The sequence below is a fragment of the Leucoraja erinacea genome, chromosome 31, assembly GCF_028641065.1.
Source record: "Leucoraja erinacea ecotype New England chromosome 31, Leri_hhj_1, whole genome shotgun sequence".
Lineage (NCBI taxonomy): Eukaryota > Metazoa > Chordata > Chondrichthyes > Rajiformes > Rajidae > Leucoraja > Leucoraja erinaceus.
Genome location: NC_073407.1, coordinates 5282879 through 5848256, shown reverse-complemented (window position 1 = coordinate 5848256; position 565378 = coordinate 5282879). Strand labels below are relative to the sequence as shown.

The following is a 565378-nucleotide window of genomic DNA, read 5'->3' as shown; positions in this document are numbered from 1 at the left end:
ACTGGCTGGCAGAGAGGAAGCAAAGAGTAGGAGTAAATGGGTCCTTTTCACAATGGCAGGCAGTGACTGGTGGGGTACCGCAAGGCTTAGTGCTGGGACCCCAGCTATTTACAATATATATTAATGATCTGGACGAGGGAATTGAATGCAACATCTCCAAGTTTGCGGATGACACAAAGCTGGGGGGCAGTGTTAGCTGTGAGGAGGATGCTAGGAGGCTGCAAGATGACTTGGATAGGTTGGGTGAGTGGGCAAATGCATGGCAGATGCAGTAGAATGTGGATAAATGTGAGGTTATCCACTTTGGTGGCAAGAACAGGAAAGTAGACTATTATCTGAATGGTGGCCGATTAAGAAAAGGGGAGATGCAACGAGACCTGGGTGTCATGGTACACCAGTCATTGAAAGTAGGCATGCAGGTGCAGCAGGCAGTGAAGAAGGCGAGTGGTATGTTAGCAATCATAGCAAAAGGATTTGAATATAGGAGCAGGGAGGTTCTACTGCAGTTGTACATGGTCTTGGTGAGACCACACCTGGAGTATTGCGTACAGTTTTGGTCTCCTAATCTGAGGAAAGACATTCTTGCCATAGAGGGAGTACAGAGAAAGTTCACCAGACTGATTCCTGGGATGTCAGGACTTTCATATGAAAAAAGACTGGATAGACTCGGCTTGTACTCGCTAGAATTTAGAAGATTGAGGGGGGATCTTATAGAAACTTACAAAATTCTTAAGGGGTTGGACAGGCTAGATGCAGGAAGATTGTTCCCGATGTTGTGGAAGTCCAGAACAAGGGGTCACGGTTTAAGGATAAGGGGGAAGTCTTTTAGGTCCGAGATGAGAAAAACATATTTCTGGAATCTCTGGAATTCTCTGCCACAGAAGGTAGTTGAGGCCAGTTCATTTGGCTATATTTAAGAGGGAGTTAGATGTGGCCCTTGTGGCTAAAGGGATCAGGGGGTATGGAGAGAAGGCATGAACAGGATACTGAGTTGGATGATCAGCCATGATCATATTGAATGGCGGTGCAGGCTCGAAGGGCTGAATGGACCACTCCTGCATCTATTTTCTATGTTTCTATAACTGAGCTACTCTTCAGACTGGTCCCATAGGATCTCTTGCTGAAGCTGCTTCATTTAACCTTGCTGAGTTTCTTCCTCAGTACCCCCCATCCGAGATTTCTGCACTTAGAGTCGAAGAGCCTTACATTGTGGAAACAGGCCCTTCAGTCCAACTTGCCCACACCGACCAACATGCCCCATCTACACTAGTCCCACCTGCTGTATTTGGCCCATATCCCTCTAAACCTATCCTATCCATGTACCTGTCCAAATGTCTTTTAAATGTTGTTATTGTACTTGCCTCAACTACCTCCTCTGGCAGCTCGTTCCATGCGCCCAGCGCCCTCTGAGTGGAAAAGTTGCCCCTCAGGTTCATATTAAATCTTTCCCCTCACCTTAAACTTATATTCTCTAGTTCCTGATTCCCCACCTCTGGGTAAAAGATTCTGAAGACTGGTCTCGACCCGAAACGTCACCCATTCCTTCTCTCCAGAGATGCTGCCTGTCCCGCTGAGTTACTCCAGCTTTTTGTGTCTGTCTTCTGGGTAAAAGACTCTGGATTCACCTTATCTATTCCCCTCGTGATTTAACACACCTCTATACCACCCCTCGGCCTCCTGCACTCTAAGGAATAAAGTCCTTGCCTGCCCAAACTCAAGACCTCGTCCTGGCAACATGCTCATGAATCTTCTCTGCTCTCTTTCCAGCTTGACATCATCCTTCCAGTGACAGGGTGAACAAAACCGAACACAATACTTCAAATACGGCCCGCGGTAGAGTTGCTGCCTAGCAGCGCCAGAGACTCAGGGTCGATCCTGACTACGGGCGCTGTCTGTATGGAGTTTGTACGTTCTCCCCGCGACCTGCGTGGGTTTTCTCCGGGATCTCCAGTTTCCTTCCACACACGCGATGTATATGTGTGTGTGTGTATGTGTGTGTTCCACTGACAGTTGCCGTTCCAGTTGCCGGTTTACAGGCGACTTCCGGCAACTTGGCAGTCGCCTGAAAAATCGCCTAACTGGCCAATTACAGTGCGCTCTGTTGTGCGACCCAGGTTCTATCCCGACTACGGCCACTGTCTGTACGGAGTTTTGTATGTTCTCCCCGTGACCTGTGTGGGTTTTCCTCAAGATCTTCGGTCTCCTCCCACGCTCCAAAGACCTGCAGGTATGCAGGTAAATTGGTTTGGTGAAAATGTAAAAATTATCCCTCGTGTGTGCAGAATAGTATTAATGGAAAAGTGGGCTGAAGGGCCTGTTAACGCGCTGTATCTCTGAGCTAAACTACACTAAACTAAACTGTAAACTCTTCCAAAGATAGACACAAAATGCTGGAGTAACTCAGCGGGTCAGGCAGCATCTCTGGAGAAAAGGAGTAGGTGACGTTTCAGGTCAAGACCATTTTGTGTCACCTATTCCTTTTTCTCCAGTGATGCTGCCTTACCCGCTGAGTTAAACCAGCATCTGCAATTCCTTCCTACACATATAATCTCTTCCATTCGGACTGAACCAATTGTCCCGCAAGGTGCCGTGGAAACTTTAACCGGGTTTCGGCGAAAAAAAATTTAAACTAGGAACTACTCGGAAATCAGGCAAGGTGCAGGCTCTTGAGTAAGTCACTTGCTGCCCATCCACAGATGCTGACTAACCTGTCAGGTGTTTCCAGCGCAGCCCAGACCATCGCACAAACCAATCTCTCTTCTCCATCTGCACCTCACATTGCCTCGGCAAGGCCAGCAGCATAATCAAGGACCAGTCTCACCCCGGACACTCCCCTCTCCCATCGGGCAAGAGGTACAGAAGTGTGAAAACGCACACCTCCAGACAGACGGAGGGGCAGTTTCTTCCCAGCTGATATCAGGCAACTGAAACTTCCTATCAAGAACTGGAGAGCAGTCCTGAGATACTGTGGACCACATTGGAGAACCTGGGATCAACTTGAATCAGACTTTACTGGGCTTTATCTTGCTGTAAACATCATTCCCTTTACCTGGTATTTGTACACTGTAATGTAATGGCTCAGTTGTAATCACGTGTTAGTCTTTCTGCTGACTGGTTAGCACGCAACAAACAACAGCGTTTCACTGTACCTCATTACGCGATGGCAATATACTAAACTAAACTAAATACCACTTGGGCAGTTTGCACCCCAGCGGTATGAACATTGACTTCTCTAATTTCAGGTAGTCCTTACTTTCTCCTTGTTTAAGAAGGAACTGCAGATGCTGGAAAATCGAAGGTGCACAAAAATGCTGGAGAAACTGAGCGGGTGCAGCAGCATCTATGGAGCGAAGAAAATAGGCAACGTTTCGTCCCGAAACGTTGCCTATTTCCTTCGCTCCATAGATGCTGCTGCACCCGCTCAGTTTCTCCAGCATTTTTGTGTACCTTACTTTCTCCTTCCCTTCTCACCCCTCCCTCAGCCCAGTGGCTCCACGTCATCCTTTCTTCTTCCTGCCCCCCTTCCCCCACCCTCACTCCCCCCCCCCCCCCCAAACCCTCACATCAGTTTGAAGAAGGGTTTCAGCCCGAAACGTTGCCTATTTCCTTCGCTCCATAGATGCTGCTGCACCCGCTGAGTTTCTCCAGCACTTTTGTCTACCTTCGATTTTCCAGCATCTGCAGTTCCTTCTTAAATAACTAAACTACACTAACATCTACTGGTCTTGTTCCACACACCCTTCGCCTGTTCTTCCTCCTTGAGCTTGGACATGGTCCGTGTAAGTTGAGTCCAAGCCTGGAATTGTAGCAGTTCCGATTGTTGATCTTCCAACCCTGTTGGCAGGATTCAAGTGGCAAGGAGACACTAACGAGGATGTTGCCAGGACTCGAGGCCCCGAGCTACAGGGAGAGGTTAGGCAGGCTAGGGCGTTATTCCGTGGGGCGCAGGAGTATGAGGGGCGATCCTATAGAGCTGTGTAAGATCAATGAGGGGAGTAGATGGGGTGGTCTGATGGATGGTCCCAACCCAAAACGTCACTTATCCATGTTCTCCAGAGATGGTGCCTGACCGGCTGAGTTACTCCAGCACTTTGTGACTCTAAGTGATGTTGAGTTTAATGTCATATGCACAAGTGTGTGGAGGCACAGGTATAATGACAATCTTGTTTCCACCCACATCACGGGAGGCACGGCCCGAATGCAGCGCCCGAAACCCGGGTTCGATCCCGACCACGCGTCTGTACAGAGTTTGTACGTTCTCTCTGTGACCTGCATGGGTTTTCTCCGAGATCTTCAGTTTCCTCCCACACTCCAACGATGTACAGGTTTGTAGGTTAGTTGGCTTGGTAAATGTAAAAAATGTCCCTGGTGGGTGTAGGATAGTGTTAATGTGCGGGGATCGCTGGTCGGCACGGACCCGGTGGGCCGAAGGGCCTGTTTCCACGCCGTATCTCTAAACTAAACGATTACAGGCATGTAAACCCAAGCAACACAACAAAATTATATTCAAAGGTTACACAAAAAAGCTGGAGAAACTCAGCAGGTGCAGCAGCATCTATGGAGCGAAGGAAATAGGCAACGTTTCGGGCCGAACCCCGAAGGGTTTCGGCCCGAAACGTTGCCTATTTCCTTCGCTCCATAGATGCTGCTGCACCCGCTGAGTTTCTCCAGCTTTTTTGTGTAACCTTCGATTCTCCAGCATCTGCAGTTCCCTCTTAAACAAAATTATATTCAACTTGCACAAATTCTACAAGATAGTGAAAAGTAAAAGACTGCAAAAAAAACCCGAGAGACACAGCGTGGAAACGGGCCCTTCAGCTCAACGCACCCACGCCGACCAGCGATCACCCGTACACTAGTTCAATCCTACAGATTAGGGACAATTTACCGAACCTGTACGTCTTTGGAGTGTGGGAGGAAAACAGAGCACCCCAGGAAAACGTACGCAGGTCACGGGGAGAACGTGCATACTCTGTACAGACAGCACCCATAGTCAGGATTAAACCTGGGTCCCTGGCGCTGTGAGGCAGTAGCTCTACCGCTGCGTCACTGTGGTGCCCTAAGTGCAAAACACAATTGGAAAACAAGTCTATTGTGGTACAAGAGGTGGATTGTATGGTCCCCTGCTATGGTACGATTCAGGTTGGGCAGGTTAGTTCATGAAGCTGGTGGTTGTAGCTGTTCCTGAAGCTGGTAGTGTGGGACTTCAGGCTTCTGTACCCCAATGGTAGTAGCGGGAAGAGGAATGGCCTGGATGCTGCCGATCCTTGATGATGGATGCCGCCCTCTTGAGGTAACGCCTCAATCTTTGCTCTGGATACCAGTGAGTGGTGCAACCTGTCTACAACACAAGTTTTTTAAACACAAGTTCAGTTTAGTTTAGTTTAGTTTCGAGATACAGCGCGGAAACAGGCCTGTCTGCCACTGAGTCCGTGCCAACCAGCGATCCCCGCACACCAACACTATCCTACACACACTAAGGACAATTTACAATTTTACCAAACCAATTAACCTACAAACCTTCACGCCTTTGGAATGTGGGAGGAAACTGGGGCACGCGGTCACGGGGAGAACGTGCAAACTCCGTACAGACAGCACATGTAGTCAGGATCGAACCCGGGTCCCTGGCGCTGCAGGGCAGCAACTCTACCACTACGCCACCGTGCAGCCTCTGTAAGGCAAACTTCTGTACATTTGTCCCTATTGTGTCGGATACAACTAGTGTACGGGTGATGACTGGCCGGCACGGCCTCAGTGGGCCGAAGGGCCTGTTTCCACATTGTATGTTAAACTATGTTTCTCTGAACTGAACTAAACCTGCGCACGTTGGGCCAGTAGGAGCCACGGCCAAAGATTCCCACCACAAGACCACAATCTTTGAACAAATTTCAACATTTCTCTCATCGGATCTAGAAACCACAAGTTACCTGGTCAGTGGGGGGCCTCGAGAGAAGTCCCCACTCAGTTCTGTGTGTAATATGCCTTGTTTTATCATCAGACCACAACATAAGAAAACGGCGATGCAGACTCACTCAGTCCACAATTAGTTATATGTGATCAATGAAATCAGGCAAATTGTCTCAGTCTTTGAAGTGAAGACAGCTAATCCTCTGATCCACGCCCGTGAATAAAACCTAGTATAGACCTTATTAGCGAGGTATGAACAGCAGTGTTTTAGCATAAATGAATCTCCTTAAACTTATAAAGTTCCAAACTGGAAAATTGTTCCCACAAGTTTTAGTTCATGTGTGTTAATGCATGTTTGAAATAAGACAGGTTTTCTTTATTAAAGTTAATAGGTAATGATCTCATCTGCTTCTAATATTTATAAGGGTATGGAAGGCCATTAATTCTGATAGTTTTGAGCAGAACCATCTGTTGTGTGTCTTTAGTTGATGTGCTTTGCTTTAAAGGTAGCTTTTTTTTCCCAGTGAACACAAGACTTATTAATAATAAAAAAAAATCACTTGCTAAGAGACGCTCATTCATTCACATTTCCGCGCAGAGTTCCATTTGAGATTTTCCAAATACTTGATAGAAATGTTCGGCAAGGAAGGCATTTATTTTACCCTGAGCCAGACTCAGTGATGAGTAAAACATGTTTTAGTCCGAGTTAAGTAGGAGGCATATTTATTGAATAAGAAAGTGGAGCGGGATTTTGAAACACTGCCTGGCTTATTTTTTAGTTTATTTTAAATGTCCAGTCGCAACTATTTTAGATTTAATGTCCCCACATGTTCAGGGCACTCAGCAGACCACATGAAACTGCAGATGCTGGAATGTGGAACGGAGCAATGGCGCGCTGGAAACACACGGCAGGGCAGGCAGCATCTGCGGAAGCAACATTTTAAGGCGACTTTTTGAATTGAAACCCTGCATCAGCATTGAGAGGGGAGGGGGAAGAATGGCGGGAGGGAGGGAGGGAGGGGTGACAGCTGATTCCATTGAGGAGTGGTGAAGTGCAGTAGCAACAGTTCTGGAGAGGCTAGAGTGGAGATTACAGCAGGGAATACAAGGCTAGGTACGTTTTTAGTTTAGTTTAGTTTAGAGATACAGCACGGAAACAGACCCTTCCGCCCACAGAGTCCATGTCGACCAGCGATCGCCCCGTACACTAACACTATCCTACACACTAGCTTAGTTTAGTTTGGAGATACAGCGTGGAAACAGGCCCTTCGGCCCACCTTGTCCATGCTGACCAGCGATCCCCATACATTATCCCACACACACTGGGGCAATTTACAATTTTTACCGAGGCCGATTAACCTACAAACCTATATGTCTTTGTAGTGTGGGAGGAAACCGGAGCACCCGGAGAAAACCCACGCAGGTCACGGGGAGAACGTGCAAACTCCGGATAGACAGCACCCGTAGTCAGGATCGAACCCGGGTCTCTGGAGCTGTAAGGCAGCAACTCTACCGCTGCACCACCGTGCCGCACACGTCTTTCTTGGAGCAGAGGAGACTGACGGGGTAAAGAATAGAAGTGCACACATTCACAAGGAGAATTGATCGGGTGGTTCGTAGGGACATTTTTCTCCATAGAAGAGGTGTCCGTAGCTAGAGGGCTTAGAGGGTTAGGATAAGAGAGAGTCTGTGCAAGAAAATGCTGGAGTAACTCAGCGGGTCAGGTAGCAGCATCTCTGAGGAACATGGATGGGCGATATTTTGGGTCGGGAATCTTCTTCAGAAAGTTCCTTGTGTTTACACCAAGAGGTGTTTGGGAACCCCGACACACTGTAAGAGAAGGCGGTGGATGCAAATATTCTCACTGTGTTGCTGCTGCAAGCAAGGTTTTCATCATGTCTGTCCCTCATCACTTGTGCATCTAAGTAAGTAAGTAGGTTTATAGGCCAAGTATTCACATACAAGGAATTTGCCTTGGTGCTCCGCCCACAAGTATCAACATGACATACAGTGACAGTTACGAATTACTCAGAAAACACTAAACATTAATAATAATAAAACATTAATGATAAAACACCATTGATCAAGCATGTGAACCAACAAAATACCAGATCAAAGGGAGGCCACAGATTTTTGGCTGTTGAGGAGAGCAATTACTCGTGGATAAAAACTGTTTTTATGTCCGGCTGTGGCAGCTTTGACAGTCCGGAGTCGCCTTCCAGAGGGAAGTGATTCAAAGAGTTTGTGGCCAGGGTGAGAGGGGTCAGAGATGATCTTGCCCGCTCGCTTCCTGGCCCTTGCAGTGTACAGTTCATCAATGGAGGGAAGGTTGCAGCCAACAACCTTCTCAGCTGATCGGACAATTCGCTGCAGCCTGTCAATAATTTATATGTCAATAAACTTGACTTGACTTGAAGAATCGGGCCAAATATGGAGGCACATAGTGGGTAAATGGGATCGGTATGGACGGGTACTTGGATGGTTAGCATGGACTTGATGGGCCGAAGGGCCTGTTTGCGTGCTGCACGATTCTGAGCTCTTGAAATGAGTAAAACGATTCGAATGACCAGCAAGTGAACCATGCAAGTATGTGTATCCAGATTTACATTAACCTTTTTTTGGTAACTTTATTTTTTCGACATGAGTTCAAAAATATTAATATGTGCCTCTTTCTAATGCCCGCATTTTAATTGAGAAATTTTAATTTTATTGTATGTTTATCGGTCTTGAATGAAGAGGGATTCAAGTATTTCATAAAAGCAAGAAGTCCGTGAATGCCGGATGTCAGAAATGGGAATAAACAACAAAAGGTACAGTTAGCGGCAGCACGGTGGCGCAGCGGTAGAGTTGCTGCCTTACAGCGCCAGACACACCGGTTCCATCCTGACTACAGGTGCTGTCTGTGCGGAGTTTGCACGTTCCCCCTCGGTCTGCGCGGGTTTTCTCCGGGTTCACCGGTTTCCTCCCGCACTCCAAAGACGTGCAGATTGTGGGTTGATCAGCTTTTGTAAAATTGTAAATTGTCCCTAGTGTGTAGAGGATAGTGCTAGTGTACAGGGTAATCGCTGGGCGGTGTGGACTCAGTGCGCTGAAGAGCCAGTTTCCACGCTGTTTCTCCAAAATCTAAAGTCTAAAGTAAATGTTATTGTCCATTTACTGGTCATGAATTAAGAGGAATTCAGTTCTTTCACAAAAGTCAGAAACTGTGAGTGCTGTATATCGGAAATATGAAAGCACAGCTGAGAGTACCTAGCTGGTCAGGCACCGTCTGAGAAAAAACATCTTCGACGTTTAGTTTAGAGATACAGTGTGGAAACAGACCCACCGAGCCCACACCAACCAGCGCTACCCTACACACGAGAGACAATTTCCAATCTTTACCGCTACGCCACCATGCCTTCACCAGAATGAACCAGAGATTTCATGGTTTGGATGTTAAAGGGACACTTGTTAGGTACAGAGTTATTGCTGGAATGATTAGGCTTATGCTTTGCTGTGTGCTTCTGGCAGTGACGTTAGGGCTGGAGTTAGATCAGCTGAAACAGTGTTGCTGGGATTCATAATGAAAGACTAGTTTTCCAACTGCCCCTCTAATCAGCGAGATGAAGCCAAGCTATTTCACCCTAGCCAGTAGTTAAGATCTGCCTGGAAGGATGGAGTTGTAGAACATAGATGAGTACAGCACCGGAACAGGCCCTTCGGCCCACAATGTCCATGTGGAACATGTTGCCAAGATCTGCCCTGCCTGCACATGATCCGTATCCCTCCATTCCCTCCACACCCATGTGCCAATGTTAAAGCCTCTTAAACACCACCATCATATCTGCCCCCTGGCAGTGCTTTCCAGGCACCCACCACTCTCTAGGTAAAAAAAAACTTGCCTTGCATATCTCCTTTAAACGTTGCCTGCCTATGCCCTCTACTCTTTGATGTTTCCGCCCTGGGGAAAAGGCTCTGATTGTTTACCCTCTCTGTGCCTCCCACCATTTTACAAACTACCGCCAGGTCTCCCCTCAGCTCAGATTTACTGCTGACCCGATTCGGGTTCAGTTGGTAGAATGGTCTTTTATTTCGTTTTTTTTAGAGATACAGCATGGAAACCGGCCCTTCGGCCCACCGAGTCCATGCTGACCATCGATCACCCACTCACGGTGGTTCTATGCTATCGCACGTTCTCATCCACTCCCTGCACACGAGGGGCGATTTACGGAGGACGATTAACCTACAAAGCCACACGTGGCCATTGAGACAGGCTGCACGGGAATGGCCCTTTGGCCCAAGTTGCCCAAGATGCCCCATCCGCGCAAGACTCAGTTGCCTGCATTTGGCCTATGTCCCTCCAAACTTTTCCTATCCATGTACCTCTCCAATTGGGATGCCTTTGGGAAGTGGGAGGAAACCTGCGCACCAAGAGGAAATCCCACGTGGTCACAGGGAGATCGTACAAACTCCGCAGAGACAGCACCCGGGGTCGGAATCAAGCCAGGGTTTCTGGAGACGCGAGGCAGCAGCTCCACCTGCTGCGCCACTGTGCCGGCCCTCCAGTGCTGCAACCACTCTATACTGCCATAACAATGCATATTGGCACATGATGCATCTACACTGGCACGGGTCCAATCTATTCCAACTGGTAACTCTAATAGTCAACGATGTCACAAAGTTCGGCACCTTAATACAAATGTGTATCAAAGGATTCCTTTTTAATGCCTTGTGCCAACATGGGTTTAAAACCAAACATATTCATGAGCAAATGTGTAGGGAGGAACGGCAGATGCTGCTTTAAACCGAAGATAGACACAAAATGCCGGAGTAACTCAGCGGGACAGGCAGCATCTCTGGAGAGCAGGAACAGGTGACGTTACGGGTCGAGACCCTTCTTCAGACTGAAAGTCAGGGGAAAAGGAAACGAGAATTATAGACGTGATTTTAGTTTAGTTTAGAGATTCAGTGTGGAAACAGGCCCTTCGGCCCACCGAGTCCGCACCACCCAGCGATCCTAACACATTAACACTTTTCTACACATACCAGGGACAATTTACACGTATTCCAAGCCAATTAACCTACAACACTGTACATCTTTGGAATGTGGGAGGAAACCGAAGATCTCAGAGAAAAACATTGCAGTCACGGGGAGAACGTGCAAACTCCAAACGGACAGCACCCGTAGTTGGGATCGAACCCGGGTCTCTGGCGCTGCAAGCGCTGTAGGGCAGCAACTCTACCGTTGCACCACCTGGTGATTATAGAGAGATCAAAAACAAATGAATGAAAGATATGCAAAAACTAATGAGCAAAGCTGTTTCTAAGAATGCCTTAATGCATGGCACCTAACTAATCCTGCCCATAAGTACTCACAAGAGTTGATCCAGCTGAGCAAATGGAAAAGATTAAACAAGTGAAACTTTTTTGAATTTCCAATAACTTCTGTCAACTATTTTCGATAAAAGTTTAATGGAGGGATTTCAGCCGCCCTGTGAAACTTCATCGTCCAAGCACTATCTGTTCCACGCAGCCACATGTTAAAGCTGTTCCGAGCAGTTAGGGAACTGGATGTCCTTTGTAGCTTGTGAAAGCCAGGCATGTTTTCTTGCATGTAACATGTGTGAGGAGAATATATATCAGATATCTGGTAAATATTTATTGAAGGTTGAATTGTGAGCTGCACAAATGGTCCCAGTAATTCCTGGCCAGTATGGGAAGGAACTGCATGCAGATGCCGGTTTAAGCTGAAGATAGACACAAAAAGCTGGGGTAAGCCAGTGGGACAGACAGCATCTCTGGAGAAAAGGAATAGGTGAGGTTTTGGGTCGAGACCTGTTTTAAGACTCACAGATAATCTATCTCTGCCTGTTAACCACATTGCATTGTGCATCGCTCAGGAGACGAGTTGCACATTTTGTAGATTGAAATTAACTTACAAACAAAGGAAATACATCACGAAACTGTTTTAATAGCTATTTTGTGAACGATTGGAAAATTGAGATGCAGTTGTGGTAGTATTTAGGGCATCACAGTGGCGCAGCGGTAGAGTTGCTGCCTTACAGCTCCAGAGACCCAGGTTCGATCCCGACTACGGGTGCTGTCTGTACAGAGTTTGTGCGTTCTTCCCTGACCTGCGTGGGTTTTCACCGGGATCTCCGGTTTCCTCCCATACTCCAAAGACAAACAGGCTTGTAAGTTAATTGGCTTTGGTAAATTGTAAATAGTGGTAGTGTGCGGGGATCGCTGGTCGGCACGGACTCGGTGGGCCGAAGGGCCTGTTTCCGTGCTATCTCACGAAACTAAAACTGTGCCTCAGCTCTAGTCTTTTGTCTAGTTTGCTCTCATTTTGAACTCTAAAAAGGAATGTACCCATGGCTGGATAAGAATGTGAGGTTGTGAACTCCAGCTATTATTTGTTGGCCGTGCAGTGTGAGACCAGACAAATGTGTTAACTTATCCTTCTCTTGTCTGTGACATTTGACTGCAAACCACAGACTGCTGGAGGAGCTCAGCGGGCCAGGCGGCATCTGTGGACGGAATGGACAGGCGATGTTTCGGGTCAGGACCCTTCTTCAGTCCCCGTCTCAAAACATCGCCCGTCCAGTCCCACCAAAGATGCTTCCTGACCCCCTTGAGTTCCTCCAGCACTTTGTGCTTTGCTCGAGACTCCTACATCTGCAGTTCCTTGTGTCTCATCTGTGAGGTTTACGAGAATGATCCCAGGAATGAGTGGGTTAACATATGATGAGTATTTCGCAGCACTGGGCCTGTACTCGCTGGAGTTTAGAAGGATGAGGGGTCACCTCATTGAAACTTACCGAATAGTGAAAGGCCTGGATAGAGTGGATGTGGAGAGAATGTTTCCACTAGTGGGAGAGTCTAGGACCAGAGGCCTTTGACTGAGAATAAAATAAAGTACCTTTAGAAAGGAGAAGAGGAGGAATTCCTTTAGTCAGAGGGTGGTGAATCTATGGGATTAATTGCCACAGATGACTGTGGAGGTTGACAGGTTCTTGATTAGGGGTTTGGGGAGAAGGCAGGAGAATGGGGTTAGGAGGGAAAGATAGATCAGCCATGATTGAATGGCAGAAGAGACTTGATGGGCCGAATGGCCTCATTCTGCTCTTACATCTGAAGAGCTTATGAACATCTGATTGTGTGTGAGTCTATCTGTCCAAAGGTTAATGTTCACAGTTCTCTGCTGGATTTTACAAATAAATGCTTAATAAAATCTTATAAAAGTTCACTGTTCGGTGAACTGTTGGATCTTTGTCAGCGCCAGAAACGTGGCAACTATTTGTGTACTGGGATGTTTTTACTGGGTTGTATGCAAAAAGAAAGCACTTCACTGTATCTAGGTACTTGAGGCAATAAAGCATCATTGAATTATTGAATTGAATTAAATTAAATTAAATACTCCGAGTTGCACCCCTCTTTACAAGATAGGAGTTTAATTTAGTTTGGTTCATAAGTTCATAAGTGATAGGAGCAGAATTAAGGGGCTGTCCCACTTGGGTGACCTAATTGGCGAGTTTAGAAGAGTTTAGAAGAGTTCGAAATGTCATGTTGAAGACCTCCTTCGACTATGTTGAAGACCAGCTACAACTAACTTTGGGAAAATTGGACACCGAATAGCGGAGAGTGAAGATGACCTCCTTCAATCTCCTTCGACCTCCCTTCGACTATGATGAAGACTATCTACGACTACCTTCGACTACCCTTGATTACCTACGAATAACATGGTAACCTACTACGACTAAACCTACGAGTAAAAAAAGTATCGATTTTTTCCATGGCGACCTTTTTTTACTCGCGGGCATTTTTCAACATGTTGAAAAATACGCCACGACCTAGCTGAGGGCAAGAGGAGATCAGATTAACTTGTCATCATGTCATCAAACACCGAACGTGTTTCTAGCTTCAGGTTCCTGGGAGTCAACATCTCCGATCACCACTCTTGGACCCACAATACCTCTACTCTTCAAGCTCATGGTCTCTTCTTCCTGAGGAGACGAAGAAGGTCCTCTGTCTCCTGATCCTGGTGAACTTCTACCTGGCACCATGTTACCAACTGTCACAGTCTGGTATGGCAACTGTTACCGGAAGGCATTGCAGAGGGTGGTGATAATTGCCCAACGCATCACCGGTTCCTCGCTCCCCTCCATTGAGTCTGTCCAAAGCAAGCGCTGTCTGCGGAGGGCGCTCAGCATCGCCAAGGACTGCTCTCACCCCAACCATGGACTGTTTACCCTCCTACCATCCGGGAGGTGCTACAGGTCTCTCCGTTGCCGAACCAGCAGGTCGAGGAACAGCTTCTTTCCGGCGGCTATCACTCTACTCAACAACGTACCTCGGTGACTGCCAATCACCACCCCCCCCCCCCCCCCCCCGGACACTTATTATTATTTATCAAATCGTTTGCTATGTCGCTCTTCCAGGGAGATGCCATTTAGTTGTCTCTGTACTGTACACTGACAATGACAATTAAAATTGAATCTGAATCTGAATCTGATGTTCAGCATGGACATTGTGGGCCGAATGGCCTGTTCCTGTGCTGCACTGTTCTACGTTCTATGCAGTTATAAAGTAAAGCATGTTGGTAATCTCAAAGACGGAAAGTTCTAGAAAGTTCTAGAAGGGGGCATCTTCTTCCCAACATCGGGACCTGTCAGGCACTGGTCAGGCATTGGTCGAGGATCATTGCGTTGTCATCGCTGGCTCGGAAACCAATCACGTTGAAGACATCGTCATGGTCAACAAGCCACGTTGTAAGAACCGGACATATTTTAAACACTATGGGGAGTGTGAAATAAAGAATGCAACACATGCAGGAGACAGGAATATCCTTCCTAAAAATAATAAAATAAAATTACTAATTTTGAAGGCCATCAGATTTTGAAGTGTTTATCTAAGTGGCTACAAACCACAAGGTTAGATTACACCACTCCTGTAGTACTTATGCGTGGCTTAATTGATCTCTTGTATGTTATGATCTAGCAGGCACGTTTGGCGCAGCAGTAGAGTTGCTGCCTCACAGCGCCAAAGACCCGGGTTCGATCCTGACTGCGGGCGCTGTCTGTACGGAGTTTGCACGTTCTCCCTGATCTCCGGTTTCCTCCCACACTCCAAGGACGTCCAGGTTTGTAGGTTAATTGGCTTGGTGTAAATGTAAATTGTCCCCAGCAGAGGCGGACTGGCCAGGGTGTCAGCTTGCCCGATGGCAAGTGGGCCCCTGATGAAGTGATAGCAAGCGATGTCAAGTGGGCCCCTGTTAAATGATAGCATTATAGTTGTGGTTGGGCCCCCTTTGTCTCCTGGCAACCAATATTTTTAGACCCAGTCCGCCACTGGTCCCCAGTGTGTATAAGGTAGCGTTAGTGTGCGGGAATCACTGGTCAGCGTGGACTCGGTGGGCCGAAGAACCTATTTACGCATTGTACTGTTTCTCTAAATTAAACCAATCTAAAAAACTGGAAAGCATTATACTATCCAGCCGATGCTGAAGAATGTTTTTCGCTGTATCTAGCTACATATGACAATAATGAACCAAGGCCAAATCGAATAAAACCTGTTGCATAGGGAGAGAGAGAGTTTTCTAATTAATAATAATTGTTCAATCCCCCATTAAAAACTCACGGAGACCTTGTACAAACAAAATCTAGCAGAACTGAGAGTTTATTTCAGACGTTTACTTTAGTGATACAGCGCGGAAACAGGCTCGTTGGCCAACAAGTCCAAGCCAAACAGCGATCGCCCAGCGCACTAACACTATCCTGCACACCAGGGAGAATTTACAGCCTTTACCAAAGCCAATGAACCTACAAACTTGTACGTCGTGGGAATGTGGGAGGAAACCGGAGAAAACCCCGTGTGGCCACAGGGAGGGAACGTGCAAACGCAACGATATTGTCACGTGTAGCTGGGTACAGTGACATGCGTGGTTTTGTATACAAGGTGGAGAAATTATCCAGCAGACCCCACCTAGGCAGTCCACAAGGAGTCGTCACGTTTCTGCTGCTGAAAAAGTGACACCGACCGTCCTACCTACTGCCTGTTGCTGCACGATGGTCCCAACTGCCAGGTCCCCTCTTCATTCTCGCTGGGTAACTGTAGTCAGGATAGAACGCCGATCTCTATAAGGCAGCAACTCCACCAGTGTGCCACTGTGCCGCCCCTAAAGGATCACAGTAGCCATCGATACCTGCTGATCTCCGCCGATCCCCCTGTCCTCCTCATTAAATTTTATCTCTGTTTGCTTCATTGTCAACTTCTCCTAGCCAACAAGGATCTATTCTACTTGTTCCATGAGCCTCATCCCCTTTGATGTCTCATTTTCACACCTTACACTTCCTCATTTCCGTGCCTCCATCTCCCCTGACTCTCAGTCTGAAGGAAGGTCCCAACCCGCAACGTCACCCATTCCTTCTCTCCAGAGACGCTGAGTTACTCTGGCATTTTTGTGTCTATCTTACAGTGTAAAGCGGCATCTGCAGTTCCTTCCCACCCAGATCATCATCATCCCCTGGTATTTCTGTCGGTGCCACTGTTGCCACTAATACCACCATTGGCACTGCAAACCCTAGGCCAGTTGATAGAGTGGGTTAGACTGTGCAGAGTTGAATTGAGTCCACAGGCCTTCTCGTCCGTGCTTGCAGATGTGTGGCTGATGCTCTGTTGGATAGGTTCCCAGAAGAGGTTACTGTACGTCTTGCCGAGGAGGTTCGCTTTACGATCTAGCTTGTTGCTAACATGGACCAACGGTGCCAAGACAAACAACTCAGCTCGGCACTGAAGGCATTCTTAGCTGAATGCGCTGGCGCTGAAATGCAATAGCTCACTTCTCCAAGCGCTGCCACATATGCATAACAGAGTGAAACTGCAACCCATCAAAATTATACGGTAGGATTAGCAGGAAAAATCAACTCAAATAAAATAAAAATCAACTCAAATGCAGTCCCAAACTTAAAAGGGAGGACGCTAAAATAGCGTTGTCCCTCTTGACCCATGACGTGACCCGTTTCCAGGCCAGCCTCCCGATAGGTAATTATCATTCTTCTTTCCAATAATCACGAGAAGAGTCCTTGCCCACTCCTATCCCTGTACTATCCCAATCTCTTTCAACATTACAGCACTGGGCAGCATGGTGGCGCAGCGGCAGAGTTGCTGCCTCACGGCGCCAGAGACCCGGGTTCGATCCTGACTAGGGGTGCTGTCAGTACAGAGTTTGTACGTTCTCCCCGTGACCTGCGTGGATTTCTCCGGCTGCTCCGGTTTCCTCCCACACTCCAAAGTCACACAGATTTGGAGGCTAGCTGGCTTTGTTAAAGATTGGAAACTGTTCCTGGCATGTAGCACAGTGGACAATAGACAATAGACAATAGGTGCAGGAGTAGGCTATTCGGCCCTTCGAGCCAGCACCGCCATTCAATGTGATTATGGCTGATCATGCCCAATCAGTACCCCGTTCCTGCCTTCTCCCCATATCCCCTGACTCCGCTAATTTTAAGAGCCCTATCCAGCTCTCTCTTGAAAGCATCCAGGGAACCTGCCTCCACCGCCCTCTGAGGCAGAGAATTCCACACTCACCACTCTCTGTGAGAAAAAGTGTTTCCTTGTCTCCGTTCTAATACTGTTAACGTATGAGGTGATCAACCCCCCCCCCCCCCCCCCCCCCCCCCCCCCCACCTCCCCCACACTCCACACACCTCCAGATTCAGGGATCAGTTTCTTCCCAGCTGTTATCAGGCAACTGAACCATCCTGCCACAACCACAGAGCAGTGTTGAACTACTATCAATATAATTGGGGACCCTGGCACTATCTCCATAGTAATGCATGTTGTTTCAGCTCCTGCCAAGCTCGAAGCTACGTCAAGAGTCAAGAGTGTGTTAATGTCATATGTCCCAGATAGATCAATGAAATTCTTCCTAACAGCAACACAACAGGATATGTATACATGGTGAGGGTCATACAGTCATGTGATAGGAGCAGAATCAGGCCATTCAGCCCATCGAGTCTACTCTGCCATTCAATCTTGGTGATCTATCTCTCCCTCCTAACCCCATTCTCCTGCCTTCAGCCCATAACCTCTGACACCCGTACTAATCAAGAATCTGTCTATTTCTGCCTTCAAAATATCAACTGACTTTGGCCTCCACAGCCTTCAGTGGCAAAGAATTCCGTTCAGATTCACCACTCTCTGACTAAATAAATTCCTCCTCACCTCCTTCCTATAAAGAACGTCCTTTAATTCTGAGGCTGCGACCTCTATTCCTAGACTCTCCCACGAGTGGAAACTGTGGGAACCCTGGTCGGAGCCAAGTGTGGCAGGGCGATAGTATGCCCTCAGGGATGGGGGGGGGGGGGGGGTATAAGCATGGGGGTACATACCTGTACCCTCTGGCCCCTGGTGCCAGCATGCCAGTGTCAGGCATCCGTCCCCTCTCCCCCCTGCAGGAGATGGGGTGGGTAGGTTGCTCTGCACACCCTGTGACCCTGGTGTGCAGGGAGCAGTTTGAGAGCGTGTAGGCTGACTACAAGCAGCTCTGCCCCTTCACCACATTCCTCTGGACTCCACCGTCACCTCTCCGCTGCCAGATGTCTGATATTAATTTGTGGGAAAAAGCAGCCGTGGTTAGTGGCCCCCAACCATAAACCCTGTTCCCTTCCCACTGATCTCATCCGCCGCTCCAGCTTCTCCCTCTGACTCAATCCAGCTGTTTAAGCAGGGCTTTCCTGTCAGATCCAGAGGTCAGCTTCCAGCTCTGTGTTCAGCCTGTGGCCGCTGCTTCATTCTTCCCCCCCCCCCCCCTTCAACCTGCGCCCCACATGACTCACGCCCTTTCCCCAAGCCACCATCCCCAAGCCTCCTCCAGCGTCCCGCATCAGCGCCAAGGCACCGCACAACAGCGCAGCGCGTAGTGCCAACGCCTCATGGTGCTGGAGATCCCGCTTCCATCCTGACCTCGGGCGCTTTCTGTTGCGTGGAGTTTGCACATTCCTCCCCGTGACCGCGTGGGTTTCCTCCGGGTGTTCCGGTTTCCTCCCACGTCCCAAAGACACGTGGGTTTGTAGATTATGCCTCTCTGTAAACTGTCCCTCAGTGTGTAGGGAGCGGAAGAGAATGGGGGATAACTTAGAATTAGTATGAACGGGTGATCGATAGTCGGCGTGGACTCGGTGGGCCGAAGGGCCTGTTTCCACGTTGTATGTCCAAACTCTAAACTCTAATCCATCTCACATTAACTTATAATCGGACTACTAGAATCAACAAAAAAGACTAGGCTTGTATTCACTGGAGTTTAGAAGGATGAGGGGGATCTTATAGAAATATATAAAATTATAAAAGGACTGGACAATCTAGATGCAGGAAATTTTTTCCCAATGTTGGGTGAGTCCAGAACCAGGAGCCACCATCAGGAGTCTTAGAATAAAGGGGAGGTCATTTAAGACTGAGGTGAGAAAAAACATTTTCACCCAGAGAGTTGTGAATTTATGGAATTCCCTGCCACAGAGGGCAGTGGAGGCCAAATCACTGGATGGATTTAAGAGAGAGTCTAGGGGCTAGTGGAGTCAAGGGATATGGGGAAAAGGCAGGCACGGGTTATTGATAGGGGACGATCAGCCCATGATCACAATGAATGGCGATGCTGGCTCGAAGGGCCGAATGGCCTCCTCCTGCACCTATTTTCTATGTTTCTATGTTTCTATGTTACTCTTTGCTTATCTTCCCAGTACATTGACTACAAATTCTTCATCTTCAATGGTGATCCTACATCCCACCTCTCCACCTTCTAACGTGCTGCCCTGTGTTATCTAGAACCCTACACTCCACCATTGATAGATGGAGCCTTTAGCCACTCTGCCATCAACAACCTTAGTTAAGTTTAGGTTTGAGAAAATCACGAAACCAGGCCCCTCAGCCCACCGAGTCCGTGCCGACCAGCGATCACTCATACACTAGTTCTATCCTACACACTAGGGACAACTTACAAATTTACAGAAGACAACTAACCTGCAAACCTGCACAGCTTAGGAATGTGGGAGGAAACCGGAGCACCCGGAGAAAACCCACACAGTCACAGGGAGAACGTACAAACTCCGTACGGACAGCACAAGCCAACATTTTCATTGTACCTTAACCTCACTGTACTTGTTTGATGACAATACACTGGTCTTGATTTGAGATACGTGTGACGGAGAGGGTGCACTGACAGTCTGAAAGAGGAAAGTTAGAGAGTACAGCACCACTGAACAAAATTAGAGAACACAGTATTATTAAACAACATTATTGACCAATACTAGAGGGCACAGTTTTATGTAACAAAAATATTTAGGGGGAATATTCCAGCCTGGACTGAGATTTGACACTTACACAGAGAACAGGTAAAGGTCTGAAGTAGAGTCCTGACTCGAAAAACATCGCCTGTCCATGTCATCCATTGATGCTGCCTGACCCGCTGCGTTACTCCAGCACGTTGTGCTTTGCAGTCAAGGTTCATCATGCTGTTTCCTCGGGCGGTGTGTGAGGAGAGATTAAGCAAACTGAACCTGCACCCTGAAATTAAAATGGAATTGCTCGGCAGGCCAGGCAGCATCTGTGGAGAGAGAAATCATTATTCAGTCAGGTGACCTTTCATCAGAAATAGTCCCTCATATCTGCACTTCCTCAACCACTCAAAGCTCAGAGCAAGGGGTCGATCATGGCTGGTTTGGGGAGTTTGAGGACAGTAGGGCATTAATCACTAACCCTATTCTCTTATTTTATTCTCTGCATTCCCACCAACCTTCCCCAGATTCTATCGCTCACCACCTACCCATTCGGGGTAATTTACAGCAACCAATTGACCTAGCAATCAACATGTCTTTGGGATGAGGGACCAAGCCGTATATGGGAACAAACTCCACACGGACAGCGGTGCAGGCCGGCCGTGAACCCAGGTCTCGGGCACTGTGAGGTGGAGGCTCTACCAGCTGCGCCACTGTGCCGCGAAAGTTGTGGGCGTGGTGGTGGTGGTGATTAAATAGTTAAACCCATCCACCAAACGTCGCCATCTGTGTTTCTATGCCAACGTGTTTATCAGGATACACAATTCGATTAGCTACATGGGTGGGAAAGGTTTCGAGGAATATGGGCCCTAACGTACGGCAGCAGCAAACTGCAGAGGGTTCAAAGGCCCCGACCACCACGGGTGAACAAAGGAGGGAAGATGACTGAACTTTATTGCCTTCCATCACAGTGAGGAATGTGGATTCCACTGTGGCGGATGTCTATGTTAAATTGTGTTAAATCGTTTTTTTTGCTTTTCACTTAGTGTGGCTGCATGGTAACTCAAATTCCACGGTACCTTAGTTGGTTAAGTGACAATAAACACAAACTTGAACTTGAAATGTAGGCAACTGGTTCAGTGTGGTCAAGTTGGGCCAAAGGGCCCGTTTCCGTTCTGTAAAACTTCATAATGCTATCACTCTTGACAAACAGACCATTGCCGGAGAAAGGGTTTAATTGGAGAGGTCAAATTTGTAGATTATCGTAACATATTGCCACTGATATTTTAAGTTGATCCTGTTTCATAGAACATAGAACAAAATGTTAGCGTTAAAATTATAGAGAAAAAGTGCAATGTCTCCAATGAGGTAGGTTGGAAGATCAGGAAGACAGCCCAGGGTTTCTGGGAGGAATGTTCAGTAGTCTGACAACAGTTGGGAGGAAGCTGTTCCTAAATCGAGCTTATGCTTTTATCTAATAAACTTAATATTGGTAAAAATTAATGTTGCTTCTACATTTTCATGCTTCATCTTACCTCTAATTGTTAAAATAGAAAAAGTAGAGGGACAGTTCATGGATAAAAATGGTTTCAATACCTCAATTGCTCTTTTCTTCCTTAACCTTATAACATGAAAATTAAATGTATATTAAACTAATATTTATAATTTGCCGAAAACTGAAATGCCCAATGCAGGGAGGATATGTTATGATTGTTTGACTTGTATGTTGGATTTGACAGTCTGTTGTATTTGTCCATCCTGGGGCCTTCAGCGGAGGTAAGTGTTTGTAAAGCCTGCAAATATTCTCATATTCTGCAGTGAAACACCTGGAATAGAACAGAAGAACATACAATGTAGAAAGGTACAGCACAGGAGCAGGGACTTTTGCCCACAATGTCTGTGTCAAACATGGTGCCAAGTTAAACTAATCCCTTATGCCTGCACATGAACCATATCCCTCCATTCCCTGCATAATCTAAGGGGAGGCACAGTGGTGCAGCAGTGGAGTCGCTGCTCACAGCGGCAGAGACCCGGGTCCGATCCTAACTACGAGTGCAGTCGGTGCGGAGTTTGGACGCTCTCCCTGTGACTGTGTGGGTTTTCTCCTGGTGCTCCGGTTTTCCTGGTCAGCGTGGACTCAGTGGGCAGAAGGGCCTGTTTCTGCTCTTTGTATCTCTGCGCTGTAAACTCTGAGATGCTAGAAATACCCAGCAGGTCAGTCGGCTCCCGTGGAGAAAGAAATGGTGCTAGCATATAAACATTTCATATCATCCCCATTTTCTGCCTGTCGATCTCAAAACACGTGGACTTATTTTGTGGTCCTGTCCAAAAACAATGAAGGCACCATGAATGTCCCTTTAGTTTAGTTACGTTTGGTTTAGAGACACAGCATTGGAAACAGGCCCTTCGGCCCACCGAATCCCTGCCGACCAGCGATCCCCGCACACTAGCACTACCCTGCACGCTAGGGGAAATGTACAAATTTACGGAAGCCATTTTGACCTATGAACCTACTCTACCGCTGTGCCACCTCCTGTCCCCAGTCTTGTCATTTTACTGAACTTACTTAAAATACACAATTTGATTCTGATTCCCATATTCCCATTCCCAGTTTTTCTGGTCCCACACATATCCGGCACCCGATTCAACACCTTCACCACCAACACACAGTGTGTGCCGTCCACAAAATGCATTGCCTTGACTCACCAAGGAAGTCAGATTACAGCTCTGTCGGACTTTGCAGCATTGCGAGCTGTTCTGGTCACCCCCTTTACAGGGAGAATGTGGAGATTTTGGAGAGGGTGCAGGGGATGTTTACCAGAATGATGCCTGGATTAGGGGGGGGTATTAGCTATAGGGAGAGGTCGGACAGACTTGAATCATTCCTCTCTGGAGCGCCGGAGGTTGCGGGGAGACCAGATAGATATATATGTAGCGGCATCTAGTGGTGGGATGGGGAAGTCAGAACCCTCGTCATTGGTCGGCGCGGTCACATGACCGCAGGGTTCGTTCACGGGCTTTTAGCCAGTTGTTCAGCGCTCCTTCCAGAACAGGAGCTGTGTTTTGTTAGCGAAGTCAGGCACGCGGTTTGCACGAGTTTGTGTGCTGTTTTTCTGTTAATAGAATGACTTTACTCAACCTGCTGGTCCCGCTTCATATCCATAATTACGAGAGGGCATATAGATAGGGTACCTACCACCCACTGTGCGAAAAAGCTGCCCCTATGTTCTCTTTAAATCATCAGGGCGGCACGGTGGCACAGCGGTAGAGTTGCTGCTTTACGCCACCAGTGACCCGGGTTCGATCCTGACTACGGGTGCTGTCTGTACGGAGTTTGTACGTTTTCCCCGTGACCACGTGGGTTCTCTCCGGGTGCTCTGGTTTCCTTCCACGCTCCAAAGACAACAAGCTTACAGGTGAATGGGCTTCGGTAAAATTTGTAAGTTGTCCCTCGTGTGTTTGTGTAGGATAGTGCTGGTGTACGAGGTGATCGCTGGTCGGCGTGGACCGGATGTGCCAACGGGTCTATTTCCGCGCTGTATCTCTAAACTAAACTAATTTGTGTTTTATTTAGTTTTATTTAGTTCAGTAGACTGTCTCCCCCCCCCCCCCCCCCCCCCCCCCCCCAATCTTTGCCCGGACTTTTTCACTCGATAACTTAAATGCATGTTTGTTACATATGTGCTGTGCAATAATTGGTCACTTAAATTTCATTATTACTATAATGCTCACAACACTTTCAATGCCTTGTAACTGTATCCTTTCAACGTTGGCAGATCAATTTCCCTCTGAGATAAATAAAGTTTTTCGTAACGTATGGTATCATAGAACGAACAGGGTGGTAGGTCCACTTTAAATCCTGTTTCCGAGACCTGTTAGAATAGAATAGAATAGCGTTTATTGTCATTTGAACCTAAGTTCAAATGAAATTACGTTTCTGCAGTCATACGAACAAGAACAAAAACCAAGACACACAATTAACACAATTTACATAAACATCCATCACAGTGAATCTCCAAACACCGTCACTGTGATGGCAGGCAAAGTCTTGTCTCTCCCCTGTTCTTTATTCTTCTCCCGATGTTAAAGCCCCCGGCGGGCGATGGTAAGTCCCGTGGCCTCTAACGCAGCGCCGGGCGATGTAAGGCCCTGCTCCGGGTTTTGAGTTTGGGTTGGGATTGGGGGTTGGTGTGAAGAGGTATATCACTTGGCTTGGTGCAACACTTTGTCCCTGGATCGAAGGTTAGTGGGTCCATAATCTAGATGGACACAAAAAGCCGGAGTAACAGTGGATCAGTCAGCATCTCTGGAGAAAAGGAACAGGTGATGTTTTGGGTTGAGAACCTTCCTCAGACTGAGAGTCAGGAGAAAGGGAAACAAGAGATATAGATGGTGATTTAGAGAGATTTAGTACAAATGAATGAAGGATATGCAAACAAGGAACGGGCCACGGTTAGTTGAGGGCTAGTTGAAAACGAGTTACAGACAATGAGACTCGACGAGACGACTTTGAAACTAATACAATGACTTGGGTGAGGGAGCGACGGACAGAGAGGGGATGCAAGGGTTACTTTAAGTTAAATAAATCAATATTCATACCGCTGGGTTGTAAGCTGGCCATGCACAAAATCTATACAGTCAAGGTTGGCACTTTCAGGAAATCAGAGTGTCACACAGCACAAAAACAGGCCCTTCAGCCCATCACATCCATGATGGCTATCAAGCATCCATCTTAGTTCAGTTCAGTTTAGTTCAGTTTAGAGATACAGTGTGGAAACAGGCCCTTCGGCCCATCGAGTCCACACCGACCAACAATCACCTGTTCACGCTATTTCTATCCTACACACTAGGAACAATTTACAGAGCCAATTAACTTACAAACCTGAAAGTCTTTGGACTGTGGAAGGAAACCTGGGTGCCTGGAGTAAATCCACACGGTCACAGGGAGAACGTGCAAACTCCGTACAGACAGCACCCATAATCAGGATGTCCAAATAAATTGCCCGTAGTATGTAGAGAGTGGATGAGAAAGTGGGGGATAACATAGAACCAAAGGGTTTCCTCCCACACTCCAGATGTGTTAGGTGACGTTTGTGTCTTAATAGGCTTCTGTAAATAGTACTTTGGCCCTGGTGTGTAGGTTAGCGCTAGTGTACCTGGTGGGCTGTGGGCTGTAGGGCCAGTTTCCACGCTGTATCATTAAGTCTAAAGTCTAACTAGTGTAAAAGGGTAATCGATGGTTGGCATGGACTCGATGGGCTAAATGGTCCATTATTACCATGTTGTATCTTTCAATCAGTCAATCAACACCCAACCATCCCTACCCAGCTCGAGGTGAACTGTGAGCCGTGTTTGGTTGCAGTCCAACTGAATGTACATGCTCGGAGATTTCAGAAGGTGATATTGTTGTGTCTTGAGTTACGTCTAGGTCCAGTTAACCTCAATGTCTTTGTGGGAGGAATCCAGAGCACCCAGAGGAGACCCATTTGGTCACAGGTAGAACATACAATTCCAGACTAGCAAAGCCAGATTCCATCCTCTGAAGTATACCAGTGAACCAACTTGAATGTTGTAACATCCATGGCTGTAGTGTACGTCAGTGCACACACTGGGTGCTGTGTGGGAGAGCCAACATCAGTCGTAAAGCATACAACATAACTCAACCTGGAGACAGACACAAAAAGCTGGAGTAACTCAGTGGGTCAGGCAGCAGCTCTGGAGAAAAGAAAAAGGTGATGTTTTGGGTCGAGACCCTTCTTCAGGCTAAGAGTCGGGAGATGGAAACGGGAGGTTTAGAACAAATGAATGGAAGATATGTAAAAAGTTACGATAATCAAGGAAAGGTGGAGCCCACAATGGTCCATTGTTGGCTGTGGACTAGGTGATAACGAATTAGACCCCGATACTCAACAGGATGACAGCGAAACTAGCACGACGACTAGGGTGGGGGAGGGATGGAGAGAGAAGGGAGATGCTTGAAGTTAGAGCTGGAAAATCGAAGGTGGACAAAAATGCTGGAGAAACTCAGCGGGTGAGGCAGCATCTATGGAGCGAAGGAAATAGGCAACGTTTCGGGCCGAAACCCTGTTTCGGCCCGAAACGTTGCCTATTTCCTTCGCTCCATAGATGCTGCCTCACCTGCTGAGTTTCTCCAGCATTTTTGTCCACCTTGTATTCTAATAGTTAGGTTTAACGGTATGTTGCAGAATACCTCAGCCTTTCTAGTCAAGTCACATTTATTTATATAGCACATTTAAAAAACAACTCTCGTTGGCCAAAGTGCTTTACATTTGTTATAAGAATAGTATAAACAAACAAACAAACTACATATCTCCATAGCCCTCGCTCAGTGAATTCAGGAAAGGCTTGGGATCTATAGATAAGTTTTTTTTAGTCTTAAGGAGTGCGATGGAGGGGGCAAATCTGATGGGAAGGGGGATGCTGTTCCACAGTCTAGGAGCTGCAACCGCAAAGGCGCGGTCGCCCCTAAGCTTATGCCTAGACCGCGGGATATTCAGTAGCCCCAAGGTGTCTACAGGTGATAGACGCAAAAAGCTGGAGTAACTCAACGGGTCAGGCAGCATCTCTGGAGTAAAGGAATAGGTGAGGTTTCCGGTTGAGACCCGGGTCAGTTTGAAGAAGGGTCTCGGCCCGAAACATCACCCCTCACTTTTCTCCAGAGATGCTGCCCGACCCGCTGAGTTTCTCCAGCGTCTTGTGTCGACTTTAAAAATATATATTCGGACTGTGCTAAGGAAAGGAAAGGGGCTGTGGGCGAATGGAGAAAAGGAATAGGTGACGTTACAGGTTGAGACCCTTCTTCACAAAACTTTGTGTCTTTGGCTTAAAACATCATCTGCAGTTCCTTCCTGCTCATTTACTTTACAGGTGACTTGCTCAGGAAAAAAAAGTAATCGATGTTCAATAAAAGTTACTGCTGGAGGTGCGGTTTCATGCCTTGGGTTTGCCCAGATTTTAAGAATTGAATGCTGCAGTTTCAAAGCTTTCATTAGTCATGCTCTCCCAGTAATGGCTTGCGAACTGCAGGCATGAGAAACTTCTGGCTGGCAATTTAATCAGGTAATTAGGTGCTGCTTGATGTCTGGCCTAGCTGCTTGCTAAAATATGCACACATCCAAAGAGCTCGAAGGAGCCTGAGAACGATGGGCATTTGTGTGGGTGTTTGGCATGTGGTTAAAGCAGGCAGCCTCCCTCTTGTTAGACTGGGCAAGTGCATGGGATTCATCGCAAGACAGGTGCACTGACCTGATAGCCCTTCTCAGGTGCCATTTACTCTTTATGGGACATTTATTACAGGGACGTTTTGCCTTTCTTGAAGCACCTGCAAGCAATAAAAATTTACATGTGTGAGGGCTTTTTAGGGAAATTAATGGCCCCTCTCAAGGGACGCATATTTCCAAAGATGTTTATTAAAGCCGAAGTCCTCCCAGGGTTAAAAAGAAAATGAACGTATTGAACACAGACCTGGTGACAGAAGCGCTCTCTGTCCCCTTCACCGGCCGAAACAAACTGTGCTTCAATTAACCCAATGCTCTCCAAGTTCACATGGCTTTCGGAGACCGGGAAGGCAGTAATTTGGGACCTCATTAAGACTTCCTTGCAATGTTTGTAGAGTCTAATGGGATTAATGTATATAAATGTTTAGCGCGACCACTATTTCCACTTTAATGTAAAGTTTTTGTTTACTTAAAACACACCTTCCTGTTCAGAGCTGGCAGCGAGAGTGCCCAGAAAGGGTTAAGGAGCCAGCCGCATTAACTGGAACCATTAATACAAACCCCAGCAATAAGCCCAGGTGGACTGTGTTAATAACTTTGTTTAAATTATTCCTTTGAGAGGCAGAAAACATCTATTAATGCATTCATTAGAGTTTATGGCAAGGTTCTGGTTTTCTCCCATTGACAATAAGCAGGCATTGTCAAACTGAACTAATTCACCCCATCTGTCTCCACCATACTAAATAGCAAGTGTTCAGAGCCCTCACATCTTTTTGCCTTTTCTTTTAATTACGGTACGACTGTCTTCTTCTGCGGGACCACTTTGATGTGTAGGCTTTCCCTTCTTGTTAGTTGTCACCATTAACAAACCAGTCTTCCTTTGTTGCCTCTCATTAACTTTTAAAAAAAATATCGGGCAATGTTGTCCCGATCAAATCCTAACATCGTTAATAATAATCCTGCAAATACTTGTTACGCACACACGATACTTTAGGAGGTGTTTTTTGTTGTTGTTGTTGTCGTCGAATTTCTAATTTCCTTGTTGCAATCGGCTTAGAGTGGAATATCTCAACCTGTGCAAGAAAGCAGAGGTTGACCCAATCTTCATTGAACATAAGTAACAGATTTTGCTCGGAGATTTTGAAACAAACCATTCGGAGTTAGCTTAAGGAATTCTATAAACTGCAAGTTTCGGTTTTAGTGTCAAACTTCAAGGACACTCAAATAGCGAAGGTGAATTGAAAACCTGCCTCACAAAAAGAATGGAATGTATTTATAATCTGGCTTTTTGTGTGTGTATATATATATATATATATTTTTTTTTTTAATGTACAACTGTTAAAGGCTAGCTACTTTCTCTTAGAACTACCTTCCCTGAGTTGATTTATCACATCAGAAAAAGAAAGAAAGAAAAACTGTTAAAAGACTAAGGTCAACATAATAAATCGTGTGTTTTATCATTGCCGGATATGCTTTGGCATAAGGCATGATAACACACATCTTACAGTTCATTATTAGCTCCTATAGTGGCTATAAACCTTGAAGAAAAGAAAGAGGGGCTACTCATTGGCACACATAAATCTTTGTAACTAGTAAATGTATGTCACTAACATGAACTTACTCTTCTCGATATTTCTCCAGTTAATTCCCGAGTGTTTAACATTTTTTTTTGAAACGGACCCCTCTCTGTACAGTACTTATTTATCTTTCCATACAGTAGCAACCCAACACGTTGCATGGCGATGCTATGTCATGGGATTGAACCCTGGATGAGACGAGGCTTTCATTAACCACTTCAGACCATTAGGTCCAGCAAATGGATGGAGATTTCAGCCACTCAGATTCCACTTGCCACTTATGTACAGAAGTTATAACAGCCACTCAAGTTATGTACAGCCACTCAGATTCCACTGGCCACTTATGTACAGGAGTTATAAATGACACTTGTTTGAAACAGGGCAACCATTGCATTGAACTATAACTCCAGTGTGGTGTTTTAATGACTTGATTGCCTGATGCTTAATATTTTTAAATTTGTTTTATATGAGTCTCATCCTTCGTTGACATCTGTAAGGAGCAAGTATGAATCCATCCGCCCACATCATAATCAGCGCACTGTTAAATGAGGTTTCCGATGGTTGATTGATTGAAAGATGCTGCAGGGAAACAGGCCCTTCGGCCCACCGAGTCCATGCCGGCCATCGATCGATCACCTGTTCTCACTGGTTCTGTGTTGTCCCACTTCCGCACCCACTCCCAACACTCTAGGGGCAATTTTACAAAGGCCAATTAGCCTAGAAGCCTGCATGGTCTTTGGGATGTGGGAGGAAACTGGAGCACCCAGAGGAAACCCATGCAGTCACAGGGACAGCGTGGAAACTCCACACAGACAGCATCCGAGGTCAGGATTGAAGCCGGGATAAGGTAGAACTAGAATGGACGGGTGATCGATGGTCAGTGTGGACAAGGTGGGCTGTGGCCGGAGAGATGCTGTATCTTTAAATTAAACTGAAAAACATATCAACTTTAAAACTGAGATGCCTAGGAACATTCTCTACACTAGTCCCACTGCTGAACATTTTCTCGCAGACAGTAGTGAATTTTTGGAATTCTCCAGCCCAGAGGATTGTTAATGCAGGTTCGGTCAGGGTATTTAAAGTGGAAGTAGATACATTTGTATAAGACTTAAGATAGGACTATGGCTAGGCTGCATTTGGATTTGTGTGCAGTTCTGGTCGTCCCACTACAGGATGGATGTGGAGGCTTTGGAGAGGGTGCCGAAGAGTTTCCGCCTGGATTATGGGGTATTAGCTACAAGGAGAGGTTGGACAAACATGGACTGTTCTCTCAGGATCATCAGAGGCTGAGGGAAGACCTCATCGAAGTATATCAAATTATGAGAGGCATCATCATTCAGAACCGTTTTACCAGGGTGGAAATGTCAAAGTCGAGAAGGCTTAGCTTTAGCGGGCAGGGCGAGAGGGGAAAATGTTACAGGAAATGAGCGGGACTGATTTTTAACTCAGAGAATATTGGGTGTGTGGAACGCGCTGCCAGGGGTGGCAGTGGAGGCAGATACGATAGCCGTGTTTAAGAAGGAACGGCCGATGCAGGAAAATCGAAGGTAGACAAAAATGCTGGAGAAACTCAGCGGGTGAGGCTGCATCTATGGAGCGAACGGAATAGGCGACGTTTCAGGTCGAGACCCTTCGTCAGACTGATGTGGGGGTGGAGGGGGCGGGAAGAAGAAAGGAAGAGGCGGAGACAGTGGGCTGTGGGAGAGCTGGGAAGGGGAGGGGAAAGAGGGAGAAAACAGGGACTACCTGAAATTGGAGAAGTCAATGTTCATACTGCTGGGGTGTAAACTGCCCAAGCAAAAATATGAGGTGCTGCTCCTCCAATTTATGATGGGCCTCACACATGGAGGAGGCCCAGGACAGAAAGGTCGGATATGGAATGGGAGGGGGAGTTGAAGTGCTGAGCCACCGGGAGATCAGGTTGGTTATTGCGAACTGTGCGGAGGTGTTGGGCGAAGCGATCGCCAAGCCTGCGCTTGGTCTCACCGATGTAGAGCAGCTGACACCTGGAGCAGCGGATGTAATAGATGAGGTTGGAGGAGGTGCAGGTGAACCTCTGCCGCACCTGGAAAGACTGCTTGGGTCCTTGGATGGAGTCGAGGGGGGAGGTAAAGCGACAAGTGTAGCATTTCCTGCGGTTGCAAGGGAAAGTGCCAGGAGAGGGGGTGGTTCGGGTGGGAAGGGACGAATTGACCAGGGAGTTACGGAGGGAGCGGTCTCTGTGGAAAGCCGAAAGGGGAGGAGATGGGAAGATGTGGCCAGTGGTGGGATCCCGTTGGAGGTGGCAAAAATGTTGGAGGATGTTTTGTTGTATGTGTCGGCTGGTAGGGTGGAATAGCCGTATTTAAGAAGCTTTTAGATGAGCACATATGCAGGGAATGGAGGAATATGGATCTTGTGCAAACACAAGAGATTAGTTTATCTACAACCATGTTCTGCACGGACATTGTGGGCCGAAGGGCCTTTTTCCTGTGTTGTACTCTTCTATGTTTTACGTTCTAAGATCAGAGAATTGATGCCCACAGGGACCTGGTACAGAGACCTGGGGAAGATCAGCTACGACCATAGAGTCTAGGTGAGTCACAGCAAGGAAACAGGCCTTTCAGCCCATCAAGTCTGCACTGTCTACCAACCACGTACACGTATACTAATACTGCATCGGTGAGGCCACATTTAGAGTATTATTTTCAGTTTGGGAAGAATGTCGTTGAGGTAGAAAGAGTGCACAGAGGATTTACGATAATGTTGCCAGGAATCGAGGGCCTGAGCCATAGGGAGAGGTTGAGGAGGCGAGGACTTTATTCATCGCAGTGCAGGAGGCTGAGGGGTGATTTTATAGAGGTGGATAAAATCTTTTACCAGGAATCGGGGAATCAAGAATCAGAGGACACAGGAAATATTTAATAAGAACCTGAGGGACAACTTTTTCACACAAAGGGTTGTGTGTATATGGAATATGAGCTGACAGAGGAGTTAGTTATGCCAGGTACAATAGCAGCATTTAAAAGACATTTGGACAGGTACATTGATAGGATGAATTTATCGGGATATGAGCTAACCGTGGGTAGATGGGGCACCTTGGTCGGTAGGGGCAAGCTGGGCCTGTTTCCGTGCTGACACGGACAAACGTTAGACTTTGGACTTTAGAGTTACAGTGTGGAAGTCAAGTCAAGTCAAGTCAAGTCAAGTTTATTTGTCACATACACATACGAGATGTGCAGTGAAATGAAAGTGGCAATGCTCGCGGACTTTTGTGCAAAAGACAAACAACAAAACAACCAAACAAATTATAAACACAATCATAACACACATATTCTTTTACATAATAAATAATAGAAGGAAAAACGTTCTGTAGAGTTAGTCCCTGGTTAGAAAGGCGTTTACAGTCCGAATTGCCTCTGGGAAGAAACTCCTTCTCAACCTCTCCGTTCTCACTGCATGGCAACGGAGGCGTTTGCCTGACCGTAGCGGGTGGAACAGTCCGTTGCAGGGGTGGAAGAGGTCTCTCATGATTTTGTTTGCTCTGGAGTTGCACCTCCTGTTGTATAGTTCCTGCAGGGGGGTGAGTGAAGTTCCCATAGTGCATTCGGCCGAACGCACTACTCTCTGCAGAGCCTTCTTGTCCTTGGCAGAGCAATTCCCGAACCAGATGGAAACAGGCCTTTTTGCCCACCGAGTCTGTGCCGACCAGCGATCACCCATAATCCAGCACTATCCTACACAACAGGGACAATCTGCAATTTTACCGAAGCCAATTAACCTACAAACCTGTATATCTTTGGAGTGTGGGAGGAAAGTGGAGGACCCGGGGAAAACCCACACAGTCCCAAGGAGAAGGTACAAACTCCGTACATACAGCACCCATAGTCAGGATCAAACCATGATCTCCGGCGCTGTATGGCAGCAACCCTACTGCTGTGCCACTGTGCCGCCCAAAATTAAGTCAATTATTTATAGAAAAGCAAAATATCTAATTTTAAAGAGAATCGTTAATAGCAGCAGTTTGAAATAACTCTATAATCATTGGCTTTTCACAAGCATTTACTCCGTATTAGTTTAATCCTTCTTTAATATATTGCAGGGGTCATTGATGTCTACTTTTTGGTGCGTTTCCCCAGACTAATTTCTCCGTGTGTGCTGACTGAATCTGAACAAGGGTGCTGTTATTATCGACAATGGGAACTTGAACCAAAAAATAACATGGATTTGGTTTTCAAATACAGACGTTAGTGGCATTGTTGGAATTTTTCATACAAATGTTCCCATAAGCGTAAATATAGAACTGGTGCTTTTAATTGACCTGGATGACATTTTACATTCCAGCGTTTCTGACATGTACAGCACTATCTTAAATCGTATCTTTCCTTCAACAGAGGAGACTTTAACATAACCGCAGTTCCTGGGAGCGGTTAGTGGCTGTGTTATTTTTGCAAGGATGTTCAGTAGTCAAACTACTGCCTGTTAGATAGTTAAGGAAGAGCTAAACAACTGATAGGTTGGAGATAAACCACAGGGCGGAGGTATACGGCATGGAACTGTGGCTTGGTTCCACAGGAGTATGTGGAGTGAAATATTTAAACTGAGGATAACCAGGAACAGTACAGCAAATGGGCAGGCCCTTCAGCCCACAATGTCCATGCCAAACATGATGGGGTTAACCTAATGACCGCAGCCTGCACTTGATCCATATCCTTCCATTCCATGCATATCCATGTGCCTATCCACCTAAATGCCACTATCCCCTCTAACCCCACCGCCACGCCCTGGCACCCACCACTAGGGTTGCCAATTGTCCCGTATTAGCCGGGACTTCCCGTATATTGGGCTAAATTGGTTTGTCACATACGGGACCACCCTTGTCCCGTACGGGACCGCCCTTGTCCCGTATTTGACTGCTACTACTCGTTTCGAGGGGACTGTCGGGTCGGAGCGCAGCGTCCGGCCCCCGCCTCACCCGTCCCGACGTAGTGCAGCCCGTGGAGTGCAGCAGCAGCAGCGCCTCGCCCGTGGCCCCGTCGGTCGGCAGCCCGGCCAGCTGTCCGACCTTCGGATCTTCGCTTACCGCCGACACCACCACCACCCCTCCTTCTCACGGCCGATCATCGGTTCACGAGTTGGATGGGGCACCGGGCTTTGAGCATGACGTCGCCCAGGCCAAAACTCCTCAGCTGGCCCGCCGGCTGGGCTTTGTGTGCAGTCCAGCACCCGGGCCAACCCATCATTCACCCAGCCACGGCCGAGTCGGTCAACGAGTTGCCGTCGTGAACTTGTCCCTTATTTTGACCTTTCATCCCTTATTTGGGAGTGAGAAAGTTGGCAACCCTGCCCACCACCCTCTGTGTAAACAACTTGACCTGCACATCTCCTTTAAATTTTGACCCTCTCACCTCAAAACAGTGCCCTCCTAGTGTTTGGCGTCTCCACCCTGGGGAAAGGATTCTCTCCGTCCCTGCTAAAGCTTACCTGGGTCAAGTTCACCTGCAGAACTTAAACCACTGAGTGGTTTTTAAATGGGTTTTTTTCACGGATTAATCCGAGAGTTTTTAAATGGTTTCCGTAAGGAAAGGGTATTTTTAAATGGATTAATCGTGTATGCATTATGGATTTTTCTGAACTTTCTAAAGCTTTGAATGTTTGCCACAAGTGTTAACATGTATCTGATCATCGTGTCAAGATTCAACACTCACGAGTGTTTTATTGTTATATGAACCGACAATGAAATTCCTACTTGCAGCTGCATTACTGGCCTGTGAACACAATAACTCATAGATAATATACAATAAACAAAAAAAATCAATGAATTCATAACCACGGCGGCACGATGGTGCAGCAGTAGAGTTCGGTACAATTTTAGTGGGAAATAATTTTTCTTGGAGAGCATGCAGCTAGTGGGCCTTAGATTACACCTACTGAAACCTAGTTGCCTCTCTCAGTGGCATCAGCCTCATAGAATGGCCCCGGTGGCAGAGAATTGTCAAATTCAATGCTACCTTCAAACCGAGGAAGGGTCCCGACCCGAAATGTCACCCATCCATGTTCTCCAGAGGTGCTGCCTCACCTGCTGTGTTACTCCAACACATTCTGTTACCCAGCATGTGCAGTTCCTTATTTCTACATTGGAAATATATCGGATTTCACCTACCTATAGTCAAACTAACCCATCGGGACATTTAATGGGGAAAAGAGCCAAGTCAGCAGGAGCTGAGAGAATGTGACAGCCCTGGCTTTAATTCAGTCAGTCATAGAGTCATACAGCATGGAAACAGGCCCTTCAGCCCATCTCATCCATGCCGACCAATATGCGCCTTCTAAGCTCGTCCCATTAACCCAGGTTTGGCCCAAATCACTCTAAACCTTTCCTATCCATGTACCTTTCCAAGTGTGTGTTGAATGCTGATATAGTACTTGCCTCACCTACCTCCTCTGGCAGCTTATTTCATATACTCACTACCCTCTGGGTGGAAATATTTGCTCCTTAGGTTCCTATTGAGAGCTGCCCCTCTCACCTTTACCCTCGTGATCTTGATTCCCTTTGGGATAAAAGACCAAGTTAAATGCATTCATTCTATCTATTCCCCTCGTGGTTTTATACACCTCTATAGGATCACCCCTCAGCACTCCTACACTCAAAGGAATAAAGTACTGGCCTACCCAACCGCATCCTATAGCTCAGGCCCATCGAGCCCTGGCAACATCCTCGGCCATATTCTCTGCACTGGTTCCAGCTTGATGACATCCTTCTTATAGCAGGGCGACCAAAACTGAACACAGCATTCCAAATGTGGTCTCATCATCTGTAACTTCTCTACTCAATATCCTGACTGTTGAAGCTCCATGTACTAAAAGCTTGCTTTACCGCCCTATGTACCAACCTGTGACACCACTTTCAGCGATCTATGTTCCTGCACTCCTTGATTCCTCTGCCTTACTACACTGCCCAGGATCCATATGGTTACTGTGACCTTTGTTGCCTTTACCTTAATGCTTACCTGTCATTAGAGATTATTATGCTTACTATTACCTGCGAGTATGTTTACTTCAATTTAAATAAATCAAAACCAAAGATATTCTGTTGTCGGGATAATGCAGAGACTTCATAATTACTAGCTGAAGATTCTGAAATTCCCATCACAACCGCACTGTGGAAAACCCTTCATCAACAGGTTAGCAACAGTGAGAGGTTGGAACGGTAGAACATTGAACATTGTCCAGTTCACCGCAGGAACAGGCCCTTCGGCCCACTATGTCCCCTTCCTGCATGCTATCCATATCCCTCCACGCCCATTTCAATGATGCAATGATATGATATTGTCACATGTACCCAGGTAGAGGGAAATGCTTTGTTTTAGCTTCTAACCCAGTATAATCTTACAGCAGAGCTCACCCGGGCAGCACACAAAGAGGCCGCCACGTTTCTGGTGCCGACAAGGTTACAAAGAGTTTATCGAACAGTCGTGTGTTCTCGCAGCGGTGAAGGTGGCCTGTTGCCTGCCGGGTCCCCCCTCGACCTTGGTGGTTCCCCCCGTGTCCTCCTTCACTTGGCGGGGCGTTACCGGTCCCTCCTTCGCACTTGGCAGCACACCCCCCCCCCCCCCCCCCCCCCCCCCCCCCCCCCCCCCTACACTCTTGGTGGCCCTGCTCAATGATCCTATAGCGAGCAAGATAAATCACTCGACAAAAAAGACGTAGTACGGTCAAGGGCAGATTCATGGGTAATTTCAGGCCCCATTTCCGTAACCGGCTTCCGTCTCTGCACCAAAGATCCCGTAGCGGAGCAAAGATAACTAGAGCGGAGACGGAAGCCGGTTACAGAAACATCCTCGTAAAAATAAAAGTTATTTGGGAAAAATCTTTTCCTCATTTCCAGAATTTTAATTTATTAACACAAACTGTTCCCCCGCAACGTTGATTACACTGCGGGTCAGGTCGGGCCGGGTTACGGAAATGGATGAAAAAAAGGCCCACGTTCTGCTCCGTTGCGTACTGCATGTCAGCCCATTGCATTTGGCAGGAGTGGTCTATCTTGCTCTGCTATAGGATCTTTGGCCCTGCTCGCTATATGTGCCATGGCTCCCTCCTCACTCTCGGCAACCTGCACGCTGGGACGTCCAGCTCCGTGGCACATGTCGGGAGCCTTCTACTGTTGTTGGATATGAAAATGCATTTTTGGGCTGTTAGTTTAGTTTAGTTTGTGGGTGGGCAGTGCCCGCACACGGGGCCGGGTGGAGCAGGGCCACGGCTTTGGGCAGAGGAAACACGGGGATGAAAACCCGGCAACGTCCCCGTCAGCTGCAGCAGAGTTGGGGATAGTCTGTTTCCCCCACCAACCCAGAGTCACAGACCTCACTGCACCGGCACTGACTCCCTGACCCCCCCACTAGCACCCCGATCGCCCCCCCGTCGACCACCCCCTCCACCCCCTCCCTCCCCCCCCCCCCCCCCCCCCCCCGCCACAGAGACAGATGGCCCGGGGTCCGCGAGTGTGGATCCAGTCAGCGTGGAGTCCGGATGCTGGGACAGGAGACGGGCCGGCGACACTGGCAGCCATGAGGGCCTGTCCCACTTGCATGACCTAATTCACGACCTCTGCTGAGTTTGCCCTTGGCTCATCCTCACAGCATGGTCGTCATGAGGTTGTAGGTAGGTCCTGATGCTAGTCGTAGGTACTCGTGGCATCAAGTAGGTCGGGGCATTTTTCTAGCCTGATGAAAAATGTCCACGAGTAAAAAAGGTCATGCATAAAGGCCGGTCCCACTAGCATGCGACTGCATGCGGCAAGCGCGACCTAACGTGGTCGCTTGAGTCGTACGGCCTCGCGGGGCCAGTCCCACTTCAATCGCCGGAGCCGTATGGAGTTGTGCGGAGCTGGTCCTGACATCGCGCGGGGCTCCGAAAAACTGACACTGTTCAAAAATTCCACGCGGCAACGGCCTGCCGGCCCGCAGCCGCATTGAGGCTGTACGCAGCGCCTCGACGGGCATGCGCAGCGTCTCAACGCCGTACACAGCGTCTTGACGTCGTACACAGTGTCTTGACGGCGTACGCCTTCGCTCGAACTTCACGTCAACTCGTACGGGATCATTCGACCTCCGCGCGGCCCCCGCTTCCGGTTTGGTCGCGCTCGCCACATGCAGGCGCATGCTCGTGGGACAGGCCCTTTAGGACGTGAAAGTGGGACCGGCCCTATAGTAAGTGCTTACCTGACGTTTGCCGCTTGTACTCCGGAAGGCGCGCAACCTCCCTGTACTGCACAACACTACCAACTACCTCAGCAACTATGATCTACAATGGGCTGTGTTCTGGCTCCACTACAGACTTCAGTTTTGCATTATTTTATGTTCATTTTTTTTGCCAAAAATAAGTTATCAATTATTTACAATATTATTTAGTGTACGAATAAAATATCAAAATAAAACCCACCACCATAATACAAGACAAACAAATATACTGAATAAACTACCATACAACTATATTACAATCCTTATTGAGGATGCATTCAACCCCCCCGCGGTGCCCAGCGATCCCTCTCAAGTTTTGTATTATAGAGGTCTGGTTACCCAGAATTGCTTTAGACTTTATACTTTAGATCAGTGGTTCTTAACCTGGGGGTCATTTGGGGCTTTATTGGGGGTCATGAAGGGGACACTAATAACATATAAATTTGTTGAGCCCATGTTTAGGAACCTACCAAAGGTACATAGCACACACACTATTTTGTTCACGTATGCGCATACTGGTGCCAAAAAGGTTAAGAACCGCTGCTTTAGATGTACAGCGTGGAAACAGGCCCTTCATCCCACTGAGTCCGCAACGGCCAGCAATCGCCCCGAACACTATCCTACACACACTAAGGGCAATTTTACAACTTACCAAAGACAATTAACCTACAAACCTACACATCATTGGAGTTGGAGGAAACCCGAGCACCCGGAGATAACCCACGCGGTCACGGGGAGGACGTACAAACTCCGTACGGACAGCATCCGTAGTCTGGATCGAACCCGGATCCCTGGAGCTGTACGGCTGCAACTACTGCTGCACCTCTGTGATGCCCTTTGCTGATTATTAACATACTGTAGTATTAATGATTGTGTATTTATTTGTATGTTGTGCGTTGATGGGCCTGTTAAAGATGTAGCAAGTGAGAATTTCATTGTTCTGTTGCAAATAGAAACATAGAAACATAGAAATTAGGTGCAGGAGTAGGCCATTCGGCCCTTCGAGCCTGCACCGCCATTCAATATGATCATGGCTGATCATCCAACTCAGTATCCCGTACCTGCCTTCTCTCCATACCCCCTGATCCCCTTAGCCACAAGGGCCACATCTAACTCCCTCTTAAATATAGCCAATGAACTGGCCTCAACTACCCTCTGTGGCAGAGAGTTCCAGAGATTCACCACTCTCTGTGTGAAAAGAGTTCTTCTCATCTCGGTTTTAAAGGATTTCCCCCTTATCCTTAAGCTGTGACCATTGTCCTGGACTTCCCTAACATCGGGAACAATCTTCCTGCATCTAGCCTGTCCAACCCCTTAAGAATTTTGTAAGTTTCTATAAGATCCCCTCTCAATCTCCTAAATTCTAGAGAGTATAAACCAAGTCTATCCAGTCTTTCTTTATAAGACAGTCCTGACATCCCAGGAATCAGTCTGGTGAACCGTCTCTGCACTCCCTCTATGGCAATAATGTCCTTCCTCAGATTTGGAGACCAAAACTGTACGCAATACTCCAGGTGTGGTCTCACCCAGACCCTGTACAACTGCAGTTACAATTGACATTTAAACACTGATGGATTTTGATATCCATGTATCAATTTAAATGCCTCTTGAACACCACTACCACAAATATTTCCACCACCACCCCTGGAAGCACGTCCCAGGCACCCACCACTCTCTGTGTTATAAATAAACTTGGCCTGCACATCTCCTTTAAACTTTGCCCCTTTCACTTTGAAGCTAAATCTTCTAGTCTTTGACATTTCCTCCCTGGGAAAATGTTTCTGTCTGTCTGCTCGATCCATGCCTCTCATAAGTTTAAATACTTCAATCAGGTCTCCCCTCAGCCTCCAAAGCTCCAGAAAAAAATCCAATACAAGTTTGTCCAAACTCTGCTTACCGTTAATCCCATCTAATGCAGGCAGCATCCTGGTAAGCCTCTCATGGCTTGAGAAAGCATCTCACAGCCATGTCTCAAGAGCTATTTTGGAGTTGGGGAGAGCAGTAAGTCACCACGACTCATTCCCTCCCCCATGTTGAAGAAAATAAATGGTTTTCCTTCTTAGGTAAATGGGGCGGCGCAGAGAGGCAGCGGTAGAGTTGCCGCCTCACAGAGCCGGAGACCCGGGTTCGATCATGACTACGGGTGCTGTCTGTACGGAGTTTGCACGTTCTCAACGTGACCCGCATGGGTTTTCTCCCAGATCTTCGGTTTCCTTCCACACTCCAAAGACGTGCAGGTTTGTAGGTTAATTGGCCAGGTATAATGTAAATTGTCCCCTAGTGTGTGTAGGGTAGTGTTAAGGGCTGTCCCACATGGGGGGGTTTTCAGCAACCGCCGGTGTCATTGAAAGATTTTGAACATTTCAAAATCCTTCGGCGACAAAATAAATGTTGCGACACTTGAGGAGACACAGCGCACGGGTCAATACATCGGCACGTCGCCGCTTCACCGCCGCATCACACCGCGACTTGTTCGGTGACCTGATACGGCAGTCGCCGAAAAAATCGGCAAGTAGGACAGGCCCTTTAGTGTGCAGGGATCGCTGGTCGGTGTGGACTCGGTGGGCCGAACGGCCTGTTTCCACACTGTATCTCTAAACTAAACTAAACTAAACTAAACTAACAGCCCAAAATGCATTTTCATATCCAACAAAGGTCCCACTCTTTGGAACAGTTAGTGGGAAGGGAACCAACTTGGCAGGAATTGAAATAATGTGTGCAGTTTGCGGCTTATTTCACTCCCTCCCTGGATGTCTCATCTTTTTATTTGTTTCTCGGTTTTATGCTCGTGGGCAGCTCTCGTTGTTTAAAACTGACTGAGGCAGATTGGCAAAGATAGTGAGGGTGAGATCAGCCACTCTGCGCCATGGCTAGTGTTAGCGTCAATGTGGAATAGCAGATGCCTTTGTATCACGGTCTGTTTGGTTCACCGTGTTCCTGTGAAAGAAGAACTCAATCTTATGATGTCTTTCATGTCACCAGTCCCACTGTTTGTTCTCTCGGCATTGAACTTGGTATTGTCATTGCCAAACGGTCTGCCAAATGTCCAGTGTGTGACATGTTTGTGCTTCACAACCATTTTACCAAGCAACATGTGGCTGTGTTATTGTGGGAAAAGAAAGAAGGGCTCTCTGGTCAATACTGGAAAATTAAATAAAAAAAGTTCTGGGAAGACAATGGTTTTGGCAACATCTTTGTGAAAAGAAACAGAGTCGTTTTATCTCCTTCCAAAGATCCTGTCTGACTTGCTGTGTGTTTCCAGCACTTATTTCAGATTTTCGGTATCTTCAGGGTTTTATTTTTAGCTTACAGGTCTAGTCAGGTTTGGTGGATCTATAACTTTCATTTTGGACTTTAGACTTAAGACACATTACGAAAACAGGCCCTTTGGCCCACCAAGTCTACGCCGACCACTGATCACCCCGTAAACTAGCACTGTCTACATACTAGGGGCAATTTACAATTTTACTGAAGACAATTAACCTACAAACAAACTATTAAAAAACAAAAAGAAGGTAAATAAAAGGCAAAACGGGGAGGAAAAGATGAAATATAAAAGTAAGCTAGCCAATAATATAAAAGAGGATAGCAAGCGTTTTACTGACGCCAATTAACCTACAAACCTGCACGGCTTTGGAGTGCGTGAGGAAACCGGAGCCCCGGGAGAAAGCCCACGCGATCACAGGGTGAACATGCAAACTCCGTACAGACAGCACCTGTCGTGAGGATCGAACCCGGGTCTCTGACGCTGTAAGGCAGCAACTCTATCGCTGCGCCATCGTGCCGCCCCTAAATCTGATTGTGGATCTACTACATAGAAACATAGACATAGAAAATAGGTGCAGGTGGAGGCCATTCGGCCCTTCGAGCCAGCACCGCCATTCATTGTGATCATGGCTGATCGTCCCCCAATCAATAACCCGTGCCTGCCTTCTCCCCATATCCCTTGACTCCACTAGCCCCTGGAGCTCTATCTAACTCTCTCTTAAATCCACCCAGTGATTTGGCCTCCACTGCCCTCTGTGGTAGGGAATTCCACAAATTCACAACACTCTGGGTGAAAACATTTTTTCTCACCGTGCCTCTCTCCCCACAGACACAGCCTTAACTGCTGGGAATTCCTGCCATTTGTTTATGATTGTGGTGGATTTCAGTGATGTTTGTCAGAAGACGAGGTTAGAGCAAAGGCACGGTTGTGCTTACAGTTTCTCTGTGCAGGGTGGAACTTTGCACTTGCAATGATGTGTTACTCCAGCAGAGGGCACACCACACGGTTCATGACAGTGATTTATATTCATAATTTTAATGCTGTGATGAATGGCAAGGATTTTTGGAAACATCTAACCTAATGACCAATGGCTTTTATTTTCCACTGCTATATCTCTTAATATTCAAACAGCAATGAAACTTAGGAAGATCAGAGTGTTCTCAGGGAAACACAATTGCATAACTACAGAATAAACATGTTCACCAGGGTTTATTCAGGGAACTGCTGTTGTTTAAAGAGATCGTCCTGGAATGGTACAGCTTATCACTTGGTCCCTATAGGCCACATGGGGATATATTCCATGAAATTTAATAGAAGCAGTTTTAAGGATATACAATTGTGAAAATGTCCATTTGTATTTAAATGTGTGGGGATCTTTTTCTAATTAAAATTGTCGGTTCATAAAGCTCTTCTAATCAAATTGTGACAGCAATCTGGATTTGATTTAAAGTACTTTAGAGCGAGGAACAGATAGATTATCTGTACGGGACTTGCATGTTCTCCCCGTGACCTGCGTGGGTTTTCTCCAGGTGCTCCGGTTTCCTCCCACACCCCCAAGATGTACAGGTTTGTAGGCTAATTGGCTTGGTAAAATTGTAAGTGTGAGTGTATGGGGGTCGCTGGTCAGCGCGGACTCAGTGGGACCAAGGGCCTGTTTCTGTGCTGTATCTCCAAACTAAACTAAACTAAAAGCACAGGCCGTGAACAGGCCCTTCGTCCCGTGACATTGAACATGATGCCAAAGGAAACTAATCACTTCTGTCCGTGTGTGATTCACATCCCTCCATTATCTGCACATTCAAGAAGGCTCACCAGCGTCTCTTCTTCCTGAGGAGACTGAAGAAGGTCCATCTGTCTCCTCAGATTCTGGTGAACTTCTACCGCTGCACCATCGAGAGCATCCTTACCAACTGCATCACAGTATGGTATGGCAACTGCTCTGTCTCCGACCGGAAAGCACTGCAGAGGGTGGTGAAAATTGCCCAACGCATCACCGGTTCCTCGCTCCCCTCCATTGAGTCTGTTCAAAGCAAGCGTTGTCTGCGGAGAGCGCTCAGCATCGCCAAGGACTGCTCTCACCCCAACCACGGACTGTTTACCCTCCTACCATCCGGGAGGCGCTACAGGTCTCTCCGTTGCCGGACCAGCAGGTCCAGGAACAGCTTCTTCCCTGCGGCTGTTACACTACTCAACACTGTACCCCCCCCCCCCCCCCCGGACACTCCTCCCACCAGGAAAAAAATACTATCACTGTATGCACATAAATGGATTTATTTATTGCTCATATCTATGTCGCTCTTCCAGGGAGATGCTAACTGCATTTCGTTGGCTCTGTACTGTACACTGACAATGACAATAAAGTTGAATCTGAATCTGATTCCTGCACGCATCCAAAAGCCCCTTAAAGACCGCTGTAGCATCCAGTACCATTACCACCTCTGTGTACCACAAGCCTGCTACACTGTGTAACAAACTTGCCCTGCAAATCTCCTTCAAATGTCCCCCCTCTCGTCTGAAAGCAGGACCCTCTCGTGTTTGATATTTCCACACTGTGAAAAAGCTTCTGACTGTGTACCCTAGTTATGTCTTTTATAATTTTATAAACTTCTGTCAGTTCTCTCCTCATCTTCCGACGCTCCAGAGAAAACAATATAAGTCTATCCAATCTCTCCTTGCAGCTAACACCCTGTAATCAGTAGCCTTGCAACATACGTTCAGGAACCTGAGCTAATGCTGACACACTAAATGGAAGACACAAAGTGCTGGAGTAACTCAGCGGGTCAGGCAACATCTCTGGAGAACATGGACAGGCCACGTTTTGGGTTGAGACCCTTGTTTACAATAGTCTGAAGAAGGATCCCGACCTGGAACGTCACTTGTCCATGTTTTTCAGAGAAGCTTCCTGACCTGCTGAGTTACTCCAGCACTTTGTGTTTTTACTTCTAACCCAGCATCTGCAGTTGCTTGTGTCTACATGAAAGGGAAGATTGTCAATGGTGGTGTGCTCGGAAAATAGTGATGCAGTTGATGAAACCTGTGCACCTGTGTGGCAGAGATGTGGGCACTGGCTCAAACCATGGTTTATCAGGAGTGCTGCTGGGCAGAATGATGAGAGATGATCTTCTTATTCTTTAGCAGAACCTAGCGATCAGGCATGACTTCTTCACCTGATCCACCCTGTTACGACAAATGCAATCAGCCTGGCGTGCACAAACAGAAGATCAAACAGAACAAGTTGTCTTACAACTTTAGGCAGTGCCCGCCATACGCAAGAAGAAGAAGGAGCGGCCTGACTTGCCTTCAATGAGTAAGATGAGACCACCTTCTTTGGAAGGACTACAGTGCTTCAAGGTTGGCACGGAGACGCAGCCGGTAACTCCAGCATTTTGTATCCTTTTTTGTTAACAGCCTTTTGTTATTTTCTTTGCATCGGTTACTGGACTTTTCCAAGTTTGCTTTATTAACCCGACGGGTTCATTATAGGGTGGCACAGCAGTAGAGTTGTTGCCTTACAGCACATACAGCACCAGCGACCCACGTTCGATCCCGACTACGGGTGCTGTTTGTGCAAAGTTTGTACGTTATCCCCGTGGGTTTTCTCCGAGATCTCCAGTTTCCTCCCCATGCCCCAAAGACGCACAGGTCTGCAGGTTAATTGGCTTGGTCTAAATGTAGATTGTCCCTAGTGTGTTTGTACAGGGTTAATGTGCAGGGTTCCCTGGTTGGCATGGACTCGATGGGCCGAAGGGCCAGTATCTCTATCTCCGCACTGTATCTCTAAAACCAAAACTAAACTTAAAACCTTTTTCTTGGCAAATTTGTAAGCCATTCCGTGTAGGTTATATTCTGAATTATTGCCTATGTTGCCCAGTGTACATGACACAAATTATTATTCTCTGTCAGACTAGTTAGCATCACACAATGGCACTGCAGTAGTTAAGTAACAAACGCTAGTTAAGTAACACTGATACCTTTGACATCAGTCACCTAGTCCTGCCTTTGAACGCCACCACAGCTGAAATGGAATTTAAATCTGGTAAATGATGTGGAATATATTCATGCCACAGCTTGGTCTGGCCGCGTTTGGAGTATTGCGTGCAGTTCTGTCCTCCACATTACAGGAAGGATGTGGAGGCTTTGGAGAGGGTACAGAGAAGGTTTACTTGGATTAGTGAAAGGAGAGTTTGGATAAAATCAGATCGTTTTCTCGGGGAACGTCGGAGAATGAGGATGAGATGATAGGAGTTTATAAAATTACGGGAGGAATAGGCAGGGTGATCAGTCAGAAAATTTTCCCCAGGGTGGAAATATTAAAGACGAGAGGGCATAAGTTTAAGGTTCGAAGGGGAAAGTTTAGAAAGATACGCAAGACACATTTTTAACAGTCAGTGGTGGGTGCCTGGAACGAGCTGCCAGGGGTGGTGGTGAAGGCAGATACGATAGTGATGTTTAAGAGGCTTTTAGCTGGGATGGCATGGATATGCAGGGAATTGGGGGACATGGATCACATGCGGGCAGAGGAATTGCTTTACTTTGGCATGGCTGTGTGCGGTCCTGTGCTTTGTTCCATTCCTAATGATGGGGCGTGAGTGGTGAGCAGGTTTTACTTTCAACCTCTGCTAATGAGGGAAACATAGAGACATAGAAAATAGGTGCTGGAGTAGGCCATTCGGCCCTTCGAGCCAGCCCCGTCACTCAATATGATCATGGCTGATCGTCCAAAATCAGTGCCCCGTTCCTGCTTTCCCCCCCCCCACATCCCTCGATTCCATTAGCGTTAAGAGCTCCTCTCACTTGGAAAAGGGCAGACGGGGCAGCAATGCGCTCGTCTGGCTTTCTCCCCAAGTTTCAACATTCGCAACAGAGCAGCTTTGAACAACCGACGAACAAATACATATTTGAGAGGCAGCATTATTCAGGCAAATCTGAAACAAAATTAAACTTCAAACAGAGTTTCCCATCAGTTGGGAATGAATGTCAGGAATTTCCTGGTGTGGTTTTGTAAGGGAAGGAACAGCACATAGTATTCTTTGTGAAGTAATAGATGACTTCATGGGACATGTAAAGCATATTGCAACACTTTAGACGTTCTGACAAGGTGCAGCCGGCAGTGAGACGAATGCCAGACCCACTTAGCCCAGCCCACTGTCCCGGCTCATTGCTAATGTTCCCGTCCCCTGCACTGCTCTCCATCCACCTGCACTAAGCTCATCCAGATGTGGAGGGGCCACAGCAAACCGAGCCTTTGTATGTGCCAGCCACTCCGTATGGTACGCAGTGCTGGAGCAACTCAGCGGGTCAGCCAGCATCTCCGGAGATCGTGGATGGGTGACCCGCTGAGTTCGGGTCGAGACCCTTCTTCAGACTTGACACCAAGTGCTGGAGTAACTCAGTGGGTCAGGCAGCATCTCTGGAGAACATGGATAGGTGACGTTTCAAACATTCTGAAGAAGGTCGGTCGGACTGAAGAAGGGTCCCAAACCAGAACGTTCTCCAGAGATGCTGCCTGACCGGCTGAGGTACTCCAGCACTTGGTGTCCTTTTCGTGTAAACCTGCATCTGCAGTTCCTTTCTGCATCACATACGGCAGGGTGAGCTTCAGAGCTGAGGGCCTCAGGAGTCAGGGTGATAAAAGTCTATGGAACTGTTTTAAAATGTCCTTCATTCAAAACTCATTCAAAAATGTATTTAAACATTGTGAAACCCAACATGCTGGAGCAACTCAGCAGGTAAGCCGGCATCTGTAGAAGGAATGGACGGGCAACCTTTCAGTCCATGACACTTCTTCAGAGTGAAGAACTGGCCCGAAATGTTGCTCGTCAATTCCCTCCACAGATGCTGCCCAACCCACCGAGTAACTCCAGCAGTTTGTGCTTTGCTCAAGATCCCAGCATCTGCTGTTCCTTCTGTGCACAATCCATATCCCTCCATTCCCTGCATATCCGTGTGTCTATCCGAAACTCTCTTAAACGCCACTATCGTATCTGTCTCCGCCACCATCCCCGGCAGCGCGTTCCAGGCACTCGCCACCCTCTGTGTAAAATAACTTGCCCCGCACATCTGCCCCCCCTCCACCGCTCCCCATCCCCCACTCCCCTTCCCCTTCCCCTCTCCCTCTCCCCTTCCCCTCCACCTCCCATTTCCCCCACCCCCCCTGTCCCCCTCCCCACCTCCCTCCCCCCCCCCTCCTCCTCACCCCCCCCCTACCCCCCATGTGTGTGGGGGGTGGTTAATGTGTGTGTGATGCCGCAGCCCCCTCTGCAACCGCGCGTTGAGGGGATAGGACCCAACGGGTCCCCTTGGTCTAGTCTCTGTCCCATCTCACCTTAAAGCTATGCCCTCTAGTATTTGATTTTCCCATCCTGGGAAAAAGGCTCTGACTGTCTATCCTATCTATGCCTGTCATAATTTTATATATTTTTTATTTGGACTCACCACATCCTCCGACGTTCCAAAGATAACAATCTCTCCAACCTCCCCCTGTAGCTAATGCCCCGTAATCCCGGCATCATTCCAGTAAACCTCCTCGGCACCTTTTCCAAAGGCTCCACATCCTTCCTGTAATGGGAGGACCAGCACGCAATACTCCAAATGTGGCCTGACCAAAGTTGTGCAAAGCTGCATCATGGCTTCCTGACTCTGATATTCAACGCCCCGAGAAACTTCAGCCTGTCATAACAAGTTGAAATGTACCAGCTGAAAATCACCAGTGTCTCTTTCACACTCCATTTATACTGACTGGGTTCAATGAAAAATATTACAAAACCACTGAATAAAACATGAAACTAGTGCAATTAATGCGTGTTGGCTGTTAATACGAGTAAATTACAACATTTCAGAAAATTTGCCAGCCAAATGTGACACCCTTTTTGTCGGTTTCACCTCTAGCCTTTCTCACTTACTCCACCCATCTGCCAAGCAAAACCCTGGCATCTGTATCCACCCATCACTTGCCAGGCTTTTTCTGTGGAATTCTCTGCCTCAGAGGTCGGTGGAAACTGGTTTTCTGGATGCTTTCAAGGTAGGGCTCTTAAAAATAGCGTAGTCAGGGGATATGGGGAGAAGGCAGGAACGGGGTACTGATTGGGGATGATCACATTGAATGGCGGTGCCGGCTCGAGTGGCCGAATGGCCTACTCCTGCACCTATTGCCTATTGTCTATTGTCTGTTGTCACACCCCCACCTCTTGTTTCCAGCTTCACCGCACCACTGAAGTCCAGAGAGTGGTTACAAGTGCTGGCGTAACTCAGCTGGACAGCCAGCATCTCTGGCGTACAGGGAACCTGCCTGACTGGCCGGCCGGCATAACCGGCAGGTGAGCTGGAGACGTCGGACGTGAGGGGCAAGGGGCCGGTAGGTGGGTGAACCAGGGGTGATGTCTCCAGCGCCTTCAAGGTCGGCCCCCGGGACACAAGGATGGCCAGGCGAGGAGAGGAGAGGAGAGGAGAGGAGAGAGGCGTCGGTGGGTGGGAACGGCTCCAGTACATCGAGCTCGCTGGCCGACAGGACTTTGGATTCTGAATAACGGCGCCAAAAATGGCGGCGCTCGCATGCGTAAACGTCCAAACAGAATTTCACCGTGCAGTTACACGTGTGAGAAATAAACCTCCATTCATTGAAATTGAAACCAGTGACGTTTCAGGTCGGGGCCCTTGTTCAGACTGATTTTGGTGGGGGTTGGGGGATAAAGGTGGGAGGAGAAGGAATAAAACCTGGCGAGTGATGGGTGGATACTGGGGGGGGGGGGGGGGGGTGGTTCCGACAGACAGATGTGGACAAAGGCTAGATATGAAAGGATAGAAGAGGCGTGCATTGTAAAATGCAGAGACTGCTGGGTCAGCAGAGGTTTTGACGGCAGACGTCTGGCATGTGATGGGTGACAGAGTGACAGAACAGGTAGAGCCGTTACCCACAGCGCCAGAGATCCGGTTTGGATCCTGACCTTGGTAAATTGCTCCTAATGTACAGGAAGTGGATGCGAAAGTGGGATAAACTCTTTTGTTTTTTGTACAAACATCCAAAAATTCTGGTATGAAATATTTGATATTTTTTCAAAATTAATCAAAATAAAACTGGTACCAAAACCAGAATGGATTATCTTCGGAATATCGGAAGGTAACCCTGAACTAAACGTGTTTCAGAAGAATTTATTTAATTACGGACTAATAATGGGAAAAAAGCTTATACTTAAATTCTGGAAAAATGCGCCCACACCAACAATAAAAATGTGGATATCAAATATGTTTGAAACATTACATCTGGAAGAGATGAGATTCCTCTTAGCAGGTAAAGCAGACCAATTCCAAAAGACGTGGTCTATGTTTCTGGACCTATCTGGATATGAGGTGCAATAGTAATTTAAATAAACAAATAAATAAATAAGTGGTATCAGGACCTGGTAATGGGAGGTAAAACAACAAAAACCGACTTGGTTGGTAGTCCACCTTTCTGCGGAGTTTAATGTTATAATAGAGCGATTGTTCCTATTTTCTTTTTCTTTCTTTTCTAGGATCTACTTTCTCACTTTACTTCCTTCTCTAACTTCTTTTCTAAGGGGCTTTCTTTTCCCAACACTCTTGCACTTCACGACTCTCGCGCACTTTCTTTACTTTCCTTAGTTCTACCTTTTTCTTAAAGCTCAAAAAAAATGAAGCGGTACAAAAAATGTATTAAGATACATGTGTTGTGTAGTATTGTAATTTACCGTACTTCTAATAAAAAATTTAAAAAAATTTTTAAAAAAAAGAAAGTGGGATAACGTAGAACTAGTGTGAACAGGAGATCGATGGCCGGCATGCACTCAGTGGGCCAAAGGGCCCGTTTCCATGATGTATCTCTAAACAAAACTAAACTAAACTAACCTACATTAAACTGAATTAAACCAAGCGAGCTCCAACATCACTCAGGAAGCTCCACAGGCATTTGGCACATTGGCCTTCATCAGTCAGAGAGCATCGAGTGTAGAAGTTGGGAGGTCATGTTACAGTTGTATAAGGCGTTGTTGAGGCCACATTCAGTGCATTGTGCTCAGTTCAGTTTTGGGCACCATGTTAGCGAAAGGATTTTGTCAAGCTGGGAAGTGTGCGGAGAAGATTTACGTATCTGTTGCCAGGTCTCGAGGGTCCGAGCTATAGGGAGAGGCTGTGCAGTCTATTCCATGAAGCATAGGAGGATGAGGGGTGATCTTATAGAGATGTACAAAATCATGGGTGGAATAGAAACAGAAAATAGGTGCAGGAGTAGGCCATTCGGCCCTTCAAGTCTGCACCGCCATTCAATATGATCATCCAACTCAGTATCCTGTACCTGTGGGGGAGGACCGCAGTCTAGGGTCCTTCTGCTGCTGCACGGTATGGTGGAGACGCCCCTCAAAATAAGGGAAGGGATTCCACGCCAGTGGCCACATGAGTGGCAAGGGTGGGGGACAAATTTGAAATTTGAACAATGTACATAGACTGTATTGAACAATTTATAAACCCTCCAAAAATGGCGGATGAATTTTTTGCACGGTTCATGTATTGTGTATATTTATTAGCTGAATAAAGTCTATATTGAAATTAAAAAAAAAAAAAAAGATACAATAGTGACATTTGAGAGACTTTTGCACGGACACATGGCTATGCAGGGATAGAGGGATACGGATTTTTAGTGCAGGTAGATAAGGGTTAGTGTTGGCATTATGTTCGGTACAGACATTGTGGGCCGAAGGCCTGTTCCTGTGCTGTACTGTTCCTATGTTCTTTGTTAATCTCCTACTCCTTAATGCCATCTGTAGTCATACAAAGTGGCCCTTCTGCCCACTGGGTCTATGCTGTCCATCAAGCACACATTTACACCATTCCATGTCACTGTCATCCACCCTCCCACCATCGCACGCTACTATTTGACATTTCCATCCTGGGTCAAAAGGCTCTGGCCGTCTATCCCATTGGATCTATGGCTGCTCCCAACGGAGCAATCACTGGAGTCCCTTTCCTCTTTTATTTATTTTCCCTGTAACTTATTCTCCCTGTGAGGGAGGTTAAAGGTCCTTAAGGACCACTGCAAGGATGGGATTCCCTCATTATTATATATCTCCTCTCAAACTCCAGCAGCCCAAGAGAGAACAATCTAACCTCTCCCTGGATGTAGAAGAGCCCTGTCGCACAAATCTGGGGAACGGCATGGGTGTTATGTCTGGCATCCTGGGCAATATTCACCCCAACCTCAGTTTTCCTACCAGCCCTCATCTATTGAGTATCAGATTGCTCAGTGCGGGATGCTGGCAAAATTGAATGAGTTGCCACACTACATACATCGCAACAGTGCCCGTCTCGTTGGCTCTATTATACATTCTGAAGGAGAAGAGACACGCACTTTGGAAAAAGTGCAAATTATTACTTTCCTTCTCCTCGTCTTCAGGAACTCAATTCACCGAATTCACCTGGTACCCACAAGCAAGTGAAGGAATATTCCCTCCAAGTCCAGCTTGTTAACAGGCAACTGAACCATCCTCTCACCAAAGGTACACAAAAATGCTGGAGAAACTCAGCGGGTGCAGCAGCATCTATGGATCCATAGATGCTTCTGCACCTGCTGTGTTTCTCCAGCGTTTTTGTCTACCTTCGATTTGCCAGCATCTGCAGTTCCTTCTTAAACACATCAGAAATAGGAGTCTATTCCACCGTTCAATACCGTTGATGGGGTCTTGGCCTTCTTGCTTCACGCAGTCCTGTGGTTTAACACCGCATACTTTAGCTCTGAATTACTTCAATGTCCCAGTATCCATAGCTTTCCTGGGTGGAATATTCCTTAAACACATCCTCTCACCAACCAGAGAGCAGTCCTGTCCTCCCATCTACCTCATTGGAGACCCTTACACCATCTTTAATTGGACTTTACTGGACTTAATCTTGCACTAAGTGTTATTTCCTTTAGTCTGCATCTGTACACAGTGGACGGCCTGATTGTGATCATGTATAATCTTTCCGCTGACTCGATAGCACGCTGCAAAAAGCCTTTCACTGTACCTCGGTACACATGACAATAGTAAAGTAAACTAAACTAAACTATGATAACATTATAGAGGCACAGATGGGGTAGACAGTGAGAACTTTTTCTCCGGGATGAAAATATAAAATTCTTGTACGGTCTGGAATTTAGAAGGATAAGAGGGGATCTTATTGAAACATGTAAGATTATTTAGGGTTTCGACATGCTAGACGAAAGAAACATGTTCCCAATGTTGGGGGAATCCAGAACCAGTTTAAAAATAAGGGGTAAGCCATTTAGAACGGAGATGAGGAAAAATGTTTTCACACAGAGGGTTGTGAATCTGTGGAATTCTCTGCCTCAGAAGGCAGTGGAGGCCAATTCTTTGGATGCTTTCAAGAGAGAGTTGGATAGAACTCTTAAAGACAGCGGAGTCAGGAGATATGGGGAAAAGGCAGGAACGGGGTACTGAGTGTGGACCATCAGCCTTGATCACAGTGAATGGCGGTGCTGGCTCGAAGGGACGAATGGCCTACTCCTGCACCTATTGTCTATTGTCTAAAGAGGGCATAGCTTTAAGTTACGAGGGGCAAAATTTAAAGGGGATGTGCGGGGCAAGTTTTTTTACACAGTGGATGGTGTGCATGGTTGGTGCTATCGAATTAACCTGATGGCAATTATCTGACCAGAAAGATAACAATTCTCTGCAGGGGAAAGGCCAGGGTGTGCTTGGATACAGACGGAATGTGTAGACAGGAACTGCAGATGCTGGTTTAAACCGAAGATAGACACAAAAAAAGCTGGAGTAACTCAGCGTCTCTGGAGAAAAGGAATAGGTGACTCGTCTATACCCCTTGCTTCCCTTTCCACTGACTCTCAGTCTGAAGGACGGTCTCGACCTGAAACGTCACCTAGTCCTTTTCTCCAGAGATGCTGCCTGACCTGCTGAGTTACTCCAGCTTTTTGTGTCTATCTTCAGTGTGTGGGTACAAGCATTTGTATAAGTGCAGCCATCCTAATCTGAGGAAAGACATTCTTGCCAAAGAGGGAGTACAGAGAAGGTTCACCAGACTGATTCCTGGGATGTCAGGACTTTCATATGAAGAAAGACTGGATAGATTCGGCTTGTACTTGCTAGAATTTAGAAGATCTTATAGAAACTTACAAAATTCTTAAGGGGTTGGACAGGCTAGATGCAGGAAGATTGTTCCCGATGTTGGGGAAGTCCTGAACAAGGGGTCACAGTTTAAGGATAAGGGGGAAATCTTTTAGGACCGAGGTGAGAAAAACATTTTTCACACAGAGAGTGGGGAATCTGTGGAATTCTCTGCCATAGAAGGTAGTTGAGGCCAGTTCATTGGCTATATTTAAGAGGGAGTTAGATGTGGCCCTTGTGTCTAAAGGGATCAGGGGGTATGGAGAGAAGGCAGGTACAGGATACTGAGTTGGATGATCAGCCATGATCATATTGAATGGCGGTGCAGGCTCGAAGGGGCGAATGGCCTACTCATGAACCTATTTTCTATGTTTCTATGTTTCTATGTAGGAAGAGGTCAACTTGTGCTGGGATGTGAGGTTTAGCACGCGTTTGGGTCCATGGACTCGAGGGGTCAGCGTGTGGCTGAATTTTTGTCTGCACTGGAAGGGGTTATGTACTGGCTGGAAATATGTACAGTGTGCATAAGGGCAAGATCAATGTGTGCTGCAATCATGTGTGTGTAGGAGAAACGTCACTATGTGCATGGATCTAAGTAGGTTGTAGAGCGTGACTTGCTCATCTGTGTCCCAACCAAACTCATCTCCAAACTCCTGGACCCAGGAGTCAGCACACCACTCTGCCACACGGTGGCGCAGCGGTAGAGTTGCTGCCTTTCAGCGCTAGAGAACTGGGTTCGATCCTGACTACGGGTCCTGACTGGATGGAGTTTGTACGTTATCCCATTAACCGCGTGGGTTTTCCCTGGGTGCTCCGGTTTCCTCCATCACTCCAAAGACGTACAGGTTTGTAGGTTAACTGACTTCAGTAAAAATTATAAATTGTCCCTAGGGTGTAGGATAATGCTAGTGTACCGGGTGATTGCTGGTCGGGCGCAGACTCGGTGGGCCAAAGAGCCTGTTTGCACATTGTATCTCTAAACTAAACTTAAACTAAACTAAACTAAACTAAACTAAACTAAACTAAACTAAACTAAACTAAACTAAACTAAACTAAACTAAACTGGATCTTTGATAACTTAGATCTTTAGATAACTTTATCTTGGGTCTCACTTCATTCATAAGATCACTTGTTAGCCAGCTTGTTGTACAATAAGCCAATACCAATCCCATTAAAGGCGAGCATCAGCTGGCATGTGGATGTGCAGGAGGAATGTCAGTGTGTCTGGATACACGCATGTCAATTACATTTCAGTTGGAGGCGTTATTTTAGACTTTGGAGATACAGCGAGGAAACAGGCCCTTCAGCCCACAGAGTCTGTGCCGACCCGTGATCCCCGTACACTAGCTCTATCCTACACACTAGGGACAATTTATACTCGCAGTCGCTGCCTGAAAAAGGCTGGCAGCATCATTAAGGACCCACATCATCCTGGCCACACATTCATCACCCCGCTACCTTCAGGTAGAAGGTACAGGAGCCTGAAGACTGCAATGACCAGGTTCAGGAATAGCTACTTCCCCACAGCCATCAGGTTATTAAACTTGGCTCGGACAAAACTCTGAACATTAATAACCCATTATCTGTTATTTGCACTTTATCAGTTTATTTATACATGTGTGTATATATTTATATAATGGTATATGAACACACTGATCTGTTCTGTAGTCATGCCTACTATGTTTTGTTGTGCTGAAGCAAAGCACGAATTTCATTGTCCTATCAGGGACACATGACAATAAACTCTCTTGAATCTTGAATCTTGAATCTTAATCTTTACCGAAGCCAACTGTGTGTCTTTGGAGTGTGGGAGGAAACCGGAGCACCTGGTGGAACCCCACGTGATCGCAGGGAGAACATACAAACTCCATCTATAAACAGCATCCAAAGTCAGGATGGAACGCGGGTCTGTGGCATTGTAAGGCAGCAACTCTAGTGCCGCCCGAATCTGCTTGCATTGTAATCTCAGAGTTTCAGTGAAGGTCAAGTATTTTTAGACGAGGTCTGGTGGATTTACACCACATGCAGTGTTGAACTGCAAACTGTGCGAGGTCACCCCTCTGGGGACTCCCACTGCTCCGGGAAGGCTCCTGCTCCTGGATTACTCACTCTGCTGGCACTGACACTGCTTGTACCTTCTCTAAACAGCTAGCGTTGTACAAAGCTGCCCTGCAGAAAAAGTGACCAGCACTGAAGCACAGAACGGAAGCTCTACCTGAGCAGACACAAGAACTGAAGCTGGAACCGAAGCTTCAGTAACGAGTTGATCTACAGGAGGCACTGCCTCAAAAAGGCAGCCGGCATCATCATCAGAGACCCACACCACCCCTTGCCACACTCTCATTTCACTGCTGCCATCGGGGACAAGATATAGAAACGTGAAAACTGTAACGTCCAAGTTCAGGAGCAGCTTCTTCCCTACAAACATCAGGCTATTAAACAGCACAACCTCTGAATTATATAGACTTGGGGACATTATTTTTGACTTTGCACTTTTATTGTTTATTTATTTGTCTGGTTTTATATATAGACATTGAACTTTTTTTTGTTTATTTATTACATGTTTTACACAGTACTGTGTCTACATATCTATCGTGCTGCCTCATTGTTCTGTTTCGGCCCGTATGACAATAAAACAACTCTTGATTCTTGTCTCTTGACCAGTACTGAAGCATTTAACTGAAGCTACACCCAAGCTGACACAAGAACTGAAGCATAGAACTAGTTGATCAGCACTGAAGCATATAAGCATGTGGCTGAGAGAGATATGGACCAAACGCGGGCAAATGGGACTAGATCAGATGGGGCACCTTGGTTGGCATGGACGAGTTAGGCCGAAGGGCCTGTGCCCGTGCTATGACTCTGTTGGGCAACAGCGTTGTGAATTGGTTCACTATTTAACACTTAGATATCTAAGAGCAGAAAGTGCAGTTGCTGGAATAAGAATCATTTGTTATGACATCTGATCATTTCTACATGTACAATTAAAATGTTGCAGTGAAAATTTTAAATGCAATAACATTTCTATATGTACAGTTCCCCAGAGTAGGGGCATCGGGAATCGGAGGACATATGTTTAAGGTGAGGTGGGGGAAAGATTTAATAGGAACCTGAAGGGTAACTATTTTACACAAAGGATGGTGGCTGTATGGAACGAGCTGCCGGAGGAGGTAGTGGAGGCAGGTACTATCTCAATGTTTAAGAAACATTTAGGTACATGGATAGGATAGGTTTAGAGGGACATGGGTCAAACGCAGGCAGGTGGGACTAGTGTAGATGGGACATGTTAGCCATTGAGGGCAAGTTGGGCCGAAGGGTCTGTTCCCACGCTGTACGACTGACTCTAAGACTCTCTCTATGACTCTAAAATTCCAAGCTATGAAATGCAGCTGCCCAATATTTTTAAATAAGGTGAACCATTAATAATTTAAAACAACAGACAGTTCTCAATACGAAATAAGGTTCAATAAATACAGTAACCGTTAAAGATCGGTAGGATAATTGAAATGATTTCATTCGAAACAATGTTATCAGTATTCAGTTGTCTGATGTTTCACAAACCAATGCAGTCTTCAAAGAATCTTCCCAAAACGTTCTCATATTCCCTGCTGTTCACCAGAGCTGGGTAAATATTGTCACTATTTAAATCCTTCAAGTCTTGCACAAATTATTACCTTATCTCCCTGCAAATCTCAACAAATATGAACCTTATTAAATTAGTTGGACAAGCATCCGCAAGCATCTCAATTTGCTGCCTTTGCCCCAAGATTTATAGGCTTCCAGTTCCTCATTGTCTGAATTTGAACAATCTTACCCAGGAGTTGGTCTGTGAATCATTAAATGTTCAAAATGTTTCGATGGTCCCGTCTTAAAAATCCATTATACCAGTTCTATAAAAAGCTCTGCTTGTCGAACAGCATCCTTTGTGCGTCTCTGAGTCTCTCTCTCTTTCTCTCAGGTGTTCCTTTCAAAAGCATGTCTGCTACCCACCAGTCATCAGTAATCACAGAAATGAGCAGATAAGAAATCTGCCGGGGTTTTTAATTCTTGATTATTTTTTTGTGGTAGTATTAGTATTAAAATTCACTAAGAATTCACCAAGACACATTTCAACGTAGGAGTGGCTGAAAGATTGCCAATTCAGCTGGGATGCATACCAAACAAAGAATAGCTTACCTACTAAATGCTGGAATCCTTCACCGTTGGACTTATGGCTTTGTGAGATGATAAGTTTGGCAAAACGTTCCACTGCCCTGATATTATTCTGGAGCAAATTGTCAGTCCAGGGTGAGAATAGCGTTTGTATTCGCAGCGGTGTGCCTGGCTTATTAAAGTAAAACTTTACAGCCTAATGCTTTCTTATATCTGTATCTCCTGGGACTTCAGAATGGACGGGCACATAAAGCAAAACACATGTCAAGTGTTTGAACAGTTCTCAGGTATTCCTTCATACGACAACAAAAAAACCCCGAAATGCCAGAAACGGCAATAAAAGGGAAAACCAGACCCTGGGGAATATGATCACAAAATAAAAGAATATACAAACGCAGGAAGAATGTAACCCTTTCAGTGCTGGCTGTTTTTAGGATTTCAACTGGTGGAGCCGCTGCATCCCAGCGCTGGAGACCCGGGTTCGATACTGACTTCAGGGGTGCCTGGGGTTATGAGGAGAGGCGGGAGGATGGGCTTGAGATGGGAAGATGGGTTGGCCATGATTGAATGGTGGAGTAGACTTGATGGGCCGAATGGCTCCTTGAACTTATGAACTTGTGAACCTCGGATGCTGTCTGTGTGGAGTTTGAACGCATTCTCCGTGACCGCGTAGGTTTTCGGTTCAGCCAGTTTAGTTTATTGTCGTGTGTCCCGAGGCGCGGTGAAAAGCTTTTTGTCGCGTGCTAACCAGTCAGCAGAAAGGCTGGACATGTCTCCACGTTTTCTCGACGTTCCTCCGGTTTCCTTCCGCATCCCAAAGACGTGCGGGATTTGAAGGTTAATTGGCCCTCTGTAAATTGCACATAGTGTGTAGGGAGTGGTGCAAAAATGGGATAGCACACAGCTAATGTGAATGGGTGATCGATGGTCAGCATGGACTCGTAGGGCCAAAGGGCCTGATGTCCATGCTGTACTTTTCAACCAAGAGTGTGAAATAATATTAAGAATCAGTTTTGCTTCATATTTCATCATGCATGGATGATTTGCCACAGGCCACTGTGCAGGCCAGGTATTTGGGTATATTTAAAACAAGGATTGACAGGTTCTTGATTAGTGCGGGTGTCAAAGGTTATGGGGAGAAGGCAGGAGAATGAGGTTGGGAGGGAAAGGTAGATCAGATATGATTGAATGGCGGAGTAGACTTGATGGGCCGAATGGCCTAATTCTGTTCCTACGACTTGTAGAAAAGATGAGATTTCTAATTGCTGTTGTAGATTTCAGTTGATTTGGATGACGTTAATGTTCAGGAGAGGCTGACTGTGTAAGTGGAGTCTTTTTCAAACGTTGCCCGTCTCACTCTAAAGCTATGCCCTCTATTATTTGATGTTTCCATCCAAGGACAAAGGTTGTGACTCTCTACCCTATCTATCCCTCTCATCGTTTTATGCAGTTAGCACCACATCAGTCTCAAAGTAGGGTGGGTTTTGGCAGTGGGATGGGGGGAGTGGAGAATGATGGCAAGTGTGAAAGGAGCAGTGTAATTCAAGTCAGGCTAAAGGGCCTGTCCCACTTTCACGACCTAATTCACGACCTCTACCGAGTTTGCAGTTGACTCATACTCGCAGCATGGTCGTCACGAGGTTGGGGCGTTTTTTCTAACCTGATGAAAAATGTCCACGAGTAAAAAAGGTTGTGAAAGTGGGACAGGCCCTTAAGCCACGAGAGTTCCTTAAGGTAAAATCTCTGAGCTGATCCTCATATTGCTACCAAATGTGATTCCATATTCATCTTGGATAGGATTTAAGTCTGGTTTGTCGGAGATCAAGTTTACAAAGTGCCCTGGTGGTCCACTTAACAGGTTGAGAATGTGAAAGGCAGCACGATGGCACAGCAGTAGAGTTGCTCTCCCCCATTTTAAGACCTCTTTCATGGTTTAGTTAAAACCCACCTCCTTGACCAAGCTTCCAATCATAGAACATAGACAGTACAGCACAGAAACAGGTTCTTCATCCCATAATGTCCATGTAGAAAGTGATGCAATGATAACCTCATCTCCAGTGCCTCCATATGGTCCATATCTCTCCATTCTTGGCCTATCCACGTACCTTATATTTGAGGTCACATTTTGTCTGATCCTGCCCCTATACCTGCGATATTTGTTGCAATTTAAATGTCTTCTCCGTAGATTGTCACCTTGTCGTGGTGGAGAAGCTTGTGTGTGGTCCTGAGATCCTGAGAGTGATGCCGTCTGGAGCTATGCTCCTGGTAGGGCCACCCATGGCGGTAAGTTCGAGGGGGAGGTCTCTGACAAAGAGCAATCCAACCAAGACCTCAACGGTGGAACAGGCGGAGGACGATGGCTGACCTTAGTGGAGCGTCACAACGGCTGGGAAGGCGGATGAAGGCTGCAGCAGAAAAGGGTCTCCGGTCGTCTTGGACTCCATGCCACTGGATCCTGACCCAGATCTGTCAAGGACCGTGGGGTGGCTGTCTGTGCACCAGTCTCCCCACGTTAAACAAAGTCATGCACTGGCGTCCTCCATGAGAGGACAGTCATACTTGTTTTGAGTGATCGCCGATTAAATTATATATATATATGTATATAGTTCCTGCCTGGCAACAGGAGAGGATGGCAGTTTTGTGATGAACTGTACATTGTACAATTAACCACCGCAAATATTAAACTACTAACACACTTTAGACTTTAGAGATACAGCACGGAAACAGGCCCTTCGGCCCACCGAGTCCCTGCCGACCAACGACCACCCCATTCGCTAGCACTATCCTGAACACATTAGAGACAATGTACAGATTTACCGAAGCCAATTAACCTACAAACCTGTAAGGCTTTGGAGTGTGGGAGGGACCCGGAGCACCCGGGGAAAACCCACGCAGTCAAAGGGCGAGCATGCAAACTCCACACACCCACAGCACCCGTTGTCAAGATCGAAACAGGGTCTCTGGCGCTGTAAGGCAGCAACTCTACCGCTGCACCAACCATGCCACCCAATGTACCAGAAGGGAAAATGTTCAAACTAGACGTCTTCATTGATAATAATAAGAATCCAACACTCCGAATGCATTGCAATACACATTAACCCTTTTGAGTGTAAACTATCTGCTAGGAATGCAGGGGTGTGGAGTAAGTGAAGGCAAAGGGGATTAGTTCAACTTGGCATCATGTTTGATGTGAACATTGTGGACCAAAGGGCCCATTCCTGTTCTCTTTTATATGTTCTTGGAAGGTGCACATTTTTTCACCTCCAGCTGGCATCCAGCTCCAACCTGGCATCTCAAGTGGTTTAATTTAGAGTTGCAGCATCGATGGAGCCAACTCCCTCTGTGCCCACTGTGGCTGTGGGTGGCACCCCCTGGTGGACGGGCAAGGAGTGGGATGTGGCCTCCAAGGAAGGCGATGGCTGGAGGCCTACAGCATAAAAGCTTAATTGAACCATTGAACTGAATCCATGCCGGCCATCGATCACCCGCTCACACTAGTTCTATGTTATCCCACTTTCCCATCCACTGCCCACCCACCAAGGGCCAGTTTACACAAGGGCCAATTAACCTCCAATCCCACGTACCATTGAGATGTGGGACGAAACTGGAGCACCCGGAGGAAACGCATGCAGTCACAGCGAGAACCTGCAAACTCCACATAGACAGCGGCTGAGGTCAGGATCGAACCCGGGTCTCTGGCGCTGTGAGGCAGCAGCTCCACCAGCTGCGCCACCGTGCCGGCCTGTATCTGTTGAAAAGTTTGATATCGGTCACTGTTCGACCAAAGTGTCGAAGACAATTCTCTCCCACACCAGATCATGCAGGAATCCATTGATGGGTAGGAAGGAACTGCAGATGTTGGTTTATACGAAAATAGACACAAAGTGCTGGAGTAACTCGACGGGTCAGGCAGCATCCGTGGAGAAAAATGATGGGTGACGCATCGGGTCGGTTCCCTTCTTCCTGTGAAGGCTGGGTCTATGAAAGGGAAGTGTGTTGTGAATGCTCAGTATTCTGTCACTGCTAATGTTTACCGATGTGTCCTGAACTCTTTCGTTTCACCTCCCAAGGAAGCGGAGGTTTGCCTGACATCAACCAATTCTGCACGCAAATGAAAAGCTGCCGGCATTCGAAACACATGTAGGATTAAATATAACTTTTGTTTCAATGCGCAGCCTGTCAAACTGTTGCTTAGAACAGCATTTCTCTTATGCCCCTGTCTTTCGCTCTATAGTTGAGCAGGAGGTTTAATAGGAACCTCACAATGCCTCTTCTTGCTATTAGCAGCAGGTATGGTTAACTTTCAGAGAGTTCCTCCCGTCTGTGAAGAAATTGGAAATCCCGATGTTTAGTGCAGCTTTTAAGAAAAAAACGATCAACGTTGCCTTAATAAGCACCAAACATCTGTATTGAAAATCCACCCAGACCTCTCTGTGACTCTGTGTCCCTGCAGAATCCTGTAGCTGGCCAATATGTAATCCAGAAGCCGGGGCAATATAAAATCCAGATAGGTTCTGTTCCATCCACAGTGGGACACGCCATCCATCAGGGTTAAAAGGAAACACAAGTCTGGCTCTAGGCTGGAGCCCAGAACATGATTATGAGTGAGTGGTTTGTGGTCCAGTCCTGAAAGTCATTTGATTCCTCGACCAATTAGGCAGGTGGCAGCCCAGGGGCAAGGCCTGCTGGTAATAGCTGTGGTTCGCCCAAAGCAAAATACTGCAGATGCTGAAAACCTGAAAGAAAACAGCAACTGCTGCGTATTGTTTTACACTCCAACAACTCTGCTCCTGTATTCATCCTGTTGTCGTTTGTTAAAACGGGAGCTGTCTTCCAGCCACTGGTTTTCTTTACTTTAGACTTTGAAGATACAGCGCAGAAACAAGCCCTTCGGCCCAACGCCGACCGGCTATCCCCTTACGCTCATACTATCCTGCACACATTAGGGATAGTTTGTACAGGATTGTGTTCACCACGTTTGTTCATTCCTGAGCGTTCGAGTTGCCATACCAGACCATGATATAACCAGTCAATATGCCCTCTACTGTACCCCTTAGTAGAAGTTCAGGAGAGTCCTCTCTGACATAATAAACTCAGCAATCTTCGCAGGAAGTAGAGGCGTTGATGGGGTTCTTTATAATTTTCTCCATGTATTTTATTTATATTTGCATCAGTGGAAATGGACAGTTGCTTCGGGTCGGGACATTCATTGTGACCAACCGTCCAGTCTAGATGAAAGGTCTCGACCCAAAACGTCCACTATCCACCAGCTCCACAGATGCAGTCGAAGAATCTCGAGGCTCCAGACTGCATTTAAAAAGGTGTCAAGTTGAAATACTAAAACACCTGTTCGCAGCCCTGCTTGGCAGGTGTAAGGTGCTCCTAGCAACAAATGATCTGTGGTGCGGGGATAAACGTCATGGAGACCAGGTAGGAAATCTGAGCCAAAGACAAACTCAGGTCAAAGGTGATTTTACGAAATGGGAGAACAGGCTGGAAGGGCAGAATGGCTTCACCCTGCTAACACAGAATATACATCGTAGGTCAAAAGGCCTGTTTTCATGCAGAATAACCGTATGTTATCACCATCCTGGCCACTCCTTCATAAGTTTCTGTAAACTTGCTACATCTTGGCAAGCTGGTCCATCCTTCTGGAGTTTAGAAGGGTGAGAGGGAATCTTATAGAAACATATAAAATTCTTACGGGATTGGTCAGGCTAGATGTGGGAAAAAATGTTCTCGATGTTGGGGGAGTCCAGAACCAGGGGTCACAGTCTAAGAATAAGTGGTAGGCCATTTAGGACTGAGATGAGGAAAAACATTTTCAATCAGAGAGTTGTGAATCTGTAGAATTCTCTGCCACAGAAGGCCAAGTCACTGGATGCTTTCAAGAGAGAGCTAGATTTAACTCTTAGGGCTAATGGAATTGAGGGAAAAAGCAGGAACGGGGTACTGATTTTGGATGATCCGCCCTGATCATATTGAATGGCGGTGCTGGCTCGAAGGGCCGAATGGCCTACTACTGCACCTATTTTCTATGTTTCTATATTTCCTCGTGTTCCCGCCCATTCACAGCTTTATACGCGGGAGGCTAAGATGACATGAGGTGATATTTCTACAAAAGAATTGAAGGTAAACTGCAACCCAATGGAAAATGTCAACTAATAATTACTGGTGAAGGCAAAGCCAAAACACTACACATGTTGGAAATCTGAAATCAAAAGCAAAGGTGCAGGAAGGAGCTGGTTTACATCGGAGATGGACGCGTAATGCTGGATTATCTCAGTGGGTCAGGCGACATCTCTGGAGAGAAGGAATAGGTGACGTTTCGTGCCAAGATTGGGTTTGGTCTGAAGAAGGGTCTGGGCCCGAAACGTCACATTGAGTTCTTCCAACTCCTCTCCTTTATTTTGTCTACAGATTTCAGCATCTCTTGTGCCTCGTGGTATTTTGGCACTATTTAGCTCTGGGTTTTCTTAACAATTTAATCTGAATTTGACACTTCCTGTGTGAAATTAAAAAGAATGGCCAACCAACTGAAAGTTATTTTTACTGATTAAATGATACCCGAATGTTTTACCTTTCCTGACTTGATCTATTGTTTTTTTTAATTTGGTGTAGAGCTCAAGCAAGGAAACAGCCACCCTTCTGCCCACCGAGTCCGTGCCGACCATCGCTCACCCCTACACTCATTCTATTTTATCCCAGCTTTGCATCCTACTCACTAAGGGGAATTTTACAGAAGCCAATTAACCTACAAACTGGCGTGTCTTTGCAGTTTGGAAGGAAACCAGAGCACCCGGAGGAAACCCACGAGGTCACAGGGTGAACGTGCAAATTATGTACAGGCAGCACCCATAGTCAGAATCGGACCCGGGTCTGTGGTGCTGTAAGGCAGCAACTCTACCGCTGCACCACTGTGCCGCACATGTATAGTATAAGCCATCCCGGCTTCTCCAGCCTCTGCTTGTGGTGTCATGAATGTTTTAATAGTTTCATTGATGTCATTTACACTCTGTAGCATGCAATGACCAAGATATTTGATTGCAATCTACATCCATTTTATTAGGAACATTTTGTCCAAACCAGTAATAACTTGATTATTTGCACATGTAAAACGTACATGCTTATACAACCTTTGACACGCTTGCCTTCATCGGGAAGACTATTAAATACAAAAGATGACACATCATGATGTAGCAGCACTTGGAGCTGTGCTGTGTGCAGTTCTGGTTGCCCAGCTATAGGAAGGATGTCATTGAGTTGGAAGAGATTCTCCAGGGATTGATTTGGGCTTACGGGATCGCGTTACAGGGTGAGGTTGGTAGTGTTTGGCTGGGAGTTTCTTCGTAGGAGGCAGTGTGGTGACCTTATTGAGGTGTACAAGATCATGAGAGCCATGGATAAAGCGGATGCTCACATTATCCCAGGGTCGGTGATTCTAAAACTTGAGGGGTCTCGGATGGGTCTTGACCCGAAATGTCGCCTATTCCTTCTCACCATAGATGCTGCCTCACCCGCTGAGTTTCTCCAGCATTTGTGTCTACCTGCGATTTTCCACCATCTGCACCGAATATACTTTAACATAATTCATGTTCAACTTATGCGGGTGTATTACGATGCCATGTGATGCACTTCTTCCATCGCCTGCTGACCTGATCGGTTCCTGTCACATTGGGAATGGGCACAATCTGAGGTGAGTCAGACGCTCAGTGTGGATGAAAGCAGGGACTGCAGATGGTGGTTTACACCCAAGAAAGACACAAAATGCTGAAGCAACTCAGCAGGTCAGGCAGCATCCCTGGAGAAAAGGAATAGGTGACGTTTCTGGTCAAGACCCTTCATCAGATGGCTCTCGACGTTAAGGGTCTCGACCCGAAACATCACCCATTCCTTCTCTCCAGAGATGCTGCCTGACCTGCTGAGTTGCTGCTGAGTGACTCCAGCATTTTGTGTCCATCTTCGCTTTAAACCAGCATCTGCAGCTCCTTCCTGTGCATGATTATCCTCATGGTGAGTCTGGGACTTTGTACACTGGTCCCTGCGTGAGGCCAAGTGTATAATTGATGAGGATGGCGTTATTTTAAAGTTGATGAATGTGGTTTTGTAAACTGCAGTTTTGATCATGTTACCCTTTTGTATGTTTGTTTTTGTTTTCTGAATAAAAGTATTTGTATTATAAAAAAATTATAATTTAAAAAATATATATTTTTTTAAATGGTGGACAATTCTGCATGACATCTTTTAACACGACGTACGGACAGTCCTTGACAGAGACAGACCCGGAGCCAAGGGCATGGACACCACCGCGGTTGGGAGTCTCTCCCTGTTGCAGCGTCTTTCACCTTCTCAGCCGCTGTGGTCTCCACCCGCTGGCCAGCCACCTTCCTCCACCTGCTCCAGACCGTTGAAGGCAGCAAAGAATGGCTTCATAGCGAGAGGATTTGAGGATAGCAGCAAGGAGGTCTTACTGCAGTTGTGCAGAGCCCTACTGAGACCACACCTGGAGTATTTTCACCCAAAGAGTCGTGAATCTGTGGAATCCTCTGGCACGGAAGGCAGTGGAGGCCATTTCACTGGACGTTTCCGAAAGAGAGTTAGATATAGCTCTGAGGGCTAACAGAATCAAGGGATCTGGAGAGAAAGCAGGAACGGGGTACTGATTCAGGATGATCAGCCATGATCATATTGAATGGTGGTGCTGGTGTGTTGGGCCAAATGCCCTACTCCTGCACCTATTGTCTATGTTTGTATGTTTCTAAGTTGAGGTGTTCATTTTGGGCTGTGCTTGGTCAGGTACCTCCCCCTCTGCCTGCCTGTCTTGAACCCCATGGATTTAAATGCCTTTTAAATGTCTTTCAAAGGCTGTAATGATATCTGCTTTTATTACTTCTTATGGCAGGTTGTCCAATATCACCAACACTTCTGTGTGGAAAAAAGTACCCCTTGGATCTCCTTTAAATTTCTCCCTGTGTTCCTCCTGGTGACCACGTGGGTTGTGTCCGGGTGCTCCGGTTTCCTCCCACACTCCAAAGATGTACAGGTTTCTAGATTCTTTGGCTTCGGTTAAAAAATGGTCAATTGTCCCTAGTGTGCAGGATAGTGCCAGTGTATGGGGTGGTCGCTGGTCTGCATGGACTAAGTGGGCTGAAGGGCCTGTTTCCGTGCTGTATCTCTAAAGTCTAAAGTCTCTGGCAGTCCAATGCAGAGAGATCCAACTTGCTTGCTTCTTCAGTTCAGCCAGGAATATAAAATCTTCTGCAATGGCCATTTTGATATAATTTGCCTATTCTCTTTAGTTTTAGTTTAGTTTAGAGATACTGCGCGGAAACAGGCCCTCCGTCCTGCCGAGTCCGCACCGACTAGCGATCCACGCACAGTTGGATTTCAACAACTAAGTTACAGAGATAGGTTGAATAAGTTAGGTCTTTATTCTCTGGAGCGCAGAAGGTTAAGGGGGGACTTGATAGAGGTCTTTAAAATGATGAGAGGGATAGACAGAGTTGATGTGGATAAGCTTTTCCCTTTGAGAATAAGGAAGTTTCAAACAAGAGGACATGACTTCAGAATGAAGGGACAGAAGTTTAGGGGTAACATGAGGGGGAACTTCTTTACTCAGAGAGTGGTAGCGGTGTGGAATGAGCTTCCAGTGGAAGTGGTGGAGGCAGGTTCGTTGGTATCATTTAAAAATAAATTGGATAGGCATATGGATGAGAAGGGAATGGAGGGTTATGGTATGAGTGCAGGCAGGTGGAACTAAGGGAAAAAAAAATTGTTTGGCACGGACTTGTAGAGCCGAGATGGCCTGTTTCCGTGCTGTAATTGTTATATGGTTGGTATATGGTTATTAACACTATCCTACACGCACTAGGAACAATTTTTGACATTTATGCCAAGCCAATAAACCTACTAACCTGTATGTCTTTAGAGTATGGGAGGGAACCGAAGATCTTGGAGAAAACCCACGCAGGTCACGAGGAGAACGTACAAAATATGTATAGACAAGCACCCGTAGTCAGGATTGAACCTGCGTCTCTAACGCTGTAAGGCAGCAGCTCTACTGTTATGCCACCATGCCGCCCTTCCTCTGAACAATTCGTGATAGAAAGCAGCTGATTACTGTGGACATGAATTATGCATCCCATTCCACAAAAGATATTCAGCCAAGGATAACATTCCATGAGTTATCCCCCAGTGTCTCGGCCAATATATATCCTTTGACCGTTTATTTGCTTGTCATTGGTAATAATCTTGATCTTTGAGGGTGTTTAGTAGAAACTTGCACAAGCATTTGAGTTGCAGAATCAAAAACTGTCAGCCCGCTGAGACCACAAGGGTAAATTTAGAAGAAAGATATATAATATTAGACATCGATTTGAAGTGTGGTCACAAAAGGCCCTTTCAGACTGCATTGTTGTGTGCCATTAGCTTAATAAAAACCATGCCTGCATTGGAGCCCATTCTTATTAGTAGCAATAATCTGGTAGGGATTATGACATTCCTTTAGAAGAAATAGCAGAATTCAAGGTCTGATCAGGTAATAGACACAATGTAGTATTATAGAGAGATATGTTAGCCGTGTTCATGCTGTTTTTATATTTTAGGAAATAACAATAAATGATTCCTATTTCCCCTCTTTCATTAAACATCTTTCTGTTTTGTTCATGCACCTCGCATTTTTTGCATAAAATGCATTGTGTTCGTAGATTGTAAGGCCTCGATAAAAGTAAGATCCGTTAATCTGACCTCCAGATATATGCAGTACCAACACTGGCAGGTTTGCATCAAGCATACTTGCAAGAAGAAAATTGCAGGAGATTCTTTGAATGAGAGCCTTTGCTCTTACAAATCACAAAGCAAATTGCTTACCGCTGGAAGAGCATGAGAAAGCACTTGATCAGGTGAGTTTCTGACTCACCTATCCTTCTACTTAGCCTGAGGTCTTCGTCTTACCGAGTCTGATTAGAAGTCGTTCAGCCAGAGCTGAACACACGTCTCGGCATCTGCACACAATGGTGTCTGCCTTGCGCTTGTTGTGCTTCTAGTGCGTGGCGGTGGAAAGGTTGGCCGCGACGTGAACGCTCTTTCCTTGACCCCACCATGAGGTCACTGAGAGACACTGTTGGGTCAAGGGCTACGGCTCCATCCAAGGCCACAAGAAATTGCAGAGAAGTGTGGACGCAGCCCAGCAACGCAAACCAAGCTCCCTTCCATCGACTCAACCTACACTTCCCGCTGCCTCGGCAAGACCACCAGCATAATCAAGGACCAGTCTCACCCCCGGTCACTCCCGCTTATCCTCTTTCCCATCATACAAGAGGTTGAGAAGTGTGAAAACACACACCTCCAGATTCTGGGACAGTTTCTTCCCAGCTGTTATCAGGCAACTGAACCATTGTCGCACCAACTAGAGATCAGTTGTGACCTACCATCCACCTCATTGGAGACCCTCAAACTATCTTTAATCGGGCTTTACTGGACTTTTTCTTGCACTAAATGGTATTTTCTTTATCATGTATCTGCACACTGTGGACAGCTTGATTGTAAACATGTGTCTGCAGGAAGGAACTGCAGATGCTTGTTTAAACCGAAGATAGACACAAAAAGCTGGAGTAACTCAGCGGGTCAAACAGCATCTCTGGAGAAAAGGAATAGGTGATTTTTCAGGTCGAGACCCTTCTTCTGACAGTAATCAAGAATAGACTTTCTGCTGACTGGATAACACACAACAAGAAAGCTTTTCACTGTACCTCGGTACATGTGACAAGAAACTACTAATCTAATAAAAAGCTTCTTGGGACCATTTTTAATTGGACTTCACTGGACCTTATCTTGCACTAAATGTGATACTCTTCATCATACACCTGTACATTGAGGGCAGCTTTGATTGGAATCATGTGTCGACTGTTCACTGACTGAATAGTTTGCAACAAAAAAAAAGTTTTTCAATGTATATGTGACAATAAACTAACTAATCTAAACAAAACTAAACTAAACTAAATTAAACTAAATTAAACTTCAGTCACCAGATCTCTTCTACATTCAACATTATCTTATCAATAGAACTAATGTATGTGATGTGGGTCTTAGGGAGGGGACCTTCCAGATGAGGTAGCAGTTTTCATGCACCCCACCTAACCTCATCTACTGCATTCAGTGCTTCCGATTGTGGCCTCGTTTACATCAGTGGGACCAAGCATAGACTAGGCGACCATTACCCCGAACACTTGAGCTCGACCCGCCAAGATATGGTTGCTCCTGGGCCTCCGTCCGCGAGTCAAGGCGCCAGGCGGTGGAGGGCTCTACCCGAGCCGGCTGCCTGCCCCTTTTCCGGGGATATGTCCGTGCCCGGGTGCGGTTAGATAGGGAATACGCCCTGTCTTTGGGCACCCTGGGGGAGTTCCGGGACTGCTGGGCTCCGCAGGGTGTTGAATGTATCCTTAATAAGGATTGTAACATAGTTATATAGTAGCTTATCATGGATATATGTTTGTATTGTATTATGGTGGTGGGTTCTGGCTTGTTTTATTGTAGTGGAAATGTTATTTTTTAATAGTTGAATACATTTTTTGATTTAAAAAAAAGATCTGCAGGATCCCCCATCACTAATTATTTTAATTTCCCCTATGCTTTAATTCACCTATGCTTGCCTACATAGGTCAGGGAATTAAGTATAAGAGTCAGAAAGTTGTGATGCAGCTTTATAGGACTTTGATCCAGCTGCATTTGGGGTATTGCGTGCAGTTCTGGTTGTCCGATTACAAACAAGGATGCGGAGGCTTTGGAGAGGGTGCAGAGGAGTTTCACCAGAATTATGCCTGGATTAGTGGGCATTAGCTACAGGGGGAGGTTGGGCAGATTTAGATTGTTCGCTCTGAAATGCCAGAGATTGCAGGGAGATAAAATTATACGAGGCGTAGATAGGGTAGACAGTCAGAACCTGTTTCCCAAGGTGGAAAAATCAATTACTAGAGGGCATAGCTTTAAGGTGAGAGCTGCAATGTTTTAAGGAGCTGTGCGAGGCAGGTTTTTTATACAGAGGGTGGTGAATGCTTTGAACACAATGCCAGAGTAAGTGCTGGAGGCAGATACGATAGTGGCAGGGATAGTGGGAAGAAATGGAAGGGACATGGATTATGTGGAGGCAGATTAGAGATGGCCTTGGCATCATTGTTCGGCACCGATATTGTGGGCTGAAGGGCCTGTTCTTGTGCTGTACGGTTCTATGCTCTATGTTAAATAAAGAACTTCTTAGGGCTATCTATAATCAAACTTTTCTGGACTTTACCTTGCCTAAAACGTTATTCCCATTTTCCTGTATCTGTACACTGCGATAGCCACAAAAAGCTGGAGTAACCCAGCGGGTCAGGCAGCATTTCTGGAGAAAAGGAATAGGTGACGTTTCATGTCAAGACCTTACGGGCAGCTTGATAGTAATCATGTATAATCTTTCCGCTGACTGGACCGCACGCAACGAAAATGCTTTTCACTGTACCTCACTACACGTGATATTAAACTCAACTAAACTAAACCAAACTAAACTAAAACACTTCAAAATATATATATGAAGGAATTAAAGCATGTGTGCTTAAAATTATATTTCTAGAGTTTAGTTTAGTTTAGTTTAGTTTAGTTTAGTTTAGTTTAGTTTAGTTTAGTTTAGTTTAGTTTATTGCCACCTGTACTGAAGAACAGTGAAAAGCTTTTGTTGTGTGCAAACCATTCTTGGTTCTGATTCTGATTGATTACTGCGCAAACACCTCATCAGTGGTTATCTCGCACAGGTCGGAGTGAGTGGAGTAGCGATTAAATTTTGAAGTGGGCCTTATTGACCAAGTTGAGGAGATCTAGTTCCTCAATTCCCTTTTTAAATGACTTAACATCGGGAGCAGCACGTGTGTTGGGTGGTAACATAGAAACATAGAAAATAGTTGCAGGAGTAGGCCATTCGGCCCTTCGAAGCTGCACCGCCATTCAATATGATCATGGCTGATCATCCAACTCAGTATCCCGTACCTGCCTTCTCTCCATACCCCCTGATCCCTTTAGCCACAAGGGCCACATCTAACTCTCTTAAATATATCCAATGAACTGGCCTCTACTACCTTCTGTGGCAGAGAATTCACCACTATCTGTGTAAAAAATGTTTTTCTCATCTTGGTCCTAAAAGACTTCCCCCTTGTCCTTAAACTGCAACCCCTTGTTCTGGACTTCCCCAACATTGGGAATAATCTTCCTGCATCTAGCCTGTCCAACCCCTTAAGAATTTTGTAAGTTTCTATAAGATCCCCCCTCAATCTTCTAAATTCTAGCGAGTACAAGCCGAGTCTATCCAGTCTTTCTTCATATGAAAGTCCTGACATCCCAGGAATCAGTCTGGTGAACCTTCTCTGTATTCCCTCTATGGTAAGAATGTATTTCCTCAGATTAGGAGACCAAAACTGTATGCAATACTCCAGGTGTGGTCTCACCAATACCCTGTACATATTCCATTCCCTTATCGTCCTTGGGTAAAGGGAATATTGGTAGCAAAGTTTATTGAAATTTAGCGAGTTGATGATGTAGGGACCGTTATTTTGTCTTGTTTCATGGCAGTTGCTGCTCTGGGATGACGGAAGATTTGATGGCGTGATTTTGTGAATCTCCTTGTAAATTTCAATAAGTCTTAGCCTGATTGTGCGGAGCTCTAGGGTATCCCATCCGAGAGAAGTCAGCATATTATTCACGCTTGATTTGCGCTTGTAGTCATGACATACAAACGGGCTGCTCAACGTTGTACTTTCTCCAGGGTGATCATGTTATTGTTGTGGAAAGGACCCCACAGTACTCCAATTTGGTCCTGACCAAGGACTGGTAGGCATTTTCTTTGATGGATGTACGACATGCGTGTAAATTTCTCTTGAGTAGGCCGAGAGTTCTATTTGCTTTGTTAGACACTTGACTAATATGCGTCGCCCAACTTAAACATTTGCTTACTCCGACTCCTAGATATGGGTGATGGTCGACAGCAAGCAATGTGTGGCTATCCATGTTGTATTCCGATAAAGGTGGTTTGATCTTGTGTGAGACGTGCATGGTATGACATTTGGTTGTATTCAATGACATCTGCCAGGTTTTTCCCCACTCACAGAGAGCATCCAGATCCTTCTGCAAGGACAAGCTGTCTTCTGGTGTTTAAATCTCGCTATAAATTATGGCTTCATCTGCGTAGCGTCGAACTCTGGATGAAACTGCATTTGGAATGTCATTGATATCTAGTAGGAAGAGCAATGGACCCATGACAGTCCCCTGTGGTACACCTGATGTCACAGAAGTTTCAATAGAGGTCTCTCACTCCAAGAGAACTCGCTGGTGTCTCCTTGCCAAAAAGATCTCAATCCATTTTACGAGGTTGCCGTCTATTCCTACATGGTTGAGTTTGTACAGGGGCCACGTGAGGAACCTTATCAAAAGCCTTACTGAAGTCTAATATAATCGGGTCAGCCTGACCCTTATTATCGAGTGACCTGGCTAGATCATCGATAAGTCCAGCCAGTTAGGTTTCACATGATCGACTCTGTCTAAAGCCATGTTGGTGGATTGTTAGTACCTTGTGGAAGTCAATATGGTCCATAATGTGTCGGTGGATTATATGTTGGAGAATCTTGCATGGTGTGGTGGTCTGTGAAACTGGGCGATAATTTGCAGGATTTATCCTATCTCCTTTTTTAGACATGGGGACAATGTTAGCATTCAGCCGATCTGGGAGATCTCCACTATCCACGGACTTCTGAAAAATCTGTTGGAGGACTGGAGCTAAGCTTGCTGCACAGTTCTTTAAAACTCTGGCTGGCATCTGGTCAGGCCCTGATGCCTTTTTTTGGTTTATCAGTGGCAAGTACATGATTACAATCGAGCCGTTTACAGTCATTGTTCTGCCATTATCTAACGGCTAGTTTAAAGCAAGACTACTCTGTAAACACTGCAACATTATGTCAATCTGGGGCATTCCACGGCAAAGGTGGAAACAGCTGAGGAGAGGATGTGAATAAGATCTTTGATGTGAATCACTCACTGGTAACAAAATGTGTAGAACCTCCAAAGATGCCTCCTCCGTCAGAGAGCTGTGTCGCCAATCACCAGTTGTAAAGGTATCATTATAACTGGAAAATCCAGGCCTTTGGAAAGCAGTTCACATCAATATGCTTTAACAACCTTATCTAATCACCTTTGAGCTGACTGGCTTTGGTTGAGACAGTCTCATGGGTCTGATGTCACTGTGGGCCCAGACAGGGTGAGGACCAGAGGTTTCTTTCCCTGGAGGACATTAGTTACTGTGAAAATCTGCATTTTCCACATCATTTTTCTGATAGACGATTAAAGCCGATTAGGCACAATTTCATGGCCACTGTGAACTGGATAAGTGCCTGATATAGGAAACCTGCAGACAACGGGCAAGAGAGAATTGGAACCTGGATAGAGTGGATGTGGTCTAATTTTAACATTATAAAAGCTAGGCCTTGGTTTACAGCTCATGCCTAAAGGATGGGAGCTCCTAGTCTTAAATGTAAGCAGATAGGCCATGACATGGCCAGGTAGGTGGCCATCCATTTTAGGATGGAAAGGGAAGGTTTGGTGAGGATATGGGCCAGCCACAAACAGTTCGGCAACTGTTAGGGGGCCTTACAGTGCCGGAGACCCGGGTTTGATCCCGACTACGCATGCTTGTACGTACAGAATTTGTACCTTCTCCCCGTGATCTGCGTGGGTTTTCTCCGAGATCTTCAGTTTCCTTCCACACTCCAAAGACGTACAGGTTTGTAGGTTCATTGGTTTTGGTGTAAGTGTAAATTGTCCCTCGTGTTTGTGGGATGGTGTTAAGGTGCGGGGATCGGTGGTCAGTGCGGACTCGGTGGGCCGAAGGGCCATGCTGTATCTATGAACTAACCTATGGACGAGTTGGGCGGAAGAGACACTTTCCATTCTTTATGGCTCCATAACTCAATAATTCAGGAAATACAGGAAAGAATGAAGTTCGGAATGGGCTTCACAGGGATTATGCAGGGATAATGTTTCCCCAGTCTGGAGAAGGCCAAACTGATGCCACAGTTTCCAGCTAAGGCCAGTGGGACGTTTTGCAGAGCGATGAAGAGAAATGTGTTCATCCATAAGGTGGCCTCCCCGTGATGTTCATGACCAGGGGAGGCTGTGGAGGTCAAGGCGATGAATATACAGTGTAACCTCTCGAATTCTTTAAACGGTTACATGCTGGGAACTGACCTCAACCTTGAACTGTCTCTGGTGGCACTAAGGACTTTGGAGGGGTTTTTTACGGAGAGATTTCGAGAGCCTGCTAAGAGAGAGGACGAGATAAGAAGCAGGAGAAAATAATAATAATAATAATAATTTTATTTATAGAGCGCTTTAAAAACAATCATAGTTGCAACAAAGTGCTGTACATCACTAATCATTGACAAAAAAAGTTAATACACACCAATAATAATAATCAAACAGCCGAGAGTCAGGAAAAGACATGTAAAATTCAGACTGGGCTGCTGGGAAAACAGAAGCCAAGCCTCAGGCATGGTCCTAAGACTGAGTGGCCGGGACGAGTCCGAGACACCAGTGCCTCTTGCTGCCCATGGACAATGAGGAATTGTGCCCACACACAAAGGCAAAGACTGGCCAACAGCTGTCATCCAAAGACCACCAATGTTGTCTCTTCTGAGTCACCAGGAAGAGACCAGTCAGCCATTCCTCTCAAGGCCAGGGTGAACTGCAGGGGGAAGCCTGGGATACCAACGCCTCCTGCTTCAAGGACCAGCACTGAGCTGCCGGGACAAGCCCGAGGCTGCCTGAGCCTCCGCACCTCCACCCTGATGGAGAGGGACAGCGCCCCCATGTGGTCCTGCACTTTCTTACCGCTGTAAATAGAATAACCCACGTGAGTTCACCCCACTGCGAGTGTCGGTGTGGTCACTGCCGAACCTGGCATCATCCCCAACACCACACTGGCCACAGGTGAGGCCACAGGATGTTTTTTACATATAATGCAGGGGCCACTCCTTCTCTAAATTCAAATAACCCTTGCTTTCCCTCTCCCTCCATCCCTCCCCCATCCTAGTTCTCTGACTACTTTGACTGCCCTCCTGATTAAATCTTACTGATTGTATGTCTCGTTGTCTCCTTCTCCTCAGCTAAGAATGATCCATTCTACATTTTCCTTGGACATTGTCCCCTTTGATATCTTGTTTTCACACCTTACCCCTCCATATCTCTGTCTCCCTCTCCCCTGTCGTTCAGTCTGAAGAAGGGTCTCGACCCGAAACGTCACCCATTCTTTCTCTCCGGAGATTCAAGTCAAGTCAAGTCAATTTTATTTCTATAGTACATTTAAAAACAACTCTCTATGACCAAAGTGCTTTACATCAGTGCAGGGACCTACGTGCTACATACAATACTCCCTCAGAGGACGTCAAATAAGGCTTGAGAGTAGAAATAAGATGCTGCCTGTCTCGCTGAGTTACTCCAGCATTTTGTGTCTATCTTCTGTTGCTTAGATCTGGTGCTTAAGACGTGATTCTAAAATAGGACGTAACGGTCTTGGATAGAGTGAAGTGCTCCTATAATAAGGAGAGATTACTTTAGCCCCCTTTAGTTTGAATAAACTTTTTTCTCCAGCTTTTTTGTCGACCTTCGATTTTTCCAGCATCTGCAGTTCTTTCTTCAACATTAGTTTGGATGATGGGATTCCCTGAAATACAAATAGCTAAGGGTTTGTGACATAGATATGAAGTATGATATAATTAGATTTATATTGCTTTTCATTTTTCACACGGTGGGTGTCATTGGCAAGGTCAGAAATTATTTTTCATCCCCTATTGCCCTTCAGAAGTCGTACAATTAGAGTGATACAGTGTGGAAATATTCCCTTCAGCCCAACTTGCCCACAACAACCAACATGCCCCATCTACACTAGTCCTACCTGCCAATGTTTGTGAGGTTATCCATTTTGGTGGCAAAAACGGGAAAGCAGACTATTACTAAATGGTGGCCGATTGGGAAAGGGGGAGATGCAGCGAGACCTGGGTGTCATGGTACACCAGTCATTGAAGGTAGGCATGCAGGTGCAGCAGGCAGTAAAGAAAGCGAATGGTATGTTAGCTTTCATTGCAAATGGATTTGAGTATAGGAGCAGGGAGGTTCTACTGCAGTTGTACAGGGTCTTGGTGAGACCACACCTGGAGTATTGCGTACAGTTTTGGTCTCCAAATCTGAGGAAGGACATTATTGCCACAGAGGGAGTGCAGAGACGGTTCACCAGACTGATTCCTGGGATGTCAGGACTGTCTTATGAGTTTGGATAGACTTGGTTTTTAGTCTCTAGAATTTTTTGAGAGGGGATCTTACGAAACTTTCCAAAATTCTTAAGGGGTTGGACAGGCTAGATCAGGAAGATTGTTTGGATGTTGGGGATTCCCTGGACACAAATCACAGCTTAAGGATGACATAGAAATCCTTTAAAACCGAGATGATAATTAACTTTTTTTTCACACAGAGCTGGTTCTCTGGAACTCTCTGCCACAGAGGGGGTTGAGGCCAGTTCATTGGCTAAGGTAAGAGGGAGTTAGATGTGGCCCTTGTGGCTGAGGGGATCAGGGGGTATGGAGAGAAGGCAGGTACGGGATACTGAGTTGGATGATCAGCCATGATCATATTGAATGGCGGTGCAGGCTCGAAGGGCCGAATGGCCTACTCCTGCACCTAATTTCTATGTTTCTATGTTTCTATCCCTATAACCCTATCCTATCCATGTACCTGTCTAAATGTTTCTTAAACGTTGTGATAGTACCTGCCTCAACTACCTCCTCTACCTCCTCTCAGGTTCCTATTAAATCTTCCCCCCCTCACAAACCTATGACTTCTGGTTCTCGATTTCACCTACTCTGGGCAAGAGATTAAAGGTCCTGCCCCACTTACGCGACCTTTACAGGCAACTGCCGGCACCCTTGACAGGTCGCCGAAATTTTTAACGTTGAAAATTCAGCGGCGACCAGAAAGACACTACAACTCTTTGGAGACCTCTCACGACCATAGGAGACCCCTCACGACCATACAGTCTGTAAAGGTCGCGTTGGTGGGACGGGTCCAATTGTGTTTACCCGATCCATTCCTCTCATGAATTTGGACACCTCTATAAAATCACCCCTCATCCTCCTGCATTCCAAAGCATAGAGTCCTGGTCTACTCAACCGCTTCCTATAGCTCAGGCCATTGAGTCCTGACAACATCCCCGTAAATCTTCTCTGCACCCTTTCCAGCTTGACAACATCTTTCCTATAACTTTCCTATTTGAACACAGCATTCTAAATGTGGCCTCACCGACATCTTGTATAACTGCACCATGACCTCCCGACCCCTATCCTCGTGTGTTTCATTGTCATATGTTCCGACAACAATGAAATTCTTACTTGTAGCAGCATAAAGGGGCTGTCCCACTTGGGCAACATAATTGGCGAGTTTAGAAGAGTTTAGGAGAGTTTGAAAAAACGTCATGTTGAAGACATACTTCGACCTCCTTCGACTATGTTGAAGACTAGCTTCGAATAGCTACGACTAGCTACGACCAACTTCGGGAAAATTGGACACCGAATTGTGGAGAGTGAAGACGACCTCCTTCGACCTCCCTTCGACCTCCCTTCGACTATGATGAACACTATCTACGACTACCTTCGACTACCTTCGATTACCTTCGACTACCCTCGATTACCTACGATTAACATGCCGACCTACTACGACTAAACCTACGAGTAAAAAAAAGTATCGATTTTTTTCCATGGCAACCTTTTTTTACTCGCGGGCATTTTTCAGCATGTTGAAAAATACACCGTGACTTAGCTGAGGCCTCGAGTCCACATGGACTACTCTCGAGCATGAAGGAGAGTTACAAAGACCTCCTAGAACCTCGTGTCGACCATGCTGCGAGTATGAGTCGAGGGCAAACTCGCCAGAACTCGCTGATTAGGTCGCCCAAGTAGAACAGCCCCTTAATGGGTCTGTAAACTCAATGCGTATAGATTAACAAAAGTTCAATAAATTCATAACCCCAATATTAGTGCCAACAAAAATCTCCGAGGTCAGACATAGCATGGACTTGTTGATTCTGAACTGCCAACTCCAGATAAACCTACGTGAAATTATCAGAGGTACAGATCAAATTCTGGCGGGCGTAGCTTTATGATAAAAGGGGCAACGTTGAAAAGAGATGCGCGAGGCAAGTTGTTTTACACAGAGGGTTGTGAGTGCCTGGAACGAGCTGTCTGGGATGGTGATGGAGGCAGGTGCGATAGTGGTGTTTAAGAGACTATTGGGCAGACTGGAAGCAACAGGATATGGATTATATGCAGGTTGGTAGGAATTGGTCGTGGCAACATATTCGGCACAGACATTGTGGGCCGAAGGGCCTGTTCCTGTCCCCTGCTGTTCCATGTTCTATGTAACTCCCTCTGGAGATTTGGACTTGGCCACCCTCTTTGGTATGGGTGTCAGGGGTTATGGGGAGAAGGCAGGAGGATGGGGTTGAGAGGGATAGATCAGCCATGATTGAACGGTGTAGTAGATGTGATGGGCTGGGTGGCCTAATTCTGCTCCTATAGCCTATGAGCATATGAACTTACAGCAGGGCAGTTTTATCGCGGACAAAATATTGCGTGGAGTTTCAGAGGCAAAGCAGAGTTCATAGAATGGTTGAATCTCTGCTGAGTCTGGGAAAGTGTGTTAAGCTTGCAGCACTCTGCAGGCTTATTGGCAACCTGGAGCCTTGTTCACCAGAGAGGACCGTGTCTCATAGTTTCAGCAGATGCATGGAATTCTATTCCTCACGGAGGCTAAAAGCCAGCAATTGGGAATATCGCTGTTCTCCCAATGATTGAACCTTTGAAAATAAGCTACAAAGACGTCTAAGACCTGGTCCCTAATTCACTTTCATGAATGGGCTTTACAGATCCCTGGGGCTCGAGAGCACTTAATCTCCGCTCAAACTGCTGTCAGATGTCCGCCTGGCAAAGGGTCTAACCAAAACCATGCAGATGCTGCAAATCTGAGCCCAGAGCAGAACATTATTAGCTGCGTAGGAAGGAACTGCAGCCTCTGGTTTTGAACCCAAGATAGACACAAAAAGCTGGAGCAACTCAGTGGAGAGAGGGGATGGGTGACGTTTCGGGTTGAGACCCTTGAAGTCGGGTCTCGACCTGAAACGTCACCTGGTCCATCTCTCCAGAGATGCTGCCTGTCCAGCTGAGTTACTCCAGCTTTTTATGTGTCTATCTTCGGTTAGAGATTAACTGCTCTCAATCTTAAATTCTTAGCTGCGACTGTTCAACGTGGTGAAAGAATGGAAAACCTAAATGATATGAATGCTACAAAGCTGAAACAACAATGTTTTGCTCCTCAGTAAGTTCATAAGTTCGTAAGTTCTAGGAGCAGACAATAGACAATAGACAATGGGTGCAGGAGGAGGCCATTCGGCCCTTTGAGCCAGCACCGCCACTCAATGTGATCATGGCTGATCATCCCCAATCAGTATCCCGTTCCTGCCTTCTGCCCCATATCCCCTGACTCCGCTATTTTTAAGAGCCCTATCTAGCTCTTTCTTGAAAGCATCCAGAGAACCTGCCTCCACCGCCCTCTGAGGCAGAGAATTCCACAGACTCACCACTCTCTGTGAGAAAAAGTGTTTCCTTGTCTCCGTTCTAAATGGCTTACTTCTTATTCTTAAACTGTGGCCCCTAGTTCTGGACTCCCCCAACATCGGGAACATGTTTCCTGCCTCTAGCGTGTCCAAACCCTTAACAATCTTATATGTTTCAATGAGATCCCCTCTCATCCTTCTAAACTCCAGAGTGTACAAGCCCAGCTGTTCCATTCTCGCAGAATTAGGCCATTTGGCCCATCGAGTCCACTCCACCATTCAATCATGGAAGATCTACTTCTCCCTCTCAACCCCATATCCCTGCCTCCTCCCCATAACCCCTGGCACCCTCAGTTGCACAACTGGTAGAGCTGCTCCCTCACAGATCCCGGTTTAATCCTGACCGGGGGTGTGGTCCGTACGGTAGAATTGGCATCCACCCATCCCACCCTCCCACCCTCCCTCCATCCACCTCATTGGAGGATGCAGTGGTCACTGAGACCCTGTTTCTGAAGAGCCACAAATCTGGGCAACAAGGAGTCCTTGGACAACTCAACCAATCCTTTCACTTTCTTTTCCGTGGTGGCACAGTGGCGCAGCGGGTAGAGCTGCTGCCTCACAGCGACAGAGACCCGGGTTTGATCCAGACCTCGAGTGCTGTCTTATATGGAGTTTGCATGTTCTCCCCATGACCGCGTGGGTTTCCTCCGGGTGCTCCTGTTTCCTCCAACATCCCAAAGACGTGCGGGCTTGTAGGTTCATTGGCCCTCTGTAAATTGCCCCTAGTGTGTAGGGAGTGGGATAATGTGGAGCGTGTGTGAACGGGCGATTGGTGGCCGGCATGGATGCGGTGGGCCAAAGGGACTGTTTCCGTGCTGTATCTTTCAGTCATTCAGGCAAAATGCTGGAAATGCTTAGTAGGTCCGGTGGCATTAGTAGGAGAGGAACCAAAATGAACATTACAGAACTTTCATCTGAACTGCAGGAGTTTTTTGTTTGTTTAGGGGTTTGGATAGAGAAAGCTCAACCAAAGAGCTTTAATGGGCATCTTAGTGGCAGAACTAGAGAGGCCCAGAGAGGAATATTTAGAAAGTGAATAACATAGATTAGGATTAGGTCTTATTGTGGCAACAGCCATGTAAACATCTCCAAGAGGCTGGTGTTGAAGGGACTCCAATGCTGGGGTAAATGAGAAAGACAGGGAGGGGTGAGGACATGTACAGATTTGGACTCAAGGATGAAACATAGAAACATGGGAAATATGTGCAGGAGTAGGCCATTTGGCCCTTCGAGCCAGCACCATTCCACATCACCATGGCTGATCATCCAAAATCAGTATCCCGTTTCTGCTTTTCCCCATGTCCCTTGAATTCTTTAGCCCTAAGAGTTAAATCTAACTCTCTTTTGAAAACATCCAGTGAATTGGCCTCCATTGCCTTCTGTGGCAGAGAATTCCACAGATTTACAACTCTCTGGGTGAAAATGTTTTTCCTCATCTCAGTCCGAAATGGCCTACCCCTTATTCTTAAACTATGGGTTAAAATGTTTTTCCTCATCTCAGGCCTAAATGGCCCACCCCTTATTCTTAAACTGTGAACCTGGTTTTGGACTCCCCCACCATCGGGAACATTTTATCCTACATCTAGCCTGTCCAATCCCTTAAGAATTTTATGTGTTTCTACAAGATCCCCTCTCATCCTTCTAAATTCCAGCGAATATAAACTGAGTTGATCCATTATTTCATCATGTGTCAGAGAATCAAGGAGGAGGAATCAAGAGAATGCAGATGCTGGAATCTTGAGCAAACTAACTGAGCTTCCCTGGCAGTTTGTCTTTTTCATGAGAATCTGTATCTCAAAGTATTATTGTGATAGGGGCTAAGGTTCGTTGGTCAACACATGGTCAACATTAATCAGGATTCATCACAGATCATAGATCAGACAGCCAACAAGATCAGAGATACCATCAATTATTCTTCCAAAAATGTCCTTCCAATTTTATAGATTTATGTTCAAGTTTATTATTGTCAAGTGTACTGTGAAAAGATTTGCTTTGTATGCTCTCCAGTTGGCTCAGATAATACCATATATAAATACAGTCAAGTACAATAGACAGGGTAAAGGGAAAGATACAGAGTGCAGAATATAGTTCTCAGCATTGTAGTGCATCAGTTCCAGAGACAAAGTCCAATGTCCGCAGTGGGGTGGAGGTGAATCAGACAGTACCCTAACTTATGGATGGACCATTCAGAAACCTGATAACAGAGGGGAAGAAGCTGTTCCTGAGTCTGGGGATGCAGGCTTTCAAGCTTCTGATAGACTCGGCTTGTACACGCTAGACTTTAGAAGATTGAGGGGGGGATCTTATAGAAACTTACAAAATTCTTAAGGGGTTAGACAGGCTAGATGCAGGAAGATTATTCCCGATGTTGGGGAAGTCCAGAACAAGGGGTCACAGTTTAAGGATAAGAGGGAAATCATTTAGGACTGAGATGAGAAAAACATAGAGTGGTGAATCTGTGGAATTCCCTGCCACAGAAGGTACTTGAGGCCAGTTCAATGGCTGGATTTAAGAGGGAGTTAGATGTGGCCCTTGTGCCTAAAGGGATCAGGGGGTATGGAGAGAAGGCAGGTATGGGATATTGAGTTGGATGATCAGCCATGATCATATTGAATGGCGGTGCAGGCTCGAAGGGCCGAATGGCCTACTCCTGCACCTATTTTCTGTTTCTATGTTTCAGTACCTTCTGCCTGGCGGGAGCGGGGAGAGGTAGGAATCACCGGGATGGGACTAGTTGAGTATATGTTGGAGATATAGCGCGGCAACAGGCCCTTCGGCCCACCGGCTCCGCACCGACCAGCGATCCTCGCACATTAACACTATCCTGCACCCACTAGGGTCAATTTCTTACATTTTATACCAAGCCAATTAACTTACAAACCCTGCACATCTTTGGAATGTGGGTGGAAACCGAAGATCTCGGCGAAAACCCACGCAGGTCACAGGGAGAACATACAAAGTCCGTACAGACACCATCTGCAGTCGGGATCTGGCGCTGCATTTGCTGTAAGGCAGCAACTCTACCGCTGCTCCACCGTTACCACCCATAATCTTTCTTCTATTTTTCCCCCCTATCTGCTCAATGATATCAGCAAACCACCTTGTTGTACTTAATACCTGCTCCTGTATTGATTGGAAATGTCCATTTAGTTGTAAAATATTACCATTAAAATGTTACAGCAAGATGTTCATATAGGCTTTAATTTGACATTTTAATGTTTAGTTTAGTTTATTGTCACATGTACTGAGGTACAGTAAGAAGCTTTTGTCGTGTGCCAGTCAGCGGAGAGACAACACATGATTACAATCGAGCCACTCATATTGTACAGATACAGGATAAAGAGAATAATGTGAAGAATGCTTAATGCAAGATAAAGCCAGTAAAGTCTGATCAAAGATCGTCCGAGGGTCTCCAATGAGGTAGATAGTTCAGCACTGCTCTCTAGTTGTTGGTAGGATACAATACAATACAATGCAATACCATTTATTGTCATTTGAGCCTCAGTGAGGCTCAAACGAAATTCCGTTTCCACAGACATACAAACAAAGACAATTTCCTACAGACATACACACAATTTAATTCACACAAACATCCATCACAGTGAACCCACTGTGATGGAAGGCAAAGTCTTTTCTCTCCCCTGTTCTCCATTTCTCTCCCGATGTCCAAGCCCCATGCGGGCGATGATAAGTCCCACGGCCATTTTAGGCCGCGCCGGGCGATTTACGGCCCCGCTCCCGGTCTAAAAGTCACAAAGTTGGAGCCCCCGGCGGGCGCTGGAATGTCCCGCGGCAGTGAAGCCGCGCAGGGCGATGTACGTCCCCGCTCCGGGTCGTTCCAACCCCGCGACACGGGCTGGAGAAGTCGTGTTGCTTCAGGATGATTCAGTTGCCAGGGAACAGCTGGGAAGTAACTGTCTCTGAATCTGGAGTTGTGTGTTTTCACACCCCTTGCCTGATGGGAGAGGGGAGAAGAGGCGCGACTCATCCTTGATGATGCTGCTGGCGTTGCCGAGGCAGCGTGAGGTATAAATGGGATTAATGGAAGAGAGGTTGGTTTGTGTGATGGTCTGGGCTGGGTCCACAACTCTCTGCAATTTCTCGTGGTCTTGGATGGAGCAGTTCCCAAGCCATGCTGTGATGCACTGCGATAAATTGCTTTAAGTGGTGCATCTGTAGAAGTTGGTGAGAGTCGTTGGGGAGAGACCAGGTGGTGTGCTACAGTCTATTTGTAATGGAGAGCAGTTTTAAAAGACAGTTGGACATTTAAAGATAGTTGGACAGTTTGTGTGTGGGGGGGGAGGGGGGTGGGGGTGAGCCACTTGGGACTAGCTAGGTGGGGTATCTTGGTCAGCATGGACAAGTTGGGCCGAAGAGCCTGCGGTGATGCCGTATGACTGTCTGATTTGGCTTTGCTCCTTTGGATTCAGATTAGAGCCGGACTCCCACTAACTGCCTTCATTTTTTGGCACAGGGACACCAAGAATTATTAAACATTGACTCAAACGCGGTCGTAACTTCCCACTTTAAACGGGACAACACGTCACTTGGAAACCAGGAGGAAAGCAATCTCTGACCATCAAAGAACTGGGAAAGTAGTTCACTACACAGAAATATTTATGCACAATGGTAATGGTATTAGCTGTAAATTCCAAATGATTTAATGGGCAGTGATTTATTCCACAGATCAATAGATCTTATTCAACCTAATATAATGTGAACCAGGGCTCTAATTAATTCCTACCCGGCTCGACACTGCCCCCTGGGGGGGTTTCGCCGGTCTAGCAGCTATCTTCATTTGAACAACTATTATGTTGCTCTTCAACAGGTCGTCTATTTCAGTCATACCCTGAAGTACTTTCCCCCAAGTAGACTCAAGACTAATGATACTGATCTGATATACCCTCCTGTTCGTGAAAATCCCAAGGACGCAAATAACGTTTCCAATATTTTTTTAATCCAATAACAAAAACATTAAGGGAGAGAATAGTGAAACCATGAAAATATTAGGTTAAGTTCAAATTTATCAGTACTCTTAAATATGTAATAATATGCAATAGGTACAAATATTAAAATATCTAATATTTTTGGTAAAAGGACAGAAAGTGCTGGAGTAACTAAGCATCTCTGGAGAAGATGGATTGGTGGCATTTCGGCTCGGGACAGTTCTTCAGACTTAGTTACTCCAGTACATGTGTAAACCAGCATCTGCAGTTCCTTATTTCTGCATAATATTTGGTAGGTCTCTAATTGATCTTACTCTGAATTTTTTTTAAAAACAAGCATAATTCAGTCGGGTGTTAATTTAAATGCTGTTCCGTTTATTTTTCAATCTAGGAAATCTATTTTTCCCTTTTATGTCTTGCAGGTGGAACAACGGGGCCATCCCAGGGCGAGAGGGAAGATTCCTTGCATGTGCTTTGCTCTCGGTATTTTCAAACTGCGACGGCAGCACCGCTGCAATCCAGGAGATGGCAGCAAGGACGCGGAATAGCCGAGGGTTTGAACCTAGAATTGCAATCACTCACTTCCCCTCTTTCAGGCTTAATTCTTAAGATCAAAAAGGCATGTAATTTTGCAATTATTAAATTTACGAATTAATTGTCAATTGTCAAATTTACGGATAAATCACGAACTGTTTTGGTTTCTCGAAAGACTTCGGTTTTGTTTTGCCACTAATCTCGCAGCTATTAATTTATTGAATTGCTTTCTTTATTATATATTATGGGTACTGGGCTTACAGGTCTGCCATGCTGCTGCAAGTAAGAATTTCACATGACAATTAAACATTCTTGACTCTCTTAAATCATCACAAAAGAGTCCACAAAGTTGAGGAATCGGGAACTGGAGGGCACAGGTTTAAGGTGAGAGGGGAAAGATTTAATTGGAACCTGACGGGGCAACTTTTTCACTCAGAGGGTGGTGGGTGAATGGAACGAGCTGCCAACGGAGGTAGTTGAGGCAAGTATTATAAAAGCATTTAAATGACGGTTAAACACAGCCACATTGTTGGGAAAGGTTTAACTCAATATGGGCCAAATGCGGGCAAATGAGACCATTCAAATGGGACATCTTGGTTGGCATAGACGAGTTGGGCCGAAGGGCCTGTTTCCTTGCCGTATGACTCTAAATGAAACGGGATTTTTTTTCCAATTGCTTTGAACGGCACTGTCCTGAAATGGTCAAACGATATCGACAGCAAACATTGATGTTGTCTTCTCATCTAATGAGAAATTCGCATTTTCGTGTAGGAACCAACTACAGATGCTGGTCTACACCGAAGATAGACACAGAATGAGTAACTCAACGGGACAGGCAGGATCTCTGGAGAGAAGGAATGGGTGACGTTTTGGGTCGAGACCCTTCTTCAGTCTGAATTTCGAAATTGTCGTGTTATTTTAGAGTAGTCGTTAATGTGTCGATTATTGACAGATTGGTCGTGTTTTATATATTTATATTTTAGATTCAAAGCAATTGGTATAGATACATTTTAAGAAGTTTATATTGTTTAATTTGAGTTTAGAGATACAGCATGGAAACAGGCCCTTCGACCCACCGAGTCCATGCCGACCATCGATCACCGGCTCACACTAGTACCATGTTATCCCACTTTCTCATCCACTCTCGGGGCAATTTACAGAGGGACCTACAAAGCCGCACGTTTTGGGCATGTGGGTGCAAACCGGAGCACCCGAAGGAAACCCACGCGGTCACAGGGAGAACGTGCAAACTCCACACAGACAGCACCCGAGGACGGGATCGAACCCGGGTGTCTGGTGATGTGAAGCAGCCGCTCCTGCAGCTGCGTTGAGCATATCTGAACAGTCCTGACATGGTGTCTCAAATGCTGTGCAAATCCAAATGATTTGGAAAACGGGTAAATAGTGACGGAGACGGCGGTGTTACCAACTCTAGCTCGACAGTGTCTCAACCCCCGCGGCCACTGGGGGACGCAAGGAACTGCAGATGCTGGTTTACAAAAAAAAAGGCACAAAGTGCTGGGTCAAAGACACAAACTCCGCGGGTCAGGTAGCATCCGCGGAGAACGTGGATAGGCGACGTTTCGGGTTAGGACCCTTCCTCCGACTGGTGGCAACGGGTAGAACGTGCAAACTCCACACGGACAGCATCCGAAATCAGGATCGAACCCGGGTCTCTGAGGAAGAAATCGTTGCAGATTGTCCGCGACTTGAATTCTGTGCCTTGGCGACTCCCCCTTCGGAATAGAATGCCACGAATTCCTTTCCACACCTAGAGGTGGACAAGGTTGCGATTAAATTGTAATTGTGGATTACGCCACACAAATCAGCCCAAAGCAATGTTCATAAATGGCCGCTCAAATTGTGGTTCACGGAACCTTTACAACATGCGAAGCAAGAGCGCTTAAACACGGAGCCTATCGCCCTGGCAGTGCGCGTCGACTGAAAAAGCACCAACGCGTAATTTTATTCGTATCGAAACATTTGCTCGGTATTGGGTGAAGTTACTGAACTGAATACCCGGGGGTTACCCTATAGATGTTATTTTTGTTTATGCTATACATATATATATATCGAAAATTGACACAAAGTGCTGGAGTAACAGCCGGACAGGCAGCATCTCTGGAGAGAAGAAATGGGTGACGTTTCGAGTCGAGACCCTTCTTCAGAATATAGATATATTTAAATTATATATACATATATATAAAAAGCACACATATAATCACATGTATATAAATCGTATAAATATATATATTTGTATATATGTATAGGATGTTTTATATATATATATACACACATATATACATCGTATATGTAAAATCACACACATATACATGTATAAATATAAATATATATTATATATATATATAGACTGATATATATATATATATATAGACTGATATATATATAGACTGATATATATATATATATATATATATATATAGACTGATATATATATATATATAGAGAGAGAGAGAGATATGTCAGCTTTCAATTATCTGATTAGCGACGAATGTTTTTTTAATGGATTCCCAGCTTCAAGTGCACTGTTTATTCTGATTAAAAGGGTTTAAAATGTTTTTTCGAGTTCATCTTCCTAGCCCGCGCCCCTCCCCCCAAATTTGAGTTTGTTTGAAGGGTTATTTTCAAACACTTAATCTAATAGTGGTTGAGATAATTCAATAATGAAAAACACATTCGCGTCCGACACTCCAGGAATAGAATGGTCGGTGCTGCTGGAAACGGGTTCTCTGGACGCGCTGAAGAGAGCGTGGCGATACCAAGTGTCCGCAGCGTTAATAATCAACTCTCTCCGTTACTTTTTTTGGCATATATCTCATTCATTTGTTCCACGTCTCTCGACATCACCGTCTCTATCTCTCCTTTTCCTTTCCCATGACTCGGTCTGGAGAAGGGTCTCGACCCGAAACGCCACCTATTCCCTTTTCTCCGGAGAAGCTGTCTGACCCGCTGAGTTATTCCAGCATTTTGTGTCTATCTTCTAGAAGTGAGAAATGGCCCCCGAATTAATGCTACATCAATACAACATCAACGACTAATATTGAACTTAGTCAGGGAAACCTTAAAATATTTTACAGCCATCTATCGCCAATCGTTTAAAACTTCACGAGAACGCGAAAATAACATGAACAGTGACTTTAACTCCAGCATTTTCCGTCTCTTAAATTATATAGGAATGTGAATATTTTTCTTCTGTTATTCTGCAAATTAAATATTTGAATATTATTCTCGACGAATGTTGCTTTTAATGAAGGGGGGGGGGGGGGGGGGCTTTAAATTAATTCATTCTGTAAAGCTACTGTGATTCGTTGTAATCCGATGCTGAGAATTAGTGACCCCGTTCTAATCGATTGGGTTACAGGTGGCAGGTTAGTTAAATGCGTCCATCGAGAAACAATACGAGGGTTCGATTATTTCTCGGTGATGGCACGCGTTGGTTTAAATCTCTTCAAGGCGTGAATCTAACCCAGACGAGGGAAAAGATGCGGGTTTTTTTTTCCAACATTGAGTAGTACAAGGAACCAATTATCTTTCAAATTGGATTGGAAACACTCTTAAAAGGTCGGCGCTTCCTTTGAACCCGGGTTAGAACGCCACATAATGACATTATTAACGGCAAGGTAACCGCTTGGATTTCGACAATTAATCACGTCGGCTGGCCTATGCTTTCGTTTAATCGTCTATTAGTGAGTCTCTGATGATACTTGCGTGGTAGGCGGTTTACGCATCTCATTCCAATTCTCCCGCTCGGAAACTTTTTGGGAGTTTTATTTTGTAAAGGAAGATGATTTTCTTTTAGATACAAACATAAACGTTTTGGGGGGCACCTTTCAAAGTTTCATCCGAGATGATTTCGTTGAAATGTCTCAAAATGGAACGAATCTTTAAGTAACCACACGCTTTATTTATTCGATACAACCAGGGAAATTGCAGGCGCATTTAATTGCCTTGATCCCGACCCCACCCCCAAACGAGGGCTTTGATGTTGCCCGCAAGAGCTGGACTCGACCCTGTCAATTTGAATGTTCACCCTTTCACCTGTATGCCCGCTATCTCACTCCGCCTGGCCGCTTTCGCTTTGCCTAGAGAACGCCGGTATGAGCATAGAACAAACAGTCCCCGGCCCGAAAACCGTCACCCTTTCCCTTTTTCTCCAGAGATGCTGCATGGCCCGCTGAGTTACTCCAGCGCTGTGTGTCTGCCTGAAAGCATGAATCAAAGCCAGCCTTAGGGTGATCTGTTAACTACTGTCATCTTGACAACAGCAAAAAAAACTTGGGAGTGGAATGGCAAAATCAAAGCAATGGGTCTAAACACAGCTGACATGGTCTCCTTTGCCTCCAGTAAGATTCATCCAGAAGTTTGTATTTTCTGTTTAAGATACCAGCATCTGCGGTCTCTCGGGTCTATTGTCACTGTAACAACTTGAAGGGAAAGGACTAAGATTTGCCTGATTTGCCTCATTGGGGGGTTACCGGTTTCAGAGTTTGCGAAAGGGTCTGAAGAAGGGTCTCGACACGAAACGTCACCTGTTCCTTCTGTCGAGAGATGCTGCCCGACCCGCTGAGTTACTCCAGCATTTTGTGTCTGTCTTGTGTCAAATGCAAAGGGTTTCTTATCTGCCCGGCGTGGCTTCCTGGTCTACATTGTGCAACTCCTGAATTATTTTTCGCCTTGTCTTCACTCTCTATGTGTTCCCCTTAACTAAATATCCACGGTTATAGTTTATCCCCAGAGTCAACTGGTCTCGGACGCTCCCCACGCAATCTCTGCGTCTTAACAAACGACTCCTGTCTTCCTTTCTAGTTATTTCGTTCGGTATTCGACTTGAAACGTTAACCCCAGTTTCTCTTCCCACAGGTGCGGCCTGGCCTGCTGAATAATCCTAACCATTTAGTGTTGGGGTCGCGGAACTGAGACACGGGCCCGCGTCGAAGCGGCGCGCAAGGAACAAACAAGTGTGGGGAATTTCACAAGATCCCAGTGAAAGCGAATCATCGCAACTGGCCACAAAACTCAAATGGACAAAAGGTAGAGTCCATAACGGAATCATGTTACCAATTTCTAAAGAAAAAGACACAAGGCGCTGGAGTAACTCAGCAGGTCGGGGAGGGGACGTTTCAGGCCGGGCCCCTTCTTCACACTGTCCATGTTCTCCAGAGACGCTACCTGATCCGCTGAGTTGCTCCAACACTTTTTTTTGTGAACCAGCATCTACAGTTCCTTGTTCTACACTAGGCGCTAGATGGTATTGATCGCTAGTTATCCTTAACATTTATAACGTGGTCGCGAGTCTTTAACCGTGTTGCTTTCTCGCCCTTCGCTGCGTAAAACTGCAATGGTCGCGCTTATTATGGTATTATGGTCAGCAATTATCTTAACTTTCGAAGTTTCAATTCGTTCTTGCATTAGCGCGATATCGAATCCAAATAGAACTAATTCCGTAAATGAGGACCACTGATTAGGAAAATAACCAAGCGTTCAAACTAGATCAATTAATTTCACCGAGGTTATGAGGAATTCAACATCAGCGAGGCCGGTCAGTGTTTGGGTAGGAATATTACCAGATGTCCCGACTCCCTAAGAATCACTTTGCACAATCGTCTGGATTTCCCTAGGGTTGGGGCAAGATTGCGCCAGGTGGAATATCGGCGCAAAGGGTTAAAATCTTCCCGTGACTGGGGGGGGTTGGGGGGGGGGGGGGGGGGGGGGGGGTGGTTGTATTTATACAAATGGTATATGGACACACTGATCTGTTCTGCATTCATGCATTCTATATTCTGTTGTGCTGAAGCAAAGCAAGAATTTCATTGTCCTATCTGGGACACATGACAATAAACTCTCTTGAATCTTGAAGTCTTCCCATGACTGGGGGTAAAAATAACAGGATAACATGTCGGAAAAAAAAACTGTTCTCATGTCTATGGGCGAGAAAGATTCCTAACTACCGCCCCTTCACCTCGCCGCCTAACCTAACCCATCGAGCTTTAAGCCCACAAACACACTCGCTGCCCAGTCCCCCCGCATTTTACAGGTGTGGGTGTGTTTTGTGGAATTGTAATCAAAGAATGAAATGTAAACGGCGCCACGACACTGTTCAGGGATTAAGATAGTTTACAATAGTTGAGGTTATTGTCACCTGTACCGCGGTACAGCGCGAAGCATTTTTTGTTGTTGCCTGCTATCCAGTCAGCGAAAATACTACGCTATTCTGGAGAAGGGTCTCGACCCGAATCGCCACCTATTCCTATTCTCCATGGATGGCTGTCTGTCCCGCTGAGTTACTCCTGCATTTTGTGCCTCCACGCGAGGCCGTCCACGTTGTGTAGACACAAGATAAAGAGAGTAACGTTTAGTGTTCGATTTGACAATTTCAATCCAGGGTCTACTGTATTTTCTAAACATTCTACAGTCTAAGTTCGCGGGAGATTTCAGAAATCCTCCAAGTACTGTAAATAACAGCATGATATTGCCACGGGATGGGACAATCGAAGCAGTGTTGCCAATTTTTCGTTTAGCAATCCAGTCTACTCATTTTGCCGCCTCTCTCTCCATAACTCCGACCTTTCAAGTCTATTTCCACCTCAATAGAAGCAAACATTTCACCGCCTCGAAAATTCATGAAAATGTCCGTGTTCAAGCCTCCCCTTAACCCACGTTCCTCGATTCTACCCTCTCCCGTGAATGAAATAAATTCCACACTCCAACCTGTCCAGACTATCAGTCGGACACCTGTCGCCTCAACTTTCAGTTGGCGATTGTACACTGATCAGCCACATCGAAAATTCTCCCATTCCTGTTCCCCGCGGCCTCTCTGGACTCCTCGCCGTTTGCTAACGCGATAATAAAGGATGGAAAATCCACATACTTTTCTAGAATTATTCCACTCGGAACTACCTCAACGTTTCTTACCCGTTAAACGCGGCCAGCGTTAATCTAAAGTAAACAATTAATTGCAAAGACGGTGCGGGTTTTGATTTTTTTTAACGAAAACGGGTCAAATACTATCAGGATAAACTGGCAGTTTGACGCTACGTAGAAATAGTTGGAACGATTTTTCCGCAGGAACTATCCCATATCCATTGGCGCAAGGATAGCTTAGCAATAACACGCAAGGGACTATTGAACGAGCCGTTTGCATTAAGTATTAAGGCTAATGGGGAGACGGCAAAACATGGTCTTTCCAAACATCTGGGATATGGTGTCTTGGGGGCAAAGTGTTAAATTCTGCCGCCCACCTGTACAAATGCTCTCTCTCTCTCTCTCTCTCTCTCTCTCCCTCTCTCTCTCTCTCTCTTCTCTTTCTCTTTCTCTTTCTCTTTCTCTCTCTCTTTCTCTCTCTCCATCCATTGTAGCTCGACGCGAATTATCGCTCAAATTCGAGGCCAAATCTCAGCCCATCCGCTTTTTTTTTACAGAAGTGGCGCCAAATAACTGTCTCCACGCTGGCAGATGGTGAAGATCCCTCGCCTCGCCTCGCCTCGCCTCCCCTCCCCTCAAGGCCGGCCTGGAGACTGAGCCCAAGCTCACATCCGCGTTGAATGTTTTCCACGTTCGTTGGCGCTGGCGCGGAGATACGGCGGAGAGGGGAAGGGTCTTTTGGAGGGCGCGCATTGGAGAGTGAGTGATAATCATCCTTCTACCATTCCAACTCTACTAAGGGCCTTGTTTAACAGCCCCCCACCACATCCCCCCGGGGTCTGTTCTATAATGATGCTGTTATTGACTTGGCGAAGAAGGGTGGTGGCCTCTTTAGATCTCGCTCGCATTAGTAGGCTTGGGTCAGACCCATGATCTCTCAAAGGTCAGCGGTCTATCCCACCCCCCTCCTCCTCAATCCTCGTTGATCTTACCGCGGTCTGCGCCAATTAACCTGTTTAATAGGAGCCCAGCTTGTTACACAGGGCAAAATTTAATTGTCAAAAATAAAAATGCTAACCATCAAAGGCAGGAGATCCGCAAGAGATTTGTAATCTTCTTAAAAACTTCGCCTACCTGGTCAAGTAGAGCGCGGGAGAAACTCATGGGACCCTCCTTAATATATAGAAACGAAGTTTTCTCAAGAAAATCCCAGCCCCATTTGTTCGCCTTGTTTACAACCTAAAACGAACTCAAGTCTCGCTTACAGATTCAACAACAAATATCCGATACCACCTGAGTGAATCTTTATGGTATTTCGTTTTCTAAGGGCGAGCTTTCTTTTTTTTCGAACGAGTTGAAGTACCAACGAGGAGACTAATAGTGCGAGCAGTGAGTCCCGTTTTAATTCGCGTTTCCCCACATCAACGAGATGCGTTTTGGACGGTTAAGTCTAGGGCTCTTAAAGTCAAGGGGCAGTTTAACTATCCTTCCTCAATCCCCCCGGTACAAGTGATTCGTTCAATATTCGCTTGATGCTCTCAATTGAAATTAACATGTTATATTTTTTGTTGGCGAATGCAGTTGATGCGCGGTTTGAACAAAAAAGAAAGTGCCCGATTAGGGGGGATATTACAGATTATAAACAGCCCTCTCTATCTGAGCCCTGACAACATTCGGCGGCGAGTGTTTGAAGTTCTTCGGAGATTAATCCAGCATGTTTAGCTTTGCAGAATTAAACCATTCGGCCAGCCTTTTTCCACACAAAAAAAACACAATCTTCGCTTGGGGTATCAAGGAGCAAGTTCCTTCAAATTGCAATCTACCCAATTAAAATAATTTGTCTGTTTTGATATCTCCAAACTAGAAAATGTGAAACAAAATTGCTTCCGATTTATGAAACAGCAGGTCGATAAAGAACCCGGGGTTTCGTTCAAAGACGCCCATAACTTTTGGCAAGTGGAGGTTCCATATATACAAGAGGCTTAGATCATCCAATAATTAAACGAAAATAAATTTGGATATAAAACAGCCTTAGTTCGTTTCAACTATAAAAGGTATTAAAAACGAACGATAATTGATAAAGTGATTGCCCAGTAGATTAATGAATTGTCGTCTGTTAATAACCTATAGCCTGTTTAGATATTTAACACTCAATTAGGTATCATTTCATAATTTAGTCTGCGATTTAAACAAATTCAATTTGCAGTTCGAGCGCTCAGTTGCTGGAAAGATTTCGACTGTTGATTTGTGGTGTTTAGCGGAATTTTAGCGCAGTGGTTTTTTTATTTCAGAGACTTGTGTGTGGGTGTTGGTCTGACAAGCGGTGTGATGTCGGGGTGGGGAGGGGGATGGTATACGAGGGATGCACTTGAACGAGAGAAGCCCTCCAGTTAAAGGCGGGTAGTGTGTATCGACTGGAGAATGCATTTGGAAATGCGGGTTCGTTGCCGGAGCGACCAGTTCCAAACGTTGAACGGTGTATTTATTTCACTGTTCCCCAGTGCATCCTTCTCTAGGAAGCGGCGTGCAGCTAAACTAATAACATTTAGAGCTGATTGGGAATATTACAGGGACATAAATGTTTTATCATCCTCGCTGTCTGGGGAGATAATACTGGGCTCTGTCCGTATCTAACATGTCAGCATAATATGGATTATGTGTTAATTATATCTCGCCTTCCACGAGTGGCCTGTGCGCCATTTATTGATTCTCTCTCCCCTGCCCTCCCCTCTAATGTTTCAATGGAAAGTGTCCGTGAGAGGAATGAGATTCGTAAACAGTTGGGGAAAGGCAGGAGGCAGGCGGTGGATTGTTATAAAACTCTACCTGTGGATTTAAGAGAGTCAAGGATGGGTTTTTTTTCTGTGGAGGAAGGAACTACAGATAGTGGATTAAACCGACGGTAGACACAAAATGCTGGAGTGACTCAGCGGGGCAGGCAGCATCTCTGGAGAGAAGGAATAGGTACACAAAATTGCCGGAGAAACTCAGCGGGTGCAGCAGCATCTATGGAGCGAAGAAAATAGGCGACGTTTCGGGCCGAAACCCTTCTTCCATTGGAAGGAATAGGTGCCGTTTCGGGTCAAGACCCTTCTTCAGAATGTTTTATTGCCTTTTGTACAGATAGGGAACAATGGAATTCTTAGTTGCAGCAGCATAACATGCTGTAAACACGGCACTCACTGGACAACATGATAAACAAACAAAATGTTCAATAAATTTAAAAATCCATATGTTGTAAAAACAAAAAATAAAACACGTTCCTAGTGCAACCGATACAGTTCATAGTTTGGAGTTTAGCTTTTTTTTTTGTAGTGTTTAATAGTCTGATGATTGTATGGAAGAATTTACACGTTATAGTTTCCAGGCTCCTGTGCCTTCATCGCAAGGCATGAGTGAAATCTTTAGAATTCTCTGCCTCAGAGGGCGGTGGAGGCAGGTTCTCTGGATGCTTTCACGAGAGAGCTAGATAGGGCTCTTAAAAATAGCGGAGTCGGGGGATATGGGGTGAAGGCAGGAACGGGGTACTGATTGTGGATGATCAGCCATGATCACATTGAGTGGCGGTGCTGGCTGGAAGGTCCAAATGACCTCCTCCTGCACCTATTGTCTATTGTCTATTGAAATGGGAGCGTGGCCGGGGCGGTGTGGCTGTTGTGGTGTGGATGATAGCGATATGACTCCTCGTCCTAGAGTGAACTCCAACTAAGACTGGCTTCGTTGTTCGGGGGCTGGGTCCATTTTTCCGTGACCCCCGCCACTATCACCATGACGTGAGGTTCTCAAGCGAAGTGCTCAGTGTCCCCAACGGCGCTGGCACTGCTGTGCGCGGCGACAAATGAGAATTGGACTTGACTCTCTCAACAAGGCAAGACGCACACATAGATTTGTATTTCACGTTAGCCGGCAAACAGTCGAATCACGATCTTCCAACGCACTTGGAACGGATATCAAAGGGACTATTATTCCTAGTTAGAAAAAAAAAACTCTCGCAAAGAGCTATTTATTCTTGGAAAGTATTTTAATCGATTTATTTTGGCTGGTGGAGTACAGGAGTGGAGGCAGCTGTGTCTGTACATTGGCTTGCTGGTGAAAATGAACATGTCGGATCTTCGTGACCTGAAATGGTTATTTTTCTTTTATTTTATTCCGGAATATTTCAGCATCTGGAGTTTTTATTTTAATTTTCAACTTGTTGATTTGGAAGGGAGGCGAGGGGATGGGGGAAAAAAACGGTGGCAGTTTTTACCACGACTTGCCTTCATCAGTTACAATCCCCAGCACATTGGAGAGAAGATGCAGTCTTTTGGTTTAGAGATACGGAACGGAAACAGGCCCTTCGGCCCACAAAGTCCGCGCCGACCAGCGATCCCCGCACACTAACACTACCCTACACACACTAGGGACAGTTGTTTTCACATATACCAAGCCAATTAACCTACAAAGTATGTCTTTGGAGTGTGGGAGGAAACCGAAGATCACAGAGAAAATACACTCAGGTCACGGTGAGAACGTACAAACTCCGTACAGACAAGCACCCGTAGTCAGGATTGAACCCGGGTCTCCAGCGCTGGAAGGCGGCAACTCTACACTGCGCCGCCGGCCAATAGAGCTCGGGTGAGGTTTTGAATCTGCGGCGATCAGGGGTTGTGGCTTTAGACTTGGAGCCACGGAGTTTGATTTTCCTTTCTAGTGTTTGGCCAATTCCATCCCATCTCTGGAGTCCACTTTCACCCAACGATTGGCCGGAGTGAAGCCTCTCTCAGACCAAGACTTCCTGATCACTAGTAGAAACAAGGAACTGCAGATGCTGGTTTATACAAAAGGACCCAAAGTGCTGGAGTAACAGCGGGTCTGGCAGCATCTCTGGAGAACGCGGATAGGTGAGGTTTTGGGGTCCGAAACACCACCCACCCATGTTCTCCATAGATGCTGCCTGACCCGCAGAGTGACTCTAGCATGTTGTGTCCTGCCAAGGCTCAAACGAGTCCAACCATCGCTTCTTGGCACTTGGGCATTGGCGCGAAGAAGGACATCTTTCTCTCGGAGTATCTGAGAGAATGTTGAGTATGTTCAATAGAAACCACGGCAGGTTTCAAGGAAGAAAGGTCAGGGGAGGATTATTCGGGGTTTGAAGACGAATCCAAGAATGGCTACAGTGCAGGAGGAGGCCGTTCGGCCCACCTTGTCAGTGCCACCTCACCTCTCTAATCTCACCCACGTTCGTTCTCCGCAGTCTATAGACTTGTTTGGACTTTAGACTTTGGAGATACCGCGCGGAAACGGGTCTTTCGATCCACCGAGCCCGCGCCGACCAGCGGTTAACTCGTACACTAGCACTATCCTACACACTGGGGACAATTTACAAATTTACTGAAGCCAATCATCCTACAAACCTGTACGTCGTTGGTACAGGCCTCGCGGCCACATGACGAATGTACAAACTCCGTACAGGCAGCACCCGTAGTCGGGATCAAAGCGGGTCTCTGGCGCGGTGAGAGATTCCACCGCTGCGCCACCTTGCCGCCCAGTCTTGTATTCCCGACCTCTCTCACATACACCCGCACCGTCCTAAACTATGCTGGGAATTCGATGCAATTTACTCCCACTCGCCCCGAATTCGTTGGGAGTCTGCTGTTTTATTACAGGGTGAAAGATCACTTCTCACCGGCTTTACAGCTGCAAAACCTGAACACTTCTAACCTGATGGAGTAAATACACGGCCTGTAACAAGACTGGAGACAGGCGTAACACCAAGGGACAGCGGCGACCCCGATAGAAGCGGGACTGGTCCAGTTTGACTTCAGGAAGAGCAGGGTGGCTGAAACAAACAAACAAACTAAAAAAACACGAAAAGATAGCCTGGTGATCATGGTAACGTGATCGTAAAACCAAACCGTGGGATGGGGTAGCAGATACTTTCTAAGGTGTGGAAACTTGCCTCGGTTCTCCGACCTTCCAATATATGGAAGAAAACATTGGAAGACGGTGGAGTTTGAGGCAGTGGTTGGGATGCGAGTGCATTCACTGGAGATTAGCCCTTTGCAGAAGGACCCGCAAGTAGACCACAAACTTGGTCTCTTTTGAAAAGCTTCGATCCTTAAGTATGTTGAGTATGGCTGAAATCAAGATCCGTTCCATTATCTGTACAAGGTAATGGTTTGCAGTTGGTGCTCAACTGGATTCAGAAGCATTGGGCCTTGGGCAAGGACCCGGGCTTGTGGTGGGGCAGGGAGCTCGGGTTGAGATGGGCTTAAGGAGCCCTGGTTGAGATGGTTTTTACGTACATATTGAGATGGTGTTAAGGAGAGCAGACTGAAATGGGGTTTACGGACCTCATATTGAGATGGTTTTAAATTTAGATTGAGGTCGCTCTAAGAACTTAAATTGAGATGCTTTTGAAGATCTGAACAAGGGTTTACAAACGTTGCCACTCCAGCATTTTTGTCTACCTTCGATTTTCGATTTTCCAGCATATGCAGTTCCTTCTTAAGCCATGGTTTTGAAGGTATTCAATTAATATGGTTTTAACGAATTCAGATTGAGATGTTTGTTAAGGCCCTCATATTGAGATGTTTTAAAGGACCTCATATTAAGATGGTTTTAAGGAGATCAGATTGAGATAGTTTTAAGAAGATTACGTTATGAGGGTTTAAGGAGCTATTTGGGGTGGTTTTAAGGAGCTCTGCTTGTGGTGGTTGGGAGGGGCTCGGATAGAGACGGTTCCAGGAGCTGATCTTGGGGTGGTTCTCGCATGGCCCGGTGTGAAGCTTTTTATCTCACCCGCTTGCTTTACTTGCAATACTCGCAGTGTCGCATCAGTTACACCTGGCCGTTGTTCCTGCCACTCGACCCCCCTTCCTTCCACCCATAGACACCCGACGGTCTATATGCCGCAACCCTGTATACACCGTCTGCACATGGTTGCGGCATTCAGACCGTGGTACTCAAGCACACATTGGCTCGCTGACTCAATCTCCCATCAATCCACCTCCAGGAAGCCAATAAATTGGCATTACCTCTCATCTGGAGTTAGATGTGGCCCTTGTGGCTAAAGGAATCAGGGGTAGTATGGAGAGAAGGCAGGTACAGGATACTGAGTTGGATGATCAGCCATGATCATATTGAATGGCGGTGCAGGCTCGAATGGCCGAATGGCCTACTCCTGCACCTATTTTCGATGTTTCTATGTTTCTATCTCTGACACGACATTGACCGTCAAGGTACACCACACCGCCCAAAGGCTGCGCTCCAAGGTTAAAGACCTGCGGCCATCGCGCTGTCCTGATGATGTGCTTCGCTCAAACACCTCATCCGATGGAGCCGCCACTTCTAATGCATTTATTTGTATTTTATATCCCTTCCTGGAGCTAAACGCACTCCGTGCTAAAGGCATTGAAATTACATTTTAATGCATCAGCGAGTCACTCCCCGGGGATTACTTGACATTCTCTTTACACAACGTGTAATTTCTTTATGGTTTAAGGCAACCCAGAAGGAATAGCTGGTTTGCTTCGGTTGCCGGGAAGAACTAAGAAAACTCACTCAGGGCAGCACAGTGGTCGAGCTGCCGCCTCACAGCGCCAGAGACCCGGGTTCCATCCTGACCACGGCTGCTCTCTGTATAAAGTTTGCACGTTTTCGCCGTGACCGCGTGGGTTTCCTCCGGGCGCTCCGGTCCCCCCCCCCCCCCCCCCACATCCCAAAGACTTGTGGGTTTGTGGGTTAATTGGCTTCTGGAAATTGTCCTAGTGTGTAGGGCAGAACTAGTGTAGGGGTGATCGTTGGTCGGCTTGGTATGCCGAAGGGCCCGTTTCTCTAAAATTTAAAACCAAAGCTGCCAACGAAAGATGCAATGCCAAGTGCAACTCCCACATTTGTGGTGGCGCGACTGGAGTTATTGCAATTACCTTTTTCAACGTGATTAATTATATGTCTTAGTTTAGAGTTTAGAAGAGTGATGGGGAACTTCATTGAAACATACCGGATATCGAAAGGCTAGGATAGAATTGACGTGGAGAGAATGTTTCCACTGGTCGGAGAAACTAGGACCAGAGGTCTTGGCCAAGGAATTGAAGGACGTATCTTTAAGAAGGAGATAAGGAAGAATTTCTTTAATCAGAGATGATGAATCTGTGGTATTCGCTGCTACTGAAGGCTGTAGAGGCCAAGTTAATGGATATTTTCAAGGCAGAGGTTGACAGGTTATTGATTAGTACGGGTGTCGGGGGTTATGGGGAGAAGGCAGGAGAATGGGGTTGGGAGGGAGAGATAGATCAGCCATTATTAAATGGCGGAGTGGACTTGATGGGCCGAATGGCCTAATTCTGCTCATATAACTGATGAACCTTGCGTTCCCGTACAGGTATTACAACGGTGCGAACTAGGACGGCAAGGGTGGAGATGCGGAGAGCGTGTTTCTGATACCGGGAAACGTAACCCAGGCCGAGACTGGAGACCAAGCCAGCGCCATTGATTATCGCCGCCGGTTCCAGAGGAACGCAACGCGAGGTACTTGGTAGCTTCTTCGTCGCCTTTGATTTATGAGTTATTGGGAACAGGGGACTTTAACAGGGCGACGAGGAGAGTTGAAGAGAAAGCGACCTCACAGCCTCCCGTCCCCGATCAGTGACTGACTTCGGGGACGCGAGGCTGTGATTTTGGAAACAAAGGCGCGAGTGTATCCAAACAAACCAAAAGTTTCCACAATAGAAACATAGAAACATAGAAAAATAGGTGCAGGAGTAGGCCATTCGGCCCTTCGAGCCTGCACCGCCATTCAATGTGATCATGATCAATGAAGGCCATTCGAGGAAACGTGTGGCATTGTTGTCATGTTATACAACGGGGGAGGTGAAGCCAAAACTAAAACGAGCACGGGATAGAAATCCACGACAGCGCGGGTTGTCGGAGGGATTCATCACATCTCGCTGCTCCTCCGTGCATCCTCCACGCCCGCAACCCATTCATAAACCGGCAACACCCCCCCCCCCCCCCCCCCCCCCCCCGCCCACTCTAAACAAGGTGACCGCCTTCACCTCGTCCCCCCAGTCTGAAGAAGGGTCTCAACCCGCAACATCACCCACCCCTTCTCTACGGAGATGCGACCTGACCCGCTGAGTAATTTTGTTTCTACATTCGCTGTAAACCAGCACCTGCAGTTCCTTCCTACACGTTACAATACACGACCCCCTCCCTCTCCCTCTCTAAATCAGGTAACCACCTTGTACTCTTCTTTCCTGCCCATTCATTCACTCTTCCTCTCACCAATTCTACAGTACATGACCCCCCCCCCCCCCCCCCCCCACCGAAGAAGCAGGTGACTCCACCCTCCATCCTCCCCCCCTCGCATCCGTTCTCCAACGGGTCACCCCCACCTTCCCCACGCCCTAGCTCTGTAGCAAGGGACCCCCTTCCCTCCATTCGCGGGCCCGCCCCCATCCCATTCGTCCCACGACAGGTGTCCCCCTTCCACCTCCACTCAAAGTGCTGGAGGAACTCAGGCGTCATTTGTGGAGAGAAATAGGCAGGCGATGTGTCGGTTCTGGACCCTTCTTCAGTTTGTCCGTTTCCCTCAACAGATGTTGCCTGGCCCGCTGAGGTCATCCAGCACTTCCAGATTCCAACATCTGCAGTTCCTTGTAACGCCCTTCAACCCACCGACTCTGTAATGTAACTTCCCCCCAATTCTCCCACTCTACCACACGCGGCCCCTCTTCCCCCACCCAAACCCACCCACCCCGCCCTCTGTAGAAGCCAATCTCCTATGTCCGTTCTGAAGCCCGTGGTTTTCATAGAGTCATTCAGCACGGAAACAGTCCCTTCGGCGCAACTGGCCGATGTCGACCAAGATGCCCCATCTACACTAGTCCCACCCCTGCCCGCATTTGGCCCATGTCCCTCTAAACCTTTCCTATCCGTGTACCTTTAAACCATTCCTGCAAATGTATGAATTGTGGGTGCAGCCCAGACCGCCACGCAAACCAAACTCCCTTCCATTGACTCCATGATAGTCATGGCGCTGCCTCGGCAAGGCCAGCAGCATTATCAAGGACGAGTCTCACCTCACCCCTGTCACTCCCTCTTCTCCCCTCTCCAATCTGGCGAGAGGTACAGAAGTGTGAAAACGCACACCTCCAGATTCGGGGACAGTTTCTTCCCAGCTGTTATCAAGCAACTGAACCATCCTACCAACAACTGGGGAGCAGCCCTGAACTAAACCCTTAGACTATCTTTAATCGGACTTTGCCGTGCATTCCCTTTATCCTGTACCTGAACACCGTACACAGGTCGATGCTTTCAGCGGACTGAATAGCTCGCAACTAAAACGCTTTTCACTGTACCTCGGTGTAAGTGACAATACGCTATTAAACTAAGCTAAACTAAACACATCTGCAGCATAACCGCACTTCCCGATTGAGATGGTTTCTCGCCACAAGATTTGGGTGTGGCAATGGGCTCTCCGAATATGGGCCTTGATCGGGTTCATTCTCAAACGGCACGGTGCAGGATAAATCCCATATGTTGTCGCAACAAGAGGCAGCGATTGACGGCGCATGCCCCTTTCAATCGTCCACAGACTACCTGTTTCTGTTTAGTGTTTCTACATACATATTAACGTCAATAAACGCCGGCTGAGGGTTTCAGTAAGCGAGGAGGTTGGGGAAAGGCTGGACGTGTTCTGATGTTAAAAATAGTCCTGTAAATAGCAAATAGCTGCCTTCCAGTGTTTGGAGAATGATTTTCCATCGGCGCTGTTTTGGTTGCTAACAACAATGACCCCCCACCCCCCTTGTCAAACGTTTCGATGACATTGCAATTACTGGGTAATATTTTCAGTATTGTGCCACTGAATGTCACCCAACCCACGCATACACCAACAAATAAAAACCTTTTTATCTAAAATGATGATAAACAAACTAAGCACGATAGTCTGTTGTCAAAATAATGCTGCGTTCTCAACAATTTGCATTCTCTTTATCAAAGGAGAACGTTAAAACAAAACACACTGTCCTGTGAATTAGACACTGTATTTGATGCTAGACTTTCTAATAGCTCAAACGATGGCGAAGACGTCCTACAGCTATTACTGTTGAGATGCCAACTCCCTCGAATGCAGATTATACATTTTCTGATCCTGCAATGTGTCATTTAAAAAAAATTATGCAGGAAAATATTCGTATTTTACGTAAAAGGACATAAAGTGCTGGAGTAACTGCAGTGCTGGCTAAAAGGGCCGAATGTCCTACTCCTGCACCTATTGTCTATTTTCTGTTGTCTAACTCAGCGGGTCAGGCGGCATCTCTTGGAAACGGGTCACCTCGACCCGAAACGTCACCTGTCCTCGTTCTCCAAAGGTGCTGCCTGACCCGCCGAGTTACTCCAGCACTTTGTGTCTTTTTTAATGCATTAAACAGCATCTGCAGTTCTTCGTTTCTACATTCGTATTTTACGAATGGGCGGGATATAGCATGGTATAATGGCGCCTGAAGATCTCCTCCAGAAATGAAAGGAACCGAAGAATTGTGCCTATTAAATGCTCACCCGCCTTTAGCTCTTGCCACTTGAGGAAGGCGATTTTAAGACATAAAAGCTGAGAATGCAGAAAAGAGCCAGTAGGTTAGACAGTGGGAGAATGGGGGACTTTCAGCCTTGTGCGTTATATTGTGCACAGGAGTTTTTTTAGCTTCTCATGCAAAGTGTTTTGTCTGATTTTTTGAGGTGTGTATTTTTAGTTGTAGATTAAACAGTTGGCAAGCAACGGGAGTAAACGTGTGGGAATCGAAGAATAGCCGTCTTCAAACCGCTGCACGCAGCGGAAAGTATGAAAGAAATGCAAAAAAAACTCCGATAAATATCGAACATTTTTGGGTTTGAAGTTCCAAAATTTGATTTGGTGGTGGAGTTCAAATACGACATTCAAATGCGACATCCCGTTTGATGATAATCCCCCCTTCTCTCTCCCCCCCCCCCTCCCCCCCCCCCCACACACACACTCTCTCACGCCATTATATGCGCCCTGTCCAAATTATTTGTCGTTTTTAACCATTGGTGAATAGTCTGTGAAGGAGAGGATTGGCGCTGTAAGGAAGGAATGGGCATTGTCTTTGTGTATGAGCGTTGCCAGTGCCTTAACACCTTGTGTTTTTTTCCATTGTTGTTGGTCCAGGTCAATGTATTGTCGCTACTGGCCGGCGGAGGGCGCCCCGGTCCCAATTTGCTTGTTGGTGTAATTCAAGTCCCAGTTTTCTCTGCTTGAAGAGTTGATGCATTTCAGGAATTAAGGTACTGTGTAGTAAGCCACTTCCAATCTGTGTCTGCCCTTTGCTCAAGTGCAATGTTTTCCTTAACATTTGGGTCGGTTGGTAATTTGGTATGGCCACAAAATTAAATATGGTACGAATTATAGATCGAATGCAAACGTCTCAAAATTAACAGTTGGGCGACTAGGAGCATTGTGTCTTAATACAGCCATTCGTTGAATATTTCTTTAGGGTTTTGTTTAATGCTGAGAAATGTTAATCCCGCTGCAATGGATACTTAATACGTCTAGTAAATTTCAAAATGATGCAAACACGATACAAAAACACTAGGACCCAGGAAAGCAACACATATATTTTTTTTTAGCATAAACAAATAAAGCGTTTAGCCACTTAGCGTGAAATAATGTAACAATCAAACGCACAATTCAGGACATTTACAAGAGCAAATTAGAGGCCAGGCTACGGTTTTATAAGCCTGTGATTCAATTTGTTTCAAGATAATTACTGTAAATTTAAAAGAAAATCAAAAATATGTAGTCCCACCACAAAGGAATAAATTCCCGCAGTGACATTGTCCTTCTCTAAGGCTACAATTAAGATGATTTATTAATATATTAAATGACATTTACAATTATAGACGATGTGGGGTTTTTTTTAATTGCTGTGTGAAAAAAAAGATGAGATAAAATAAATAAGGGGAAATTGCCTGAATTCTAGAGATATGGTGAACGGAGAGTTTTTGTGTGTTAAAAACTAAGACTAATAGAACGAACGGCGAAATGAACTGAGCGAACGGGAGCCTCGGATGAATGGTGCACACTTTTTGACCCTGAATTGCAAATATTTCTGGAGCAAAGATGTTACATTTACCCGAGTGACCACGTACACGGTTTTCCGGCAGATATATCGAGACAAATATATCTTGGTACAAGAAGCAAAGAAACCCGGTAGTTCGTTTCAGAATTAAGAGCAATCGTTGCATGATGGATGGCGCGTACAGTTGACAGGGTGGGAAGGATTATTTTGAGAAGCAAATTAAGAAAAACTAGGCTGGGATATAATTTGTCATTTAAAATTATCTTAAAGCTGTAATAATTGCCCTTCCATTAGTTGCCTAACAAACCCCGGACAATGCAAAATAATAAAATTTTATTAAAATTAATGTGCGATTTTTATGATATTTAAAAGGCAGACAATTTCCCCAGGATACCAATTAGAATTTAATAATTGCGAGTCCACACCCCTTTTAACGGCCTCGACTTATTTTGAGAACATGGACTGCATTTAAGTCAGATTATGTGAAATTTAATTCAAAGAGAATTTGTGATGCAGCGTTGAAATATAATGGTGGGCACATTCTAGACTTCGCAGTAGCACGAATGTATTTATCAATTTAGATTTAGATTTTTGTTTTTTGATGTGGCTTCGATTTTAGACAACTATTGGAAAATAATGAAGGTTAAACGACATCAAGTCTACTGTCTACAGCGCTGCCCCCGCTGTTGCCGTACAGAACGACCTCAGCCCGAGTCTATGGTCATCGTAACATTTGCGACGCGCTCGGCTCCCGCTCACACCGGCGTTAAACGAAGATTTGAGAACAGTTACTGCACAAATACATGTACAATGTGGATAGGGATCATCGTATCGCTAAAGGGACCCTTGTTACCTAAATACTTGACTTACATCCATCAGAAGATGTCTCTTTAACCCACCCAACATGCATATAAGCGGACCGTATATTAAAGATAGCACACAATACTATCATCTCCTTTAGTAAAACTACCCAAGAACTCAAAACCCAAACTCGTTCCCCTCAGTATCAGTGTTATTTGTTTTAAATGGAAAATCATAAGGATTCGGACATGGATCTTAGAGTCGCGCTCTATTTTGCACCGGCAACTTGTTTATAATCGGGTACACACGGGCATTTTATGAAATTCTGATATTTATTCAAAGATATATTTCAAGGGAGATGGCACGGCCTCAAAAAATGCTAACGGGGAACAACAAAAGATGGTACCTCAAATATAATCCCAGCTCCTAAATTTGAATAGTTAGTCGTACTTACTATTAATATTCCGCCCTGTCATTTTCTGTCACTTTGTGGGGTCGAATTTACTAAAAAAGGTGGCAGCGGGGTGTAGAGTTCTGAAATAACTTGACTTGTAGGGGTGGGAATGGGGTAATGGGGGGCGGAGGGGGATACATATTCTGGAGCATGGTGGCAGCGCTGTGATATTGTTGGATGCTGCCAGTCAGAAAATGCCAACTGGCGCTCGGTCGAACATTATCCCAAACCCCAACTCGCTGCATAGGCTGGACGGTGGCTAACGTTTGATTCTGGTGCGGAGAACAGGATTATTCCCGTTCTCCCCTGGTCTTTAAGGCGCGTTGTCCGTGTGAACGTATCGCCGGCACTTGGTTAAGGTTGGGCCTTATGTTTTTTTGTCCGTGGAAGCCGTCAAAATGGGATACCTTACGAGTTGAAATGTACATTAGCAATGTTATTTTGATGCCAATTAACACCCCAGACTAGTAAAAAAAAACGGGCCAAATGCGCCTAGTAATTTTATACCAGTGGGCTGTTTGCTAGTGTTGCGATGTTAAATATATTAAGCCTCGGCAAATAATGGGCTTTTTGAGATTTTCTTTTCTCCCGTGGCATAGACTTGAATGGAACATTTAAACATTTTTAAGTTTTGAGAATGCAGAATAAATACACTGGTCGAATCGGAGAAAGTCACGCCACGGGTTGCAATAATTTGGCCAAAATACCAAACATTCCGATTTCACAATATCTGAAAACTCTCACCTTTCACGTCTGTAGTGGTCTCCTGATAGCAATTGGCCACGTTTAACGATTTCCTCTCCTGTCATTTTAACATAAACAAAAACACAGAATTTCCGAAAAGATTAAGTCGTCAATAACGACAGTTCCCATATCCAAACCGAGATTTTTTTGTTGTTGCTATCTTGACTTAATAGCTGATTAGAACATTTTGGAGAAAAAAATAATAATTGCGTTTTTGTTGTTGTCATTTTTAACGCTTTAACAAAAAATTATGATTCAAGAGCATGAGGATGTTTTGTTTAATATAACAATAATCAAAGCAATGGAAATACCTGTGAATTGTTACCCACCTAGTCTGGGTATTGGAGGAGCGCCCTATTTAACGGCTGGTAATGTCACACTGGAGGCGGCCCATCACACCGGCGCGCTGATACAGCGGGCGGGCGGGCAACGCGTTGAAATGTCACGGAGAGGCGCAACACTGGCGTAATTGCGTGTGTATCCCAGCGCCGGGCTTTCCTCCGCCCCGTTTTCCTTCCTTCCCCTCCTCTCCTCCCCTCCTCCCTCCCCCACCCCCCCCCCCCCCCCCCCCCTCCCTCTCTCCCCACCCCTCTCCGGCTCAATACCAACCCGCCGGAGAGAACGCTCCATGGCACATTCACATCAGAGTACCCTGGGAAAACTTCCAGCCTGTTTCTTGGGATTTCCTCCTGTTTAATTTCCTCTCTCTTTAAAAAAAAAAATCAAAATCCGAGCAGCTTGGATTGCAACTCTGTGAGTTCCAGCCTCTGTCTCTCCTGCCTCCCTTCAGGTGTTCATATGTGTGGACGTTTATTTAAGAGGAATCCCCTATTTTTTTTAAAAAATAGAGAGAAAAAACCGGTGCAAATGTTGACTGCATCGCAGCGATCAATTATTCAGGAATACTAAGTTAAAAGGCTCTCTCTCTCTCTCCCTCTCTCTCTCTCTCTCTCTCTCTCTCTCTCCCCCTCTCCCTTCAAACCCCTTCCCCCTCTTCTCCTTCACCGCTCCTCCCCTCTCTCCCCGCTCCCCCTCCTGTGCATGCGAACGTTCGTGGGGAATAGTATTGGTTGTAGCAAGAGGCAGCATTAAAAGTTGGGACTGTGCGAGTGGCGGTGAAGGAAGCAGGGCCGCCGTCTGTGTGTGTGTGTGTGTGCGTGTGTCTGCTGTGTGTCTGTGTGTGTGTGTGTGTGTGTGTGTGTGTGTGTGTGTGTGTATGTGTGCGCGCGGTGCCACAGTGATCTTAAGGATGGCTCTAACAACAGGTCACACATCGCAGGTTAGGTGCCTGAACAGGAAAACGTCCGACTGCTCGAAGATGTTGGACGGGACAAAAATGGAGGAAGTCCCGTTACGTCCTGGTCCCACCACACTGGGAATGCTGCTCGGTAAAAGAAATACTTTCTATCAACTTTTATTTTGTATTTTTTAAATAATCTCTGCTGTCACCTCGTACACAGCCGGCTTTCAAAAGCAGCCGATTGCAACAGGCAAGACTGACGCCGTGACACGGGGGGGAGGAGAGATTGTAGATATTGCATTATTTTGGGAAGTTTTAAGATTGGAACGAGCTTTGTGATAACAGATTTGATAAATGTAAACACCTTTGAAAATGTTACACATTTGTTTTATGTAGCACTCCGAATCGCTTCACTTTAACGCGGTAACGTTAGGGGCAACTGTCAATGATTTTTGCACTTTAGAACAAAATAGCAAAGAGGGATTTATATATATATATATATATATATATATATGTAAATGTATATATTGGGCTGATTGAGAGACGCGGATCATTGCTTTCTTTAGATATAGCCGCTTCGATTTAGAAAGATTAATCGCAACTCAGAGCGGATTTTTAAAATATAATCTTTTTTTTATCCTTCAGGTTCTGAATGCAAGCATAAAGAAATGTGTGACGGCTGTCAGCGACCGATAGAAGACCGCTTTCTGATGCGAGTTAACGATGCTTCTTGGCATGAACATTGCCTGCAGTGTGCAGTTTGTCAACAACCTCTCACCAGGAGCTGTTATTTTCGGGACCGAAAACTTTACTGCAAGCCCGACTACGAACAGTAAGTTTGTCCGCATCTCATCTCCAGAATGCAACGAGACAGCAATATTTATTATTGCTCTCTGGGTCTTGTCTCAACTTCATATTTTTTTTATTTGCAAATACAGTGATCTGTTATCCCCCCCACCACCCCCCCCCCCCCCCCTCCACACCAAAAAATATAGTTTCCATAGTAACCCCTTGCTATCCGTTCACTGTCATTTTATCGAGCTATTTAAAAAAAACCATCTGAGGAAGATCACAAATAATCGTTGCAGAAAAAAAATAATAATTCAGGCCTCGACATCTTATTAATTGTTTTATTGTTGTATGTCTGAATAATCGAAAACATTCAAAGTTCTTTGGCACAGACTTTGCCCTTTGTGACTGTTATTTAGTAAACGAATTCGCCAGACATGCGACCTACAACTAGCCGTGTGTGTGTTGTTTTATCGAGATTGTGTCTGGAAACGGGATTGGATTTGTTGGAAAATATTTACGTTTCAAATGGATGCGAGCATGTTTTTTATTTCTCGAGTTATTTCAGGCCGAATCTATCGCTGAATTGTTGTACTCGATGATCTAAAAAATAGTATAATCGTGCATTAGCAATCATCGTCAACCATCTCTCTTCTTGCCGAGGGTCTGTGGGGGTTTCAATGTCCAGTAATTCTTTGTCTTTGATAACCTTACTGCCCAAATTTGTTTCATTATTAGCCACCTAACCGAGAATTAGTCGCGGGCAGTCGTATTTACAAAACGCAGCATGGTCCATATTGTTGTAACACACGCGTTGTATTTATGAAGACCAACAAAATATCCGGGTAGAAATTAAACGGAGGATGTTGCATTATAATTACATTTACTCATCGAAAGAAGGGACGGAGATTTTGAACGTGATTTTAGATCACCAACTCCGAATGACGCCTCGGCATGCTTATAATAATTAGTCACAGGATAGCAAATATATATATTTTTTTTAATTAATTCTACTGTTTTTGGTTTAGAAAAAAAAGTACCCGAAGTTGTTAGGTTTTTATACTGGTAAAGAATACGGGGTTGTACCCTCACAGGCGATCGCAGGTGTCCGGAGAGCTCTTTATACATCATTTTTATTTCCAATGCCTGCTGTTTAAGGGGAAGTCAAACGATCACCTGATATAGCCTACCCATTTCTCCATGAAAAGGGGTGGCAGATGAGGCACGGGCGACAACAGCAGGACAAACCACACTAAATAAAAATCACACATACACACATCTTTCTGGGCTGAGAAAGCAGCAATATTGAACCCGGCCGGCGCTAACAGCGGGCACGCAGTTACACTGGCCAGCGTCGAGTTAGAACAGGGCTTGGAAATATAACTTCTATAATTTGAAAATTGTAAGATAACAGAGGTCAAGAGGTATTCGGAATGTCTTTGACTGTTGCAAAATGTCTCTCCGTCTCTAAACTCGGGTGTCCCGAGGCCTTAGTGAATTCGCTTTCGGTTATTTCCGCCGGCAGTTTGCGCTTTATTTCTTAATCTGTTTACCTGCACTCGCATATCGTTAATATGCAAATACCTATACAAAGTATTAAGCTGATTAGAATAATATCCATCCACCCAAATTCTGTTTCGTGACTTTGAACAAAAATTCTCTCGTATTTACTATTTCAACTCTACACATCAACCTCACAGTGAGTGAGTGATACAAACCTCCCATAAACTGGGCCCTTGACTGTATCGTTGGATCAACTTCTCATTAATTAAGTTCAGATGAGCAATGCAAGTCGATCTCGTTCGACACCAGATTTGCTCGTGGCACAGCAACAGACCTTCACATTATTACCATTCCCATCTTATTTAACCACACATTTTCTCTCCATACACGAAAAATACGAAAACATTCGCGACATTAAAGCGCGATGTTACACCGACAGATCCAGCGAATAAGTACAGTTGCAGGGAGGTAATTGGAAAGGGAGGTAACGTCGTTAGTCAAGAGTGAAGCTGTAGATGTAGCATTAAGGGAAACGGGCCTTGGTATAAGGTCTGAAATTCACACTTGTAAAGCGTAACGCATGAGTGAAAACTCAACGCGATTTCCATATATATTTTCAACCCTGTTTCAAAAACACATTTTGCAAAACAAACTTGCACATTACCGTTTGTTGGTTTTCTTGTTATAATCTTTTAAGGCAAATCCGCGTGTGATTTTCGAGTTCTTTATTTTTTTTTGGGGGGGGGGGGGATTCACTCAATCATTTCCAAACCGAACAATTCTGATTTTTTGATTAGTATTCAGCGTTTAATTATAAAGCTATAAAGTGTTTCTTGTGAAGGAGGAGTCGAGGGAGAGTGGATGGGGTTAGGACAGGTTGGGGAAGAGGGTTAAGGTGTATAGCGAAGGGGCTGTAAGTGGGGGGTTGGTATTGGAAAGCGAGGGCAAGGTGTCGAGGGGTTCGAGGTTGCGGGTAGGGAGAGGGGATGTGGGGGTGGGGGTGGATGTGGGTGTCAAGGGGGAAGGTGTCAACTAATTGAACCAATTTAATTTTCTCCCGGTGAAGTTTGGCGGCGCAACTCTTCCGACCTTCCATTAGGAGTTACCCATGTAATTGCCTCCGCGCTGTCATTGCTGGGTTGTGGCAGCGATGCGCTGCTTTTGAGGCAAATTGGAGATTCCGATATTAATCCTGCAAGCAAAAAAATAATAATCTTAAATGCATTTAATTTCAGGCAGCCGATGCACATCGCCATGGGACAGAAATGCCGTCAGATTCATTTGAAATTTCATTTGATTTTTGTTCGTTTTAACTGTTCAGAACTTTCAAGGTCGACAAAAAAACGGAACTGCGGCCGGTGGGTTTGTAACACGGTCGGGCAGGACATTAATATCAGCCGCTCTGTCTGTGTTTAAATGGACCTCTACCTGACTATTAATAACATGTAAGGGGATTTCCATTTTCGACCCGTTTGATGGTGCAATCGTTGTCTGGGTTTGAGAGTTTGAACCGCTTAACTTGCAAACCCTGAACCAAAAAAACTTGGGAGATATCATTTGAATTAACATTCCTGAGGGCCAGACTGTGATTCTGCCCTCAAACAGTGTACACTCAAACAGAGCGCGCTGGGAACTCTCGGCGAGTTTTTAGGTGGCTGGTGGATTTTTTTTTAATTGGCAGGTATTACACGGAGCGAACGGGAGAACTTGTCCTCTCGCCAGGGTTAGTTAACTTTAGCGAGCGTGGAGGCGTGTTATTGAGAGGGTTAACACGGTGGAATTAAAAACTAAGAGTTGAAATGTTAAGATAGCATTTGTGTGTGTGGGTGTGAGAGAGAGAGAGAGAGAGAGAGAGAGAGAGAGAGAGAGCGACAGAGTTTGATCCACGGATTTAAAAAAAAATCCCAATTTCACAAATATCGACTAAATCTGGACAGAGCCTTAAAAATCCACAAAGTCTGAAGAAGGATCCCGACCCGAAACGTTGTCTGTCCGTTTCCTTCCACAGATGCTGCCTGACCTGCTGAGTTCCTCCGGCACTTTGTGTTCTCCCCACTCCCCCCGCGCTAAACACCCATAACAATTATCCTTAAACATGCGAGGGCTCGAGGTAAACCAAAGATGCTTAATGCAAACGAATACTCTTTATACAAAAAAAGAAAAGTGTGTATGGAATAGCTAAATAGGCAATGATCGCGGAACAGAAGCGTCGTGTCCTAACAGTTGCCCGCACGGTGAATGCTCGATAGGTAACCTGATTAAAGGGACGATTTGAACATGCAGTTTAAATTCCCGCTCCCCAAATTTAATTCCAGGTGAGATTGCCTTTGCACAATTGGATATCATTATGTATTTCTCGGTCGGCCTAGTTAGTTTCGTGACTCGATTATACGTAAATATCCAACACATAAAACCCAGCAACACTAGAACGAGTAAAGGGCGGCGAATGTGTTTCTAAAGGGTAGATGTTTTCATGTTCATATTGGGCCCAGTGTTAAGAAGCCCCGCGTCACAAGGAGAGATTATTCCGCTGGGTAAACAGTAAACATTTCAAATTGGTTAAAACAGAAATGTTGTGATATAGTCGGGGGTGGGGGGGTGGTTAGGTTGTAATTTAATCAAAAGAATAGCCAGCAAGGCAAGGTTGAGTTGTATATACTATATGTTGTATATACAAATGATTTTGAAATGATAAAGGGAGGTTGCAGGTAGCAACTGTTGATTGGCATAATATGATCAAGCAGTTACTTGTTAGTGGTTAATTCCAATTTAATTGTATTGTACTGTGCTGAGAGATGCAGTTCAATCCACACAGTAAAAGCACTGTATGCACTTTGTATTTCTCTGGTCAGACAGCTGTTGTTTAATGTCTAACATTTTAGAATATCTCAGCATGGTAATTATTTGCAAACACTTGTTTGCACAAATATGTCTGGTGCTGTCTAGGCTGATTGTGGTGGAGAGGTCAGTCTGAATTCTGATCTTATAACTTTCTTATAAAAGTCTCTTATACATTTACTTAGTGACTAGTTCTGTGTCCTGGCATTACCACGTCCCCAGTTGTTTCATGTCGGCTCATCTGACTCCAGTCTAATTTTCACTTTATTTCAATTGAGATTTTGTCTCACCAAAATTGTTTTTTTTTTTTAATTCCCTGGAAATAATCAGCGTGGAGTATTTCTTGACAAAACACACACACACACACAAAATAAAAGCTCAACCCTACAGAGCTGTCCTTTGCATTATACCACTTCATGGCTGTCACTAAAATTTAGACCCTTTTTCTATCTAGGGGGTTTAACATGGCACCTTCAATCACTGGGGCATAATAGTACTCTGTTAGAAGCTTGGTCACAAACAAAAGACAACAACCATTGCTTTGCATCAACTTTTGTCAGGCATTGACTGGGCTTCCCAATGGGGCCTTAAGTGGTTAGTGGTAACAATGTGAATTTCATAGCTGTAGCATGAAAATCCATTGCCCTGGATACTGCCAGTAAATGCTAGCAACGGGGAAATCTTGTGGAGGTTCCAGTGCTCACTGATAGATTCTCTTCACACTGCACGCCCAACGCTGTACTTAGTCACCACTAGGCCAACGAAGCGCTTGGTCGTCGGTGTAAAAGCTGGGAAAACGCCACCAATAACAAGCAGCTCCTCTCACTGATCTCAGAAGTCTAGCTATATATGTATGTCTTTTACCGATCTTAAAATAATGCGAACGCACGGCTCGGTTACGCGTTGACCTGACATGTTCGGCGGTGAAGCCGGGATCTGTGAACAGTTTTGTAACAACACAGTGTACACTTATTAACCTCTGCTGAATCGTGGTACCTGGCGTGACATGACATGGTATCCCACTGCGAACACCACCACAAACTGACAATGACACACATTTAATGAGACGGGATGCAGCCACATAAATCAACACTTCTGTGGAAGAGCACTGGTTTTTGAAATGCTTTTACAAGTAGGTATGTTCAGCATGGTAACCCACAGTTTATTTTTTTTTCTATGCCTCTTTATTAGACTCTCTTAAAACATGTGAGAAATGTGAATTACAGTATTTTTTGCATTTCTAAGGAAAGCCGATGCTCTCTCTGCTAAAGCAGCAGACTAAACTCTGCCAACTGAGCGACAAAACCTCGATTTTTTATTTGCTATCTTGCTCTTTGCATTTGGAAATACAAATTCACTTCACAATTAATACAGTGCGCGCAGGAATCTCAAATTAACCAATTCAACTCAGATGGTGCCCGTTTTTTTTAATGAAAGATGTGTATTTGAATTATAAGTGATCGCAACTTGATATTATTTACCTTAGATATTTTTCTGTAAACTATATCTTTAGTGAGATTTGTAGAAAGCAAATAGAGACTGTAGTTTTTTGGCTGAAGAATAGCACCACAGCACTACGGAAAATGAATAAGTGACGTCTGACTGTGAAGAAGGGTCTCGACCCAAAACGTCACCCATTCCTTCTCTCCAGAGATGCTGCCTGCCCCGCTGAAGTTACCCCAGCATTTTGTGTGTCTATCTTCGGTATAAACCAGCATCTGCAGTTCCTTGCCACACCAGATCACTACAGATACATGCGCTGTATTGCACAGTTGTCTGAATACCTGGCTAAGTAGTGATCAAGGGGAAGGAGGTTCTGGGATTACAAAGAGGCACTTGAGCTCATTTATTCGGATGCACGCAGATTCCCAGTATAAATAGCGGAAGAAGTGTATCGTTCCCCATCTCAATTCACCACTCGTCCTGTGAAGCACCGGCCTTCTCATCTGCCACGCCAGAAACCACAGAACTATTGTGGAAGTCAGCCGTCCTTCACCCGCAGGGAATGCAAGAGCAGAGTAGAATAATTTGTACACAATATCAAAGACTTGAGGGCATAAGTTTAAGTTGAGAGATACAAAGTTTAAAGGACACGTGTTGTACAAGTTTTTTTACACAGAAGGTGGTAGGTGCCTGGAACATGCTGTCAGGGATGGTGGTGGAGGCAGATAAGATAGCGGTGTTTAAGAGATGTATGGTTATGCAAAGGATGGAATAATATGTTCAAGTTTCAAGATTCAAGAGTTTATTGTCACGTGTCTCTGATAGGACAATGAAATTCTTGCTTTGCTTCAGCACAACAGAACATAGTAGGCATTGACTACATAACAGATCAGTGTGTTCATATACCATTATATAAATGTATACACACATGAATAAATAAACTGATAAAGTGCAAATGTTCCATGTGCAGGCATGTAAGAGTTGGTCTTGGCATCATAATCAGCACATACACTGTGGGCTGAAGGGCCTGTTCCTGTGCTGTACTTTCACGTTTAAGAAACATTTGGACAGGTACATTGATAGGATAGGTATAGAAGGATATGGATCAAACACAGGCAGATGGGACTAGTGTAAATGGGCCATGTTGGTCGGGGTGGGCAAGTTGGGCTGAAGGGCCTGATTCCACGCTGTATCATTCTATGTTCCATGTTTAGCTTATTTGTTCAGGTAAGTTTAGTTTAAAGATACAGCACAGAAACAGGCCCTTCGGCCCACCGAGTCCATGCTGAGCAGTGATCCTCCACAATAACCTATCCTACACACACAAGGGACAATTTACAATTTTACCAAAGCCAATTAATCTACAAACCTGTACGTCTACACAGTACGTCTTGTAATATCCCAACATGTTGATCACAGTGATCAGCCATGATCACAGTGAATGGCACTGCTGGCTTGAAGGGCCGAATGGCCTACTCCTGCACCCATTGTTTAGTGTCTATTGATCGGTGCAGGAGAGGTTGGTTTCCTCTCCAACCTGTTAATTTAAAAGTGCCATCCTTGCACTGTTGTGTTTTAAACTTTCTATGCTCCAATTCCTTTATGACTTCACAAGTCAGCGCAGTCAGGTACTGATGTGGGTCTTGAGTGGAGCTGCGTGACTCACCCTAGTGGTGACATCACTCACTCCTTCTTACACAACCTCTCCTGACTAATGCCTGCATTAGAAAGCACTCAAGGAGTTAGCTGGAGACACTCGGCAGTGAAGACCCAATTGTCACCGTCATTAGTTTCGACAAATGGGTTTAATCTTCAGTAAAAGTTCGAAGGAATGGGTGACGTTTCTTCAGAAGAAGGGGCTTGACCCGAGACGTCACCCATTCCTTCTATCCAGAGATGCTGCCTGCCCCGCTCAGTGACTCCAGCAATTTGTGTCTATCTTCACGAACAGTCAGAAACTTTGTCCTGAGGTGGAATTGTCAAAGACTAGAGGGCATAGCATTAAGATGAGAGGGGCAAAGTTTAAAGGAGATGTGGAGAGTACATTTATTACATAGGTGAGGGTGGGCACCTGGAATGTGTTAGATTGGGAGATGCGAAGATCTTGATAAAAGGCATGGAATAAAGAAACCAGAGGTTAGTGAGTGTCAAATATGGGAAATATGTAGATCCATAGAAACAAGCTGAATATTCTGAACCTGAACAACCTCAACATGCTACCAGGGGTGGTAGTGGAGACAGATATGATAGTGGTCAGTGGCGGACTGGCCAGGGTGTCAGCTTGCCCGATGGCAAGTGGGCCCCTGATGAAGTGGTCCCCCTATATCAAGTGGGCCCCTGATGAAGTGGGCCCCTGATGAAGTGGGCCCCCTTTGTCTCCTGGCAACCAATATGTTTAGACCCAGTCCGCCACTGATAGTGGTGTTAAAGAGGCTTTTAGATAGGCTCATGGATATGCAGGGAATGGACGGATATGGATCATGTACAGGCAGATGAGATCAGTTTAACTTGGCATCATGTTCGGCACAAACATTGTGGGCTGAAGGGCCTCTTCCTGTGCTGTACTGACCTATGTTCTATGTTCTATTTCTGAGCTAAGTTTCTATACTTAATGTCAGTAGCTGTTATGTCGTAGCGGCATTTACCAAATTTGCTGAAACAATATTTTCGAATAAAATGACACACACGTACTTCACATGCTTCCATTTCTAATTCTTCAACCAAAGTATTCAAGCATTTTTTGGAAATTTAGCATCTAGCATTAAGTTTTGAAGTTGGAGAGAGACACACATTGAATCATCCAACAAACCTCCTTGTTTCAGGTTGTCGACCTGATTCAATCTCTCAAAAGCAGTCTTTTCCCATTTCCCCCTAAACCCCCTTCCACCCATATTCCTTCCTCTGCATTCACATTTCACACTTGTTTCCTTTAATTGCTGGCCTTTGCCCAACCATCAGGCAATACAAAACTCCCCTCGCCTGTATCCACCCATCACACTTAGTATAAAAAAAAATTAGACACAAAGTATTGGAGTAACTCAGCTGGTCAGGCAGCATCTCTGGAGCAAAAGGATAGGTGACATTTTGGGTCAGGACTGTGTCCATCTTCGGTATGAACCAGCATCTGCAGTTCCTTCTAACACATTTTGTCATCACCTCTTTATGTTCTCCAGCGACGTGACCTGACCCGCTGAGTTACTCCAGCACTTTGTGCCTTTTCCAGAAAGCAGCCCCTGGTTGGGAGAATGATGATTTATTTCCCAAGGGGAAGCAATCCCAAGTTCACAAGTTATAGGAGCAGAATTAGGCCATTCGGCCCATCGAGTCTACTCCGCCATTCATTCATGGCTGATCTCTGCCTCCTAATCCCATTTTCCTGCCTTCTTCCCATAACCCATGACACCCGTTCTAATCAAGAATGTGTCTCTCTCAGCCGTAAAAAAAATATCCACAGACTTGGCCTCCGCAGCCTTCTTTGGCAATGAAGAGAATCCAGAGATAAGGCAACCATGGACTCTGCCACACCCCACGTGCCTGCCACCCTGCCATGACTTATAGCAGCATCTACTCCAAACGTTTCTAAACACTTGGAGATTTTCTCAACCAGATTTCGATTGACCTCTGTTTGCTTCACCCCCCCCCCCCCCCCCCCCCCCCCCTCCCCCCCCCCCCAGTCTTTCTCCTCCTCACACAGCAGCTGTTGTGAAGCTGGTTCAGGAGGGTGAAGAATTTCTGGGGAGAGTTGTTACGTGAGGGAATTGTGCTAAGGTTGGCAGGAGCGGAACACAGCCCCGCAATTCTCGATGTTTACATTGCTGACGCAGGAAAACAAAACGATTTCTCAATTTACTGAACAAATAGAAGCCTCCCATTTTCTGGGGAAGTTCCTTCTCCCATCAGCAAAAGGAGGAACCTTCGCCAAGGCAATAGACTCGTTCTTGCTGCTTTGTCCATTGGAGTACGAACAGCTAGGCAACTGGTTGAAGGGGACTGAATATGCTTTGCATGCCAGTGAGCCTCAGGGGCTGTTGCCGTTACAGTTTAATACAACGCAAGTCTAGGCCCTTCGGCCCATCATGTCCATACCGGCAATTACCCATCTGCATTGATCCTAATTACAAACACTAGGCCTGGGCAATGCAAGTGCCCGTCGTACTAAAGAGAGTCATAGAATTATACAGCGTAGAAACAGGCCCTTCGGCCCAACTTGCCCATGCCGACCAACATGCCCCATCTACACTAGTTCCACCCATCCCTCTAAACATGTCCTATCCATGTACCTGTCCAAATGAATATTAAATGTTATGATAGTACCTGCCTCAACTATCTCCCCCAGCAGTTTGGTCCATATACCTACCACCCTTTGTGTAAAAAAGTTGCTCCTCAGATTCCTATTAAATCTTCCCCCCCCCCCCCCCCCCCCCCCCCCCCCCCCCCCACCTTAAACCTATGTCCTATTGTTATCGATCGCCTATTCATGGCAAAAGACTCTGTGCATTTACCCTATTTATCCCTACATGACCTGTACATCTCTATAAGATCGCCTCTCATCCTCCTACACTCTAAGGAATAAAGTCCTAGCTGCTCAACCAGTCCCGATCACTCAGGCCCTTGAGTCCTGGCAACATTCTCATCATTCTCCTCTGCACCCTATCCAGCTACTTCCACCCTTTCTAACTACTTCGGAAGTTTTGAGACTCCTTACTTTCACCACTCACTCAGTCAGTACATTCGAGCTTCCATTAAATCGCCCTTATCTTCTGTGCGGTCGTTCCATAAGCTAGGGCACTGTGCAATTCACGTCTACCCCATTGTGGACATTTGGACTGTGTCTCTGGAACTGGTGCGCTACAATGCTGAGAACTATATTCTGCATTCCGTATATTTCCACTTGCTCTACCTATTGTACTTGAGTTTGGCTTATTTACATTTTATATATAAAAACTTTAGACTTTAGCGATACAGCGCGGAAACAGGCACGTTGGCCCACCGAGTACGCGCTGACCAACGGTCACCCCGTGCACTCACCAATCCTACACATTGGGGGCAATTTTACAATTTTCCCGAAGCCAATTAACCTACAAACATGTATGTCTTTGGAGTGTTGGAGGAAACCGGAGCACCCGGAGAAAACCCACGCAGTCACAGGGAGAACGTACAAACTCTGTACAGCCAGCACCCGAGGTCAGGATCGAACCCAGGTCTCTGGTGCTGTAAGGCAGCAATTCTATCGCTGCGCCACCGTGCTGTTAGTATTGTCTGATCCGATTGTACACTTGCAAAATAAAACTATTTACTGTACCTCGGTACACTTGACGATGGCCTAAACATAAATCGATGTTCTAGTTTCTGACATCATTGCTATGGGGAAACGTTTGCTGTTATCTAGCCTGTGTGTGTCCCTCATCATTTTATATACCACTACAAGGTTTCACCTCTGCCTCCTTTGCCTGAAGGAAAACAAAGCCAGCCTATCATGTATATCTTCCCACCTTCCTGGCAACATCCTTGTGAATGTGTTCTGCACTGTCTCACGTGCCGTCATGCCCTTCCCCATGTGTGGCGACCAGTTCTGTACGCACTGCTCCATCTGCGCCCTCCAGGAGCGCACAGTGGTGCAGCTGGTGGAGCTGCTGCCTCACGGCGCCAGGCACCTGGGTCTCACCCTGACCTCGGCTGCTGTCTGTGTGGAATTTGCACATTCTCCCTGTGACGGCTTGGGAGCTCTGCTTTCAAAAGACGTGCGTGTTTGCCGATCAATTGCCCTCTGCAAATTGTCCCCTAATGTGTAGGGAAGTGGGGGATAATGTGGGGTAACATGGATGTAGTGTGGGAACGGGTCAGTGTGGGCTCAATGTTGAATCTCTAAACTAAACTGCTGGTTTATAAAGCTTTATCATAACCCCTGTGTTCTTACATGCAATGCTGCGACTAATGTAGGCAAGTAACCCGTATGCCTTCTTCCACCTTACCTACCTGTGTTGCCATCTTCAGCGATGATTAGACTTGTACACTGAGATCCCATTGTTCCTTTACATTCCCTAGGGCCAGCACAGTTTGCACAATTAAACAAGACAATGCACAGTTGCAGCAGCGGATCATTTGATGCATTATTTTGTCTCCTGCTGTTCTCCTGCACTTTAAGGCACACACTGTCATATACGCAGGAACAGTTTCTTTTATCAGACCATTGAACGGACATCCCATGAATGAATGTTATGGTCCCCATATTCAAATCCAACCCCATTGTGGCACTGGTGCCTTTTTTAATCTGGACTTTCTCAGCAGCTGTAACATTATATCCTGCCCTCGAGTCCTCCTCTCTTTGATCTACCATCAGGCTTTAGAGATACAGTGTGGAAACAGACACTTCTGGTTGCCGAGTCCGCGCCGACCAACGAACACCTCGTACATCAGCACTACTCCAGCGACAATATTGCAACTCACCAAAGTCAATTAGCCTACAAACCTGTATGTCTTTGGAGTGTGGGGGGAAACCGGAGCGCCCGGAGAAAACCCACAAGGTCACAGGGAGAATGTACAAACTCCGTACATACAGCACCTGTCGTCAGGATCAAACCAGGGTCTCCGATGCTGTGAGGCAGCAATTCGACCATTGCACCACTGTGCCGCCCCACCTGTTGTACTTGTGCACGGCATAGTTACGCACACAGGGTTTAACTGGATGACACAGAAAGAAAGACCTTCACTGTATCTCGGTGGATGTGACAATAATAAGCTAATGCCAATATCTTCATGTCTTCAGTTTAGGTTCAGGTTCATTATTGTCACGTGTACTGAGAAACAGCGAAAAGCTTTCCTTTGCATGCTTTCCAATCAAATCAGATAATACTATTCATAAATACAACTAAGTCAAACTGGTGCAATAGTTAGAGCAAAGGTGAAGATACCTTTGGCAGAATATAGTTCTCTGTATTGTAGTGCATCAGTGCCATAGACTGAAGACCCACTCAGAAGAAAGGTCCCACCCTGGCACATCAACTAAGTGTCTGAAGATGGGACCCGATGCAACACATCACCTATCCATGTTTTCCAGAGATGCTGCCCGACCCGCTGAGTTACTCTGAAGAAGCGTCACGACCCAAGACACTACATATCTATGTGTAGGAAGGAACTCCAGGTGCTGGTTTAAACTGAAAATGGACACAGAGAGCTGGAGTGACTCAGTCACATACACAGATCTCCACAGATGCTGCCTGACCCTCTGAGTTACTCCAGCACTCTTATTTTGCAAACCAACATCTGCAGTTCCTTGTTTCTACAGATCCAGAAACAATGTCCAGTGTCCGCAGTGGGGTTGTGGGGAAATCGGACGTACCCTAGCTTATGCAAGAACTTTTCAGAAACCTTTCAACAGGGGGGGGGGGAGAAGCTGTTCCTGAGTCTGGTGGCGTGCACTTTCACGTTTCTGTATCATCTGCCCGAAGGAAGCAGGGAGAAGAAGGAATGACCAGGGGTGGGACAAATCTTTGGTTATGCTGGGTGCTTTTCCGAGGCAGCGTGAAGTGTAGATGGAGTCAATGGTGGGGAGTCTGGTCTGTGTCCCTAATGTGCCCCACAGCTACATCACAACTTTCGGCAATTTCTTGTGTTACCGGGCTTCCAATTCCCGTCGCCAGGTAATACAGAGTGTTTGACACAGTAACAGAATTGTCTTTTACAGGATAGTTCCGTCTCCCCATCTGGGATACCTGTCTTGTCCCACCTTCCGATCCAGATAAGGATTGTTGAATCTGACTATCTGACCCAACTGGTTAAATATTGCTTGCATTTATTTGTAATGTGTTTTAAATTCCAACCTTATTTGATGCTGGAATTCTGTACTTTATCAATATATAATTCTGTAACTGGGGAGAAATCTGTCATTTCTGTACTTTATCAATATATAATTCTGTAACTGGGGAGAAATCTGTCCTTCGTCACTGATACTAAATGTGAGGGAGATGGCACGGTGGTGCAGTGGTGAAGTTGCTGTCTTATATCACCAGAGACCGGTTCGATCCCAACTATGGGTGCTGTCTGTACTAATTTCCTCACCATTCCAAAGACTTACAAGATTGTAGGTTAATTGGCTTCGGTAAAATTGTAAATTGTTCCTAGTGTCGTGTGTAGTAGAGTGTTAGTATATGGGATGATCATTGGTCGGCATGGACCCGGTGGGCCGAAGGTCCTGTTTCCCCTGTCTAAAGGGACTATCATCTCTCAGTTATATTTGTTTCATTGCATTTGGTTCCACGGAAGACAACATATCCTAACATAATATACAATTGGCATGTAATACTCTATCACACATTGGCACTATATCTCTATATCTCCTCACCCCGCCACCCCATAGTTACTGACTTACACTGGGCTCATCTTACACAGGTCATCTGTTGCCCGTCCTGAATTATACCGGACCTTTCTTACCTCCAGTTTGCCCCAGCCCGTCCCCACCTCCATACTTCAGTCTGAAGAAAGGTTCCGACCTGAATCATCACCTATTCCTTTTCTCCAGAGATGCTGCCTGACTGACCTGCCGAGTTACTCCATCTATATTCTGTCTCTATCTTCTGAGCTTCTCTAACTCTGGCTTCATGCTTATATCCAACATTAATGCATCTACTCTGATCAACCATACTTTAACCGACCAAGCCTTGAACTCTGGAATTATCTATCTAAACCTCTCCAGTTTTCTCTCTCCGTTTAAAACATTGACCAGGCTTTTTAAACCATAAGGCTTTATTGAACCTTATTTGGCTTGTGGTTAATTACACTCTTCAAACAGCAATCCCGCAATGTTCAGTGTTGAGTCGTACAGCGTGGAAACAGGCCATTCGGCCAAACTTGCCCACGCCGACTAACATTACCCATCCACAGTAGTCCCACCTCCCGCATTTAGCCTATATCCCTTCAAACATATCATATCCATGTCTCTGTCTAAATTATTCTTAAACATTGCAATGGTACCCGCCTCAACTACCTCCGGCAGCTCATTCCATACACCCACCACCCTTTGTGTAAAAAAGTGTACCAGACAGGACGATTGGTCTATATGACACCAGGCCACAATGCATATATCATGAGCCATGATGGGAACTGCTTAAATTCCAGATAACATGGCTACTTCTACTGCTGGGAATAGCTTCTGGAAGACCATCAGAAAGGTGGCACTGTTTTCTGAAACAGATATCATGTTCATAAGTGATAGAAGCAGACTTAGGCCATTTGGCCCATCAAGTCTACCCCGCCATTCAATCATGGCCAATCTATCATCCCCTCTCAACTCTATTCTCCTGCCTTTTCCCCATATTAATAAAGAATATATCTATCTCTGTCTTAAAAGTATCCATTGGTTTGGCCTCCACAGCTGTCTGTTGCAATTAGATCCATAGATTCACCACCGTCTGAATAAAGAAATTCCTCCTCATCTCTTTCCTAGGGAACGTCCTTTTATTCTGAGGCTATGACCCATGGTCCTCGACTCTCCCACTAATGGAAACATCCTCTCCACATCCACTTGATCCAGGCCTTTCACTATTCAGTAAGTTTCAATGAGGTCTCCCTTCATCCGTCTAAACTCCAGCGAGTACAGGCCCAGTGCCGTCAAACGCTCATCTTCAATAATACGTGGGATTCTCAGGAACCATTTTAATGGATGAATATTTTAGAAGTGGTATCATGGGGTTAACAGTAATCTTAAAAAAAAAAATTGTACCTGGCATTTTCACATTAAATAGGTATTATTGAGGGACAAAGAACAGTTGAAACACCACACATTATTTACACCACACACAAGTCGTACATCAAAGCAAATTGGAACCTCCCATTAGTCTGTTTTGGTAACAAAAGACGGATCTTTTCTGGGATTTTCTAGTAATGAAGCCTAGTGTTGGGTTCAAGTGTTATTTCATATTCACATTGTCCTTCTCAGGATGTTATTGAACCACTGGAGGAGGGCTGTTGGCCACATTGGCAGTGAGGTGTAAAGGGAATGTTGGAACAGTGGTCTGTGCAGTACACACACGCATACATGCATTGATGATACCAAAGTAGAAATGGTCAAAAACTTCCTCGGAGTAAATATCACCAGCAACTTTTCCTGGACCAGCCATTACAAAGCAATGACCAAGAAAACACAACAGCGCCTCTAGCTCCTTAGAAGGCGTAGGAAGATCGGCATGTCCCCTACAACTCCCACCAACTTCTGCAGATGCGCTAGCGAAAGCATTTTAGCGGAATGCATCGCATCATGGTTTGGGAACAGCTCCATTCAAGACCACAATAAATTGCAGAGAGTTGTGGACACAGCCCAGACCATCACACAAACCAACCTCCCTTCCATTGACTCCATTTACACTTCACGCTGCCTCTGCAAGGCCACCAGCATAATCAAGGGCTGGTCTCACCCCGCTCACTCCCTCTCCTCCCCTCTCCCATCAGGCAAGATGTACAGAAGTGTGAAAAAGCACACCTCCAGATTCAGGGACAGGTTCTTCCCAGCTGTTACCATCTAATCATCAACTGGAGAGAGGTTGAGCGTGCTATAAAGGCAGTTACAGGTGATACGTGGCAAGGCCCTGCTTCAGTGCAAAGTGCCAGAATGTGCATCTTGCCAGAACATCCACTGCCATTTGGAACTGAGATGAGGAATAACTTTTTCACACAGAGGTTTGTGAATTTGTGGAATTCTCTGCCTCAGAAGGCAGTGGAGGCCGATTCACTGGATGCATTCAAAAGAGAGTTAGATAGAGCTCTTAGGGCTAGCGGAATCAAGGGATATGGGGAGAAGGCAGGAATGGGGTACTGATTGTGTATGATCAGCCATGTTCGGCACGGACTTGTAGGGCCGAGATGGCCTGTTTCCGTGCTGTAATTGTTATATGGTTATATGGTTATATGATCATATTGAATGGTGGTGCTGGCTCGAAGGGCTGAATGGCCTAATCCTGCACCTATTGTCTATATTACTATGTATCTATGCCACAATCTATCTACTGACCTTGGCAAATTACCTCGCCTGATGGTAGTAAATATAACTTGACTGCAATTTTGTCTGCCTTGGCAACAATTGGTCCACAGTATTGTGAGGTGTTGCATTTTGGGACATCTAACAAGGGCAGGACCTACACAGTGAATGGTAGGCCTCTGGGGAGTGTTTTTGAACAGAGGGATCTAGGAGTGCAGGTGCACGGTTCCTTGAAAGTCGAGTCGCAGGTCGATAAGGTGGTCAAAAAGGCTTTTGGCACATTGGCCTTCATCAGTCAGAGTATTGAAGTTGGGAGGTCATGTTGCGTTGGTGAGACCGCATTTGGAGTATTGTGTGGGAAGGAACTTCAGATGCTAGTTTTAAACCGAAGATAGACTTAAAAAGCTGGAGTAACTCAGCGGGACAGGCAGCATCTCTAGAGAAAAGGAATGGGTGACGTTTCGGGTCGGGTGTGAAGAAGGGTCTCGACCTTAAACGTCACCCACTCCTTCTTTCCAGAGATGCTGCCTGTCCCGCTGAGTTACTCCAGATTTTTGTGTCTATTTTAGAGTATTGTGTTCAGTTCTGGGCACCATGTTATAGGAAAGATAATGACAAGTTTGAAAGGGTTCAGAGAAGATTTACGAGGGTGTTGCCAGGAGAAGAGGGTATGAGTGCTAGGGAGAGGTTGAGTAGGCTGGGTCTCTATTCCTTGGAGCGCTGGGGAATGAGGGGTGATCTTATAGAGGTGTATAACATAATGAGAGAATAGATCGGGTACAGTAAATGCACAGAATCTCTTGCCCAGAGTAGGGGAATTGAGGACTAGAGGACAAAAGTTCAAGGTGAAGCGGAAAAGATTTAATAAGAATCTGAGGGGTAATTTTTTCACACAAAGGGTGGTGGGCGTATGGAACAAGCAGCCAGAGGAGGTAGTTGAGGCAGGGACTATCCCAACCTTTAAGAAACAGTTATGCAGGTACATCGATAGGACACGTTTGGAGGGATATGGACCAAGCGCAGGCGGGTGGGACTAGTGTAGCTGGGACATGTTGGCCGGTGTGTGCAAGTTGTGCCAAAGGGCCTGTTTCCACACTGTATCACACTATGACTCCATGACACTAGTATTATTGAATAGTTCACAGTTTTGTGACTTTAGGAAGGACCATAGAAATAGAACATGTTTTAGAGAGAACTGTAGATGCTGGAAAAATCGAAGGTAGACAAAAATGCTGGAGAAACACAGCGGGCAAGGCAGCATCGCCCGCTGAGTTTCTCCAGCATTTTTTTCTACCATAGAAATAGAGCATTGTTACTTCGGGAGTAATCAAAATAAATATTTTCCCTGATTTTCTTGGTCTCTTTTGGACTTATGAAACCAAGCCCCTAATACTTATTCAAGTGAACCTGAAATATCCACCAAGGGTTAGAATTGCAGAATTAAGGGGCTGTCCCACTTGGGTGACCTAATCCGCAAGTTCTGGCGAGTTTGCCCTCGACTCATACTCGCAGCATGGTCGACACAAGGTCGTAGGAGGTCTTTGTAACTCTCCTTCATGCTCGAGAGTGCTCCCCGTGTACTCGAGGCCTCAGCTAGGTCGCTGCGTATTTTTCCACATGCTGACAAATGCCCGCGAGTAAAAAAAGGTCGCCATGGAAAAAAATAGATACATTTCTTACTCGTAGGTTTAGTCGTAGTAGGTCATAGTAGGTTGGCATGTTGTTCGTAGGTAATCAAGGGTAGTCGAAGGAGGTCGTCTTCATTCTCCACTATTCGGTGTCCAATTTTCCCGAAGTTAGTACAGGTGCACAACCTTTTATCCGGTGTTCCGGAAACCAAAAAACTCCGAAAACCGGCCATTTTTTCCAGGATGTCGTCTGCACACCAAAGCTCGCGTTTGGCGCCAAACTTGACCCGTAACGACCCACGGTCAACCCAGGTCTGTACTACTGTAGCGGCTGCCTCCTCCCTGGAGACCGGGAGACGCTTAAACATCTGTAAATCATTGCTTAAATGTTAGTCAGTTAGTTTGGAGGGCTTTTATGTGAAGGGGGAGAGAAGGGGTAAACTTTAATTCTTAGTCCCCTACCTGGTCGGAGAAGCGGGGAGCGGTCAATGCCTTACCGGGTCGCCGTGCAGTAAGCTCCGCAGCGCTGTGGCCGGTGGGGCTGCGGGCGGCGCCGGTTGTAGCTCCGACCCCGGCAACTCTACCCCTGGCTGCGAGGCGCTCCAAATCCAGCGCGGCCCGTGGCCGGACGCCACAGCTCCGAGAATGTTGGGAGTCGGCGGCGTCGCAGCGCTGGGACACCAGCGGGGAGCGGGCAATGCCTTACCGGGTCGCCGTGCGGCAAGCTCCGGAGCGCTGTGGCCGCCGACTCCCCAACATTCGCGGAGTGTCGCTGGATTTGGAGCCGCGCAGCCAGGGGTAGAGTTGCCGGGGTCGTAGCTCCAACCGGCGCCGCCCTCGGCCGGACGGAGCCCCCAGCTCCGCGAGGTTGGGAGTCGCCGACCAGGTAGGGGACTAAGAATTAAAGTTTCCCCCTTCACCCCTACTCCACCACCACCACATAAGATCCCTCCAAACTAACTGACTAACATTTATGCAATGATTCTCCCGGTCTCCGGGGAGGAGGCAGCTGCTCCAGACTTTTCAAGCCGCCCGCGCTACCTACCTAATCTACGCTAAAAATCTTCCATTCGGAAATCCGAAAATGTCCGAAATCCGACAAGTGTCTGGTCCCAAGGCTTTCGGATAAAAGGTTGTGCACCTGTAGCAAGTCGTAGCTAGTCTTCAACATAGTTGAAGGAGGTCTTCAACATGACATTTTTTCGAACTCTCTTAAACTCTTCTAAACTCGCCAATTAGGTTGCCTAAGTGGGACAGCCCCTTTAAGAACATAGAACATAGAACAGTACATCTGAAGAATAGGCCCTTCAGCCATACAATGTTGACCAGATTGCTAAATTGTACTAATCTCCGGCACAGTGGCGCAGCAGTAGAACTGCTGCCTTAAAAGGCCAGAGACTAAATGTGTGTGAGAGAGATGGAATAGTGGCTCAGTGGTAGAGCTGATGACTCACAGCGACAGAGACCTAGGTTCGATCCTGACTACGGGTGCTGTCTGTACGGAGTTTGTATGTTCTCCCCGTGACCATGTGGATCAACCGGGATCTCAGTGGATTCCGTGGATTCAGAGGGTCTGTTTCCACGCTGTTTCTCTCAACTAAACTAAACTGAACCCTCAGCTTGCCCATATCCCTCCGTTCCCTGCATATCCATGTGCCTATACAAAAGCCTCTTAGACGCCACTGTCACAGCTGTCCCTGGTGGTAGGTAACAAGCACATACCATCAGCTGATCCACACATCGCCATTAAACGCTGCCGTTCTCACCTTAAGGCGATACCCGCTAGTCTTTGCCATTTTCAACCTGGGAGAAAAGGGACTGACTGTCTACCCTCTCTATGCCTCTCATAATTTTATACACTTCTATCAGATCTCCCCTCAACCCCCGATGCCCTGAATTTAGTTTATTTTGGTTTCAAGATACAGTGCGTAAACAGGCCCTTCGGCCCATCGAAACCTCGCCGACCAGCGATCCCCGCACATTAGCACTATCCTACACACACTAGGGATTTCTACAATTTACACTTATACCAAATATACAAACCCATGCCAATTAACCTACAACCCTGTACGTCTTTGGAATTGTGGGAGGAAAAACGGGAGCACCCTGAGAACACACACGCGGGTCACGGGGAGAAAGTACAGGCAGCACCCATGGCCAGGATCGAACCCCCGTCTCTGGGGCTGCAAGTGCTGTAAGGCAGCAACTCTACCGCTGCGCCAGCGTGTCGCCCACCGAATTCTGCAACAACTTCTCACCAATGCAGAAATCATTGAATGGAACAACAGATGAAGTGGTTAATCATCTGATTGCTGGCTCGGAGACACCATTCTGCACAAATTGGCTGTTGCATTTGGCAGAAGAAACACAGCAACCATTTCTCAACAGCAACTAATTAACTGTGACGTGTTATGGGATGTGGAAGCATATAAATGTTCAAGGTGTTTCTTTACTTCATTAAAAGCATGATGCAGGACTTTATAGCTTGTTCAACCAACAGCGGCAAGTAACAATAAGGTGAATTAGAAGGAAATCTCTATTACAACTCCAACAACCGCACTCTTGTTTGGACCGGTGGCACGGTGGCGCAGTGGTAGAGCTGCTGCCTTACAGCGCCAGACACCCGGGTTTGCTCCTGACCATGGATGCTGTCCGTATGGAGTTTGCACGTTCTCCCCGTGACCAAGTAGGTTTTCTCCAAGGTGCTCCGGTTTCCTCCCACACTCCAAAGACATACAGGTTTGTAGGGCTAATTGGCTTATGTAAAATTGTAAATTGTCCCTAGCGTGTGTAGGATTGTCACTGGTGTACGGGTTGATCGCTGGTTGGCGCGGACTCAGTGCACTAGAGCTTATCTCCAGCCTGTATCTCTAAAGGCTAAAAGGTTAAGACTGAATTATCCAGTCGAAAAATATTTAGATAACTTTAGCTCCTCAGAATTAAGGATTGGAGAAATTTACTTGATTAACATATTTATAATTTATGCTGCCTGACCCGTTGAGGTACTCCAGCACATCGTGCTGCTTTTTTTTTGTAAACCAGCACCTGCAGTTCCTTGTTGCTATTCTTTATGCTTTGCATGTCTGGTTGGGTAAAATGTCACCAATCTAGAAGTGTTTGACCCTGTGACATATTGTAAAACCCAAGACACAATTTGGTTTTATTATGTGTAAAATCTAAGGCATAATTATACTTACCCTATAGTTCACTAACATGATTTCTAAATTAATCTCTCTGAATGCCAGAATATTTTAGCGAAAATTGGCACCAGTCACCCATAAATCTCTTTGCCGTTCAGTGCATGCTATGACACCCCTGATCCAAGTTCTGTGGATACATGATAGCACTTCAGTCGACTTTTTCTAATGCATGTCTTCATGCTTGACTTAGTGGATAGGTGCTAAATTATTTTAACAATTCTGCCTTGCAGGCAATTAGAGGGAATTGATGGCACTGTGCAAATATAACACTGGCTTTTTGTGTTGTCAATGTCACCAGGGATCTGGGATCCAATCAAACCAAATTCATTTGTTCTATATTGTTTAAGAAGGAACTGGAGATGTTGTAAAATTGAAGGTAGACAAAAATGCTGGAGAAACTCAGTAGGTGAGGCAGCATCTATGGAGCAAAGGAAATAGGCAACGTTTCGGGCCGAAACCCTTCTTCAGACTTCATTTGTTCTATATCTGTGTACATCACCATCTATATCTCTCGTTTCCCTTTCCCCTGACTCCCAGTCTGACCAAGGGTCTCAACCGGAAACGTCGCCTATTCCTTTGCTACAGAGATGCTGTCTGACTCGCTGAGTTACTCCAGCTTTTTGTGTCTATATTCGGTTTAAACCAGCATCTGAAGTTCCACCTGCAAATTACAAGTTGTTTGTTTGCTGTTACCGAAAATGAGGTTGTTGTCCTCAAGAAGGTACACTTTAAAAAAAAAGATTCTCTTGGAATTCTTTAACTATATTTGCAGCCCTGAAATCTGCAACAATAAAGACTTTGTTACATCTTTTGGAGTTTTAGCTCTGGGTGTGTATTGGTCTATTTTTGAATCTGAGGTGCTGGGGAATGTAGAATTTGCAGTGTTCGGGTTACATTTGATATTGTAACCTCTTGCCATGAAGTATGTTTGCTGCAATACTCACGTTTGCCACAGATTTTAAAAAAAGGACAAATTCCTCGCATTCTCATTGAGCCGGAAGATTAAGGCCAGCAGATACAAGGGATCATTTGCATGTTCCTTCCCACTCTGACTGGGAAATATATCGAAGGTGGACACAAATTGCTGGGGCAAATCATCGGGATAGGCAGCATCTCTGGAGAGAAGGAATAGGTGACGTTTTGAGATCGAGACCCTTCTTCAGACTGAGAGTCAGGGGAGAGGGAAACTGGAGATTTGGAAGGGGACAAAGAGAATGTACGGTGTGGAAATGATAGATCTAGTAGAAATATATCGCTATTTTCACCATGAGTCAAAAGTAAAATAATGTCCCCATCTGTATAGTTCGGACAAACACCATCTCTGGAGAGAAGGAATGGATGATATTCCTCCAGTCTGAAGAAGGGTCTCAACCCGAAATGTAATCTATCCCTTCTCTCCAGAGTTGCTGCTTGTCCCGCTGAGTTATTCCTGCATTCTGTGTCTATCTTTGGTGTAAACCAGCATCTTTAGTTCCTTCCTACATCTACAGCTTGGAGCCTTTTGGAAGGTGCAGCGTTTAATAGCCTGATGGTATGAGACTGAATAAAATAAATAAATCAAAAGATATACTTTAACCTCTCCTTGTAGCGGAACAGACTAGACCTATGCTGGAGTTCAGAAGATCTATTCTTCTTAAAGATGAATCAAGGACAAATCGAACCCCAGCCACTCACTGTTCTCCCCTCTCCCACCGGGCAAGAGGTACAGAAGTGTGAAAACACACACGTTCAGATTCAAGGACAGTTTCTTCCCAGCTGTTATCAGGCAACTGAATCATCCTATCAACAACTATAGAACAGTCCTGAGCTACCATCCAGCTCATTGGAGACCCTTGGACTATCTTTGATTGAATATTACTGGACTTTATCTTGCACTAAATTTTATTCACGTTATTCCCTTCATCAAGTATCAATTATTGGGATGGCTCGATTGTAATCATGTATTGTCTTTCTGCTGGCTGGTTGGTTTTTAGTCTTAGCTTTTGGGTTTTAGACATGCAGCACGGAAACAGGCCCTTAATCCCACCGAGTCCACGCCGACCAGCGATCCCTGTACATTAACACTGTCCTACGGACACTAGGGACAATTTTACAATTTTACCAAGCAAATTAACCTACAAACCTGTACATCTTTGGAGTGTGGGAGGGAACCGGAGCACCCAGAGACAGCCCATGGGCAGAACGTACAAACTCCGTACAGGCAGCGCTTGTAGTCAGGATCGAACCAGGGTCTCTGGCACATTAAGGCCACAACTCTACCGCTGCGACACCGTGCCACTAACACCCACCAAAAACGTTTTCACTATACTTCGGTGCACATGACAATAAACTCAACTAAACTAAAAAAAACAAAACGAGAACTCAGTGTAATGGCTTCAGAAGAGCGGGGTCACACTGAATTTCTTGACAATCGTGTAGCTCGGGAATGTTCCACCCAGGAAAGCTATGGGTACTGGGATATTGAAGTCATTCAGAGCTAAAGTATGCGGTGTTAAACCACAGGACTGCGTGAAGCAGGCTGACTGGTGGAGGAAGGCCAAGATCCCATCAACGATATTGAACGGCGGAATAGACTCCTATTTCTGATGTGTTTAAGAAGGAACTGCAGATGCTGGAAAATCGAAGGTACACAAAAAATGCTGGAGAAACTCAGCGGGTGCAGCAGCATCTATGGAGCGAAGGAGATAGGCAACGTTTCGGGTCGAAACGTTGCCTATCTCCTTCGCTCCATAGATGCTGCTGCACCCGCTGAGTTTCTCCAGCATTTTTGTGTACCTCCTATTTCTGATGTCTTGTGAGGGCAAAGCAAATGACGACTAAAGCAGTAAATATGCCAAATGACTCCATTCAAAATGTTACTGTGGGCAATCATTGTATTAAATAGTGCTTTAGCTGGTGCTTACTATGTGTTAATCTCTTACCGAGTGCTTCCATCAACCCTATTTTTGAGAGGTTGGAATTAATATAGGCTGATAGTCTTTTTCACATTGCCTCTTAATATTAGGATGAGGCCTTCAGAGATTTGAATCGTGTGTCTGGTATTAAGGAGAGGCACGGTGGCGCAGGGGTAGAGTCGCTGCCTCACGGCACCAGAGACCCGTGTTCGATCCTGACTACCGGGGGCTGACTATACGGAGTTCGCACGTTCTTCCTGTGACCACGTGGGATTTCCCCCGGGTGCTCCGGTTTCCTCCCACATTCCAAAGACTTACCCGGTTTGTTGGCTAATTGGGTTCGGTGAACATTGTAAATTGTCCCTGGTGCGTTGGGTAGTGCTAGCGTACGGGGATCGCTGGTTGGCACGGATTTGGTGGGCCGAAGGGCCTGTTTCCGTGCTGTATCTCTAAACTAAACCAAACAATCCGACACCTTAATATTTCCAAACCTAAGTAATCACATGAATGCTGCATGTTAAAGAAAGCTCTGGATGTCTGTGAATAGGGAGAGGCTTCAGATAGATGCTCTGGATCTTCCTCAGTGGGCCTCTTTGTGGTTTTGTGGGAAGTTTATTTATGGTTCATTTTTCCAAACATTGAATAAAGAAAACCACTCGCTAATCCACTCCATCCCCCCGGTTCCATTCACCTTTGGGCTCAGCAGCTATACAATATCTCACCATGCCCATTATACAGACCCTAACACTCTGACAAGTATTATATTTAAGAATAAGGGGTTGGCCATTTAGGACTGAGAGGGGGAAAGTCTTTTTCACCTGGAGACTTGTGAATCTGTGGAATTCTCTGCCACAGAAGGCAGTGGAGGCCCATTCACTGGATGTGTTCAAGAGAGAGCTCTTAGGGCTAACGGAATCAAGGGATCTGGGGGAGAAAGCAGGAACGGGGTACTGATTCTGGATTATCAGGCATGATCATATTGAATGTCGGTGCTGGTTCAAGGGGCTGAATGGCCTACTCCTGCACCTATTCTCTTTGTTTCTATATTTCTATGTTCCTATTTTAAACCATTTAAGAGGCGTGTAATATGATTTTTTTTTAAACTTGTTGCAATTTTTATGGTTTGCAACTCCAGAATTTAATTAGTTGCAGCAGCACGATAATTAACATCCATTGTGATGAGGGACATTTCTACACAGTTTTGTAGGAGTTCTTGTCATTATTGGAAAACATTTCTCTTTTCAATCTTATAATTAAATCTCTGCCCTAATCCACGTTGGTATAATTGGCGATCCAAGGATATTGTGCGGAATGAAGTTCATCCATTATTTAGCAATCAGCAGTTCAGCAGTGTGAGCACGCCGGGATTTGATTGTATGTCAGAATTAATATATTCTTACATTACGAGTTTAGTGCGGATATCAAAAGGATGAGATTCAAACCCATGCCTGTGGGAGCTAGACACTCTATGATAGGCACATATGAAGAGGAATACGAAACATAGAAACATAGAAAATAGGTGCAGGAGGAGGCCATTCAGCCCTTTGAGACAGCACCGCCATTCATTGTGATCGTCCCCTATCAATAACCCGTGCCTGCCTTCTCCCCATATCCCTTGACTCCACTAGCCCCTAGAGCTCTATCGAACTCTCTCTTAAATCCATCCAGTGACTTGGCCTCCACTGCCCTCTGTGGCAGGGAATTCCATAAATTCACAACTCTCTGGGTGAAAAAGATTTTTCTCACGTCAGTTTTAAATGACCTCCCCTTTATTCTAAGACTGTGGCCCCTGGTTCTGGACTCGCCCAACATTGGGAACATTTTTCCTGCATCTAGCTTGTCCAGTCCTTTTACATCCTCTTAATTTTATATGTTTTTATGAGATCCCCCCTGACTGGGTGTCTGCGTCCGATCCAGTAAGTGAATGGCCAGGTACTCATTCCAGAATTATCTCCTCATAAATTTCAGTTTAGTTCATTGTTACGTGTACCGAGGCACAGTGAAAAGCCCTTGTTGCGTGCTACCCAGTGCTACCGGAAAGACATCACCGTCATCGGTGGTCACTCGAAACGAGTGTGACTGTCCTCTCCTCCCCATAGGGAAAGATCGATTAGTAGGACTGGATGTTACAATCCCTAAGGTGTTTCACTCCAATTGACACTTGGTATTCTTGAGGGTGATTTTGCTACCAATCAAACACATCTTCAGTTGTGCACCTCAATGTCACTGGGTGTTTCGGCCTTTTATCACAAGACGCCCTCAGTCGAGGCAGGCCCACCGCAGCGAGATCAGACCTGGGTGTGTGTCTTATGGTTAGCCTCTAGATGGTCACGTGGCAGCCCAGACAGCATCTTTCCTCTTCAGCCACGGCCAGTGACTGCTCCATTCGGCTTTTTTCCTTCCATCTTCCTCTCTACCGCTGACTGTGGCCGGTTGTGTCCGTTGGTGGGACAGTACTTGGTTGAGCTTGGCCTGGGGTGCTGATACCCTGTGGACTGTGGTGGTCAACCTGCCACTGGGCTTCATTCGACTGATTTGGCCTACCTGTTAGAAGATAATGGTTAATGCGAGGCCCCCCACACACAAGCTCTCTCACCGGAAAGACATCACCGTCAATCGTGGTCCACTGTCCCTCTCCTCCCCATAGGAAGATCGATTAGTAGGACTGGATTTGGTGTTTTCACTCCAATTGACACTTGGCTATTCCTTGAGGGTGGATTTTGCTACCACATCGACACACTCTTCAGTTGTGCACCTCAACGTCACTGGGTTTTTCGGCCTTTTATCACAAGACGCCCTCAGTCCGAGGGCAGGCCCCCCCGAGAATCTTCTTCCTGCCGTGGTGGATCTTGATACATGAGTACAATTGCGCCATTTACAGTGATAAGGGAATAAGAAATGTTGCTGTAAGAGTAGCGATTTAAGAGCGTGCAGCGATTGTAGATGTGATTGTAGCACGCAAAGAGTCACCTGGGTTGGGTGTCATCTTGGAAGCAGTTTGTAGTAAATGTTTGCAATGCAAGGTTGTCAAGACATTTTTTTAGCCGAAACAGGTAAATGGAGTCTGCCAGGGTCCAATATGGTTGAGAGGTCCAGACCCTTCTTCAGACCAGGTGAACGATGGTCGGCATGGCATCGGTTAGCTGAATGGAGGCCTGAGGCCTGAGGCCCCCATTCAGTTAACCGATGCCATGCCGGCCATCGTCCACCTTGTCTGAAGAAGAATCTGCCCCCGAATCATCACCCATTCCCTCTCTCCAGAGATGCTACCTGTCCCGCCGAGTTACTCCAGCTTTTTGTGTCCACATTCACCCATTCACACACTGGTTCTATGTTATTGCATTTTCTCATCCACTGCCTACACACTAGGGGGAAATTTACAGAGGGCCAATTAACCTATAAACCTGCACATCTTTGGGATGTTGGAGGAAATAGGAGAACCCGGAGAGAACCCACTGAGTCAATAGACAATAGACAAAAGGTGCAGGAGTAGGCCATAGGTCATGGCTGATCATCCACAAACAGTCCCCCGTTCCTGCCTTCTCCTCATATCCCTTGACTCCGCTATCTTTAACAGCACTATCTAACTCTCTCTTGAAAGCCTCCAGAGAATTGGCCTCCACTGCCTTCTGAGGCAGAGAATTCCACACTCACAACTCTCTGTGTGAAAAAGTGTTTCCTCATCCTCGTTCTAAGTGGCTTAACCCTTATTCTTAAACTGTGGCCCCTGGTTCTGGACTCTCCCAACATTGGGAACATGTTTCCTGCCTCTAGCGTGTCCAAACCCTTAATAATCTTATATGTTTCTATAAGGTTCCCTCTCATCCTTCTAAATTCTAGAGTATACAAGTCCAGCTGCTCCATTCTATCACCAAATGACAGTCCTCCAATCCCGGGATTTAATCTCGTGAATCTACGCTGCACTCCCTCAATAGCAAGAATGTCCTTTCTCAAATTTGGAGACCAAAACTGCACACAATACTCCAGGTGTGGTCTCACTAGGGTCCTGTACAACTGCAGGTGTGGTCTCACTAGGGCCCTGTACCTCTTTGCTCCTATCGATTCGCTTTATTCACTGCCTGCTGTACTTGCATGCTTATTTTTTGTGACCGATGAAGGGTGAACGTGCTAACTCCACGTGGACAGCACCCAAGGTCAGGATTGAATCTAGGTCTCTGGCACTGTGAGGCAGCAACTCTACCAGCTGCACCGCTGCGCCACTGTGCAACTCTTGATGCCAGATGCAACATTCTTCATGACTGAACACGAGGTGCAAAACAGATAAATGAACATTTTACAAAAACCTGCAGACGTTGAAAATCTGAAACAAAAACCAGAAATGCTGGAAACACTCAGCAGGTGAGGCAGCATCTGTGGAAAGGGAAACAGAGTTAATGTTTCAATTTGGAGACCCTGTGCCAGAACTGGGAAGAGCGAAATATCTCTGTTTCTCTTTCCGCAGATACTGTCTGACCCGCTGAATATACTCAGCACTTTCTGTTTAAATCACATAGCTTGGTTAGAGCTGCAGTGTGTGCTCATATTGCAGATGACTGCATAGGTGCTTTGCTGTTTATGTGCTTGTGTGTGCATGACTGGAATTGCCATTTATGTAACTGCAACCGTGTAGTGACTGTAGATTCAGTCACATGCATGTCTACAATTATGCAGTGCTGTCATCTGGATTCAATACTCCACGTTGTATCTCCCATACCCCTGAATGGCCACCCTGTGTTGTTGTTAAGCAAGGTTGTGAAGGAGTCTTTATCGTTCACCTGTATCGACCAGCGATCACCCTGTCCACCAGCACTTTCCTAGGGTCAATTTGCAGAAGCCAATTAACCAACAAACATGCATGTCTTTGGAATGTGGAAGACGACCGGAGCACCCGGGGAAAACCCACGCGGTCACAGAGGGAATGTACAAACTCCGTGTAGACAACGTCTGACGTCAGGATCGAACCCCGATCTCTGGCGCTGTGAGGCAGCAACTCTACTGCTGGCTCTTTAGTTTAGTTTAGATTAGAGACACTGTTTTTTAAATGGAATGGAATATTGGTTTAGTTTAGAGGGAGGCATGGTGACGCAGCAGTTGAATAGTCGTCTCACAGCACCAGAGAGATGGGTTTAATCTTGACTAAGGGTGTTGTGTGTCCGTGCTCCATGTGCCCGTGTGGGGAGAAGGCAGGCACGGGTTATTGATTGGGGATGATCAGCCATGATCACAATGAATGGCGGTGGTGGCTCGAAGGGCCGAATGGGCTATGTTTCTATGGTTTCCTCCTCCTCCTACACCTATTGTCTATATTTCTGTAAAATGTCCCTAGTGTTGAAGATAGTGCTAGCGTATGGGGTGATCGCTGGTCGGCGTGGGCCCAAAGGCCTGTTTCCACGCTGCATCTCGAAACTAAACTAAATGATACACCCCACCATCCAAGAGTAAAGCCAAGGGGGGCAGCTTTGCCAAAATCACGGCAGATGTTATCAGAATCGTAACAGGACACCACATCAAAGCCCATTCAGTCTGAAGAAGGGTCTCGACCCGAAACGTCGCCCATTCCTTCGCTCCAGAGATGCTGCCTGTCCCGCTGAGTTACTCCAGCATCTTGCGTCTACCACACTTAACTTGTTTACACCGCTTGCAAGTTTCCATGCTGGCTTTTTAACTTAGCACCTCACATTTATTTCTAGCAGCAATTGAGAAAGCAAAGCTTCTGTGGGTAAATAGTCTTTACCGATGGGCTTGCAAATAGGTATACAGTGCGCAAAAACAAATTGATGGAAGGCTAGTCTGGTGTGATGGGTGTGCTGTGCAGAAATAGTTCAGCTGAAGGCTGACAAAGAGAGTTAGTGTCTCCCTGTAATCCGATATTCACGGTGATAATATCTCGCAAGGAACAAAATTTTGTTCTGATTTTACAGCAGCTTGTGTAAGGTGCGTGTTAAATCATGCTTAATTACATTGATTTACTATCTGCGATCAAGACCAGAACTGAGCCCTGGCTTTCTCACGAGGGTTTATTCTCATTGGTAGGTTGCAGCTAGAAGGAGGAATGCGACAAAACTTGAATCTTACATAAATGGAAAGCCTGAAGGGTAAATCTCTTGCCCAATCGTATACGCCACCTCACATGCCTGCTGATGCTTTACACGAATTGCAGGAGAGGGCCACAGGAGAGACATGGGAAGCGGGTATACCTGGGTGTGGGCCACCGCACAGTGGGCCTAGTCATAACTCAGCTCAAGACGAGTCTAGGGGTGGGTTGGCCGAGGGGTGAGACTGGGGCAACTCCCTGGAGATTGTGGCATTTGGAGCAGAGGCCTCCACTGGAGGTTGGGCCACATGCCGGGATAGGAAGCGGCAGTTGTTACTGGGAATCGGCCGGGTAGTGTAGCGAGCTTGGGACCATCCATCCACCTTTGAGATGAGCTTTGCCCAACGTCAGATCCGCTGTCATCTGTTGCAGTCTTGATCAAAGTTCCTATAGATCTTTGGTCTTGATTTGCATCTCAAAGCATCTCAAACCAAAAGGTAAACTAAATGCGCAGTGGTGCAGTGGGTAGAGCATTGTTCTGGCAGTGTTTCCAAAGTCTGGGCCCCCCCCCCCCCCCCCCCCCCCTCATGCTCAGTCTACTGGAGCTGCTCCTGATCCAGGAAAGTCCCAGGCTCCTGCTGGGTTCGTCCGTCGCCCTTGACCTGATGGGCCCACAAACCGACGCTCCTCTCCTCTCCTCTCCTCTCCCTCACTGACTCTCCTCTCCTCTCCTCGCCTCTCCTCTCCTCTCCTCTCCTCTCTCCTCTCCTCTCCTCTCCTCTCCTCTCCTCTCTCCTCTCCTCCCCTCTCCCTCTCCTCTCCTCTCCTCTCGCCTCGCCTCTCCTCGCCTCGCCTCGCCTCGCCTCCTCTCCTCTCCCTCTCCTCTCCTCTCCTCTCCTCTCCTCTCCTCTCCTCTCCTCTCCTCTCCTCTCCTCTCCTCTCCTCTCCTCTCTCGTCTCGTCTCTCTCCTCTCCTCTCCTCTCCTCTCCTCTCCTCCTCTCCTCTCCTCTCCTCTCCATCTTTGTGTCCCGGGTACACCTCCTTGCAGCCGCCCTTGAAGGCGCTGGAGGACATTAGCCCGGTTCACCCTCCTGCCGGCCATTGCTCCTTGCTCCATCTCCACAGATGCTGCTCGAAACACTGAGTTCCGTACATTTTAAATCCTACTTCTGATAACTGAATATAGAAATCTCTGCTGGCACTCCAGAACGAGACTGAGGGTGTGGCAAAATTCTCAGACGTTTCGGCTTTCAAATGAGACATTAAACATTTACCTGTTTTCTATGATGAATCTCGAACACTCCATGGTTTTATTTTGAGATCGAGCAAAAGACTTATCCCTGATTTCCTGCCCAACAATTGTCCCCGAATGTCATCACCACATATTCACCTGATAATTGTCACATTGCCATTTGTGGAAGTTTCCCGAGTGAAAATTGTGAGTTTTTTTAATAACAGCCGTTGCAGATAAATTTAAACCATCTTTTACTTTACTTTGAAGTATTTAATTATTTAAGAGGCTTTTAGATAGACATATGGATATATTTATGGGTATACGGACTGAGATGAGGAACAACTTTTTCACCCGGAGAGTTGTGAATCTGTATAATTCTCTGCCACAGAAGGCAGTGGAGGCCAATTCACTGGATGTTTTCAGGAGAAAGTTGGATATAGCTCTTAGGGCGAACAGAATCAAGGGATATGGGGAGAAAGCAGAAACGGGGTACTGATTTTGGATGATCAGCCATGACCATATTGAATGGCGGTTCTGGCTCGAAGGGCCGAATGGCCTACTCCTGCCCCTATTTTCCATATTTCTATGTTTACAGCAGGGAATGGAGGGATTATGGTTCATCGGCAGGCAGGAGATTAGTTTAGTTTATCGTCAAGCTCAGATCATTCTGCATCAGCACAGACGTTGTGGGCCGAAGGGCCTTTACATGTGCTGTACTCTTCGATGTCCTATATCCTAATTCTTAGAATTTCAATGAGCTTTTATTAATTCTTTTATTCGTTTAGTTTAGTTTAGAGGTACAGTGTGGAAATAGGCCCTTCAGCCCTACGAGTTTGTGCTGCCCAGCGATTCCCCGTACACTAACACTATCCTACTCATTTGGGACAATTCACAATTTTACTGAAGCCCATTAACCTACAAACCTGTACACTTTTGGAGTGTGGGAGGAAACCAGAGCGGCCGGAGAAAACCCAAGCAGGTCATGGGGAAAACTCTGTACAGACAGCACCCGTGGTCAGGATTGAACCCGGCTCTCTGGTGCTGTAAAGCAACAACCCCACTGCTGCGCCACCGTGCCACACACCCGATTGTAGAGAGTCTAGCCTCCAGCATTTGGCATCCAATGCCAATAGCATCACTGGGTCCACCACCATCAATGTTCTCTGAGTTACCATTGGATCAGCCACATAAACACTGTGGTCATTAGAGCAGGTCAGGGGGTGGGTACCATCAGTGTGTGACTCCCCTCCTAATATCAGGAGGCCTAGCCACCATCAGTAAAGCATAAACCAGGAGCTTATCAACAATGCCGGATTTAGATGAAGAGAGGCCCTAGGCTATTCCACTTGTGAGGCCCCTCCCAATCCCCCACCCCCACGACTAGAGGAAGATGGAAGAGTGTTTCAAATAATTTGAGTAAAGCCGAGGATGATGACGGGTGTTTAAAATTCCGCAATTTGCAATTATTTCTCTAAACCGTACAAAACGAGTATGCTTTTTCCTATCGTTAACAAAGATGCTACAAATAAGCTTAGTTTTATTACTAACCTGACAGTGACAGCCACAGCACTACACAGTAGGTTTCCAGCAACGATTATCAGCTCTACCCGTAGCATTGCGCCTCGCCAACTTCCAGGTTCAAATATCTTTGCACTTTCCTACTTACCCCTGAGTTTTGACTTTTGAAGCCTCGGGAGAGTCCAAAGATGTTCCCTGCACCCGCCATCGCTGCTTACTGGAGCACGTGGGAAAGTTTGCCGGACTCCAGTGCCACCAGATTGACACTAATGTGCAGCCGAGCGTGGTCAATGAGATAAGGGGCTGGAAAGCTGCGCTTTTTAAAAATGTATTTATTGCCAGTGCTAGTGTCAAGTTATCGGCTTAAAACAGTATTATTCTGAAATGGAGGGCAAGGAAAATTACTGAAGGGTTGTTTAGAGACTACAGTGCATTGTGACAGCATATGTAAGAAAGGCCTATGAAAGTGTCAAAAATATTATATACCTTGGCAGAAGGATCAGAATCACACTTTATTCGCCAAGTATGTTTAGCAACATACGAGGAATTTCATTTGCTACGTCAGTCATACAATTAAAAGCAACAGATCATCCAAAAACACATTTTAACAAGAACATCCACCACCGTGACTCCTACACATTCCTTACTGTGATGGAAGGCGAAATAAAGTTCAAGTCCTTCCTTTTGTTCTTCCTCGGTCGGGGGCCTCGAGCCCTCCGTTGATGGGATGATCTTGACTCCCGTAGCCGGCGGCATTCGGGCCCTCCGCATTGAGGCGTTCAGCTCCTGCATCGGGGGGATGTCAACTCCCCCGCACCAGGCAATCGAACCTCGTGTCGGGGCTGGTCGAGCTTTCCGCGGCATTGGAGCTCCCGACTGGCCTCTCCCGAGACTGCGAGCCCTTGATGGTAAGTCCATGGTGGGAGCGATCCCAAGCAAGGGATCTGCTCTGATGTTAAGTCCGCGCCCCGCGGTGGGGCTCACGACAGTCCGAGGAGGCCTCCAGCTTCAGCGATGGTAGGCCCCAGAGCCCAGAGAATGTGATCCGAAAATTGATCACATCTCCGGGAAGGTAGAAACATGAAAAAAAGTTTCCCCCTCCCCTCTCCCCCCACATAAAACATACCGAAGAACATTAAAACAAACTTTGAATGCACTAAAAAATAACAAAAAGAAAGAAAACAGACTGCCGGCAGGGCTGCCCTGGAGGCCCCCTAGATTATGAGGCGCTAGGCTTCGGCCTACAAAGTCTATGGGTAAATCCGGCAGTGTTTATCAACCTCCCCCCCCTCACCTGTATCCACCTATCACTCGCCACGCTTTTTCGTGCCATCATCTCTCTTCCAACTTTCTCCGCCCTACTACAGTCAGCCTGAAGAAATGTCCCGTCGCCTATCCATGTTCTCCAGTGATGCTGCCTGTCCTGCTGAGTTACTCTAGCACTTTGTGTCCCTTGTTAAACCAGCATCGGGAATTCCTTGAGTCCACATTCTGATCCCACATTCTGGTTGAGTGAATATTCTAATTGAGCGTTCCGAGTTGGAATACGAGTCCAGCCTGTCTAAGTGTGTTATTAATAGGTTTGCGCAGTAGCAATTTATTTTCCCGCTCTGCTACAAATGTCCTGCGGAATTATTTCTGTCATTGCAAGACCCCCACAAAAGCAAAGGCCTGTTTCGGGTTTCTATATTAATGACATTGATCATGAGAACGTACAAGCCATGGAAACCAGCACAAGGGTGTGTAATCTGTCCCTCCAGCCTGCTCTACCTCCAAGTAAGATCTTGTCTGATCTCATCTTGGCCTCTTGTACCACTTTCCAGTGTATCTGTTGGCTCCCTCGATCTTTAAATGTCCATTGTGAATATATTCAGTAGCTCCGCTTCACGGCTAGAGAATTCCAAAAACTCACATCGCTCTGAAGGAAAAAATCCCTGGTTTCCTTGATCTGAAATAAGAGATCCCTTGGTTTGAAACTGTGATCCTTCATTCCAGAAACCCCGCAAGGAAAACCATTGCTCAGCATCCACCCAGTCAAACCCTTTTAATAAGATCAGCTCTGTGGGAGATTGCAACCTTCACGTGGTCCGCCCTGTTTCGGCGAATGCAATCAACCTGGTGTGCACAATCAAATAAGATCAGATAGTACAAGCTGTCCTACAGCTTTGGGCTGTGCATGCCATAGGCAAGAAGAAGAAGAAGAAGAAGAAGAGATTAGCTCGCTTACTTCTAAAGGGCGGCATGTTGGCGCAGCGGTAGAGTAGCTGACTCACGACGTTAGAGACCCGGGTTCGATCCTGATCACGGGCGCTCTCTGTATGGAGTTTGTACCTTCTCCCTGTGACCGTGTGGGTTTACTCCGGGTGCTCCGGTTTCCTCCAAAGCCGTGCAGGTTGGTAAGTTAATTGGCTTGGTATAATTGTAAATTGTCCCTAGTGTGTGTGGGATAGTGTTAGTGTTGGGGGATCGTTGGTTGGCGAAGATACGATGGGCCGAAGGGCTTGTTTCCGCATTGTATCTCTAAACTAAACTAAACTAAACTAAATAAATTAAACATACTCATAGAGAGATGGTACAGGGAAACGGGCCCTTCAGTCTAATGCGACCATTAACCACCCAATTATACTAGTCCAATTTGTTATTCTTCCCATATTGTCATCAGGTTCTACCATTCACGACACACCAGAGGCAATTTGCAGGGGCCTGTAACCATCGGGGTACTGATTGGGGATGATCAGCCATGATCACATTGAATGGCGGTGCTGGCTCGAAGGGCCGAATGGCCTACTCCTGCACCTATTGTCTATTGTCTATTGTCCCCACCTTAGTTTAGTTTAGTTTAGTTTATTGTCACAAGCACCAAGATACACTCAGAAGCAGTTTTGTGTGCTAACTAGTCAGCGGAAAGACAACACATGATTACAATCGAGCCGTCCACAGTGTACAGATACGGGATGAAGGGAATAACGTTTAGTACAAAATAAAGTCCAGTAAAGTCCGATTAAAGATGGTCCAAGTGTCTCCAATGAGGTAGATAGTAGCTCCGGACTGCTCTCTAGCTGTCGATAGTTCAGTTGCCTGATAACAGCCGGGTGGTGGGAGGAAACTGGAGCACCTAGAGAAAAGCTATACAGTCACAGTGAGAACATGCAAACTCCACGCAGATTGAACCTGAGGTGGGGGCTGGAACCCAGGTCTCTGGAGCTGTGAGCACCACTCTGCTGCCCAGTCAATTTGATCCCAGGGAGGACACAGTGGCACAGCAGGTAGAGCTGCACCAGAGACCCGGGTTTGATCCCAACCTCGGTTGCTGTCTGTGCGGAGTTTGCACGTTCTCCCTGTGACCGCGTGGGTTTCCTCGGAGTGCTCCAGTTCCCTCACGCCACCCGGTACTTCCGGGTTTGTGGGTTAATTGATCTCTGTAAATTGCCCCCTAGTGTGCAGGGAGTGGATGTGTAAACTAGTGTGAACGGGTGATCGATCGATGGCTGGTGTGGACTGGATGGGCCGAAGGGCTTGAATCTGCGCTGTATCTTTCAGTCTATCAAAAAAAAGACCAGCCTGCTCAACCTCTCTTCTCCGTCAAAACATCTTATCCAAGGAATAGCCCAGTGATCTTGTTCTGCACTGCCTCCAAGTTCCAAACAGCAGGCAGCAGTCTGGTACAAAGCCTCAGCACCTCACTTTTCCCTTTCTTGAACCAAAGAAGGGTTTCGGCCCGAAACTTTTATTTCCTCGCATGCCCCAAGCAAAATTCTCCAGCTTTTTTGACCTACATTCTCCAGCATCTCCCAATGCACCTTAACAGTGATCCAGTTCTGCACTCGCTTCCAAGTAGCAGCATGCAGCATTCCGGTACTTCACTCTCATTAAAGTTGAACCAAAATGACGTGCTACTTTTCCTTTCATGCCCAAGCAAAATGGATTATCACACATCATCCCAGATTGTCCCATCAGCCAACGTCCTTCCCTTTGTAAACTCCGTCACAACTTGCTAGGTTTGCATCTCTGTCACTTGGTCCATTCATCTGAGCCATCAGCAGATGAACACTGACCCCCTCGAGAAACAGGAACCAGGCCCTTCGGCCCACCGAGTCCAAGCCAACCAGCGATCCCCGTACACTGGTACTATCCTACACACTGGAGACAATTTACAATTTTACAGAAGCCATATAACCTACACACCTGCTTTGAAGTCTTTGTGTGGGAGGAAACCGGAGCACCCGGGGGAAACCCACCTGGTCACAGGGAGAACGTACAAACCCTGGCACCCACCGACAGCACCCGCAGTCAGGATCGAATCAGGGTCTCTGGCGCTGTAAAGCAGCAACTCTACCGCTGCGCCACCGTGCCGCCCCTATGGATTAGGTCGGGCCATGAAGTAACTCGCAGATGCTCTGTTGGCTATTTGGTGGAGCAGACTGACATGCAGTCTCGGACTTGTGCTGTGCGTCGCCTCATGTGCTGCAGGAACTGAGCATCCTGCACTCACCCCTCTCCTGACCTCATGATGGAAGGGAGGTCACCGAAGAAGCATGATTTACTATGAGAAAGATGGGATGTAAATGTGAGATGTTGTCTAGCAACAGGCCCTTTTGTGTTCCGTACAGTTCCTTTCATCCGAACAGAGATGGGGGTGGGGGGGGAACCAGAGAAAAAAAATTGAAAGCAAATATTAGGCACATTAAGGCACTGAAGGTCTGTATATAATATACCCAACTTCCTGCTTTTATTGCAGCATGGTTTCCTCCACTTATCCCCCCCCCCTTTCCCTCAGTTGATGAGGATATTAAATCCAGGATACTTCAAGAGTTGCTGCCTCTTTATGTCCCGCTATAAACTAGCGGGTTCCAAAACTCCATAACAAATAACCCCCAACCTCCCTCCCCTCTCCTATTAGCGCCGCTCCCCACTCCTACGGCGCCCAATATTCTTGCTCAGGTTAACGTTGGCGTGCGGAAGAAATTTGAAACCAAACAGCTGTTTTTGTTGACTTTTCATTAGGTATAAAAAAGATCGGCAGAAATAATATTGATGTTGAATTAACTTTTACTTGTGGTTGGTTGGTTGGTTGGTTGGTTGGTTGGGGGGGGGAGAGAGTATAGGGGGCGTGGGGGGGGTGGTGGGTGGGGGGGGGGGGGCGTGGGGTGGGTGTTTGGGGAAGCTCCTGCCATTTTGCGGTGCCTCGCGCAGCATCTCACGTTTAATAGCTGCCTGTTGGTATTAATAAAACACAGAATCCCAATGACAGAATGATCAAACTCAAGCCAAAAGCCTTTTATGCAAGGAGGATATCCATCAGTTAATGATCGTAATGCCCTCTCTGTGAACTACATGCGAGGCAAGCAGCCAAAAATATGCTTCCAGTGATCTGGGGTCTGTGATGTTCCCATTATTTACCTGTTTGCAAGATTTTATGGAGTAAAGCAGGACTCCGCAGTACAATTACCCCATGTCGGAATAATCAGTTGCATGTTTTGGTCCGCTCATGCTAACATTCATTAATACAAGGGGCATCGATTTGTAGAGTGCAGCACATTGTAAGTGCCCTCATTGGATGTTCATTGTCCCCCCCCCCCCTGCACACAATTCACAGGTTATTCAGATGTCTGGAGCCTATTTTGAAAGCAGTGCGTTTATTTTCTGCTTTGCTGATTCCAGGCGGCTATGAGAGTTTAAAGGGCCTGTCCCACTTTCACGACTTAATTCAAAACCTCTGCCGAGTTTAAGGGACCTAAAAAAAAAATCAAGATGGAGGTAATCTACGAACTCCCACGATCTTCCACGAATGTGTTCGTGAACTCCTACGAGTATGTCTACGAATTCCCACGACTATTTCGATGCCCTCCTTACGAGTAAAAGGTTGCAATATCTTTCATCCTGATCATTTTTTTACTCGTGGACATTTTCTATCGGGCTGGAAAAAGCGTCCCGACTTACCTGATGCCACGAGTACCTACGGCGAGCGTAACGAGCCACTACGATATATCTACGAACTCCGCCGGACTCGTTACGAACATTCTGCGAGTTTGAATCGGGAGAGAATTCGTGAATTACCTCGTGAAGGTGGGACAGGCCCTTAACCCTTCATTTCGCACGTCAGACTCGTTCATATAGTCGAGCCCGCGCAAACACGCACCAGGGTTGAGGACCATGGTAGCCGCTGCCCCAGTCCATCCAGTCTGAAGAAGGGTCCCGATATGTCACCCACCCATGTTCTCCCGTGATGCTGTCAGACCCCGCTGAGTTACTCCAGCACTTTGTGTCCACCTTTCGTCCAGTCAGTGGTTGGAAGTACAGTTGTCATGTTACATCAGCTGATCGTGAGGGGAATAGACTGGGTGACTGCATGGAGTCTTTTATCCAGAGTACGGGAATCGGGAACCAGAGGACATGGGTTTAAGTTGCGAGGGTCAGGATTTAATAGGAATCTGAGGGGCAATATTTTCCACACATGATGGTAGATGGAGTGAGGCGTGTATGCCAGAGGAGGTAGTTGAGGCAGGACTTATAACATCATTTAAAATACATTTGGACAGGTTCATGCAAAGGGAAGGTTTAGAGGAATATGGGCAAAGCACAGGCAGGTGGGACTAGCGTAGATGGGGCATCTTGGGCAGCATTACCAGGTTGGGCCGAAGGGCCTCTTTCTGTGCTGTATGACTCTATTGTCACGGATGCTTGCCCATTGACTCTCTTAGGTTTGTAGATTGGATGAAGAAACCCTTAGCTCACCCAACTTCAAATAACTAACCACATGTACTGTCTTTGTCATTCATGCTAACCGAGTAAATGTAAGGGGAAGATAATTTTCTTGTTACTTTAACTGTGCTTACTGTGTCAAAGTTAGTGCTAACTTGTAGAAGCAAGCGATCTGCAGATGCTGGTTTACAAAAGTAGACACAAAGTGCTGGAGTAACTCAGCGGGTCAGGCAGCATCTTCTCCGGAGATCATGTATAGGCAATTTATCCAGTTGGGACCCTTCTTCAGACTGATGGAATTGTCTGTGGAATTCGCTGCCTCAGAGGGCGATGGAGGCAGGTTCCCTGGATACTTTCAAGAGAGAGCGAGATAGAGCTCTTAAAAATAGCGGAGTCCAGCGATATGGGGAGAAGGGAGGAACGGGGTACTGATTGGGGATGATATGTGTACTATTGTGTATTGTCTATTGTCTATTGATTGTAAGGGGGTGGGGGTGAAGCTGGAAGAGAGGAGAGGCAAGATAAGGCCCGGCAAGTGATAGGTGGATACGTGAGGAGAATTTTTTGACAGGGAGATGTTTGGACAACGGCCAGAGATGAAAAGCCAGAAGATGTGAGGAAAAAGGTGTGAGGCAAACTTGCATTTGCAATAGCACCATTCATAACCTAGCCATCATTGCACATACCATTATACTTTTCTTTTCCCTACAGAACTTTGGTTACGTTAGTTCACGATTGGAATCTTTTGTCATTGTGCTTCTTCATAAACGGTGGTGCAGTTGTAGAGTTGCTGCCTCACAGTGCCAGAGACCCGGGTTTGATTCTAACTATGGGTGCTGCCTGTACAGAGTTTGCACGTTCCCCCTCATGATCTCATGGGTTTTCTCCGGGCGCTCCGGTTTCCTCCCACACTTCAAAGACGTACAGGTTTGTAGGTTAATTGGCTTTGGTAAAAATTAGAAAGGATTGTCAAATGTCCCCAGTGTGTAGGATCGTGCTATACGGGGATCGTATGTCCGTGCGGACTCGGTGGGTCGAAGGGCCTGTTTCTAGCACTGTATATCTAAACTAAACTTTATCCTAAATTAAACTAGATATTTATTTCAAACATCTGCGTTACGGCAGAGCAGAAAGGATCGAGAGGGAGCATCAAACATTCTGCTGGAGGAACTGAAGCAGTTCCAGTTACATGGGTGGGGCAGAAGGAATTGTCGACATTTCTGGTCGAGACATGTCATCAGGACATCATCTACACCTTACCCCTCATAGATGCTGCTCAACAGATGCTAATTGGGAGGATGATTGAACGAGAGGACCTGCAAGCATTTGAACAGTACTTGAAAGTTACTTGATAACGTGTAGTAGACACAAGGAACTTCAGGTGCTGGTTTACAAAAAATGACACAAAGTACTGGAGTAATGTAACGGCTCAGGCAACATCTCTGGAGAACATGGATAGGTGACGTTTTGGGTCGGGATCCTTCTTCAGACTGATTGTGGTATGGGAGAGAAAGGTGGGGGCAGGACAAAGCCTGGAAAGTGATAGGTGGATACAGGTGAGGGGGGGGGGGGTAAAAAACAAGGAACTGCAGATGCTGGTTTACCAAAAAAAAAGCGCAGAGTGCTGGAGTAAATCATCGGGTCAAGCAGAATATCTGGAGAACATGGATAGGTGACGATTTGGGATGGGACGTTACCTTTCCATGTTCTCCAGAAATGCTGTCTGGAGTTACTCCAGCATTTTGTGTCTTTTTTTTAAACAGGTGAGCGGGTGGTTGGACAAAGGCCAGAGATGTAAGGACAGATGGTCATGAGATGTGGAGATAAGCGGAGGAGTGAAATGTGAAGCCAGATGAAGAGATATATGGGGAAGGGGGTAGGAGGAAGGAGAAAAGGAGAAATGAGTGCACATCCAGATGTGCCACAGGGAAGAGATGGGGGAGTGGGAAATGGAGGGGGGAAGTTAGTTAGTTGGTTAGTTTGGAAGTTGGTTAGTTTGGTTGTTAGTTTGGAAGTTAGTTATCTAAAATTGAAGAGGTGTGACTTGCAGGACCATAGATGGAGGGCTGGACAAGGCGATGAGGCTGAGGAACTCTTTTCCAACCAGCACAGACACAATAGTCCAAAGGGTCTCTTCTTCAGTGTCATTTAATATTGGGGGAACCGAGGGATGTGGGATTAAGGAGGTAAAAAGATCAGTCGTGATCTCAGTGAGAGGCAGAGCAGGCAGGGGGATCTGAAAGGCCTACTCTTTAGGCTTTAGAGATACAGCGCGGAAACAGGCCCTTCGGCCCACCGACCCCACGGCGACCAGCAATCGCCCCACACACCAGCTCTATCCCACACACCAAGGACAATCTAAAGACTTTACCAAAGCCAATTGACCTCCAAACCTGTACGTCCTTGGAATGTGGGAGGTAGCCGGAGAAAACCCACACTGTCACAGGGTTAACACACAAGCACCCGTGGTCAGGATCGAACCGTGGTCAGACCACCATGCTCAGCGCAACATTCGTCATCCGATGTACCTCTCCAGCAACGATGCTGCCGTGCCACTGTGCCGCCCCATACTCGCTAGGTAGAATTTCTATGATTCTATAATTAAAGTCAGACAAAGCTAGCAGGTTATATTTCTTCAATGCACTGATTGATTTGGGCTGCTGGGCTGCTTTGTCTAATACCAGCTGCGAATAAATAGATTCATTAAAGTTGGCTTTGCAATTTGCCTGGTTGGGATTTTCACCACAAACAGCAGTTTTCTGTCCCAGAGCCACAACCCCTAGCCACTGGACCCTGGTATTTTTACAACCAAATTACCAAGTAAGTCAACTGTTTCTAACAGAGAACAGGACATAATGTTTTAGTAACTGCACAGTTCATTGTTACGTCTAGTTGGAGATGAAAGTGGTCGTCAAATCTATTTGCAACTGTGCCACATTTTATTTTCTGTTATAGACATACTCCCATATAGAGTTCACTTTAATGACACACAATGTGACTCTGGCAACATGGAATAGAGTGTGAAATCAGGGATGGTGATTAATCGACACTGAACAGGTCCACAGAACTGATGCCAATTCAATTCATAAGCTCAGTAAATTATAGGAGCAAAATTAGGCCATTTGGCCCATCTGGTATTCCCCGCCATTCAAACGTGGCTGAGCCATCTTTCCCTCTCGACCCCCATTCTCCTCCAAACCCCTGACACCGATATTAGTCAAGAACTAATCAAAACCGAGCACTAATTCACTCCTGCCACTGATCACTGATCATTCCTGCCATCGCGAAGAAGGTACAGGAGCCTGAAAACTGTAACGTCCAAGTTCAGGAGCAGCTTCTTCGCTACAACCATCAGGCTATTAAACACTACAAGCAAATAGGCTCCGAACTATATAGACTTGGGGCCATTATTTTTGACTTTGCACCATTGTCTATTTATTTGTTTTGTTTTCCAAACATACTGAGCTTTTTCATACATACTGTCGAATATTATGATGTTTACAGACTAATATGTTGACATATCCTTTCTGCTGCTGCAAGTATGAATTTCATTGTTCCGCTTTGGTACATATGACGATAAAACACTCTTGACATAGATTCATAGAGTCTTGGCCCTTTGCCCGTTGCCCACACCGACCAACATGCCCCATCTACACCAGTCCCACCTGCCACCATTTGGCTCATATCCCTCTAAATCTGTCCTATCCATGTACCTGTCTAAATGTTTCTTCAAAGTTGCGATAGTCCCTGCCTGAACTACTTCCTCTGGCAGCTCGTTCCATACATCCACCACCTTTTGTGCAAATAAGTTACCCCTCAGGTTCCTATTAAATCTTTCCCCCCCTCACCTTAAACCTAGGTCCACAGGTTCTCCATTCCCCTATAAAGTGACGGTAAGGTCTCCTGGCAAGAAGCATGAGTCCCTACTCAGGGCAAGAGACCCTGTGCGTCTACCCGATCCATTCCTCTTATGTTTTTGTCCACCTCTATAAGATCACCCCTCGTGGGTACATCAGTCAATGGCTGATACTATATGGGAACAAGCTGAGATAGGTTTTCACACATGTATTCTAGCGTTGTGGGCGGTGCTGCCTGCTCTGTGGCCCTCGTCATGGTGGGAGTAACATGTGGTTAAATCTTTGACTGAGTTGCTCTTACATGGAGGGGTTAATGAAGGGGGGGACTGTGGGTCCTGGGGATGGGAGCGATATTGCTGCAGAGAGCAGTGGTGATTGATCAGTGCAGCCATAATGCGGTGCTGAAGTCAGCTTTGCCGTACTGCAGGGTAATCACTGACAGTGCTGTCATGGTACGCTTTGAAGATGGTATCACGCTGGGAGTATTTCCTCACGCTGACCCTTCGGACTGCAGACTAATGGAGTCTGCCCAGTGTCAGCCCCGACAACCTGGAGACCCACCGACCCCCCTCCCTCTTCGCCAGCACAGTAGGATGCCGAGCATTGAAGTAAGGCCATTCAGGCCATCTAGTCCATGCTGGAGATATTCCTTCATCTCAGTCTCCCGCTGAGTTTGAGTTTGCGTTTAGCTTCAGTTTAGTTTATTGTCACGTGTACCGAGTTACAGTGAAAAGCTTTTGATGCGGGCTAACCAGTCAGCGGAGGGACTCTGAGGAAGGGTGTGCTGGCTCTGGAGAGGGTCCAGAGGTGGTCTATAAGAATGAACCCAGGAATGAGTAACGTTTATCGGCACTAGGCCTGTACTCGCTGGAGTTTAGAAGAATGAGGGGCCACCTCATTCAAACCTACAGAATAGTGAAAGCCTTCGATCGAGTGGATGCGGAGAAGATGTTTCCACTAGTAGGAGAGTTTAGGACTAGAGGTCATAGCCATTGAATTAAAGGACATTCTTTTAAGAAGGAGATGAGGAGAAATTTATTTAGTCAGAGGGTGGTGAATCTGTGGAATTCTGTGCCACAGGCGGCTGCGGAAGCCAAATCAATAGATTTTTTTAAATGCAGAGATAGATAGAATTTTGATTAGTACGTGTGTTAGTGGTTATGGGGAGAAGGCAGGAGAATGGGGTTAGGAGGGTGAGATAGATCAGCCATGATTGAATGGTGGTGGACTTTTTGGGCCGAATGGCCTAATTCTATTCCTATCACTTATGACCTTATACATTATTACAATCAAGCCATCCACAGTGTACAGATATAGGGTAAAGGGAATACCGTTTTGTGCAAGATAAAGTCCAGTAAAGTCAAATTAAAGATGGTCCAAGTGTCTCCAATGAGGTATATAGTAGTTCAGGACTGCTCTCTAGCTGTTGATACGATAGTTCAGTTGCCTGATAACAGCTGGGATGTCTTTGGGCTATATGGCAGAATCCGGAGCACTCATATAAAACCTATACAGTCACAGGGAGAACGTGCAAACTCCACGCAGATAGTACCCGAGGTCGGGGATGGAACCCAGGTCTCTGGAGCTGTGAGGCAGCAGCTCTATCGGCAGCACCACTCAGTGCCCAGTGAATTTAAACCCAGGGTTGGTGCATTGGCACAGCTGGTAGAGCAGTAGGATGCCGAGCGCTGAAGCAGGCCATTCGGGCCATCCAGTCCATGCTGGAGATATTGCTTCATCTGAGATACCCTGCGCACGTTCTCCCTGTGACCGCATGGGTTTACTCCGGGTGCTCCGGTTTTATCTCACATCCCAAAGACGTGCATGTTTCAGGTTAAGTGGCCCTCTGTAATTTGCCCCTAGTATGTTGGGTGTGGATAGGAAAGTGGGATAACATAGAACTAGTGAGAACGAATGATCGATGGTCGGTGTGGACTCTGTGGGCCACAGGGTCTGTTTTCATGCAGCATCTTGATCTTTATCTATCTGTCTCTACAGAATTAGCGGTAGAGCTGCTGCCTTACAGCGCCAGAGACCCGAGTTCAATCCTGACTACGGGGGCTGTCTGTACGGAGTTTTACGTTCTCCCTGTGACCACGTGGTTTTCCACAGGTCCTCCGATTTTCTCCCTACACTCCAAAGACATTCAGGTCCATAGGTTATTGAACATTGGTAAAGAAAATTGTAATCTGTTCCTAGCGTGTAGGATAGTGCTAGTGTAACGGGGATTGCTGGTTGGCATGGATTCAGTGGGCCAAAGGGCTTGTTTCCACACTGTATCTCTTAACTGAACATGGATAATGACGTTTTGGGTCAGGATCCTTCTGCAGACTGATCTTTGAATTGATACTGCAGTTAAATTACACGTTTAGCGTTTATTTTATGTGAGTGCATTATTTTTGAAGGTTTGTTTTGTTTGATTTAAATCTTTTTATGCTATTTTTAAATGTCTCTGATCTGAGATTATATAAAAACAGCTTTTTTCCACGAGGAGTAGCTCAACAACCAACAATCTGTAGCCTCTGTCTGAAGAAGGGTTTCGGCCCGAAACGTCGCCTATTTCCTCCGCTCTATAGATGCTGCTGCACCCGCTGAGTTTCTCCAGCAATCTTGTGTACCTTCGATCTTCCAGCATCTGCAGTTCCCTCTTGAAGAACAATATGTAGCCTTCTTTTGCTCTGGTATTTAATTTAATTCACATGTTTAATCAATAATGTTTTATTATTAATGTTTAATGTTTTATGTGTCATTCCTAACGGTCACCGTATATCATGTTGCCACTTGTGGGCGGAGCGTCAAGACAAATTCCTTGTATGTGAATACGTGGCAAATAAACTTATTAATTCATTAATTTATTCATTCACTGAGTTTGAGTTCGGGTTTAGTATCAGTTTGGTTTATTGCCACGTGTACCGAGGTACAGTGAAAAGCTTTTGTTGCGCGCTAACCAGTCAGCGGAAAAGTAATATATGATTACAATCGAGCCATCCACAGTGTACAGCTACAGGATAAACTGGCTTTGCTCAACTAAGTCTATAGTGGTGATCCTCCTTCCCCTCCACACACTTGTCTGGCCTCTCTTTAAGTGCACCAATGCTATGTCATTCAACCATTCCCTGAGGGAGTCGGTTCCACATTCAATCTATTTAGTTTAGTTAAGAGATCCAGCATGGAAACAGGCTCTTCGGCCCGCTGAGTCAACAGTGATCAACCGCCGATCACCCGCTCACACTAGTTCTGTGTTATCCCACTTTCTCATCCACTCCCTACACATTGCGGGACAATTTACAGAGGGCCAGTTAACCTACAAACCCGCACGTCTTTGGTATGTGGGAGGAAACCGGAGCACCCACACCCGGAGGAAACCCACTGCAGTCACAGTGAGAGCGTGCAAACTCCACGCGGACAGCACCCGAGGTCAGGATCAAACCCGGGTCTCCGGGCGGTGTGAGGCTGCAGCTCGCATCTTTGTTCCATATACAAAAAAGTTGCCTCTCAGGTTCCTATCAAATACTTATCGTCGATAAATAGGAATCAAACATGGGTGTCCTTGTTGTCTAGGAGTTCCATAGTTTAGGGCCAGAGAGATGGCATCTGCTGTGGACTTGTGATGGTAAGCAAACCACAGTTGATCAAAGCTGTCTGGAAGCCTCTCCCTGTAGCTCAGACCACCAAGTCCTGACAACATCCTGGTAAATCACCCACCATTGTTTTTTATGCCACCGTGTTTCCTAGCCCCAGCCAAACTGATTACAAATCTATGCCACAATTTGACAGGCCAAGATCCTTTCTACCTATCTATCCCTCAACAGTTTCAATGATGTCCAAATCAATCACTCTCCCAATTCTGCATCCTTGCACATTCCCATTTCAATGACCTTCTACACCTTCAGCCGCCAACTCAAATTCTGCAGTCCTCTCCGTGATCGTCTGGGCGGCACGGTGGAGCAGCGGTAGAGTTGTTGCCTTACGGTGCTTTCAGCGCCAGAGACCCGGGTTCGATCCCGACTACGGGTGCTGTCTGTACGGAGTTTGTACATTCTCCCCGTGACCACGTGGGTTCTCTTCGAGATCTTTGGTTTCCTCCTGCTCTCCAAAGACGTACAGGTATGTAGGTTAATTGGCTTGGTATAAATGTAAACTGTCCCTAGTGTGTGTAGGATGGTGTTAATGTGTGGGATCGCTGGTCGGTGCTGTTTCCACACTGTATAAGGCGTGGAAACAGGCCCTTCGGCCCACCGAGTCCGCGCCGACCAGCGATCCCTGTACACTAGCACTATCCTGCAGGTACTAGTGACAATTTATCATTTTTACCGAAGCCAATTAACCTACAAACCTGTAGGCCTTTGGAATGTGGGGGGGAAACCAGAGCACCCAGAGAATGAATGAATGAATACGTTATTGGCTAAGTATTCACATACAAGGATCCCTTTAGTCTCCTGCATACTAGTGACAATTTATCATTTTTACTGAAGCCAATTAACCTACAAACCTGTAGCCGTTTGCAATGTGGGGGGGAAACCAGAGCACCCAGAGAATGAATGAATGAATACGTTTATTGGCTAAGTATTTACATACAAGGAATTTGTCTTGGTGCTCCGCCCGCAAGTGGCAACATGACATGTAGTGATAGTTAGGAATGGCACATAAAACATTAAACATTAATAATAATAATAATAATAATAATAATAATAATAATAATAATAATAATAATAATAGAAAACCCCACGTGGTCAGGGAGAGAAGGTACAAACTCTGTACAGACAGCACTCATAATCAGGATTGAACCGGGACCTCTGGCGCTGAAACATTTTTAGCTTCTCCATCAAAGTTGCTGGGTAAACCGTCCAAGCAGTGATGCATCATTGGGCAACATTATAAGAGTGGACAACCTGCACAAACATAACAGCACACATCTCTCGGTTCTGTGTTTGAATTGCAGAGATCCATTATTGGCACAGAATCTTGAATTGGAAACCGACGGTGAACCGTTTTCCAGCCTTGAATTGCTTCTCCATGCACTCCACCGATAGAATATTGGTCGAGTGCCCACTACAATCCCATGGGCCAGCCTTCTAATGCAAACTTGAGTAACAGAGAAAGCATTGAATGAATGCAAGTTGTGGTTTCTTCCATGGCATTTAACATTTATGCACGTCAAATTAAGTTCATCAAGAAGATGGCTAATGCACCTCGACATTGATTTCTGAGCAGTTACTGAATCATTGGCTGCAAAGACCATTGCTGGTTCCTGGACATGTACATTTATTAAAGAGCATCGCAAAAATGAAATCGCATTTTATCGATGGATAATCTGACCTTCAAACTTTTAGACGTTGAACATTTATGTATCAACCACATTCAAATTTCAGTTCTTAGTTGATTGTAAAATGTTCAAGAAGAAACAGTGGCACAGCGGGTAGAGCTGCTGCCTCCCAGCGTCAGAGACCTGGGTTCGACCCCGACCTCGGGTGCTTTCTGTGTGTGTGTGTGTGTGGAGTTTGCACGTTCTCCCTGTGACCGCATGGGTTTCCTCCGGATGTCCCAATTTAATCTCCCATCCCAAAGGCGTGCATGTTTCAGGTTAAGTGGCCCTCTGTACATTGCCCCTAGTATGTTGGGTGTGGATAGGAAAGTGGGATAACATAGAACTAGTGAGAACGGATGATCGATGGTCGGTGTGGACTCTGTGGGCCACAGGGTCTGTTTTCATGCAGCATCTTGATCTTTGTCTATCTGTCTCTACAGAATTAGCGGTAGAGCTGCTGCCTTACAGCGCCAGAGTTCGGGTTCAATCCTGACTACGGGGGCTGTCTGTACGGAGGTTGTATGTTCTCCCTGTGACCGCGTGGGTTTTCCCCAGGTCCTCCGATTTTCTCCCTACACTCCAAAGACATACAGGTCCGTAGGTTATTGGACATTGGTAAAGAAAATTGTAATCTGTTCCTAGCGTGTAGGATAGTGCTAGTGTAACGGGCATTGCTGGTTGGCACGGATTCAGTTGGCTGAAGGGTTTGTTTCCACACTGAACTGAACATGGATAGATGATGTTTTGGGTCAGGATCCTTCTGCAGACTGATCTTTGAATTGATACTGCAGTTAATTTACACGTTTAACGTTGATTTTATGTGTGCATTATTTTTTAAGTTTTCTTTTGTTTTTTTTAGTCTTTTTATGCTATTTTTAAATGTCTCTAATTGTTGAAGACACGTTGGAAGATGCACGTTAAAGGCCCAATATGACACAAATGCTGTGGAAGTCCTGTGGGGATTGCCAAGGGAACGGGGTCTTAGTTACCACCAGCTGAGGCCTGGTTACCTCCTGGGGAGCAGACACAGCAGCGAGACTGGCAGGATGGTGGCATAGAAGGTGGGTGTGATTGCAGGGCCTGGCCTGGGCTGGGCTGGGCTGGGCTGGGCTGGGCTGGGCTGGCCTGGGCTGGGCTGGGCTGGGCTGGGCTGGTCTGGCCTGGGCTGGGCTGGGCTGGGCTGGGCTGGGCTGGGCTGGGCTGGGCTGGGCTGGGCTGGGCTGGGCTGCCTGGGCTGGGCCTGGCCTGGGCTGGGCTGGGCTGGGCTGGGCTGGGCTGGGCTGGGCTGGGCTGGGGCTGGGCTGGGGCTGGGCTGGGCTGGGCTGGGCTGGGCTGGGCTGGGCTGGGCTGGCCTGGCCTGGCCTGGCTTGGGCTGGGCTGGGCTGGGCTGGGCTGGGCTGGTCTGGGCTGGGCTGGTTACTTCATTACTTCTTAGCATCTTTTTCATACATGAGACATCTTAATTTTGGAGATACGTCATGGAAACATCATGGCCCTTCGACCCACCGCTCCCACGCTGACCATCGATCACCAGTCCACACTAGTTCCATGTTATCCCGCTTTCTCATCCACTCCCGACACACTCGGGGCAATTTACAGAGGGCCAATTAACCTACAAACCCGCACGTCTTTGGGATGTGGGAGGAAACCGGAGCACCCGGAGGAAACCCACTCGGTCACAGGGAGAAGGTGCAAACTCCACACGGACAGAAACCAAGATCAGGGTTAAACCCGGGTCTCTGGTGCCATCTGGCAGCGACTTTACCAGCTGCAACACTGTGCCGCCCAGTTGATTAAACTGAAGGCCAATTGTAATGTGTCAGTTGACCAACGTTGTCCATTAACGATGGCAGCAAGGAGGAAACAAACCTTGAATCCTTTCATTTTCAACACTTTAGGAGCTGGGGAGTCATAAAGATTCACTTGGGACTAGAATAAGTTCTTCATTTCGTCCTTATATTGATAACTGAAACTTATGGCAAACCAAAACAAAATCTGTTTCAAATCAGAAAGAATATGGAATAAGAGAGAGAGAAAGAAGATAGAGAAGGAGAGCGAGAGAGGAAAGAGGAGAGAGGAGAGAGGAGAGAGAAAGGAGGGGAGAGAGAGGAGGAGGAGAGAGGAGAAGGGAGGAGGGAGAGGAAAGAGAGGAGAGAGAAAGAGAGGGAGAAAAAGGCACATGCACACACAGAAACTGCAGATGCTGGAACCGTGAGTAAAATACAAAGTGCTGGAGGAACTCAGTGGCTCGGGCAGCATCTGTGGAGGGAATGGACAGGTGACTATTTGAGTCGGGACCCTTCTGCTAATCCGTGTTTGGAAAAAAGTTATCCCCAAAATGCTAAGGGAAGTTGATTGGTAAATATTTGCCATTTTGTCCGTCTGCCTGTGTGTGCTGTATGTCATTTGATGTCAAAAACAACACAGTGTTCTTTGCACAAAGACCTTTAGGGGTTTCTTTGTGTGTGTGTGTGTGTGTGTGTGTGTGATCAATGTTTATTTATTAATAATATACATTAGAGGGCTGAATCCTGACCCCTGAAGTCACTCAGAGAATCCATCTTTTTTGGGGGGGACAATCGCACATGTGTGGGGGGGGAAAGGGTTGTTTGCTTAAACGGCAGCCATTTACAAGAGCGACCATGCCAGTATTATACTGTGTTATTGTTTAACTCTTTATAAGGCCCCATTGTCTCATGAGTGGCTCCTTTTGTGCACTTTGCCAGGAACAGATCGGGCATTGACAGAGTTTCTTAAAAGGTTCCTGGGTCTATGAGCTATTGCAACAGTTTAGCTCGAACCATTGAGATTAACTCACGCTCCGTGGAGTGGGTCCTTTTTGCCTGAAGTTGATTAATTAGAGTTATGTAATCTTATACCTGTGGAATAAATGGGTTTCCATTTCATTTTTTTTCCCCTCTGCGTTGGTTTCGGGACTGCCGCGTTGAGCTTCAAGGCATTTTTTGCAATTAAAAAAAAAAATCAAACGTTTCAATAATTTCCTCGGCCAAATGTCAACTTAGACTAGAGAGCTGCATCGATCCTTAATCGGCTCCTCGCTTAAAGTATATCAGATATGCCACTCTCTCTGCTTGAGAAAGGCCTGCAATGTTGATTGCTGTCTGTTCGATGCCAATTAAACTATCTCAGTATTTTAATTGTTCAAGAAGGAACTGCAGATGCTGGAAGATCGAAGGCACACAAAAAAAAGCTGGAGAAACTCAGCGGGTGCAGCAGCATCTATGGAGCGAAGGCAACGTTTCGGGCAGAAACCCTTCTTCAGGCTCTATAGCTCCATAGATGCTGCTGCACCCGCTGAGTTTCTCCAGCTTTTTTTTTGTGTACCTTCGATTTTCCAGCATCTGCAGTTCCTTCTTAAATATAAATCCTTACATCATGTCTACCTCCACCTTTTGCTTTCAATTATCAACGTAAGTGCAAATGATTTTTTCAAGGCAACGGACTCGAGGCAAAGTTTCAGGAGGTTGTCGGTGTGACATTCATCCGCAGAACTGCCAAAGAATCTCCTTATTTTCTAATCTGTCCTTTTCTATTCTGCCTCAACCGGGGATAGTTTCAGGAACTGAAGCTATCCCGTACAGAAAACAGAACAGGTGTCTCTCTTTAACATTGAAAGCAAAACAGCATATGGACGGGGCAGATGAATAATAGGATGAGGACTATTAAAGTTAACTTTTCCATATAAAAGGGAATTTGCTCTTTTATCCCCCTAATAAGATTATGTCACAAACATAAGTACCTAAGAGAAACCTGATTGACAGGCCCCTGTACTTTTATCAGTTACTGTGACACTAACCCCTCGGGCCTTTTGTCTGGAACGGTTCGCTGACGGAAACATGCCACCCTAATCCCTTTAGTCATGTCAGGCAAATAAAAGGACTCGCATTCGGATGGCACACAGGATTTTCCAAGGCGATGGACTCAATGCAAAGTTTCAGGACGTTGTCCCGTGCAGCATTCATCCGCAGAACAGCCAAAGAATTTCCTTATTTTCTAAATCTGTCTTTTTACATTCTGCCCCAATCGGGGAAAACTTCATTCTGAGATAACCACACAAAAGCTGGAGTAACTCAGCGGGGCAGGCAGCGTCTCTGGAGAGAAGGAATGGAGGGGCATTTGGATGGCCTATAGATGTTGCCTGTCCCGCTGAGTTACTCCAGCCTGTGTGTGTATGTGTGTGTGTATCTACCTTGGTTTAAACCAGCATCCGCAGTTCCTTCTTACACATAACCTCCATTCTAAAGCTGTACCGTACAGAAAACAGAACAGGTGTCTGTATCTCTTTAACATTGAACGACTCATATTTGGATGGTACCAGACAATGCCTCCACACCCAGTGGCCGAGTGAACAGTGGGGTGACATTGTAGGGTGAATCTTGCGCCTCCCTGATCGCGATGGCCACGTTTAACCCCCCTACCCCGGCCCCGACTGCTTCCCCGCTACTGTTGGCGAAACCAGCAGCACTCCAGGGTGACAGAGAGAGAGAGAGAGAGAGCTTCTCCATGCCGTGAAAACCTTCATCACAAGTGAAAACAAAAACCTGGCTACGAGGCAGGAGAATGGGGTTAGGAGGGAGAGATAGACCAGCCATGATCGAATGGGGGGAGTAGACTCTCTCTCGCACACACACACACAGACTCCACCTCTCCTTGTCTCTCTCTCTCACACTCTCTTTCTCTCTCACTCTCTCTTTTTCTTTCTCTCTTGCACACTCTTTTACGCACACAAAATCCACCTCTCATTATCACTCTCTCCCCTCTTTTCCCTCCTCTTTCTGTCTCTTGCTCTCTCTCTCTCCCTCTCCCTCTCCTCTCTCTCTCTCTCTCTCTCTCTCTCTCTCTATCTATCTATCTATCTATCTATCTATCTATCTATCTATCTATCTATCTATCTATCTATCTCTATCTATCTATCTATCTATCTATCTATCTATCTATCTATCTATCTATCTATCTATCTGTCTGTCTGTCTGTCTATCTATCTATCTATCTATCTATCTATCTATCTATCTATCTATCTATCTATCTATCTATCTATCTATCTATCTACTATCTATCTATCTATCTATCTATCTATCTATCTATCTATATCTATCTATCTATCTATCTATCTATCTCTCAAGTAACCTTTGACTTTGACCAAGTTCACTATCCATGTATTTTAGAAACTGAGGATGCTCTGAAGTGCCTCACAGCCAAGCATTGACCTCTGAATGCAGTACAGGAAAAATCACATTATTTAGAAGCTTTATGCATTATGAACACATACAGTGCCTTTGTCTTAACTCACTGCTTAACACAAGAGGACCTGTGAACTAGGACTGTAGGAGGCAGGAGCAGCAGCCTGCTCTCTGATCCCTGGAACCCACAACACTGGGCAACCAACACGAGGCCCAGTCCACGGTCCTGTCTCTTCCCCCAAAACCCTTTATTCCCCTGTTCTCCAAAAATATGTCTCAGCCTTCAATATACCTGTTTGAAGAAGGATTCCGACCTGAAACGTCACGTATTCAGAGATGCTTCCTGACCCGCTGAGTTACTCCAGCGCTTTGTGTCCTTCAATGTACTTCATCACTCAGCCTCCAAAGTTCACAGCGTACAAGATCACGAGAGGAGTAGATAGGATAAATGTACAGAGTCTTTCACCCAGAGTTGGGGAATCAAGAATCAGAGGAAATGGGTTTAAGGTGAAGAGGGAACTAATTAATAGAAACCTGAAGGGCAACCTTTTAACACAGATAGTGGTAGGTGTATTATGGTGCAGGTGTACACAGATGGTGCATTGAATGAGCTGCAGAGGAGGTCGTTGAGGCAGGCACTATCACAACCTTCAAGAAATATTTTGACAAGTACATGGATAGAATAGGATTAGAAGGATATACTGTAAGCCAAATGTATCGGAAGGAACTGCAGATGCTGGTTTAAACCGAAGATAGACACAAAAAGCTGGAGTAACTCAGCGGGTCAAATAGCATCCCAGGAGAGAAGGGATAGATGACGTTTTGGGGTCGAGACCCTTCTTCAGACCCTTCAGTCTTTTTGTTACTCCAGCTTTCTGAGTCTATCTTAGGCCAAATGCAGGCTGGTGAGACTAGTATAGATGTGGTATGCTGGTAGGCATGGGCAAGTTGGCCTGAAGGGCCTGCTTCCGCGCTGTATGACTCTATGACATTGATTCCAAAGATTCACAACCACCGGCGAGAGAAATTTACACACTCACACCCATCTGAAACTATTCTGCTTCATTCAATTTCCCTCCGAGAGAGAAAGAAAAAACCATCCTGCCAACATCCACCCTGTCAAAGCTCCTCAGCATCTTATATGTTTCAATAAGATCTTCTCGACTCCAGAGAGGCAATCTGCTTAATCTTTCCCCAAAGGGAACCCACTCCTCATTGGGAATCAATCTAGTGAGCTTGCCGTACAATGCATCCGGGACAAACCACACGGAGCGGAAAACAAAGTGGCAAAACCGACAAGAACAAAATAAGTGAACGCTATTCTTTTTGTTTTTATATATTCCGGTTTGAATATGGATCTGTAGTGCTGTGGCACGTATATATTTTGTTTCTCCAATAATTAAATGAAAGACTCGACAAGCTGTCAATTTTCATAAACGGATATTTGATTTACAGAGCATCTACGGCACAAAATGCATAAATTAATGAACGCCATTATAATAAAGATAGGGGGGAGAAAACAAAACCGTCATGTTTTTGGTTACCAAACTCCTCAGTAAAGGCTGGCACATCAAACCATACTTTAGTCTGCATCCCGCCTGATTCGGAACATAACGGAGGTACAATTCCAGTCGACTAATGCGGCACCAGCATTCTTCTCCCTGGTCAGCATTATACTCTTATAGTTTAGCCTTTGACTATCTTAAATTCCATTGTTCATATCGCCGCGGTAAACCATTTGAAATGGTTATTCCCTGCGGTGCCTTATTTACTTGCTCAACTGTTTGGAGGGTCTGTTAGAGTAAAGATCAGATGCACTGAAACAAATCTCATTACTTTAACCAGCCCAGCAAATTCCTTTCTATCCTTCCTTTATTGACTTCTCTTCAGCTAGAACTAATACACGTACGGCAGGTGGGCAAGCATCCTTGCCTCAGTTTGCACTCTCCAACTTAAAGCCAGCTTTTCAATGAATCACACACAGTATTCCTCAGAAAGAAGAAGGCAAAACCGCAGGCAATTTTTTGTGTTGAAAAACAAGCGTACTAAACATTGGGGAACTTGTGTTTGTGTGGTTTTTTTGTCTCTCTCTCTGTTCTCGAAGTATGTACTGGAATCTGAACAGAATCAAAGAAAAGACATTGAGATTTGAAGGAAATCGATATCTTAAAATCTGTCAGCGTTTGTTACGACGGCACAATTCAATATCGTGAATGGATTTTGTCATCTCTAGAGATTTAACATTATATGTCGTGTTGAGAATATATATTCAGTTGGATATATATATACATAAAAAGTTGAATATATATATAAATATACACATACACACACACACACATACATATACACACACATACACACACACACACACACACACACACATATATATATACACACACACATATACATATATATACACACACACACACATATACACACACACATACACATAAATATATACGCACACCCACACACACACACACACACACATATATATACACACACACACACACATATATTTGCAAATGTGGATGTATATATGTGTGTAAATATATGCATATAAATATATATATTATTTATAAACAGAAAAACATACACACTTGGAAATATGTGTGTGTGTGTGTATGTACTGTGTGTATATATATATTGATATATATCAACCTTTTTATGTATACATATATATATAATGTTGTTTGTATATAAAACACACACACACACACACACACACACACACACACACACACACACACACACACACACACACACATACACACACATACACACACACACACATTTATATATATATATATATATATATATATATATATGTGTGTGTATGTGTATATATATATATATATATATATATATATATATATATACTCACCACTATATATATAATGTTGAATCTCTGGAGACAACAAAATCCATTCACAATATGCCATCGTGACAAATGAATATATATAAAAGATAAGGTATAACTGAACAATATATTTCTCATGATTATGTTATTCAATTGTGGTTCACCATCCAATTTGCTTCAGTAAAAACAAAGGTGACGTGGATTTAAATATTATTCCTGTATGAACATAATTGCCGCTGTAATTACAGTGTGCAGGGCAACTAGTGCTGGGATTCACTGTGGATGTTGATCCAAAATTAAGCAGGCTTGCATAGGTGTATCTGAAATGGATTCAGAGTGTCAATCTTCTTTAGTGCAGGGGTTGTGGAGGGTGGGGCGGGGGGGGGGGGGGGGGGGGGGGGGGGGGGTGGACCGAAAAAAAAAAATCAGGTTTTCATTAGTCAAACTTTAAAGCATTTTTGTTTGAGTGATAAAAATGAGCGCTCTTCAAAACTTCTTGACCTGTTTACCGCAGTGGCAGTAATTCATAAAAAGGGCCACAAGCTGTGTGTTGCACAGTAAAAACTAACTGCTCTCTTTTATTGAGAACTAGACAATGTTGTATGTACTGCATCTATCAAAGTGAACAAGTCCAGGGTAAGTCATGAACCTTAGCGCAGCAGGGCCGGGGAACTCGCTGGACGCCCTGCCCTCACCAAACAAGAGGGGATTTATTATTTTACATCAGCCACAAGCTCCGTTTACAGCGGAGCGCTCTTCCCCTTCTATCTTTTTTCCCCCCCTCCCTTCGGCGTCCCAGCTGACGGTAACCCGCTCCATCGGAAAGGAAAATAACGTTAGCAAACGTTTTGGGATTGAATTTCACCGCCCTCTGCTCTCTGTCCCCAACCCCCCACTATTAGGCAAGATGATTTGTGCTCCGAGGGCCATGACCCAGAGATGCATCAAGCAGAGCGATGGGGATACATGTGAAGGTTCTGAGGGGGCGATCGACGTAACTGACCATCGTAAGACAATGCAGATGTTTCCGATCAGGACTGCCCACCGATGACAGGGCAAGCCACTGCAAGAGGCAGGCAGGCAGGCAGACCACTGCAAGATTCACAACACACTTTGGTTTTGTTTTTTTGCAGGCGTTCAATAAGTGCTTCCCTTTCGGCTCTGCATATCAGTGCCTAAAGTTTGTGATCCGTTATTAAAAGGGCCGTACACATTCCACCCCCCCCCCCCCCCCCCCCCCACACACACACACACACAAAACAAAAAATGATCCTGCAAACTCAGCAAAATCAATCTTCAGCCTCACGACTTTTCCCATCGAGGCGCGGAAAATAGTCAAAGATTGGATATTTTGTTAGTGTGTTATTAACCTCCAAGACAGTGGTTGGGTGGAATCACAACTCAATGAGGACTGCTATAAGGGAAAGGCTGCATTCAGTACACTTCACTGGCAAATGGTGATATTAAGATAGGAGCTAAATCCTTTCTGCTTAATACTATGTTTCACAGCAGTTACCTATGTGTTGGTTTGCACAAACGCTTACATCAAATACACGCAGAACAACTGCTGGATTGAACGCTTTCAAATGAGGAGGGATTAAGTTTATTTGTTTAGTTTAGTTTAGAGATACAGCGCGGATACAGACCCTTCGGCCCATTTAGTCCCACACTGTCCGCGCCGACCGGCAATCCCCGCCCACTGACACTGTCCCACAGACACACACACACACACTAGGGACAATTTACAATTATACCAGACTAATTAGCCTACAAACCTGTACGTCCTTGGAGTGTGGCAGGAAACCGGAGCTCCCGGAGAAAACCCACGTGGTCACAGGGAGAACGTACAGACTCCGTTGAGACTGCACTCGGGGTCAGGATCGAACCTGCGTCTCTGGTGCCGTGAGGCAGCAACTCTACCGCTGCGCCACATTTTGGACTGTGCCCACTGGAGTTTGGAGGAATGAGAGGTTATTCAATTAAAAGAATAAGGACTCAGAAACCTGTTGTCAGGGAAGATCGTGAGAGGCTGATGCCCCTGACTGGAGAGCTAGGAAACACTGAGACAGACCACGAGGAGGAATATCTGTTGCTTGAAAGACTGTAACCCTATGGAATTTTTAACCCCAGAAGCCTGAGAGTGCACTATCTTCAACGCTGAGACTGATAGATAGAATATTGAACAGTTCAGCACAGGATCAGGCCATTCGGCCCACAATGTTTGTGCCGAACATGATGTTAAATTAAACTGATCTCATCTGGCTTCACAAGATCCATATTCCTCATGGATTGATGACTATCCGGGTTGGGACCCTTCTTCAGACAGATAATGTTACACATGAATGCAATCAAGCCATGTACAAAGTACAACAGGATAGAGCAAAAAGAAAAATAACAGAGCGTGCCCAATATAGTGTCTCAGCATTTATGTTTATTTAATGAAGGCCCTGCATAATTGTATACACTTCAAAACTCAGTCTCCCCTCTATGTCAATGAGAAAGATAGAAATTTGTGCTAAAGCTTTCTACATCTCGTAGATCTCCTCCGCACTACCCCCTGGTACAATAGCATATTTCACTGTAATGTCACTGGGATTGTGTGTGGTGCTTAACTCGAGCTGCCTACAGCTCACTCGAGCTGTATACAGTTCCAGCATTAAGTCCCTGTTCTCATATCTAGGGGCTCACTTCAAGGTGGTGAAGGCGCCAGTGACAGATGGCCAAGCTGTTATATATTATTGCAGACTGATATAATTACCAGTGAGGATGTCACTTTGCATCTGATCAAACTGTGGTGTATCTGTGGAATTCATTGCCACAGACGGCAGTGGAGGCCAAGTCAATGGGTATTTTTAAAAGTGCAGACTGAAAGCTTCTTGATTTTGTGCGGGTGTCAAAGGTTATGGGGAGAAGGCAGGAGAACGGGGTTGAGAGGAAAAAATAGATCAGCCATGATCGAATGGCGGAGCAGACTCGAAGGACCGAATGGCCTAATTCTGCTCGTATAGCTTATGGTCTTATCTCCTAATCTGCTGGAATTTTATTGAGGAGTTGAACCCTAACTTGTTCTTCAAGTTGTCTCTGTTTGCTCCTTTATTCCTACAGGTATAATCATCAATTAATGTGAAAATCCCCCCCCCCCCCCATCAAAACCCATCTACACTCACAGCGGTGATACATTTGTGGACATTCAACATGGCAGCGTGGTGACACAGCGGTAGAGTTGCTGCCTCACAGCGCCAGAGACCCAGGTTCGAGCCGACTACGGGTGCTGTCTGTACGGAGTTTGCACGTTCTCCCCGTGACCGCGTGGGTTTTCTCCAGGATCTCCGGTTTTCTCCCGCACTCGAAACACGTACAGGTTTGCAGGTTAATTGGCCTGGTATAATTGCAAATTGCCCCGAGTGTGTGTAGGACAGTGTTAAAGCCCCGTCCCACAGTACGAGTTCATTCAAGAGCTCTCCCGAGTTTAAAAAAAAATCAAACTCGTGGTAAGCACGTAGAATGTACGTAGCGGGTACTTCGGAGCTCGGGGACATCTCTTAGCGGCTCGTAACGCTAACGGCAGGTACTCGGGAAACACGGCAAACTCGGGAAGACTCGTGAAGATTTTTCAACATGTTGAAAAATGTCCACGAGAGCCCCGAGTACTTACGAGCGGCCATTACCGTAAATCTATGAGTTCGAATCAGGGCCAACTCGGGAGAACTCTTGAATGAAGTCGCACAGTGGGACAGGGCTATTTCTGTGTGGTGATTGCTGGTCTGTGTGCACTCGGTGGGCTGAAGGGTCTGTGTCCACGCTGTATCTCTAAACTAACCAAGCAATTATTTTTTGAAGGACAATGGGTGTAGATATGTAGCCAGACTGGGAAACAACCCCGCATAGGTAACATCTCCAGAAACTAGAAAGATGAAAACCAGTCACTCTAATTTATTTCTGTATGGTATTTGGGAACAGGTCATTGCCGTTGTTTCAATGAAGTTGAAGTCTCTCTCGAGCGTGTCTCAAACATGAAAGAAGAAAAATGCTGGAGAAGCTCAGCAGGTCAGGCAGCATGTGAGAAAGGAGACGAATCAGCTACCACTGAAGGGTTACAGACCTGAAACACCGCCTCTTCCTCTCTCCACACCTGTTGCCTGACCTGCTGAGTGTTTCCAACATTCTCCGTGTTTATGTCAGAATTACAACATTTGAAGTTTTTGTTTGGTTTCCATTCAGTGTGTAAGAAAATATCTTCAAAAATATAGCACCCCCCTCTGTGTTTCAATGAAATGTAGACATGGATCACAGTAAAATGTAGCATCTTCCTTCTATTTCGGTTCGTTTATTATTGTCACATGTTCTGAGGTGCATTGGAAAGCTTTTTTGTTGCGTGCTATCAAGTCAAAGAAAAGATGATTCATGATTATAATCAAGCCTTCCACAGTGTACAGATACAATACAGGATGATAGATACAACAATTCGGGGAAGATAACGTCTGATTAAAGATATTTTAAAGGCCTTCAAGGAGGTCAGATCCGCACTAGCTGGGAAGAAGTTGTCTGATAACAGCTGGGAAGAAACTTTTCCCTGAATCTGGAGTTGTGTGTTTTCAAACTTCTGTACCTCTTGACTGATGGGAGAGGGGAGAAGAGGGCGTGACTGGGGTGAGACTGGTCCTTGATTTGCGCTGCTGGCCTTGCCAAGCGTTGATGGTACCAATGGAAGGGAGGTTAGTTTATGTGATGGTCTGGGCTGCGTCCACAACTGTACAATTTCTTGCGGTCGTGGATGGAGCTGTTCCCAAACCAGGCTGCGATGCATCCCGGTAAAATGTTTATTACGACACATCTGTAGAAGTTGGTGCGGATTGTAGGGGACATACCAAACTTCCTAATCCTAGTAGATGAAGTTGGTTACATTTCTTGGCCATAGGTTTGATGTGGCCAGTGATATTTATTCCTAAGAACTCAAAGCTTTCTTCCATCTCCACTTCAACGCCATCAATGTACGTACGGGTGTGAGGCGCCTGTGTGTCCATTGCGGTAAATTAATGTGGCAGATATATCTACTCGTACCTCTTCTATCTGCTTTGGAAATGTTTTGTGCTGCTGGTGGGACCATTCCTTCACAGCTCCAGTGATTCTGGTTTAATCCTGACCTCCAGCGCTGTCTGTTTGGAGTTTGCAAGTTCTTCCCTTGACTGCAATGGACCTCTCCCTGCTGGGGCGCTCCAGTTTCCAGCCACATCTCAAAGACTTTGGGGTTAATTGGCCCTATTGTGTCGGGTGGTGGGGTCAGGGGGGAGTAACTGATGGGACTGTAGAGAGAAATGATTACAGAGGAAAAAATTAGTGGGAGAATGGGATTACTCTATGAGCTAGCATAGGCCCGAAGGGCTGCACACCCTGCTTCTATATTGTAAGGAAATATGAAATGTTGAAGAGTTTTATGTTGTGGAAAATACACCACTGGACAGGCCTATTGTTCAACAAATAACTGCGCTCATCAATTTTTAATATTTTATTAAAACAAATCACTGAGGAATTAATGAACATGAAGTTCAGGCTTGTTAATGAGAACTATGATATTGCAACAGCCTTGTTAAGAAAATTCAGTTGATCAGTCCCAGCAGAATCTCTGTTTATTTTGGAGAATTATGATAAAACCTTATTAATAAATACCTTGGTCTCTAAAGTTTGTAGACCCCAGTGAGTTCTTACTAACAACATGCCCTGCTACGAGCTTTTGGTTAAATTAGGCTGTTGTCTTCAAATTATCCTTGAGTCAGGAATGAATCCCCCAACTTGCAAACCTGTTGTTGTTGGTTTAAAAATCAATGTGTTTCACCTCTCTGTAAAGATTGGATTTTTTAATGAACTCAGTTATTTAATTTGTATGCAATTACTGGTGGGATTAATACTGTGGAAATATAATGTGGAGATTGGTTATAAGTGAGCTGTGATGGTACTTAGTTGTGGAGCCACAAACCCTTCACATGTCACCTGTACTGTTCCGCCATAGAATGATATAGCATGGAAACAGGCCCATCGGCTCCACTTGCCCTCTCCACCGACCAACATGCCCCATCTACACTAGTCCTACCTGCCTGCATTTGGCTCATACCCCTCTAAACCTGTCCTATCCACCCACCTGTCCAAATGTTTCTCAAACGGTGCGATAGTCCCTGCAACCCATGTACTTGTGGTAAAGATAGACACAAATTGCTGGAGAAAATGCAGGCAGCGTCTCTGGAGAACATGGATAATTGACGTTTCCGATCGGGAACCTTCTTCAGACTGATTGTGGGGTGTGGAGGATGACTGAAAGCAAGGAAAGACCAGGTCAAACCAAGGCTGACAACAGATGCCCTCAGGCAGGGAGGTTCCCAGATACGCACTACTGCTGGGTTGTAGGTTCTCCCCTCGCTTCCCCCACCCACCCCCAGCCTCCCTCCACTGAAAGTAACCTTTAGGCTTCAGACTTTTGAGATACATTGCGTAAACAGGCCCTTCGGCCCACTGAATCCGCGCCGACCAGCGCCCACCCCGTACACTAGCACTATCCTACACACTAGGGACAATGGACATGAGGAACTGCAGACGGTGGAATCCTGAGCAAAACACAAAGTGCTGGAGGAACTCTGCAGGCCAGGCAGCATCTGCGGATTGAATGGGTAGGCGACGAAACGTCATCTGTACATTCCCTCCACGGATGCTGCCTGACCCGTTGAGTTCCACCAGCACTTTGCATTTTCCTATAAATAAAAACATTACAAGATACATTACAAGGAGTACTTCAGTTTGTAGAGCGTCTGGGGATATTCTGAAAGTTTGTAAAAGGTGACATATAAATACTACTTTTTTAAATTTTGTGTAGCGGTTTCTCCAGTTAATGGAGGCAAACAAAAATAGAATGAACATAAAATTGAATAACTGAATCATGAATTCTTCACGCAGGAATATTTCTTGGCTTGGCCAGTATTGCAAAGCCATTACGGAGAAGTAATTCACTAACTTATTGCACCTCTGTGTTTCAGAATGGTTTCATGCACCAGTGTCCCAACTTATGGTGATAATAAATACCTTAATAGCTCCCTCCCTCATTTTAATGTCTTCTAAAAATATTGCCCGATATGAGAAGTCTCGACCCAAAACGTTGACCATTCCTTTCCCCACACAGATGCTGCCTGGTCCACTGAGTTCCTCCAGCAGTTTTTTTTCTCCATATTCCAGCATCTGCAGTTCCTTTGTGTCTCGATGTCGGCGGTTACGTGATATCTTTATTTATCACGCTTTTGTAAATTCTGTATGATAAGTACATAATCCCATTTGTATGTAGCATGCTTGTACATCAAACTGAACCTTCATCAAAGTGGGAGATTCATCGCAGGCTCCTTAACCTCTGAAGCCTGTTCCATTATCCAATATCAAGGTAGATTTGAGGCATAATTGCATATACCCTGTTTGCCTCTATTAACAGGAGAGACTGCTACTCAAAATAAGAAAAAACAGGAGTTACCTGCCACCTTTTACAAACTCTCACAATATCCACAGACACTCTACAATCTGAAGTACCCGTTAAAATATATCTGATGTTTTAGTTATAGGAAAACACAAAGAGCTGCTGGAACTCAGCGGGTCAGGCAGCACCCGTGGAGGGAATGGACAGACAATGTTTCTTCAGTCTGAAGAAGTGTCCTGACCAGAAACATCGCCTGCCCGTTCATTCTGCAGATGCTGACTGACCTGCTGAGTTCCTCCAGCACTTTGTGTTTTGCAAAGGTTTTCCCTTCCTCCAACCTCCTTTACTTCACATCTTTTGTAATTAAAAGTCGACTAATCTTGTGTTTTAAGATTAGTGGTCGACCCAGTGTCAATTGCCAATTGTGAAAGAGAGTTTTAAGTTTCAACCACTCACTGCAGAAGGTTTCGAACTTCACACATCGGGACGGCACAGTGATGCAGTGGTAGAGTTGCTGCCTCACAAAGCCTCCTGCTTTGTCACATTGAACTTAGAACAGTACAGGCCCTTCGGCCCACAATGCCTGTGCTGAACATGATGCCAATCCAACTCTTATATACCCGCACATAACCTATATCCCTCTGAAGATAGACACAAAATGCTGGAGTAACTCAGTGGGTCTGAATAACTTGGCACAGTGGTAGAGCTGCTGCCTTTCAGCGTCAGAGACCCAGGTTCAACCCCGACTATGGTGCTGTCTGTGTGGAGTTTGTACGTTCTACCTGTGACCACGTGGGTTTTCACCAGGTGCTCTGGTTTCCACAAACACTCTAAAGACATGCAAGTTTGTAGGTTAATTGGCTTCTGTGAATTGTTCCTAGTGTGTAAGATAGAATTAGTGTATGAGTGCTCGCTGGTCGGCATGGAAGGGCCTGTTTCCACACTGTATCTCTAAACTAAACCTGAAGCATAGACTAAAATGTTTTAGATTTATCTCCTTATTCCAAGATTCCCTACAGGTGGGGATAATTTCTCTCCATCTAACTAATCAGTTCGTCTAAATCCACTCTGTCTTTTGTAATATAACAAAGGAGGAGGACTGACTGAATTTTGTTGCCTTCTACCACAGTGAAGAAAGCTGTGGTGGATGTTTATGTTAAATTCTATTGTGTATTGTGTGTTCTTTTTTCAATTGCATCGCTGCATGGCAAATTAATTTCACTGTACCTTAATCGGTGCATGTGAAGAATACATTTGTATTGTATTGTATATCCACATAATTCATAGGGCATAGGATCAGAATCAGGCCATTCGGCCCATTGAGTCTGCTCCACCCTTCGATCATGACTGGTTTATTTTTCCCTCTCAACCCCATTCTCCTGCCCTCTTCCCGTAACCTGGAGCCAGTCAAAGCCTTAAGTGGCGCTTTGCCCCCTATAAAAGCAGTGAAGGGTTTTTTTTTAATATCTCCGATGTTCTGGCAACCTCCTGATATTGAAGTAAACAATAAAATGCTATTAATATGTGTTTTCAAAGAAGAAAATGAAACACATGAAAACATTTCGAAATAATTGAAAATTAAGTTGATGCAAGAATTATTAAATAAAAATCTTTCCACCTTGCTTCCTGACTCAATGATCTGGAATCTCATCTGAACCGAATTCAGATTCAGATTCAGATTCAATTTTAATTGCCATTGTCAGTACAGTACAGAGACAACGAAATGCATTTAGCATCACCCTGGAAGAGCGACATAGCAAATGATTTGAATAAATAATAATAAGTGTCCGGGGGGGGTGGTGATTGGCAGTCACCGAGGTACGTTGTTGAGTAGAGTGACAGCCGCCGGGAAGAAGCTGTTCCTCGACCTGCTGGTTCGGCAACGGAGAGACCTGTAGCACCTCCCGGATGGTAGGAGGGTAAACAGTCCATGGTTGGGGTGAGAGCAGTCCTTGGCGATGCTGAGCGCCCTCCGCAGACAACGCTTGCTTTGGACAGACTCAATGGAGGGGAGCGAGGAACCGGTGATGCGTTGGGCAATTTTCACCACCCTCTGCAATGCCTTCCGGTCGGAGACAGAGCAGTTGCCATACCATACTGTGATGCAGTTGGTAAGGATGCTCTCGATGGTGCAGCGGTAGAAGTTCACCAGGATCTGAGGAGACAGATGGACCTTCTTCAGTCTCCTCAGGAAGAAGAGACGCTGGTGAGCCTTCTTGATCAGAGTAGAGGTATTGTGGGTCCAAGAGAGGTCATCGGAGATGTTGACTCCCAGGATAGTGACTGGGACCCAGACCTGATTGGACTTGTGTAGTGTAGGAGGGAATAATGTGCTATACACGCACCCTGCATCTGGTTTTACTCAGATAGGCACAGAGGCAAAATAAACCCACTCGTAGATCAGTGGTGAGTCTATCGAACTAATCGGTTTATTGATAGCCCCTACATGTGGGATCTGAGGGGTGATTCTTCATGGAGAACAGCAGCGGAGAGAACGGATAGATTAGGCCCCTACCTCACCTCCATCCTATCTCTCAGCAAGCATATCAAATCATGAGAGGATTAGCTAGGGTGAATGCACAAGAGTCTTTTACCAAGGGGTAACTGTTTCACACAGGTATATAGGGTATTTATATAGGGTATGGGTATATAGACCAAGCTGCCACAGGGGGGTAGTTGAGGCAGGTACTATAACAATGTTTTTTTTTTAATTATTACTATTAATTTTTTGTTTTAATTTAATATTTTTACTAGAAGCATATACATAACATAACCAAAAACACGATTTGTTTACCAGTTACATATTAACACAGCTTCTGTTTATTTATTTATTTTTTAATAGATTTTTTGAAAGATAGAGCTATAGAGAGAAAAGAAGGAGAAGAAAAAATAAAATAAATTAACAATAACACAATTTTGGAGATAGGTCCGTAAATTATAAAGTGTAATTATCCAATCCTGGATTCAAGCTTCCGTGCTGAACCAATTTACCCTTTCTGAAAATCAATAAATGGAGACCATATTCTAGCAAATAGTTCTGATTTGTCAATTAAGCCAAGTCTAATTTTTCCCACTTACTGTAACAATGTTTAAAAGACACTTGGACAGGTGCGTGGATAGGAAACGTTTAGGGGATGTGGACCAAAACGCAGGTAGGTGGGGTAATGTAGATGGGGCATCTTGATCTGCATGAGCAAGTTGGGCTGAAGGGCCTGTTTCCATGCTGTCCAACAATTATTTTGGTCATTAGGCCTCTGTAAAATTACTCCTCATGTGTAGGGAGTGGATCTTCTTCTTCTTCTTGCGTATGGCTAAAGTTGTAGGACAACTTGTTCTATTTGATCTTATTTGATTGTGCCCGCTGCATTCGTCGAAACAGGGCGGACCACGTGAAGGTTGCAATCTCCAGTGGATGAGAAAGTGGGATAACATAGAATTAGTGTGAACAGGTGAACAATGGTGGCCGTGGACAATGGGCTGGAAGGCCTGTTTCCCCGCTGTATCGCTGAACTAAACTAAAGAACAGAGCACTTTCTAAATGATAAAGCACTGTGCGCAAGCATGATCCATCGAGTGGGAGTCAAATGCCACGGACAGGAATATAATCAATAATTCCCATGGAATGCTTGCCTTTATGTCTGAATGACCAGCATACCACTGGTTAGCGGTGAGGCTGGAGATAAGCATGACCCAGGTTAGATAATACCTGGAACGCAGTCAGTAATTCTGACATATTGGCCTCTGTGGGAGTGTAACATTATTGTACAGAATGACACCAGACTCCAACCAACGAGAGATTACCCAAACTGGAGGGTAGATAAGGCAAGTACTATAACATTATTTAAATGACACTTGGACACATACATGGATAGGAAAGGTTTAGAGGGATGTGGACCAAACGCGGGCAGGTGGGACTAGTGTAGATGGGGCATCTAGGTTTGCATTCCCCAAAGTTTCAAAATTCATTTGATCATTTTTTTTTATAAAAGTTAAAGGGAACTGGATATAAATGGATAAAAAAGAATCTATTTCAGCTGGTTGAGCCTTCCTAGACTGGAGAGTTTGGTAAAATAACATTAGCGCCAGACCTTTGGAGAGGATTTTTACTTATTCATTCACATAGATGTAGAGTCCTACAACATGGAAACAGGCCTTTTAGCCAAAATTGGCCATGCCGACCAAGATGCCCATCTTTGTTCCGCATATGGCCCATACCCCTTTAAACTTTTCTTACCCATGTGCCAGTCCAAATGTCTTTTAAATTAGATAGGACTCTTAAAGATAGTGGAGTCAGTGGATATGGGGAGAAGGCAGGAACGGGGTACTGATTGTGGATAATCAGCCATGATCACATTGAATGGCGGTGCTGGCTCGAAGGGCCGAATGGCCTTCTCCTGCACCTATTGTCTATTGTCTATTGTCTAAATGTTATTATTGTACCTGTCCTAACTAATTCCTCTGGCAACCCTACACCCAACACCCTCTGTGTGACAAGTTTCTCCCGCAGGTTCCTATTAAATATTTTTCCTCTCATCTTAAACCTATGTCCTCTAGTTCTTGATTCCCCAATGCTGGGAAAAAGACTCTGTGCATTTCCCCATTTATTCTCCTCATGATTTTATACTCCGCTGTAAAATCGCGCTTCAGCCCCGCAGTTCCAAGTAATAAAGCCTTAGCCTTTTCAACCTCTCCCTGTAGCTCAGGCCTTCAAGTCGAGCCACATCCATGCAAATCTTTTCTGCACTCTTTCCAGCTCAGTGGCATCTTTCCTGTGGCAGGGTGACCAAAACTGAACATTATAATCCAAGTATCTGCGGTAGATATTGTTGAAGTAAGAGTCAGCCATGGGGGGTGGCATGAGGGGTGGCATGGTGGCGCAGTGGTAGTGTTGCTACCTTACAGCACCAGAGACCCGGGTTCGATCCTGACTATAGGTGCCATCTGCATGGGGCATGTGCGTTTCCCCCGTGACTGTGTGGGTTTCCTCCTGGTGGTCCGGCTTCCCCCCACACTCCAAAGACGTGCAGGCTTACAGGTTAATTGGCTTCTGTAAATTGTAAATTGTCCCTAGTGTGTGTAGGATAGTGCTCTTGTACTGGGTGATCACTGGACTCGTAGGGCCGAAGGGCCTGTTTCCGCGCTGTATCTCTAATAGACCAGATTTACATCCCTGAAGAACATTATGCGAATCAAAGCCAATGTACTGAGATTTGTATGTTTGTAAAATTCTCGGATTTAATTAGTAGAACTTAAATTCCACATTTGCCATGCTGGGATCTGTCTAGAAGTGTGGACTTCTTGGCAGTTAGTTCAATGACATAATCACAACACTCTCACAGCCCAGAGTTAGATTTATGGCACGTGAAAATACTGTGAGGTTAGGAAACTCATTCAACATTCACGCAATGCTTGAAAATTGTCTGCAAATGGCTTCATGGTTCAATGGTTCTTTATTGTCACGTGTGCCCTGCACGTTGAAATTATTTTTGCAAAGATCACGCATGCACGAGGCGCCATATTTTGCTGCCATTTACTAAAAGTCCAAAGTCCAGTCCATGCGCTGGGTGCACTGGAGCGGCTTCTGATCTAGGTAAGCCCCAGGCTGCTGTAGGGCCTCCTCCATCTCCCTCGACCAGCTCGGCCTACCAACCATAGTCCCTCTCCTCACCCGACCGCCTCTGTATCCCGGGGATGCCTCCTGCTGCCGACCTTGCAGGTGCTGGAGGCAATTCCCCGGTTCACCCTCCAAATGATAATTCATTCTGGAACATTGTCAAATTTAGATACATGACTTGTGTTAACCAGAGGTTCCAAGACTCATCTGTAAGGTAATGGTGGGCACCTGGACTTGAGTCTCAGTTTGTCACCATGTGTTGGAACAAGCTTGAGATTTATGACCTACCTCCTATTCCCAGGTTATTGACTTAATCGCACGCAATACACGCACATACATATGTTTATATGTTCATAAGTCATAGGAGCAGAAGTAGGCCATTCAGCCCATCTAATCTACTCTGCCATTCAATCATAGCTGATCTATCTCTCCCTCTCAACCCCATTCTCCTGCCTTCTCCCCGTAACCCTTGACACCCGTACCAATCAAGTATCTGTCAATCTCCATCACAAAAATACGCAGTGACTTGGCCTCCACAGCCATCTGTGGCATACTGGACTTAGGCAGTTATTTCTATTTTAACCATAACATATTTTAGTTTTGGAGATACAGCGCGGAAACAGGCCCTTCTGCCCACTTAGTCCGTGCTGACCCACTAACACTAGATTAGGCACGCTAGGGACAATTGAAAAATGTTACCAAAGCCAATGAACCGACAAACCTGTACGTCTTTGGAATATGGGAGGAAGCCGGAGCACCCGGAGCAAACCCATGCAGGTCATGGGGAGAACGTGCAAATTCTGTCGAAACAGCACCTGTAGTCAGGATCGAACCCCGGTCTCTGACCCTGCAAAGCAGCAACTCTACCGCTGCGCCACCGTGCCGTAGATGTCACGTTCCTGACATTCTTTTGATGTCCTTTGAAGTAACTGGAATAGGGCCCAGTATTTCATGAAGTAGAATTTATCAAAGGATGAAATAAATGTTGGATACAATTTGTTCCCCTCTTCCAGGCATATGGCCTAAATATTGATGGGTAGAAAAGATTTGGTTTAATAATTGAGAATATACCGAATAATCCTACATGATAAACAGTAGATAACCAGGATGTGAACAGTAATAGTAATCACCCCCCCCCCCCTCCCCTAGCCTTCCCTCCCTCAGTTCCCATTAGTTTGTCCACCCACACTGGCAGTGGGCCATCTCAATCAGTATCAATTCCATTTGGTGAGGAGTTTTACTCTGCCGTGCTATTATCATAACATAAAATCACTTGAATATCGGCCAGTAAAAGTATTAAGCAGAGTCCAATGTGGTTTAATCAACTTATGTGCCAAGGGGGCTTTCAGAGTTTTGGCCAAATTATTTTTATTACATACCATAACAACATTTAAGGAACTGTAACAACATTTAAAAGACATTTGGACACGTACATGGATAGGAAAAGTTTAGAAGGATATGGGCCAAATGCGTGTGTAGTTGGGGCTTTTTGGTCGGCTTGGGCATGGGCTTGGGTGTGAGCATAGGTGTGGGCATGAGTAAGGGTGTGCGTGTAGGCATGGGTTTGTGTATGGGCATGGGCGTGGGTGTAGGCATGGGTATAGGAGTGGGCATGGGCATGTTGGGCAGAAGGGCCTGTTTCCTTGCTGTATGACTATATAATATTTGTGACATTTTGTAGAGAAAATGGTCATTAATGGACGGTCATTAAATACCCCAATCACTGTTGCTCTGTGTAGCAATCTGATATTGGCATTGAAGTGCAGATCAATTACAACAATGTTATTTTATTGCATTCTAATGTTGGAGTCTCCTAGTTGTGATATCTGTTTATCCTGGAGAATTAGGTCAGTTTCTGAAGTTAGCAGTTATGATTAGATTAAAAACATCATTGAAAACAAATGTCCAAATACTGTTGCTCCCTCCCACTGCACAGGTGGCATCAGATTGGTCCCATCAACACTCTTGGAATCATGGAATAGTATCATGGAATTATCACATACAGAGAGAGTCCATTCAGCCCATCAGGTCAATGTGTCTTCCTACTTCCTACAGTTGGATCCTGGGGTGCAAGTCCGTAACTCCCTGAATGTAGCAAGACAAGTAGATAGATGGGACTTTGTTTAGGCTGCATTTGCAGTACAGGGTTTATGCAGTTTAGTTTAGCTTAATTTAGTTTAGTTTAGATCATTTAGATACAGCATTTAGTAATTTAGATACAGCACGAAAACAGGCCCTTCGGCCCACCGAGTCCGCGACGACCAGCGATCACACTAGCACTAGCCTACCCACCAGGGACAATTTTAGCAATTTTTATCGAAGCCAATTAAACCGCAAACCTGTACGTTTTTTTTGGAATGTGGGAGGAAACTGGAGCACCCGTAGAAAACCCACGCGGTCACAGGGAGAATGCACAAACTCCGTACAGACATCACCCATAGTCAGGATCGAACCTGGATCATTGGTGCTGTCTCTACCACTGCGCCACCGTCCTACACCGTTCCAGTCGCTCCATTAGAGGAAGGATGCGGTGGGGGGGAGGGGGGGGGGGGGCTTTGAAGAGGTTGCAGAAGAGGTCTACCCGAATGATTGCTGGATATCTGTTAGCCATAAGGAGAAGCTGGAATACATTTGAATTGTCAGAACCTTTTGCCCAATGGTGGTAATGTTGAAGACGAGGGGGCATGGCTAGGAGAGGCAAGTTTTCTAGGAGATGCGTATATTTTTACTACATTGAGAAAAGTGGCAGCCTGGAATATGTCACCAGTGTTGGCGTTGGAGGCAGATATAGTGGCATTCAAGAGGATTTTAGATAGGTACATGAATGTGGAGGGGTATTGGGCATGTGGAAGCAAAGGAGAGCAGTGTAACTTGGCACCATGCTCCGCACAGAAAAGTTGGAATGAAGGGCCTGTCCCAGTTCAATATTCAATGTGCTCTGTGCGTTTCATTCGTCTCCTTTTTCTCCATAACCCTCTGAATTATCTTCCCCCTCGCTGTTTAACCCAGTACAGGATCGCTTGCCCATGCTCAACTTCACAATGACTTTTTCATGGAAATGTAACCGAAGGTCGACACTAAAAGCCGGAGTAACTCAGCGGGTCAGACAGCATCTCTGGAGAAAAGGAATAGGTGCTAGACGCAGTAAGATTATTCCCGATGTGCTAGATGCAGGAAGTTTATTCCCGATGTTGGGGAAGTCCAGAACAAGGGGTCACAGTTTAAGGATAAGGGGGAAGTCTTTTAGGACCAAGATGAGAAAAACATTTTTTACACAGAGAGTGGTGAATGTGTGGAATTCTCTGCCACAGAAGGTAGTTGAGGCCAGTTCATTGGCTATATTTAAAAGGGAGTTAGATGTGGCCCTTGTGGCTAAAGGGATCAGGGGGTATGGAGAGAAGGCAGGTACAGGATACTGAGTTGGATGATCAGCCATGATCATATTGAATAGCGGTGCAGGCTCGAAGGGCCGAATGGCCAACTCCTGCACCTATTTTCTATGTTTCTATGTCTATGTGATGTTTCGGGTTGGGTCTGAAGAAGGGTCTTGACCTGAAATGCCACCCAGAGGTGCTGGCTGATCCGCTGAGTTGCCCCAGCTTTTTGAGCAGAACTTTGTCTCTGCCTTAACCGAATTTTCTCGGCGCTGCCTTCGATTTCTGTGAATTTGAAATGAAGTGAGGAGCTCAGATTTATGATGCCACTGAGCAAGTTTCCAGGTCGAGCTGATGCGGTTTTCTGCAAAGAGGCTATGCCTTGCAAATCAGCTGGTTCCCTCGGTAGTTTGATGTCCCCCCCCCATGCAGATTTACAAAACATCTGCTTTCCATATGCATAAATACACACTTTGTGTCTGTTTGGCATTCAGATTGTGACTGATAGCTTATGCAGAGGTGGTATTATTGAGCTTGGATTTTTTTATGGTGGAGGATCAGTCTAATAATTATCCTTGGCCTAGTCAAACAGAGAGACGTAACGCAATACAGGTACCTACTTTAAGCAGCAGTGGGTTGCTTATACAATGTTATTGTATTTTCCAGTCAGCTGGGCATTGCCGCATCAATTGTACTTTGTGGCAAAAAGAGTCTGGAGAGGTATGCAAGGGTCCCTGGAACGATTTATCCCGAACAGCTCCGTCACAGAGTACTCTGTGATCTACGGACTGTTCCCAGGGACACATTCAGAGACTGACATCGAGTGCTGCTGGAGGGTCATCAACTCGGTCAAAGACGCCCTTTGGTCTGCCCGAGCGTTGCTCACCACCCAGCAGAGCGAGATGTCCGTCAGGGAATGTTGCCGACTGGCCCACTGCAGACTGCAGGAGTACGTGCTAAGGGACTCGCTGAAGCTTGGTGCAGCCAACGCCAAGGCTCGGTGGGGGAGGACCACGGTCTAGGGTTCTTCCGCTGCTGGACATAGGGGGCATGGTATGGTGGAGACGCCCCTCAAATTAAATTAAGGGAAGGTATCCCACGCCAGGGGGCCACAGAGTGGCACGGGTGGGGGACTGTTTGTTGAAATTTGAAAAATGTAAAAAAATTGTACTGAAAAAACTTGTATAGTCTCCGAAAATGTCGGATAAATTTTGTTTGTTTGAATGGTTCAGGAATTATATATATTTATCAATGAATAAAGTCTATTTTGAAATTTAAAAAAATTGTACTTTGTGGAAAGGTTCGTCCAGCCCAACACCGTTGACCACACGTCCATCGGGCAGTGGTCAGCACGGAACATCCTGTTGGACAAGTACCCCATGGATCCTGTGGCATGGGCTGGTTCCCTAAGCAGACTGCCCAGCTTGTCTGGCCAAATGCCTCATCGCCAGCACTCACCAACAAGCACCAAGACCTGGCTTGGCTGGCGGTGAGAGGAGTCCTCCCAGTCAGAGCCTTCCTGCACCGTCGGAACCTCACTACCAGCGCACGCTGCCCCCGGGACAGCTGCTACGGAGAGGAGACGGTTGCCCACCGCTTTGCAGAGTGTGGATTTGCAAAGGGAGTCTGGAGAAGAATGCACGGTTTATTCCGAACAGCTCCGTAACAGAGGACTCTCTGATTTATACGGACTTGTCCCAGGAACGCTTTCGGAGGCGGACATCAAGTGCCGTTGGAAGGTCCGGTGCATGACGCTCTTCGGTCTGCCCGAAACCTGTTGACCTCCCAGCGGAGCGAGATGTCCATCAGGGAATGTCGCCAACTGGCCTTCTCCAGGCTGCAGGAGTACGCACTGAAGCTCGGTGCAGCCAAAGCCAAGGCTCTGGGGGGGGGAGGATCACAGTCTAAGGTCCTTCCACTGCTGGACATCAAGTGGCAGAGTCTGATGGGCACACCCCTCAAACAAGGGAAGAGATATCACCCCAGGGGGGCCACATGAGTGGCAAGGGTGGGGGGTAAAATTGTGTACACACTTCGTAACGACACATTGAATGTATGGATGACCTCCGAGAATGTCGGAATAGTTTTTTACACTGAAATATGTTTTTTACACCGAATGAAGTTTATTTTGATATTCAAAAATACCATGGACATTGGGGAGGCAGGGTGTGGTGGGCACACCCTGGTGTGGAGTGGTGGGCACAAGGGAAGCGATATCACTGGCAAAGGTGCCGGGTATAAGGATATTTCTGTGAACACCACCAAATACAACCATAATTAATGTATGTACAGCCTCTGAAAATGTCAGAGGAATTTTTGCTCAGTTCTTGTATTGTCTATATTTTCTTATTCTGAATGAAGTTTATTTTGATTTATCCAAAAAAACATAAGATCGTTAGACAACAGCAACATTAGTAGAGGACTTATCCACGTGGGTAGAATGTGTTTCAAACTTGTGAAACAGCCAATCTAATTATATCAGGTGTAATGATGTTAATCATTGCATTGGATTTGATTTCTTCTTCATTATCACAGAACAGTAGAGCAGAATTTAATTTAGTTTAGTTTAGAGAACAGGCCAATCGGCCCACCGAGTCCGTGCCGACCAGTGATCCCCATACACTAGTTCTATCCTACACACCAAGGACAATTTACAGAAGCCAATTAACCTCTTTGGAGTGTGGGAGGAAACCGGACGCCCGGAGAAAAACCATGCAATCACAGGGTGAACGTACAAACTCCACACAGACAGCATCTGCAGTCAGGATCAAACCCAGGTCTCTGGCACTGTAAGGCAGCAACTCTAGCACTGTGCCACTGTGTCGCCTCTACAGCAGAGGAACAGGCCCTTCAGCCCACATTGTCCATGCTGTACCTGACGCCAAATTAAACCACTATCCTCCGCCTGCACCTGATCCATATCCCTCCATATTCAGTAACGAGCAACTGCAGAACCGGTTTATTCTCTTCCAGCTCTCTTCCCCCTTCCCCCACTACAATCAGTCTAAAGAAGGTTCCCAGCCGAACACGTCACCTGTCCATGTTCTCCAGAGATGCTGCCTAATGCGTTTGGTTACTTCAACACATTGTGCCTATTGTTCCCTCTGTATTCCCGTGTCTATCCAAAAACCTCATCGTTGGTTATTTTTCTGATAGAGTTATAGAGTCATCGAATGATACAGCGTGGAAACAGGGCCTTTGGCTCAACTTGCCCACACCGACCAACATGTCCCATCTACACCAGTCCCATATCATTAGGCCCATATCGCTCTAAACCTGTCCTATCCATGGACCTCTCCAAATGTTTTTTAAACGTTGCCATAATACTTGCCGCAACTACCTCCTTTGGCAGCTTATTCCATACACCCACCACCCTATGTGTAAGAAAGTTACCCCACAGGTTCTTATTAAATCATCCCCCCCCCCCCCCCCCCCCCCTCACTCCCCCCCCCCCCCCCCCCCCCCCCACTTTAAACCTGTGTCCTCAAATTTTTTTTAGTTTTTAGTTTAGAGAAAGAGCGCGGAAACAGGCCCTTCGGCCCATCGATTCCACATCGACCAGCGGGTCCCCGCACACTAACACCATGCTACACACACTAGGGACAATTTTACATTTTATACCAAGCCAATGAACATACCAACGTGTACGATTTTGGAGTGTGGGAAGAAACCGAAGGTCTCGGAGAAAAACCCACACAGGTCACGGGGAGAATGTACAAACTCCGTTCAGACAAGCACCCGTGGTCAGGATGGAACCTGGGTCTCTGGCGCTGTAAGGCAGCGACTCTACCCCTGTGCCACCATGTCACCCTCTATCTATCTATCTATCTCTATCTATCTATCTATCTATCTATCTATCTATCTATCTATCTATCTATCTATCTATCTATCTATCTATCTATCTATCTATCTATCTATCTATCTATCTATCTATCTACCCAGTCTGTAGATCACCCTGAACTGTTGTGTCAATGGCTCTTCTCTCCCTTAAATGTTTTTGCATTTGAAAATATGGCACTCTCACTGTTGCTCATTATTTTGTTCTTAGCTCTTAAATTTCTCACCAACCTCAAAGCTGCATCAATGCAGAGCAAGGACTAGAAGCCAGTTCCACTGCTCTGCTCCTTGTTCCAAGTTGCTTTTGATTCTGCGAGCTTTGACTCTTTTCTCCAGACTGCTTTTATTACGAGACATTCTCCATTTCTCTCAATGGTGTCTTCAATTAAGTGAAAAAAGACTTCATTCTGCAGCAGTATGTATTGAAAATAGTTATTACCACCGCAAAATTACTGACAAGCCTGGTTCTTGTCAAAAAAAAAAGACTTTTCAATCTGCAACCACAGCCCAACAAAGTCTTCCCTCCCCTAAAACATTTTTTTCAGCCATCAGCAGTCTACATGTAAGCAGACGATATAAACGTACAAAATATGCAGGCAAAAAAATCAGAATGATTCTGAAACTCCAGATTTCCCTCCTGGCCAGCTTAAACAGAGCCTGAAAAGGTACATTGGCCTTTGTCAATTAAGGGAAGGTTTTCTTTTCGACTTGAAGTTTGAATGGGGGATTGGGTGGAGCTTTGAAGGCTCAGTCCTTTGAACCCAGTGCCCAGCATAGTGTGCGATTGTCTGAGTCTGTCACTTTGAACTGCAGGCTGATGTCCCATGGAGTTGGCCAACCCCTCTCTCCTCCCTGCCCCAGTGGCCAGGGCTCTGGTTCCAGTCTGAGTGCCTTGGAGCCAGCGACTAGCTCTGCTCAGGTAACCCTACTGTGAGATGGGAGCTTGATAAGTGGAAGTGTGGACTTATCAGTAAAGATCAAGTACATGCCTCATGAAGTCAATGTGTTTCAACTCTTGCAAGCTTTCAGAGCCAGTACTTTGAAAGCAGAGAGAAAGATGAGCCAATTCCTTTTTAAAACTTGGGTTGTCCTTGGAATCAGATCCTTTTCATCGCCACCTCAGAACTCAAACACTGACAAATTAGCAAGGGTCTCAAACTATAAATATTTGCTGGAACTTATAGTTAAGCATTTTAAGGATTTTCAGGATTTAACTTCAAGTTCCTGTCTTATTGAATTACTATGTAACTATGTATAGCTTTTCCATTGACCGTTCAGTTTAGGTTAGAGTTACAGCGTGGAAACAGGCCCTTCGACCCACCAAGTCCACGCCGACCAGCGATCACCCCGTATGTTCACACTATCCGACACACACTAGGGACAATTTGCTGAGGGCTAATTAACCTACAAACCCGCACGTCTTTGGGATATGGGAGGAAACTGAAGCACCCGCCGGAAACCTATGTGGTCACGGGGAGAACATACCAACTCCATACAGACAGCACCCATAGTCAGGATCGAACCCGGGTCTTTGATGCTGCAAGGCCGTAACTCTACCGCTGCACCACTGATTGCCCATTGATTATAATCATGTATAGTCTTTTCGCTGACTGCAAAGCACGCAACAAATAGCCTTTCACTGTACCTATGTACACGTGACAATAATAAACAAAACTCATATTTCTCTCCGTGTGTCTCCTCCCTGAAGTTTCTTATATCACATCTTCGCACAAGTAAAACAGGTCGACAAAGACAGTGAGTCTTAAAATTATAAGAACCCCCGTGAAGGAAGCTGTCTCTCAAAGATAGCTCACCGAGCAGTAATGAGCAAGATGTTCACGAAGGAACTGCAGATGCTGGAAAATCGAAGGTAGACAAAATGCTGGAGAAACTCAGCGGGTGCAGCCGCATCTATGGAGCGAAGGAAATAGGCGACGTTTCGGGCTGAAACCCTTCTTCAGACTTTGTAATGAGCAAGATCTGGCTGATCGAGGGACTAAGAGCATGATTGAAGCAAGAAGAGGCTTGTGAATGAAGGAAGAGTGATAGAGGGACAGAACGACCATTGCAAGGTGGCACATACATCTCTCTGTGGCTCCATTTGCTGCTGCATGAATGGCGAGCGCTGGCAGTGCTGATTTAGAACATAGAGTCTTGGACTCCTTGCTTTTTATCGTGCATATTCCATAAAATACATTTTATTTTTGATGGTGAGGAACGTGGTTATGAAATTGATGTTAGGTTTCAATATCAGCTTTCATAGAAGGGGTAGCTTTTCATTCACGGACCTCAACAATTCCTTGATTTATGTGAAGACACATCGAGTCTGTACATTTTCTACGTTGGGAGCAGAGCAAGACCAGGACAGGAGCATTTCATGCTGTTCTGGTCTTTGTGATATTTACTGAGGAGTCGTACTGCTCTGCTTGCTAACAAGAAATCCTTGTGCACGCTCCTCTGAGAGAGAATAAGAAGGCAGCTGTTTTGAGCACCACTTTGCAAATAGCTGATGCACCCGCAAGCCACAGGCTCCGTACACTGCCAGGAAAAATGGCTATACTGACCTTTCGTATAATATTCCAATAATCCTCCAACGGTTTCTGGTCAAATTGTTTCCACAGTGTCCAAAAGTCAGAGAACATTGGTTATTCCCAAAATCGATTGCAATCTAATATTCCAGTCGGATGAAGTCATTTTATAAATTATGCTTGACATTCATAAAAAATTAATAACCAGGATAAGACCTGGGTATGTTCAGTGCATGAGAAGATTACTCACACTAAAGAATGGATACTTATGGATTTCTTATCATTTTTATTGCTATCAGACAGCTTTAGATGTGATTAAATATAACTTTGCCTTTTGGGCGGCATGGTGGCGCAGCGGCAGAGTCACTGCCTCATAGCGTCAGAGACCCAGGTTCGATCCTGACTACGGGTGCTGTCTGTATGGAGTTTGTACGTTCTCCCCCGTGACGGCGTGGGTTTTCTCCGGGTGCCCTGGTTTCCTCCCACACTCCAAAGACGTACAGGTTTGTGGGTTAATAGGCTTTGGTAAAATTGTAAATTGCCGTTAGTGTGTGTGGGATAGTGTAAGTGTGCGGGGATCGCTGGTCGGCGCGGACTCGGTGGGCCGGAGGGCTTGTTTCCGCCCTGTATCTCCAAACTAAACTTGGCCATCAGTTACGTAACAGACCGGTGGTGCGCGAAGATTTTGTTCGCTACAAATTTCGGAGCGTCGCGCGGGATCGCGCACAACTACATACCCCTCCGCGCTTCTCAGTGGGACCGGCCCCGCACGCCACACGATGCCCGTGCTCCTCAACGCGACGACGAGGTCGTGTAATTTGCATGCCAAGGACACGTAAGTGGGACAGGCCCTTAACTAAACTAAACCTCACACCAGTGACAGTCATATTTTAATTTGCACACAACTTTGTGAAATAAGATTTCCTTTGATAATAATTTCGAGTTGGCAGCTCTCCTATTTCAGATTATTTAACTCAAGATTATTTTGGCCATGAAGGATTATGTTTAAGTTAACAAGAAGGCCTTGTTTCAGAGTTTCAGGGTTTAAATAAAACCTCTGCATTATCCTTCTGATCCCCAACATTTTCTGTTGGCTTTGTAGTGGGAAATAGTGAGGGAGGAGTCAGGTTAGGTTGGGTATCTCAGGGTGAAAAATACTTAAGGGTTTTTTGTAGTTACTTGCAGGTTGAAAAGTCATGGCTGGTTTCAATTAGTCAGTCGGATTCCCCGCAATAAACAATTCCTGTGGTCTCAAATCTTAACGTAACTGCCTGCTGCCTGACTAACTCTGTGACGACCTGTCTGTTTCCTTTACAAGAAAGAGATACTTGTATTTATCTAGCGCCTTTCATGACCTTGGGATGTCCCAGCGCGCTCCATAAGTCAATGGAGCACTTTTGAAGTGTGGTCGCTGTGGCATTGTGGAGATAACACAGCCAGTTTGTGCATGGGAAAGTCTTACAACTACCGGCACAAGAATGACCAGATAACTATCTTTTCTTTAAGTTTCTCTAAAGGGCGGCACGGTGGCGCAGCGGTAGAGGCGCTGCCCACCTCGTCAGAGACTCGGGTTCGATCCTGACTTGTGCGTTCTCCCCGTAACCTGAGTGGGTTTTCCCCGGGAGCTCCGGTTTCCTCCCACACTCCAAAGACGTACAGGTTTGTAGGTTAATTGGCTTCGGTAAAAACTGTAAAATTGTCCCTAGCATGTGCAGGATAGTGTGTGAGGATCGCTGGTCGGCACGGATTGGTGGGCCGAAGGGCCTGTTTCTCTACATATCTCTAAACTAAACTAAACTTATGTTAACATTGGCGGAGACGCGGCAAATCATTCACCTGAAGATAGGCACAAAATGCCGGAGTATCTCAGCGGGACAGGCAGCATCTCTGGAGAGAAGGAATGGGTGACGTTTCGGGTCGAGACCCTTCTTCAGATTACCTGTGTCTATCTTCGATTTAAACCAGCATCTGCAGTTCCTTCCCACACAATCATTCACCTGCTTCTCCTCAAGCGGTGCCGGAGAGAGAGAGAGGAGGAACCTCACCCGAGCATCTTGGCCACAGCTCAGAGGGCTCTCCTGCGGGCCCTCAGTCATGCAGTGGTGGCCCGGAGTTGGTGCTCACATCCCTGGAGCGGGACGTGAACCCACAACCACTTAACCCGAGGCAACGGGTGACTCCAACCGAGCCATGACGAATGTGTTGGCACCTCAACGCTTCTCATGGGTTTAACTTTCACCGCCGGGAACTGGCTGCCCTGTTGACTCACTCATGACAGTACTCGATTCATAGGCGCTGAAGCCTCTGTCGGTCTGGGGTTGCTAACCATCGAGGATCATTACTGCAACAACACCAAAGCAAAGTGCCGTAGACTCACTCTCTGTGTTGATCTATAAATCCACAGAAACCCAGTAAACATTGCACCAGACTCTTCAGACAGTATTTCAGTACTGGGTGGAAGTGTTCTAATGTACTAACACACACACATCTGTCCACGCACGTCTTAGAATCATGATATGTGTATTAAAATCATGAGAGGAGTGGATCGGGTAGGCGCACAGAGTCTCTTGCCCAGAGTAGGAGAATCGAGGACCAGAGGACACAGGTTTAACGTGAAGGGGAAAAAATTTAACAGGAATCTGAGGGCTAACTTTTTCACATAAAGTGTGGTGGGGTGAATGGAACGATCTGTGGGAGGAGGTAGTTGAGGCAGGGACTATCCCAATGTTTAAGAAACATTTAGACCGGTACATGGATAGGACAGGTTTGGAAGGATGTGGGCCAAACTCAGGCAGGTGGGACTAGTGTAGCTGGGACATGTTAGCCGGAGTGGGCAATTTGAGCCGAAGGGCCTGTTTCCACGCTGTATCACTCTCCATAGAGTCAGAGTCATACAGCATGGAAACAGGCCCTTCTGCCCACCTTGTCCACGTTGGCCAACATGTCCCATCAACATGTCCCATCCTTGTACCTGTCCAAAATTTTTTAAACGTTGCGATCATATCTGCCACAACTACCTCCTCTGGCAGCTCGTTCCATAGACCTACCATCCTTTGTGTAAAAAAGTTACCCTCCCCCCCCCCCCCCCCCCCCTACCCCCCTTACCCCCCCCCCCCCCCCCCCCCCCCCCCCCCTTACCAGAGTTACTCCAGCACTCTGTGTCCTTTGTGTATAAAGCAGCATCTGCAGTTCCTTGTTTCTCCATAGAGATCAGTCTGGGTAAGGACTAATAACTTTGTTCCGTAAAGGGGTGCATGTCTTTTCATGCATGGAGGTTGAGGAAGCAGTTTAAGGACAACTCTTTTGGGACATAGAATGGCCAACTAGCATTTGGAACATCAGGAGACCTCCTGATGAAATGATATTGGGTTCCAAAGTTTCAACCCTCTGACAATGATGAATTGACAATCCATCTCCAAGTCAGGATGGGGCACAGCTTGAAAGGTAGAATATAGAACCCTGTCTGAAGAAGGGTTTCAGCCCGAAACGTTGCCTATTTCCTTCGCTCCATAGATGCTGCCGCACCTGCTGAGTTTCTCCAGCACTTTTGTCAACCTTCGATTTTCCACCATCTGCAGTTCCTTCTTAAACACATGAAAGGTAGAACATAATGGATGGCCAGCATTTGAATTGATGGATTGAAAGACGCAGCACAAAGACAGGCCCTTCGGCCCACCGGGCCCGCACTGACCATCGATCTCCCGTTCACTCAAGTTCAGTTATCCCACTTTCCTCATCCGCTCCCTCTGCACTATGGGGCAATTTACAGAGGGCAAATTAACCTGCAAACCCACACGTCTTTGGGATGTGGGAGGAAACCGGTGCACCCGGAAGAAACCCACGCGGTCACAGGGAGAACGTGCAAACTCCACCCACAGACAGCACCTGAGGTCACGACCGAAGCAGAGTCTATGGCGTTGAGACGGAGCGGCACTACCTGCTGCTAACTCTGTCCTTTTCTTTCTGGTGGGAGAGGAGACAGTTTTGGGAGGTGATATTAGAGGGTTCATGTGAGACCCTTCACATCTAAGATGCACAGTTGAAGGGGGATAGGCAAGAGGACCAGAAGAACATTGAATGCAAAAAGGATACTTCTTGCACTTATCAATGTTTAGTTAATAAACAAGCAGAAAGTGACCTGAGAAGCAAACTCATCAATTGGAATGATTTCTAACAAATGAACAGAATTGACTGACCAGAGGTGTCTCCAGGGTGCTATTCCCTATATGGAGGACGCCTGTTTAACGTGGGGAGACTGGTGCACAGACAGCTACGCCACAGCCCTTGACAGATCTGGGTCAGGATCCAGTGGCATGGAGTCCAACACAATCAGAGACCCTTTTCTGCTGCAGCCTTCATCCGCCTTCCCAGCCGTTGTGACGTTCCACTAAGGTCAGCCATCGTCTTCCACCTGTTCCACCGTTGAGGTCTTGGTTAGATTGCTCTTTGTCAGAGACCTCCCCCTCGACCTTACCGCCATGGGTGGCCCTGCCAGGAGCATCGCTCCAGACGGCATCGCTCTCAGGATCTCAGGACCGCACAAGCTCCTCCACCACGACAAGGTGACAATCCACGGAGATGATTATCATCTCTGGAAACTATTAGTTAAATATAAGTTAATTTATTTCCAAGTGTCAGTGTATTCTGAATGATCATTGCTCCTGGTGGGCATGAATAATGAGCAAGTGGGTGGAGCAGAGTTAAAATAGCAAGGTGCACCAGTTGGAATCACTGATTATTTACTGCATGGAAGTTGGTCATTTGATCCATTGAGTGTACAGGTGCCTCGGCCAAACATCTAATCATCACATTCTTTGGTTTGTTGGGCAGCCACAGTGGCGTAGCTGGTAGAGCCACTGCCTCACATCACCACAGACCCAGGTTTGATCCTGACCTGGAGTGCTGTCAGTGTTGAGTTTGCACGTTCTCTATGTGACCATATGGGATTCATCCGGGTGCTCTGGTTTCCTCCCGCATTCCAGTGGGCGTGCAGGTTTGTAGGTTAATTGGCCCTCTGTAAATTGCCCCTAGTGCGTAGGGAGTGGATGAGAAAGCTGGATAACATAGAACTAGTGTGAATTGCTGATCGGTGGTCAGTGTTGAATCGGTGGGCCGAAGGGCCTGTTTCCATGCTGTATCTCAAAACTGCAACTTTTGTAGTGCTGCAAGGTATTTCCTCAAATGCCCATCCAATTCCCATTAGAAACTACATTCTGACTTTCCTTTCATAGTCTGTCAGTTGCACATCATCACTAATCTCCCTTCATTAGGGTGGCACGGTGGTGCAGCGGTCGAGTTGCTGCCTTTCTGCGCCAGAGACCCGGGTTCGATCCTGACCACGGGTGCTGTCTGTACAGAGTTTGTACGTTCTCCATTCGATCTGCGTGGGTTTCCCACGGCTGTTCCGGTTTCCTCCCACACTTCAATAGCGTACATGTTTGTAGGTTAATTGGCTTGGCGAAAAATGGTAAAAATTGTCCCAAATGTAGGGTGGTGTTCGTGTACGGGGATTGCAGTCGGCGCGGACTCGGTGGGCCGAAAGGAGGCAACCGGAGCACCCGGAGAGAACCCACGTGGTCACGGGGAGAATGTACAAACTCCGTACAGACAGCACCCGTGGTCAGGATCGAACCCGGGTCTCTGGCGCTGTAAGGCAGTAACTCCACCATTGCGCCATCGTGCCGCCCATAATGTTGCTGTCATATAAGCGCAGGTTAAACGATTAAATACAAAGCACCTTCAGTTTTGCGTAACATGAACTTCACTGGTCTATCACTCTCTTCATAGGGGAGTGGGGGTGGTGAGAGTAAAGACACATTCAGGGAACATAACTTCTCCCGTCCAGTTGTATCCCATGGAAAAGTGGAGGGAGCGTGTTTGAACGTCCAGGTGAACAACTGTCACCGTATCTCACCTTCTTCATTCAGTTGCCAACCCAGTAGCTTTAATAACGAGAATCCTGGCAGAGAGTGGGGTCGGAAACAGAAGCAGCCTCTGTAATGATGGAAACCTTTCTTAAGTTACATGCAAATCCCACTATGATGCTATGAGCACGCACTGTAATGTAACTGTAGTGGACTCCCTTCTCCACAGTGCTGCCGGTATCCCTCCCTGTAACTATTAGATTTCACAGTCTTCAATGGTTCAATGGCACTTTATTGTACCCAGATCTTGTGAAATTCTTTGTTTTGCATACAATTCAGTGAAATCATCCTGTACGTAAGCACAATTATACCCAAATACAGGTGTGCAACGATTGAAGTGTTTCGTTCAGTTCTTTAGTTTAGTTCAGAGATACTGTGCGGAAACAGGCCCTTCGGTCCACCGAGCCAGCGCCGACCAGCGATCCCCGCACACTAACACTATCCTACACACACTAGGGACAATTTCACAATTTTGCCAAAGCCAATCAGCCTACAAAATCTTCTTGTCTTTGGAGTGTGGAAGGAAACTGGAGCACCCAGAGAAAACCCGAGCAGATCATAGGGAGAACGTACAAACTCCGTACAGACAGCTCCCATGGACAGGAGCGAATCCAGGTCTCCGGTGCTGTAAGGCAGCAACTCTACCGCTGCACCACCGTGCCACCCTGTAAGGATAGTAGATCACACTGAGTCAGTACACACAGAATAGCCACGTTCCTGATGCCATCTTGTATCCTTCAAGTTTTAAAGTTCGTAACCACAGAGAGTCTTATGGAGGTAATACTTTTTTTCCTTTGATCGGTTCAAATAAAGGCTTAACAAATTATTAGCTATTGCAATGGTATTTTAACGAGAGAAAAAGAAAGCGGTTGGCACTTGTTGTGATGTCAAATAGATGTAGCAGACTAATATTGATTCATTTTGGCCTCTTGTGTGAGAGAGAGAGAGAGAGAGAGAGAGAGAGAGAGAGAGAGGGCCCAATAGTTCATGCCAAAATCCCAGAGCACATGGTAAATATATGCTGCTGGAGTTCTGTGTACCACAGCAGCAGAGAAAGAAAAAAGAAAGACTGGTTATATCTTTGGTATTTTCCAACCGAGAGTCCATGCTGTCAGTGATGTCGATAGGAAAGGATGAAAGCTTCAAGTCCTTTGGTCTAAATGTTACCAACAATCAGTTGTGGACCAACTACATTTGAAGCGACAGGGAGGCAGGGTGGTGCAGCAGTAGAGTTGCTGCCTTATAGCGCCAGAGACCCAGGTTCGATCCTGACTACAGGTGCTGTTGGTATGGAGTTTGTGTGTTCTCCCCATGACCTGCGTGGATTTTCTCCAGGTTCTCTGGTTTCCTCCCACACTCCAAAGACGTACCAAACCTGGTTTGTAGGTTAATTGGCTTGGTATCATTGTAAATTGTCCCTCTCGTGTGAAGGATAGTGTTAGTGTACGGGGATCGCTGGTCAGCATGGACTAGGTGGGCCAAAGGGCCTGCTTCTGCACTGTATCTCTAAAGTCTGAAGTCAAACAAAGGGCTTCACTGTACATGTGACAACAATAAATCTAAACTAGACCTAAACCTAGGAGTATGGAGTCCTTTGAGCCCTGAGGAGGAAGCAGGATGTGGGAATATACTGTAAGATTAAAACCACTGCACAACCGGCAAAGCTGCTACCTAACAGCGCCAGAGACCCGGGTTTGATCCTGCCCTCGGTTGCTGTCCGTGTGGAGTTTGCACGTTCTCCCTGTGACCGCGTGGGTTTCCTCCAGGTGTTCCGGTTTCCTCCCTCATTCCAAAGGCGTGCGGGTTTGTAGGTCAATTGTCCCTCTGTAAATTGCCCCTAGTGTGTAGGGAGTGGATGAGGAAGTGGGGTAACAATGCGAACGGATGAATGATGGTCGGCATGGACTCGGTGGGCCGAAGGGCCTGTTTCCATGCTGTATCTTTCAATAAATTTCAAGGACAGCTGCTACCCTCTTTATATCAGAGTCTCGCGTGGATATCTGATAATCTTAGGATATTATTCCAATTGCCTAATTTACCTCACTGTGGCACAATCTGCACTCTCTGTAGCTGTAAACCCCCTGTTCCACGGTACGAGTTCATTCCAAGAGTTCTCCAGGGTTTGCCCTGATTCGAACTCGGAGATTTACGGTAATGGCCACTCGTCGGTACTCGGGGCTCTCGTGGTCATTTTTCAACATGTTGAAAAATCTTCACGAGTCTTCCCGTGCTTACCTGCCGATAGCGAGTCTTCCCGAGTACCTGCCGTTAGCGTTACGAGCCGCTAAGAGACGTCCCCGAGCTCCGACGTACCCGCTACGTTCATTATCCGTGCTTACCACGATTTGATTTTTTTTTTAAACTCGGGAGAGCTCTTGGAATGAACTCGTACTGTGGAACAGGGCTTCAACATTGTATTCTGCATTCTGATTACTCCCCCTTATTGCGCTTGTCTATAGTTTTTAATGTAATTATGTACAGATGGTTCACTGGATAACACACAGAATGTTTTCCACTGAATCTCGGTTCAAGTGACAATAATAAACCAATACCAATTTAAAAGATAGACACAAAATGTTGGAGTAACTCAGCGGGCCAGGCAGCATCTCTGGAGAGAAGGAATGGGTGATGATTTGGTTTGAGACTTTTCTTCAGTCTGAAAAAGGGTCTCGACCCATAATGTGTTGGCAAGCTGGAAAGGGTGCAGAGAAGATTTGCGAGGATGTTGCCAGGACTTGAGGGCCTGAGCTACAGGGAAGGGGCTAGGACTCTATTCCTTGGAGCGCAGGAGGATGAGGGGTGATCTTATAGAGGTGTACAAAATCATGAGAGGAATAGATCGCGTAGACACACTGAGTCTCCATTGGAAACGAGAACCAGAGGGCATATGCTTAAGGTAAAAGGGGAAAGATTTAATAGGAATCTGACCCATCTTCAGACCTCTCCGTCTGAAGAAGGGTCTCGACCCAAAACGTCACCCACTCCTTCTCTCCAGAGATGCTGCCTGTCCCGTTGAGTTGCTCCAGAATTTTGTGTCTATGTGGACAGGTATAAGGAAAGGCAAGGAATGGAGGGATAGAGGCCAGTCCACGGCAAGTGGGATTAGCTGAGTGAAGCAATTTGATCGGCAAGGCAGATTGAGCCAAGCAGTTTCAGTGCTGTATTGGTCCTTAACTCCATGGCTGCCTCCGTTGCCAGTAATATACTTTCTTAAACAAGGAGACCAGAATTGCACCATTACCCATGCAATTATAACCATTCTTTCCCGTTTCTGAACTCCAATCTCACAAACGATTATTAAGGGATTGGACACGCTAGAGGCAGGAAACATGTTCCCCATGTTGGGGGAGTCCAGAACCAGGGGCCACAGTTTAAGAATAAAGGGTAGGCCATTTAGAACGGAGATGAGGAAACACTTTTTCACCCAGAGAGTTGTGAATCTGTGGAATTCTCTGCCTCAGAAGGCGGTGGAGGCCCATTCTCTAGATGCTTTCAAGAGAGAGTTAGAGAGAGCTCTTAAAGATAGCAGAGTCAGGGGATATGGCGAGAAGGCAAGAACAGGTTACTGAATGTGGATGATAGAAACATAGAAAATAGGTGCAGGAGTAGGCCATTCGGCCCTTCGAGCCTGCACCAGCCACTCAATATGACCATGGCTGATCATCCAACTCAGTATCCTGTACCTGCCTCCTCTCCATACCCCCTATAGCCCTTTAGCCACATCTAACTCCCTCTTAAATATAGCCAATGAACTGGCCTCAACTACCTTCTGTGGCAGTCATGATCAGCCATGAATGGTGGTGCTTGTTCGAAGGGCTGAAAGGCCTACTCCTGCACCTATTTGTCTATTGTCTAGTGTCCAAAAGTGTTCAATCACGAGCTTTTGCAATGTGTTGAGAGTTTCTCTTTCAATCACCCTCCCACACTCCCACCACCGCTCATGAAAACATCTTAAGGGATTCCCTCTCATCCCTCCACCTGAAAGCTTAAATCGTTGTCCTCCCCCCTGCCTCTTGTCCCGGTGATCAAACTCTCCACTGAGGGAAATACTCTTGGCCCTTCCTGTTCTCCCAATCCGGGCCTCTCTCTTAATCTCGCACACCACCATTAAATCTCTCCCCCTTCCCCAGCTCCTCGATGCCAAAGAAAACAGGCCAGCCCAGATAATCTTTCCTCCTAACAAAACATCCCCATCCTCGGCAATCTTGCAGTAAATCTCCGCTGTACAGTCAGCTCCAATGTAACATTGGCAAGCGGAACTTCTTTTGAGAACATAAACGTTGGGCTTAATCTTGTTTTTTTTTTAATGCAGATTCTTTGCAGATGTTTGATTCAGTGAGGGAAGTGTGGCATACCAATATTTCTGTGATGGATCGGTTTAATATGCCAACCGTGAAGTTAATACACAACATACTACCAGGGAAAACATTTTTGGGCCAGATTTGAAGTGGGGCGTCTTGCATTTTGTGGTTAGTTCTCACCCCTTCAGCTCAAAGGTTTCATCCTATAAACTTCCTGGAGCTGCCACCTGTTTTCAATACACGGGGTCCTTGATAGATCCCTGGGAGCGATAGGACATAGAATGTAGGATAGGCCCTTCAGCCCACAATATCTGTGCCGAACATAATGCCAAGACCTACTCTTATCTGCCAGCACATAACCCATATTCCTCCATTCCCTGCGTATCCATGTATCTATCCAAAGTCTCTTAAACTCCACTGTCGTATCTGCTTCAACTACCAACCCCCCGGCACCATGCTCCAGGCATTCACCACCCTCTGTGTATAAACTTTCCCCGCACATCTCCTTTAAACTTTACCCCTCACGCTAACGCTATGCCCTCGAAGTACTAGATATTTCCACCCTGGGAAAAATATTGTACACTCTGGAATTTAGAAGGATGAGAGGGGATCTTATTGTTGTGGACCAATCACATTTGAAGTTTTGTGAAGGATTGTGGGAGGAGCCATCTTGGGGAACAACTGCTAACCAGCAGCCGTCCGTTTAATTCACTTTTTTTTTGCAGTTTTAGTGAGTCCTGTGCCCTGTTTGTGGGAGAGATAGTCTTTTTAATGTGGGGGGTAGGGGGTAACTATATTTCTAGGTCCCTACCTGGTCGGTGAGGCAGCTTTTTCTCCGGGCTGCCCCGTCGACCCGTCCTCGTGGCCTACCAGCGGGCGTGGAGCGCCGTTTCCTGGCGGGGACCGCCCAGTATCTCGGCTTCGGTGGCGGCACAGCGCTGGAGCGCTATCGTGGAGCGGAGCGGGCGATGCCTTGCCTGGGTCGCCGCGCTGGATCGACGCGCTGGAGCTCCGGTGAGCTGTGACCACCGAGTTCAACACCAGGCTGCGGGTCTGCGGAGCGGAGCGGGCGGCGCCGACTTTAACATCGGGAGCCTGGGAGCTCCAAACCGGCGCGGCCTTGTCGGCTTCGGAAGTCGCGGTCCCCAGTTAGGAAGCGGCCGTTCCAGGTGGCCCAGCCGCTGTGAGGACTCTCCCGACGTCGGGGCTACAGCACCCGGCTAGAACGGCCAGGAACATCGGGCCTCCGTAGAGGCAATAGCGGAGGCCTCAATAGGCCTGACTTTGGGAGAACTGGGGATGGGGACTGGACTTTTGTGCCTTCCCCCACAGTGGTAACCATTGTGGGGGGATGATTTTCTGTGTGTAATGTGAATATGCTAGTTTGTGTCCAAGATGGCTGTCAGAAGGGAGAGTGGACGCTGGCGCGCTTTAGCTGCCGCTGCTCTCTCTTCACATTGTGTTTTTGATTTTTTTGTCTTTGGAGCGAATTCTGTCTTTAATTTGTGTATTGGTGATGTCCTTATTATTTATTTTACTCCGACTATATGTTTTTTCTCTCTTGTTAATTTTCCGTAAGGTGTCCTTGAGACTTTGAAAGGCGCCCGCAAATAAAATTTATTATTATTATTATTATTGGAACATATGAGATTATTAACTGAGCTGTTGGCATTGGGCACATCTGGGCCAGTGAGACTTGAGATTTAGAAGTATGAGAGGGCATCTCATTGAAACATGTTAAGGGTTTGGACACGCTAGAGGCAGGAAACCTGTTCCCAATGTTGTGGGAGTCCAGAACCAGGGGCCACAGTTTTATGAATAAGGTGTAAGCCATTTAGAACAGAGCTGAGGAAACACTTTTTCACACAGAGAGTTGTGAGTCCGTGGAATTCTCTGCCTCAGAGGGCGGTGGAGGCCGGTTCTCTGGATACTTTCAAGAGAGAGCTAGATAGGGCTCTTAAAGTTAGCGGAGTCAGGGGATATAGGGAGAAGGCAGAAACGAGGTACTGATTGTGGATGATCAGACATGATCACATTAAATGGTGGTGCTGGTTCGAAGGGCTGAATGGCCTACTCCTGCACCCATTGTCTATTATCTATTGTCTTTTGCCTATTTCCTCTCTTCCGTTCCCCCCACTGGATTTTCTCTTTTTCTCTCACCCTCCCACCCCCATTTCACTGACCCTTCCACCTTTATCCTTTCCTCTGGCTTCACAATTCTCACCTCCTTTCTCCTTGCTGTGAGATAAGAAGCCAAGAGGTGTGAAATGTGTCTTTTTTTCACCTCCATCCATTTCACAATCAAACTCCCCTCACCTTTCCCAAAGGCACGGTGGCACACCGTTAGAGTTGCTGCCCTTACAGAGCCAGAGAACCAGGTGTGAAATGGGTAGACCCGACTACGGATGCTGTCCATACGGAGTTTGTACGTTCTCCCGGCTGTGACCGTGTTGGTTTTCTCTGATTTCCTTTCACGCTCCAAAGAATTGCAGGGTTTGCAGGTTAATTGGCTTTAGTAAAAATTGCAATTTGTCCCTAGTGTGTAGGTTGGTGCTAGTGTATGGGGATCGCTGGTTGGCACAGACTCGATGGGCTGAAGGGCCTGATCCCGCACTGTATCTCTGTATGTGTATATGACGGGGTACCTGTATCCCCATCGTCTGTTATGGTGGCAACTCCCTACAGATCCTTACCACTGTCCGATCAATGAGGGCATTGTACAGAGGGCCTGTTTACCAACCAGCACGCACATCTTTGGGATGTGGGAGGAAAGTAGGAAAGCATGGTAGCAGGGTGAGGACTGGTCAGCAATTGAACCTGGGTCATTGAAACTGCAAGGTGGCAAATCTATTGGCTGTTCTGTCCCAAATGTTTGAAATAATAAAATGTTGTCAGGGAAATTATATTTTCAATCTTCCACCACCAATGGCTCACCAGACTTTGTCCTGCCCCCTCCTCTCCTCCAGCTTTCTCCCCCCCCCCCTCCCCCACCGCATTGAGTCTGAAGAAGGGTCCCAACCTGATCCATGTTCTCCAGAGAGGCTGCTTGGCCCGCTGAGTTACTCCAGCACTTTGCGTCCTTATATTTTGTGGAAAGAAAATACCGAGCTGAGGGTTCCCATTTGTCTCTGTTATGGTTCTCCACTGCTGTAGATTTATGGTAGCAGGCTTAGAGGGAGGTTGTAGGTACTGGCGTGATGCATGTTAGACGCCAGATGCAACAAGAGTGTTTCCTCATGTAGGGATTCAGAGCCTTAATGTTGCTGTGTTGAGCTGATCCACTGCATGTAGCTGAAACACTACGAAATACTTCAGTTACAGCCAGCAGAAATCCAGTGCTCCTCACCTCCACACCAAACGTGCAGTTATTTCATTTGTCTCAATTGTTGCCTGTTTGTTAATTATATTAATCAATTAATTGTTGCGTCGATCTTGGAGCTAAATCTGAAAATGAAGAATTATCAAATGTGATTGGCTTTAGACTGTGGACTTTAAAGATACATCGGGGAAATAGGCCCTTCGTCCCACCGACCAGCGATCACCCCATACACCATCACTATCCTACACACTGGGGATAGTTTTACAATTTCACTGAAGAAGATTAAGCTATAAACCAAATTCTGCTCCTATCACTTGTCAGCATCACCTGTGTTCCTAGGATGGTGTGTCTATCTTTGCTTAGAGATGCAGCGCGAATACGGGACTTCCGTCCCACCAAATCCGCAACGATCAGCGATCCCCGCACATTAACGCTATCCTACACAGACTAGGGACAATTTGCACCTACACCAAGCCAATTCTGCTGCAAACCTGTAGGTCATTGGAGTGTGGGCGGAAACCGGATCACCCGGAGAAAACCCACAAGGTCACGGGGAGAAGGTACAAACTCCATACAGACAGCACGGACAGTGCTGTCTGTACGGAGTTTGTACGTTCTCCCCGTGACCTCGTGGGTTTTCTCCGGGTGACCCGGTGTCATGGAATCATGCAGCACAGAAGTCCTTTCGCCAACTGAGTTTGCGGCAGCATTTCTTTTGCTTCTCACAACAATTTAAACATTACCTCTTCGTCATTCAGCGCAGAAACAAAGCTCACAGCGTCAAAGACCCAGGTTCGATCCTGAGCTCGGGCACAGTCTGTGTTTCCTTTTCACGTTCTCCCTGCGACCACTTGGGTTTCCGGAGCTGAAACATTATCTGTCCATTCCCTCCACAGATGCTGCCCGACTCACTGAGTTACTCCAGCACTTTTTTTTATTTTTATTTTTTTTTAATTTGTATTTTGATTAGAAGCAGTGTACAGTAGTATGGACCGCGGTATATGACGAAATACATTTAATGTACGTCTTCTATTTTACATTTAACATGAGAGAAATAGAACAAGAGAGAAAGAACGAAAAAGAGAGAGAGTGGAAGAAATAATGAATGTGTAAACCTCTAGACTAGCAGATAGTGCAGTCCAGGAGTGAACGAGTAAAAGCCTATAGAAGAGTAAGTGGAAAAAACCCAAAAATAATAAGGAAAAAGAAGAAAAGAGACCCTTATATGTTGATATCATTTCTCACCACACCCATCACCCTGTTTGTGAATCGGTTTAATTTCAGAATTGTGTTGCACCATCCTATACTTGTAATGAATCAATAAATGGAGACCACATCTTTCAAAATTGCTCTGATTTCTCCAGCACTTTGTGTTCTGCATGAAATTATTATTGGTCATGGACAAATGTGGTTGCCACAAGAAATGCTCAGTGATTTAAGAAACGCAGTGTTACGCTGAGTTAGTGGGAGATTTCATGCTTCCTGAAAATGTTGAGAGGAAGATGTTAGCTACAAACTTCTTCCCAGCTGTTATCAGGCACTGAACCATTGTAACACAACAAGAGAACAGCCCTGAACTACTATCTACCTCGTTAGTGACGCTCGGACTATCCTTGATTGGACTTTGCTGGCTTCACCTTGCACTCAACATTATTCCCTTATCATGTATAGGAAGGAACTGCAGATACTGGTTTAAACCGAAGATAGATACAAAAAGCTGGAGCAACTCAGCGGGACAGGCAGCATCTCTGGAGAGAAGGAATGGGTGACGTTTCTGGGTCGAGACCCTTCTTCACACCCGAAACGTCACCCATTCCTTCTCTCCAGAGACGCTGCCTGTCCCGCTGAGTTACTCAAGCTTTTTATGTCTATCTTCGCTTATCATATATCCATACACGTTAAATGTCTCGACTGCAGTCATGCATTGTCTTTCCGCTGACTGGTTAGCAAGCGACAAATGACTTTCACCGTACCTCGGTACACGTGACAATAAACTAAACTGAAACTGTAGAACGTACAGGCACACAAAGTGCCAATTGCAAAAAGTCAGGTAACGTTAAATCTGATTTTGGAGCTGAGATCGTGAGACAGAATCCTTCCAAGAACCTTTCATAACTAATTACATTGCCTCGCTCAGTCCCAAAAGCCTTATATCTTCTGTACAAGCGCTTTGTCATTTAGAAGTCGTCATGGTCTCCAACTGAACAGCTCCCTGTTGTAAACCATCCTGTGACTCCACACTCCATGTGTCACGAATTCCCTTTGATGCATTTAAATTGTCTCCACTGATTTCCAATCAGACCAAATAGTCCCCACCTATCCATCCGAAGAAATTCTTGTATAGTTTTAAAAACCTCCGTTAAATCTCTTTCTTGCTCCAGTTGGAACAACCTCATTTCTCAAATCTTTCCTTTTGTTATCCCTCCGTTAGCTTTGGCAATGTGGGGTCAACACCACCTCTGGCTACGCAACTGTAGCGTAATCATTGGCTTTGACCAAATATATCATCTCATCCTTGTTCGTGTCCCTGTTATTTAACCTCAAATGTCATCGGCTTTATAACGGCATTAACCACTAATTGCACATTTGTAGCTCTTTGCAATTTGTAATCTGCTTGGATATAACATTTAAATTGTTGCAAACACCAAGGGGTGGTACGGTGGCGCAGCAGTAGAGTTACTGCCCTACAGGTGCTGTCTATGTGGAGTTTGTACATTCTCTCTGTGAATGGTAGGGTTTTTTTCTGGGAGCTCCACTTGTCTCCCACCCTCCGACGATGTGCAGGTTAAATTGGATTCTATAAATTGCCTAGTTCATAAAACTATGTATTGGGGCAGCACAGTGGAGCAGCAGGAAGACCATAAGGGCCTGTCCCACTTAGGCAATTTTTTTAGGCGACTGCCGGTGACTGTCATAGTCATAGCAGATCATAAAAAAAATAGCGACTGGACCCCCCTTTGACATACAATTTTAAATAGAATCATACTTTAACAACAAAGAAAAAACGAAGTCAGCACCGGCAACAACCTACGTCATCCTGGCGCCAACCTACGCCAGCACCTACGCCAGGAGAAGTCAAGCTACGCTCATTGGCGTCAAGCCAACTCTCGCCGAAAAGATTTGAACATTTCAAAATCCAGTGGCGACCAAAAAAACGCCACCATTCTTTGGGCGACGGAGGAGACGACTCACGACCGTACAGGCGACACCCCGGCGAGCATGTGGCGACAGACTAGTCGCCTGTAGTCGCCTAGAAAATTGCCTAAGTGGGACTGGAGCATTACAGCGCCAGAGACTCAGGTTCGATCCTGACCACGGATGCTGTCTGTGTGAGGTTTGTATGTTCTCCCTATGACCACGTGGGTTTTCTCTGGATGCTCCAGTTTCTGAAGCTCACATCCCATAGACGTGCTAATTTGTAGATTAATTTGGTTTCCATAAATTGTCCCTGGTGTGTAGGGTAGAAATAGTGTATGGTTGATTGTTGGTCAATGTGGGCCTTGGTGGGCCTGTTTGGTGGGCCCGTTTCCACGATGTATCTCTGAACAAGATATTAAATCTAAAAAAAAACCTGAAAGAGGGCTTTAGTAGTATCGGTGGAAAGTCTACATCCCAATCACATTGGAATATTTCGGATTGAATGAAGATTGAATGCAGCTTGGTCCATGTCAGCTCAATCTCGGACCTTAGGAAGCTTTCAATTGAGTGTAGACTCCATTTTGCCAGTACATCTGCAGAAAATCATGTCGTTTTTAGTTGGACATTGGAGTGTGCACAAGCAAAAAGCAATAACCCCAAAGATAGACACAAAAAGCTGGAGTAACTCAGCAGGTCAGGCAGCATCACCGGAGAAGAGGAGTAGGTGACTTTTTGGGGCGACACCTTTAGGGGTGGCACAGTGGCGCAGCGGTAGAATTGCTGCCTTACAGCGCCAGAGACCCGGGTTACATCCTGACAATGGGTGCTGTCTGTATGGAGTTTGTGCGTTCTCCCCATGACCTCATGGGTTTTCTCCGGGTGTTCCGGTTTCCTCCTAAACTCCAAACACATACAAGTTTGTAGTTTAATTGGCATCGGTAAGAACGCTAAATTGCCCTTAGCATGTAGGATGGTGCCAGTGTACGGGGTGATCGCTGGTTGGCGCAGACTCGGTGGGCTGAAGGACCTGTTTCCACCCTGTATCTCTAAACTCAACTAAACTAGGAAAGAAATATTCCCAAGAATACTCAGCAGACTGAGCAGCATCTGGGGAGAGAGAAACAGAGTGAATATATAAGCCTCTGAATAACTGATGAAATATATAGTCAATGTGAAATGTGTTCCCAATGCATCAACCTAATACAATGTGAACCCTGGTTCTCTCTCCATGGGTGCTGCCCAGGGATTTTTCGAACTGAAATGTTCAAGGATCTCTGGTAACACGCCGACTTCGAACAAATTAGGAATTTATCGTGGTAATTTCCTGCTGCAAGCAATGTCTGCTGTTTTAGCAGTGCGAAAAAATGAAAAGGATTTGAGGGAGCAGTTGAAACAATTGCATGCAAGGGAAAAATAGATTGAGACATGTTCACAGTCTTGTTGCCAACAATGTGGTTTGGTGCTGCTGTGAGTATCGCTCACCACTTAGGAAATCTGGCTCTTTTGAAACAAATGCACTGGTCTTTCAGAAGCACAGTGCAAGCTTTCAGAACATGAAACGTAGAATAGTGCAGCGCGGAACAGGCCCTTTTGCCCACAATATCCGTGCCGAACATGATGCCAAGTTAAACTAATCTCACCTGCCTGCATATGATCAATATCCCTCCATTGTCTTCATTGGTCATGGGAGCTAAAGTAGGCCATTCGGCCCATCGATTCGGCCCTACCCCGCCATTCAATTATGACTGATCTATCTTTCCTTCCCAACCCCATTCTCCTGCCTTTGCCCCACACTCCTTGACACCATTCCCGAAGTATTAATGTGCCTGTCTAAAAGTTTTAAAATACTTCTTCTTATCGGCTTCCACCACTCAACATGTTCCCACTACCTAACACGCCCGTTGTAATAAACCTTGCCTCATATATCTCATTTAAACGTTACCTCTCCCATCTTAAAGTCGTGCGCTCTTAGTATTTGACATGTCCACCAAATATCTCCGACTATCTCCCGAACGTATGCCTCTCATAATTTTATGCGCTTCTATTGTTTTATTCAGAGCAAATGTGTAGGAAGGAACTGCAGATGCTGGTTTATACCGAAGATGGACACAAAATGCTGGAGTAACTCAGCGGGTCAGGCAGCATCTCTGGAGAGAAGGAATGGGAGGCATTTCGGGTCGAGACCGTTCTTTAGTCCTTCCTCAGTCTGAAGAAGGATCTTGTCCCGAAACATCTCCTATTCCTTTTCACCAGAGATGCTGCCTGACCCGCTGAGTAAAGGGGCTGTCCCACTGTACGAGCTAATTCACTTCTCCCGAGTTTGCCCTGATTCGAACTCGGAGAATTACGGTAATAGCCGCTCATAGGTACTCAGGGCTCTCGTGGACATTTTTCAACATGTTGAAAAATCTTCACGAGCTTACCGAGTTTCCCGAGTACCTGCCGTTAGCGTTACGAGTCGCGAAGAGACGTCCCCGAGCTCCGATGTACCCCCAACGAACATTCTACTTGCTTACCACAAATTTGTTTTTTTTTTAAACTCGGGAGAGCTCTTGAATGACCTCATACAGTGGGACAGCCCCCTAACTCTAGCATTTTATTTATGTGTTTTTAACAAAAGGAACCAAGGACAAATTTTTGACTGCATATTATTTTATTTATGCACAGAATGTTCAAACGTACAATGAAGGTGACGAGAGGAGGCCATTCGGCCCTTCAAGTCTGCTCTGTCTTTTAAAAAAAATTTGTGGCTGACCTCACGACTATTTTACCACTCAACCTTTCTTGTTGTAATGTAACATCCAAATATTATGCTCGTTGCTCTGCGCTTTGCCAGAGAGCTCGGCGTATGCCTTCTTCACCACTTTGTCGACCTGTGTTGCCACTTTCAAGGACCAATGGACTTGGGTCCAAGGTCTCCCGCTTCATTGTGAGTCGTATAGACTCAGATGTTAAGACAGAGTTTAATACATTTTTATATATTAAAGTTATCAAGCAATGTGGGTCCAGTACAGAAAAATGGTGCCCATGAGGACGATGAGGCAAGATCTTGTGGTATAGACGGCAGGGACCAACTTATTTTTCTGTCTATTATGTTCTTTGTTACCTTCATTGGCAAAATTTGCTGATGTTAGATTCTACAGTTTAGTTTAGTTTAGAGGTACAGCTCGGAAACAGGCCCTTCGGCCCCACCGAGTCCGCACCGACCAGCGATACCTGCACAATAATACTATCCCACACACACTAGGGACAATTTACAGTTATACCAAGCCAATTAACCTACAAACCTGTACTTCTTTGGAGAGTGGGAGGAAACTGAAGATCTTGGAGAAAACCTACGCAGGTCACGGGGAGAACGTACAAACTCCGTACAGACAGCATCCATCGAACCTGGATATCTGACGCTGTAAGGCAGCAACTCTGCCGCTGCGCCACCGTGTACTGATCAAAATCGAATCGCAATAGAAACGGACCGAACAGAAATCTATCTGAAGAGCACTTCAGTCCAACTCAAACCTGTGCAAATACATGGTTTGCATTGATTTTGGATCAATTGATTTATGAAAAGCAAAATTAGATTAGTTCTAATTGAATAATTTTGCAATCTACTTGATATTATTGAGTGCAAAACTGGACGGCATCTTTATAAATAGGGAGCTGAAGACAGTATTAGTTTCTTGTGTGCAGTGGGTGTGTGAGATATAATAATAAACGATGATTTAGTTGTGGGCCAGGTACTGCTTTATTCCTTAATCAATGCTTTCTTCAGATAATTGTACTCAGGTATGACCTCAGGATATATAACCGCTGATTTTGTCTGTTCATTAAAAAACCCATAGCTAGTTAAATACAAAACAGACTTTAAATGCTTGCAATGCATAATTAATGTTGTATCTCGTCCTTGAAATCAAATAACAGGAAGGAAATCAATAGCTTTACTTGTAGATCTCTGGATAGTTTGTGGTGCACAGATTACGTTACTATGTACCCTGTGTTTTATGGGTTTAAATAACTATCTCAGTCAACTTACCAGTGCTGACTTAAAGCAAAAGAATACAATATTTGGGTGGAAATGCTAGATTTAATAACGTAACTCGTAATTTCCTCCAAGCTGTGATTTCAGTATCAATCTCGGCTAATGGTATCGTGGTGCCTCTCCACTGGTGTAGAGCTCCCATGTTTAGTTTAGTTTAGAGATACAGTGCAGAAACAGGCCCTTCGGTCCACCGAGACTTTGACGACCAGCAATCCCAGTGCAAACCTGTACGTCTTTGGAGTGAGGGAGGAAACCGGAGCACCTGGAGAAAACCCACACGGTCCCGGGGAGAACATTCAAACTGCGTACAGAGAAGCGCCTGTAGTCAGGATCGAATTCGGATCTCTGACGCTGTAAGGTAGCAACTCTACCGCTGTGCCACCATGCCACCCTTAAGGGTCTCCACCCAAAATGTCATCCATTCCTTTTCTTCGGAGGCGCTGCCTGACCTGCTAAGTTACTCCAGCACTTTGTGTCCTTTATTGTAAAGCGGCATCTGCAGTTCCTTGGATCGCTGCTCTAATAGAAACATAGAAACATAGAAAATAGGTGCAGGAGTAGGCCATTCGGCCCTTCGAGCCTGCACCGTCATTCAATATGATCATGGCTAATCATCCAACCCAGTATCCCATACCTGCCTTCTCTCCATACCCCCTGATCCCTTTGGCCACAAGGGCCACATCTAACTCCCTCTTAAATATAGCCAATGAACTGGCCTCAACTACCTTATGTGGCAGAGAATTCCACAGATTGTGTAAAAAATGATTTTCTCATCTGGGTCCTAAAAGACTTCCCTCTTATCCTTAAAATGTCCTACACTTGTCAACTTGTCAAAGAGGGTACCCTTTATCCTCTATCTGTACACTATGTTTGATTTGATTGTAATCATGTATAGTCTTTTTACTGGAGAACACCAAACAAAAGGATTTTCACTGTACCTGTCCACATGATGATAATACATTGAAATCAACCAAAAATTAAAAAATAAATTGAACTAAACATCTTTCACCAAGACCAACCACAGTAAGGCTAAGAGGGAATTTTGGTATTGTGAAGGCAATGATTGTAAATCGTCCTTGGTGTGTAGGATAGTGCTAGTATATCGGGATAGCTGGTCAGTACGACTCAGTGGGCCGAAGGGCCAGAGCAGGCAAATTTCCTATTTATCCCAAAGATATTTTAACATTAGTTTGTGAAAGAATACCTCCATGCAGTAAGTGTAATTAATGTAAAAAACATAATCATTTGTATTCATTCATTATAGATTTATCCATTTTGTTTTTGAAGGATGACTTTGCTGATTTCAGTCAGATTTCTGGATGGGTGTGATCCTTAACAGGTAGTTAATTTGATATTGCCCATATTATGCCATCTCTTGTTGTGAAATTTACTCCTGTTAAGTCGTGCTACAATCCCACCTAGAATTGATATTCTCGACATTTTAGTCAACTGCTAAATGGTTCCATTTCAGACCCAGGTCAGAGCATGGAGGGAGTGGATGAGAAAGTGTGAACTAGTGTGAACGGGTGATCGATGCTCGGTGTGGACCCGGTGGGTCAAAGGGCCGGTTTCCATGCCGTATCTCTGAACTAAAACTCAACATTGGAATTGTTGCCTATGTTAAAGCATGCCAGTGAACATGAAGACATTCAGGGGTTATGATTCCTGAGTTTCACTGTTGTTTCTTAACATATTCATATCAGTGTGTATAAAAGGGTAGCTAGCTATGTTTACAATGAAATTGTTAGGTTCAAATGTACTTGTTTAACCATTGGATTTCATGGGGTTATGGGGAGGGGTATCCTGCCTTCTCCTGCCTTCTCCCCATAACAGCTGGTTTATGTCAGGGGTTATGGGGAGAAGGCAGGAGAATGGGGTTAGGAGGGAGAGATAGATCAGCCATGATTGAATAGCAGAGTAGACTTGATGGGCCGAATGGCCTAATTCTGCTCCTATCACTCATGAGCATATGAAGCAGCAATTTGCTTTAATACTTTTATGTAATGTTATGGATGACACAGTAGAATATTGTCAAGTTAACTATGCATATTAGCACATGAGGTAAAACACTAATTTTGTCGGATTTAACATTATTCTGGAACAATGTTGTAATTAGAGAAAAGCCTACAAACCACAATGAACATGTAGAGTGGCACTGTGGCACAGTGGTAGAGTTGCTGCCTTACAGCATCAGAGATCTGGGTTCGATCCTGACTAAGGGTGCTGTCTGTACAGAATTTGTACATTCTCCCCGTGACCCATTGTCTATTGTCCATTGACCGCATGGGTTTTCCCTGGGCGTTCCAGTTTAATGATTGTAAATCGTCCTTGGTGTGTAGGACAGTGCTAGTATATGGGGATTACTGGCCAGCACGACTCGGTGGGCCGAAGGGCCAGTTTCCATGCTGTATCTCTAAACTAAACTAAAACATAGAGTGGCTATCACACACTGCCTCGTATCCCAGTCATCATATTGAAGTTTCAGGTTGGTCTCAACAGGTCGAGGTGTTCAAATGGCTAGTTATTGTTGGCTATGCAGTAGACTGTGGAAAGGGTGCAACACAGTTAGTGTTGAAACGCCGACTTTGAGAGCTGTGTTTAATTTTGAAAGAATGCACGATTGTAACAGTATCGAGGTGATATTATTTCAAATTAACTCAAGGATATTGTCTGCGATTGACACCAAAAATAGAACTTTGATGTTATCGGTATGTTGAACCTATGTAAATATTTATAAGCAACGTATTTCTGTAAATGTATCTGAAATTGTGATCCTATTAAGATAGAGAGTTACTATGACGGATATGGCGGATATGTGGAGAAGGCAGGAACGGGGTACTGATTGGGGATGATCAGCCATGATCACATTGAATGGTGATGCCAGCTCGAAAGGCTGAATGGCCTACTCCTGCACCTATTGTCTATTGTCTATTGTCTACGGCAGTTCAGATGCAGAAAGGCCATAATTTCATGGTTCCTTACTTTTTCCAACTAGAGTTATAGAGCGATACAGTGTGGAAACAGGCCCTTCGGCTCAACTTGCCCAGACCGGCCAACATATCCCAGCTGCACTAGTCCCACTGGCCTACCTTTGGCCCATATCCCTCTGAACCTGTCCTATCCATGTGCCTAAGGTACACAAAAATGCTGGAGAAACTCAGCGGGTGCAGCAGCATCTATGGAGCGAAGGAAATAGGCAACGTTTCGGGTCGAAACCCTTCTTCAGACCCATGTGCCTTGTCTAACACTTTCTTAAATGTTGGGATAGTCCCAGCCTCGACTACCTCCTCTAGCAGCTTGTTCCATACACCCACCACCCTTTGTGTAAAAAAGTTACTCCTCAGATTCATATCAAATCTCCCCCCTTTCACCTTAAACCTATGTCCTCTGGTCCTCGATTCACCCACTCTGGACAAGAGACCACCCGATCTATTCCTCCCTTGATTTTATACACCTCTACAAGATCAAGCACTCATTTTAGTTTGTGAGTTCCACTCTCCAGAATTTAATTCCCATTCCTAGTTGCCGATGAGAAGGTGCCTTCTTGAACTATTGGAGGGTCGGTTGTATTAACATTTTGATCATTCTGCTTTCCAATCTATCCCAGATCCAACAATTACTTTCAGTTTTTAAGAAGGAACTGCAGATGCTGGAAAATCGAAGGTAGACAAAAGTGCTGGAGAAACTCAGCGGGCGCAGCAGCATCTATGGAGCGAAGGAAATAGGCAACGTTTCGGGCCGAAACCCAAGGGTTTCGGCCCGAAACGTTGCCTATTTCCCAAGGGTTTCGACCCTATGTTTCTATGTTTCTATGAAACGTTGCCCATCTTCCTTCGTTCCATAGATGCTGCTGCACCCGCTGAGTTTCTCCAGCACTTTTGTCTACCTTCGATTACTTTCAGTTCCAAGCTAAATAAGAAACTATGACATTATGGTCCTTTTGTGTCCGAATCAATCACACTAAATCTCTTTCATTATAAAGATCACAATTTCAGGAACAATTGTAAAAATGCTGTAACAATGTCAACTAATGTCATAAAATTGTGGATGCAGCCCAGACCATCACACACAAGCCACCCTCCCTTCCATTGACTCCATTTACACCTCACGCTGCCTCGGCAAGGCCACCAGCATAATCAAGGACGGGTCGCACCCCGGCCACTCCCTTTTCTCCCCTCTCCCATCGGGGAAAAGGTATAGAAGTGTGAAAACGCACACCTCCAGATTCAGGGACATTATTCTCCCAGTTGTTATCAGGCAACTGAACCATCCTACCACAACCAGAGAGCAGTCCTGAACTAATATGTACCTCGGAATATCTTTGATCAGACTTTACTGGCTTTACCTTGCACTGAACGTCATTCCCTCATCGTGTATGTGTACACTGCGAATGGCTCAATTGTAATCGTGTATTGTCTTTCCGCTGACTGGTTAACAGGCAACAAAATCCTTGCACTGTCCTTTGGTGCATGTGACAATATACTACACCACTACCTGAACTGAACTAGATATTTTCCAAGGTACGCAAAATTGCTGGAGAAACTCAGCGGGTGCAGCAGCATCTATGGAGCGAAGGAAATAGGCGACGTTTCGGGCCGAAACCCTTCTTCAGACTCTGAATTTGATATTTTCCAAGTTGCACTGAATTGTGCAATCCCCAAACAGTTATCTTACTTCAGTCCTTCATATCAAAACTGTGTCTATTAATTTAGACGCAAAGTGCCGGAGTAACTCAACGGGCCAGGCAGCATCTCCGTAGAACATGGATATAGGTGACGTTTTGGGCCTTTTGTGCCTCGAGAAGGGTCCCCAACCCAAAATATCAGTTTTCCATGTTCTCCCAGAGATACCGCCTGACCCGCAGAGTCACTCCAGCACTTTGTGCCTTTTATTTATAAACCAGCATCTGCAGTTCCTTGTATCCACTACTAAATTAAACTCTGCGCAATCTGCATGATCGATAACTAGACAATTTCTGAAAGTAAACTCTTGACCAAAGCAAACTGACACGGTGCACCCAGAGTAATTACCTGTGTTAATTTTTTTATTATTGGCCTTTCTTTGCTTTATTAAGTGGGCGACTAATGAAAATCATGCCGTCTCAGTTTATGTAATTTCTGTTATTAATACCTCAAGCACTAAAAGTTGCTAAAGTCCAATTCTGGCCACCAGTCCGTGCATTAAGAACGGTGGCAGGTCTTAGCCTGGACAACATATTTTCCCCACCCCCACCCCCCCTACAACCCCCCCATCTCTCTGCCTTTCCCTTTGCATCCTCTGACAGCACAGTCCTGTGATTGCCAGTCCGATTTGGCAGTTTTTTAATCATTTTATCTCTCTTGTTCCCTCTCGTGGGAGTCAGTCAGTGTTTAGCAGTCTGCTGTGAAGACCTCGGGGCAAGTTTAAGCGGCTGTATCTCAGAGCTCGGATTATTAGCTCTGCTCTTTGGAGCTGGCTCACATCTCCCCCGGGGGAGCAGTGTGAAAAATTAACACAGGAGAAGACACCAGTGCTGCAGAGAATGATGCAACTGTAATGACTCCATTGATATTCTTCACTACGATACTGTCATCAGTCATTTACATAAACTTTCTTGCATGAGAAGCATACGCCCGCTTATAATCTTACCGCACATGCATTATTTATTTATTCCATATTCCTGGCACACATTTCTGCACGCTGTAGTGGGCTATATTTAATTGTGGAGGCAGTATCTCTGAGGCAAGCCAATCTAAGAATTGAAAACTTCATACTGTGAAATAATGGGAAAAGCTTAATAAATATTAACCTTTTGCCAGTCACGTGTGATATAACTGCTGCAGACAGACCGCTAATTCTGGATTATTAGCTCTTGTCGTATTGTACCCATTTAACCCGGCCCGAAACGTCACCCATTCCTTCCATCCAGAGATGCTGCCTGTCCCGCTGAGTTTTTGTGTGTGTCTTCGGTTTAAACCAGCATCCGCAGTTCCTTCCAACACGGGTGTCAGGGGTTATCGGGAAACAGCAGGAGAATGGGGTTGAGAGGGAAAGGTAGAGCAGTCATGATTGAATGGCAGAGGAGACTTGATGGGCCGAATGGCCTCATTCTGCTGCTAGAACCCATGAACTTACTAAGCTGCACGTTTCGCTGGTTAAATCCAACAATTAAAAGTAATGTTTAAGAAGGAACTGCAGATGCTGGAAAATCAAAGGTGGACAAAAATACTGGAGAAACTCAGCGGGTGCAGCAGCATCTATGGAGCGAAGGAAATGGGCAATGTTTCAGTCTGAAGAAGGGTTTCAGCCCAAAACGTTGCCTATTTCCTTCGCTCCATAGATGCTGCCTCACCCGCTGAGTTTCTCCAGCACTTTTGTGTAACTTAAAGCTAATGTTGTATTATGACCATAACCAGTATCTGTGGTTCCTTCATATCCATTCCTTCTCTCCAGAGATGCTGCCTGTCCCGCTGAGTTACTCCAGAATTTTGTGTCTATCTTTGGTTTAGACCAGCATCTGCAGTTCCTTTCTGCCCACCAGGAAAACAGTCACTTATGTCGTGCAGGTAAACAGAAAGACAAATGTATAACTGATGCCAACCTCCGTTATATTACCAAATGTCCTTCTGGTAAGATATGGGTCATTTCGTCCGGCTAGCAATACCCTCAGTTTAAAATGTATATTCTTAGCTGATGATGTTTACTCTCAATAATGTCTTTCTTGAGATGTTTTTAGTGTAGTTTAGATATACAGTGTGGAGACAGACCCTTTGGTCTACCGAGTCCGTGCCAACCACCGGTTCCCGCACACTAACACTATCCTTCACACACAGGGGCCAATTGCATTTTTACCAAAGCCAATTAGCCTACAAACCTGTACGTCCTTGGAGTGTGGGAGGGAACCGGAGCTCCTGGAGAAAACCCACGCGGTCTTGGGGAGAACGTACATTCTCCGTACAGACAGCACCCGTGGTCAGGATTGAACCCAGGTCTCTGGTGCTGTAACCCACCGTTGACTGGCACTAGTTGTGCCTTAATTCAAGAATGATAAAGATATATTCAGCATTACACCAGATGATGCGGTTAGTTTTGATGTTTTGTTTACAATGAAATTTGGCTCGCTTAAGTGTCGAGATAAGAAGAAATAATCTAACGATGGTGGCTTATATATTCCACTGTTTGCCTTTATGTTCGATGCTGTATGGACCCCAGCTGGAGTAGGATGTTTTTAGAGTCAAGAGTCAAGGGTGTTTGATTGTCAGTGTGTACGAAGGAGCTGCAGATGCTGGTTTAAACCGAAGATAGACACAAAAAGCTGGAGTAACTCTGCGGGTCAGGCAGCATCTTTGGAGAAAAGGGATTGGCGATGTTTCGGGCTTCCTCAGACTTTTCGGATTTTCGCTCTGACTCGAAACGTCGCCAATCCCTTTTCTCCAGAGATGCTGCCTGAGCCGCTGAGTTACTCCAGCCCTTGTGTCTTCTCTTGCCTGTGGAACTGACGTGGTATAATGCTGATAACTATATCAGTTCTATGTTTCTCAGATCCTTGTTTTAATTCTGTGTCCTTGAAATGTGTGTTATATTCGGACCAAGGAGAGGATCTGACAATGTTCTTTCCATCTCGTCTATCTTCATGTTTTATGGTTGTCTGTCCCGAAACAGAACAATGAAATTCTTACTTTAGCAGCAGTACAACAGGGTATGTCAACAATGCAGACCCAGGTAAAGAAAAATACAAAACGAGGAGATTACTATATGGGGAGGTGTGGGAAGGACTGCAGATGCTGGTTTATACCGAAGAGACCCAAAGTGCTGGAGTAACTCAGCGGGTCAGGCAGCATCTCTGGAGGAAAAGGATGAGTGATGCTCCTTTCATCCAGTATCTGTACACTGTGGATGACTTGATGGTAATCATGTATAGACTTTCTGCTGACTGGATAGCACCCAACAAAAAACACTTTTCACTGAACTAAATGCCTCATCTACAGGATCTAGATCACGAAAAAAAAATCAGTCTTCTCATGAGTCCATCGCAGCTATACATAAGCATTAAAAATGTTCTGCTAATATTATACTTTTCCTCACAAGTCCACTATCAATTTAGTTACTTTTATAAAGCAGTCTCTTCAAGTAAATTGTGCCTATTGTCACATGCGGGAGTCCGGTGAAGTGGAGGTACAATGTTGAGTAAGAAAGAACAGCAGATGCTGCTTTATACCTAAGATAGACGCAGAGTGCTGGAGTAACTCAGCGGGTCAGGCAGCATCTCTGGAGGAAAAGGACGGGTGATGTTTCAGGTCGGGACCCTTCTTTGTTCGCTTGGAGACATGACAGACTCAGACTAACACAAAAACAAACATTGTTGTCTACCTTCGATTTTCCAGCATCCAGCAGTTCCTTCTTAAACATATATGTGTGTGTAGGAAGGAACTGCAGATTACACAAAAAGCTGGTTTACATTGTAGTAGAGAGACACAGAATGCTGGAGTAACTCAGCGGGACAGGCAGCTACTCTGGAGAGAAGGAATGGGTGACGTTTCGGGTCGAGACCCTTCCTCAGACGGAGAGGGTCACGTTCTCCGATGAAGTTGTCAGCCAATGGTGGGTACCCGTGTTGTGTTGGCCTTGACAGGTAGTGGCCGCTTGCTTCTTTGTGCTGCTGTCGAGCGGCGGGGACCTGTAGGGCAGTGCATTACTTACTCCTGTCACAATAAACATGGGCAGCACTGCTGGAGGGGGTGTCAGGGGGGAAACGCTAGCATCTTAGTCAAATTTCAGCTGCTGAATATTTAATGAAGCCCACAGTGTTTATTTGGTTAGGCTGTCGATTTTTATCGCTCTGTCAATAGTTGCTCATATGTGGTGTGGTGATGATCTTTAGCAGCATGTCCCCGTGGAGTCGAACCCCTAAATGCAATTACGGAATTTATACTGCAATGTGTTTGATATTTCTCGTGATCTAATTTGCAATATGGTAGTTTATTGTTTGGCATTTTAGAGCGGATCAAATGGCAAGGAAATTTGATTTCCTCTCATAATTCTTTATAACATCATTAATGTTCTTAGAACATTGGATTCTGTTTGTATAAACCACGATTGAGACTATAAACCAAGATATTTTATTTCCCCGTCTCGTGTATGCAATAATTATTTAAGAATCATCATAATTTTCTCCCCCTCTTTCGCTCTTCAACGCTATTAAACATTGCTGGGATCCATCTGCGTTTTATATTGGATTTTGAATTTAAAGATAATTTATCTGCATTTGCTTGTGTTTAATGATCAAGTGCAATAATTCAGATATTCTCAAACGATGTGTTAATAGAAATGCAAGGTTATCTCTGGGAATCTGATTAAAAATCTCCGAGACTCAGTCTTACAGGGATATGGATATGCCTTTGGCGGCTGTTAGTTATGCCGTTTCTTTGTTGTAAAAACCCTTTTAGAGTCCAAAACGTTTCTCTTTCACTCTCTGTTCAACAGTAACGTTGAAGTGAGAATTGGCCGTCTCTAGTTTTAAACGACCATTGGATACACAGGCCACCGAGCAGTCTTTACCAACCATTCAAACAATATAGTTTGCAATGGAATATTTGTTGCTGCCAGAAAATTGCATCAAGTATGCGCGTTTATGTTCGCGCTGCCTCTTCCAGATTTATCACAGATAAAAATGCAATAAAACTCAGTCCTACCAGTGCAAATCGCAGGATCCACGGACACAGACCATTCATTTGCCTGGAACAGCAATACTCCTATTTAAAAAAATAAAGATGAGGAAAATGTTATTTCGTCAGAGGGTGGTGAATCTGTGGAATTCTTTGCCACAGAAGGCTGTGGAGGTCAAGTCAGTGGATATTTTTAAGGCAGAGATAGACAGATTCTTGATTAGTAAGGGTGGCAGAGGTTATGGGGAGAAGGCAGGGGAATGGGGTTCAGAGGCATGATTGAATGGCGGAGTAGACTTGATGGGACGAATGGCTTAATTCTATTCCTATCACTTATGAACTTATGATATGCTTCAAACAGTGTACGAGAGAGACGCAGCATTGCAAAGGAGCCCAAATAGTATGTTGCACTGTACCATGTAGCAAATAATCTATCAAACGTTAATCTATAAGTAGACTATTTTCAGATGTGGGTAATGGATAAGGGCGGCACGGTGGCGCAGCGTAGAGTTGCTGCCTTACAGGGCCAGAGACCCAGGTTCAATGCTGTCTACGGATGCTGGTTTACCAAAAAAGGACACAGTGCAGGAGTAACTCAGCGGGTCAAGCAGCATCTCTGGAGAACATGGGTAGGTGACGTTTCGAGTCAGGACCATTCTTCGGACTCAAGTTTTGTTGTGCTGCTGCGAGCAAGAATTTAATTGTCCTGTCTGGAACATATGATAACAAAACACTCCTGACTCTTAACCCTTGAAGAAGGGTCCCGACCCAAAACGTCACCTATCCCTGTTCTCCAGAGTTGCTGCCTGACCCGCTGAGTTACTGCAGCACTTTATGCCCAAAGGGTTGAGTTCAAGTCTCACAATGAAAGCCGTGGTATATAAATTTAATTGATGAAATGAATCTGGTGGCTTTGAATCCTTTTTTTTTAAAAAATATTTGAGTACAATAATGTGGTACCTCAGTACCTTATACTTACTGACATATTACATTTCATATACAACTTCTTATTTTTAATTTACTAATAAAACATTCCTGGGATGTCAGGACTGTCTTATGAAGAAAGACTGGATAGACTTGGTTTATACTCTCTAGAATTTAGAAGATTGAGAGGGGATCTTATAGAAACTTACAAAATTCTTAAGGGGTTGGACAGGCTAGATGCAGGAAGATTGTTCCCGATGTTAGGGGAAGTCCAGGACAGGGGTCACAGCTTAAGGATAAAGGGAAAATCCTTTAAAACCGAGATGAGGAGAGCTTTTTTCACACAGAGAGTGGTGAATCTCTGGAACTCTCTGCCACAGAGGGTGGTTGAGGCCAGTTCATTGGCTATATTTAAGAGGGAGTTAGATGTGGCCCTTGTGGCTAAGGGGATCAGGGGGTATGGAGAGAAGGCAGGTACGGGATACTGAGTTGGATGATCAGCCGTGATCATATTGAATGGCGGTGCAGGCTCGAAGGGCCGAATGGCCTACTCCTGCACCTATTTTCTATGTTTCTATGTTTCTATGTTTCTAACAGGAGTAAGGAAGAAAAGAGTAGAAAACCAAAGATTATCATAGAGATTGGTGCGAGAGAGTAAGGTAGCCCAAAAGAAGAGAGAAGTACACAAAAAGGTACAGAAGAATGGAGAAGAGAGAGAGATAGAAAAGAAGAAATAGGGAGAGAAAGAGAAAGAAACAAAGTAGGAAAAGAAAGGAGATTGAGGGAGATATAACTATTGAATGTTCTTGGCCACCCATCACCTGATTCTGAAACATTTGATTTCTACGCTTGTGTTGCACCATATGCTTGTAAAAAGTCGATAAAAGGAGATGCTTTGAACCCTTTTCATATGAAAACCCATCTTTTTCGGGAAAGAAAGCTGCCATCTTGGTCAGAGTATGGTCTGTATGATCTGTATGTAGACTGACAACGGTGTGGTTGACTCCGCTTGCGGAAACTAGGAACTGCAGATGCTGGTTTCTACCAAAGATAGACACAAAGTGCTGGAGTAACTCAACGGGTCAGGCAGCATCTCTTGAGTAACGGGATGGGTAGCTTCTCGGATCAGGACCCTTCTTCAGAAGGAGACCTTCGTCTGAAGAAGGGTCCCGACCTGAAACGTCACCCATCCTTTCCCTCCAGAGATGCTACCTGACCCACTGAGTTACGCCAGCACTTTGTGTCTATCTTTGATTGACTCGACTGTTCAAGACTGGGAAGATTCATTATACTTGTCACCAATGTCTGCATTCTGTGAACAAATAAATGAAACCAACTGAGCAAGAATTACTTTGTTCATTTTTAGACATAAAGTTAAATGTACCAAAAGATCTGTCTCAGATGCCGCTTTCCCTGAAGTGTGTAACTCAAAAATGAAATGCACGTTTCATTGACGATTTATGCCTTGAGTTACAACATTGCACAGAAACATAGTGTTATCAGAATGTCTTGGTGCTGTGGAAATTGATGCAAGGCAGAGTTTATAAACTACTAGTCTAGGTTGACTTGCAAATGATGTGGAAGAATTGTGCCATCTTGGTCATTTTTTAACAAGCACAATTCACATCAAGAACAAAACCAGATACCGCTGCAGATATTCAACAAGTCGGGCAGCTTCTGGAGAGAGAAACAATTAACCAGGAATTAAAAGGACACAAAATGCTGGAGTAATTCTGTGGGTCAGGCAACATCACTGGAAAAGCATAGAAAATAGGTGCAGGAGGTGGCCATTTGGCCCTTCTAACCAGGTGATAGAAACATAGAAACATAGAAATTAGGTGCAGGAGTAGGCCATTCGGCCCTTCGAGCCTGCACCGCCATTCAATATGATCATGGCTGATCATCCAACTCAGTATCCCGTACCTGCCTTCTCTCCATACCCCCTGATCCCCTTAGCCACAAGGGCCACATCTAACTCCCTCTTAAATATAGCCAATGAACTGGCCTCAACTACCCTCTGTGGCAGAGAGTTCCAGAGATTCACCACTCTCTGCGTGAAAAAAAGTTCTTCTCATCTCAGTTTTTAAAGGATTTCCCCTTTATCCTTAAGCTGTGACCCCTTGTCCTGGACTTCCCTAACATCGGGAACAATCTTCCTGCATCTAGCCTGTCCAACCCTTAAGAATTTTGTAAGTTTCTATAAGATCCCCTCTCAATCTTCTAAATTCTAGAGAGTATAAACCTCGTCTATCCATGCTTTCTTCATCAGACAGTCCTGACATCCCAGGAATCAGTCTGGTGAACCGTCTCTGCACTCCCTCTATGGCAATAATGTCCTTCCTCAGATTTGGAGACCAAAACTGTACGCAATACTCCAGGTGTGGTCTCACCAAGACCCTGTACAACTGCAGTAGAACCTCTCTGCTCCTATACTCAAATCCTTTTGCAATGAAAGCTAACATACCATTCGCTTTCTTTACTGCCTGCTGCACCTGCATGCCTACCTTCAATGACTGGTGTACCATGACACCCAGGTCTCGCTGCATCTCCCCCTTTCCCAATCGGCCACCATTTAGATGATGGTTTGGTCCGATCCTCAAACGTCACCTGTTTATGTTTTCCAGAGATGCTGCCTGATCCGTTGAGTTATTCCAGCACTTTGTATCCTTTTATTGTAAACCAGCATTTGCAGATCCTTGTATCTAATGACCAGGATTTGACTGGTTTGTCTCGACATATACCTACCACCATTAGTAAAAAATGTTACCCCTTTGGTTCCTCTGAAATCTTTCTCCCTTCGCCTTAACCGATTAAATATTTCCACCCTCTGCTTTAACCGATGTCCTCTTGTTCTCAATTCCCCTACTTTGGGCAAAAGACTCTGTCCGTTTACCCTCGCATGATCTTGTACACCTTTGTACGATCACCCCTCATCCTCTTGTGCTACATGGAATGAAGTCCTAGCCTGCTCAACCTCCCTCTGTAGCTCAGGCCCTCGAGTCCTGGCAACATGCCCGTTAATCTTCTCTGCGCCCTTTCCAACTTGACAACATCTTTCCTGTAACATGGTGACCAAAACTGAACACAATACTCTAAATGTGGCCTCACCAATGTCTTGTACAACTGCAGCATGACCTCCCAGCCTCTGCACTGGTCATCGTGGCCAAGTGGTTAAGACAACGGACTAGAAATCCATTGGGGTGTTCCCTGCGCAGGTTCGATTCCTGACGACCATGGAAGCCGCAGGTTCAACTGGACTAACTCCATTTCTTTTCTGTCAGTTTGAAAGACCATTAATTGTGTGCTTCAGGAGGGAAAAAATACAAAGGAGGGCAAAGAAACTGCTAGATATTATTGTTCAGTTTGTGGAGGCTGCTGAGAGGGTGCAGAGGAGGTTTACCAGAATCCTGAGTATTAGCTGAAAGGACAATTTTGAAGTGTTTTCTCTGCAGGTTAAGGGAATTAGTTTAGAGATACTGCATGGAAACAGGCCCTGCGGCCCGCCGAGTCCAGTCCAACCAGCAATCCCCATACACTAACACTATCCTACACACAAAAGGGCAAATTTACCTTTTTTTTTAACCAAATCCAATTAACCTGCAAACCTGTACGTCTTTGGAATGTGGGAGGAAACCGGAGAAAACTCACGTGGTCACGGGGCGAACGTACAAACTCTGTACAGACAGCACCTCCTAGTCAGGATCGAAACTGGGTCCCTGGCGCTGTAAGGCAGCAACTCTACTGCTGCGCCACCGTGCCGCCCGTAAAACTTGGATTGTTTGCTCTGCAGGCTGAGGGGACATATTATCAAAGACATAAATAGGGTAGACAGTCAGAACATTTTTCCCAGGATGCAAATATCAAAGACTAGAGAGCATAGCTTTAAGGTGAGAGGGGCAAAGTTTAAAAGAGTCCGTGGGGCGTGTTTTTCAAAGAGAGGGTGGTTGGTGCCTGCAATGGGCTGCCAAGGATTGTTTAGTTTAGTTTAGAGATACAATGCAAAAACAGGCCCTTCGGCCCACCTCGTCCGCACCGACCAGCGATCCCTGCACATTAACACTATCCTACACACACTAGGGAGAATTTTACACTTATACCAAGCCAATGAACCAACAATCCTGTACGACTTTGGAGTGTGGGAGGAAACTGAAGATCTCGGACAAACTCACATGGTCACAAGGAGAACGTACAAACTCCATACACACAGCACCCGTAGTCGGGATCGAACCCGGGTCTCTGGCGCTGCAAGCGCTGTAAGGCAGCGACTCTACCGTGCCGGATGGTGGGGGAGGCAGATGCAACCGTGGTGTTCAAGAGGCTTTTAGAGAGATGCATGGATATGCAAAGAATGGAGGGATATGGATCAAGTGTAGAGAGAGCAGATTAGTTTAATTTGGCATCATATTCATGATGGACATGGCCAAATGGCCTGGTGTTTTCCTATGGTAAGGCAAGTGAAATTTAGTCGGGAGGCTAGAAAATGCACCTCCTAATATTTAGTACAACCAACCATGGATAGATGCATGGATCAATTCCCGAGGAAAATGCTTGTGGAATTTGTATATATTTTCAAGAAAACACAATTAAATTATGTTTGAGGAAAGTGACGGGAGACATTTTAAGGAATCTGTGTGATGGACAGATTTGACGGTTATTAACGTTTATGCTGACACAAATTTTTTTTTCGATCTCCGGAATTATTTGAGGTACAAAATTGTCGAGCACTTGAAGCATTCGAGACTCGCATCCTCCGACGTGCGTTTCAATCTAATTTGCGACGAAAGTTTTTTGTTTTGTTTGACAACGTCGAACGATATTCTCTCTGACTAGCGGCGCTTTAAAAAAAAAATAACCCATCGGATCTGGTGACAAGTTGACAAGCAAATCTGCTTAGCTAGAAATTCCTGCGCACAAATGAGTTTGTTGTACAAATTCGAAGGTGTGAACATTGGAGTTATTAGCTGCCATAAATCACGGGATGCCAAGGTCAATAGCTTGGCAGCGGTCTCTCGCTATTCAGTGAAGAATTAAAGCAAGAGGAGTATTGAGCTCCGCTCATTGCTGGCATTTAGGAGCAGCCACCTGGTGATCCACTATTTACAGATGATGGATGACTGTGTTCTCACCCAACACTGTGACCAACCTTGTCCCAATCTTGAATATCTGTCAGGACGTTAAGTGGCTGACCACAATCACCAGTGAAATAAGACCCTCTGTAATCTGATGTTCCACTTGGAAAAGAAAACAAAATTCCTGCCATTTAATATGGGACGACAGCAGAAAGCGCATTCAATAAGTGGTGTCGAAGGTTGATAAAATCTTCACACCTCATTATGAAATGCAATTCCTTAATGGTCAACCGCTCCCACCACTACAACCTTCCTCAGTTTTGTCCCCGTTTTGAAGAGCTATTTTCGAAAGCACCTGAAAGTGTAGTGTCATGCAGAGCATCTATTATACTAACTACTTTGCAAATGTCCCTTTTAGAATTGAGGGCGATTCCTCAAGGTAGACAGCAAGAGGGAAAGATACGAACCTGGCACGTGCAAAATTGTGAAATGTGGCCAACACGATGAAAAATGTAGAAATCGTTTCTTTCTGTCTCTCTCTCTCTCTCTCTCTCTCTCTCTCTCTCAACTCTCTCTCTCTCTCTCTCTCTCATCACTCTCTCTCTCTCTCTCTCTCTCACAACTCTCATTCATTGTTCTCTCTCTCTTCCCCACGCGGTCTCAGCGCTCTCCACTCTCCCTCGTGAACACTCCCACTCTTCTCATTCTCCTCTCGATCCTTACCTTTCTATTCTTTTCAGCTACTCACTCTCTCTCCCTCTTCCTCTCTTTTTCTCTCACCCTCTCTCTCTCTCTCTTGTTTCTCTTTCTCCCCTAATCCTTATTTATCTAATCCTTTCTCGTACTCACTCTCAGTCTCCCTCTTTCTCTTTTGCTCTCTCACCCACTCTCTCCTCGTCTCCCTCTCTCTCACTCCCTCCCTCTCTCTCCTTTTCTCTCACTTTCTCTTCCTCTCTCCCCCCATCTGTTATTTCTCCTCTCCCTCAATCCGTATCTCTTTATTCCCTTCTCTTACTCACTCTCTCACTCCCTCACCCTCTCTCTCTTCCTCTCTCTCTCATCCACTCTCTGCCAACTTTCAGTTTCCTTTCACTTCCATATAATGTCACCACTATTATCTATTTTATCTTTTTATCTATTTTATCCTTTTGTTGTTTTATGTTGCACGGTGAGCCAGATGCAACAAAATTTCGTTCAGACTTGCATTTGTTGGTGTATTTTTGAATGACAATAAAGCCTTTGACTGATTGATCTCAATATTTCACTTTTCTCTCTTGCTCCTTTCCATCCCCCTCTCCCCCCACCCCCCCCCCCCTGACATTTGCCCTCTCGTCCTCTCTCCCTCTCTCTCTCTCTCTCTCTCTCCTTTCCCTATCATTTTCTCCCTCTCCCTCCCTCCAACCGCGCACCTTCACTTCACACCCGACTGGCCTTTCAAAACACACTTCAGAGATCAAAGCCTTGGGCCTACTTTCAGATCCCCCACTTTGTCCTTTAAAACCAAACCTGTTCTCACCTGATGCACTCCTCGTTCAATACCTTGCATTGCACAAGGGATTAGGAGGCTGTAATTGAATGTCCTGGGTGGATTTCTTGGGGAGGGGGGTGGGAGAGAGCGGTGGTGATGATGGGATTGGAGGGATGGAGGTGTTGAAGGCAAAAGTCAATCAGTGTGCCCTTTGCCCTCATTAGAGCTAGGACACAGCTTCATAATTCCAAAGATTGAGGCCAAGAATGTAAAGGTTTGAGGGTAACCGCACACGTGCAGGGGCTTTGCATTGGACACGCTGAATTCCTTTACATAATTCAATATAGCTACAAAAAAAAAAAAATTTTCAAAGTTTATTTTCGGTTTTCTTCGTTACAAAGCAAACATCTCTCATACTGTTTCCATTAGCAGGCCGCGCTTTTTTGGCCGCTCTGCAAGATACTTGCGCGGGGATATTAAAACAAATTAAGAGATTATGCTATTATGCTGTCAAAGGTACATCTGCTGAGCAGCAGAAGTTGAAACTTGCAGAGTCTGATGTCTGCGGAATTGCAAAGGAACAGCGAAGCCAAGATCCAGCGGGGTCACTGATGGAGAGACGATGAAAAACGATAGCGTGAACTTCAAAGTAATCGAGCACTTTCAGTTATTTAATTAATGAACACACAAACATTTGCAATTCCTATAAAGATAATTAGATTTGAGGAAAAATATCATTGACCAATTATTGCAGACAAGAAATCTTTGAATCAATGGACACTTTAATGTCAGTTTTCAGCAGTTTAGTTTAGTCTAGTTTTGAGATACAGCGTTGAAACAGGCCCTTCAGCCCACCGAGTCCACGCCGACCTTCGATCATCAGTTCACACTAGTCCCGTGCTCTCCCACTTTCGCATCCACTCCCTACACCCTAAGGCAACTTTTAAAAAGAGGCCAATTAACCTACAAGCCCGCTCATCTTTGGCATGTGGGATGAAACTGGAGCACCCGGAGGAAACCCACACGGTCACACAGGGAGAACGTGCAAACTCCACACAGGCAGCACCCGAGGTCAGGATCGAACCGGGGTCTCTGGCACGGTGAGGCAGCGACTCTAGCAGCTGCGCTACAGTCAGCTGCCCTGAAGAGGATGAATACTTCTGTGGGTGTGCCTACATAGCCAAAGCTGTCTCAACTTTCATATGACCTTACCGTGCATGGCAAAAATCAACACATACCCAACTTTATCAACCCTACAAGTGCCATGTATAGAATGTGTCCCTGAATATCGTAAACTTCAAAGCCAGGTTGAGTTGCCATTAATTAATTGTAAAATTATATCATTGCAATTAAACCAAATTGACAATATTACTATGATGGAGGCATATCATATCCTAATTTTCACCCCCAATAGCCATTCTGCCACTGCCCTTTTTCACACAGGATGTGATGGGTATATAGAACAAGCTGCCAGACATGGGCAGGTGGGATTAGCTTAGATGTGACATCTTGGCCGGCATTTGCAAGTCGGGCCGAACGGCCTGTTTTCGTACTGTTTGACTCTTTGAATATGTATAAGACTATATAAGACTATTTGAATATATTCACCTGTTTGATATTAAACACAACGTTAAGGTGGACCTAAACGCTTCAGGGAGCATCTCTGGAGGGAATGGACAGATGGCCTTTCAGATCGGGAGCCTTCTTCACCTTTTCTGACCTGAAATATCATCTGTCCGTTCCCTCCACAGATGCTGCCTGACCCGTTGAGTTCCTCCAGCACTTGGCGTTTCGCTCAAGATTCCAGAATAGAGTCATGGAGTCATACAGCACAGAAACAAGCTCTTTTAGCACAACTTCTCCATGCCAACCAAGATGCCCCATCTATTTGCCCCATAACCCTGTAAATCTTTCCTATCCATGTTCCAGTCCAAGTGTCTTTAAAATGTTGTCATAGTACTTGCCTCAACTACCTCCTCTGGAAGCTCGTTCTAAATGCCCACCACCCTCTTCAGTTTCTGGTGTCTCCATCTGTTTTAAATTCTGCTCTTCCCTCTGATTCATTATCTTTGGGAATAGACAATGGACAGTAGGTGCAGGAGTAGGCCATTCGGTCCTTCGACCCAGCACCGCCATTCAATGTGATCATGGCTGATCAATATATGGTTGTTTCTTTATCATTGCTTTGCCTAGATCCCGGAGCGGGATACGGGCCAAACGTTGGTAGGTGGGACTAGTGTAGAGGGGGCATCTTGGTCGGCATGGGCAAGTTGGGCCGAAGGGCCTGTTTCCGTGCTGGATGACTCTATGACCATACCTGCAGCCATTAACACGTGGACAACAATAGTTCCAGAGGTTGGTTCATCACTGCCTGCTGTTTGGGACGGGGACAAAATGCTGGTCTTGTAAACTGAAAAGTATTGCAGCATGGAAAATAGGATCAGAAATGGGCAATGAGTGATTCAGCATATTTACTGCTTTCATTCAATAAGGTTTAAAAAAATATTAAAACAGAGTAGCCATAACGACTTTCGTGTCGATGTTCCAGCTTTGGTGCTTATGTTTTAGAAAGTACTTTGGAAATTCCCTCTTTGTATTTGGAGCCCACTTAAAGGTACATTTGTAGACAGTCACGGTTAGCCACGTTAGTGGGGGGTGACACGGTGGCGCAGCGGTAGAGTTGCCACCTTACAGCGTCAGAGTCCCGGGTTCGATCCTGAATCTATACGTTCCCCCCGTGACCTGTGTGGCTTTTCTCTGAGTTCTCCGGTTTCCTCCCACACTCCAAAGGCATACAGGTTTTTAGGTTAATTAGCTTTGGTAAAGATTAGAAATTGTCCCTAGCGTGTAGGATAGTGCTGGTGTACAGGGATCACTTGATAGTTAGTGTTGACTCGGTGGGCCGAAGGGCCTGTTTCCATGCTGTATCTCTAAACGAAACCAACAAAAACTAAACTAATATCTCAACCAGCTATGTGATATTTGTTGGTTATATTTTCTGAAATAGTCATAGCGTTTGGCGCAAGATTTGAAGCATTCTTTAAAAAAAACGTTCTTAATTTATGCACAGCTTGTGACTTTTCATGCTAAAAGTTAGCAGCAACTGGTCAGATATAGGTCAAGATAGGCACATCTAAGTGTCCTGCAACAGCCATGAACATTTTGCTGCCTTGCATGAACAGTTTATGTCGCCTTGCGTTCTACAAAACTACATCTCATATTTAATATTGCTTACACATTGATGCTAAAAGGACACAACTGGGATCTAGAATGAGAACTTTGTTGGTAACAATGAGGCTGAGGTTTAACCTCTAATGGAACACAATTTCCAAAACGTAGCGAAAAAGAGAGAATATGGCCACTTGTACAGCCACTTAAGATGCCTGGAAAGCATTTTCTAACGGAAATATTCCGTTTCAACTTTTTACTGTTATTTAAAATTCAAACATGTAGCGCTTGAAGTTTTAATTGTGTTTTGCATTTGTTGTTTTGCTTTTTAAGGGCCTGTTCCACTTGGGTGTCGTTTGCGCGTCATTTACACGACATTATTTACGCATTATAATGCACGACGCGCTTGTCGTGAGGCGTACGTGACTCACGCATGGCGTGCATGGCGCTCGCCACCTGCGTGACACACAAATGATGCCCAAGTGGGAGAGGCCCTTTACTGAATTTCTTTGTGTAAGTTAGATATGATTTAGGTGTGAAGGTAGACACAAAATGCTAGTGTAACTCAGCGGGTCAGGCAGCATAACTCTGGAGAAATGGAATAGGTGACGTTTCGGGTCGAGACCCTTCTTCAGACTGAAGAAAAGTCTCAACACAAAACGTCGCCTATTCTTTTTCCTCCAGAGATGATGCCTGACCCGCTGAGTTACTCCAGCACTCTATGTCTATCTTAGGTATAAAGCAGCATCTGCAGTTCTTTCTTTCTGAACATTGTACCTGTACTTCAACCGTAGTCGCGCTTATGACAATAAACATGACTCAACTTGAAGAGACTGCTTTATAAAAAAATCTAAATTGATAGTGGACTTGGGAGTAAAGGTATAATATTAGCAGGACTTTGTTAATGCATATGTCTCGCTGATGTGGATTTGCAATGAGAAGGCTGATTTTTTTTAATTTTCATGATCTGGGAATCCTGCAGATGTGACATCTTGGTCCCTCAGATGATCTTGGTCCTGCAGATGTGGCATCTTGGTCCCGCAGATGATCTTGGTCCTGCAGATGTGGCATTTAGTTTAGTTCAGTAACAGTGAAAAGTTTTTTTTGTTGCGAGCTATCCAATCAGCAGAAAGTCTATGCATGATTACTATTAAGCCATCCACGGTATACAAAGACAGGATGAAGGGAATAACATTTAGTGCAAGATAAATCCCAGTAAAGTCCGATTAAAGATAATCCGAGGGTCTCCAATGAGGTAGAGTTAAGTTTATTGTAGGAAGGAAGTGCAGATGCTGGTTTAAACTGAAACTAGACACAAAATGCTGGAGTAACTCAGCGGGACAGGCAGCATCCCTAGAGAGAAGGAATCGGTGACGTTTCGGATTGAGACCCTTCTTCGCACCAGCTGAGTTACTCCAGCATTTTGTGTCTATCTTGAGTTCAGTTTTTTGTTCTGCAAACCGTGATCTTTAACTTTCATCTCTCCGAATACCCTGTGTCTTGGAGGAGACCGATCGTGTCACTGTTACAGATGGTAATATCAAAAACTAAGCACCATGCTGGTTCTTAACTATTCCTCCCAGGGACAAGATGCAAGAGTTGTCATTTCCATAACTGTTTTTCTACTTTCACTGATGCTTACCAATAAATATTTCAAAGAGTGCCAAAAGTGTTACAGAACAGGCCACACAGTGGCGCAGCGGTAGAGTTGCTGCCTCACAGCACTAGGCCGGGATTTCATCCTGAGCTCAGGTGCTGTCTGTGTGGTGTTTGCACGTTCTCCCCATGATCGCGTGCGTTTTCTCCGGGTGCTCCGGTTTCATAAGTTCAGAGGTTATAGGAGCAAAATTCAGCCATTTGGCCCATCAAGTCTACTCCACCATTCAATCACCTTTCCCTCTCAACCCCATTCTCCCTGCAACCCCTGACACCCGTACTAATCAAAATTCTGTCTATCTCTGCCTTAAAAATAATTGACTCTGCCTCCGCACCTGTTCGTGGCAATGAATTCCACAGATTCACCACCCTTTGGCTGAAAAAATTCCTCCTATTCTTCTTTTGAAAGGTACGTCCTTTTATTCTGAGGCTATGGCCTCTAGTCCTAGACTCTCCTGCTAGTGCAAACATCCTCTCCACATCCCAACGTCCCCCAAAATCCCTCAAAGACGTGTGGGATTGTAGGTTAATTGGATTCTGTAAATTGCCCCTAATGTGTAGGGAGTGGATGAGAAAGTGGGATAACATGGAACTAGTGTGAGCGGTCACTGTGAACTCAGGAGGCCGAAGAGCTTGTTTCCCTGCTGTATCTTTCAATCAATCAATCACTCATCATTTTGAAGAAATAACGAAATTGCTTGCAACATTTGTTTGAGGTGGTGGTGACGATCGCAGGCCTTTGGGTGAAAAACAAAACCCGTAATGCAGTTGATTTTACAATTCAGAATGCAAATATCCTTGTGCTGTCTGCCTTGATAAAAATCACCTCCTGTACTGAATGTTTTATTTTTGCACCTTATAGTAAATAATGAGGAATGACAATTAAAGTAAGCCCAGGGAATAAGCATCAGAGAGATGCAAGGTCCCTTGGCAGAGGGACACACGGTTTGAATGTGCAGTCACCAAACTGGAAACAGATGTGAGCTCTCTGCTGTAAGATCCATGGTCAATGCCAGAAACACAGGACGTTAAGGCCTGATGTCTGCGGGCTGCAAATCATTTTACCCAGAAGAGCTCATCCCTTAAATAGGGCTTTTTTGATGCACAACAGTTAGCTCAATTTCCAACTGAAGTGTGATTATGTAAAATACCTTCGCTCCAGCTTTCCTTCCTGTAAGGCCATGTATATTCATGTTCATACGTGATAGGAGCAGCATTAGGCCATTCGGCCCATCAAGTCTACCCTGCCATTCAACCTATCTTTCCCTCTTAACCCCATTCTCCTGCCTTCTCCCCATATCCCCTGACACCCAGAGATAGTTTCCGTGTCTCACCTAAGGCTGTGGTCATATTAATATGTGCTATTATAAAGCATTGGAGCTGTACTGCACAGAGGCATGCCCTGTGGACCACCACACCCATAGGTATCTTTATGTCTTTCCACATTCAACCCATTTGCTCACATCAGGACCATATCTTTCCATGCCTTACTTATTTAGGACTCTACACTCGCACAGCTGGTAGAGCCACTGCCTCACAGCACCAGAGACCAGGGTTCGATCCCGACCTCGGATGCTGTCTGTGTGGAGTTTGCACGTTTTCAATTCAATTCAATTCAATTCAATTCAATTCAATTTAATTGTCATTTGGACCCCTTGAGGTCCAAACGAAATGCCGTTTCTGCAGCCATACATTACAAACAAATAGACCCAAGACACAACATAATTTACATTTTACATAAACATCCATCACATCGCTGTGATGGAAGGCCAAAAAAACTTATCTCTCCACTGCACTCTCCCCCCCCCCCCCTACGTCAGAGTCAAAGTCAAAGCCCCCGGCTGGCGATGGCGATGGCGATTGTCCCACGGCCATTAAAGCCACGCCGGGTGATGCAAGGTCGCACACCGGGCCTTGGTGTTAGAGCCCCCGGCGTGCGCTCGCAGAGTTCCGCGGCCATTCCAAGCCGCGCAGGGCGGTGCTGTAAGGCCCCGCTCCAGGAGCTCTTCAACCCCGCAACTCGGGCAGGAGAAGTCGCCGTTGCAGGAGCCCTGAAAAGCGGTCTCCCTCCAGTGAGGTCCCGCAGGCTCCCCCGTGCCTCCGTCCGCCGAGACCCGCAGTTGCAGCCTCCGAATCCGCTCCGAGACCGTGCAGGGAGAGATTTAAAAGTTCCCCCCCCTCCCTCCCACCCCACACACACACACAAACACCCCCCACAAAAAATAACAAAAACTACATAAAAACATAGACAAAAATAATAAAAACGCGGACAGGCTGCAGAGGCCGCTGCTGACGTGAGTCGCGCCGCCTACCACGTAGGTTTCCTCCGGTTCCCTCCCACATCCCCAAAACATGCGGGTTTGTAGGTTAAGTGGCCCTAGTGTCTAAAGAGTGGATGAGAAACAGGGGTAACATGAAACTAGTGTGAACGGGTGATCGATGGTCGGCGTGGACTCGGTGGGCCGAAGGGCCTGTTTCCTTTCTGGATCATTCAATCCAATCAAGCCAATTGTCTGTCTAAATGCCTCATAAACATCGTGTATGTATCTGATTCCACCACCCCCTTTGATTCCAGGTTTTGTTTTGTGTAAAAACCTTACCTCTCAGATCCCGTTTTAAAAATCATCCTCTCACCTTAAACCTACGCCCTCTTGTTTTCGATATCCCTGCCAGGGGAATAAAAGATGTTTGATTATCTACCCTATCTGCGCCTCTCACAATCTTATACACTTCTGCCGAGTCACTTCCTTTGCTCCAGGGAAAAGAGGCCTAGCCTATCCAATCTCTCCCATAACTGGAATGCTCCAATTTATACTGGGGCTAATCATGAGCACATCTTAGATACAGTACAGGTGTGAAAGCTCACACCTCCAGATTCAGGGATAGTTTCTTCCCGGCTGTTATCAGGCAATTGAACCATCCTATTCGCCAACTAGAGAGTGGTCCTGAGCTGCTATCTACCTCAGTGGAGACTCTCGGACTATCTTTGATCAGACTTTATTGTACTTTTTCTTGCACTAAATGTTATTCCCTTCATTCTGTACACCGTGTACAGCTGGATTGTAATCATGTATAGATTTTCCGCTGACTGGATAGCATGCAATTAAAAAGCTTTTCACTGTACCACAGTACTCTTGACAATAACTAAACTAAACTAAACTACTCTAACTAAACTAAACATCCTCGTAAATCTCCGCACTCTCTCCAAGGCACTCATATCTTCCCTATACTATGGTGATAGTACTGTGACAGTGCTCCTAAGCCAGGCCTAACTAGTGCTTTGTAAAAGTGAAACACAACTTTCAAAACGCTTGTTTTCTATGCCTGACCCTATTCTGAAGTATAATGTTTGATCTTGTAGAGGTGTATAAGGTGATGAGGGGAATAGATTGGGTAATTCCACAGAAGCTTTTACTCAGGGTAGAGGAATCAAGACATAGGTTTAAGCCGAGAGGGGAAAGATTAATAGGAACCTGAGGGGTAACTTGTTCACACAGAGGGTGGAGGGTATATGGAACGAGCTGCCTATGGAGGCAGTTGAAGCAGGTATTATAACAGAATTTGGACAGGTATAGGGATAGGAAAGATATGGGCCTAACGTGGGCAGGTCGGACCAGTACAGATGGGACACGTTGGTCGGTATGGGCAGGTTGGGCCGAAGGGCCTGTTTCTCTGCCACAGACGTTGGGCATTTTGAAGGATGATGTTCATAGGTTCATGATTAGGAAGGGCATCATAGGTTATGGGGAGAAGGCAGGAGAATGGGGTTGAGAGGGAAAATATTGAGTGGCGGAGTAGACTCGATGGACTGAATGGCCGAATTCTGCCATTCTGCTCCCTGTGCCTTATAGTCTTCTGGCCTAAATTGATAATCAAAAAATGCCCAAAGTGCCCGCAAAACCGAGGTCCAAGATGTGGAGTAAGTTAAGGATATATATCCGTCAAGGATATATTTAAATCTAAAGATAGTTGTATGTTATTTTGGTTTTATCAATGGCTCAAACGTCAATAATATAATTACTGGCAGATATTCACAATCCCTATGTTTTTTATTTCTAATAATTACTATCCCCCATCAGACAAAACGTTCACATTTTTCTTTCTTTAGTTAGAATTCACCGACAGCCTTTGGAGTTAATCAGCCGTGCCCTTAATCTGTGAATTAAACCTGGTGTATTTAATAATGGCCTTCTCTGGGGACCGATCTTCACCCGATATTTCCAACCCAAATAAAAATGGGTTTGATCTGACTGCTCGCCACAGTCCAATGCAGTCTTTTCTGCAAGGCTCAATTCATATTTTTCCCTGAAAGTTCAGAGTTAAATTGTGGGACGGGTCTTCATTCACAATTCACGAGGGGCCCTGCTCACAGTTGCACGATTGAGATCAAAACCTTGCTTATTTTACCCTAGAAAAAAAAAAATCTGTTACCAATCCAAGGGCAGCATGGTGGCATAGCAGTAGAGCTACCGCCTTACTGCGCCAGAGGTCCCAACCACGGGTGCTTGTCTGTACGGAGTTTGTACGTTCCCCCCGCGACCTGGGTGGGTTTTCTCCGAGATCTTCGGTTCCCACCCACACTCCAAAGATGTGCAGGTTTTTAGGTTAATTGGCCTTAGGTTAATTTTTCCTTCCATTATTTCTATGTAAAAGAATGTGTGTGTTATGATTGTGTTTATAATTTGTTTGGTTGTTTTGTTGTTTGTCTTTTGCACAAAAGTCCGCGAGCATTGCCACTTTCATTTCACTGCACATCTTGTATGTGTATGTGACAAATAAACTTGACTTGACTTGACTTGACTTGGCATCGGTAAAATTGTAAATTGTCCCTAGTGTGTAGCATAATGTTGGAGTGCGGGGATCGCTGGTCGGTGTGGACTTGACGGGACGAAGGGCCTGTTTCCGCGCTGTAGCTCTAAACTACACAAAACTATCAATGCATTCAGTCCCCTTATCACTGGGCTCAATTTTTGGGAATAATTTTTGTGATCGCAACATATTGTACTTTCAGTTATTAAAAATAGAATCTGAGAACAAATGGATCATCATTTGTCTTTTCTGGTCAAACTGAAGCTAAACCGGATATGACAAAAAACAATAACTGCACATTTATAATTGCCTCTTGACACATTATTTATGCATCTTGAAAGTTGCATTCGCACAATGGTTCAAATGAAACATATTGCCACAACTGGGGGTTCTAATAGGCGTTTTAGCTACAGTTGGTTAAGTTCATAAGCCATAGGAGCAGAATTAGGCCATTCAGCCCAACGGTTCTACTCCACTATTCAATCAAGGCTGATCTATCTTCCCCTCTCAACCCCATTCTCCCCATAACCTTTGGCACCCTGGACTACAATCATGACACTTTCGTACTTATCTATGAGTGTGACACATGTAACTACATGTAACCAAGGCACCGTGAAAATCTTGGTTTTGCTTCAGGGCCTGTCCCACTTACGCATCTTTTTCGGCGACTTGCCAACACCCGTCAAATCGCAGCAAGTTGCTGAAAATGTTCAACATGTTGAAAATCCTGCGGCGACCAGAAAAAGGCAGAACTCTTTGGGTGATCACTCACCACCAGGGTCGCGGGGTGGCGCCTGTTTGGTGGCGAGTAGTCGCCCAAAGAGTCGTACCTTTTTCTTCTCGCCGCTGGATTTTCAACATGTTGAACATTTTCGGAGACCTGCTGCGACTATGACGGGTGCCGGCAAGTTGCCAAAAAAAATTGCATAAGTGGGACAGGCCCTTTACAATCCAGTAAAATTATACCAGAGATAAGATACTACGAAGTGCCATGGATACCATACAATTCTATTTCCAGATGAAAAGAATAACAATCATACCGTAACAGTCATAGTTTAATTTATTGTCATGTGGCATAGTGAAAAGCTTTTGTTGTGTGCTAACCAGTCAGCAGAAAGACAAGGTTAAAAAAATCTCTCTTTAATTATACACATTTTCTATTTTCCTTGCGTTGGAGACCATTATTATTGTTTTTATTCAAATCATCGTTTTATTAAGAGAAAATATTTTACTAAGAGAAAATTGCCCGTTTGCCTTTAAAGTGGCAGAGTCCAGGTGGACCCACTCAATGTGTTTTCTGGATCACAGCACAGACAGACCTGGTCTATCCCCACATTCCCACCCACGGAGCGGAGACTCTGAGCAAGGAAAGACTCCAACACTCGCCCTGCAAAACACTTACACTTGATTATTAAATCCTGGCAAGATGGCCATTGTTACATTATTGTGAGCGCTTTGTAAAAGCAGCACGGTGGCGCGGCAGCAGAGCTGCTGCCGTACAGCGCCAGAGACCTGGGTTCGATCCCGACGACGGGAGCTGTCTGTACGGAGTTTGTACGTTCTCCCCGTGGGTTTTCTCCGGGAAGCTCCGGTTTCCTCCCACACTCCAAAGGCGTACAGGTTTGTAGGCTAATTGGCTTTGTGTATGTGTAAATTGTCCCTAGTGTGTGTAGGATAGTGTTAGTGTGCAGGGATTGCTGGTCGGCGCGGACTCGGTGGGCCGAACTGCCTGTTTCCGTGCTGCATCTCTAATCTAAACTAAACAGAGCTTTGCACGATCGATATGGATCTGTGGAATAATGCTTTTGAAATATTTTCCATTTCTTCCCCTTAAAGTTGGGATGGTCATGGTGTTAATTGTCATTAGAAAGTACATTGCATATCACCCAAAGGGTATCTGCTCCCCCCGTTTTCTTTCCAGCAAAGTGCACATTTAACAGCGGGTAGGAGCAAATGCAATTCATATGACCGACTTGCCACAGAAATGCACCGTTCACCTTGTATTTTTAGATTAGTTTAGAGTGGGAAACAGGCCCTACGGCCCAACGAGTCCGCGCCGACCAGCGATCCCCGCACACTAACACTATCCTACACACACTAGGGACAATTTACATTTACACCAAGCCAATTAACCTACAAACCTGTACGTCTTTGGAGTGTGGGAGGAAACCGAAGATCCCGGAGAAAACCCACGCAGGTCATGGGGAGAACGTACAAACCCCGTACAGACAGCACCCGTAGTCGGGATCGAACCCGGGTCTCCAGCGCTGTAAACAGCAACTCTACCGCTGCGCCACCGTGCCACCCCTTGGTGTGAGACCTCTCGCACTCCCCCCATTTTTCTCGCTGCAGCGATCTGTTACTTTGATGCACCAGGCTCATGCACCCACTTTAGTCGAGTGAAAATCTCAAAGCTGTGAGAGACGCAGTGTTCGGGGGATTCCTCAGTCAATCCCTTCTGCAATGTCAGCGCGTACAAATGCAAGTCGACAAGTTGTAAAACAGCATGACTGACCAAGAGGTATTCATTAGTTTTTGCTATTGTCAACGCGTACTTGCGGCCTGACTTAAAAGCTCCCATTTTCAGCCCTATCAGTGACTGATTTATTTTCTGTCGGGCCTGTATCTGGTGTCTTGCCATTACACACACACACATACACACACACACACCCTGGCCTTGCCACCTGAGTGTTATCTCCAAGTGAGCGGGTGTCTAGTGACAGGTTGATAAGTACGGGCCATGTTGCCTGCCGCCAGGAGTTGACAGATGTTTCTTTCAAGGGTGACTGGCCAAGAATGGGACACACAGAGAGGGGAAAAAAAAAACAAGGTGTTTAGTGCTGGATGCTTAGTTGCAAATGATTCATTTTCTCGATGAAAAGAATAACACACGGTTGCTTTCTTAACTTGACAGCATCAAATATAGAGAAGCAAAAATTGACATGAACCCGATACCCTCCTCTGATCTCTAACCGTGGGTACTTAGGGTATGTGTAATCACATCATCCTTCTGCAGTGTATCCACTCCCCTTTTTTGTTTCATCGCTGTGACCCTCTTGCGGTGGGGTGGAGTGGGGGGGTGGGTGGAGAGAAACCATTAACAACTCTAAGAGCTAACCATAACTCATGCTTGCAGGGGTTCTTGAGATGCAGAGGCTCATACAGCGGGGAAACAGGCCCCTTTCGGCCCAACTTGCCCACAAGGCCAACATGTCCCACCTGCACTAGGCCCACCTTCCTGCTTTTGGCCAATACCCCTCAAAACTTGCCCAATCCATATACCCTGTCTAAATATTTCTTACTGATAGACAAAAATGCTGGAGAAACTCAGCGGGTGCAGCAGCGTCTATGGAGCAAAGGAAATAGGCAACGTTTCGGGTCGAAACCCTGGAAGGGTTTCGGCCCGAAACGTTGCCTATTCCCTTCCAGGGTTTCGGCCCGAAACGTTGCCTATTTCCTTCCAGGATTTCGCCCCCCGAAACGTTGCCTATTTCCTTCGCTCCATAGATGCTGCTGCACCCGCTGAGTTTCTCTAGCATTTTTGTCTACCTTCGATTTTCCGAGCATCTGCAGTTCCCTCTTAAATATTTCTTAAATGTTACCATAGTACTGACGGCACGGTGGCGCAGCGGTAGAGCTGCTGCCTTACGGGGCCAGAGACCCGGGTACGATCCTGCCCACGGGTGTGCTGTCTGTACGGACGTTGTACGTTCTCCCTGTGACCGCGTGGGTTTTCCCCGAGTGCTCCGGTTTCCTCCCACATTCCATGGACGTACAGGTTTGTAGGTTAATTGGCTTTGGTTAAAAAAAAAAAGTAAATTGTCCCTAGTGTGTGGGATAGTGTTAATGTACGGGGATCGCTTATCGACACGGACTTGGTGGGCCGAAGGGCCTGTTATATCTTTTCCCACTCACCTTAAGCCTATGTTCTCCGGTACTCGAAACTTGATTGGTGTGCATTGTATGATGCATTGGATATTGACAAGTTCATAAGTAGAATTGGGCCATTCGGCCCATCAAGTCTACTCGACCATTCAATCATGGCTGATCTGATCATCTTTCCCTCTTAACCCCATTCTCCTGCCTTCTCCCCATAATCCCTGACACCCATACTAATCAAGAATCTATCTCTGCCTTGCAAAATACCATTGACTGGTCCTCCACGGCCTTCTGTGGCAATGAATTCCACAGATCCACGGCCTTCTGTGGCAATGAATTCGGCCCACAGATCCACCACCCTTTCCTGCTTTTCCTGCTGAAATACTTGTCCATGAATATTTGTTTTTTTCATTTCTTCAGTAGAAAGAATAGTGGGTAACAAAGCTGTCTGTTGGGAGAAGCAGAAACACTGGGATTACTCTCAGCATCCTGCACATTTGCAGCTTGGAAGGTCCTTCAAAACAATGTGGAATGTGCAATATTCCAAATTAATTGAACAAATAAAATAATAAATAAAATGTTGACACAAGGAACTACAAATGCCGTTTTCCAAAAGAATGACACAAAGTGCTGGAGTAACTCAGCAGGTCAGGCAACATGGCAGCATCCCCGGAGGATAAGGACGTGTGATGTTGCGGGCCGGGACCAAACCATGTGCAGGCAGATATGGGTTGGTATTGGCATCATGTTCGGCACTAACATTGTGGACCAAAGGACCTGTTCCTGTGCTGTATGGGGCTGTTCAAGAAGGAACTGCAGATGTTGGAAAATCGAAGGTACACAAAAATGCTGGAGAAAGTCAGCGGATGCAGCAGCATCTATGGAGCGAAGGAAATAGGCAACGTTTCGGGCCGAAACCCTTCTTCGGACTAATGGGGGGCTGTGCTGTATGAAATAAATTATCCTTGGTGAAAATGGGTCGGGTCCCATACCGAAACATTACCTCTGTAAAAATCCCTTCCCCTAGTGTGTAGGGAGTAGGTCACAAAGTAAAATAACATGGAACCAGTGCAAATGGATCATTGATTGTTGGTGCGGTATCGCATCTTAGACCTTGTACTAACCTTAACGACATTTTTAAAAATCAGAGGGAATTGGTTGATTGATTTGATTGAAAGATGCAGCATGGAAACAGGCCTTTCGGCCTACCCAGTCCACGCCGACCGTCGATCACCTGCTCACACTAGTTCTATGTTATCCCGCTTTCTCATTCACTCCCCAAACACAAGGGGACAATTTGCAGAGGGCCAATTAACCTTCAAACCTGCACGCCTATGGGATGTGGGAGGAAACCCCCGGAGAAAACCACGCGGTTACAGCAAGAACCTGCAAACTCCACACAGACAGATAGCCGAGGACAGGATCGAACCCGGGTCTCAGGTGCTGCGAGGCAGCAGCTCTACCTGCTGCACCACCGTGCTGTCGTTCAGCTACAGAGGATTTATTGCGGAACAGAATCATTGCATTATACAATTACTGAGATATTTCTAGGGGGGGTTAAGATGAGAGGGTCAAATGCTAAAGGAGATGTGCGCGCTGAGTTTTTTTACCCAGAGGATGGTGAGTGCCAGGAACGCGCTGCCGGGGGTGGTGGTGGTGGAGGCAGATATGACAGTGGCATCTAAGTGACTTTTGGATAGGCACATGGATGTGCAGGGAATGGAGGGATAGACTCAAAGTGCTGGAATAACTCAGCAGACCAGGCAGCATCTGCCTCCCCCCACCTTGTACAAGCCCCTTTATTTTGCTTCCATTCGCAGCCGTCTTGAAAGTGAACGAGTCAGCTAAACGGGGAAGGCAGAGGACGCGGCGTGCGCTGTGAGAGGGGAGGCTGGCTCTTTGCTCTCATCAACCAGTGTTATGTTTTAATCAAGAGCGTGCTTGGCAAACTCTGATCTTTCCTTGTTTGCAAGTGCTAACATAGCACCGGCTTTTTCTCCAAACTCCCTGACGCAGCACAGCAAGAATTCCAATATATTTCACAACAGGAAAACGTGGAGGATTTTGGAAGACAGAAAACTAATTTGCAAGGGGGAGGAAAATTCCTTTCTCATTGACACCCTGACGCTGTGCATTTTCATCTAGCAAGCTCTTAATCCAACACTAACTCAACAGTTTCCATCGCAAGGCCGCACCCACTTTGAGGACATCGAGGCTTAAAAATAGGGTTAACAACGACAAATAAAACAGCAAATAAAAAGTGCTAACCTTAACATAATGGGAACACCAGCGAGCAACTTTGCGTAGCTTTCAAGGGTTAATTATCAAGCATAGGATCAGCAGGCAGTTTACATTCGGTGGTCTCCAGGGTACATTTAAGAGGAGGGTAATATATATACTCTGATGTCTTGTAGGCAATTTAGATAATGATTCTGATAAACTGAAATGTATACTGTAGATAATTGGGAGTGCATGCTGAGGAAGACTATTGAAATATCGTTGGCACTTTCAATTCTTAAGTAAGTGTAACAGCACAGTGAACCACATGAATCATCATATGTTTGAATTGTGACAATGGATGGTTTCTTCCGTACGACATAGAAGACTACAGTGCAGTAGCAGGCCCTTCAGCCCACGATGTCTGTGCCGGCCGTGATGCCAAGATCAACCCTTATTTGTGTAAGGAGGGGCTGCGGATGCGGGTTTAAACCGAAGACAGACACAAAAAAACTAACTGGGTCTCATCAGGTCAGGAAGCTTCACTGGAGGAAAGGAATAGGTGTCGTTTCGATCGAGATCCTTCTTCAGACTTCAACCCATAACTGCTTGCACATAATAGGGTCCTGGACCCGAAATTTCACCCATCCTTTAACTCAAGAGATGCTGAATTACTCCAGCACACAGTGGAGGCCAGTTCTCTGGATGCTTTCAAGGGAGAGTTAGATAAGGCTCTTAAAGATAGCGGAGTCAGGGGATATGGCGAGAAGGCAGGAACGGTGTACTAATTGTGGATGATCAGCCATGATCATATTGAACGGCGGTGCTGGCTCGAAGGGCTAAATGGCCTACTCCTGAAGATTAAATAACCATATAACCATATAACAATTACAGCACGGAAACAGGCCATCTTGACCCTTCTAGTCCGTGCCGAACACATAATCTCCCCTAGTCCCATATACCTGCGCTCAGACCATAACCCTCCCTTCCCTTCCCATCCATATAACTATCCAATTTATTTTTAAATGATAAAAACAAACCTGTCTCCACCACCTTCACTGGAAGCTCATTCCACACAGCCACCACTCTCTGAGTAAAGAAGTTCCCCCTCATGTTACCCCTAAACTTCAGTCCCTTAATTCTCATGTCATGTCCCCTTGTTTGAATCTTCCCTACTCTCAGTGGGAAAAGCTTTTGCCCACTTGTATTTGATATTTCCATTCCTGGGAAATAGATTCAGTCTGTTTATCCCACCTTTGCCTCTCATAATTTTATCCACTTTTACTAGGTCTCCCCGCAACCTCTGGCATTCCAGAGAAAGGTCTCCCTCCATCCATGCCAGATTGAGTCTAAAAAGATGAATGTTACTGGACATGAATCAGAAAGTACTCCCACTTGTTTAGTTTAGGTTAGAAATACAGCGAGTCCGCACCGACCAGCGATCCCCGCACATTAACACTATCCTACACATACTAGGGACAATTTATACATACACCAAGCCATTTAATCTACAAACCTGTACGTCTTTGGGGTGTGAAAGGAAACTGCACCCACATGTAGTTTCTCGGAGAAAACCCATGCGGTCACGGGGAGAACGTACAAACTCCATACAGACAGCACCTGTAGTCAGGATCGAGCAAGCGTTGTAAGACCTTTAACTTCAGAATATTTTCCTTGTGTACTTTGGTTTAGGATTACTATTGTCACATGTACAGAGTTACAGTGAAAAGCTTTGTTTTGCATGCAATGCATTTGACATGCGATAGTCCTAAAACAAAAGATTGTCCTGATTTATAAACAGGTGAATTAAGTATTGTGTATCATGTCGCTGTGGGGATGACTGGGTGGTTTCAAAGGGTGGCACGGTGGTGCAGCGGGTAGAGATGCTGCCTCGCAGAACCAGAGACCCGGGTTCGATCCTGACCTCGGGTGCAGTCTGTATGGAGTGTTCACCGTCTCCCTGTGACCGTGTAGGGTTTCCGGTCTCCTCCAACATTCCAAAGACATACAGGTTGGTCGGTCAGTTGGCCCTCTGTAAATTACCCCTGATGTGCAGGGAGCGGATGAGAAAGTGGGATGACACAGAACCAGTATGAACGGGTGATCGATGATCAGCATGGACTTGGTGGGCTGAAGAGCCTGTTGCCTTACCGTGTGTTTGTAGTTTTAGTTTTAGTGTTGCAGTCCCTTCGGCCCACCTAGTCCGTGTCGATCAGCGATCGCCGCACACTAACACTACCCACCACACGCTAGGGACAATTAACCTACATGCCGGTATGTCGTTGGAGTGTGGGAGGAAACCGGACCACACAGAGAAAACCCACGCAGGTCACGGGGAGAACAAACAAACGCTGTACAGACAGCACCCGTAGTCAGGATCAATCCCGTGTCTCTGGCGCTGTGAGGCAGCAACTCTGCCACCGTGCCGCCCTACTGTCTAAACTGAAAGATACAAAAAGTATCGCCCTCGGCTGTTATTAGAATTTGGGGTATGATTTGGTCAAGGAATACTTGAGTACTACACGCTGTAAATGGCTCGACTGTAATCCTGTTTGTGTTTCCGCTGCCTGGTTAGCACGCACCATTAGCTTTTCACTGTACCTCGGTCGTTGCACATGATGGTAATCTCGAGTAAAACTGAACTGGACTGTCCCCACGGACGGCCTCACAGAACCTCCACATAAATCAGTGTCTAAACTCCGCACTCAACAGCGGCCGGCTGTATATTGGATGTGGCTGCGAGCGGCACCCTCTCAGTGCCTGAAAAATCTCACAAGAAAAATGTGCCCTGTCAGACAGCGCCTGGGGAAGATTCAGAGTTCCCAGTCTTCACCCACCGCACTGCACCAACAACGTTACACCGCTTCGCCAGTAGATTATCTCTCTGTAGATAAGATGAAAGCCTACTGTTTCAAGTGGAGAATCGTGTCTGGCCTATTAGGATGTAACAAGATGCAGTTTGGGCCCAGTGAACTGCTATCAATCACTGTGCGAACTAACCCCCTAATTATCATTTAATTGCTGCCTTCAGCCTGAGCCAGCTATCCTCACACCAAGATTAGTTTGCCGCAAGATGAGGGCTGTGAAAGGCGTTAGGTACAAAGATCCCAGGGCAACCAAATTAATGGGCTTTGTGGATTTTTTTTTTGCTGTTGGGTGAATTTACTGTTCGCTATGAAATATTGACCGAGGACAAGCAAAGATAATAGGGAATCTGGGACTACAGCCGGTGATAGCAAGGATTCAGGGGATAAGGAATGTGTACTACCGTGGGGTGTGAAATTACAAGCTCCATCAGTGAATTATTTTCATACCAATTTCACATTAAGTTTATTCAATAAACTCCATATTAGATGTGAATACTTATCTCAGGGGCTATTGAATGCAAGGAGACATTGCGGTAGGGAGGTTAGGAACTGGGGCACAGCTGGTTAGAACTGCTGCCTCAAAGCGGCAGAGACCAGGGTTCAATCCTGACCTCGGGTGCTATCTGTGTGGAGTTTGCACTTTCTCCCCGTGACCGCGTGGGTTTCCAAAGACGTGCGGGTTTGTAGGTTAATTGGCCTCTGTAAATTGCCCCCAGCGCCTAGGGAGTGGATGAGAAAGCAGGACAGCATAGAACAAGTGGTCAATGGTCGGCATGGACTCGGTGGGCCGAAGGGCCCGTTTCCAAGCTGTATCTCAAAACTAATGGCATGGCATGGAATACTTTATTGTCACATGTGACGAGTGACATTCTTTGCCTGCATACACAATGTTTTAAAATAGCAGCCACCTACGGCACTGACAATGTTACAAAACACGCCGGCTCCTCCTTTTGTAAACCAGCGTCTACAGTTCTTTGTGTCTATATTTTTGTTTCATTATCAGTCTCATCCATTGACCTAATGTTAATACAACGCCTGAAGCAAAATAAATCCATAGGCACCATTTTCATGACATTTTGCCGCACTTCGCAATCAATGTTATTTAGTAAATCTAGCTTAAAATGTCGATTTTATTGAGAATGAATAGCATTTTCCATATCCCTTGGATATGCAGGAAGAAGGTATCTTTAGTCAGAGTACATTTTATTTATTTGCTGAATTGATAACTTTTTTCATTTGCACAAATAGATAAAATGAATTCAATGGCTGTGAGTCATAGCTTAATAGAATTAGATTAACGCCTAGAATTACAACCATTGGGCGGCACGGTGGCGCAGCGGCAGAGTTGCTGCCTTATCGCGCCAGAGACCCGGGTTCAATGCTGAGTTTGTACGTTCTCCTTATGACTGTCTGGGTTTTCTTTCCGACTTGGTTGAATTGTAAATTGTCCCTAGTGTGTGTAGGATAGTGCTAATGTGCGGGGATCGCTGGCCGGCGAGGACTCATTGGGTCGAAGGGCCTGTTTCGGCGCTGTATCTCCAAACTAAAATTTAAAGCTTGCCGAAGCTTGAGGGACTGTAGTTCCACTGAAACATTCTTACCTATAAATCTGAAGCTTCTTGTTTCAAAACCTATCTTGAACTCATGCATAAAGATCTAGGATGGCACTCCAGTGCAGTACTGGGGGTGTGCCGTCCTTTAAATCAGCTGTTAAGCTGAGGTACAGATTGAAAGTGAACTTTCAAAGATGAGAATTATCCCTGATGCCCGCAACATATTTTTGCTTCAAGCAGAGTAAATGGACTGAGTCACACTTCCATTGTGATAGAACTTGCATAGAAATGGCCTGCTGCATTGTACAAGTGAAAATACTGTAAAGATATGTCATGGCTTGTTAAACTGCACTGGGACACTGTGAAAAGGATGCAAAAAGGTGGTATTTAAATATATATCTCAATTTTCTGTTTAGTTTAGTATAGTTTAAAGATACAATGCGGAAACAGGCCATTCGGCCCACTGAGTCCACACCGACCAGCGAGCCCCGCACATTAACACTAGCCTACACACACTAGGAACAATTTAAACGTATACATTTATACCAAGCCAATTAACCTACAAACCTGTGCGTCTTTGGAGTGTGTGAGGAAACCGAAAACCCACGCAGGTCACGGGGCGAACGTACAAACTCCACACAGACAGCACCCGGAGTCAGGATCGAATCCAGGCACCACCGAGCCGCCCTAATTCTTGGGTTCTCGGGGTGAGTTGACTGCCTCAAAGGGTTATGAGCCTATGGGATTTTCTACACCTTGAGGGACCCACTCTGAGAGTATTCAAAGATGAAAGTGATGTCGTTTCGGATTCGCAGAATATTGGGATGAGGCCAGAAAGTGTAGTTGAGGCAAATGGTCAGTCCTGATCTCAGTAGCGCAGCGGGTAGAGCCGCTGCCTCACAGCGCCCGAGACTCGGGTTCGATCCTGCCCTCGGTTGCTGTCTGAGTGGAGTTTGCACGTTATCCCTGTGACCACCTGGGTTTCCTCTGGGTGCTCCGGTTTCATCCCACATCCCTAAGATGTGCGGGCTTGCAGATTAATTGGCCTATTGTTTAAAGAAATTGCCCCTAGTGTGCAGGGAGTGGGTGAGAAAGTGGGATAACATAGAACTAGTGTGAGCTGTTGACGATGATCAGCACGGACTCGGTGGGCCGAAGGGCCTGCTGTACTGGTAAATTAATGTGAATGGTGGAGCTGGCTGCAAGCCACACCTGGCCTCCTCTTACTCCTGTATCTAATGTTTTATGCCGCCATCAGTTATCCATGTAGGATGTTTCAAAACACTGTCAATATGTAGTCATAATATAGCCCCGGGATAGAGCCCCTTCCTTTGATGATCGGTGTTAAACCAGAGCCATAATATTGCCCATTAACCTCAATCGAAACGAATATTGGAAGAGAAAGTGACAGGCGGCCAGGGGGACAGTGCCTGAAGAGTCCTGGTACCAAAGACAAAAGCTCGCTCTTCCTTCAGTATCAGGATGGTTTTAATATCACTGCGTGGAGTCAAAAGGCTGGTGATTTATGAATGGTTCATACTCGTGCGGTGAAAGAACAAATTTCGTCGAGCATTTTCGCTGCGGTAATATCCTTGATGCAATGCAATGCAATACAATGCAAACCATTCCTTGGGTACATGAAGGAGAGGATGATATTCACCACAACCGGGCATGTGTATAATGGAAAGAGGGCGACCACTTAGGAAGAGGCAAGGTGGTGCAGCTTTACAGCGCCAGAGACCCAGGTTCGATCCTGACTACGGGTGCTGTCTGTTATGCCCCTGTCCCACTTAGGAAACCTGAACGGAAACTTCTGGTGACTTTGCGCCCCACCCAAGGTTTCCATGTGGTTCGCGGAGGTTGCAGGTGGTTGCCGGAGGTTGCAGGTAGTGGAAGCAGGTAGGGAGACTGACAAAAACCTCCAGGAAACGCACGGAAACCTTGGGTGGGGCGCAAAGTCTCCAGAGGTTTCCGTTCAGGTTTCCTAAGTGGGACGGGGGCATAGGGAGTTTGTATGTTCTCCCTGTGACCTGCATGAGTTTTCCCTGGGTGCTCCGGATTCTTCCTGCACTTCAAAGGCGTGCAGATTTGTAGGTTAATTGGCTTTGGTAAATATTGTAAATTGTCCCTACTGTGTGTAGGATGGTGTGCGGGGTGATCGCTGGTCTCAGGGGGCCGAAAGGCCTGTTTCCAGGCTGTATCTCCAAACGAACTCATCTCATCTGATTGCTCGTACCCACATTTAAATAATCTGGACCATCTGCATTGAACTGACATTGTTAAAAAACAAATTTGCTCAGAATCTGAAATATGTGCCTCAGTCTTCGTTGTTTTTTTGATGCAACCTCCATAAATTACCCGATCATTGACGTGTTGACACCTCAAGGGGCTGCTGGAGTTTATCCGAATATTTCAAGTCCCGTACAACCTGACGACTGATTGCTGAAACTTGTACAGGGCTGCAAATAAATTTTGCCTGAGGTTTAAGATGAGAAGATGAAAGAGCGAAACCAAGGCGTTTGCCTCAGAAATACGTCTACCCTTGCAAGCTGGCGTTAAGGAAGCTGTATACAGTAGGCAGTATTTTTAGCTCCATCGCTGTTGTCAGCACAGTGGCGCAGCTGGTAGAGCCCTTGCCTCATAGCGCCAGAGACCCGGGTTTGATCCTGAACGCGGGTGCTGTCCGTGTGGAATCTGCACGTTCTCCCTGTGGTCGGGTGCTCCGATTTCCTCCCACATCCCGAAGACGTGCGGCCTTGTATGTTAATTGGCCCTGAATTCCACCAGAAAGTGGGATAGCATAGAACTAGTGTGAACGGGTGATAGATGGTCGGCATGGACTTGGTGGGCCGAAGGGCCTGTTTCCATGCTGTGTCTCTAAACTAAAAAGCAATTCTTGGAACTACAAAGCATTAGCTATACCAATATGTGCTTCATTTTTGGGCTTGTATTGGAGGAAATGGAAGTTGGCCAAGCATGGACCACCCTGAGTTAACCTTCTGAAAAGGGCTACTGCTTCTTGGTATTTTCAGTGGCTTTAGACTTTGGAGATGCAGTGCAAAACGAGGCCCTTTGGCCCACTGAGTCCGTGCCAACCAGCGATCACTATCCTACACAATAGGTACAATTTACAATTTTTTTAATGAAGCCAATTAACCTACAGACCTGCATGTCTCTGGAGCGTGGGAGGAAACTGGAGCACCCGAAGAAAACTAACGCAGTCACAGGAACAACGTTCAAACTCCGTACGAACAGCACTCATGGTCAGGATCGCAACCGCGTTTCTGGCGCTGTAAGGCAGCAACTCTACCGCTGCGCCACCGTGCCACCCAAGTCCGTGCCGACCAGTGATCACCTCATACACTTCACACTGTTCTACACACTTGGGACCATTTACAGTTTAAAGAAGCAAATTAACTTATAAAGCTGTATGTACATCTTTGGAATGTGGAAGGAATCGGGAGAAAGCCCACGTGGTCACGGAGAGAACTTAAAATTCCGTACAGACAGGACCCGTAGTCGGGATCGTACCAGGGACTCTGGCACTGCATGGCAGTCACTCTACCCTGGCGCCACTGGGCAGCTCAACATGGCAGCCACTCTACCCTGGTGCCACTGGGCAGCCCAAACTGCTTGACCAACAATTCCACTTTTAGATTGATGTGCACAGAAGCTGCATCTCAATGATGCACCTTACAGTGAGATAGCAGTGCCAGTGCTGGCCGAGAGATCATCTCAATAGGCAATAGGTGCAGGAGACGGCCATTCGATCCAGCACCGCCATTCAATGTGATCATGGCTGATCATCCCCAATCACTACCCTGTTCCTGCCCTCTCCCCATATCCCCTGACTCCGCTATTTTTAAGAGCCCTACCTAGCTCTCTCTTGAAAGCATCCAGAGAACCTGCCTCCACCACCCTCTGGGGCAGAGAATTCCACAGACTCACCACTCTCTGTGAGAAAAAGTGTTTCCTCGTCTCCGTTCGAAATGGCTTACCCCTTATTCTTAAACTGTGGCCCCTGTTTCTGGACTCCCCCAACATCGGGAACATGTTTCCTGCCTCTAGCGTGTCCAAACCCTTAACATGTCTCAATGAGATCCCCTCTCATCCTTCTAAATCTCAAGTCTCACTGGCCCAGATGTGCCCAATGCCAACAGCTGGAGGTCTTGACCCAGCAATGTTTAGGGCTAAGGTTTGAAGCCCTGAGCTTCTCTCTGCAGCGGAGGGATTGCATTGCCTTCAACCGCGGCAGAATGTTCGATATGTCACGTGTACAAGGTGACTCTGCAACAGTATATATGGAGAAGGAAATCAAACTGTCCCCCTCGATGTGTGGGGACCAAGCTGGCACATATACATGGAGTGGCGAAGTGCTTCAAATGGCTTCAGGAACTGGCTCTTGAAACACGTCTTTTGTTGCTGCATGGTAGACAAAAGTGCTGGAGAAACTCAGCGGGTGCAGCAGCATCTATGGAGCGAAGGAAATAGGCAACGTTTCGGGCCAAAACCCTTCTTCAGACTGATCATTTTTTCAATTTAGTTCAGAGATACCGAGTCCGCTTCACCAGGCAATCCCCGGACATGAACACAACCCGACACACGAGGGACAATTTTATCTTCCACAAAGTCAAGCAAGTTACAAACCTGCACGTCTTTGGAGTGTGGGAGGAAACCGAAGATCTCGGAGAAAACCCACGCAAGTCACGGGGAGGATGTACAAGCTCCGTACAGACAAACACCCTTAGCCAGGATCGAACCCGGGTCTTTGCCGCTGTAAGGCAGCAACTCTACTGCTACGCCACCATACTGCCCATCTGGATGAAGTCCCTAACTAAATGGGACAGAGATGGCTGTTGAAATTACATCTAGTTTAGAGCTTGGAAACAGGCCTTTCAGCCCACGTGGAACATGTGCCACCTGTTCACACTAGTTCCATGTTATCCCACTTTCTCATCCACTCCCGACACAACAAGGGCAATTTTGTGTCAGCTGGTAGTGGGTGACCTGGCTATGACATTTCTCTAGTCACTCCCAAGTGCTTCATTAGCTGAAGCACACTTTGAGATGTTCTGAAAAATATGTAAAAGGTTTAGCTTAGTTTAGTTTAGAGATACAGTGCAGAAACGGGCCCTTCAGCCCATCGAGTCCGAGCCAGCTAGTGATCACCCCGCACACAGTCACTATCCTACACACAATAGGGACACTTTACAATGTTACCAACGCCAATTAAGCTACAAACCTGCATGTCTATGGAGTTTAGGAGGAAACCAGAGAACCTGGAGAAAACCCACGCGGTCACAGGGAGGACGTACAAACTCCGCACAGACAGAGCCCGTGGTCAGGATGGAACCTGGGTCTATTGCACGGGAATGTAGCAACTGCTGCTGTGTCAATGTGCCGCTCCTGATGTAGAAATCTAAGCCTTTCAGTAAATGCTTCCGTTGAGAATGAGTGAGTGAGGCCAGGTCCGCGGTAACCATTAAACCCCCATTTTGTAGGAATCTCACATTCTCCCATTTCATTTCCCCCCAGATTCTTCCCCTCACCCACACTATAGGGGCAATTTACAGTGGGCCAATTAACCTACAAACCCGCATGTCTTTGCGATGTGGGAGGAAACCGGAGCACACGCAGGAAACCCACAAGGTCACAGGCGGGGAACATGCAAACTCCACACAGGCAGCACCCGAGGTCGGGATTGAATCCGGGTCCCTGGCGCTGTGAGGCAGCGGCACTACCAGCCATGTCACTGTGCCGCCCCTCATCATTCCTCTTTTGTGGCTCTTTAGTCATCATCATCAAGGCTGCATCATTGATCTTTGAAGATGATGATGAAGCATAGGATTTAAAAGATACTTGGACAGGTACATGGATAGGAAAGAAATACAGATGTGATCCAAATGCGGGCAAATGGGACGAGCTTAGACGGGGCATTTTGGTCGGTATGGACGAGTTGGGCCGAAGGGTTCTGACTCCACGATGTCAGTTATTTTAATTATTGAGTTAGTTCAGTTTTCTGCAAACCGTGAGAACAATAGAGCCCTTCTCCTCTGTGTGTGAAGACATTTATCATACGGGGCTGAGATTGGTACATGACACCTGGATAGACACCAAAAGCTGGAGTATCTCAGCGGGTCACTGGAGAAAAGGAATAGGTGACGTTTCGGGTCGAGGCCCTTCTTCAGGCTACACGTTAGACATTACATGTGGACTCCATTAACTGGGAACTGGAATACCTTTTGAATTCACCTGTGAGCCTTCATAAAGAGATTGTCGTGAAGAGATTATTGGGATGTGACAAAGTGGCTGCAGTTTGATTAAACAACGTGTAGTGCCTGTAATTATGCTCATTGTATTTATTATTTTGCACACTATGATGGTGCCAGCTGGATATTTGGCAGCATTTAACCTCAGTAATCTGATTCTCCCCCTGTACTTTATCTTAAGCAAAGTAGCTGACAAATAGCAGCAAACTAATGAGATAAAAGCTTTACGTATCATAGGTTTGCCTAGGCATCTTGCCCTTAACTAGTGATGACAAGGTAATAACGCTGGCTTGCAGATACGCCTGACTATAAATTGGTTTGTTAAAAACATGATGGATGAGGCCAAGTATAACCTTATTTTATAAAGCAGCTCTTGATTTTTTTGAAATCTCATTTCTACGTATAATGAATGATATTTAATTAGTAGGTCCAAGATCTAATTGTCGGGCTCAATATCTGAACCCCAAGTAGCCTCAATAGCCTCAGCAGCATTCGGCATTGTTTGTGATGTATTACCTACCGCATATATGTAAAGTTGGACTTTTAAGTGTAGCGCGGTGGCAGTGTGTGAAATAATAACAAAATATAATTAGGAATGAACTATATTTGTCAGCAATGTCCGCAGCCATGAACGAATAAAGAGTAAAAGAGACTAAAGGGTAACAAGAAATATAAGGCCTAGAAGTCTTGCCATTTTTATTTAATAGGGAATAATTATTTATACTTGCAATTGCTTTCTCCACAGTGCTGATTTAAGGCAAATTGTAAATATAAGGCCGGGAAGGCTTGCCGTTCTTGCATTATAGAGAATAATGCTTTTCACTTACAATTGCTTTAGCCAACATGCTTTAAATGTCTTCCACAAATAGGAGGAACATGATTTACTCAAATGACTTTTGAGGAGCTGACAGTAAGAATATTTAGTACATTAGCAAACGAGTATGTTGTTTTAATATATTGTCATCCAGGGAGGAATAGCGCAGCTCAGAACGCGCTGACTGCTAACCGATAACATATTGTCATTAAAAGGAAGGATGGCCATTTTACAGAACTGAACCTGGCAGCTGCCGACAGTACATTGCTCGGTGCTTTTCAAGCTGAAATCACAATTTCATGCCTTCTGTCACTGACTTTGCCCAGCCGTTCTGGGATTGCTGATTGAATTCTCCACACGCTTGATGGTAGACGGTTGTGAAAAGGCTCTCTCGATTATCTTATCAACATCATAATATATACCTATGTGGCTATTTCTTGTTGCAAAAGTAACCGTTGCCTTGTAAATCATTTTGGCAGAAGTATCTATTGTCTCTTTGGCCTCTCATACCATTCACTTCCATTAAGCATTTGTAGGTCTGGAAATGGCTGCCTCATCCGCTCATTGCCACTGGATGCAGGCTGTATTTCTCATCCATTTCTGCCGCATCTTTCATGTCAGGCAGCTCCTCGTCAATTTTTCAGGGTGGAGCAGTGATTCTTCTCCATGGAAGACCATCCTGATGCAAGCAAAATGCTTGCTGATGCTTCAACAGTAACGCCAACACTTCTAATCCCGAAGCAAAAAGGAGTACATCACAAAGGGTGGTCGTTCAGCCCATCGCGTCCGTGTATGTTGTGAAGGAGCTATTCAGATCAATCCTGCTTTCCAGTTCTTTGTAGTAACTGTGTAGGGGTACAGCACATTAGGCGTTCATCCAGGAAGTTCTTCAAAAGAGTTTCTGCATCTTGAAAATAAAAAGATACTACATGTGAAGGATAGAATGTCTTTCGTGCTGCTTCCATTCTGTTGCTGACCTTCGCTCCTGGATATTGACCTCACCATCAGTTTAGTTTAGTTCAGATATCCAGCGTGTGGAAAAGGCCATTCGGCCTGCCGGGTCTGCACCGACCAGCGATCCCCACACATTAACACGACCCTACACACTCCAGGGACAAATTACATTTATACTAAGCCAATTAACCTACAAACCTGTACATCTTTGGAGTGTGGGAGGAAACTGAAGATCTCGGAGAAAAACCATGCAGATCACGGGGAGAACATACAAACTGCGTCAGACAGCTACCGTAGTCAGCTTAATGCATCTCTTTAGTTGTGGCTCCCAGGGCAATCTTAATGAATTGAACTAAAGTGGGCTCTGATTTCCTCGTCCTTTGGTGGACAATTGGCATTTCCTTCAAAATCTCAATCAAGATGAACTCTAGGTACAAGGAACTGCAGAAGTTGGTTTACAAAAAAAGGTCACAAAATGCTGGAGCAACTCTGCGGGTCAGGCGGCACCTCTGGGGAAAGTGGGCCGTGTCCCGACCCAAAACGTCACCTCTATAAAAATTCCTCTTGTGTGTAGGGAGTGGATGAGAAAAGTGGGATATCATAGAACTAATGCGACTGGGTGATCGATGTTTGGCGTGGTAATGTTTCAGGTCAGGGCCATTGTGGGTCAGGCAATATCGCTGGAGAACATGGATAGGCAATGTTTCGTGGTGGGACCCTTCTTCAGAGTCTGAGGAAGGCTCTGACATGAAATATTGCATGAAAAATTCTCCATATACAATGCCTGACCTGTTCAGTTACTCCAGCACTCTGTGTCTCTTTTAAGATTCAATCTACCTTGGTTAAAGATTGCATGCGTATAAGCATGAAAGCACAATTGCCATTATGTTTAAGGGTGATCAGGGCCCAAAGTAAAATGCCCATTATTTTTCTGATATTCCTTGATATTTTATCTGTGACCTCTGGAGTATTAAAAACAAATGATTTGGTTTTGAAGTATTTTTCTTCAAACATTTTATTGCTCAATGAAAACAAGTGTTAAATTTGTTACATGACTTGTTGGATAGGCGTACTTGAGTAATTGGTCAGAAACTTCCATGTCCTCTTGAACTCTGCCATGCAAAATAACGGGGCTTTAGGATTCACAGATATTTTACTGGGTTTCACAACACAAGTCATTGCATTTATTTTGCATGCAATTCCAAAATGGAAAGTAGCAGCTGAAAGTTTGAAAATGCTTGCATCAAATGTTTCCTGTTGTACTGAGTTCTCAGCAGTAATGGTTTAGAAGATGCTCCATCTAAGCTAGTCTTATTTGCCCACATTTGGCCCATAACCTTCTAAGCCTTTCCTATCCATGTACCTGTCTAAGTGTCTTCTCTCAACTACCTCTGGCAGCTCGTTCCATAAAGCCACCATCCTCTGAGTGAAACAGTTGCATCTCAGGTTTCTATTAAATCTTTTCCCTCACACCTTAAACCTATGCACTCAGGATTTTGATTCCCCTATCGTGGTCATTCCCCCTATCTATTTTCCTCATGATTTTATAGCAGAGTAGCAAGAATATCACTAAACAGAATTTCGTATTGAACGCCATAAGAAAACATTGGTTCAATGGTTCAAAGGTACCCTTTTGCCACTGACCCTGTTCCAATGTACAGTGAAATAGTAAGATTAAACGAGAACTTACCAGTTTGAAGTTTGATCTGTATTTTATGAGGAGTTACGATGAGGGATTTCGTGAAGAACCCCGCTTCCACGCATGCGTGTCATTCTTCAAAGCAGCGGTGTGAGGTCACAGGAACCTATAATGATCTAACATAGTAAGATTATCAAAGAGATACCAGTTTTTGATATGATCATAAGAGGGTGGGAGCGGAGGGCACGAAATCCCTCATCGTAACTCCTCATAAAATACAGATCAAACTTCAAACTGGTAAGTTCTCGTTTAATCTTACTATTTTACTTCGGAGTCACGTGAGTGACTTCGTGAAGATTTCAAAGCTCTGTGACCTCATGCCGTGGAACGAGTCCATGCTTCACAACTGCCTTGGGTATTGGGAGAGAGCATCATTAGTAATTTTAAAACACAATTATACAAAGAGTTGTGTGGTATAATGAAAAAATTATATAACATTTTTTTAAATTTGAGAATCATAGCCCTGTAACCTTTCGGGCAATTATTTTGTTGGACATAAAATGTCTTCTTAATACAAATGATGGCTCCAAAATTTAACTGGTTTATTATAAAAACCTGTGGAAAACCCCTTTTTGAATGACCATCCTGCCATTCTGAGGATTTGGTCTGTGGGTACCTGTACAAATTTTTGCTGCGGATGTTGCTGCAGCCCTGGTGGAATGAGAGTTAAAACATTAGTGTCATTTTTAGGACCTATTTGAGCCACCTAATATAGTTTGAGTCGTGACCCTTTCATGCGGTTTCTTTTAAGAGATAAACAACTCCATTTTCTGACCTCGAATGTTCTTAGTATATTCCATATATTGTTAGATGTGTCTTGCTATACACCGTCGTTTGCCATATGGGTGTACCATAAATTCAAACACTTGACCTGAGGAAACCCGATCTGTTTTCTTTTATTAAATCCTGTATGACAACACCAGTTTCTCGGTGAGATGATCAGGGAGTCCAGGCTCAGTTTGCTTAATGGCTGGACTTGTTGTGCGGTAAATAACACCATGAGCATAACCATCTTCCTGGTCTGTTACTGAAGTGACAACGCTGTTATGAGCTACAAGCTCCTCAGCATGTTGAGAAACGACACCCACGTCCCAGATTTCGGAGTACCTGGTTTTCTTACCGGGGGTGCGTTCCCACCGCGTGCCGCTCCGTTCCTTGTGATAGGTAATTGGAGAGTGCACTTGTGGCACTATTGATGGCACTGTGGCTCCATCGATTATCATAATGGAGGCTTGTAAAAATTCCGATACGGCCAGAATGTTCTTGGCCTTTTGGTCGAGGTTGTTGTCCAAGCAGTATATGCCCCATTTCTTGATGTCCAAAGGTATTGCTTCCATGTTGACAGTCTTAGTGCAGATGAGATGAGATTCATCGTCCTGTCTGACAGCCCAATGCCGTGCAGTGGGTCTTTAGCCTCTATAAATCCATAATCCATAGTCTTATGGCATGGATGACAGCCTCCAGTCACTGGAAAATTAATAATTTTTTGGCTATGTTCAATAGGGAACATGGTTCTAAACCATCCCCTGTATGACCGAATACCATGATTTAGAAGGTCAGTCGGAAACTCTGAGAATTCCAGATGCCGAGTGTAGTTGAATTATCCCTAGTACCCCATTGATGGGGCCGAACGGGGGAAAAAAAATCACCCTATGGCTTTGTTACATAACAATGCCAAGCTGGTTTTAGAATTTTAGTAAATAATATTGGAGCTAATGATTGCCCCTATTGTAAGCTCTATTGCCAAAGTTCCTCTTTTGAGTCAATGCCTGCCATATAGAAAACCCGCAGCTGACACCAAGTCTTATCAAGAAAAAAGAGTATCCATCTTAAAATGAATATCTAGAACAAATGTGTTTAGGGTTAAAATCAATGATAATCCTGCAACCCTACTCTATTTATTTTTAATAAATATGTTTGATACAATTCTAATGTTCCATGAAAAGTATGCTCAATCACATCTTTTGTGTACAATTTTTGTAGACCATGTGGGTTTTAGATTGTTTGGTTTATGTAAGGACAAAATGCCCTTCTGGTGTATGTTGTACTGTGGTTATTGGAATGAGTAAATCTTATCAGATAACCCTGAATACTGCTGAGATTATATGAATCTGTAGTGATTATATACCATACATAACTGTAGTGATGTAACTTCCCCTACCATCGTAGGTCCCTATTTTGAACAGAAGAAAACCCCACCCACCTACCTCCATGGTTACCGGTGGTTGTGTTATTTCCTTGGTTTATTTGACAAAGGAGGTTCTGGTTTGATATCTCTTGTTCGGGGTTGTGTGGGAGGTTGAGGTTCCCGCATCTTCCAGGGTGGCCGCCCTGGCCATACCCTAAAAAAGGATCCTGCGGGTTATTGATTTCTAGCACTGCCACTGGTATGAGCCACATTATTTATGGCGTTGCCTGTGGCCGGTATCATGCTCCAAAATAGGCCCTTGCGCTGGCCTTGATGAGCCCCAGTGTCTTGGCTTTGTCCACTCACGGTTCTTTGTTTGCAAATGGTAGCATTTTTTGGGGTCCCAGTGCTGGCTGAATGGCCGCCTTCCATGTGTAGTTCAGATCATATTGCATATTACTAAACAGAGCTAGTGCGTCTAGATGGTCTTTGGTTACCTACGTTTAGTCCAGGGTGCGAGTGTATTCTATGATGCCTTCCGTCAATCCCTTTAAGGTTCTCTGGATCTTGAGGTCCTGGTTCCTGATGTTCGTCCCCATATGCTGCCAAATGCATTGGTTTACACTGGGCACCCGTAATGCCTCACCGTTGCCAGGTGGCAGATGTCTGGCCAGTCTCTGTAAATATTTCTTGTTGGCGTTTGTGGCCAGACATATAGTAATACTATTGCCATCCTGGATCCAAGTCTACCCATGTTTGACTTGGTTAAAGTAATCAGCCACCATGTCCAGCAGAGTCCCTGCTGTGTTAGGATCATGGGATGCTGTATTACCAGGCTCTGGCCCATCAGGGTCCTGCCTACTCTTTTTTATAGAGTTAGAGATCTCTAGGGTCCCGCACGGGGTACCCATGTGGGGCTTAACTGCTGCCCACTTGTCTTTTGTTCTGCGGACCCCTCTTGCAAGTCAACCCAGAACTGACCCACAGTGCTCCCCTCTGATGGGGTAGAAGCATTGTGCAGCCCTCAAAGAGGTACTGCTGTGGGTTTATCACGTTGGAGCAAGGCTCCATACACCGCTTCTTCCCGCTCCAGCCCTCTCAGCGCTGGTTGCCGGCGGTTTTATGCAAAGTCGGACCCTTCTGAGTCCACTACCTTGTTTGATTTGTGTCTAGCCTACCGCTCGGTCACCTGGATCTGGCCGGTGCGGGGCCGACATCGGGCACAGCTGATCCCACTACGGTTGATCCAAGTGCCGCTGGCTGCTGCTGGCTGCCCCCTGTTCCACGGTCCTCCTTCTCCAGCTTGTCCTTCCTTCCGTGGAGTGGATATGGCCGGTGTGGAGGATAAACTGGCACAGCTGATTCCATCTATTCCTTTAACCCGGCTCCAACGCTCTCAGCGCTCCTGGCTGCTCCTTTATCTTAGACCCGTGGGACCCACCCCCGTACTGACGGTACTGGTCCCTTGCGGTCGTTGCAGCCGGTCAACCCCCCTCTAATGCCCTCAATTCTGGGCACTCCTACTTATATGGTCCTTAGCTAAGGAACATATAAGACATTAAAACTGATGATAACAGCTATTATAGATTTTATTTAATATATGGTCCCTAGATAAGGGACGTATCAGATATTAAACTGATAAGAACAGATACTACACCTGGTCACTCACATACTGGTCCCTTGTAGTAGATTGCAGCCAGTCAACTGCCAAGTCCTTTGCTGCTGAAAATGAATTTTCTCACCGTGCTGGAGCGAAGTTGGGCACAGGTGTTTTCCTCCTCCGGGAATCGATGTGCCCATGCTGCTCCTGCCGTTGCCAGCTCCTGCCGTTACAGCCTGCGCTCCTGCAGCTGTCAGTGTCACTGCTGCTGCCCGTACTCCTGCAGCTGCCCGCAACTCCTGCAGCTGCCCGTGCTCCTGCAGCTGCCGGCTGCCACTGCTGCTGCTGCTGCTGCCGACTGCCGCTGCTGCTGCTGCTGCTGCCGCTCCTCCGCGGTTCTCCCGCCGGCCTTCTGCAGCTTACATGGACCCGGTCCATGTCTGCACCTAGAAGGTAAGTTGAAGGAAACGCAGGGTCTCTTACCTGCTGTTCCCGACTTTCCTTCTCCCGCTGGTGACCGTCGTTCCCTCCGTTGCGGGTTGGAGCCGCTCGGACCAAACCCCGGTGTTCACGGGCCTGGTCCTTCGCGGCAGTTCCGCAGCCGGTAACCCCGGCTGTTCCTATAGATCCCCTGGCCCTTACCTTGTGAAGAAGGTTTTCAGCCCGGACGTCCCGTTCCGACTCCATAAGTGCCGCTGCACTCGCTGAGCGTTTCGAGCCCCGGTACCGCTGGTCCGAGCTGTCTGTCCCGCAGCCTCTGTGCTGGCTGCTACCGACTGCTCCCAAGCCAGTCTCGTTTGAGACTGGCATAGGGACCTTTTTTACTTTGCTTCCCGCCCGGCCGAGAGGTGAATTTTGCCGGTGCGGGAGCAAAGTCGGGCTCAGGTTGTTCCCCTCCAGGGAACTCGTGCTGTTGCTGCTGCTGGCTGCTCGCCCTCCACGGGTCTCCCCGCCGGCTTTCCGCAGCCACCTAAAAGTAAGTAGTAAAAAAAGGAAAACGCAGAGTCTCTTACCTGCTGTTCCCGACTTTCAAATTCTCCCGCTTGGGGAACGCCGTTCCCCTCTGTGTGACTCGTTGCAATGCGTGTAGCGATATGACACGCATGCGTGGAAGCGGGGTTCTTCACGAAGTCACTCACGTGACTCCGAAGTAAAATCCTTTTTTGTATATAGTTCAAGAAAGACTCTACATAGGTACATCTTAGATACAATACAAGTGTGACAACTCACACCTCCAGATTCAGGGAAAGTCTCTTCCCTGCTGTTATCAGGCAACTGAACCATCGTTTAAACACCAAGTCCTGAGTTACCATCTATGTCATTGGAGACCTTTGGACTATCTTTACTGGATTTTATCTTGCAGTAAACATTATTACTTTTACCCTATATCTGTACACACTGTGGATGGCTCGATTGAAATCTTGTATAGTCTTTCCGCTGAATGCTTAGCACGCAACAAAAAAAGCTTTTCGCCGTCTCTAAGTACACGTGACGATCAACTAAGCATAAAGACTAAAGACATGTACAGAAATAATGCGCTGGGGCAGTATGCGAGAGTCGCCCAGTTGTTGTAAGTGCAGGGTTCATAACCTGGCCATGAAGGTCCATTGTCCTGGCGGGGTTGCCCGGCCATGTGATGCTCCGCCGCTCCGTGCCACAACAGGCCGTGTCCAGTCCATGCACGCGGCCTCTTGGAGTGACGCCCGTTCCAGTCGAGCAGGATACGTGACCAAAGACGTAAATCTCAAAGAGAATTTTGAATAGTACGGGTGTCAGAGGTTATGGGGAGAATGCAGGAGAATGGGGTTAGGAGGGAGAGATAGATCAGCCATGATTGAATGGCGGAGTAGACCTGATGGGCCGAATGGCCTAATTCTGCTCCTCTCACTTATGACCTTATGAGAACTCTTAAAAAGGGGGAGGCAACATAGAGAGGTGAAGAGGCTTAGAAAGGGAAGCTCAGAGCCGGAGGTGAAGCTACGGGAGGATGACAATCAGCATCAGAAACAAAACAAGGTCAGGTTTGCAGGAGTGTGGATTTGTTGGTGCTTTGTCGGGGTGCAGGAGGTGAAGTGGCAGAGGACAAAACCACAAAAACAAGGAAGCATGGTTTAATGCGTGGGGATCATTGCTCGGCATGGACTCGGTAGGCCGAAGGGCCTGTTTATGTGCTGTATCTCTAAACTAAAGCTGAAATATGGGCAGGAGCCCATGTAAATCGGCAGGCATGTGAGTGATGGAGGGGAAACGGGATCTGGGGAGAATTGTGACATGGACATGGCATGGATTTGGATTACACACGTTTTGAGAAGTTGGAACAAAGAAGGTTATCAGAAGTGCAGACTCGGAAAGTGCGTCAATTTCACCAAAGGATGATGCGCTCTGAACAGAAGCAAGAATAAAATAAATGGAAGATAGACACAAAATACTGGAGTAACTCAGCGGCTCAAGCAGCATCCCTGAGAGCCTCTCAGTCTGAAGAAGGGTCTCAACACAAAAAGTCACCTATTCCTTTTCTCTGGAGATCCTGCCTGACCCGTTGAGTTACTCCAGCATTGTGTGTCTATCTTTGGTCTAAACCTGCACCTGCAGTTCCTTCCTGCACACAAAATAAATGAAAGGACTGTGAATTAGACTGGGGCTCACTTGATACGGACACCAGTTATCTGAATGGATCATCAGTGGTCTCGAGAGTACACGCAGGGCGGTGAGATCTTTGCTGGTTTGCCTTGGGGATCTGGGGAGAGGTCCTGCCCTCAGGCGGCACATTAGGGACCCTGAAATTGTAGCATTGAGGCCAAGACCACTTGAAACATGCTGTCGCTGGTAAAGAAGGATATGCTTAGCCAGAGGGCATGTCAGTTAAATGCAAGACAACACAATCGTTGGAGTTTGTTTTTGGGGCCACATTTCATGGGTCCAGAAATGGATTGACATTGTGACTGGTGCTGGAGATGGCCATTAAAAGCCACTGACACCTGGGTGGAAGGGTTTCTCTTACCCTGGGGCACATCACTGGTGCCTGGGACAATAAGGAGCTGGTGGAGATGGGACCTCCCCTTGTGTTCACCAGTTGGGACATGGATATCGAACCAACCATTGCTCATCCCCGCACATACTGAAACAGCTGCCTCACAAGGTAAATTAGCCAGAGCATCGACAATAGATTATTGCAGAGGCGTGAAATTTTCAGATTAATTAATGCTTTCAAAAGATTGACAGGGATTGTCTGCGTTCTGTTTGCTGCCATTTGCAGCTGCAGATCCCGGTGGCTGCTAACATAATGCTTTGCACAATGGGCTGCTGAGTTTAGCCATGTTCCACATTGTCCGTTTGGCTTTCTATGCACCATATTGCGCAGCTGAATTCAGGGCTGCGCACTCATTTGCGAGACAACAGTGGCACACTGTCTAAGCCAGCAATCCATCCGATTCCTCTTGCATCTAGTTCATTTACTCACTATTTCCAAAAGAGTAATATTAAGCATAAACCCGCTTGGGACCCCAGCAAAAAAAATTAAATAAAAATACATGTTTCTTTGCTCGACAACGGTCAACAACTCAGGACAATGGGCCATGTTCAAAATGCTGATTTCTGAGAGGAAATGTAATTTGCTCAATTTGTGCTTTGAACTTCAAAAACATCAAACTTGATTGAATTTGCTTATCCTTCATGGAACGTAAACCACTGGGGAAAATATCTCAACAATTTGCTTAGCTGAATTTTTAATTCACGCCTCCCATAGATTTTTTTTGTTAAAGCATAGATTTGGACAATAGTCTAATATTGCTTAGTTTTATTTTATTGTCACGTGCACTGAGGTACAGGTAGCAGCATTTTATTTTGTGCTAACCAGTCAGTGGAAAGGTTATACATGATTACAATCGAGCCGGCTACAGTGTAAACACATGATGAAGGGAATAGCGTTCAGTGCAAAGTAAAGTCCGATTAAAGATAGTCCGAGGGTCTACATTTGGCTAATGCAGGTTTGCAGACAGGCACATTCACCACGTGTCGGTTTAAAGATTTAGGCACAAGGTTTTCAATGCAAAACATCAAAGAGGAATCACAACATCTATGAAAGCATTTTAATCTGAGGGGATCTTCGTCTGCAACGCCAGCGTTTTAATTAAAGTAAACGTGTTAAAGGTTATGGGGAGTAGGCAGGAGAATGGGGTTGAGAGGGGAAAAAGCAGCAGACTCGATGGGCTGAATGGCCTAATTCTGCTCCAATGTCGTATGATCTTATGATATGCAACCTTGGAATGAAAACATACGGAGGCCCTTAACAATATGTATTTTCTGACATTACTTGTTTGAAGCTTCTGTGAGGGTACATGAAGGATGAACAGGATCTTTATTTCCTGCTAACTGGATGAGTATCTGGTTTGCAAATTATACATTAAAATGTTTTTGGCAGAGGCCTCAATAGTTGAGATTCTTCCTCTCGCAGTCGATTAAGTTGGCAAGGCAATCCTGCTTTTGAAGAGGGGATCACACCCTCAGTTGGCTGAATCATCATTATTGTTCTCAGATTTGGATGTTTTCCGATTTATCACAGGCTGATTTTACACTACGAACCTCCAAAATCACTTTCCAATTATCGGAGACCTCTGCTTGCTTTTCAATCCGCACAACTACCGCACCACTGTTACTGTCTCCAAACAAACATGCACGTTGAACCACTTCAATTTTGAATAAGATTCACTTGGTTAATAAATTCTATCTCCCTCTCACATATAAAATGCCAAAACACCATCACCAATAGGAATCTAGTTTATTTTCTTCAGTGTAGAATTGATTTCATTATACTTAAATCTAGGTTGTTAATGGGTCAATGGCCATAATTAGATTACATGTTTTGTGAGAAAAAAACCCCTGCAGGACATTTTAAGTCTACATGCGCTTAGAGCTCATTATCCGCTTTAAACATCTTCTGCTTCCAAGGCATTTTTGTTGTGTTAAATTGTTTTGCACAAAAATATGTGGAGCCCACACTTATCGTGTCGGTGCCCGTCCGAATAATCAGTTTTGTTTGCAATTTTTAATAAATGCTTTTACACAAAAAATGTCCCAGATAACACAAATCAATCAAGTTACCTTTAAAATATACAGCAATAATTGACTAACTAGTGGATTATTTATGGTAGTGATTATTACAGTATTTGCAGATGATTGATTGCGAGGTACAAGTAATTACTTAAAGGTCTGATAATACTTATTTTGCATTGATTAGCAAATTATGAAGATGCTAACCAATGAAACCGATATGAGAATTTTAATTAATTGCTCTCTTCCCAAGACGTTATTTATCTTAAATATCCAGTGAGATCATAACCACATAAATATTAAAAATGAGCTGTTATGATATGCATATGGTAATGAGGGGTGTGCATTTTTTTTCAGCTGTCATAAACTAAAACTATAAATTTAGTTTCAATCGGTAATTCAGCACTTTCTCAACTGTAGGTTTAAAAGCTAGACCTAAAAAGATGATTTAATCCACTGACTTGCTTGATAACATGCACACACTAACATCGCCACATATGTGTTCAGATGTTGACACGTACACACCAGTATGCACATATGCATTTGAACAAGTCCATGCAAGCTGATGCACACATATCTGCTGAATATACTGATACACACCTATATACCCAGACAGAAGAAGGGTTCCAACACGAAACGTCACCCATCCTTTTTCTCCAGAGATGGTGCCTGACCCACTGAGTTACTCCAGCACGATATTCTACCCATATATGCATACATACCAAATCTGTCCATTATTCAATGACATTACAACAACAGTAGTGATTCTTTCTGTAGTTTTCTCTATTAGACCCTAATGAAGATAATGCGTTAATTTCTTGAATTTCATTTGATGTGGCATTCTTCCCCACTGTTATCAGACTCTTGAACTTATATGCAAAGACAAATTCCCAATCTTCCAATCTACCGTGTCTTGGGTCTTGCACTTTTTTTATTTGCACTTTCTTTATGGCTGGAACACAATATTCTTCAGTTTCTTCATTTTCCTTATTCTCATATTTCATAATTTTCCCTTTTGCACCTCCTGATATACTCGTGTATGACATGATTGTCTTGGATAGCACGCCAAGCAATGTTTTTCACTGTGTCTTGTAACGTGACAAAACTAAACCAATACCAATTCCAATCCGTTCTTTGAATTGGCTGGTACACAAAAATGCTGGAGAAACTCAGCGGGTGCAACAGCATCTATGGAGCGAAGGAAATAGGCAACGTTTCGGGCCGAAACCCTTCTTCAGACTTTGAATTGGGTGACTGATTAAGAAACAAATATATAACCCCGTGCATTCTGAGGATAATTTAAAATTGTTTTACAGTTCATGGGGTGTTTTTTTTGGCAATTTTTAGTTTTGCTTTGAGATACAGCACAGAAACAGGCGTTTGGGCAGGAACGGGGTACTGATTGTGGATGATCACCTATGATCACGGATGCACCTCCTGTCTATTTATTTTATTGTCTATTGATTTAGCAACCAAGAAAAGAATGAGAATTAATTCTGAACCAACGTTGTGATAAATAAAAACTGCTTCACACATTTACTGAAAAGGTTTTACTGTGGATTGTATACATATGCTTTGGCATGTCCATCGGTCAGAAAGACGTTACATTTAGTTAAGTTAATAAACAGACATAAAATAGTTTTTTACCAAGTGTCAGAGAACATAAAACTCTTGCAGAAAAATAACTCTATAATCTCCTGTCAACATCAGAAATTTATGGTATCTGTAACATTCGACTTCACGATAATATACTTGCATGGTATTGTGAATGAATGAACGCATGGTATTGTAAGCTATTTTAATTACTTACATTGCTTCATAATTTCACCATCTTATTTAATTCTCAGAAATAAACAAAGAAGAGATGAAATTCTGCATAAAGGACATCCCCATTCATGACACTGATAAATTGGCATGCAATGTAAAATGCAGTGTAAAATGGTTACATTTATGGACAAAAGTTACAATTCATGGTGAGTGGCTTGGAACGGCAATTTACACAAGCTTTTGAGAGATGTTTAGTCAAGTCCTGGTATTAGGACAGCGTCAGACAACTTACTCCAGGAAAGATCTTGCCTATGTATTCCTTGGCATCTGAAAAGGCATGTTGATTTGGTGGTTCACAAGGAAACAATAAATTGTTTTTCCCAAGACCATGTCTGAACAAGGTGATCAAGTGCCAAAAACAAACATTGCAATCTTAATTCATTTGTAGATCATCTTCTGGAATAGCACGCAGAGAATTGCCTAGTCGGTCCTATAGTTTGGATTATAGACCAGTACAGTACAGAAACAGGCCCTTCGGCTAAACAAGCAAACGCAATGCTCGCATTTATTTCAAGGGGGCTTGTATGCAAAAAAACAGGGATGTAATGCTGAGGCTCTATAAGGCGCTGGTCAGGCCGCATTTGGAATATTGTGAGCAATTTTGGGCACCATGTCTGAGGAAGGATCTGCTGGCTCTGGAGAGGGTCCAGTGGAGGTTTACAAGAATGATCCTAGGAATGAGTAGGTTAACCTATGATGAGCGTATGTCGGCACTGGGCCTGTACTCGCTGGAGTTTAGAAGAATGAGGGGGGACCTACAGACTAGTGAAAGACTTGGATAGAGTGGATGCGGAGAGGATGTTTCCAGTAGTGGAAGGGTCTAGGACTAGAGGTCATAGCCTCAGAATTAAAGGACGTTCTTTTAGGAAGGAGATGAGGAGAAATGTCTTTAGTCCGAGGGTGGTGAATCTGTGCAATTCTTTGTCACAGAAGGCTGTAGTGGCCGTCAGTGAATATTTTTAAGGCAGAGATAGGTAGATACTTGATTAGTACAGGTGTCAGAGATTATGGGGAGAAGGCAGGAGAATGGGGTTAGGAGGGAGAGATAGGTCAGCCATGATTGAATGGCGGAGTAGACTTGATGGGCCTATTTCTATTTCTCTTCCTTATGAACTTGTGACAATGTTGCTGCCTAACACAATGCTGAGTTAAACTAATCTCCTCTGTCTGCATATGATCCCTATACCTCCAGTCCCATACATATCCACGTGCCCATCTGAAAGCATCATAAATGATCTGGAGTCATTTTTAATCCAAGATCAGAGACAGGGATAGAATAAATGAAACAGTAAATTGATTGCGGGGATCTTGAAGTTTCAGGTAAATTCACCTCTTACTGTCAAACCGCACCAAAATAAATTTATCTTGCTCTTTATTGGAAGATAACTTTATGGGTTGCTTTATTGTAACATAAATTTTAACGTCTGTTTTGTTCTATGTTCCTGAAGAAAACCTTCAGGAAAATCTCCCTCCAGTGGAACAATTGTGATGAATTATCATGGAGCTAGTTTTAAGCTTTTATTCAAGTATGAAGTTTATTAAGTTTAGAGATACAGCACGGAAATACAGGCCCTTTGTCCCACTGAGTTAACCATCGATCACCTGTCCACACCAGTTCTATGTCCACTCCCTACACACTAGGGACAATTTACAGAGGGCCAATTAACCTACAAACCCACACGTCTTTGGGATGTGGGAGGAAACTGGAGCACCCGGGAGAAACCTGTGTGGTCGCAGGTGAGAACGTGCAGCCTCCACACAGATAGCAACCGAGGTCAGAATTAAACCCGGGTGTCCGATGCTGTGAGACAGCATTACTATCAGCTGTGCCAATTTTAAAACCATTAGTGATTCAATACTCTCAGTAGTAAAAAAGTTAAGTTATCATTGTTATAAATGTTAAACATAAAGCCAAATGAACTCTTACATTGCAAGATGTTTTTACAAACATGTAAAATCCTTTTATCCTTAGTTATATCCTACTCTGTATTTATACCTCCCTTCCATCAGAAAGAGGCAGCACAGTAGCGCAGCGGTATAGTTGCTGATTTACAGCGCCAGAGACCTCGGTTCGACCGAGTGCTGTCTGTGTGGAGTTTGTACGTTCACCCTGTGACCACATGGTTATTCTCCGGGTGCTCAAGGTTCCCCCGACAGCCCAAAGATATACAGATTTGTAAGTTAATTGGCTTCTGTAAATTGTCCCTAGTGTGTTGGATAGAGGTCGATTGATGGTTGGTGCGGATTCGATGGGCCGAAGGAGCTGTTTACACGTTGTATCTTAAAACTAAACTAAAAAAATGCACATAATCTATTGGGAGAACATTGCCGTTAGTGGGATCTTGCTGTGTGAAATTTGACTGCCCCCTTCTGTTTGTTATCATGCTGACTGCTCTTGGGAAGTTTACTTTGGCTGTAAAGGACTTTGTGGGTCTCTCCATTGTCTTGAAAGTTGATACGTAATCCAAATAAAACCTTAAGGGCCTGTACCACTTGGCGATTTTTTCGGACATTTCAAAATCCAACGGCGACAAAAAAATGCCGCGACACTTGAGGAGTCACCGCGCGCCAATACGTCACCACGCCGTGTCACCGCTGCGTCACGCCGCATCACGCTGCGACTTTTTCGGTGACCTGACACGTCAGTCATTGATGCCGACAGTCGCCGAGAAAATCGCCAAGTGGGACAGGCCCTTTGGAAGGTTTGTAATTGGATCAGGTGTTGGCCTTACGTCCTCTTGTAGCGAACTCCATCACTCAACAAGCTCATGGCCGATTCTCCACCAATTGCCAAAGACACAAATCTATCCATTCCAGCTTGGGAGAAACACAGGGCAGAAATATGGAGACTGGAGATGCTGGAATCTTGAGCAAAACACAAAGTGCTGGAGGAACTTAGCAGGTCAGGCAGTGTCTGTGCAGAGAATGGACAGATGGCATTGCAGACTGAGTCTGAATAAGGGGTGGCGCAGTGGTGTAGCAGTAGAGTAGCTGCCTTACAGCGCCAGAGACCTGGGTTTGATCCTTATTACTGATGCTGTCTGTTCTCCCGTGACCTGCGTGGGTTTTCTCCGGGTGCTCCGGTTTCCTCCCACACTCCAAGGACGTATAGGTTTGTAAGTTAATTGGCTTGGTAAAATTGCAAATTGTCCCTGGTGTGTGTAGGATAGTGTTAGTGTGTGGGGATCACTGGTCGATGCGGATTCGTCCATGCAGTATCTCTAAATTAAACTAAACTAAACTAAACAAGAATTATGACCGAAAATATCATCTGTCTAGATCGGTCCAGCACGGGAACCTAACCGAAGCTTGAACTCAGGATTAGATGAAAAGTTATACTTTATAATCCACGAACCTATCTCCAAAGATGTATTATTAGTAAACTATTCCATTCTTTTTTTTATCTTGACATTTGTGTTTTTTTTCCTCTTTCTCTCTTACTTCTTATCTTTAAAAAAAAAACTCGAAGCAGAACCAAACCACAATTGATAATATTAGCAATGTACGACTGATATACATGAAATGTTTATAATATGTGTTTGCTTCTAATAAAAATATTTTTTTTTTAAAGAAAATATCATCTGTCTATTCCCTTGTCAGATGCTGCCTGACCCGCTGAGTTCCTGAAGTAATAACATATCAGAAAACAAGAGTAATTTTCTATAGTTTATAGAGAACACTACTACACAAGTATTAATACTTTTAAGAACTAATTACTATCTACAAAACAGTTACTTGGTCGTGTGTGTTTTTCATTCTGAAACATAGTTTGAACCACAACACATGTGGACTGGATTATGGATGAAAGCATTTTGCTGTTGGTGATTTGTATTTATAATGTATTTGTTGTTATTTTCATTCATTCTCAAATCAATTATTACCGATGGTTGTATTATACAGCTGCTGTCTTGAATTACTGTTATTATATAATAAGCCCTGCCAGAGTGTATTCATCTTTTCCGAGATTTTCTTTAATCTCTTATGGATGCGGAAACAAATAGATGGTAAAAATATCCTTTAATATGCATCACAGCATAACATTTCGATTTGATGAACCCTCCGTGGTAGCTTACACTGGGTTGTAACAAAATAAAATGAGATAGATTGGATCTAATAGTTCCAATTTTACACTGCTCGTGAAAGGCCGATCAACATAGCTTGGGGCCTGTAAGGTTTCCATGGCAACGTTCACAAATTCCTATCTAGCTCATCAAAGTGAAAGACATATTTGTTTTCCTAGCGTAACTTTGTAACACAAAAGCTCTTTTGCATAACACCTGCTAATCTCTCCCTGGTCCTTTTGAAGAATCCCACTGATCAGAAATTCAAATAAATGTTTCATGCTAATCTCCGCAGTAATCCCTGGCCTTTGCTTCATTCACATCCTGTCAGGGAAGGTAGTTTTCTCTATAAATCACTGCCGTTGCCGCCGCCACGCCAGCCTGCGCTCTGTGAAGAGGGAAGGCAAAGGGGAAGTTAGACTTCACCCTCGAAAACTTTCATTTTGATGGATGGCTGCCGTTTGGACGGACCACAAACCAGGAGCAGGGAGGAAAATGTGATTTAACACGGTGGAGAAACGAACTGACAGAAAACTCTCCTCGGTTTCATCACCTTTGATTCTTTATGGTGCTGCTTATATTTCACGGGAATTACCTCACGATTGGGAGTAGAAAGGACTTTGGAGAAAGACATCTTACAGAGATGTCATCAGAGCTAGTGGGCCCCACTGAAGAAGGGTCTCGACCCGAAACGTCACCCATTCCTTCTCTCCAGAGATGCTGCCTGTCCCGCTGAGTTACTCCAGCTTTCTGTGGTTTACATAATAGTGCGTTATCTCGGTAGCAGTAATGATTTATTATTGCGTAGGAAGGAACTGCAGATGCTCGTTTACACCAAAGATAGGCACAAAATGGTGGAGTAACTCAGCGGGACAGGCAGCATCTCTGGAGAGAAGGAATGGGTGACGTCTCGACCCAAAACATCACCCATTTTTGCTATCGAATGATGCTGCCTGTCTCGCTGAGTTACTCCAGCATTTTGTGTCTATCTTTGGTTTATTATTGTCACATGTACTGAGATGCAGTGAAAAGTTTTTTTAGGCATGATATCCAGTCAGATCTAACCATACGACCAACCAGTACAATCGTACCATCCACAAGTACAACTGGCAGTGTGCAGAGACAAATACCAGAGTTCAGAACATAGTGTTACAGCATTAAAGCACTAGAGCTACAGAGAAAGTGCAGAAATAAAAGAAAAGTGCAAGATCCACAAAGAGGTAGGTTGGAAGATTGGGACTACACCCTACCTTATGGGAGGAATTTTCAGTAGCCTGATAGTTGCAGGGAAGATCTGGCGGTATGTGCTGTCAAACTTCTGTATCTTCTGCCCAGCGGGAGAGGGGAGAAGAGGGAATAACTGGGATCATTTTCGTCTGACTTTTAATAGTTGTAGTTTGTGATTTCCTGCACCTATTTTCTATGTTTCTGTCTTTCTTATATGGAGATATAGAAACCATATTGAGTGTTTTTTTTTGTATTTTACGACTTATGGACAATCAACATGAATATCTATAAAAAAACACAGCCTGTTTGCTACCCAGGAACAAGGATCCTGGTAAACCTGTCTGCATCCTCTCCAAAACCTCCACATCCTTCCTATGGTGTGGTGACTGGTTGAGAAAATGTGCAAAGACGTGGCCCATGGAACACAGCATAGCAAAGTGTGCGGTCATGCACTTAGGTGTTAGGAATAAAGGCATAGACTATTTTCTAAAACGGGAGAGGATTCAGGAATTGGAGGTGCAAAGGGACTTGGGAGTGCTGGTGCAGGATTGCCATGATGTTAATTTGCAAGTTAGAAATGGCGCAGCAGTAGAGGTGCTGCCTTACAGCGCTTGCAGCGCCGGAGACCCAGGTTTGATCCCGACTACGGGTGCTGTCTGTACAGAGTTCGTAGGTTCACCACATGACCTGCGTGGGTTTTCTCCGAGATCTTCGGTTTCCTCCCACACCCCAAAGACGTACAGGTTTGTAGGATAATTGGCATGGGTTTGTATACTTGGTATAAGTGTAAATTGTCCCTAGTGTGTGTAGGCTTGTGTTAGTGTGCGGGGATCGCTGGTCGGTGCGGACTCCGTGGGCCGAAGGGCCTGTTTCCGTGCTGTATCTCTGACTAAACTAAATCAGTAGTAAGGAAGGCAAACGCAAGAACCTGTTTCCAGGCTGTCAGTGCAATTGGAGCAGTCCCCATGCCGTCTCTTGTGTATACAGTAACAGCTGTGAGTCTTCATGTCAGTGCTACACATGCAGTACCGCGGCAGGTCGGGCAGGGCACGTATCAGACCACTCCGAGTAGCGACTGCTTGTGAAAAACAAACCTGTTAAAAGAACTGTCGAGAAATCACTTTGTTTAAATAGCTTTGGCTCTGAAGTGGGCACCCAACTTATTTTTTGTAAACTTTTGGGACAGTGGTGTTGGATGTGCTTTGAGTTCATTTAATACTGCTTAGAGAGTCAGTGGTAGTCCAGCGGGGCAGCGTATTGTATTTACCTGCAAAATAGAGTTCCAAACTTAACAGCAGTCTGCGACCATAGATATTTGGTGTGGAAATAAGGAAATGCTCAGACAGTAACTAAACAATCCTTGGAGACACATGCAAATGTTGAGTTAATCGGTAGGGTGAGGAGACATTTGACACAGGCCTCTCCTCACCAAACTCCTTAACAACAGCGCGGATGGCATGGTGGCGCAGCGGTAGCATTGCTGCCTCCCAGCGCGAGAGACCCGTGTTCGATCCTTACAACGGGTGCTGCCTGTACAGAATTTGTACGTTCTCCCTGTGACCACGTGGGTTTTCTCCAGGTGCACCGGTTTCTTCCCACACTCCAAAGACGTACATGTTTGTAGGGTAATTGGCTTCTGCAAATTGTCCCCAGTGTGTAGGAGGCAAAAGAGGGATAAGATACAACTAGTATACGGGTGATCAATGGTTGGCGTGGACTCAATGGGCCGAATCGCTTGTTTCCACGCTGTAACACTAAAACTAAAACTAAAACTAAAATTAAAACTAAAATTAAAACTACAAAACAACAGATGGAAATAAGCAAGCATGGGATGATACAATGAAACATGGATCAATTCGCAATTCATATAGTGTAAAATTAGGCATCCTTTATGTTGCATTATATATTCATGGTTTGTGCCTCATTTGTTTGTAAGGCCAGCATCTTGATTTGGATCTTGATCCGAAACGACTCTATTCCATTCTCTCCACGGATGCTGCCTGACCCGCTGAGTTACTCCAGCATTTTATGTTTGTCTCTTGATTCCAACATCTTGATTTTGCCACCTGAGGGGTAACTTTTTCCACACTAAGGGTGGTGAGTGTGTGGAACGAGCTGCTGGAGGAGGTAGCTAAGCCAGGCCTCTGACACTGCGAGGCAGCAAATCTAACAGCTGTGCCGCAGTGTGGAGATACAAAGTTACATTTCACCATAGCAGCACAGGGTGGCACAGTGGCTCAATGGTAGAGTTGCTGCCTTAAAGCGCCAGGGTTCAGGGTTCGATGCTGACTAGGAGTGCTGGGTGTACAGAGTCTTTATATTCTCCCTGGGTTTCTTTCAGGTGTTCTGGTTTCTTTCCACATTCCAAACATGGACAGGTTTGTAGGTTAATTGGCTCTGAAAATTGTAAAAAAAAAAATTGTCCCCAATGTTTAAGATAGTGTTTAAGATCCCATCCCCCAGCCTTCGGGCTACTCCTCCTTTTCCCTTTCTTGTCCCCGCCCACCCCCGCCCCCGATCAGTCTGAAGAAGGGTTTCGGCCCAAAGCGTTGCCTATTTCCTTCGCTCCATAGATGCTGCTGCACCCGCTGAGTTTCTCCAGCTTTTTTGTGTAACCTTTAAGATAGTGTTGGTCAGTTCAGACTCAGTGGGCCGAAGGGCCTGTTTCTGCAATGTATCTCTAAAGTCTAAAAGTCTGAAGTCTAACGTAAACATTGCCCATCCCTTCATTAGTCTGGTCTGTACGTGACCTCAGATCCACTCGTGGCGCAAGCTGGTTGAGAACGTTGGTGAACTGGATGGGTTTACACCACATTGTGGTGGTTCCTTGACTACAGTTCCTTTAACTATGTTTTTCTTGAGATCCCAGACTGAGTTAATTGCTTGAATTTAAATTCCATAACTACCCTGGTGGTCAATAGTAAAGAACTGGTTGGTGGGCGGCACGATGGCACAGCGGTAGAGTTGCTGCCTTACAGCGCCAGAGACCAGGGTTCGATCCTGACTATGGGTGCTGTCTGTATGGGGTTTGTACGCTCACCTCATGACCTGCGTGAGTTTTCTCCGGGATCCCTGGTTACCTCCCATATTCCAAAGATGTACAGGTTTGTAGGTTAATTAGCTTGGTATCATTGAAAATTGTCCCTAGTGTGTGTACAATAGTGCTAGTGTGTGAGGATCGCTGGTCAGCACGAACTCGGTGGGCCGAAGGGCCTGTTTCCGCTCTGTATCTCTAAACTAAACTAAAACTTTGGATGCCCCATCGTTACAATCGGGCCTGGCGGCACGGTGGCACAGCGGTAGAGTTGCCGCCTTACAGCGCTTACAGCGCCAGATCCTGGCTATGGATCTCTGTATGTCTGTGAATGTCCCTACAGAGTCAGTATGTTCTCCCTGTGACCACGTGGGGTTTCTCCGAGATCTTCGGTTTTCTCCTACAAAGACTTACAGGTTTGCAGGTTAATTGGCTTGGTATATATGTAAAAACGTGCTCCTAGTGTGGGATAGTGTTAATGTGCGGTGATCGCTGGTCGGCGCGGTCTTGGCGGGCTGAAGGGCCCGTTTCCGAGCTGTATCTCTAAACGAAACTAAACAAAGCAATCCTGGAATCCAAACCTTCTGCAGGACTGCCTGTCCTCACAACCATGACAAGAAAGATATGGACACATTGCAAGCTGAAATTTACTCTGTACCACATTGCACCTTTTGTTACCATCACAAGAGTGGAGCATTTGGAAAGTAAATTATTCAAGATCTTCGGCCTCCGACGCTACCAGCCTCCTCTCTGGTGACGTATTATCTGAAACTTGAAACAGAACCAAGCTTCTGACTCAAGCAATGTTTTTTCGAAGGCTGGCTAAGACCTGGAGGTTTGCTGGGCAAATAATCTCAACAATCAGCTTGGGCTCGATATCTGGTAATTAAATACTGGACAAACATCCCCCCCCCCCCTCCAGAACGGCATCCCATAGACAACCGAACGAGAACGCACCAGACATGGCTTTTCTCCAGATTTTTCTTGTCTGTCTAATCCCGCAGTTTCTTAGGGTTTGTAACCTTTTCAGTGGCCGAGGGGTCAGGTTTTGTTGCCCTCAGTGTCCACTGCTGGAATTTTTCAATAAAGAGTGACTGGGTCACAGTGAGACTCAGTCATACAAAAGCTTCCGTAATATCCTGCCAGCTTCACCGGGAGCAAAACAACAAAAAAAAACCCCAATCGTGATGTGCACAAGAAGCACCAGTCTTTGAGTATTTAGCCAGACAACTTCATTCCCTGTGTGAGAGTCTCTTTTAAAAAAAAAAAAAATCTAATCCCTTAAGGAACACGATTGACATCTTGCTAGCCAGCTTAATTCTTAATCATACGAAATTTTTTTTTTTTAAGTTTGGGAAATGCTGCAATAAATATAGAGGTTTTTAAAGTCTGAAGAAGGGTCTCGACCCGAAATGTCACCTATTTCTTTTGGCCATGGCCTATATCACTAAATATTTTCTATCCATGTTCCGGTCCAAGTTATTGTACACGCCATGTAAGTTGTTATTGTACATGACTAAACTACCTCCTCTGGCAGCTCGTTCCATATACCCACCACCCTCTGTGTGAAAAAATGTGCTCCTCAATTTCTCTTCCCCTGGTTCTTGATTCCCCTACTATGGGTAAAAGACTGTGCATTCAGCCTATCTATTCCCCTTTGTGATCTTGTACACCTCCATAAGATCACCCCTCATTCTCTTGCACTTCAAGGAATAAAGTCCTGGCTTGTTCAACTTCTCCCTATAGCTCTAGACCCTCGAGTCCTGGAAACATCCACCTATATCGTCTCTGCTCCTTGCGTTGGCATCTTGCTCCCACCTGACATCAGAGGTTGCAGCTCACAGATAGAGTGCACTATCTTCCATCAGAGAAGCAGGATGCAAGTTTGTTCAGTACATCGAATGTCGCAGGAGTAGAAACAGCTTAGCTTAGTACTTTTTAATATAGAGATACAGCATGGAAACAGGCCTTTCGGCCCACCTAGTCCGTGCTGACCAGCGATCACTCTGTATACTAGCACTATACTACACATTAAGGACAACTTACAATTTTACCAGAAAAACTAAACCTGAGGATATCTGAGCCCGTGAATCTTTTCTATGAAGCCGTGGAAAGATTTTGTTTGAATTATCATCTGGGACAAAGACGGGAAAATGGGACTGGCTGGAGACAAAAATGCTGGAGAAACTCAGCGGAAGAGGCTGCATCTATGGAGAGAAGGCAAAAGGAATCACAGTGGAGCTGATGGGTAGATGTCGGACAGAATAAATAGCACGGGTGCAGAGAAATAAGGAGAAAGGGAATGGGAAAGACAGGATCGCCACCCAGGGGGCTGGCATTGAACTGATGGGCCGAATGTGTGGTTATAAGTGTAAGAATACATTTAGGCTCAGGTTTATTATTGTCACATGTACCAAGGTACACTGAAATGCTTTGTTTAGCATGCGAACAGATCAGATATACAGAGTGAAGAATATAGTTCTCAGCATTGTAGTGCACCAGTTCCATAGACAAAGTCCAATGTCTGGAATTGGGTAAAGGTGAATCGGACAGTATTTTAACTTATGGAAGGAACATTCAGAAGCCTGATAACAGCAGGTAAGAGCAGTCCTGAGTCTGGTGGTGCGTGATTTCAAGCTCCTGTACCTTCTGACCGACGGGAGCAGGGTGAAAACGAAATAACCGGGGTGGGACAAGTCTCTGATCATGTTGACTGCTTTTCCGAGGCAGCGTGAAGTATAGATGGAGTCAATGGAGAGTCTGGTCTGTGTGATGGACTGGGCTACATCTACAACTCTCTGCAATTTCTCACGGTCTTGGACAGAGCCGTTTGATAGAGTGGATGCAGAGAGAGTAACTGCTTGTGGGGAAGAACTTGATCTGAAGCCAGCAACATTAGTAAAAAACACGGGAAATATTTAATCAAATTTTCAGATGAGGGGATTTTTGAAATCATGGGGTAAATCTCTACCGGAATATGTACAAATTTCACCGTTACCGTGTTGGGTTTTCGAGGTCAGCAGTTAGATTTTAAAAATATGTCAGATTGGTGAACAATTTTAGTAAAAAGCTTGAATAACATTTTCAGGTGAGGGGATTTTTGAAATCATGAGGTAAATCGCCACCGGATTATGTAAACATTTCACTGTTACCACGTCGGGTTTTCGAGGAGGTGAATCACATATGAAAACACACCCACCCACACACCCACACACACATCCAAGATCAGAGTTTTATAAATTACTAGACTAAGTGGGACCAGTTGGGTCCCATGTCCACACGGGAGGGCTGGTCCCCCAACGCAATATTCCATCTCCAAGCAGGGTGCAAGGCCACCAAATTCAAGTGCAGTTTCATACCATTTCAAGCAGGGGTGCAAGTTTCATAAATGCATTTCATACAATTTCAGGGGATGCAAGGCCACCAAATTCAAGTGCAATACATTTTCAGGCAGTTTCATACCAAACTCAGGCAGGCTGAAACCACATAGCAGGTTGCACCACCAAACCACATAAAAACAAATGCAGTTTCATACCATTTCACAGTTCAAACCACCATCAACCACATCAAACACCGTTCAGTTAAATTCACACAGTTCAGTAGACAGTGAGAGTCCAGCTCAGACCTCTCTCTCTGACCTCTCTTGCAGCAGTGAGCCACGCACACACTTCTGGGTTTTATAGTCCCTCCCTTCTCCCACTGGAAGGGGCATGGCCTTCATGGCGTGATTGACAGGCGAGAGAATCTCAATATTTTTTAAACACTAATAACTCTTTTATTTTTCATCGATGGGAAAAATCCTCTGCACCTGATGAGCGGAAGGAGACTCTGAGTAAGATGGTCAAAAATCACAGCCGTAAGTGGTAGCGCTTTTTCTAAAATCAATATACAGTGCAAACTGGAAGTGGTCAAGTTTAGACTTTTAATTATATAGAGATGATTTACGTAAGCACAGTGAAATGACCCTTTTGCATACAGTTTAGTGACAATCCTACCATACATTAACCACAGTCATACTATGTATACGAGTGTAAACAGTAGCCCACACGAGTGTAAACAGTAGTCCGCACAAGAGGCACCATGTTTTAGGCACCATCCCATGGGAGTGGTTGATGTGAATAGATATATTTAAGGGGAGGTTGGACAAGTGTGCAAGGAAGATGAGAACAGAGTGTCACACTAGATATAGGGAGGAAATTCAGAGATGGTCTCAGTGCAGCATACAAACAAGCATGGTCTGATGGACTGCTTCTATACTATATATCTTATGCCAATAAATCTCATGAAATGCATCTCCCTTGCACTGAATTCATTGTGTCTATGTAAATTGGATATTTACAGTGTATATATCCAATATGTAAACGCAACTATGTTGCCTACTTTACTGTCTTTATATCACAATATCACTCCATTTCACTCTATTCAGGGACAGTCAAGGGACAGTTTCCACCCAACATGAACCATCCTATCACCCACTGTGGAGTGCGATATCATCTACTTTAATGGAGACCCTCGGACTATCTTTAATTTGACTCTACTTGATTTTATCTTGCATTACTACAAGTTATTCCCTTTATCCAGTATCTGTACACTGCAGACGGCTCGATTGTAATCACGTATAGTCTTTCCACGGACTGGTCAACACGCAACAAAAAGCTTTTCACTGCACCTTGGTACACGTGACAATAAACTAAACTAAACCAAACCATTTATTGCATATCCATGTGCCTAACTAAAAGCCTCTTAAATGCCACTAGCATATCTGCCTCCACGACCACCCCTGGCAGTACGTTCCAGGCACCCACCACTCCCTGTAGCACTCTTGCCCCGTATGTCTTTTTAAACCTTGCCCCTCTCACCTTGAAGCTCTGCCCTCAGGTCTTTGCATCTTGCAGTTCGGAACAGAAAGGGAAGTATCCTTCAGTTAGTGGTTTTGAGTGGTGTGGTGTCCACTATAGATCAGAGGGTGACTTCTGGTCGTTGCAATAAGTCCGCTTGAAATATTTGAGTACAAGGATCTGGGCTGCACTTCAGTGTCGTGCTGAAGGGCAGCGTGGCACCATCAGAGGAGCAGTCACTTGGATCAACTTCTGATTTATGACTGATACCACATGGTAGGTGAAAAAAAGATGTTGTTGTGAGTAAGGGAAGGGAGGGTCCCCCTTGGCCTTGGCATCACCCAAATATCACTGCAGTGTTGTGAGTCGGGAGTCAAGAATGTTTAATAAAAAGGAACTACAGATGCTGGTTTACACCAAAAATAGACACAAAACACAGGAGGAACTCAACAGGTCAGGCAGCATCTCTGGAAGAAATGGATAGGTGACGTTTCGGGTCGGGACCCTTCTTCAGTCAAGAATGTTTTATTGTCATATGTACTGAAAGCAGAAAAATGAAATTGTTATTTGCAGTCGCATAAAAGGTTTGCAAACACATTACTCATAGATAAGTGAGTAAGTGGTAAATGGTAAGTGGGAGCGAATTGAGGAATGCAGTTGAACAGAGGGATCTAGGAATAACTGTGCATAGTTTCCTGAAGATGGAATCTCATGTAGATAGGGTGGTAAAGAAAGCTTTTGGTGTGCTGGCCTTTTAGTGCGCTGGCCTTTATAAATCAGAGCATTGAGTATAGAAGTTTTTATATCACAATATGACTCCATTTCACTCTATTCAGGGACAGTTAAGGGACAGTTTCCACTCAACATTAACCATCCTATCACCAACTGTGAAGTGCGATATCATCTACTTTAATGGAGACCCTTGGACTATCTTTAATTTGACTCTACTTGATTTTATCTTGCATTACTACAAGTTATTCCCTTTATCCAGTATCTGTACACTGCAGACGGCTCGATTGTAATCACGTATAACAATAGTTGGGATGTTATGTTAAAATTGTACAAGGCATTGGTGAGGCCAATTCTGGAGTATGGTGTACAATTTTGCTCGCCAAATTATAGGAAAGTGTCAACAAAATAGAGAGAGTACAGAGGAGATTTACTAGAACGTTGCCTGGGTTTCAGCACCTAAGTTACAGAGAAAGGTTGAACAAGATAGGCAGTGGCGGACTGGCCAAGGTGTCAGCTTGCCCGATGGCAAGTGGGCCCCTGATGAAGTGGGCCCCTGATGAAGTGGGCCCCTGATGAAGTGGGCCCCTGATGAAGTGGGCCCACTTTGTCTCCTGGCAACCAATATTTTTAGACCCAGTCCGCCACTGAAGATAGGTCTTTATTCTTTGGAGTGCAGAAGGTTAAGGGGGGACTTGATAGAGGTCTTTAAAATTATGAGACGGACAGACAGAGTTGACGTGGATAACCTTTTTCCATTGAGAGTACGGAAGATTCAAACAAGATGACATGCTTTGAGAATTAAGGGACAAACGTTTAGGGGCAACATGAGGGGGAACTTCTTTACTCAAAGAGTGGTAGTTGTGTGGAATGAGCTTCCAGTGGAAGTGGTGGAGGCAGGTTCAATTTTATAATTTAAAAATAAATTGGATAGGTATATGGACAGGAAAGGAATGGAGGGTTATGGTCTGAGTACAGGTAGATGGGACGAGGTGGGAGTAAGTGTTCGGCACGGACTAGAAGAGCCGAGATGGCCTGTTTCCGTGCTGTAATTGTTATATGGTTATATATAATATGATAATATAAAAGAAATATCAATAAATTAACAAATATATACTAATTAGTGCAATCAAGACAGTTTGTTGTTGATAGTTTAGTTGGTGTTTGTAGTGTTCAAGAGCCTGATGGTTGTTGGGAAGAAGCTATTCCTGAACCAGGAGCTCACGGCCACGATGCCTCATAGATGCTTGTCCCACCTGCCTGCGTTCGGCTCATATCCTTCTCAATCTTTCCCATCCATGCACCTGCCCAAATGTCTTTTTAATGTTATAGTACTTGCCTCAGCTATTTCCCTTATGGCAGCACGGTGGCGCAGCAGTACAACTGCGGCCTTACAGCACCAGAGACACGGGTTCGATCCTGACTACGGCTGCTAGCTGTACGGAGTTAGTACATTCTCACCGTGACCTACATGTGTTTTCTCAGGGAGCTCTGGTTTCCTCCCACACTCCAAAGTCATACAGATTTGTAGGCTAATTGGCTTTGGTAAAGATTGTAAATTGTCCCTAGTGTGTGTAGATAGTCTTAATCTGCGGGGATCGCTGGTCAGCATGGACTCAGTGGGCCAAAGGGCCTGTTTCCACACTGTATCACTAAACTAAACTAAACTATCTCCTGTGGTTGTTTGTTCCATTTACTCACCACCCTATGATTGAAAAAGTTGCACCTCAGGTTCCTATCCCTTTGGAGTGGTTAGATAAAGGGTGTACTGCACTGGAAAGATGCGCAGAGAAGCACAGAACACCTTATAGAGTCATGGAACATCTTCGGCCCAACTTGCCCATGCCGACTAAGATGCCTCGTCTATGGTTGTCCCATCCGCCTGTGTTTGGCCTGTATCCCTCTAAACCTTTCCTATCCATTAGGGGTACACCCGACTTTCTTCCACACTGTATCACTCTACGACTCAGTGTGAAGGAGTTTCCCCCTGGTTTCTATCTCTTGGGAACAGGGTGAATAAAGGGTCCACTGCACTGAAAAGATGAGCAGTGAAGTACTGAACACCTCCTAGTGTCATAGAGTCATACAGCACGGAAACATGCCCTTTGCCCCAACGTCCATGCCGACCAAGATGCCCCATCTATACTGCTCCAGTGCCACCTGTGTGTGTTTGGCCCATATCTCTCTAAACCTTTCCGATCCATTAAAGCAGGGGTGGGCAACCTACGGCCCCCGGGCCGAATGCGGCCCGTACCCCGAAATCATCCGGCCTGCAGGCGTATTTTTTTCCCTGTAATCATCAGGCCTGCAGTCTTCCGTCATCTCTGCTACCTCCCAGGCCTGAGGCCGCGGTGACAAAAGGAGGCCTGCGCTGGCGTCCGCAATGGCAGAGCCGCCGAGCAGCGCCGAACGCCGAGCAGCGGAGAGCGCCAATGAGTGCCGAGCTCTGGCCGTACCGCATCCCGCGCAAAGCCGCCGGCATGGCCGCACACCTTCCGTGTCTGGGTTTCACTGTCGGGATTGGGGTTGTCAATAGGCCGGAGACGAGTGAGTAACTAGGGGCCAGTGCTCCCGGTGGTGTCCTCGAAGGGGTGGGATCTATGCGAACACGTGATTTGATGCCTGCCAGCCTGGGCGGGATGGGGGTGGGATCCATGTGTGCACGTGATAGACGTGGCCGGCCATCCGCTCACAGACATACGTCCTGGCCCCTATGCAGAACAAGGTTGCTGACCCCTGCATTAAAGGGGCACTCTAGTTTCTTCCACATTTAACTATTAATCTTGGCTTTGGGTAAAACAGGTGATACCAAACCAGCAGATGGGTTGGATTCCTTTTAACTCCAAAGCAAGCACAATTCTACGGAGTTGGGAAAAAGGCACAAAAATCAACATCACTATTCATAACCCATTGCATTATTGGCATCAAAATAAACCTGGGCCATAACAGCATCGGCCTACTTTTCTGACAATTTTATTTTGTGCAAATGTCTGAATCCCAAGTGTAGACACGTAAAATAATATTCCTAATTCTTGGTATCCACTGGATAAATGAAAAACATCCCAGCACATTTGAGTGCAAGGGTCACACTGAAAGTATTAAATGTATGGGGTGTATGGAGATCTTTATTTCATTAGGAAAGGAAAAAAAAACATCTTAAAGTCCTGCGCTTCATCTCTGAGGTGTTGAACATTTATGTGACAACACTTGTCCATCGGTGAAGCTAACGGATAAGCCTGCCTGCCGTGTAGTGCATGTGGGTCAAGTGTGCACACATCCAGGGCACTAGGTGGAGAGTAGCCCCTCAGCCAAACCTTGTCCAGACTGAAGTGAGTTAAAGGGAATCAGCAATGGGAATGTGCGGGCAATTAGAATGTGAGCCAGCTGCTGTCTTCTGCCTAATGACCTAATCTGCCTTCCCATTATTCATCCGTACAACCTTACCCATCGGGACGAGAACCGGCGGTGATTTTCCCTTCATGCTGTGCAGAAGGTCAGCTTCCGACACCTCAGCTGCGCGCGCAATACTCCCTCAGTTTCATCACCACTTCTGTGGGGTTGGGGTTGGGGGGTGGGTGGGTGAGGTGGGGGGGGGGGGGGGGGGGAACGGCTGCCGAAAGTGTCCCCTGCTCCAAATGCTCCCAAGATGATAGGTAGATTTTTTTTATTGCATGCGTGCGCTTGTGTGTGTGTAAAAAGTGGTGCCCTCTTTAGCACTTGTCGATGGGAAAGGCTGCAGGACGGGGAAGAAAAGAGTGCGATGAAATGTGTGAGAATGGCTCTGTGTGTACCAAGAATAAACAGCGGGCTATCTGGAGACCAGGTATACATCCAATGTTTGGTCAGCTGCAGTGTCAGGCTACAGATGTTACAATATAGTGGTTTGTTGACAGGAGTTTCTGGGTTTGGAAGACAGTTTACACAGTCTGTCGCATCTCCAAATGGATCCACAACAGGAAAAAAGGGAAGCACAGCCAGCGAGCATCCATTGTTTTCATCATTCAGACGGGCTACAGACGCCGTTGTGGAAAAGAAAAGCTTTTGGACCATGGACCATCACATACAGCGCTCTGCAAAACCCGTTGTGAAGCGAGGCTCGCGCGGTCTATCCCATTGAGTAAACAACTCATTGTAGTAAACAATAATCTGTTGGTGCCCAGTCATGGAAGTTTACAGCAGGAAAACCCCAGTTGATCATAAGTCATTGGAGCAAGATTAGGCCATTCGGCCCATCGAGTCTACTCTGCTATTCAATCATGGCTGACCCATCCTTCCCTCTCAACCCCATTCTCACCCTAACCCCAGACACATCAGAACTACTCTAAAGGTACGCAGATCATATAGAATAAATGGAATAAATGGTTTTTTTTGGAGGGTTTTTTTTTGTTTTGTTTATTTTATTAGAAATTAATACAGTACAAAACAGTACAGTGGAACCTAATTTTAGGTGCCAACTATGTAATACCGTAATCCATTCTATGTACAACCTCTAGTTTTATGTTATGAGAAGGAAATAAGCAGGACAAGAAAAAGAAAACAATAGAAAGAGGAAAAAGTGGAAAAATAGATGGCAGAGAGTAGAAAAACGTGAAGTGTGTATATAAAAAATAAAAAATAAAAAGAAAAAGTGGAAAGTAGAAATAGAAGAGAAGGCCCCTTAAAAGAGAATTTTTCAAATCTGTATTCGGAGATGTAGATCTATCCGCGTCATGAACTGAAATCAGCAATCTTTACAATCTAAATCGGTTTAATTCCAGAATTGTGTTGAACCATACCATACTTGTAATGAATCAATGAAAGGAGACCATATCTTTAAAAATTGCTCTGATTGCAAAGCAATTCTGGAATTAAACCGATTCACGTACATCACATGGGTGTGGTGAGAAATGAAGCTGGTAGATCAACACGTAATGGTCCCCTTTTCTTTCTCTTCTTTATTATTCTTCGTTTTAGTTGTCTTATTCTTATTTAGGCTTTTACTTATTCACTCCTGGACTGCACCATTTGGTAGTTTAGGGGTTTACGCATTCACGATTTCTTTCACTTTCTCTCTTTCTCGCTCTTTCTCTCTTGTTCTATTTCTTTTTTGTTAAATTTAAAATGGAAGATGTACAATAAATGTATTTTGTCGTATGCTGCGGTTTATATCACTGTACACTGCCTCTGCTAAAAATATTAATAAGCAAAAAAAAAAGAATAAATGGAGTAGGCATTACTGAGGCAGGATATTACTGAGGCGGTGTGAACTCATTGAAGGCTGGTGATCAGGGAATGCTTCATGCCCTCCTTCAGGAAATGCAGGATAGCAAACTGAACCTTCGATGTTATTACAGGCAAGAGTTAGGAGCTACCACTGAGGAGGGGGCTCAATGGTGCAGCTGGTGGAGTTACTGCCTCACAGCGTCAGGGACCCGTGTTCGATCCTGACCTGGGGTGCAGTCTGTGTGGAGTTTGCACGTTCACCACAAGACCACATGGGTTTCCTCCCAGGCCACTGTAAACTGTCCCACATCTGTAGGTGAATAGTAGAATCTGGGGGAATGTGGGGAGAAGGAAAATATATGGGATTAAGGTAGGATTCATGTAAATGTAGAGATGGTGCTTGATCCAGACTTAATGGGCTGAAGGACCCGTTTCCCTGCTGTATTCCTCTATGAGGAACATATAAGATTGTTAAGGGGTCACAGTTTAAGAATAAGGAGTAGGCCATTTAGAACGGAGACGAGGAAACACTTTTTCTCCCAGAGAGTGATGAGTCTGTGGAATTCTCTGCCTCAGAGGGTGGTGGAGGCAGGTTTTCTGGATACTTTCAAGAGAGAGCTAGATAGGGCTCTTAAAAATAGCAGAGTCAGGGCATATGGGAAGAAGGCAGGAATAGGGTACTGATTGGGGATGATCAGCCATGATCACATTGAATGGCGGTGCTGGCTCGAAGGGCCAAATGGCCTACTCCTGCACCTATTGTCTATTGTCTATTGACTTAGGGCGGCACGGTGGTGCAGCGGCAGAGTTGCTTCCTTACAGCGCTAGAGACCCGGGTTCGATCGTAACTGCGGGTGCTGTCTGAACGGAGTTTGCACATTTTCTCTGTGACCGCGTGGGTTTTCCCCGGGTGCTCTGGTTTCCTCCCACACTTTGTGTCTCTCGCAATCACAATCAATCACAATAATGCTTTATTAGCCAAGTATGTTTTGCAACATACGAGGAATTTCATTTGCCAAGTCAGTCATACAAATAAAAAACACCGGAACACACAAAATACATTTAAACTTAAACATCCACCACAGTGACTCCTCCACATACCTTACTGTGATGGAACGCAAAAAAAAAGTTCATATCTCTTCCCTTCTATCTCTCCCGTGGCCCGGGGCCTCGAGCTTTCCGTTGATGGGACGATCTTGACTCCCGTAGCCGGCTGTCAGGCCCTCTGCATCGAGGCAAACAACTCTTGCATCAGGGGAATCTCAGGACACCCGCGCTGGCGATCAGACCCCGCATCGGGGCTGGTTGAGCCTCTGCGTCATTCGTGCTCCCGACTCGGCCTCTCCGGAGACTGCGAGCTCATGTTGGTAAGTCCACAGGCCGGGGTTGGAGCGATCCCAAGCAAGGAGTCGCCTCTGATGTTAAGTCCACGCCCCGCGGTGGGGCACAAAGTCAGTCCGAGGAGGCCTCCAGCTCCATCGATGGTAGGCTGCAGATCGGCCGGAGATGCGATCCGGAAAATGATCGCATCTGCAGCAAGGTAAGAAACTAAAAAAAAGTTTCCACCAACCCCCCTCCCCCACATAAAACAAACCGGAGAACATTTAAACAGACTTTTAACACGCACTAAAAATGAAAAATACTGTTGGCGGGGCTGTCAATAGTGTGGCGCCCCTGGATCGATGAGACACAACTGCTGAACCGCCATGGTACACTCATTAAAGTGTTTTTGGTGCTTTAGTTTAGTTTAGTTTAGTTTAGTTTAGTTTAGTTTAATTTAGTTTAGTTTAGTTTAGTTTAGTTTAGAGATACAGCATGAAATAGGCCCTTCAGCCCACCGAGTCCACGCCGACCAGTGGTCCCCATACACAAGCACCATCCTACACACTAGCGACAATTTACAATATTTACCGAAGCCAATTAACCTACAAACCTGTACGTCTTTGGAGTGTGGGAGGAAACGGAGCACCTGAGGAAAAGCCGACGTGGTCACGGGGAGAACGTACAAACTCCATATAGACAAGCACCCGTAGTCAGGATCGAACCCGGGTCTCTGGCTCTGTAAGGCAGCAACTCTACCGCTGCGCCACCTGCCACTGGAGTGGTAGAGTCTATAATCGATGTCACAGAATAAAAAGGTGCGGGATATTTGCTTCATTGCTGCCATCTGTGGAGATTCACTCCACAACTGACACTAGGCATTGACATGAGGACACGCTGTATTGTGCTCGCAGTGTTGTGTTGTGGATCACTCATTGTAACCGGGCTCCTCGCAAACAGGAGCTGTCAGCACCGTACAAATTATAGGCACATCGTCTTTCTCACAGAGATTAAAATAAACAGGTGGCAGGAAAATATTAGCTTTGCTAGGAAGGAGAATTTTCGGTCACCAAGTGCTGGAATAATTCAACGGGTCAGGCAGCATCTCTGGAGAACACGGATAGGCAATGTTTTGGGTTGGGACCTGATACACTCTCCAGAGATACAGCAGCATAGAGCATCTATTATTTTACCTTTGATAGGAAGAAATTATCATCAGGCACCAGACTGTAAGAATAGATCTGGAGAAGGATCCCAACACAAAACGCTGTCTATCCATGTTCTCCAGAGATGCTACCTGACCCATTGAGTTACTCCAGCATTTTGTGTCTACCTTCAGTGTAAACCAACATCTGCAGTTCCTACCTACTCTACTGTTTCTCCTGAAGAACATGAATAGGTGGAGTTCGGGTCCCGACCATGTTCTCCAGAAATGCCGCCTGACCTGCTGAGTTACTCCAGCACTTTGTATCCTGTTTTTGTAAACCAGCATCTGCAGTTCCTTGATCTTTATTTGCTCTCTTTCCCAACAAGAGTCTTGAGCGTGGACTCTGAAGCTGGTGCTGTTTTCTTGCTATTGTTCACCTATTTTAGACTTTCGAGAATATTTGTGGAAACAGGCCATTCAGCCCAACGAGTCCGTGCCGACCATCGATTGCCCCGCATACTAGCGCTATCTTACACACACTGGGCATGATTTACAATGAACCAACAAAGCTGTACGTCTTTGTGGTGTGGGAGGAAACCAGAGCTCCCAGAGAAAACCCACGCGGTCACGGGGAGAACGTACAAACTCCGTACAGACAGTACCCGCAGTCAGGATCAAATCTGGGTCTCTGATGCTGTGAGGCTGCAACTCGTCCACTGCACCACTTGTATTGAAGTCTTTAAAGCAAACCTGACAACAGCTTTGAGAAGGGTCGTAGTAACCATCCGGATCTCATAAACTGAATACCAAATAATGTTTAATTGACTGAGCTGTGCAGAGATTGTGGATTGTATCTCATGGGCCCTCTCCATTGTAATGCTTTAGGTTGTCAATTAAAACTCAATTGGTGGATAGAGTCCAACAGCACACAACATGTTTTATCACAATCAATTTACATCGGCACTTTCAGGACTCAGAAGACGAGCCAAAGCCCTTTGCAAGCAATGAAGCTTCTTCGAGGTGTAGTCAATGAAGACATAGTCTGATCGACTTCATAAAATCCACCGAGGAACTGGGCCAGCAACGCCATTCAGAAGTCAAGAGTTGTCTTCATTGTCAGGTGAATAGAAACACGGAACTGCAGAAGCAAGTTGGGGTGGGAGATTGCAACCTTCATGTGGTCCGCCCTGTTTCGACGAATGCAATCAACCCGGCGTGCACAATCAAGGAAGATCAAATAGAACAAGTTGTCCTACAACTTTAGGCTGTGCACGCCATACGCAAGAAGAAGAAGAAGCAGGTTTACAAAAGAAGATACAGAGTGCCGGAGTAACTCAGTGGGGTGGGCAGTGTCTCTGGAGATTGCGGATAGGTGACCTTTCGGGTCGGGACCCGTCTTCAGACTGATTAATTGTCATGCGTTCTGACAATGGGACAATGAAATTCTTACTTGCAGCAGAGGGTGGTGAATCTGTGGAATTCATTGCCACAGATGGTTGTGGAGGACAAGTCAATGGATAAGGTAGGGATTGACAGCTTCTTGCTTAGTAAGGGTGCCAGGGGTTGTGGGTAGAAGGCAAAAGAATGGGGTTGAGAGGGAAAGGTAGATCAACCATGATTGAATATTGGAATAGACTTGATGGGCCGAATGGCCTAATTCTGCTCTTATAACTTATACACTTATAACAGGTCTGTAAACACAGTAGGTAATATATAATTACCATCGCCTGCCTGGGGCTTCAACATCGGGATAAAAAATGGAGAGCAGGGGAGAGAAAAGACTTTGCCTTCCATCACAGTGAGGAGAAGATTCACTGTGATGGATGTTTGTGTGATTGGTTGTGGCCAATGGTTGTTGGGAAGAAGCTACTTTGAACCTGGTGGTGTCATTTTCAGACTCCTGATGGCAGGAGTAAAATGAGAGAGTGGCCAGGGTGGTGTGGGTCTTTGATGATGGTTCACAAGGTTATTTCCCGGGATGGCGGGACTGTCATATGCTGAGAGAATGGAGCGGCTGGGCTTGTGTACTCTGGAATTTAGAAGGATGAGAGGGTGTCTTATTGAAACATATAAGATTATTTAGGGTTTGGACACGCTAAAGGCAGGAAACATGTTCCCGATGTTGGGGGGAGTCCAGAACCAGGGGCCGCAGTTTAAGAATAAGGGGTAAGCCTTTTAGAACGGAGATGAGGGAACACTTTTTCACACACAGAGTGGTGAGTCTGTGGAATTCTCTGCCTCAGAGGGCGGTGGAGGCCGGTTCTCTGGAAACGTTCAAGAGAGAACTAGATAGGGATCTTGAAGATAGTGGAGTCAGGGGATATGGGGAGGAGGCAGGAACGGGGTACTGATTGTGGATGATCAGCTATGATCACATTGAATGGCGGTGCTGGCATGAAGGGGGTATGACCTACTCCTGCACCTATTGTCTATTGTCTATTGTGGCAGCATCTCCTTTAGATCCCATTGATGGTGGGGAGGTCGGTACCCATGGTGGACTACACAGTTTCTTCTACTCTCTGTAATCTCCTTTATTCCTGGGCATACTAGTTGCTGCACCAGGCTGAGATGCAACTACTCAATATACTCTGTACATCCGTAGAAGTTCAAGACAGTACCCATCCACATAACAAATCTCCTAAGGAAGTAGAGGTGTCGATGAGGTTTCATTATGGTTGCATCAACATGCTAGGCCCAGGACAGATCTTCAGTGGTTGTAGAGGTTGTAGAGTTAATAAACGTTTCAGGTCGAGACCCTTCTTCAGACTGAGAGTCAGGGGGGAGGAAAACTAGAGGCATAAAAAGGTTCAGAACAAATCAGAGTCGGCACCGATGACTAAGGAAAGATGGAGCCCACACTGGTCACAAAGGTCTCGACCCGAAACGTCACCTATTCCTTTTCTCCAGAGATGCTGCCTGACCTGCTGAATTACTCCAGCACTTTGTGTCTATCTTCTCTTTAAGAAACATTTGAACAGGTGCATGGATAGGACAGGTTTTAAGGGATATGGGCCAAATGCAGGCAAGGACTAGTGTAGAGGGGACATGTAGGCCGGTGTGGGCAAGTTGGGCCAAAGGGCTTGTTTCCATGCTGTATCACTCCATGCCTCTATGACTCTGTATGCACGTCCAGGAACTTACTGCAGAACACTCGATGCAGAGCAGCAGGTCTGCCACAAATTTCTGCAAGAGGATGTGTTCATGTATTCCGTGAACTGTAGGGCCGTTACATTTATCAGCTTACTGAAGGAAAGGAAAGAAATAAATCAGAGCCAGTGCCTATGAAGTTGCTTCGGGGCACTGAGTTTTCAGCAGTGACTGTGAAGGTTACAAATTTTTAAGTAGTAATGAATAAGTAACAATGCGCCACAGTGTACCTGCAGCAAATGTCTGCAGTGGCTAATGAGCCTCTTGGCCACAATAAAACCGAGGAATCTCACACCGATTATTCATTTACAAGGCATGTGTGTTGGTAGCAAGGCCAGCATTTATTGCTCATCCCTAATTGCCCTTCAGAAGTGCAACCTACTGCAGCGGCTGGGAGCACAAGGATGCTCTTTGTTCTGCAATGCTTCACTGCTGTTGATCAGGGAGTTGCAGGATTTAGGTGAAGGTGATGGTCTACGTACATCTGCTGGCCAGGGTCTTCCTAAGCATCTGGTATCCTAGTCCTTCTTGGTAGAACATTGCATGCTTGCACAATAGGTGTGGGTTGTGTGGCTCTTTGTCTTTTGGGGAACCATGTGTGGGAGGGGGAGGGGGGAGAACAAAAGAGGAGCGGGCGCAGGATACTTTGTAACATTGCGAGTGTCCTTTATATGGTGACTCTTTGCATACCTTGGGTATAGAACTCAAAGACTATCACTGTGACTTGTCACATGTGATATAGCATTCATTCATTCATTCCTTCATTCTTTGATGATAATGGCTACCTTTTTGAGACGATGTTCCCTTTCAATGAGTTCATAAGTCGTAGGAGCAGAATTAGGCCATTCGGCCCATCGAGTCTACTCCGCCACACAATCATGGCTGATCTTTTCCTCTCAACCCCATTCTCCTGACTTCTCCCCACAACCTTTGAACACCTCTTATTAATCAGGAAAATGTCAGTCCCCGCTTTAAAAGTACCCAAAGACTTGAATCTTGGTGGAACCAGTCTGTTGCTGAAGGTTCTCCTCAGGTTGGCCATTGGGTCATGGAGGGGGTGAGCTGTATTGTCCAGGATGCTCTGCAGAGCATCCTCCTCTCCAGGGTCATCTGATCCAGGTGAGCCCCAGGCTGCTGCAGGCCCTCCAGCCGTCGCCTTCCTTGGACGCCTGGATCGCCCGCCTGCCTTTCTGCCCCTGGGGCACCTTCTGCAGCCGACCTTGAGTGCATAATAGACCAGACCCTGGTTCCCTCTCTTGAAGCAGACAGCAAGTCTACCAGAAATGTCTGCAAGAGGATGCATGTTTGGCAGGTGGGAGAGAAAGGAGAACTTGTCGAGAGGAGAATTATTTAATTTGCCACAATGTTTACAATATTACAAACTAGCTGTATGGAAAAACAATCGAGTGGTAGCGAAATGGTAACGACACTACAGCGCGTGATGTCTTCCGTGAGGATCATGTGTGTAAGAAGGAACTGCAGGTGCAGGTTTATACCGGAGATAGACACAAAATGCTGGAGTAACTCAGCGGCTCTGGCATCATCTCTGGAGGAAAGGAACAAGTATTACCTGTGTGTCCAGATGGCTTGCGTGAAGGTGCAAGAGACAGCAGATGCTGGAATCCTGGGCTAAACTCAACCCACAGCTCGAATCATATGCTGCATGACCCATTGAGTTCCTCCAGCTTTTGTTCGGTGGTTGTATACTTATATTTATAGTTGAACATGGTATAGGAAGGGAGTCACACACCAAATCGCACTCCAAAGTCGTACAGGTTTGTCGGCTGGAGGAAGGAAATGCAGATGCTGGTTTACACTGTCTCGGGTCTCGACCCAAAACGTCACCCATTCCTTCTATCCAGAGCCCCTGCCTGTCCCGCTGAGTTACTCCAGCATTTGGTGTCTGCCTTCAGGTTTGTAGGCTAATTGGCTTGGTATAAGTGTAAATTGTCCCCAGTGTGTGTAGGATAGTGTTAGTGGACGGGGATTCGCTGTGAGGCAGCAGCTCTACCCACTGCACCAACGTGCCGCCCTTGTACCCTTGTACGTCACAGTATGATTGTACCTCACAGTTTGCCGAAGTTGGGAGCATAATTTCATTGTACCTAGGTACGTACAACGATAGAGCACCATTGAACAAATGGCAGAGTGGAGTCGATCCTGACTACGGGTGCTGCCCGTGCAAAGTTTGTGCGTTCTGCCCGTGACCTGCGTGGGTTTTCTCCGGGTGCTCCGGTTTCCTCCTACACTCCAAGGACGTACAGGCTTACAGGCTGGTTGGCTTCAGTGAAATTGTAAAATGTCCCTGGTGTGTGTAGGATGGTGTTGGTGTGCGGGGAGATCGCTGGTTGGTGCGGACCCGGTGGGTCAAAGGACCTGTTTCAATGCTGTTTCTATAAGTAAACGGTGCTGGTTTGAAGGGCCAAATGGCCTACCCCTACACCTATTTTTTATGTTTCGAAGCCGAGGCAAATAACACAGTCTTATTTCTGAATCATGTCCCGAAGAATGGGGTTAAAATGGAGATATAGATCAGCCATGATCGAATGGCACTCGATGGGCCGAATGGCCTAATTCTACTTCTATCACATGAACTTCTGAACCATTAAATCATAAAGATATTGAACCATATTGACCAATGTTAATATTCTAAGCAGTTAAACTGTGGGCGGGGGGGGGGGGGGGGGGGGGGGGGGGGGGGGGGGGGGGAGGGGGGAGGGGGGGGGAGGGGGGGGGAGGGGGGGGGGTGGGGGGGGGTGAGGGGGGGGGGAGGTCCCTCTGCATAAGCAAATATACGCAGTCTCTCCCTCACTCAATGAGTTGCACGTACAAGTACAATGGCCAAGCAATATTGTTCAGTAACTATCTTTAGTATAATTCACCCCTAACTCTGTCTGAAGAAGTGTCTCAACCCTAAACGTCACCTATTCCTTTTCTCCAGAGAAACTGCCTGACCCTCCAGCACTTTATACCTCTCTTTGGGCAGCACGATGGCGTAGCGGTAGAGTTGCTGTCTTGCAGCGCCAGTGACCCGGGTTCGATCCTGACCATGGGTGCTGTCTGTACGGAGTTTGCACGCTCTCCCCGTGACCTGCGCGGGTTTTCTCCGTAATCTCCGGTTTCCTCCCACACTCCAAAGACGTACAGGTTTGGTACAATTGTAAATTGTCCCTAATGTGTAGGATAGTATGGGGATCACTGGTCGGTGTGGACTCGGTGGGCTGAAGGGCCTGTTTCCGCGCTGTATCTCTAAACTGAACTAACCTAAAAGTGAAGGCCTCGAAAATGAAACTTTGGTGTAAACCAGCATCTGCAGTTCCTTCCTACACAATGTTATTCAGTATATTTGATGACCAAAGGCATAATTTATTTCCCATTCTATTTTACTGCAGAAGAGATAAAATGAATTATATATAACTTTCCAATGCAATGCAAAAAGGGTGATTAGACACGTAATGCCTGCAGATTTTAAAATTTGTTGCTGGCAGCAGCTTCCTTGGGCCAAGGATAGCTGAATATTCTTAAGTAATCAGTTATATCGGCACCTGCTGGGAGCTTAATTAAAAAAGAAAGAGCCTCAATTTAGAGCTCATTACCATGTAAACCTATGTTAATTTAGTAAGAATCAGGTGGTGATTAAGTATAATGGATCTTTTTAAAAAGCAGGTCTATAGTGCCTGGGGGAATGGGATGTAGGAGTTACTGACTGACAGTTTATTATCTTGACGCAATATTTTTTTTTGTGATAGCAAGTGGCAAAAACATAAGTTGATCGGTTTAAGTGCAAACTATTCCATCTACAACTGGTATTCTGGGCTTTTGTTTTAGCGAGGCATGTTTTCATAAAACGGCACGGTGGCGCAGCGGTAGAGTTGCTGCCTTACATTGCCAGTGGCCCAGTGTTTGATCCTGACTACGGGTGCTGTCTGTGCAGAGCTTGCACGTTCACCCTGTGACATGCGTTGGTTTTCCCCCTTGTGCTCCGGTTTGCTCCCACACTCCAAAGATGCTCAAGTTTGTGGGTTAATTGGCTCGGTAAAATTGTACAAAATTGTCCCTAGTGTGTGTGTGTGTGTGTTAGTGTGTGTGGATGGCTGGTCGGTCGGTGTGGACTTGGTGGGCCAAAGGGCCTGTTTCTGCGCTGTATCTCTAAGTTCGAGTAAACTAAAAGTGAAGGCCTTTTTCTCCAAAGGGTCCCGACCTGAAGTGTCACCTCTCCATGTCCTGCAGAGATTAATGGGCCTGTCCCACATGCCGATATTTTTCGGCGACTGCCGGCATCATTGACTGGCATATCAAAAATACGTGACGCGGCGTGATGACATATGACGCGCGGTGTTTTTTCAAGTGTCGCAACATTTTTTTTTGTCGCCGCTGGATTTTGAAACGTTCAAAATCTTTTGGCGACTCTGAAATGACGTCGGCAGTCGACGAAAAAATGACCAAGTGGGACAGGCCCTTTAGTTTAGTTTAGTGGCACATGTACCGAGGTACAGGGAAAAGTCAGCGGAAAGACTATACATGATTATAATTGCACCATCCACAACGTACAGATACATGATAAAGGGAATAACGTTTAGTGCAAGATAACGTCTGATTAAAGATGGTCTGAGGCTCTCCAATGAGGTAGATTGCAGCATTGGACCGCTCTCCAGTTAGTGATAGGATGGTTCGGATGCCAGATAACAGCTGGGAAGAAACTATCCCTGAATCTGGCGGTATGTGTTTTCACGCTTCTGTACCTCGGAGATGTTGCTTGACCTGCTGAGTTACTCCAGCACTTTGTGCCTTTTTTTTTAATGTAAACCAGCAACTGCAGTTCCTTGTGTTTACACCCCCCTACCCACTAGTCACAGAGTCGTATTGCATGGACACAGGCCCTGGTTTCCTCCCACATCCTTGCCCATGCAAGTTGACCCTTCTACACTAGTCCCACCTGCCTGCATTTGGTCCATATCCCCCCCAAGCTTTTCCTATCCCAAAGGTTGCTCCTAAATAGAAGCTGAGCTTGGAATTAAGTGCAACCTCTAGTTTCCAAGGTGAGATTTTGCTTCCAACACACTCTGTACTTGGATCAAGTGTCACAAACCACTTCAATAACTATTTTTCACTTGGTGACAACTATTTAGTCTAGATGCTTTCAGGAGCGTGGCAGAAAGGTGTGTTCTGTTGAGTTAGAGCTACCTCGGTATCAGGGTGTGCAGCCGCAGCATGGCCAAGGATTGAAAGTCTATCATCGACGTTCTTTACACACCTTTAATAAGACGTGCAGACATTTGGCATCAAGTTGGGTTAATGAAGCAACTGCAGTCCAGGAATGATTGTTCAGACATGTATTCCATTATAACCCCTGAGCATCTAAACTAATTTGAGGTTGCTTGTAACTTTCCACTTTTAAATGCCAGTCAGACACAGCGTTTAAAAAAAGAAAAAAAGATGCACTTTTTCTCAATGATGGCGCAGCGGTAGAGCTGCTGCCTCATAGCACCAGAGACCCGGGTTTGATCCTGACCTTGGGTGTTGGCTATGTGGAGTTTGCACGTTCTCCACGTGACTATGTGGGTTTCCTCCGGGTGCTCAGGTTTCCTCCCACATCCTAAAGACGTGCAGGTTTTTAAGTTGATTGACCTCTGTAAATTGCCCCTTGTGTGTAGTGGGATGACTCGTGTGAATGGGTATTCACTGGTCGGTGTGGACTCGGTGGGCCAAAGGGTCTGTTTCCATGCTGTATCTCTAAAACTAAGACTAATGAGAAAAGTAACAAAAGATTGCAGATGCTGGGATCTTGAAGAAAAAAGACAAAGTGTGGTGGAACTCAGCGGGTCAGGCAACATCCCTGGAGAGAGTGTTCGGGTTGGGACTCTTATAGAACCATAGAAAATAGGTGCAGGAGTAGGCCATTCAGCCCTTTGAGCCAGCACCGACATTCAATATGATCATGGCAGATCATCAAAAATCAGTACCCCGTTCTGGCTTTTTCCCCATATCCCTTGATTCCCTTCACCTTAATAGCTAAATCTAACTCGCTCTTGAAAACTTCTTCAGACTGATGGAGGGGAGGGGAGAGGAGGGAGGTGGGTGGGGGAGGAGGCAGGGAGGGGGGGGGGGGGATGTGAGGAGGGGTGGGTAAGCTGGAAAAGAGAGGTGGGAGGGAAAGCAAAGCCTGGCAAGTGATAGGTAACGTTACTCCAAATATTTTGCTTCTTCTATAATAGTTTGGCTCAAGTAATAGTTTTGTGCGGCACGGTGGTACAGAGAACCGGGTCCGACTCTGACCATGGGTGCCGTCTGTACGGTGTTTGCATGTTCTCCCCGAGACCGCGTGGGTTTTCTCCTGGTGCTATGGTTTCCTCCCACACTCCGGAGACGTACAGGTTTGTAGGTCAATTGGCTTTGGTAAAAATCGTAAATTGTCCCTGGTGTGTGTAGGATGGTGCTAGTGTACGGGGTGATCACTGGTCGGCCTGTTTCCACGCTGTATCTCTAAAATAAAATATAGTAATTGGGACTCATTAACACTGCAATGTATTAGAAATGAGCGAGAATTCCTGCTCTCTTCCGTTATATCCCCCAGCGTGTAGCCATTGGCAGTCAACTGGATCTGTACTGCTAAGTACTTGGCAAACTGTGCAACATAACTTGGATATTAACCTTTCTCTGTGGCTCGTAGCATCTGTGAGGCTGTCAATATTTTTCTAGTTGGAAATTGTGATGTTAAAACGAGGAAAGGCATAAACTGGATTAATGACACAAAGTGCTGGAGTCCCTCAGTAGGTCAGGCAGCATTTATAGAGAACATGGGCAGGTGACGTTTTCAGACTGAAGTAGTGCCCTGACCCGAAACAACACCTATCCATGTTCTCCAGGGATTCAATTCAATTCAATTCAATTCAACTTTAATGTCAGGTCATTTAATGTCACCTAACTTTAAGGATGGTGCCTGACCTGCTGAGTTACTCCAGCACTTTGTGCCTTTATTTTGTAAACCAGCATCTGCAGTTCCCCATGACTGCACAAATAGGATTGATTGATTGATTGATGATTGCAAAGAATATTTGGAAAATTGCAGCATGGAAACAGATCCTCCGGCCCACTGAGTCCATGTCAACCATCGATCACCCGTTTACATTAGTTTCATGTTATTCCACTTTCTCCTCCACTCCCTGCACACTAAGCGGCAATTTGCATAAGCCAATGAACCTACAAACCCGCACGTCTTTGGGATGTGGGAGGAAACCGGAGCCTCCACGGGGAGAACGTGCAAACTCCACACACCCGAGTTCGGAACCAAACCTGGGACTCTGGCGCAGTGAGGCACCAGCCCTACCCGCTGCATCACACTGTGCCGCCCCAGGTGCACACACCTCCAGATTCAGGGACAGCTTCTTCGCAGCTGTTATCAGGCAATTGAGCCATCCTGCCACAACCAGAGAGCAGTGCTGAACTACTGCCTACCTCATTGGTGACCCTCGGACTCTCCTTGATCAGACTTTGCTGGCTTTACCTTGCACTGAACATCATGTATCTGTGCCCTGTAAATGGCTCGATTGTAATCATGTATAGTCTTTCCGCTGACTGGTTAGCTCGCAACAAAAGCTTTTCACCGTTCCTCGGCCGGTACACGTGACAATAAACTAAACTGAACTGAACTGAATGTGGCCATTATTTTTGGGAGGGTATATATAGGAAATATATATATATATGCAAATATATTATTGTCATTTTATTTATATATATATATATATATATATATATATATATATATATATAAATGACAATAATAAAAAATTGTTTGCAACACACTATTCAGTTCAGGGAGTGCACGCCACTTTGGAATAAGTGTTAAAGGGGAATGCCGCAAAGCTACTGCCTCAACAATGATAATGGAACTAACAGGCACAAAGGACTAAAGGGCTCTCTCCAGTTCTTACCTCCCCATATATTTAAGTGCTCTCTTTTCCACACATGGAACTCAAGTGTCTATAAAAGCCAGCATGACCATGGGGGTGTTGTCTTTCACTCCCATCGAGCCGGTGCGGAGGATGAATTGACTTGCTCTCAGCAAGGGCAGGCTACCCCATGTGGCCACCAGAAATATGTGAGCTTCCTGGGGTTTCTAAGCAGTGCCACCTTGTGTGTCCAAAGGAAAGACAAGGGCTGAGGGCTAGCCAGAGAGGTGCCTGGGCAGGCCAAAGGTCAGGAGGCGATATAGCCTGTAAATTCTCCATCCCACAGGCCACGCTGAGCTAGCTGGAACCCCTAAGGCCTTTGAAATGTCCAATAGCCTTCTACTGACCCTGTATACACCTTACATTCTTCTTTTAATGATTGACACGCAGTGGATATATGCCTGAAGGCATTGCCAAGCCGCCGTCCTCTTCATCAAAGCAAATGTTTACAGCTGTTTCTACTTTTATACTAATAAACAGTATTCCCTTTACCCAAAATATGAAGCACTTAAGTCTCTAATGATGTGGATTTGTGTGCGTGGAGACAGTGAAAACTCAACCAGTAAGACCGAGATGAAAACAAGGCACATTATCTAGTCAAAATACCCCCTACTTTTAAGCTTTTAACTGCTTTTATCTCCTCTGGTGATTGGGAGTGTAGATTCCTATCAGAAGAAGTGTAACAGAAATGATAAGTCTTTCGGCCAGAATCCTTGATGTGGTGCAGTGAAACCTTAATATGTTGTTATACTTTAACTCGGGCTTAATAGGGCCCGAGTGTCAGCTTACCGTTCGGAAGAACTGCTCGCCAAGTCACACTGTCACAGGGCAGTAAATGACTTTTGTCTCAAGTAAAAGCCCAGTTTAGCTTATTTTTGTTTAGAGATACAGTGCGGAAACAGGCCCTTCAGCGCGGAAACAGGCCCTTCAGTGTGTGGAAACAGGCGGAAACAGGCCCTTCAGTGTGGAAACAGGCCCTATCAGTGTGGAAACAGGCCCTTCAGCGCGTAAACAGGCCCTTCAGTGTGGAAACAGGCCCCACCGAGTCCTCACCAACCCACACCCCAGTGCATATCACTATCCTATAAACCCTAGGGACAATTTACAATTAACAGCAAACCAGTTAACCTGCAAACCTGTACGTCTTTGGAGTGTGGGAGGAAAGCAAAGCTCCCGGAGAAAACCCACGCGGGTCACGGTAAGAACGTACAAACTCCGTACAGACAGCACCCGTTGTCGGGATCGAACCCGGATCTCTTGCCCGCAGTAAGGCAGCGACACTACCGCTGCGCCACCGTGCCGCCCGTTTTTGTCACCAAGAGCAAAGAAGGAGTTTTACAAAGGCCTGTAATCGTTAACAGTGCATTTAATTACACAGGGGTGGACGTGTATTTGTTCCATTTCAACCCTGTTTTACAAGATATGCCTTGAAAAGCACACTGGGCGATCTTTATTACCATAAATATAACTGTAGGTGGGAGGGAGCCTTGTGCAGACTGCCAAGTGGTTGATTTTCTAAAACAGTCAGCGTATTTCCTATGCACAGTGACTGTCCCAGTGGCTTGATCGCAGGTATCAATAGTCTGTTACTGGCTGACAAATCCGCTGCCTTCTTAATTCAATAGAAAAAAAAGTAATAAAACTAGATTTAAGATTGGTAATTACCAACAGCTTTGAAAGCTCATACCACTGGGAGATTTTTTAATTTGCAAGCAAGCAATTTTAATTTACAAACAAGTCAGTATAATGGCATCAAACTGTGTACTGTGTTATTACTGCCCTGCCTTACTTGACTGTGAGTTACAGTCAGTGTCTGCAGTAACACGCTGTTGTCAACGGCATGCCTGATACATCGGCATTTATGCATATAAAGAATAGGCCATTCTGACATTGTACCCATGCAGGCCCAATATAAGAGTCTCGACCCGAAACATCACCCATTCCTTTTCTCCAGAGATGCTGTCTGACCCTGCTGAGTTACTCTGGGTTTTTGTGTCTATCTTTGGATCACTCTCGTTACTTTCCCTTCCCAGTACTCATTCTGCAGTAAATCATAAACATCATTTAAACAAAGGGAGTGTTTAGTTTAGTTTAGTTTAGTTTAGAAATGCAGGTCGGAAACAGGGCCCTTCGGCCCACCGAGTCCGCGCCGACCACACTAACACTATCCTACACACACTAGGGACAAAATTACAATTTTTACCGAAGCCAATTAACCTACTAAGTTGTACGTCTTTGGAGTGTGGGAGGAAACTGGAGCACCCCACTCGGTCACAGAGAGAACATACAAACTTGAATACAGACAGCACCCGTAGTCAGGATTGAACTTGGGTCTCTGGCCCTGTAAGAACAGCAGCTCTACCAGCTGCACCACTCTGCTGCTCCTTAATCAACTTCTCCGACTTAACAAAGTCAGACAAGGGTAAGCAGCAAGAGGAGGAGCTAGGATTTGCTTTACGGATTATGGGTATTTTTCAAATAAGCTGGTGCATTGTTTGATTCACCTCTTCCCCTTTACGGACAGTGGACTTTGCCATCTGACCATCAGATGGAACTGATGCGCTGCAATGCTTCTTCTTCTTCTTGTCGAGTCCACACACAAGATTAGAAGTTATTAAGCCAGAGCTGAACACACTTCTCGGCATCTGCACGATGGTGTCTGTCTTGTTGCTTCTTGTTGCTTCTTGTACGTGGTGGTGGAAACAGGGCCGCGACGTGAACGCTCTTTCCTGGACCCCGCTACAACGCTGAGAACTATATTCTGCACTCTTCCCCTTTGCTCTATTGTCGTACTTGAGTTTGAACTGATTGTATCTACGTAAGGCAGGGGTTGGCAACCTTGTTCTGCATAGGGGCCAGGACCCATGTCTGTGAGCGGATGGCTGGCTACATCTATCGCCATAGTGTGACACTTGGTGTTGTTTTTCGCATTGGTTTTCACGTGATTTTCAATTAGTTTTCTGCAGTTCCCAGGTCCCTCCTGTGCCCCAGGACTAGCTGCAGTTCCCAGTTTGGCTCCCGTCACCGAGACTGACTACAGTTCCCAGGTCGTGAAAAATTGGAGAAAAAAAACCGCCTGTGGGCCAGATGATTTTGGGTTACGGGCCAGATCCGGCCCGTGGACCATAGGTTGCCGACCCCTGATGTAAGGAGTATCTGATCTGTTTGGACAGCATGCAAGACAAAGCTTTTTACTGTACCTCTGTACATTTGAGGTTACCTGCGTATCTAGTGTGTAGGATAACATAGAACTCATGTACAGGTAATTATTGATCAGTGCAGACTTGGTGGGTCGAAGGGTTTGTTTCCATACTGTATCTCTAAACCAAACTAAATTAAGCTAAACTAAATGGCACAATAATAAACTTAAACTTAAAACTTAGCTAAGCAACATCTTTGCACAGCCCAGTACTTACGGCCAACCATCCTAGTCAGTGTGGCAAGGAGTGGTCTCCCCAACAATGGACAGTAGCTCAGGCTGCCACCATTTCCCATGGCTACTGCCAATTGAACCAACCTTCTTTAGTCAGAGGGTGGTGAATCTGTGGATTCTCCAACATAAGGCTGTGGAGACCAAGTCAATGGAGATTGATTGATTCGTGATTTGTACGGGTATCAGGTGACAGGATTGAATGGCACAGTAAAGTTGATGGGCCGAATGGCCTAATTCTGCTCCTATCACTTATAAACTTATGAAACAGCCTGCCATTCAAGCTTGGATGGAGAGGTATAAAGGGATCATCTCCTGAGGGGAAAGGATTGCCTCATGAGGGAAGACAGAGTGCTGGAGTAGCTCAGCATCTCAGGGGAACATGAGGGAAGGTTGTACAACATGAGCTTTCCCTCACTGCCGTTTATAAGAATGGGATATGATCTTTTCGAAACATCTGAGGTGCCAAAGGCAAATGCTGGAGAGGATGTTTGGGAGAACCAAAAATGAAGGGACGTAGTTCAGAATTTGTGATCTCCCTGTTAGATGGAGATAGTCACTGGGGGGAATGAGGTACAAATGGACTACTCCTGTCCCAGCTTCTTCGATGTGTAGGAAGGAACTGCAGATGCTGGGTTAAACTGAAGAGAGACACAAAAGGCTGGAGTAACTCAGCGGGACAGGCAGCATCACTGGAGAGAAGGGATGGGTGATGTTCCGGGTCATGGCAGATCTGAAGAAGGGTCTCGACCCCAAAACGTCACCCATTCCTTTTCTCCAGAGATGCTGCCTGTCCCGCTGAGTTACTCCAGCTCTTTGTGTCTGTCTTCAGCTTCTACTATTCTTGTTTTCAGGTAACATCAGTCTTGGTAAAGGGATAGAAATTAGTCCTAGTGTCATAGAATCATACACAGTGGCGGAATGGACTGACCGGACTGGCCTGGTGGCAAGTGGGCCCCTGATGAAGTGGGCCCCCTATATCAAGTGGGCCCCTGATGAAGTGGTCCCCCTATATCAAGTGGGCCCCCTTTGTCTCCTGGCAACCAATATTTTTAGACCCAGTCCGCCACTGGTCATACAGCACAGAAACAGGCCCAACTTGCCCATCCGACCAAGATGCCTCATCTACATTAGTCCCACCTGCCCACGTTTGGCCCATATCCCCCCTAAACCATTCCCGTCCATGCACCTGTCCAGCCTTCAGTCATCACTTGGTAAGTGGGCCATACATCCCAGGGTATCAAATATCTGTCCACTTACTTAGTGTCAACCACTTTGTTGGTTTTCGGAGTCACATGTAGGCCAGATCTGATAAGGATCTACTGTAGCTTTACTTCGCTGAAAGGCACCAGTCAGCCAGATGGGTTTTATTTTCACGTTGATCCAGTAGTTTTGTGCTTTGCTCTGATTCAAACGTTTGTAGTTAGGTTGCCGAGCTGCCGTGGTGGGATTTGAACCGACCTTCTATCCTTTGGAGACCAACGGTCAGGTCTTTTGGATGCCATTGCCCCTTCCCCCAGAAGCCCCCAGATAAACAGACAATAGAAGCAAATAATTGCAGAAATACCGATTACCAGTAAACTCTTCAGAGGTAAATTTACAAACAGATAGAAACGCCCTGAAATAATTAAATACATTGATCAAAATCATGGAAGGAATAGATTTTGTAGTCTCTTGCCCAGAGCAGGGGAATCAAGAAGGTTTAAGGTGAGGGGGAATCTATTAAGATGTAATAGGAACCTGAGGGGTAATCTTTTCACACAAAGGGTGGCGGGTGTATGGAACGAGCTGCCGGAGGAGGTAGGTGAGGCAGGTATTATCGCAACGTTTAAGAAACATTTGGACAGGTGCAGGGATGTACACAAAAATGCTGGAGAAACTCAGCGGGTGCAGCAGCATCTATGGAGCGAAGGAAATAGGCAACGTTTCGGGCCGAAACCCTTCTTCAGCAGGGATGTGACGGGTTTGGAGGGATATGGGCCAAATGCAGGCAGGTGGGACAAGTGTGCATGGGACATGTTGGCCGGTGTGGGCAGGTTGGGCCAAAGGGCCTGTTTCCATGCATCTTGGTCCCTTACACTCAAAGAGAAATAAAATAAAGGAAGGACATATAAAATTATGAGAGACATAAATAGAGTAGACAGGCAAGGGTGGAAATGTCAAGGACTAGAGGGCATTAGGTTGAGAGGGGGAACGTTTAAAATAGGACAAGTTTTTACATAGAGGGTGGTGGGAGCCTGGAGCGTGCTGCCTGAGGTGGTGGTGGTGGAAGCAAAAAACTGTACAAAATCATGAGAGGAATAGATTGGGCCTCTTGCCCAGAGAAGGGGAATCGACAAGCTGAGGACATAGATTTAACGTGAGGGGGGAACGATTTAATAGGAACCAGAGGGGTAACTTTTTTACACAAAGGGTGGTGGGTGCATGGAACGAGCTGCCGGAGGATGTAGTCGAGGCAGGTACTATCGCAACGTTTAAGAAACACTTGGACAGGCACTTGGATAGGATAGGATTGGAAGAGGTGTTTTAATAGTTGTCTTTCAGGCAGGTATATGGATATGCAGGAAATGGGGGTGGGGGGAATGGGGGTGGGGGTATGGATCACATGCAGGCAGAGGAGATTAGTTTGGCATCATGTTAGGCACTTCATTGTGGTCTGAATGTCCTGTTCTGTACTGTTCTATGTTGCATGTCCTATGAATGTCAAATGCACTTGACTGTAACAACAGGCTGCTCCAGTGCTACCATGACTGTACCAGCATCTGGCTTGCTGTATCCTAAGCATGTACAGGAATGGATCCAGTCAGTGTGCGAGGGGCGCAGGATACATTCCACAGCTTCAAATCTGCCTCTCGGATCTTGTTTTGATTGTTTGCAAGGATTGACTTTACACACGTTCGGTTTCTGAAGGCGTAGAATAAACACTTCGAATCCTGGTGAAAGGCCAGATTGGGTGGTTTACTATCTGCAGCTTATCGGGAAATCTGTGGATACAGGTGTGAATAGGAGGACCCACATCCTCAGCACAAACACAGATGCACAAATGACATACCAGGAGCTAAATCTAGTGCTTGTCTTATCAGTGCTATCTAATCGTATTGCAACAGGCTACTTATTGGGTCATTTATCCCACAGTGACAGGAGACCTTTCTGAGCTGTAAACTTCAAAACCATTCCATTCATCAGTTTACAATAATATCGCTTGTGACTTTAGAGATGCAGCATGGATACAGGCCCTTCGGCCCATCGAGTCTGCACCGACCAGCAATTAGCCCTTACACCAGCATTATCGAGGGGCAATTTACAACTTTACCGAAGCCAATTAACCTACAAATTAACCTCAACACCTTTGGAGTGTGGAAGGAAACCGGAGCACCCGGAGAAAAAAACCCACGCGGTCACAGGGACAACGGACAAACTCCGCACAGACAGCACCCGTAGTCAGGATCGAACTCGGGTCTCTGGTGCTGCAAAGCAACAAGGGTGTGCCGCCCTCTTGAGCTATTGGAATAAAAAAACAAGAAAAATCGAATCAGTCTCCTGCCCAGAGTAGGGGGATCGAGAACGAGAGGACATAGATTTAAGGTGAAGGGGGAAAGATTTAATAGGAACCTAAGGGGTAACTTTTTTACACAAAGGGTGGTGGGTGCATGGAATGAGATGCCAAAGGAGGTAGTTGAGGCAGGGACCATCATAATATTTAAGAGACATTTGGACAAGTATGTGGATAGGATAGGTTAAGTGGGACATGGGCCAAAAGCAGGCAGGTGGGGCTAGTGTAGGTGGGGCATGTTGGTCGCTGTGGGAAAGTTGAGCCAAAGGGCCTGTTTCCATGCCATATGACTTTATGAAATGAAATAAAATGAAGCAGGCTTTAGTCATATTTTTACAATAATATTTTAAATTTCTCATCACAATGTGAGGTCCTATTTATGTAACAATTGTGGACAATGCGCATTTAGACATAAGACATAAGACATCGCAGCAGAAATAGGCCATTCGGCCCATCGAGTGCTCTGCCATTCGATCATGGCTGGCCTATCTTGCCCTCACAGTCACATTCTCCTGCCTTCTCCCCTTTACTAATCAAGATTTAGACATGCTAAATTTAATATAAAACAGTAAATGACTAAGGAAGATTTTAAGGAGCACACCGCTGATGTGACAAAAGTAAAGTAGCGTGCAGTCATTTAGATAAATATTACATTTTAACTATTGCTATCATTTAGTTTTTAACTAATATAAACAAAGTGTTTATACAGTGACAGTGTCCGTGCAGTCGTGTTACAACTTTATTTTAATCCTGTTTGTTCACAAGCTGTGGACACTGCTAACAAGGTCACCATTTATTGCCCATTGCTAATTGCTCCCTAAAATAAATGGCTTCCTATGTCAGAGGGTAGTTATGTGTTAACTAGGCTCCTCTGGTGTGTAGTCATATTTGGACACAACGAGGTGGGGACAGTAGAATTCCTGTCACACTGGATCAGTGACACAAGATTAGTCCCATCATAGATTCATACAGCACGGAAACAGGCCCTTCGGCCCAACTCGTCCATGCCGACAAAAATGCCCTATCCAGGTTTGTCTCATTTGTCTAGTCTTGGCCCATATCCCTCCAACCCATGTACCTGTTCAAGCGTCCTATACATGTTGTTATTGTATCTGCCTCGGCTACCTCCTCTGGCAGTTCGTTCCATATACCCACTACCCTATGTTTTAAAAAGTTGCCCCTCAAGTTCCTATTAACTCTTCCCCCCCCCCACCCTCCCCCCCCACCCCCCCCGCTCCCCTCACCTTAAACCTGTGCACTCTAGTTCCTGTTTTCCCTACAAAGACTCTGTGCTTTCACCTTTAGCTATTCCCCACATGGTTTTATACTCCTCTATAAGATTCTCATGTGTTGTCTAAGTGGAGTTTGTACGTATTTCTTATGACTACATAATTTCCTGGGACTTGGATTTTCTCCCCTTAGAGCTAAGGTCGTACAGTCGTAGAGCTGTACAGCACGGAAACAGTCCATTCGGCCCATCTTGTCCATGCTGACCAAGTTGCCATTCTGGGTTAGCCCCATTTGCCTGCATTTGGCCCAAAACGCTCTAAACCTTCCTATCCTCGTATCTGTCCAAATGTCTTTTTATTAATAACCACTTCCATAGCTTCCTTTGGAGGCTCATTCCAGATACGGGCTACACTCTGAGTGAAAGGATGGTCACTGAAGTTCCCTCTTAAATCTCTCCCCTCTCAACATAACCTACTCCAAAGATTTATGTTAGTGGGATTATTGGCCACTGTAAATTGCCTCCACTGTGATATGGGTGGTGGGATTGATGGGAATGTGGGGAGAATAGGATACAGGGAATACAGGGAATGGTGTTTGAAATGCCGTAGACTCAATGAGTATTGTTCAAATCCTTCTATAAGATGGGGTATAATTTAATTCACCTCTACCCCATTGCGGACATTGGACTTTGTCTATGGAACTGGTGCGCTACAATGCTGAGAACTATATTCTGTACTCTGTATCTTCCCCTTTGCTCCACCTATTGTATTTGATTTGTATTGTTGTATTGAAGCGTGGTGTATCTGATCTGTTTGGATAGCATTCAAAGCAAAGCTTTTCACTGTACCTCAGTACACGTAAAAGCAATAAATCTAAACGTAATCCTGCAATAAGAACATTTAAAAGATAGTTGGATAAGTACATGGATAGGAATGTACATTGAAGGGCAATGCGGGCACAAAGGACTACTTAGATGGAGCATCTTGGTCGGCATGGATGAGTTGGGCCGAAGGGTCTGTTTCTGTGTTCTATGTCTCTATAACCGGCACGGTGGCGCAGCGGTAGAATTGCTGCCTTCCAGCGCCAGAGACCCGGGTTCGATCCTGACTACGGGTGCTGACTGTACAAAGTTGGTACGTTCTCCCTGTGACCTGCGTGGGTTTTCTCCGAGATCTTCGGTTTCCCCCCACGCTCCAAAGATGTACAGGTTTGTGGGTTAATTGGCAAAATTGTAAATTGTCCCTTGTGTGGGTACAGTAGGGTAGTGTTAATGTGCGGGGATCGATCGCGGGTCGGCTGAAGGGCCTGTTTCCCCGCTGTATCTCTAAACTAAACTAAACTAAACCATAACCGCATCAGTCGACAGCCTTATCCACAATTCTCACCTTTCCTATTTGTAACATGCACGCAGCAGTGAATGGGTTAAGTGGCATTTTCATTGGGTTCTGAACTTGGAAAGGTATTAAAGTGAGATTAGATTCTTCCACAGCCTGCTCTCGCATTGTTCAGAACCTCTCCAGTTCTGTTTGATTGTAAACAGCGGCAGGGGTCTGAATGACTCGTCCAGCGAAAGAAAGCTGGGGGGTAGGGTTAAATCCTCAGTCCAGTGCTTCTCGCTAATCCATCTTGTTCCATAAAGGAGGATTTATTTTGCTGCCAGCCTCTCAAAGGCTTTCTTGGTACATAAGAGATTGTCCTTGCTTTCCTGGGGAGGAGTGGTTGCTATAGCAGAGGGTCACGCCTAGAGTGTCTTAGTGTGTTCATTGGAGTGAGAGCTAAAGGGGGGGTGGGGGTAGGGAGCTTAGGATTAGATACCCCAATAATAGGGAAACAGGAAAGCAAAGGAGTCAGCCAAATGGGCATTACAACAGGAAAATAATGTCACAACACAGTAGAGAGACGTCCATTTTAAGAGATTGTAAAAGGTGACATATGAGCGCATTTAACAAAAAGGACAAAGTTAGGGTGGCACGGTGGCGCAGCGGTAGAGTTGCTGCCTCACAGCGTCAGAGACCCAGGTTTGATCCTGACTAAGGGTGCTGCCTGTCCTGAGTTTGCACCTGGGACTGCGTGGGTTTTTTCTCCAGGTGCCCTGGTTTCCTCCCGCATTCCAAATACGTGCAGGTTTGTGGGTTAAGTGGTTTCTGTAAATTGTCTCTGATGCATCACCTGTTCCTTTTCTCCAGATCCAGTGCCTGACCCGCTGAGTTGCCCCACTTTTTGCATCTATACTGAGTATAGAAGTTGGGAGGTCGTGTTACAGTTGTATAAGACATTGGTGAGGCCACATTCAGTGGATTGCGTCCAGTTTTGGTCATCATGTTACAGGAAAGACGTTGTCAAGCTGGAAAAGGTTGCAGCGAAGAATTGCCAGGATATTTCCGGGACTCCAGGCCCTGAGCTGCAGGGAGAGGTAGAACAGGCTAGGACTTTATACGGAGCACAGGAGGATTGGGAGGGGGGGTGATCTTATAGAGGTTTACAAGGTCATGAGAAGAATAGATTGGGTAATTACTTAAGAGTCTTTTGCTCAGATGTAGGGGCCTGAAGAAGGGTCCCAACCTGAAACGACACATATCCATGTCCTCCAGAGATGCTGCTTGAGTTACTCCAACACTTTGTGTCTTATTTGGTTAACTAGCATCTGCGGTTCCCGGTGTCACACTCGGCATCATGTTCGGCGTGGACATGGTGGGCCTGTTCCCGTGTTGTACTGTTTTATCTTCTACCTGTCTGCTTGTTAATGACTGCGAATGGTTCGATGCTTAGTCCATGGCATCTCGAGCAATAAACTTCAAGTGCCTATTATCCAGAAGGAACTTGCAAAGTGCGGTAATTGCTGGCACGAGAAGTTGATTGGAGAGGTTATCTTTTGAAATAAATTGTCCACATCACAGTGACTGGTTTACACAAGTGAAAAAATTACCCTGGTGCCCAATAATTGCAGCTCTGGCCAGCCCCGCACTTTGTAGCCATAAAAACGAACACTGGTGGTTGGTGAGCAGAGAATGTAATCCAAATAGCAATTTATATAAAAGATAAAACATGTTTCACTCTAACAGCTATTGGATAGGCATATGGATGTGCAGTGAATGGAGGGATACAAGTTCATAACTTCATAAGTTATAGGTGCAGAATTTGGCCATTCGGCCCATGAAGTCTACTCCATCATTCAATCATGGCTGATCTATCTTTCCCAATCAACCCCATTCTCCTGCCTTCCCCCCATAACCCCTGACACCCGTACTAATCAAGAATCTATCTATCCCCACCTCAAAAATATCGATTGACTTGGCCTCCACAGCCGTCTGTGGCAATGAATTCCACAGATTCACCACCCTCTGATGAAATAAATTCCTCCTCATCTCTGATGATATTTCCTTAAGGTTCTGACCTCTGGTTCTAGACTCTGCCACATAGGGGTTATGTGCGGGTAAATAAGAGTTGGTCTTGGCATCATGTTCAGCACAGACATTGTGGGCCGAAGGGCCTGTTCAGTTCTATGTTCTGTGTGATAAAACAGACGTTTGTAGAATAATTTATGTGAACTTGTGTACAGAAGGCTGTGGAGGCCATCAATGGACATTGTTAAGGTGGAGATTGACAGATTAGTATGGGTGTCAGGGGTTACAGGGAGAAGGCAGGAGAATGGGGTTGAGAGGGTCAAATAGATCAGCAGCCATGATTGAATGGGTCTTGATGGGCCGAATGGCCTAATTCTGCTCCTAGATCTTGCCAATATAAATACAGGCAGCATTGCTTGAGTCAGACAGATATTGCAGTGGCAAAGCCATATAAACGTTCTACGCAATTTCATCCGAACTGAATATTATTTGTCGTTACCTCGTCAGTGATGGATGGACAGTCAACAAATGCATGTTTGCAATCAGGAAATTTATCACTTTTTTTCTTTCATAATAGGTGCAAACCAACAATGCACCCACTACATATAAATCAGGGACATTGAAGGGTTGTCTCAGTAAATGTTCTCTGAACGGATTAGAGTTTAATTTGATGTTGTACGGTTCATCATTGTCTTCTTGGAGGTGACAGCTTTGCAACACCGCGTACAAAGTAACAGTGGGCCTGGCAGTAACTCTCTCGGCCAGCTTACTGAAGCTTGTCTAGCTGCAGCTTAGATGGCCTTCGCGCATGAAAATGTACCAAGAGACGCCTTCTGAAAAGAGTTGTTTCAGAGCTGAAAACGGCGTCCTTGAATACGACTCCACTTACAGCACTGATGAGGAAAGAAGCTTTACTTCCCTCGAAGTTAGACACAAAATGCCGGAGTCATAGAGTCAAAGGGTCACAGAGTGATACAGTGTGGAAACAGGCCTTTCGGCCCGACTTGCCCACACCGGCCAATGTGGCCCATCGACACTAGTCCCACCTGCCTGTGCTTGGCCCATATCCCTCCAAACCTATCCATGCACCTGTCTAACTGCTTCTTAAATGTTGGGATAGGAACCTATAACCATATAACCATATAACAATTACAGCACGGAAACAGGCCATCTCAGCCTTTCTAGTCCGTGCCAAACACTTACTCTCACCTAGTCCCATCTACCTGCACTCAGACCATAACCCTCCATTCCTTTCCCATCCATATACCTATCCAATTTATTTATAAATGATAACATCGAGCCTGCCTCCACCACTTCCACTGGAAGCTCATTTCACACAGCTACCACTCTCTGAGTAAAGAAGTTCCCCCTCATGTCACCCCTAAACTTTTGTCCCTTAATTCTCAAATCATGTCCTCTTGTTTGAATCTTCCCTACTCTCAATGGAAAAAGCTTATCCACGCTTTTAAAAGCTTATTATAACTTAGCAGGAGTAACTTAACGGGACAGGCAGCATCTTTGGAGAGAAGGAATGGGTACTGTTTTAGGTCAAGATCCTTCTTCAGAGAAGGGTCTTGACTCGAAACGTCACCCATTCCTTCTCTCCAGAGGTGCTGCTTGACACGTTGAGTTACTCCAGCATTTTTGTGTCTATTATTGGTGTAAACCAGCACCTGCAGTTCCTTCCTACACTACAGTTCTCTCGCTCATTCTGCTCTTGGGGGGGGGGGGGGGGGGGGGGGGGGGGGGGGGGTGAAATCCTGATGCCATTGCCATGGATTTTTATTCCAAGTCTCAATAATTTATGATACTGATTTCTGTGTTATAGCACAGATTAGGGAGAAATTGAAGCCATTACACGCGCTGTGCAGTCTTAAGCTGTGAAGAGAGAAGGGAATACAAAAAGAATTATAGGATTCCCAAAGGTTGTAATATTCTTTGCTCTTAAATGAAAAATTGTTTTAATTCCCTGCCACAAGCAATAATTTGATTTTTCATCAATTCGTTCCTCAAATGTCACGAAACACAAAAACTGACACAAATGGCGATTTTCAGCTAATGAACAGATAGATACCGGGGAATAAACTAGATAACGGAGGCAAGGAGAGAAGACAGACTCGAGGAGACGAGGCTAATCAAAATTCAAGGCGTAGATGGCTTTGGTAATGTCTGCAACATAAGGACATGTTGATTATTTAAGCGCTGCCATTCGGGGAAGCGTCAGGAAGGAATGAAATTAGCCGTAGGTACACAAAAATGCTGGAGAAACTCAGCGGGTGCAGCAGCATCTATGGAGCGAAGGAAATAGGCAACGATTTGGGCCGAAACCCAAGGAAATAGGCAACGTTTCGGGCCGAAACGTTGCCTATTTCCTTCGCTTCAGTTTCTCCAGCATTTTTGTGTACCTTCGATTTTCCAGCATCTGCAGTTCCTTCTTAAACATAAAATTATCCGTGGTGTTTTTGATTCACTTCGGAGGCTTTCCTGACGCACTTGAACAAAAAAAAGACACCGACTTTAAACAGCCGAAACATGTAAATAGAAGCATCGCCGCAGCGGCTGTGAAGTTTTAACTTTCTCCTTCGCGATCAACCCCTGTTTCTACATTTTTGGAATAAATTTGGCTATTGTGGATTTACACGCGAGCAAATTGAAGCCCTTTTTTCCATTTCAGGACAAACTTCAAACACGGAGTTAATAAGTCCCAGTTTTTTCGCCGCCCGTTCCCACTGAGTGCAGGAGGATATTCGGGTAAACAAACCTACACCCCAGCCAGAGGGGCACAGTGCGTAGGAAGGAACTGCAGATGCTGGTTTAAACCGAAGATCGACACAAAAAGCTGGAGTAACTCAGCGGGACAGGCAGCAAGCATCTCTGGAGAAAAGGAATGGGTGATGTTTCGGGTCGAGACCCTGTCTTTGTTTGTATGGCTGTGGAAACAACATTTCGTTTGAGTCTCACTGGGGCCTCAAAATGATCATGGCTGATCATACATTATCCCGTACCTGTTCTCTCCATACCCCCTATCCCCTTAGCCACAAGGGCCACATCTAACTCCCTCTTACTGCCAATGAACTGGCCTCAACTACCCTCTGTGGAAGAGTTCCAGAGAAACTCTCTGAGAGAAAAGTTCTTCTCACGGTGATCAGGATTTCCCCTGGTCCTTAAGCTGTGATCAGCTATGGTCATATTGAATGGCGGTGCAGGCTCGAAGGGCCGAATGGCCTACTCCTGCACCTATTTTCTATGTCACCAAGACAACAGGGAAACTATCTCAACAGAGCAGCATCTCTGGAGAGAAGGCAATGGGCACAAAAAAACCGTCACCCACCCCTTCCCTCCAGGGATGCTGCCTGTCCCGCTGAGTGACTCCAGCTTTTTGTGTCTATGTGCAGCGAGTGGCGTGCGTGTTTATAACTTATCATTCGTTGATCCGAGTTCTCGGCGCTCACTGAATGTGAACAGCGGACCCGACAGCGTTGCGGCCGATGCCTATCTGATCGTAATTAATTAGTTATAATAAAATAATTAAACCCATGTTTGCCCACAACACAAGGAAATGAAGGGGAGTGCAAAGCAATAGAGAGGCTTGTTAGGACAATGTTTGTGTCAATAGTGGAATACTGATTTGCGGCCAGATGAACAGGGTCAAATCCCAAGCAAGATAAGCGCCGTATAGATCATAAATCAGCTGTACATATTAAACAACAGATGTTCCTGGCCGAGGCAGGAAGACACAATGGATTGTATATCAGCAGTTATGTTTGCAAGGATTACCGAATCAGACTCCACTTCAGAGGAACATCCTACTATATAAAATCTTTTACGGCCGCTTCCTTTAACTAACACAAATCAGCCTTCTGATATAAGCTCGAAACATCTGCCCGCTCTTTAAAGGTTTATGGCCACGATGTGAAACTGTGCAGCGAATCCTACGCGGTGTCCACCCATAATAGGTGTCCTGTACAATATTATCATCATCTCAGGTCTTAAACTGGCTTTATTGCTGACAGTTTATGAGATTTATTCCAGTCAGCGGTTAGATTAGCTACAGTGCAAATACAAATCATTTCACAGTTAATGACTTGCTGATATACTTTCTCGAAAAATACAAACCACTCACTTAGTCTACAACTTCTTCTCAATAAAGTCTGCAGTCGGTTTCTTTTTCGGAATACCTGAATGTAACATGCTTTAGAACCAATCAGTGGACATAGGGTTTAAGAAGGAACTGCAGATGCTGGAAAATCGAAGGTACACAAAAATGCTGGCGAAACTCAGCGGGTGCAGCAGCATCTATGGAGCGAAGGAAATAGGCGACTTTTCGGGTTGAGACCCTTCTTCAGACGGATGTGAGGATGGGGTGTGGGGTGGGGAGGAAGAAAGGAAGAGGCGGAGACAGTTAGAGAAGTCAATGTTCATACCGCTGGGGTGCAGATTGCCCAAGCGAAATATGAGGTGCTGCTCCTCGCATTTACGGTGGTCCTCACTCTGGCCATGGAGAACTAATCGATGTGGATGGTGTGGACTAAATGGGCTGAAGGGCCTGTTTCCTGAACTAAACAAGGGGTCGCTGGTAATGTCGACATTTACTGCCCTTCCCTAACTGCTCCTAAACAACGAAGAGGCTTAAGAGTCAACCAAACCTGTTGTGCTGCTACAAGTACAACATTCTGTTTGGTACACATGACAATAAAACTCTCTTGGCTCTTGGCAGGGCTGGGTTTGGATATATAGACCAGATCAGCTAAGGGCAGATTTTCATCCCAGAAAAGTGGTGAACCTAGTTAAAGCACGTCCTTGCAGTGCTAGTGACCCAAGTTCGATCCTGACCTTGGACACTGTCTACATGGGGTTTGCACGTTCCCCCTTTGACCAAGTGGGTTTCCTCTGGCTGTTCCAGTTTCCTCCCACATCCTAAAGATGTACTGGTTGGTTGATTAGTTGTTTGTTGTAAATTGTCCCTAGTTATGTAGATGAATGAAAGATTCTAGGGGGTGTTAAAAGAATTTTGCTTGGAATCCTAGAGTCATGCATCATGGAAATGGGCCCTTCAGCCCAAGGTCCATTCTGACAAAGTTGTCCCATCCAAACTCATTCCATTTGGCCCATATCCCTCTAAACCTTTCCCATCCATGGACCTGTGTGCATGTGTTATAAATGGTGTTATAGTACATGCTTCAACTGCCTCATCTGGCAGCTCGTTCCATAATGAGTCCAAATAGAAGGTCCTGTGTGGTGCTTTATGAACAGCAGTAGACCACTTGGAATTTTACAACAGTCAAGTATTTCCAGTTACCACCATGGAAACAGTTTTTTTAAACATGAATCGTGATTGTAATGCTTGAATTCAAATTCACCTGTTGCCATGCCTGGGATTTGAACTCATATCCTGGATTGGTGGACTAGAACGTGGTTGCTAATCTGATTCATTAACCACTATGCTCCTCCTGTCTGTGTGTGATATCCATCACAGTTTCTGCTCTTGAAACAAGCGAAATATTGGCTCAGGTTTTGTTGGTAAATGTTGACCTTTCCACGTGGAATTGCCACCAACCTTTGGGAATGCTGTGAAAATGCGGAATTGTCCAATGTAGTGATTGAGTTATCCTGGACCTCTTCCAGCAAGGCTTCTCCTTGGAGATGGGATGAAGCTCCCTGAGATTCCCAATATTTACAATGGCCATCAGACTCCGCATTTTGTTCTGGCTTAGTCCTGGCACTCACTAATCAGTTATACTTTAAAAAAATATAAAATGTGATCTTTTTATTGATAAGGGTTCTTTATCTGCTTTTCTTTAGGATCCATGTGTAAATCGTTTTTTAAAGTTTTTGAATGTCAGAGATATTTAGAGTTGAAATTGTTTTGAACGTCAGCAAAGCTGAAGGTGGAAGGGTCTCCCTTCATGACAATATAGTTCTCAGAATTGTAATGTAACAGTTCCATAGATTAACACAAAATGCTGGAGTACCTCAGCGGGTCAGGCAGCATCTCTGGAGAAAAGGAATAGGTGACGTTTCGGGTTGAGATCCTTCTTCAGAGTTCAGTTTAGTTTTTAGTTTGGTTTACTTTTTATAGTCAAGTGTACCAAGGTTCGGCGAAAAGTTATTTTATGGCGTGCTATCCAGTCAGTGGAAAGACAATACATGATTACAATCGAGCGGTCCACAGTGTACAGCTACACGATACAGGTTTAGTGCAAGGTAAAGTCCGATTAAAAATAGCCTGAAGGTCTCCAATGAGGTAGATGGCAGGTCAGGACCATTCAGGATAGGATGGTTTGGTTACCTGATAACAGCTGGGAAGAGGAGTATGGAGGAAGGTGGATTTAACAGGCAGTGGGGAAAAGCAACTTGATTTTACCATCAGTTTTCATAACATATGGTGAAATATTAAAAGCTTTCAGTGCTGTACGACCATGTAACTAAAATATGTGTACAATTACAAGCATTAGAGACTGCAGATGCACAATAGGTGGTTATCGAAGCATGTGTATAGCAAATGTAATATGCATTCAGACTGAATGTAGGGTCTCGACCCGAAACGTCGCCGATTTCTTCTCTCCATAGATGCTGCCTCACCCGCTGAGTTCATCCAGCATTTTTGTCTATGTATGCGTACCACACATATGTTATGGAATATTTAGTTAAATCAGAGGGCAACACGGCGGGAGATTTGCTGCCTTACAGCGCCAGAGACCTGGGTTTGATCCCGAGTAGTTCAGTTTAGTTTAGTTTAGTTTGGAGTACGCGCGGACCAACAATTCCTGCACACTTACATTATCCGACCTACACACACTAGGGACAATGTATAATTTTCACCAAAGCCAAATAACCTACAAACCTGTACGTCTTTGGAGTGTGGGAGGAAACCAAAGATTTCGGAGAAATACCACTCAGGTCGCGGGGAGAACATACAAACTCCGTACAGACAGCACCCCTAGTCAGGATCAAACCCAGGTCTCTGGCGTTATGAATGCCAGAGACCTGGGTTCGATCCTGACTACGGGTGCTGTCTGTACGGAGTTTGTACGTTCTCTCGGTGACCTGCGTGGGATTTGACTGGGAAGCTCCAGTTTCTTAGACGTACAGGTTTGCAGGCTAATTGGCTTGGTATAAAAGTAGACAGTAAAAATTGTCCCTTGTGTGTGTAGGATAGTGTTAGTGGGGTGGGTGGGGGGGGGGGGTCGTGGTTGGTGCGGACTCGGGGGATCAAAGGGCCTATTTCCTCCGCACTGTACCTCTAAACTAAAGTCCCCCAAGTGCAATGGAACAAACCCAGGAGTTGGACAGAAACTAATTTTCAACTGGAAACCCAGAGTTTTACTCTTGGTTAAAAAAAAAAAGGACAAAAACTCGGCGATTAGAATCAGGAAAAAGGCCACAAGCAGTCAGGGTGGAGGAGCAGGGAAGGGATTAAAGTGAACTGGATTAACTATCGTTGGTGATGTCCTGTTCTAAAGGATTCCTCCCCTCTTCCATCCGTTACCACAAATGACTTCTCACTGAAGGTTTTTCGGGGATTATCACTTGTGCTGTTCCAGCTGATTTGCCGTCAAAAAGGAAAGTTTGAATGTCCTCAGTTCTTAAAGCAAACCCACTGAGCTCTGAAAAAAATCACTTAACTCTCCACCTTAACAACACCACTGTTTAGATAACTGCCCGAGGCTTAATTAAACGGAGCAGAGAGATTAGTTTACAAGTTATTGTGAGCAGAAGATCGCAGGTGGTACATTTACAATCCGGGCGGCAGGTTTAAAATTTCCTAATGTAATCCTTCAGGCCTTTATTTACAAGACTTCTTAAATAGTAGATATTAAGAGTAAACTTGTTAGTGAAATGTACCTAAAAACAAAATCGCTGTTATCAACAAACCACTGTGATTGTTCCAGACCAGAACCTTCAATTTAAACAGTCCTACTTTAGAGATACAGCACAGAAACAGGCTCTTCGGCCCATTGAGCCCGTACGGACCAGCGATCCCCACTCATTAACACACTGTCCTACCTCATCGAGGATTTTGACATTTTTTAAATACCAAGCCAATTAACAGACAAACCTGTACACCTTTATAGTGTGGAAGGAAACCGAAGTTCTCAGAGAAAACCAACACGGTCACGGGGAGAACGTGCTGACATATTAAATGTAAAACTGTGTGTAGGATAGTGTTAATGTAGTGTTAATGTGCTGGTCAGCGCAGACTTGATGGGCCGAAGGGACTGTTTCCGCGCTGTACTTCAAGCTAAACTAAACTAAACATGCAAGGTACAAAGGTTAGGTAGACAAAAATGCTGGAGAAACTCAGCGGGTGAGGCAGCATATATGGAGCGAAGGGAATAGGCAACGTTTCGGGTCGAGACCCTTCTTCAGACTGGTATAAAGGCTTACTAACCTACCAACCCACAAGTCTTTGGGAAATAGTCATAGAGTGATACAGTGTGGAAACAGGCCCTTTGCCCCAACTTGCCCACACCGGCCAAATGTCCCAGCAACACTAGCCCCACTTGCCTGCATTTGGTCCATATCCCTCCAAACCTGTCCTATCCATGTATTTGTCTAACTGTTTCTTAAATGTTGGGATAGTCCCAGCCTCAGCTATTTCCTCTGGCAGCTCGTTCCATGCACCCACCACCCGGTGTGTGAAAAAGTTACCCCTCGGATTCCTATTAAATCTCTTCCCTTTCACCTTAAACCTATGGCCTCTGGTCCTCAATTCCCCTATTCTGGGCAAGAGACTCAGGGGAGAAAAACCAGAGCAACAGGGAAAACGTGGCAAGTGCCAGTAGACCGCACCGTGGATCAGGACTGAAGCGTGATATCATTATAGACAACACCGTGAGCAGTTCGCAAACTGCTGGAGCAACTCATTGGGCCAGGCAGCATCTGAGTTTGAGTTTGCGTACAATCCATTGGTATAAACATTGATTTCTCTAACTTCAATTATTCAAAATTCTTAGAGGATTGGACTGGGTCGATGCAGGAGGTGTCCAGAACCAGGGGTCACACAGTTAAGGATAAAGGGTAGGCCATTTAGGACTGAGATGCAGGAATTTTTTTTTCACCCAGAGAGTTGTGAATCTGTGGAATTCTCTGCCATAGAAGGCAGTGGAGGTCAATTCACTGGATGTTTTCAAGAGAGAGTTAGATGGAGCTCTTAGGGCTAACGGAATCAAGGGATTTGGGGAGTAAGCTGGAATGGGGTCCTGATTTTGGATGATCAGCCACGATCCCAAAGAATGGCAGTGCTGGCTCGAAGGGCAAAATGGCCTACTCCTGCACCTATTTTCTATTTTTTTAATGTTTCAAGTAACCCTTGCTTTCCCTCTCTCTCCATCCCTCCCCCATCCTATTTCTCAGACTAGTTTCACCGACCTCCTCCTCCTTCTTCTTCTTTCGTGTGGCATGCTCAGCTTAAAGTTGTTGGACAACTTGTTCTATTTGATCTTCCGTTTATGCACGTCGAGTCGATTGCATTAGTCGAGATTGCAATCTTCCACCCCACCAACCTCCTGATTAAATATTATTGATTGTATGCCTCATTGTCACCTTCCCCTCAGCTAATAATGAACCATTCCATATTTCCGTGCTCATCGCCACTTTGATCTGTTTTCCCACCTTACCCTTCCATATCTCTATGTCTCCCTCTCCCTTCACTCTCAGACTGAAGACGGGTCTCGACCTGAAATATCGCCCATTCCTTCTCTCCAGAGAGGCTGCCTGTCCCACAGAGTTACTCCAGCATCTTGAGTTTGCCTTTAGTTTATGGTCACGTGCACTGAGGTACAGTGAAAAGCTTTTGTTGTGCGCTGAGCAAATCCATCTATCTTAGTTTATTTCTGGACTGCACCATTCTGTGGCTTTCCAAACACCCTGAAACTCCATGAGAGATTGAATGAGAACGCAGGTGAATAGTTTGGAAAACCGATCCCAAAGTTGGAATGAAGCCCTAGAGAAGGATCCCGACCCTATCCCCTTTCTACAGAGATGCGGCCTGACTCGCTGAGTTACTCCAGCACTTTGTGTCTTTTTTGTTGTTATAAACCAGCAGCTGCAGTTAGAAACATAGAAACATAGACAAGTGGTGCAGGAGTAGGCCATTCGGCCCTTCGAGCCGGCACCGCCATTCAATACGATCATGGCTGATCCTTGTTCCTTGTTTCCTTGTTTGCGAAGTTTCTTGTTTCTCAAAGTTGGGACAAACTGGGTGAAAAGTCCAGCAAATGGAGAAGGTAGTGTTTGGAGCTTCAGGATGAGGCGTAAATCTAAGGCCCTTACAACCATACATATGAGGCGTGGCAACATTCATGAACGATAGACATTATAAGCTGGAGTAACTAAAGCGGGGCAGGCAGCATCTTTGGAGAGAAGGAATGGGTGACGTTTCGGGCCGAGACCCTTCTTCGGCCACGCAGAGAAATATCTTGTCCCCAAACAAGGCCAAAGATGTGGTTGTACACTGCAGTGCTGTTTGTGGAAGCTTGCTGCGCTGAACACATATAGTCTGCCATGTACTGACCATACAGCGGTGGCTACACTTCAAAAGTAGTTAATTGGCTGTTTGGAATATCCTAAGGCGAGATTTCTGCTCTGTCGTTCACATGCAAGCACTTTCCTAGCTTTGAAGATGATACCAATGTAACACATCAAACTCTTCAACATCAGTCTCTGTTTAAGGCTGCGTGTAATCTCGCCAAGGGCCAGCGGAGCCTGCAGGGACATTCCACATCACACCTCATTACCGTTGTCTCTAGATTACCTCACATCCCACTCCAGCATCGTGTTGGACACAGGGTGGTTTAGCAGGCAAGCCAGGACTCACTGCACAGGTTATCACGCCTGTCTCCACCAATTTGGCTCGTTGCTTGTCCGTGAACAAATGAAATAACGTCGCGGCCTGTGGGTCGTTCACGCTAACGGAGGCATCTGCGCAATTGAGGTGGCTTCACCTGGAGGCTCGCAGAATTTCCCCTCATTAGACTCCTTCGTGGATCTGCATGGAGTTATGGAAGGGCACGGGATGATCTGGGATCAAATGAGGTGGTCACAATATCGTGCGGAACACATGATCAGATGGCGCAGCGGTAGAGCTGCTGCCTTACAGCGCCAGAGACCCGGGTTCAATCCTGACCACGGGTGCCGTCTGTACGGGGTTTGAACCTTTTCTCCATGACCCGCGTGGGTTTTCTCCGGGTGCTCTGGTTTCCTCCCACGCTCCAAAGCTTTGTAGGTTAATTAGCATGCTATAATTGTAAATTGTCCCTCATGTGTGTAGGATAGTGTTAGTGTCAAGTCAAGTCAAGTTTATTTGTCACATACACATACGAGATGTGCAGTGAAATGAAAGTGGCAATGCTCGCGGACTTTTGTGCAAAAGACAAACAACCAAACAACCAAACAAATTATAAACACAATCATAACACACATATTCTTTTACATAATAAATAATGGAAGGAAAAACGTTCAGTACAGTTAGTCCCTGGTGAGATAGGCGTTTACAGTCCGAATGGCCTCTGGGAAGAAACTCCTTCTCAACCTCTCCGTTCTCACCGCATGGCAACGGAGGCGTTTGCCTGACCGTAGCAGCTGGAACAGTCCGTTGCAATGGTGGAAGGGGTCTCCCATGATTTTATTTGCTCTGGAGTTGCACCTCCTGTTGTATAGTTCCTGCAGGGGGGCGTGAAGTTCCCATAGTGCGTTCGGCCGAACGCACTACTCTCTGCAGAACCTTCTTGTCCTTGGCAGAGCAATTCCCAAACCAGATGGTAATATTTCCGGACAAGATGCTTTCCACCGCCGCTGCGTAGAAGCACTGGAGGATCCTCGGAGACACTCTGAATTTCCTCAATTGCCTGAGGTGGTAAAGGCGCTGCCTTGCCTTACTCATGAGTGCTGAGGCGTGTGATGAATCCATGTCATATCCTCGGAGATGTGGACTCCCAGATATTTAAAACAGTTCACCCTATCCACAGGATCCCCATTTATCCTCAATGGAGTGTACGTCCTCGGATGATGTGCCCTCCTAAAGTCCATGATCAGCTCCTTTGTTTTTTTGATGTTCAAGAGGAGGCTGTTATCCTGGCACCAGAGTGCTAGATCAGCCACCTCCTCCCGGTAGGCCTTCTCATCGTTGTCTGAGATCAGGCCCACCACCACAGTGTCATCAGCAAACTTAATTATTGAATTGGAGCTGAACCTAGCCACACAGTCATGTGTGTACAGGGAGTACAATAGGGGGCTGAGGACGCAACCCTGGGGCGATCCTGTGCTCAGGGTGAGGGACTTCGATGTATTCCCTCCCATCTTGACTACCTGGGGCCTGGCGGTGAGAAAGTCCAGGACCCAGGCACACAGGAAGGTGTTGAGCCCCAATTCCATTAGCTTCCCGGCCAGTCTGGTGGGGACTATCGTGTTGAAGGCTGAACTGTAGTCTATGAACAGCATCCTCACGTAGCCCCCCTTCTGGCTGTCCAGATGGGAGAGAGCGGTGTGCAAGACCTGGGAGACCGCATCGTCCGTGGATCTGTTCGGACGGTATGCGAACTGCAATGGGTCCATGTTCCGAGGGAGGAAGGCGCAGATGTGTTTCTTCACCAGCCTCTCAAAGCATTTCATGACTACTGAGGTAAGGGCCACCGGACGGTAGTCATTCAGACAGGCTGGGGAGGCATTTTTTGGTACCGGTACAATGATGGATTTTTTGAAGCAGGCAGGGACCACGGACTTGTCCAGGGAGAGGTTGAATGATGTAGTGAGCACTGGAGCTAGCTGCGTAGCACAGGACTTGAGTACTCGCCCCGAGATGCCATCGGGGCCTGCAGCTTTTCTCGTGTTCACCCGTGTCAGTGCCCTCCTCACATCGTGCTCGGACAGCGAGAATGTGTGCACATTCCTCCCGTCAGCTTCGGTAGCCAGCCCACTGGCGGTATTGTTGATAGTCGGCAGACCTGGAGTGGTGTTGCCCCTCTCGAAACAAGCGTAAAAGGAGTTCAAGTCATCAGCTAGGGAGGTGCCGGCACTTGCGGATGAGGGAGGGGTGCTCCGGTAGTTGGTTACAATCCGTAGCCCCTGCCACAGGCGTCTGGTGTCCTGCTGCTCCATCTGTAACTCCATCTTGTCTCTGTACCTTCTCTTTGCGTCCTTCACCGCCCTTCGCAGTCGGTAGGACTCTGCCTTGTAGACGTCCATGTTTCCTGATGCCAAGCCCGAGTTGTAGGCAGCGGTGCGAGCATTCAGGGCCACACGAACAGATCTGTCTACCCAGGGTTTTTGGTTCGGAAAGGTGCTTACCCTTACCGTGGGGACGATGTTGTCGGTTATTGTTGCGATGAAGTCCATGACTGCTTCCGCGAACTCACTGACGTCACTGGAACTTGCTTCGAACATATTCCAGACGACATCACTCAGTGCATCTTGCAGCATGGCCTCTGACTGGTCGGACCACCGCTTTACGTCCCTCGTCTCTACCGCTTCCCGAACTATCCTCTGTTTATACTCCGGCAACAGGAAAATAGCAGCGTGGTCAGATTTTCCTTGGGGAGGGAGTGAAACGGCCTTGTAGCCTTTCCTGAACGGTGTGTAGCAGTGGTCCAAAGTTCTCTCCCCCCTGGTGGCACACGTGATGTGTTGGTAGAAGTTCGGCATGACCTTCTTGAGATTTGATTTATTAAAATCTCCAGCCACCACCATAGCCGCATCCGGGTACTTGTTTTGATGTCGACATAGCACATCGTGTAGGGCCGAAAGTGCCACGTCGGTGTCCGCCTGCGGTGGAATGTAGACGGCTGTGACGGTCACTGAGCCGAACTCCCGGGGAAGGTAGAATGGGCGGCATGAGATCGTCAGGTGCTCCAGGTCCGGCGAGCAGGAACGGGAAAGCATCTTGATATTTCCAGGGATGCACCAGTTGTTATTGGTCATGAAGCAGACTCCTCCACCCTTGGATAGTGCGCAGAGATCGATGGGTCAGCATGGACTCGGTGGGCCGAAGGGCCTGTCTCCGCGCTGCATCTCTAAACTAAACTAATCAGCTAGCCCTGCTGCAATTAAGATCAACTGTCTCTTTTGACTAAAGATAGACACAAAGCTCGGTGTAAGCTACCCAAGCAAAATATGAGGTGCTGTTCCTCCAACTTGCATGTGGCCTCACCCTGGGGATGAAGTTTTCCTTTGGCTGATGGAATATAGTGTGAGATACCATGAAGTTATCTATGTTTATAGCCATATATCCCTTCGTTATCACCTCTCCCACAGCCAACAATGGACCATTGTGGGCTCCACCTTTCCTTCGTCATCGGTGCTGGCTCTGATTTGTCCTGAACCTTTCCCTACCTTTAGTTTCCCTCTCCCCTGACTCTCAGTCTGAAGAAGGGCCTCGACCCGAAACGTCACCCGTTCCTTTTCTCCAGAGATGCTGCCTGTCCCGCTGAGTTACTCCAGCATTTAGTGTCTATCTGTGGAACAGTTTCACTACAATTCTGAGAACTACATTCACAGGAAGTGAGACCAGATCTGTGCACAAAATTCAAATATGTTCTCACCCGTTTGCTTTGTAATTGGAGATGCCATCGCTCCTTTGTACTCAAATTCTCTTGCAATTAAGACTCAAGACTGCCTCCACTGGTGTTTGCAGATCTGTTAAACCTCTGTTCTCAGCTGGTGTTCAGTTTAGTTTAGTTGCGTTTAGTTTAGAGATACAGCATAAAAACAGGCCCTTCGACCCACTGAATCCACGCTGACCATTGATCACTCGTTCACACTAGTCCTATGTTATCCCACTTCCTCATCCACACTGGGGCAGAGTTTACCAATTAACCTACAAACCTGCACACCTTGGAGTGTTGGCAGAACCCGGAGCATCCGGACGGAACTCACGCGGCAGGGAGAACGTACAAACTCCACACGCAGACAGCACCCGAGGTCAGGATCGAACCCGGGTCTCTGGCACTGTGGAGGCAGCAACTCACCTGCTGCGCCACAATGCCGCCTTTGGTGGAACGGAAGGAACTTGCTGCAAATACAGCGCAGCACTGGACTGAAGGTCCCACATCTGACAGAGCAGAGGTTTGGTCACCAAGATGGTCGCCCACTGCCCGCCCTCTGTGCTCCAGGTGCTGTGTGTGACACTCTAACTCTGGAGAACACAGGAGAAAAATAACCACTTATTTCAATCCTTCCTTTCGTTACGATGGAGCCTCGACGCTTCACGTTACCCCGTGAAAGCAGCCAACATCATCTAAGCCCAGTCCCACCCTGGTCATTCCTTCTCCCTACTCCTATCTGGCAGAAGGTGCATAAGGTACAGAAGCTTAAATGCGTGCACCACCGGACTCAGGAGCAGGTTCTTCCCCTCTGCTATCAGGCTTCTGAAATGTCCTTCCATTCGCTAGGGTACTGTCTGATTCAACTCTATCCCAATGACTTTGTCTATCGGACCAATGTTGAGAACAATGTTTTGCATTCTGTATCGTTCCATTTGCTCTACCTATTGTCCTTGAGTTGACCTGATTGTATTTATGTGTGGTCTTATCTGACCCACTTGAATAGCATAGGTTTTCACTGTACCTAGGGGCGGCACAGTTGCACAGTGGTAGAGTTGCTGCTTTACAGCGCCAGAGATCCGGGTTCGATCACGACTATGGGCGCTGTCTGTAAAGAGTTTATACGTTCTCCCCGTGACCGCGTGGGTTTTCCCCGAGATCTTCGGTTTCCTCCCAAACTCCAAAGACGTACAGGTTTGTAGGTTAATTGGCTTGCTAGATCGACCTGACGCGGAGGGCCCAAACGTTGCCGGCTCCGGGAGTCAAGATCATCCCGTCAACGGAGGGCTCGAGGCCCCCCGACCGCGGGAGAGCAAAGAACGGAAGAGATTTGAACTTTTTTTTCACCTTCCATCACAGTGAGGAATGTGGAGGAGTCACTGTGGTGGATGTTTATGGTTAAAATGTATTTTGTGTGTTCCGTTGCTTTTTACTTGTGTGACTGTCTTGGCAAATGAAATTTGCAAAACATACTTGGCTAATAAAGTTTTATTGTGATTGTATAAATGTAAATTGTCCCTAGTGTGTGTAGGATAGTACTAATGTGCGGGGATCACTAGTGGGCCGAAGGGCCTGTTTCTGCGCTGTATCACTAAATAAAACTAAACGTGACAATATCAAACTCAGATTCTGTAAACCGTGATTTAACTTAATTTATACCTCAGTGATAATTCACCAGTTTCTCAGCGTAGAATTTTATTTTTTCAGTAAATGTTCAATTGCAAATTCAGGCATATATTGTTCTTGTGTTGTGCAGTCCACTAACATTTTTTTCTTACGGCTAATGCCTGTCTTACATGTATAATTATTTTATATTTTTAACCAAAGTAAAACATGACCTAGTTAAGCATGAGCTAAAATGTAGATTTGTTTTAGTTTAAGAAGGAACTGCAGATTCTGGAAAATCGAAGGTACACAAAAAAGCTGGAGAAACTCAGTGGGTGCAGCAGCATCTATGGAGCGAAGGAAATAGGCAACGTTTCGGGCCGAAACGTTGCCTATTTCCTTCGCTCCACAGATGCTGCTGCACCCGCTGAGTTTCTCCAACTTTTTTGTGTACCTTTGTTTTAGTTTAGTTTAGTTTATTGTCACATGTACTGTGTTACAGTGAATAGCTTTTATGTTGCAACATTGAATTAATATGAAATGTTATTTAATATGGGATTTTCCCTCATTCAGTTAACCATGAATTACGACAGCATTTTCATAGAAGGTTCAGACTGATAACTGTTTATTTTCCTGTTTCAATGACAAAGTCGTACCCAAGGCCATGTTGGATAGATTTATCAGGTGAACATCATCCAACATAATGTGTAGGAAGGAACTGCAGATGCTGGTTTGAACCGAAGATAGACGCAAAAAGTTGGAGTAACTCAGTGGGTCAGACAGCTTCTCTGGAGAAAAGGAATAGGTGATGTTTCGGGTCGAGATCCTTCTTCTGACTGAGAGACAGGGGAAAGGAAAACGAGAGATATAGAGGGTGATAAAGGGAGATACAGAACAAATGAATGAAATATGGAAAAAAATAACGATGGCCAAGGAAACAGGGCATTGTTGGTTGTGGACTAGGTGATAACAAGTTACACAGACAGCGAAACTCACCAAGACAACAGAGAAACTAGTACAATGACTAGGGTGGGGGAACAGCACCTCTAATTTTGCTTTGGCAGCTCACGACCCAGATGTGATTTCTCCAACTTCAAAAAACTCTTGCATCCCCTCTCTCTCCCCGTCCCTCCACCACCCTAGTTGTTGCACTAGGTACATTGACATTTATTTTTGCATATTGATCAGTAAAACTATTGCCATAACTAGGTAGAATAAGTATACTTTGAAACAACCCACTGAGTCCAGATATGTACAAGTGTATCTGGGTTTTGGTGCCATTTCATAGCCCCAACTGCAGCTGGCCTTTGAAGCCACTCCTATGACTTGTAAATGTGTGAAGTCATGAACCTATCTCCGTGCTATGTGACCCTGTTGCAGATTAAATGTGGACTCGTCGATGAGTGAGCAGAGTGAGCATAATGTCAAGGTGAATACTCAGTTTTGTGGAAAAAGGCACAGTGGTGGAACACAGAACAGTCTGAAACATAGAAACAGGGAAATTAGGTGCAGGATAGGATTTATTTTTCGAGCCTGCCCGCCATGCAATATGATCATGGCTGATCATCCAACTCAGTATCCCGTACCTGCCTTCTCTCCATACCCCCTGATCCCCTTAGCCACAAGGGCCACATCTAACTCCCTCTTAAATATAGCCAATGAACTGTGTGGCCTCAACTACCCTCTGGGGCAGAGAGTTCCAGAGATTCACCACTCTCTGTGTGAAAAAAGGTCTTCTCATCTCGGTTTTAAAGGTTTCCCCATTATCCTTAAGCTGTGACCCCTTGTCCTGGACTTCCCTAACATCGGGAACAATCTTCCTGCATCTAGCCTGTCCAACCCCTTAAGAATTTTGTAAGTTTCTATAAGATCCCCTCTCAATCTCCTAAATTCTAGAGAGTATGAACCAAGTCTATCCAGTGCTATGTGACCCTGTTGAATCAGATTAAACCTGTCTGTACTCCCTCTATGAATAATGAGCCTCAGTGGCAGAATGTCAAGGTGTATGCAATACTCCAGTTTGTGGTCTCACCAAAAAGGCCAACTGTGGTGGAACACAGATCAGCCTTTTGAATGAAAAGGTCCGACCCGAAACATCACTTGTCCATGTTCTCCAGAGATGCTGCCTGACCCGCCGGGCTACTCCAGCACTTTGTGTCCATCCTGAGCCAAGTGAAACAGTTGCTCTTGTTTGTGGAAGATGGACACAAAAAGCCGGCGTAACTCAGCGGGACAGACAGCATGTCTGGAGAGAAGGAATGGGCGACGTTTTGGGTCGAGACCCTTCTTCAGACTAGTCAGGGGAAAGGGAAACAAGAGATATAGACGATGATGTAGAGAGATAACGAACAATGGATGATGATGCAGAGAGATATAGTGGCAGGACAAGCTGATTAGTTTATTCTCTGCCTCAGAAGGCAGTGTAGGCCAATTGAAGAGAGGGTTAGATAGAGCTCTCAATCGAGTTAGAGAGCGTAGTCAGGGGATATGGGGAGAAGGCAGGAATGGGGTACTGATTGGGGATGATCAGCCATGATCACAGTGAATGGCTGATCACAGTTGGCTCGAAGGGCCGAATGGCCTACTCCTGCACCTATTGTCTATTGAGATCTATTGAGATTTAGTTTAGTTTTAGTTTGGAGATACAGCATTGAAACAGGCCCTTCGGCCCTTTGTGTTTTTTTGTGGGGGGGGGGGGTAAACCAGCATCCGCAGTTCCTCGTTCCCAGTTTCTGCGTGAGATGGCGCGCCGGCCCCTTGTCACGGACCTTGTCTCCTCTGCCGCAGGTTGTTTGCCACCAAGTGTAACGGGTGCATGGAGAAGATTGCGCCAACGGAGTTCGTCATGCGCTCGCTGGAGTGCGTCTACCACCTGAGCTGCTTCTGCTGCTGCGTCTGCGAGAGGCAACTGCGGAAGGGCGACGAGTACGTTCTCAAGGAGGGGCAGCTCCTCTGCAAGAGCGACTACGAGAAGGAGAAGGACCTGCTGAGCTCCGTCAGCCCGGACGACTCGGATTCAGGTAACGCACGGAATCTCACCGTGACATCATGTCGCACGCGAGAAGATAGTATCAATCAACAATCAATCAATCAATCAATCAATCAAGACTGTGTAGGAAGGAACTGCAGATGCTGGTTTAAACCAAAGATAGACACAGCGGGACAGGCAGCATCTCTGGAGGGAAGGAATGGGTGACGTTTTGGGTCCAGACCCTTCTTCAGGTCAATCAGGACCTTACAGAACATAGTTTTTAGTTTTAGATTTTGGAGATACAGCGCAGAAACAGGCCCTTCAGCCCACTATCGATCACCCCGTACACACTAGTTCTATGCCTCACACAGTCGGGACAATTTACAGAGGCCAATTGACCTACAAACCCGCACGGTTAGGTTAGTTTAGTTTAGTTCAGAAACACACCCGTTCTATGTCCTACACACACAAGGGACAATTTTTAGAAGCCATTTACCGACAAACCTACCCATTTTTTAGTTGTGGGAGGAAACGGGAGAAGCGGAAGGAAACCCACGCGGTCACAGGGAGAACGTGCAAACTTGGCACCGACAATACCTGTCGCCTTGGCGGACAGAGCTGAAGCGAAGAAAAGTTGAGCAGAACTGAATAAAGAGGGTGGGATTTGCCTGCCGCCTCACAATACAATTGCAAGAATTTGCACAGAAAGTGGCGACAATCTGGAACTTGCCGCTACGGGAGTTTATCGGGACTTTTAGAAGGGAATTGGACAGGCACATGCACTCAATTAATTCTCAAGGTATGGTGGAGTGATGTGGGAATGAGGCTGAACAGATAAACCGAGAGCTAGCATGGAGTTAATGGGTAGAAGCTGCCTCCATCTCTGTCATTCGACAATCCTGTCAGCTCCAGAATACATCCTCTGAACACATCCGTTAAATTGCCCTTTAACATTCCCCCGATCCAAGAAGGAATTCTCACCTTCTCCAAAGAAGAGAGGTCACTCATTCCCGAGCTTTGTTCAACATCGTGTTCCCCACGTAGAACAGACTGCGAACTGCATCAGGCAGTCAGGCAGGCGCTGAATCAAAGGATTACTGCTGCAGACTTCATCTTTAGACTTTACTTACAGTCATAGGGTGATACAGTGTGGAAACAGGCCCTTCGGCCCAACTGCCTACACCGGCCTACAATGTCCCAGCTACATTAATCCCACCTGCCTGCGCTTGGTCCATATCCCGCCTATCCATGTACCTGTCCAAATGTTTCTTAAACGTTGAGATAGTCCCAGCCTCAACTACCTCCTCTGGCAGCTTGTTGCATACACCCACCACCCTTTGTGTGAAAAAATTACCCCTCAGATTCCTATGAAATCTTTTCCCATTCACCTTGAACCTATGTCCTCTGGTACTCGACTCCCCTACTCTGGGCAAGGGGCCGTAAATTAATTTACAAGGGATGGTGGAATGATGTGGGACTGTAGAAGGATGAGAGGGGTTCAGAGATACAGCGCGGAAATAGGCCCTTCAGCCCACTGAGACCGTGCCAGCCAGCGATCCCGCCGTACACTAACACTATTCTACACATAATGAGACAATTGACAAATTTTACAGAAGCCAATTCACCTACCAACCCGTACATCTTTGTATTGTGGGTGGAAACTGGAGCACCCAGAGAAAACTCATGCGGTCACGGGGAGAACGTGCAAACTCCACACAGTCAGCACCCAAGGTCAGGATCGAACCCGGGTCTCTGGTTCTGTGAGGCAGCAATTCTACCGCTGCGTCACCATGCCGCCAACACTGTTACTCCATCACTTTGTGTCCCTTTGTGTAAACCAGCATCTGCAGTTCCTTGTTTCCACATTTTAATTTCAGCTTTTGCTTTAGCCCAGTTTAGAAACGTAGAAACATATAAAATAGGTGCAGAAGTAGGCCATTCGGCCCTTCGAGCCAGCACCGCCATTCAATATGATCATGGATGATCATCCAAAATCAGTGCCCTGTTCCTGCTTTCTCCCCATATCCCTTGATTCTGTTAGCCCTAAGAGCTAAATCTAACTCTCCCTTGAATACATCCAGAGAATTGGCCTCCACTGCCTTCTATGGCAGAGAATTCCACAGATTCACATCTCTCTGGGTGAAAAAGATTTTCCTCATCTCAGTCCTAAATGGCCTACCCCTTATTCCTAAACGGTGACCCCTGGTTCTGGACTTCCCCAACATGGGGAACGTTTTTTCCTGAATCTTGCCTGTACATCCTTTAAGAATGTTATATGTTTCTCGTCCTTCTAAAGTCCAGTGAATTTAAGTGGACATGAAACATTTGAAGTCAGCTCGCAATGAGATTGCTCCGTAGGTAACTGGCTGTGTTTGTTTGGCTTTGTGGGTTCTGTCCAGAAACCACACGTGTGGCGATTCCGAGCACCCCCTGCGACATCCACATCCATTACTCGCATCGTGTGTTGCAGCCAGCAGCTGGTCCTTATTTGGCTGCAGACAACTGTCAAAGAACTTGTCCATGCATCTCCCCGTGCCTGTTTTTGTTTACGGCCCATTCCTCCTCAACCCATAGCCGGGCAGGCGCAAATTCCGCCGTTTGATTAATGGCCCAGATGCAAACATGGCACCAAGGCACACCAAGAGTTAACTAACCTTTATGGTATTCAGATGGGGAAGAGCAGAAAATGCTCGCTGCGATCAAATCATCGAGAACAGATGATCAAAGGCCTGCTCGTATCTGCAGGAAGGCAGGGATCACTTGATCATATGGGTTGGGGGTCTGCGATGTGGGGGGGGGGGGGGGGGGTATCACACCATTGTTTGTTCTTCTTGTGCAGCTCCCCGAGTATTGGTCTCCCTTTAATGTAACTTTATAAATCGCTCAGCCGTCACAGGCGGGCCAGCACCAAACTCTCCAAAGACGAGGAGTTATCAGGTTTGGAAAGCCATTAAATTTAAATGGCATTTCAGGAAGTTAATAATGACACGGCTATTAAACGCGAGTCAGCCCCAGTGTTTGATCGTGGCATAAATATGTTGAATTGAAATAAAAGGAAGATTAACTTGCAAGGGACCCCAGTTCGAGACAAAGTCAACGGCGAAATGTACTGAAATAAATTACTTTTCAGCTTAAAAGTTAACTTTTTCAGAACTTTTGCCAAACTAAAATCCTGTTGATTCACTCTTAAAGGGATTGTGTACAACTAACTTCCAAATTCACAAATTCTCCAAAACGAAATTCACAATTCTGCAAGAACCCTCACTTTTATATATGTTTGCAAAAGTTCCCCTTTTGCCAGAATAAGTTTTTTTTCTTTAAAAAATGAATTGTCCCAGTGTTTGTGTATAAACGTATTGCCTCCTAATTGCACTGGCTGGCCTGAAATGATATTCATCACCTGCTCGCAACGTTTTTCGAAAATTAATGAGGCTCTGAAAAATTAAACTGGAAAGGTAAAATGAAAGGAACCTTGGAAACAAGGTTACAAGTTAGAGAAGCTGGAAATCACGGGCCACAAAACTGTCAACGTTAAAAATTGGCTATCCATGTAAGAGGGGTATTGAGATGCGAAGGGGGGGGGGACCTCCCTGTGGAGTCCGTGCTGCAGTATAACGACAACATCAAACGGAGTGGAAAGAGAGCAGCAGGCAGATCACCGGCGGGGAGTCCCATTTGTGTGCGGTCAGCCCTTTCCTTCCCCAAATTAGCCCATGTGTGGTGGAGGAAACGGTTCGAACTGCGAGCTGATGCATGTCAGCCCCGGCAACCTGGAAATGTCAGCAGCCAGACACACAATGCTGGAGTAACTCAGCGGGACAGGCAGCATCTCTCTGGAGAGAAGGAATGGGTGACATTTCTTCAGTCTGAAGAAGGATCTCTCCCGAGAGATGCTGCCTGTCCTGTTGAGTTACTCCAGCGTTTTGTGTCCACCTTCGATTTAAACCAGCATCTGAACGCAGTTCTTTCCTCCCCACAATGTCAGCAGCCACATGCCATCCAGTGGATGCTTCATTAGGGAGCTGCCCCAATCATTAAAACCCTCACCAAACCCTCTCTCCAATGTGCGGCATTTCAGCAGATTGGCCTATCTGTCTCTCCCCATCCATCTCCTCATCTCTCTGGACAGACACAAAACATGCCGGAGTGACTTAGCGGGTCAGGCAGCATCTCTGGGGACGAGGAATAGGTGACGTTTCGGGTGGGAACTTTTCTTCAGACTCTGACTTCAGAGTAAACTAAACTGAACTCGGAGTCTGAAGAAGGGTCTCCACTCGAAAAGTCACCTATTCCTTTTCTCCAAACATGCCGCCTGACCCGCTGAGTTACTCCTGCATTTTGTGTCTATCTTCGGAGTAAACCAGCATCTGCAGTTCCTTCCTACACACTTCATCTCTGCCTGTTCTTCAACCAGTTTATCTTTCTCTTACCTGTTTGTCTCTTTGTCTGTGTCCATATACATCCATCTATCTATCTATCTATCTATCTATCTATCTATCTATCTATCTATCTATCTATCTATCTATCTATCTATCTGTCTATCTATCTATCTATCTATCTATCTATCTATCTATCTATCTATCTGTCCCAGACGATTCTATGTGCCTATCTCTCTGTCTGTCCATCCCTTTCCCCCTCTGTCCTATCTCTCTCTCTCTCTCTCCATCCCTCTCTCTCTCTCTCTCTCTCTCTCTCTCTCTCTCTCTCTCTCTACCTCTATCTACCTCTTCACCTACCCATCTCCACCTATCTTTCTGTCTTTCTCTGCTTATCCATCTCAGCCTATGTCTATCTCTGTCTGTCTATCTCTCCGTCTATCTCTCTGTCTGTCTCTATGTCTCTGTCTATCTCTGTCTATCTCTGTCTATTTCTGTCTTTCTTTCTGTCTGTCTCTGTGTCTGTCTATGTGTCTGTCTCTGTGTCTGTCTCTGTGTCTGTCTGTGTCTGTCTCTGTGTCTGTCTCTCTGTCTATCTCTCTGCCTATATCTCTTTACCTATCTCTCTCGGCCGATCTATCTGCCTGTCCCTCAATCTGAATCGCTCTCTCTCTGTGCCAATGCCTCTGCCTATGTCTGTATTTCTATCTACCAATGTCTTTGTGTCAGATTCTGTATCTGTCTGTCTGTCTGTCAATGTTGATCAATGAGAAGTTTAACGTTATTCAGACAGCCAGTTTGGGGTACACGGAGACTGTGAAACAGCATACTCTCAGCAATGGAGGACAGATGTACAACATTGCTAATTCTTTCGATTGGATCTGATTGAAAGTTAATTTATTTAGTTCTGTTTTAAGGATCATCTCTGATTGTTAATTCTCGTTAGAATTTAGAAGATTGAGGGGGGATCTTATAGAAACTTAAAAAATTCTTAAGGGATTGGACAGGCTAGATGCAGGAAGATTGTTCCCGATGTTGGGGGAAGTCCAGAACAAGGGGGTCACAGTTTAAGGATAAGGGGGAAATCGTTTAAGACTGAGATGAGAAAAACATTTTTTACACAGAGAGCGGTGAATCTCTGGAATTCTCTGCCACAGAAGGTAGTTGAGGCCAGTTTAACTATTGGCTATATTTAAGAGGGAGTTAGATGTGGCCCTTGTGGCTAAAGGGATCAGGGGGTATGAAGAGAAGGCAGGTACAGGATACTGAGTTGGATGATCAGCCATGATCATATTGAATGGTGGTGCAGGCTCGAAGGGCCGAATGGCCTACTCCTGCACCTATTTTCTACGTTTCTATGTTAAGTTAGTTAAAACTGTTCACCATGAAGTAGGTTTGAACACTCAGCCTGTGTGGGCAACTGCAGGGACAAATTTGATACTTGGAGTGGTGGAACGGGATTGCCGAGATGTTCCACTGGAAGAACAGCGTAGACTCAATGGGCCGAATGACTTGGAGGTAAACATAGATGGGTAGGAAGGAACTGCAGATGCTGTTTAAACAGAAGATAAGCACAAAATGCTGGAGTAACTCAGCGAGTCAGATGGCATCTCTGGAGGTGACGTGCTGGGTCGAGACCATTCTTCATAGAGGGGTTGGTTCGTAGGTTTGCAGATGATTCCGAGACTACTGGGGTCACGGACTGTGAGGAAGGCTGTCAAATTATACAGTGGGAAACAAATCAGCTACAGATATGGGTGTAGAAATACCCAGATGGCGGTGAATGCCTGCAACACATTGCCAGGGGTGATGGATGGAGACAGATACGATAGTGGCATTAAGAGAATTTTGCATCGGCACGTGGATATGCAGGGAATGCCGGGATGTGGATTATGTGCAGGCAGATAAGAATTGGTCTTGAAGTCATTTACAGCACAGACAACGTGGGCCGAAGGGCCTGTTCCTGTGCTGTACTGTTCTATGTTCTATGCTGCGACAATTCTTTGATCTAACCCAGGGAGTTCCAGGCACAGGAAATGGAAAGAACTTCACTGGTGCTCCTTGTAAGGTCAAGGGGTTAAGGTTTATGATTGGGGGTAGAGAATGGAAAGGAACCTTCCTTGCCCCTAAAGCTGCCGCTGATGACCTTTGATGTTCGTTTGATGTTCGCGTCGAGCTTGAAAGCAAAATATAAAAAAGGCTCCTCTCCCCGTCTCCCCATGGCATGAGCAGAAAATTGGTGGAAAGTTGATTACGTTCTTTATCTGCCTGGCCACGAGCCATGTGGAGGAAAGGAACTGTGAATGCTGGTTTAAACTGAAGATAGACACAAAAAGCTGGAGTTAACTCAGCGGGCCAGACGGCATCTCTGGAGAAAAGGTGACGTTTCGGGTCGAGACCCTGTAGAAGGATCTCTTCACCTCCTTCTTTTCTCCAGCGATGCCGCCTGTCCATCAGCTGTGCCGACCCTCGTTTAAAACTGACAGTGGATTGTGATGCGTTTGCAGTAAAGAGCGATGATGAAGACGTTGATGTGAAGCCAAGCAAGATTCAGGGAACGCAGGGGAAGGCGTGCGAGGACAGCAAGGATCCCAGGCGGCCAAAACGACCCAGGACCATCCTCACCACACAGCAGCGCAGAGCGTTTAAAGCTTCATTTGAAGTGTCTTCCAAACCTTGCAGGAAGGTGAGGGCTTTCAGTTATTGCTCACCACACTTCATTTTACTTATCTACCTGTTGGATCTCCAAGCAGAAAATATTCAGGGTAGAGGGAAAGCAACTTCTTCATGGCCGGTTTAATCGCAAGGTGCAAGTTCAAAAGGGCAGGAGGCCCGGGGACTTAAAACTAGTCATAGAGTAATACAGCGTGGAAACAGGCCCTTTGGCCCAGCATGTCCCATCTGCACTAGTCCCACCTGCCTGCGTTTGGCCCATATCCCTCCAAACCTGTCCTATCCATGTACCTGTCTAAATGTTTCTTAAACGTCGCGATTCAGAAGCATTCAAAGTCCCTGGCAGTTTTGACTGGTGGTAAGGATGTAACCTTCTGAAAACAAGGCTTTTCTCCGCTGCCTCAAAGGCAGGGCTTGTTTTGGACCTCCCTCAAGACCAGATTGCATCTAGTCAGTCCTTGCCACCATGTGGAGCTCAGACCATTGGATTCCAAGTGACTCTGGTACAACGAGTTCAGCTCTCCGATCCAAACCATGTTCAGCAAAAAACATTAAGGGGGGCACGGTGGCGCAGGGTTTGAGGTACTGCCCTGCAGTACTTGCAGTGCCAGAGACCCAGGTTCGATCCCGACCACAGGTGCTGTCTGTATGGAGTCTGTACTTTCTCCCTGTGACCGCTTGGGTTTTCTCCAAAAACACCGGCCAACATGTCCCATCTACACTAGTCCCACCTGCCTGCATTTGGCCCAAATCCCTCTAAACCTATCCTGTTCATGGAACTGTCAAAATGTTTTTTGAACATTGCAATAGTACCTGCCTCAACTACCTCCTCTGGCAGCTCGTTCCATACACCCACCAACCTTTGTGTGAAAAAGTTACTCCTCAAGTTCCTATTAAATCTTCCCTCCCCTCCCCTCCCCTCCCACCTTAAACATATGTCCAATGGTTCTTGATTCCCCTACTCTGGGCACGAGACGGTGCATCTACCCGATCTATTCCTCTCATGATTTTGTACACCTCTATAAGATCACCCCACATCCTCTTGCGCTCCAAGTCCGAGGCTGCTCAACCTCTCCCTATAGAAACATAGAAATTAGGTGCAGGAGTAGGCCATTCGGCCCTTCGAGCCTGCACCGCCATTCAATATGATCATGGCTGATCATCCAACCCAGTATCCCGTACCTGCCTTCTCTCCATACCCCTTGATCCCCTTAGCCACAAGGGCCACATCCAACTCCGTCTTAAATATGGCCAATGAACTGGCCTCAACTACCCTCTGTGGCAGAGAGTTCCAGAGATTCACCACTCTCTGTGTGAAAAAAGTTCTTCTCATCTCGGTTTTAAAGGATTTCCCCTTTATCCTTAAGCTGTGACCCCTTGTCCTGGACTTCCCTAACATCGGGAACAATCTTCCTGCATCTAGCCTGTCCAACCCCTTAAGAATTTTGTAAGTTTCTATAAGACCCCCTCTCAATCTTCTAAATTCTAGAGAGTATAAACCAAGTCTATCCAGTCTTTCTTCATAAAACAGTCCTGACATCCCAGGAATCAGTCTGGTGAACCGTCTCTGCACTAGCTCAGGCCCTCGAACCCTGGCAACATCCTCGTAAATCTTCCCTGCGCCCCTTCCAGCTTGGCAACATCTTTCCTATAACATGGTGCTCAAAACTGAACACCATGTTGCCTCTTGCATGCGGGCTCAGGAGACTATTTCTGTACACTTGCAAATCCAGGATCGGGGCATATGTCAATACTCTGCTGGACTTAATGTAAGGAAAATAATTTAACTGTGTTAGCACTTCGCACATGTGACTATAAAAAGCACCATTTTAACCAGAGCTTATTGACCATTTGAGTGTGGGTGAGATCAGACGAGGGTTACACTGGCCTAGTTTAGTCTATTAATGTTGTCACGTGTACCGAGGTACAGTGAAAAGCTTTTTTGTCGCATACTATCCAGTCAGCGGGAAGACTATACATGATTACAATCGAGCCGTCCACAGTGTACAGATACAGGATAAAAAGGGATGCCATTTAATGCACGATAAGGTCGCGCGTTCCGAAACTATCATGGTGGTTGGAGAATTTAAACTCAACTAATTACATCAATTTGGAATGGAATGGGAGCATCACTAATTACAGTCAAACAGCACACAATAAGGCCCCCCAGCCCAACCCATCCATCAAGGGGCCATCTAAGGTAGTCCCATCCGCCTGTATTTAACACCTATCCATCGAACCCTGTCCTATCCATGTACTGTACGTGTCCAAATGTTGTTATTGTGCCTGCCTCAACTACTGCCTTTGGCTTCTCGCTCCATACACCAAACATCCACTGCATGAAAACATTTCCCCACATTAATTGTTCCACTCTCACCTTAAACCTATGTCCTCTCGTGTTCTTGATTGGCTTACCGGGAGAAAAAAGACACTGCATTCACCTTCTCTATGCCCTACTTTGCTCACCTCTACACACCGCTCATCTGGCAACTGAACCATCCCACCACCAAGTAGAGAGTGGTCCTGACTTGCCATCTACCTCATTGGAGGCCATCGGACTATCTTCAATCGGACTTTCCTGGACTTATCTTGCACTAAAGGTTATTCCCTTTACCCTGTATCTGTGCACGGTGCATGACTCGATTGTTTCAGTTTAGTCTATTGTCACGTGTACTGAGGTACAGTGAAATGCTGTTGTTGGGTGCTATTCAGTCAGCAGAAAGACAACACATGATTACAATCGAGCCATTACAGTGTATAGATACATGATAAGGGAATAACGTTTAGTGCAAGGTTAAGCCAGCAAAGTCTGATCAAGGATAGTTCGAGGGTCACCAATGAGGTAGATAATAGTTCACGGCTGCTCTCTGGTTGTGGTAGGATGGTTCAGTTGCCTGATAACAGCTGGGAAGAAACTGTCCCTGAATCTGGAGATGTGCATTTTCACACTTCTATATTTTTTGCCTGATGGGAGAGGGGAGAAGAGGGAGTGACCAGGGTGCAATTTGTCTTTGATTATGCTGCTGGCCTTGCTGAGGCAGCGTGAGGTATAAATGGAATCAAATGAAGGGAGGTTGGCTTGTGCGATGGTCTGGGCTGCGTCCACAATTTGCTGCAATTTCTTGCGGTCTTGGATGGAACTGTTCCAAAACCAAGCTGTGATGCATCCTGAAAAAATGCTTTCCATGGTGCATCTGTAGAAGTTGGTGAGAGTTGTCGGGGACATGCCACACGTCCTAAGCCTTCTAAGGCTGTATTCATGTACAGTGATTGTAATCATGTAGAGTCTTCTGGCTGACTGGATAGCATGTAACACAAAGGCTTTTCACTGTACCTCAGACAATAGGCTGAACAAAACTGTATAGTCTACAAAGAAAGCTCCAGTTTTATATATTCTCTGTGAGCAAGAGGGCATGATGGAATGTTGCTAAATGCTGTGCAATATGGTTATTGTTAACAGGTCAGAGAAACACTGGCAGCAGAAACGGGACTCAGTGTGCGTGTCGTTCAAGTGTGGTTCCAAAATCAAAGAGCCAAGGTAACCACAGCTTTGTCACAAACCTCCCATTCTTCTCTAGTTTTTGCAATGTTATTCCTCCTGACTCAGATCGTCGTGATTGTGAGCAGAGATCACACGGGTGGCCGAGAGTTCAAACTTCCTCCTGTCATCTGTGGCCTGAGTTTGGTCCATGTGTGTGAGCGGATCGCCAATATCGATTACCCTTCTCAAAGACGTGTGCCTCGGACAGTGATGTACTCTCCCCCTGCTCTCCATCTCATCTCCCATGTCCCGGCGTTGACTCGGGTGGCCAGTCCCCTTGTGGATCTGTTCTGGAATAGCGTGTAGGAACTACTGTCTTTACACCGAAGATAGACGCAAAATGCCGGAGTAACTCAGCGGGATAGGCAGCATCTCTGTATAGAAGAAATGGGGGCGTTTAGGGTCATGACCCTTCTTCAGAACAGCTTTAAGGCAATGAGCGGCAGGCGGTAAATGTGCCTTTGCCACTTCTTCTATTTCCTGAAAGCAACATTTGAGGTGGGGTAATGCAAACTACCAGTGATATAGTTTCTCCCAGAGAATTGTGAAGTTGTGGAATTATCTGCTACAGTGGAGGCCAATTCACTGGATGAATTTAAATGCGAGTTAGATAGAGCTCTAGGGGGCTAGCAGAATCAAGGGATATGGGGAGAAGGCAGGCACGGGTTACTGATTGTGGATGATCAGCTGTGATCACAATGAATGGCGGTGCAGGCTCGAGGGACCAAATTTTCTACGTTTCTATGTTTCTATATGGAGGCAAAAAAGTCATAAAGTGTTGGGGTAACTCAGCGGGTCAGGCAGCATCTTTGGAGGATACTTTAGATTTTAGACTTTAGATACCGCTCGGAAATAGGCCCTTTGTGCTGGCAAGTCCGAAGTGACCAGCAATCTCCCCATACACTTGCACTATCCTACACACTGGGCAGCAACTCTACTGCTGTGCCACTGTGCTGCCCATAGGACGCACATCGACGATATTTCGGATCAGGGATTTACTTCAGACTGGCCATGTTAAGGCCTTCAGTAGCCAGGAATGCAAAGAATGGTGATTAGAATCTGGTTACAAATTTTAAACGAAGTTCTGTGCTGGACCGGAGTGAAATTCCCTCCCTCTCTGGCCAGGTTGTAAATGTAGATTCAAAACTAGCTCAAGCTCAAGCACGGTGGCGCAGCGGCAGAGTTACTGCATAACCACGCCAGAGAACCGGGCTCAATCCTGACTACAGGTGCTGTCGGTGCAGAATTTATCCGTTCTCCCCGTGACCTGCGTGAGTTTTCCTCCCGCGCTCCAAAGACGTACAGGTTTGTCGGTTAATTGGCTTTGGTAAAAATTGTAATCGGTCCCTAGTGTGTAGGATCGTGCTAGTGTATAGTGTGATCGCTGGTCGGCGCAGACTCGGTGGGCCGAAGGGCCTGTTTCCGTGCTGTATCTCTCCTGTTTCCGCGCTGTATCTCTAATCGAAACTAAAAAATAAAACTGATGACATGGAGGTGCGTGTCTGGCAGATGCAAGTTATTTATTGATTTGTTCTGGGTTGCTGGATGATCAGCTCAACCTTAGGTTAAAAATATTTCCAGAAGACTGAAAGGATGTACGTATATATATATATATATATATATATATATATATATATATCATGTATTGTCTTTACTTTGACTGGGTAGCCTGAACTGTGAGGAAGGCTGTCAAACTATACAGCGGGGTAAAGAAAGGGGCGGAGAATTGACAGATGGGCTTTCATCTGAACAAGAGTGAGACATAGTCCATAGGAAGGTTGAATGTAAGAGGAAGATATGCAATCAATGGCAAGACCCATGACAGCGTGGATGGACAGAGGGATCTCGGGGTTCAAGTCCATACCTCCCCGAAAGTAGCAAGACGTAGATAGAATGATAAAGAAGGCGTCTCTAAGGTTGGCTTTCACAGGTCATGGCATTGTGTATACAAGTCAGGAAGTCATGATGCATGATTTGGTGGTACGATGGGTTTGTTTCCATGCTGAATCTTTCAATCAACGCTGCACCATCAGAACAAATTTAAGAAAGGGCGGCACGGTGGCGCAGCGGTAGCGTTGCTGCCTCACAGCGCCGGAGACCCGAGTTCAAACCCGACTATGGGTGCGGTCTGTACGGAGTTTGTACAATCTCCCTGTGACCTTCGTGGGTTATCTCTGAGATTTCCCATTTCCTCTCACGCTCCAAAGATGTACATTGTTGGTTAATTGGCTTGGTATAAATGTAAATTGTCCTCAGTGTGTGTGGGATAGTGTTCACGTGCGGGGATCACTGGTCGGTGCGGACTCGATGGGCCGAAGGGCCTGTTTCCGTGGTGTATCACTAATCTAAACTAAACTAAAGCTTATGTCACTGATGAAATACAGTTAGTATAGCCAAAGGTGTGTTATTCAGGTTTATGAGGCACATTGGTAAAGCATTTCGTTGACTCTGTACTTGTACACTGATAATGACAATTAAAATTGAATCTGAATCTGAATTGGAACAAAGCATGAAGAATTCAGTAATAAATTCTTATTTGTAAATTTTCTGATTACACTTCCTTTCATTTCAAGGTAGCTTCAACTCAAAATCAGGGGATATAGATGTCGCTATATTAGCTTAGTTCAGTGTATTCACCAAGGTAGAGTGAAAGCTTTTTGTGTTGCCTGTTATCCATGTGAAGGCTATACACGATTACACTCAAACTGTCCACAGAGTATAAATACAGAAAAAGGGAATAACGTTTACTGCAAGATAAACTCCAGTAAAGTCCTAGTGCGAGGGTCTCCTTTGAGTTGGATCGCTCTCGAATTGGTGATAGGGTGGTTCAGTTGCCTGATAACAGCTGGAAATAAAACTGTCCCTGAATCTGGAGTTTCTTGGTTAGATATCGCAGTTTCGACTAGCCATCCTCACCTGTATCCACCTATCATTCACCAGGCTTCGTCCTGCCCCTGCTCTCTTCCAGCCTTCTCTAACCTCCCCCCCCCCCACCCCCCACCCCTTCCCCACTACATTCAGTCTGAATGGTCCCAAACAGAAATGTCACCTATCCATGTTCTCCAGAGATGCTGCCTGACCTGCCACGTTACTCCAGCACTTTCAGCAGTTCCTTGTTTCTACATTCAGCTAAGTATTACTAGGCGTAGGTGTTGTTCACTTGATTGAGGAGAGAGGTTATTTATTTACATCTGATTAGGCTAAATTAATCAATTTCGAAAAAGTGGCAGCACCGCTGGTGGTTCCAGAATGGGATATTATTTCATTAATAATGCATTTTCATTTTGCATCTGTCATCTCCCTTCCTCCATGCTTTACATCCCAGCTACGCTGTGAAAACCGGGCTCCCATTTCTGATATAATACTTGGGTGGCCTATAAGCTTTGATCGTTTTTTGTTTTTTTAACTTGTCGAAATTTAGAGGTTTAATTAAAGTTGGGACTTTTCGTTAAATCTTTCTCCCGATTTCAAACTGATTTCTTTGCAATTTTTAAAGATGAAGAAGTTGGCCCGTCGGCAACAGCAGCAGCAGGAACAGCAGAACGGACAACGGCTCGGACAAGGTAATCGTAGACAGCGATGACCAACAGGGGCACTGGCAGTGTAATCATTCACTTCAACTGTGCTCATGAATGAATGAGTGAATGAGTGAGTGATGAGTGAGTGAATGAATGAATGTTTGAGGGAATGCATGAATGAATGAATGAATGGATGAATGAATGAATGAATGGATGAATGAATGAATGAGTGAATGATTGAATGAGTGAATGCATGAATGAATAAATACACTATTGACACATGTGACAAGTCCCAGTGAAATTCTTTGCTTGCATTACCCAAGGTATGCAAATAGTCACCACATAAAGGGCGCGGGCAAAGTTACATTGTATTCCATACCAGGTCTCCCCCACCCTCCGCCTCCCTCACGGCGGTCCCCTATGCCGGTTTCATTTTCCGGTGCGTTGCACTCATAAAATGATAGAGTCATACAACGTGGAGACTGGCCCCCACACCGACCAACATGTCCCATCAACACTAGTCCTACCTGCCTGCGTTTGGCCCATACCCCTCTAAACTATCTATGTACCTGTCTAATTGTTTCTTAGATGTTATGATAATACCTACAATAGTTATCCTTCAGGTTCATATTAAAACTTTTTTCTCTAACCTTAAGCCTATGTCCTCTGGTTCTCGATTCCCCTACTCTGGGCAAGAGACTCTATGCGTTTACCCGATCTATTCCCCTCATGGTGATGCTGTTGAACATTTTATAACAAAGGTTGCAGAGAGAAATTGAAAGATGTTTACTATCGAGATATCAATAAATATTAAGATCGACTTAGGGGCATTACAGTGGCGCAGCGGTAGAGTTGCTGTAGGTATTACAGCACCAGAGACCCAGGTTCAATCCTGCCTACGGGTGCTGTCTGTATGGAGTTTGCACGTTCTCCCCGTGACCTGCGTGGGATTTCCCTGAGATCTTTGGTTTCCACCCACACTCCAAAGACGTACAGGTTTGTAGATTAATTGGCTTGGTGTGAACGTAAAGTTGTCCCTAGTGTGTGTAGGATGGTGCTAGTGTACAGGGTGATCGCTGGTCGGCGTGGACTCAGTGCGCGGAAGGGCCTGTTTTCGCGCTGTATCTCTAAAGTGTAAGGTCTAAAGTTAAAACATAGGAAACACCAGCTAAAGATGAACAGTGTGTACAACAACACAATAGGACTATGGGTCGTACTACTGCCCTTTCTCAGCTCCAACTTTGATTCTCACCTCGAGTGCTGTCTTTGTGGAGTTTGCCCATTCTACCTGTAACCACGTGGGTCTCCCCTGAGTACTGCAGATTCCTCGCACGCCCAAACGACCGTAAGAGCATAGGACATACGAGCAGAATGAGTCCATTTGGCCCTTTGAGTCTACGCTGCCATTCGAACATGGCTGATCTATCTGTCACTCTCATCTGTCTTCTCCCCGTAACCTTTGGTACCTTTACTAATCAGATTCTCCACTTTAAATAAACCCAAAGGCTTGTGGCAATGAATTCCACAGATCCACCATCCTCTGGCTAAATAAATGTCTCCTCATCTATATTCTAAAAGGCACGTCCTTTTATTCTGAGGCTGTGCCCTCTGGTCCGAGACTCCCACTGTTGGAATCATCCACTCTAAGCCTTTCATATATGCTGGTGGGTTCATTGGCCACTGTCAGCTAACGCCAGTTGGAGCAACAAGGTCCTTCTGCAGTTGTACAGAGCCCTAGTGAGACCACACCTGGAGTATTGTGTGCAGTTTTGGTCCACTAATTTGAGGAAGGCCTTTCTTGCTATTAAGGGAGTGCAGCGTAGGTTTACAAGGTTAATTCTCGGGATGGCAGAACTGTCATATGCTGAGAGAATGGAGCAGCTGGGCTTGTACACTCTGAAGTTTAGAAGGATGAGTGGGTATCTCATTGAAACATATAAGATTGTTAAGGGCTTGGACACACTAGAGGCAGGGAACATGTTCCCGATGTTGGGGGAGTCCAGAACCAGGGACCACAGTTTAAGAATAAGGAGTAAGCCATTTAGAACGGAGCCGAGGAAACACTTTTGCTCACAGAGAGTGGTGAGTCTGTGGAATTCTCTGCCTCAGAGGGCGGTGGAGGCAGGTTCTCTGGATGCTTTCAAAAGAGAGCTAGATAGGACTCTTAAATATAGTGGAGTCAGGGGATATGGGGAGGAGGCAGGAACGGGGTACTGATTGTGGATGATCAGCCATGATCACATTGAATGGCGGTGCTGGCTCGGAGGGCCGAATGGCCTACTCTTGCACCTATTGTCTATTGTCTATTGCCATTGGAAAAGGATGAGAGATGAACCACCAGGGATGTTTTTGGGCCTGTGAGAGAGAATAGGCAACAAGGAAATGGGTGTGATAGGGAACGTCTCTGAGACAGCATAGACTCGATGGACCAAATGGCCTTCTGTCACGCAATCAGGACAATGAGAATGACTAGAAATTGGTTAAAATAAAAGTGCAATAAATATTGTTATACCACAACATTGGGGAAGTGCTGTAAGATTGAGAAGCAGGGAAGTGTGATTAGTCTAAGTAGTTTCTTGCCGAGAACAAGTTTCTCGGTGGCAGGGTGGCGCAGCGGTAGAGCTGCTGCCTCACAGCGCCAGAGACCCGGGTTCGATCCTGAATTTGGGTGTTGCCTGTACGGAGTTTGTACGTTGGCCTGCGTGGGTTTTCTCAGAGATCTTCGGTTTCCGCCCGCACTCCAAAGACGTACAGGTTTGTCGGTTAATCGGCTTGGTATAATGTAAACGTTGTCCCTCGTGTGTGTAGGATAGTACTAGTGTTCGTGGACTGCTGGTCGGTGCAGACTCAGTTGACTGAAGGGCCTGTCATCGCACTGTATCTCCGAACTTATAAAACTAAACACAGATGCGATGGGACGAATGGCCTCTCTCTCTGCCCTAAATCTCTGATTCTTTAGCAATGCCAGATTAAGGGGTTGGACAGGCTAGATGCAGGAAGATTATTCCCGATGTTGGGGAAGTCCAGAACAAGGGGTCACAGTTTAAGGATAAGGGGGAAATCTTTTAGGACCGAGATGAGAAAAACATTTTTCACACAGAGAGTGGTGAATCTGTGGAATCCTCTGCCACAGAAGGTAGTTGAGGCCAGTTCATTGGCTATATTTAAGAGGGAGTTAGATGCGGCCCTTGTGGCTAAAGGGATCAGGGGGTATGGAGAGAAGGCAGGTACAGGATACTGAGTTGGATGATCAGCCATGATCATATTGAATGGCAGTGCAGGCTCGAAGGGCCGAATGGCCTACTTCCTGCACCTATTTTCTATGTTTCTTGTTTCTATCCCACCAGAATGAAGGAAACGTGAAAAATGTTTCCCATTGATTCTGCCCCGGCCACTGTTCATTCACTGTGGCAGTTTAATTTCCTTTTGAAATTAAAACCTTTTGTCTGTCCTACATCATTCTAATTTAGAATACTTATCTTGCCTGTGGTATAAACAGAATACAAAATGAAGTGCCATAGGATATGGCTGATATCCCACTCATCGCACATCGCACAAAGGATGACTCACAAGCGGACTTGCTTGTAAATTATAACAGCGTATCACACCATCCACTGCAGCAACTGAGTGAGCTTGCCGCCCTGATTTATTGTCATGTACCCATTAAAGATTAAAATGCTTTGCTCAGCCAGAAGGCTGGTTGCTTTCCGGCAGAAAAAAACAAAACAATCCATTGCCGCGGAACTGGAGGCACGAGAAAATGAGACCAATTTCTGATGAATCTTCCTTTCGTCGGCAGAAGTGATGTCAAGTAGAATGGATGGGGTGATAAGTTCCTATGCACCGCTCGCCGCCCCTCCACAACAGCTGGTGTCCATGGACCAGAATGGCTACAACTCGGACCCCTTCCAACAAGGCCTCACCCCGCCCCAGATGCCAGGCGATCACATGAACCCTTACGGTAGGTGACTCCTTTCTTAGTCGCTGAGTCCCCCCCCATCTCTCATTCCCTTTGGATACCCATCCTGAATAGGAAAGACAAAGAATGCTGGGATAATTAGGTGGTGCAGTGGTAGACTTGCTGCCTTGAGACCCAGGTTCGATCCTGACTATGGGTGCTGTCTCTACAGAGTTTGTACGTCCTCCTCGTGACGTCGTGGGTTTTCTCCAGGTGCTCCGGTTTCCTCCCACATTCTACAGACGTACAGGTTTGTAGGTTGAATGGCTTCAGTCAAAATTGTAAATTGTCCCTGGTGTGTGTGGGATAGGGCTAGTGATCGCCAGTTGGGGCAGACTTGGTGGGCCAAAGGGCCTGTTTCCGCACTGTATCTCGGAACTAAACTCAACGGTTCAGGCAGTATCCTTGCCCAATATGGATACGTGACGTGTCGGGTCGGGACCCTTCTTCAATCAGACTGCAGGGCTATGGGGAAGAAAGCTAGAAGGGTGGAGGGGCAGGATGAAGCGTGGTAGGTTATAGGTGAATGCATATGAGGAGGGGGTTTTGATGGGGCAGATGGTTGGACATAAGGGAGTTGCGAATTGTGAAGCTGGAGGATTGACTAGGTGCAATTTGTGTAGTTTGGGGAACAAATATAGGTGGAGGGTGGGAAGCAGAGGGGAGAGATAGGTGCAAGGTCAGCTGGGGCTCAGGGGAGGGAGGGGAGAGGTGAAGAAAAGAAGGGTTTATGTGGGAGAAAGGGGTGTTGTTCTTTTTTGTTAGAAGGGACTGGACAAGAGGGGATAATTGTTACTTGCTGGGCCATATTGAAGAATCAAACAGTTTATTGTTAGTCACAATTAGGCCATAGGGCACGGAGGCGCAGCGTTATATTTGCTGCCTTACAGCGCCAGACACTTGGGCTAGATCATGACTACGGGCGCCGTCTGTACAGAGTTTGTATGTTCTCCCCATGAACCTGCGTGGGTTTTCTCCAGGTACTCCGGTTTCCTCTCACACACACCAAAGATTTGTAGGTTAATTTGGCTTTGGCAAAAATCACGAGCGCTTCCGATGTCATGAACGCTCACGAGCACTCCCGAGCTTCCTGGATTGCTTTTACAGAACTTTCTCAACGGTCATTACCCCCTCCCCCCCTCCCTCTCCCCCCCTTCCCTCGCACTCCGTCTCCATCCCCTCCCTATCTACCTCCTCCCCCTCTGCCCCCTCCCCTCTCTGCCCCCCCCCATCTCTCTGCTCCCCCCCCTCTCTGCCCTCCTTCCCTCTCTGCCCTGCCCCCCCCCCCCCCCCCTCCTCTCTGCTCTGCACTCCCTCTCTGCCCCCCCCCCCCCCCCCCCCCCCCCCCCATCTAGTGGAGTATTGCATTCGGGAACCAGCCAGCCTCTCCTGTGATGCCCTCCCCTCCCACTCTGCCCCCCCCCACCCCTCAGTCACTACCCCTCTCCCTCTCTAGCCCCCTCCCCCTCCCTCTCCAACCCCACCCCCTCTCCAGCCGCGCCTGCGCAGTTGGGGGTTATGCGTGTGGATAAGGCAGGGGATGGGGCAAAAGGAGCAAATTAATAATATTAATATAATATCAAGGGGGGGGGGTTAGTGTGTGTGCGTGGGGGGGTGGTTAGTGTGTGTGACGCCGAAGGCCATCTCTCCCCCCCCCCGCAACCACATGTTGCGGGGACGGGACCCAACGTGTCCCAATTGGTTTAGTAAATGATTATAATTAAGCCGTCCACAGTGCACAGATACAGGATAAAGGGAATAACGAAACACTCCCTGTGTGGAAAAAGTTGCTCCTCAGATTCCCAATCTTGGCTCCCTGATCTTAGCTCTATGTGTACGAAGGAAATGCAAATGCTGGTTTAAATCGACGGTAGACACAAAACGCTGGAGTAACTCAGCGAGTCAGGTAGCATCTCCGGAGCAAAGGAATAGGTGACATTTCGGGTCGAGACCCATCTTCTTAAACCTATGTCATCTGGTTCTTGATTTCCCGACACTGGGACAAAGACTTGGTGCATTTACGTTATCCGTGCTTCTCATGGATTTATACACCCCAGTAGGAATGTCATGGTAGGAATGTCGAGGCAGAATCCAAAATCACAGGTTGGAAATGTGAAGTGGACACCAATTTGCCCAATATGGATGAATCAAAATGTACGGGTAACTCAAAAACAAACTCCCTGAGTGAAAGGAGTCGAAGGATAGGGTGGAAGCTATTGATGAAATAAGTGAGAGGAAGCAACAGGCAGCATCTCTGGAGAGAAGGAATGGGTGATGTTTCGGGTCGAGACCCTTCTTCAGACTGAGGTCTTTTCAAATCCATAATGTTCGAAGATCCATCATTCTGTCACATTGTCGAAGATGCTCCGTGCTCAACTGATATAAAACATACAACACTACAGGATAGGCACAGGCCCTTCAGCTGAGTTACTCCAGCATTTTGTGTCTATCTTTGGTTTGAACCAGCATCTGCAGTTCCTTCCTACACAGTTCAAAGGGTACAATCAAAAATGATAGCTGAGGGTAAGTGTAGATCAGTGTCACTCATGTTATGAGTCATGCTTTTGTAGGTACGCCCACTAGCTTTACCGTAACACTCTCTGCCTGGTTCCCTTAGAATTAGAGAGACGTGCAAGTATGAAGTAATATTTACTATGTTTTTCATGAAGTCTTTGAACCTTTATCATGGTGTAAGGCTTCAGTTATTTACAACAGCCGAAACACAACAGGAAGGTGACAACGAGGCATAAAATCAGTAATATTTAATCAGGAGGACAGTGGAACTAGTCAGAGAACTAGGGTGGGGGAGGGACGGAAAGAGAGGGAAAGCAATGGTATTTCTCGGATGTACCATTCAACATTTCCTTGGCCATCGTCCCCTTTGATCTGGCATTTTCACGCCTTACCCTTCCATATCTCTGTCTTCCTCTCCCCTGACTCTCAGTTTGAAGAGTCAAGAGAGTCAAGAACATTTTACTGTCATTGTCAAGATAGAACAATTAAAATCTTACTTGCAGCAGCACAGCGGGATATGTAAACATAGTAAACTGTGAATCATGTAGTGTCTCGACCCGAAACATCACCCACTCTCTCTCCCCCAGAGATGCTGCCTTACCCGCCGGGTAACTCCAGCACTTTTGTGCCTATCTTTGGTGTGAGTCGGCCCCTGCAGTTCCTTCCTCCGCATTTATTATTCATCGGAGGTTCTCTAAAAAAATTCTCCCCGCGTTTATGGCCACCGGCAACGGAGTTATTCGTGAAAAAATGAAAAAGCATGAAAATGGATGGCGGGACTGTCCTATGCTGAGAGAATGGAGCAGCTGGGCTTGTACACTCTGGAGTTTAGAAGGATGAGAGGGCACCTCATTGAAGCATATAAGATTGTTAAAGGCTTGGACACGCTAGAGTCAGGAAACATGTTCCCGATGTTGGGGGAGTCCAGAACCAGGGGCCACAGTTTAAGAATAAGGAGTAAGCCATCTAGAACGGAGACGAGGAAACACTTTTTCTCACCGAGAGTGGTGAGTCTGTGGAATTCTCTGCATCAGAGGGCGGTGGAGGCAGGTTCTCTGGATGCTTTCAAGAGAGAGCTAGATAGGGCTCTTAAAAATAGTGGAGTCAGGGGATATGGGGAGAAGGCAGGAATGGGGTACTGATCGTGGATGATCAGCCATGATCACATTGAATTGCGGTGCTGGTCTGAAGGGCTGAATAGCCTACTCCTGCACCTAGTGTCTATTGTCTCTTGTCTCACGGCGATTTTAATGCCATCGATTAACGGCGACCGTTTTTGTTTTTGTTTTTGTGTTGCGGTTGCAGGGAACGACTCGCTGTTCCACGACATCGACAGCGACACCTCTCTCACCAGCCTGAGCGACTGCTTCTTGGCCTCGTCGGAAGTCAACCCGATGCAAGCACGGGTGGGCAACCCCATCGACAGGCTTTACTCCATGCAGACCTCCTACTTCGCCTCCTGAAGATAAAGAGCCGCCGCCACTTCGAAATGAGGGGGGGGAGAGGGGGGTGGACGAAAATCCCACCTGACACATCATCACGCCGACTTCCAACGGAGAGGGAGGCAGAGGGAAAGAAAACCCCAAAACAGATGAAAAAAAACCAACTGTACAGCCGAATATGACTTTACTCTCTCCTCATTCGCTATTTCCCAATGCGGCAGAGAGTCGCAGACAGCGGGAAGATAGTGAAATCGACGCAACAGAGAGACAAATTGAATAGAATTCAAATCAGCCCAGGACTGGGAGCATGGGTCACAGAAACTGCAGCTGCATTTCATTCTTTCTTGGATGTTTTCATACAAATATTGCGGGATTTATTGTCCTTAGTTATTTACGCCGATTTGGGGGCATCTCTCAGTTGCCCCTCTGCCATTCCCTGTTTAATATTTTTAGCGGTAACTGGACGTCAAAAGATCAAATAACCTTTCGCCCACCGGTTTCATTGTTCTATCTGGGACATACAGTGCCCTCCATAATGTTTGGGACAAAGACCCACCATTTATTTATTTGCCTCTGTACTCCACAATTTGAGATTCGTAATAGAAAAAAAAATCACGTGGTTAAAGTGCACATTGTCAGATTTTAATAAAGGACATTTTTATACATTTTGGTTTAACCATGTAGAAATTACAGCAGTGTTTATACATAGTCCCACCATTTTCATGGGACCATAATGTTTTGGACACAGCAATGTCATGTAAATGAAAGTAGTCATGTTTAGTATTTTGTTGCATGTCCTTTGCATGCAATGACTGCTTGAAGTCTGCGATTCATGGACATCACCAGTTGCTGGGTGTCTTCTCTGGTGATGCTCTGCTAGGCCTGTATTGCTTGTTTTGGGGGCTAGTCTGCTTCAGTTTTCTCTTCAGCATATAAAAAGGTATGCTCAATTGGGTTCAGATCGGGTGATTGACTTGGCCACTCAAGAATTGACCATTTTAGCTTTGAAAAACTCCTTTGTTGCTTTAGCAATAGGTTTGGGATCATTGTCTTGCTGCAGAATGAACTGCCGGCCAATGAGTTTTGAGGCATTTGTTTGAACTTGAGCAGATAGTTGGCAAACTGTAACCTGGCCATCCTATTTTTGCGGCTAACCAGTGGTTTGCATCTTGCAGTGTAGCCTTTGTATTTCTGTTCATGAAGTCTTCTGCGGACAGTGGTCATTGACAAATCCACACCTGACTCTTGAAGAGTGTTTCTGATCTGTCGGACAGGTGTTGGGGATTTTTCTTTATTATAGAGAGAATTCTTCTGTCATCAGCTGTGGAGGTCCTCCTTGGCCTGCCAGTCCCTTTGCGATTAGTAAGCACACCAGTGTTCTCCTTCTTCTCAATGATGTTCCAAACAGGTGAGCCTTTGGTAAGCCTAAGGTTTGGCTGATGTCTCTAACAGTTTTATTCTTGTTTCTCAGTCTCACAATTACTTCTTTGACTTTCATTGGTACAACGTTGGTCCTCATGTTGACAAACAGCAATAAAAGTTTCCAAAGATGATGGAAAGACTGGAGGAAAGACTAGGTGCTGAGAGCTCTTTTATAACCTGCATTCAAGAGGCAATTAAACACACCTGAGCAATTACAAACACCTGTGAAGCCATGTGTCCCAAACATTACGGTGCCCTGAAATGGGGGGACTATGTATAAACACAGCTGTAATTTCTACATAGTGAAACCAAAATGTATAAAAATGGCCTTTAATAAAATCTGACAATGTGCACTTTAACCACATGTGATTTTTTTCTATTGCAAATCTCAAATTGTGGAGTACAGAGGCAAATAAATAAATGATGTTGTCTTTGTCCCAAACATTAAATTCTCTAGACTTCTCCAAACAGTGGATGTAACGGGGGGTTAGAGGTTCTTCCGTGCCAGCTTCACCTTTTTCAGGCCAGGTACAATGCACACAATAAACAGTGTGGGGACCGATATAAGACCTGCTACCTGGCCGCTTGTATGACTCATCTTCCTTCTGGGTGGCGCAACGGTGGAGTTGCAGCCGGACAACGCCAGAGACCCGGGTTCAATCCTGACGACGGGTGCTGTCTGTGCGGAGTTTGCACGTTCTCCCCAAGACCTGCGTGGGTTTTCTCCGAGGTCTTCGGTTTCCCCCCACACTCCAAAGATATGTGCAGATATGTAGGTTAATTGGCTTGGTAGAAATGTTAAAAAAAATGTCCCATTGTGTGTGTAGGATAGTGTTAGTGTGTGGGGTTCGCAGGTCGGTGCCGAATCGATGGGCCAAAGGGCCTGTTTCCACCCTGTATCTCTAAACTAAACTAAACTAAACTAATAGCCAACACTATTATTAAGCTCTGAATGGCTGCGCGCTCTCTCTCTCACACACATTGACAGCTATTGGTTCTTTGCCCGACACACACCTGCCTCAGAGTCCCCCCCTGCAGCCTGACGTGGTGCAAACTCACCCTGCATGGGCTGGAAGCCAGCCGATGTATGCGGAAACTATGTAGATGCAAGAAACCGCAGATGCTGGCTTACACAAAGTGGTGGAGTAGCTCAGCGGGCCAGGCAGCATCTCTGGAGAACATGGACAGGTGACGTTTCAGGTCGGGACTGGATCTGAAGAAGGGTCTCAACCTGAAGCATCAGCTAAGGCAGAGACCAAAACACGTAGGAGCAGTATTAGGCCATTCAGCCCATCAAGTCTGCTCCACCATTCGATCACAGCTCATCTATTTTCCCTCCTGCCTTCTCCCCGTAACCTTTGACATTTTTACTGATACCCATGTTCCCCAGTGATGCTGCCTGACCCACTGAGTTACTCTAGCACTCTGTGTTCTTTGATGCAGAAACTGGGCTTTGCAAAGATGGCAGCTAAATTAAAACCCAGAACTAGTTTCCAGTGACCCACCTTGCCGTCTGCAAGAGGAGCTTGAGAAATCAGGGATCGCAGCGGTAGAGTTACTGCCTTACAGCACCAGAGACCCGGGTTCGATCCTGACTGCGGGTGCTGCCTGGACGGAGTTTGTACATTCTCGTGACCAACGTAGGTTTTCTCCGGGTGCTCCGGTTTCCTCCCACACTCCAAGGACATACAGATTTGTGGGGCTAATTGGCTTGATATAATTGTAAATTGTCCCAAGGTTGTCCTGTTTCCGTGCTGTATCTCTAAGCCAAACCAAACCAAACTAATTGGAAGGTGTTCCATGCGCTTGGCATGTTTGCTTTCTTGCTCCATGTTCTGTTATCAGGTCATATTCACCGTAAGCTGTGTGTTGATTTAGCACCGCCACAGCCTTGAGAGGTGCCAAAATGAAATACCAAAGTCAGCTTTACTCAATGCCCAGGGTGAACCGTCCCTCTAACCCCAACCCCTCCCCCAACTAAACCAAAGTTTCACCTCAGAAACCCATCCACACTTGAAGTAACACTTTTTTGCAAGAGTAGAAATGACGGACTGCAGATGCTGGTTTACACAAAAGGACGCAAAGTGATGGAGTAACTCAACGGGTCGGGCAGCATTTACGAAAAACATGGATGGGTGATTTTTCTTTGGGGGGTTGGGAGCCTTCTTCAGACTCTGACCAAGCGGCCCGACCCGAAATGTCACCTGGTAGACAAAAATGCTGGAGAAATTCAGCGGGTGCAGCAGCATTCGTGGAGCGAAGGAAATAGGCAACGTTTCGGGCCGAAACCCAAGGGTTTCGGCCCGAAACGTTGCCTATTTCCTTCGCTCCATGGATGCTGCTGCACCCGCTGAGTTTCTCCAGCATTTTTGTCTACCTTTGATTTTCCAGCATCTGCAGCTCCTTCTTAAACACCAAAATGTCACCTAATGCTTTTGCCAATTCTACTTACTGATCATTTCCCATCAACGCAGTGTGACTCAGCTGGAGTACAAGTCGATGAAGGAAGTCAGGGAGATAGATGCTGTGCAGTATTTCGAAAGGCAGTGTACGAATTGCGTAAAACACGAAACATCCTCGCCCATTTCCAACTTAATGCATCCGGTAATCCTGCTGTTGGTCCCACCGATCCATTAAGCTTGCTGTTCATATTACTCTGCCCCCATCTCCACAATAACACTGGGATGGTTACTGAGAGATACAGGCCAAAGTCGTTCATAGCTAACCTCGTCTTTTGCTTCATCTGCAGTTTGTCTAAATGTCCATTGTTCTCCAATGGTTAATCACAGTATTAATATGTGTTCTGAAAAGGAAAGGAATTTTTTTTTCCCCCAGCTTAAAAGGCATCAATATGGGAGTAAAGGTATTGTTGCCATCCATGTGACGGTTCGGCCTGTCTAATGGTAATCTTTGTGCTTTGGCTTGCCGAGTTCCAGGAAAAGATGAAGTCTGAAAATAGCCTCTGACCTCTCTGATAATGTTTGCCTCATTTCGAGATTGCCATGGGACAGTGCGATCGCTCAAGTGAGGATAATGTGCTTTACTGAAGCAATACTTTAAAACAAGAGTTAAATTGACAAAACCCTGTCAGGCAACCTTAGCATTTGATGCATTCACTCAGGCAACATGCCATTGATTATGCATTTGGGATTTCGAAGTTTGTAGGTCAAGGCAACTGCAGTTTATTAGTTTTCTCCATAATGATTGCTTAGTAGGGTGTCTGGGGAGGACTTTGGCCTCTTTACTGCGTGGATGCATCAAATTATATAGCAAATCCATTGTCATTCTATCAAGGAAAGTGAGGGAAACCGTTTGCAGAATGATGATTGATTATGTTTGAGATATCCTGTGGTGCTTCACTGGTACTTGGGCTCATAAACCTAAATATTAATAATATTTTTGAGGGTCGTCTTTCCAATGTCATTCTGTACCTTAAGCCATCTTGTTTAAAGACCACGCTGCTCACCCTGACTGTACCCCTGAATGTACGACTGTGTAGTCAATAGATCTTGCTCATTACCAAGAACAGTAGGAGCACATTCCCAACATGCCTTTCCTGGTCATCTTTTTCCCCCCATTGGCGTTAATAGTTACATCCTTGTTTAGAAGTTAGAAGGGTGACCGAGTGGCTCAGCGGTAGAGTTGCTACCTCACACCTCCAGAGACCCAGGTTCGTTCCTGACCTCGGGTGCTGTCTGTGTGGAGTTTGCACGTTCTCCCTGTGACAAAAGTGGGTTTCCGTCGGGTGCTCTGGTTTCCTCCCACACTCCGAAGACGTGTGGGCTTGTAGGTCAATTGGCTTCTGTAAATCGTCCCCAATGTGTAGAATAGTGCTAGTGTAGGAGGTGATCGCTGGTCGGCGCGGACTCGGTGGGTCGAAGGACCTGTTTCCGCACTGTTTCTAAAAGGACTAAAGTTACAAGTCAGAAAAATGCTGCATTAATCAAAAAATAAAACCCAACGGAGTTACTTGAGGAACCCATTCAAGTCGATGCGGAATGGAAATATTCACACTAAACTCATTCCAAGCAAAGATCCTATAGCTTTATCTTTGATTCCAAGTATCCCTCTAGATCGCTGTATAGAACCGGGTGGAGTGTCAGAGTTAACATGGATGTATTCCAATGCCTCAACTTTGAAGTGAAACCATTCCCTGCAATGGCATTTGTCCGAACATGTTTCCGCTGTCTAGGTCCATGAAAACTATAATATAAATTCTGTATAAAATGATGTACAGCAAATTGTCTTACAGTTCGCTGTGCCATTAGCTTAGAACAAAAGATGAACAAACATCCCCCTTTCCTTCACTAAAGGTCACGTTCACGATTTCAGTGTGGCTGTATGTATTGTAAATTTATATATTCTGTATTTATGTTAGAACGAGTGTAGAAATTTTATAGTTGCGTCTGTTATATTGGTCGCCGACTCGTAAACAAGCCTGTGCTATAACGTGTAGCATTGATGGCTTTTCTCCCGGTGACATTATTTAGCCACGTCTCTGATATTCTGACCCCCCTTCTGCAAATGTTCAGGCATGAAACCTTCCATTGTGTGTAGAACATATTTTATTATTTAAATTACTTCTTTTTTTAAATTATTTATTAGTGTTTTCCGAGTTCATTTTTTTTTTTCTCGTGTGTGGCATTTAAAAACAAAACAAAAAGCAGAGGGCTTGTTAGGAGCGAGCTTGCGTCATCTGATGACCGCCTTCGTGTTGTTTTGGGTTCTGTATAACACTGCATTCTTTTTGAGTAGCTTCTCTATCTGTCTATGCCACTTGCCGGTAATTTTTGCAGACGCTCCCTCGATTGGAAATTACCACGGTGAATGAAACTCAAGAGATTGAAATGTATTTATAAGACAATTAAGTTAGTTTCATCATCACAGCGTGTGAACTATGGAGGCGATGTACTATTAAAGAAAAAGTTTACACTGTGTGCGTGATGATGTTTGGAAAGACCTTTGCCGCAGAATTCACCTGTTTCTACACTGAGATTGTTTAAGGAAGGGGTTGAAGACTGGTTTATCTATGACAGCTGGGCAGAAGAAGAAAAGGAGCGGAACGATGAAATTTGACTACAGGTTAGAAAAATGCCTCCGTCAGGGCTACAGGCACTGGAGGTGTACACCTGGGCTCCAGGTATTGAGTTAGACAGGTTAGTGTTCAAAGTGGCAGACGCACCTTCACGACACATCCAGCGAGTTGTAAATCTAATTATCTGCTCAAGCGTTGAGTTCAAACGACCCGACGAAAGATCTGCTTTGAAGATGGCCGCGCTATCTAAACTCCGGATTTATCTACAATGCACATGCTGTGGGGCAGATCCTTCTGATAATGGGTCTAACTCAGTTTTAGGGATAGAGGCCCTTCGGCCCGCTGAGCCTGTGCCGACCAGTGATATCACCCCTTCACACTAGTTGACAAGTTCAGAAGTGATAGGGCAGAATTAGCTCATTCGGCCCATCAAGTCTACTCCGCCATTCAATCATGGCTGATCTATCTTTCCCTGTCAATCCCATTATCCTGCCTTCTCCCCATAATCCCTACACACAAGGAACAATTTACAGAAGCCAATGAACCTACAAACCTGCACGTCTATGGAATGTGGGAATAAACTAGACTAGAGCAACCGGAGAAAACCCACGCAGGTCACGGGGAGAACGTACAGACTCTGTAAAGACAGCACGCGTAGTCAGGATCCAACCTGGCTCTCTGGCGCTGCAAAGCCCCTGTCCCACTTAGGAGACCTAAACAGCAACCTCTGGTGACCTTGCCTACCACCCAAAATAAAATCAAGGTCGAGGTGACCTGCAACCTCCTGCCACCTCCCACACACATGTTGAAAACCTTCCTCGACTATGAAGAAAACCGGCTTCGACTAGACCTGCGACTAAAAAATGATTGATTTTTAAAGCGGCAACCTATTTTTAGTCAAGGCCAGTTTTACTGCTTCACTGTGAAATCTCCTCAAGCTATGACTAGTTTGAAGACGGAATGGGTGACGTCGAGACCCCTCTTCAGACTTCTGAGGAATAGTCTCGTACAGTGGTGCAGCGGTAGAGCTGCTGCCTTACAGCGCCAGAGACCATGGGTTCGATCCTGACCACAGGTGCTGTCTGTATGGAGTTTGCACGTTCTCCCTGTGACCTCGTGGGTTTTCTCCGGGTGCTCCGGTTTGCTCCCATAGACCATAGAGGTGCAGGTTTGGAGGTTAATTGGCTTCTGTAAAGTGTAAAGTGTCCCTAGTGTGTAGGGTAGTGCTTGTGTACAGGGTGATCGCTGGTCGGCGCAGACTCGATGGGCTGAAGGGCCCTCCACTCTGTATCTCCAAAGATTAAAGTTTAGAGTCGAGATCCTTTATGATCCTATATCTTTCAATCAAATCCCAATCATTCTTCCTTACTCCCACACCCTGCATATTCCAGATATTAGTAGTTTAGGGCAGCTCATTGGCACAGTGATAGCGGTTGAGTTGCCCTCCGACGTGTTTTAATGATTTAAATAATCATATATATATTTTTTTATTTTAAAAATATTTTTATTAGAAGCAGTGTACAATAACATAAGACATGAAGGGCATATTACATTTCATGTACAACTTCTTATTTTAAATTTAATAGTAAAAAAAAGAGTAAGAAAAGCAAGAAATAGATATTATATAAAGTAGTGATATTGTTAGTTCGTGAAAAAATAGTGAAAAAGAGCCCATAAAGCTGTATAGCCCGACAGAGAAAACAAAAAGGAGAAGTGAAATAAGAAAAAAAAACAATAGAGAGGAAAAAAAGAGAAATTGAAAGTGATATACCTGCTTCGTATCTTTACCCACCCCTCACCCGGCTCTGAAACAGTTAATTTCTAAGGTTCTGTTGCATCACATGCTTGTAATAAGTCGATAAAGGGAGACCAAATCTTTAAGAATTGGTCTCATTTGCCTGATAGGACGAATCTCATATCTTCAAGATATAACATTTCGGACATGTTTGAAATCCGCGGTGTGGGTGCATTTTTCCAGAATTTAAGTATAAGTTTTTTTGCCGTTATTAGGCCATAATTAAGGAGACATTTTTGAAACAAAGTCAGCTTACATCCGTCTTCCATTGGTCCGAAAATAATCATTTCTGTATTGGGGTTCAATTTTATTTTAAATAATTTTGGGAAGATTCCAAAAAAGGCATTCCAAAATTTATGAGGTTTTATGCAAGAGATAAATTATCATATTTTGAGATCATTTTCTTTTCATCTCATTCATCTCATTCATCCTGGTGAAAAAGTTTCCCCTTAGGTTCCAATTAACTCTTTCCCCTCTTACCTTTAAACCTATGGCCCCTGGTTCTTTGTTCCCCAATTCTGTGGGGACGATTATGTAGGTTCACCTTATTTGTTCCCTCATGATTTTAAACACCTCCATACGATGGCAGGATAGCCAACAAGTTAAACAGAATGTGCTCTATTAAACATAGGAACTCATCTCCCAGCAATCAGAAAGGTGACCAGTTCCATCTGTTCACCACTCCCTAAATATTCCTGGTGCAGGGTCTCAACCTGAGATATCGACAATTCCTTTCCCTCCCACAGATGCTGCCTGACCCATGGAGTTCCTCCTCTGCCTGCATGTAATCCATATCACTCCATTCTCTGCATATCCATGTGCCTATCCAAAATCCTCTTAAATGCCACTATCGTATCTGCCTCCACCACCATTCCTGGCCGCACGTTTCAGGAACCCACCCCTCTCTGTGTGAAAAAAAAAATGCACCCCCCGACCCAGAGACCTGGGTTCAATCCTGACCACTGGCGGTGTCTGTACGGAGTTTGTACGTTCACCCCGTGACTGCGTGGGTTTTCTCCAGGTGCTCCGGTTTCCTCCCACACTCCGAAGACTTAGAGGCTTGTAGGTTACTTGGCTTCGGTGAAGATTGTAAATTGTCCACAAGGGTGTGTAGGATAGAGCTAGTGTACGGGGTGATCGGTGGTCGGCGTGGACTTGATGGGCCAAAAGGCTTGTCATCTCCAAACTAAACTAAGCATGGCTGCATTAAACTTTGCCGCAAAACTATAGAATAATATTCACGCAAAAAAATTATTCTCTACTTGAGGTAAAAATAAGCACACAAACAGTGTAGACCAGTAGAGTAGAGAGTTATTTGTAGGAACAAGTGATGAGTAAAAATAAATGATAAGAACAGACTATAAATCATATTCCATTGCTCTGTCCGTTTAGCAAAGCTGTTTCTATTTTGTAAACTTGCCAACATTTTGTATCCAGTTCCAACTAAACCCAAAATTGTGCTCATTTATTCCAGAAAGAGGAGAAATATGGCAGAAGTGGGGGTGGGGAGGGGAGGGGAGGTCCAAATAGCTCGATTGTAATCATGCATTGTCTTTCATGCTGACTAGTTAGCACGCAACAAAAGCTTTTCACTGTACCTCGGTACACGTGACAATAAACCAAACTAAACTAAATCAGACTGAATTGCCCACTAAAACTCACCCTGAGATTAACATGGCTTTGAGAATTGAACTGTGTACATTAAAACCCATTAATCTTGCATTCATAGATAGCGGATCCTCTGGGCATTTGGATGATAAATTCATAGTTCATAAAGTCATAATGAATGGATTATAGTGGGCTCTACCTTTCCTGAGTCATGGATGCAGGCTCTTCTTTGTTCTGTACCTTCCCATTCCTCCAGTGTCCCCATCCCCGACTCAGTCTGATGAAGGATCTCGACCCAAAACATCACTTATTCCTTTTTCCCAGAGACTCTGCCTGACTTGCTGAGTTACTCCAGCATTTTGTGTCTATCATCGGTGTAATCCAGCATCTGCAGTTCCTTCTTACTCATCAATTCATAAGTTCGAGGAACAGAATCAGGCCATTCAGCCCATCTGGTCTACTCCACCATTCAATCATGGTTGATCTATCTTTCCCTCTCAACCCCATTCACCTGCCCTTTCCCCATAACCGCTGACACCTTTACTAATCAGGAATCTGTCAATCTCCTTAACAATATACATCAACTTGGCCTCCACAACCATCTGTGGCAATGAATTCCACAGATTCACCACCCTCAGATAAGTATTAATATCTAAAAAAACTTTAAAATTCACATTTTTTTTTAGATATGATATGGTTTAATGCCTTTTCCCACGAGATCTTAAAAGGTTTAAAGAGAAATTAGAGTTTAGAAGAATGAAGGAGGACCTTATTGAAATGTACAGAATAGTGCAAGGCTTGGATAGAGTGGATGTGGAGAGGATGTTTCCACAATTTGGAGAGTCCAAGAATAGAGGCCACAGCCTCAGAATTAAAGGACGTTCTTTTAGGAAAAATATACTGTATCATTTAATCAACCTTTCCAATCAATTAATCAATCATTCAATCAAACGAGACCGGATCCCCAGAGAGTTAGTTGCAGAGTCCTGTGGTGACCAAGGCCAAAAGGTCTGTGAAAAGGACTGTGGTGGGTTGTATATGTTCTGAGATGACTGGTTTATTGTACTGGACAAAGAACCAGGAGATTTCACGGCAAATTTGTTGGATGTGCAGATAACTTCCGAAGTACTGTTCATGTTTCCAAAATATGCGGAGCTGAAACAGTTACAGAACTGCCTTGTGTTTACTACCAAACATGCAGGAACTGACCAAGATTAACACGACCATTGGGCTTATCGACACAGTCACTCTGTTTGCCCCATTAATGTTTTGTTCCACTGTTCTGCTGAGGACGCGTGTATCTATTGATGGACTTTGTTATCAATAGCATTGAGTACAAGCGTTAGGAAGTCATGATGCAACTCTCTAAGACTTTAGTTGGGCCACGTTTGGAGTTCTGGTCACCCCCATTGCATCAAGTGTGTGGAGGCTTTGACAAGGGTGCAGAGGAGGTCCATAAAGGGTCACGACCCGAATCGTTACCCATTCCTTCTCTCCACAGATGCTGCCTGTCCCGCTGAGTTACTCCAGCATTTTGTGTCTATCACCAGAATGATGTCTGCATTAGAGAGTATGAGCTGCAAGGAGAGTTTGGACATATTTGGATTGTTTTATTTCAGAGACTTTAGAGATGCAACGTGGAGAAAACAGACGCAGGTCACGGGGAGAACGTATGAACTCCGTACCGACAGCATCCGTAGTCGGGATCGAACCCAGGTCTCTGGCGCTGTAAGGCAGGAACTGTGCCACCGTGCCGCCCCTAAATGGTGCTCCAAATCAAGACATGACAAGCTTTCAGGCAGACTATAAAGAAGTGTTCAGGTCTGAGCGCCACAGATCCACTTGCTCGAATATGCAACATGATCGTAGTTCGCTTGAGCAGCTTACAACCCAGCGGTATGAACATTGATATCTCTAATTTCAAGTAACTCCTGCATTCCCTCCCCTCCCCCGCTCTCCTCCCCTCCTCCACCTTTCCACTGTTCGCATCCTTGCATCCCTCTTGTTATCACACCTTCTCCAGCCAGCAATGGACCATTATGGACTCCACCCTTCATGTGGTCATTTGTTGCCGCTCCTGAATTGTTCTGGACTTTTCCCGCCTACAGTTTATTCCCCCCCCTCTCTCCTCCCATCTCTACATTCAGTCTGAGGAAAGGTTCCTTCTTCTTCCTTTCTCGTGTCCATCTTGTTACAAATGTTGGCCTCGCTGTCATCGTCCATCCTGAAAAGGACGCAAGCTTCCGGCGACAATCAGTGGAAGCCATCACCTATTATCTTTATCCAGAGATGCTGAGTTTCTCCAGCATCTTGTATCTATATTTGGTATAAACCAACATCATGGATCACGTTCAGACAGATGAGATTAGTTTCACCTGGCATCATGTTCTCACTAGATATTGTGGCCTGAAAGGCCTGTTCCTCATAGAGTAATCGAGTCATACATTGAAACATATAACATTGTTAAGGGCTTGGACACGCTAGAGGCAGGAAACATGTTCCCGATGTTGGGGGAGTCCAGAACCAGGGGCCACAGTTTAAGAATAAGTAAGCCATTTAGAACGGAGACGAGGAAACACTTTTTCTCACAGAGAGTGGTGAGTCTGTGGAATTCTCTGCCTCAGAGGGTGGTGGAGGCAGGTTCTCTGGATGCTTTCAAGAGAGAGCTAGAGATAGGGCTCTTAAAAATAGCGGAGTCAGGGGATATGGGGAGAAGGCAGGAACGGGGTACTGATTGAGGATGATTAGCCATGATCACATTGAATGGCGGTGCTGGCTCGAAGGGCCAAATGGCCTACTCCTGCATCTATTGTCTATTGTCTATTGTCTATTGTCATACAGGGGGAAACAGGCCCATCGGCCCAACATGCCCACATTGACCAACATGTCCCATCTACACTTGTTTGCATTTGGCACACATCCCTCTAAACCTATCCTATCCACGTACCGGTCTGAATGTTTCTTATACGTAGCGATAGTCCCAGCCTAAACTACCTCCTCTGGCAGCTCGTTCCATACACCCACCACCCTTTGTGTAAAAAAGCTATCCCTCGGGTTCCTATTCCACATCTCCAGGCAGGAAACTCTGAGCGTCTACCCGATCTATTCCTCTCACAATTTTGTACAACACTCTAAGGTCACCCCTCATCCTCCTGCATTCCAGTTTATCCTCTCGCTATAGCTTAGGACCTGTGCTATACTTTAATTTAGTTTAGAGATACAGCGCGAAAACAGGCCCTTCGGCCCACCGAGTCCGTACAGAACAGCGATCCCCGCACGCTAACACTATCCTACACACACTAGGGACAATTTTACATTGATACCAAGCCACTTAACCTATTAACCTGTACGTCTTCGGAGTATGGTAGGAAACCGAAGATCACGGAGAAAACCCCACGCAGGTCACGGGGAAAATGTACAAACTCCGTCCAGGCAAGCGCCCATAGTCGGGATCGAACCTGGGTCTCCGGCGCTCTAATGAAGCAACTCTACCGCTGCGCCTATGTGCCGCCCACTGCTCAATGCTTTTTGGTAACTATGTGACGTTATGATATCCTCATGAATGAGCCATCCTTTGTTTGATGACAGGTTCAGAGAGCCTCTTTGCAAACGATATCCTGGGCAGGATCCAAAATGGCTTTCAGAGTGTTTACTGTGAGGAGCAGCTGGTTAAACATGGAGACCGTCTGGTCCGGGTCCAAATCTGGCGAGCTCTGAGCTTGATAGTCAGTGAGGGGCCGTATGAAGAGAGATGTATCCCTTCAGGTCTCAATGTTGAGGGTTTGCGCAGTATTACGCTCGGCCTCGCTACCGAAAGTGTGAGCAGGCGGCCAGCTGGTGGAGAGCTGAAAAGACCTTCATTGCACCCACATCAAGTTGCGGCTGGAGAGATGGGCGCAGTATGAGTTTCCGAAGCGGCGGAATAATCCACATGCCGTAAATCTCCACAGCCGCCTTTCTCCCAGCACGGGAGGGTTGAGTGGCCAGAGACGCCACAGTAAAAGTGTTCATTACTACTACTTTGATGCTTGCACTTGTGGCTATTATTGACAGGCACTTTGTAAAGGGCCTGAGGGGCTGGGGCTCAGCAATACTCCTAACTTCTTAGCATGTGCCCACCACCTGAAACCATGGCGAATTTCATGGAAATCCTTGACGAATTTGCAAAATCCTCCCTTTTAAGTCTCTTTATGCAGGCTACCTAAATATTAGTCAGTTTCATGCTTATTAAGCGGATTTTTCTGCCCTGCACATTACACCATATGAGGCTGCACTTAGAAACATAGAAACACAGAAACATAGAAAATAGGTACAGGAGTAGGCCATTCGGCTCTTCGAGCCAGCACCGCCATTCAATATGATCATGGCTGATCATCCAAAATCTGTACCCCGTTCCTGCTTTTTCCCCATATCCATTCATTCCGTTAGTCCTAAGAACTAAATCTAATGGCCCTATCCCACGGTACGAGTTCATTCCAAGAGTTCTCCCGAGTTTTCCCAGATTCGAACTCTGAGATTTACGGTAATGGCCGCTCGTCGGTACTCGGGGCTCTCGTGGCCATTTTTCAACATGTTGAAAAATCTTCACGAGTCTTCCAGTGCTTACCTGCTGTTAGCGAGTCTTCCCGGGTACCTGCCTTAGCGTTATGAGATGCTAAGAGACATCCCTGAGCTCCGACGTACCCGCTACGTTCATTCTCCGTGCTTACCACAAGTTAGATTTTTTTTTAAACTCACGAGAGCTCTTGGAATGAACTTGTACCGTGGGACAGGGCCATAACTCTCTCTTGAAAACATCCAGTGAATTGGCCTCCATCACCTCCTGTGCCAGAGAATTCCAGGGATTCATAACAATCTGGATGAAAACTTTTTTCCCCATCTCAGTCTTAATTGTCCTACCCCTTATTCTTTAACTGTGACCCTTGGTTCTGGACTCCCCCAACATCGGGAACAATTTTTCCTGCACTTCTTTTCTCTTGGAGGACAAATTCTCTGGTGCACTAATTTGAGCCGCTGCCTCACAGCGCCAGAGACCCCTGTTCGATCCAGACCTCGGGTGCTGTCTGTGTGGAGTTTGCACATTGTCCCTGTAACTGTGTGGGTTTCCTCCAGGTGCTCCGGTTTCCTCCCACATCCCAAAGACGTGCAGGTTTGTAGGTTAATTGGCCCTCTGTAAATTGTCCCCAGAGTGTACAGAGTAGATGAGAAAGTAGGATAACATAGAACTAGGGTGAATGGGGTGATTGACGGCCAGCATCGACTCAGCGGGCCGAAGGGCCTGTTGCCATGCTGTTGTAACCCTAATCTAATCTAATGTAAAAAGTCACACAGAAGCAGTATCTCCCATTCACATGTTTTTATTCCTCTTTCACCAACTCAGATAAAGATCCAGCTGGTGTCGACAGAGCAGATCACAGGTTGAATAGGATCGAGGAAAGACACAAAGTGCCGGAGTAATTCAGCGGGTCAGGTAGCATCCCTGGAGAACAGGGATAGGTGACGTTTCAGGTCGGGACCCTTTGTTAGGCTGAATGCGGGGGTTGGGGAGGGAAGGGGAGCTAGAGGAGTGGAGGGGAAGGACAAAGCGAGGCAGGTACATTCTGAATGGGATCAGGTGCAGTTTAATTCCAAGCTCTTATGACCTGGTTGCTGCCATAATCATCAGACTAAGTCTCCTGATTCACACAATGAGTTTGGCGTTCACTGACAGTCCTCTGTCTCTTCAGTTGAAAGATTGTGGCTTCAAGCTTCATCTCATATACATTTCCAGGCTGATTATCCATTGCAACAGTGAGGGGTGGGTTAGAATTGCTGCCTTCCTGATCAATTGCACTCTCTTAAGTGGATGTAAACGCAGCTCGTAATCTGAAGGAGAATACCCACACAAATAAGGACAATTGTCCATTAAGCATGTTTAACCTTCGTTCAATCAGATGCAAGTTAAATTGTAGCGAAATATAAGTATTGTAATGACAAGTCATGTAGGTTAGGAGATACAGCACGGAAAGAGGCCCCTTCGGCCGACCGAGTCTGTACTTTCACCAGCACCATTCCACACACTAGGGACAATTTACATTTACACACTAGGGCCAAATTGACCTACAAACCGGTACGTCTTGGAATGTGGAAGAAATCCAGAACTCCCGGAGAAAACCCACGCGGTCAGGAGGAGAACATACAAACTATCTATAGCAGAATCCATAGACAGGATCGAACCCGGGACTCTGGTGCTGTGAGGCAGCAACTCTACCTGGCAGATGCAAGTTGAATTGTTGAAAAATGTAAACCTTCTGAGTATTGTCATTGCAGGTCATGTAATTAATTAATTTTCTGCTTGGAATATGACTCAATGTGATAATGGGGCAAGAATTAATGTTCTTGTACTATCTCAACCCAAAATGTCACTCATTCCTTCTCTCCAGAGATGCTGCCTGTCCCGCTGAATTATTCCAGCTTCTTGTGTCTATCTTCATGCAATCTTGGGATCAATTAAATTTGCATATATCCGGTGTTTCAAGTAAGCGCAGGAATCGGGAAAGCCAGGAGTGTCAGGAATAAAAAGTAGTTACTGCTACTTTTAGTTTTTAGTTTTGGTTCAGAGATACAGTGCAGAAACAGGCCTTTCCGCCCACCGAGTCAGTGCCGATCAGCGATCCCCGCACACTAGCACAATCCTACACACACCAGGGACAATACACAATTATGCCAAGCCAATTAACCTACAAAGCTGTACGTCTTTGTAGAGAGTGGGAGGAAACCAGAGATCCCAGAGAAACCCGCACTGGCCACGGGGTGAACGTACAAACTCCGCACAGCACCAGCACTTCTAGGGGGAAAGATTTAAAAGGAATCTGAGGAGCAAACTTTCCCAGAGGGTGGTGGGTGTATGGAATTGCTGCCAGAAGAGGTAGTTGAGAAAGGTACTATAAAAACATTTGGACAGGTACATGGATAGGAAAGGTTTAGAAGATTATGGACGGAACACGGGCAAGTGGGGCTAGTGTAGATGGGTCATCATGGTCGGCATGGACAAAGTGGGCCGAAGGGCCTGTTTCCACGCTGTATGACTGTATATCTGTTTCAGGGTGATAAACCCATATGCTCTTTATTTGCTGGATACAAAATTCCTCGTATAAAATCTGATTCTGATTCTGAAATGAAAATGATGTCCAAATTCTATTGAGTCCAACATATGTGCAATAAATGCATATAGACAAGACATTATTCTGTAAAGTATGGACTAACTTTATTACAATCAAATTAGCCTTTGACCAGCGAGTTAGTGGGGAGTTTCAGCAGATTCGGGCCGAGTACTAATTGTATCTCAGAGGACAACTTGAAGTCGTAGCTCTTTCTGGCTTCTATTCATAGAACCTATTATGTTATTTCCCTATTAGGACCAAATACAAAGTTAAACATCAGTTTCTAATTATCAGTAAAGTGGCATTAATTTGCCGCTGGTGATATTTAATCAGTGAGTATTTTGTCCAGCTGATTTAATTACATATCTCTCTTCAAGCATAGACCCAATGCTAGCTGTTGTTCAGGTCAGCTAGAAACACCAGTGTTAAAAATTAAGGGTGTAGGAAGACACTGCAAATGCTGGTTTCAACCGAAGATAGGCACAAAATGTTAGAATAACTCAGCGGGACGGGCAGCATCTCGGGAGAGAAGGAATGGGTAACGATTTGGGTCGCGACCCTTCTTCAGACTGGAGTCAGTGAAAAGGGAAACAAGAAGTATAGATGGTGATGTAGGGGGATATAGAACAAATGAATGAAAGATATGCAAAATAATGAACGATGATAAAGGAAATCGGCCATTGCTAAATTAGGTGTTTCTATCATTGAGTGCATGCGGTAAGATTCATTATTTGTGACAAGGGGCTTTCTTCCCAGCTGTTATCAGGCAACTAAACCATCCCATCATCAACTAGAGAGAGCAGTCCTGAGCTACCGTCTACCTCATTGGTGACCCTGGGACTATTTTTAGCTGGACTTTACTAGATTTTATCTTGCTCTAAACGTTATTGGCTTCATCCTGTATCTATAGACTGTGGATGGTTTGTTTGTTGTCATGTATGGTCTTTCTGCTGACTGGATAACACACATCAAAAAAGCTTTTTACTCAGATTCAGATTCAGATTCAGATTCAATCTTTATCGTCATTGTGCAGTGTACAGTACAGAGACAACGAAATGCAGTTAGCATCTCCCCAGAATGAGCAATAAATATATATAAACGTACATACAGTAGTAGTAGTGCAATTTATCTTGGGGAAGGAGTGTCCGGGGGTGGGGGGTGGTGACTGGCATCTCGGGGACTGTATCTCGGTAGAGGCGGAAATCGCTATCAAAACATGGGGGGGGGGACAATTTCTAGGTGGGCGCACGCACACACACACACACACACACACGCACGCGCAGCTGCAGCCATGGGCCCTGTGGACGGTAACATTGGGAGCTGACCTGGTTGGTGACTGACTCTGAACTGTCCTGCTGAATGACCCCAGCATTTTGTGTCTGTCTTTGGTGTAAACCAGCATTTGCAATTCCTGCAGAATAATTGGGGCTCAACACCTCCCTGTGTGCCTGGGTGGACTGGCATCTCGGGGTAGTCAAGATGGTATCTCGGTAGAGAGCGGAAATCGCTCATCAACTCCCTGTACACATGGGTGGCTAGGTTCACTCCAACTCAATAATTAAGTTTTCTATTACACTGTGGTGGTGGGCCGCACGCAGGTGCACCGGGAGGAGGTGGCTGATCTACACTCTGGTGCCAGGATAACACTCTTGAACAAAAAAAACTAAGGAGCTGATCACACACACACCTCACACACACACACACACACACTTGTCCGGGAACATTACACACACCAAGGACACAGCACACACACACACACACACACACTTCACTCGCCCCCCTGCAGCTATACAACAGCCTCTAGAGCAAATAAAATCATGGGGCCCTTCCACCCCTGCAACGGACTGGCTACGGTAGGCAAACATTGGGAGCTGACCTGGTTGGTGGACTTTCTTCCCAGAGGCTCTGAAACTGTCCTGCCAGGGAAACTCTACTGACCCCATTATTTATTATGCATTTGTGTTATGATCTGTCTTTTTGTTTGGTGTAAAAAGTCCAGCATTTTTCAGTTCACTGCTTCCTACAAATAGTTTTGTGCCCTATTCTCTGCAGTGCAGTGAGCTGTGAATACATAACCTTTTGGCTACCAACTCAGCCACAACTGCTCCATGTTCTGTTACCGAGCATTCACAAGCACTCCCACCCTCGATGGTTAAATTTGAACTGAGACCCACAACCATGTAATATCAACTCCATCCATCCTGCCATGTGAAATTTCCTACTAAAAAAAAAGCAAAAATAATACTGTCAGAAATAATATTTCTACAGAAGAATGACTTGATCTATCTAATTCTGTCTTGCTGAAGAGCATGAACGAAATAAAGCAACAGTCAAAGTCAGAGAAATCGCTTGAAAACAGGCCAATCTGCCCACCCAGACCGTGCCGACCATCGATCACCCGTTCACACTAGTTCACACTAGTTCTATGTGTAGGAAGGAATTGCAGATAGACACAAAATGCTGGAGTAACTCAGCGGATGAGGAAGGAAATCCAGAGAAGGAATGGGCGACGTTTCGGGTCGAGACCCTTCTTCAGACTGATGTCAGTGGAGGGGGTGGGACAAAGGGACTGCAGATGCTGGCTTATACTGAAGATAGACACAAGGTGCTGCAGTAACTCAGCGGGTCAGGCTTTTCTACTGAAATGCTGCCTGACCCGCTGAGTTACTCCAACACTTTGTGTTTATCTTCACACTAGTTCTATGTTATCCCACTTTTTCATCCTACACACTAGGGGCAAGGTACAGAGGACAGTTAGCTTACAAACCTGCACGTCTTTGGGACGTGGGAGGAAACCGGAGCACCCCGATGAAGCCCACGCGATCACTCCATACACTCCACGCGTGTAAACTCCACACAGGCAGCATCCGAGGGCAGGATCAAACCCAGGTCTCTGGCGCTGTGAGGCAGCAGCTCCACCCGCTGCACCACCATGCTGCCTTGTGCCACATCACGAGCTCAGAAGTTACATATTTTGGGGAAAGATCCCAGGCCTGTAAACAGTCGGCATTGATTACGGTTAATGGCTCAACTGAAATATGTTTCGCTTTAATTAAATTTCACGTCGCGATATTTGCAAAACGCTCTGCTGGAATGGTTGGCTGTAATCTTTAGTCAGGCAGGCTGTCTTAACAAGAATGAATGATATTCGGACGATAGTTAATGCAATCGCCCATCAATGTGAGAATTTTGTAGCCTTTAGTTCTGTGGTTATTACATCAATAATACGGAGCCTTGACAGAATAATGATTTGTTTGACAAATGGCCTCATGACTGTAGTGTCAGATCACTTGTGCTGATGGAAGTGTGAGTAATAACAGCTCGCGTTTGGGAGACACGGCATCCAAAGGCTTTTTCTTGCAGTTGAAGGAACGTGGTCCTCCTGGACTGTTGCTCGGTGACTGCTGGAGATTGCTGCTGATCAATACTAACAAGTTAATACTCGGAATACTGACAAGTTAAGGACCTGTCCCACTTGGGTGTCATTTGCGCGTCATTTACGCGACATCATTTACGCGCACGACGCACGTGTCCTCACGCGCACTTGATACGCGCATGGTGCGTGGTGACGTAGGCAGCGCCCCAGGATTTTGGGATGTACAAAATCTTTGCACGCTCTCTGCGTGACACGCCAATGACGCCCCAGTGGGACAGGCCGTTTAGTACTCGCAAGGGGGCGACACGGTGGCGCAGCGTTACAGCGCCAGAGACCCGGGATCGATCCTGGCTACAGGTGCTGTCTGTACGGAGTTTGTACGTTCTCCCCTTGCCCTGCGTGGGTTTTCTCCAAAATCTTCAGTTACCTCCCACACTCCAAAGACGTACAGGTTTGTAGGTTCATTGGCTTAGTGTAAAATGTTAAATTGACCCTGGTGTGTGCAGGGTAGTGTTAAGGGGCTGTCCCACTGCGGCGAGCTAATCCGCGAGTTAAGAAGAGTGTCTTCGACCTTCAAGCTCGAGGTCACTCGCCTGGAAAACCTTGAGCTGGATCGGCCGTCCGGTTGAAACCGCGAGCTGGATCGACCGACCGCACACACACACATACACACAAATACATCGCGAAGGCGGGGGCCGGGGAACGCGGGAGAGCGCTGTCTGAATTTCACACCCGCGATGAAGAGGAAGGTAAACGGCTGCCACAGTGTACGGTGAGTCTTAAGTCCTTTAGAGAGCGCGGATGGGGGAGAAGGGGAGAGAAGGGGAGAGAAGGAGTGGAGACACTTTTAAGAAGTATAATAACGCTTAGCGGGTATTTTATCTACCGGTCAGTTTTCCTTGGTCCTGTAAACTCCAATGAGCCAACGAGTCAAATGCCCAGTCAGCGAAGGAAATTGCATACGGCTGCCCTCGAATGCCTGTAACTAAATAGCGACCCAACTCCACTGCACTACGAGTTCAAAAGAACCATGCCGACCAAATTTTATTTGCAGAAAATTTTTCAACACGCTGAGAAATTTTCCGCGACCTAGCTGAGGCCGCGAGTATTCGGGAACTTCCCTCGAGCATGAAGGAGAATTCCAGTGACTTCATAGGACCTCCTAGGACCTCATGCCGACCATGCTACGAGTTTGAGTCGAGGGCAAACACGTCTAAACTCGCAGATTAGGTCGCCGCAGTGGGACAGTCCCTTTAATGTGCAGGGATCGTTACTCAGTGGGCCGAAGGGCCTGTTTCAGCGCTGTATCTCTAAACTAAACTAAAGGACTACCCCCCCCCCCCCCCCCCCCCCCCCCCCACGACCTCTAGCACACTTTTCTCTAGTAAGGGGTCATCCTTCTACACTCTGAAAGGCTCTGACCCGAAACGTCACCTATTCCTTTTCTCTAGAAATTCTGCTTGACCTGCTGAGTAACTCCAGCACTTTGTGTCTATCTTCGGTATAAACCAGCATCTGCAGTTCCTTTTTATTACTCTCTCTCTCTCTGTGCTGATGTTGTCCAATCCGCTGAGTTCATCCGCACTTTTGTTTCTTTTTTGTTCAAGATTCCAGCATGTGCAGTCTTTTTGTTAGTTTTCTCATGTGGCTGAGAAAATACATTTACTTCGAGGGCTATGCCAGAGTGTCGAGCACTGTTTGGAAGTGGAACATTTGTGTTTTTTCCTTGACCAGCAAGTTTGTCATTGCCAGCGAGAGAAATGCAACACTAATGCAGCACATTCGCAACATACTGGAGTAACTCAGCGGTTCAGGCAGTATCTCTGGAGAGAAGGAATGGGTGAGGTTTCAGGTCGAGACCATTCTTCCTGGTGATGCAGAACCATATGGTTCTTGATGCTGCCTGACCCACTGAGTTGACCTGTCCAGAACCAGGGGCCACAGTTTAAGAATAAGGAGTAAGCCATTTAGAACGGAGACGAGAAAACACATTTTCTCACAGAGAGTGGTGAGTCTGTGGAATTCTCTGCCTCAGAGGGTGGTGGAAGCGGGTTCTCTGGATGCTTTCAAGAGAGAGCTAGATAGGGCTCTACAAAATAGCGGTGTCAGGGGATATGGGGAGAAGGCAGGAATGGGGTACTGATTGTGGATGATCAGCCATGATCACATTGAATGGCGGTGCTGACTCGAAGGGCCGAATGGCCTACTCCTGCACCTATTGTCTATTGTCTATTGTCTATTGAGTTGCTCCAGCATTTTGTGCTATCTTCGATGTAAACCGGCATCTGCAATTCCTTCGTACACTTACTTCAATGTAGCATTTTTAGGTTAGTATCAGTTTAGAGATACACCATGGTGACAGGCCCTTTGGCCCATTGAATCCATGGTGAACATCGATCACCTGTACAATAGTTCTATCCTACACACTCTATCCTTCACTACAATAGTTAGATGCCAATTAACCTTCAAAACGGCACGTCTTTGAAATGTGGGAGGAAACCGGTAATCACAGGGATAACGTACAAACTCCGTACAGACAGCATCGTTGTCAGAATCAAACCCGGGTCTCTGGTGCTGTAAGAAAGCAACTCTACCGCTGTGCCACCGTGCGCAGCATAGAAACAGGCCCTTCAGCTCATAAAGTCGACACCAACTATCGATCTTCCGTTAACACTAGTTCTATGCTATCCCATTTTCTCATCTACTCCTTACACACTAGGGGTAATTACAGAAGCCAATTAACCTACAAACCTGCATGTCTTTGGGATGTGGGGAGAAACCGGAATACCCAGAGTAAGTAGTGTAAGTGTAAAATGTCGCTAGTGTGTGTAGGATAGTGTTAGTGTACGGGGATCGCTGGTCGGTGCGGACTCGGTGGGCCGAAGGGTCTGTTTCCGCGCTGTATCTCCAAACTAAACCAAGCTAAAAACTGGAACAGTGCGAAGGCATTCTAATTTAGTTTGACCAATACAGAGATCACGCTCTGTGTCAGATGTGTGGCTGGCCACTAAGTGTCATGCATTGGTCGGGAAGGTGGGGAGGAATATTGTGAAATGTTGCTTCACCTCCCCCGAGTCCCCCCCCCCCCCCCCCCCCCCCCCCCCCCCACCCGATAAATCAAATCCTCTGAGTGAAAGCAAACTGCCGCAGACAGCGTTGGCTAACCGCGTGGTCTTTGCATAGAGCTTTAATTTTCTTCAACAAAAACATGATCGATGTGCAGACAGCCAGCTGACAACGAGTCAAGATGTGCTCTGCCGTGGCGGGGTTTGGAAGCATTCCCTGCATCGTGGAGCTCGTTGAAATGTTTTCATCCTGTGGCTCAATCACAGGGTGGGATTGGCGGCGGGGAGAGTGGAGGAATTTCTTCTGTCTCTTTTTCGTCAATGCCTGGGCAGCGAAATTGATACCATCTCCAGTTGCGTTGCAGCTGGACTGAGTTGGAGTTCAGTTTACATAGAAACATAGAAAATAGGTGCAGGCAGGAGTAGGCCATTCGGCCCTTCGAGCCTGCACCGCCATTCAATATGATCATGGCTGATTATTGTCAAGTGTACCGAGGTACAGTGAAAATGTCCACCAGACTCTCTTTAGACTGCAGATAGACACACAAAAAGCAGGTCAGGCAGCATCTCTGGAGAAAAGGAATAGTCGGCGTTACAGGTCGAGACCCTTCTTCAGACACAGACTCAGCGATCCTTTAGATCGCTGTGGGTTCCTACCCTCCCATCCACCCAAATCCCACACTCCCTGTGTGATGCTGTCGCATCTCACTAGTCTACATGTGCAAGAAGGAACTGCAGATGCTGGTTTAAACCGAGGATAGACACAAAAAGCTGGAGTAACTCAACAGGACAGGCAGCATCTCTGGAGAGAAGGAATGGGTGACGTTTTCGGGTCCCGCTGAGTTTCTCCAGCTTTTTGTGTCTAACTTCACTTGTCTGCATGTTGCAGTTATAAAACATTTAATTCTTCACAATCAAAACAAACTATAATGCATTTTCCCAACAGTCATGAAGATTATTTTTGTCCCAGTACAAATTTTGCACTCTTGTTATTGATTGATAGATTTAAAGGTACAGAATAGAAACGGGCCCCTGGGCCCACTGGCCCACCAGCTCTATATTGATGTGTGTGTGTGTTTTTCATTTAGTTTTTAGAGATACAGCATGGAAATGAGGAAACACTTTTTCCACACAGAGAGTTGTGAGTCTGTGGAACTCTCTGCCGGTTCTCTGGATACTTTCAGGAAGGCAGGAACGGGGTACTGATTGTGGATGATCAGCCATGATCACATTGAATGGCGGTGCTGGCTTGAAGGGGCGAATGGCCTACTCCTGCACCTATTGTCTATTGTCTGTTGAAGCAGGCCCTTCGGCCCGCCAAGTCCACACCGACCCATTCACACTCATTCTACGTAACCCAACTTTCTCATCCACTCCCTACACACTAGGGGCAATTTGCAGAGGGCCAATTAACCTGCAGTCCTTCACGTCTTTGGGGTGTAGGAGGAAACCGGAGCACCCGGAGGAAATCCACGTGGTCACAAGGAGAACGTGCAAACTCCACATGGACAGCACCAAAAGTCAGAATCGAGCCCGGGTCACTGGCGCTGTGAGGCAGCAGCGCTACCTGCTATTGTGAGAATATCAGGGGACTGATCCAGGATGGGAGGAATCTGCCTACAGACAGGAAGTGTCACAGCTGGCCTCCTGGTGCCATCGCAACAACCGAGATTGTAGACTTTAGGAGAGCTCCCCTCCCCTCACCCCACTCACCATCAACAACACCACAGTCACATCTGTGAAGTCTTTTAAGTTCCTGGGAACCATCACCTCCAAGGACCTTAAGTGGGGGGCCACCATCGACTCCACAGTCAAAAAGGCACAACAGAGGATGTACTTCCTATGGCAGCTGAGGAAGCACAATCTGCCACAGGCAATGATGGTCCAAATTTACACGGCCATCGTAGAGTCTGTTCTCATCTTCTCCATCATGGTCTGGTTTAGCTCAGCCACCAAGCACGACACCTGGAGGCTGCAGCGAATCATCCGATCAGCTGAGAAGGTTATTGGCTGCAACCTTCCCTCCATTGACGAACTGTACACTGCAAGGGCCAGGAAGCGAGCGGGCAAGATCATCTCTGACCCCTCTCACCCTGGCCACAAACTCTTTGAATCACTTCCCTCTGGAAGGCAACTCCGGATTGTCAAAGCTGCCACAGCCAGACATAAAAACAGTTTTTATCCACAAATAGTTGCTCTACTCAACAACCAAAAATCTGTAGCCTCCTTCCATGGATCTGGTATTTTGTTGGTTCACATGCTTGATCAATGGTGTTTTATCATTAATGTTTTATTATTATTAATGTTTAGTATTTTCTGAGTCATTCGTAACTGTTACTGTATGTCATGTTGTTACTTGTGGGCGGAGCACCAAGGCAAATTCCTTGTATGTGAATACTTGGCCAATAAACTTACTTACTTACTTACTTATATTTCTTCTGCAGGAACATCAGCTTAGTATTTGGGCTCACATGGATCTTGAAGGAAACTGCTGATGGCAGGGATCTAGTTATCTCTGCTGTGAGTGTCCCTAACCTGCTGTGGGTTGAACCATTAAGGTGTTGCAAGTTGGGCAGCTGGTAAAGGGAAAATCAGATCACCCAGAAACAAAAGTTATGATGATGATTTATCATAGAGTCTTAGTCATAGAGTCACACACATGGAAATAGCCCCCTCGGCCCAACGCACCCTTGCCAACCAAGATGCCCCATCTAAGCTTGGCCCATTTGCCCACGTTTGGTCCCTATCCCTCTCAACCTGTCTTATCCATGTCCAAGAGTCTTTTTAATCAATTAATTAAGTGTCTTTTAAATGCTGTTATAGCACCTGCTTTAACTACCACCTCTGACAGCGCATTCCATACGCCCATCACTAGATTCTTGATTGGTACGGGTGTCAGGGGCTATGGGGGAAAAGGCAGGAGAATGGGGTTGAGAGGGAGAGATAGATCAGCCATGATTGAATGGCGGAGTAGACTTGATGGGCCGAATGGCCTAATTCTGCTCCTATCACCTATGAACTCTGCATTGACCTTATCTATCCCTCTCATGATTTTATTTGCCTCTGTGAGATCACACGTCAGCCTCCTGCATTTGAAAGTTGTAGTATGGACTTCAAAGAGGAATATCTTACCATTACTTGACCAAACATTGCATGTTTTGTGGTGGTAATATAAAGAGTAGATAATGGTAATGCAAGGATATCATTTATCTAGGTTTTTATAAGCCTTTGATAAGATAGTAGACTAATATGGTCAGAGTCACGGGAAAGGGGACATCAGAAGCCGAGAGGAGCAAGAATAGGCCAAGCAGCCCATGAAGCTTAAGATAGACACGACAAGCTGAGTTACTCCAGCTTTTTGTGTCTATCTTCGGTTTAAACCAGCATCTGCAGTTCCTTCCTACACAGCCCATTAAGCTAGTTCTGTCATTTGTGGTTGACCTTGCTTGTTGAAGCCTTGACTGCATAATAAGCTTTCAGCCACTTACCCTTCAAGTATTTGTTTGCTATCAGCTTAAAAATTGCTTATCAAATGCCAGACTTTGTGCCCTTGTTCATCACCCTCCAGCCTCTGTCTCTGTCGCCACTCAACGCTCCTCCCACCTGGTTCCACCTGCCTTCATTTCTCTTTATCTGCTTCCAGCGATCATCCTCCTGTGTCCTGCACCCACCTCCACTAACCCCCCCCCCACCCCCTTCCATCCCTGGTTCAGGTTCAGATTCCTCACGGTCTGAGGATTGCCTTTGCATAGCAGTATTCTCCACACCGATCACACTGTCCGCCACGCCGTTCCCTTCGGTGAATGCAGATGCAAAGAACTCGTTTAAGGGCCTGTCCCACTTGGGTGTCATTTGCGTGTCACGCAGATGGCGCGCAAAGATTTTGTACATCCCAAAATCCTGGGACGCCGCGCACGACCGCGCGTCACTGCCTATGTCACCACGCACCATGCGCGCGTAATGCGCACCATGCGGCACGACGTGTGCGTTGTGCATCATGACGCGTAAATTATGTCTCGTAAATTACGCGCAAATGACGCCCAAGTGGGAAAGGCCCTTTTTGCCTTCATTTAAAATACCTTACTCCACGTACATCAATACCCAACGTTACGTAGTACGTTATGGTTTATTGCCAGGTGTACCAAGGTACAGTGAAAAGCTTTTTTTACCGTGCGATCGGGTAAGCTGGAAGACTATACATGGTTACATCGAGCCGTCCACAGGGTACAGATACAGGGTGAAGGGAATCACCTTTAGTGCAAGATAAAGTCCAGTAATGTCCGAGGGTCTCCAATGAGATAGATAGTAGCTCAGGACCGCTCTCTAGTTGGTGTTAGGATTGTTCAGTTGCCCCATAGCAGCTGGGAAACATAGAAACATGGAAATATAGAAAGCCAGCACCGCCATCGAGCCAGCACCGCCATTCAATATGGTCATGGCTGATCATCCAAAATCAGTACCCATTTCCTGCTTTTCTCCATATCCCTTGATTCTGTTAGCCTTAAGAGCTAAATCTAATAGACCTTTCCCACTTACTCGACATTTTCGGCGACTGCCGGGCACCCATCATAGGTTGTTACAGGTTGCCGAAAATATTCAACATGTTAAAAATCCAGCGGCAACCAGAAAAACGCTACGACTTTTTGGGCGACTGAGGAGACGACTCACGACCATGCAGTCGACATGTCGTGGGGTGAAGCCTGTCTGGTCGTGAGTAGTCGCCCAAAGAGACATTGAATTGAATTGAATTGAATTTCCTTTATTGTCATTCAGACCTTACGGTCTGAACGAAATTTTGTGCCTGCAGTCATACATACAATGATACAATAATAACAACAATAAACACAAATTAACTTCCACCACAGTGAGTCCTCCAAACACCTCCTCACTGTGGTGGAGGCAAAAATCTTAGGGTTGCAGTCTCTCCCTCTGCTCCCTCTGCGCTGAGGCGATTCCCCACCGGGCGATGGTATAAACAGTCTCGCAGCTCACCGAACCCCGGGAACGGGCCGGTTCAAACACTGCGGCCCGGGGTGGTCGAAGCCGCCGCACCTCCAGTCCAGCACACGCAGCCGCCGGCCCGCGGCTGAACCCAGGACTCCGGACACCGCCGCCAGAACGTTGTCCCAGCCACCGGAGCACCGTCCCAGCCCCCGGACCGGATCGCCCTCACGTGAGTACCGTTCCACCCTCGGGCTGGGCCACTCCAGCGGGAGTGCCGTTCCTCCCTCGGGCTGGGCCACTCCAGCGGGAGTGCCGTTCCTCCCTCGGGCTGGGCCACTCCAGCGGGAGTGCCGTTCCACCCTCGGGCTGGGCCACTCCAGCGGGAGTGCCGTTCCTCCCTCGGGCTGGGCCACTCCGACGGGAGTGCCGTTCCTCCCTCGGGCTGGGCCACTCCGACGGGAGTGCCGTTCCTCCCTCGGGCTGGGCCACTCCGACGGGAGTGCCGTTCCTCCCTCGGGCTGGGCCACTCCAGCGGGAGTGCCGTTCCTCCCTCGGGCTGGGCCACTCCGACGGGAGTGCCGTTCCTCCCTCGGGCTGGGCCACTCCGACGGGAGTGCCGTTCCTCCCTCGGGCTGGGCCACTCCGACGGGAGTGCCGTTCCTCCCTCGGGCTGGGCCACTCCAGCGGGAGTGCCGTTCCACCCTCGGGCTGGGCCACTCCAGCCCCTCACCATGCCGCTCTCACGGGAGCACCGTTCCATCCCGGGCTGGGCCGGGAGCGAGCCCAGGACGAGTCCTGTCAGCTGCCTCCAGAGTCCCGAGGTCGCCGGCTCCGCTAGGCCTCAGCGTAGACGGAGGCAAAGAAGGGGGATACGACAAAAGGTCGTATTCCCCCGAAGGGAGTGACAGCAGCCCCCGTTCTGGTCGCCACTGGATTTTGAACATGTTGAAAATTTTCGGCGACCTGCAACGACCTATGACGGGTGCCGGCAGTCACCGAAAAAAATGTACATAAGTGGGACTCTCTTGAAAACTTTCTCTTGAAATTCATAACTCTCTCTTGAAAACTCTCTCTTGAAAACCACTAAAGAAACTATCATTCTTCTTCTTCGTGTGTATGGCGTGCACAGCGTAAAGTTGTAGGACAACTTGTTCTATTTGATCTTACTTGATTGTGCACGTCAGGTTCATTGCATTCGTCGAAACATGGCGGACCACGTGAAGGTTGCAAACTCCCACCCCAAACTATCTGAACAAAGGTGCAGAAACGAAATAGAGAGGAACTTCCATTTTGTTTCAAGGCATCCTCTCCTGGCGGGATTCATACTAAACTTCCAAGACTATCCACCTCAAGTGGATCCGCTTCTCATCTTGCTGTGACCTTTGACATCGCCTCTGCTTTAGTGGAACCACCCATCCCTCTGATACTGCTGGGATTGTGTTCCACTGTTGAGGCTTGAGATTTCTCTGGGGATGTCTTTCAGGAGCCAATACAAATCAATATCGATCTGTCAATACGCAAGGAACTGCAGGTGCTGGAATTAGTTTAGTGTAGTTTAGAGATACAACATGGAACCAGGCCCTTCGGCCCACTGAGTCCACGCCGACCAGCGATCGCCCATTCACACTAGTTCTGTGTTATCCCAGTTTCGCCTTCTACACACTAGGAACGATTTACAGAGGCCAATTAACCTCACAAACCCGCTGCGGGAAGAAACCCGAGCTCCCGGGGAAAACCCATGCGTTCACAGGGAGAACGTGCAAACTCAGTACAGACAGCACCCGTAGTCAGGATCCCACTCTCTTCCCTGATCCCACCACCAGTCGCAAACCCCAACAACCCCCTCTCACTTGTATCCACCTATCACTTGTCGGGCTTTGTCCTGTTCCCACCTCTCTTCCAGCATTCTCCCCCACCCCCATCGCCTGCAATCAATCTGAAGAAGGGTCCCGACCCGAAACGTTGCATGTCAATGTTCACCAGAGATGCTGCCTGACTCGCTGAGATGCTCCATGTCTTCTTTTAAAGTCAATCTTTCTTTCAAAACCGCTTAAAAATAAATAGTTCGATCACCATCATAGTGCGATTTGCCATGCACACAATTGCTGCATTTCCCACATCGCATGACTCCGCCCTGCAGAAAAGATCTTCAGTACATTTTAAAAATGACCATTCAACCCAGCGGTAGGAATATTAATTTCTCTAACACCATGACCTTTGCACCCCCTCTCTATCCGTCCCTCCCCCACCCTGGTCATCTTACTGGTTTCACTGTCATTCTGTTGATATTCGCTGTCTGTATAACCCGTTATCACCTAGCACCCAGCAAACAATAGACCATTGTGGGCTCCACCTTCCTTGATCATCATTTGTTCTACTCATTTGTCCTATTTACCCTTTATATCTCTAATTTCCATTTTCCCCCTGACTCTCAGTCTGAGCCGAAATATCACCAATTTCGTCTCTCCTGAGATGCTGCCTGACCCAGCATTTTGTCACTCCAGCATTTTGTGTCTATCTTGCATAGAATTCCCTAACCTTTCCCCCCTGCAAACATTTCTTTCAGCATTTTCCAACCACTCTCTGCGTTTTCTCTTGGCTACTTTCTGTTGATGTATTATTATCCGTTCTGCCGGCCATTTCATTTACTTTGTGTTTTCTTTTCTATGATCTGTAACCCCTGTGCTCTGGACCTCAGTGGTGTTGTTTCAAGCTTTGGCTGCTGGCTTTGAACCTCCGTGAGAAACAGGAGTACTGATGTTGCTCTTTAAAGGTGTGAACCTTTGCTCTGTTTTCATTACCTTTGCTTCCAATTTAAAACATTTGGGGCGGTCACGGCTGCGCGGCGGTAGAGTTGCGGCCTTATAGCGAATGCAGCGCCAGAGACCCGGGTTCGAACCCGACTACGGGTGCTGTCTGTGCCGAGTTTGTACGTACTCCCCGTGACCTGCGTGAGTTTTCTCCGAGATCTTCGGTTTCCTCCCACGGTCCAAAGATGCACAGGTTTGTAGGTCAATTGGTAATTGTAAAAATTGTAAAAATTGTCCCTAGTTGGTGTAGGATAGTGCGGGAATTGCTGATCGGCACGGACCTGGTGGGCCGAAGGGCCTGTTTCCTAAACTAAACTAAACTAAACTAAACTAAACCACCATGTGAAGTCAAAAGTCAAAAAAGTCAAAAGAGTTTATTGTCCTGTGTCCCTGACAGGACAATGAAATTCTTGCTTTGCTTCAGCACAACAGAACATAGTAGGCATTGACTACAAAACAGATCAGTGTGTCCATATACCATTATATACGTAAATACACACATGAATAAATAAATTGATAAAGTGCAAATAACAGATAAAGGGGTATTAATGTTCAGAGTTTTGTCCGAGCCAAGTTTAATAGCCTGATGGCTGTGGGGAAGTAGCTATTCCTGAACCTGGTCGTTGCAGTCTTCAGGCTCCTGTACCTCCTACCTGAAGTGGAAATAACGCTACAGTGCCAGGGGATCTTTCAGTAATTACTTGACACCTCCGCTCTCTGTCTTATTGTCACGTGCCCCGAGGTACAGTGAAAAGCTTTTGTTGCGTGCTATCCAGTCAGCAGAGAGACAATACATGATTACAATCGAGCCATCTACAGTGTACAGAAACATGAAAAGGGAATAACATTTAGTGCGAGGTAAAGCCAGCAAAGTCTGATCAAGGATAGTCCGAGGGTCAGTGACAAGGTGGTCCCAGTGGTGAAACGTGGATGCTGCAAGATGCTGGTTTGTGAAAAAAGGTACAAAGTTCTGGAGGAAGGATGGCACGGTGGCTCAATGGTAGAGTTGCTGCCTCACAGCGCCAGAGACCTGGTTCGATCCTGACTACAGGTGCTGTCTGTACTAAGTTTGCACGTTCTCCCTGTGACCGTATGGGTTTTCTCTGGGTGCTCCGGTTTCCTCCCACATTCCAAAGACATGCAGGTTTGTAGGTCAATTGGCTTCTGAAAATTGTATATTTCCTCAGTGTGTGTAGGATGATGTTAGTGTGTGGGGTGATCGCTGGGTGGCGCAGACTCGGTAGGGGGAAGGGCCTATTTCCACGCTGTATCTCTAAAATTAACTAACTAGACTCAACTCAACTCCACAACTTAACTCAACGGGTCAGGCAGCACCTCTGGGGGATATGGACAGTCGACATTTCGAGTTAGGATCATTCCTCTGACCATTGTAGTAGGGGGGAGAAAGCTGGAAGAGAGGTGGGGTAGGTCCACCTAGTCCGCGCCGACCAGCGATCCCCGCACATTAAAACTATCCTACACACACTAGGGACAATTTACACATACACCAAGCCAATTAACCTAAAAACCTATACGACTTTGAGGTGTGGAAGGAAACCGAAGATCTCGGAGAAAATCCACGTGGGTCACGGGGAGAATGTACAAACTCCATGCGGACAGCACCCGTAGTCGGGATCGAACCTGCAAGCGCTGTAAGGCGGCAACTCTACCGCTGCGCCATCGTGCCGCCCCAAAACGTGGAGAATTCTATGTTCATACCATTAGTACGCTAGCCGAGTAAAATATGAGGAGCTGTTCCTCCAGTTTGTGTGTGGCTCCACTCTGGCAATGGAGAAGGTTGGTGTGAGAATGAGAAGGAGAGTTAAAATGGTTATAGATAATGGACAATAGGTGCAGGAGCCAGCACCGCCATTCAATGTGATCATGGCTGATTATCCCCAATCAGTACCCTGTTCCTGCCTTCTCCCCATATCCCCTGACTCTTTTTAAGAGCCCTATCTAGCTCTCTCTTGAAAGCAACCGGGAGACCCAGCAGGCCTTGGTAGTCTGACTAAACAACACAAAGTCCCTCAAAGTTAATTCTCAGTGCAAAGGGAAAAAAATTATATTTGGGTATAAACATGATTTCTATTTATAACATAAGGTGATGGCTTTGTTGAATCCATTTGATTCCAGTTTGGGTCAGGTGGGAATTGAAGAAACAGGACAAACTTGATGGGATAGAAGAAAGAGAATGAGAACGGGCCTGTAATTATCAGATGTGTGTGGCCGCGCATTCTACATACACTGAAAGACAGCCTGAAGAGTCACTGAGGCTTTCTGGATTTACCTGCCTCTGCTCTGCATATCGCGGGATGTGTCATTATCATCTGGCAGATTAGCCCATTAATCAGAATCTCTCACTGTTGCAATAAAACTGTTAAATGCCAGACTTTTGAAACCATTGTTTTGAAGATCTCCTCCACAGTACCTGGCTGTCAGTTTTATTTCAGGCGTGACTGATAGCCCGGCCTTCAACGCGGGTTTGTTTGTGCCGACTTTTTCAGCGCACCGTTTTTTTAAAACAGTGTGATAATGAAGACAGTGTGTCAGCGGCAAAACGGACAATGGCTAAGAGGAGCATGCCGCGGGCATTAGCAGGGCTTGAGAAACCGAGACACCCTTACATCATTATGCCTTGAGGTTAACCCTTATCTGCAGACCCACAAGAAGCCTCTTGTGTAATTGGAGACATCTGTTTTGATTCTCATTCTCCGTGTTATAATTGGCCATTGGTACACGGCTCAGGAATGCACACCCATCCCTTTGAGCTCGGTTATGCCAGAAAGTGATGAGCACTTCTCCGGAGGCATTGACCACTTGACCAAGGACTCTCAGACCCTTTGCTCAATCCTGGGGTTAAGGGGACATCTGTCAGCAGAGACGTGGGGTGATTGGATTGGATTGGATTCAATTTATTGTCATTGCACTTTTCAGTGCAACAAAATGGTTTAGATGTTGATATCCTTTATATCCATGGTGACGGTAGCATAGTGATTAGGTTTTTTTAAAAGGAACTGCAGATGCTGGAAAATCGAAGGTAGACAAAAATGCTGGAGAAACTCAGCGGGTGCAGCATCATCTATGGAGCGAGGGAAATAGGCAACGTTTCGGGCCGGTCGCTCCATTTCCCTCGCTCCATAGATGCTGCTGCACCCGCTGAGTTTCTCCAGCATTTTTGTCTACCTATAGTGATTAGGTTACTGGACCAGCAAGATATCTGGGCAACTGACCCAGAGCTATGCACAGCTATGATAGGTTTAAGGTGAGAGGGGAAAGATTTAATAGGAACCTGAGAGGGCAACTTTTTTTACTAAAGGGCGGTGGGTATGTGGAACGAGCTGCAAGAGGAGGTAGTTGAGGTGGGTACTATCAGAACATTTAAGAAACATTTAGACAGGTGCATTGATAAGCTTAGAAGGATATGGGCCAAGTGCAAGCAGGTGGTCAGCAGGGGCAAGTTGGGCCAAAGGGCCTGTTTCCACACTGTATGACTCTATAATGTTAATAATGCCAATCAAATCTTAAAAAAAAATCGTTTTACCTTGCAGCAATAGTGAAGGAAATCTGCCATCTTTGCACTGATTAGCTGACATGACCCCTGATATATGGTGAGGTTAAATTCTAATGGTCTTCTGAAGAGGCCGAACGATTGATTCTAGCAAGAAGGTGATCGATAGGCGTCATATTTGGTGGCTGTGCCCACAAACTGTGGGTAAATAAATATTGTGGTGTCACGTTTAAAAATATTTATTTTAATGCTCCTTGAAAACATAGACCATAGAACCTAGAACAGTACAGCACAGGAACAGGCCCTTCGGCCCACAAGGTCTGTGCCAAACACGATGCCAGGCCCAATTCTTATCCGCCTGCACACAAATCATATCCTGCACACAAATCATTTGCTTATCCAAATGTCCCTTAAATGTTACCATCGTATCTGCCTCCACCACCACCCCTGGCAGCATGTTCCAGGCACCCACCACAAACAAATTGCCCTGCACAGTTCCTTTAATCTCTGCCTCGCTCACCATAAATACAATATACAATACAATAAAATATTTTATTACATGTCATTTGAACCTCAGTGAGGCTCAAACGAAACTCCGTTTCCACAGCCATACAAACAAAGACAATTCCTACAAGACATACAAACAATTCAATTCACACAGACATCCACCACAGTGAATCTCCTCCTCACTGTGATGGAAGGCAAAGTCTTTTCTCTCCCCTGCACCATTTCTCTCCCGGTGTTGAAGCCCCAGGCGTACGATGGTAAGTCCCACGGCCATTTAAGGCCGCGCCGGGCGATGTTCGGCCCCGCTCCAGGCCCAAAAGTCACAAAGTTTGAGCCCCCCCGGCTGGCGCTGGAATGTCCCACGGCCATTTAAGGCCGCGCCGGGCGATGTACGGCCCCGCTCCGGGTCGTTCCAACCCCGCAACACAGGCGGGAGAAGTCGCGTATTTGTTGTTTCCATCCTGGGTAAAAGATTCTGACCATCTACCCTATCCGTCACTCTCATAATTTTATATATTTTTGTAAGGTTTCTCCGCAACCTCCGGCCTTCCAGAGAAAACAATCCAAGTCTGTCCAACCTTTCCCTGTGGTTAATACTCCCAAATCTAGGCATCATTCTGTAAACCTTCTGGTAAAATGAATAGTCAATTATAAATAATTTGCAAATATCTTAGCAGCTGAAATTAAAGCTATCACCCATTGTTACTGAATGCAGGAGACGCCTTCATTAGTCGGGCATTGAGAAGTCAGGAAGTCATGATGGAGCTCTATAGGACTTCCATTCGGTGAGGCCACATTTGGAGTATTGCGTGCAGTTCTGGGCGCCCCATTCCAGTAGAGGGTGCAGAGGAGGCTTGCTAGGATGTTGCCTGCACTAGAGGGTATTAACTAGAAGGAGAGGTTGGACAGAATTAGATTGTTTTGTCTGGAGTTTCGGAGGTTGAGGGGAGACCTGATGGAGGTATATAAATATATGAGAGCATAGATAGGATAGACAGTCAGAACCTTTTATCCCATGGCAGAAAAATCAAAGACAAAAGTGTATAGCCTTTAAAGCGGATGTGCAGGGCATATGTTTTAAGTAGACAGTCGATGCTGCCGGGGGTGATGGTGGAGGTAGATCTGAGAGTGGCATTTAAAAAACTTTTAGGTAGGTACATGGACATGCAGGGAATGGAGGGAATATGGATCACGTGCAGGCAGGTGAGATTAATCTACTTTGGTATCATGTTCGGCACAGACATTGTAGTCTGAAGAGCCTGTTCCGCTGCTGTACTTTTCTATGTTCTATGTTCTAAGCTGTTTGAGCTGTTTGATAGCCTGAAGGTGGTAAGCACCTGGGATGTTATTACTGCTTCAGGTTTGGTTCAGTCATTTCTTCAATGGAGATATACGCAGTACAGGAACAGTAAGTGGATGAAGAACAGCTTATCATCTAATCTAAACATTATTGTGCAGTGCCGAGATAATAAGTTAATCAGATCATCATAAGTTCTAGCAGCAGAATTAGGCCATTCGGCCCATCAACTCTACTCCACCATTCAATCATGGCTGATCATCAGGAGAAGGATATAGAACAGGGGAGAGACAAGACTTTGCCTTCCATCACAGTGAGGAGGTGTTTGGACATTCACTGTGATGGATGTTTGTGTAAATTGTGTTAATTGTGTGTCGTGGTTTTTTTTCTTGTCCGTATGACTGCAGAAACAAAATTTTGTTTGAACTTAGGTTCAAATGACAATAAACGGTATTCTGATTCTGATTCTGATCTATCTTTCCCTCAAAACCCCATTCTCCTGCCTTCTCCCCATAACTGCTGACACCCGTATTAATCTTTGTCAATCTCTGCCTTAAAAATACACATTGACTTAGCCTCCACTACCTTCTGTGGCAATGAATTCAACAGATTCACCACACTCTGACTAAAGTAATTCCTCCTCATCTCCTTTCTAAAGGTACGTCATTTTATTCTGAGGCTATGGCCTCTGGCCCTAGATTCTCCCACTAGTGGAAACTTCCTCTCCACATTTACTCTATCCAGAGCCCATTATATATAATCATTTGCAGGTCCAATTTTCTGGTTGTGACATTTAGCAAATGTTTTATCTTGGTCATTTGGATGCAGGAAAAATGCAGGAGAGTGGTTTTGAGAAATGGCCTTGAAGTTGAGGGTAAATAGAAAGTTTTTTCCCCCAATTTGTGGAAGGATGCATTGCTGGAAAATGCTCTGAGAACCAAAGATACGTAGGTGCAAATGGGGCAGAGCCACACACACCTATACTAGGTAGGATTGTTGATATGTGACCCAAGGTGGCAATGGCATTATAACGAAGGTCTGCAAATAGGAAGATAATGTGTAATCACACTGCATGGAAACAGGCTCTTTGATCCACCATCAGCAGATGAAGTTGCTGCCTCACAACATTGGAGGCCCAGGTTCGATCCTGATGTCGGCTGCTATCAGCATCTCCATATGACCGTGTGGGTTTCCGCTCCAAAAAAGGGCATAACTTTGCACTGTTCTGTGCTTCATTCATTTGCTTGTGGGATGCGAATGCCACTGGCAAGGCCAGTGTTTAATGCCCACCATAAATTAACCCTGAGTAGATGTGTTTCTTGAGCTATGTTAGTAGGTTTACAGTCACATTTCACTCAGGAGCATCGCCTGCCTTGAAAGACCACCTGGTGATGCCAGGAACTGCAGATGCTGGAATCCTGAGAAAAAGACAAAGTGCTGGAGGAACACAGCAGCATCTGAGGAGCTGAGTTTGAGTTTCATAGGGTTTGAGTTTAGTTTATTGTCGCATGTACCGAGGTACAGTGAAAAGCTTTTGTTGCGTGCTAACCAGTCGGCGGAAAGACAATACATGATTACAATCGAGCCGTCCACAGTGTACAGATACACGATGAGGGAATAATGTGAATAACGTTTGGTGCAAGATAAATTCAGTGAAATCCGATCAAAGATAGTCCGAGGGTCTCCACTGAGCTCGATGGTAGTTCAAGACAGCTGTCTAGTTGTTGGTAGAATGGTTCAGTTGCCTGATAACAGTTGGGTTTTCTCCGGGTGCTCCAGTTTCCTGCCACACACCAAAGGCATAGGTTTGTTAAAAGAAAACTGTAAATTGTTCATAGTGTGCAGGATAGTGCTAGTGTGTGGGGCTATCACTGGTCGGCACGGACTCGGTGGACCAAAGGGCATGTTTCCACACTGTATCTCCAAAGCCTAAAGTCTATTGTCAGAATCACAAGCACAGTGAGGCACAGGCACAATGGAAATCTTGCTTGCAGGAGCATCACAGGCACGTAGACTCAGACCACACACAAAACATCAATTATACTTCGGAGTCACGTGAGTGACTACGTGAAGAGCCCGCCTCAGGACGCATGTGCGGCATTACGTTTCAGCAGGCAACAGCGGCAGGCGGGAGACAGGGCTCCCGCTACAATCTGAAAAACTAAGCTTTAGGTAAGTACTTACCTTTATTTTAACAGCCCCTCGCGTCTGCTTGTTCCCCGTAGGGCATGCAAGCGGCCCCCTTGGACTCCAGGGAAGGAGTGTTCCGTTCGCGGAAGGGGGGGGGAAAGACGCCACCAGGACCGCACACACGGCGGACCACGGACTGGGAGCTGTGCCGGTGCCGGTGCCGGTACCACTCCACACGGGGCAACAACGGAGAGAAGACGGCGCTTGCACTCGTTCCTCTCAGGAGGTTCCCCTCAGTCCTCACTCGCCCCTCGAGTAGCTGGCCAGGTGAAGGCTGGCAGGCGGGCGGGCGGAGGCTTCCGACCATCGGAGCCGATGAAGGGGCGGACCCACTACCGCAGTGTTGGCGTGGAGTGCGCTGCACTCTAACAGCAGCCCGAGTGCATGCAAGAGAGAGAGCGCACCGCGGCAGGACCGCTAACCAGTGCCCCGCTCCCGACACTGCACCAAGCCCATCCCGTCAGCACTTCAGCAGCGGGCTGGGAAGAACGCTGAACCTGCCCGCTCGACGGAGGAGCGTCTCATTGCGGGGACAGCAACAGGCGGTAGGACCGCTTAGCGGGCGGTCCGCTACCCCGACACTGCGACCGAGCCCAGCCCCGCTAGCGCCTGAGCAGCGGGCTGGATGTATGTAAAAACCAGCCGGTGGTTCCGACATCGGACGGGGACGTCTCTCCACCCAGGAGGGGGAGAGACAGCTGCCTAAGCTGCAGGAGCCTTTCCTCGACACCCTTCGTCTCCCTCCAAGACGCAGGGAGGCGTGTCCTGTACAGGCTCCTCCTCCACACCCTGCACTTCCTCGCCCTGGTCCACCGTCCGGACACCAAGTGGCGGTCAGTGTTGCCTTCCGGTCATGAGGGGGGCCCCCGGTGGGGGTCCCTCTACGCAGGGATTCTCCCCCTCTACATTGGGGACCTGGGGTGGAGGGTATTGCACCGAGGAGTTCCCTGCAACCTGTTTCTCTCGCGGTTCACAGACTCGCCAGCCGCCTGCCACTTTTGCGGGCTGGATGAGTCTGTGTACCACGTGTACATGGAGTGTGTGAGGCTGCAGCCACTGTTTGAATAACTAAAGGGGCTGCTCCTTGCCTTCTGGCTGCATTTTTCACCCACCATCCTCATCTTTGGACACCCTGTGCGTAGGGGAGAGGGTAGGGCTGAAGATGTCCTGGTTGGGTTGCTCCTGGGCCTGGCCAAGCTGGCCATCCGCGAGTCACGGCGCCAGGCGGCGGAGGGCTCTACCCGGGCCAGCTGCCTGCCCCTTTTCCGGGGTTACGTCCGTGCCCGGGTGGGATTAGAAAGGGAATACGCCCTGTCTGTGGGCACCCTGAGGGAGTTCCAGGACCGCTGGGCTCCGCAGGGTGTTGAATGTATCCTCAATAAGGATTGTATCATAATTGTATAATAGTTTAGTATGGATATATGTTTGTATTGTATTTATGGTGGTGGGTTCTGGCTTGTTTTATTGTAGTGTAAATATTATTTTTTAATAATTGAATAAATTTTTTGATTAAATAAAAAAAAATTAAAAAAAAATAAAAAAGCTGCAGGAGCGGCTCTTGGGCATTGGATAACAGAGGTGAGTTGCAGTTGTGTTTTGCAGGCTTTCAGGAATCATGTCACAACGCAGAAAACTCTCAAAGAGAAACTGCCCCGCTCCAACTCTACCAGCGGGGCAGCAACCGGCGGCAGCGTCGCTCTCAGAGCGGTTCGCTATCCCTGAGACCGAGCCAAGCCCAGTCTCGCCAGAGCCTGCACGGCGGACTGGGAAAGCGGCCAGGAAGCCAAGCGGCCGGTCGTCTCCGATTCGTCGGAGGGGGACATGTCTCCACTAAAGCAGAAGAGAGACAGCCGCCTGAGCTGCATTTAGCAGCTCCTGGAGGAGATGGTCCACCGGGAACAGCAGCGCTCCCGGCGAGACAGGACAGGTACCTCCTCCATAGTGTCGTGTCAGGCACTGCCCTTTGCTACCCTCATACCACGGGCTGGAGCAGGAGGCTAGCATTGGTGACCAGGGCAGGGCTGGTCGGGAAATGGGGCAGGCGGACGAAATCGGGAGTATGCATGGGGTGCAGGATCAGGAACAGCTGTTGGGTGTGGTGGACCGCTTCGTAGCAACCCCACGGGCTGGAGCACCGCTGGAGCCAAAAAATGGCAGCCAGTATTAATCACCTACCCAACAAACCTCTACTGGAGAAGGTGCTCGCCGAGGTGCTGCAAGAACATACAGCACCAGAGAACTGTGAGGCCCTTAAGGGAAAAAAGCCTCAACAGCCAAATCTGGGAAAATGTGGGGGCCCTTATGCGGGCACAAAAACTCAAGCTACAGCGGATCCTAAGGCTCCTGACGTCAGCTATCACAGCCTATGCTCGTTCTGTGGAGACAACGGAGATGAATACATACCAGCAGGATGTGCTGGCATTAAGGTGTACCACACAATTCGAACTAAACAATCTCCGGAGGGAAAATATAAGACCTGCCCTCAATCCCAAATTTGCAGGCTTGTGTAAAGCCCCAGCTGCGGAGGCAGACTCACTGCTATTTGGGAGAGATCTGAACAAAAAGCTGAAGGAGATGGAAGAGGCATCAAAAACCTTCGGCATCATGAGGGCAGGCCCCGGGACGAGCAAACCACGACCTCCGATACCCAAGCGGCAGCACCCCACGGCATCCACCAGTCGACGTCTAGAATATGGGACTGGTGAACGCTTGGGGCCGCATTATCCCCAAAGATCTTTTAGATCAGGGCCCGCCGCGGACCCCCTGGAAAATGCGCCTCCCCCCAACATCGCCAGCACGTCGTCAGAACAAAAGCACTCAGAAAACAGAAAAGACAAAACCGCCAATAACCATGGAGGTAGGTGGGTCTGGTTCCTACCAGCATATAGAGCTCTTTCCTGGACTATCTTGGGTTTCATATTAATTCAGTCTACGTGACTATAATGTTGCCAAGAGACAACATAGTTGAATTGGCACAAACATGCAACAAATTAATGGTCAACAAACTACCAACTACTCGACAAGTAACAGAGTAATTGGGAAAATGGTAGCATTTCTGTCTACATAATTAGGACCTTAGTATCAAAAACGACATATAGGTTGTCATTGAGCGTCTCATGAAGTTACCCACTGAAGTAATATCAGAAAGACAGTGGTGGGGTTACCACTTATACTGGGCATTAATTATCTAAAAATGTTTGGGTGAATTTTATGGATTTAAAGCACTTGCATGTACGGTTATAAATAGACTACACTACGGTGGTGGCCTACATTAACCATATGGGCGGCATAAAGTCGGTATCATGCGACAAGTTGGTCAACACAATTTGGCAATGGTGTGTCCAAAGATGTATTTGACTATCAGCAACTTACCTGCCAGGTAAGCTAAATACAGTGACAGACACCAGGTCACATAAATTTAATGACAACATCGATTAGATGTTTTTTATAAAAAAGTTTTAATAAAACTATCAAGCTATATGACACGCCAGATATCGATTATCTGCATCAACGCTAAATCACCAGGTGTTTGGGGATGTCCTATGTATGTCGCGTGGGAACCAGACCCTGGGGCAGCAAATGCGTTCGCGCTGGATTGGTGAAATTATTTCTATGTATTTCTTCCCTTCTGCCTCATCAGTCGGGGACTACGCACAGTGCAAAAGGACTCTGCTTCAGGTATTTTGATAGTACCTGACGGACTTACGCAGCCATGGTTCCCAATACTCCATGACATGGTTGTTGAAACTTCGATGGTATTCCCCAGTGACCCAGAATTATTAACACTCGGAGCCGGGCACAAGTCATCCGTGCCATGGGAAATTCAAGCTCCTGGGTTGCAGATTCTGCACAAGCCACATCTGGGACTGGGATTATTATACCGAACCGTCGACACCATGTCAGCATCCCTCTGAACATCCACTGGACTACAGCACTTGTCCAGCATCAAGAGAAGTACTGCAAGGATACAAGGATAACCTACTCAACCGATACAGTTACTACGAACTGGAATTCCTGGTGAACCTTCACCATGATGAAGGATTCGGCTACAGTACCATCAACACAGCTAGAATTGCCCTGCCTGTCTTTTCAAAACAGCTACAGGACAACAGGCCATGGGGTCACACTGGCTGGTGGTAAATCTATGAAGGGTATTACAACTCTAAACCCCTAGACCAGGTACACCCATATATGGGATGTCACAGTGGTACTGCCATACCTCAGGGGATGCCCACCAGCCAGATCCCTCAACCTGAACCATCTATGCTCTAAACACATATGTTGAGGGCACTCGGAGCAGCACAGAGGGTCCAGTCACTACTCCTATTGCAACTGGACACCATGCTCATAGCTTCAGACCAGATCTCTATCATTGTCCAGGGAATGGTCAAACCAGACCAGGAACACCTTATCCAGTCATAGAATCCGGGCTTACCCGCCAGAAAACACGGTAATGTGCCATGACCCTATTACCCTACATAGACACAACCTAAATATTCGAGGGAGATGAAAAGCCTTGTGGGTTGGTCACAAAAAACCTTGTGGTCGGGTAACGAGCCATTTTGGGATGGCTCAAGCAGGTACTAAAGCTGCTGGGATAAAACTAACATGTACAAAGTTTCATTCCACAGGACAAGCTTCCACGTCAACGGCAAAAGAATGGACGTGCCTATAAACCACATCCTGGCTACAGCAGAATGGTGGGGGTAAAACGTTCAGAGAAAAAAAATATTATAAACTGTTGACAAAACCTGTTTTTATTTGCAGGAAAGATTCCAGTCTGCAAATATTTAAATTAGCCCAGGGGAGCATTTAAATTTCTTCATTGTTATTGTAAAAATACCATTGTGTTTTTCTATAAACAGATTCATTGGTTGATTACGATAACACACTTCCTCCCTCAAAGACTTCGGCAGTGGTGTAGTAATAGCTGTTACACGGTTTGAAATCACAGAGCTTTGAAATCTTCACGTAGTCACTCACGTGACTCTGAAGTAAAATAGTAAGATTAAACGAGAACTTACCAGTTTGAAGTTTGATCTGTATTTTATGAGGAGTTACGATGAGGGATTACGTGCCCTCCGCTCCCACCCTCATTATATGGATCAAACTGATAAATTGATGTCTCTATTTCTTTACTATGTTACTTCAAATACTTGTGTCTATCTGTGATTCCACACCGCTGCTTTGAAGTATGCCGCACATGCGTCCTGAGGCGGGCTCTTCACGTAATCCCTCATCGTAACTCCTCATAAAATACAGATCAAACTTCAAACTGGTAAGTTCTCGTTTAATCTTACTATTATACATACATCCTGCAAAAGATTGAAAAATTCAATAATTAGTGCAAAAGCACAAATTCAAAACAAAAAAAGTCCATAATTGCAAAATGTGGTTTATGGTGTTCCATTGTGAGGTAGGTTTAGGGTCATGTGGGTCGGTACATGAACCTGGTGGTTGTAGGAAAGTAATTGTTCCTGAACCTGGTGTTGTGGGACTTCAGGCTTCTGGGCCTCTTGCCCGACGGTTGGAACGGGAAGGGAGATAGGGAGGATCTGAATGTGTGGCTGAGGAGTTGGTGCAGTGGACAGGGATTGAGATTTCTAGATCACTGGGATCTCTCCCGGGGCAGGGGTGACCTGAACAAAAGGGACGGGTTGCACCTTAATTGGAGGGGGACCGACATTCTGGCAGGCAGGATTGCTAGAGCTACACGGGTGGGTTTAAACTAATATGTTTAAACCCACCCGTTAAATTTATAATTAAACGGGGGGGGTGGAGTCAACAGCGTGGAAGCGTATGCGTGCAGTTAACGGGAAAGAGTGTAGGAAAGGTCACGTTTGAACTAATGGTGCAGGGGGGATGGGACCCAATGCAAGGAGACAGAGGGACATAAAAGGAGAACAGAAGCAAAAGGTAGAAGGGAGATAAGAAAAACAAACCTGAACGCTTTGTGCCTTAATGAGAGGAGCATTCGTAATAAGGTGGATGAATTGAATGTGCAGTTAGTAGTTAAGGAATATGATATAGTTGGAATTACGGAGACATGGCTCCAGGGTGACCAAGGCTGGGAGCAAGAATATTCTATATTCAGGAAGCATAGACAGAATGGAAGAGGAGGTGGGGTGGCATTGCTAGTTAAAGAGGAGATTCATGCAATAGTAAGGAGAGACATTAGCGTGGATGCTGTAGAATCGTTATGGGTAGAACTGCGAAATAGCCAAGGGCGGAGAACACTTGTTGGAGTTGTATACAGACCACCAAACGGCAGTAGGGAGGTTGGGGATAGCATCAAGCAGGAAATTAGGGATGTGTGTCGCAAAGGTACAGCAGTTATCGTGGGCGACTTTAATCTACATATAGATTGGACCAACCAAATTGGTAGCAGCGCTGCGGAGGAGGATTTCCTGGAATATATCCGTATACATGTGGTTTTTTAAACCAATATGTAGAAGAACCGACTGGAGGATAGGCCATCCTAGACTGGGTATTGTGTAATGAGGAGGGATTAGTTAGTGATTTTGTTGTGCTAGGTCCCTTGGGCAACAGTGACCATAATATGGTGGAATTCTGCATTAGGATGTAGGTTGAGGGTCCTGAACTCAAAGAAAGGAGATGGGAATCGATGGGCAAATTATACTTAAAGGGTTGACAGTGGAGATGCATTGGCAAAGATTTAATGGTCTTAAACTCCGATGTCAGAGGAGTGGGCGGGACAGAGATGGAATGTAGTCAGAGACAGTAAGATTTACTGCAAAAGATTTACTGTCTACTGTCTTCAACTACATTCTATCTCTGTTCTGCCCATTCCCATGACATCTGTCTGAAGAAGGGTCTCGACCCAAAACGTCACCCATTCCTTCCCTCCAGAGATGCTGCCTGTCCCACTGAGTTCCTCCAGCATTTTGCGTCTATCTTCGGTTTAAACCAGCATCTGCAGTTCCTTCCTACACATTATTTGACCCTGGATTTGTTGACCAAATGGCAATTGGAACGTCTTGTTGGATGGCTCTCTGCTGGAAGCTGAGAACATGAACAGCTCACAGTTGGAGATTTTCCAAAGTCAATGCCAGTGGAAGATTCTTGGAATATTTGAACTGAGAGGAATCTCAAACCAGCAGCGGTCAAATGCAGAGCAGAGCATACTATACAGACGGTGATGTAGGAAGCTCTGACGTGTCGAGCACCTGCTAACCCCCGGGGGAACAGCTCATCTCAAGGACACAGTCCAACAAACTGCACCATAATCCCAACCACACTCATCCCCAAACTACTGGGCCTAGGATCGACACAAAATGCTGGAGTAACTCAGCTGGACAGGCAGCATCTCCGGAGAGAAGGAATGGGTGACGTTTCGGGTCGAGACCCTTCTTCAGCCTGAAAGGTGGGCCGAAGGGCCTGTTTCCGCTCGGTTTCTTTAAACTAAAACTAAACTAAACTTGAGTTTAGCTTCATTGTATTTATGTATGGTATTATCTGACCGGTATGGATAGCATGTAAAACAAAACTTCTCACTGTACCTCAGTACACGTGGCATTGATAAACCTAAACCTAATCTGCCAGACTGTTGCACATATGTACATTTTGAATATACGTGTAACTAAATATGTTACATGTATAACATGTAATAATGTACCATTGAACTATTGAACAAAATGATTCCAATTGCACGGGATTTACTGCACATCAATACCACAACTGGAAAATATTGTGGCCTAGTCACATCCTTAATCCTCATTAAAATGGGATTCAAGACAATGGCATGTGTTCCTGATCCTTACGTTTGTGTAGGAAAGAACTGCAGATGCTGGTTTAAACCGAAGAGAGACACAAAAGGCTGGAGGAGCTCAGCGGGACAGACAGCAACTCTGGAGAAAAGGAATAGGTGACGTTTCGTGTCGAGACCTTCCTTCAGAATGATTTAATAGGAACCTGAGGGGTAACATTTTCACATGAAGGATGGTGAGTGCATGGAACGAGCTGCCAGAGGAGGTAGTTGAGACATTTACTATTGGAATGTTTAAGAAACATTTAGATAGGGACATGGATAGAATAGGTTTAGAGGGATAGGGGCTAAACGCTGGCAGGTGGGACTATTGTAGATGGGACATGTACGCAGGTGTGGGCAAGTTGGGCCAAAGGTCCTGTTTCCACGCTGTATGTCTATGACTGTAATGCCCCTGTCCCACTTAGGAAACCTGAACGGAAACCTCTGGAGACTTTGCGCCCCACGCAAGGTTTCCGTGCAGTTCCAGGAGGTTGCAGGTGGTTGCCAGAGGTTGCAGGTAGTGGAAGCAGGTAGGGAGACTGACAAAAACCTCTGGGACCTTGGGTGGGGCGCAAAGTCCCAAGAGGTTTCCGTTCTGGTTTCCTAAGTGGGACAGGGGCATAAATCCAGCGTTTTGTGTCTACCTTAGTCTTGGGTGACTGAATGGTGTTGGTTCTGTGACCATGCTTTGCAACCAGAATAGTCGACTGTATTTCCTCTTTTCAATCTTACTCCTTGAAACTGGCAACAGAAGTAGATAGAGTGGTGAAGATGCCACATGGTCCTGGGTCGGGGCATTGAGTATAAGAGTCAGGAAGTCACGATCCCACTCTGTAAAACGTTGGTTCGGCTGCATTTGGAGTATTGCTATTTAAATTAATCCCTTCTGTCTGCACGTTCTTTAAATCCCTCCATTCCCTGCACATATATGTCAAATTAAAAAGCCTCTTAAATGCCGCTATTGTATCTGCCTCCACCACGGCCATGCGTTCCAGGCACTCACCACCCTCTCTGTAAAAAAAACCCGCCACACACATCTCCTTTCAACTTTTTTAAAATGCTGCTGTCAGAACTTGTACGTCCACTTAAGAGAGTATGTCATGTCTGAGGTTAGCACCTCATCTGAAAATCACCGTGTAGACTTTAGACTTGCAGCGCGGAAACAGGCCATTCGACCCACCGAGTCCATACCGACCAGCCCTGTACACCATCACTCTCCTACACACAAGGGCCAATTTAAAATTTACAGAATCCAAATAACCTACAAGCCTGCATGTCTTAGGAGTGTGGGAGGAAAGGAATGGAATACTTTATTGTATTGCCACATGTGACTATGCAAGGTGAAATTCTTTGCTTGCTTACCAAATGTACGGACAGCATCTGTTGTCAGGATTGAACCCGGGTCTCTGGCGAGGTAAGGCAGCAACTCTACTGCTGCACCACTGGGCTGCAGTGGAGGTCAGTAGTGGTTGCATTAACCTGTGTTTTACTTCGGAGTCACGTGAGTGACTACGTGAAGAACCCGCTTCCAACGCATGCATGTCATATCGCTACACGCATTGCAACAAGTCACAGCAAGGGGGAACAACGTTCCCCTAGCGGGAGAATTTGAAAACCAGGAACAGCAGGTAAGGAGACTCTGCGTTCCAGAATTTGAAAGTCAGGAACAGCAGGTAAGAAGACTCTGCGTTCCTTTCCACTAACCTTTAGGTGGAAACATGGACCGGATCCAGGAAGGCTACGGAGAAGCTGGCTGGGGAGGACCGCGGAGTCGCAGGCAGGGACGGAGGTGGAACGTGTTTCTAGCTTCAGGTTCCTGGGAGTCAACATCTCCGATTACCTCTCTTGGACCCACAATACCTCTACTCTGATCAAGAAGGCTCATCAGCGTCTCTTCTTCCTGAGGAGACTGAAGAAGGTTCATCTGTCTCCTCAGATCCTGGTGAACTTCTACCGCTGCACCATCGAGAGCATCCTTACCAACTGCATCACAGTATGGTATGGCAACTGCTCTGTCTCCGACCAGAAGGCATTGCAGAGGGTGGTGAAAATTGCCCAACGCATCATCGGTTCCACGCTCCCCTCCATTGAGTCTGTCCAAAGCAAGCGCTGTCTGCGGAGGGCGCTCAGCATCGCCAAGGACTGCTCTCACCCCAACCATGGACTGTTTACCCTCCTACCATCCGGGAGGCGCTACAGGTCTCTCCGTTGCCGAACCAGCAGGTCGAGGAACAGCTTCTTTCCGGCGGCTGTCACTCTACTCAACGTACCTCGGTACCTGCCAATCACCACCCCCCCCCCCCCCCCCCCCCCCCACACTTATTATTATTTATTCAAATCGTTTGCTATGTCGCTCTTCAAGGGAGATGCTAAATGCATTTCGTTGTCACTGTACTGTACACTGACAATGACAATTAAATTGAATCTGAATCTGAATCTGAATCATCTGAAGCGATCGCCAAGCCTACGCTTGGTCTCAGCTGACATCTAGAGCAGCGGATGCAATAGATGAGGTTGGAGGAGGTGCAGGTGAACCTCTGTCGCACCTGGAAAGACTGCTTGGGTCCTTGAATGGAGTCGAGGGGGGAGATAAAGCGACACGTGTAGCATCACTTGCGGTTGCAAGGGAAAGTGCCCGGGGAGGGGGTGGTGCGGGTGGGAATGGGAAGAATTGACAAAGGAGTTACGGAGGGAGCGGTCTTTACAGAAGGCAGACATGGGGGGGAGATGGGAAGATGTGGCGGGTGGTGGGGTCACATTGGAGGTGGCGAAACTGACGGAGGCCTATTTGTTGTATGTGACGGCTGGTGGGGTGAAAGATGAGGACTAGGGGGACTCTGCCCTTGTTCCGAGTGGGGAGATGGGGAGAGAGAGCAGTGTTACGGGGTATTGAAGATACCCTGGTGAGAGCCTCATCTATGGTAGGGGAGGGAAACCCCCGTTCCCTGAAGAATGAGGACATTTCCGATGCCCTGGTGTGGAACACCTCATCCTGGGAGCAGATGCGGTGTAGACTGAGGAATTGGGAGTAGGGAATGGAGTCCTTACAGGAAGCAGGGTGGGAGGTCCAGATAGCCATGGGAGTCAGTGGTTTATAGTGGATGTCGGTCAGAAGTCTATCACCTGCAATGGAGTGTCGGAAATAGTTCAGGTGTATTTGAGTGCCGGATGGAAGTTGGTGGTGAAGCGGATGAAGTCAGTCAGTTGTGGGTGGGTGCAGGAGGTGGCACCAAAGCAATCGTCGATGTAGCGGAGGTAGAGGTCGGGGATGGTGCCCTGGTATGTCTCGAACAAGGATTGTTTGACGTACCCTACAAAGATGACCTTGGCTGCAGTCTGTGTGAAGTTTGCATGTTCTTGCACGTAGTTGAGGCCAGTTCATTGGCTATATTTAAGAGGGAGTTAGATGTGGCCCTTGTGGCTAAAGGTATCAGGGGGTATGGAGAGAAGGCAGGTACAGGATACTGAGTTGGATGATCAGCCATGATCATATTGAATGGCGGTGCAGGCTCGAAGGGCCAAATGGTCTACCCCTGCACCTATTTTTCTATGTTTCTATGCTCTCCCTGTGACCGTGTGGGTTTCCTCCGGGTGCTCCGGTTTCCTCCCACATCCCAAAGACGTGCGGGTCTGGAGGCGAATTGGCCCTCTGTAAATCGCCCCTAGTGAGTCGGGAGTGGATGAGAAAGTGGGATAACATAGACCTAGTGGGAAACGGGCGATCGATGGTCAACATGGACTCGGTGGGCCGAAGGGTCTGTTTCCATGCTGTGTCTCCAAACTAAACTAAATATATACTCCTCAAATCCATGCATCCCACACAGACCCTGCATGTTCGGAAGCTGCCAGAAATATTACAGTCAAATCCTGGCAGCTATTTATAATTTGATTCCATCTATACTCAAACAAAAATGCTGTTTCCTTGTGCAGCTTTTTCAGTCGGTTTGTGTAGGCTGGGACTTCATCACTGAAAACCATGAACTTATTCCTCTGCTTAATTAATACCAGCTCAAACAAGGACAATACGGCTCCCGATAAGATGAATAACCGGCCTAGGTTTTAGTTCTAAATTATCCAGTTTAAAGATAGCGAAATGATATTCATGTATAAATCACGGATTTTAGTTTCATTTTGCCAGAGTCACATCAGCTTTAACCTTAGACATTCTCTGTTATGTTGACCCAGCTTTCTGTGGTCTTATCCCTGCTAATAGATCATGCTGAGGTGCCAAATATCCCTGTGAAAGATTCATGCAACGCTCCCTTATAAAAGCCCCAAATAGACGCCGTACACTTCAGTCGATAGCTGAAACTGAGAGTTAAAAAAAAACCACACCATATGGTAACTTTTCTTCTCAGATTAACAAACGTGAAAGATTTATTTGTTATGGAATTGCAGTTGATGTCAAATAATCTAGCTTGCCGTTTATTATTGCTCTACAGAGAGCTATATGACCCTGTTTGACACGACTGTTTGAAAGGATTAACTTCCCTATAATCAATACAGCAATGAAAGCCAAAATAACGAATCTGTTGACCACTTAATTATTTAAACTCTCGAGTATTCCCACCAGTATTGAGTTTAGGTCACATTAGGATACTGATAGTTAAACGTGTTACATTTCCAGCACTTAACCGTGGCTACACCTGGGCTTTCAAAGAGCCAGTCCACATATTTCCATTATTGTTTATTGGTGGCATTGCCTGCCATAAAGCAGCTTGGATAAGCAAAGAACAGTGTTGTCTTGCTGATTTTAATGTTATTGAGTCAAAACGTTCCACTTCAGATTCAAGAGTCGAGAGTGTTTTATTGTAATATGTTCCAGTCAGAGTAATGAAATTCTTACTTGCAGCAGCACAACAGAATATGTAAACATAATACTCTGTAAACAATGTAATAATTGAAAAGTTGAGTGTATATATTGCTTGCTATAAAGCAGTGCTATATATACACTGAACTTATCATTTATCTGAAGAAGGGTTTTCGGCCCGAAACGTTGCCTATTTCCTTCGCTCCACAGATGCTGCTGCACCCGCTGAGTTTCTCCAGCATTTTGGTGTACCTTATCATTTATAATATCGTTTACAGAGCATTATGTTTACATATTTTGTTGTGCTGCTGCAAGTAAGAATTTCATATATTTATATATGTGTGTGTGTATATATATGTGTGTGTGTATATATATATATGTGTGTGTGTGTATATATATATATGTGTGTGCATATATATATATATATGTGTGTGTATATATATATGTGTGTATATATATGTATATATATATCAATATGGATATGCAGGAAATGGAGTGATATAGATTGTGTGCCGGCAGATAAGATAAGAATTGGTCTCGGCATCATGTTCGGCACAGACATTGTGGGCCGAAGGGCCTGTTCTTGTGCCCAATGTTCTATATTCTACACAATCACATCTTCCCTGTAGTGCGATGATGAGAACTGTCCACAGTACTCCAGCTGTGAGCTAACAATAGTTTTATAAAGATCCTCCCTACACATATATTCTATGCCCCATATAGAATCAGGGACGGCCTGTGGTAAACCTAATGAAGGCGAGAATTCCAATTGTTTTGTATCCTTGGGATCATGCCATCCCTAGCCAACAATTGGCCTATTAGGGCACGTCCCAGCATGAGGTCGTCTGTTGTCCTGGACTTTTTCTTGTTTCCAGATCTATCCATCCCCCCTCCCCCCCCCTTACAATCAGTCTGGAGAGGGATGTCGAACTGAAACGTCACCTATCCATGTTCTCCAGAGATGCTGCCTGACCCGCTGAGTTACTCCAGCAGTCTACCTTTGCAAGAAATCCATGTCTTCGTCATCGCCTTATCTACCTGCGTTTCCACGTTGAGGGGTCATTGTACACCAATGGCCGGCCCTCTGTTCCTCAATACTCCCTCGGGCCCTGCCATTCATTCCTGCACTTGATAGTTAGTCTTCCCACATTGATTCACTTTAAACATATGGGGATTAAATTCCTTCTGCCATCCTTCTGCCCATCTCACCATCTATCATTCTAAAGACAACAACTACTCTCCACATTATATGCACATTGGTCACTAAGTTTAGTCTAGTTTAGAGATTAGTTTAGAGATAAAGCGCGGAAACAGGCGCTGTGGCCCACCGAGTCCGCACCGACCCGCAATCCCCGCACACTAACACTATCCTACACACCTAGGGACAATTTTTATAATTATATCAAGCCAATTAACCTATAAACCTGTACGGCTTTGGAGTGTGGGAGGAAACTGATGATCTTGGAGAAAACCCATGCAGGTCACGGGGAGAACGTACAAACTCCGTACAGACAAGCACCCGTAGTCAGGGTTGAACCTGGGTCTCCTGCACTGTAAGGCAGTGGTTCTACCGCTGCACCACCGTGCGCCCATGTTGTACGAAAGATTTTGTCAAGCTGGAAAGGATGTATAGAAGATTCACAACGATGTTGCCAGGTCTTGAGGGCGAGGTTGAGCAGGCTTGGACTCCATTCCTTGGAGCATAAGAGGATGAGGAGTGATCTTAGAGAGGTGTACAAAATCATGAGAGGAATAGATCGGGTAAATACACAGAGTCTCTTGCCCAGAGTAGGAGAATCAAGAAACAGAAGACAGATTTAAAGTGAGGGGTGAAAGATTTAATAGGAATCTGAGGGGTAACGTTTTTACACAAAGGCTGAAGGGTGTATGGAACGAGCTGCCGGAGGAGGTAGTTGAGGCAGGTACTGTCGCAATGTCAAAGAAACATTTAGACATATATATGGATCAGATAGAGGGGTATGGGTCAAATGCAGGTAGGTGGGACTAGTGTAGATGGGACATGCTGGTCTGTGTGGACAAGTTGGGCTGAAGGGCCTGTTTCTATGCTGCATGATTCTATAACGATGAATCTATCATCAACGCTACAAACGTTTGTATCAATTACAAACTTTAAAAAATCATATGTCCTGTATTAATTACCAAATCATTAATCCAATTTACAGAGAGATACATGGATAGACAATAGGAGTAGGAGTAGGAGTAGGCCATTCGGCCCTTCGAGCCTGCACCGCCATTCAATGTGATCATGGCTCATCATCCCCAATCAGTACCCCGCTCCTGCCTTCTCCCCACACCCCCTGACTCCGCTATCATTAAGAGCCCTATCTCTTGAAAGTATCTAGAGAACCGGCCTCCACGAATTCCACAGAATTCCTTGTCTCCGTTCTAAATGGCTTAAACCTTATTCTTATGCCCCGTCCCACTTAGGAAACCTGAACGGAAACCTCTGGAGACTTTGAGCCCCACCCATGGTTTCCGTGCGGTTCCCGGAGGTTCTCGGAGGTTCCCGGAGGTTTTTGTCAGTCTCCCTACCTGCTTCCACCACCTGCAATATCCGGGAACCGCACGGAAACCTTGGGCGGGGCGCAAAGTCTCCAGAGGTTTCCTAAGTGGGACAGGGGCATAAAACTGTACTCCCCCAACATCGGGAACCTGTTTCCTGCCTCTAGCGTGTCCAAACCCTAATAATCGTATATGTTTCCTTAAGATCCCCTCTACACATCCTTCTAAACTCCAGAGTACACAAGCCCAGCTGCTCCAATCTCTCAGCATATGACAGTCCCGCCATCCCTGCAATTAACCTTGTAAACCTGCGCTGTGCTCCCTCAACAGCAAGAATGTCATTCCTCAAATTAGGGGACCAAAACTGCACACAATACTCCAGCTGTGGTCTCACTAGGGCTCTGTATAACTGCAGAAGGACCTCTTTGCTCCTAAAATGAAGTTTTTTTTAAGATGGGAAAGGTTTAGAGGAATATAGGCCTAATTAGGCCAAATGGGACTAACGTAGATGGGGTATCTTGGTCAACATTGACAAATTGAGCTGAAGATCCTATTTCCACACTGTATGATTCTATGATTCTATAACAGGCAGTAAATGACTCAGCACTCATCCCCCACACTGATCCAATTACAAAAGCATTCTTTGCCTCTCTTTGGATCCAATTCACCAACTTGGCCTGATCCAACAGGTTCTAATCTTTTGGATCGCGTTCACATGTGCATTTTATGAAGTAAAGATTTCATCTAAAGATTCCATATACACTTCACGCTGCCTCGGCAAGACCAGCAGCATAATCACGGGCCCTTGATCTCACCCTAGACACCCCCATCTTCTCCTCTCTCCCATCAGGCAAATGGTACAAGTGTGAAAACGCACACCTCCAGATTCAGGGACAGTTTCTTCCCAGCTGCTATCAGGCAACTGAACCTTCCTATCACCAACTAAAGAGTAGTCCTGACCTACCATCTAATTCATTAGAGGCTCACTACACTAAATTCATCCAGTCATCTCCTACTCACCATACCTTGGTCAAGGAGGATGTGTCTATTTGGCCTCTGGATGCATTGATTGTTGCAGTCAGTAGTGTTTCCATAAATTCACCATCGTCCTACGACAGGCTCTACAGCGAGAACAAAGATTGACTCCTCGTGTAGTTGAGTTTAGTTTATTGTCACGTGTACCGAGGTACAGTGAAAAGGTTTTGTTGCGTGCTAACCAGTCAGCAGAAAGGCCTTACATGATGGCAATCAAGCCATCCCCAGTGTACAGATACATGACAAAGGGAATAGCTTGAATAACAATTAGGGCAAGGGTAAAGCCAGTAAAGTCCGATCAAAGATAGTCCAAGGGTCTCCAAGGTAGATAGTAGTTCAGGAAGGAACTGTAGATGCTGGTTTAAACCGAAGATAGACAAAAAAAAGCTGGAGTAACTCAGCGGGACAGGCAGCATCTCTGGAGAGAAGAAATGGGTGACGTTTCGGGTCGGGACCCTTCTTCAGAGCGATATAGACAATGATGTAGAGATATAGAACAAATGAAAAAGTAAAGATGATAAAGGAAACAGGCAATTGTTAGCTGTTTGCTAGGTGCCAATCTCCAGATAGTAGTTCAGGACCGCTCTCTAGTTGTGGTAGGATGGTTCAGTTGCCTGATAACAGCTGGGAAGAAACTGTCCCTGAATCTGGAGGTGTGTGTTTTCACACCTCTGTACCTTTTGCCCGATGAGAGAGGGGAGAATAAGGTGTGCCTAGTGTGTGACTCGTCCTTGATTATGCTGGTGGCCTTGCCGAGGCCACGTGAGGTGTAGACGGAGACAATGGAAGGGAGGTGGGTTTTGTGTGACGGTCCTGGCTGCGTCCACAATTGCAACACCTTTCTTTTCTCTTGGCCATCGTTTTGTCTCATTCATCCGTCAAAAATACGTGCGACGGGTTGGTGCAGGAATGAAGAGGGAACATTCGACAATTTAGTGCTTAATGCTGGCAAACTGAAGGAGCAGCTAAACACTCGAGACTCTGCAAAATGCCGCAGAATTGGTAAGTACACATTCCACAACTGCTCCGGGCCAAATGTGGCTAAACATGCATTCTTCACCATCTGAATGGGACTGTTATAAGACGTATAGAGTTTCTCAGAATTCAGCAATTTGCACACAAGAGATTGAAAATCTGAGGGAAATACTTTTTTTGTTAGATGTGCATAAACCAGCCCTTTTGAAAATGTACAAAGGAAATATATCAGCAGTTTCAGTTCTTTTATTAGAAGCTTCATTGGCCACGACTCCAAGTTCGATGATTCAAGGAGCATCCGAGGGTTGTCGATTAGAATGCAGAAAGGTGGGATGTAAGGGGGAAAATATAGAATGAATGGCAAGACCCTTGACTGTGTTGAAGTACAGCTCTCCAGAAGGAGAAACACACAAGCTCAAGGAGCAACAAGGGGCAACACAAGCAACATAAATTCTAAATTATAAAAGGACTGGACAAGTTAGATACAGGAAAAATGTTCCCAATGTTGGGCGAGTCCAGAACCAGGGGCCACAGTCTTAGAATAAAGGGGGGGGGGGGGGCATTTAAGGCTGAGGTGAGAGAAAAACGTTTTCACCCAGAGAGCTGTGAATTTGTGGAATTCCCTGCCACAGAGGGCAGTGGAGGCCAAATCACTGGATGGATTTAAGAGAGAGTTAGATAGAGCTCTAGGGGCTAGTGGAATCAAGGGGTATGGGGAGAAGGCAGGCACGGGTTATTGATTGGGGACGATCAGCCATGATCACAATGAATGGCGGTGCTGGCTCAAAGGGCCGAATGGCCTCCTCCTGCACCTATTTTCTATGTTTCTATATTTCCAAGCAGACAGAGCGGTAAAGAAGGCATAATGTATGCTTGATCAAGGCATTGAGTGTAAGGCAGGAAGCTGTGATACAGCATCAGTGGACTTTGGTTAGGTCTTAGTTACAGTGTTACAATACAGTTCTGGTCACCCAATTACAGGAAGAATGCGGAGGCTTTGGGAAGCGTGCAGTGGAGGTTTACCAGAACAATGCCTAGATTGGGGAGTATTAGCTACAGGGAGAGGTTGTACAGACCAGGATGGTTTTTACCTAGAATGCTGGATGTTGAAGGGAGACCAGATAGACGTATATAAAATTATGAGAGGTATAGGCAGGGCAAACAGTTAGTGAAACAATAGACAATAGACAATATGTGCAGGAGTAGGCCATTCAGCCCTTCGAGCCAGCGCCGCCATTCACTTTGATCATGGCTGATCATCCTCATTCAGTACCCCATTGCTGCCTTCTCCTTATATCCCCTGACTCCGCTATCTTTAAGCGCTCTATCTAACTCTCTCTTGAAAACATCCAGAGAATTGGCCTCCACTGCCTTCTGAGGCAGAGAATTCCACAGATTCACAACTATCTGGGTGGAAAAGTTTTTCCTCATCTCTGTTCTAAATGGCCTAGCCCTTATTCTTAGACTGTGGCCCCTGGTTCTGGACTCCCCCGACATCGGGAACATGTTTCCTGCCTCTAGCGTGTCCAATCCCTTAATAATCTTATATGTTTCAATGAGATCTCCTCTCATCCTAAATTCCAGTGTATACAAGCCCAGCCTCTCCATTCTATCAAAATATGACAGTCCCGCCATCCCGGAAATTAACACTCGTGAACCTACGCTGCACTCCCTCAATAGCAAGAATGTTCTTCCTCAAATTTGGAGACCAAAATGGCACGCAATACTCCAGGTGTGGTCTCACTGGGGCCCTGTACAACTGCAGAAGGACCTCTTTGCTCTTATACTCAGCTCCTCTTGTTATGAGGGCCAACATGCCATTTGCTTCCTTTTCCTAATATCGCTATCGATAAAAGACTTTGACATATACAGGTTATGTGCAGGCGGATATGAATTGGTCTTGGCTTCATGTTTGTCACGGACATTGTGGGCTGTAGTGTTCCATGTTCAATGTTCTTGTTAATCAAGCCCCAGCTTGATATCTGCGTATTGAATTGACGAACTTTCGTATAAACCAAAAAAGAACAGCAGACGCCAGAAATCTAAAATAAAAACAGAAAATGCTGAGAATACACGGCAGGTCAGGCTGCATCTACGGGAAGAGAAACAGAGTCAATATTTAAGGTTGAAGACTGTTCATTAGAGCTTCCATCTTCCACTGCAGTTACAGTGAAAAGATAGGTACAGTGAAATGCTTTTGTTGCGTGCTAACCAGTCAGCGGAAAGACAAGACACGAGCCATCCGCAGTGTACAGATAAAAGATCAAGGGAATATTGTGAATAACTTTTAGCGTGAGATAAAGCCAATAAAGTCCGATCAAAGATAGTCCGATGGTCTGCAAGGAGGTGGATGGGAGGCCAGGATGGTGGGATGGTTCAGTTGCCTGATAGCAGCTGGGAAGCAACTGCTCCTGAATCTGGAGGTGTGCGTTTTCACACTTCTGCACATTTTGCCCGATGGGAAATGATGGCAAAATATGGTGATGGGTGCAAGAATGTCACCGTGCCGTGCATGAATGATGATAAAGAACCATTGAACAGCTGAAGTTCAACTGACAGGGTTACAGGGGCTGCCTTCCAAAGAAGAGTCCCGACCCGAAACGTCGCCCATTCCCTTTTCTCCAGAGATGCTGCCTGACCCGCTGAGTTACTCCAGCACTTTGTGGGTATCTTCAGACACCATGTCAAGCTGGAGTTCTCTTTGCTCTTCCAACTGGATCCAATCCCACTGTGTGAGCCAATAAAAAATATTCCACAAGCAAAATCGCTGGAACAGTCAACAGTGGTTGTTGCCACATTGCTGCCTTGTCGAAACCTGCTGTGCATAACATTGTTTGATGTCTCTTACACATTGCAAAGACTGACTGCACTTTGAACAAATGTTACGAGCTGTAAAACACATTGAAATGTGAAAGATGCCTCTTGATTATTTCCCTCTCAATATTATTTCATCTGCTTTAAAGGGGTAAAGTAGCAACAAGGGAACTCTGAGGGGTCGTCAATTCACCAGGTTTGCAACGTGGGTCTGAAGAAGGGTCCCCACCTGAAAAGTCACCTTTCCATGTTCTCCAGAGGTGCTGTCTGACCAACTGACTTACTCCAACACTTTGTGTGTGTTTTGTAAGCCAGCATCTGCAGTTCCTTGTGCCTCCATTGTAATGGCAATTGTTGGGTATGATGGTTTATGACCAAATGTCTCTCCGTCAAATTCTGATCCCTTTATTGGTAGAGTTCGCATAGATCCAGTTGCCATTCTGCCATTCATACCCCAACACAAATACGCAAACACACACGCACATACACATGCACACGCACATAAACAAGCACACACACAAGCACGCAAACACACACACACACACACACACAGTACGCACATACACAGGCACACGCACACACAGACACACACACACACACACACACAAGCTCACAGACACACAGACACATACACATGCGCACACGCGCACACACACACAAACACGCGCACACACACACATGCACACACAGACGCACACACACACGTACGCACATACACAGGCACACACACACACACACACACACACACACACACACACACACACACACACACACACACACACATATACACACAGACACACACACACGTACGCACATACACATGCACACACAAGCACACAGACACATAGACACATACGCACGCGCACACACACACACATACACACAGACACACACATTCAGAAGGGTGGCACAGTTTATAGAGCTGCTATCTTGCAACACCAGACCCGGGTTCGATCATAACCTCTGGGTGCACCAGTTTACTCCCACATCCCAAAGACATGCGGGTTTGTAAGTTAATCGGCCTGTGTAGAATTGCTCCTAGTGTGTAGGGGGTGGATGAGAAAGTGGGATAACACGGAACTGGAGCGAACAGATGATCAATGGTTTGGGTGGAAAACGAAGGGCCGAAGGGCCTGTTTCTAGGCTGTGTCTCTAAAAACGTAATAAAAGCACACACACACAAACATAGATGTACACCCAGATACAAGCATGTGGACACACATTTGTAACATAAAAAGACATGAGATGAATTAGGAGAAATGAGTGGATTGTAACAATTCAGTTCAATACATCGGGGATTAATCTTGTACCGGCTTTTTTGTCTCTGGTGAAGCCGATAATGAGTCACTACACTGCATTCTAGGAAGCTGCTACAATAGTGTGTTGTGGTGGATTACTGCGGGATCTTGTGGCATTGGAATGGGAGAAGGGAAAAAAGTTCTGAATGTAAATTATAGGTTGCACCAACCACATGAAGACTGATATTGTTCACCCACCAACATCTATTCCACTCATTTAATGTAACATAGGGAATCGATCTTCTCAAGTATTATTCCAAAAATCAATGGGGTTTTTGGCAGAAAATGAAGTCTGGTTCTATTTAAAAAAATAAATGTTCTATGAAACTTATTTTTTTCACTATTTGTACACACACACACACACACACACACACACACACACACACACACACACACACACACACACACACACAAATATATACACACACACACACAATATATATATATATATATATATGTATAGAAGATAGACACAAAATGCTAGAGTAACTCAGAGGGACCGGCAGCATCTCTGGAGAGAAGGAATGGGTGATATTTTGGGTCGAGACCCTTCTTCAGACTAGTCAGGGGAAGTGGAAATTAGAGATATAGACGGTGATGTAGAGAAATATAGAACAAATGAATGAAAGATGTGCATAAAAGTAACGATGACAAAGGAAACAGGCCATTGTTAGCTGTTTGCTGGGTGAGAACGAGAAGCTGGTGCGACTTGGGTGGGGAAGGGATGGAGAGAGAGGGAGTGCAATCAGGGGAGGGGTTGGTTTGGGTGAGAAGGGATGAGTTAACCAGGGAGTTGCGGAGGGAAAGGTCTATGTGGAAGGCGGACAAGGGTGGGGATGGGATCCGGTTGACGGTGGCGATAATATCGGAGGATTATGTGTTGTATGCGAAGGATGATGGGGTGAAAGGTGAGGACTAGGGGGACTCTGTCCCTGTTGCAAATAGAAACATAGAAACATAGAAAATAGGTGCAGGAGTAGGCCATTCGGCCCTTCGAGCCTGCACCGCCATTCAATATGATCATGGCTGATCATCCAACTCAGTATCCCGTACCTGCCTTCACTCCATACCCCCTGATCCCTTTAGCCACAAGGGCCACATCTAACTCCCTCTTAAATATAGCCAATGAACTGGCCTCAACTGCGGCAGAGAATTCCAGAGATTCACCACTCTCTGTGTGAAAAAAGTTTTCCTCATCTCGGTCCTAAAAGATTTCCCCCTTATCCTAGGGGGAAATAGGGGGAGTGGGAGCAAGGGCAGAGCTGAGGGGACACGTGTGACAGCCTCATCTATGATGGAAGAGGGGAACCCCCGTTCCCTAAAGGATGATGACATCTCGAATATATATATATATATATAATATATATATATATAATAAAATGTATTGTCAATGAATGTCCCTGAAATATAGGTTTGAGATTTTACCTGCTTTTTCTTGGGATCACTTAGTTTAGTTTATTTTATTATTATCCCATGTCCCGAGGTACAGAAAAACTTTTATTTGCATGCTATCCAGTCAAAAAAAAACTATACCAGAATATACTATGAAGGCACATGGATAGGATAGGTTAGAGGGATATGGGTCAAACACAGACGGGTGGGACTGGTGTAGGTGGGGAATGTTGGTCGGTGTGAGCAAGTTGGGCTGATGGACCTGTTTTCACACTGCATGACTCTATGACTGTGAATCTATCAGCAATGATTTTTTAATAAATGTCACGGCTTTTGTGTCATCTGTAAACTTACTAATCATACATCCTGCACTAATTACCAAATTGGTAATGCAAATAAGGGAGAGATACGAAGATACGAAAGGTTTAGATGGATATGGGCCAAATGGGACTAACTTAGATGGGGCATCTTGGTCTGCATGGATAACTGGGCCCAAGGGGCCTATTTCTGTGTTGTATGACTCTATACATGAATACAATCAAGCCATCCCTAGTGCTCAGATAAAGGATAATGGTACAACATTTAGTGCAAGAAATATCATTTTAAAGTTGCTGGCAGCTGCTTAAAAGAGGTTTATTTTTGGTTGTATGTTGGCCAAGACATTAGAAACATAGTCTACTCTTGAATCATCAACATCGGTCTGCAGTTCATTATCCACACCCAGCAATGTCACGTCACTCTTCCATATTGTACAGGGATGTATGTCTAGATAACTATTCAAGGCCAAGGATGGGGTTTGAACCCACAGCTTCATGGCCAGCGGGACAACCACCAACTTAACCAAGATGATGGTTTACATTTCAACGTGAAAGAATCTGGACTCAATAAATTTGACTTTTCACTAAGTAATGCTGCTAAAATAAGCACAATTACTTATGGTTTCTCTCTGCAATCTTGAAGCAAAGTCCATCATTCAGAATGTACAGTGTAATCTTACAGTTTAACATTATTCTTTTTAGTAACAGGATTTGCAATGTACTGTGGGGTTGCCAATTTATGGAGTTGGCTGTAAATATCGAAATTCTACAATGGTTTAGTTTAGTCTAGTTTAGTTTAGTTTAGTTTAGTTTAGTTTAGTTTAGTTTAGTTTTGGTTTCTTTTGGCTTTGACTAAATTAAACTAAACTAAACTATCCGAAGGGTTCCAAGCTGAAACATCACCTATCCATGTTCTCAAGAAATGCTGCCTAAATTACTCCAGCATTTTGTGTATTTGTTTTTTGATATTTGGGAATAAAAGGATTACATGGTGAGTGCAGGAAAGTGGTGGTAAAGTACAAAATCAGGCAGACACAAGGAATGAAAGAACCCTCAAATCTGTATTCCTAATATTATTAGTTCTAAGTGAACAGTCACAGAGGACTCTAGCTAATAACCTACACCCCTCTCTATCTAAGGTAGACACCAAATGCTGGAGTAACTCAGCGGGACAGGCAGCATCTCTGGAGAGAAGGAATGGGTGACTGCAGATCACACATCAGTCTGAAGAAAGGGTCTCGACTCAAAATGTCACCCATTCCTTCTCTGCAGAGATGCTGCTTGTCCCGCTGAGTTACTCCAGCATTTTGTGTCTACCTTCGATTTAAACCAGCATCTGCAGTTCTTTCCTACACATGTTGTCCTCTCTCTATCTAGACATCCAACAAGCAGGCAAGGCGATAACACACACAACTTTACAGCAAATGGATAATCCAATATCCTGAACTGGGAAAATCTGAAATTCGCAGGCAAGATACTTCACTGGAGCCCCTCCACCCCTCGATGAGAAAATCCTGTTACTCCCACTGTTATTTTGCACAGAAGGCACAAGCTGCTGGAAGGTAAACACAGCTCGTGAATGATGAAACTTACTGAAATTACGTTTAACCCGGCCATACTTTGATTGAGTGGCTTTGGAAAATAGTATTCAGTGAGAGATGATCCGAGTTGATTTTAAATCTGTGGCACAACTGGCATAGTGTAAGGGTATTGCTCTGAAGATAATAGTTTGATAAGTTGAAAGATTAATTCTGAAAGGCTTGTTACAGGGATTCGGCGATGTCCACTGGGACTTCATTGTTACATGTACGTAGGTACAGTGACGTTCCATTTTTGTATTCAGTTCAGTAAAAATCTAATGTATAGGAAGGAACTGCAAATGCTGGTTTATGCCGAAGATAGACACAAAATGTTGGAGTAACTCCGTGGGCCAGGTAGCATCTCTGGAGAAAAGGAATGGGTGACTTCCGGGTGGAGACCCTTACTATACATATGCACAATCACACTAAGAACAAGAGTGTGAGAACAGTAGATCGCACTAAGGCAGTGCATAAGAGTCGCCACGTTTCCGGCAACATCTTGTGTCATTCTAGTTTCAAAATTGTTAAAATGTAGAGTCCTATCTTGGCCTTATAGGCCCGTTGTCGTGGCGACGGCACTGGGTGAGAGTTGCAGGGGTCGGCCTGGCCTGGCGATGTTGTCGGTGTCTCCACCGCTCCGTGCCGCTGCAGGCCACTGTCCGGACCGCGCGCTCGTCCAAACTCCGTGGGGCCTCCAGCAGCGCCAATCCCACAAAGTTTAAAGGAGATGCGCGGGGCAGAGAGGGTGGTGTGTGTCTGGAACACACACTACTGGACCTGATGGTTTAGTTTAGTTTAGTTTAGAGATACAGCACGGAAATAGGCCCTTTGACTTGGGAGGAAAGCGAAGATTTCGTAGATAACCCCACGCAGGTCATAGGGAGAACGTACAAACTCCATACAGACAAGCACGTGGAGTCAGGATCGAACCCGGGTCTCTGGCGCCGCAAGGCAGCAACTCTACCGCTGCGCCACCGTGCTGCCCTAGGAGAGTGACATTTAAGAGACCTTTAAGACGTTTAAATGTCTGGATTATCTGCAGGCAGATAGGAGTTGGCACCATGTTCGGCAGAGACAGTGTTGGACAAAGGGCCCATTCCTACACTGTTCTATGTTTACATGCTCTAAACCTTTCTATTTCTCTCCCTTCATTAAATATGTTCCTGAAACGCTCCTGCTTAACCTGGCTTCACAGTTCGCTCCTTCAATACTGCTGTGGGTGATGCAAAAGGCACGGACTTCTTCACAGGCGAAAATCCAGGCTGGTTCAATAACCTAAAGCAGAAGCTGTGGCTCACACTGAACTGAGAGATCAGATAAATCCACTGCATCTTCAAAGCACAGAGTCAATGGAGACCCTTGAACTATCTTTAATCGGACTTTATTGACCTTTATCTTGCACCAAACGCTATTCCCTTTATCAGGTATCTGTACACTGTGGTGGCTCGACTGTAATCATGTATAGTCTTTCTGCTGTCTGGATAGGCTGCAACAGAAGCTTTTCACTGTACCTCGGTTCTGGGGACAATAATCTAAACAGCACTTCAACTCCCCCTCCCACTCCGAATCCGACCTCTCTGTCCTGGGCCTCCTCCATGGCCCGAGTGAGCACCACCGGAAATTGGAGGAACAGCACCTCGTATTCTGCTTGGGCAGTCTGCACCCTAGTGGCATAAACATTGAATTCTCCCATTTCCGGTAGCCCTTGCTGTCTCCTCCCCTTCTCAGCTTTCCCTCAGCCCTCGGGCTCCTCCCTTTCCTTTTTCCTTTCTTCTCCATATGGCTAATACCTCTGAATGCTCTCCAAAGCCTCCACATCCTTCCTGCATTGGGGCAACCAAATATGCACACAATGTTCCGAATGCTGCCTAACCAAAGCCCTAGAGAGCTACATCCTGACTTCCTGACCTCCTGACTCTCATATTTAATGCCCCGTCCTACAAAACCAAAGATACCACATGCCTTCTTTATCTACTTGTGTTGCCATTTCAGGGAATTATGGATTTGGACCCCACGATTCCTCTGTACATTGTGCCCCGTCTCAGCACCCCCTCCCCCCCCCCCCCCCAACTCTCTGTGTAAGAGGTTTAGAGAAAATAATTTCTGAGATTAGGCTTCAGACCAATGAATGCAAGTATACCATACGCCATCTTAAAGTCTCTGGAGAGTCTGTTTCTGTGTTGTATGATTCTGTGACCCTATAGACAACAGACGATAGACAATAGAGCCAGCACTGCCATTCAATGTGATCATGGCTGATCATCCCCAATCAGTACCCCGTTCCTGCCTCCTCCCCATATCCCCTGACTCCGCTATTTTTAAGAGCCCTATCTAGCTCTCTCTTGGAAGCATCCAGTGAACCCGCCTCCACTGCCCTCTGCGGCAGAGAATTCCACAGACTCACCACTCTCTGTGAGAAAAAGTGTTTCCTCGTCTCCGTTCTAAATGGCTTACTCCTTATTCTTAAACTGTGGCCCCTGGTTCTGGACTCCCCCAACATCGGGAACATGTTTCCTGCCTCTAGCGTGTCCAAGCCCTTAACAATCTTATATGTCTCAATGAGATACCCACTCATCCTTCTAAATTTCAATAACCACGACTACAACCCCATGGCCATGACTACGACCCCATGGCCATGACTACGACCCCATGACAATAACCATGACCCTACAACTCCAATTCTATGACCCTCTGACTATGACCCTCTGACCCTTTGATCCTATGACTATGATTCTATGACCCTTGGACTATGAGATATGACTATGTCTCAAGGACTCTATGACCATGACCCTATGACCCTATGACCCTACCACCATGACCCCCTGGCTCCATGACTATGACTCGTAGGGAGATCATGCCCACTCTTCCTCCCCACTCCTGCTCGGGTATTTGGGGTCCTAATTGAGTGGTAGCTAGTTGACTGCCTGAGCTTTGCACGTGTCCTTGGCGGTCTTTGTTCCTCTCTGTGACAAGATAAAAGAGACCCTGAACATCAAGATATGTTCTTGTTGTCATTTACCCAGTGACTCAGTGGAGCTCGAAGACGTATGTTTGGCACAAGCCTAATTAGGAGTTGCTCAGATTATTAGTCAGTCAATCACACTGTAACAAAGTACTTGTGTTTAATCCCATTGGCACCTACGCGATCCACCGTTTTGAAGAACTCTAATTAGCTAATTGTCGGCACATTAGTACACAGACAGAGATAGTCTGAGAAATTCTCACACGGGGAAGTGGGAAAAGGTGGCATGTCTGAAGCATTCTGCGTGACGTGGCAGAAGGTGTTTAAATGGGGAGTCAGAATATCAGAAGCCACAAAATGGGGCCCCGATTACATTTTTATCTCTGTATGCTTTATCATCACCTTCTCCTAGCTAACAATGATCTATTCTACATTTTCCTTGAGCCTCATCCCCTTTGATGTCTCGTTCTCACACCTTGCACGTCCTTATCTCAGTGTCTCCCTCTCCCCCCGACTTTCAATCTCGACCTGAAACATCACCCATTCCTTCTCTCCAGAGATGCTGCCTGACCCGTTGAGTTACTCCAACATTTTGTGTCTCTCTTCGGGGTTTGTTAGTAGATTAGTTACCCAAAATTGGAGTACAAACATGCTTGTTAACCTATTTATTCATAGAATGAGGCAACAAATCTTACAAGAGTGTTTGCATAGAAACATAGGTATAGAAGTGTGAATACACACACATCCACATTCATGGTCAATTTCTTCCCGGCTGATATCAGGCAACTGAACCATCCTATCACCAACTAGAGAGCGGACCTGACTAACCATCTGCCTCATTGGAGACACCTTCTTTAATTAGAATTAGAATTAGAGACCTTTCTGGTCTGAACAAAATTTTGTTGCCTTGCAGTCATACATATAATAAAAATAACAAAAACACACAATAAACACAGATTTAACATCCACCACAGTGAGTTCACCAGGCACCTCCTCACTGTGATGGAAGGCAAAAATCTTAAAGTCTTTGTCTCTTCCCTCCTTGTTCTCCCTCTGCGCTGAGGCGATCCAGATGTTGTGACCCGGCCGGGTGATGGTAAGTAAGTCAGTCCCGCGGCTGGATCCAGCTCCACGAACGGGCCGGTTCAAACTCCGCGGCCCGGGGCGGTCGAAGCTGCCGCCCTCCAGACCAGCGGACGCAGCTGTAGTTGCGGGAGCTCCGGAAAAACAGGTCACCAACCTGTGACCTGCGAGCTCCCGACGTTGTCGTCCACTGGGCCCGCGGCCGAACCTCCGAAGTTGGGTCGCCGCCGCCGGAACACCGCCTCGGCCCCGAGGCTGCCAGCTCCGCCATTAGGCCTCAGCGCAGACGGAGACGGAGACGGGGGACACGACAAGAAAAAGTCGCACCCCCGCTGAAGGAAGAGACTAAAACCATGTTTCTCAAACAACAAAAAAAAAAGGAAAAACAAACGGACTGCAGGCGAGCTTGACTCGGACTTAACTTTATTTTGCACTAAACATTATTCCCGGTATCTGTATCTGTATCCTATATCTGTTCACTGTACACTGTGGACGGCTTGATTGCAATCATGTAGTCTTTCCGCTGACTGGATAGCATGCAACAAAAATGCTCTTCGCTGTCCCTTGGTATGCATGACAATAAACTAAACTAAACTAAACTAAACCTAACCAGGGGATGGGGCAGTGTGGTTAGTGGAGGGTGCTGAGAATCACAAGGCAGGTTGGATTGGTAGCACAGTTTTAGAGTTCTGTAAGGTACAAAAGATCTTGCAGACCTTAAGGAGTGTTTAGTTTAGTTAAGTTTAGGAATACGGCGCGGAAACAGGTCCATCGGCCCACCGGGTCCGCGCTGACCAGCGATCCCCGCCAACGTTCATACCCCTACAAACCTGAACGTCTTTGGAGCGTGGGAGGAAATGGAAGATCTCGGAGAAAACCCGCGTGCGCTTGGCACCATTGGCCTGGTGCTGGAATTACATTCACACAGAGTGCATTTCCAATTACCTTTACAGCAGATTGACAGGGTTGGAGAAAGTAATTCACTGGACCTTTGGCACGTTGAGGTAAGTATTTTACCCTGAGGGATAATTTTAAAGATCTTTGCAATCTTCCCCTCCATTCAAGTCGGACACTTGGCGTTACATTTTGCCAACGTTCTTCTGACCTTTTGAGTATTGAGTTCCTTCCTCCCCCCTCCCTCTTGTCAGTCGTTTCTTGATCCTCTCTCAATAATACAAGGAGATGTGAACTTTGTAGCTGGTGTGGTCCTTGTGCCTGACCTTTGTCAGATGTTGGTGGCAATAGGTGTGTTCCCAAAGGCTGATGTTTGAAAATAAATTACCTCAGCGAGGCAAAATATAGTTTCCATTGTCTCCCTGGCCTCCCTGTTCCTTTGTTGACAGATTGATGTGAAATTGTGTGTATAAGCGTGTGTTAAGACGGATAGTTGGATAAAGGTAGATTTGACTGCCGGCCCTGAGCATTGATTGAGTGTCGTACATTATCTGTTGCCGCTGCCTCGTGCAGTGAGCAGAATGTCTCACTGATGGGCCTGTCCCACTTAGGCTTCTTCGTGCGTATGGCGTGCACAGCCTAAAGTTGTAGGACAACTTGTTCGATTTGATCTTTCTTGATTGTGCACACCAGGTTGATTGCATTCGTCGAAACATGTGAAGGTTGCAATCTCCCTCCCCTCCCACTTAGGCGACTGCAGGAGACTATGCGGCCCCCACATGTTCGCGGGTGGTTGCCGGGGAGTCGCCTTCATCGTCGCGAGGAGTTCCCGCATTCTGGGAACGTCGCGGCCTTATTATGGTCACCTCGAATTTCTCAATCATGTTGAAAAATTTACGCCGACTAGAATGAAGCCTACCCCCCATCCCACCCCCTCCCCCCTCTTTCAAAGGACTTACCATACACTGTGCTTTTACCATCTTAATTACAGCGCCAACCTTCCTGTTCATCGCGGTGTGTGTCTGTGTGTGAATTTCACTCATGATGTTGCCTGTATGGTCGTGAGTAATCTCCTAATTATAATAATAATAATAATAACTTTATTTATAAAGCACTTTAAACAACTGCAGTTGCCACAATTAATTACCCAAAGAGTCATAGCATCTTTCTTGTCGCCGATGAATTTTCAACATGTTGAACATTTTTGGCAACCTATGACGGGTGCCAGCAGTCGCCGAAAAAGTCGCGTAAGTGGGACTTAGTCAGTATGGGTTTGGCCAAAGGGCTTGTTTCCATATTGGTCGACTCTATGCCTCTATTATAAAGTCCAATGTCCGCAATGGGTAGAGGTGAATCGGACAGTTCCCTAGCTTATGAAAGGACTGTTCAGAAGCCTGAGAACAGGTGGGAAGAAACTGTTCCTGAGTCTGGTGGTTCGCGCTTTCAAGTTTGTGTACCTTCTTCTGGATGGAGCGGGGAGAAGAAGGAATGTCAGGGGTGGGACGTCTTTTATTGTGTTGGCTGCTTTCCTGAGGCAGCATGAAGTCAATGGTGTGAATTTTGGTCCACGCGATGGACTGGAATACATCTACAATTCTCTGCAATTTCTTGCAGTCTTAGGCAGAGCTGTCCACAAACCAAGCGGTGATGAAACCCAACAGTATGCTTACTGCATTGCATCTATATGTGTATGGCTTAATTGTGTTCATGTATAATTATTATCTCATTTGGCGGGATAGCACGCAAATAAAAGCTTTGCACTGTATAATAATTAACTAAAGTAAAATAAATCAAACTGATAAACGTGAGGAAGGCAAACTCAATGCTCGCATTTATTTCAAGAGGACCAGAATACATAAACAGGGATGTGATGCTGAGGCTCTATAAGGCGCTGGTCAGGCCACATTTGGAATTTTGTGAGCAATTTTGGGCCCCATATCTGATGAAGGAAGTGCTGACTCTGGAGAGGGTCCAGAGGAGGTTTACAAGAATGATTCCAGGAATGAGTGGGTTAACATATGATGGGCGTTTGACGGTGCTGGGCCTGTACTCGCTGGAGTTTAGAAGGATGAGAGGGCACCTCATTGAAACTTACCGAATAGTGAAAGGCCTGGAGAGAGTGGATGTGGAGAGGATGTTTCCACTAGTGGGAGAGTCTTGGACCAGAGGTCATAGCCTCAAGAATTAAAGGAAGTTCCTCATTTCCTGAGTCAGAGGGTGGTGAATCTGTGGAATTCTTTGCTACAGAAGGCTGTGGAGTCCAAGTCAATGGATATTTTTAAGACAGAGTTAGATAGATTCTTGATTAGTACGGATGTCAGAGGTTATGGGGAGAAGGCAGGAGAATAGGGTTGGCGAGGAGACATTGATCAGCCATGATGTAATGGCGAAGAAGATGGGCTGCATGGCATAATTCTGCTCCTATCACTTATGACCTTATACTAAATTATCTTGGTGCATTTGACAATAATAAGCCAATATCAAACCAATGCCAGTATCTAAGCAGCACCATTTCTAATGGCAGTTTTCTGAATAAGGAATAAGGAAATAAGGAAACCCAGTAAAGTCCATATACAAAAGATGTTGGAGCAACTCAGCGGGTCAGGCAGCATCCCTGAAAAAAGGGAATAGGTCAGAACCTTTCTGAAGGAAGGATTTTTTTCCAGAGATACTGCTTGACCCGTTGAGTTATTCCAGCATTTTGTGTCCATGTTCGGTGTAAACCAGCATCTGCAGTTCTTTCCTACACTAGTAAAGGCCTTTCCCAGTTGCAGACCAAATTCTTGAGCAAGCACAACTCACTTCCATCCAACAAACTCAAGATCTATCATCTCTCCCGTTCTGGCTCTGAGGCATGGAGCTCCACAGGTGACACATTAAACAGTCCGAGTAGTTTCATGTGCAACCCTCTGCTAAATACTGAGGATTGAACAGCAGGTGAAAAATAACCAGCCAGGGAGAAAGCCCTATCAGCATTAAAGGGATGTCTTTGAAGATGGAAACTAGGTGGAGCAGACATGAACATGGAAGACCACCACCTCCCAAGTCAGATCTTACGCGGGGAGTTGATGCCAGCCGAGGGAGGAAGAGTTGTCCATGCAAGTACTTCAAAGGCAACCTGTGGTGTCCCTAGTGGGTTCTAAACTTAGCATCTTAGGATCATAGTATGAAACAGCATGGAAACAGGCCCTTCAGCTCAACTTTCCCACATCGGCCAACACGTCCCTACTACCCTAGTCCCACCTGTCTGCGTTTGGCCCATATCCCCATCTACCTCTAAACCCAACGAAGTCGATGGGCAGCGTGTTTTTCCACCAGAGACATTATCTGCGTTTGCTTTGTTGCTACCTTCTTCCCTAGCTAACAATGATCTATTCCACATTTTCCTTGATCTCCACCTCTTCTGTCTCATTTTCACACCTTACCCTTCCTTATCTCTATCTCCCCCTCTACCCTGACTCTCAGCTTGAAGAAGTGTCTCGACCCGAAACGTCACCCATCCCTTCTCTCCAGAGATGCTGTCTGTCCCGCTGAGTCACTCCAGCATTTTATGTGTATCTTTGGGAAACTTGTAGAGTATATGTAAAATCATGGGAATATATAGGGTGAATAACCACACTCTTTACCCTAGCAGGGGAATGAACAACCAACAGGACATAATTTAAGCTGAGAGGGCCGAGATTTAATGCAAACGTGAGGGGCAACATTTTCACTCATATGGAAAGAGCTGCTCGTGAAGGTAAATGAGACTGATACTATAATAGACAATAATCGACGATAGACAACAGACACTAGGTGCAGGAGTAGGCCATTCGGCCCTTTGAGCCAGCATTGTCATTCACTGTGATTGTGGCTGATCATCTACAATCAGTACCCTGTTCCTTCCTTCTCCCCATATCCCCCTGACCCCGCAATCTTTAAGAGCTCTACTCACTCTTGAAAACATCCAGAGATTTGGCCTCCACTGCCTTCTGAGAGAACATTCCACAGATTTACAAATCTCTGGGTGAATAGCATTTAAATAGCATTTAAAAGATCATTGGATATATATATAAGTAAGGATAACAAAGGATTAGAAAGATATGGGTTCAATGTGGCAAATGGGACTAGATTGGATGGGGCATCTTGGAGAAGTTAGGTTGAAGAGCCTGTTTCCGTGCTGTATGAATCTATGACTGTGATTGAGTATACAGGAGCCTGAAATGAGAAAACGTAGATTTAAGGTTAACGGAGCAACACTTTCACACAGAGGATGGTGCGAGCTGCCAGAGGATATCGTAGAGGCAGGTCCAATCTCTACAACATGTAGTGCAGCGGTAGAGTTGCTGCCTTACAGCGTGAGAGAGACCCAGGTTCAATCCTGACTACGGGTGCTGTCTGTACTGAGATTGTCCGTTCTCCCTGTGATCGAGTGGGTTTTCTCCGGGTGCTCCGGTTTCAAAAAAACATAGAAAATAGGTGCAGGAGTACGCCATTCGGCCCTTCGATCCAGCACTGCCATTCAACATGATCATGGCTGATCATCCTCAATCAGTACCCCATTCTTGCTTTCTCCCCATATCCCTTGATTCCGTTAGCCCTAAGAGCTAAATCAAACTCTCTTGAATACGCCCAGTGAATTGGCCTCCACTGCCTTCTGTGGCAGAGAATTCCTCCCACACAATCCAAGGACGTGCAGCTTTGTAGGTTAATTAGCCTCTTTAAATTGTCCTTGGTGCTTAGAATAGAAACATAGAAACATAGAAATTAGGTGCAGGAGTAAGGCCATTCGGCCCTTCGAGCCTGCACCGCCATTCAATATGATCATGGCTGATCATCCAACTCAGTATCCCGTACCTGCCTTCTCTCCATACCCCCTGATCCCCTTAGCCACAAGGGCCACATCTAACTCCCTCTTAAATATAGCCAATGAACTGGCCTCAACTACCTTCTGTGGCAGAGAGTTCCAGAGATTCACCACTCTCTGTGTGAAAAAAGTTCTTCTCATCTCGGTTTTAAAGGATTTCCCCCTTATCCTTAAGCTGTGACCCCTTGTCCTGGACTTCCCTAACATCGGGAACAATCTTCCTGCATCTAGCCTGTCCAATCCCTTAAGAATTTTGTAAGTTTCTATAAGATCCCCTCTCAATCTCCTAAATTCTAGAGAGTATAAACCAAGTCTATCCAGTCTTTCTTCATAAGACAGTCCTGACATCCCAGGAATCAGTCTGGTGAACCGTCTCTGCACTCCCTCTATGGCAATAATGTCCTTCCTGTCATAACTAGTGTGAATGGGTGAATAGTGTGAATAGTTGGTTGGCGTGGGCTTGGTGGGTCGAAGGGTCTGTTTCCATGCTATATCTCTAAAACTAAACCAAACTAAACTGAACCAGCCGCATCCTGCTCCATCCGAGAGTGAATCTACTGTTCAGCTCCTTCAGAACTCACAAAACTGGAGCGCAAGCAAGACATGCTTTCTGAGGAGACTGTGGAATCTAATGGAAAGTGATGAGTATGTGGAGAAAGTAACCAATTGAATGAATGTGGAAGTGCTGTAGATGGGTGATCGATGGTTGGCATGGACACAATGGGCCGAAAGGTCTGTCTCCATGCTGTATTGCTCTTTGACACAACCACCACTCAAAATGGAAATGTTAAGAAAACCCCAGTGATGTGGTAGTTGAGGCAGGTGCCATAACAGCAATTAAACGACGCTTGGACAGGTACATGGATAGGACAGGTGTAGAGGGATATGGGCCAAACACGGCTAAGTGGGACTAGAGTAGATGGGGCATCTTAGTCGACATGGCGAAGTTGAGCCGAAGGGCCTGTTTCCATGTGCAGGAAGGAACTGCAGATGCTGGTCTACACAGAAGATAGACACAAAATGCTGGAGTAACTCAGCGGGACAGGCAGCATCTCTGGAGAGAAGGAATGGGTGACGTTTCGGATTGAGACCCTTCTTCAGTCTGAAGAAAGATCTCGACCCGAAACATCACCCATTCCTTCTCTCCAGAGATGCTGCCTGTCCCGCTGAGTTACCCCAGCATTTTGCATCTGTCTGGCCTATTTCCATGCAGTGTGACTGTTCACCTAAATGTCTCAATGGTTTTTCACAACCCCCCCCCCCCCCCCCCCCCCCCTTGTTCACTGATTAAACCGCCCATTCTGTAGGCAGTGTCCGTTTCAAGCCTAGTACATCGACAGAGAGACAAAGGACAAGTAGCCCCTTGGAGGAGGTGGGACGTAGGGTTTCGTTTACACCTGTAGCCAGTGAGCTCGGAGGACACTGCCAAATGACAATGGTGAGGTGTAGACAATAGACAATTAGCTGTGAAAGGCAGCACCAAAGCTCAAGGCGGTTGGATCTGCTAATCTATCAAAAGCAGCCCTGGAAGGAGAGAGAATGACTGATTGTAGTATTATTCAGCAGGAATCCGTTTTTACATTGCCTCTCTTGGCAGCGATGCGGGGAATTACTGTACTTTTGTTGCTGTGTGTCAACATTTGTGATCTGTGTAAGTGCCTTAGGTGCTGGGATTATCAGCTACGCACCTGCATTATTTCTTTCAAAAAGAAGGCTGACAATGGAAGCTAACAGGGTCATTTTTCATCTGTGTGTGAACTGAAGCAATAATTGCCTCCCGATCAAAAGATTGCAGCTACTTTCTTATTTCTGGAGCAGGTGAAGGCATTGTGCACTGGAGACAGGCACCAAATGCCAGAGTAAAAACCTCTGTCCCACGGTACGAGTTCATTCCAAGAGTTCTCCCGAGTTTGCCCTGATTCGAACTCAGAGATTTACGGTAATGGCCGGGGCTCTCGTGGACATTTTTCAACATGTTGAAAAATCTTCACGAGTCTTCCCGTGCTTACCTGCCCTTTGCGAGTCTTCCCGAGTGCCTGCCGTTAGCGTTACGAGCCGCTAAGAGACGTCCCCGAGCTCCGACGTACCTGCTACATTCATTATCCGTGCTTACCACGAGTTCGATTTTTTTTTTAAACTCGGTGGAGCTCTTGAATAAACTCGCATCGTGGGACAGGGTCATCACTCAGCGGGACAGGCAGTAGCTCTGGAGAGAAGGAATGGGTGATGTTTTGGGTCGAGACCCTTCTTCAGACTGAGAGTCAGGGGAGAGAGAAATGAGAGGTATGATAAGGTACAAAACAAATTAGAGCCAGCACTGATGATGCATAAGAGGTGGAGCCCACAATGGTCCATTGTTGGCTGTGGAAGCGGTGACAAAGAAGGGTACAACGAGTGAAGCTCGCAAGACGACTCGGGTGAGGGAGAGACAGAGTATATCGTCGGTGTAAACCAGCATCTGCAATTCCTTCCTGCGTAAGATATGGCGTACCATTGGGGTAATAGTGAGGGACTTTCACTCCAGTAACCCTCTCGACACCGGGTCCGTTTCTATTTTCAGTTTTAATTTTAGTTTTAGAGATACAGCAACAAAACATGCTGAGTCCGCGGCCACCATCGATCATCCATTCACACCAAGCGCTACAGTGGCGCAGCGGTAGAGTTGCTGCCTGATAGAGTCCGAGACTCGGGTCCCATCCTGACTACGTGCAATGATATCTGTGTGGAGTTTGTACGTTCTCCCTGTGACCGCGCGGGATTTCTCCGGGTGCTCCGGTTTCCTCCCACACTCCAAAGACGTACAGGTTTGTAGGTTAATTGGCTTCGGTAAAAAAATTGTAAAATGTCCCCGGCGTGTACGATAGTGTTTGTGTGCGTGGTGATCGCTGGTGAGCGCGGACTCGGTGAGCCGAAGGGTCTGTTTTCGCGCTGTATGTCTAAAGTTTGAATTCTAAAGGCCAAAGTCTAAAATCAATGTCACCCTGCATTCTCTCCACTCCCGATGCATCCAGGGGCAATTTACAGAGGCCAATTAACCTATCGACCCGTACGGTCTTTGGGATGTGGAAACGCAAGCGGTCACAGGGAGATCGTGCAAACTCCACACCGACAGCACCCAAGATCAGGATCGAACTAGGGCCTCTGGCTCTGCTGCTGTGCCCCAGTTGCCACCCTGTTAATATCCTCATGTCACTGCATACGTGATGGAGGTATATAACAAGGAGACATGACTAATTTCATTCAGTCCTGCCAAGCGCAGTAATGATGCTTCAGCAAACTGTGCTGAACTGTAAGCAAATAATTCCTGCTGCGTCTTAAACCAACTACAGTCATCTTGGCTCGGAGTCAAACTCCTTGACAAATGCCGTCTTGGAGAAATTACAAATAATAGACTGAAGAAGGGTCCCGACCCGAAACGTTCATCACTCCATGTTCTCCAGAGATGCTGCCTGACCCGCTGAGTTACTCCAGCACGCCGTGTCACTGACTGTATTCAGCCGCTCCATGGAGACTCTTCAGACGATCCACACAGAAGGCACACACAATCCACACCCTTCCATGCAAGAACTCTGATGCTCAATATCTGCAGGCAAACCTTATCACAGATTGTAAGCAGGAGAAGAAATCTAAACACGCAAAAAAAAAATATATATATTTAAGAGGAATTGACAGAAGTCAAATTTCTTTGATGTCACAGTCACACAGTGTGGAAACAGGCCTCTCAGTCAAACTTGGCCAACATGCCCCATCTACATTAGTCCCCATCCTTGTACTTGTCCAAATGTTTCTTAAAAGTTGTGACAATACCTGCCTCAACTACCTTCTGCAGCAGCTCGTTCCAGATGCCTACCACCCTTTGTGGAAAAAAGTTACCCCTCAGGTTCCTATTAAGTCTTTTCCCCCCCCCTCACCTTAAACCAATGTCCTCTCTGCCCTACTCTGGGCAAGAGACTCTGTGCGACTACCTGATCTATTCCTCGTGATTCTGTACCCCTCTATAAGAGAACCCCTCATCCTCAGACCTTTTAGCCCACAGACCCTTCGGCCCACCGAGTCCGTGCCGACCAGCGATCCACATGCATGAACACTAACCTACACGCGCTGGGGACAATTTTACATTTACACCAAGCCAATTAACCTACAAGCCTGTATGACTTACTTTGGAGTGCGGGAGCACACTGAAGATCTGGGAGGGGAAACCTACGCAGGTCAAGGGGTAAACGTACAAACTCCGTACAGACAGCACCCATAGTCGGGTTTGAACCCAGGTCTCTGGCGCTGCAAGCGCTGTAAGGCAGCGACTGTACCACCGCACCACCGTGCCGGCCACTATGTGTGCAAAATAATTTCACAGCGCTGTGCGTACGTGACAAAAAAGATCCATTGATAATGTACTGAAGCGGGCAATACGAAGCTTTTCACTGTACCTCGGGACATGTGACAATAATAAACCTACAAGCTGTTTGCAAAGAGTCTCTCACGTGAGCCAGGAATTGACGGCATTCACTCCCTGCACCTGCACCGCTGCCTGTAGTCCCAGAGGAGCAGAGATTAGGACGGCGTTAGCTGCCGATTACATCCCCAGGGCCTCTGCCACTGCCTCTGCCTCTGCACGCTGACTCGGGAGATCCAACATTCCTGACCTGCGACCCTATCTCACGGGCCCTCCAGAGCAGGCAGCGAGTGGTGGGGGGGGGACTTACACTGCCTGCCCCCTCGAACATAAACAGACAATTTCCACCTCGCCCTGTACAGCGAGCGGACCCACCATCAAATTAATGGCCTAACGCAGTTTTTGGTATCTGCTGGACAGTACTGCCTCAAGAGGCAACTGAATGAGCGTTGCGTAGACACTCTCATTCTTCCCTTTCAGGCAGGCCTTATTCAAAACAGCTGTCCGACTCAAATATGCATTGACCAGCGGAGGAAAGGTCACATTTTAAAACAAACAGTGCGTTGCTGACACAAGTTTAAAGATCTCAAAGGAGAAATTAGTTGGCTGGGGGCAGCATCATTTTTTATGGGGGAGAGGACGGTGTGGTATTTTGGTGGCTGTACAGAGGTGGAGAGAGAGAGAGAGAGAGGTGAACGGGATTGGAGACACAATCAACAGTGGAGCAAGCAGGTGGGCAAACGGCTCCCAGTCCTGTCAACACCTCCCGGAAATAAGCAACGAGCAGTCTGGGAGACTGACCAGGGGCGACCTTCCCCCCCCCCCCCCCCCCCCCCCCACACCCCCCCCCACTTGCCTTTCCCCCCCCTCTCTCTCTCTCTCTTCTCTCTCTCTCTCTCTCTCTCTCTCTCTCTCTCTCTCTCTCTCTCTCTCTCTCTCTCTTTCCCTCTCTCCCCCTCTCTCTCCCTCTCTCTCTCTCTCTCTCTCTCTCTCTCTCCCTCTGTCTCTCTCTATCTCTCTATCCCTGTCTCTCTGTCTGTGTGCGTCTCTCTCTCTCTCTCTCTCTGTTGATATCTGTCTCTCTGTTTCTCTATCTCTGTCTCTCGGTCTGTCTGTCCGGCTCTCTCCCTCTATCTCTCCCTCTGTCTCTCCCTCTCTCTTTCTCTCTCACAACTCACTCTCCGGACACTCCCTCTTCTCCCCTCTCCCATCAAGCAAGAGGTACAGAAGTGTGAAAACGCACACCTCCAGATTCAGGGACAGTTTCTTCCCAGTTGTTATCAGGCAACTGAACCATCGTCTCACCAGCTAGAGAACGATCCTGACCTCCCAGATCTACCTCATTGGAGGCCCTACACTGAACCTTATCCTGCACTGAACAGTTATCCCTCTATCCTGTATCTGTACACTGAAGACGGCTAGATTGTAATCATGTATAACCTTTCCACTGACTGGATAGCACGGGAACATGAAGCTTTTCACTGTACCTCGGTGAACGGGACAATGAACTTAACACAAACTAAAGTAAAATTGTGAGCCGGAAGGTGTATTCTGCATCATTCCATCTCGTCCCATCTTTACGAGAATGATCCCAGGAATGAGTAGGTTAACATACGATGAGCGTTTGAGGGCACTGGGCCTCTACACGCTGGAGTTCAGAAGAATGAGGGGGGACCTCATTGAAACGTACAGAATAGTGAAAGGCCTGGATAGAGTGGATGTGGAGAGGATGTTTCCACTCGTGGGAGAGTCTGGGTCATAACCTCAGAATTATAGGACGTTCTTTTAGGAAGGAGATGAGAAGGAGTTTCTTTAGTCAGAGGGTGGTGAATCTGTGGAATTCTTTGCCACAGAGGGCTGTGGAGGCCATGTCAGTGGATATTTTTAAGGCAAGAATAGATAGATTCTTGATTGGTATGGGTGTCAGAGGTTATGGGGAGAAGGCAGGAGAATGGGGTTAGGAGGGAGAGATAGATCAGCCGTGATCAAATGGTGGGGTAGACTCAATAGGCCAAATGGCCTAATTCTGTTCCTATCATTTATGCTCTTATGATCCCATGCTTTGGAATTTCCTCAGTTTGAGTCGGGGGGGGGGGGGGGGGGGGGGGGGGGGGGGGGGGGATATTCTGGGTGTTTGCAGCTGGAAATTGTGCCCACTATCTATTTCACCCTCCCCACCCTAAACGTCCTAAGCCCCCAGAGCCATGCCTCTGATACTGCCACTGGCCACTGGCCACAGGCTGACTGTCTCAACCACAGACTCGGGGCCAGATGACTGCACAAGGCTCCTGGCATGTTACCAGGGTGGTGCTCCAAGGAGACACAAGAGACTGCAAATGCTGGAATCGGGAGCAAAAGGAAAACAAACTGCTGGAGGAACTCAGCGAGCCAGGCAACATCTGTGGAGGGTGAGGAAGTATTGACGATCATTAGACAATTCAACAAGAATTGTGAAGTGTTTGCCATAATTGTATTCATTCTGATTTTTTTAAATCATGTTTTTAATTTAATCATTTAAAAGACAGCTCCATTGCCAGGAAAGGTTTAGTGGGATAGTTTGTCAGCGCGGACTTGGTAGGGCCGAAGGGTCTCTTTCCATGCTGTACCACTGTATCTATAAAACTAAAAGAAAAAATTAAAGTGCTGGAGGAACTGATAGGGCGGCCACGGTAGCTTAACGGTAGAGTTGCTGCCTTACAGCGCTTGCAGCGCCAGAGACCTGGGTTCGATCCCGACTACGGGTGCTGTCTGTACAGAGTTTGTACGCTCTTCCCGTGACGTGCGTGGGTTTTCTACGAGATCTTCGGTTTCCTCCAACACTACAAAGAAGTGCAGGTTTGTTGGTTTCATTGGCTTGGTGTATGTGTAAATTGTCCCTAGTGTGTGTGGGATAGTGTTAGTGTGAGGGGATCACTGGCCGGTGGGGACTTGGTGGGCTGAAGGGCCTGTTTCCACGCTGTATCTCTACACTAGACGAAACTGAAAAACGCAGTGGATTAGCCTTATCTGTGGAGAGTAGAGACAAGGAACAGTGGAGGCTGGTTTATGACAACAAAAACATAGTGTTACGAGGCGGGCCAGGCAGTATATCCGAAGAACATGGGCTGGTGACATTTCGGGTTGGGCCCCTGCTTTCAGACTGCTTACAGTAAAGGCCCTGTCCCACGATGCAAATTTACCCAAGAGCTCTCCCTAGTTTTAAATAAATCAAACTCGTGGTAAGTACGTAGAATGTACGTAGCGGGTACGTCGGGACTCGTCGACGTCTCGTAGCGGATCGTAACGTTAACAGCAGGTACTCTGGAAACGCGGTAAATTTGTGAAACTCGTGAAGTTTTGTGAACATTTTCCAAGAGTAAAAAAATGCTCGTGATGAAGTACCACGAGTTTGATTATTTTTATTAAATTCAGGAGAGCTCTTGCATCGTGGGGACAGGCCCTTAAGGTGAAAATAGATAGAAGGGGGATGGTGGTGGTGGGGAAATGCTGGCAAGTGATAGCTGGTTACAGGTGAGGTAGGTTTTGAATGGCAAATGGTTTGTCAAAGATAAAAGCGAGTGAGATAGGGAGATAAGGAGGGAAGACGAGTGTAAAGTGAGGGCAGAGGAAGGAAACAGGTGCACACCAGGTGAGGCACAGGGCAGAGAGGGGAGATAAAAGAAAATGGACACAAAAAGCTGGAGTAACTCAGCGGGACAGGCGGCATCTCTGGAGAGAAGGAATGGGTGACGTTACAGGTCGAGACCCTTCTTCAGACTCCGATATCCAGAGATAAAAGGGGGATGTTTTTGCAGGTTAGTTATCTAAAATTGGAGAGTTCCATTTTCATACCGATGGACTATAAACTAGTCAAACGTAATATGAGGTGATGTTCAACCAGAGGCACAAAGTGCTGGAGGAATAAGTTCAGGATGCATCTCTGGAGACCACGGATAGGCGACTTTTCGGATTGGGAGCCTTCTTCAGAAGTCGGGAGGAGGGTCCTGACTCAAAACGTCTCCTGTTCTTGTTCTCCAGAGATGCAGTCCAACGAGCGAGGGCCGCTAGGAGAGGAGAGGGAAGCGGGGTCTGGCCTGCCACATCCTCGAGGTTGGCTGAAGGAGGCACCCCCCTCCCCCCAACCCCAAGGAACAAAGTTGGACGGGCAAGGACAGGGACATCATGTCCAAGGAAGGTGATGGCTGGAGGCCCCGCAGCAGCCTGGACCTCGCCTGGACCTCGCCTGGACTGGGCACCGCTCATGACAACTAGAACGCCGACTGGAAAATGGTGGCAAAACATGGTGCCTCTCGCTTGCGGGCTCAGTGGACTATTCCTGTCCGCTGATTGACTTGCCATTCTGGTTTCCTTTGAGCTTATTCTGGAATATTTGCCAGTTGTGTGAGACCCTGCCAATTGGAGTCGCTGGTATGAGTGTGGCATTTAGCCCGATATCAATCAGACTTAATAGGTGAAACTTAGTAAAGCCAAGAGAGTTGTAACAAGTCAGTTTGTGTTACGACTGTAAAATCCAATAGAGTTGCTTGACAAATTCATATTTTATTTAGAGCTTGCTATCCCATTTAAAGCCACAGTTTGCTAATCGGGGTTGTGCTTAGGGATGGCAATGCTCCAGTTTAGTTCAGTTTAGAGATACAGCGCAGAAACAGGCCCTTCTGCCCCACTAGTCCGCGCCCACCATAGACCCCCGCACACTAACGCTATCCTACACACACTCGGGACAATTTACAATTATACCCCAGCCAATTAACCTACAAACCTGCACGTCTTTGGAGTGTGGGAGTAAACCGGAGCACCCGGAGAAAAGCCACGCAGGTCACGGGGAGAACGTACAAACCATACAGACAGCAACCATAGTCAGGATCGAACCTGGATCTCTGGCGCTGTGAGGCAGCAACTCTACCGCTGCGCCACCGTGCTGGCCTGCTGTACTGGGACTGTTTGCAAGAAAGGAATTTCACTGTGCCGTTTGCAGTTCGCCCATGTGACAATAAAAGCAGCATTGATTGGGAATTCATGCAGAGAAACGTCATATTATTCATCGTCTAACAACGCCCATGGAACAAGTGTTCCACCATGTGTTGTGTAAAGGCGATTATGGATGAGCTCAAGCCTCTGCCAAGACCTCTGCTCCATATCCTGCTGAACGTTGTGAAAGTTAGCTCACAAGTTAGCACTGAGGGATTTCCACATCTTATTTTTAGTTTTATTTACTTTAGAGGTACAGCGTGGAAACAAGCCCTTCGGCCCACCGCGTCCGCGCCGACCAACGATCGCACGTGCACTAGATCTATCCCACATCCTTTACAGAAGCTGATTTACCTATAAACCAGCACGTCTTTGGGTTGTGGGAGGAAACCAGAGCACCTGGCGGGCCAGCGGCAGTGGAATTGCTGCTAACAGCGCCAGAGACCCGTGTCCGATCCTCACGACGGGTGCTGTACCTTCTCCCTGTGACCGCGTGGGTTTTCTCCGGGTGCTCCAGTTTCCTTCCACACTGCAAAGACGTACAGGTTTGCAGGTCAACTGGCTTTGGCAAATTTGTAAATTGTCCCTAGCGTGTAGGATAGTGTTAGTGTACGGGGTGATCGCTGTTTTGCACGGACTCTGTGGGCCGAAGGGCCTGTTTCCGTGCTGGATGTCTAAAGTCTAAAGTCACCCGAAGGAAACCCACGCAGGTCACGGGGAGAATGTGCAACCTCTGTACAGACAGCACCCATAGTCAAGATTGAACCCGGGTCTCTGGCGCTGTAAGGCAGCAGCACTACCTGCTGTGTTACTGTGCCGCCCTTAACACTGTACTGCATGGTGACAAAGTCATAGAGTGTGGAGATTCTGTAGGTGAACTACCAGTGCTGTGAACCGAATGGCTTGGGGGCCGGGGACAAACATTCGCAGGAATTAAAGAACTTCACATCGTAGGAGAAGGAATTGGCCATTGCAAGTCATTGGAAACATCTTCACCATTCATTGAAATCGTGGCTGATCCTGTCACATTTCCATTTTCCAACACCATTCTCATTCCCGGGATGGCGGGACTGTCATATGCTGAGGGAATGGAGCAGCTGGGCTTGTACACTCTGGAGTTTAGAAGGATGAGAGGGCATCTCATTGAAACATATAAGATTGTTAAGGGTTTGGACACGCTAGAGGCAGGAAACATGTTCCCGATGTTGGGGGAGTCCAGAACCAGGGGCCACAATTTAAGAATAAGGGGTAAACCATTTAGAACGGAGAAGAGGAAACACTTTTTCTCACAGAGAGTGGTGAGTCTGTGAAATTCTCTGCCTCAGAGGGCGGTGGAGGCGGGTTCTCTGGATGCTTTCAAGAGAGAGCTAGATAGGGCTCTTAAAAATAGCAGAGTCAGGGATATGGGGAGAAGGCAGGAACGGGGATTGGGGATGATCAGCCATGATCACATTCAATGGCGGTGCTGACACGAAGGGCCGAATGACCTACTCCTGTACCTATTGTCTATTGTCTATTGTCATGAACCTCACATCATTCCCGCATCAACCTACGATGATTAATGGAGACCCCAAGATCTCGAGCAAAAACTATGCTGGAGGAACTCAGCAGTTCCTGACCCGAAATGTTAGGCGTTCATCCATTACCTCCATGGACAAGATGATTATTGCATTCACTGGAAAGGAAAAGATGACCAAGGTCACCATTTGTTTGATCGTTTTGTGTACTCGGTTCCTTCAGCTGATGGACCTCATCTACCTTTTGGGCACATTGCAGACGTCTGGATTAAGATTGTATTCCCCTGTCTACTTCTCTCTGTATCAGTTATCCAAAGACGTTCGACTTTACAGTGTGGAAACAGGCAACTTCGCCCACCCAGTCCGTGCAACTATCGATCACTGGTGGGAGAGTCTAGGACTAGAGGTCACAGCCTCAAAATTAAAGGACATTCTTTTCGGAAGGAGATGAGGAGGAATTTCTTTAGTCTGAGGGTGGTGAATCTGTGGAATTCTTTGCCACAGAAGGCAGTGGAGGTCAAGTCAGTGGATATTTTTAAGGCAGAGATAGATATATTTTTGATTAGTACTGGGTGTCAGAGGTTATGGGGCGAAGGCAGGAGAATGGGGTTAGGAGGGAGAGATAGATCAGCCATGATTCTGAGGCTATGACCTCTAGAGCGAGACTGTCCCACTAGTGGAAACATCCTCTCCACATCCACTCTACCCAAGCCTTTCACTATTCTGTATGTTTCAATGAGGTTAAACATAGAAACATAGAAATTAGGTGCAAGAGTAGGCCATTCGGCTCTTCGATATGATTATGGCTGATCATCCAACTCAGTATCCCGTACCTGCCTTCTCTCCATACCCCCTGATCCCCTTAGCCACAAGGGCCACATCTAACTCCCTCTTAAATATAGCCAATGAACTGGCCTCGACTACCCTCTGCGGCAGAGAGTTCCAGAGATTCACCACTCTCTGTGTGAAAAAAGTTCTTCTCATCTCGGTTTTAAAGGATTTCCCCCTTATCCTTAAGCTGTGGCCCCTTGTCCTGGACTTCCCCAAGATCGGGAGCAATCTTCCTGCATCTAGCCTGTCCAACCCCTTAAGAATTTTGTAAGTTTCTATAAGATCCCCTCTCAATCTCCTAAATTCTGGAGAGTATAAACCAAGTCTATCCAGTCTTTCTTCATAAGACAGTCCTGACATCCCAGGAATCAGTCTGGTGAACCTTCTCTGTACTCTCTCTATAGCAATAATGTCCTTCCTCAGATTTGGAGACCAAAACTGTACGCAATACTCCAGGTGTGGTCTCACCAAGACCCTGTACAACTGCAGTAGAACCTCCCTGCTCCTATACTCAAATCATTTTTTTTGGGCTATGAAAGCTAACATACCCATTCGCTTTCTTCACTGCCTGCTGCACCTGCATGCCTACTTTCAATGACTGGTGTACCATGACACCCAGGTCTCGCTGCATCTCCCCTTTTCCTAGTCAGCCACCATTTAGATAATAGTCTGCTTTCTGGTTCCCCCTTATTCTTCTAAACTCCAGCATGTATAGGTGCCCAGTGCCAACAAACGTTCCTCATAGGTTAACCTACTCATTCCTGGGATCATTCCTGGGACATGTGCAAATTTGCAATCAAATTACTAACAGTGCAGATGCCAGTGTTGTTGCCCCTTACAGTGCCAGAGGACCTGATTCGATCCTGACCACGGGTGCTCTCTGGAGTTTCCATGTTATCCGTGTGACCTCGTGGGTTTCCGCCGGGAGTCCCGGTTTCCTCCCGCATCCCAAAGACGTGCGGGGTCTGTGGGTTTAATTGTGGAAACAAGGAACTGCAGATGCTGGTTTGTACCAACGATAGACACAAAGTGCTGGCATATCTCAGCGGGACAGGCAGCATCTCTGGAGAAAAAGGATGGGTGATGCTTCGGGCCGGTACACCTCTTCAGTCCGGCCTCTGTAAATTGCCTCCAGTGTGTAGGTGGTGGATGCGAAAACGGAATAACGCAGACCAAGGGAGGCCGGCACATGGGAAAATCCTTAGAACACAGAACATAGAACAGTGCAGCACAGGAACAAAGCCTGCGGCCTACAATGTATGTGCAGAACCTGACGCCAAGATAAACTAACCTCATCTGCCTACACATTCATCTTTCCCAGCACAATCTTGTGCCTACCTAAAAGCATCTTAAATGGCACCATGTTTAAGAAAGAACTGCAGATGCTGGAAAAATCGAAGGTAGACAAAAATGCTGGAGAAACTCAGCGGATGAGGCAGCATCTATGGGGCGAAGGAATAGGTGACGTTTGAGGCCGAGACCCTTCTTCAGACTGAACGGCACTATAGTATCTGCCGTCACCACCACCCCCGGCAGCATATTCCAGGCACCGACCACCCTCTGTGCAAACAACTTGCCCCCACATCCCCTTTACACTTTGCCGCTCTCACCTCCAATCTATGCCCTCTGGTATTTAATTTTTTCCATCCTGGGATAAAGGTTTTGACTGTCTACCTTATCTATGCCTCTCATAATTTTATATACCTATCAGGTCTCCACTCAACCTCCTGCGTCCCAAAAAAAAAACAATCCATGTCTGTCCAACCTCTCCTTGCAATGAATCTCACCAAACCAGGCAGCGTTACCTGCAGGTTTCTCTCCAATTCACAAGCGGTCCTGATTTAGACATTTATCACCAGCCCTTCAACAACAATCGAGGGAGAAGGATGGGTACTACGGGCCAGTAAGCTTAACATCTGTGGTCGGAAAGTTACTGGAGAATATTCTGAGAGGTGGGATATGCATGCACTTAGATGGACAAAGGCTGGTTAGCGATAGCCAACGTGGTTTTGTGCGTGGGAGGTCGTGTCTCACGAATCTCGTTGAGTTTTTTGAGGGTCAATGAGGGCAGAGTTGTAGATGTTGTATATATAGTTTAGTAATACATTGGCATGGTTCCGCATGGGAAGCTGACCTGGAAGGTTAGATACATTCCATCGGATCCAAGGAGAGAGAGCTGAATGGATGGAAAATTGGTTTCATGGAGGGAAGCCAGAGGTTGATGGTGGAAGGTTGCTTTTCGGACTGGAGGCCTGTGACTAGTGGCATGCCCCAGGGTTTGTTACTGGGTCTATTGTTATTTGTCATCTATATCAATGATTTAGATGAGAACATACAGGGCATGGTTAGCAAGTTTGCAGATGACACAAAAGTGGGTGGCATTGTAGATAGTGAAGGTAGTTGTCAAACATTACAGCAAGATCTTGACCTGGTGGGCTGAGGAATGGTTGATGGAATTTAATAGAGAGAAATGTGAGGTGTTGCATTCTGAGAGCACTAACATGGGCAGAACCTACACAGTGAACGGTAGGGCTATGGGGAGTGTTGTAGAGCAGAGGGATCTAGGAATGCATTGAAAGTGGAGTCGCAGGTGAATAGGGAGGTGAGAAAGGTTTTTGGCTAATTGGCCTTCATCAATCAGAGCATTAAGTATAGAAGTTGGGAGGTCATGTTGCAGTTGTATAAGACGCTGGTGAGGCCATATTTAGCGTATCGTGTTCAGTTTTCGGCACTATGTTATAGGAAAGATGTTGTCAAGCTGCAAACGGTGCAGAGAAGATTTGCAAGGATGTTGACAGGCCTGAGATACAAGTAGAGGTTGCGCTGGCCAGGCACAGAGCACAAGAGGATGGAGTGATCTTATAGAGGTGTACAAAATCATGACAGGAATAGATCGGGTAGATGCACAGAGCATTTGCCCAGAGTTGGTAAATCGAGAACCAAAGGGCATAGGTTTAAGGAGAGGGGAGAATGATTTAATAGGAACCTGAGGGGTAACTTTTTCACATGAAGGATGGTGAGTGCATGGAACGAGCTGCCAGAGGAGGTAGTTGAGACATTTACTATTGGAATGTTTAAGAAACATTTAGATAGGGACATGGATAGGATAGTTTGTTGGCTATATTTAAGAGGGAGTTAGATGTGGTCCTTGTGGCCAAGGGGATCAGAGGGTATGGAGAGAAGGCAGGTACAGGATACTGAGTTGGATGATCAGCCATGATCATATTAAATGGCGGTGCAGGCTCGAAGGGCCGAATGGTCTACTCCTGCACCTAATTTCTATGTTTCTATGTTTCTATAGGTTTAGAGGGATAAGGGCTAAACGCAGGCAGGTGGGACTATTGTAGATGGGACATGTACACGGGTGTGGGCAAGTTGGGCCAAAGGTCCTGTTTCCACGCTGTATGTCTATGACTGTAATGCCCCTGTCCCACTTAGGAAACCTGAACGGAAACCTCTGGAGACTTTGCGCCCCAGCCAAGGTTTCTGTGCGGTTCCTGGAGGTTGCAGGTGGTTGCCGGAGGTTGCAGGTAGTGGACGCAGGTAGGGAGACTGACAAAAACCTCCGGGAACTGCACAGAAACCTTGGGTGGGGCGCAAAGTCTCCAGAGGTTTCCGTTCAGATTTCCTAAGTGGGACAGGGGCATTACTCCCCACTCAAAAGCATTCAGAGTCAGAAAATCATATACGGGAACAGGCCCTTTGGCCTAAATTGTCCATGCCAACCAAGATGCCCCATCTACACTGGTCCTATTTGGCCTTGTTTGGCCCACATCTCTCTGAACTTTTCCGATCCAGGTACTACTCTGGAAGTACTCCCTCACCTGAAGGACTGCTACAGTTCTGATACAGTCGCCACCACCTTCTCTGGTGCCATTTGAAAATATGGCGCCTAGGCCGGATGAGGCAGCTGATGTTGATCCCATGCGGACTTGCGGGCCGATCGGCAGGTCAGATTTGCCCCCCTGTCGCCGGGTCTCTGGAACTCTGGCCCGCCACAGCCGGCAGATCCGTTCCCACAGCCGACTTCCGAGGGCGACTTTGCGGTCCGGTTCCCACGCAGTCGCAGGAAGAACGTGCAAACTCCACACGCAGGCAGCACCCGAAGTCAGGATTGAACCCGGGTCTCTCGCGCCGTGAGGCAGCAGCTCTACCCGCTGCAACACGACACTTCCACTATAACCCATTGTTTTTGAAGAAATATCTTGAAACGTTTAAATCCAAGCCCCGGTCAACATTTAAATCAGATAAAAAAGACTGGGGTGGCAATTTGAACAGGGCTAAGGCTGCACTTCCGAGGAAAATGTTAGACGAGGCCTATTTATTCTCCACAGTCGGGATCGAACCCGGTCTCCGGTGCTGTGACACGGGCAGATGTACCTCCAGGAAAAATGTTCCCCATGTTGGGGGAGTCCAGAACCAGGGGTCACAGTTTAAGAATAAGGGGTCGGCCATTTAGGGCTGAGATGAGGAAAAACTTTTTCACCCAGAGAGTTGAAAATCTGTGGAATTCTCTGTGGAATTCACAGAAGGCAGTGGAGGCCAATTCACTGGATGTTTTCAATAGAGAGTTAAACATAGCTCTTTGGGCTTACTGAAATCAAGTGATATGGGGAGAAAGCAGGGGCGGGCTCCTGATTTTGGATGATCAGCCATGATCATATTGAATGGTGGTGCTGGTTCGAAGGGCCGAATGGCCTACTGCTGCACCTATTTTCTATGTTTCTATGCACTATGCCTTGATGTTGCTTTGTAGATCGTGTGTGAATTTCTTCCTGTGGCACAGCCGACAAAGACCGTCGGAAAATTGCTTCCAAGCTAGTTCATTCCCCACCGCGAGGCTTGGGTCTGCAACTGGCATTCGGAGCTAATATTGTTTAATGCGGCGCAGTGGAGTTCTCAGTGTGTGCTCCACAATACAGCCAAGCCACCCACTGGAAATGAATGTCAAAACAGCTTGATGTACATGTGCAATTTACACTGACTATAAAATTCCTGGCCCGTCAATGGAATCTGTCCAGTTGTTCCATCGGAACGGCACCAGATCTCACTACACCGGGTGGGACATTCATACAACACTGAACAGCATGGTACAGGCAACTAACTGCCTTTTGTTCCTGCATTTAAGCAAAGGGATGCTGTTGATTTGGACAGTTCAGTTGCTTGGCTGGAATTCAAGGAAAAAATTCAAACGTCTCTGAAGACGTGCCAGAAATGTTGGTGGCACACTCCAGCACAGATCCCTGCGTAATTCCTAATAGACTAGGAATTTGGGAGCCGTTCTTTGCTTTCATAATCCCAGCTGTCTCCAAGGGAAAGCAAAAAATAAATAAAATAGGCAACTGAAGTGATAATATCAAGAGTAGACAAAAGTGCTGGAGAAATTCAGCGGGTGCAGCAGCATCTATGGAGCGATAGGCAACGTTTCGGGCCGAAACCCTTCTTCAGACTTCTAATATTAAGAGTGCAAATGATAATTCAGCGCTCACTAAAGTATTCGAGACATGGAATTGATTTTGGTTTTGTTTTTGTTTAGTTGAGGAAACAGGCCCTTCGGCCCCGCACATTAACACTATCCTACACCCACTAGGGATAATTTATATTTATACCAAGCCAATTCATCTACATACCTGTACGCCTTTGGAGTGTGGGAGGAAACCGAAGATCTCGGAGAAAACCCACGCCGGTCATGGGGAGAACGTACCAACTCCGTACCGACAAGTACCCGCAGTCAGGATCGAACCCGGGTCTCCAGCGCTGTACGCCAGCAACTCTACCGCTGCGCCAGCGTGCCGCCCAATTGAAGGATACAGCATGGAAACAGGCCGGTCGACCCACGGAGTCCATGCCGTTCATCGATCACCCGTTTACACTAGGTTAGAGTTTAGAGATGCAGCGATGAAACAGGCCCTCCAGCCCATTGAGTCAGCGCCGACCAGCGAGTACTATCCTACACACGAGTGACAATTTACAATATTTAGCAAAGTCAATTAACCAACACATCTTTGAAGAGACCAGAACACGTGGGCAAAACCCACGGGGTCACCAGGAGAACGTACCAACTCCATTTGCACTCTATGTTATCCATTCCCTACAGATTAGGGGCAACTTACACCAGCCGACTAACCTACAAACCCTCACGTCTTTGGGATGTGGGAGGAAACCGGAGCGCCCAGAGGAATAACCCACGCAGTCGAAAGGGAGAACGTGTAAACCCCACACAGACAGCACACGAGATCCGGATCGATTCCGGGTCTCTGGCGCTGTGAGGCAGCAGCTCTACCCGCTGCGCCACTGTGCCGCCCACATATCTTTCATCAGCGTTTGATCGCAATATTTTGCTGCACCTTTTAACAATCCCCCCCCCCCCCCCCCCCCCCTGCACTGAATTAAATCTCATGTGGAGCCCCCTTTTTTAATCAATGTGGAAAGACTCCCCGGGAGCATATTAATTTTTCTGCAAACAAGGAGATTAAAAACATGAATAAGCAGATTGGGCCAACAGAGTTCGGGCTCAGTGTGTGATTTTTTGGCCGGCCACAGTATTTGGTTCTCTGACGTCCGAGGAAGAAGGTTTACTTTTGCTTTCTCCGCTGTGTGTACATACACACACTGGCCAACCCGTTCCAGTTGCCTGGTTACAAGTAGCATTGCAGAGCCTCTCCAGGGTACTCTGCTTCCCGGCCAGATCCATGGATTTGTGTGTTCTAGCGGCAGCATTTCACGCCCTGCACTGTCCAAAGAGAGTATAATTGCATCCTGTGTTCCTTGCACAAAGCGATTTAGCGCGCATTCCGTCCTCCAAGGCCTGCTGGATCTCCCGGTTGCTAACCAGTCTGAAGAAGGGTCTCGACCTGAAACGTAGTTCGTTCCTTTTCTCTAGAGATGCTGTCTGAGCCGCTGAGTTACTCCAGCATTTTGTGTCTGTCAGATTCCTATTAAAATTTCCCCCCGCTCACCTTAAACCTATGTCCTCTGGTTCTCGATTCTCCTACTCTAGGCAAGCGAATCTTCACGTTGATTGCAATGTACAATGAAAACAAACTGTGGGAACTGCTCAGCGGGTTAGGCGACATCTATCGATGGTGAGGCAGTACAATGGTGCAGCAGCTTTAACAGCGCCAGAAACCAAGGTTCTACCCCGACCTACGATGCTGTCTGTGTGGAGTTTGCCTGTTCTACACGTCACCCCGTGGGTCTTCTCCAGGTTCCTTCCACATCCCAGAGATGTGCGGGTTGGTAGGTTAGTTGGCGCTCTGTAAATTGCCCCTGGTGTGTATGTGAAAGTGGGATAACGCAGAACTAGTGCGGATGACGAACGATGGTCAGCATGGACTCGGTGGGCCGAAGGGCCTGTTTCCATGCTGCATCACTAAACTAAACGAAATGAACGCAGATCCAAACGCAAGTGAAATCCCAATGAATGTAAAGTTGCTGTCATAGCTTGGGGATATGACACACCCTGTCCGAAACATCTTGACTGATTTTACACTGTCCATGAATAAAATGTGCAAATTGTTGGGCGGCACGGTGGCGCAGCGGTGGAGTTGCTGCCTCACAGCGCCGGAGACCCGGGTTCGATCCTGACTACGGATGCTTCTCCATACATAGGTTGTACGTTCTCCCCATGACCTGCGTGGGTTTTCTCCGGGTGTTCCAGTTTTCTTCCACACTCTTTGGGGTATAGGTATGAAGGTTAATTGGCTTCAGAAAAATTGTCCCTAGTTTAGTTTTGTTTAGAGATTCAGCGCTGGAACAGGCCCTTCAGCCCACCGAGTCCACACCGACCAGCGATCCCCACACATGAACACAACCCTACAACCACTAGGGATAAATTACATGCATACCAAGCCAATTAACCTGCAAACCTGTACGTCTTTGGCGTGCAGCAGGAAACTGAACGATGTTGGGGGAACCCCACGCGGTCAGGTACAAACTCCATACAGACAGCGCCCGTAGACAGGATCCAACACGGGTCCCTGGCGCTGAAGGCGCTGTAAGGCTGCAACTCTGCCGCTGCCCCACCATGCCGCCGCAGTCTGTTGCCACGCTGTATCTCTAAACTAAACTAAACTAAACTAAAACTCTACCAAGGTGTGGTCAGGCCAGAGTCAAGTCACTTTTATTTATATAGCACATTTAAAAAACATTGGCCAAAGTGCTATAAATAGGTGTAGGAATAGTATAACAAACAACAGAGGTTCATAGATTAAATACAAACATCACTACATACAAATAGCCCTCGCTCAGAGGACGTCAAAAAAGACTTGGGAGTAGAGATGAGTTTTAAGTCCCGACTTAAAGGAGTCGATGGAGGGGGCAGTTCTGATGGGAAGAGGGATGCGCGGTGGCCCCTGAGCTTATGCCTAGTCCGCGGGATGTTCAGTAACCCCAAGTCAGCCGATCTGAGGGACCTGGAGGTGGTGTGGTGGGGAAGCAGACTTTTAATGTAGGTGGAACAAGCCCATTGAGGGCTTTGTAAACATAAAGGAGGATCTTGAAATTTATTCGGACCCGCACAGGGAGCCAGTGGAGAGAGACCAGGATGTGGTCCCTTTATCGGGTGCCCGTCAGGAGTCTCGCTGCCCCATATTCCTCAGCCGTCTCTCTCGGTCAAGCAGCCGAGAATATTTTGCCGCGACAACATTTTTAGGCCTAGAGGTAGAAGCAAAGAACTGCAGATGCTGGTTTATACCAAAGATAGGCACAAAGTGCTGGAGTAACTCAGCAGGTCAGGAACTGACCCGCTGAGTTACTCCAGCACTTTGTGGCCAACTGCAGCTCTGCTGTGTTAGAATGTTTTTTCCCAGCGAGTTACAAGCTACACCTTGGCAAGGTTCCCCACGAGCACTGGAAGAAGGGGCGAACTGCCAGGCAAAGGCTTAACACCCGTCCAAGAGACAGGCTTTTTTTGAAAGTGGTTCAAAAGTTTAAAAATAAACTTTTGAAAAGTTGTTCCAGATTTGAAGTGGAGCATGAAGGCCTCTTGACTGCAGCTTGGAAGAGGTCAGGCTCGTCTCAATGCTCCCAGCGCCTGAGATCCTATTTCACTGAAAGAAATTCCATTTACGTTACGTTCATTTAAGAGATTGCAGCATGGAACCAGGCCCTTCGGCCCACCGAGTCCACGCTGACCATCGATCACCGGGCAAGTCAAGCCAATTTTATTTCTATAGCACATTTAAAAACAACTCCCTTCTCCACCCCCCCACCCCCCATCAGTCTGAAGAAGGGTTTCGGCCCGAAACGTCGCCTATTTCCTTCGCTCCATAGATGCTCAGATTCAGATTCAGATTCAATTTTAATTGTCATTGTCAGTGTACAGTACAGAGACAACGAAATGCATTGACAACGAAATGCATGCTGCTGCACCCGCTGAGTTTCTCCAGCAATTTTGTGTACTCTCGTTGACCAAAGTGCTTTACATCAGTGCAGGTTCTAACATGCTATGGTACATGGTACATAGATCTAACAATACATACATAAATACATACATACAGCGCTCCCTCAGAGAACCTCAAGAAACGCTTGTGAGTAGAAATAAGTTTTAAGTCTAGACTTAAAGGAGTCGATGGAGGGGGCAGTTCTGATAGGAAGAGCGATGCTGTTCCACTGTCTAGGTGCTGCAACAGCAAAAGTGCGGTCGCCCCAGAGCTTATACCTGGACCGCGGGATGGTCAGTAACCCCAAATCGGCCGATCTGAGGGACCTGGAGGTGGTGCGGTGGATTAGCAGATTTTTTATGTAGGTGGGGGCAAAGCCCATTAAGGGCTTTGTAAACCAAAAGAAGGAGCTGGACATTTCTTTTTTTTTCGTTAGATTTCTAAACAAATGTACAATTTACAAGGGAAGGTAGAAAGCTCAAACAATTAAAAAAACACATAAACAAAATTATCAAATTAAAATATTAACATTTTAATCTATAATATATCCAATCTCCTGCGGTGACCAGCGTTCACAGACGGCCGCCACAGTCCCCATGGACACCGCGTGTTCCCTCTCTAGGGACACGCAGGCACGGACGTAACCCCGGGAAAGGGGCAGGTAGCCGACCGCTATGCGGCCATCCACTGCCTGCTTCTGAACCGCACTGGGAGCCAGTGGAGAGAGGCCAGAATCGGGGTGATGTGGTCCCTTTTTCGGGTGCCCGTCAGGAGTCTCGCTGCGGCATTTTGCACCAATTGCAGGCGATACAGGGATGATTGGCTGATGCCAGTGTAAAGGGAGTTCCAGTAATCAAGCCGGGAGGAGATAAATGAGTGGATGATCTTTTCAAGGTCGTCAAATTGGAGGAATGGTTTTATTGTAGCTATCGTGCAAAGCTGGAAGAAGCTAGCGTTTGGGCAAGGTGGCGCAGCGGTAGTGTTGCTGCCTTACAGCGCTTGTAGTTCGATCCCGACTACGGGGCGCTGTTTGTACGGAGTATGTACGTTTTCCTCGTGACCGCGTGGGTTTCCCCCGAGATCTTTGGTTTCCTCCTACACTCCAAAGACGTACAGCTGTGTAGGTAAATTGGCTTGGTATAGATGTAAATAGTCCCTGGTGTGTGGAGGGTTAATGTGCGAGGATCGCTGGGCAGCACGGACCCGGTGGGCCGAAGGGCCTGTTTCCAGGCTGTATCTCTAAATCTAAAACTAAAACCCATTCACACTTGTTCTATGTTATCCTGCTACTCTCCCATCCACTCCTACACACACCATGGGGAATTTACAGAGGCCAATTAACCTACAAACCATTTCTTTAAGATGTGGGAGGAAACTGGTTCACCCAGAGATAACCCACGTGGTCACAGGGAGAACGTGCAAACTCCACGCAGACAGTAGGTGAGGTCAGCGTCAGTTCACCAGACTGATTCCTGGGATGTCAGGACTGTCTTATGAAGAAAGACTGGATAGACTTGGTTTATACTCTCTAGAATTTAGGAGATTGAGAGGGGATCTTATAGAAACTTACAAAATTCTTAAGGTAGATGCAGGAAGATTGTTCCCGATGTTGGGGAAGTCCAGGACAAGGGGTCACAGCTTAAGGATAAAGGGGAAATCCTTTAAAACCGAGATGAGAAGAATTTTTTTCACACAGAGAGTGGTGAATCTCTGGAACTCTCTGCCACAGAGGGTAGTTGAGGCCAGTTCATTGGCTATATTTAAGAGGGAGTTAGATGTGGCCCTTGTGGCTAAGGGGATCAGGGGGTATGGAGAGAAGGCAGATACGGGATACTGAGTTGGATGATCAGCCATGATCATATTGAATGGCGGTGCAGGCTCGAAGGGCCGAATGGCCTACTCCTGCACCTAATTTCTATGTTTCTATGTTTCTATGTCAGGATCGAACCGGCATCTCTGGCGCTGTGAGGCAGTGGCTCGCGCAAAAACGCCACTGTGCAGACCTTTTGCTTCAGACTTACCATCGTTCCATTTAACTATTCTGAACTTGCAGGGAAATGTGTTAAATTGGGGATGTTTGTGCATGTTAAACACAGAAAAGTGTGGCAAAGTTTGCAGTCGTGCATTTTGGTAGTAGGAATAAAGGCGTAGGTTATTTTCTAAATGGGGAGAGAATCTAGAAATCGGAGGTTGCAAAGGGACGTGGTAGCGTTGGTGCAGGATTCCCAAAAAGATAATCTGCAAGTCGATTCGGTAGTAAAGAAAGCAAACGCAATGCTTGCATTTATTTCAAGAGGGCTTGTATACAAAAACAGAGATGTAATGCTGAGGCTCTATAAGGTGTTGGTCAGGCCGCATTTGGAATACTGTGAGCAGTTTTGGGCACCATGTCTGAGGAAGGATGTGCTGGCTCTGGAGCGGGTCCAGAGGAGGTTTACAAGAATGATACCAGGAATGGGTGGGTTAACATATGATGAGTGTTTGTTGGCACTGGGCCTGTCCTCGCTGGGGTTTAGAAGAATGCGGTGGGGTCTCATCGAAACATGCAGAATAGTGAAAGCCTTGGATAGAGTGGATGTGGACAGGCTGTTTCCACTAGTGGGAGAGTCGAGGGCTAGACGTCTTAGAAACATAAAAAATAGGTGCAGGAGGAGGCCATTCGGCCCTCCGAGCCAGCACCGCCATTCATTGTGATCACGGCTGATCGTCCCCAATCAATAACCCGTGCCTGCCTTCTCCCCATATCCCTTGATTCCACTAGCCCCTAGAGCTCCATCTAACTCTCTCTTAAATCCATCCAGTGACTTGGCCTCCACTGCCCTCTCTGGCAGGGAATTCCACAAATTCACAACTCTCTGGGTGAAAAAGTTTTTTATCACCTCAGTCTTAAATGTCCGTCCCCCCCTTTATTCTAAGACTGTGGCCCCTGGTTCTGGACTTGCCCAACATTGAGAACATTTTTTTTGCATCTAGCTTGTCCAGTCCTTTTATAATTTTATATGTTTCTATAAGATTCCCCCTCATCCTTCTAAACTCCAGTGAATGCAAGCCTAGTATTTTCAATCTTTCCTCATATGACAGTCCCGCCATCCCAGAGATCAATCTCGTGAACCTACGCTGCACTGCCTCAATCACAAGGACGTCCTTCCTCAAATTAGGAGACCAAAACTGTACGCAATACTCCAGATGTGGTCTTACCAGAACCCTATACAACTGCAGAAGAACTTCTCCAGTCCTATACTGAAATCCCCTTGTTATGAAGGCCAACATTCCATTAGCTTTCTTCACTGTCTGCTGTACCTGCACGCTAACTTTCAATGACCGGTGTACAAGGATACCCAGGTCTCGCTATACCTCCCCCTTACCTAACCTAACCCCATTGAGATAATAATCTGCCCCCTTGTTTTTGCCACCAAAGTGGATAACCTCACATTTATCTATAGCCTCAGAATTAAAAGATGTTTTTTTAGGAAGGAGATGAGGAGGAATTTCTTTAGTCAGTGGGTGGTGAATCTGTGGACTTCTTTGCCACAGGAGGCTGTGGAGGCAGGTTGACAGTAACTTTAAGGCAGAGATAGATACTTGATTAGAATGGGTGTCAGAGGTTATAAGGAGAAGGGAAGGGAATGGGGTTAGGATGGCGAGATAGATTAGACATGATTTAATAGTGTAGTAGAATTGATAGGCCAAATGGCCTAATTCTGCTCCTATCTCTTATGATCTTATGAAGATCCCCAAATTGCTGAATGATAATGGGTACTGTATGTTTTGCTGGTCTCTGCCAGAGGACTCCCGGTGAGGTCCAGTGTTTAAGAAGGAACTGCAGGTGCTGGTTTAAACTGAAGATAGACACAAAAAACTGGAGTAACTCAGCGGGACAGGCAACATCACTGGAGAGAGGGAATGGGTGATGTTTCGGGTCGAGACCTTTCTTCAGTGGTTAGGGGTAAGGGAAATGAGAGATACAGACGGTGATGTGGAGAGATAAAAAACAATGATTGAAAGATATGCAAAAAAGTAATGATGATACAGGAAACAGGCCATTGGAAGCGGTTTGTAGGGTGAAAACGAGACGCTTGGGTGGGGGAGGGATAGAGAGAAGTGTTTAGGGTTACACAAAAAAGCTGGAGAAACTCAGCGGGTGCAGCAGCATCTATGGAGCGAAGGAGATAGGCAACGTTTCGGGCCGAAACCCGTGTTTAGTTCAGTTTAGAGACACAGCGTGAAAACAGGCCATTCGGCCCACTGAGTCCACACTGACCAGCGATCTACTGCACACACTAGGGATAATTTACAACTTTACTAGTCCAATTAACCTATAAACCTGCACGTCTTTGGAGTGTGGGAGGTAACCGAAGTTCCCAGAGAAAACCCATGCAGGTCACGAGGGGAACGTAAATCTCTGTAGAGACTGCACCCGTAGTCAGGATCGAACCCGGGTCTCTGGTGATGTGAGGCAGCAACTCTACTGCTGCGCCACCGTGCCACCAGTGACAGAGGTGACTCCCCCCAACACTTCTGCTGGGGACCAGCCCTCAGTCACATTACAGATCAATGGTCAATGGTCAATGATTCTTTATTGTCACGTGTGTACAGGCGTACAGTGAAATTATTTTAGTGCATACAGTATTGCCACACCCAAGCACATTCCCCGATTCACACAAAGTGCATAAGAAGTGTCCACTGAGAACGCATGCATGAGCCGTCAGGTTTGGTGCCATTTTCAAAGTCTAGTCCGGTCCGTGCGATCGGTCTCCCGGAGCGGGTGCCCGATCCAGGCGAGCCCCAGGCTGCTGCAGGGCCTCCATCCGTCGCCTCCGTCCTGATCGTACAGCGAACCGTCCCCCGTCCCCACCCCTCGCCCGGCCTTCTTCAGCCTCTGTGCCCCAGGGGCGCCACACGTAGCCGACCTTGAGGGCGCGGGAGGTACGAAGCCGGTTCTCTCTCACACCGGCCCCTGCACTCCCGTCCGCCATCGCCGCCTCCCTTCATCCTCCTCGCCGCTTCTCCGGCCCTCGGGTGACGAGCATTGGCCGCGCTCGGTGGCTCCCTCTAGAGGCCACAGCCCGCTGCTCCATCCTCCTGCCCACGAGGCCCACTGGTCACAACTAGGAACACAGGTCCTTGGGGAAGTCAAGGCAAAGGACCTCCCTACCTTTCAAGAGAAAGAATGGGTGACGTTTCGGGTCGAGACCCTCCTTCGGACTCTAAACAAGGGTCTCAACTCAAAACTACGCCAATCCATTTTTTTTCTCCAGAGATGTCGCCTGTCTCGCTGAGTTACTCCAGCATTTTGTGTCCATCTTCAGTGTAAACCAACATCTGAGGTTCCTTCCGACATGCTCTTCCATTTCAAATATTTACAACTGATTTCAGTCTTTTGAGGCCCTATTTCAGTTTTATAGATGATATTTATAAAACCCTCCTTAAAAAAATACTGATTTATTTTATTTTTCAATGTCTTTCAGATTTCATAAGTTATAGGAGCAGAATTAGGCCGTTCAGCCCATCAAGTCTACTCCACCATTCAATTATGGGTGATCGATCTTTCCCTCTTGATCCCATTCTCCTGCCTTCACCCCATAACCCCTGACAAGAATCTGTAAATCTCTGTCTTAAAAACATCTATTGACTTGGCCTCCACAGCTGGCAAAACTTTCAGGGGGGCTTCAGAGGCAGAGTTTCTGCAGGTGGGTTACAGGTTGAAGTACCGCTTCTTCCCAGCAACAATCAGGCTATTGAATGCTACACCACGCTAATCTCAACAACGTCTGTAGATGTTGTCCTTGGTTGCATTACAGGTTCGACTTTCATACGTCCATAAGGTCTAGGAGTAAAATTAGGCCTTTCGGCCCATCGAGCCTACTCTGCCATTCAATCATGCCTGATCTATCTTTCCCTCTCAACTCATTTCTCCTGCCTTCTCCCCATAACCCCTGACACCGGCACTGATCAAGAATCTGTCAATCTCCGCCTTAAAAATACCCAACCACTTGGCAACTGTGGCAATGAATTCCACAGATTCACCGCCCTCCGACTAAAGAAATCCCATCTCATCTCCTTTCTGACTTTCCCACTATTATGGTCACATAAAAGTGATACATTTCGTAATGTATTGTTTTTAAATATATATTTATTTGTTGTGTATCATGCTTTCGGATCTGTTATGCTGCTGCCATTAAGAATTTCATGGTTCTGTTGCCGGGAGATAAAACTCTCTTGACTCTTGCCTCTTGACCTGCACTTAGTCAAGCAGCTGTGGTTTGAGGTACTTTGGCCCAGTGAGGCAGGTTTTCCACATCCAGACTAGCAAAGTACGAGTGTGAGGTGATTATGGGCGGTGATCCAATGCTTGCAAGGTCAGCAAGTCCTTAAACAGTCAATATGGATCAATTGAGTTAGTGATTAAAGCATTTATCTTAAAAAAAAGACACACAATGCTGGAGCAACTCGGCGGGTCAGGCAGCATCCCTGGGGAGTGTGGATAGGTGACGTTTCTGGTCGGGACCCTTTTTTCTGCATTAAACCAGCATCTACAGTTCCAGTGTCTGCAGAATTCTCTGTGACTCCCGACCAGGAAGTGTTTGGGACGTGGGAGGAAAGTGGAGCAGGAGGAGGAAATGGGGCGGTATTTGTGGTGCAGCGGTTAGTGCAGCTGCATTACATCCACGGGCATCCGCGTTCAACCATAACCCCGAGTGCTGTCCGTTCCCCGAGACGTGTGGGTTTCTTAACCTAATGCCCCTGTCCCACTTGGGAACCGCACGGAAACCTTGGGCGGGGCGCAAAGTCTCCAGAGGTTTCCGTTCAGGTTTCCTAAGTGGGACAGGGGCATTAGAGACACAGCGCGGAAACAGGCCCTTCGACCCACACCCACACCGATCAGCGGTCACCCCGCACATGAGCACTATCCTACACACACACTAGGGACAATTTACAATTTGACCAAAGCCAATTAACTGACAAACCTGTGCTGTATGTCTTTGGAGTGTGGGAGGAAACCGGAGCACCCGGTTGGGGAAAACCCATGCAGGTCACAGGGAGAAGATACAAACTCTGTACAGACAGCACCCGTAGTCAGGATCGGATCTGGGTCTCTGGCGCTATAAGGCAATAGATCCACCACCTATATACTGCAGAGCAATGTATACCGTATTGTACATGTAACATCGGAAATACCATCAGGTGCATCTGAAGAGCTTTATCAATCTAAAATCTGGTGCGGACCCAGGTATGGAAGTGCTAAGGCAGATAATTAGTAACCAGGCCAAAGAAATGTGTTTAAAGGCGCGCCGTAAAGGAGGAGAAAGTGGTCGATGACTGTGATGTTTTGGGAGGGAATTGCAGGTCCTACGGCCTTGTCAGCTGTAGGCATAGTTGTCAATGGTGAAGGCATTACATTTGCAGGCGTGAATGAAGAGAGAGAAACGCGGATATCTTGGACCGAGATCACAGGGATACACGGGCCACTTCCCTGATTTAACATGCATCGCTCCCGGTGTTAAGGATTTCCCCCTCAGGAACTGAAGTGATAGATGATCTGGCAGGTGAGAATCCTGTCCTGATTTCCATTCACATCCTGACCGTGATTTGAATACATTTTTGCAAATTGAATATTGTGTAACATGAACCAAACATGCAGATCTCTTTCCTCTTAATTAGTCTTATTTTCATACGTTCATAAGTCATAGGAGCAGAATTAGGACGTTCGGCCCATCGAGCTTAGAAGGGTGAGGGGGGACTTCATTGAGACTTACCAAACAGTTAAAGGACTGGACAGAGTGGATGCGGAGAGGATGCTTCCAGTAGTGGGACAGTCTACGACAACAGGCCACGGCTTCAGAATAACAGGACGTGCCTTTTAGAAAGAAGAGGAGGAATTTCTTTCATGCAGCGTGACTTTAGAGAGCTCGGAAGAAGGCTGACATCCAGGGTGGTTATCTCCGGTAGAGAATTGGTTGGCAGACAGGAAACAAAGAGCAGGAATCAACGGGTCCCTGTCAGAATGACAGGCAGTGCTCGGTGCTGGGGCCGCAACTATTTACAATACATGTTAATGATTAAGATGATGGAATTAAAAGTAACACTATGAAATTTGCAGATGACACAAAGCTGGGTGGCAGTGTGAACTGCGAAGAGGTTGCAGGGTGACTTGGACAGGTTGAATGAGTGGGCAGATGCATGGCAGATGTAGTATAATGTAGATAAATGTGAGGTTATCCACTTTGGTGGCAAGAACAAGGATACAGATTATTATCTCAATGGTGTCAGATTAGGAAAACAGGAAGTGCAACAAGACCTGGGTGTCCTTGTACACCAGTCACTGAAAGTAAACATGCAGGTTCAGCAGGCAGTGAAGAATGCTAATGGCATGTTGGCCTTCATAACAAGAGGATTTGAGTACAAGGGTAAAGAGGTCTTTCTGCAGTTGTACAGGGTCCTGGTGAGACCATATCTGGAGTAGTATGTGCAGTTTTGGTTTCCTAATTTGGGGAAGAACATCCTTGCTATTGAGGCAGTGCAGCATAGGTTCACGAGGTTAATCCCCGGGATGGCGGGACTGTCATATAAGGAAAGATTGGAAAGACTGGGCTTATAATCACTGGAATTTAGATGGGTGAGAGGGGATCTTATAGAAACATATAAAATTATAAAAGGACTGGACAAGCTAGATGCAGTAAAAATGTTCCCAATATTGGGCAAATCCAGAACCAGGGGCCACAGTCTAAGAATAAAGGGGAGGCCATTAAAAACTGAGATGAGAAAAAACCTTTTCACCCAGAGTTGTGAATTTGTGGAATTCTCTGTCACAGAAGGTAGGGAGGCCAATGCACTGGATGCATTTAAAAGAGAGTTAGAGAGAGCTCTAGGTGCTGGTAGAATAGTAAGATTAAATGAGAACTTACCAGTTTGAAGTTTGACCTTTATTTTATGAGGAGTAACGTTGAGGGATTACGTGAAGAACCCGCCAGGACGCATGCGTGTCAATCTTCAAAGCAGCGGTGTGAAAACACAGATAATTGTAATGAACTGAACATAGTAAGATTAGAGAAATAGGATACCAGTTGAACTTTATGATCGAGGGTGGGAGCGGAGGGCACTTAATCCCTCAACGTTACTCCTCATAAAATAAAGATCAAACTTCAAACTGGTAAGTTCTCGTTTAATCTTACTATTTTACTTCGGAGTCACGTGAGTGACTACGTGAAGATTTTAAAGCTCTGTGATTTCATGCCGTGGAAACGAGTCCATGCCTCACATCTGCCTTAATTGACTAAGGGAGGAATTGTGTTAACGTATTCAAACATGAATCCGACATTGAAAACCCATGATGAATTTATTAACAAACAAAATTATAGCCCCTATCTTATGGGGTAAATCATGATACAGAACTTAAAATTGATTCTGCAAATGTCACAGGTTTAACCACTGGTTTATTGTAATATAGTTGAAAAGTTTTCTCTTTTGACCATCCTGCTGTCCCCAGGATTTGGTCCATAGGTAGTCCAATTCCATTGCTGCCGATGTAGCTGCAACCCTGGTGGAATGAGATTTGAATATGTTAGTACCCACTCCAGCAGCTGTTTGTACAGATACCCTATTTGGCCCGAAACGTTGCCATCTGGAAACTGTTTGTACAGATACCCTATTATGGGGCTGTTTATGGCTGATCAGTAATGCCATTTCATTGCCTCTGAGCTGTTTAGTGTTCTCTATGTATAATAATAAATGCCTCATAATGCATAGACGATCATCTATTGGGTATGCTCTGAATTCTATTTTGAGGCCTGACTCCCGGTCTGTTCTGTTTAACTAATTCGTGGATGTAAAAGGTTATTTTACTCGTTGAAGTGGTCATACTATCCAGCCTTAATTTATGTAATGACTGAACTCTTTGTGCTGAGACCAATGCCATCAGCATGACTATTTTATGTGTTAGTCTTTGCAGGGACAGAGCTGTTGCTGGTGACCAATTCCTCAGTAACGTTAGGACTACACTCACATCCCATATTTGGGAATACCTTGTCCTTGGGGGATTAATATTAAAAATTCCCCTCATAAGTTTAGTTACCAGGGGGTGAGTCCCGACAGAATGATGCTCTGATCCTTGCCACAGATACGCTGAAAGGGCACTTCTGGCGCAGTTTATGGCACTATAACTGAGCCCCTCATCATAGTGGAGGCTAGCCAGGAATTCCAGAACAGAAGTTATGTTCGTCGTACAGTAAGTGATGTTGTTCTCCTAGAACAATATATCTCCCACTTCCTGATGTAGACCAGATATTGTTTCTTGGTGGACTGCCTGTGAGCCGCTGTGATTATGTTCATTGTTCGGTCCGTCAGCCCCAGGTCCAGAAGTGGTTTCTTTAGATTCTACAAATCAACAAATTTGTCCTATTATGGCATGGATTGCTTTCCCCCGTTACGGGATGAACCAACAAATCTGGTCGTTTCGGAACGGAGATGCATGGTTCTAAAACCATATCGAGAATCACGGGGAACCATGAGTAGGCCAATCGGGCACTACTAAAATACCAGACGCCGAGTCTTGTTGTATTTTGCGTAATACCCGACTGATGAGGCAGAAAGGAGGGAATGCATAGAAAAACAATTTTCCCCAATGCAGCGAGAAGGCATCCATCGCTGATGCCCCAGGGTCTGGTTCCCAAGAAACATAGTTTGGCAACTGGTGATTAAGCCGAGATGCAAATAGATCGATATCTGGTGTTCCATATCGTGCTACAATATCAGCAAACACTTTGCGGTCCATCATTCATTCGATGTTGTCATTGAATTTGCGTGACCTGGTGTCTGCCACTGAATTGAGGTTACCTGGTAGGTAACTAGCTGATATCCAAATATTTTTATGAATACACCATTGCCAAATTGTGTTAGCCAGATTATTACATGATACCGATTTGATTCCACCCATATAAATATATGCCACCACGGTGGTGTTATCAATCTGTAGTCTAACATGCAGGTGATGCATTTCTGAACAGTATGATTTTAGACCATAGAACGCACCCAACATTTCCAAGTAGTTTATGCCATGTGTCTGAAGTAATGATGCCTCTTGTGCATCCCATCTACCTCCACAGCTAGAGATGGAATTAGTAGCACCCCAACCATGAGAACTGGCATCAGTTTGTAGCACCACTGAAGGGTTGCTGACAATGATAGGGCTGGAACAATGCCGAATGTTTTCCCTCCACCATTGTAATTCCGTAATTGCTTTGATTGGTAGCTTCATTGGCCTATCGAAATGACCAGTATTGATTTTGAGTGCTTGTACCTTTGCTCTTTGTAAATTTTGGTAATACAAAGATACAAACTGTGTGGCTGGAAAAGCAGCCACAATTTTGCCAATTACCCTTGCTACCAGTCGAATAGATGATTCACTGATGTCAATGAGGTTGTTGCAGGCCTCAGTTAAGTCTGTTGCCTTGTCCTTAGGTAAAGTCACCAACATGTGAACTGAGTCAATGGTGAACCCCAAGTAATCCATAGTGGTGGAAGGCGTTAGCTTAGATTTAACTGGATGGATGATAAACCCCAGTTTCTCAAACAATTGTTTGGTGGCTGATACAGCTATTTTGGCTAATTCCAAAGTTTTCCCCACAATTAATATGTCATCTAGGTAAGCCATGACCATATGTTTTTGTTTCCGAAGAAACGCTAGGGCTGGTTTCAAAATTTTGGTAAATAGTCTGGGGGCGGATGTTAATCCATCAGGTAGTGCTCTATACTGCCAGTGCTGCCCCATCCAGTTAAATTTTAAATAACGTCTGTGATCCTTCCGTATAGGCACCGAATAGTAAGCATCTTTTAAATTGATGCAAGCCATGAAGTAGCCTTTGGAAATCAATTGTTTGGCAGTAACAAAGGTTTCCATTTTGAAATGAATATACTGCACAAATGTATTCAGTTTGGTCAAATCTATAATGATGCGGCAACCACCATCTTTTTTGTTTTTTGTAAAGATATTTGACACGAATTCCAGAGAGTCGTGTTGGGTTTTTTCAATGACCCCCTTAGCATATAGCCTCTCCAGTTCAGCATGCGCTTCCAGTTTTTCTTGTCGTGAAAGCACGAACGTTCGGTTCGGTACATGCTGAACCGGAGGATAGTTTTTGTGCACAAATTCAATTGTATATCCCTGAATACTATGTAGGATATAAGTGTCAGTAGTTATTGCACTCCATGCCTCCCAAAAAAAGTGTAATCTACAACCAATTTGTGTATTATTTACACTTCCTGTTTTTTGGAAGGGACCAGGCCCACCTCCCTCCATGGTTACCAGTGGAAAGTTTATTTCTTCCTGTGCAGTCGCCGTAGAGGTTGAGGCGCCGGAGTGTGGGGTTTGCGCATCTTCCACAAAGGCCGGTCTGGGCCATGCCCTAAAAAAGACCTCTGTCCTGTTTGCCCGGCCTTTGAGCTTTCGCCAGCTTCTGTGTGTCTTGCTCTGCTGGTGGGTGCGTAGGGGTGCTGTCGTCATGTGTAGGAGGTCCTACCTGTTGCCGCCTTTATGAGCCCCAAGCTTTTAGCCTTCTCATCGAGCTCTTTTACCTGTTTTGGCAGGTTGCCCCCAAATAGTAATATTGGTGGTTTAGTACCTCCAGGTCTGCACAGTTCTGCAAACTTAGGGTTTAAGGCTGGGCGGATGGCGTTCTTCCTGAGACTATTAATCTCGTATTGCAGAATAATGCCAGAGCGTTGTGCTGTTGTTCTGACATGTATTTTCCATCCACTGTCCGGGCAAATGCTGTGATCCCTGCAGTCAACAATTTTAGGATTTTTTGAAGCTTAACATCCTGGCTTCTGACTCCCGCTCCAATGTGTCTCCAGATGCAACTGTTCACCACGGGAACATTGAGGGATACACAATTTACCGGTGCCAAATATTTGGCAGTAGTGTCCATTACAGCCTGTTCCTATAGTTGTTTAAATGAGAGATAGTCAATACTGGATGCTAATTTTAGTTCTAATTGCAGTCCAGTCTGTTCTGGTTGTACAAATTTGGACACCATTTCCAGGAGGTTTTCTTGTTCTTGCACCCCCTGCACACTGGCTGTCTCTTCAGCAAAGCCCCCTTCAGAGCCAGCCCAGAATTGGCTCCCAGTACTCCCCTCTGTCGAGGGAGATGCACTGTGCAGCCCTGGATAAGGTGCTCCCATGGGTGTATTATATGACCCATGGTGACCAGCCTCCATCTACCGGAGTCTGTCACGGTGGAGCATCTGCTCCATAAGCCGCTCCATTCGGCCCCAGCAATCACGGTCTCTGGCCATTTAGCCTTCCCGCCCGGCCGTGGTGTAGATCAGGCCGGCGCAGGTGCCAAGTCGGGCACAGCTGATCAAAGTAACGGTGATTCTGGTGCCATCAGCCGCTGCTGTCTGCCCGCAACTCCGCGGTTCTCCCCAGCCGCTTAGACGCAGCCCTTGTGGACTTCTTTGTTTTGTCCATAGTTGCCCCCTGTAAAACAGCACGGGAAGCAAAACGACCGCAGAGAAATTCACTTACCTGTCGGTCTCGGTTTTAAACTTACCGCTGCGGGGGATCGCTCCACCCCGCCTGTCGTTTCGCAATGCGTGAAGCGATATAAACACGCATGCGTCCTGGCGGGTTCTTCACGTAGTCACTCGCGTGACTCCGAATCAAGGGTTATGGGGAGAAGGCAGGCACGGGTTTCTGATTGTGGATGATCAGCCTTGATCACAATGAATGGCTGTGCTGGCTCGAAGGGTCAAATGGCCTCCAGTTGCACCTACAGTAGTTTCTATGGTTCTATGTTTCTATGTCCCTCGTGTGTGTGGGATAGATATGCGGGGATCGCTGGTCGGCTCGGCCTCGGTTTGCCAAAGAGCCTGGTTCCGCGCTGTATCTCTAAAACATTAAAAAAAAACTAAAGCTAAATAAAGAATAAATGTTGCATTTGGAAATAGGCAACATTTTGGATCGAACCCCTTCTTCAGGCTGATGTGAGGGTGGGGGGGGGAGGGAAGAAAAAGGAAGAGGAGGAGTCAGTGGGCTGAGGGAGAGCTGAGAAGAGGATGAGAAAGTAGGGACTATCTGAAATTAGAAAAGTCAATTCATACCACCGGGGTGCAAACTGCTGCACCCGCTGAGTTTCCCCAGCATTTTTGTCTACCTTCGATTTTCCAGCGTCTGCAGTTCCTTCTTAAACAGGCTGCATTTGGTCTGTGTTTCCAGACTGACAGCCTATATATTTCAGCTCAAGTCCTGCGGAGTCTTTGAATTTACCACACACAATATGCACTCACTGTCGCTGTCTCTGAATGTACTTATTTTTCCTGAAACATGAAAGCAATCTTGTGCTTGTTCTGGGCCAAAGGGAGTGGTGAATTTTGTAGGTTGACAGACCAACTACACAGGAAATCCTTCACTGACTCAGCACAACAGTGCCAGGACTCGAGGGTCTGAGCTGCAGGGAGAGGTTGAGCAGGCTGGGAACATACCTTATGGGGCACAGGAGGATGAGGGGTGCTCTTATAGAGGTGTGCAAAATCATGAGAGGAATAGATCGGGCACAGTCTCTTGCCCAGAATAGTAGCGGAATTGAGGACCAGAGGACATTGGTTCAAGGTGAAGGGGAAAAGATTTAATAGGAATTTGAGGGGTATCTTTATCACACAAAGGGTGATGGTTGTATTGAACAAGCTGCCAGAGCAGGTAGTTGAGGCAAGGACTATCTCAATGTTTAAGAAACAGTTAGACAGGTACATGGTTTGGACAGGTTTGGAAGGATTCAAGATTCAAGATTCAAGATTCAAGAGAGTTTATTGTCATGTGTCCCAGATAGGACAATGAAATTCTTGCTTTGCTTCAGCACAACAGAATATAAAGGCATGAATACAGAACAGATCAGTGTGTCCATATACCATTGTATAAATATATACACACATGAATAAATAAAACAGATAAAGTGCAAATAAACAGATAATGGGCTATTAATGTTCAGAGTTTTATTTGAGTTGCGTTGATGGCTGTGGGGAAGAAGCTGTTTCTGAACCTGGACGTTGCAGTCTTCAGGCTCCTGTACCTTCTACCTGAAGGTAGTGGGGAGATGAGTGTGTGGCCAGGATGGTGTGGGTCCTTGATGATGCTGCCAGCTTTTTTGAGGCAGCAACTGCGATAGGTCCCCCCGATGGTAGGGAGGTCAGAGCCGATGATGGACTGGGCAGTGTTTACTACTTTTTGTAGTCTTTTCCGCTCCTGAGCTCCTGGATAAGGGCCAAACTCAGGCAGGTGGGACTAGAGTAGCTGGGACATGATGGCCGGTGTGTGCAAGTTGGGCCGAAGGGCCTGTTTCCACACTGTATCACTCTATGAGTCTATGACATCGTCAACGACTCTTGCATACATCAGATCCGCAGACCAAGATCTAAAACGACAAAGTTTACATCAAATTAGGAAACAAATCTTCAAATACAATTCAAGGGAAATCTGAAATACTTTAAATTTGAAGTATGCTTGTGTATTTCCTGCCTTTTCCCATTAAAATAAAAGTACCAGATGTTGTTAGCAGTTCTTTTACATGAAAGATATTTTAATAAGATTGCATTATGTAGCAATATATTGGCAGGTCATTTTTCTCAGTGGATTTAGATCTAGTCTTGCAAGGGGCAGCTTCATTAGTACATCAGTCTAACTTTCAAGTAATAGGCATGGCATGTTCGGTAAGATTAGGAGGTGCTTTATTAGAAACAAGGAGTACATCCTTATTATCTCCATGTGTGTAGTTAGTAAGTCTCTCAAGCCTCACCTCCTCTCCACACAGAACACGGAGCCACCTTGTGGTCTCGCAAAGCATTTACATTCTTGCCTGGTGTCAAGAAGGGAGGATCTCATTGAAACTTACAGAATAATGAAAGGCATGGATAAATGTGGATGTGGAAAGGATGTTTCCATTGGTGGAAGAGTCCAGGGCCAGAGGTCGTCGCCTCAGAAGGGCGCTCTTTTAGAAAGGAGGTGAGGAGCAACTTCTTTAGTCAGAGGGTAGTTAATCTGCGGAATTCATTGCCACATAGGGCTGTGGAGGCCAAGTCAGTGGATATTTTTAAGGCAATGATGGACAAATTCTTGCTTAGAATGGGTGTTGAGGGTTGTGGGGAGAAGGCAGGAAAATGGGATTAGGAGGCAGACATCAGCCGTGATAGAATGGCTGACTCGATGGGCCGAATGGCCTATTTCTACTATAACTTGTGAACTTTAGAGTTTACACTTTAGAGATAGAGCGTGGAAAATGACCCGTCAGCCCACTGAGTCCGCACGGACCAGCGATCACCCCGTACACTAGCACTATGCTACACACTGGGGTCATTTTACAATTTTACCAAAGCCAATTCACCTAAACCAGCATCTGCAGTCCCGTCCTACGCATTTAACCTACAAACCTGTAGGTCTTTTTAGAATATGTGTGGGAGGAAACCAGAACACCCAGAGAAAACCCACGAGATCACAGGGAGAACTTAACTTCTTAATTCTACAACTCATCTACAAACGATGGACAATTTACAGTGGCTGTTTAACTCAGCAGCCTGTACACCTTAGGGGTGTGGGGGGAAACCAGACTTTACAGTGCGGAAACAGGCCCTTCGGCCCACCGAGTGTGCGCCGACCAGCAACCCCCCCCCCCCTACACTAACACTATTACACACCCTAGGGACAATGTACAATTTTACCGAAATCAATTAACCTACAAACCTGCACGTCTTTGGAGTATGGGAGGAAACCGGAGCACCCGGAGAAAACCCACGCAGGTCACAGGGAGAACATACAAACTCCGTACACACAGCACTCGGAGTCAGGATGGAACCCGGGTCTCTGGCGCTGTGAGGCAGCAACTCTACCGCTGCTCCACTGTGCCACCTCTGCAATTTGGTGGCTAGCATATAAAATAGACGGCACCTCCTTGTACAATTATAATAGCAAACCAAATTCCTTTTTCTCACAAAATTAAATTAATTTAGTTATTTATAATAATATTTACACATCAAACTGTAACAAAACACCCAACCCCATAAAAAAAATAGCCAAATATTCCTTACAACTAAATATCAAGTGTTTTGTTGTCATAAGTTCACACGTTATAGGAACACAATTAGGCCATTCGGCCTATCAAGTCTACTTTGCCATTCAATCATAGCTGATCATATTTACCCCACCTGCCTTCACCCCATAACCCCATGATACCCGTACTAATCCCGTACTATATATATACCTGACTCTCAACATCAGTAAGACCAAGGAACTGAATTTGGACTTTGATAGGGGAAGGATGAGGACCCACAATCCTGTTCACATCAACGGGACAAAGGTGGAGAGGGTCAAAACATCAAATTCCTGGGCGTGCATATTTCCGAAGATCTTTCCTGGACCCAGCACACCGATGCAATTATAAACAAGGCACATCAGCGACTCTACTTCCTGAGAAGATTACGGAGATCCGGCATGTCGAAGAGGATTCTCCTAAACTTCTACAGGTGCACGGTAGAGAGCATTCTGACTGGTTGCATCGTGGCCTGGTTCGGCAACTTGAACGTCCAGGAGCGAAAAAGACTACAAAAAGTTGTGACCACTGCCCAGTTCTTCGGCTTCGACCACCCCACCATCGAAGGGATCTATTGTAGTCGCTGCCTCAAAAAGGCAGCCAAAATCATCAAAGACCCACACCACCCTGGCCACACACTCATTTCACCATTGCCATCAGGAAGAAGGTACAGGAGCCTGAAAACTGTAACGTCCAGGTTCAGGAACAGCTGCTTCCCTACAGCCATCGGGCTATTAAACGCAACAACGAATATGATCTGAACTCTGAGCTGTAAAAGACTATATTATTATTTCACTATATTAGTTGTTTATTGAACTTTTTTTTTCTCTTCCCCCGTTATGTACTATGTTTACATATTCACATATTCTGTTGTGCTGCAGCAAGTAAGAATTTCATTGTCCCATTTTGGGACATACGACAATAAAACACTCTTGACTCTGCCTTGCAAGTCTGAGCTCGATCCTGACCACAGGTGCTGTCTTTACGGAGTTTGTACGTTCCCCCTGTGACCTGCGTGGGTTTTCCCCAAGTGCTCTGGCTTCCTCCCACACACCAAAGACATACAGGGTTTTAGGCTGATTGGCTTCAGTAAAATTACACCAAATAGCTGGTAGATCAGCCATCTCAGAGATCCAGTGTCTCAGCTGCAATTCTTGCCCCTAGTGTGTGCAGGATGGTGCTGGTGTACGGGGATCACCGCTCGGCCCAGACTCGGTGGGCTGAAGGGCCTGTCTCCCTGCTGTAGCTCTATCGCTGTAGTTCGATCCTGTCTATGGGTGCTGTCTGTATGAAGTTTGTATGTTCTCCCTTGACTGAGTGGGTTTTGTCTTGGTGCTCCGGGTTAGTTTGAGTTTAGTTTAGAAATGCAGTGCGGAAAGAGGCCCTTTGGCCCACCAAGTCCGCGCCGACCAGCCATCCTAAACTAAAGCATGGAAAAGGTTGAGAGGGAGATAGACTAATTGGACTAGCTGAGATGGGGCATTTTGGTGGGTATGGATAGGTTGGGCCGGACCACCTGCTTCCATGCTGTCTGCTTCCTTGAGTCTAGACTCCAATCCCATTATTTATACTCTCCACATTTTCCAACTTGCTCCCGATTCTACAACTCATCTGCAAATAAGGAACATTTTATAGTGACTCACCCGCCCGCACACTTTAGGGATGCAGCAGGAAACTAGACTTTCGAGATACACCGCGGAAACAGGAACTTCGGCCCACCGAGCCCGCAACGACCAGTGATCACCCTGTACACGAGCACTATCCTACACACGAGGGACAATTTACAATTTACAGAAGCCAATGAACCTACAAATCTGTATGCCCGAAGGATATCCATGCAGTACTAGGGAGAACATGCAAACTCCACATAGACAGCACCCGTGGCTAGAATTGCAGCTGAGTCACTGGAGCTCTGAGGGCTGGTCTACCAGCTATTTGGCATAATTTGGTGTAAGAGGTAAATCATTTTTAAAAGGTCTGTTTTGATCAACAATGCACAAAAATGTTTCTAAATGATGAATAAGGTTCAAGAGATTCAAGAGAGTTTATTGTTATGTGTCCCAGATAGGACAATGAAATTCTTGCAATAACATTACACAAAAATGAAACAGCAAGCAGTACTGGAACAGCATGGTGGTGCAGCAGTAGAGTTTCTGCCTCACAGCGCCAGAGGCCCGGGTTCAACCCTGACTACTGGTGCTGTCTGTACGATGTTTGTGCATTCTCCCTGTGACCTCGTGGGTTTTTCCGGGTGCTCCGGTTTCCTCCCACACTCCAAAGACGTGCAGGTTTCTAGGTTATTTGGCTTCTATTGTCCATGGCGTGTAGGATAGAACCAGTGTACGGGGTGATCGCTGGTCGGCGCGGAAGAAGGGCCTGTTTCCATGCTGTACCTCTGAAATTAAGTACTAGAACTAAAGATTCGGTTAACATATGATGAGTATTTGATGGCTCTGGGCCTGTACTTCCTGGAGTTTAGAAGGATGAAGGGGTATCTCATTGTACAATGAAAGGGATGGATGGCTGTAGATTAACCATATGCGTCTACCCTTACAATATCTATCACCACACTTATTATGCATGCTGCACATTGCCATATATAGTCCGGTCCAGATCTTCATCCCTACCCTGGACTATTATACATCACTTCACTATCTCACGGTCAGACATTATGCTGTCTACGGGACGATAGCATGTCATGTATTCTCCGCGTGTGTTACAATATAGACTATGAGTTGTTACTTCTGTGTATGGATCTCATTACACAACAGTGGCATTACCCATTCACGTCACCCATTCCTTCTCTCCAGAGATGCTGCCTGTCCCGCTGAGTTACACCAGCATTTTATGTCTATCTTCGGTTTAAATCAGCATCTGCAGTTCCTTGCAATACAATGAAAGGCCTGGATAGAGTGGACGTGGGGAGGATGTTTCCACTGGTGGGAGCATCTAGGACCAGAGGGCACAGCCTCTGAATAAAAGGATGTTCCTTTAGGAAGGAGATGAGGAGGAATTTCTTTAGCCAGAGGGTGGTGAATCTGTGGGTTTCATTGCCACAGAGGACCTGCGGAGGCCAAAGTCAGTCGATACTTTTAAAGAAGAGATTTACAGGTTCATGATTGGTACGGGTGTCAAAGGTCACAGGGGGAGGGCAGGAGAATGGGCTTGGAAGGTAGATCAGCCATGATTGAATGGCAGAGTAGACTCGATGGACCAAGTGAACTAATCCTGCTCCTATGACTTATGGACTTAAGAACTCATAATTCTCAGTGCAAATCTTGGTGAATCTCAGCAAGCTGAGTTCTCTGCCCAATTCCACAAGATGCCCATGAACAGATACAGGGGCCAGTGGGCTTCCAGAGTTGTTTAACTTTTGTTTAAGTCCGGCACTTGTTTTTTGGTTCTTGGTTCTTGGTTCTTGGTTTCTTGGTTTCTTGGTCCTCCAAAATATTCCAAATGGAATTTAAACTGGAGGTGGTGGAGGGAGGACTTAAGCCAGAAAGGGTTTTTGGGAAGAAAGAGCTACCTTAAATTTAGTTGCATCTGGTTGGGTAACTATGGTAGGGTGAAGATTATTCCATGCTTTAATTGTACGGGGGAAGAACGAATTGCTGTACACATCTGTCTTGGTAGCTGGTATCTCAAATTGAATCGAATGCCCTTGTCTGTTCCTAATTGGTTTGGGTTTGGTGTAAGTTTCGTAATCTATGTCGAGCTGACCATTTAACATTTTGTAAAAACAGGTCAAACGGTGAGTTTCACGTCTGTCACCCTAGTGAATTCAGAAGTTCGGTAACACTCGCTTCTCTCTCATAGGTATTAGTATCAAATCGAGCTGCCCTGTCTTTGGACACGTTCGATGGAAGAAATCCATGGGTCACCGGCATCTCCTAGAGCTAATCCAGGCTGGAATGGGTGGAAACATTTCCTTTGTTCCCGCTACCTTTGGAAGGAAGCACAGTAATGTCCCCAGCAAGATCAGGCATATTTTGGTAGGACAAACCAGGGAAGGACTTACACGCTAAATGGCAGGGTTTAGACATCTGGTCTTTAGGGATACAGCGCGGAAACAAGAGATGGGATGGATGGAGTGTGGAAGTCACAACACCAGCAGAACCAATGGATTATGACAGCTCATCCTGGGGAAGGGTTTATGTGTTAAATCATTGCCAAGCTTCGGTTATTTAGTTTAGTTTACTTTAGTTTAGTTTAGTTTAGTTTAATTTATTTAAGAGATACAGTGCGGAAACAGGCTCTTTGGCCCACCGAGTCCATGCTGACCGCCAATCCCCGCACATTAACACTATCCGACACACACTAGGGACAATTTACAGTTATACCACGCCAATTAACCTGTGGGTCTTTGGAGCGTGGGAGGAAACCGAAGATCTCAGAGAAAACCCACGCGGTCACGGGGCAAACGTATAAACTCCGTACAGACAGCACCCGTACTCTGTGTAAGGTAAAGGCAGCAACATTCCTGTTCTGAAGGAACTTTACAATAATCTGGAGGTTTAGTATTCACCATTACTGATAATGGCTCTTTATTCCAGATGGATTTAATCACCACAATTTAATCCACAATGTAATCATAGTGTCAACTCTTTAATTGTTCCATGATAGTTATCTGTGCAATCCTGCTATAATAATCTGCCATTTGATCATAGTAATAAACTATAATGTGATCATGGTATTTAGCGACAAATTATACATGGTGTAAACATCAGCATCATTGTTGAATGGATTTTCTTTTGACTGCATGTAAGCCTCTAAATACAGTCTTTAAATTCTGCCTTACTTCCATCTATACTTTACGCTGCCTCGGCAAGGTCACCAGCATAATTAAGGACCAGTCTCACCCCGGTCACTCCCTCTTCTCCCCCTCTCCCATCAGGCAAGAGGTACAGAAGTGTGAAAACGCACACCTCCATATTCAGGGACAGTTTCTTCCCAGCTGTTATCAGGCAACTGAACCATCCTATCAACAACTAGAGAGCAGTCCTAAGCTGACATCTCCCTCATTGGAGACCATCGAACTATCTTTAATCAGACTTTACTGGACTTTGTCTTGCACTAAACGTTATACCCATTATCCTGTAGCTGTACACTGTGGACAGCTTGATTGTAATCGTGTATAGACAAGCTGCATCTCTGGAGAGAAGGATTGGGTGGTGCTTCAGGTTTGAAGAAGGGTCTCAACCTGAAACGTCACCAATTCCTTCTCTCCAGAGATGTTGCATGTCCCACTCAGTTACTCCAGCATTTTGTGTCTATCTTCGGTGTAAACCAGCATCTGTAGTTCCTTCCTGTACATTGTAATCATGTCTAGTCATTTCGCTGACTAAATGGCATCGCAAGAAAAATCTTTTCACTGTACCTCAGTAATAATAAACTAAACTAAACTAAACCAAACTAAATCTATGGCTTTTAGGATACGCATTTAATTGAGGTATCGATTGCAATGTTTACTCATTTTGCAAATGTGTGAATGGGGACCAGTATTTCTAATAATGCACCGTGATTGAAGGCTGATCTGTTTTAAACCGCATGAAACTTGGGCAGCACGATGGCACAACGTTAAAGTTGCTGCCTTACAGCACTTACATCACAGCGATTTCGACCCATCGGGCGCTGTCTGTACGGAGTTTCAGAGGCCAGATTTCTTTGGCGTGCAGGTTTGTAGGTTAGGAAACGCTAATATCTAGTTTAGAGATCTCGGCCCTTCAGAAAACCCAGCGATCCCCACACCGACCAGGATCCCCACGGGGAAAACGTACAAACTCCGTACAGACGAAGTCGGGAGCGGTCACGGGGAGAACGTACAAACGAAGTCGGGAGGATAGTGTTAGTGTTAGTGTGCAGGGATCGGTGGTCGGCGCGGACTCAATGGGCCGAAGGGCCTGTTTCCGCGTTGTATCTCCAAACTAAACTAAAATAAATCCACATGATACATTCAGGGGGAGGTCCATCGGTCCAAGTGGGAGGCAAAGTGCCTTCAGCACTCAGCACTTTGCTCTTTTGATTTTTAAAAGAGCTGGAAGATTTCAGCATGACAGAACAATGCCTTGTGAGGAACATGCTTGCAAAATTAGTATCCACTCAAGAGTTGGCTTGGTAATTGAATCTTTCAGTAACAAACTGTAATCTCAAGAGTACTTCAGTCAATAACTAGAATCCAGTTCGCCCGGCAACTACAAAAAACCAGGAGAACATTACCATTGAAAGGGTTAATAAATTTGAAGTGAAACTTTGTGTGGAATTTAAATTGCATAGTGCAGCAAAATATAGACAGCTTAGAAATAAGAATGGTCATTTGGATTTTATGCTAGCTAGCAGAATATTAAAAAATTATAAAGCACAACTAATCCAAATTATCATTCTTATTGCTAGGCAGAGTATTATTCAGTGCACTATGCAATTTAAATTCGAACCACTCTACACCAAAGAAGTGGTGGAAACATATTCTCAAAGCAGCCTTGTGGGTTTTAAACATTCTGTTTGTAATCTCTCCAGATGAGTGATGTTAATTGTGAAAGAAATTGGCAGCACGGTGGTGCAGCGGTCGAGTTGCTATCTTACAGCGCCAGAGACCCGGGTTCGTTCCCGACTACGGGCGCTGTCTGTACGGAGTTTGTACGTTCTCCCCGTGACCTGCGCGGGTTTTCTCCGAGATCTTCGGTTTCCTCACACACTCCAAGGACATACAGATTTGAAGATTTTTGTTTAAGATGGAACTGCAGATGCTGGAAAATCGAAGATACACAAAAATGCTGGAGAAACTCAGCGGGTGCAGCAGCATCTATGGAGTGAAGGAAATAGGCGACGTTTCGGGCCAAAACCCTTCTTGGTGTAAATGTGAATTGTCCCTAGTGTGTGTAGGAAAGTGTTAGGGTGCGTGGATTGCTGGTCGGCGTGAACTCGGTGGGCCAAAGGGCCTGTTTCCGTGCTGTAACTCTAAACTAAACTAAACTAAACTAAACTAAACTAAACTAGGTTTCCATATTCTGGTTCAGTTGGAGATCTTATAACGAGGGACCATTATCACAAGATAAATGAGTCTTGAAGATAATTATGTGTCCAGCCAGAAGAAAAGGTGGCATTCTACAACTGCTATTGTGCTCAAGTGGATCAAAGTCAGAAGTTGCGGACCCAGAGGTCAGGACGGAATCAGGATGGAGACAAGAGAGACAAATCACATCGAGGATGTTGGGAGCGTGGAATGAAGTGCCAGAGAAGGTGAATGAGGGACGTACTATAACAGCATTTAAATGAACAGGTACATGGATAGGAAAGGTTTAGGGGGATAGGGAAGGTGGGACGAGTGTAGGTGGGGCACTTTGGCAGCATGAACAAGTTGGGCCGAAGGGCCTGTTGACTCTACACCTCTATGGCTAAGTTTGTGATTAGCTTGAGAATCAGACTTCATAGATTAGGGTGGTTTTGTTGAAGGGGCTATCCAGGTTCACCACCGGCGTTCCGGCAACTGGTGGCCCAGCACCTCCTTTAATCCAGACAAAAATATGAAACCCCCCCCCCCCCCCCGGAAGTCCCCCCGAAGATGTGGCTCCTAGGCCAGGTGGGGCGGCCAATCCCAATCTCATCGGGACTTCCGCGGCTGATTGGCGGGTTTAATTTGCACCCTGAGGCCAGGGCTCTGGAACTAAGGCCGACTTCCACCGCCAACTTTGCGGGCCGGTATCTCGGCCCCTCAGCTATCTGGGCAACCGCTTCACAGAGGCCGTGACCTGTAGCAGTCCGGCAAAACGGATAACCCAGTAAAGCTCTGGGATCAAGGGTGCTGGAAAAATTGGTGGAGGACCTGTATAAATAGAACTATTTGTTGCATTGGCTGTGAACCTGCCCGTGACAACTCTCAGTTTACTGAAGATACTTCGGGTGATGGAAATGAGATCCTTTCTCCACCCGCCCTCAGCAGGGGACTATGTTAGAGGAGGCTCCATGTACACAATGCCACTCCTTGGCCTCGTATTCTGTGGTGTCTATTTCACCAGAAGATCCAAATTCTGAACAGGAACAGCCCAGATCAAAGAGCCGCAGATCTGGAATACTAGTTAAACACCCATCCCCAACACACACCAAGCACCAATGTTGTTAACTCTTCACAAGGTCATAAATGATAGGAGCAGAATTAGGCCATTCGGCCCCTCAAGTCTACTCCGATATTCAATCATGGCTGATCTATCTTTCCCTCTCAACCCCATTCTCCTGCCTTCTCCCCAGAACCTCTGACACTCAAACTAATCAAGAATCTATCTATCTCTGTCTCAAATATATCCACTGACGTGGCCTCCACACCTTAAGTGGCAAAGAATTCCACAGATTCATCACCCTCTGACTAAAGAAATTCCTCATCATCTCCTTCCTAAAAGAATGTCCTTTTAATTCTGAGGCTGTGACCTCTAGTCCGGGACTCTTCCACTAGTGGAAACATCCTATCCACATCCACTCTGTCCAAGTCTTTCACTAGTCTGTATGCTTCAATGAGGTCCCCCCCTCATTCTTCTGAACTCCAGCGAGTACAGGCCCAGGGCCGACAAACGCTCATCATAGGTTATCCTACTAATTCCTGGGATCATTCTTGTAAAAACTCTTACCATGAAACTCAACCAAGTTGTTTACACTGAGAGAGGTGGGTGCCGGTAACGCATTGCCAGGGGTGGTGGTGGAGGCAGATGCCATAGTTGTGTTTAAGTGGCTTTTAGCTGGGACCATGAAGAAGCAGGAGATGGAGGGATATGGATCACTCTGCAGCCAGCAGGGATTAGTTTGCGTAGGGAGGAACTGCAGATGCTGGTTTACACCAAGACCATACACAAAATGCTGGAGTAACTCAGCGGGACAGGCAGCATCGCTGGAGAAAAGGAGAAGTGGTTACGATTCGGGTCGAGACCCCATCGTCGGACTGAGAGTCAGGAGAGAGGGAGACATAGAGATATGGAAGGGTAAGGTGTGAAAACGACAGATCAAAGGGGACAATGTTCAGGGAGATGTAGAATGTCACATTGTCAGCTGAGGGGAAGGTGACAACGAGGCATACAATCAGTAATATTTATTCAGGAGGACAGTGAAACTAGTCGGAGAACTAGGGTGGGGGAGGGATGGAGAGAGAGGGAAAGCAAAGATTACTTGAAGTTAGAGAAATCAATACTATTTTAATCGGCATCGAACGCAAGGTGCTGGAGTAACTCGTCAGGTCAGGCAGCATCTCTGGTAAACATGTATAGGTGACGTTTCGGGTGGGGACCATCCCTCAGATGGAAGGAGAGAGCTGGGAGAGAGGCGGACGTTGGGACAGACCCTGGCAAGTGATTGGTGGAAACAGGTGAGGGGGGGGAGGGGGTCATTGGCAGATCGGTGGACAAAGGCCAGAGGTGAATAGGTGACAAAAGGGAACTACAGCAGACAACAAGGAGGAAGTAAAAACAAGATCCTGTCCCAAAATATCACCTATCCATGTTTAGTTTAGTTTAGTTTAGTTTAGTTTAGAGATACAGCATGGAAACAGGCTCTTTGGCCCAGCGCTCTCTGCACATTAACACTACCCTACACACACCATATAACCATATAACCATATAACCATATAACAATTACAGCACGGAAACAGGCCATCTCGACCCTTCTAGTCCGTGCCGAACACATAATCTCCCCTAGTCCCATATACCTGCGCTCAGACCATAACCCTCCATTCCCTTCCCATCCATATAACTATCCAATTTATTTTTAAATGATAGAAACGAACCTGCCTCCACCACCTTCACTGGAAGCTCATTCCACACAGCTACCACTCTCTGAGTAAAGAAGTTCCCCCTCATGTTACCCCTAAACTTCAGTCCCTTAATTCTCATGTCATGTCCCCTTGTTTGAATCTTCCCTACTCTCAGTGGGAAAAGCTTTTCCACGTCAACTCTGTCTATCCCTCTCATCATTTTAAAAACCTCTATCAAGTCCCCCCTTAACCTTCTGCGCTCCAAAGAATAAAGCCCTAACTTGTTCAACCTTTCTCTGTAACTTAGTTGCTGAAACCCAGGCAACATTCTAGTAAATCTCCTCTGTACTCTCTCTATTTTGTTGACATCCTTCCTATAATTAGGCGACCAAAATTGTACACCATACTCCAGAATTGGCCTCACCAATGCCTTGCACAATTTTAACATTACATCCCAACTTCTATACTCACGGGCAACAATTAGACATTTACACCAAGCTAATTAACTTACAAACCTGTGGGAGGAAAGCGAAGATCTCGGAGAAAACCCACGTGGTCACGGGGGTGTCTGGCGCTGTAAGGCAGCAACTCTACCACCGCATCGCAGCGACGCTTCAGGCCGAGACCCTTTATCAGACTGTCTGTTGAGTCTGATGAAGGATCTCAATCCGAAACGCCACCCATTCCTTTTCTCCAGAGATGATGCTTCACCCGCTGAGTTACTGCAGTACTTTTGTGTCTTTCTTTGAGACAAATGGGCGATAATAAAGAGAAAAGAGGTTTCAAAGAGCAGTGAAATTTAAAGCTAGAGGGAGCTATATGGATGGAAGGGAATGGGAGGTGGGGGGGGGGGGGGGGGAATGTTTAAGAGATATATAAATGACCTAGATGTAAATGTGGATGGGTTGATGAGAAAGTTTGTCGACGACACCAACATTGGGTGGAGTTGCAGACAGTGAGGAAGGCTATCAGAAGATTACTTACTTACTGCCTATTATACCTCCTGGCATGTAGGGCAACAATAAAGGTCCTCCACTCCTGTCTGTTCTGGGAAGTCCATCTCGCCCAGTAATGTTGATTCCTTCAGCTGCTGTTTCCGTAACATATTTGTTTTACGAGACAGGGTTGTTAGCCCTGTGTTCAACCTCCAACCTGGAGGACCAGTGGATCGCTCCTCGTCTCGCCTCTACCCTTCGACCTGTCCAGCATGGGAGACCCTAACTAGGAGACGAATCTCCTGCTGGCATAGCTCTAGGGGACACTGAGACACACATGCTCCCCGACCACAACAAGGTTGCGATCCCACGGGGAGTATCAGAAGATACAGCAGAATATCCTGTAGATCCTGTAGATCACCTACAGAAATAAGTGGAGAAATGGCAGAACTGGAGTTTAATGCGAGCAAATATGAGGTGTTTCACCTTAGGAGGTTGAATGTAAGGAGAGAGCATACAGTTTATGACAAGACAATGAAGAGCATTGATGTGCAGTTGGATCTTGGAGTCCGAGTTCACCGCTCACTGAAGGCGGCAGCACAAGTAGATAGAGTGGTAAGGCATATATGGCATATATGGCATATAACCATATAACCATATAACAATTACAGCACGGAAACAGGCCATCTCGGCCCTACAAGTGCATGCTTGCATTCATTGCTTGGGGCATTGAATATAAGAATCGGGTATAAGAGTCGAATATATAAGTCATGATGCAACTCTATGTAGGACTTTGGTTGTGCTGCATTTGCAGTATTGCATACTGTTCTTTTTTTTTAAATATTTTTTTATTAGAGGCATCTGCATATCATAGTCCAAACCAATGCAGACTTTGTTTAATGGTTACATATTAAATATCCAGGATTTCAGGGACCCAGTTACCAAAGTAGCTGGGGTCCACCTTTATCGGTTACATATTAACATTGCCTCTAATTATTTATTTATATTTATAAATAAAAAAAAGAAAGAAAGACAGAAAGAAAGAAATTAGAAAAATAGGATAAACTATCAATAATAAAACTTAAGAGAGAGGTCCGTAGGTCAGAGAACATCACTATTCATCTAGTCCTGGGTTCAGGCTTCAGTCCGCGCCGGTCCAATCTACCCCTTCAAATAAGCTATAAATGGAGACATAGAAACATAGAAACATAGAAATTAGGTGCAGGAGTAGGCCATTCGGCCCTTCGAGCCTGCATCGCCATTCAATATGATCATGCTCTATGATCATCCAACTCAGTATCCCGTACCTGCCTTCTCTCCATACCCCCTGATCCCCTTAGCCACAAGGGCCACATCTAACTCCCTCTTAAATATAGCCAATGAACTGGCCTCAACTACCCTCTGTGGCAGAGAGTTCCAGAGATTCACCACTCTCTGTGTGAAATGTTAAAGTTCTTCTCATCTCGGTTTTAAAGGATTTCCCCCTTATCCTTAAGCTGTGACCCCTTGTCCTGGACTTGTTCCCAACATCGGGAACAATCTTCCTGCATCTAGCCTGTCCAACCCTTTAAGAATTTTGTAAGTTTCTATAAGATCCCCTCTCAATCTTCTAAATTCTAGAGAGTATAAACCAAGTCTATCCAGTCTTTCTTCATAAGACAATCCTGACATCCCAGGAATCAGTCTGGTGAACCGTCTCTGCACTCCCTCTATGGCAATAATGTCCTTCCTCAGATTTGGAGACCAAAACTGTACGCAATGGTCGGTTTTAAAGGATTTCCCCCTTATCCTTAAGCTGTGACCCCTTGTCCTGGACTTCCCCAACATCGGGAACAATCTTCCTGCATCTAGCCTGTCCAGGCCATATTCTAGTAAATAATTCTGGTTTGGCAATTAAGACCAATATATTGTATACTGTTCTGGTAGTCATGTAAAGGGCCTGTCTCACTTGGGCATCATTTGCGCGTCATTTACGTGACATCATTTACGCGTCACGATGCGCGTGTCGTGACGTGCACGTGATGCGCGCATGGCGTGCATAACGCACATGTGGTGCGTGGTGACGTAGGCAGTGACGCACGGTCACGCGCGGCGCCCCAGGATTTTGGGATTCATAAAATCTTTGCGTGATGTGCAAATGACGTCCAAGTGGGACAGGCCCTTCACAGGAAAGATGTGAAAGCTTTGGAGAGGGTGCAGAGGAGAGGTTTACCAGAATGCTGCCTGAATTAGAGGGTTTCAGCTACAGGGAGAGGTTGGATAAACTTGGATTGCTTTCCGTGGAACGCGAAGGATGCGGGGAGACCTGATAGACATATTAGTATATGAAATTATGGGAGGCATAGATCAGGTAGGCAGTCAGAACCTGTCCCCCAGGGCGATACTGGAGGGCAGAGCTATAAGGGGAGAGGGCAAAAGCTTACTGGAGGTGTATGGGAAAAGTATTTTTACACATAGGGTGAAAGGGACCTGGAACGCATTGCCAGTGATGGTGATGGAGGCAGATACGATAGTGGCATTAAAGAGGCTTTAGATAGACACATGGAAGGCCAAGGAATACAGGGATATGAATAATGAACAGGCAAGAGAGATCAGTTCAGACTGGCATCATGATCGGTACGAACATTATGAGCCAAAAGCCTCATTCCTGTGCAGTACGTTTTACGTTCTATGTCCTATGTCCTATGATCTATGTTCTATGTTCTATGTTCTATGTTCTATGCTCTATGTTCTATGTTCTATGTTCTATGCTCTATGTTCTATGTTCTATGTTCTATGTTCTATGTTCTATGTTCTATGTTCTATGTTCTATGTTCTATGTTCTATGTTCTATGTTCTATGTTCTATGCTCTATGTTCTATGTTCTATGTTCTATGTTCTATGCTCTATGTTCTATGTTCTATGCTCTATGTTCTATGCTCTATGCTCTATGTTCTATGTTCTATGTTCTATGTTCTATGTTCTATGTTCTATGCTCTATGCTCTATGTTCTATGTTCTATGTTCTATGTTCTATGTTCTATGTTCTCTATGCTCTATGTTCTCTATGTTCTATGTTCTATGTTCTATGTTCTATGCTCTATGTTCTATGTTCTATGTTCTATGCTCTATGCTCTATGTTCTATGCTCTATGTTCTATGTTCTATGCTCTATGCTCTATGTTCTATGTTCTATGCTCTATGTTCTATGTTCTATGTTCTCTATGTTCTATGTTCTATGTTCTATGTTCTATGTTCTATGTTCTATGTTCTATGTTCTATGTTCTATGTTCTATGTTCTATGTTCTATGTTCTATGTTCTATGTTCTATGTTCTATGTTCTATGTTCTATGTTCTATGTTCTATGTTCTATGTTCTATGTTCTATGTTCTATGCTCTATGTTCTATGCTCTATGTTCTATGTTCTATGCTCTATGTTCTATGTTCTATGTTCTATGCTCTATGTTCTATGTTCTATGTTCTATGTTCTATGCTCTATGTTCTATGTTCTATGCTCTATGTTCTATGTTCTATGTTCTATGCTCTATGTTCTATGTTCTATGCTCTATGTTCTATGTTCTATGCTCTATGCTCTATGTTCTATGTTCTATGTTGCTCTATGTTCTATGTTCTATGTTCTATGTTCTATGTTCTATGTTCTATGTTCTATGTTCTATGCTCTATGCTCTATGTTCTATGTTCTATGTTCTCTATGTTCTATGTTCTATGCTTATGTTCTATGTTCTATGTTCTATGTTCTATGTTCTATGTTCTATGTTCTATGTTCTATGTTCTATGTTCTATGTTCTATGCTCTATGTTCTATGTTCTATGCTCTATGTTCTATGCTCTATGTTCTATGTTCTATGCTCTATGTTCTATGTTCTATGTTCTATGTTCTATGTTCTATGTTCTATGCTCTATGTTCTATGCTCTATGCTCTATGTTCTATGTTCTATGCTCTATGTTCTATGTTCTATGTTCTATGCTCTATGTTCTATGCTCTATGCTCTATGTTCTATGATCTATGTTCTATGTTATATGTTCTATGCTCTATGTTCTATGTTCTATGTTCTATGTTCTATGTTCTATGTTCTATGTTCTATGTTCTATGTTCTATGTTCTATGTTCTATGTTCTATGCTCTATGTTCTATGTTCTATGCTCTATGCTCTATGTTCTATGTTCTATGCTCTATGTTCTATGTTCTATGTTCTATGTTCTATGTTCTATGTTCTATGCTCTATGTTCTATGTTCTATGCTCTGTTCTATGTTCTATGTTCTCTATGTTCTATGTTCTATGTTCTATGCTCTATGTTCTATGTTCTATGCTCTATGTTCTATGTTTGTTTGTTGTTTGCTTGTTTGTTTCTTTGATGGATTGGTTGATCGAATGATTGATTGACTGATTGATTGGGTGATCGGGTGATCAATTGATTGATTGATTGATTGATTGATTGATTGATTGATTGATTGATTGATTGATTGATTGATTGGTCGATCACTTGTTGGATTGATTGATTGATCGAATGATCGAATGATTGATTGATCGAATGATCGAATGATCGATCGATTGATTGATTGATTGATTGATTTGATTGATTTGGTTGATTGATTGATTGATTGATTGATTGATTGATTGATTGATTGATTGATTGATTGATTGATTGATTGATTGATTGATTGATTGATTGGTTGATTGATCACTTGATTGATTGATTGATTGAATTGATCGATTGATCGAATGATTGATTGATTGATTGATTGATTGATTGATTGATTGATTGATTGATTGATTGATTGATTGATTGTGATTGATTGATTGATTGATTGATTGATTGATTGATTGATCGATTGATTGATTGATTGATTGATTGATTGATTGATTGATTGATTGATTGATTGATTGATTGATTGATTGATTGATTGATTGATTGATTGATTGATTGATGGGTCCATTGAATGATGTGGCATGGAAACAGGCACTTCAGCCCACTGAGACTCCCATTCACACTAGTTCCATGTTATCCCAATTTCTCACTTTTGTAAAAAGAACCTTAATTTTAATATCGCATAGTTTAGTTTTAGTGTAGTTTATTTTAGTTGAGACATACAGCATCAAAATATGCCCTTTGGTCCATTCTGACCATCAATCACCCGTTCCCACTAGTTCTATGTCATTTTACCTCAGCATCCACTCCCTACACAGAGGGGCAATTTACAGATTTAGAATTAACCTACAAACCCACACATCTTTGGGAAGTGGGAGGAAATCGGAACATCCGCGGTAAGCTCATGTGGTCACAGGGAGAAAGTACAAATGCCAGCATCTGCAGTTCCGTCCTTCACAAGTGCTGGAGGAACTCAGTGGGTCAGGCAGCATCTGTGGAAGGAATGGATAGGATTGAACCCGGGTCTCCGGCATTGTGAGGCAACAGTTCAACCAGCTGAGCCACTGTGCCATAACTCTAGATATACATGAGAACCCAAAGTCATATTTGGTTGCTGTGGTTAGTCACATTGACCCCAAGAGCAGGTGGTGGGAGAAGAAGTTTGGGAAGATGAACTGGATTCCTTTGATGGAAACTTGCTCCCACAAAAATGAACTGGGCAGGGATCTATGTGCGTAACAAACTGCCTCTCGGGCCCAATGTCAATTATTCAGGTGAAGTCAGAATTGTTTTGTTTTTGACCTCACTAATGCAGCAATTTAGCATTTGTAATAAAAGGAATTAATCCGAATGTATTTTTAAACTCTTGCTTAATTAAATTCAAGTTCCCCAATCTACATTGTGAACTTTAACCTTGTCTCTTGATTGTTCATAATAACATTGTCTAGACTCTGGATTACATTTCCAAATATTATTGCCACCAGGCAGTGAAGATACTGGATCGGAATTCTATAGTAATCTCTGCCCCAGGAATACTCTGATCTATAGACTGAAGTAACAACAGAAAATATGTTGCTGGTTTTGCACAATTAAATAAGGTCTACTTTGGAAGATATTTTTATATCATGTTGGTCATCGGCCTGAGAACAAATACCGGTTACATTTGGCAGGCCAATGAAGGAACTGCAGCTGCTGGTTTAAACCGAAGATAGACACAAACAGCTGGAGTAACTCAGCGGGTCAGGCAGCATCACTGGGGAGAAGGTACAGGTGATGTTCGGGTCAAGACCCTTCTTTAGTCTGAGAGTCAGGGGAGAGGGAAACGAGAGATATAGATGGTGATGTAGTGAGATATAGAACAAATGAATGAAAGATATGCAAGAAATTAACGATGATAAAGGAAACGAGCCATAGTGTTGTAGGAGGAAGAATAGTAAGGGCTAATAACTTATAAATAGGGATTATGCTGAAGATAGACACAAAATGTTGGAGTAACTCAGCGGGTCAGGCAGCAGCTCTTGAGAAAAGGTATAGGTGGCGTTTTGGGTCGAGACCCTTCTTTGGACTGAGAGTCGGGGGAGAGGGAATCTAGAGGTATGAAAAGGTTCAGAACGAATCAGAGCGGCACCGATGACCATGGAAAAGTGGAGCCCACAATTGGCTGTGGAGGAGGTGATAATGAAAGGATATCAAACAGTAAAATTAGCAGATAAAGAAGAATGCAGCAGTGATGACACCCACGTTTCAGGACTTTCATTGATATCATGTGCACCCATGACTGTAACGGAACATTGGATCTTCTGTTAACCAACTAGGACTTGTCGATAATCATTTCTCACCTAATTAAGTCTTTCTGAGCCCCATTCTGTAATAAAGGTCTTGTTTTACTGCTAGTCAAGTTTCTGTGTAATCTTGTCATCTGAGAAGGGGCTCATGTTGTCGACCTCCCCGTGGTGCGACAACAAACTGATGACATAGAAACATAGAGAATAGGTGCAGGAGGAGGCCATTCGGCCCTTCGAGACTGCACTGCCATTCATTGTGATCATGGCTGATCGTCCCCAATCAATACCCCTTGCCTGCCTTCGCCCCATATCCCTTGATTCCACTAGCCTCGAGAGCTCTATCTAACTCTGTCTTAAATCCATCCAGAGACTTGGCTTCCACTGCCCCCTGTGGCAGGGAATTCCATGAATTCACAACTCTCTGGATGAAAACGTTTTTTCTCACCCCAGTCTTAAATGGCCTCCCCTTTATTCTGAGACTGTGGCCCCCTGGTTCTGGACTTGCCCAACATTGGGAACATCTTCCAGTCTTTTTATAATTTTATATTATCAAATAGTCTTTTCAATCTTTCCTCATATGAGAGTCCCGCCATCCTAGGGATCAATCTCGTGAACCTACGCTGCACTGCCTCAATCACAAGGATGTCCTTCTTCATATTAGGAGACCAAAACTGTACACAATACTCCAGATGTGGTCTCACCAGAGCCCTATACAACTGCAGAAGAACTTCTCCACTCCTATACTTGAATCCACTTGTTATGAAGGCCAACATTCCATTAGCTTTCGTCACTGCCTGCTGTACCTGCACGCCAACTTTCAGTGACCGGTGTATAAGGGCACCCAGATCCTCTGGCCACTCTGGCCATCCTCCCCTCCAAGACCAACTCCCACTGAGTTTGTTGTCTTGAGTCGGTTTATAGTGTTGATGAGGGTCAATGGGCAGCATTGTTTCGAGACACAGTGCAGAAAAAAAGGCCCTGCAGTCCACCAAGTCTGTGCCGACCATCGATCCCCGTACACTAACACTATCCTAAACACCGGGGACAATTTACATTTTTTTACCAAAGCCAATGAACCTACAAACCTGTACCCGAGTCTGAAGAAGGGTTTCGGGACCGAAACGTTGCCTATTTCCTTCGCACCATAGATGCTGTTGCACCCGCTGAGTTTCTCCAGCACTTTTGTCCACCTTCGATTTTCCAGCATCTGCAGTTCCTTCTTAAACCTGTACATCTTTGGAATGTGGGAGGAAACCGGAGCATCTGATGGGAGGGGGGGGGGGGGGGGGGGGGGGAGAGGGAGTGGCCAGGGTGCGACTGGTCCTTGATTATGCTGCTGGTGTAAATTGAGTCAATGGAAGGGGGTTGAACTGGTTTGTGTGATGGTCTGGGCTGCATCCACAACTCTCTGCAATTTTTAATTGAGATAAGTGGGTGGAGATAAGTTGCCCAAATTTGAGAGCATGAGTTTGAGAGGGAGAGTTTGAGCAGGCTAGGACTTGATTCCTTGGAGCGCAGGAGGATGAGGGGTGATCTTATAGAGGTGTACAAAATGATGAGAGGAATAGATAGGGTAGACACACAGTCTTTTACCAAGAATAGGGGAATCAAGAACCAGAGGACATAGGCTTATAGTGAGGGGGGAAAGATTTAATAGGAACCTGAGAGGCAGCTTTTTTACGCAGATGGAGGTAGGTGTACAGAATGAGCTGCCGAAGGAGGTAGTTAAGGAAGATACTAATCATAATGTGTTGAGAAACATTTAGACAGGTACATGGATAGAATAGAGGGATGTACAATACAATATAATAATGCTTTATTAACCAAGTATGATTTGCAACATAAGAGGAATTTCATTTGCCAAGTCAGTCAGAGAAATAAAAAGCAATGGAACACACAAAATACATTTTAACATAAACATCCACCACATTCATCCACTAAAATGTCGCCTCTCCTTGTTCTCCAGAGATACTGCCTGAATCGTTGGGTTTGCTCCAGTCCTCTCGTGTGGAAAAAGACTGGGAAAATGGAGGGGACAGGGGAAAGCTTGGCAGGTAATAGGGTGATACAGGTAAGGGCCAGGTTTAAGCTCAGGGGCGACCGTGCTTTTGCAGTTGCAGCACCTAGACTGTGAAACAGCATCCCTCCGCTCATCAGAACTGCCACCTCCATCGACTCCTTTAAGTCTAGACTTAAAACCTACTTCTACTCACAAGCATTTCTTGAGGTCCTCTGGGGGAGCGCTGTACGTATGTATTCATGTACGTATTGTTAGATCTATGTACCACTGTATGTAGCACATTAGTACCTGCACTTTGGTCAACGAGAGTTGTTTCTAAATGTTCTATAGAAATAAAATTGACTTGACTTGACTTGAAGGACGGTTATTTGAAAGGCAGATGTTTCTCACTCGAAAGATACTTCTCCCCTCCCCTCCCCCTCCCCTTCCCCTTCATTCCTTTCCTCCAGCTTCATAATACACAACTCTTCAATCCGTTTGTCCCACGCCTTCTGTCTTTACATCTCTGGCCTTTGTCCAGCTATCTGCCCCTTTACTCCTCCAGCTTTCTATCCACTTCCCTACAACCAGTCTGAAGAAGGTTGCCGACCTGCAAAGTCACACGTCCATGTTCTCCTGAGATGTTGCCTTGGCCGCTGAGCTACTCCAGCACTCTGGGTGGTCCCAAGATGCAGAGTGGCATATGGCCCAAACGTGGGCAAATGGGACTGGCTGGCACGAGTCTCTCTGGTTGGCATGGACGGGTTGGACCAAGTGCCCTGTTTCCTTACTGCCCTGCTCTACGATTCCAAGAAAGGGATTGAAGATAGATTCAGCAAATGATGGGTAGAAGTCATGAGGATACCCTGCATGCAGAGAATGTGTTGCAGGTCTCAAGTCATGAACCTTTAGGTCTTTAGATGAACTACCTACCTGTTTTGATGGACCGGTTGCCGGCTGGCTCCTGTGCTGTAACCTCCACCCAAACACCACTCTTAACAACTAGAGGGACAAGAGGTGTCAGTACATGTGTGCTCAGTAGACTATCTCTGTACAATTTGCTAACCGGGGGCTGTGCTTAGGTATGGAATACTCTACTGGACTGTATGTGAGACAAGAGTTCACTGTGTGTTGCACTTCATACATGTGACAATAAATGCACCATTGAACCGTGTTCTCCATTGCCCCTGTTAGTCATCCTTGTTACCAAAGCATATGGAGCTGCCTGGTATGACTCCTTTGCCCGGGTCCATGTTATACAACCTTAGAATGATACAGCAAAGATAGAAGCCTGTCCAGTGGTAAAACCACTTCATTATGGCGCTGCCATTTAAAAATATTGGGCCGAACTCCAGATTATAACCTGATATGAACGTCATTATATTAGTTATTCTATCTTGTCCACAGGTGGGTGACAACAGTGCCAATTCTTGACGTGCGAGTTGGAATTGCTTGAGGTCAGGTTAGAAAGATGATTTTGATCTTGATCCCTCGCCTGTTCCCCTCGAGGCAAGTGCTCTGATTCCATCAGCCATGTGGTGCCTGCATCTTGCAGACGAGACACTTGCACCAACGTCTACATCTGCGTCACAAGCAGGAGATACGTTGGCACGACGTGGTTGGATTGCAGCTCCCCTGCTCCATTCCCTCTGGAAGATGGGGAAAGAACTGAGATTTTGCACTACAGAAAAAGACACAAAGTGCTGGAGTAACTCAGCAGTTCAGACAGCCTTCTGGAGAACATGGATAGGTGACTTTACCTTAACTTTGGAGATACAGAGTGGAAACAAGCCCTTCGGCCCACCGAGTCCACGCCGACCAGTCATCACTACAACCATCCCACACACGAGGGACAATTTACAATTTTACCAAGGCCAATTAACCAGACCTCTACATTCAGGGACAGTTCCTTCCCAGCTGTTTTCAGGCAACCGAACCAGTCTATCAACAATTAGTGAGCTGTCCTGAGCTACCATCCACCTCATTGGAGACCCTCGGATTATCTTTAATCGGACTTTATGGAATTTATAAATGTTACTAGACTAAGTGAGACCCGTTCAGTCCCAGCATCATACTGGATGTCTGGCCCCCAACGCAATATTCCACCTCTCCACCAATTCCAATATTGTGGGGGGGGGCAGATGGGTGTTGTGGGCTGAAGGGACTGGTTTCCTGAGGGCTAGTATGGACATTGTGGGCCGACTGGATTTGTGGGCTGGCAGCTCAGTCACTCAAGCCTGTTGTGCTGACAGCTCAATCACTCACGGCTGGTGGGCTGGCAGCTGACTCACGGCTATTCCTTGTAATTCCATTTCAAGCAGGGTGCAAGGCCACCAGATTCAAGTACAATTTCTTACCACTTCAAGCAGGGTACAAGGTCACCAAATTCATGTGCAGTTTCATACCATTTCAAGCAGAGTGCAAGGCCACTAAAGATAGCGAGTCGTGACTTCTCCATCTTGCAGAGACTGAGCCACGCCCACACTTCTGGGTTTTATAGTCCCTCCCCCCTCCCACCAGAAAGGGCGTGGCCTTCATGGCGTGATTGACAGGAGAGAATCTCAACATTTTTAAACTAATAACTCTTTTATTTTTCATCGATGGGAAAAATCCTCGGCACCTGATAAGCGGAGGGGGACTGAGTAAGATGGCCAAAAATCACAGCCGTACGTGGTAACGTTTTTTCTAAAATCATTATAAAGCGCAAACAGGAAATGGTCAAGTTAGACTTTTAATTATATAGGCAAGGCAACTTTAATTAGACAAGACAACTTTAATTAGGCAAGGCAACTTTAATTAGGCAAGGCAACTTTAATTTGGTAAGGCAACTTTAATTAGGCAAGGCAACTTTAATTAGGCAAGGCAACTTTAATTAGGCAAAGCAACTTTAATTAGGCAAAGCAACTTTAATTAGGCCACACTGGCATTTCCAAACCAAAGGCAACACAGCTTTAGCATTTCCAAACCAAAGGCAACACAGCTTTAGCATTTCCAAACTATACTTTCAAACCACATTAAGGGCACTGACAGTTCAGTAAAACCACTCGCAGTTTAGTAGTGTTCAGTGTTATTCACAGCTCAGACTGAGAGACGTGACCCTGTTGCTCCCCATCTTGCAGAGACTGACTAAGGCACTCAACACTTCCGGGTTTTATAGTCCCTCCGGAAGTGGCGTGGCCTTCAGGAGACAGAATCTCAACATTTTTTAAACACTAATAACTCTTTTATTTTTCATCGATGGGAAAAATCCTCTTGGTCTGTGCAGTGGAGGGGGACTCTGAGTAAGATGGCCAAAACTCACAGCCGTAAGTGGCAGTGTTTTTTTATTAAATCAATATACAGAACAACAGGAAGTGGTCAACATCAGACGTTCTAGTAATATAGATTCCCATTATTCTGTATGTGTACACTTTGGACGGCTTGATTGTAACCATGTATAGTCTTTCCGCTGACTGGATAGCATGCAACAAAAAAGTTTTCCACTGTACCTCACTTCTACTGTAGAGAGCATATTGACTGGCTGCATCACGGCTTGATTCAGCAACTCTAACGCCTTTGGAATGAAAGAGATTACAAAATGTTTTGGACGGCACAGTTGCGCAGCGGTAGAGTTGCTGTCTTATAACATCAGAGACCCGGGTTCGATCCTGACTACGGGTGCTGTCTGCATGGGATTTATGCATTCTCTTTGTGGCCGTGTGGGTTTTCTCCGGGTGCTCCAATTTCCACCCACACCCTAAAGACGCACAGATTTGTAGGTTCATTAGTTTTGCAAGAAGTTGTACATTCTCCCTAGTGTGTAGAATAGTGTTACTGTACGGGTGGGCCAAAGGACCTGTTTCCGGGCTGTATTTCTAAAGACTAAAGTTTAAAGAGGTGGACACTGCCTGGTCCATCATGGGCATTGACCACCTCACTATTTAAGGGATCGCTAGGAGGCGCTGCCTCAAAATGGCAGCCAGCATCATCATGGACCCACACCACCCATGCTCTCAGCTCACTCTCGCTATCAGGATGAAAGTACAAGGGTCCGAATACCATGATGTCCAGGTTCAGGAACAGCTTCTTCTCAACAACCAACAGGTTATTGAACACTACGAACACCAACTAAACTCCGAACCGTGAACTGCTTGCCTTGCACTAGGAACTTCGGGCTTGGTTTTGTTTTTGCACACAATTGTTTTTGTTAATTAATTAAACTTCAAAGACATACAGGTTTGCAGGTTATTTGGCTTGGTAAAATTGTAAATTGTCCCTAGCGTCTTAACGGCCTGTCCCACTTGGGCGTCATTTGCAGGTGGCGCGCAAAGATTTTGTGAATCCCAAAATCCTGGGGCACCGCGCGCCACCGCGCGTCACTGCCTACGCCACCACGCCCCACCACACGCCATGCGCACGTCGTGCGTTGTGACACGTAAATGATGACATGCAAATGACGCACAAGTGGGACAGGCCCTTTAGTGTACCAGCATCACTGGTCGGTGCGGACTCGGTGGGTCAAAGGGCCTGTTTCCGCATCGTATCTCAAGAAGTCAATTCAAGAGTGTTTATTGCCATGTGTCCTACTTCTTGCTTGCTGCAGCCCAACAGAATATTGTTGACATAAATACAGAACAGATCAGTGTGTCCAGAAACCATCGAATATATATATACACACATAAACTAAACTAAACTAAACCTTGTTTTGCTTCTGTTGAGTAACACATTTACAAACCTGATGTGCTGCTGCTGCAAGTAATGATTTAATTGTTCCATTTCGGGACATATGACAATAAAACACTCTCTCTCTTCCCCTAGGTGTAGCATGTAAAAAAGTGAAATAAAGGTGTTTAGTTTAGAGATACAGCGCAGAAACAAGCCCTTTGGCCAACGGGGTCCGCCTCGATCTTAGATCCCCGCACATTAACACTATCCGACACCCACGAGGGACAATTTTTACATTTGCCAATTAACCGACAAACCTGTACATCTTTGGAATGTGGGAGGTAACCTGAAGATCTCTGAGAAAACCCACGCAGGTCACAGGGAGAACATGGAAACTCTGTTCAGACTGCACCCGTTGACGGGATCGAACCCAGGTCTCCGGCACTGCATTCGCTGTGAGGCAGCAACTCAACCACTGCACCACCGTGAATAAAGGGAGTAAGATCTGGAAGTCTGTCACTGCGGGCAAGACACAGTACAGGAAGGAGATAGGAGAACTTAGTAACATGATGTCAGGACAGTAATCTCTCCCTCAATGTCAGCAAGACGAAGAACTTGAGGATGCATGGTGGAGTACATGCCCCAGTCAGCATCTATGGTGCTGAAGTGGAAATGGTGACGAGCTTCAAGTTAATGGCATTAATATTACCAACGATATGTCATGAACCAAGCACAGTGAAACAACAACTAAGGAGGCACAGCAACACCTCTACATCCTGAGAGAGTGAGGACATTCGGCACATCTCCAATGATTCTTACAAACTTCTACAGTTGCACCCTCAAAAACATATTCTGGCGGATTGCATCAAAGCTGGTTCTGGAAAGCTGCCAACATGATCCACGACTTGTCCAACCACGGTCGGGCAGAAAGGACAAACCCCTTGTTTGAAATAAACCTTCGCCCGTGTTGTTCTCATCTCTCAGACTTGGATGTTCTCCCTGTTGGACCTCCCTCACTCTCGTCTCCAGTTGGTGTTCGACATACTGTTGGGTTGCACCCTAATTTGGCTTGGGAACAGCTCTGCCCAAGATCACGAGACACTGCCGAGAGTTGTAGATGTAGACCAGTCCATCACACAGACCAGAATCTCCACCATCGACTACATCTGCACTTCACGCTGCCTCGGCAAAGCAGCCAACATAATCAAAGACTAGTCCCGCGCTGGTCATTCCTTCTTCTCCCTGCTCCTCTATGGCAGAAGGTAGAGAAGCTTGAATGCACACACCACCAGACTCAGGAACAGCTCTGTCCCCTCTGTTATCAGTATGGTCCTTCTGTACGTTAGGGTACTGTCCGATTCACCTCTACCTCATTGCGGACATTGGACTTTGTCTCTGCAGCCGATGCGCTACAATGCTGAGAACTATATTCTGCACTCTGTATCTTCCCCTTTGCTCTACCTATTAGACTTGAATTTGACTTGCTTGTGTTTATGTATAGTGTTATCCAATCTAATCGGAAGGTTTGCAAAACAAATGTTTTCACTGTACCATGGTTCACGTTAAAATAGTAAACCTAAAGTTAAAACTAAATTAAAATCCCCAAGGTGCTGGTTTATCACCGTTTATTATATATTGATGGACACATTGGGAGTTATCAGAGTGCCCATGCATCCCTCACTCAGTATTATTCCAAAACAAATTATTTCATCATTATCACATTGTTCTTTTACAATATGTTAGCTGACTTCGGAATAGATTGGGTAGATGCACAGTCTTGTGCCCAGAGTAGGAACAATCGAGAACCAGGGGATATGGGTTTAAGGTGAAGGGGAAAGATTTAATAGGAACCTGAGGGGTAACGGAGTCACTCAAAGCGTGGTGGGTGTGTGGAACGAGCTGCCAGATGAGGTAGTAGAGGCCCGCCGAGCACACGCCAACCAGCGATCACCCCGTACACTATCACTATGCTAAGCACTAGGGATAATTTACAATTTTCAGTTTGAATCCTAATTTGCTTGTTGCTTCTGCCTACTGGATTAAGAAGCACATTTTCGTTGGCAAATATTTAGGTCACTAAAAGACTTGAAGACAGTTCAAAGGAGCTGCAGTCTATCAGGGCATTTTGGGGCATTTCCAAAGCCAAGACGCTGTCAGCAAACTCTCACCACAAGCGGCGCCTGACAGTTAACTGAATGGTTGCCACGGTTTTCACAAGTAGGAACAGATATTAGTTTACAGGTTGCTCCTGATCTTCCCAATTAAATTGGCAACAACCAGGGTTTGCCAAGATATCGCTTAATCCACTGTACTCAGCTGCAGAGTACACAAGTGACAGACTTTCATCGCTAAATTAATTGTTTCTCAGTGGCCTCGTTGGAGCTGCCACTCAGCCTGAGGAGCGTGGGGAAAGATTTAATAGGGACCCGAGGGGCATCTTTTTCACACTGAGGGTGGTAGGTACATGGAACGAGTTGCCAGAGGAGGTAGTTAAGGCAGGTACTATCATAACATTTAAGTAACATGTAAACAGGTACATGGATAGGACAGGTTTAGAGGGATATGGGCCTAGTGTAGATGGGGCCTGCTGGTCGGTGTGGGCAAGTTGGGCTGAAGGGCCTGTGGCCATGCTGTATCATTCTATGACTACTTCGAGCTAGTACGTTCTCCCTGTGACCACGTGGGTTTTCTCCGGGTGCTCTGGTTTCCGCTCACATTCCAAAGCAGTACAGGTTTGTAGGTTAATTGGCATCAGTAAAAATTGTAAATTGTCCCGAGTGTTCGTGTAGGGGGATTGCGGGTCCGCATGGACTCGGTGGGCCGAAGGGCCTGTTTCCACGTTGTATCTCTAAACTAAGACTCTGTGACTGTAGACTGCAGCACTTTGTGTCTATCTTCAGTGTAAACAGCATCTGCAGTTCCTTCCTACACATTTGTCAGAAAAACAGGAGCATGGGGGGACTGACGTACATGAACCTAATTTGAGGAAGGACATCCTTGTGATTGAGGCAGTGCTGCGTAGGTTCACGAGATTGATCCCAGGGTTGGCGGGACTGTCATATGAGGACATATAGAAATGACTAGGCTTGTATTCACTGGAGTTTAGAAGGATGAGGGGGCATCTTATAGAAACATATACAATTATAAAAGGACTGGACAAGCTAGATGCAGGAAAATTGTTCCTGCATCTAGGGGCCACAGTCTTAGAATAAAGGGGAGGCCATTTAAGACTGAGGTGAGAAAAAACGTTTTCACCCAGAGAGTTGTGAATTTGTGGAATTCCCTGCCACAGAGGGCAGTGGAGGCCAAATCACTGGATGGATTTAAGGGAGAGTTAGATAGAGCTCTAGGGGCTAGTGGAATCAAGGGATATGGGTAGAAGGCAGGCACGGGTTATTGATTGGGGACGATCAGCCATGATCGCAATGAATGGTGGTGCTGGCTCGAAGGGCCGAATGGCCTCCTCCTGCTGCTATTTTCTAACTTGGTTTCAGTTGGTCCCAGGTACTGACTTCGGTTTGCCAACTCAGGCGCCTAATTCAGCAAAGGTGCTTGAAGACATCTCATTTAACTCGTCAGAAATCTTTAAAACAATTGGACAATGTAATGGTTCAGTAGTTCTTTATGGTCACGTATGTACAGCACGGTACATGTACATACACGGTACACATACACGGTACAGCACATGTATGTCTTTTACACAACCGCAGATGCCCAGTCGCCACAGTTCTGGCACTGTTTAAAATAAATAAAAACAGACAACACACAAACAGTCCAAAGTCCAGTCCACGTGTTTATTTGTTAATCAAAAAATGTATTCAATTATTAAAAAATAATATTACACTACAATAAAACAAACCCGAACCCACCACCATAATACAATGCAAACACATATCCTTAATAAGTTATGTTACAATCCTTATTGAGGATACATTCAACACCCTGCGGAACCCAGTGGTCCCGGAACTCCCCCAGGGTGCACGTGGACAGGGCGTATTCCCTTTCTAACCCCAACCGGGCACGGACGTAATCCCGGACAAGGGGCAGGCAGCCGGCTCGGGTAAAGCCCTCCACCGCCCACCGTGACTCGCGGATGACTCAGTCTAAATGCAATGAAACGTTGCCTATTTCCTTCGCTCCATCGATGCTGCTGCACCCGTTGGGTTTCTCCAGCACTTTTGTCTACCCTCGCGGATGGCCAGCTTGGCCAGGCCCAGGAGCAACCTAACCAGGACATCTTCAGCCCTACCATCACTCCACATGTTGGAAGTCCAGGAGGGCCCCCCGATCCAGGAAGTCTGCATGCCCGCGACCCAACGTCCCGCTCCTCTCCCAATTGCCACCGTGTCCCTGGGTGGCCTTCTCCAACTGACATTGAAGGTGCTGGAGGCAGTACCCTCGTCCCTCTCCTACCGGCCCACTCCTCGTGTCCGTCATTACCAGTGGCCCCCTCCTCCTCCTCCATCCTTTGGTCAGCAGGGTTTCCAAACTTCTGCTGCATATTTGCCGTTGGGTTTTTGTCAACGGGTATTTCTTCTCCGTTAAGTTGTTATGTTGTTCCCGGCGTTCCTTGTCTGTCCGTGTCTGGCCCGTCCTCGTTCCTCGTTCTCGGTGGTCATTTTGGCCGCCGGGCCCGTTCTCCTTCTCATCGGGCGACAGCCGGGCCTGCTCCAGCATGGCTCCGTGCCGCCGTGGCTCAACCGACCCACACACCGGTGGTGAAAGCAGGCTCGGCAAACAGACCAGTAGGAATCGCCCGGCAAACAGAGGAAGCCCAAAGACCATAGCTCCATCAATTCAGAGAGGACTCCAAGAATTTTGGCATCGCAACGAATGGTTGGCAGAACATTGCCCCCCACAGTACGGATCAAGACCAGTGCACTTGCCACCAAGAGGCAAACCAGGGCCAACAGGGGTGGCTGGTGGGAGCAGATTAGTTAGCTTAGTTCAGAGATACAGCATACGGTCTCTCTGGTCTTTCCACCAACCTCGCAAACTTCCTTAGAAGACTTTGGAAGTTCGGTGTGTCCTCAACAACTCTTACCAACTTCTGCCAGTGAGTTTTCTTCTGGGTGTCTGCTTGCCTCCCACACTCCAAAGATGTGGGCGCCACGGAGGATGGAATGCATCTTTGACAAGGGTTGTGAGATAGTTGTATAGAAATATATTTAGTTATAAGTATATAAGAATAGTATTTAATCTATATATAATATTAAAACTCTGTGGCTGGCTGGCTGTGTGTGTGTGTTTCTGCCTGACTTGTGGGTGCCAGCCTTTGATTCGTTGCTACGCCAACCCCAGACCCAGAAACGCCGAGATTTTTTCCATTTCGGTTCACTTTTCATTCCAAGTTTCCACTCCTCATTACATTTCGTCGTGTTTATGTACATATTTTTAATAAAATCCTTCTCCCCCCCCTCACCCCCCACCCACTAATTTTGTCGCCTCTTGCTGGCCAGCGACCATAACGGCTGCTGGCGCCCGCCTCTCGCCTCAAAGACGCCATTTAAAAACAGCCGCACTGCTGAGTGCTGGAATCTTATGTTCGGGACCAGCTTGAGTTGGAGGACCACGTGTCCCGTGGTACCTACGGGTAGGGAACGGCTGCGTTGGGGGAGCAGACCCAACGGGTCTGCACTTGGTCTAGTAGTATATAAAAATATACTTATTGTGGCCTTGTCAAACATGAGGATCAGCACTATACGCTACGAATCCCAGTTATGGAGACACTGGTATCGTTGTCTCGTTGTAGGACATTGATCTTCTTTTTATTCTGGATTTTAATTCATGTACTGTGTTGTTTTTTTAATATATAATTTATGATGCTTTTATAAGTGATAAACTAAGATTTTATATGTACTTTATAATGTTTTTTTAATATGCAATGCATTTTTATGTAATGTTGTCCCTTGTCCGGACCTTGATTCTTTTTTAAAGTCTTTCTTTTTCTTCTTCTTCTTCTTCTTCTTCTTCTTCTTCTTCTTCTTCTTCTTCTTCTTCTTCTTCTTCTTCTTCTTCTTCTTCTTCTTCTTCTTCTTCTTCTTCTTCTTCTTCTTCTTCTTCTTCTTCTTCTTCTTCTTCTTCTTATTATTATTATTATTATTATTGCAATAATTGATTACATTTATTTTTGTTTTAAAAAAACACTCCATAGACGTACAGGTTTGTAGGTTAATTGACTTTGGTGAAAAATTGGACATTGTCTATGTGTAGGATGGTGTTTGTGTCGGGGACAATCACTGGTCGGCGCAGACTCGGTGGGCTGAAGGACCGGTTTCAATCCTGTATCTCTAAAGTCTCCTTCCGGAATGAAATTCCAGGTAAATAATAGGCTCACTCGATCCAACCTCATCCCAAGAGATCGTGCATGTATAATCTGACCTATTGCCTGATTCAGTTTTCACAACCAAATGAGCTATCAAGAGCATTTCTGGCACCAATTCTACATTTAGAACTCAGGTTTTTTGAAGCAAGTTTTAGTCTGGTTTTCAAGTTTCCAAGGACTGTTGTGAACAGAGGTGAGAATGACGACCACACTTCTTGTGCAGAATTGTTCTTCTGAGTATGAAAGTTCAACACAACGATGCTCGTTTAAGTTTAAATCAGACAATCTTTAATCGGGTTTTACAGGACTTGCACTAAATATTATTCACGTATTCCTTTTCAGAGTCATAGAGTCATACAGTGTGGAGAAAGGCCCTTTGGTCCAACATGCCCACACCAACCAACATGTCCCATTGGCACTAGTCCCACTTGCCTGTGTTTGGCTCATATCCCTCCAAACCCAAACTATCCATGAACCTGTCTAGTTGCTTCTTAAATGTTGGATTGTCCCTGCCTCTTCTGGCAGCTTGTTCCATACGCCCTCCACCCTTTGGGTGAAAAAGTTACCCCTCAGATTCCTATTAAAATGTTTCCCCTTCACCGTAAACCTATGTCCTCTGGTTCTTGAATCTCCGACTCTGGGCAAGAGACTCTATGCGTTTACCCAATCTATTTCTCTCATCACCTCTATGAGACCTATTTTCTCTGGAGATGTTGCCTGAGCCGCTGAGTGAATGCAGCATTCTTGGCATCTTGGCCTGCACAGACATTGTGGGTCGAAGGGCCTGTACCTGTGCTGTACTGTTCTCCTGTTCCAAGAAGGGGTTAGACTGCCATCAAAAAGGCCGTTACATTCAGGCAGTGAGTGGGCTTGGCTCAGAGGCGGCTGCCATTCAACAATGGCAAAACACAAAGAGCAGGATGAACTCGGCAGGTCAGGCAGCATCTGTGGAGAAAATGGACAGGTGACGTCTCTGGTCGGGACCCTTCTTCAGGCTGATTGTAGAAGTGGGGGGAAAGCTGGAAAAGAGAATTGGGGGTGGGACAAAGCCTGAAAAGTGATAGGGGGATACAGTTCAGGGGATAGACACAAGGAGCCGCCGATTTCCGACTTTCGACTTTACTTTAGTGATACTGCGTGGAACTAGGCCCTTCGGTCCACCGAGTCCATGCGGACCAGCGATCACCCCGTACACAAGCATTATCCTACACACACTAGGGACGATTTACAATTTTACTGAAGCCAATTAACCTCTAAACCTGCACATCTTTGGAGTTTGGGAGGAAACTGGAGCACTTGGAGAAAACCCACGCAGTCAAAGGGAGAACTTGCAAACTCCATATAGACAGCACCCATGGTCAGGATTGCACCCGGGTCTCTGGCGCTGTAAGGCAGCAGCTCTACCGCTGCGCCACCGTGCCGCGCACAGATTCAAATACAGATATCATGGGAAGGCTTGGTGAGGGCGCAGCGGCCTACAGAGGAAGCACCCGAGCCAGCGGACTGTGACGGGTCCCAACACCCGCAGACCACGGCCTGCAGGGGGCAGCCACCGAGCCGGCTCATGCTCAGAGGTCCCGGTGGAAAACGCGGGCCTGGTAGTGGAGCCCGCCGAGCCGGCACTGCTGGTCCCCCAGAGGCCAGAGACCAGGAGGATGGAGCCAGCAATGACGGATGGGACGGGCGAGGAGTGAGGCCGGTGGGAGAGGAGAGGGAACCGGAGTCTGGCCCACCGCGTTCTCTAGGTCAGCTGCCAGAGGCTCCCCAGGTAGGGTTGCCAACTGTCCCGTATTAGCTGAGACATCCTGTATATTGGGCTAAATTGGTTTGTCCCATACGGGACCGCCCTTGTCCTGTATTTGACTGCTATTACTCGGGTCGAGGGGACTCTCGGGTCGGAGCGCCGCGTCCGGCCCCGCCTCACCCGTCCCGACATAGTGCAGCCCATGGAGTGCAGCAGCAGCAGCGCCTCGCCCGTGGCCCCGTCGGTCGGCAGCCCGGCCAGCTGTCCGACCTTCGGACCTTCGCTTACCGCCGACACCACCACCACCCCTCCTTCTCACGGCCGATCATCGGTTCACGAGTTGGATGGGGCGCCGGACTCTGCGAGCAACGTCGCGCGGCCCGGGCCAAAACTCCTCAGCTGGCCTGCCGGCTGGGCTTTGTGTGCAGTCCAGCACCCGGGCCAACTCATCATTCACCCAGCCACGGCCGAGTCGGGCAACGAATTGCCGTCGGGAATTTGTCCCTTATTTTGACCTTTTGTCCCTTATTTGGGAGTGAGAAAGTTGGCGACCCGAGCCTCAGGGGAACAAAGGTGGACGGGCGAAGAGAGGGATGTGGGCTCGCCAATCGTCCAGGGGAAGCGATGGCTTGAGGCCCTGGGGCTCGCCGGGACGGGCGCGTTCAACTAGAGTGCGGACTGGACTTGGAAAATGGCGCCAAAATATGGTGCCTCTTGCATGCGGGATCGGTAAACCATTTACTAATCGGGGATGTTTTGGCAATACTCTGCTGGACTGTTGGTGAGAAAATAATTTCTCTGTGTGTTTGCACTTTGCACATGTGACAATGAAGCACCAGTGAACCTTTGAACCATTGAACCATTGAGGAGTAGAGTAGAAACAAAATAATGGAGGATGTACTTGCCATGGTCTGACAATGTATAGTAGTAACATGTTAAGATAGAGCTTCTGCCTTGGGCTCTGCCAATATTCTGGCTTGCAATTTGGCTCAAGCTTGTGATAATTCTTAGAATTATTATTATCTCCTTAACTTACACTGACAAATAATGTGTCAAACAACTGCAGAACCAGTCAACTGTCCAACATTTGATTTAAAAGTCTTGGTTTATGTTTTTACAGTAAGAATATTAAGATTTGTAATAGAAAAGCAAAAACTACAGCAGTTCGGATAAAAGGTCTTCCACTCCCTCCATGGGTGCTAACTCACCTGCTGAGAATTTCAAGTATTTGCCATTTTTATCCCTTACGGTTGCTGAATTATTGAACTTTAATTATTACAACCTGATACAAAACCTTATTAAAAAAGAAAGCATTTTGTTCAGTTTCTGTCCTGCAATCTTTGAATGATTTGGTTTTAACATTTTCAACATAACTTCAATAGCTATACTGAACCATTATCCGTTTATAATGGTGGGCTTTGATTCGTAAAGAATTTGTTCAAAACCTCCGTGGAAAGATGCAACATTTAAGTTTAGTTTAGAGATGCAGCATGGAAACAGGCTGTTTGGCCCACCAAGTCCGCACCGACCAATGATCACCCGTACACTAGTTGTATCTTACACACTATGGACAATTTGCAGAAGCCAATTAACGTACAAACCTGGACATCTTTGGAGTGTGAGAGGAACCCAGAGCACCCAAAGGAACCCAGGCGGTCACAGGGAGAACGTACAAACTCTACAGAGAGCACCCATACTCATGATCAAACCTGGGTCTCCGAAGTACATGTCTGTAGATTAATTGGCTACTGTAAATTGTCCCTAGTGTAGGAGAGTGCTTGTGTACAAGGTGAATGCTGGTCAGCGTGGACTAGGTGGGCTGAAGGGCCTGTTTCCATATTGTATCTCTACAGTCTAAAGTCTAAAGTCTACAGTACCCTAGCTTATGGAAGGAATTCATAAAGGGGCTGTCCCACTGTGGCAACCTAATTCACGAGTTTAGAAGAGTTTAGGAGAGTTTGAAAAAATGTCATGTTGAAGAACTCCTTCGACTATGTTGAAGACTAGCTACGACTAGCTACGACTTGCTTCGGGAAAATTGGACACCGAATAGTGGAGAGTGAAAACGACCTCCTTCGATCTCCTTCGACCTCCCTTCGACATCCCTTCGACTATGTCGAAGACTACCTTCGACTACCTTCGACTACCTTTGACTACCCTCGATTACCTATGACTAACATGCCGACCTACTACGACCTACTTCGACTAAACCTACGAGTAAAATAAGAATCGATTTTATCCATGGCGACCTTTTTTTACGTGCGGGCATTTTTCAACATGTTGAAAAATACGCCGCGACCTAGCTGAGGCCTCGAGTACGCGGGACAACCCTCGAGCATGAAGGAGAGTTACAAAGACCTCCCAGGACCTCGTGTCAACTATGCTGCGAGTATGAGTCGAGGGGAAACTCGCCAGAACTCGCGGATTTGGCCCTTAAGTCTGATAACTGAGGAGAAGAATCTGTTCCTGAATGTGGTGGTACATGCTTCCAAGCTTTCAAGAAGTGGGTGAAAAATGATTGCAGGGGTGAAAACAAAATCATTTTGCTACAGACCTCTGGATTCACTCAAATGCTGACCCTAATTCTGATTGCCAAACTATTTTGCAACCGGCTGTTGGAAGAACCTTTTCATTATAACTGCACCAATGCAAAATCAACTCTTAGCATCACCGCAGTATATTGACAAGTGACTCCCATACAAAATGATTTGATTTTCCTGTCATCTTCTGAACACGGCAGGAAGTCATCACAATCACAACATCTCATAGAGTCGGAAAGTGATACAGCGTGGAAACAGGCCCTTCGGCCCAACTTGCCTACACCATCCAACATGTCCCATCTACACTAGTCCCACCTACCCGCATCTAGCCCATACCCCTCTAATCCTGTCCTATCCTATTACCTGTCGAAATGCTTCTTAAATGTTGCGATAGTCCCAGCCTCTACTACCTCCTCTGACATCCTGTTCCATGCACTCACCGCCCTTTGTGTGAAAAAGTTACCCCTCAGGTCCCAATTAATTTTTTTTCCCCTCGTCTTAAACCTATGCCCTCTGGTCCTCGATTCCCCTTCTCTGGGCAAAAGATATTTACCGGTACTATTCCTCTCATGATATTGTACTCTTCTATCAGATCACCCCTCATCCTCCTGCGTTCCAGGGACTAGAGTCCTAGCCTGCTCAACCTCTCCCTATAGCCCAGACCCGCGAGTCTTGGCAACATCATCACAAATCTTCTCTGCGCCCTTTCAAGCTTTCCTTTCTCATGATGATCATAACTGCACACAGTACTCTAACTGTGGCCTTACCAACGTCTTCTATAATGGCAACATGACCTCACAACGTCTACATTCAATACACTTAAAGAAAATTTGGCAGAGTGGGTCTATGGTAGAGTTGCTGCCTCACAGCGCCAGAGAGCTGGGTTCAATCCTGACTACGGGTGCTGTCTGTTTGCAGTTTATATGTGGACAAAAATGCTGGAGAAATTCAGTGGGTGCAGCAGCATCTATGGAGCGAAGGAATAGATGCTGCTGCACCCACTGAGTTTCTCCAGCACTTTTGTCTACCTTCGATTATCCAGCATCTGCAGTTCCTTCTTAAACACAGTTTATATCTTCTCCCCTCTCCCATAGAAGTGTGAAAACGCACACCTTCAGATTCAGGGACAGTTTCTACCCAGTTGTTATCAGGCAACTGAAACCATCCTAACAACAACAGCTAGAGAGTGGTCCTGGGCTATTATCCACCTCAATGGAGACCCTCAGACTATATTTGATCGGACTTTATCTTGGACTGAACAGTATTCTCTTCATCATGTATCTGTACACTGTGGACGACTCGATTGTAACCATGTGTTGTCTTCTCTCTGACTGGTTATTGCGTAACAAATGCTTTTCACTGTACCTCGGTGCACGTGACAATGAATGAAACTAAACTAAGCTCCATTTGCCATTCCTCAGTCCACTTAATCAGCTCATCAACATCCTGGAGTAATTGTTGATTTCCTTCTTCACAGTTCACGACGCCACTTATTGTTAGGTTTGGCGAGCCACTTACACCAGGTTTTGTTAGCCCAGTGACAGTCCATAGTTTAGTTTAGTTTAGGTTAGATATACAGCACAGAAACAGGCCCTTCGGCCCACCGAGACTGTGCCGACCTGCAATCCACGCACACGAACACTATCCTACACACACTAGGGACAATTTACACTAATACCAAGCCAATTAACCTACAAACCTGTCCATCTTTGGAGAGTGGGAGGAAACCGAAGTTCTCGGAAAAATCCCAAGCGGAGAACGGACAAACTCCGTACAGACAGCACCTGTAGTCAGGATCGAACCCGGGTCTTTGGCGCTGTAAGGCCGCAACTCCACTGCCGCCTAAACAATATGAGCATTTTTATTGCATTGTGTTCCTTCATTGATTACTGACCATTCCACCAATAATATATGGATAATATCCCTCGCACATCCTCTGATGATCCATTTACTGAAATCAGAACTGATGCCAAAAGAGAAGCCTTCGACTATATTTTAGCTTCCTATCCTCAGGAGAGAGAGGGGAAATAATTCCTGTGTCCCTGCTCTTCATTTGTCTGCGGTAATCCTGTGAGCCTGTGATAAAATGGGAATTTGTTCAAGTTCAGATTTATTGTCACATGCACTCATTGGTACAGTAAAATTTGAGTTGCCATACAGCCATACAAATAAAAAGAACACAATACACAATAGAGTTTAACATAAACATCCACCCCAGTGGAATCAACATTTCCCACTGTGATGGAAGGCAATAAAATTCAGTCATCTTCCTCTTTGTTCACCAGTGTTCGGGGCCTAGAACCCTATGCAGTCGCCGCTACCGACGGCCCGATGTACAGGCCCTCATGTCAGGATGATCGTAGCTCTGAGGTCGGAACGGAACCGAACACAAACTCTGCGGCTTGGAGTTTCCGAATCGGCCGCTTCTGACCGGAGACCGCGGCTTCCGAAGCCCACAGGCCCCGCTGGACGGACCTCCAACACTGGCGATCCTTGGCAAAAGATCCCAGGCCTCTACGATGTTACAGTCAGCGTCACGCCCGCGGCTAGAAGCTCCGCAGACCACAGCTCCACGATGTTAAAGTCAGCAGGCCCAACACTCCGGAGCTCCAACACTGGTGAGGGAATCGCCCCGCTCTGCGATGGTAATTCAGCGCTGCGCCCGCTGCTGAATTCGGGGCTGGTCTCCGGTAGGGAAGGCCACGCCAATCCAGTTGGTAAACCGCGAGGGGGGGGCGAAGATGCGACTCGGAGAAAAGACGCATCTATGTCCAGGTAAGTGACTGAAAAACGGTTTATTATTGTCACGTGTACTGAGGTACAGTGAAAAGCTTTGCTTTGCCAGCTATCCAGTCAGATCAGATCAGTGCAATACATAACTATAATCGAGTCAATAGGTAGAGCAAAGGGGAAGATACAGTGCGGTAACAGATCGCTGTTCTGATCTGGAGAAGAACCGCATGTATTATGAATAAAACACATTTTTGGTTAAAAAAAAAAAAACTTGAAAAGAAATAGATTAGAACAGGCTAGGAGTGAGTGAAAAGCTCCAGAGAAGAGACTAGGCCACTGTGCAGGGACCAGTGAAAGTCTTTGTTCTTTATTCTCGTTGCTCCACGTCAGCAGAGACCCCTGAAGCAATCCCGAGCATCATCTGCAAAGGGTTATCTTTCAGCTGGCAAGTTCCAGGGGAACGTTGGGACGCTTGTCTGACCTGCCGGAGTTCAGAGCATGTCAGCTACAGGGTAGTCTGTCTTGGCATACCGCACCGTCTAGACAGTCTGAGCAGCCACCCTTTCTACTGCTGCGGAGGAGCAACTCAGACATTCCCATGCCATTGATAATTCACAAATCGTCCCTGATGGGCTATGCCTTTTAGCCACGGACACCCGTAATAAGCCTCGGATCAGTGATCCCATCAGAGTAACGGTGGAGGGAGCTCGGGTTCAGTGTGAGGTCAAAAATCATGACCCTCGGTGACCTCTGTAGTGTAAGTTTGAACACTCCTCTGATAACATAAGGCTGAAGATGAGAACTTGGGTTAAAACTACACTCTGCACATGCAAGGATTGCTTTCCCCGATTTAGTTTAGTTTAGAGATACAGCACGGAAACAGGTCCTTCTGCCCACCGAGTCCGCGCCGACCAGCGATCCCTGCACACCAACACTATCCTACACACACTAGGGACAATTTACAATTTTACCGAAGCCAATTAACCCGCAAACTTGTGCGTCTTTGGAGTGTGGGAGAAAACCGGAGATCCCGGAGAAAACCCACGCAGGTCACGGGGAGAAAGCACAGGCAGCACTCGTAGTCAGGATTGAACCTGGGTCTCCGGCGCTGTGAGGCAGCAACTCTACCGCTGCACCACCGTGCCATCATTTAGGCAGTAAGGGTAAAGGATCGTGTAAAACTCATTCTAACGTTTTTACTCTGTAAATAAAAAAACTGCATGATCATTGAGAACATAATCATTTATTTACAAATTTGCTACAAGAATATCAAACCAAGAAAGGGTATGGCTTATTGTATTGTATTCCCCACCTTTCCTTGATTATCGTTGCTTTTTGCATATCTTATGTTCGTTTCTCTTAACTGCCGTCTGTATTTCTCGTTCCCATTCCTCTCTGACTCTCAGTCTGAAGAAGCGCCTCGACCCGAAATGTCACCTACTCCTTTTACCCAGAGCTGCCTGACCCACTAAGTTACTGAAGAAGGTTTTCGGCCCGAAACGTTGCCTATTTCCTTCGCTCCATAGATGCTGCTGAGAACCCGCTGAGTTTCTCCAGCATTTTTGTGTACCTTCGATTTTCCAGCATCTGCAGTTCCTTCTTAAACACACGTTGCTCCAGCCTTTTGTGTCTGCCTTTGGTTTAAGCGAGCATCTGCAGTTCTTCCCCACACAAAAAAATGTATCAATTTTTTTAGATTTAAAGGTATAAAAAAGATCAAAATTTAATCTGAAGTAGAGTCTCAACCCAAAACATTACCAATCATTTTTCGACTGATTCCTGGGATGTCAGGACTTTCATATGAAGAAAGACTGGATAGACTCGGCTTGTACTCGCTAGAATTTAGAAGATTGAGGGGATATCTTATAGAAACTTACAAAATTCTTAAGGGGTTGGACAGGCTAGATGCAGGAAGATTATTCCTGATGTTGGGGAAGTCCAGAACAAGGGGTCACAGTTTAAGGATAAGGTAAGGGACCGAGATGAGAAAAGCATTTTTCACACAGAGAATGGTGAATCTCTGGAATTCTCTGCCACAGAAGGTAGTTGAGGCCAGTTCATTGGCTATATTTAAGAGGGAGTTAGATGTGGCCCTTGTGGCTAAAGGTATCAGGGGGTATGGAGAGAAGGCAAGTACATGATACTGAGTTGGATGATCAGCCATGATCATATTAAATGGCAGTGCAGGCTCCAAGGGCCGAGTGGCCTACTTCTGCACCTATTTCCTATGTTTCTATGTTTATATATGAATGAATGATAGAATGAATGAATGAATGCATGTTTGTTTGAATGAATGAATGAAAACTTTATTGTCATTCAGATATACACCTAGACACAGTGCACCTTTAACGAAATTTCGTTGCATTTTACTCTCCAAAATCAGGTAATAGTTAAAAGTTCTAGGTGCGTCCATAAAAACGCCTCATGCGCATAGTTCTGTAAAATTAATATATATAAAAAGTTTTTTAAAAAGTGTCGATATTTAAAAAGTTCTAGCCTCGGTTTTGTTGATTGTTCAGTAATCTTATGGCCTGGGGGATGAAGCTGTTGCAGAATCTGGTTGTCCCGCTCTTCATGCTGCGGTACCTCCTCCCAGAGTTCAGCAGTGTAAACAGTCCATATTGTGGGTGTGTGGGGGCTCTGGTAATGCCCTTAGCTCTTGTCAGACAGCGTTTGTAACCAATGTCCATGATGGAAGGAAGAGAAGTCCCAATGATTTTTTCCGCTGTCCTCACCACTCTCTGAAGGCACTTCCAGTCCGCAGCTGTACAGCTGCCGCACCACGTAGAGATGCAGCTGGTCATGACCGACTCAATTGTGCTTCTGTAGAAAGTGGCGAGGATGGGAGGGTGGAGGTGTAAACTTCTCAACCTGCGGAGGAAGTACAACCGCTGCTGTGCCCGTTTTGCCAGAGATGTAATGTTTGTGGACCAGTTTAAGGTGTCCGTTATATGCACCCCCAGGAACTTGATGCTTTTCACCTGCTCCACTGCTGAGTTGTTGATGCAAAGTGGAGTGTGACTGGGCTGAATTTTCCTTCTGAAATCGACAACAATCTCCTTGGTTTTGTTCACATTTAGGAGAAGGTTGTTCCTGCTGCACCAGCTCACCAGCTGTTCCACCTCCTCTCTATATGCCTGGTCGTCGTTATTGCGGATGAGGCCCACTACTGTTGTGTCATCCGCGTATTTGATGATATGATTAGTAGTGGACCTGGTGACACAGTCATGTGTCATCAATGTAAAGAGCAGCGGACTCAGGACACAGCCCTGAGGGGAGCCGGTGCTCAGTGTGATGACCGAGGAGGTGTTCTTCCCCACCCGCACAGACTGGGGTCTTTCAGAAAGGAAATCCATGATCCAGTTGCATAGTCTGGTATTGAATCCTAAGGGTGCCAGTTTGCTCACCAGATGCTGGGGGATTATCGTATTAAATGCTGAGCTGAAATTAACAAACAGCATCCGCACGTGGGTGTTCTAGTATATCTAGTTATGGGAGGTTGTGATAAGGTGAACTGAAGGACCTATTCCTTTTAGCGAAGATGTTAATAACTAAGGAAATGTCAATGTAATGGAGACACAAGATTTATGTATATTATTGTCATGTGTACCAAGGTACAGTGAAAAGAACAGTCCCAATCAGAAACGTCACCTATCCATATTTCCCCAGAGATGATGCCTGACCCATTGAGTTACTCGTTCACTTTGTTTCTTTCTTTGCAGTGAAAAGCTTTGCTTTGCAAAACTATTGAATCAGACCAGATAATATGATGCATTAGATACTTTCAAACCCAAGTGCAAAAGGTGGAGCAAAGGGGGAGATACAGAGTGCAGAATGTACTTCTCAGCATTGTAACGTGCCAGTTCCATAGGCTGCAGATGCAGTATCCTTAAGTTTCAAAATAAAACTGATCGCTGTGGATCGGGCAGCCTCCGTGGAGAGGAACGAATGGGCAATGATGTTTCAAATCGGGAACCTTCTTCAGGCTTGTTCAGCGGGCGGCACGGTGGCACAGCAGTAGAGCTACAGCCATACGGCACCCCGGGTTCGATCCTGACCAACAGGTGCTGTCTGTACGGAGTTTGCGCGTTCGCCCCGTGACCTGCGTGGGTTTTCTCCGAGATCTTTTGGTTTCCTCCCACACTCCAAAGACGTGCAGGTTTGTGGGTTGATTCACTCGGTATGAAGATAAATTGTATCTGGTGTATGTCGGATGGTGTCAGTGTGCGGGGATTGCTGGTCGGCGTGGACTCGATGGGCTGAGTGGCCTGTTTCTTCGCTGTGTCTCTAAACTAAACTAAAAACTAAACTAAACTAAACTGATGTAATGCCAATCAGCAGAAGAATTAGAAGATGGTCGAACAATTCTTTCACCCAACAAGTGGTAGGGATCTTAAATTTACTGTCTGAACGTGGAGGCAGGCCGACATCTTCACAGGTTCCAACAGTACAGGACTGCCTCATGAGATATCATATCACACATACGCACGTGTAATAATGATTCCACGTAAACTGCTGCTGCCCCCTCAGACTAGAGGCCAATTAACCTACAATGTACGTGGGTTTCCTCCGGGTGCTCCGGTTTTCACTTTCGGTTTCAGTTTGGTTTATGGTCACGTGTACCGAGGTACAGTGAAAAGCTTTTGTTTGCGTGCCAACCAAGTCAGCGGAAAGACAATACATGATTACAATCGATCTATTTACAGTGTATGAATACATGATAAGGGATTGACGTTCAGAGCAAGGTAAAGCCAGCAGAGTCCGATCAAGGATAGTCCCCGAGGGTCACCAATGAGGTAGATAGTAGTTCAGCACTGCTCTCTGGTTGTGGTAGGATGATTAATGGTCCTGTCCCACTCAGGCGATTTTTTAGGCAACTACAGGCCACTAGTTTGTCGCCACATGTTTGCCAGGAGTCGCCTCCTCAGTCGCACAAAAAGTCGTAGCGTCTTTCTGGTCGCCGTTAAATTTTCAACATGTTGAAAATATTTTGGCGACAGTGGGTTTGATGCCAAAGAGCGTAGCTTGACGTTGGTGCTGTCGTCGGTTGTCGCGTGGATGGCGTTGGTTGTTGCGTGTTTTTCTGCAACCTGCTACAACTATGACAGTCGCCGGCAGTTGCCTAAAAATTGCCAAGTGGGACAGGCCCATTATTTGCCTGATAACAACTGGGAAGAAACTGTCCCTGAATCTGGAGGTGTGCGTTTTCACACTTCTGTACCTTTTGCCTGACGGGAGAGGGGAAGAAGAGCGGACAGGGTGCGACTTGTCCTTGATTATGCTGCTGGCCTTGACGAGGCAGTGTGAGGTTTAAATGGAGTCAATGGAAGGGAGGTTGGTTTGTGTGATGGTCTGGGCTGGGTCCACAATTTGCTGCAATTTCTTGCGGTTTTGGATGGAGCTGTTCCCAAACCAAGCTGTGATGTATCCTGGTAAAAATCCTGATGTGGTTTCCTCCCACATCCCAAAGACACGTGGGATTGTAGGTAAACGGGCCTCAGTCTAGGTTTTTATGCTCAGGTTTCTAGAGTGGGGCTTGTACCGACAATGTTAAAACGAAACGTTGGTTTCCTTGCGGTGCTCCGGTTTCCTCCCACATCCCAAAGACGTGCGGATTTGTAGGTTAATTTGCCCCCTAGTGTGTAGGGTGTGGATGCGGAAGTGGGATAACATGGAACTAGTGTGAACAGGTGATCGATGGGTGGCGTGGACACAGTGGGCTGAATGGCCTGATTCCATGTCACATGTCTCATGTCTCTAAACTGTCATGTCTATAAACAATAGCTCCAGTAAAATAAACCTTTATTTACCAGAAGAAAGACAAAGGAAGTACGACTGTCACACTAGTCGGAGAACTGGGACGGAGGAAGGGGTGAAGAGGGATATAAACCTTGCCTTCCCTCTCTCTCCATCCCTCCTCCCCCCATTCCCAGTTTTCCGACTAGTCCGACTCTCCTTATTCACATTTTGCCTCTATTTGCTTTGCTGTTACCTTCACCTAGCTAACAATGATCTATTCTATATTTTCCTTGATCTCCATCCCCTTTGCCTCATTTTCACACCTCACCTTTCCTTATCTCTGCATCTCCCCCTCCCCTGACTCAGTCTGAAGAAGGATCTCGACCCGGAAATGTCACCCATTCCTTCTCTCCAGAGATGCCTCCTGTCCCGCTGAGTTACTCCAGCATTTTGCGTCTATCTTCGGTTTAAACCCGGATTCTGCAGTTCTTTCCAACAAACACAGGGGAAGTAGGTTTGTCCTTCAGATTCAGAGATAAGAAGTAAACGAACCACCTCAGAGAGATGCTCTGACTAACTGACAAACGTGAAACAACAAACGCACTGGAACGGGGTACAAGACGGCTTTAAACATGCCCAGGTTATTGAGGAGTTGCAAAGTTCTCTGGAGTCACACGGTGTGCTGAGATTAACCAAGATAAACGCCATTGTGGCACTTGCCTGGAGCCTGACACAAATTGTTAGGAGTTGTGGGGAAATTCAAAAGATTAGGAACAGCTCCAAGTATCTCTGCAAGGGAAAGATTCAATAGGAACCCGAGGAGCAACCTTTTTCACTTGAAGGGTGGTGGGAATACAGAGCGAGCTGCCAAAGGAGGTAGTTGAGGCAGGTACCATAACATCATTTATAGGACATTTGGATGTGGATCATGTGCGTGCCTCTATCGGGACCTCCGAGAGTTGGTGTTGACATCATGTTCGACACGGGCATTGTGGTTCACAGGGCCTGTTCTTGTGCTGCACTGTTCAATGTTCTATGTTCTATTAGCTGAGCCACTGGATACATCTCCAGTAATGTCACACTGTGTTGCCTCTGCTGTTGTTGTAACATGGGTTAAAGAGGTCATACAGCACGGAAACAGGCCCTTTGGCCCAACTCATGCATGCTGACCAAGATGCCCCATCTACGCTAGTCCCATATCCACCCACCTGGTCCAAATCCCTTTCGGACGGCTCGGTGGCGCAACGGTAGAGTTACTGCCTTACAGCGCTTGCAGCACCGGAGACCCGGGTTCGATCCCGACCACGGGTGCTGCCTGTACGGCGTTTGCACGTTCTCCCTGTGACCACGTGGGTTTTCTCCGAGATCTTCAGTTTCCTCCCACACTGCAAAGATGTACAGGTTTGTAGATTAATTGGCTTGGTATAAGTGTCAATTGCAAATTTTCCCTAGTGTGTGCATGATTGTGATGATGTGCGGGGATCGCTGGTCGGTGTGGACTCAGTGGGCCGAAGGGCCTGTTTCCGCACTGTATCTCCAAACTAAAAACCCTTCCCATCCATGTACCTGTCCAAGTGTCTTTTGAATGGTGTTATTATACCTGCCTCAACTATCCCCTCTGGCAGCTCATTCCATATACCCACCACCCTCTGTGTGACAGATATAACCCTCAGCTTCCTATTAAATCTTTTCCCTCGCACCTTAAACCGTGTAAGAGAATGAATGTTGACAGACTAAGTACGTGTCGGGAAGGTTGTGCTGCAATGTTCTCAGTGGGAGATTCTTGAGTCAGTGTGGAGGAACTGTTGCAATATGCAATGAATTTTGCTGGAATGTCTGAATCTATTGAATGGACCACACTGTGGTCAGACAGAGAATCCAGATATTAGACACATAGAACTGCACATGCTGGTTGCAGAAAAAAAGACACAAAGTAACTCGGCAGGTCAGGCAGCATCTCGGGAAAACATGAATAGGCAACGTTTTGATCAAAGAAGGGGATCTTATAGAAACTTACAAAATTCTTAAGGGGTTGGACAGGCTAGATGCAGGAAGATTGCTCCCGATGTTGGGGAAGTCCAGGACAAGGGGTCACAGTTTAAGGATAAGGGGGAAATCCTTTAAAACCGAGATGAGAAGAACCTTTTACACACAGAGAGTGGTGAATCTCTAGAACTCTCTGCCGCAGAGGGTAGTCGAGGCCAGTTCATTGGCTATATTTAAGAGGGAGTTAGATGTGGCCCTTGTGGCTAAGGGGATCAGAGGGTATGGAGAGAAGGCAGGTACGGGATACTGAGTTGAATGATCAGCCACGATCATATTGAATGGCGGTGCAGGCTCGAAGGGCCGAATGGCCTACTCCTGCACCTAATTTCTATGTTTCTATGTTTCTATGTCCTCACCCGAAACGTCGCCTATTTATTACTCTACCAGATGGGAGCTTTCATAAAGTCGCCCAACTTGGAAAAGGACTATCTTGGTTGCACAAAGGACTTTGTGGTTAGTTTAGTTCTATTTAGTTTAGAGATACAGTACAGAAACAGGCCCTTCGGCCCACGGAGTCCATGCCGACCACTGGCGATCCCCGCACACTGACACTGTCCTACACACACACTAGGGACAATTTACATTTATAACAAGCCAATTAACCTGCAAACCTGGATGCTCTTGGAGTGTGGGAGGAAACAGAAGATCTCAGAGAAAACCCACGCAGGTCAAGGGGAGAATGTACAAACTACATACAGACAGCACCCGTAGTCAGATCGACCCAGGGTCCCGGCGCTGCAAGCGCTGTAAGGCAGCGACTCTACCGCTGCGCCGCCGTGCCACAAAAGGATAGATACATAGTACATAGAATTGGGTGCATTCAGTAGGCCATTCGGCCCTTCGAGCCTATTGCCATTCAATATGATCATGGCTGATAATCCAACTCAGTATCCTGTACCTGCCTTCTCTCCATACCCCCTGATACATTGAGCCACAAGGGCCACATCTAACTCCCTCTTAAATATAGCCAATGAACTGGCCTCAACTACCCTCTGTGGCAGAGTGTTCCAGAGATTCACCACAAGATGTTTTGTGTGTGTGTTGGGGTGTTCATGTGTGTGTGTGTTGTGCTGTGTTATATATATATATATATATATATGTATACAGAATATGCTGTGTTTGTAACATGGGTATGTGTGTGTGTGTGTGTGTGTGTGTGTGTGTGTGTGTGTGTGTGTGTGTGTGTGTGTGTGTGTGTGTGTGTGTGCGTGTGCGTGTGTGTGTGTGTGTGTGTGTGTGTGTGTGTGTGTGTGCGTGTGTGTGTGTGTGTGTGTGTGTGTGGTGTGTGCTTACACGAGGCTGCTACTAGTAAGAATACTAGTTGTTTTGTTGTCGGTACTAGTGCCTCCTTACAACTGAAAACATCCACTCTCAGTAACATCCTTGTAAATCTATCCTGTGTACTTTTACAGCTTCATGACATCCTTCCGACAGCAGGGGATGGGGGGGGACTAGAAAAGAACTGCACGCAATACTCCAAGTGCGACTCACTCTGGTAGTGGAGGCCCAGGACAGAAAGGTCAGTGTGGGAGTTGTGATGGGTCAGTACCTATGGCAGTTAAACATGCTCCACTTGATGACTATGTCAACACAAGTTAGAATGGGCTTTATTAATCTGCACATCTAGTCCCACCAGTACCTTGGCTACAACTTTTGGTCAGAAATCGCAAGGAAAATCCTAATTTGACTGGCAAAATCGTCCACGTTTGAATTTCAAGGAAGATATAACATTCCCAAGGTGCGATCGTGAGAATGACCTGACCTTTGGATCCAAAGGTAGACACAAAGTGCTGGAGTAACTCATCGGGCCAGGCAGCATCTCTGGAGAAAACGGATGGGTGACGTTTCGTGTCGGGACCCTTCTTCAGACTGAGAGGTGGAGGAGTGGGGGGAGGGGGAGGTGAAGAGCTGGAGGCGAGAAGAGACCAGGGCCAATGAAAGCATGCTACAAATGACCTCAGGCAGGGTGATGCCTGGTAGGCCCATTGTCAGCAAGGGAGGTGTGATCTCCAGAGAAACAATGTGGAGAACTTTGGTACTAATAAAATGACAAGGGTGCAGGAAGTTAGAAGATAGATACAAAAAGCTGGAGTAACTCAACGGGACAGGCAGCATCTCTGGAGAGAAGGAATGGGCGATGTTTCTGCTCGAGACCCTTCTTCAGACTTAAAATGAGAGAATTCAATGTTCATGCCGTTGAGTTGTGAAATACGAGGTGCTATTCCTGCATTTTGCCCATGGCCATTCACCTTGTCCTAGCACCTCATGGTCTTACAAACCGCTATAAGGCCATCCCACAGTCCCCTACACTACAGGGAAATAAGTCCTTGTCTATCCAGTCTCTCCTGACAATTGAAACCGTCCAGTCTCATCCTCGTAAATCCTCATAAGTAACATCCTCGTAAATCTTTCCTGTGTGCTTTCCAGCTTTATCACATCCTCACTATAGCTGGGTCATAAGGTCATAAGTAATAGGAGCAGAGTTAGGCCATTCAGCCCATCAAGTCGACTCCGCCATTCAATCATGGCTGATCTATCTCACCCTCTCAACCCCTTTTCTTGCAATTTCCCCACTAACCCCTGACACTCGTACTAATCAAGGTCTTCTTGAAGAGTTACTTCTGCAAGTTCACCACTCAGTCTCCTACACTCCAGGGGAAAAAAGACAGAGCATATCCAACCTCATAAGGGTCATAATGTCATAAGTAATAGGAGTGGAATTAGGCAATTCGGCCCATCAAATCTCTGCCATGCAATCACGGCTGATCTATCTTTCCCTCCTAACCCCATTCTCCTGCCGTCTCCCCATAACCCCTGACACCCGTACTAATCAAGAACCAGATTCTGGTGACCAGAAAGGAACTGCATACAATACTCTGTGTGTCTCACTCTGGCAGTGCAGGAGGCCCAGGACAGAGAGGTCAGTGTGGGAATGGGAATGGGAGTTGAAATGTTTGGCAACCAGGAGATACAGTAGGCCAAGGCAGACTGTAGTAAGCATTCAGCGAAACAGTCACCGAGTCTAGCTTTGGTCTCGTCGATGTGCTTTTAGATTAAGTTTAGTTTATTTTAGTTTGGTTTAGATTAGAGATATAGCGTGGAAACCGAGTCCAGCGATCCCTGCACATTGACACTATCCTACACACACTGCACGTCTTTGGAGTGTGGGAGGAGACCTAAGATCTCGGAGAAAGGCCACAGGGTCACGAGGAGAACGTACAAACTCCGTGCAGACAGCACCCGCAGTCGGGATTGAACCTGGGTCTCCGGAGCTGCAAGCGCTGTAAGGCAGCAACTCTACCGCTGCACCACCGCGCCACCATGCCACCCTACCAGATCCGTTAGCCCTGCCGGTTAGTGCAACAACAAGCTACAAAGCATAGAGTCGAGGAGCGACCGGTGTACGGAATTAACCCTTTACCTGCCCAGTTCATCGCTTCTTTTAATCAGCTCACCCCTCCCAAACCCGACCAAATTATATTCGGTCTGATCTCCTAGTCCTGAGGGAATTGTGTGGTGTTATTGAAGATCTGAAGGTTATTTTTGGGAGAAGGTCTGATTCTAGTTTTCAGACACTGAGTGAGTCTGATCAGATTCAGGAGGTCCCTGTCCCATAGACAATGAGTTTTAAACGCACTGGCCTTTATCCCCCAGAACAGGCAGTAATTACAGACATACTAATCACCGCCTTGTGATCACAGCTTCTCTGGGGCTGGGAGCGTGACATTATAATTGCGTGTTTGGGTAACAGCAATTTCGAGCGATTTCTCGTAATTTATCGCCCTCAAGACATTCGGGAGTCTCCAAGAGCTTATTGTTTCTCCGAGTCACCGTGACGATGCCAGCATGAGGATCGGTTTACAGGGCAATGTGCTGGCGGTGGTGAGCACCTCGGCTCACATCAAGGGGAGACGCGCTCTATGTCAGTCACGCAAGTGAGCGCTGCCAAGTGGCAGGAACAAGGGAGCCATTCTTGTCAACAGGTTGAAAGGTTTCACAGTTGCAACATTAACTGTTGCGTCTCAGATGCCTGTTTGTGTAGTGAGCTGTCCTGAGCTACCATCTACCTCATTGGAGACCCTCGGACTATCTTTAGTGGGACTTTGCTGGACTTCATCTTGCACTTAACAGTATTCACGTTATTCCCTTAATCATGTGTCTGTACACTGTGGACGGCTCGATCGGCATCAGCGGCTCGTCTTTCCGCTGACTGGTTAACACGCAACACGGGCGGCACGGTGGCACTGCGGTAGAATTGCTGCCTTTCAGCGCCAGAGACCCGGGTTCGATCCTGACTACGGGTGCTGTCTGTGCGGAGTTTGTACGTTCTCCCCGTGACCGCGTGGGTTTTCTCCGGCTGCTCCAGTTTCCTCCCACGCTCCAAAAACGTACTTATTTGTAGATTAATTGGCTTCAGTAAATTTGTAAAATGTCCCTAGTGTGTAGGATAGTGTTAGTGTGTAGGGGTCGCTGGTCGACGAGGACTTGGTGCCTGTTTCCACCCTGTTTCCACACTGTATCACTAAACTAAACTATAACACAGAGCCAGGAACAGGCTGTGGGGAGAAGTGGTGGAGCAGTGTTTAAGAGGTGCTTAGTTAGATATATATTAACGGGCAGGGAATGGAGGAATGTGGTCCAAATGCAGTGGGATGTGTATATTCAATTGGTATGGTGGTTGACACAGACATCATAGACCAAATGACCTGTTCCTGTTCTATTGGTACTTTAAGGGGGTGGGATACAATGGGACTTTTCAGGTCTGAGTTGAGGTTCAGCAGAAACCAAAAACTGCAGATGCCAGTTTATACCAAAGATAGACGCAAAGTGCTGGAGTATAGCAATGTGGGAAGTCTAACATGGGCAGGACCTGCACAGTGAATGGTCGGGCTCTGGGGAGCGTGGTGGAGCAGAGGGATCTAGGAGTGCAGGTGCATGGTTTGTGAAGGTGGAGTCGCAGGTAGATCAGGCGGTCAAAAAGGCTTTTGGCACATTGGCCTTCATCAGTCGGACTATCGAGTATAGAAGTTGGGAGGTCATGTTGCAGTGGTATAAGACGTTGGCGAAGCCACATTTAGAGTATTGTGTTCAGTTCTGGAAACCATGTTATAGGAAAGATGATGTTAAGCTGGAAAAGGTACAGAGAAGATCTACAAGGGTGTTGCCAGGGATATAGGGAGCTATAGGGAGAGGCTGGAGCGCAGGAGGATGAGGGGTGATCATATAGAGGAGTATAAAATCATGAGCGGACTAGATCGGGTAGATGCACAGAGTCTCTTGTGCAGAGTGGGTGAATTGAGGACCAAAGGACATTGGTTTAAGGTGAAAGGGAAAAAATTTAACAGGAATCTGAGGGGTAACTTTTTCATACAAAGGTGGGTGTATGGAACAAGCTGCCCGAGGAAGTAGTTGAGGCTGGGATTATCCCGACGTTTAAGAAACAGTTAGACAGGTTCATGGATAGGACAGGTTTGGAGGGATTTGAACAAAAGGCGAGCAGGTGGCACTAGTGTAGTTGGGACATGTTGGCCGGTGTGGGCAAATGGGGCCAAAGAGCCTGTTTCCACGCTGTATCACTCTATGACTCTTTGAGTAACTCAAGCGGGTCTCAAGCAGCATGTGGCCACCCATCTTTTTTTCTCCAGAGATGCAGCCTGACCCGCTGAGTTACTCCGGCACTTTGGCATCTTTGGCATCTGCAGTTCTTTGTTTCTGCAACAGAATTATTTTTTTCTCTGATAATTATTGAATTACACAATGGTGTACAAGATTGAATGTACAAATTTCCAGATGCCGCACAGCTTGGAAGTGTGGTCACAGACTGCAGGGCGACATTGACATGGGCACCATTGATTATGGCCAAACAAGCGGCAAATGAAATGTAATTATACAAAAGTGTGAAGTGATACATTTTAGCGGAGAGAATAAGAGGGACAACGTGGATGAAATAACGCAAGGCACAAACAGACCTGGCTGCATGTCCTTTAAAGTGATCAGGTATGTTGATGAAGTGGTCAGCAAAACTTATATAATCCTGGGATTCGTAAAAAACAGGCATGGAGCATCCATGAAAAGAAGATAATATGGCCCTGTCCCACGGTACGAGTTCATTCCAAGAACTCTCCCGAGTTTGCCCTGATTTGAACTCGGAGATTTACGGTAATGGCCACTCGTCGGTACTCGGGGCTCTCGTGGACATTTTTCATCATGTTGAAAAATCTTCACGAGTCTTCCCGTGCTTACCTGCCGTTAGCGAGTCTTCCCGAGTACCTGCCGTTAGCGCTAAGAGACGTCCCCGAGCTCCGACGTGCCCGCTATGTTCATTCTCCGTGCTTACCATGAGTTTGATTTTTTTAAACTCGGGAGAGCGCTTGGAATGAACTCGTACCGTGGGACAGGGCTATTAGGCTGGGCCTGCACTGGTTAGCCACAATAAGAGCATTGTATGCACCTCCTGTCCAAAGCTTTACGAAATATAATTAGTTCAATTAAGTTGAGTATGGTTGAGTTGAGCATAGTTTAGTTTAGATGAGTTTTGGTTAGTTTAGTTTGGTTTAGTTTTTAGGGTTCGGGTTATTATCGTCAAAGGTACCGAGGTACAGTGAAAAGCTTTTGTTCGCGTGCTAGCCAGTCATAGCAAAGCCTGCACGTGGATACAGTTGAGCTGTTCACATGCAAAAATTAAGGATAAAGGCCGATAAAGTCTGATAGTTCAAAGGTCTCCAATGAGGTAGATGGGAGGTCAGGAACGCACTCTAAGTGGTGATAGGAAAGTTCAGTTGCCTGATAACAGCTGGGAAGAAAACCGTCCCTGGAGATGTGCGTTTTCATACTTCTGTACCTCTTGCCTGTTGGGACAGAGGAGAAGAAAGGATGTCCTTGATTATGCTGTTGGCCTTTCCGAGGCAGTGCGATATGTGGATGGATTCAGATTCAGATTCAAATTTTTATTGTCATTGTGCAATGTATAGTACAGAGACAACGAAATGCAGTTAGCATCTCCCTAAAAGAGCGACATAGAATATGGAGTCAATGGAAGGGAGATTGGTTTGTGAGATCGACTGGGCTGCATCCACAACTCTCTGCGATTCCTTGCGGTCTTGGATGAAGCTGCCCTGGTGATGAGAGTGCGGAAAGAATCACAGATATAAAGGATGACGTTTGGACAGGGGGAAGCTGAGGCTGTTCTCCTGGGAACCGCGGAGATTCAGAGGAGATTCGATAATGGTGAACAAGATGATAATGGACTGAGAGAGGGGAAATAGGAAGAACTTTTCTGAACTTTAGTTCAGAGACACAGCACAGGTCCTGTGGCCCACCAAGTCCATGCCGGCCATCGATCACCCATTCACACTAGTTCCATATTGTGCCACTTTCAAATCCACTCCCTACATAGTAGGGGGCAGTTTACAGAGCGCCAATTCATCTACAAACCCGCACGTCTTTGGGATGTGGGGGGAAACCAGAGCACCCGGAGGAGACCCAGGGAGATAACATGCAAACTCCACACCGACAGCACCCGAGGTGTAGATCAAACCTGGTCTCCGGCACTGTGAGGCTGCACCACTTTGTCCCTTTTAAAAAAGTGCCCCAACGTGTCTTTGAAAAGCTGAGCCCTGTATGGTTACACACCTCATGCGGGAATACGGATTTAAACTGGGACATGTCGGTTGGTGTGGGCAAGTTGGGCTGAAGGGCCTGTTTCCATGCTGCTTATCTCCATGATTCCATACAGTGAAAACATTTGTTTCGCATGCCATCCGAACAGATCAGACAATGCTATACGTAAATAAAAACAAGTTAAGCTCAAGTACAATAGGTAGAGCAAAGGGGAAGATACACCATGTCATGGTACACCAGTCATTGAAAGTAGGCATGCAGGTGCAGCAGGCAGTGAAGAAAGCCAATGGTATGTTAGCATTCATAGCAAAAGGTTTTGAGTATAGGAGCAGGGAGGTTCTACTGCAGTTGTACAGGGTCTTGTTGAGACCACACCTGGAGTATTGTGTACAGTTTTGGTCTCCTAATCTGAGGAAAGACATTCTTGCCAGAGAGGGAGTACAGAGAAGGTTCACCAGACTGATTCCTGGGATGGCAGGACTTTCATATGAAGAAAGACTGGATAGACTTGGCTTGTACTCGCTAGAATTTAGAAGATTGAGGGGGGTCTTATAGAAACTTATAAAAATTTTAAGGGGTTTGGACAGGCTAGATGCAGGAAAATTGTTCCCGATGTTGGGGAAGTCCAGAACAAGGGGTCACAGTTTAAGGATAAGGGGGAAATCTTTTAGGACCGAGATGAGGAAAACTTTTTTCACACAGAGAGTGGTGAATCTCTGGAATTCTCTCCCGCAGAAGGTAGTTGAGGCCAGTTCATTGGCTATATTTAAGAGGGAGTTAGATGTGGCCCTTGGGGCTAAAGGGATCAGGGGGTATGGAGAGAAGGCAGGTACAGAATACTGAGTTGGATGATCAGCCATGATCATATTGAATGGCGGTGCAGGCTCGAGGTGCAGAATGGCCTACTCCTGCACCTATCTTCTATGTTTCTATACAGAGTGCAGAATATAGTTCTCAGCATTGTAGCGTACCAGTTCCAGAGGCAAAGTCCAATGTCTGCTATGGGGTAGAGGTGAATTGGACAGTACCCTAACGTATGGAAGGACCATTCAGAAGGCTGATAACAGAGAGGAAGAATCTGTTGTAGACAAAAATGTCTGGAGAAACTCAGCGGGTAAGGCAGCATCTATGGAGCGAAGGAAATAGGCAACGTTTCGGGCCCAAAACCTTTCTTCAGACAATCTGTTCCTGAGTCTGGTGGTGCGCGCTTTCAAGCTTCTGTACCTTCTGCCGGACAGGAGCAGGGAGAAGAAGGAATGACCGGGGTGGGACAAGTCTTTGATTAAGACTGTTTTTCCGAGGTATACTTTCTATGGTGCATCAGCAGACATTTGTAAGAGTCATTGGAGACATGCTGAATTCCTCAGTCTCCTAAGGAACTCAGAAAAAAGTACAGGCACTTTTAGGTTAAACTTGTTGAACTCATAAAACCGTGACTTTACTAAGAACATGTCAACAACAGAGGTGTCCAAAATGTATATAGTGTGGCTGTAAATTGAATTTATTGTTTTGGCATTCTCGATGACTCTAGTCCATGTTCACACTATCACTTCTATGCGAGAGTCATTGTCAGAGACTCGTAGAGCTCAGAAACAGGCCTCGCAGCTCATTTGGTCCATGGCTGCCATCAGGGACCCTGTATACCAATCCAATCTACCAGCTACACCTACTCTGCTGTCTTGCGATATTTTACAGTCACTTGAGGAAACAGGTGGAACTGACTTCAAACTTCACTTCCCGAGAGTACAAGATAATAGGAGCAGGAGTAGGCCACTCGGCCCCTCAAGCCTGCTCCGTCAATGAATACGATCATGGCTGATCCATCCCAGACCTCAAACCTCCACTGGGCTGGACCCCCAGAGCCAGCATTTCCCCGATCTTTCTAAATTGCAGAGAGTTGTGGATGTAGCCCAGTCCACCATGCAAACTAATCGCCCTTCCATTGACTCCATCTATACCTCAGGCTGCCTTGCAGGCCGCCAGCATAATCAAGGACAAGCAGAGTCCACCTGAGCCTACCTGATATCCTGGGTGCCAAACACCTTAACTCCCCCTCCCATTCCCACACTGACCTTTCTGTCCTGGGCCTCCTCCATTGTCAGAGTGAGGCCCAGCGCAAATTGGAGGAACAGCACCTCATATTTCGCTTGGGCAGCTTACACCCCAGCAGTATGAACATTGACTTCTCTAACTTAAAGTAACCCTTGCGTTCCCTCTCTCTCCATCCCCTCCCCTTTCCCAGTTCTCCCACCAGTCTGACTGTCCCCCTGACTAAATGTCATCTCTGTATGCTTCGATGTCACCATCTTCTACATTTTCCTTGATGTCTCTTTTTCACACCTTACACTTCCTTATCTCTGTGTCTCTCATTTCCCTGACTCTCATCTTCAAATAAAGGGTAATACAAATTAGAGTCATAGAACACAGGAAGGTACAGCACAGGAAAGGCCCTTCTGCCCACAATGCCTGTGTCAAGACCAACTCTTTTCTTGCGCATGTACATAATCCATATCACTCCATTCCCTTCCTATCCAGGTGCCCACCTAAAGCCTCTTCACAATCACAATCACACAAATACTTTATTAGCCAAGTATGTTTTGCAACATACGAGGAATTTCATTTGCCAAGCCAGTCATACAAATAAAAAGCAACGGAACACACAAAAGACACTTTAACATCAACATCCACCACAGTGACTCCTCCACATTCCTCACTGTGATGAAAGGCAAAAGAAAGTTCAATCTCTTCCCTTAGCTCTCCCGCGGTCGGGGGCCTGGAGTCCTCCGTTGACGGGACAATCTTCACCCCCGTAGCCGGCGGCGTTTGGGCCCTCGGCATCGGGGCGATCCAGCTCCTGCATCGGGAGGATGTCAGCTCCCCCGCGCCGGCGATCGAATCACGCATTGGGGTTGGTCGAGCCTCTGCGTTCGTCGGAGCTTCCTGACTAGCCTCTCCCGAGACCGCGAGCTCCCGTTGTTAATTCCGCAGGCCACGGTTGGAGCGATCCCAAGCGAGGGATCGGCTCCGATATTAAGTCCGCGCCCCGCGGTGTGGCCCAAGTTCAGTCCGAGGGGGCCTCCAGCTCCATCGATGGTAGGCCGCAGAGCGACCGGAGATGCGATCCGGAAAATAATCCCATCTCCGGCAAGGTAAGAAACTGAAAACCCCCCCCCCCCCCCCACCCCCCCTTCCACATAAAACAAACCAGAGAAGATTTACACGGACTTATAAAACGCACTAAAAAGAGAGTTGTTAAAAGAGAGTAAAAAACAAACAGACTTTCTTAAATGTCTTTATTCTAACACATCCTCACCACCACCCCAAGCAGTGCTTAAAGGCACTCACAACTGTGTAAAAAACTTCCCTAGTGCACGTCTCCTTTAAATTTTACCCCTCTCATCTTAAAGCTATGCCCTCTAGTACTTAATATTTTTACCCTTGGGAATAAAGGTTCTGACTGTCTATCCAATCAATGCCTCTCATAATTTGATGTACTTCGATCAGGCCTCCGGCATTCCAGAGAAAACAATCCAAGTCTGCCCGACCTCTCCTTGCAGCTAATGCCCTTTAATCCAGGCATCATTCTGGTAAACATTCTCTCCAAAGCCTCCACATCCTTCCTGTAATGGGGCGACCAGAACTGCACGCAATACTCCAAATACTGCATGGCCTAACTGATCTATATACAGTAGATGCATCATGACTCTGCTGCTCAATGCCACAACCAATGAAGGCAAGCATACCACAAGTCTCAGAATCTCTATCAATATTAAAACTGTTATCCAAATAATGATTCAACCTTTCTGAAACCATCTCCTGTGCCTTAAATCAGACATTTGTAAATACACTTGAATTGAATTGAATTATCCTTTATTGTCTTTCAGACCTTTCGGTCTGTACGAAATGTTTGCAGTCATACATATAATAATAAATATCAAAAACACACAATAAATACAAATTTAACATCCACCACAGTGAGTTCACCAGGCACCTCCTCACTGTGATGCAAGGCAAAAGTCTTAAAGTCACTTTGATGAAAGTCAGCAAAACGCCAGCCTCCGGTCCTTCCTTCCTATAGAAGACATGCTTGATTTTGCAGGAGGTGACTTATAGATTGCAACTGAACTGCATGCAAAAAAAATAATTTCACTGTGTCTAGATTGCTACCTTATTTTACATTTTGACTTTAGAGATACAGCATGGAAACAGGCCCCTTCGGCCACCTCGTTCTGCTGCAGGGCCTCCCCCGTCACCCTCGACCGGCTCGGCTCACCAACTGACATCCCTCTCCTCGTCCGACTCCCGGGGGCACCTCCTGCTGCCGACCTTGCAGGAGCCGAAGGCAATACCCCGGTCCCTCTCCCACCGGCCCACTCCTCATGTCCTTCGTGGCATCAAAGGCTACGGGGAGAAGGCAGGAGAATGGGGTTGAGAGGGGCAGGTGATGGAATGGCGGAGAAGACTTGATGGGCCGAATGGCCTAATTCTGCTCCGATGTCTTATGATCTATATTTACACTCATTACCCTTTATTTACACTCATTAACCTTTGTCCTCCAGTTTGTGCCACCCTCTGTCTAGGGGGATAGCACAATCAGAATCTGCTCCCTGGAAACCTAACCAAGAGTTTTGCATCTGAAATGCCAAATCTCACATTTGGGTAGTTTAGGTTAGTTTGGTTTTGTTTGGTTTACAGATGCAGTGTGGGAACAGGCCCATCCAGGCTGGCCAGCAACCAACCCAATACTACACAGTATTACAGAGGGCCAATTAACCTGGAAACCCGCACGTCTTTAGGATGTGGGAGGAAACCGGAGCACCCGGGGGAAACCCACACGGTAGCTGGGAGAACCGATGAGCGGTCATGGTGGCACAGCGGTAGAGTAGCTGGCTTACAGTGAATGTAGTGGCGAGTGGAGTGCCGCAAGGCTCGGTGTTGGGGCCGCAACTGTTTACCATATATATTAATGATTTGGAAGAGGGAATTAGGAGCAACACTAGCAGGTTTGCGGATGACACAAATCTGGGTGGCAGTGTGAACTGTGAAGAGTATGTTAGGAGGTTTTGGGGTGACCTGGACAGGTTGAGGGAGTGGGCAGATGAGTGGCAGATGCAGTATAATATAGATAAATGTGAGGTTATCCACTTTGGCGGCAAAACAAGAGGGCAGATTATTATCTCAATGGGGTTAGGTTAGGTAAGGGGGAGGTACAGCGAGAGCAGGGTGTCCTTGTACACCAGTCACTGAAACTTGGCTTACAGGTACAGCAGGCAGTGAAGAAAGCTAATGGAATGTTGGCCTTCATAACAAGAGGATTTCAGTATAGGAGTAAAGAGGTTCTGCAGTTGTATAGGGATCTGGTAAGACCACATCTGGAGTATTGTGTACAGTTTTGGTCTCCAAATTTGAGGAAGGACATCCTTGTGATTGAGGCAGTGCAGGAGATTGATTCCTGAGATGGCTGAACTGTCATATGAGGAAAGATTGAAAAGACTAGGTTTGTATTCACTGGAGTTTAGAAGGATGAGAGGGTTATCTTATAGAAACATATAAAATTATAAAAGGACTGGACAAGCTAGATGCAGAAAAAATGTTCCCAGTGTTGGGTGAGCCCAGAACCAGGGGCCACAGTCTTAGAATAAAGGGAAGGCCATTTCACCCAGAAAGTTGCGAATTTGTGGAATTCCCTGCCACAGAGGGCAGTGGAGGCCAAATCACTGGATGGATTTAAGAGGGAGTTAGATAGAGCTCTTGGGGCTAGTGGAATCAAGGGATATGGGGAGAATGCAGGCACGGGTTATTGATTGGGGATGATCAGCCATGATCACGATGAATGGCGGTGCTGTCTCGAAGGGCCGAATGGCCTCCTCTTGCACCTATTTTCTATGTTTCAATGACCCGGGTTCGATCCTGACTACGGGTGCTGTCTGTACGGAGTTTGTACATTCTCCCCGTGACCTGCATGGGTTTTCGCCAAGATCTTCGGTTTCCTCCCGCACTCCAAAGACGTACAGGTTTGTAGGTTAATTGGCTTGGTAAATGTAAAAAAATGTCCCAGGTGGGTGTAGGATAGTGCTAATGTGTGGTCGCTGATCGGCACGGACCCGGTGGGCCGAAGGGCCTGTTTCCGCGCTGTGATTCTAGACTAAACTAAAGTAAACGTGCAAACTCCACACAGAGAGCACCCGAGGAAAGGATCGATCGGCAGGTCTCTGACGCTGTGAGGCAGCGGCTGTACCGGCTGCGTCTGTTTGGCGCCAGGTATCGCCAGCATTTTCCGTTATTATTTCCCACTGTCCACCCTGCCTGTGCCCCCCGTGATTTTTGTGAAGCTCTCCCTCTCCGCTCTCAGAAGAGACGAGCGCTAAATATTGCTGTCAGCCGCTGAGATACACACCCAGCGTGTCACTGTGCCAGCCGGGCAGTGAGTTATGCTCCCTGTGTTTGAGAGGAGAATGAAGATGATTTAAAGCCGCACTTGTGCATCGCTAAGTATTCTTGCCACAAAGTCGTCTACGTCGGTAACAGGCCTGGAGAGATGTTATGTGAGCAAGTGAGTGTCGACAGACGTGATGGGTTTGGCTGGTGGTGAGTGCATACCACAGGAATGTAGACTCAGGACCACATCATCAGGTTAGCCCAGGTCTGTTACATTCTGCACAGACACAACCTGGCAGTTTCCATGCTTCGTAGACACATAATACTGGAGTAACTCAGTGAGACAGGCAGCATCTCTGGAGTGAAGGAATGAAGAAGGGTCTCGACCTGAAACATCCCCCATTCCTCCTCTCCAGAGATGCCGCCTGTCCCGCTGAGTTACTCCAGCATTTTGTGTCTATCTTCGATTTTTAAACCAGCATCTGCAGCTCTTTCCAACACAGTCTGAATTGTTCAATGGTCTCGTTATTAGTTTGTGTGTGGTGGTGGGCTGTCGGCGATGATGAGAGCATGGTTGGGCAGTCTCATGTCTTGTGGGGTCGATGTGTCTCACGAGTCCGATGAAACTGAAGACTGCTGTGGGGGGATTGAGGGCAGCAACCATCCTCCTGCCTATGGCAATAACAAGTCGGGTTCACCTTCAAAATTATTGACTGCCTTCCTAATGGCTGTACGCCAGCCAGTCCTGTCACTGGTATGCATTTCCAGTTCTTTTGGAGTAGGCCTGTATGCTGGAGGTAGCCCTTGATACAGTCTTTGAACCGGGTCTAAAGTAACTACACAGAGAAGGATTGAGGCCTGAGATGGATCAGCCATGATTATATTGAGGGGAGAACTTGATTGAACTCAATGAAAATGACCGATTAGTGAAAGGCCTGGATAGAGTGGATGTGGGGAGGATGTTTCCACTATAATAATAATAATAATAGTAAGATTAAACAAGGACTTACCAGTTTGAAGTTTTATCTTTATTTTATGAGGAGTTACGATGAAGGATTACATGAAGACCCCGCCAGCATGCATGCACGACATTCTTCAAAGCAGCGGTGTGGAATCACAGAAAACACAGTAATTGAAATAAACATAGTAAAGATAAGGAGAACTAAAATACCAGTTGACCTTTATAATTGAGGGTGGGAGCGGAGGGCACGTACTCCCTCATCGTAACTCCTCATAAAATAAAGATCAAACTTCAAACTGGTAAGTTCTCGTTTAATCTTACTATTTTACTTCGGAGTCACGTGAGTGACTACGTGAAGATTTTATACCTCTGTGATTTCGAACCATGTAACATGCTTCACTCACTGCCGAAGTCATCCAAGGGAGGAAGTATGTTATCGTAATTAAACGTGAATCCGTTTTTTAAAAAACAATAACAATATTTATTTTAAAAAACAAAGAAAAAATAACGCTTCCCCGGGCTTAAATCATATATTTGCAGAATTTAAAATCCTCTCTGCAAATAATACAGGTTTAACAATCGGCTTATTATAGAACGTTTGGAAAGTTATTTCCGTGGACCACCCCACTGTTGCCAGGATATGGTCAAATGGCACGTCCATATTCTTAGCCGCCGATGTAGATGCTGCCCTGGTGGAGTGAGATGTGTAAATGTCAGTATCCACCCCAGCAGCTTCCATTACCTGGCTGAGCCATCTAGAGATGGTTTGTACCGACACCCGACCATGTGGCTTTTTGTAGCTGACCCATAGTGCCTTTTCTCTCCCTCGGGGTTCTTTGGTTGTGTTGAGGTATTGTAGCAAATGTGACATGACACATAAACGGGGGTCAGGTGGGTACGCCCGGAATTCCATAGTTAGTCCTGAAGTTCTCGGTCTGCTCTGTTTTACCAGCTCCCAGATAGTAAATGTGACTTGGTCAGCTGATATGACCATGTTGTCCAGTCTGAGAAGGTGTAGGGACTGGACCCTTTGGGCTGAGACTAAAGCCATCAGCATTACCATTTTCAGGGTGAGCTGTTCCAGACTGAGGGATCTGGCTGATGACCATCCCCTTAGGTATGACAGGACGACACTGACGTCCCAGATCTGGGTGTACCTTGGTCTAGGGGGGTTGGTATTAAAGATGCCTTTCATTAATTTGGCCACCAGCGGATGTGACCCTATGGACTGTTGTCCTGGTGCCTGCCATAGATAGGCTGACAGTGCACTCCTAGCACAATTGATTGTACTGTAACTCAGACCTTAATCGTAATGAAGGCTGAACAGGAACTCCAGTAAGTTCGTTATGGTTGCTGTTCTATATGTTGTCCCTGTTCTTGAACAGTATGCTTCCCACTTCCTGATGCTGGAGAGGTACTGTTTCTTGTTTGTTTGTCGGTAAGATGCCGTCATCATGTCCACGGTCCTGTTTGACAGTCCCAGGTCCAATAATGGTCTTTTTAAATTCTGCAACAGATTTATTCGATCATGGCACGTGTGACTCTCGCCTGTGACAGGGTGGGCCAATAGATCTGGTCTCCTGGGAATGGTCATGGGTGGTTCAGTGACCATGTCAAAAACCACTGGGAACCATGGCTGTGTAGGCCTGTGTGCTGTGTAGGCCAGTCGGGTACTACCAAAATACCTGAACCTGAGTCCATCTGTATTTTGTGTAGTACACGACTGATGAGGCAGAAGGGGGGGAAAGGCATTGAAAAATAATTTTCCCCAGTTCAGCGAGAATGCGTCCATCGCTGCTGCCTCAGGGTTTGGTTCCCAAGCGACATATGTTGATACCTGGTGATTCAGTCGGGATGCAAAGAGGTTGATATCTGGTGTTCCATATTGCTTTGTAATTTCAGCAAATACTTTGGGGTTTAACATCCCTTTGGGATGTAATTTCAGCAAATACTTTGGCGTGTTATCATTGAATTTGTGTGACCTGGTGTCTGCCACTGTATTTAGCTTACCTGGTAGGTAAGTTGCTGATAGCCAAATATGTCTGTGGACACACCATTGCCAGATTGTGTTGGCCAGATTATCACATGATATCGATTTTATCCCGCCCATATGATTAATATAGGCCACCACTGTGGTATTGTCAATTTGTAGGCGGACATGCAAATGGTGCATAGTTGAACAATAAGCTTTTAGCCCATAAAACGCACCCAACATTTCCAAATAGTTTATACCCAGTGTCTGTAGTAGTGATGATTCTTGTATATTCCATCTACCACCCGTACTAGATATAGTGTTAGTTGCTCCCCAGCCTTGAGCACTAGCATCCGTTTGTATCGTGAATGTTGGGTTATTGATAATGATGGGGCTGGAACTATGCCAAATGTTCTCTTTCCACCATTGTAACTCTGGTATTGTTTTAGCTGGTAATTTCATGGTTCGGTCAAAATGGCCTGCATGTTGTTTTAGCGCTTGCACCTTTGCTCTTTGTAAGTTTTGGTAATGCAAAGGTCCAAGCTGGGTAGCTGGAAATGCTGCTATTAATTTCCCAATTGCTCTTGCCACTTGTCGAATGGTTGGTTGATTGGTAATCATTAATTTGTTGCAGGCTTGCACCAATTCTGCTGCTTTTTCTTTTGGCAATGTTACAGACATGTGGACTGAGTTAATTGTGAATCCCAGGTAGTCCATAGTTGTGGATGGCATCAACTTAGATTTATCTGGATGTATGACAAATCCCAGAGTTTCAAATAAATGTTTGGTAGCTAATACTGCTGATTTAGCTAATTCCAGGGTTTTGCCTACCATCAAAATATCATCAAGATATGCCATGACAATATGTTTTTGTTTTCTTAGTATTGCCAGGGCCGGATTTAATATCTTGGTACATAGTCTTGGGGCTGATGTTAGACCATTAGGCAACGCTTTATACTGCCATTGTTGCCCCTTCCAGTTAAAGTTTAGGTATCTACGATGATCCTTATGAATGGATACTGAATAGTATGCATCTTTTAAATCGATGCATGCCATGAAGTATCCTCTGGAAATCAATTGTTTGGCAGTTGTCAATTGTTTCCATTTTGAATTTTGTATATACTTGACAAAAGTATTCAATGTCGTTAAGTCAATGATGATGCGACATCCACCATCTCTTTTGGTTTTAGTAAAGATATTTGATACAAATTCCAAAGGGTCATGTTCTGATTTATCTATGATTCCCTTTGTATGTAGTCTCACCAGTTCTGCCTATCCCTCGCATTTTTCTTTTTGTGAGAGGGTAAACTCCCTGTGGGGTGCATACTGAACTGGCAGCATACTTTTTTGAATGAATTCAATTTTGTATCCCTGAATACTTTGTAGTATATAATTGTCGAGAGTGATAGCTCCATGCTTCCAAAAACAGGTGTAACCTCCCCCCTGTTAGTAAAGGCCGTGAACCTTTTATGTTCTGGAAGGAACCAGACCCACCTACCTCCATTGTTACCGGTAGAATATTCATTTCTTGGGCTTCCGGCTCTTCATCTGTTGAGGTGTTGTTGTGTGGGGGTGGCGCATCTTCCATGGGGTCCGCTCTGGGCCCTGTCCTAAAAAATACTTCCAGGGATGATATGCGGGCCCCATGCTTTCACCAGTACCATGTTGTAGACGCCTACTGGTGGATGCGTAGGGGTGCTGCCGTCTGGGTTGCGTGGCCTTGCTCGTTCCGGGGCCTGCCCTCATGAGTCCAAGTGCTTTAGACTCCTCATTCAGATCTTTTACCTGCTTTGGTTGGTCTTTACCAAATAGCAGGATTTGTGGTTATGAGGTCGGCGTTTTGCACAGCCCTGCAAATTTGGGGTTGAGGGCAGGTGGTCTCATGGCTTCTTTCCGTAGGTTATTGATTTCATACTGTGTGTTACACAGCAGAGCCAGGGTGTCTTGTTGGTTGTTGGTCATTTCGACACTGTCCACGGAACGAGCGTATGAGGTTATGGCTGACGTCAGGAGCTTCAGAATTTTTTTGGGTTTTAGTGCTTGGGTTCGGATACCCAGCCCAATGTACCCCCAGATTTGGCTATTGACGGCCGGTACATTGAACGATATACAATTCTCCGGTGCCGTGTATAATTCCAACGCCTCATTGACTACCTGTTCTTGGAGTGGGTTAAAGGACAGGTAGTCAATGCTAGCCGCCAGTTTGGGCTGCAACGGCTGTCCCGCTCGCAGTGTTACAGCATAACGGTTTACCACACCCAGCAGCTCTTCCTGTTCCTGCACCCACAGCATACTGCTATTGTCTTCAGCCAAAGACCCCTCTTCTTGACCAGCCCAGCCCTGGTCTCCCTCTGCTGAGGGAGATGCGATGGCCAGTGGTGGGTATTGCACTGTGGCGGCTGTGCTTGCACTCCCTTGGCGGGATTGCCCCATCTCCCGGAGCAAGTCCCGCTGGAGCATTTGCTCCATTAGCCGCTCCATGCGGGCCAAACGGTCACTCTCGGGTGGTGAATCTTCCTTGCCGGACTCATCGTAGTAAACCAGCCGGACCGACATCTGTTTAGCCTTGCCTCCAACCCGCTGTGGTTGTTCGAGCTGTGCAGCTTGCGGCGTTGGGCTCAGCTGCACAGAGATTTCGTCGGTGACTGTGGACTGCAGCGAGTGCGGTCCAGGTGCTGCTGGTCGCCCCCCACTGCTGGAACCCTCCTGGGCCATCACAGTCGGACGGGGTGCGACCATCTTCGTTTGTCTGCCCTTGTTCATGTTCTCTATGAAGACAAATCACAACAAGGGTTTTTCAAGTACGACCTCAGAATAAGTTTTATTTACCTGGAGGTCCCGTTTTAAACTCCGTTGCGGGAGAGCTCGTTCTCCCGCCCGTCGCTGTTGCACTGCGTGAAACGCTATGTCGCGCATGCGTGCTGGCGGGGTCTTCACGTAGTCACTCACGTGACTCCGAAGTAAAATACAGTTTAATTATAAGGCGCCTTTCAGGACTCTCAAGGATACCTTACAATTAAAACAAGCATGAAACAAAAACAACATATACATATACAGCAACAATACACAATTCAGAGAGAGAGCAGCGGCAGCCAATCGCACCAGCGTTCACTCTCGCCTCCAGCAGCCATGTTATCCGAGCCATCTGCAGCACACCAATAACATTAAAGCACAACATTAAAGAATTTAACATAAAACATAAAAACATCCCCCCACAATGGTTCCCACTGTGGGGGAAGGCAACAAAGTCCAGTCCTCTTCCTCCTGTTCACCCATGGTCGGGCCTATTGAGGCCTCCGCAGTCGCTGCAATGGCGGCCTGATGTTACAGGCCCTATCACCGGATGATGGAGCTCTGGCGTCGGGAGAACACTCTCGGCGGCTTGGAGTGCCTAGAACGGCCGCTTCCTCTCCGGAGACCGCAGCTCACGAAGTCCACAAACCGCACTGGTCCGGGTACCGACACTGGTGATCTCGGCAAGAGATCCCAGGCTCCACGGTGTTTAAAATCAGCGCTGCCCGCATTTGGACGCTCCGCAAAGACAGCTCCGCGATGTTGGTGTCGGCGGTCACAGCACCTCCGGAGGTTCCCACACGGCGACCCGGGTAAGGCATCGCCCGCTCCGCGATGGTGCTTCAGCGTTGAGCCGCCGCCGAAACTGAAGTCCTGGCCGGTCCCGGCAGGAAACGGCGCTCCAGGCCCGTTGGTAGGCCGCTTGGAAGGGGCGAAGTAGCGGCTCGGAGGAAAGCCGCAACTCTGACCAGGTAGGGGCTGAGAAATACAGTCCCCCCCCCCCACCCCCCTCCCCCCCCCCCCAACCCCCCACACAAAAGACCCTCCAAAACAAAAAAAAAACTTTGAAAACACTAAAAAAGGGAGAAAAGGACAGATGAATCTGTGGTATAATATTCATTGCCACAGACAGATGTGGAGGCCAAGTCAGGTGCAGTGAAAAACTTTTTGTTGTCTGCTCTCCAGTCAGTGGAAAGATAGTACCATTGAAGATTGGGGAGGCCAAGTCAACAGATATTTTATAGGTGGAAATTGATAGATATTTGATTAGTACGGGTGTCTGGGGTTATGGGGAGAAGGCAGGAGAATGGAGGTGAGAGGGATAGATAGATCAGCCATGATAGAATGGCAGAGTAAACTTGATGGGCCAAATGGCCAAATTCTGCTCCTATAACTATTGATGTACTGGAGTAACTCAGTGACTCAGTACCTTGCCAGGTATTATCCTGTCCCGTCCTCTCTTCCGGATTTCTTCCCCCAAGGAGCAGTGAAATACTTATTTTACATACAGATCAGCAAGACTAAGGTCATACAGAAGCACAATCCCCTGGTCAGTACAGAATGTACACAACAGCACACTGAGTCCATATGCATAGGTCGCCGTTTTGGGCACCATTGTACAGTCTCAGCTGTAGCTGGCCACTGAGGGTCGTTGCAGCCGTCTCCTCCACTCCGTCGACCCGTGAACCGTCCTCCCTGTTCACGCACGCCCCTCTCCTGTCCTTGTTCCCCGGGGGTCACCTCCCGCAGCCGACCTGGTTCTTCCGTCTGGGCCTTTTGCCCAGCGTCCGCTGCTGACTCCCTCCATCTTCCTCTCTGGTTCCTGGTCTTCAGGGGCGAGCAGGGGCCGGGCTCGGTGGCTTCCCCCTCCGGGAGGGTTCCCGGATTCGTGGCGGGTGAGTCAGGCCTCCTGTTAGAATGCAGCCACAGCTCACCGGGAGACTGCTGCAGCTGAGGTGCCCTTGTTATTCCCACCAGTTTAGTTTAATTTAGTTTAGTTTAGAGATACAGCGCGGAAACAAGCCCTTCCGCCCACTGAGTCCACGCTGACCAGCGATCCCCGCACACTAACACTACCCTACACACACTAGGGACAATTTACATTTATACCAAACCAATTAACCTGCAAACCTGTACGTCTTTGGAGCGTGGACGGAAACCGAAGATCTCTGAGAAAACCCACGCAGGTCACGGGGAGAACGTACAAATTCCTTACAGTAAGCATCCTTAGTCAGGATCAAACCCGGGTCTCTAGTGCAAGGCTGGTAAGGCAGCAATCTACCGCTGCACCACCATGCCGCCCCAGACACTTTGATGAACGAATCCAATTCCCTGGTGCTGTCAACCATTTCACAGGCCTGGGCTAGCCAAGTACATCAAGCTGCCAAATTATCTTCCCTGAAGAACATCAGTGAACCAGATGGGCTTCTACCATCATTCTTGTGGTTTCATGAATACTAGCACTGAATTGGCAATATTATTTTTAAAGAAATCGAGGCTTTTAGAGATATTTGCATTTAAGTTCCCCAGCTGTCATGGTTTGCCAGAGGCCCACATCTTTGTTTCAGAGGCCCGGAAACTGTGACCACGTGGGTTTTCTCCGGGTGCTCCGGTTTCCTCCCGCACTCCAAAGACGTGCAGCTTCGTAGATTAATCGGCTCCTGTAAAATTGTCCCCAGGACAGAACAAGTGCATGGGTGATCATTGGGTGGCGTGGACTCGGTGGGCCGAAGGGCCTGTTTCCATGCTGTGTCTCTAAAATAAACTAAACTAAAGTAAACTAGTCCAGTAATTTCATGAACGGACCTGCGCTAATCCTAGTCCTACCTCAGTAACGGAACACTGCGGACCACCTCTTGCACAAGCGTGGATTTATTGCTACTTGTGCATTCTTGGCACTAATTAGTTTTGTTTTAGTTTAGAGGCGCAGCTTGGGAACAGGCCCTTCGGCCCATTGAATCTACGCCGACCATCGATCACCCATTCACACTAGTTTTATGTCATCCCACTTTCTCATCTTTGAGAATTAGTTTAAAAGATGGAACATAGAACTGTACAGCACAGGAACAGGCCCTTTGGCTCTCAATGCCTGCGCCGAACATGAAGACCAACTCTTATCCACCTGTGCTTAATCCCTGCCCTCCATTCACAAAATATCCATGTGCCTATCCAAACGTATTTGCCTATGTTTTTGTGCAATTGTTTTTCCATTTCACTTGGTGGAGGCTCTGCGAGCCGGCTGCCCTGCCAGCAGCGTGTTAGTCATTTCTACTTTTTTAGTTTGTCCAAATGTTTGTTTTAATGTCTCTCGGTGTGTCTTGTGTGAGGGGGGGTAAGGGGGAAACTGCTTTCTGTCGCCTCCTCCACGGAGAGGAGACTTTTTCCATGTCGTCTCCAACGCGGCCTAACACCAAGGATTGGTGCGGCCTTTCCCGGAGTCGGGCCCGGAGCTTCAGCAGCGGGCGCAGCGTGAACTTTTCATCGCTGAACAAGCGAGCCCTCGTTGGGGGTCGTCGGAAGGGAGCGCTCCGATCGCTGGCCCTCGGACTGTTACAGCCTGAAGCCCCGGTCTGCGGAGCTCCCAGCTGGCGCGCCGTCCAGAGCCTGGGGTCCCTCGTTGGGGACCCCGGAGGAGAAGAGCTCCGACCGCCGGCATGCAGCCTACAACATCTTGAAGCCACGTTCTCCGGTAGGGAAGCACTAATTCGGGACTTACCTTCCAGACGAGAAGGCCTGTACATCTGGCCGCCCGCAGCGGCGACTGCAGAGGTTTGTGGTCCCGACCACAGGGAAAAATGGAGGAGGACTGAATGAACTTTGTGCCTTCCACCACAGTGGTGAAACAGGTGGATGTTTTGTGTTAAATTTTTATTGTGTATTGGGTGTTTTTTTTATTGTACCGCTGCTGGCAAATTCATTTCACTGCACTTCATTGTGTATGTGACAAATAAATCTGACTATTGTAGAATTTACATGAAATGGTGCTGTAACGTTGTGATTTTGTATACTGGCTCAGTCTGTGTGCATGTGATGTTGCTGCACGCAAGACTTTCACTATACCTGTACCTCACTGTCCTTGTGCATATGAGAATCATCATCGGCAGTCACTCGAAACAAGTATGACTGTCCTCTCATATGGAGGAGACCTGTGCGTGACTTTGTTTAACGTGGGGAGACTGGTGCACTGACAGCCACCACACGGTCCTTGACAGATCTGGGTCAGGATCCAGTGGCATGGAGTCCAAGACGACCGGGGACCCTTTTCTGCTGCAGCCTTCATCCGCCTTCCCAGCCGTTGTGACCTCCACTAAGGTCAGCCATCGTCCTCCGCCTGTTCCACCGTTGAGGTCTTGGTTGGATTGCTCTTTGTCAGGGACCTCCCCCTCGACCTTACCGCCATGGGTGGCCCTACCAGGAGCATAGCTCCAGACGACATAGCTCTCAGGATCTCAGGTCCACACAAGCCTCTCCACCACGATGAGTTGACAATCCACGGAAAAGATATGAGAATAAACTCAACTTGACATGATTTAACGACCCCTTGAAATCCCACATCCCAGAGACATGCAGCTTTGTAGATTAATTTACCTTTAAAAAATAAATGACCCATACGTATAGAGTAGGAAGGAAGTGCAGCCTGTTTCCACACTTAATTACTCCAGGACTCTATGTTGCCTCTCTCAGACACCATTGCCATTTTCCAGATCCAACGCCACTTTTATCCTGTGTAGGAAGGAACTGCGGATGCCGGCTTACACAGAAGATAGACACTAAATGCTGGCGTGACACATTGGTGAGACCAAATCTGGAGTATGGTGTACAATTTTGGTCGCCCAATTATAGGAAGGATGTCAACAAAATAGAGAGAGTACAGAGGAGATTTACTAGAATGTTGCCTGGGTTTCAACAACTAAGTTACAGAGATAGGTTGAATAAGTTAGGTCTTTATTCTCTGGAGCGCAGAAGGTTAACGGGGGACTTGACAGAGGTCTTTAAAATGATGAGAGGGATAGACAGAGATGATGTGGACAAGCTTTTCCCTTTGAGAATAGGGAAGATTCAAACAAGAGGACATGACTTCAGAATCAAGGGACAGAAGTTTAGAGGTAATATGAGGGGGAACTTCTTTACTCAGAGAGTGGTAGCGGTGTGGAATGAGCTTCCAGTGGAAGTGGTGGAGGCAGGTTCATTGGTATCATTTAAAAATAAATTGGATAGGCATATGGATGAGAAGGGAATGGAGGGTTATGGTATGAGTTCAGGCAGGTGGGACTAAGGGAATAAAAGTTGTTCGGCACGGACTTGTAGGGCCGAGATGGCCTGTTTCCGTGCTGTAATGTTATATGGTTATATGGTGACTCAGCGGGACAGGCAACATCTCTGGAGAGAAAGAATGGGTGACGTTTCTGGTTGAGACCTTTCGGCCTGAAGAAGGATCTCGACCCGAAACATCACCCATTCATTCCCTCTGCGTGATGCTGCCTGTTCCCCTGAGTCACGCCAGCATTTTGCGTCTATTTATATATATAAAGAGAGAGTGGATTAGAAAAGTGGAATAGCATAAAATTAATGTGGATGGGTGCGTGATCAATGGTCGGCATGGATGTGGGTGGGTCAAAAGTCCTGTTCCATGCTGTATCTCGAAACTAAACTAAACTAGACTGAAGCGGTGAATGAAAGTGGCTTCTTGAGGGCATCTGCTGAAGGGAAATTAGTGATGATTAATAAATGCTGGCCTTGTCAGCAACAAACACATTGTGTAACCCAATAATTTTGTCTCTAATGGATCTGGGACACAATCCAAAAACATTCAAGAGTGCAATTGAGTCCAATTCAAAGGTCCCTGGATATCCTTGAACAAGAGCGACTGAAAATTAAAATAAAGAACACAGCAAGTATTGAGGATGACAAATAATATGTTGTCCATTATTATAAGAGGCTGATGAGACTGCAGCTGGAGTGTTGTGTGTAGGCCTCCCCACTTCATGTTCATGTAAGGTCTCGGAGCAGAATTAGCCATTCGGCCCATCAAGTCCACTCCGCCATTCAATCATGGCTGATCTATCTTTCCCTCTCAACCCCATTTTCCTGCTTCGTCCCCATAACCCTTGACCCCCTTACTAATCAAGAATCCATCAATCTCTGTCTTAAAAATATCCATTGACTAGGCCTCCACAGCCATCTGTAGTGATGAATTCCACAGATTCACCACCCTCTGTCTAAAGAAATTCCTCCTCATCTCCTTTCGAAAGGTGTGCCCTTTTTTTCTGAGCCTGTGTCCTCTGGCTCTAGACTCTCATACTAGTGGAAACATCCTCTCCACATCCACTCTGTCCTGGCCTTTCACTATTCAGTAAGTTTTGGGGTTTTGAGCATCTTGTGAGGGATAAGGTCATTGATTACATTTGGACCCTTGTAAGTCTTCTGAAGGTCTCCTCTTAATAACATTGCAGTTGATATTTCATAGCTAGGGATATTTTGCTTTTTCCTCTCAATTTCTTCCTCATAGAAACATAGAAAATAGGTGCAGGAGGCCATTCGGCACTTCGAGCCAACACCACCACCATTCAATATGATCATGGCTGATCATCCAAAATCAGTACCCTGTTCCTGCTTTTTCCCCATATCCCTTGATACCTTTAGCCCTTAGAGCTAAATCTAACTCTCTTGAATAGCATACATACTCGCTCTCTCTTTCTCTCTCTCGCTATCTCTCTCTCTCTCTCTCCTCTTCCACCCCCCCCCCCCCCCCCTCTCTTCTTTCTTTCTCTTTTCTCTCTCTCCTATTGATTCAAACAAAGTTGCTGCCCCTTCCTCCGGAGGCTTTAGTTCAGGGGAAGAAAAATACAATATCTGGGATGTGGGATGAAACCAGAGCACCTGGAGGAAACACACGCAGTCACAGGGAGAACGTGCAAACTCCACACAGGCAGCACACGAGGTGAGGATCAAACCTGGGTCTTTGGTGCTGTTGGGGAGCCGCTCTACTGCTGTGACACTGTGCTGCAATGTTCACGTTGTGACAACAACAATACTGATTGGGCTTGAAAGGGTAGATGCAGGAATGGTGTCTGAAGAAGGGTCCCGACCTGAAACACCATCTGTCATGTTCTCCAGAGATGTTGCTTGACCCGCTGAGTTACTTTGTATCCTTTTGTGTATTCACCAGCATCTGTAACTCCTGGTTTCTAGATCAGATAATGCATACATGAATATAATCAGTTCAAACTGACATACAATAGACAGAGCAAAGGGGAAGATACAGAATGCAGAATGTATACAGAAAGCACAGATGCGGCACGGTGGCGCAGCGGTAGAGTTGCTGCCTCACACCACCAGAGACCCAGGTTCAATCCTGACTAAGGGTGCTGTCTGTACAGAGTTTGTAGGCTCTCCCTGTGACCGCGAGGGTTTTCTCCAGGTGCTCTGGTTTCCTCCCACACCCCAAAAGCATGTAGGTTTGTAGGTCTGAAGAAGGTTCTCGAGCTGAAACGTCACCCATCCCTTCTTTCCAGAGATGCTGCCTGTCCCGCTGAGTTACTCCAGCTCTTTTGTGTCTATCTTAGGTTTGCAGGTTAATTGGCTTCGGTAAAATTGTAAATTGTCCCTGGTGTGTAGGATAGTGCCAGTGATCACTGGTCGGTGCGGACTCGACGGGCCGAAGGCTCACCCGCCAACCGGAACGTGCCCCGGTAGTTTGCCGGGCAATCAGTGGTCAGCGCGGACTCGGGGAGCCAAATGACCTGTTTCCACGCTGTATCTCTAAAGTCTATAGCAGATTAGCCTTTTAATAAATTATGGATTGATATAACCGGTGCATTTAGCTACAGAACTCAAGGGTGCCATCTACGTTGATTCAGTAATTGTTAGGAAAGGCTTGATGAGTTTTAAAGACAAAACGAAACAGTTGGTTTCTATTCTGGATCAGATTACCGACGGAATAAATGTCAATTCAGAGTGATACTTGAAATGACCCGAGGGGGAAGGGCAGACAATGGAAGGCATTGTGGACAGAATAGAGGTGAGGCACTCCTGGATATCTGAGAGTGCGTTAGGTCGTGTCACGGAGTCTGCTGCTTGAGTCGCAGCCAGCAGGTGCCCTTTGCAGACACTGCCTCTCCACCCAGCAGATGACTTGCAGTCAGGTGGGAAAAACTACTCTCTAACAGAGACGAAGAGAGATCACCAAACAAAACAGGCAAACAAGTTACCAAAAATAATATCACAAGTCCATTCTTTCTCTGAGAACAACGCAGTAGCTGCTGCCTCACAGCACTAGAGACCCAGGTTCGATCCGGACCTCAGCCGCTGTCTGTGTGGAGTTTTTATGCTCCCCCCGTGACTGTGGATAGAGGCCTGGATAGAGTGGATGTGGAAAGGATGTTTCCACTAGTGGGAGAGTCTAGGACTAGAGGCCACAGCCTCTGAATCAAAGGACGTCCCTTTAGGAAGGAGATGAGAAGGAATTTCTTCAGTCAGAGGGTGGAATTCTTTGCCACAGAAGGCTGTGGAGGCCAAGTCAATGGCAGATTCTTGATTAGTAGATGTTTTCAGGAGAGAGTTAGATTTAGCTCTTCGGGCTAAAGGAATCAGGGGATATGGGGAAAAAGCCGGAACGGGGTACTGATTTTAGATGATCAGCCATGATCATATTGAATGGCGGTGCTGGCTTGAAGGGCCGAATAGCCTACTCCTGCACCTATTTTTCCGTGTTTATATGTTTCTATTTAAGGGGATCAGGGGTTACAGGGAGGAGGCAGAAGAATGGAGTTGAGAGGGAAAGATAGATCAGTCATGATTGAATGGTGGAGTAGACTAGATGGGCCGAATGGCTTAATTCTGATCCTATCACATTTCTAATGACCGGTCGGCCTGCGAGCTCGGGCTACTGGAGCGGCTCCTGATCCAGGTAGGCCCCAGGCTCCTGCAGGACCTTCCTCCGTCGCCCACAACCGGATTGGGCCGCGAACCGATGTCCCCCTTCTTTCCTCCCACGTCCCAAAGACCAGCAGGTTGATTGGCCCTCTGTAAACTGCCCCACGTATGTAGGGGGTGGATGAGAAAGTGGGATAATATACAACCAGCATGAACGGGTGATCGATGGTCGGCGTGAGCTCGATGGGCTGAAGGGGCTGATTCCATGCTGCATCGTTCAATCAATCCATCAAACTGATGGCAAGTGGGGGGGAGGAAGAACGCTGGAAGAGAGGAGGAGTGTAGGAAGGAACTGAAGGAGCTGGTTTAAACCGAAGTTAGACTCAAAAAGCGGGACAGGCGGCATCTCTGGAGCGAAGGAATAGGTGACGTTTCGGGTCGAGACCTTTCTTCAGACTAGTCAGGACTTCAGACTAGTCCCCCCTGACTAGTCTGCAGAAGGGGTCGCCACCCATTCCTTCTCTCCAGAGATGCTGCCTGTCCCGCTGATGTTACTCCAGCTTTTTGTGTCGCTCTTTGGAAGGGAGAGGACAGGATAATGCCTGGCGAGTGATAGGTGGAGACACAAGAAACTGCAGATGCTGATTTACAGAAAGAAGGATACTAAGTGCTGGAGTAACTCAGAGGATAAGACAGCATCCCTGGAGAACATGGGCCGGTTATGCTTCCGATTGGGCATTTCTTAAGGCTGATGAGACTGAAGAAGTTCTCCTGAGATTGTGCCTGACCCTCTGAGTTACTCCGGCACTTTCATACGTTCATAAATGATAGGAGCAGAAGTAGGCCATTCGGCCCATCAAGTCTATTCTGCCATTCAATCATGGCCGATCTATCTCTCCCTCTCAACCCCATTCTCCCGCCTTCGCCCCTTAACCCCTGACACCCGTACTAATCAAAAATCTGTCAATCTCTGCCTTCAAAATATTAATTGAATTGCCCTCCAATACAATCTGTAGCAATGAATTCTACAGATTCACCACCCACCGACTCGAAAAATTCCTTCTCATCTCCTTTCTAAAGGTACGTCCTTTCATTCTCAGTCAATGGCCTCTGGTCCTGGTCTCTCCCACTAGTGGAAACATCCTCTCCACATCCACTCTATCCAGGCCTTTCACTATTCGGTAAGTTTACAATAATATAATAACTTTATTTATAAAGCACGTTAAACAACTGCAGTTGCCACAAAGTGCTGTACATGAGAACTCATGGACAAGAAGTTATTACAAACCATTAAAAACCGTAAAACAAAGGACTATAAAACAGTAAAAATTAAAAGACATTAAAAGCACTAAAAACAGGAGCAATGTCTCAGCCAGTGTCGAAAGCCAGAGAATGAAAATTAGTTTTTAGGGTAGATTTGAAGATGGACAGTGAGGGGGCCTGTCTGATGTGCAACAGCAAGGTGTTCCAGAGCGCCGGAGCAGCAACAGAAAAGACTCTATCAATGAGCCCCGCCCCCCTCATCCTTCTAAACTCCAGCGAGTACAGCACCAGTGCCGTCAAACGCTCTTCATATGTTAACCCAATCATTCCCGGGATCATTGACATAAGCCTCCTCTGGACCCTCTCCAACGCCAGCATATCCTTCCTCAGCAATGGGGCCCAAAACTGCTCACAATACTCCAAGTACAATTGGCCACTGTACATTGCCCCCCCCGAGTGTGTAGGTGAGTCTTGAGGAATATCCTAACCCGAATCGTCATCAAGGAAGTTCTTAACCTGAATCGTCGTCTATCCATTTCTCCCTGCTGCCTGGCCTGCTGAGTTCCTCCAACCGTTGAGTTCCTCCACCAGTCTTATTTTTAGCTCAAGATTCTGGCGTCTGCAGTATGTGGTGTCTCCAGTTATTGACTCAAAGCGCTTCCTTGTGGCTCTGGCCCCACAGTGTGACACGATCCCTTGCCTGGCATCACGACAAGACGTTTGATGTGGAGAATGGTACAATAACAAACACACATCCAGCCCAGCTCAAAAATAGTCAAATAGGCTTTAGTCCAGGGAAAGGAACGAGAAGAAACCCTGTTCTGTCAGTGAGTACAGGAAAGAACTGCAGATGCAGTTGGTTTAACCCGAAGATAGACACAAAAAGCTGGAGTAACTCAGCGGGACAGGCAGCATCTCTGGAGAGAAGGAATGGGTGACGTTTCTGTCATTGAGTTACCTGCAAATTAGCCCCAGTTTGGTTCCATGTCGAACAAAAATCCCTGAATCCCTGATTGTGCAGTGGTAGAGTTGCTGCCTCACAGTGCCAGAGCCCCGGGTTCAATCCTGACCACCGATGCTGTCTGTACGGAGTTTGCACGTTCTCCCCGTGACCACATGGGTTTACTCCGGGATCTCCGGTTTCCTCCCACACCCCAAAGACGTACAGGTTTGTAAGTTAATTGGCTTTGGTAAAAAATGTAAATTTCCCCTGATGTGTAGGATAGTTCTAGTGTACGATCGCTGGATGGTGTGGGATGAAGGGCCTGTATCCACGCTGTATCTCTAAAATAAAATTGGGAACCAGAGGGTGTGTTATTAAGGTGAGGGGCGTGAGGTAAGGTGAAAGATTTAATCGGAAATTGAGGGGTAACTTATTCGCATAGTGTGTGTATGGAACGAGCTGCCAGAGGAGGTAGTCGATGCAGGTAGTATTGCCTAAGAAATATTTGGACAGGTTCGTGGATAAGAAGGTTTAGAGGGATATGGGCCAAATGCACACAGGTGGGACTAGTGTAGATGGGACATGTTAGTCGGTGTAGGAAAGTTGAGCTGAAGGGCCTGTTTCCACACTCTATCACTCAATGACTCTATTTTGTCTCTCAGAAACCATTGCATTTTCCCGATCCAACACCAATTCTATCCTGAGTACGAAGGAACTGCAGATGCTGGTTTACACCAAAACTTGACAAAAAATGCTGCCATAACGCAGTGGGCCAGGCAACAACTCTGGAGAGACGGAATGGGTGATGTCTCGGGTCGAGACCCTCTTTCAGACTGAAGAAGGGTCACGACCCAAAACGTCACACATTCAGATTGCAGAAGGGTCTCGACCCATTCCTTCTCTCCAGAGATCCCACTTTTATCCTGTCTTTCGACGTCCAAGTTCCATTGTACTGCAGGCCCTTAACGGCCGGGCCTGGCAGATAGACTGAGACTGAGTATGTGCCGCCTGAGAAAATCAGAGTAGCCTGTAGTATTCGGCCAAATCCTATTAAAGAATAATAATATAATAATCTTATTTATATAGCACATTTTTAGTCAACTTGCATTGACCCCAAAGTGCTTCACATAATTACATTACATTTACACACAGGCAAAGGTGGGTGAAGCGTCTTGCCCCAAGGACACAACGACAGTATGCACTCCAAGCGGGATTCGAACCGGCTACCTTCCGGTCGCCAGCCGAACACTTAGCCCATTGCGCCATCTGTCGAATGTGTTGAGGCTCCTCCATATCATCCCCAGCAACTGGAATATGTGAATGACGTGACTTTGTCACGACCCATTGCTGACAGGATTAGACATCTAAACATATTCGTCACACTGCAGAGATCGCTCCCTCCGTAACTCCCTGGTCAATTCATCCCTTCCCACCCAAACCACCCACTTTCTCAACCGCAGGAAATGCTACACTTGTCGCTTTACCTCCCCCCTCGACTCCATTCAAGGGCCCAAGCAGTCTTTCCAGGTGCGGCAGAGGTTCATCTGCACCTCCTCCACCTCCTATTGCATCCGCTGCTCTAGGTGTCAGCTGCTCTACATCGGTGAGACCAAGCATAGGCTTGGCGATCGCTTCGCCGAACACCTCCGCTCGGTTCGCAATAACCAACCTGATCTCCCGGTGGCTCAGCACCAACTCCCCCTCCCATTCTGAATCCGACCTTTCTGTCCTGGGCCTCCTCCATGGCCGGAGTGAGGCCCACCATAAATTGGAGGAGCAGCACCTCATATTTCGCTTGGGCAGTTTGCACCCCAGCGGCATGAACATTGACTTCTCTAATTTCAGGTAGTCCTTGCTTTCTCCTCCCCTTCTCAGCTCTCCCTCAGCCCACTGGCTCCACCTCTTCATTTCTTCTTCCCGCCCCCCCCCCCCCCCCCCCCCCCCCCCCTCTCACATCAGTCTGAAGAAGGGTTTTGACCCGAAACGCCACATATTTCCTTCGCTCAATAGATGCTGCCTCACCCGCTGAGTTTCTCCAGCATCTTTGTCTACCTTCGATTTTCCAGCATCTGCAGTTCCTTCTTAAACATATTCATCACGCCACTGCTATGAAGTGATTTTGGTGCCAGTGTAACTCCCGGCTCTTGCAACTTCTAAAACACGATAGCGCAAAATGTATTTACTTCCTTGTTTTCTCTCGTGTTGTATGTTCTACGCTGCATCTAAATATTGTTTGGCTTGAGGTGGTGACTCTGCCTTTATTTAGAACTAAACTCACAGTCAGAATCTTTTTCCCACGATGGAAAAATCAAATAATAGAGGGCACGGCTCTAATGTTAGAGCAGATGTGCGCGGCAAGTTTTTTATACAGAGGGTGGTGGGTGCCTGGAACTCACTGCCAGGAGTGGAGGTGGAGGCAGATATTTTTGTAGTTCATCCATGCAGTCTTTAAATATCTTCCATTGCATATCCACCGTCAACCCTTTTAGAATTAATTGCCAGTCAATCTTGGCCAATTCACATCTCATACCCTCAAAGTTACCTTTCTTTAAGTTCAGAACCATTGTTTCTGAATTAACGATGTCACTCTCCATCCTAATGAAGAACTCAACCATATTATGGTCACTCTTGCCCAAGGGGGCACGTACAACAAGATTGCTAACTAACCCTTCCTCATTACTCAGTACCCAGTCTAAAATAGCCTGCTCTCTCGTTGGTTCCTCTACATGTTGATTTAGATAACTATCCCGCATACATTCCAAGAAATCCTCTTCCTCAGCACCTCTGCCAATTTGATTCACCCAATCTATATGTAGATTGAAGTCACCCATTATAACTGTTTTGCCTTTGTCGCACGCATTTCTAATTTCCTGTTTGATACCATCTCCAACTTCACTACTACTGTTAGGTGGCCTGTACACAACACCCACCAGCGTTTTCTGCCCCTTAGTGTTTCGCAGCTCTACCCATACCGATTCCACATCCTCCAAACTAATGTCCTTCCTTTCCATTGCATTAATCCCCTCTCTAATCAGTAACGCTACCCCACCTCCTTTTCCTTTCTCTCTATCCCTCCTGAATATTGAATATCCCTGGATGTTCAGCTCCCAGCCTTGGTCACCCTGGAGCCATGTCTCCGTGATCCCAACTATATCATAGTCATTAATAGCTATCTGCACATTCAACTCATCCACCTTATTACGAATGCTCCTTGCATTGAGACACAAAGCCTTCAGGCTTGTTTTTACAACACTCTTACCCCTTATACAATTATGTTGAAAAGTGGCCCTTTTTGATTTTTGCCCTGGTTTTGTCTGCCTGCCACTTTTACTTTTCACCTTGCTACCTATTGCTTCTACCCTCATTTTACACCCCTCCGTCTCTACGCTCACACATTTAAGAAACCCTTTCCCTGTTCTATGGAGGTGGAGGTGGAGGCAGATACGTTAGTGGCTTTTAAGAGGCTTATGGTTAGGTACATGGATATGCAGGGAATGGAGGGGTGTGGATTGTGTGCTGGCAGATAGGTGATGGTCTCGGCATCATGGTCAGCACAATCATTATGGGCCGAAGGGCCTGTTCTTGTGCTGTACTGTTCTATGTTCTATATAAAAGAGAAAACGTTCGAAGCATTCAGCAAACCGGGCAACATCAGATAACAGCTGTTTTTGGTCAACTGAACCATCCATCTACCTCATTGGAGACCACTGAACTATCTTGAATCAGGCTTTGTCACATTTAGCTTGCAATTAATGATGTACCCTTGATCCCGTATCCATACCCCATGGGCTGCTTGATTGTAACCATGTATAGTCTTTGGGATAGCATGCAACAAAAGCTTTTCACTGTACCTCGGGACATGTGACAACAATAAACTAAACAACACTGGGTTGTGTGTGATCATTGGTCGGCACAGACTCGGTGGGCTGAAGGGCCTGGTTCCATGCTGTATCTCTAAACTAAATCTAAACTAAACTAATCAGTTATAGTCATGGAGTCATAGAGTGGTACAGTGTAGAAACAGGCCCTTCGGCCCAACTTGCCCACACGGGCCAACATGTGCCAGCTACACTAGTCCCACCTCCCCACGTTTGTTCCATATCCCTCCAAACCTGCCCTATCCATGTCAAACTGTTTCTTAAATATTGGGATAGTCCCTGCCTCAACTACCTCCTCTGGCAGCTTGTTCCATACACCCGCCATGTGTGAAAGAGTCACCCCTCAGATTCCAAATACATCTTTTTGCCTTCACGTCCTCTCTGTCCTCTCATCCTCGATTCCCCTACTCTGGGCAAGAGACTCTGTGCATCCACCCGATCTATTCCTCTCATGATCTTACACACCTTTATAAGATAACCCCTCATCCTCCTGCGCTCCAAGGAATAGAGTCCCAGCCTACTCAACTTCTCCCTGCAGTTCACTCCCTCTAGTCCTGGCAACATCCTCGTAAATCTTCTCTGGACCCTTTCCAGCTTGACAACATCTTTCTTATAACACGGTGCCCAGAACAGAACACAATACTCTAAATGCAGCCTAACCAACATCTTATACAACTGCAACATGACCTTCCAACTTCTACACTCAATAGTTGAAGGGTCTCGACCTGAAACGTCACCTATTCGTTTTCTATAGAGGTGCTGCCTGACCCGCTGAGTTACTCCAGCATTGTGTGGCTGTAGTGAGATTTACACTTTATCCGCTCTGTTCAGCTCACTTTGTTGTGATATTATCAAGGACCCATCCCGTTCCATTAGGATTAGTGTAAAGGGCCTGTCCCACTTTCCCGAGTTATTCACGAATTCTCCAGAGTTTTCCCCTTAATTGAAACTCGCAGAATGTTCGTAGCGAGTCCGTAGGAGTCCGTGGATATATCGTGACGGCACGTAATGCCAGCCGTAGGTACTCAGGGCATCAGGTAAGTCGGGACATTTTCCAGCCTGATAAAAAATGTCCACGCGTAAAGAAATAGCCGCGAGTACCTACGGCGAGCATAATGAGCCGCTACGATATATCCACGGACTCCTACAGACTCGTTACGAACATTCTGCGAGTTTGAATCAAGGGGAAAACTCGGGAGAATTCGTGAATTACTCGGGAAGGTGGGACAGGCCCTTAGGATAGACACATTTATTTCTAACTGATGCTTTCTTGCCAAACTGTGGAATATAAAAAAACATGCCTTTGTTTTGTTTCGCCACATTATTCTCCTAAATTCCACGGGACAATGAAATACGACCTGGACCTCACTGTGACCTGCCTTGTTCTAAAGGTCAGCAAGGTCAGCCTATCATTTAGAATAGGTGGTAAATAATTTAAAGGGCCGTTCAATGAGTGACACGGGAGACTGCTGTGATTCTGTAAATGATCGTCGCGGAGCTCTGCTTCCCAAGTGCGGAGATTTATCACTGACCCTCTCTCTCTGTGACACTGCTGGCTCAGCACAATTCTCATTGACACAGGATCGCCCAAGTGACTGACTCCCTTCTATTGTGCTTCTCACCTACGCCGGGCATCCCCTTGAATAGCGTCGCATGTTCCAACAATGCAGACTGCATTCCTCAACGCATGGCAGCCAAAAGCAAACCTGCACATTCAGTGACTGTTTCTTCCCAGCTGTTATCAGGCAACGGAAGTGTCCCACCAACAATTGGAGAGCCGTCCCGAGCTACCATCTACCTCATTGGTGACCCTCGGACTAGTCTTGATCGGGGCCATAGTTTAAGAATAAGGAGTTATCCATTTAGAACGGAGACGAGGAAGCACTTTTTCTCACAGAGAGTGGTGAGTCTGTGGAATTCTCTGCCTCAGAGGGCCGTGGAGGCCGGTTCACTGGATGCTTTCAAGAGAGAGCTGGATAGGGCTCTTAAAAATAGCGGAGTCAGGGGATATGGGGAGAAGGCAGGAACGGGGTACTGATTGGGGATGATCAGCCATGATCACATTGAATGGTGGTGCTGGCTCAAAAGGGCCGAGTGGCCTACTCCTGCACCTATTGTCTATTGTCTATTTTTTGCCTTGCACTAAAGGTTGTTCCCTTATCATGTATCTGTACACTGTAAATGTCTCGATTGTAATCATGTGTTGTTTTTCCGCCGACTGGAAAACAAAAGCTTTTCACTGTACCTCGGTACACGTGACAATAAACTAAACTGAATTAAATTAACTAAACTTAAAGCTAAACAAATCCAATTTCTGCATCAGCATTAGGTGAAGTGCTTGCTGGATTTGGTCTGAAAAAAGCATTTGATACTCTGAAGAAAGTCCTGATATTTAGTTTAGAGATACAGTGTGGAAACTGGCCTTTCAGCACAACAAACAAATCCATGCCGACCAGCGATCCCCGCACACTTAAACTGTCCTACTCACACTAAGAACAATTTACATTTATACCAAGCCAATTGTACGACTTTGGAGTGTGGGAGAAAACAGAAGATCTCGGAGAAAACCCACGTGGTCACGGGGAGAACGTACAAACTCCATACAGACAGCACGCGGGTCTCTGGCCCTGTAAGGCAGCAACTCAACCACTACGCCATTGTGCCGACTGTTCTTTACATTTGTTGTGCCATCAGATCAATATATTTCAAACCAATACACTCTCTTACGAAGCACCAACGATTCTCGAGGTTCCCTAGTTTAGAGATACAGCATGGAAGCAGGCCCTTCGGCCCATCAAGTCCATGTCAACCATTAATGACTCGTTGGCACTAATTTTATGTTGTCCCACTTTCACACCCATTCCCTGCGCACTCAGGGCAATTTACAGAGGGACAATTAACCTACAAACCTGCACGTCTTTGGGATGCGGGAGGAAACCCTCGCGGTCGCAGGGAGAAAGTGCAAACACCACGCAGACAGCAACCGAGGTCAGTGTTGAATCTGGGTCGGCGGTGGTGTGAGGCAGCGGCTCTACCCGCTGCACCACTGTGCTGCCCTGTTCCTCTTTAAACAGCGCACTGTTGAATTGTGTGAGAGGTTGTCACATTGAACCCAGTGCCTCAGTGTTCATTGGCGGCAGGACAATGGGCTGTGGTCCTCCCCCACAAAGCCATGGTGGCTGCACCATCTTTCTTCCTTCTGCAGTTGTACAGAGCCCTAGTGAGACCACACCTGGAATATTGTGTGCAGTTTTTGTCCCCTAATTTGAGAAAGGACATTCTTGCTATTGAGGGAGTGCAGCGTAGGTTTACAAGGTTAATTCCCGGGATGGTGGGACTGTCATATGCTGAGAGAATGGAGCAGCTGGGCTTGTACACTCTGGAGTTTATAAGGATGAGAGGGCATCTCATTGAAACATATAAGATTGGTACGGGTTTGGACACGCTAGAGGCAGGAAACATGTTCCCGATGTTGGGGGAGTCCAGAACCAGGGGCCACAGTTTAAGAATAAGGAGTAAGCCATTTAGAACGGAGACGAGGAAACACTTTTTCTCACAGAGAGTGGTGAGTCTATGAAATTCTCTGCCTCAGAGGGCGGTGGAGGCCAGTTCTCTGGATGCTTTCAATAGAGAGCTAGATAGGGCTCTTAAAAATAGCGGAGTCAGGAGATATGGGGAGAAGGCAGGAACGGGGTACTGATTGGGGATGATCAGTCATGATCACATTGAATGGCGGTGCTCGCTCGAAAGACCGAATGGCCTACTCCTGCACCTATTGTCTATTGTCTCTTGTCTAATCAAAATACACTTTACTCAGAGTAAAAAATATATACAAATCATTTCACATCTTGTTTATTGCAACAAAACTGTGCAAAAATTCTTCCAACATTCTCGGCGGGCAGACACGCATTCATTTACGTCATATCGTGATGTTTTATCCTTCACCCATGCCGCTCATGTGGCCCCCTGGGGTGATATCCCTTCCCTTGTTTGAGGGGTGATCCCCCCCACACTCTGCCCCTCAATGTCCAGAAGCGGAAGGACCCGGGGCTGTGGTCCTCCCCCACAGAGGAGGCTCAAGAAAGCCCACCTGTCCCCCCAGATCCTGACCAACTTTTACCGCTGTACCATTGAAAGCATCCTGACCACCTGCTTCACGGTATGGTACAGCAGTTTCACCGCAGCGGATAGGAAGGCACTACAACGGGTGGTGAAAACCGCTCAGTACATCATCGGTGCCCCGCTCCCTGCCATGGATGCCCTCCACCGAAAACGGTGTCTGAGACGGGTCAGGAAGATCATCAAGGACCCCTCTCACCCTAGCCATGGACTGTTTTCCCTCCTCCCATCAGGGAGGCGGCACAGGAGCCTCAGGTCTCGAACTAGCAGGATGAGGAACAGCTTTTTCAACAACACACTTACATTGCTGAACTCGGAGTCCCGGCGCTAGATATCTTTTGTGTCTCCATCCACATTGTACTCTTCTTACTTTAATGTATGCTTGTTGGATGTTTTTTGTTTTTAAATTCCTATCTTGCACTATGACTATGACCAGACGCTAAACTGCATTTCGCTGTACCTATACTTGTATCTGTGCAATGACAATAACGTTGAATTGAATTGAATTGAATTGAATTGAAAAGAGCCTTGGCGTTGGCTGCACCGAGCTTCAGTGCATCCCTCAGCACGTACTCCTGCAGTCTGCAGCGGGCCAGTCGGCAACATTCCCTAATGGACATCTCACCCTGCTGAGAGTCAGCAAGGTTTGGGCAGACCAAAGAGCGTCATTCACCAATTTGATGACGTTCCAGAAGCACTCGAAGTCCGTCTTCAAAAACAGTTTCCTCTCAGCTGTTATCAGGTAACTGAACCATCCTACCTCAACCAGAGAGCAGTGCTGAACTACTGTCTACCTCATTGTTGACTCTCGGACTGGATCAGACTTTGCTGGCTTTGCCTTGCACTAAACGTTATTTCCCTTATTGTGTATCTGTACACTGTGGACGGCTCAATTGTAATCATGTACAGTCTTTCCGCTGCCTGGACAGCATGCAACAAAAGCTTTTCACTGCACCTCGGTACATGTGGCAATAAACTAAACTAAGCACCAGCCCATCAAGCACACACAACCGAGAGACTGGGCAGCACACTTCAGGAAGGTTGGGAAAACAATTGGAAAAACTCCGATTTTGGGATGAGGGATTGGATCGCGGCGGCTATGACTGGTTTCCACGGAACGGAGAAAGATGGGAAGAGATCATGTCTTCCAGGCAGAAGTCATTGGCATGAGGTGCAGAAAGAGCAAGAGGAAATCTCTGTCATGCGACGAGGGTTAGGCTTTGGAATGCACTGCCTGAGGGTAGCAGATGCTGATTCAAAAACAGCCTCCAAAAGGAAATTTGATAGATTTACTTTACTTTAGACTTCAGAGATACAGCTTGGAAACAGGCCCTTGGGCCCACTGAGACCGCGTGGACCAGCGATCACCCCATACACCAGCACCATCCTACACACGCTAGGGACAATTTACAATATCACAATACACTATGACATCTTCTCACTATACAATACAATATACAATTACAATAGACTATGACAACTTCATAGAGTTGTAGATTCATCGAGTCATACATTGTGGAAACAGGCCCTTCAGCCCAACTTGCCCATGCCAGCCAACATGCCCCATCTATACTAGTCCCAGCTGCCTGTGTTTTGGGCAAATCCCTCCAAACCTGTCCAAATATCTCGTAAATGTTATGATAGTAACTGCTTCAACTACCTCCTGTGTAAAAGAGTTACCCCTGAGGTTCCTATTAAATCTTCCCCCCCCTCTCACCTTCAACCTTTGTCCACTGGTTCTTGATTCCCCTACTCTAGGCAAAAGTCTCTGTGCATTTGCCCTATCTAAAACACACAAACCAAGTGCTGAGGACATTATCAGAGGCTGCTAGAGGAGATAGCTGAGGTAGGTACAATCGCAACCTTTAGACAAGTACATGGATAGGACAGCTTTAGAGGGATATGAGCCAAACGCAGGTAGGTGGGGCTAGTATAGGTGGAACATGTTGATCGGTGTGGGAAAGTTGGCCTGTTTCCATGCTCTATGACTCTATGGTTGATGACGGAGATCTTGTATAAATTACTGGATAAACCTCCAAAGATTTTGCAGACATGCAAGCAAAATTATGTTGAAGTAATACATAGCATGGAATAATTTGCAGAGCATGCAAAGAGTTACCTTGCCCTGGCACCATCTTTAACTGTGAAAACAGCCAACATAATCAAAGATTTGTCCCTCCCCGGTCATTCCTTCTTCCAGCTCCCATCTGACAGAAGGTATGGAAGCTTGAATGTGCACGCACCAGACTCAGGAGCAGCTTCTTCCCCTCTATTATCAGGGTTCTGAACGGTCCTTCCATAACTAGGGCACTGTCCGATTCACCTCTACCCCAATTGCGGATATCGGACCGTGTCTATGGAGTTGCTGCGTGGCGATGCTGAGTACATTCTGCACTCCGTGTCTTCCCCTTTGCTCTGCCTATTGTACTTGAAAAGACACAAAGTGCTGGAGTAACTCAGATTGTCAGGCAGTGCCTCTGGAGAGTATGGACAGGTGATGTTTCTGCTCGAGACCCTTCTTCAGACTCCAAGTGAGAGGAGTCAAAAGATACATTGTTGAGGGTGAGGACAAGTTCCACCAGGCGGAGGAGAGTGTCAGTAGAGGAGATTGTGTTGGATCTCTGTTGGAGGAAGATACAGAGAGCCTTGTGGCCTTCCTGGTGGAGGATGGAGGTGTAGAGGGACTGGATGTCCATGGCAAAGATGAATAAACTGGGCCCTGGAAACTGAAATGTATTAGATGGGCTTGTGAGGTGTCCTGGACATAGGTGGGTAGGGACTAGATACGGGACGGTGGGATGGAATCGAGGTGTGTGGAGATGAGTTTCTTCCTCGTTGTTGTTTAGAGATACAGCAAGGAAACAGGCCCTTCGGCCCACCTAGTCCATGTTGACCAGCGACCCCCCTACACTACACACTAGGGACAATTTACAATCTTTACCCCCATCATATATATTATCACCAGCCCAGAAGATGTCATCGGTAGTGAAGGAGGCAGAACTGGACAGACCGAGGGGGGTAGAAAAAATGCTGGAGAAACTCAGCGGGTGAGGCAGCATCTATGGAGCGAAGGATATAGGCGATGTATCGGATCGAGACCCTTCTTCAGAAGAAGGGTCCCGACCCCAAACGTCTGAGTCTGAAGAAGGGTCATGACCCGAAACGTCGCCTATTTCCTTCGCTCCATAGATGCTGCTGGACCCGCTGAGTTTCTCCAGCATTTTTGTCAACTTTCGATTTTCCAGCATCTGCAGTTCCTTCTTAAACAGACTGCGGGGGGGATTTGGTGAGGGCGGTTAGATGGTGCACAGTAACAGTGTCAATAAGTCGAGGTTGTGCTTCTGTTTGGGAGAAAGCAGGAAAACTCAGATGTCCCTACCGTGTGTGGAAGCAGGAACTATACATCAGGAGGTGCAACTCCAGAGCAAACAAAATCATGAGAGACCTCTTCCATCCCTGCAACGGACTGTTCCAGCTGCTACGGTCAGGCAAACGCCTCCGTTGCCATGCAGTGAGAACGGAGAGGTTGAGAAGGAGTTTCTTCCCAGAGGCAATTCGGACTGTAAACGCCTTTCTCACCAGGGACTAACTCTACAGAACGTTTTTCCTTCTATTATTTATTATGTAAAAGAATATGTGTGTTATGATTGTGTTTATAATTTGTTTGGTTGTTTTGTTGTTTGTCTTTTGCACAAAAGTCCGCGAGCATTGCCACTTTCATTTCACTGCACATCTCGTATGTGTATGTGACAAATAAACTTGACTTGGATAGGACGTCGAAGGACGAGAAGCCGAAGACCAAGATCCCGAATGGACACGATGTTGAAAAGCCGCCGAATGGACATGCCTACAATGTACTTCAAAATAATGCCAGACAGTGGGCCAAAGGGCCTGTAGTCACGCTGTATCTTAAAATTAAACTATAAAATAAACAAAATAAAATATAACAGCGGGCTTAAAGCGTTCTTAAAGAATTGCTTATTATGCAAGATGGGGAGTGCCTGTAAATTTCTCATTGCATGGGGTTTAACATTTTTAATTACATGTGTGTCATTTTTCTTTCTTTGTTCAAAACATAAAGGTGATTTCTCTTTGACCTTCCGTCCTCATTGCGTGACCCAGTAAACAGCTCGCCTGCGTTATTGCTTTTTAATTGAGCGGTACCACTGGTTAATATTTCACAATGCACTCAGCACTTAACATGGGGATAGCGGATTAATACGTGTGGATCGATCGTTAACCAGCAAATATTTACCGTGTGACTGGTATCGCCCATATGCCGTCCAGACCCTTTTGTAAGGAGCACATCTGTTGCTGTCTCATTAATGCAGTTTGAAATGACTTGACGTTAAATTTCCTGAATGCATTGAAGGATCTGTCCCTTTAACATCACATGGCTGAACAGCTTCAAAGTTAAAGGCTCCTGGTGAAAGAATGAAGATTTCAAATAAAATAAAATCTGGAAGCTATTAGTATTTTTGACCTTCTGCTTATATGTAGGTGTGTTTACTTTACAGATCGCACAGGACACACAGGCTAACCAAGCAACGAGGCGGAAGAGAGTGGGCCTGCTCTTTGGAAAGCTGCACATGCTTCATATTCACATTTAATCCCAACCTGTTTTCACTCCGACGGTACAGTAGTATGTGATCCCTTCACACAGCCAGCACCGCACGGAATCATGTCGTGAGATCCCCGTAGCAAAGATGATAGTTCAGACGATGTTTGCATTCCCCAGCAACCTGCATCCGATTAGGAAGAGTCACTACAGTGCAAGATAGCTGGGGAGTTTCTCAAAGCCTACGACAAGAAGCTGTAACGATTTTGGAAAATAAAGTCAAAGAGATATTATTTAACTCCAATTGTCTGTCAGTGAGAAAATTCATCAGTTATAGACGCTTCGAGAGAGATTTCACTGTGGTATTTTATTTCGGAATTGGGATTTTGTAAAGTAACATTTTGTTAAACAATTTGCTGTGTTCACTGTATGCATTAGAAGGCATTACTTCCATTTCGATAGTAGAAAAACATTCGCTAAGAGTTGTACATAAAGATGTATTATGAAAGTATATATTAGGCGCTTTGGGAATATGACTGTACTCAACTTCTAATAAATAAACGGAGATTTTTTAAAAAAAAGCGCTAGCATGTTGAACAGTCCGTTGCAGGGGAGTGCTGGAGGGGGTCAGTGGGTCATTTGCAGCATCTCACGAGAATCCTGTTGTATAGTTTGCAGTTTAAAGGACGAGTGATACAGTTCGTCCCATCGAGTGCGTTCTGACCAGCGATCCTACACTAGCACTACCCTACACACTAGCGCCAATTTTACAGTTTTACCGAAGCCCATTATCCTACAAACTTGCTTGTATTTGGAATGTGGGAAGAAACCGGAGAAAACCCGCACAGATCATGGGGAGAACGTGCAAACTCCATGCAGTCAAAACCCGTTGTCAGGATTGAACCCGGCTCTCTGGCACTGTAACGCGGCAGCTCTACCTGCTGCGCCACTGTGGCGCTCGATAACATTTCGTGTCGGGACCCTTCTTCAGACTCCAGAATATTCAACATAAAATTCAAGACTTAGGAAACATGTTGGCAGGTACATGGATAGAGTAGGTTGAGAGGAATATTTAGAAGAATGAGAGGGGATCTTATAGAAACAAATTTCTTAGAGGATTGGACAGGCTAGATGCAGGAAAAATGATTTCCGATGTTGGGGGAGTCCAGAACCAGGGGTCACAGTTTAAGAATAAGGGGTAGGCCATTTAAGACTGAAATGAGGAAAAACCTTTTCACCCAGATAGTTGTGAATCTGTGGAATTCTCTGCCACAGAAGGCAGTGGAACCAATTCACTGGATGTGTTCAAGAGAGAGTTAGATTTAGCTCTTAGGGCTAACGGAATCAAAGGGATATGGGGAAAAAGCCAGAACGAGTTTCTGATTTTGGATGATCAGCCATGAGCAGGGCCTTACATCGCCGGCGTGACCTTAACAGCCACGGGACTTACCATCGCCCGCCGGGGGCTTTAACATCGGGAGAGGATGGAGAGCAGGGGAGAGACAAGACTTTGCCTTCCATCACAGTGAGGAGGAGATTCACTGTGATGGATGTTTGTGTGAATTGAGTTGGTTGTGTGTCTTGTTGTTGTATGGCTGCAGAAACCAAAGTTCCTAACGGATAAATAAAGTTTAATGATGATGATGATGATGATATCAGCGAGAGCCATCACTTGTTGCAATAGATGATGGTGGTAGCAGAATTAGCGCAGGATACTTTCAGTTTCCAGCCCCGCCACGTGGATGCTTCTGCTATGGAGCCCGTGCAAGTTAACGTCCAATAAAGTCCAAAAAAGGTAGACTGAGTGCCTACAATGCGATGGTAGTTCAGGCCCGCTATCTTTAGTTGTTGATAGGGGTAGGATGGTTTAGCTTGTGCATGGTATAATCTAGCACATTGGATTTTACTGTAATTTGTCATATGTGCTTCGACAATATGGGTGTCGGAGGTTGGGGGAAGACCTGATAAAAGTATACAAAATGATGAGTGGGATACAATGGGTAGACAGTCAGAACCTTTTCCACAAGATGGAAATATCAAATACTAGAGAACATAGCTTTATGGTGAGAGAGGCAAAGTTTTTTACCGAGGCCGGTGGTACAAGCTGCTGGGGGTGGTGGTGGAGGCAGATATGATTGTGATATTTAAGAGACTTCTGGATGGGGCACATGGATTTGCAGCGGATGGAGGGATATGGATTACACGATCACAAGAGTTGGTCTTGGCATCGTGTTTGGCACAGAAATCGTGGGCTGAAGGGCCTGTTCCTGTGCTGTACTGTTCTATGTATTGTGGATACAACATTAAAATGGTGTAATGGGCCTGTCCCACTTGGGTGTTATTTGCGCGTCATTACGCGACGTCATTTATGCGTCACGATGCACGACGCGACATTTAAATGATGTCGTGTCGTGCGTCGTGACGCGCAAATGATGTCGCGTAATGACCGCGCGTTACTGCCTACGCGTGGCGCATGGTGAGGCGTGGTGGCGTAGGCAGTGACCGCGGTTGCACGCGGCGCAGCAGGATTTGGGAATTCATAAAATCTTCGCGCGCCACCTGCGTGTGGAACAAATGGACGCCCAAGTGGGACAGGCCCTTTATTTTACACCACTAGACACCATAGGCATTGTGTAAACCCCACATGCGAATTATGAAGCATAAGACTCCAACTACACATCACGCTGCCTCGGAAAAGCAGCCGACATAATCAAAGACTAGTCCCACCCCGGCTTCTGAACCTTCTTCTCCCTGCTCCCGTCCGGCAGAAGGTACAGAAGCTTGAAACCGCGCACCACCAGACTCAGGAACAGCTTCTTCCCCTCTGTTATGAGGCTTCTGAATAAGCAAGGGCACTGTCCAATTCACCTCTACCCCATTGCGGACATTGGACTTTGTCTATGGAACTGGTGCGCAACAATGCTGAGAACTATATTCTGTACTCTGTATCTTCCCCTTTGCTCTACCTATTGTACTTGAATTTAACTTGTTTTTATTTACGTATAGCATTATCTGATCTGTTCGGATGGCATGCGAAACAATTTTTTTCACTGTACGTCAATACGCATGGAATCATAGGGATAGGCAGCATGGAAACAGGCCCTTCAGCCCAATTTGCCCACACCAACCAACATGTCCCAGTTGGGTACTGTCCAATTCACCTCTACCCCATTGCGGACATTGGACTTTGTCTCTGGAACTGGTGCGCTGCAATGCTGAGACCTATATTCTACACTCTGCATCTTCCACGTTGCTCTATACATTGTACTTGAGTTTGATCTGATTGTATCTATGCATGGTATATCTGATCTTATCTCAAAAGCGTGCAGACCAATGCATTTCACTGTACGTCAGCACACGTGACAATAAAACCCTTCATGTTTATGAAATAGTTCCTCAACGGAAATGGTTATGCTACTAAAGAGACAGCTTGACTTTACCCAGTCAGGAAAGAGAAACATTGTTTTTTCCTAGTAATCATAAGGGTTATAAAAGATACGTCTGTTAGCAAGATTATTTTCTTTTGGTGCAGGCTTTCATGGTTACTTAACATCATGAGAGCAAAGCTGTTTTGCAGAGAGACTCTACTTCAGTTTAGTTTAGTGTCAGGGGTTTCGAGGGACAAGCTTTTGTTGCGTGCTATCCAGTCAGCAGAAAGACAATACGTGATTACAATCAAGCCATTATAGACAATAACATTAAAGGAATAATGTTTTGTGCAAGGTAAAGCCAGCAGAGTCCGATCACGGGTAGTCTGAGGGTCACCAAGGAGCTTGATAATAGTTCAGCACTGCTCTCTGGTTGTGGTAGGATGATTCAGCTGACTGATAACAGCTGGGAAGTTACTGTCTCTGAATCTGGAGGTTTGCGTTTTCACACTTCTATACCTTTTGCCTGACGGGAGAGGGGAGGGTAGTCTGTTGCAGAGTGTCCCGGCCTGATGTTTTGACCAGTAATAAGAGTTTTGGGTTTAGAGATACAGCATGGAAACAGGCCCTTCCGCCCACCGAGTCCACACCGACCATCGATCACCCGCTCACACTAGTTCAATGATTCAATGAAACTTTATTGTCATGTGTACCTAGGCCCAGTGAAATTCTTTGTTAATGCATATAAGCAGTGAAACCACACAGCAGCCCTCACCTGGGCAACACACAAAGAGTCGCCACGTTTCTGGCACCGACAAAGGTACACAATGTTCGTCGAACAGTTTTATCTTCTCGCAGCAAAACACCAAGACTTCCGGCGCATGTGGCTATAGGTGACCTCCCGCCGGCCCCCTCCCCCTTCCCCCCCCCCCCCCCCCTTGTTCTCGATGGACCCCACTTTCACATCCTCTCCCTGCAAGATTAGCGACAAGTTACAGCGCGGAGAATTTAAGTTCATTTTCACAAGTTTGGGGAGCAGAATTGGGCCATTCCGCCCATCAAGTCTACTCCGCCATTCAATCGTGGTGGATCTCTCTTTCCCTCTCAACCCCATTCTCCTGTCTTCTCCCCATAACCCCTGACACCCTTACTAATCTGTCTCTGTCAATCTCCATCTTAAAAATATCCATCGACTTGACCTCCACAGCCCTCTGTGGCAATGAAGTCCACAGATTCACCACCCTCTGACAAAAGAAATTCCTCCCCGTCTTCCTCAAGGAACATCCTTTGATTCTGAGGCTATGGCCACTAGTGGAAACATCCTCTCCACATTCACTGTATCATGTACTGTCTTTCTGCTGGCTGGTTAGCACGCAACAAAAGCTTTTCACTGCACCTCAGTACACGTGACAATAAACTAAACTGAACAGTATCCTGGCCTTTCACCATTCAGTAAGTTTCAATGAGGTTCCCCGATCATGCTTCTAAACTCCAGCGAGTACAGGCCCAGTGCCGTCAAACGCTCATCATATGTTAACCCAGTCATTCCTGGGATCATTCTCGTAAACCACCTCTGGACCCTCTCCAACGCTACTGCATCCTTCCGCGGATATGGGGCCCGAAACCGCTTAAACAGGGAGGTTCCCTGGCTGCTTCCCGGTCCGCCACGCTGGGTAAAGATGACGCACATTAACTTCCAGACGGTTTTGAGGCAAGTTGATCTGACAGATCTGAGAGGGATGAACGGCATGTGTACTCGAGATAATCCCGCAACAGGATGACTGTTCCTGGACCACGCAGGTTTGGAACTGTGCAGAAATAAGCCTGCAAAAGCAAGCAGGCATCTACGACCGACATTTCCTCTTGTCAGCAGACAGGCACTGTTCCCCCGGTGAAGTGCTATTCTCAGACTTGCCGTAAAACACTCCGAGTAGCTCTGACACACCACAAATCACTGACCACTTCGGGACACCAGTTCAGTTTTCCCGTAAACTGTATCTTGCCGGTCAGATTTTCAAGTGCACAGGTCCGAAGTGGTTAGGAGAGAATGAAAACAAATATGCGAACTCATTTAGTTTAGTTTAGAGATACAGTGCGGAAACAGGCCCTCCGGCCCACCGAGTCCGCGCCGACCAGCGGTCCCCGCGCATTAACACTGTCCTACACACGCGAGCGATAAATTACAATCTTTAATGAAGTCAATTAACCTACAAACCTGCACGTCTTTGGAGTGTGGGAGGAAACTAGAGCACCCGGAGAAAACCCACATGGTCACGGGGAAAAACATGCAAACCCCACACAGACAGCACCCGTTAATCAGGATCGATCCCGGGTCTCTGGCTATAAGGCCGTAACTCTACCTCTGCTCCATCGTTCCACCCTGGAATTTTAATGGTTTGAACTTCAGATCTCAGCATAGAACTAGTGTGAATGCGTGAATATATAAACATAGGTGCAGGAGCAGGCCATTCGGTCCTTTGAGCCAGCACTGCCATTCAATATGATCAAGGCTGATAATTTAAAATTAGTACCCCGTTCCTGCTTTTTCGCCATTTCCCTTGATTCCTTTATCCCTAAGAGCTAAATCTAACTCTCTCTTGAAAACATCCAGTGAATTGGCCTCCACTGCCTCTGTGGCAGAGAATTCCACAGATTCACAACTCTCTGGATGAAAAATGTTTTTCCTCATCTCAGTCCTAAATGGCCTACCTCTTATTCTTAAACTGTGACATCCTGGTTCTGGACTCCCCCAACATCGGAAACATTTTTCCTGCATCTAGCCTGTCCAATCCTTCAAGAATTTTATATGTTTCTATAAGATCCACTCTCATCCTTCTAAATTCCAGTGAATACAAACCCAGTCGACCCATTCTTTCATCATATGTCAGTCCCGCCATCCTGCGAATTAACCTAGTGAACCCACGCTGCACTCCCTCAATAGCAATAATGTTCCTTCCTCAAATTAGGAGATCAAAATTGTACACAATACTCCAGGTGCGGTTTCACCAGGGCCCTGTACAACTGGAGTAGGATCTTCTTGCTCCTAAACTCAAATCCTCTCACAATGAAGGCCAACATGCCATTAGCTTTCTTCACTACCTGCTGTACCTGCATGCTTACTTTCAGTGACTGATGTACAAGCGCACCCAGGTCTCATTGCACCTCCCCTTTTCCTAAACTGACACCATTCAGATAATAATCTGCCTTCCTGTTCTTGCCACCAATGTGGATAACCTCACATTTATCCACATTATACTGCATCTGCCATGCATCAATCCACTCATCCAGCCTACCCAAGCCATCGTGAAGCCTCATAGCATCCTCCTTGCAGCTCACACTGCCACCCAGCTTTGTGTCATCCGTAAACTTAGAGATGTTACATTTAATTCCCTCGTCTAAATCGTTAATATATATTGTAAATAACTGGGGTCCCAGCACCGGGCCTTGCAGCACTCCACTAGTCACTGCCTGCAATTCTGAAAAGGACCCGTTCATTCCTATTCTTTGCTTCCTGTCTGCCAACCAGTTCTCTATCCATGTCAATACCCTACCCCTAATAAGGTGTGCTCTAATTTTGCACACTAATCTCTTGTGTGGGACCTTGTTAAAGGCTTTTTGAAAGTCCAGGTACACCACATCCATTGGCTCTCCCTTATCCATTCTGCATGTTACATCCTCAAAAAAATCCATAAGATTAGTCAAGCATGATTTCCCCTTCATAAATCCATGCTGACTTTGACCGATCTCGTCACTGCTTTTAAACCTCACTGCTATAACATCTTTAATAATCGACTCAAGCATTTTCCCCACTACCGATATAAGGCTGGTGGGCATGGCCTATTTCCATGCTGTATCTCTAAACTAAACTAGTGTGTGGGGAATGGATGAGAAAGTGGGATAACATAGAACTAGTGTGAACGGGTGATCGATGGTCGGCGTGGACTCAGTGGGCTGAAGGGCCTGTTTCCACGCTGTGTCTTTCAATCAATCAATCAATCAATTTTCTTCCCTGAAGGAAACTAATGAAACAGTTGTTATAATTTTTAATTTTAGAGAAATAAGAAACAGGCCCTTCGGCCTACCGAGTCCGCACCGACCAGCGATCCCCGCACACAAACGCTATCCTACACACACTAGGGGACAATTGTTACATTTATACCAAGACAATGAACCTACAAACCTGTACGTCTTTGGAGTGTGGGAAGTAACCGAAGATCTTGGAGGTCACGGGGAAAACGTACAAACTCCGTACAGACAAGCACCCGCAGTCAGGATCGAACCCGGGTCTCTGGCAGTACCGCTGCGCCACCGTGCCGTGTCTTTTGTATAAATATCTGGTTTTGTGAAGACTAAATTCTCAGTTTATTTAACTGCATGAATTTAACCTCATTACTGTCGGTGAGATTTGAACTCATTACTCCAGTATTAGGAGATGGAGGAATATTAAAATCTATCAGCATAAACATGATGGGTCAAAGGGCCTGTTTCCAAGCTGTATTTATGAACTAAACCTCCCTGTTCTCATGCATCCTTTAGAATTATACCTTCTGGGTATAAATGTTGCCTCTTGCCATTCTTCCCACCAAAATGTAGCATACCACGTTCCTCAGTAGTAAATTGCATCTGCCACCAACCTGCCCATTCCTGCAATCCTGTCTATATCCCCCCCCCCCCCCCCCCCCCCCCCCCCCCCCCCCCCCCCCCCCATGTATTTTACAACCCTCTTCACAGCTCATTATGCGCTCAAGTTTTACATAATCTTACAAGGTTAATTCCCGGGATGGGGGGACTGTCATATGCTGAGAGAATGGAGCAGCTGGGCTTGTACACTCTGAGGTTTATAAGGATGAGAGGGCATCTCATTGAAACCTATAAGATTGTTAAGGGTTTGGACACGCTAGAGGCAGGAAACATGTTCCCGATGTTGGGGGAGTCCAGAACCAGGGGCCACAGTTTAAGACTAAGGAGTAAGCCATTTAGAACGGAGACGAGGAAACACTTTTTCTCACAGAGAGTGGTGAGTGTGGAATTCTCTGCCTCAGAGGGCGGTGGAGGCAGGTTCTCTGGATGCTTTCACGAGAGAGCTAGATAGGGCTCTTAAAAATAGCGGAGTCAGGGGATATGGGGAGAAGGCAGGAACGGGGTACTGATTGGGGATGATCAGCCATGATCACATTGAATGGCGGTGCTGGCTCCGGGCGTGGGCTCCGGTTTCCTCCCACCCTCCAAAGGTGTACGGGTTTGTAGGTTAATTGACTTCGGTAAAAGTTGTAAATTGTCCCTAGCGTGTGTGTGTGTGTGTAGGATGGGGTTAGTGCGCGGGGAGCGCTGGTCGGCATGGACCCGGTGGGCCGAAGGGCCTGTTTCCACACTGTACCTTTAAACTAAACTAAACTAAACTAAACTATACTGTAGTGGAATACAGTCTCTCCAATACCTTCTCAGGGGCATTTTATGGATGGGTGATAAATGCCAGCCTTGCCAGCAGTATACCTTGGAACGTGTGTATAATGTGGAAGTAAATCAGAAGAAGTGTGTCGAGATTATATATATATAAAATTATAGATATATTAAGCTGACAAAGCAGGGCTGGTATGAATGTTTACACTGATATACTGCAGCAGAAGGGTGATTCATGGTTAATAGCTCTTAATATTGCATGGAGCGAGTTGAAGTCTCATAAAGACAAGGAGCAGCAGGATTAGTTCCCCAGTATTCAGCAGCCCAGAGTTAGAAGTGGTTCTCTCTGGAGAAGCTCGTTCACCATGACGACAGTGGTCAGGCTCAGTTTTTGCTCCATTAATTTTTAATGGTAATGACTGCTACAGATCCTCCTCAGTAATGCTTGGTTTTTATAGCACTTCACGGCCGTATATTCCCAATGAGGTTAATGGGTGCTCAATTCCGCCATGCGTTTATTTTTAATCTGCTGCCCTGGGTGACTTGAAGGATTGCTCTGCGACACTTAGACCCTGAATTGAGCCGTTCCGAAGGAGATAATTTGGCTTGCTCTAATGCGACTGTTGCAAATGATTCTTTTTCCGATCTCTCACCGTTTTATTAAAGGGAAGTGAAGAGACAATTTTGTGCAACGTTCGATGGACTGGCCGGGCTCCATCCTGAATCATGTCAGGCACTCGTTGATATAATGTCCCAATAAAGGTACATTCCTTCCATCATGAAAGAATAGAATGATTTGCTCCGACCGTTTCTGAATCAACCTCATAACAGGATCCACAGAGTAATCACAGCGGGAGCAAAAAGCACACTGTCGGCCTGCATCACCACTCGGTTTGGCAACGGCTCTGCCCAAGACAGCAAGAAATTGCAGAGAGTTGTGGATGTAGCCCAGTCCATCACACAGACCTGACTCCCCACCGTTGACTCCATCTACACTTCACGCTGCCTCGGAAAAGCAGCCAACACAATCAAAGGCTTGTCCCACACCAGTCATTCCTTCTTCTCCCTGCTCACATTCAGTAGAAGGTACAGAAGCTTGAAAGCGCGCACCGCCAGACTCGGGAACAGTTTCTTCCCCTCTGTGAGCAGGCTCCTGAACGGTCCTTCCATAAGCTAGGGTACTGTCCTATTCACCTCTACCCCATTGCGGACATTGGACTTTGTCTGTGGAACTGGTGCTACAATGCTGAGAACTATATTCTGCACTGTGTATCTTCCCCTTTGCTCTACCTAATGTACTTGAGTTTGACTTGATTGTATTTATGTATAGTACCATGTGATCTGTTTGGATAGTGTGTAAAACAACATTTTCCACTGTACCTCAGTACACCTGACAATATCAAACCGAAATCTAACTTGAGTCTTACCTCCAAAGAATTAAAAATAGAAAAGCATCAAAATATCCAATATAATTTGGTACCGAAGTTGCTTCGAACAGTGTGCTTCGGACAGTGTGTGGCACAGCGGTAGAGTTGCTGCCTTAAGGGCCTGTCCCACTTACGCAACCTTTACAGGCGACTGCCGGCACCCGTCATAGATCGCCGAAATTTTCAACATGTTGAAAATTCAGCGGTGACCAGAAAGGCGCAACGACTCTTTGGAGACCTCTGAGGACCATAGGAGACCTCTCAGGACCATACAGCCTGTGGCCGTGAGAGGTCTCCAAAGAGCCGTAGCGTCTTTCTGGTCGCCGCTGAATTTTCAACATGTTGAAAATGTTGGCGACCTCTGCGTGTGCTGCAGTCGCCTGTTTAGTTTTTAGTATAGTTTTTAGGTTAGTTTAGAGATACAGCACGGAAACAGGCCCTTCAGCCCACCACGTCCCCGCCGACACCAATCCATAACACTACTGTTTCTGTTTTGGTTTTGGTTTTAAAAGAAAAAGGGGAATTGTTTTATTTCTTAAACTATGGGCCGTGTAGTGATGAAGAGGCGATAATTCAACTCGCACAAAATGTCTGTTTAAACGCCTGTCAAAATGGAAGAAACTGACTCAGCGTCAGAGGCAGTGCAGGGAGCAGCGAGGGCTAGTGTTTTAATTCAGGTCCCCATTCAGCACAGCGCACAAATCTTCCGATGTGGAAACAGTTGGTAAGATATTGTACGGAGGCAGATGTGTTACTTTAATCCCCCATTAGGTGTTGCACTCCTTCACATAGAGGGAGTGGTGGGGGTGATTTGTTAGCTTAGGCCTCAAACACTCTCCCTCCTCCCTTCCGCGCACCTCTTTTAATCTAATTGATCCCTATAAATCTCTGCAAATCCACTGGCCTTTTCAGTGAAGTTGAATAAGGAGACAACCTTGCCTTCCAGCTAAAAATTCCGAGCAATAGTGACCAAACCTGCTTTAACAGACACTTGGACAGATACATGGATAGGAAAGTTTTAGAGGGATATGGACCAAATGAGGGCAAATGGGATTAGGATAGAGTCTCAGTCGGCATGGACATGTTGGGCCGAAGGGCCTGTTTCCTTACTGTATGTATGTAAGGGGCAGCACAGTTGCACAAAAGGTGGCACAGCGGTAGAGTTGCTGCCTTACAGCGCCACAGACACAGGTTGTATCCTGACTGTTCAGAGTTGGTACGTTCTCCCTATGACCGCGTGGGTTTTCTTCGGTTGCTCTGTTTTTCTCCTGCGCTCCAATGACATACAGGTTTGTAGGTTAATTGGCTTTGGGAAAAAATTGTAAATTGAATTGTACCGAGTGTGTGTAGGGTAGTACTAGTGTACGGAGTGACCATTCGTGGGCACGGACTCGGTGGGCCAAAGAGCTTGTTTTTACACAACCTTTTTGACAACCTTGCTGAGCAAATGTGGCCGAAGCTGGTTTAAAAGACACTTGGACAGGTCCAGGTATGAATAAGATAGGTTTAGAGGGTTATGGACCCACTGCAGGCAAATGGGACTGGCTTAGATGGGGTATCTTGGTCGGCATGGACTAGTTGGGCCGAAGGGCCTGTTTCCCTGCTGTATGACTCCATGATTCTAAAGGGCCTGCCCCGCTTACGCGACCTTGGCTCGCAAATTACGTGACCTCGTGGTTATTTGAGGCGTACGGGCACCATATGGCCGTGCGGGGCCAGTCCCTCTTAGAAGGGCGGAGTTGTGCGGGGCTGGTCCCAACATCGCGCGGGGCTCCGAAATTCTTGCAGTGACCAAAATCTTCGCGGGCCAACGGCCTGTCAGCATGCAGGCGCATTGCGGTCGTACGCAGCGTCTTGACATCGTACTCAGCGTCTTGACGACGTACGCAGCGTCTTGACGGCATACGCCTAGCGCGTGGCGTTGCGTGTCACAGCCCGTCGTGGCGTTGCGTGCTGACATCACCGCCCGACGCCGTGCGACGCCCAAATTCAG

The 565378-nt window shown here is 46.1% G+C and overlaps 2 protein-coding genes, 2 long non-coding RNA genes and 1 pseudogene across 7 annotated transcripts in view; 2 read left to right on the top strand and 3 right to left on the bottom strand.

Annotated features, from left to right (window-relative positions):
• LOC129711847 (multivesicular body subunit 12B-like) overlaps nucleotides 1–20755 on the top strand; it is a 224990-nt gene extending 204235 nt beyond the window's left edge. Inside the window, exon 10 of the mRNA XM_055659807.1 lies at nucleotides 20684–20755. Within this exon, the coding sequence (XP_055515782.1) occupies nucleotides 20684–20740 (57 nt within the window). The 3' untranslated portion in view covers nucleotides 20741–20755. The remainder of the gene's footprint in view (nucleotides 1–20683) is intronic.
• A 141-nt stretch (nucleotides 20756–20896) lies between these two features.
• Nucleotides 20897–58438, bottom strand: LOC129711849 (uncharacterized). The gene is made up of 3 exons (XR_008725932.1): nucleotides 57762–58438; nucleotides 23889–24028; nucleotides 20897–21982 (listed from the first exon to the last, which is right to left on the bottom strand). It is a non-coding gene; the product is annotated as an uncharacterized LOC129711849 (long non-coding RNA).
• Nucleotides 58439–84777: 26339 nt separating this feature from the next.
• On the bottom strand, nucleotides 84778–108372 carry LOC129711846 (uncharacterized). Its single transcript, XR_008725931.1, has 3 exons — nucleotides 108218–108372; nucleotides 107907–107964; nucleotides 84778–87717 (listed from the first exon to the last, which is right to left on the bottom strand). It is a non-coding gene; the product is annotated as an uncharacterized LOC129711846 (long non-coding RNA).
• A 142-nt stretch (nucleotides 108373–108514) lies between these two features.
• Nucleotides 108515–357324, top strand: LOC129711845 (LIM/homeobox protein LMX-1.2). Of its 4 annotated transcripts, XM_055659805.1 has the most exons (9): nucleotides 108515–108659; nucleotides 109186–109294; nucleotides 109792–109978; nucleotides 331377–331609; nucleotides 338444–338622; nucleotides 342070–342147; nucleotides 345647–345713; nucleotides 349468–349629; nucleotides 353446–357324. In XM_055659805.1, exons 2-9 carry the CDS (start codon nucleotides 109225–109227, stop codon nucleotides 353601–353603), a joined length of 1134 nt encoding a protein of 377 aa, XP_055515780.1. In that variant the 5' UTR covers nucleotides 108515–108659; nucleotides 109186–109224; the 3' UTR covers nucleotides 353604–357324. The 4 variants fall into 4 exon arrangements, with proteins under 4 accessions (XP_055515780.1, XP_055515778.1, XP_055515777.1 ...); XM_055659803.1 differs by lacking the exon at nucleotides 108515–108659 and having other exon boundaries at nucleotides 109079–109294; nucleotides 349471–349629; XM_055659802.1 differs by lacking the exon at nucleotides 108515–108659 and having other exon boundaries at nucleotides 109079–109294.
• On the bottom strand, nucleotides 261280–261451 carry LOC129712196 (U2 spliceosomal RNA; annotated as a pseudogene).
• Nucleotides 357325–565378: the final 208054 nt, after the last annotated feature.

Excerpts from the sequence above, each read along its gene's own strand:
- LOC129711845 (XM_055659802.1), top strand. The coding sequence starts at position 109,123 with ATGTGTGCGCGCGGTGCCACAGTGATCTTAAGGATGGCTCTAACAACA. Across the intron at positions 345,714-349,467 it reads CGGACAACGGCTCGGACAAG|AAGTGATGTCAAGTAGAATG; the intron begins GTAATCGTAGAC and ends TTTCGTCGGCAG. Across the intron at positions 349,630-353,445 it reads CGATCACATGAACCCTTACG|GGAACGACTCGCTGTTCCAC; the intron begins GTAGGTGACTCC and ends TTGCGGTTGCAG.